Source organism: Poecile atricapillus, chromosome 7, assembly GCF_030490865.1.
Source record: "Poecile atricapillus isolate bPoeAtr1 chromosome 7, bPoeAtr1.hap1, whole genome shotgun sequence".
NCBI lineage: Eukaryota > Metazoa > Chordata > Aves > Passeriformes > Paridae > Poecile > Poecile atricapillus.
Window position 1 is genome coordinate 20863517 of NC_081255.1, and position 576716 is coordinate 21440232.

Sequence of the window (576716 nt, forward strand, 5' to 3'; positions counted from 1 at the left end):
AGCTTTTAAAGTGCATGTATGTTTTTGTGCTCAGCTTTCCTGCCTGGTTTGAACTGATTGGCAGTGGAGAGTCTACATTGTGCCAGAGCTCCTACTTCACCATATAAAAGGAGGAGTGCACCCAAGGAAGAAATGGTTCAGTACACAAATTTTGCTGTAGAAAAATTTTCTTTATGGAGCTACCTATTCTGAGTGTAATTTATGCAACTGTGATTTCCCCCATCTGGGATCCCAGAATGATGTCTGCAGCAGCTGGTGCATTATATTGAATGGTCCTTTAAAATCTCCTTGCTGCTGAGTTGAGGCTTGTGTGATTTTCAGTAGCATTTATAACCACTCAGGCTGCACCATGGTGTGATCTGCTGCACATGCCAGGAACTTTGATGGGGAGCGGCTGAGATTAATGATGACATAATACACTAAGAAGAGATATTAATGCTCTTAGGCATGAATTAATGAAATACCATTGAGAATTTATCCTGCATGAATAAAAGGATTTGGAAGTTGTCGTTCTAAAAAACACATGAAGATTTTACTGAAAAAAACCCAGAACACTGTTGAAATAGACAGGGTCCTAATGAACCTTTTCTCCAGATTTTTGGCCAAGCCAGATGATTGAGCTGGAGCCATTAACTGAATTCCTACTAATTTACAAAGTGTTTGTGTAAATGAAAGACACAGATCTCTTGCTTCCAGGGTTGTGGCAGTGCTAATTTTATCTCCAACTCAGTGCAAAGCTGGATTACAAACTGTGCTGTCACTGTGGAGCAGAGACCCAACATCCCAGTGGCATCCATAAATCTGGGATCCTCATCCTACAGCACAGCCAAACAGCAAGATCCTTGCTTACTGAAATGGCAGCACTGCTTTTCATAAATGTGGAAGGTGATGGCCACCATTTATTTTTTGAAAAAAAATTAAGGAATGCTTTACTGTGATCTCTCTGGGGTGTCTTTGCAGGATTACTGAAGAACTGAAGGATTACTGTTGATTCCTGTAATTTTAAATTCTTCATTGTTCCCTAGAATTAGTGAATTAAAATGTTGTCTGTGTATATGTATATATATTTCTACATCTATATATATGCATATGATTGTCTACCTGTAGCTTCTATTGCTTGTGAAAAGCAATTTTATTCAGGGATAAAACTACTACTACTACTACTACTACTACTGTATGTTGTCATATAATCAAATATGACAAAGAGTTTTGTTATTTTTGAGGCAAAATGGGATAACACCAGCTACAGTACACAGGGACTGTTTATATTTTTTGTTGCTCTGTTGATGTCTGTTCTGAGTAGTTAAAAAAAAAAAAATCCTTACAACTTAAAACATCAAGTATGACACATATTTTATCCATAATTTATGGCAATTTGAAATACCTTTTATTGCCTACATAAGTGAATATATGTAAACTTTATTAGTAACTTCATATCAAATTTAAAATAAGCCAAGGTGTATTGTAGAATTTACAGATAAAGGTTAGTTTTAACTAAGAAGTTATTACCAGTGTTGCATTTCTTCATGTTATGGTTCACTTATGTAGAATTGAGATGTATTTTATATTAAACAATGCATAGCACCATTATACAACAGTTCACTAAATGCACATCCCATTCAATCTTTTGTAGGAATTAATATAACTGGACTGAAGTTACAAGGAAGAATTGAACTGAGCCAGTAGGGTTAACACTGATACTAACAGGAGATTACCAGCCATAAGAAAATTACAGCTCTTCTGAAAGACAGTGCCTAAAATAGCAACATATCGTGGGCACCATCAGAGAAACTGGTTAACTGATGACCCTGAAGAAACACTTGTTTCCTTTCCCCATTCTGCTGCCATTATTTCACTATTTTTGACCTCTTCCTCTGAATTCTTCTGTCCTTCTGATCCCAAGACAAGATGGCAGGAATGTTAGAAGAGAACATAAATTACAATAAGCTGCCAACTATATAATTGTACTGTAGCCTACTACACTGAGAAATTACACCAACAGAAATCTGGCAATGTATTGGCTGCTAGCTAAACACAGGACACTCACTAGCTCAACATTAAAAAAAAAAACAAAACAAAAAACAAAAAACAACAGGCTCACTAAAAAGCAACATCTACATTACAAAGAAGCTAACGAAGGAATTCCCTTATGATACTTAGGTTCAGCAGGTTCATCTCAGGTTCATCAGCTAGATTTTCTTGTTTTATGAACACTTGTTACATTTGCAATTGAGTATGCATTTAAGATCACAGTGCTACAAACCTTTCTCCAGTATGTAGTTTTGACACCTTTAGTCAGACACAAAGGAGTAATTGCTCAAAATAGGGTTGAAGATTCTGCAGAAAGTTGGTGATGTTATTAGGTCATGTGTACTGTAATTACTTGAGTACCATAATTTTGAAATCCTTAAGAACATGATTTCCTAGGTAGATTGTAGCAAGTATTGCTTTTGCCAGACAGACTAAGGGAATAATTTTTGCTCCAAGGAGTCTGCTGTGTACCCTGAATCAGAACTAAGTCCTGTTTCAGAGACTTCAGATTTTTAAAGCATCTCTACTAAACAGAAGGAAACCACTTCTGATTAAATTTTAAATGTTTCAGTGACTCTACTGCAAACACAGTAACTTTTAAGTGTTTAGGAACTTATGGTAAGAGTTCCCAGTGGCTGAAGGTTGAATATGCTTTTTTCACTCATTAACAATTGCTACAGTGTCACAGTCCTGAACAGATATAGAGGTTACCTGAACCCCACAGTTCCATCTCAGCCTGGATTTTAGTTTTTTAGTTTGAACCCTCTCAACAATGGAAAGTCTTGCCTAAAACATTCTTCTGAAATCCAAACTTCTTAAAAATGCATTGACTTATTTTCCAAAAGGACTTCATATATTCCAATGCATTAGAAGGTAACGAGACAGCTTTCAAGTGAATTTTTGCTGTTGTCATACAGAAAGTAACAGTGGCCACACATGAAACTGTGGCCTCTGTGATGATGGGACATTAATTTGAGAGTTATTTGAAAGAACACAGTTTTGGAAGTGGTGACAAATGCAGTCCTTGATGCTATCTTTGAAAGGCCCTGGATGAGAGGAACAAAAGAGGCTTGGGAATCAACACAACAAAGATTTCAGACTTCCAATTTAGCTACTGATTTGTAGATAACATCTTGTGCTTCAGCTGCCTTCTGCAGCTCCTTAGTTTGATAAAAATAGGGACAGTCATGCTTATTTATCTAACACAAACCAGTGCCATGATGGATGAATTATTTAGATAGCACTCAGAGTGCTAGCCAAATGCTGCTTATTCGTGTTTTCCCCACTGCAACAATGCAGCTTCATCACTAATAATTAACCACTAATTACTGTTGCCAAGAATATGACAGTGGTGTTTACCACCTTAATTTTAATATCAGTGAAGATGCCTTCATACTTAAAAGTTATGTAAATATATGAATTTACAGTACATTTTCCTAATGACCCTGCTATATCTGGGTTTGATCCTATTCAATGGTGACAAAAGAATAGTAAAGATGACCTGTCTTCTGTAGGGCTATAGACAGTTTCTGTTGAATTCTCAACACTTAAATCATGAAATGTAAAGATGCCATTCTAGGTAGGACACATCTGGATTGAAGGACTGCTGATGCCAATTATGCTTCGTACATAATAATGCACATTTTACCTATTTGGAAAAAAATTCACATTTATTTACTGTCAAACAGGTGTTAAACTTTACACTGGATATTAGTGATGGGCTCATTATTAACAGGTTTACACAAAGGGATGAAAAAAGCAGAATTTTGTTGAAACAATTTACATTTCATTTGATTTTTTATCATAAAATAAATTAATTACTAAATATAGGCAGAAGGAATATGGAAGAGTTATAGTTATGTTTTATTCATTTTTTTTTATAGGACAGGCACCTTTTATTCACGAGAAAGCTTGTGAGAAGTGTCCAATGTCCCCTTTACCCCTTACCACCCAACCCTGATTAAAGAATGAACAGGGAATTGAGTTACAATCTTTGTTAGCTACACCAAATTTGTGCAAGGCTTGGCATAATTGGCTTCTAAAACAACTTTCTCCCCAAATTATGTTTTTTTTGGCAATAAAAATTCAAAACTTAAGAATAAAAACTAACTTGTCAAAGCAGAACACTGTTTACAGTGAAAAAATAAGTGAAAACAGGTAGAACTTGCATTTTAAACAAACTATCGTACTATGAACAGTGTAAGAAAAACAGCTTATAACATATGTGCAACCAAGAGCTTTTCACAATATTTTCTTCAAACTCTTTAAAATTATTTTTAATGACAATTATATTTCAGTTGGACACAAATGTATTTATTTTACCCTAGCAATAGAACAAAATATAATTTCTTTAGCCATTTTTTTCATGAGAACGGTTCATTGTACAGTTGAGGAAATATATGAAATAAGGCCTGTGGCTTGATTGCTAGTGGTTAGACATGTATTCAATCTTTGCCCTAATGGAAAAGATTTGCAGTGAACTGCAAACCGATGCAGAATATCTCTCCTGCTTTTGCAAGTCTTGTCAGGAATAGTAAGGTACAGTAAATTTGTCCCACAGGATTTTAAAGCCTACGCCTTGTATATAATACAATGTAGGCCTAAGAAAAAAAAAAAACGGTGCAGCCATATTTACAAATTTAGTTCACAACCTGCTGCAGTAAAATGGCTGGAAAGTGTTTATTTCTCTTTTCTTTCACAATTTTGTTAAACTCAGCAGCAGAAGATATCTTAAATACCTTGTTGGTATTTCTTTTCTTTGTAACAAATAATTCATTTTAGTATACTCTGTGTATATACAAAGTTTTTGTTTTATAAAAATTCACAGAACTGCGAGGTCCAGTCATCCCTGTCACTGGAGAACCACGGGGTCAACAGAATTGTCTCTTCGAGCAGATATGAGGAAGCCTGCATGGGGCCAATTAAGTCTTTTTAATACTTGAACGTGGCCTTTAATATTTCTTTGCTACACTATTAAAGGCTTGTCACTAGTTGCATTTGTCCTTCTCTAACATCTCCTTCCGGAATACATCCTTCCTTGTTAATGGGAATGATATAGCCGTCGCTATTACCCCTGCTGATTTGATAGTACATCTGAAGCTGATGGCCAGCTCCTAGGTTTGGCATGCTCTTGTAGTAAATGTCCTCATTTTCGCTCCTCCTGGAAGGAGAGAGGTCTTCTTCAACGTCGGGGCTGCTCTCTGGGTAGGGAGAGTCTCTGAGGTTGGGCATGCTCGTGTAAAGAGAGTCTCTGTTGGGGGACTGGAGGTGGTCGTCAGCCTCGGCTGTCAGCTGTGAGACGTAGCTGTCAGTTCCCTCGGTCTTCACTTTCTTCTGGGGCTGGTACAGAAGGGAGTGAGTCCGCTGAGGGATGAGTGGGGCCTCCAGCTCTTTGTGGTGGAGCTCCAGCCCGGGGGTGTCACTGTGCATCAAAGATGAGGCGTCTGCCACGATGGCGTCATCTTCGCTACTGCTCCCGCCGATCACAGCCTTGGCTGGCAGCGCCCGCTCCAGGTTGTGGTTCTTGCTGCTGCCCCGCAGGTTGTTGTGCACTAACTCTGAAATGATCATTTTCTCAAAAGCTGTATCATTCAGGCTTAGTCCACAGTCTACAACTTGCACGCTGTCGTTATAGTCTCCATTGCGCAGTGAGTAGCTGTTGTTGAAATTACCATTTAGCGGTAGAGTATCCATGGCACTTGTATCCCTGGCATTGTTCAGTGAATGTCCTGGAACGGAAAAGGACAGCTCTGGTTATTGCCTGACATGTTTTTACCACTTTTTCTTTTTTTTTTTTTCTCTTTCTTTCTTTTTAACAAAGTTCTTTAATGTAGTTCAGGACAAAGTTGTACTTGGAAGTAAAACTTGAGAAAAGTTAGTTATTGAACATTCCCAAATGTAAACAGTTGCACACCTTATAGGAAAGATGCAGTCTAAAAATAGTAATGTGTGTTTCCTGTGGGGAATAGTGGCATTTGAATTTCTTAATTTAGTGTCAATTCTGTGACTTTTCCACAAGGAACTGTTCACTCCATGCCCTTGCATATGTAATGCAAAGCAATTCATTTGGAAACATCTATGTTTTGAAGTACATCACCATGATTTAGAAAAAGGAAAATTAACAGAATTTGTCCTAAACGACACTAAATTAAAAAGGAATTAGATCACAGACATAACTGAAGGTAAATGTACAACATAAACCCACATAACTGGCAAGCAACTACTTTGACAACATTTCTAACATTTTTTTCCTGGTTTTGTTTTTTTTTTTTTTTGGAGATGAAGTAAAGAAAAGAATGAAAAAAATGGATAAATACAAAGAATTTATGTTAAACAAGGACAGCCATCTTTCACACTACAGGAACCAGGGCCCACAAGCACCATCCAACAACACGATAGACAGCAGGTGGAATGACTCACTTTGGACAACTCACATCATGTCTGTCTGCTCAGGCTATCTGGCCTAAGAGTAGCTGATATATAAAAGAAAGTAAAATGATTTATTGTAACATGATGAAGAATTACTGAGCTTCTCAGCAACTTAGTCAGAGCAAGGGTTCAGCAAATTAGATTACTAAGCAATAACAGCTTTTCTTTTCCCACTTAATGTAATTTTTTTGTACTAATATTCTGTCTGCCAACAAAGGCCCCAGGCTCCTAAAGGTCAAAGTTTGCCTGCAGTCTGCATCAGTCACAGTGACAGCGCTGAATGAACCAGAATAGTTAATTAAGAATTAGGCCCACAGTTACCATGGGCATGGAAGTCAAATGCAGAAATGTTAGGAATTTCTGTAAGTATGGGTCACAGAAATTAAACCAAAGAATAAATATTAGTTGTGGAATGGGAAGAGGAAATCAGCCATGGCTGATATCTCATAGCTGTTGAGGGAATGACAGATTGGGTAAGTCTGCTGAAAACATGAAAAGGAGTTTAAGAGGGGGGAAAATGAAGTCTCATGATGATTAAAGTCTTTATGCTTTGGGTTTTGGCTTTTTTTTTTTTTTTTTTCTGATAACTTGATAAAGAAAAGGTTTCCTACAGACACAAAGACATGTAAACTATGACAGCACAGTGCTTCCCAAGCAAAGGAAAAAAAAGAAAAAAAAAAAAAAAAACTTTGCAAGAAATTAAACAATCTGAACCATGGAAATCAGATGGTTAGAGTGTTCCTAGAAAAGCACTTTATCTACAGATATGTCTGGAAGTAAAGAAAGAATGAAGTGACTTTACTGAAATGAAACTGACCACTGTGAGGCTGCTGCATAATATGCAAGGCTTGGAGGAGTATAAGGGAAAAGTTTTTTGGAAAAGATTTTACGTTTTCTCATTTTGTGGATTTTTTTTTTTTCATAATTAAAGCTGCAGCTTATCCTAGAAAATTCAAAATTCTCTGGAAATATTGTTTTTAATTAAAAAGAAATTGCATTTTCTTATGAAGAGCTTTTTGTCTTCAACTTTAAAAAAGGAGTAATAATTTCCAAACAAATTCTGAGCAATTTGCAAGTCATTTTGCATTTGTGTTATTGTTAACTCTTCTCCATGTGTACTGATTTGAACAGTGATGAGGGTTGTTTGAAAGGTCTCTTTAAGCTTTGATTAAACAACTATGTAGTTTTGCAATTTCATGTACGTTCCAAGATTTTTCTTGCAATGGATTTAGCTGTGTAGAACATATGGCATTTATAAAAGTAGACAACACATGGACCACATGCTGGATTCATTTCCCTCATGAAAGTGATTTAATTCTGTAATTTTAATTTTCTTTTCCTCTGCTAAAGAGATATCAAAATACATCTGATAATCCAAAATGAGTTTTCTATGATATACTGCAGAGTTAAGCATGTTAGAATATATTCAAATTGGTTTGATGAGGCAAATTTTGTTGCCCATGATCAGGTAATTAATTTGAAATCTTTCATAGCCTGTAGCAAGATTACTGTAGGAATGTTAAAATATAAGTAAATTGTTAAGCACTTCAGCATGACACTGCTTTGGTTTTAAACAGCAAATTATTTCAGCATTGCATAACTTGTGTTATCAATAGGGTTTGCTACAGACCTTATGGCGTTTCCCAAAAAGCAGTATGCAAGTACTTTTTGAATGTGGAAACATTTTATTTGCAAATTGTGAACCACTTGCCCGCTGAGTCTACTTCATGACCGCTAGTTATGTTTTAATTGTGCCCATTAAAAATCATGCTGAAAAAATTTACATTTGATAGGCAAAGTTAAGTTTTACTCCCATACTTGTCTCTCTGTAGGTTGCTAGAGGAAAGCATAAGGAAAGTAAGAAAACAAGAGAATGAAAATAGAAACTACAGTTCAGTTAAAAAGGAGACTTGAAATAAAAACTGGAAACAAAGTTTTATGAGCTCTTTTTCAAAGATTTATCATACTATTTACACTAAAGTGATCTTAGGACTCATCAAACAGTATCTGCAAGATATTTACTGATGAACTGCAACATCGTTAAAAAAAGCAAGTAGATAATGTAACAACAAAATGTTAGGTAAATGATGACACCCTTTATTCCTACAGAACTAAACTGTTCTAACTGTTAATCTCAGGATTTTCCTACAGGAAAATGATCTCCCATAAAGCTGCACTATACTATAGTTTAGATCTCTTTGATGCTGGATACAATTTTCTACTCCGGGGTATCCAAAGGTGCCAAGATGCCTTGCACTGCTTTAGTATCTCATCCATTCCATAAGCAGGGTTTTCTCAGCAAGCTTTAGAGTCAACCTTATATTGCATAGACATGATACCTCTAAGTGATATATATCTTGAAGATGGGCTCTCGGACCATGTGGTGTCAGTCCTTTAATAGTATATTAAGATTTATGCCACCTGTGTTAAAAACATGGATAATTATTGGTAAATACTGTGAGGGCAAAGGCATTACTATAATATAGTGCAGTTTTACAAGCTGACATTGGCAACACTGTATTTCCCAAATTTATTTCAGAAATTCAGACTGTACGGCTGGGGTATTGCAACTTGAGCTTCTATCTAGGGAAAAGAGGGAATTTGGAGCGAGCCAAGAAAAGCAGTTTATTCAGGAAGTGTAAGCACACCTGGTGAGTTAAACACAGGAGCTGAAGGGGCATTACATACAACTGTTTCTGCGAGCAATGTGTTATAGGGGTTGTTAGTGCCGTGTGGTCGAAGAAGAGGGTTTGTTAGTAGGTAATTGCCAGTCATTCCTAAAGCAAAAGAAACAGAAAAAAAATGTCAGTTCCTTAATTTTAGCCTGACAGTTTCAATAAAGAATAATTTTTATTCATCATGAATCACGTAGGATTTCTAAAATGTAATTCAGCTGAAAATTTCTGGTGTATTTGAGCTATGCATTGGAAATGGGAGCAGGAAAATATAGTTAGATTTCAGTGATTCAGGTGCTGTCCAAATCCCCAAAGTAAACATCTAGTGAAAGTGATATTTACTAATGTATACAAAATCACTGTTACACAAGAGTAGCGATTAAATGTTTAGACATCAAGGTACTACATAAAGCTACTAGAACTTTAAAAATGATCATTGGGAACACTTCTGTCCAGAATTGAGAGAACTGAATTTTGCAAACTGAAAGGTATTGAAAAACCTCTTATGACAGGATCAGAGCTGTTACTCACTGTATTAAAAACAGACAGATAGTGGAAGGGAATTGCTGTTTTCAAACAGACGGTGGATGACAAACTGCAAGAAGCATATCTTAGTGTATGCAAAAGTATGCATGCTGAGGGGAAAGCAAAATATTTGCTCTAAGAAATCAGAGCATTCACATTTTCTCTTGGGACATTCATGCTGCAAACCTATCTGCCAGGTTTTAAAAAAGAATTCCTCGAATGACAAATTTCTTTAAACTATCAGTTTACAAACAGTATAAGACAATGTAAGACAAATACTACATGAACAGACTCTTTTAAACTCTTATAAACTCAAATTTACATGTTAATGCAACACTCTTTAAACAACTTAGAATAATCAGAAAAAAAACCCAGCATGTTTTGAAAAATTATTGAAAAGTCAATCTCTGATTTCTAGCTACTACAAGAAAAATGCTGTGATTTAAAAATTAACTTAAGCATTTCAATAAGATAAAATTCAAGTTTCTTTTTTATTACTTTGCAAAGCAGTACATCAGGATCAGATCTGGTACATCAGGTCTGTATTACAGACCCAGGGAGAATTAAAAAGGCAGCTATATTTTTATAGTATAAATATTTTTATTTGGCAAGGAATGATATATATTCCAAATATTAATGCTTTTGTACTCCCAGAGCTACTTAGTAGCAGAAATGAGCAGAAATTTCTAACACTCAGAGAATTATTGTCTGACTATGCTAAACTTATTTGAAAGTTTGTGTTAGTGATCAACTAAAAAAAGCTTTGTTCCACTGTAAAGTTCATAAAGAAATAAAAACTGAAATATATTTTGCTTGGGCTCTTTTATTTTGTGTACTATATTTAATCTTGGTTAGAATAATTAGTATAATTTGTAGTTAAGATTTTTTTTCAATCTAAATTTCTTTGTGACAAGGAAAAAAAAAACTTAATTAAAAGCTTGATTTTTATTTTAAAGGAAAAAATGACACTTGCCATTAATTATTAAACTACCCTTATATGTATTTATCACTGAGATAGTGACAATATTGTAACAGAATACAGTTGATACCAATTTTTCTAATCATGGCAGAACATCTCCAGTGACTTGAGTCTGGAACTAGAAACAGGGAGAAGTTGCTGAGACCTCTCTTGAACACTGAATTAACTAACAGTGCAGCACAGTTAGAGCAAACCTCAGGAGTCAGAGACAGCAAATTAGGGTAAAAAACAAATTTTATGTAGCTTGTATTTTTTGAATTTTAGTAAGACAGTGAAGGGGACACGAAAAATACACCTTTTCTACCTAGAAGTTACTTAATTTTGATTTTTGCCAGAAGAACATGCAGGATTCATAAGGGGGTGTGAGGAGCAGTGAGACACACAGGCCTTACCCACTTTCTAGATACCAAACAGCAAAAACAGAATCACACTTTCTGATACCTTTTGCTTTGCAAACACCACGTTTTTTACTTCCAAAATGAATGTAAATACAAGTCCCTGCTGTCAAATCCTGAATCTGAATTTTCTGTCTGGAAGTTTCTGCGCTGAGCAGGAACCGGTTGCAGTGAGACCAGGGCTACCTGCTCTCCACTTAAGGACTGGGTGGAAGAACAGGCTTCAAACCTGGCTTGCACAGCAGTCCTCTCTCCACTGCTGGCTCCAACTGCCTTCAAAACACACAGGGGAGGGGAGAAAGGGAGCGACAAGCTGGCTGGGTTAATGCCCTGGTCTTCTGTCTGGACATGAGAATGAGGTTACAGATTTCAAAGTCTATCTGAAGTGAGAAGTTTTGAGTTCTGACTTCTCTGTGCCTGAAAATCTGGATTCTATCCCATGTTACAGATATGATGCTCTTTGAAATAGAAAAGATAAATGCTTTACAGACATCTTTTGCATAGAAATGATATCAATTAGATTTCACTGGGAAAATTTCTGCACCTAAAAATCAGTCAAATATGCATTAAAATGTTACTGCACTCATATTTCTATTTCAGATTTAACCTATAAAGGTTAAGAAAGATTTAAAATTATGATCTTGCTTTTAAGCTAAATTATTGATGAAACTAATTTAAATACATTCTCATGAATTGAAGAATTAAACTTCTATAGCAGGGGCCAGTTAAGGAAACATGGTTTTCAAAAGTGCTGGTGGATAACTTTAAAACTCCGGTTTTGTTCCAGATTTATTTTTTAAACATTCTTTTCAATTCTTATGTGTTAAGTGATATAAAATCTGTATTAAATTTATGTATTCTAAAACTGAAATGTTCCCAGTGACTGACCTTGATTAAGTGTTGAAGTGCTGTTGATGTCACCTGAGATAAAAGACGATTCCGATTGTTTTCTCACAGTGTCATTCCACATCCTCCTTATCCGACTCTGTTAACACAAAGCAGCGAGACAAAAGCATAGTAGGTTTTGACAGAAAGATTTTTTCCTATTCATGTGATATTATGTAGGATATTTGTGTTCATTTTAGCCTCAAGTAAAACATTCTTCTAGCACATGGTGAAAATTCCTTCTTATTTTTATTAAAATTTTAATTTATTAAACTTCATTTCAATGAAACATGATGGTATAAACCTTCCTATAAACCAGTCCCTATCTGTAAGAGAAAAATAAGGCATTTAAATACCTTGCCAAACCAAAGTAAATGTTTAAAAAGAAATAATTCTACTATGCAGAAGTATGTATTTACCATCCAAATGACAATAATGAGAAGACAATTAGTCTTCCTGATTGGAAGACATCTCAGTAGGCTTTTCATAAATGAGGTAATTAGAAGATGCTGTCAAAATCTTTGTTACCTGAGTGCCAGAGGAATAGCGAGCGCTAGTTCTCGTTGTTGATGCCTTCACTGAACTGTGGGGACTCTCAGTTGGAAGTCCTCCACAGCAGTAGGAATGCCGGAAGCATTTCCCATATTCCTTACGTACCTATGGGGAAAAAAAACTGCTTAGCACACAAAATAGTTTTAAATATCTGCTGGCAGAAACACATGAACCTTGCCTTGAAACTACTCACTTTTCAAACAAATAGATAATTCTTGTCTGCCAAATTGCTGGCTATTAGCAGAACCACGTATGTCTCCCTACTCAGTCGCAATATTAGCAGCTACCCAGGAGTTTTGAACCAATTATTTCCATGGTATACACACACTTCTTAGACATGTCCCTGAATAATCATTACTGAGTTAGTTATAGAATTGTTTTTATTTCATTTTCATATTGTAGATTAATATAGTTAAGTTTACCTGAATTGAATGCTGGCTGAAAAGAGTGGTTTTTATGAGTTTTTGGTGTAGAAAGCACAGAAACCCTGTCCTCCCATCCTAGCAGCTGAGCACTGCTCAGTACTGCCCCTTATGCGACGATTTCCACTAAGAGTGCAAAACTTGCAATGCCTGTAAAGGCATTTCTTATTCTGTGTAACTCATCCAGCTGCTACTTCAAACAGCCAGACCTGCCCTGGCACTGAGCAGAGCTCACAAACACCACTGCCCCACTCCAGGCACAGCCCCAGCTGTGCTGGTGGAGCCGCTTGTCAGTGTTCCAGAGGCGCTTTTTGAACCATAAAAGCTGGGATGAAGCACCTTCCACTTTTAGGACCAAAATGTAGAGTTCTAATTCCTGTCTTTGTTGAATCTAGAAATTTGAATATACCTATGTTTACGATTTTTTTTTTTCCCTGACAGAGCAGCAAAACTAATTAATGACTTCAGCTTCAGTGGCTGCATTTATTCACCTTCTGTTTCCAGTGACCTACTAGAAGCTTTAGTTTTGTTTTGTGTGATAAGAATTGCCATAAATAATCAAGATCATTCTACAGAGCAGTTAATTCTCTTATATTCCGTGACTACTTCACTGGCCACTGTTTTTGGATAAGGAAGCGCATGAGCATGTCTTGGCAGCAAGACTGCATCTGTGAAAGGACACTGGATAGAATTCTTACAGATGTATAAGCCTAAATTCATAAATCTTCCACCACGTTACATGGGAACTTAAGTGTCTCTTCTACATCAATGAGACTTAGGAGTTTCTGTGAAAAGAGGGATTTCAGCTAATCTGGAAATTCTGCCTGACCTATGAATATATAAGACAGAAAGTTATGTGTATGTAAAAAGGGGAGAGAAGAAAATGCAAAAAATTAATAGTGTGGATTTACATATGTAATGTGCTGTTTTCTACAGGAGTTTTACTCACAGAATACATACTGTATTCTGATTCTATAAATCACAGGGAGGAAAAAAGGTTGAATTATTTGTGCTTCAATTTGAAGATAGGCACAGTAAGTCAGCTGTTTATAAAACTATATGGTACAAATTTTAAGTCAACCCCTATCTATATCAGCACAAAAGACATGCAAAAAATTAAAACAGAAATGAAACAACTTAGAATTATAATTTTTAACCCTGGGAAATGTAGGTCTGCGTACACCATCACTAGATGGTGTATAGAGATAATACCTAAGAAAATATATTCCTGAACACTAATGGATATTAAATGTTCTAAACCACTACACAGTAGAGACAATAGAAAACAAAACTGTATCTTTACCCAAATACCACCCTCCAGGGCTGGTTTTGCCTAATGCCTATATTGCAGTGAATGTACATTATCTGTCAGGACTGCACATTCCACTGTCATTATTTCTAAATTATAGCTTGTTGGATACTGATGGAAGCAACAGCACTATCATCTCGTCAGAACTGGAAACATAATAGTTTTCACTTCCACAATTCTATTTCTCTGTTCAATTTAGTGACCAAGTAGTAATAACAGAATAAAAAGACTACATTAGCTATGCAGACAGAGGATAGAACAATATCCAGTCAAAGGCAGTGACACTTAAAAATCTTAAATGGCAGCTTTAACATTCTTTCAGGTATAAATCTTATTGCTCTAGGTTATGTTTTTTCACACTTGACTGGTATTTTAATATTGCTTTTTGCTGACTCCACTTTATATTAAAACAATGCACAGCTGTGAAAAGAAATAAAAAAGGAATCTGTTTCTGATTTTCAAGTCTAATACAAACAGTAAAAAGGGAAACATATAAAACCCTAACCTAGAAATTATTTCCATTTTGAGAATGTTTGCATTTTCTTCCCTATCTTCTTCTCACAGGCTCAGTCTTCTCCCTAAGTGTGCTTTTGTTCTCTCCAAATGAGTGGAGTGTCATGTTCATCTGGGTAAAATTCTGTCTAGCAGATCTTTCCCTAAAACACCTTTGGATGCCACTGTCTACACCACATTTAGAGATGCTGGTAATGTTAGGACTGGTACAGTTGAGAACATGAGCATGGGATTTTTGTATTTACACAACAACACTTTATGCAATGGTCTCAAACCATCTTATAAATATCAGTTAATTATGCCTCTGGTGAGCTAATTATAATGGGAGTTAATAACTGCTAGGTCTCCAGCCTAAAATTGGTAAAAATATTTAGAATCTAAATATTGCAAATTGGATATTTCCAAATATAGGACATACTGCATTTCATGTTAAATTTGTTTGGGTGGGATTTTTTGATGTTCACCCTTCCTCTCAACTCTCATTACTTTCATGTGTCCTGCTTTTCAACAAAGGCTGTCAGCATTTTTTATGCACTCCTCATTAAAGTACCTCTAAGACATCCTTGGAAGCAATCTCCACCCTCTGTGGAAGAGAAGGGGTGCAGGGAACCCAAAAAAATGTCCCACAGAGCTGCACCCTTCACTTTTCTTCTCTCCTGCTTGCTCCCCTCTCTCCTTCAAGCTTTCTCCCTGTCTCCCTCTGTCTCTCTCTCTTTCCAGAAGACCTGTTCCTTATAGACCCTTCTGCTTTCATCCAGTGAAGGGGAGCAGAATAAATTTAGCTCATCCCACTCCTGAGGGAGACTTCAGTGAAGAGCACAAAGCTATTGGGATTTCTGGGGAAGGCAAACACTTGGGAAAAAAGTATTAATGCTGGCATCTTTTCCATCTTCAGAAAACTACTCCTGTTAGCAGCCATCTAGCATTAATGACTACTTTTTTATAAGGTGTGTCAAAGTTCATAATAAAATTAATTTTCACATCCCACTTAATTTTTGTAATGAATGAGCACACATAGTACAATCCCTGCCTATCACCCATGGCTTTATGTGGCAGCTTAATGGGATCTCAGGAGAGGTGCTCTGCCTTGAGCTGGGAAAAGGGGAGCATTTCCAGGTTGATATGGGCTGATGTTGTAACCAATCCTTTGTTTGCAGCACTGCAGCAAAGGCAGGACTTGTTTCATGTGGACATAGAAGACTTTTGGCTGTAAGTCCAGGCTAACATGTACCACATTACCAGTGTTAAACTTTTACATTTTCTTCACAAAACCTCCAAACTTTGCAAGCCCAAGTTGGAAATCCTGTATCCATGTTAAATCTGTCTGGGTCACAGAGCAGTCACACGACTCCCACTAGCACATACACCAAGAACTGCATTGGAATTCTAGTCCCCTTCTCAAACTACTTCAAAATACTCCAGTTTTTCAAATTGTTAATTTTATCTCTATTTTCTTAAGAATTATGTGTGAGATTTCTAAGAAGTTAGGGAACGTTCATCTGTGGTTTTGGTAACTTACTTTCTTTTGAAGGGCACAATGAAAGATGAAAATAAACATTCCTTGGAAAGCATTAAATACTGTGAAGAGATATGTCATCACAACGGTCCCCTCATTTATAAACAGCAGACCAAATGACCATGTTAGGCCAAGGAGACACAGAAGAGCAAATGCACCCAGGACCCAGGATCTGTAAAAGAAAATTAATTTTAGTAACATTACTTATGAGAATGTACTTCGCCAAATCCAATATTAACATTTCAGTTCCTGCAGTTGACTTTTACTAGTTTCACATTCAAATGTAAAAATTCCTTGGATTTAACCTTTTATCTATTAAAGAAAGAACAATTCAATTCAGTACTCTTAGACTCCAGTGAAAACAGCAAGAGTAGATATAACCTTTGTCTTTCTCAAGAACTGCATAGGATGCCAAAAACTATTTTGAAATGCAGAAGTATAGCACAAGGCCCAGCTACTCCATTGCTTTATCTGCTTTTAGAGAAGAGATTGATAAATCTGGCTTAGCCACTAATCACACCATAGATTTTAAACAGTGGTGCTGCCATATGACACCAAATAATGCAACACAAATGCACAAAGGTTAAACAGCAGATTAAAAGCCTAGAGCCCAAATCGTTAATGCTCCGATAAACTCAGCTAAACTGAAGCTAGAGGATGTAACTTCCGCATGAAGAAACCCTGCTGAAATGTGACAAAAATATGGATATTGCTTTACAGAACAATCTAAAAAAGATTCCATCATGAATAGGTTAAGGAAAAGGAATTGTAGCGAACAGCACAGAATGAAAGGGAAAGGGAATTTAGTCAGTGAATTCCACATCTAACTAATGATCTTACTTGATAAATGGCTTATTATCTTCATAGCTAGAAAGCATTATAAGCAGAAAAGAGAAACAAAATTATTAGACAGAATTGAAACAGAAATTAATAAGAGCATTTTTAATTGTCTATAAAAATTAGTCAAAATTAGGAAATTCAAAATGCAGAGGCAAGCAATTTAAAATTATAAAGGCATATAATAGTTTAAAAGTCTTTAGAAAATCAGGTATCTCAAAAATAGTTAATTAAAATTAAGGGAAATCCACAATATGACCGAGTTTGTAAAGTTAAATATCATGCTAGAAGTTTGTTAATGTAGGGTTCTATCTTACCCAGGTAAGTCCGTATTATAGTAGCCATCACAAACACGGTAATTACTGGTGTGGATGAGAAGACAGAAAGAGGAAAAGGAAGAAAAGAGAGAGATGCTAAAGATTAGCTCTCTCTCTCATCATGCAACATGCAATGAAGCTGATACTGACCTATCTAGAACATCTAGTTCACAATGTTATCCTTACTGAAAGTCTCCCTTTGCCATTTCCAACGTTCAAAGCAGATCTGTAAGACCCTTTCACATCCAACCCTCAGCGTTAGAAAGTTGCACCATCCCTTCAGTGTTGGTAACAAAAACCTTGAATACAACGTAAGGCTATAGAGAATACAGTAAAAAGCTATCTAAAGAAGCGAAAGCTGCCAAAGCCTTGTTAGTTACATAAAATTTATATTACTCTGCAAAAGGGATACTACAGTAGAACACCATGATAAAGTAAACATTTGTTAAATTAGCATGAAAACAGCAGATAATCTTCAAGTTAACAATAATAATAGAGTCAATTCTCTTGGGAGAACAGGATTACGAGTAGAAACTGCTCAGAATCCCTAAATCAAAAAGTCATTTAACAAAACAAACTTAATATAATCATATCAGCCATGCAAACAGGAACATCATTTTTGAACTGCATTTTAAATGCAAATGAAATTACTACAGTGATGTGGCATTTCCGTGAAACAGTTTCTTGGCACTAGTTCCAGGCTGAAATTATCTAATTTTGACCGCCGTTTGTGACATTACAGCAACAAAGTGACGAAAGCAGGATTGGCTCTGTTTGCTTCTAATTGACATCTGCAGTTGCTGGGAGACAATAGCATGTGCTCCTAATGGAGAGTAGCTTTCAATCAGTTCAGCAATCAGAAAATAATCATAGTTCTCATACTTGAACACAAAGCACTTACTTAATGTTTTCCAACCTGCTAGAGTCTGGTTTCAAAGTGTTTGAGTGCTTCACCATTTTGCACAATGTGATCACCAGGAAGATAAGATTCAGCTGTCAAAACAGATAAGAATGAAATTAAACTACTTCAAGTAATAGGTTGAATAATGATGATGGTACAGGCTAAACAAAAACCCTGTAGTTTATTTCCAAGTAAGCAGTGAAAATTGGTAACTACATCAGATGGTCTGCAAACTGCAACTGCAAATAAGGATAAGAGGATAAAAATATTAGAAGTCCTTGTTTCACCTAATTTCCCAAATGCACCACATCATCGTGAGCTACCATACTTAACTCATGTTCAACACTTGCCATTGTCACTCTAGCTCTGTCCTCCAGCATGTTTTGCTCATCACCTGCTCACCTTTACCTGTCACCTCTGGCCCTGTTCCACATCTCTCTCTCAGGACTATGGTCACCCTTTTACTGGGCTATACTAGTTGTCTTTTTATCACCCCATCCTGATTTTGAAATGTTTTTCACCTTTCCTGGTTTCTCCTTTATTTTATTTTTTTTTATTCCTTTTTGTTCTCACAATCCTACTGGGGTCTTGAAAAGACCTTAAATGTAACTGGAAAAAAAGAAATAGAGAGGAAAAAAAAGAAAAAGAAACACAAAGATGTAGCAAATGCATCAAACTTAATAGTGCCATAGACATGCGCTGGTGGTGCACCCTCCTGCTGCCCTCTTTCCCTTTGTAGTCTGGATTCTGTCGAAGTGAGACTGTGTGTGCCACTTGAAGGACTGTGGCATCTTATTCTTGTTGTGTCATTCATAAAGGTAACACCAGGGAAGATACTGAAGGAAATTTTTTATCATCCTCTTATTGTGAAACAGAATCGCAGATATCAAAGTTACTGGGTGTCTTTCTCCTATCGATTTCAAAGCCTGTGAAAAGCACAGGCAAGCCAAATACAAGGATGCCTGCAGAATCCTGGCTAAAAAATGTATCAAATTAATTTCAGTAATTAGTTTGTGCTGTTCTGTATCACAGAGAAAAGCCAGACAAAATTGTATCTTTGAAATCAGTAAGAGCCATGTCCTTTCAGCAAGAAGACACACATCCTTGTCTACTACTACAATGGTCCACACAAAGTAGCTGCACCAAAAGCTGAGAGAAGATGGAAGAATATGCTTGGACATCCTTATAACGCATACAATAGATAGAGAACCCCATTCTTATAATCTTCCACATATATATATATAAATATATAAAACACTGCTGATAGGGCAGTCTCTCAATTTGGGCAGCCTTTGGTTTAAAACAGCTTCAGAATCTTTACTACTTTTGTAACACTGAGGATACCAGTTCATGCCAGATGTGTTCCTGCAGCTGTGCCTCAATGGTCAGAAATGTCACAGAAATCCTAATAAAGAGTTGGTGTTAATCTTGAAAAGATGACTATTTTGAAGGCTGATCAGAGTCTGTTAATAAGAATACGTATTATAGAAACAGTTCCTACTGCTACAGGCAATCATGTTATTACTCCTGCTGCTGTCTCCAAATCAGGATGGACAGCATGAACTATAATGTAGCTCTCAACACCAGAATAGTGCCTGGCAACTTTTGATCTTATCATGCAAAGTGTAACATTCTTACAATTGTATGTTGAGATTAATAGAAAAGGGTGTTTGTGATACAAATAAGGAAAATAATCTTTTATGATTGATTTCTGTTTGTGTTTCAAGAACTGGCTGAAAATACTTGACCTTTAAGCTGATGTATGTTCATTGTGTAAGTTAAGCATATTTCCGTTGCTGCAAAATGTAACAGAAGTGTCAATAATTCATGATCTTCGTGATTATCTTTTATGATTCTTATAGGAAATGACTAACCAGATGAGAAAAACCATTTCTTCTATCATTGTGATCTCTTCCTCTTATCTAGGTTTCCACTGTACTGCGTAACTTCATTGGATGAGAAAACAAGTTACTTCTCTTCCCGGCCTTTGCACCTGACAGGGCATGGGCTCTGCAACTGACCTCATACTCAGTTCCATGTCTTTGCACACAGATTTTACTTTTCTCTACTTGAAAAAGTTTCTTGCATAGTTTGGTAGCTGACATAACATGAACTTCTTCAGCCTGCTTGAAAAATGCAACCTCAATTTGCTTTTTTGTGAAAACAAACAGATTAAGAGCTGAGACACATGCCCTGTGTCAATCCTAACACGTACATCAACTTTGGCTGCAACCTATGCATCTGGGAGTGCACAATCCAGTTCAGAATAGTATTTACAGCACAGCTGGAAGCTAATCCTTGCCTAAGTAGCTACCCTGGAGTATCCTGTATTGTACTTGCATCATCATTCTTGGATCAAAAACTCATAGATATGGCTTAGCCCATAAATGACTGCCTTATGAAACAAGAGGGTTTTATCCTCTGATTCTTTGTACAACTGAAGTGCTGGTTTGCCACATGACAAATAAAAACTTGTATTCACATACTGAGGATCCTTTGGTGACATGTGAGCAGACATGGCCTTAGCCCAGAGCTTGAGCCACGCTCCAATGTATTAAACAGGTTTTATGCAGGTACTCAGCTCTGTCTGGGTATATATGTCCTTGGTGCACCAGGGAACAACTACACAAAGCAGTTTCTTAAGTGACATTTTCATTGTAATTTAGGTAAACACCCACAAAACCAGCCCACAGAAATAATAATGCCGTATCACAGCAGCTGAAAAAGTCCCTCTGAGAAAAAAGGAAAAATACTGTACTTTGAAGACAAAGTAACTATGACAACTGAGCATATGATACTTGTTTCTCCATCACTGTGAAATATTGCATAGTTTTCAGTTTCAGCAGTCAAAAGACCATGGTTTGCCACTTGTTCAAACATGCTGGCATTTCTGTTACACATTCTATCATTATAAAAACCCTATTTTGCTTGCTTACAGATACTGTAACCAAACCTTTCTATAGATTTGCTTTTGGCTCCCTGTTTTTCATCTAGAAATTTATTGTTTTGGAGGAACTCATGAGTTAAAAGACTTTTGGGCACTCTGCCTTTTTTTTTTTCTTTTTTCTCATGAAAGACACTAAGAAGTGAGGGGAGGGAACTTGCTGGAAAATAATTGCTTTTATAAGGAATAGTTGAATTACTTTTCTTGGTGAGAAATGTGTAGGGGAGGAGAAAAAAACACAGCTACGACTTTTGTATTCATTTGCACAAGCAAAGCTTTTTCAGCTCTGAGAAACGTGGTCTGGCTCAGAGCTGAGGCTATTTTGAGAAGAGACCACAGATCTCCTGAAGCTCCTTTCAACCTGAATTGCTTATGTGAGGACTGAACTGTTACTGATCTAAGCAAATGAATTTGTAGATGTTTTCCAAGCTCGACAGATGGCCTGAGCAGCACACCTTTCTTTAAGAAATGCTTACCACAAGCATGCAGTACTCAGAGGTCATGCAAAGGCCCATGTGAATGGTAAGAGAGACTTTTGAGAACAACCCTCTAAGAGAAAAAATGGGCCTCTGACAATGGTGGTGTTCTCATCACTTCATGTAATATAAATGGTCAGTGACTGGCTGGACCTCATCCTGACAACTGGGCTGTATTATCCCAGACGAGCCAAAATCTGCAGCTGAACAGTACTGAACAGTACCCCTCTTCAATGCTAATAAAAAACATAAATACATTGTGCAAACACACACACAGATGCACAATGTATACATCTCAAACAGTCCTGAAATTATACCCTTAATCAAGTCTGTAAAATCTCTTTCATGCTGTGTGTCTGCAAATCAGACGAGCACTCTTTTGAAGGCTAAAAATAAGAAATTAAAAGTCTGGTCAGGCATGAGGTTTGGATTTGAAGATTCTGGTACGATACCAAGGAGTGACAGAACACACAGCTACAGAAGGTGGAGCTATAATATGAGATCTTTTAAAACATTAGCTGGTAATAGTAAGCAAAAATTTGAATTGATACTATTTAATTTATATTTATACTTGATTCTAATCTACTTTCTAAAACTTACTGTCTACCGGGAGAGATGGTATACTGGATAGAGAACTAGCTTAATCTATATCCTCATTTTAGAATTTTGTGTAAAGTCAAAAAGGAAAAAAAAATTAGAGTAGCTTCTAATACACCTGTCATCTCTTAATATGACAAATGTAATTAGATAGAACAAAGTGAAAGACAATTGATATATATTTTAAAAATAACAAGTTATTACTTTAAAATATAAAATATGAAGAATTTTTACGGTAATAATGAAATGCAGCACCCCGGAAGATCATGCTTCTTTCACAGGAAACAAACATATGGCCATGTCTCTTGGAAATCAGAAGAAACTGAACATGAGAAAAGGTATAAGTAGGAAATTTGTCTTTCTAGCCCCTGAAACCTACGTAATTTTGAGAGAGTGTGTCCAACTCAAATTAACTTTTTAAAAAAGTGGGTGTACTAACCTGCTCAGAAGACTGATCAATTGGAATTTGCTGCAGGTACAATGAATTAGTAGCAAAATAAAGCTAGATTTTGCAAAAAAATATTATAAATTTTCCCCTGTGACTAATAGATAAAATACAATTTATCAAATGTCTACTACAGCAATATAAGCATGCATTATTTCTAAAAATAAGTTTACAAATACGATCGATTTTCACATGTGGAGCTAAGTTATGTGTACATCTGTACCTCCACTGACTTAGGTAAGCACTAAAACTTCAACATGGGTGAGAACATTTAACACATTCTGTGTTAATGAAATGCAGCATCTTAGCAATTTTTGCTTAGACAGCCATTGGTAGACTTATGCGTGGGCTCTGTCTGCGAGCTGGGAGAAGCAAACTGCAACAGTCTTGGCTAAATTAAACCGACACCACCCGTTCCTTGGGCATGAATGGATTTGGATCTACATGGCAGTCAAAGTGCTCAGGCTTTTCTGACCACAGATTACAGAAATGCACTGTTTGTTTTATAGCCACGAACCTGCTCAATGGAATCACGTCTGCCTTGAGCTTAGCAGCTTAAAATTCATTCCACACAGCCTGCAGTGCTGACATGGATACGATAAGACAGAAGAACAGAAACACCACTCTGAAGTAACCTAGCTGAACTGCACATGTTCTGACCCTTTTTGAACTCCCCGGAGCTTTTGTTACCTGGCAAATGCAGCTCTAAAACTGCTCTTGTATCTCCAGATCTTTGCTCATAGCCATGCAGAAGCCTATTTCTCCCTGGGACTGGCAGAGAGAGAGGTGCTCTCTGAAGGCTTCTAAATGAGTGTGCACCCTGAACTCTTACTGAACTGAATTAATTATTAAAGATGCAGATGGAGCTGTCCAAATGATAAGAACAGCTCCTGACGTATCATGATCCAAGCTTTCATTAAACCATTTCAGGCATACTAATGGTTTCCCACCGCTCATTACTTACATGCTCTTTTCTCATAGATATAATAACCCTGGTGCCCAAAGGCACGACAGGCTACAGAAATAGTGAAGTTAAAAGTTCCTCAGAAGATGTACTGAGGAACTTCATACTTCCCCCTCATACTTCCCATTCTCATTTCGTGCAAAAATGTGCACAGACACAAGCACAAATGCTTATAAATTCAGAGCTGCAAATTAAGATAGAAGGCAATACTGTCAAAAAAGAGTTCATGTGCAGTACTATTAAACTGAGAAACATAGAAGTGATTTGAGCAACATGTTAAAACGCTTACCAAGGCAAAATTCTCACATGCTACTAACACTAAGTAAGCTACACTACAAATATAGCTCTTTGGTTACAGTGCACATGGCAGATTATTTTTCAGCCACTACACTTCTCACACTTCTTCCTCTGGTTTCTCATGCTTTCTCAGCTGGGACGATTAGAGGGCAAAGCAATTGCCAGAGAAGAATTACTCCCAGGAACTGTGCTGTGATTGCTACCTGCTGTTTCATATTTTTCAAGTTGGGAATACTGCTCCCAAAAGCCTTTTGCGTCTCAGTCTAAATGATTTGCTGGAGGATAATAATGTCATGGCCAGTAAATAATAGTGAACTATGTCTGTACATGGTCAATATGATTAAATGTCCTTCACCTCTATTCTCACTCTGACCTGGTTATGAAGAAGTGAAAAAGCCGTCAGCAAAGCCCAAGGCTTCCCATGTGAAATGTTATTTTAGAGGAAGGGAGAGAAATATAGGTGACTTAGCAAAATACCCCCAGTAACAATAAAGAGAGGAAGGAGCCATAAACAAAAAGCAAAATTATCACCACAGAACCAGACTTGAGGTGACTTAACTATTGCAGCATGAAACTCAGAACAATTTCCAGAATAATTACAACTGCAAGAAATAACTTCATGTTGAAAAGTATTGTCTATCATATTGAGCATACTAAGTCTTTCTTTCAATTGCAATTGTAGGTTTAATTAAAAAAAGAATCCCCATCATTCTGAGATATGATTTAATTTGAATGCATTCAGAATAAACTCTGAACAATTATTATGTTCTACACTTAAAACTCACAAACACTGTAATTTTTCTAATTCAAGTTGTACACACATAAATTTTGGCATCTATGCCCATGTCTTTGAAAATATGCCAATGAACTCTAACAACCTCTACATTGCACAACTATCTTTTCTGAAGTGACTGCTCAAGGATTCAAATAGTTTGTGATATAAATGGAGTAAATGCAAGCCAAAACTTTGGCCAGTTGCATTTTTTAGTGGAAATTTCCATAATCAAAATATCAGTTTGTAATATAAGTACAAAAAGTGCTGAAATATTATGTCTGGCACACAGATATAGATCAAAAGTCAAAGAAATTGCAAAATTATGCCTGATGCATGTGCTTTATACTGAAAAAGCAGTATTTCTGAATATGGAAAAATAGAATTCCTGAATTTGGAAATTCAAGTGAACTGAAATTCTGTTAATATTTCACAACTCTACTACTGTGACAGGGCAGGAAAACATGCAACTATTTATGATTTCAAAAACATGAAAACTAATTAATTCATCCTTCCAAACTATCAGCAATTATGAGAAAAGGCCTCCACATACATAGGCTATGTCCCCAGCCAGCCTTCTACAATATTTCCCAAGTAAATCCAGGTTCTAAAGACACAGAACTAGCAGAGAAAACCCAGGTGAGCCAAAATGCACATCCTGCATTCGCTGTGCTCAAATATTCCTCTACTGTGTATTGCTGGTACTGCTAGGCTGAAAGAAATGGAAGAAGTTCTCTCCCTGGGTTGACACGTGACTTTTTACCAGGTTTTTTACCTGGAAGTGCTCAGAGAATTGGTAATTGATGTATGAATGCAACATTCTGTCTTAAGGGGATACTGGGGCACCCAGCAGTGGGTGCACAGCACACAGTGACTTCAGCAAGGAATGTGCACAGACTTTCTACTGGTTACATATTTATTTATTTGTACTAAAGCAGAGGAGATTCTGTATCTGACAGGCACTACATGTAACACAAATACACACAGAAGTAGGCATGGAAAAACGTGCGCATGCAAATACACATACAAACACTGTGTAAGTGTAATGGAACATAAAATTTATTTAATTATCCAATGCATTAGAATACCCTTTTGAGATAATTATGTGAGATAATTAGCTGTTAAATTCTAAAATGTGTACAGTAGTGACTCAATTGAAAGCAATAATAATGGCTCCTCTCAAAAAAACCCTGTGTTTAGTACTTCATTGATCTTTCATATGACTACACATGTCAATATGACCTTCAGAATTCAAGCCATTAGGAAAAAATGGCCATGCTGAAGTGCCACCACAGCTTTGACAATTAATCATTTGGTCAGCACACTTTAAAGATTTCTATATAAATATATAACCATTAATCACATTACAAATTGTTTATAAGCATTTCCATGGAATGTCTTGTGAATAAGGATGGCATTGAATGAAATTTTAAATCTTTTTTATCTGCTGTGAGGCAACCTAAAAAGAAAAAAAAACAAACCCAAAATTCTTACCAGAATAATAAAGGTAACAGGTCCAATGAAACTCCAGATAAAATAGTTATCTACATGTAGCCAGCAACTATTATGGAAGAAAGAAAATGAAAAGGGAAAGGCTGCATTAGCACCTCAGTCCAATAAATGGAAAGTGCAAAAATACTTCTTAAGGTAACACTTTGCCAGTAAACAATGATGAACATTGCGCAGTACCACTTACTCGTTGCACAACACCTAACCTGAAATTCTTCTAATGAACTCTGTGTAATAACACTACTGAACCTGAAACTCCATCATCAGGAATAATTAACATCAGGAGAAACAAAACCAAAACAAGCTCTCCTTTCAGTCAAAAGGTTTGGTGACAGGTGCTATCATGGACTAATGAAACTAACATCAGAAAATAATTTTTGCAGGCTTCCCATGTGATCTTCAAAGTCTGCTTTTACCTTTATATCATATGTTAAGTGCTCATGCCTGAGGAAATTCAGATGCCATGTTTTGCTGAATAACAATATGGTATAAATAAAATGCCCCATCTGGGAGTTGAACTGTAGAGAAAGAATACATAAGATACCAGACTAAATTACGTATAAACCTATTAGGGCCAACTCCACTTAGCAATTCATTTTTCATACAGCCCAGTTCCCTGCTGAATTCTCTTATTTGTCTTTCATCAGTAGCAAAATCAAGCAGCTTTCTTGTAGTCAACAGTATCTTCCCATTCTGTGACTAATTTCATCAAAGGACAAAATAAACACTACTGAAAGGCAAATTCATGCCTCCAGCAACTCGAATCCTCAGAAATGTTTTCTGTCTACCTTCTGTCACTTCCTATATACATCTGTATTTTTGTAAATAAAAGGCTGTGGCTAATTTTAATCCCACTCTACTTGCCTGATAAAATATTATCAAAATAAGACACATAGGTTGGAATATTGTACTGTCATAATTCAGGATGAGAGTTAGCTAGAGGGACAGCTGAACAAAGAGATCTAATGAAGCATTAGCTTAAAACTGGATGGTTAGGCTTGTCAGATACTTTAAGTTGAGAAATTTTGCTTAATATACATCCGAGGACAAAAAGTTATTTACTTTTTCAATTTGTTTCAGGTCAATCTTTTGTGTTAAAAGAAAGACTATAATTTAGAATTGGTCTCTCTAGAGTACAAATCCCCTGAACCTAGAGAATTACAAAAGACTTGATTGTAATTTGTGCACAGCATTGCCATTCTCTTACCAATAAAGCTTTCAGATGGTATTTTAGTCTGTCAGGGACCCTCTGACAGCTAATAGGCTTTAAAAAATTATTCACTTGAAAAACACTCAGGTCACTTGCAATTACTTACGCTTTCTCTGTTCCGTAGCTCTTATAGTCAATAGCTGCTGAGACACCAACTACTGTAGCAGGGAAGAGGTAGCCAGCAACATAATAGTACTTCTTTCTAGAATATTCACTTTCAAATACTTCTACTAACATTAGATAAAGCTGCACTCCTTCTAGACACATCCAGGCAAAGGCTGCCAGGAAGAAAAAGTGTAAGAGACCTGCAAAAACCGGACATGCAATCTGCAAAGAAAGAGAGAGATGGAAATGTAAACCACAAAACCTTCACATCATTACCTCTCCAACTGACCAGTGTGCAACAGAACAGCAGACAGTTCTATTAGAGACCTTTCACAAATTCAGGAGCATCTTCCCTACCTCAAAACATTCTCTGAACATTTGAAAACACTACTGTGCGCTCAGTAGCTACAGAAAGTCAATTAGCTGAACAGTGTGGAGGCCCAGGGGCCCGTTGCCAGGGTGCCTTGACCCTGGAGGGGACAGATCAGGTGAGGGGAGACGCCCCTCATGATTAGGGTGGGGAAAAACTTGCTCCCACTGGCTTTTGCAGCCACACGTCGGAGCCTTTTGGGTTCTGGTGGTTCTTTCTACTGGTTTGTGGAAATTGTCACCCTTGTTCAGCCCCCATTTGCCATTTATGTATCCTTCCTAGAATGTTCTTCCTCCCCTTAACCCCCACTGGCTCTGTTTTGCCATACTGCTCCACCCCTGTTATCCCATTGGTTCTCCCAGTCTTTAGCCACTCCCCTGCACCGCTTTCCCTTGTCCCTATTGGACATCGATCCTCAGATCCGCCCCTTTTGCCCCTCATTTAACCCTGTGCCCTTAGCCCAATCCTGTTCTCATCCCTGAATTCATTGGAGGCTGCTATCCTTTGAATAAACAGTCTCTGGATACCCAAATGACGACCTGTCTCTTCCCCTTTATCGTCAGCAATCTCTAGCGGTGCTCTCGGGCCCCGAGAACGCAGGTTGCTCTCATGGCTTCGTTGTGGCACGTGCCATAACAGAACAGTGTGAATGAAGGTAAGGAAATTGCACCCTCATCTCCCAGTCATCAATTTCAGAGTGGATATCTTAATTTTAAAAGGAACTTTCTAATTTTGAAACTAATATAGTTTTAGGACTTACAGTTTAGATAATCCTAGACATGAACAGTTGGTTCTCTATGCATAATGTGATACTACATATTTAAAATTATAAAGTGTCTGCCCTGTGATTTTTGTCTGCTGTAATATGGAATGTTCTACTGTTGTAACAGAAATTGGTCTGAATTCTCGCCCCACTGGCCAAATTCTGGATGAAACTATGCTAGATTATTACTTTCAACCCAATGACTCATGTCAGAATTAATTTTACCAATACTACCAAAATACCTGCTTAAATGTGAAGTGTAAAAAATGTTTACACATCTAGAAAAGGCTTATATAGTACTAATATATATAAAAATGTAGTCAATACCTGTCAAGACATTTGAATATATATAGAAAACATATATATGTTCCTAATAGTCAACATTCAATTTCATCTCCTCTTTCAAAAGTCTAACCACCTGCCTCGTTAATAGTCAGTGTTTTTCAGCTGAAAATGAAAAGCATATTTTGGATGGATGTAAATACTATGTATGAATATATCTTATTTTCATGCTGAGCTTTTATTTCAGCCTTGCTGTGTTAGAGAGCTGAAAACTTGTCAGTGTTGTCATGTTTTAATTCAAATCCTTTTCAAACAGTCATTCAGAGAACAAGATCAGTACACAGAGAGAAAACTTACCTTGTACTCTGTCTTATCGATGCCTATTAGGAAAATGAACTCAGCAATGAATAGGTTGATACAAAGGTTCTTGTGAATAGTGTTACGATCACTTTGCAGGCCACGGAAAAAACAGAATGTGAAGATGCAGATGGCCAGGCAAACAAGAGAGATGACAATTCCCACCCAGGTGATGACAGTGAGGAGCAATTCGTGCACTCCATCTTTGTACTAGAAATAACCAAGAATGGAGAAAATTAATATGAGTCTTTATGAGTATAAACAAAAACCTATTTTCACAGGTATCCAGAAAAGTTACTTGTTCATTACATGAGATGGGCAAAATGCACTCAGTAATTTCTCAGTCTCAGGTCAGCTTCCCAGAAGATCAGGGTAAGTAGAAGAGGAGCAGGTCTGAGAGAAAAATATGACTGTTTTGTCCAGATCAGATAGCATTTTTACTTTTCCTATGGCTCACTGCAGACTGGTTGGAAATATGAGCAGAGAAACATAACGTTTTTAAGGTACCACTGGGCTTTGATGAAAGGAGAGAGGAGAGCTTTCCCTGGGACTTTCTATGAGGGCACATCTTCTTTTCTACAGACCTGCAACTCCACAGCAGAGAAGAAAGCAATGTTTTACACACTGATCAGGACAAAATGCAGAATATGCTGCACATGTAATTCTGGCTTCTATCTCATGTTTAGCTAAAGGAGATTCCTTGCTGCAGTTCTTTGCAGTGACCTTTTCAAATACAATGGCTTTGTGAGAAATCCCATATCCCTGCAAATATTGCATGCTCTGGGCCCCCTGACATGCAGGAAGTGCTTTAAATAGACAACAAAGTCTCTGACTATGAAGAGGTGTTTGAACAATCAGTATGGAAATTCCTTGACCTTCCTTGCCAAGAAGAGCTGGCACCTGGGCTTCCAGGGAACAGCCTGCACAGCTGTCTCAACAGACACTCAATTTGTACTGAGGGAGAGTCTATAAAACGGTTGTAAGGTTGGTCAGTAACTTTAAAATATGGCTTGTAGGAAAATCTTGCCCTTCCTTGTTTTCTCTTTCTTGTCACTTTGATTGCAACTTTATGGATGAGGAAGTGCTACAGAAAGCAAATTGTTTTGGAAAGAGTACAAAAAGGGTAGGAGCTACAAATACTAAAAAAATTTCAATAATTTTGAATCTTGTTAAAAGTTTAAAAGTAAGTCTTTTAAGTTTGTTCCCTGCTGACGGCTGGAAACATTGTTACCTACCACAATTTCCCGACGAGCCATAAGAATTGCAAAGTTGGTGAGGTGACTGCAAGCACATGTTGTATGAGTTTTATTTGTGTCAACCAGTTTGCAGCCTTGAGTTGACCAGTATCCCATCATAGTCCTCTCTGAGTAGTTCCAGAAGGAACAATTTGCATTGAAATAATTATCAGGCTGGGAGATAAAAGGATAACATAAAATGAGAATATTGCACACTAAGACGGCAATAACAATTGTTAAATATATGTAAAGGGTAATTTAGATTAAATTTTGCATGTTTTGGACAATAAAGTTTTTCATCAGCAAAACTGTGGACTATGTTGCACAAGGAAGACATCTAGTTTAAAAGGGACTTTATAGTCCAAAGCACTCTGAAGTGTAGTCTCTATTACTGTAGACCCAATTTTAAGCAATTACAATTTTTATGCATGGATGGTACATTATAGCTATATTTGCTTTCTGGAAAGTTAGGACTGTGAATGTATTCTGCAGATATTTTTTTCCTGTAATTATCAATTTGAAAACAGGATCTTTTTTCTTTGATTCTCACCTTTGGTCAGGCCAAAGTCAAGTGAACAGATATCACAAAAAAGTTCATTCCTCAATGCCTATCTACTTTGATGAAAAACAATCCAATCAGATTTATAAAAATAGGCAAAATAAAGGAAAATCTAACAATATTTTCTCTATCACAGTAGTGATTGTTTACTTTCCCCACGTGAGACATGGAAAGAGAAAGGGCCAAACTTAAGAGCAAAGAAACACATCAAATAAGATACCATGAGGGAAATATACATAAATTCAAAGTATAACAAGCCAAGATACCATACTTTATTCTTTGCTGAATAAATGCAATTTGAACAATTTTTATAAGCTTCCATAATTTGGTCCAAAATTAATGTAAAAAGTTAAAGCGTCAATAAAACTTACTAAATCAAACCATGAAGAATCTTAAGTTATTTTCTACCCTTCTACTAAGGTAAGAGTTAATTTTCAGTTAGAAACAAATTAGTCATTTACATTTTCATGTTGATTACTGAATTAGCTTTCATTAAGAATACACTTAAGTTCTAATAATCACTGAACCAGGCTCATTTAATTTTATGTTCATAGACTTAACTTGTGTCTCTGACCTAGTCCAACATTTAAAATTCAAATGGAAAAAAAGGTTGTTTTTCCGCATTGCTTTCTCTCTTGCTGATTTTGTGACCTTCCCATCGATTCATTAGCATAACTCACATCAATGTGTTCCAGTGTGAAATGCACGGGATCAGTCAGGTACACCCGGCTCGACTCCTTGTTGATGGAGGCTGCGATGACGTGGGAGTTGACGGCGATTGTGCTGTTCTGCCCCGCCAAGTCACTGCCTAACTTTATGGTTGCATTTTCAGTACTGAGGAACCGTCCCAAATTTTTGTAAATAATGAAAACCAGTTTGGCTAACCCTACAAAAGAAAAAAAAAGCCCATCATTATGCCACAGAGGTCTACAGAAAGACAGCGACCTGTACTCTAATGACAATTAAGCATCAGTAAACTGAGAGGCATTTTCAGGCCATGGATTTGAAAAGAAATGACTGGGTTCCCATGATCATCAAGAAAAAGCCACGGAGCAGCTTTATGGTGTTTTGTTTTGATGTTTAACTAGGAAAGGTAGGTTTTATAGAAGTTCATGGAGTTCCACTGTTCCTGCCCAAGACTCACCGTTCCTACTGTTCTGTTTCATGGTTCGTGCAGAGAGCTGAATCCAGTTGCCTCCTTTTCCAGCCTGAGGAAATTGCAAGTCTTGCACCTGGCCCTCAGTAGAAAGCACTGCAACATCCAAAACTAAGCAGACCAGAGGGGAAAAAAAAAAAAAAAAAGTGTTAAAAAAGGAGAATGCAGAGAAAGTCTCTTGGCCAGATTACAGTATGCCAGACGACAATTTTTCCCCCCCAAGTCTTTATTTAGTTTTCTCACATGGCTGTCTGTAAGGCAGATTTGTACTGCATGCTTCAATCACCCAGACTCAGCTTCTTTAACTAAATCTAATGCACACTGCTAAAATGACAGCACTTTAGTAGTGATAACATGCCACCAAACCTTGTTCAAATTTGTGCCCACAAAACATCCACTTAACACACATGTTGCAAAAAAATGTTAGTTTTGAAGATCTTAATGTCTATGCAGTATCCTCTGCTGACAAATTTAGAACTTTAAGTATTGATTTAGATGTAAAGATTTTTTTTAACAGCCAGCAAAGAATACCAAAGTATGTTCATGCCATGTATTTAGCTAAACCAGTATACATAACTAAAAATTATTTCCATTTTGTTTTCTGCATCTAATTCTGTATATTTATAGCAAACCATTTTATTAGTTCTGCTAAAAAACATTTAAATTGAAAAATCAGATGGCACTCAGCCATACTTAAGTATAACTTATAACACACTGTATGTCGAGAAACTTTCATGGGATTTCCACTGAATGCTGGATTTCCTTGGACAGATAAAGTGATACAGCAGAGAGTGGACAATTGATTGACAAAATCTGTGCTCTATTAAACCAGTCTAGCTACAGCTCTGAACTACAGACTGACAAAAGGTATGAAATTAGGAAATCACTTCTCTTTCTCCAAGCCATACATACATATGGGCACTAGGAATTCAGTTTTGCATGACATCAGAAAAGTATTATGACATGAAGACAGCTTATCACAAAAAGTAATACTCAGTGTCTACTCATCTCCATGGAACTGCTTGTATACATCCAAAGGCAGATCTGTGATTCTACACACATTCCTTCAAAACTAGTGCAGTTCCTTTGATAACAGACTGTGAGACTTTTCCCTATCCTTTCCCAGTATCTTCCTACTCAATTAAAAACTAGGTCGAATCATCTTCTACAGCTACAAATAGGCAGACACTGAAAAGTCTCATTTCTGCAGTCTATTCCAAGTCTCTGTCTTGGTACTCTGCATATTAGCAGACTTTTAGGTTCCTTGTAGCCTCACTGAGACTACATTAATCTCTGTAATAAGGAATTTTAATTTCATGCATAGCAATGATTTTTGCTTTAACACATCCTGCGCAACAATATTTGCACATCTCTAATACCAAACCCCTTCATTTCTCTGTCACCACTTAAATTTTAAATTATGCTCCAACTATCTCCAGCTATTTTGCAGTCTCTGGAGCATAGCCATTCTGCATTATGGGAGATGTAGTTCACTGAACACATTTTTACCTGAAGGCAGTCATGTTTAATATAAACATTTGGCCTATGCTGAGTGCCTAAAATATTTAACTGGCACAGTATATTGCAAAAAAAGTAATTTAAATTCATTAGGAACAGTTTATTTTTAACAGGAAAGTATTTTCTGCAGCTCTACAGAAAGCAGTTACCTCAAAAAAATCCATACTCTGCCTTTTAAGTACTCTTCATATCCACGTGTTCTGCTAATGATTTTTCAGTGATAAATCAACTACGTAACATCAACTACTTTCCATTTCATAATGTACTAATGACACTAAAGAAGAAGGCTAATTTCAAAGAGCCAAACAAGAAAAGTGTGTTTTCCCTGCTTTGGAGCACTCACCTTTCCATCAAACATTGCACAGCTCAACCTTCAGAAAGTATGTCACTGTCTGGAGCACCTTCTCCTCCTTTTGTGTAAAGCAATACACAGCACTTTAACTTATGCTTGAAAAGAACTTTACTTACCAATATTTTCTGTGGGCATTGAGACTCTGCTTGGTTCTACAAGATTATCAGCCAAGACAAAAGCCCCTTCTTCTAATGTATCAAGTAACATTGTGGCTGCGTGGGCTTGTTCTGAAGAATTCATGTCCTTCCAGGACTCCAGAGCTTCGGGCCTGAGCAAGTTGTCCACTGTATCCACAACTGCCTGCATTCATTAGAAAACTATCATTAGGTCTGAAGCCCGAGGCAGCTGGGGAAAATTCCCAGTCTTATATGGCGACAATTATAATACTTAACTGTCAGAATGATTTATTGTGATTTAATGGCACAAGAACACTATTTTCAACATTAAAATATTTTCCATCCGCTTGTTGGATTAGCATGAATAGAAGCGCAGCTAGCCACTAGCTCTGTGTGGTCTCTAAGCAGTAAACATGCAAATTTGATTTGTTTTGTATCAGCTAAAAGCATGGTATTATTAATGTGCTGAAAAATGTAAAAACAAATGCCAGAAGTCTTGCCCGAAGCTTTCATCTTAATGTCAAAATGTATAACTTCTATTTAAAAATACTAAAGCCAAAATTAGCACTCCACAGTTTAGGCTAAAATGACAGTAATACTCCTCTGGAAACTGAGCCCCACTAGTCCAGGCATAGCACTATAAACTACTTGTCTATGACAAATAGACCTTCTTTATTACAGGAGGCATGAAATGAAGCTGACTCAGTGGATATAAATTAGCTCTGGCCACTCTCACTCCCCCTCCTGTTCCTGTACCTGTTCATAGATACTTAGAAGGATTACAAACTCCCATTCCTGCACAGAGGTCAGTTAGAAAAGGAAATCAATAGAGCAAACAAGATGTCCACTGACCGTTCCTGTTATCAGTGATGGCAAAACTGTAAAGCTGAATAAAAGCTGCTGTTTTTAAAAGTTTTACTTGTAAAAACTCTATCATCATGCTTTAAGGTTCACTGAGCTGCATATAAGGTAATAATAAATAAAGAAGAAGAATAATTCAGTGACATGATTACATTACTTTACAAAATAATCCAATCAGAGTAATCAGGTAATCAATTGAAGGCAGGCTTTTACATTAATGCATAACGCTGCTGTGCACCGAGTACACCAGGCACTGCTCTAACACCCTGTTTACTCTGTCCCATTTACCTATTCCTAATGTGTCATTAAGCATATATATAATTTGTTTGATCAATTTAAAAGCATTGGAAATGGAAACAGAACACATTATACAAACAGAAAGATGTCAGTCTGGAGTACTATATTGTGCAAACAAACGAATGGGAAAACTTGGTCAAGGCTATTGTCAGAGCAGGATTAATTAGCCTAATCCATTTTAATATCCTCTTTCTGTCTGCATTGTGAGCCACCACGACCTTCCTGGCAGGTGGAAGATACTTCGAAGCGGCATTAAAGCCTTTTTTCTTTCTCTAATGGGAGACAGAATAGTCAAAACGCTGCAGCCATGAACTAGAGTGGAACAGAAATTGGTCTGCAGAGGCCAGATTCATTAGTCACTAAGAAATACAGATCGGAGCCTCTAATCTGAGGTACAAATGAATTCTCTGTCACAAAGTGGGAACTTGCTTCATTTGCATAGTGTAAGTCAGCTTTTGATTTGTAATTTCAAGAGGTTTATTAGTCTTATCTAAGCAGAGAAGCCCATTTGAGACATTCAGAAAATGACACCAGTTGGAAATTAAGGTTCTGCTCTGGTTTCTCATGTATCACCATATAGCACTGACGGTAGGCATTCATTGATATGATACACTCTTCGTTTATTATGGGATAACCTAACTGCATTCTCCTTGTGGAAAATCAGCACCTGCCCAATAATATTTCTGAAGGGCTCCTCCCCTCAGACAGAGGCAAATGGGTGGGAAAAACCCCACAGTCCCTGTGGCACAGCTGTTGGAGCAGCCCCATTACTGCTCTTCTCACCATCCTGTTTACTAATGAAAACGAAATAGAAATAGCCACACTAACCAAACCACATCTGCTGGATTACCCTTTCCTATTAAAAAATATTTTATAATAAAAACCTATTACAGCTATTATTACTTGAGAAGTGACTTTCTCTCCAGATCTTTGTCTTTTTTGTCAAATTTCTGTATAACTGGACATCTCCCATCCACTTCCAGGGCTTTAGGATAAAAGACAGAAATGCCCTGTACAGAGAAATCACTTTTCAGTAAGAGTCTGAATTTTTTTATTACGCTGTAAAGTATTTAAAAATTCTTTCCAAAAATAATTCTTACATTTCATCTCAGAGGGTATAAATGAAAAATCAATATTTTAAAAGAAGTTTTGAAAAAATGCACAAGAAAATCTTTCAGAGCCAGACACATCTGTTCTGGGACTTTTTTCTCCCCTTCATAGGAGCAAGGTGGCATTACTGGCATTGTACTGCAGAAGAGGAGCTGGCCACAACAGGCAACCATTGTACAGCTGATGAAAGGAGCTGGAAATCAGGCAGCAATGTGTTACATGCCTCCTATATATCCTGGTTAATGGGACACGTGGCAGACATTTTACTACTGAAGTTAGAGAAATGTTTGTCTTTGCATTGTATCCTCAAGTCACTGAATTGTAACAATTCTTAAAACTGTGAGAAAGAGTGATTTTACCAGGCATAAGACTAGACACAAAGCAAGCTATATAACATACATTTTTCTTGCAAGCAAATTAACTCTAAACAGTCTTTGATATAAAATTCTACCAAGGTGAACTAATTTCTTTGAGTTGCAAGCTTTTTCCCCCTACCCAAAATTTTATTGTAAGAGAGATGCTACTTCCAATTCAGATAATAATCCCTTCTGCTCTTTTAGTTTTGAACAAGTTAAGGTACAAGAAGTATGAACTTTGATCTTTTTTGTTTTTTTCTTAGTGTTATACCTGTGCAAAGCCAACATTTGTAAAGTTGATATGGGGCACAATACACATTTATCAAAGACTGAAATACATAGGATCATGCAGCAAGATGATAAAGCGTGGCAGGTTGCTGAAGCAGGGAGAAAGCAGGGTGACAGCACAGGAGATATACCTTAAGGTAAGCCCTGCACGTCTTCTCTCGTTTTTGGAGCTTTTTAATAAGGAAAAAGAAAATCAGAAGTTAGAAAGATTCTGGAAAACTTCAGAAAGAGAAAAAAAATACTCAGGTGTTTCAAATCCTGATTTTGAATGATAGCCTGGACATTAATCTAGCTTCTGTCCACGATGACTACAAAAGAACATCACACAGGAAATGTTTTTGCCCAACTGTGGTTTAAGCCCAGCTGGCAACCAAGTACCACACAGCCGCTTGCTCATTTGCTCACCAGCAGGATTGGGGAAAGAATCACAAGGGTAAAACTGAGAAAATCCATGAGTTGAGATAAACACAGTTCAGTGGGTAAAACAAAAGCTGTGCATGAAAATAAAACAAACCAGGGGATTAATTCACTGCTTCCCCTGGGTAGGCAGGTGTTCAGCCATTCCCAGAAAAACCAAGCTCCATCACATGTAATGGTTGCCTGGGAGGAGAACACCGTAACTTCAAAATCCCCCACTTCTTCCTAATTCCCACCAGCTTTATATGCTGAATATGATGTCACATGGTCTGGAGCACCCCTTTGGTCAGTTGGGCTCAGAGGTCCCAGCTGTGTCCCCTCCCAAATTCCCACGGACTCCCAAATTCCTTGTCAGTGTGGCAGTACGAAAACAAGAAAATGCTGTGGAAGTGCTGCTCAGCATTAACGAAAACATCTTTATATTATCAAAGATATGAAAGATCGATTTCAGCACAAATCCAAAATGTAGCTCCATACTCGCCACTGTGAAGAAAATTAACTCTACCCCAGCCAAAAGCAGCACAGCAACCTTTACTCAGGTGTCTAGATATCTTTTGCCCAAATTGTGGGATTTGTCTGAAAAGGTCAAAGGAAAAAATGCATGTGTGGGCACTTGATCTGTGTCTGGGAAAAGTACTTTAACAGCATCTAGGGACTGTAAATAAAACTATTGCCAAAATAACAGAAAAGTGCATGGATCTCTCTCTCTAAAGAAGGATGAAAAAATATTTCATTTGTGGCTTGCTGACTAGGCTCACGCAAGGAAGAGGCTGAGAAATACAGCATTTCCTCTGAGAAAAAGAGGAAAGGTAATAACACTGTAATTTGTATTTAAACCACAAAGACACATTTTCTCTGAAATGTTTCTTGGAACATGTTTCCAGAGAAAACATTAATTCATGTCTTAGATATGTGTAGTAAGGCATTTTTATAAAGATCAATTATAAGTCATGTTGGTGTCTTTAGAAGTCTAAGAAAGTGCTATTATTCTGCAGGAAGTTGGATTAAAATAAAACCCTGCACCTATGCAGAATTCCACTGATTTTATTACATGTTCAGGGTTAAAAGGATCACTGGATAAACATGCTGATTTGTTACAGAATTTCTGAGAGCTAATACTCATTTCCCTCACACTAGTTATAATGCATTCCAGATTTTAAAATGGGACACAGCTATGTATTTTAGGACCAGTCAGCTATTGTGAATTATATCTTATTCCCTAAAGAAGGTAATTACAACTTTCCACTGTGTATTTACTGCTGTTTTCTCTCATATGCTTATTCCAGAACGACACACATGCAGGAACAAAGTATAGATTAATATTTCTGAAAGGAAAAAAACACCAAACCCAAGACCAATTGTTATCCCAGCAGGAGGAGGTGGTGGGAGGTGTGTACCTTGTTATAACTCCTTCCAGCGGAGTCTTTTTCACTGGGCCGTAGTTCCTGAAGCTGAGCATCCAAAATGTCCACAAGCTGTTCCATCAGCCTCACTGATGAGCTAACATCGCCAGCAAAGACCGGTCCTTTGGTGTGTTTAGCCAGTTCATTGGCCAGACTAGCAGCATTTTCTCCACTTCTGATCTGAAATGACAGTTTATATTATCTCAGCAGGGTCCCTTGTTCTGCTTGCGGCTCCTAATTCCAATTCCCTGTGTACCTTTGTTGTGGTGAAATAACCATTTGCACACACATTGAAATCTGTAACTAATTGAGACCAATAACCTTCTCTTTATCTCAGAAGATTAAAGGTTCTTAGATCCGTGACACACAAAAGCAGTTCTTAACAGCCATCAAAACCAGAAATCTGAGTGGGACTTTTGGGCTCGATCTTCTATTCATCCTCACTTTTATTTTACTGCCATTATCAGACAGTAAGAAATCTGTTTGTTCATACCAGTGCTTGAGGCATTTGAAAGTCAAGTAGCCTTGTACTGATAACAAATTATCCAGTTTTCATAAACTTTGTAAATCTCAGTAGGGAAGGAAAACACAGAAAGTGGTTCTGTGGTCTAATCATACTGTTATCAATGCACTCAGGCAAAAATCTATTTATAACAGTGTAATTTTTACTGAACAAAAAACCCCTTGCTGTATACCACAGGTTTTGCTGTGTGTTGTATAGTGTTTGATTTTTTAAGCAAATATTACTTTTGGTTTTTGAAAACAAGCAAAGCTACTTTGTTTTAAATAGTGATGAGAACATGTAATCACAAATTCAACATAAGAATTTAGAGAGGGCATACTAAAACACACATAAAAGCCTAACTGTTGGCCAGTGCTTTGCACATGCGGTACACACAACTCCTACTTTTAATGAACACAGAGTAATAAAGACAACTTCAACAAACTGAAATATTAATGCTCAGAGTTAAAATCCTTAATCACCAGTGTACACTAGATTAAAAGGTTTCAACCAACCTTCTGAGCCAGCTGATTTACCCAGTGTGAGGTACAGTTGCTAAGATCAGGGCCTTTGGGGTTCCACATTCCTGTTAAGACCACGCAGAGATACGAGGCAGTTCCTACAACAGATGTAGAAAGCTACAGTGAAATGGAGACCATTTTTCTGCATGCATTCAGGAAATTGGCTTCACTGTGCTCCTAAACAACATTCAATTCTGAATCCTGCTAATGGTAGTACTTGACAATAATTGACAAAAACGTAAGGAAATAATGTAGATTACAAAGAGCAATAAAAAAAGTCAGTGAAAAGTACCAGACGTTTTCTGCAAACAAACAAAAAGCCCTTGATTTTTCCTGGAGCTCATCCAGAGGTGAGTTCATAATGAAAAAGGCAGCTGTAAGCATATTTCACAGCAGTCCTCAAGCAAGGCCCCAAAATTTGACCTGGATTCACAAAAGTGCAAGCGGAAGGTAATTCTGTGGCTATGCTCAAATTATGTTTGCAGATTATAACTTGACCATTGCCTGTAGATACTGCACTCTCTGGGTAACAAAAAATCATGTGATAGACAGCCTGAGATTAAAAAAATATTCATCGTGAGAGAGCTGCACATTGAGTTTGAAATGTCTGCTTGAAATCAGGATATATTTTTAAAGGCAATACCTCGTGTTCCTTTGGGGCAAGGGCGTTCAACCATCATTCCTCTTTGTGTTTGAGGCCAGCTGATCCCCCTGGCCTCAGTCGGTTCACAGAATCTCTCTGGCAAAGGGAAGAAACTTGTCACGGGAGGAATTCTGGTTGTGGAAATGGGTGGTGGTGGTTTGGGTCCTCTGCTTCCTTCCTTTGTTCCTCCAGCCGATGTTGTGCTTATGGGACCTCTCTGTGACGTAGTGCTAGTGGTTGACACTGTGGTTTTGTAAAGCTCTGCTGAAGAAGTTATTGTCACTGCTGTGGTAGGCACTGAACAGGGAAAAATCAGAATAATAATAAAGTAAATTACTTCAGAATTATATATAAAAAAAGTTATTTAAAAGTTATTTATGTAGCTTTCAAGGATTCTCTGGTGTCTCCTTTCCTTTATCTTAATATTACACTTATTGCTATTCTGGGTGCTTAAGATATAACTTTGACTTGTTTGTTTTTGTTTTTTTTCCCCCAGCTCATACTGTTATGACGTTTCAGCACATTCTGAAATAATCTCTTCTGAAATAAAAATTGATAGTTACATTTCTAGCTGAAAAGCATACTAGTGAGTTATCAGTACATAACAAACACGCTCAAAGCAATTAAAGATTACTTAATCACATTTGCAGCAGGAACAACTCAATAGATAGAATCATTTGAATCAGTGTGCCGTGAACAATGTAGTCCAGCTTTAACAACAAAGGCAGCGGGCTGTAACTAACGAGACCGTTTTTGAAAAACAGACCCCAAAACTTCAAGTCACCCAGTACACACCTTCCAGGGCAATAATTATGATAACATCTTCCTACCCAGCAGTCATTCTGCTTGAGAGAGCTGCATGCCCCATTAGCTCCAAACAGAGGCAGAACCCAGCAGGTACAGGCGTTCTCCTCTTTGAACATTTGGGGCCTTAACATTCTTTTTTGATAAAGCAAGTATGAAGACACAATTCATACAAACCAGTGTCAAGGTGCAAGTTTTCATCTTTTATGAAACACCAGGACAGGCTTAGGCCAAATCCCTCCTGCTCAGGATGTGCAGCTGCTCCTGCCACTGACCCCCAGCAGGAACTTGTGGCTGGAACTGCTGAGGTACAGCCCAAACCATGCCAGGGCTTTCAGGCTTTGGAGACATAAGGTAAGTTAATGCTAGTGGAGTCTGGAATGGCTGTGCAACACCTTCACATGTATATTGAGAAACAATGCAAGTGAGCAAAGTAAGTGCAATGGTTATCACTATTTCCAAATATTCATCAGTGTTCAAAATGCTTTACAGGCACAAAAAAGTACAGATGCTTGTGCTGAGTGCAAATAAGCTCATGAAAAATATTTTTGCCTTTCTTCTTTCTCTTTTCTTTTCTTGTTCTGCTAGGCCCTTGAACTCTGACTTACTGGACAATGCAGCTTCTCTAAATTAAGTCATAAATAACATAAAACCAAAAGAACAGCAGTTTCACTTTTTTCAGCAGTTGTTTTGTAAGTTGGTGTTTTGCACAATACTAAACTTCAGCAGTTTGGCAAATAACAATTTTCTCAAAACCCTTTTTCAATTATGTTTCACTTATACTAGAGATTTAAAATACTAATTTATTTCTTATTTTCACATGAATTTAGGATGAAGTTTTGAGCATTATGATCTGCTTTTCAAGACTAAAGGCAAAGACATGCCTATCATCCCTCTCCTGCTCACAAACTTCTGCAGAGCCTGTCTTCTCTTCAATCTCATTCTTGGCTGCTTGAACACAGCCTCTGTAATTGTACTGAACTTGTGGTGCACCCAGCTACTGCTGAAACCTTCAGATCTGTTCTGCAAGTGCTTGCCTGACATCTTGTGAAACTGCTCTAATTTGCTTTTGATTACAATGCATCCAGCCTTCTAGTGCTTCCCCAATTAACATTTGTCAAAAGCATTTGCAATCACTTGCACAAGTGTCAGGCAAGGCCTGCTGAATCAGGTCCTCAGGAACAGGGAGATCGTGGGGATGGAGAATGATGCAGGGGACAACCAATTATTACAATCCATCCTCTAATACACTCTGCTAATTAATACATATTTTAACATCAAAATGTGTATTAGCATTATTGCAATTACTACTCCAACCCTGTAATGTTTAGGACAGTTTTGTCTCTGGAGCAAAATATCAGAGTCAGAATTCATAAAACACTTTGAAGCTCAGTGGTGAGGTAACAATTTTCAGAACATATCTGGTGTTGTACCCTGAGCTAAAATAATTCTGCTATCATTACACAATTAGTTAGTACAATTTTTATGCTATCCATTAAAATAAATTTTGAAGCCTATCACCCATGATTGAAAAATGACCTGCATAGCATGGTAGTACAACATACTTAGAAACATATTAGTAGTCTCACATTGTAAGAAAAAGACTTTAAAGCACCTCTCTTGAAAAAAAACTGAAAAAAACTGCAGATAACTTCTAAGAGGTTTTCTCTTTAATCAAATTTTAAAAAAAGAAGTCAGCATATTTAAGAATGCACCAGGAAACTTCAGACAGTGCTGGAAGTCTGGGAAAGAAGGTGGTTGAAAAACAAGAAACACATCACTTCAAGGAATATATCTAGCTTTTAGAAGGCAGGTCATTTTGTCTTTAATGACCTGTGGGAACTTAATCTGCTCGGCCATTCTCCTGAGGTGCAAGAAGACACATGACAGCTGCCACCACCTGATGTGTCTCTGAGAGCTGAGGGCGGTGGCATCTGCAGGCTCTGCCTTGCAGAGCACTTTGCCAATACCAGATAATGGCAGTGATGATTAATAGGCTGCAACTGAGAAGAAGAACAAACTCCATGTCAAGGTGATTAACCTATTGTTCTAAGCAGAGAGGGTGAAGATATGTTGTTTTTGTCCAACTCCAAAAAAGCCACTTTTATAATGGGAGATTCTATTTTGACTTTTCGACTATGCTTGATATGCTGAGGAGAAAATCAAAACCTCTTCTGCCTCCTTTTTTTTATTAAGAATAGGTTCTTGTTGTTATCAGCTGAAGGCAGTCATTAAAATTAAGAAAATAAGAGAAACGAGCAATAAGAAGTAAATCCGAAGACTCAAATGGAGGCGTAATTAATTTACATTTGTTTCATGCAGTTCCTAACAGCTGATTTAAACAGTTAGGTATCCTATCTGTTACTAAAAATGAAGACACCACTGGAGTAAAACTTAACACCTGCTTAGCAGTGTGATGTCTATAAAAAACTTAACACAATTGCTGTAGGACAGCAGGGGAATAGTAACTTTCCCCAACTAACAGTGAAGAGCAGAGTTAGAGAAGGCACACAAGCTATCTAGTATTCCTTGCCAACAGGTTTCTATTCTAGGCAGGCATAAAATAAGTTGGAAAAAAAATAAATAAATCAAGCTAAATCAAAAATATCCCCACCCAAAATATAATTGTAACCTTAGATTTACAATTGTATTAATTGTAATGCCCAAATCATGTGCTACTTCTGAAAATGGTTTCATTTTCCTCTCTGGCATCCTGGTCATTTGAGAAATCAGCTGCATGGATTTATCAGTTAAATGTATATTCTTATGGGTCAGGTATTTCAATTTATTCGGACACATGAAAATCAATGTGCCCACCTTTATTCTCTAAAAGTGTCATAAACGGAGCTGCTGTGTAAAGCAACAGAGATCAGAAACCTGTGAAAATCACAGTTTTCCTGCCTTCTGCTCATTACTGCTCTGTATCTGTTTTTGTGCTTCGGTGAATAGTAGGGAAGGTACTAAGAGTCACCTAGTTACCTATAGGTGACTGCAGCTATTATGTTATCCAGTATTCTGTTGACCCTGCCAAATCCTATTCAATTGAAAGTGAAATGTTTACAAAGCCATTTGTAAATTTATACCTTGAAAATGGTAACATGTGACAAAAAAGATAGCAAAATACCTGTGGTTAAGAAATATGCTATCTCTACTCCCCATTATATTGTTTTTACTTGTACAACCACTCTTTCATTCATCTGTAGTTTATCAGATTTGATATACTAGTACAGACGTAATTTACTTAATTTGTTGCATCACTTTCTTGTAGATTCTTGGTATTGCACTAGTTTCCTATTATTTCAAGCCCTTGGTGATGCTACTCTCTGAATTTCTGTTGTGTCCACACTCACAACATCCATCTCTTCCTGCAGTGATCCAATAATACTTAATGATGGGTATCATGGCACAAAAGGGGAGACAACTCCAGTTTGAACAGTTAGCACAAATTGGGATGAGTGTAGATGAAACCTCCCTAAATGCACTAACACAGAACAAAAGGATTTATCTTCTTTTTGTTACCAAGGAAACCTTACAATGTAATGCTCATATTCACTTTTTAGAGGGAAAATTGTCTCATTCTTCCTGGTCTTTTAACTTAAAATTCTTTTAAAAATTCCTGTTTCAGCAAGGATTCATTTGGACCCTTGGTACCTCCTGTAGAAAGAATGTAACTGGATATACTCACTAAATTTACCAAGGATATATAAACTCTGTTTTGTCTCAAATTTTTCAGTGGCTGTTTGCAAGGCCTGATGTATTTTATTTCATTTTTAAATTAGAGGTTTAGATTTAAAAATGCTTTTTACACTTAATCTTAGAAAACATGCTGTTCTGCAGCATCTGAGCAGTACTTGACAGCTGTAGCTCTGAAACCCATCTCTACATCTTTGCCAGTGACACACCAGCTGCAGGCTGAATGTTTTACACGTAGCACCGTCTTGGCAGACACCTTGCAAATGCACCGTCTTGGCAGACACAAGCACTGCAGAAACAGGAGGACCCCTTGCAAATGCAGTTGGGGCATTTGCTCAGCATCAGGTGTGCAGACGTGGAGCTCAGGGCCACGGCTCAGTGCTGGACTCGGCAGGGTGAGCTTTATGGTTGGACTGAATGATCTTTCCGTCATTCTATTACATCTGTGTACTACAATTTCCGAGAGAAGCAAGAAGAAAAATAACGTAAAAAGAATGAGGTTAAGGGTGGAGTTCTAAGGGCAGCAGACCCCACTGTCTGAGTACTAAAGCAGTAGTCTGCCTCCGGCATCTACAGTTTTAGAAATCTGAAGAGTTTCTCCTGAAGACTAAGAAAATAAGGATACAGGGCAAGTTGCAAGAAGAGAAAATGGTGTAGGTTTGCAGCAAGATCAAGGTCAACATTAGGTTAATTACAGTGGTATTTCAGAGGATTCAACAGGGAGATTTAAAAATGTAGGAGACAACAGAGAAGACAAAATAAGGAGTTTCCGGACATGGATGAGCCCAGGTTTTGGCCCTGGGAGCAAATTTGAAGGGAAAGTTCAACTCAAGTATGACAAATTCATCTTTCATGTAGGAAAAAAGACTGGTGTTTTTGAAGCACTTGGTAGCTGGACATTGTGGTGTAGACAAAAACTGATTGCCAAGTGTCCTGGGGTGACAGATATAGAGGGGAAAAAGATAAAAATCAGTGTGCGTCTTATCTATCATTATTTCTCACTCGGCAATGGAGGGAACACAGATTACTGAGTTTTCCACAATGGTCCCAAGTTAACCATTGAAAAAGAAAGGGCCATGACTTCCAATTTTGAGACACTGACCTTGTGACACCATTAAATACTTGATATTAAAGTACTGTTGCAAAGGACACTAAAAGAAAGTTCTTGTGTTAGGTGACTTACAGAATGTTATCGTAACTCCTATGTTGTTGAGTAGATGATTATGAAATCTGAGTTGATCACAAAAACCCCAAACCAAATTAGAATAAAAGAAGCATGAAAATGCCCTTCATCAAGCGTACTTAAAAGCTGATCTAATTCCATATGAGATGAAAAATTTCATATGAGATAAAAAAATCCAAATATGTATTACACATACAGATCCGTTATATAACAAAGGACTGAGCTGCAATTTATAGAGAATTTTTGCTGAAACAAAGAAGAACTGGAAACATAATAGAAATAAATATAGAAATAGATTCTGCAAAGAATTTCTCCTTGCTTTTATAGCAGTACATCTCAAGGACAATTATGTTAGATAATTTTTCCTTCCATTTAGTAGTTTCTAACTACAGGCAATTGGCTTAGGCAAAAGAGGAAATGACCTGAAACATATTCTTAGATCTGCAATGTACGTACCCGTACAAAATTAAAATATTGGGTATTGGCTTTATCTAAGGAAAAATACTATGTGTGAATATATGCATCACATGCTTAAATAAAATGAGTGTATTCATTTGGTTTCTATATTTAAAAAAGACCAGAATCAAAAGGTATTTACTGATGTCCTAATGCATTTAAAACCCAAACTTATAGCTTACTCAAATATTCCTTTTCTGTCTTCATGGGTGAATGGGCAAATAGCTCAGAGGCAAGCACCCTGCAGTGTGCCCTGGACCCATTCTTGCCTAGGTCTGGTTGGAATAAACTATTTCTGCTCCTGCCTTGCATGCCAGCAAGGAACCCAGGAAGAGAAAAGGGTGCTGGTGGATGTCCAATCCAGCTTTGATAGCTTTTAGATGGGATGTGGACAGCACATACACTATAACTTAAGATCTTGAAGACTCTCATAATAAAAACATTATGAAATGTCTTACTGGAGACCTTTTGAGGTTTATTAAAGTGAAGGAAGGATTCCACAAAACCTTTTCTGCCCCTGCTTTTCCTTTACACCTTTCCTTCTATGCAATGACTTAGAGATTAGCTTTTTTCACATTCACAGCAGCTGCCTGAACTGCAAAAGCTACTTAGAGCCTGCACCTCCATTTTCTCCTCTTACTCTTAAAGCTTTGGAGTATTTAAAATGCATCTTTGTCTCAGTTGAACTGCATGAGAAGTGGCATGCATGAGAATGTATGAAAATGAAAGCTTTAATTTCTATTTTTTTTTTTTTTAATTACATAGGCTGTTTATGCCTCTGCTAAGAGCAGCCCCAAAGCCTCCCTGAGGAATAGACTTGCTCGATGTACCAAGAGCAAAGCTGGCCAGTTCCCCAAACAACTGGAACCTGCCTGAGCCTGGCCAGGTATTGCCAGGGGGCTCTGCAGGAGACTGGATCACCCATGGCTTTGGAGATCACTAACATATTGGTTCTACACCACCCTGTTCTGCTGCCTCATATGCGGCTTTGTACCTGGAAAAGCTGTATGTGTGTTGCTATAATTGTGTGCATATTACAGTCTGCACTGCTGTGCATGAATCAGCTTCACTGAAGCAGGACAGCTACTTTTCATGTGGAGGAGCCATTATTACTACTTTCTTGAAGTAGAAAAAACGGCTGCTAAACATGCATAGCAGTTAGATGAGAGAAGTGAAGTATTACCCTCATTGCTAAAGCAGCTTTTGCTGCATACATCTTCTGCCACAGAGCATTTCTCCTGGTATTTACTCTCTTCTGGAGATGTTAATATGTGGCTGTGCCTGTTCATGTCATTTTTAGGGATTTCTGACACATAAAGACCTCAATTTTTCTTTTCCCTTTTGACAGTTAGTATCTTTCCTTTTAGGAAGTAGCAGTAACTTCTAGCGAGCTGGAATGAAATTGTAAGGGGCTTACTGAGAAATCCACTAAAAAGATGTCAGACAATCTTGTCTAACCTGACATTAGAAACTGTGAAAATAAGGCTGCGGAAAAATACTTATGCTTGGTATTGCGCATTAACCCCATACGTCTCCTCTGGGACCTCCCAGCACACATTGCTCTGCACTGCTGGCGCCAAGAAGTTAAAAGGTCTGCGTGTATGCTGTAATCAATTCAGAAGGCAGGTAACACTGAGCGGATGGGAACATGCTTCTGGCTCAGCATGAAGCAACTCCAGCTCAGTTTAGCTATCGGAGTCAAACTGACTGATGGTATAAGGTAAATAATTCCCCAACTCATTCTCAAACACAGCAAAGCTATGCATTTGTATTTAAAAAGGAAAAAAATAAAAAAAAATAAAAAAGATAAAAAAGATAAAAAGAAAAGCACAAGCCTGTAAACAAAATAAAGTAATTATATTTCACTTCACAGGTTCTGCAGATTTGTCTTGCGCTGCTGTAATGCTGCTCGGCTCATCACAATGCAGGCAAAAACCCCTTCCTTGCCTTTCTGCCATGAGCTAAATCTAAGACCAAAAATATTGTAACTCATTTCTCCGAATGGAAACACAAAGACATCAAAAATGAGGGAAAAAAAAATAATTCTTACCTTGGGCAGGATCAGGTGGGCCAAACTCCAAGGAGTATCGCAGAATGAAGTTGTTATTCCACACATAGAGCTGGTTGTCTCTGGGGTTGTAATCCACTGCGGCGATGTACTGGTACTGGTTGGGGAAAGGAACGTCCACGTGCTCGCCTCTGCTTAACCTGGTGTTGTAGATGTAATCGATGGCGTTCCTGCCGGTCTCACTCTCGTTGTCCTGATACACCGACCGCACCACGTATAGGACACCACATATCATGAAAGCATTGGATGCTGCGCGCTTGTCGTAGGTCGTTTCCCAGGTGGCTTCGAAGCGCAGAGTGTAGGGGTTCAGCTGGCTAATTACTATCATCCCGTTGTTTTGTTCCGTAGCATAAATTACCCACAAGCCATTTTCATCAACTGCCAAGTCAATATCAGTCTTTCCTCCCCATCGGTATGGAGAGGTGTCGTGGTAATTAGCATAATTGATTATGGCCTCTCCACTCTTAATTCTAGTCCTCAAGTCAAATTTTACTATGTTCCGAGTTCTTTCCTTGTTAAAAAAGACAGCGCCGTCATACACTACAAATCCAGTACCATCCACTCGGTTTGGGAGTTTGTACGTCGTCTGCTGGCGTCCGTTCTGGAAGTCCTCCAAGGAAGCATATTCTATCAAAGTATCCGTGCGGTACGGAGTCCATGGCATGAAGTATATTTTATCTGCAGCCTGGAGAGGATCTTTGCACCAAGCACCTGCTTTTTGTTCAGCTTCATATAAATACGGTGAGTCCACAATTGCTTTCAACGTCCCCGGGCAAACAAAAACTAACAGTCACAGAGAGAAGTAAGACAAGAATTATGTCAAATTAAGACTGTCTCATAGTAAAAAAATTAGAAAAAAAAAAAAAAAAGAAAGAAAAAAACCAAAAAGGTAGGTAAATCATAATGACTGTGTCAGGAAGAAAAAAAAATCAATTTAATTGGCACTAGATTATACCTTATGTTATAATTAATGCAATTATCACCCTTTATCATCCACTTTTCTTAAAGTTACCATGTTCTTGCTGTACCAGTATGGAAAGTGGATGGGAACTGTTTTCACTAGTACAGACCAAGGCTCAATGGCATACACAGACAGCTGAAAATGTAGAGCTACTCTTGCATTTTCGTTTCAGACTTTTAAGTGAGTACACATTAACGCTCCAGAGCTTTTAACTGGTGTGCAGCAGTGTGCTAGGTCATTTCAGTCCAAAAAAAATCGCATCGACTTGTTTAGAACTTTAAGAAGTGGTGAGGCTGAAAAAGGAGGTGCCTCGATTAAAAATAAAGGAACAAAACAAATCATCAGGTATATAGAGAAAGCAATTAGGAGCAGAGAAAACAAAACACAACCAAAGCAATGAATGAAACAGACCAGGAAACCCTGTAACCATGGCATGCTATGGAGAGGGTTCTGGAAGCCAGGCAAGATGACACTTGATTAACAAGAATTTACCCAAGGGTGAGAGAAAGAGAGGGAAAGAAAGACAAAGAGAAAGGGAGAGAAAAAAGCAAGGGAGTCTTCCCTCCAGCCCAAGTACTTCAGACACTATACCCCGCCACCTACTTTAAGCAGCCAAGTCACTTTATTGCAAACAGTCGACTTCTTTATGAGGTGTACTTATGAGATCCTGCTGATTATCATAATATAAGAGTGTTGTGGGGAGGGGAAGGGAAGAGGTTAACATCCATAAGGCACATAACAAGGAGCTGGGGTTTGGACTGTATACGTTATTTACCTTTTTGCTCCACTTCTATTTTAAGCATCGGAAGAAAAATAAAAAAGTGCAAGGAAAAAAGAAAGAAGATTAACATAAATTGACTATTAGTCTAAAAGATTAAATTAGTAACAGACGCTAAATATAGGGAGAATAAGAACTGCACTATACTGGATAAAGAGAAACAGACAACAGGATAACCTAGCAGGAGAGAGATTCTACGGTTACACAAATGAACATGGATCAATCATTTTAGTAGATTAAGGAGGGAATACAGATATGTTGGCATGTAGTTTCACTTAGTGAACCTGAATAAATAATGAATTACTTTACTAATACATGCTATATACACCCTCTCTTCTTCTAAAAGTATAATGCTAATCAAGATGGTCTTTAAACAACATATTTATTTATCATATATGTGCAAGTGCACATATACATATATTAATTGATAATTAGAAATACAAAATTGAGTATATTAATTATATAGGTTTGCATATGTCATTATTAAACCTCCCCCATCTTTGCCCCAGACATTTCCCTGCTTTTCTTTCTTGTAAAGAAAGCAGCTTGAACCCTTTGTCTCTCCTTAGGCTTTATTTTATTTGTTTTCCTGAATGTTAATCTCGAGAATTTTTGCCACTTCTTAGTCTATAACTGCGAAATCAGACTAGAAGGAATAAGCAAAGACATCTAGAAAAAAAGAAGCAAAAGCACAGTAAGCAAGAGGAAAAGGGAAGAAAAAATTAACAATTAGCTCATTCAGATGTTCTCCAGCATCATCGATTAAGCCCGAAACAGCAAGCTAGTATGCAGGGACAGCCATATTGCGTTTCAAACAAACATCCATCCTGCCACCATACATGGAAGACATAAACCGAAACCAATTAACAAAGTTATATTACTATAGCAATTTTTCCCCCAGGAAGTTTTAAGGGAGTTACAGAAAGATATATAGCTGAAGCCCAGCTAGTAAATAGCTTTTCAATAATTATTTGCAATAAAACCTATTTCATATACTCTGTGGCCTTTGAAGTATGCTCCCTTGGCTTCATAAAATGACCTGGAAAATGACAGATGTACCAATCTGTGTAACAGTAGCTGCTGATACCAGGGAAGTGTATCAAAACTATTTGCACAGCTATTACATTTTCTATATTACAGTATTATCCTGAAGAACGCCTTTGTACGTTTCATATAAAGTTTTGGATTTTCAGTTTCATTTAATAAAATTACATATGATTATTTCAAGAACGATATTGGCTGATCTGATCTAGTGTTTCTTCAGGAAACAATTCCATAACTTTACAGAGGAACCAGAGGGGGTCAATATTTTCAAAATGAGCAGTAGTTTTCCTAGCCTTTGTAAAGATGTTATACATCTTTAGGCAAAATACTCGATTTTCTGTAATTTGCAATTCTGGATTTATCTGAGTAAACAAAAGATGTATTCTGAGGTGAATTCTTGGGTTTCACTATTAGTATTAATGACTTTCAGCTGATTCTGTTTGTGAACTTCTATGCATGTGCTTATTTCTTGCCAAAGAGCAATATTGATACTGTACCTGCTTAGAATTAGTAATAGGAGACAGGGGAGAAAAAGATAGGGATAACTAAGATCATTACTGGCATGTCTGCTCTGCATGCACTAGTGTACAGCTGTACATTTTTTCAGGGACAGATGGGCTTATTGAAATAAACAAATGCTGCAAAGTCCAATCAATACACACAGAGAGAGAATAGAACACTTTAAAATGTTTTCTATTGAATTCCTGAGTCCAAAATAGGCTTAAAATAAAAATGCACAGATATACAAAATGGCATTTTTGATGTTCTTCTTTATAAAAGGGCTGACTTCCGTTAGTCAAAGTGCCAACATACATCGTGCAGCGTAAGTGAGAGAAATGTCAAGTATAGTACTCTCAATCTCTTTGTAATTTAATCGATAACACTCTTATTATTTCAGAACAAAGCAATGCCTATCAAATTTATCTGGAATTTTTGCTGGAGATCCAGCTGAGTCTCTGAGAAGTTGTTTTGTCGGGTTTTTTTGCTTGTTTTTTTTTGTTTGCACTTTGAGATGCAAAAAAAAGGAAGCATTTATTAAGTACTTTCAAACTTAATTAAATTTGCAAAATGAAGTACTTCCAAATAAGCAAAGCAGCTATGTATTTCTGGAGGCCAGCAAGACACAGAGGAGCTCATAAACTGCATTTTGTACACGGGTGACAGCAACTCCAGTACATAAGGACTCTCACCTTTCACCACAAAAACCATTATGATTGCTGTTTTTCATTTTTCATGGACTGAAAGCTACCACAGTGAGTATTGCAAATTTTCCAGTCTTGCAGCAACTGAAGATGAAATTCATGAAATAAATGAACTTTGGTTAGAAGTGCTGTCATCACTAAACTCCCCCCTTCCTGGGCCCACAAAAGCTTATCCTACCTTCCTAAGAAGTCTCTTACACAGAGACAGCTTCTATTTGCAAATCTAATTATTTCAGTCATTCTGTAAATTTATATAAGAAGCTCTGGAACAAGTAAGGAAATAAAATTTAGACTTGATATCTGGAGTTTACCAGGCTTCTAAAAAAGAGACTTGGAAAAATATCAGGATAGTCTTTGTGGGACAGGGAAGAGAGCGAGCCAATAATCAAACTGGATACTGAAGACCAATATGATTTGAAATCAATCTTCAAAACTCATTTTAGTAACTGGCAATCTTTCTGATGACTGCTGGTAATGACAGGTGAAGCCTCTTAGAGTTCTGGAATTGGGCAGTGTCATCACTGTACATGCTGCAGTTGACAAACTCCAAAACTGATAGACTTTGAATAACAGGAAAGCATCCAGAATCCTGAATTATGATAGACACAGAATTGCAGAGTTCAAAGGGTAGGCCAATGCAATTGACAGTAAACAAAAATAAACACTTTAAAATTGAAGTAACTACAAGAGTACAGGGTAGGCCGCGCTGTGGCACTGTACTTCTGAAACTGGAAAAGAAAAGATTCCTGGAGATAGCAATACCCAATCAGTAGAACATATCCACACTTCTCTTCCTAAAACAGCATAAGAAATTATGTTTGAACATTATTTGCGTTACATTTTTTCCTCTATGAGCTAGCCTACTGGAACTGGAACATAACTTCTTGTCACTTGACTGAACTCAGGTTTTGGAATCAGTTGCACTGCCCTCTTTCTGAGAATTTGGGAATGAAAATAGTGCTAAAGCAGAAGTGGTCTTTGTGGAACAAAACTTTGGTTAGATTGGGGTAAGACATCACTCCTCAAAAGTGGCACGAGAAGAACAGTTACAACAAGCCACCAATACTACACACAGGAGGAATGGTACTAGGGATCACTGTTTGCAGTAGGCTTCCAAACCTACAAATGGTACAGGGAAAAAAATCAGCAAGCAACCATTTCACAATGACACAGCAGAAATGAAGAAAAAACAGATGATCTGTGCTTGGCCTTTAACAACAGTGAAGGTTCAGTGTGGTGAAGCAGTACAGAGCAGTATTTCAGTTTCAGAATTCTAAATTTTGCAGGAAACAGTATGGACACTTTTGACATAGCCTTGCTTATGCCAGAACTCATTTCCTTCCTTTTTCAATATATACTGTCACCACAGTGTTTTTGCATCTCAGACTTGGCCTGCTTCCTGTACCAACAGAAAATACAACTTTGGTTAAGGATTACTGCAGATCAAGACATTCACGTCTAACTCAAGGGAATGATCAGTGCACTACTCAAATTCCATTGCAAGCACAGCTATTTCTCTGTTGAGTTACGGGACGAGAGAGAATTCACTGCAAAGAATGACCTTACAAGAAAGCAAAACCAGTTAAAAGTGTTGAATCTGCAGAACTTTCATGAACACGCATACATGTCAATAAAAGAAAAGCATTAATTATTGCAAGGAAATAAGAAGTATGTCTAAAGCTAATGAACTTTGAAATTATAAAGAATATTTTACAAAACTGTTGAAGTAGCCATAACTTCACATTTTTCTATCTCATCATGGTTTCACTATTTACTTTGTTTTCAGTGAAAAACTCTATTTTGATAGCTGATTCAAGGCACAACTGATATTTTGTCTTTAAATTAAAAGCAAACATTTCTTTCTCACTCTTTTCCCCTTTGCTTTTAAAGAACACAGTGTGAGTACCTTATTAATGAATTATTCACTCTGAATCTGTGTTCATTTATAACGAAGCACAAAATCCTTTTACAATGTCCCCCAACTGGGTCACTTGCTTCTGAATGTCAGTGCTGGGTTTTGCTGTGCACCCAAAGTCACCACAGCAGCAGGTAGCCTTTCAAGTAGATCATGATTAAAATTGAAGTCAATTCCTCCTTTACAAGTCTGTGAGCCAAGCCAATTTGTCAGCAACTGGTTGCGGGCAAAAGTACAAATTTCTATCTGGCCTATTGAATAGCTAATTTGAGTTTGTTTTCTGGAAAAACAGTAGCCTTAAAAGCCAAACACTTAAGAACACAGACAGACACTTGGCCAGCATCACACCATGGCTTCTTTCCACACTTTGTGAAGCTAATTGGAGGCCCTAGTCTGCAAGTGCTTTGCATGCATAATGGGTCCATGGGCCATAAACATATGCTTCTTTTCTATGTAACAGCACTCCAGCTTCAATTGTGAGGGCCAGAGGAAGTGAGCAAGAATAAAAAGATTATACTTACTGTAAGGAACACATTCATACTGAACTTCTAGATATTTGTATGTTCCAGGACAAGGATCAGGAAACACATCTGACCCAGTAACTACTATACACTGTGTTCGGTTGTTGCACCTGTAATGGGAAAAGAAAACAAGCTAATTAATTTAAAATTACATTTAATTTGCTAGTTCATACTAAAGGACTACATTCAGTGCTAACTCTCTTCACACTTGGGCAGTTCAATACATAAGACAACAAAGTTAATTAATACTAATTAGCCAAAGTCCAAAAGAAAGCTTCAGGACAATATTTTAATTCAGGCTTTATACTTTTACATTTGGAGATTGATGCTATCGCAACTGTCCCCACTGGTAGAGATAGCTGTATCAAGCACCAAATTTATACTGATTTGATACTACTGTTCAATAAAATGAAAACAAAATGCAAAGACGATATGACTGAAAAAATGTGCAATTTTGAATAATGTATAATAACAGCAATGAGTAATTCCTTCTATCTTTAGAGACATAAATCCTGCTGAATGCTTTTACGTCTCAGAGAGATTTTGGTTATGATTTGAGGAAATTATTTTGGTTGGAAGAGTTATTGTAGACAAAGAACATTAGCATTTCCATTTTAATTATTTTAGGAGCAATTGGTGGACTCTAAGCTTCCCCTGTTAGGCTATAGGAAGCAGCAAAGAACGACCATTTGAGGAAATAAAAGCAGTTAAAAAAAAGAACTGCAAGAAAATTAATTCGGATGTGTTTTTGAGGAGACTAAGCATTAAAATTATTTGCTTAACAATGAAAGAAAATGCATTTTGATACAAAGAAGAACTTTATTACAATGCCTCTAATTGTGAGGATCTACTGAACTTAATGTTTTTGAGGAGTTTAATAATAATAATAATAGATTTTAGACTACTATTATTTTTTCTAGGGAAAAAAACCAGAAACCAACAAACAAAAAAAAAAAAAACTTCCAAGAAACCAAATATTAGGAATATTTAGGAAGTTAAAAGTGAACAAACAATCAATCACTTAACCTTGAAGAGATGGTCAAAATGTAATACAGGAAAACAGTCACAAGGAAGAGGAAAAAAAAAAAGAGAAGGTCAGGGAGTTTGGTGACTAAAAGGGAAATCTTCTCAGGGCTGATCTCAGGGGTTAGTTTTGTTTGTCAGCAAACTGAATAACACAAGTCTGAACTTAAGTAATAGATGAGCATTTGACTCCTGCTGTACATCAACTTCTCTATTGCCCTACTTCTTCCCATACTTCCTGACTACCACATAACCCAAGCTAAAACACTCTGCCTTGTATCAGTGGCTTTCCACAGTTGTACAGCACCAACAGGTATTAGAATAATTCATGCTACCTCATAAAAGGTAGAGCAAACACATTCAAAGAACTCTAATATAAATTACTTCCTTTTTTATATAGTAATCAAACTAGCACAGAGCCAGTCAGGACATGCTGTGCCTCTCTGCTGAGCAAACTCAGAGACAAAAGTTCTCTGACTCAATCAGTTAACTCTTGTTTTTCCACTTTTTTTTTTTTTTTAAGTTGGTTCTTTCTACTATTATAAGCCTCATAATTACAGAACTAATTTGAAATAGGCAGGGATTTCTGTATCTACACAACCATGGAAATGGATAGGTGGTGAGGAATTCACCTGCCACCTTTCCCAGAGGCAAAGCCAGGTCCCCTGCACAGCTATTGCACAAATAATGCCGCCCCACTCCCATCCCAAAGGCACAGTCAATCAGTGCAGCAGCTCGTAGAAGCAGAAGAAGTCAATGTGGCCCCAAACCCCACAGGTCTCTCTGCAATATCCCAAACATAAAAAGAGGTTTTTATGTTCCACACCTCAGGTAAACAAACCAGCAGGAGAAAATATGGGACGTAAGATTGTGTATAAAATTTCTTTAAATTTGTGTTTCTTTAGCAAAAACCTTACGCTGAAACCAAAGTAATTCCTGCAAGACTTCTCCTGGTGCATCATTCAGTATGACGGTTTCCACAGCTTTGAGCTGTATGAAAATTTTATTTTATACTCAAATGAGCAGTAATTAAGACAGAATTATTTATTTGTTACAAAATAAAACGAGTACGTGTTGGGAGAAATTGCTTGAGAACGAAGCTAGCCAAGGTCATATTTAGCGGTGGGAAAAAGATAGATTAATTTCCCTGTGAATAGTTGTTTTCTTCAGTTTCATTTTCTCCCAGTAAAAGATTCATAATGCTCCCATCAGCTAGGAAACTAAGAACTTCATGCTAGGTTTTATCAAAAGGATGTGTAATAATAATCCAGAAGTAAATGCAGGGTTTTTTTCTTTGTACAGTAAGTGTCAGAGTCAAACTTCAGGCATTGAGTGCTGTTCACAGGAAATTGATGATACTCTAAAATGTTTTGACTATTTCTTTATGAAAAATTTCACCTGCTGTGCATATGGTCGCCTTTTCCCCCCTCTGGCCAAACCCAAGACCCCAATTACAAAACGAGTTATGCCCGCTGCTGCAGTATACAGCAGTGCTACCAGGCCCACCAGCGCTTCCCCAGTAAGTGGAATTATTTGACTAACTACATGAATAGTGTATTCATGCCTTAACTTGTAGGTTTGCACATTTAAATCACTGATTTTGCTGTACTGTTGGCTATGTTTAATAAAACCTGAGTACTTTTTTACATTTTTTACATATTTAGAGGTCATATTTCCATTAGAGTGAGACTTTTTTTTTAAAAAAAAAAGCAACTCTAGCAGCTGTCAATCCTAATTCATGGGTTAAAGAGAAGAGATGAAGAAAAAGCGATCTTTGTAGAGGTAGTTCTGAGACAAGTAATTCAGGGAATTTACACTATTGTGATTTGTTCTCTGGATAAATTAAAGCCTTCTGTCTGCTGCACTGTGATACTTCTCTGTCAGCTATTGGCCTATACTTCTGCCACTGTCTGCAAAAAAACATTTTGCAAACTGGTAAGGGTTTCAGTTGAGCTTCTTAAAGACAAGAAGCCCCAAATTCTGTGGCATATTGGAAAAAAGAGACTCTGCTCTCCACAAAATAGCACTAAACAGCAGATTATCCTACATGGCTACAGATTATCAAAGCTACCTCATTAATGCCATAGCAGAACTTCATAATTTTAAGAAACGTTTCCACTTAGAAACACTGTGCCTGAAGAAGAGGATATTGCATTGTTGCAGCCTTAAATCTAGTGACTCATTCCTTTTTGTAATGGGCAACCAGCTTTTGTGTCGCAGGATACTCTAAAACAAGGCTATTGTAGAAATAAAGTGCCTTGGAATTTGCAAAACTGGCCTAGACACCATATGGAAAAATAAAATCTTAACCTCAAAAACCTTAAGTGGCAAATAACTTGAAGTCCCTCATTAATTTTAATCAACGTTATTTTTTTATAATTTTCATTTTTTATAATTCTAATATACTCTTAACTTGGTCCATATATTCACTTTTTTTAGAATTGTTCCAATTAAGGTGTGATACAAACCAGGTGTGATTTCTGCAAACATAAGAAGACAGTGTTTAAGTGTTTGGTGTTTCAGTGTTTGTAATCTAGTGTTTAAGTTCTCTATAGGTTTTAAATACTATTTAATATTTAATAGTATTTTAAATACTATTTAAGTGTTCTGCAATCTACGTAACTGCATACTTCCCCAGCATTTGTTAAAATATGGGCATTTTCAGGGGTTTACATACAATCTTAAAATTCATATGATTGCACACTGAGAAATGTCTTCACACTCAGGAAGAATTCACAATAAAGATTTATGATGCAATGACTTTGTCATTTATAAGGAAATACAGCAGATCAGCAAAGAAGTTCATACGAACTCAGTAACAATTTAGGAAAGGTATGAATTAAATTTGAAATGCTACTTAGGAAAGGACTAACTGTGGCAGTGAAAGAATGATAATTCAGGTTCTCGTGCTAGCAGTGACAACAGTTTTGCAAGGGGAAATGCAGGAATTACCACTATTCTCATGAATGCAAGGAGCAATTGTGTACTCTGACACTCGTTTATGCCGTATTTCAGTATGAATGAAGAAAGGTTACATCTTCATAATGCACATGCATCACTTAGAGTAATCTAAAAATCAAATGGAGTGTTTAATTAACAGTTACAGTTTAATGTCTGAACTCCTTTCACCTCAGGAAGAAGACTGTGCAAATGAGGAATGGCCCTTCACATTTCAGATGAATACAGAAAGAAAAAGGAGGGCTGTTATTATCTCCTGCTCATGATGTAGCTCTGTCCCTGCTGCATCCATCCTATCTGCTCAGCTATAAGGACAGCTGTATTTTCCATGATAATTTGTTTGTATTTCAACTCTAATCTTGACTTGTACAATTCCCAACAAATTGCTTTTGCTTTTTTTTTATTATTATTATTACCTTATGCTTATTATTGCACTTTTTCATGTGCAATGTATGGAGATGAGATTCTATGTGCAATCTATTGTGTGAGGTGTTTTAATCAATAATCTTGTTCTGCTGATTAAGCAGGGGCTTCTGTTTTGGCAAGATAACATTAGTTTCTCCTGTCATGCTCCCAAAGCTATCGGGAATCTTCAGCAGATCATTAGATATGCTACAATAAAGCTTTGGTACATTCTCTTTTCTTTCTTAAATTGCTTCTTCACTGTCCTATCATGCCTCGTCACTGCTGGCACTGCATTATTATTACAGCTCCCCTGAAACTTGCACTAGAGCTATGTCTGCAGGCCATAGGATGCCATTTTCAATTGAAGCTTCTGCTTGAAAATATAAATTAGGAAAATTTCATTATCTCCTGCCAAGGGCCATTATTCACCATTGTTCTAAGGAAGATTAAAAACGCACAATCTATGGACTTGAACAAATACTTCAGCATTAAAATGAAAAACACAGTGTATCGTGACTAGACCAGAAATTGAAGCACTGGGATCTGAGAAACAGATTCTGGAAAGATATTAGCACTACATGGATCAAACCAACTGACTGAGGGAAGAGGTCATCTTTATGGGCAAGTCCCATCTGACACAGAAATATACAAACAAATCCTCTACAAGTGGTTCTTGCAGTTTGCAAAAATAAGGTATGTATGAAATAATGTCTACATTGCAATTTATCCTCTGAATGCTTTTGTTTTGCATACACAACTTTTACAAAGACAGCAACATAAAAGAAACATCATGCTATTTTGAACAAGATATGGATTAATGTATAGCCAGAAAAAACCTATTAAAATAATTTTGGGTATTCCTAATGCTGTATTTCTGTGAATGCAGTGTTTCCTTAAGTAGGGTGAAATGCAAACACAGCAAACAGTCACATGTAATTCACTATTAAAAAAAAAAAAAAAGATACAATGTAAGACCACATCTAGTACATAAAATTAATTTTTAATAACATTGTTGATGCATTAAAAAAGCGATCTTGGTATGTTTTGAAACTTTCAAGTCAGTTCTGATGATATTTCTCTTTCAGCATATTGATTAAATACTTAAAAGCCAGCATGATGGCATGTTCCTGCATATCGCCTGCAGCAACCTGCTTAGACACCACTTGAGGCACGTAAACTCGGAGCTGTAGCACCACATACTCCATATGGTCTCCTTGTTCCTTATTCACCCTGGGTGAGCTGCAGTCTGAGTGAAAAGATATAGGAATATGGGATGAAGGCACTTTGTGTGATGACTTACGCTGAAAAATTCCTGAACCTCATTACCCAGAGTAAGTAGCTGTCTTTACAGCTGTATTCCTAATGGTCTACAACTGCCACATGAGATGTGGCTTTGCTTTTGGATGCATATTCCCTAAACCTGCACTCCTGTCATTAAATGCAAAGTTACACATGTATGAAGGCGTCAGATATTACTTAAAGGCTATGTTTTATTACAAAACTTACATATAAAATAGACAACAGAGATTTTATTTTAGGGGTGTTTTGATATGTAAGTATGCACAAAGACATGCCGCAGTAGATAAATTTAAAGGAATATATTTAAATTCCAAATTTCAAATTAACCTCACAAGCTGTACATTATTATGTACTGAGACCTAATGAGTTAGCAATTTAAGCCTAACCAAAGCCTCGAAAAAAGACCTGCTGAGAAAATCCAGCCTTTCTATGATGCCTGGATGTGAAGGAGAATTGGCCAGCCATCACTGCTGTTTCCACAGTGCTCAAGCACTAGCCTTCCCATGCAGGATGAGTGAGCACACGCATCCTACAGAGCCACATGCCCCTGAGGACAGATCCAGAATCCTGGGACTGGCCTGTTAAAACCCAGGAAGACACACTGACAATGCTGCTTATTCATTTGTAAGATTTTCTAAAAATTATTTTTTTAAGTTAGAAGCCCCAAAACTATTACACGGGAATGAGCATTCAAAAAGGAAATAGCAGCTATTTTACTGAGCTCAAAAAGGAAATGGATTTAGTGAGCTGTGCTTGGTAGTTTTCGTTATCTAAAAGAAAAAAGGAGATACATGAGCAGGTGTGATAGCAGAATTTGGCCATAAGAGTTGTGTCTAGATATTGGTGATTCACCCATGACAGTGAGGCATCCTACAGCTTGGTTTGAAAATTCATGAACCAGCCCTGGGATTTTCTGTGCACCTGGCAATGTGACCATTACAGTACCATTACAATCTGGGGGATTTGGACAAAAAATATCTGGGGTGAAGAAAAAAAAGGATGTTTTTTCCTTTTGTTTCCTTTCAAAATATAATATTGATGATTTGTTGAATCTTTCTAATTACTAAGTAAATACATATAAGGAAATTAAATAGTGTATAATTAATATTGTAGGAGAAGGTGCACCATAGCCCTGTTTCCATTTGCCCAATAAAAAAATGTAATAATATTTAATTGTGCTTTCTTTATACAATGTAATCTTGTGGGAGTCTAAGGGTATGCATTAAGCATAAAAACTCCAAATAGACAATAAAACACAGCATAAAATATGCAACTCCCATAGGCCTTTTCTTAGAATTACCCAGTCTGATTCACTATCAACAAATGTGTATCAGACTTGCATGGCAAAGTAATTTAACTATATATCTTGCATTCAACCTCTTCTTACAACTTTAATACAGTTAGTTATGATCCATTTGCCTTTTAGTATTCATGTCTCTAAGTTCAAAGCAGTCACTGTTAAAATGAGGAATCTTCTCACTTACTCACATCTAAGCTATCAGAAATAGTTTTTCTTGTTACAGTTCATCCTTGTTCTAATACTTCTCTTATTGGTGTAAATGCTATTATTATGGGGTTATCATTAACCTGAAACTGGAGCATCAGATAAAACAGAGAAAGGAAAAAAAATGAAAAAGGAAAAAAAAGTGGATTCCAGTGGAATACGTAACTCCTGCTTTCTCTTGGTATTTTTAGGTGCTTTTATAATCCTGCTTTTCTGTCTCTGCTACTTTCTACCACATATACCAAAGGCCTACTAGACCCATCAGAGTTTGTGAGGAGATGCCTGTAAATCAAGGACAGTAAAACTAAGTATTGAAGATGCAATGAGGTGTGCAAAGTAAATGGAACAATCTCCAGGTGAGATCTGCATAGGGGCAAACCCAAACCCCATAACAGTATGAAGCAGAAGAGACCTGTTCTTTAGAGAAAATGTTTCTAATGCAACCCCACCTGGGGAATAAGAAATGGAAATACAGTAATTTTCATAATCATAATAATTGTCATATTATTTACGTGCATGCATATTTGCAAGCAAGCTGCAGCATGGGATTACAGGCAGTGTACATCTTAGAGCACCAACTAAGCCAAGCAGATCCACGCTGCTGAAAAGTAATAAGTTCAAAAGATCCAATTAAATGTTTCACCATGTAGACAAAATAAATAGCCTGCAGCTATGCTTACTTACTAATGAAAACTTTAGTAGTGCAGCATCGTCGTATCTGAGCAATTTGCACAGATTATTCACACCGGTGAGCACGAGTGCAGCATCATGCCTCGTGTGTTGAGCAGGTTTCAGGGGAGAAACGTGGGGCTTTAAATAAACCCAGAGCTTTACAAAGGGGCATTTATTTCTGAGGCACAGTGCTAGAGCAGAGCTACAGAAAATCCAAGAGAAAATCCTGAAGCACAGTGTCTGATCCCTAGGAATAACACTGCAACAGACTTGCAGGAGAAGAGACTACCAGGCAGAGAGTATAGGATAAGAGTAAAAACCCTTTAGAATTCTTTATTTTGCAGCACGGTTGATCTTTTTTATCCATGGCTTGGCATGCAGCATATTCATACTGTAGTTATGTAACTTAAGACCGCTTCTGAGTCATTATTAAATGAGTAACTTGAAGAATTACAATATTAAAAACATGTAGCCTTATACTTCAGGTTAATTTGCACAGATCTGAAATACACTTTTAACAATCACCCACTTTAATTACTCAAATAAGGTATTTAAGATGACAGGCATGATTTGTTACTGCAACTTTTGAAACAGGAGCCTTCATACACTTTCAATGCTCACATTTCCACTAGACCTCCAGATCTGTGCGTTGCAAATTCAGTTTGATTCGCTACGGGTCTCCTGAGTTTAACACAGCTCTTCTGCTTACAGAAATGCATATTCAACAGCAAATTATTTTGCCTCAGACATAAAATTAGGATTTAGTCATTTACAGAATTGGCCACTGAGACAAGCAGACTCCATAGAGTCCTTTGGGTTCCCTGCGCAACAAGCAGGCTGAGGACAACTTCACGTGGGGCATGCATTGGGTGCGACCCTAACTCAACTTTAACATGTGCATTCACCTTGAATAATTAAAAATATTACAGCCTGTATCATTTAGGAGAAATTATTTATAAAACTGTTCATCTATTGCAGTCGGCATATGGAAAAATGATCATATTTTTAACAAGGGAAATGGAAAATCGCTATGGGATGCCCTACTTAGATTAAATTAGCCAGATCTTGTTATCAGCCCATATAAAAGGTACACCATAATAAGATGTGACCTTGCAGAACCTTGGAGCTGATCCGTGATTTTTCCCCTATAACCCTTCCTAATTATCTGCAAAGTTACAGACCCTTTTGTGGCAGGTTATTTTTCTGTGAATAGTGAGGGGTTTTGGGCTTTTAAATATTTAATTAGTCTTCTGAAATGAGAATTGTTGCACATGCCAACTGCTTCAATTTTCAAACTGTGTTCATCCTAATTATGTTCAGATTTAGATTGGTCATCCCAAACCTCTCACTCTTGTAATTATTTACTCCTTAAAGATCATTCAGCAGAGAAATATTTTTCACCCTTATGGCTCTTTCTTTCCACAAATGGCTTTTCTGGTCCGTTAATTACCCACTCAGAGGATTAGAGTTTGTAATAATGCAAGAGATCCTGCATGTAAGATGAGTTTTACAGGGTGAAAAAGAATAAATTGTTTTTTGTAAACTTGCCTTGGGGAATATCCCCTTTTTGGGTTATCATTTTCATCAACAGAGGCCATGTGCCCACTGCTGCATATCCACCAACTCCATAGGCTGCAGAGTGACTCATTTACACAGCTCAACAGAACTCAGAGCAAAATGCTGAGCAAGAGGCAAGACAATTTGGTTATTTTAAGAGATTTATAAAAGTGTAATCTTCTAGCAAGAAGGTACAGTCCTTTTTCTCATAATTTTTACTGCAGATTTCATGGTCTTAAAGTTACGCATATGTAACTGATAACTAATAATAAAATTACAACTTTTCTCATTTCATCTGCTGATTTTTTCCAGAAGTGCTGTCCCTTGGTAGATCTTTAATCAACTTTGTAACAGTGGTGTCATTTCCTATTAAAATGTGTCTGAGAGTCCTCACTACAAGTACTTTCTTTTCTTCTGAGAGGAGTGCCTGTCACAAAAGCACTGTTATTCATTACCCACAGTGATGTCTGGATCTAATTATCATCTGGAAAGCTTGCAAGGCTTCCAGGTATAGAACTTCCCCTGCAAAAGTATGCTGTTCTAACTTGGAAAGCACAATCACACTTTTTCTTTGCAATCTGAAGTTAAGGGATTAAGTTACTGATTTGAACTGTGCACTCTCTGGTTCCTGGAACTTTCCAGTTTTGAGCCCAATGAAGTTTAGGGGACTGCTTCGGTTTGCTGGTTCCCACATCTGCAAAAATCCTGTCTATTCTGCAGCTGTTTTTGGCACAAACCGAGCAGATTCACTCACCACTGTAAAACATACATCAGAAAATTCACTGGCTTCACTTTGTCAATGCACAGATAATCTTTAATTGTGTCAAACATATTCATGATCTAAACCTTTTATGGAACTGTCTACCACTGAAGGAGTCTCATGTGCCTGCACAATTAAAAAACACATGTTAGCCATACGTAATACTGTGTTACATTTGATGCAAATCCTTTACTATTTAAATAAGCACTGGGCTGACAGCAGGAAGTGGCTGATAAGAAAGCAACAAGGCACTGCTGATGGCATTCATGATAAGTGAGCTCTAACTCATATGTGTTCTGTCTACAGTACATTACCCAAAGTGCTCCTGTTTTAAATGTGACTCCAGGAGGTGTTCTTTTGCTGTATCTCTGTCACAAAGGCAGCAAAATTATCCAAGAAAGCTAAATGCACAAAGTAAATTATATTTTTCATACCCACCAGTGATGCTGGCACCAGAATAATATACTGAAAGTAATATCACTGCTGCTACATCCTAGATGAGAAAACACCTACAGTTTCAAGAGTGTAACAGTACAGTTGAACTCAATGTCTGTAATAAATTCAGTAAACAGGGAAAGATTATGGGTTCAGAACTGCCAAGTTATTGCTACACTTCCAATTCAGCCTAAAAGAAAGTATTTAATAGACAGAGCACAAACTCTTGAGTTATGGCAAAACAATTTTACAGTGCTGCAAAAAGGTGTGCATTAAATACATTTCCAAATTGCTCCTTCATTTTATAGATATATATCACAAGAAGCAAGGTATCTGAGAAGCAATGAACAGTAAGGTTTAAGATCACAGATTACTACTAAGAAAGGAATGTAGATGCCTTTGCACCTACAACAGCAAAATACACATCTTTCCAGATAAAACATACAGGTTGGTGTCACAGAGGAGTAAGACTTCTTCCTCCAAGTTGTTCAAAGTTCATGACTTTGGTCAGAGAAGCTTGCCCAATGAAATGATTTTTCTGCCTCATTTCCTCTCTTTTTTTTTTTTTCTGTTTTGCACGTGTATGTGAGTGTGTGTGTGTGTGTGTGTGTGTGTGTGTGTGTGTGTAAAACAATTTGAAATTCAAAGGTTCCTATCAATACTGTATTACCGGGTAAACCTGAAAAAATGGCATTCAATAGTAGATCTGTAGTAAAGCTTCTGTACTGCAAGTGTATTGTAAATCAGGTTTGACATGGAAAAAAATTCCTCGTGGTAAGAACCTTTCCTTCCCACTGATATGTCTACAGCGGGCTAAAAATATCCTGAATATGGAGTATTCAGTCTATGTAACACTCTTAAGACTGCATTAACTTCATTGCAGTAACTTGTTTTATAGGCTCAGTTCATCATGACCTATAAAATGTTAAGCTGAAGTGCTTTAAATATCTGCTAACACCATGTGCAAGCCTGGGAGTACAAGGCACTGTGCTGTGAAGCGGCAAAGACAGTGCTCTTCTGAGAAAGTAGCACACACTCTTATGTCACTGATATAAACAGGGTAAGCCTGATAAATAATGTATGAAACAGGCAGCCAATCTTTATATAAAGCAGGAATTCTAGTTGAATTCTTTGTGTGATATTATTTTACCAGTACATTGGTTATTGAGATTGCTTCTTAAAAACCACAGAAGCTGAGTGTCATACCAGACTAAAGGACACACATGCAAACTCCTTTCATTCACAGTTATTACACGAAGGAAAAAAAAAATAAAAACTTCTTTCATTTGTGGCAGTAGTATTTTTGCTAATTATTGTTCTGCAATATGGAGAAGATAAATAGAAAGAGGGAAATTATCTATGTCTTTCAGTAATCATGGTCCATTTATTAAGCAATTAAATTGCAATTTTATTATTAGAGGAAAAAGAAGAAATGTTGTAAAATACCACCATTGCTTGTATCTTTGATCCTTAAACTCTTCCATTTCAGAAAACTCATTAATGTCAAAATATCATGAATATGACCACCTCTTTTTAGAATGTATACCCTGGGCACAGGCAGAATCTGTGGCATTCAATAAAGAAGATTTTTCTTGTTAAATACAACTAAAAGCTTAATTGATCCGCAAAGGTCAGAAGGTTCTTTTTATTGCAAGTAGGAGATTATTCTGTGGCAGAAGGAAATTAACAGAATATGAGATCTGCTAATTTCTATACTACTCTGCATATAGTTTTTAATTTTTAAACCCATGTTAGTCTTTTATTTCTTTCCTCTGAATTAAACATCTTCACTGTAATAATCCTTAAATTCTATTTCCTTTGTGTTACTAATGAAAACTTTTCACTTTCATGGCTACTGGTGACTTTTAACACTAGAAAGTACTCATAATTTACTTACATATATTTAATTCATATTAATCTGTCGTAATTTATGATCTATACTCTGCTCTGCCCATCTTCATGTACATTTTCCATGTCAGTTCTGTTTACTAAGTGATATTCCACAGATTTCCTATAGTGCAATGAACCTTAACAGGCAGCTTTTAATTGCCTCGCATAGGAAACCACATCACTATTAATTCCACAGTAACAGTATAAAATAAAACTATTGCTTCTCAGACTCTAGAGCAATTAGACCTCTCGGCTATTTGGCTAACTCTGCTTCATGATACCCAGTGCAGTTAATTATATTTTTTGATGTTAATAGTCTCTGTCAGTTTCAAGCATAACTCCTCTTTGATGAATATTTAAATTATATTTGAATAAAAAAATAATCTTGGTTACATTTCATATTCAGCAGTCATCACAGCTTAATAAAGGTCTCCTCAGAAAGGGTTGAGATAAATGGCTATATGAACACATGTATAAAGTACTAAATCAACTTATCAGATAATGTAGCTGTTTTGGCTAAGTATTATAGAGGTTTTACTGGGGTGGGAGGAATTAATAGGCTTCAACTATTACATTATTATGCTATATGAACTAAATTTGGTGCAGCAATATATAAGTAAATCAGAACTTTTTAATAATAAAGTTCTGACTGCAACTGAACCAGGAACTTATATTGGCTAGACTAGAAATATGAAAACCATGTAAAATTCATGCAAACTCATTCAAGAGGACACAAAATTCAACTGAAAGGTGCTGAAGGTTAAGCAATGTTGTCTCAGTCAAGTTCTTAAAAAAACAGCAAATTACTAAGAGAGGTAATTACATACCCAAAACATATAGTATGTGATTAACTGAGCTAAATAATGTGCACACCTAGTAAAGCCCATTTCAGCAAGCAGAAAAAAAAAACCCACAAAATCACAGGCTGAAGCATGTATTTTATATGATGCTCAAATACACAAGCAACACCATATAATACTTAAAATTTTATGTATATATATGTATAGTTACACTTATTTTTACCTCATGAATAGCAAGGAAAGACTGATGAGTGTGTATATATGATCCTGCCAGATAAGAGATACGCTGACTTAAGAAGAATTGGATTGTGGTTTCGACAATAATAAAGGCAGAAAACTACTTGAATATAAGATATGAAAATGCTAAATAGAATATCAAGCTACACCCTAGTAAAATAATGAATCCCATATTTTTTGAAGTAAACTAAATCTAAATTTTAAATGTAATTAGTTGGTATGAACGATCTTTTTGTTGTTTCTTTTGTAGCCTGTCCAATGTCGTGACTACAGCCACGTGCCCATGTGTCACGTGTTTGCATATGTGTAGTAAAATTTCTTCTGCAGGAAATTAAAATAGAACACACTGCAAAATGATGATCAAGTACCATTGACAGCTATTTCCCCTCACCTGACTGCTAAGAACCTCATAATATGAGGATTTATATTTAATTTACTTAGTAATGCCATGACAGAGCAACCCCATTAATAAAACCCCCTATTTTTAATGAGTAAAACTAGACCTACTACTTTCATATTAAGAATTAATGATAGTGAAAATACACAATGCCAGAAAAGGTTCTTCTCAGTTACGAATATTACTGTTTTCTGCTGTAATAACACCAAGGATTGAGGTGTGTTTCAGGAACCTTCTAGGCTCTGTGATTACGCCTTGCTCATGTAAACAGTCTACACGTATTTCTGCTTTTTTCTTTGTATTTGAGTCATAACTAAGTCTTGTGACTAACACATAGAAAGCAAAACAAAAATCAATCTGGCCATGACTTGGTATTGTGAAACGCTTAGTTTCACAATAAAGAGCATTTTAAGCTTCTGCTACATCAAAAGAGTCACAGGGTTGAGTGCTGTACTAAGACCTATTTCAGATTAATAGAAGTCTTCATTTTAAAAGGGTGCTTAAGGAAAAAGACATAATGTTGATAACGTTGTATGGTAAATATTTTGTGAAGCAGTTGTAAGCAAGCTGGAACAGAAAGTGCTGGCATGCCAAAGCAAAAGGCCCTCGTTCGTGAGATCAGCATCAGTACAACAGAACTTCTGATGTGTGCAAATTCCAAGAACGTGCCCGATCCACAACAGCCTGTGCTACCCTGTCATCAGCACTGGGATTTCTCTGACATAAAAAGGACAGCCATGCAGAAAGCAGAAAAAGGCAAGGTGTGCCTGTTATTCAAAAACACTTTTCACCGGATAATATCTTTAGCAAAGAGAGGCAACCTTCGGCTGCAGAAGGAAAAGCAAGGGAAAAGCAGCAAGGATAGCAAGGAAAGCAAGGATAGCAGCAGGGGTCAGCAGAGCCCTTGCCTGAGCCTGGCAGACCCCCGAAGCGCACTGTGCCATTACCTCAATTACAAGCAGCTCCAAATGGCAAAGGATAAAATCCAGCCCGTGAAAAAGGCTGTCAGTCATACCAAGAAATGCCAATCTGAAATGCGCTGCAGTTTAAACACTGAATCAACCCTGGGCCCTGTCTGAGGGAACTCTTTTTGAAAGAGGCTCTGAAATGGTTCTCTTTGGAAATCTTGCACAGGCCGGAATTCAGGTCTGAAGGTTCTGCATTCTAGCAGCAAAGCACCCTGTGCCAAGCTTCCTTTCGACTACACCTTTTTGCTACAATGAATGAGATTCATCACTTATAGATTTTACCCAGTGTCCACCCAAGCCTGAAGTCCAGTAGAAGATTTTCTTTATCCACTCACATTACGGAACAGACCAAACTCGTTTCCATTTGAAAGGACACTAATACGGTGTGACAGTGCTTTCTCTGCAGACCTGACAAGCAGGAACAGGAAAGAGGGCTTGAGAGATGAGTCTTCTTTGGAATGGAACTCACTTCATTTTCTTTCAAAAATGTCTCATTTATATATAGTATCTCTCCTATATATGACCTATTTCTTGGACATGTGAATAGATGGAAAAGAATGAACACCTCCAGCCTTCCGCTCTCCCATGGGATGGATGAAGAAAAATGAGTCATGGGAGAAGGAGTGGATATGCTGCTTCCTTCAGCTTTCCCTCGGTCACCCAGCGGGGCAGGGGCGTGTTGCTCACATTCTGAAAAGCCTCTGCTGAAGTGCAGCTGTCTCACAGAGGGGTGATGGACGTAACAGGTTAGGAACACTGCCATGTGAGAAAAGTTCATGGTAACAAAAACCCAGGCATGAACTCGGCACTGGTGTCATGGTAGACATGGTAATTGAAGGTACATGTGCTGCTTGTGCTATAGATAGGACAGGATAGATGCAACAGAAAAAACAAGCACTGCTGAGGAGGATTTATTCCTTTTTTAATCCTTTTACTTTTCTGCAGCAATGTTTTAAAAGGGAAGAGTATCTAAAAAAAAATTACGGTTGCCTAAGTTCATCTGTTATACCTGACATATTTTTATGTTTAATGTTTAAACTTACCTATGGAAAATGAGGTTTGCTTTGTTAGTGCATATTTAGAAAGCAAAATTATACCATATAAGTACGCTTAGCAAAGAAATAAAGTTCACAAAAGCCACAGTTACAGTATAGATTTTAGGTGAAAATAGAATTTAAAGGCTATTTCAGTGAAGTACTAATGTAACTGCCTTTCCACTGCAGATCAAAAATCAGATCCAAAATGAACTGAATATCCCAACTACTTTCTTTTAATGTGGATGTTTGCATGGTCTGCAAAAGAAGTTTAAACATTTTGAATTTTCTTATTTTCAGTGTTTACAACAATACTCTCAGTATCAGATCAGAGAACATACAGTCTGTATTTAAAAATTCAAGGTATTTTAGCCTGTATTACAAGGGAAACAGTGTTTTCTTTCTGAACTTAACATTAATTTGGCTGTGAAAAGGAAAAATTAGAATTTTACATCTATGTGAATGATTCTATAGATTCCGAGTGAATAGGCTTCATTTTCTTTAAATACAAAATACTAATTTTCTACTAGCCCCAGTAGTTATAACCACAATTGCTTAAAAAATAAGGTGTACAGATTGGAACAGACCCATCTTTTTAAATACGGAGTTTATCAAGATTTTAAATTATATTATTTCAAATTATTATCTGCCACACCATCCAAGTATATATTTAAATACACACTCAATTAAAAAAAAATATCTTATTGCATTGTCCTGGAATCACAAAGATCATTATTCAATCATGACAACAAATAACCCTGAACTTCTCCGAAACAAAAAATTTAGGAAAAATGATTCCTACTAAACAACCCCTAATTGTGATTCAAAAAGAATGGTCCCAGCATGCAAGAATCCATCTTCTCATCTTATTATTCTGCTATAAAATTATGTACATGAGAGAGCTTTGATTTGAAATATATTTAAGTACATCTTCAGAAATATCTATTAAATATCTGTTATTCTTTTAAGCTAGCAAAACAGACCCCCAAGCTCTATGCAGTACCTAGGTAATGCTTAGTGATTGTCCTAACAAAAACCTATGTTCCAGACCACAGGAGACACTGGAGACAGAGAATGCCCATAAACACCCAGGTGGTTTGAACAGAGCTCACAAGATCCTCCTATAATCCACTTGCCATAGAAATAGATAACACGGGGTCATACATAAATTTTGTGCTGTTAATTTTCAAATCTCTGCTGTGCCTATAAAAAACAGTATTAGCCTTATCAACTTCATAGTTTCATGACAGTTTCTGCTACAGCCACACAAAAACACTTTATAAGCAAACAACTAGAGCAATTTCCTCAGGCTGCTTTGCATCTTCTGCTTCCCTGTTTATTTAATTTCTTTTTAAATGAAAAGGAAACAGAGGAGGTTTGTCCCTATTAAAGGACAGCAGAGCACAGAGGACTTTTACTATTTTAAGAACTAAAATGTGCCTGAAACTTGGGTCCTCTGCCACTCATTTATGCTACTTGCTCACCAAATATTCCAGAAATTAGCTTATTTCTCTACTGAACTGCAGCATGTGGTAGAATCTCTCAAACTTGACGGTATGCAAACGCTGGGGTTAATTATCAGAGAAGTGTGAAAGAGGAGAAGGATTTTCTAAAGGTCTAGTCTCTTTCTTCAAAGCTTTAATTTCAACCATGCCAGTCTGAAGTTTACATAGAATCTAAATACATCTGAAAGACTTTATTCTGGAATAATTGGGATATAATTTCAATCATTGACTAAAAATTTAATAACTACTTTACAAAGGTAAAAGCAAAAGCAATGAAGTCATTAGTGTTCTAGTCAGGCTTCCTAGGAACGTATGAAGTTAAAAATCTTTTGAGAACTGTTGCAAAGAAAGAATGGGGTGAGGTAAAAAAGATTAAGTAGCAGCTCTTCTGAGAAAGAGGAGCTGATGCATCAGTGGACACTGGCACGGTCTGTGTGCTACTATCTCAAATTCTCTGGAAGGGGAGCAGGGCACATGATTACACAGCTTTGTGTTAAACTGGAAACCTCATCTTATTTTTCAGTCTTCAGATTTCACAGTATTGATCTCATTAAGCTAGTGTTTTCACCTTGTAATTGCAGTAAATGTAGTTGCTGTGCAAAAGCTGTGGATTAATGTTGCAAATGAATAATGAGTACTTAATAATTGCTGTGGAACTACATTTAACTGTACATCTAAACTGAATTGAGTGGTCAAATGCAGTGCTAGCATGGTTGACTGAAGTGATTAAAAAATGGTCCTTAAAAGTAAACACTGCAAGATTTTAGGTAGAAATATAGAAACTATTGCTGCTTATTTCTAAATGTAGATAAAAGATTTCACTGTCATCAGAAGTTGTAAACAATTAAATAAAAAAGAAAACAAATTAACCTGATAGTCCTTCATGTTAGATTTTTCAATGCAATTGCTGCCATCAAAATACAAGTGATGTATTACTTTTATATATCAGGTCAAGGACACATGCTAATTACCAAACAATTTGCCTGAGACAACAAAAAATTACAATCACCGATGCAGTTATAAATAAATGAGATATAAGAACTTTTTATATTGCATAAAAAAATTGCAACATTCTTCTCTGCTTACAATATAGAACAAATTGAGCAATTTTGGAAAAGATTAAGCAAGACGAGACATCTTTTCTACTTAATGACAGGATCTAAGAAAGAAAACCATGAAAGCAAACTTCCAAATTGCTATAAATGTCAGACAAAAATAGAAAGCAAAGTGTCAAATGATCTTTGCCATTTGTTCAGACAAAAAAAAAGAGAACTAAAATGAAAAAGTCTTTGAACATAGATAATCTATAAACCAATGTCCTACATGTGATCACAACTTTATTTTAATGTTGAACAAAGCATAAGAGTAGAAGATGGGGGAAGTTCAAAAATACACTTTGCTATCTGAAATTTACAGCCGATTAACTGAAAGATTGAAATTTCAGCTTTTCACTAACAGTCTGATGTCACTTCAAGCAAGATTGTGCCTCTATATTTATCTCTGACTACCCTAATCTGTATATTTGCAGTGAACATAAGGAAGACTTTGATCAAAACACAACATGCATTTTACACAACAAGGAAGTCTACAGAGCGGCACTACATTTACAAAAGCAATTGAAGGTGGTTTCAAAGGGAGTTGACAGATTAGAGGATGATGACACTGCTGCTGCAGTCTCAATGGAAATCTGGCTTGATCTAATTAACAACTACGAATAGAACCACAAGAAGATAATTCAAACATGACTTAAAGAAGTTATATTACCTTTTTAATAGTGTAGCGATGGAGCCTTTCCCTTACCGATCGCAACACATAGGTTCAACACAGAACAAGAAATAAAAGACCTGATATCTTCAGATTACCTCCAGCATTTGAAATAAAAGTCTGAGATGCAGACCAAATATTTGACTACAGAACATCTGCGTATTCACACATAAATGATCAAAAATTGTAAGAGTCCCACTCATGACAACTCAAGTGAATCGGTAAATCAAAATGAAAGACTATTTTTAAGAGGTGGCTATGTTACTAAGTGTTACCATGTTCTACCAGAACAAAGGAAATGGAGCACAGAAGGCCGGACAACTTGCATATTTCATTTGACACATCTGTGTATATGCACTAGAAAAATTCCAGATTATTCCCATCCCCTTTTTGTTCAGATTCCTCACCCTAGGAAAAAGACATTGGGAGGAAAACTTCCAACCAATCCGGAACTCATTCAGGCTTTTATTGTAAGGCAGTAGCAGTGCCAGTGACTGATTTGTGCTGACATTTCCACAACTGGCAGCAGTAGGTGCCTGTACACGGCCTTTAGCACAGGACTTTCTGTGTATCTGAATTTTGTAATTTGTGCACCTTTTGTAATAAAAATACTCTTATTGGCAGCTGGGGACATGATTTAGGGGTGGAATTGGCAGCACCAGGCTAATGGTTGGATTCAATTATCTTAAAAGTATTTTTCAACCTAAATGACTTTATGATTCTTGGTTTGTTCTTCTGTCTTCTCTGAATGTCAAGTGCTGTCACTAACTTGGGGTTATATGCACATGTATGCTCATATACACATGTATAATGACATATAATCATCCTGGCATGTAATCATCCTGACATTTTTCATGGGAGGGAATTACTATTAGGAACTACGGCAGGGATTTACTGCATTTACTGAAAAATACAGCAGCCATTTGGAAATATCCTCAGGACTGTTTGAACTCCTGAAAGACAAGGAGATAGGGAATCTCCAAATAACTGAATTGTTTCATTCTCCTTGAAGTTATCTTACTGCTTTTTAACGTTTGTTTACAGAACTAAAAAACCCCAAAACCTCTAATTGCAACTGGTAGTTTTTATTTCCTTTAAACATTATTAGATAGAAACAATGCTCCTGAATAGCAAAGTGGCAATTATAACTCAACATTTCTTACAGCATATACCTCTCTCTGTATTAATGCAAGCATTTTTCCTCTTTAGTCCTCACCACGATATGTGTATTTTTACCTTTGTGTCATAATTTTGTAGGCATCTGGAAGGAAGCATTCTGTGTTCTCCATCTGGAAAGGGTCAGCATCACAGATCTTGTCGTCTGTCCGTCCATAGTTAGCGCTTTCTATCATGATAACATCGCTGCCTGGACACCGCAGGTCGATGGAGTAGCCTTCGCAGGAGAGCTCCCTCCTCACCAAACCAAATGGTAGCGCTGCTCGGCTGAAACCTTGAGAACAAAACAAGGACAAAATGAGCCTAAAGGATATATTGGATTGGACTATTCTTTCTCTGCCACTTAAGCACTAAGTCATGTGCTAAAGGAAGTGCACCTTTACGCAGTTTGACCTGGGACCATGTTAAGTGAGGCATCTTTCACAGAACTGTCACATCCCTACACCATGGCTGCTGTGTCCTTAATCTGGGAAAAGAGGAAATTCCTTTTCACTGCCTCTAATCCTGGGCAGGGCAGCCAGTGGTGCCTGTCTGCATGGCTACACTGCACGTTCCAGTTTCCACCTCTTTTCTCTCTGCTTCTGTCTCCACTCCTTGGGCACAGTCAGACAGGCTGTGTCTGGAATCGGGAAGCAGCAGAGCAGGCAGGATTTGCAGAAGTGATTTTAAAAAAGACAACAATACAACCACAAAAAATCCCAAAGCCATAGATCCAACTTCCAACTTCATTAGTCTTTCTTACTTTGTGTCTCCCTTTCTCCAGGAAGAGCCGGTTACGTTTGCTTAGCTATTTTGTGACCTCAGCATGGACATGAGCCAATATACACACTGACAATTCACCTAGTTGAACTCCAGTGCTCATTACTGTGTCTTTTACATAAGTTAAACCACATATAGATAGGATTTTGAAACAAATACAGAAATTATCAATTCCACAAATCACAGATGTGTACTGCATAAAATCTCCCCATCTCTTGCAAAAATGACACGTTTCACAGAATTTTAATATTAACATGTTTTTTCTGCTTAATAGAATTCCTAAAAATACATAACTTCTCCAATTAAGCAGTATACAGAAACAAAACAAGGTTCAGCTATTCATCCAGATGTGCAGTCTTTTAAAGACATTTCTTAATGGAAAAGAATATATTACATCAGACTAAAACTATCTGCATACTACAATTTCTTGTACACAGTTACTGATGGATTATTATTAAATAGTATTTCTGTTTCTTACAAAATTGTGTGACTTTTGGGAGACAAGCTGGGTAATATGGCAGTGTTAAAAAGCTATTTCTCTAAAATAGTAAATCCTAAATTTTCAGGAGAATTTCCTATTTCTTAAAAATGCCTTCATAATACTGTAACACAATGCCATTAATATTTCTGTGCAGGCTGTTGGAGACCAATTGTGACAGCAAAGATAAATAGCTGCTAAGTATGGAAAGTTGGAGCTCTGTGGTTTTTGAAAGCGAAGAAAATAAACTTCTCTTTAAAAGTATTATGTATTGGAAGAAGCAAGAAAGCAAGTACCTTAAAAAATCAAGAACAGCTTGAGATAATACCTTGATAGTAAATTTTCCCATGAATCAGAGACTATCACTTTTTCTGTTGAATTCTGTGGATTTAAACTCCTACTATTTGCAGATGATTATCTGTTAAGATGGCGAAAGTTTTTAATAATGATCAGGCAAGTACAAGGATGTGGCTCCCTGGCAGCCAGAGCCCATCTTCCCATCCACCCCTGCTCTGCCTTCACATCCCTGCCCTCCCCTTGCACCAACACCAGCTTTTGTACAACTTGTGCAGTGAACTGGGGCCAGGGGCTGCTCTGACCCTCACCTCCCTCTACTGCAGGCAACTGATGAGGTTCCCAGAGGGCCAGGACCAGGTCTTTGACTGGGCATGAACTTGCCCAGCCACAATGAGAACAGTTGGCCAGAGCCCAGTGAGCAGGTCTGCCTTTATATTTTGTGGAACCATGTCCTGCAGGAAACCAGTACTGTTACTCCACCAGTATGTTTCAGCTCTAGTTAATAAGGGAAGGAGCCATAGTGCTCTGGAAAGCATCAAGTTCCATCTCAGATTCACTCCCTCAGTTTAGCTGCACATACCACCAGCAGTAACAAACACTATTATTACAGGCTTGCTGAGGGGTCATAGGCTGAAAGCCGGAAAGAGCTAAAACACGAATCCATCACATTAATACCCTGCATGTTCCTCCCATGCAGCAAATTAATACAACGAAGCCAGAAGTCACTCACAGCTCAGTGAGGGTGTGAAATGGGCACGGGGAGGGGTACATGCAGAGTCCTCACCACACATGAATACAGAAACTCCTTTGATTAATTACCATCACAACAGCCATGGTGGGACCAAATATAATGCTGCTAGTCACTGCCATTCCTACATCCTCCTGCCAAATCTAATGCCACCCCCAGGAAGCTCATCCCTCCAGCTGGCAGCAATGGTGCCTGTATCTCCTCAACACAGCAGGGATTCCGTGGCCTGCATCACCACCATGGCCTGGCTGGGCGAATCCACTCCTCCCAAACTTTTTGAATTTCCATCAGCAAGAAGGGGAACTGCACCTACAGCTGTCCAAAGAGGTATTTGCACCAGAGGCATGGAGTACAGCTGCTGAGGTGTCAGTGGCTTCATGTGCAGCAGCAGCTCAGGATAGTTATGGGGCCGGGGCTGAGAAATCCACACACAGCTCCCTGTGACCAGCACTGACCCTTACTGGGGATCCTGCAGCACAGGCTCCACTTCTGCTAGGAAATACTCTGAATTCAAACACAAGACATCTGCAGTTTTGCTACAGAGAGATCAGCAACCTGCAAATCTTACTTCATCATCTATGGCAACTGCTATAATGACTATGAATGTGTTTTATCCTGCAGTTTTTCCCCCTGCAGGCATCTGCAAGAAGTTGTGTATTAGGAAAAACATTAAAAATATTAGAGCAAGGTTAGATCACTTTGTAGGCAACAGAGGACACACCTGAGATTGCAATGTAGCTGTTACATTGCAAAAGCAGCAAGCAGTAAAGCAAAACAATGCAGCGTACGGTAGGTGGGAATGCTGCTCTAAGGAATCTCTGTGGTGCAGTAAGAATTTTAACTAAATAAAATAAATAAATTCAAAGTCCACTCGCAGAGCTGCTATGATCTTTATGCTGAAACTTTATTTGTAATTTTTTCCTATCACCAAAGAAAAAATAAGTGTATCAACAAGCAAGTGTAATTCAATCCATCTTGCAATCCTGACAATCGAAGAAAGAACTTGTGGGAGGCCCTGTAAGCGAAAAATCAATATTGCAGCTTTGTGCCGTGCAAATGTGAATACTGCCAAATAGCAGTGCTTAGGGTAAAATGAACTGTTTTGCTCCATTTTCTCCTCTCTGAACAAATGATTTTGAAACGACAGCTTTTTTTTGGAGCTATAAAACGTCAAGCAATAACTCCCTGTGCTTTAGGCAAGTGATTGGAATAAATACCTCTTGGCAACAGGTGCAATGACTTAGGACTGAAATTCATTTACATTCAAGAGATAATTCCCGATAAACAGATGCACTGCCACATGATGGAAGTGTGAACAACCGGCATCTGAATGCTTCAGCATCATTCCAGGGTTTTTTAGACTTAAGTATGTGGCTCTGTCAATAATTACTGTTGTCACCAGGAACTTTGTATCTCCAAAGCAATTCCGAATGAGTATTCCCAGTACTGTATTTTCTTAACCAACCTGTATTAAACCTGCTGCTTGCCTTACCTTACCTCAAACAAACCTATTTTGTTTGGCTGTCCTCCGGCAGCTGAAATCAACATTCCTCCTCTATCTGCTAATTGCTTGAAGGCAAACTGTGCCCTGGATGACACCGCTCCTGCTGTCTGCCGCCCAAAATGCTCCCCGATTGCAAAGGCCTTTCTGGTGCCTGGGCTGGGATCTCCAGCACAACCTAAACATTAACTCAAATAAGCATCTATTACCTAACGCAACATATGCTGTCTCTGATTCACTCATGCTTGTGTATATTAATCAGTGCTTCATGCCAATTTTAATTTTTTTTTTTAATGAAAGAAGATTAACACCTAATGAGAAAAAAAACATTGTTCCTGTCCATCTGACCGTTTTGATTATAGAAAAACTTCCTGGCAAACATATGTTTCCTGCACATTTTTTTCTGCTCATAAAATTAGTTTGGTGCAGACTCTTTATTAAAAAAAGCAGATAAACTGCATTTGTGAAATTGCATTTCTAAGAAAAAAAAGGCAGAGGGGATGTTTAGTCACAATATACATTCTTTAACGCTTTATTGATCAATCCATATAGAAAGACAAACTGAAAGGAAAAATCACCATCAAAATCTCTCCTCTGATATTTTAGTCTATGAAAAAAAGTCCAAGTTCTATGAAAGAACTGTAACTCAGAATCACGTTACAGAAATGTGGCAAATTCAAATTTGGCTAAAAAAAAATAAGTTTGCAAAGCCTTATCCACTGTCTTGGTTCCTTCAGAGAAACTATTTGTCTTTACGAAGATAACCTAAATTTGTCAAAGTGCAAAGAAAAGTTAATAATTCACAGCATCCTGCCCACTAGCATACCATCTTTTTGAGCTGTCAACAGTAAGAGAGTATGCTAAGTTTGGTAGGTAAAAGCAAAAAGGCACCACCACATTTGAATGTTCACCGAATACAGAGGAAAAACAGTGGAATGTAAACAGGCTAACATCAGTACTCGACATCAGAAGCAAGGAACCTTTGATTAAAACTTAAAGCACAGGGAAAGTCAACATGGAAGTGTAAAATTATTTCAAAGAATCAAGATACTGGAAGAACTGAGAATCCAAAACAGATCTCTGCAGAAATAAATATATATGTCTCTGTGGGCAAGGAAATATTGCTTCTTGTGTTATTTGGCTGTAACAGAAAGGTCTTTTGAAAAGAGCACATCTTTTCAAACAGAATGTTTACAGTTGTCTCTTTCACAATCTCTTTTATTTTACCATATCATGCAACATGATGATTTAAGTTCTACACAAGATGAAGTGATGTGTCCTGGGCAGCATTTCAATAATATATGTTTAACAAATGTAAAGCCCAATGAAAACTGTGCTGAGAATTCTCTCCTCTCCACTGAAGTGCACACATGCACACATGGGAGGGTGCAGGAAGACAGCTGAACACACTTCGCCATCTGAAAATCATGCAAATGCTCAACATGGGCGCCTCAAAGCTTTTGTAATTCCTCAGACAAGTCTCAGCATCCTGTAGTTTCTAAAGAATCCCGTGAACTCTGTCAGGGGAGACTTTTCTCCCCGTCTCTCAGCACTGTATATATTTCACACAGACAAGCATGTTATTTTGTTAAACAGCTTTTAAATTATCCAATCCTGGTCAACAGAACGCTACCAACTACTACAAAAGACAGAGGCAATTTAAATGACAACTATGCTTTCTCATTCTATCTTTGAAGGAAAAAGTCATTCTGGCAAGCATGCCTATTAAAAGATTACACTGGCACAGTAAGAGCTTCTGACAGTGCACAGAGGTCCGGAGTTCACAGCACTCGGCTCCTCTTTCAGGGAAACCCAGCAGCCGTGCACAGCCAGCCCGTGCTGCAGCCCTGCACACAAAACCCCACTGTTCACTCCGACTCAAATTAGGCGGGAAGTGATCATTCCAAAAATATCCTCCTACAGCTGGATTCTCTGCTATTTTATATATATACTGCTTCTTGTCAATTAAGAACGTGAATGGAGCGGACATCAGGAGAAAAGGGATTTCTTAGCAAAGGAAAACTATTTTCTAGTAAAAGACATCTCCCTCATTTTTTAAGACTCATTCATAAAAATGGGATTATCTCAAAACAAGGCACATGAAAGTATATCATTGTTTGAACTTTAACAAAGAGGCACCAGAGTCCTAAGGAACAGACTTGACCATTTAAATTACACTGAAGCCAGACAGCTTCTTCACTGAATAAGTGAGCTGTGAGGTGGGATTAACACTGGTTTCTAGAATTCTGCTTCTCAGATATTTCATATTTCAATTACATAAATAAAATCTGGAAGCCTGTCTCTTACAAAATGGAAATATTAATTCCTATCAATTAAAATTTTGGAAATATTAAATAACTAGTGAAGGCTTTTTATAATACTTTTTTTACATTTTATTTGAACGTGATTTAACCTTTTAAAAAATTAAAATTTTAAAAATCTTTGACAAGTTTTAATGTTTTTCAAGATTCAGTGTGAGCAGCAAAATTAAAACTCCATGTAATTTTCTGTAATTACATACTTCATATTCAGTATACATAAACATAAAGTACGTATGTCTGCTTAATGAAATTCAGGAGAGAAGCCAGAGTTACACCCTCTGACTCACACCAGGATGGGTCCTGCCTTCCAGGTTCACTGAAACTTATTACAATTTTCCTTCTATGTTTTCAGTCTCCATGCAATTCTCAAATATAACCCTGTGAGGCTCTCTTCAGCAAAAAAAAAAAAAAAAAAAAGTCTGGGCTTACCTATTTTCTGCACCTTGTTAAATGATTCAGCAAAACCTGAAGTGAGCAGCAGCAGCTCCTCCTTTTAATCTAACAGCGTCGATCCTTCCTGTGTACTGCTGGCAAGGATCTCATTTAAATTCTCCTGAACAGCTCTCACCCCTCATTCAGAAGGGCAAAAATGTGTCTCTCTGAGTCAGCAGAATCAAAGGGGGTTTTTTTGATTGTGTTTTTGTTAGGGTGTGTGTGGGAAGTGTGTGTGCACTTTAATAGCAGGAGAGAACAGAGGACAGGGATGAGTGCCACAGTGACAGAGCTGTAGACCACAGCCCTTCAGTCACCTGGAACAAGAACAGCCAGACAGCAGCCAGGCACACATCCCCACATTAGCCCAATATGTCTCAACCCTATTTTGAATTTTGAAGGAATCGCCACTAGGAGGAAAAGAGATAGTTTGGTCTTCATGCCCATTTAATCCTTCACCTGCCTGCTGAGGCTGCCACTAGAGTGCTAATTAATGCTAAATTGTGAAAATGGGCTTCTGCACTTTGAATCCAGCCACACTGAAACTGGAGAGAAACCACTAATTCCTTTAATGAAAGTCACCAAACCAGAGCCTGGTTCCTGGCAGCATTTTAGCAATGCCTACATATGGCAGATGGAAACCATGTGATCTAAACATGAAAGTCTAAATATCTAATATAAAAATACGTGTTCTTCAGTTCTCACTTAGCGCCACATTTTATTCTCATATGCATGCACCTTTCCCACCCCTTTCAGTAGAGCTGTAGGCATGAGAGCAAAACTTTGCCCTCTTGATCTAAAATTATCCCAGTTTAAAACAGTATTCATCTGTCTATGATATTTCTTTTCTTTTGCCAGCCAGATGTCTGTTCTCAGGCTGCAAGAATCTCCTTCCTTTTTTCCTTCACATCATACACACTTGATCCTCTGCCAGCTCACAAAAAAAAGCACTCTACCCTTTTCTTTCTTGCCATTAAATACATTGCATCTTCAAAATTTCTCAAGGCAAGTAAGTCCAATGGTCTTTGTAAACCCGCCCTCCTGAAGGGTATCTCCAGTTTACCTACTGTGAACTCTGAGCACAGCACCTGTCAGGAAGGAGATGCTTCTGAATCAGAAACAACTTCTTAAAAAGGGAGGTAAGACACACAAAGGCTGATGTGTCAGAAATGTTGTGTCAACAGGATTTCCCGTTGAATTATTTCCTCTGCACAGGATACTGGTAGCAGAATAAAAATAAATATTCTTTTATTTTCTATAAAAGTGTATCTTGACAACAATATATATTTCCAGTTACCACAATAATTTTTTGATTGGAAACCATGTGATAAGGGGGGGAAGAGGAAGAGCAAGAAAGGGGAATTTCCATCATCAGTATTCAGAGTGGCCAGCTGACAATAGAACTATTTTCTTCCCATCTTAAAGAAACCCAAAGCCTTGTCACCTCAGAAACTGATAGAAGCCAGGCAGAGCTGTATCATTTCCTTGGGAATATGTGCATTGGTGAAAGCCAAATCATCCCAGCAGGTGACATGCTGGGTGCTAATAATAACCCTTAGGGTCCTGTGTACCTCGCCTTCTTAGCAGGCTATACCCTAACCTGTGTAAGAAAGTAAAACATTTCATCTCACTAAAATACCTGAATAATTCTGATTCATTTTAAATAAGATATTATTCTACATTTGCCAGAGTTTAAAATACCAAATACAGCCCTAGTGCTAAAAGAAAGCATAGATTTCATTACTGTACAATTGTTACCACATGACAATATTTGAGATCACAACTACAAACTTATAAATGGGGGCATTTTCTTGTTTATAAACAGAATTACATATACATTGGAAATGGAATCAAGAAACAACAAAAGAGTGCATATACTCTCTTTTGTTTCAGTAAAATGATGGGGTGGAATCAATTGTCACAGTATAATTTATAGTGGAAAAGTTACGTGGTTAATTTAAATGATGGCAAGCTGCTTAAAGAGTGCTCATGAGCATGCAAATAGCACAGCAACCCCTTTCTCATAAGTATAGCTTCAAAAACATTTCAGAGAACTCAGGGGTAGAAAGTAGAACCCTTGGAAACATAAAGGCAGGGATCCTGCAAATGAAACTAAAATATACAGTCATACCTTTTGAAAACAAGAGGAGCCATGTGATGAATATAATTTAAGGTAAATGTGCCATCACTTTTAATGTTCCCATAAATAGATACGAGACAAGAGTAGCATGCAATCTTGGAAAATACCTGTCAGAATGAAAGGCTTTCTTCCTGACCTTACCTTCTATGAAATATTTGTAGATTTTTGAAAGACTATTTTAGAGAGGAGACGGATGTACACTTAAGGTTCTGGCACATTCTGTGAATCATTAAATAATTCTACATACATACTTAAGAGCATCCTCTGAATAATAAATTCCATAAAGAAAGGAAAACGATTTTATATTTTTGTAAAAAACAAGGCAATTAAAAAACTCCTAAGGAATTTATGCAGTTATTACATGCTCCCTGGGCAGCAGGGAGTAAGAATGGGACAAGTATCATTTCCAGAGTAAATAAAGGGAATAGGCACCTTTTCCACCCTGTCAAAATGCTGTTAATCACCTCTTAGGGAACTGCATCCATTTGCCTCATTGCAAACATGAAAGACAAGGGAGATAAAGGGACAGGATAATTAAATTCCACCTGTACTCAAATTCAGGGCTTCTGAGTTTGAATTCTGGTTTTCAGTCCTGGAATTTGTGTGTCTTCCTCACTAACCATCACAATGTGTATGGGAAAAATACTTTCAGCTTTTAGAGAACCAGGTTCAAATGAAAGAAATGAAAAATCAGGATCCCTGAAATCTCTGAGTACTAAGACAGAAACTATGCGATTTTCCATAACCATGTGTAAGAGTTCCATATTTAATACAATTTATATTAGAAACCAACAAGAGGGATGACCAGACACTTTGGCACAACACAAAAAGGAAAACTTTGCATTTGCTGATTACTTCAATTTAGAAGCACACAACTAATAGCTGAAAGACCGTGTTTCCAAAGCTCTGCATTGATCTTAATACAACCCATAATGAAGTCAAGGGCTAGGAAAGCTCTGCACCACACCCAGGAAAAAGATCACTCTTAGGTGCTCAAGTAGAAACTCAAAAGCAGCAAGATGGAACTGCTGCACCATTACTACAGATGTGGAAGGTAATTTCTTCAGTAATTAATTTGCACAGTGCTTCCACTGTCCCAGGTCAGAGTTTTCTCTTTAAAAAATCTTTCCCCACATATTTAAAGCAAGCACCTCAGGAGACAGCTGTGAAAGTACAGAAGATCTGATTGCTCCACTTTTTTCCACAGCGCCTGAACCAACACTTTCCTACGGAAAGCTCTCCCGATACATAATTTAGGTGTACAAAGAGGCAGGCGGCAGGGGATGGCTGCAGAGCTCACTGGGGGCTCGGGGAGCACCCGGCTGCCCCACCTGCCTGCACTGTGCTGCTTTCTGCAGGGTGAGTGTTCTTCATCAAGAAAATCTCCATTTCGAGCTCAGAGCATGATCAAAGCGGCCATTATGGCAGCATAATTGAGGAGGGAGTTGATAATCTGCTGGGGATGCCAAGGAGGGAAGCAGAAGGTGAGGGGTGTCCAAAGGCGGCAGGAATGAGCAGGTGTTAGGGTAACTATTTAAATTAGGCATCCTGACACTATCATTTATAACAGAGGCTTTACACTCCCTGGAAGTCACTAAAGCTAGATATCCTATCTATTCTACTCAGTAAGAAAATAGCTTTTCTTTTGGTCCAAACAGTGACTTCAGTAAGTCTACAGTATTGCAAAGAGAGTTGCATTTAATTAAATTATTCTCTGCAACTTATACAATGCCATAGTACTGCTGCAGTGCCTTTTCTGTCTCTGCCACTGCTGAATTTGACCTCCAAATCCTTCCTGGGATTCAGCAATGTGGCCCATGTTATCTTTAAATATACAGTAAAGACAATGTTTGGGCTCCAAAACCAAAAAGAACTCTATTTTCCACAACAGTTTTCACACACACAAGCCTTGAGAAGATTATGAGGGCACTTTATGAATCAAATGCAAAATACAGAACTAGTATTATCTCCCACTGAATTGCTGTCATCTCTGAAGGATGTGTTGAGATCCAACATTATACAACTCTTCATAGTAGCAATTTTGTAATATTTTATCTACTTGAAAATAATAGGGAATTTTAGGTAAGCAGAATCTTAATTACCTCAATTAAGTTCTCATCCTGCGTCACTAATATCATTGGGAGCTTTGTCATTAACCTCAATGAGTGCAGGACAGATTCTTTAGAATTTAACCTGGATACTCAATATTCTTGTTCTAATGAAAAATGCATTAATGAGCTTCATTAGACTACTCAATTTTAAAGAAGCATCTTCCCTCAGCAGCCAGCCTCCCTCACCAGCCTAATGGGACACTGGTGCATGAGTGAGCCAGAACTTGACACAAAGAGTGTTTATGCCACTGTAAGTCTTTTCATTGACTCAATGAGCTTCACGTTCAGCCCACCACGGGAAGAGCAACACCTATTGACTCACTTCAGGAACTCCCTGAGGTGGAGATGCTAAAACGTGTATACACTTTTCAAATTAAAACTGGAGTGGTACAGCTGAAAGACTGTATGCAGTGAAATAAACACAATTAAAACAAGAATTCCTCCCTGTAATTAAAAAATGACACAAGTTTTGTACATAGTCTGCACAGAAGATCCTCAATGCATTTCAAACACTACCTTTTTGCCAGTCATCTACTGGGACACATTATGGGAAAACCAGTGATCTTCTGTGACCTTCATTTTATTTTATTAAATGCAGCAGACTCCTCATGCTGAATACGAAATAAAAAATATGCAACCCAGGAAAGTACTTAGAGAAAAAAATGCCCTTTGGAGGACCTGATTTCAATCTTGATGTATAATGATACAAATTTGCCAGTGACATTTGAATAAAAATCTCTATTATTTATATTATTGTGTTCAGACTTCTATTCTGAATTACTAAATTTAGAACAGGCATTGAAGATCATAATTCAGTCAATGCTTTATAAACATGGGAAATACATATTTGAAATACATCTCAAGTTAGAACAGACTAGCTGTACTTCCCAACTTTAGCCACAATTTAGGAGATATTTTCCTTTTCAAATAGCTATCCAACTGGTAGTAGTAAAAAGCTCCCCAAGTATCAAAATACAGTCTTTGTTTACACAACAGTGCCTGATGTGTTGCTAATAAAGCCTTCAAGGAGAAAATAATGTGAATTGCCCAAGCAAGGGAAACTGACACTTGCAGATATTTTATCTTTCCCATAGCTCTAAGGACAATTGAAAAGTATCACTTGTTGCAGTGCCTTGAAAAACTGGGTGGGGGGAGAAGGTTAGGAGGTCTAGTACTCCTGCTAGTAAGCGCAGATTAACAAGTCAGCACCCAACATAACATCCACTGAATTTCAGTTATCTGCTGTCTGAGCAAACTCCCCTAAAATTCCAAATGCTAAACACAGAGCCTAATTTGTAGCTGGTTTAGAGCTATGTGGGATAGGTGGCATAGGTGTAGCTGGTCATAGCAATAATGTGGGGGTATTCAAATTTGGAAGGGAGGGGACTTATGGAAATCCTTCTCCCTAATTAAATCAGAGAATGAGAGTTTGAAGTGGTAAATAATAAATCACAAAGAATCCTCAATCTGGTTGTCAAGGAAACCAGTATGCCTCTGCCATAATTGCTGTGAGCCCAATCTTGCCCTTTTTGACATCCAGCCTTATCATGCATTCTGGTCAGACTGAGAAAGTGGCTTTTCCATTCCTCTCAGGCAGGAGCTCGGGCTCGCCGGAGCGGGGCCGCACACGGCGGCTCTCGGCTGCAGACGGGGACGGAGCAGTGAGCTCCAGCACAGCCCCATCACCTCCTCACTGAGACACGGGACAGCCAGCTTCATCGACACTGCACTGCAAGGCATTCCTGATTTACTGCTGCTGCATCCTCAGCCTGGTTATCACAGCTGGTCACAAGTCCCAGGTATTTCCAGTTCCCCTCTGCTCCTACTCCCTTAGGCACTTCTGGAAGCAGGAATCAGCCATTCGTTTCGCTCACGGACGTGTAAGGTGCTTATGAAAGAGATGAAGAGGGAAAGGGAAGTACAAGACAAATATGCTTTCAAAAGCACAACAAAATAGATTAAAAATTGACTCCGTGCCAAGTCATTCAGATAGCTCAATGCATCATTGTCTTTTTCCTCTGCGATGATAATTACCTTCTATAAACATATCCAAACTTGTTTTTTCCTTCTGTTTCTGGTGTAATCACACATGGCCACTGGACATGCACCAAACTTTGAGCATAAGCAATTCTCAGTGCTTCAACATCAGGAAGGCCAGAAAAGGAGGATAGCTATATTAGTGTCTCTATCTCATCCTTCAAGAAATCCTGAAGCAGATTTTAGAGGAAGTACCTTCAAAGTAAGGAAATAGGAGGAACAACAGGCAAGTACATTATGTTCCCAGCTGACTTTAAGGAAAAGAAAATCTAGAGACATGGGGAAGAATTGTGAGAATGAAAAAAACCCATAAAAACTCTCTTTAAGAACTACAGAAAGAAAAAGACTACCAAAAATTTTTTGTGAAGATTCTTCTTTGAATCTTCTGCAACTAGTTGACTAGTTCCTTGCTATTTTACTAATGGATAAATCTTCTTTTCATTCCTAACCTATTCCAAGCAACAACCACTAAAACCATTTTCTTTAATATATTTTTATAAATTTAAAGCTAGCAAAATATGTTAAAAGTACTAAGACTGATACACCCTTGTGATTTTAATCCTTTGCTGTACACCCTTCTAATGATCTATGTTACTTTCAGCATGTAAAGAATGTACAAGATTCAGCTCAGGATCCAAGTTTCAATGGGATACCGGGGATACTCACTGTATAATTCCAAAACTTTATCTTGACACCACATTTGGGTCAATGAAATTTACTAATTTTTTTATCCATTACCCAAAAGGGTGTGCTAACAGCACTTTCCTCTGTCTGCTCAGCTGCTACTGAGAGATGGCTATTTAGTTTTATTGACTCTAGCAACTGGCCTCTTTTCTGTTAAGTTGGTAGATAAACCAAACATCTCAACAAAACATATGGTGTGACACAATTTTTCTGCTGTAATATTCAACTATTCAAACATTAACTATGGACATTGGTAAAATCCTTTGTTCAACAGATCTGTAGACATGCAATGCATAAAAAGAACAAATGTTTTTTCCACAGGAGGCTCAATCAAAGCAAAATATGCTCTTCTCCAAACCCAGTCCAAATCCCTTCCATATTCTTCTTCCAAGGAAATACAAAGCTGGTATTTGATAGCTAAGAGAGCTTGAATTCAATTTTGACCTTAGTTGAAAAACAATTCATAGTTGTACAGTATCATGAGACAATTCAGGCTGAAGTGGATTCCTGCCTCTTCTTATATGCTCAAAATAGTTTTTAATCCAAATGCTTCTTACAGCTATAAAACCTAAATCACATATAGGAAGAATTATTCCTACATAATTTAAAAACTGAAGCCCCTCTAGTTGTCATCCCAGTTAAAAAGGTACAATTATGGATTAGTTACAACCAATTACAGTAATGCACATTACTCTCTGTATGACTGTATATGCCTCTAAAATTTGATGGCCTTACCAGAAAAAAAAGATAATAAAAGTTTCCATCAGAAAAGATAAACTGAAAGCAAGTGATTGAGCCATTTGAGTACAAATACATTCATTTGCAAAATACACATGTACATCCATCAGAAGAAAAAAGGCCTTTAGCTGATTTACAGATAATTTACTATGTCACACTCTTACCACTATTTTATTCTTATTTGAAAAATTAGTCTGGATTCCTCAGCAGAATGACAGGAACCAGTTTATTTTTATGTCTCTTTCTAAATTTCAGTGATCTTGAACCTTTAGGGCTAAACATCTCTGTGACAATCTGTTTTTATCATCCAAGAGTTTCACATACTTCAAGATTCGAAGAATGGGGTCACTGGCTTTCCCAGTGACACATCACGATGGAGAAGGAGTTCAATATTACCCAGGACCTGCTCCATCATAATCCACTGTGAAAAAAATACCTCTGTCTCTTCTGTTGGTAGGAAGCCATAATAAGCTGATATTTCTCCTCTGAACAATCTTCCAGGTGGTCAATTTGATTTGTCAATTCTTTAGAATTTTTATGTCCTCTGAGCAGTATCTATCCACTATCTTTTGTCTTCACCTTTTTGCTTAGACTCCTGCAATTTTGAACAAAAGCCTTCAAACCTCTTATTCTCTATAACACAAAACTCTGGACTTCAATAAGCTTTGCTATTATGTGGGGGGATTTTTGCAGAGCATTATTGGCTCCTCATCTGAAACCAACCTGCTACTCACACCATATGAAGTGAAACAGAGGAGTTTGTGCTGCAGCTGTGTGAGCCAAGGGCATCCCACCTCTCTCTCTCTGTGCCAGCCTGGCCTGGCAGCAGTGGGATGCTGCTCCTGTGCCTTTGCCAACTTAGCTCAGTCTCTTCAGTCTCTGGGCTCCAAACTACTCAAGAGCTGTGCTGCAGGGAGCGCTGAGCTGGGCACTGCCTGCTGGGCACTGCCTGCTGGGCACTGCCTGCTGGGCACTGCCTGCTGCCAGAGCACTGCCTGCTTCAGGAGGCTGGGCGTGGTACCATGAAGCTGCAGAGAAGCAGTTCCTGAACTCAAATGCAATTTTAATATATCCCTGTGTAGTATCATGCTGAAACATCCACAACTGCTTCCTGCTGTATTTATGAAAAAATGGCTATTAATTGTAATTGGCCTAAGCTACTTTTAGAGAAACTCTGTCTTCAGGCTCTATCTCTTATCTGAACACCCTCTTTTTGCCATTACCGCAGACATTACTCTGTGAAGAAATACAGGCAATGCGTTCTGCATTTCCTCACAGAATACCAACTATATTAAGTGAAAAGGACTGGAACCAAAACAGAAATAAAAAATTAAAGGCACTCTGAAACAAACTAGTTGTGATGCTTATTTATAGTCTACTTACTTATAGGCCACTTTTTGGGAGAATGAGAAACTCCAAAACAGCTAATCATAGTATTACCCTTTGCGAAAATTCCAAAAACTTTAACTTGAGGAAAAAGCTCTGTGTGAAGGATAATGTTCCACTGAGGCTTTTCTTTCTTACCCTGGTCCTGGTCCTTCTCTTTCCAGGTCCCTGATAGGATTAGATGCAATTCACAATCCCCAGTTCAAAACAAAAATTGTCTTGGTATCAGATTTAATACAAAAACATTCTAGCTGCACGGGACTGATAATTTTAAAGGCTACTACAGCTAATGACTTTGAAAGACAAAGCATTTCTCATTGTCATGACAATCCTACAGACTTGTAAATCAGAAACCCTTCAATTTTTAAAGTTCTATTTTAGGCACTTCCTGTTAGCCTTTGGACCTTAACTCTGTAACAGCCACAGGTGATGGCATATCAGAAGACAAAACAAGGGTTATCTCACCTCAGCAGCTAGTGAGAAACTTTATGAGGCCATTCCCATCATCTTTCTCCACCTGCATAGCAATAAACCAGCCAGTGGAGCAGACAAAGGAGCTAAATTTGTGCAAGCCTTGCTCAGTAGGGCTGCTGGAACTAGGACACTGAAGAACATCAGAGTGGAGGCAGTTTTACCACGAAAAAAACCAAATTTGGCACTAATATGAAATACCTGGCAATTTAGAGTCTAAAACTTGATAAATTCTGAAGGTCTGTGCTTTATGAAAAATAACCACTAAGACATCAGCAGAATAATTCAACAAACTGGAATCTGTGGTTTCCTTTTTTTTCCTGAAAATACCACATTTTTTCTTAGGCCAACAGTTTGAACAAGTAGCCTTAGAAAGGAGTGATTTAGTAAGCAAACAAACAAAAAATTAACTTGTGAATTATAGGTACTTGAAATAGAATCTGCTGCGCCTACAACTCATATTAACATAGTAAGCTCTTACAGAATGCCTTTTCAAGGAAAGAAATATATTCCTTGTGTGTTCAAGTATAGAGACATAAAACCATATGAGACCCTATTTATTTCAAATTTCCCATGATGCCATTTACTCCAGCTTTTAACCTTTTATGTGACATTGAGCTATTTTACAATCATAAAATAGTAGGAAAAAACGACCTGTTAATTTGAAAGGGACACATTACAACATCTCTCCCCGGCACTATAATATTTTAATTTCTTTTTTTCAAGGCAAACCAGTTGGAAAGTGACCATCTGCTAGTCTCTTAGCACTATTCAAGCAAAGCAATGCACAAAATGTCCTCCTTTCCCAGCAAGAGTAGGACCATTAACTGAAAGGAATTTAGTATCTTGTCATGTGAGTTTAACAGATTGATTAACAACAAAATTTAATTTCTGCTTTTTAAATTATTGTTAAATATACTGACTATAAGGTGATGATATAAAACTGCTGCACATTGTGTGACATCTAGAGCAGTATAAGAAATCTGAACCTTTCCAAGAAATAAATCAGTATTATCAAATTTCCTATGCAAATTGTGTTCTTCTATTTGGAGTGTTAAGCTGAATGCAAGCACACTTTACAAGTACAGTTCTATTTCTCACTTCAAAATACACAATGTGCTTTGGACACTGGGTAAGTTTTCAGTATCACTTAAGGTTTTGAATATTTCAAAACAGTTGATAACGGCAGTGAAAGAGGAAACTCGACAAGCTCTCCTTGCTGATAAATATAGAACTTTTTGGATGAGTAGAGCTCAATGGAGCCGTAATCTTGGCTGGCACCTGTACATGATACTGTAACACATACAGCTAGAACTGCAAGTTTGTGAGAATAAATTAAATTAAATTCACATTCATGTTAGCACTTTAAAAGATGTTGTCAGTACAACTTTGTATGCATGCAAGCCACTGCACTTTTGAAAGTTTTACCCTTAATGTTTAGAATTCAAACACACTTGTCTCTGAGGGTTAGGAGATACACTGGCCATATCTTAGTTGGCCTTTATTCACATTATTCACATCTGTACCTCCTCAACATGCCTAACTAAACTGCAAATTAGGCTGAAATTAAAGTAACTACACTTCAAATTGTTAAATTCTAAATGAGTTTATCGTATCTGAATTGTGAAATATAGCAGATGTCAAACGCCTTACCAAAATGTACTCCACAGTTGCCTTAAATCTGCAGTATATTTTATTTTAAAAGCATTTTTCTCTCTTGTTCCTCCTCCTAGCCTCTCTCTCCCTATCAAAAAAACAATCAAGCAATTCAGGAATTTATATCAGTAGCAAAATACTTGCTAAATATAAAAGACAGTTTCTCGCTGTTTTATGGAATAAATAGATCTTTTTGATCAGCTATTAATGACATAGTAGACATATCCATTTGCCCAATAAATGTGCAAGTCTTACCGCTTTCCTTATTTTTATTTATAAATTTCATAATGGCAGTAAGGCACTTTAAACTGTATTTCTCAGGGAATACTGCACTTTGGGGACTGTTAAAAGTCACTTTGCCTTCAGCCTTTATCACCCTACGTGAGGTACAATAAACACTAAGAAATGTGCTGCCTATTGTGTGCCTTGTTATAAAGTTCACGTCCAGCAATTCTCCTGTCCTTTCAGGTTGAATTTCCTTTCTTCCCAAGCCTTTCTCAGACATGTTCTTAGCCAGTCTATGATTCATCTTAATTTTGGATGACAGACTGGGCTGAGCAGTACAGGCTCAAGTTATGCAACAGGCTCATTCACATGGCTAAAACCTCGCCTACTGCTTATTCCATTCACTTGTGGCTAGGGAGTACTGCTCACTCATTTGCTAGATTCTGGAGCTTTTTTCCTAAAATATGTCACAATTCCATAAGAAATTTCCTGTGCTCTTTATTGGTGTCCAGTTTCCAGTAGCCACACATTACCAGGCTTCAATTAAGTCAAACAGACCTTGCTCACGACGTTTCTCAGGATCCAGAGTTTAAGAGAAATTCAAGGAAGGTTGTACATCATTTATGTGATTTCTTTACCATGGGGTAAGACAATCTAGTGGTATTTTGCAAGGTACAGAGAAAAGTTCTAGTTAAGCAGGAAACTGCCAAAGCTATTCAGAAGAGAGTGATCCTCTAAACTTGCTAGGATGCCACGCAGATGTTCAAAAGCCGCATTATCTACAACCGCCTTGGTTCTTGGATTGGCTGAATCAGACAAGAGGCCATACAAGACTACAAACTTGCTGTGAAAATACAATTGTTAATTCTCTACATGGCTCTAATACTCATACAAAAATCCAAGCAGGCATATAAATATGTATTTATTTGCTGTTATGTTAATTTTGTTAAAAAACATCAATAGTTGATAAGCTGAATAATGTGTGCAATTTTGAAAGGCTTTGCAAACATAGATGTCTGACTTGACCTTATGACTATTTTCTCCTTCAGGCAAACCAATAATATAACCAGAACAACACGAGAGGATGAACATTGTTGGGGAGTTGCTCACTGTGCCTGTCATACCCCGTTAATGCAACTTTGATTTGCCTTTGTTCTGACAGTAGCAAACAGCTGCTTGTAAATGAGCCACAGTCCCTGGGCTGCCTCCCATTATTCCACACTTTTGTTTGACAAGGTCACTTGCTGTGGGGATTTTGGGGAGAAAGAGTGTGCAGCCTATGGAATTAGAGTTAAACCACAGGCAACCCAGCTTGAATGCTCTTATTATATTTTTTTTTCATAGCACCAGCAAAGCAAAAATAACAAAGAGAAAATCTTTTACTCTGTGAACAAGTCAAACTTTTCTTTTTCCCAGTGTTCATTTCATAATCCTAAAACTATCTTACAAAAAGCAAGTCATGTTTCCATAAATCCCCTTTCATTCAAATCTTAACAGGATTTATATGAAAGATGTATTTAATTACAAAACAGGATTAACAAAAACAGATTAATATTGTTTTGTTCATCCACTGCTACAATTCATCAGGAGACAATACTGAGCTATAGCTAACAGCAACTCTGACAAACACTGCAAAACCATGAAGAAATATCTGATTTTTGCCAGTTTTCACAGGAATTTTATATATTTTTGATAGGAACCAAAGCACATTAGTCTTCCAGAAAGAAAAGCATCTCATAAGCAAATTACTGCTATGACAGCTGCCCATATAAGGGCAAGCAGACATTCCTATGACTGGAGTTTTATGATGCTGAATTAAACAGTAAGATCAGCTTAGGAAGACATTAGGATACTATCTAGTGCTATCATATCATCCCTGAACCTTCATTTTCCAATTTGACCTGTGATATTAAAGGCAGTGAAAGCTGTCATTTAGGATGTTAAATGCCTGTTTCTTTGTGACAACTGTTGCTTTTGAAGACATGCATAAACAAGGAATAGGTAGCAAATATTCAAAGGGATGGTTGATGCTATGGGAGGAGAGAGCCAGTGGCAGTCTGCAACCACAGATGAATCACTGAAGTGTGCTTCCAAAACTTAGGAGTGAAAAGAGCGACTGACTCTAAAAACGCCTTTCAGGCTCTTCAAGAAGGGTCACTGGAAACAATGAATGGAAATCAGTCCAAAAACCTCCCCCAGCAGCCAGCTAAGCTATTCCAAAGGGACAGTCTGATTGTTCAGATTTTTATCTCCTCAACCCAAAAAGTGACTGAGCTCTTCCTGCCCTGAATCGTTTGCTTCCTAGTTCTTTGTTTCGCCACTGGAAGAAATGTCTTCATCACAAAGGCCTCTGCATCCGCATTAACAGAAAAACGCACAGACATTTCTAGAATCTTTGACTTAACTTTTAAATCTCCTGGTGTTCTCAACAGAAAAGCACAGATGACTGTTAGACAAGTTTACACATCTTCCCTGGACTCACTGAAAATGCTGACTGAGCTTGGAAGATTAGATTTATGACAATAGGATTGGGATAAACAGCCTTCTACTCTCTTCTCTCTTCCAGCTAATTCAGCTTAAATCTCACTCTCCACCACAAATCTGTCAATGTGCAGGTAAGAGAAGTCTTCCCAAGTTTCAGATGGAAGTAGTTTCCCTTGTCAAATGCAAGTTACAAAATACATAATTAGTGGCATACCTGAAACATTCTAACTGAATTACACTTGAATTATCCAGTGCTAACAAGCAGCCATCAACAACAACGAAGTCTAATGATAATTCATGATGACAACACTCACTTTCCAATAAAGCAGGCTGAAACCACTCCAGTAGCTGACTGCCAGGGTGCAGGATGGGAGGTTGTTAGCCTCATTTGTATTCAAAGGCAGGCAAATCACTAAAACTCATTTACATCCTTCCATCTTTCTTAGTTCATGTCAGCAGCAGGTGGTCTATCGATACTACCTTTGAAATAAGTAGGTGGTTCAAATTGCCTTCAAATTTCAGTAAAAACCCTGAATTATAGAATAGACCTTGAGTCTTAACTTTCCTGCGTTTTTTTGTGTGGGCTGTAATAGAACATGAATAAGTATGGCATGCACTTTGTTCATATTTAATCTACATTAAAAACTAAGTTTTGCACATAAATCTAGGCACCTTAATCTTGAGCCTTAGCAGACAGTCGCAGACACGACCATTTATGAGCTTAGCAAAGTGAGTTACAGAAGTTTATTTGTAAAGGTTTGAGTAAAATCCACAACAGATTATGCAAGATTTCTATGGATGGATTTTTTTTTTTTTTTTGTTAAAACACACATTTTTTGGGATAAACAGATGAAGACTGACTCTTGAATCCTTCGATGCATGTGTTTAAGTTTCCCTGCTGCTAGCCCACTGGGAACTACTCCTCTGAATAGATTACGTTCACTACACACTCCTAGGGACATATGTCTTCTATTTTTCTTTGTGGCATTGTGACTATTTCTAACAGTCAGTTTAAAAACACAAATGTCTGTTGTCAATCAGGACCAGTTTCTGATGAAGTGAGAAGAAACACTGCCTGAGACAAGAATCAAGGCCATCTTCATGCCCAAAAGAGTACACAGCCAGCAGTAAGCAACATCACAAATGTGTTATACAAATCCAGAATAGATTAAAGTAACTAAAACCAGCATTTGGTTGCTTTTCCTCTGTGATGTTTGCTTTCACATTTTGACAACTCCCTCAGAATCTGTGTGAAATTCAGTGTCCGCCAGAATTACTACTTTGATGTCTGCTTTCCAACTTCCATAAAGAACAGTGACTTTTGGAACACAGAGGTCAGTAAGAACTCTGCAGACTGTGCAGATTATGCTAAATTAACTCCCATATTTTCATCAGCAGGTCGAGAAAGAATAATACACTGTCCCAGTATCCCTGAAAACCAATGGATTCGTGGGTCAGTCACCATAAATCCACTGCAAATTCAGAGGCTTTGTTTATTACCCTATCTGGCTTCAGCTGAGCATTAGTAAAATCTGACATGCAGGATTCACATTTAAAGATCCGAGTAAGAATTTGTTGCTAATAAATACACATATTTGTTTATACCATTGGGATTTTTCTGTGTGAAAATTGGTAAGGATGCTGAAGGTGTCCCCTGAGCTACTAAGCATAAGAGAGCCTGTACTTCACAATGAGTTAAAGATTGTTTAAAGACCAGGACAGTCATTAAGCTGTATTTACTGTCTAGACAGGAATAGCTCCACCTAACCATTCCCAAAGGTTGTTAGCATTTCTAAAAATTAAGCAGCAGCAGGAAAAGGTTAAGATCAACTTACTAATTAAGTTACACTCACAGAAATCTGGAGAGGGGAAGGGAATGTAAATATGAATAGCATCCCCCAGTCTGAGTCCCCATCCTTAAATACAGGTCTTGCTTTAGGAAGGAAAACATTAGGGCTGAGCATCAGTGTGCAGAGTTGATGCCCAGACATGGGGCTGCACAAAAATGCCATTAGCCTGAGCCAGATAAACTCCAAGGGGTTTCTTTTATCTAAGTTACTGGTAGACACAAGCAGTGTTTTTCTTTCCTTTCCCTATTGTAAATCTGCAGTCTACTGGTAGAGTACATTCACTGGTCTTTTGTAGCTTTTGGTGTTAAAAGGTGAATTCAAGATAACTGCCAAACAATAAGGAATGCTCCAAGACTACCTTATGATGTTAATTGTATGATAAAAGCAGATATTTAGGTCACTTCCATGGCACTTAGCAAATTCCCAAGGGCACTTGACAGGAAAACAGAACTCCTTCAAGGAGCTACACAGGCAGCAACCGAGATAAAAGAGATCCCTTCTGGTGACAAGTATTACTCAGAAATTCCTTAGCAAGTGGCGAGACTGTATAGTCTGAGAGATCCCTCAGACTCCCAGGAGGGACAGAAGCTCTGCTGCTCTACAGGTTCTTGTAGGTGGAAACCCTGAGTAAAGCTCAGAGAGGTGTCCCTGAGGTTTCCCTGCCCCACAGCTCTCCCTGCATAGGGCAGGCAGCATTATCGTGCTTGTTTACATACTGGAGATGAGAAGAGTCTGTTGATGCAACAATAATAATTTAAATTCTAATCCAAGGAATAACTGCATAAGCAAGGAGCAGGAGGCAAGCAGAGCCATCCATATCTCTGCGAACAGAAATGATGAATGTAAATCAAACCGTTCAGAATCACTTAAATTGCCATTTAAATCTAAGTCCAATTATTTAAATTGTCAGAAAGAAGCCTATGTTTAGATTAACCAATTTATTCTAATTTACTTTCATCTGTATTTTTATTGTAAAAGAAAGGATAACTCAGTGATTGTTAACAAAACATATTGATAAACATAGATTGATAAACTGAATTTGCACTTCCCTCTCTCAATTTGTCGATCTATCTACCCTAATGATATTTCAATGGAGATTTTTACATTTTCCTATTTTCTTATACTGAAAAGAGTAAATTTTTTTCAATTGAATTTTTTTTCCAATTAAATATTTTTTTTTCAATTAAATGAGTATCAAATCTTACTCTTATTTCTGTTGGACCTTTTATTGGAAAAAAACCAAAACAGACTGGAATTCTACTAAACACACAATTCTTCAAATCTTGGACATCATCACCACATAAATTAAGTGATCCAACTTGTCTGCATTACAAATGGACATATTTAAAAAGCACTTTTTCTGGAATGAAAAACTGAATTGTTTGGGTTTGGTGACCAGGTCACACAAAATTTTAAAACCAGGTTAGTTCCATCCTCTCACCTCAAAAATAATAGTTACAGATCAGAAGAAAAAAAAAAAAAATACATTTTTTTCCACTTTCACTGTTCCTAGATAACTTTAAATTTTAACAAAATTGTCACAGAATTGAAATGAACAGAATAAATGGAAACTAAAAAAGAAATCCCAAACTATTTCTACACCTGCAGAGGACAGCACCATGCCTAAAGCTAATTTAGCACCTCCCAGTCTTTTGTTCCAGACCAAGTCAATGCTTTCACCATTCCTCTTAGAGAAAGCAAACCGGTAGGGCCTGAATATTGCTTATTAAATGCAACCCGAGAAGTGCCCCCGAGGGAAGCCCAGCACCTGCAGGAGCCCTGGGCTGTGCCCGCCCACCCTCCCTGGCCTCCCCCTGCCCTCACTGCCTGCTCCCTGCCCAGGCACAGGGACATGAATCAAAACTGCTCTCCTGACATCACTTCTGCTAAGCAGACATTGATGACTTTTTTTGTTTTTTTTCTTTTCTCCTACTTCCCCATGAGAAGAAGTAGATAATGAACTCTATACATGGCACTGGCATTCTTACTGGGGAGAAATAATAAACTGCAATTCCGTCTCTTTGGGTGCGTGGAATAATGGTGATGCCTACATTTTCTTCTCCACCTCCCTTAGAAAAAAGGTTAATAAACCACTCAGCATTTGCTTTTCATGGGAACAGTATGTCTGCATTAATTAGCATTTTCCAGGTAGCACAGTAATACCATTTTGAGTGCTCAATACCAGGTTGTTCCAGAAACCTATTACAAAATTGTAACCCAAAAGCAGCTGACGATTCATTCATTTTAGGACAAAAGAAACAATTCTGGCTACAACTGCAGCAGTAACTTGGCCTAGAACTGAGCAGAGACAGACTATTGCATAGGATCAGAAGTATGACCAGAGCTGAGTGACCTAGTTATAAGCATTTACCTCCTCTGAGGTCACTGAGCAAGCCTTCACGCTTTAAGACAATTTACACTTGATTGAGGTTGGAGGCTACATATCTAATATCAGCACTGGGCTAATCTAGAACTGCATCTTGCAGGGTTTCTTGTACCTTCCCCAAGCAAACTATTGACAGGATGGACACGTGAACCTCTTCAACCTGGAGCTCTGGGTAGCCTGAGAAGAGATAAATGTTCATCTCCTATCAAGCACAGAAGACACCCTCCAAATTTCCAGTTCCTGTGTGAGTACATCTGCATGAGAGTACTTTTGTGTTAAAGGTGGGAGATGGCACCAGCAGCCAAACAAGACCCACTCCTGGCAGGCTGAGCCCTGAAAGATGCTAAATGCAGGAACAAGTGTTCACTTCCAGATCTCAGGTGGCAGAAGATGCCTGCAAGCAGTCCTCAGTGCTAGCTGAGAACTAGGTCCCAGAAAAACGCATTCTCTATGGGCTAGCAGCACACAGCTCCAGGTCAGACCCCTGGCAACTTCACATCCTACTTGGGGGTTCCACCAAAAGCACAGGGACCACAGTGCTCTGATGAGATTATTAATGTTACTGTTAATGTTAAGCAGGACCAAAGCTGAATGTCATAACTCCAAACCTCCCAAGCCAATATTGCAAATGTTTAAAGATTACTGCTTCCAGAATTACTTACTGATAAAAAGTAACTTCCAGTTACTTACTGATAAAAACTGATACTGAAAAGAAAAAAAAATGCAAAGATCAGCTATATAAGAAAAGAGGCCAAAACTAAAACCAAACTGAACAGAGTATCTCAACAGATCTGTACAGTCCCATTTGTATGATTATATTTCCAGAAAGGCATCACACAGTTTCAGAGCAAGACATCTGCCAAACTAATGAGAGCCCAAGAGTCAAAACAAAAGTACAAATAAGTACTAAGAAATCAAATATCCCAAAACTGTTAGGTAGACTTTGCAGTCTAAAACTACAGGTGCTTAGGAAGAAATTACTTCTTAACTTAATTTCATAAACATTTACAAGAGATGGTATTTCTTCATCTGGTGTTCATCAGAAACTTTTGCTCAAATCTCAAAGCAGCAACCCGCAAGTTTTGCTTCTTCCAGCACAAAAAAACAAAAGGGGCTGTCACCAGGGATGGGAAAACGAAAACCTTGAAGAGCTGGCTCAGAGTAACCAAATACTTCAAATTTTACTCACTTCAACATGTTTGGAAGCGATGCAGGTTGGCTGAGAGCCATCCTCAACCCAACAAGTGTACCTCACCAGCTGGCATGACACAGACAAGAGCCCCTGACACCTCGGGAGGGAGCAGTCGGGAACAGATCGGGTGAATTAATGCAGCACTCCAGGTTGCGTGCCTGGGCAAAACTGTTTGTTCTTCAGCTCCAGTTTCAAAGTCAGCCCGTGTTTAAACTGCTTGTTCTCTAGCTCAGATTTCAAAATCAGTGTTTATGTTTTATTGTTTTACAGTTCAGCAAGACCAAGCACAATTAGCTCATAAAATACTATACTGCCTGTCTTCAAGGTTGAGGGAGGGTGAGGAAGCACAACGTTAACAGTGAGCAGTTACACACTTGGGCAGCTCTGGGCACACCCAGTTCTATGTCACAGTGTACTCAGGCAGCTGCTGAACTTGGTGTAAACCAAGAAGAACAAAACTGTGCAGTCAACAGCAAAGTAACCCTTGTCTGCATTTGCAAGGCCAGGTCCATTGAAATGGCACATTTCTGCTGTCCTGGGAGGAGCAAGACTGGGAGGACCTGTGGGCACAGCAGGGACTGGAGCAATTTACTTACTGGAAATCCTACTGGTTTACTTTTTTGTTCAAGAAAATGTTTCAAGAAGTTGTCTTGGATCCACGGTGAAGTTTCTGATCAGAGGAGGCTGAACACACTGAGCCAGGAGTCAGGATTTGAATGAAGGAGAACAGCATTTCAGGGGTGTCCTCTGCGGGGATCGTGCTGGGTTCTGAGGCCCCACGTTGGGTGTGGGAGGTCACAGGGGGTGCAGGGAGGATCTGGAGGCTCTTGAGAGCTCCACCTGTGAAACCTGCAGCTCCTCTGAGTAGAAACATCTATTACAACATTACAGAAATGGCTCAGAATCTACGAATTTCAGTTATGTGGGGAACATAATCCACCCAGTAGAGAGAGGGTGAAGTGGCTCAGTACCTACAGGAGGGACAAGCTCACTAGCAACTGTGCTCACAAACATGGCAGAACAAAAGACAAAGCTCCAAGAAGCTGGGCATGTTTGAAAGCAGCACGTTCTAAAGCAAAGAGAAACACTCACTGCTGTCTGAACACAAAAAGCACTTCCTTCTGACCGGTTCTGAAATTCGAAGTCCACCCTGGGTACATACTGTGACAAATATGTACATGTAGGATACAAATCCCTGAACTTCTGTATGAAACAAACAATCCAAGTGGTCAGTCCAGGATATGAAAAGGTTACTTCTTGGGGAACAAGTGTTTGGTGGCCTCAGTGCTGTTTTTAATTTAATTTATGTTAATTTATCAGATTTAGGATCTTTCAGTGGAATGTCAGAGCCCACCACTCCCAATGATAAAGTTTAAAAAAAAATAAAACACATAAGAAACCCCATCAGAAATACCTCTCTCTAGCCATTTAACATATTAAGTATTTTGGTGTAGTTTGTAGCTACAGCTACTTTATTCAAATGCTGTAAGTGTTTTGAAAGGTACTAATCAGGGGTTCAGAAATACTTATTGATACACTCTAATAGTATGTATTGTTTTTAAAGTGTGTATGGGCATTCCAGCTATCCCTAAAATAGGGGAAAACATGTATGAGAAAATTGTTATTCTACGTTATTTTCCACAAGATATGTGAATTTAGCCAGAGGCTATCAGTCTTGAAAGAACACTAGTTTCAGAAAGCTTAGTCACACATTTTCTTTCATTTTATTCTGTTTTTCTCAGTAGAAACGTACTTGTACAAATGTGATTGCCTCAATTCCTGGCTCCAGACCTACAGGGAAAATCCACAAGTGCATGCACGCAGTTGTTTTGTAAGATCTCAGTTTATTTTCTAGCAATTACTGCTCACTACTTACAATGATGCATTACCAGATTACCCATTCCAATTGCTTATTAAAGTATGAACAGGGTATCTCAAGTCTGTTGTAGACATAATCCTGGGGGTGCCTCTTCTGGTCTCTGGACAACAAAACACACATCCCAAAACATCAGTGCTCCATTACCCTTTCAGGCACATGAGGTACCTTCTAGCTAATAGCCCAATTAATCATGAGGATGTACTTGAAAAGGAAGTTGAAATCTTGTTTGGATAATGAAGTAGAGATTACAGGATGCTAAGAAGAAATTGTGCCATACAAGCACAAATTGAACATGTTCATCATACTGATACAATACGCTTAGTACAACTTAAAAAAAGTAATTGACAAAACCTTAATTATCATTTTACAAATTAACAGCTACAGGTAAAAATGGATATGGACAGATGAAGGGGTGTGAGGGCTCTAATAGTTTTAAATCATATGCTGTTGAGAATCCACATAAATTAGGTTTTTATTTATAGTTATTAACTCCACAAAAACGTTGAAAAATGGCATCTTTTATATTCAGACTGAAGAGGCTGAAAATGAAGAGGAAAAGATGTTTTTGACTATAGATAGAACACAGTTTAATGCTATTGACCTCAGGTTGTTGAGCATAAAAATACATTTCATAGTCTGTCTTCAGAGTTTCTTTTTACAATTAAGAATATTTACATCCATCTGTGTAAGGCATCAGACTGACAAAAGTGGACAGGGGACATGTCCACAAGCTCACCATGATGTTGTTCTTCTACAGAAGATGTTAGATCCATATCAGTTCTTCTAATAAGGTAAGGACTTTACAAATGCACAGTAAAAAATAGTATTACGGATTTTGCATTCTGCATTTAAATCCAGCTAAGTAGCAATTTCTTGCTTATTCCAACTGCTACCTTTTAAAGTAATTTTTTTAAACTATTCACTGGATTCAAAATAGTCAAACCTCATTATGTAGTTTCTTTGAATTTACCTTCCAGTACAAAAGTATCTGTATTCCAGTTGCTTCCGTTATTGTAGCTATAATTGTCTGTATTTCAGTATTTCATTTATTCCAGGAAACTGTAACAGAATCATTAAAATAGGATAATATGGACTTTTTTTTTTTCCTGCTTAGGCAGTGAGCAGTCCTAATCATATAAAAATCTTGTTTATTATACTTTTAAACACTCACCCCTCATTACAACAAATTGCTGGGTTTATACACCTGAATCAAAGTTTCAAAACCACAATGAGACTGATGAACACTGGATATCTTTTTCATATAACCAGCTGCAAACCTACTGTAGCTCTGGCCAAAGACACTGTGCTACTGAGTAATCAAGAAAACAGCTCGACCTTTTCATGTTGTTATCCAATTCACAAAAAAAGAGCGCCAAAAGAGATTACAGGAAAGCCTTAAAGTACCCAGAATTGTACCTGTTTATGTTTCTGCTAGCTCTGAACATACAAACAGAGGTAGGAATTAGTGGAGGCACTACATGCTTGTCAATTCCAGGGTTTTTATGTCCATTTTCAGACTCTCAGGAAAACAAAAGATATCTTAACAAGAGAAAGGGAGCACTGAATTTGCAATTAAACTTGTTCTCATTTAATGAGGATCTGCCCTGAAATCTCTCACCTGCAGGAATAAAACAACTACCATAATGTTTTAATTTTATTATTTTACCTGAATTTAATTTCAAGGGTTTTTTAAGGAAACAAGACCTTACAAAATCAGATCTTTTAAACTACCTAACAAAAAGGGCATCAGACTACTTAAAAGGGCATGAAATTCCGCACTCACATATAGTCTCAAATAGGCTGGTAGGCTCTACTTTCATGGATAAGTACATCCTAAAGAGATTACAACATCTTAGGCAAAAGGCTATTGAATTACAGTGTGGATTAAATTACAGAATTTGGTAAGTGTGTATGATCATATATCAGCACATCCACCAGTTTAGTTCAGGAGATAAGTTACTAAAACTATGCAAGAAGCTGAATAGTCTCTAATGACAGCTGGATGCATTATTGATTTTTTTTTCCATTTTTATTTCCAAAACAAATTTCATTTAATTTTCATTATTTAATTCCCATCAATTCAGGCAATCCACAGACTTTTTTGGCTGTTGAATGTCTTTGTGTGGAACACATTAAAGTAACTGAGCAGAAATTTCTGTCATAACAATGCTTTTTCCTACTAACTATTGGCAATTATTCTCCTAGCCCACTGTCAGAATTAAAACCAACTTGATTTGTATATATGATGACTGGAGAAAAAAAAATAAAAATGGGAACATAGACAGTTATCAGTACTCATGCATTCCAGGTTACTACTCACCCAAAACAGTAATTATCCCTGGATTCAGTTTACCACAAAGTCACATATTTAGTTTTTGCCTCTCTGTTTTAACAAAGGTTTCATAATACAAATTTTGTCTTTTAATTTCAGTTGCATTGAGAGGCTACTAGAATGCTAAGATAAAATTATCTACATTAGATCACCCAAAAAGTTCATTATTCATACTTGAGGCAAGCAAAGCAAAGAGGGTAACTCTTCTAAGCACTCAGTCCTGCTAATTCTTAATAACAAAAATAATATTTCTAGGATATTTGTACACTACAGGGTAATATGAAGCAAGCCAAAATATAATAATGAAGAACAACCAATTTAAATATATACAAAAGAATGCATTTTTCTGGAACTGTTCAAACATAACCCAATCAAGAAGCAACTATATTCATCAGCCTCTAGGAACTTTAGCTAGACACATTGTTTTACATTTATATTATAACATAAAACATAATTGATAATTTCGAAAAAAAAAAAGTTTCAATTAGATGAGGAAAACCTGCTTCAGCAGTAACTTCAAGCTGAATCCAATACTGTCTCTTAACACATATATTTCATATTTAGGGAAAGCAGAGTATTTCACAGAACCAAAACTGAACTACTAGAAAAAAAGGAAATACAGCACTAGCACAGAGGCATTCGTCGTAAGAATATGAAATTATAACTGTATTTCAAAACATAAAATCTGACAAAACAGCAATAATAAGTTTTGCCTGATAAGAGAATATACTTCAAAATATATTTTACTAGTCCATTTGGCCTGAGGGGCTGCAGGTTGAACAATGATCAGGCCCAAGCGTATAATAACGCAGCAGAATTTGGGGTCCCAAGATTTCTTTTTACCTGTAATAAACTATTGCTCAGTTCATTCAATAATGGAATATTCTACTTGGGTCAATGATAGCAGCTCAGGCAAACAAAAGAAGTCTTTATGCTCCATCTAGACGTTGCAAGGTGCTTATTCAATTTCTTCTGCATCAGGGGCACTGTTCCTTACCTAATATGTATACATTTGCTGAGTGTTATTCAGCCTTTGTTGCTTCTGACCCTCACTTGGCATTTAATTCCCAGTCCACCAGGGTATTCATGCTTGATGGCACTGATGCACATACTGAATGCTTTATTTATTTAATGGCACAGGGAATGAAGCTATAAACTGTATTAGACAATATCCTGTTTAAAGATGCCAGTGGTCGGCGTCGCAGCATCCCTAACCCTCGTCTGCAGCGGTGAACGTGGCACTGGGATTCAGAAGACAGTATAGACTGATTATAGCTCAACACTGCAGTAAGGAAAACAAGGCTCCAATTCAAAATTCCATTTAACATTTTCCAGGAATGTTGTTCTACTATTGAAAATGTTATGCATGTGTTTATGTTCTCTATCTTTTAAAGATGCCCATTAATCTTCACTGCTAGTGGCAAAGAAATTTTCCTCCAGTACTATAGTCCCTACTAAAACTGCTGATACTACAATGAAATTTCAGTTATGTCCCTGTGTAGCTATGCAGAATTGTTTTAAAGCACAGTTGTCTGTGCCTAAAGCTGTAGAGAGATGATTGCAAACAGCTCATGTACAATTTGACAACTAGTGAAAAAAAATACTGACCTTTATTCAGCTGAATAACTTTGTCATTTACAACAATAGAAGTAACTTCACCTACACTGGTGAGGTTCAGTCTTTCTCTTAAAGTAAGATTATCCAAACAGCAAAACTCATTTATGTTATTGAAATATTTTCCAAAAGGTCTATTTCCTAAACCCAAACAAACAATATTTAACAAAAATAACGCAATAGTGACCAACACAGTTGCAACTGACTGAAAACCCCACATTCGGATATACTGAAATGTCACACAAATGCTAACAGGCAACCATAGCAAGAGGTATTTTAGACGAACTTACAGTTATTCTGTAAGCCTGGGACCTAAGATCCATAACAGCCTATATCATCCGTTGTTTTTAATTATGTCTTTTAAAAAAGCTCCCCTGCTGTGTTTCTGAAATACTAAATGGCCTCCACAGCTACTTGGCATAACTCATTCTAATTCATGATTAAAGATGGTATTTTCAGACTATTCCCTCTTTCCCAGCAACTACTTAAGTGAAAAAAAAAAAAAAAAAAAATCATTTTGTCCTAATTCCTATTTAAGCCATCCATTTGAGGCATAAAATTTGAAATGCAATAAACGTCAAGTCACAGAACATAACATTTACATTATGTTTCTGCAGAATCCCTATCTAAAAGAAATTTTTAAGCAAGTAAAGCATGATGATTTTAATATTTACTTTTAGGAAAAAAATCTCACAGTAGTTTTACTTCTAAGCAGGATAGGGACAATTGGCTTAAGTTTGGTTCCAATTTTTATTCTGCTGCACAAGATACAGAATTTTAAGATTAGAATCACAGTGCTCGAAGTAAAATATTCTGCTCAATACAGCAGACATTTCCTGACTGCACTTCCATGTTCAAATGCTAAAGGTTGATAGGTATATTTATCCTATAAGCTGTGAACTTTAACTGTTACTACTAAGAAGGTTATGCCCCTAAGGTTCGAACAAAACACACTGGAAGACACACTTAAAAGGAAAAGATGCAACCACTTTGTGTGACCTGTCCTCTGCACGATTACTCCCATTACACTGAGAGCTTTTTTCTTTCTTTACCTCTTCTTATTCCTAAAATACTACCGATTCTTTTTTAAAGAATACTGCCTTAAAGAATTGCATAATTTGCATAGGAGAATTACCATTGTTATCTCCCTGAGAAAAGAAGCTGCAAGGTAATGGAAAGGGAAGGGAGTAACTGAACACTTGGGGTCAGAAGGACTAAGCCTTAAACAAAGACAGAATACAGAGTATTCATGAATTTGCAACTAGTCAAAATGTGCCAAGGACTACGTTTCCTCTCTGTAAGCTCTTTTGTGCTTCGTGTAAGCAAAAGTCAAGCCAACCTCAAAAGAAGCAGTATCTGATTTTCTGGACAGTTTCTCTGATAGGATGTAGCTGGGGCTCTGTTTATCTGAAATAATGCTTGACAGCTGCATCCCCCAAGCACATGCTCCAATACAACATCCCAAGATGGGTGAAGCATGTATAACAAAATGAAACTTAAAGCAAGACAGCCGAGTCAGAGTAAATCCCTGTTTCATTGAGTTCTTTCTTGACTGAAAGACGTGGAGACTGTCTCTTGGTAACTTACACAGAAACCAGCAGGTCTAGGGGGGAATATAGTGCCATTCTTTGCCTTTTTCTTTTTTTTTAAACATTGATTTTGAACAGCACATTAGAAAAAAGGATGACAGAATCAATAGAATTTAAGATGCTCTTGTAATCTGGGTTTAACTTCATAGTAACACCTCTAATCAAAGGCGGGGAACCCTTTGTGGCATTTTGACATCTACATCTATCATGTGGATATGGCTTTTATTGAGCTGAATTAACAACTTTACTCAAATAATTAAAATCTAGCCGCCCAAAATGTCAGAGTAAAAGTAGTTTAACACTTCATCATTCTTGTAAAAGTGTAATTTTAATCTGTGCATTATGCCAGCTGTTTTGTGGGTTTACAATAAAAGTAATCAAGCAGTAGAACAGAAAAAGAAATTGTAAAACAGCAAAAGAAATAACATCACAGTAGCCTGCCACATGTTCAAATTAGCACCAATTTTACTCCATGGAAATTAAATCCACCTATAAAACTGATAATACCTCAAAACTGTAAGCAAGGGAATACTCAAAACATCAAATCCAACCTGGGCTCTATTTTTCTCCTTAAATAAAAAGAGTCATAAAAATCTCTCATTTCCTCCCAAAAGTGGAAGTAAAACTATCATGGGTTCTATCCTTCAATTTTCCTTCTCACATCCTGTTGCTTTGGAAAAATCTGACTCTCCAACTACAACTGGAGTTTAAAAAGACTAAGGCCATATTTTCAAATGGCAGAAACAAGCATCACCACAAAAAAAAAAAAAAAAAAAAAAAAAAAAGGTGAAAACAAGACTTTGCCTTTCATCTTTGCTGCTCCTCCCTTGCATAGGTTAGGTGTTTTGTGGTGTGTGCTTGCTTTTTTTTTTTTTTTTTGGTGCTAGTGGATCACCCATGCTGCATAACTGATCAGGGTTCAGACCACATTTCTGTAGGGAGGGGCAACCTAAAGTAGAAAACAGGTCCCAGGGATGGAGAGAAGGGTAACATCCTTTTTAAGTGGTCACACTGGCTTATTTCAATCGCAAATGAGTATAATCTCAGATTTTTATTACACACAGTAGTTGAAAGATTTAGTAATTGAATTAATAATTACTGAAGTATAGACAAAGCAACACACTGATAATCCTCCATAATAGAGATTCCTTTGCCTTTCCTTTCTATTACTTGTACTGGGGTACAAGACCATTTACACTAACAGATATGACCTTTCAAAGCGATGGAATAAGTGTGAGACAGGGCAGGCAAAGGAGATGAAAGATGATGCCGGTGCCGCAGTCATTTTATGTTAAAGGCCCTGCTTATATGTGTAATTCATACCACTGAAGTCAGAATAATTTGAGAGCTGAGTTTTCAACAGCCTTTATAAATGATGTGTTTTGTTTCAGGAAATGTCGTCTTCACTGAAATGCTGGTAACATGTATATAATTATGTCAAAATAAAAACCACACTTTTTAAAAAACTTCAAAGCCTTAATTTTAAAAATAAGCTACATCTCAGTGACTATTTTTTTTTTTTACTACCTTGATGCCAATTATTTTGAATTTTAGTGATACATAACTTCATTTCAGCCAGGTTTTTTCCTTACTAACTGCATTAAAAACGTTAACAAGAGAACCACATTTTTTATGCGTATGAAAAAAAACCAACTTCATAGCCATGTCCTTTTTTTCCATTTTTTTAACTTCTCTTATGGTTTAAAATGCAGAAAATGTATTTCAAATCGTAAGACTTGCACCACAGCAGCAGAGACCCTACAGCAAAACATTTCCAAAGGGCCATGCACTGCCCCCAGACGCACAGCATGGCTTCTTACTTATTTCAGCAGGAGTCTTAGATGGGTAAAGAAGGCAAAAATTAATAAGCACCTGGGGAAGAGATTAAATTTAACCAATAAAGAAATATAAACCCAATCTTAAAGACTTCTACTCATTTTGGGAAAGTGCTGACACACTTCTCACCTCTGTAAAGTGAAGAGTAATAAGACAACTTAATTCTTTCATATTTCGATAATTTGAAAATTTCCAGCAAGAAATTTTCACTCCTGTGACTTGGATCCAAGTCTGAACAAGCACCTAAGCTGATAGAACTGAGATAACTAACAGATCAAGTTTCTAGGTTAAATTAATACATCCCTCCAGTACTCACTTTAGGCTGAGGAAGGTGAACTGAATTTCATTAAGAAAATCTGGAAAGTGCTGTTTGAATTGGCAAGGAAATAGGGTAGGCTGGTGGGAGGCAGAGCCTAGCAGCTGAACACATCTGCAACCCAAACTCCCAACCTTTATAGAAATCTACAGTCCTACTGGGTGAAAGGGGAAAAAAAAGACACTAGAATATGCACTAAAGAATGATCTCTTATCTGGACTGGCCACTAAACCAACATTAACTTGAATGTTTTGATGCTTCTGGGAGATTAAGAATTGCCTCAAAGGGAAACACTGCAAAAGAAAATAGACACAAGTTTTAAATTTTTTTTCTTTTTCTTTTTTTTTTTTAATTATAGACAAGCCAGAAATATAGAAAAACAGCTGAAGGGGAAATTAGAGAAAAAATGAAAATCTGCAGACAATGAGGAATTGAGAGGGTACTGATCTTTCATGAGATTATTACAGCTAACAACCCAATTCAGAGAGATGCAAGATGTTACCATTTCTAACTCCTTTAGAGCATCAACAATATAAAAACACTGCAGACATATTTTAATTGTAGTGCTAATTCAGTTGGTTTTACTCTTTGTTTAAAAGTATATTGTGTTCATATGGCTGTTTTTGTTTGTTTTGCATCAACCCTACTCAAGCTGTGGAGAAAGCTGGAGTAGGTGAACAAAGGCTTTTCTCCCTCACACACCTTCCAAATATTCCAAACCTCACAAAAAATGAACTAGAAAAGCTGTGATATTTGTTTTTCATTATTTTGAGGTTCCATGTGAGAAACTGCATGTTACTCATTACAACAGTCTCTCACACACAATTATTTGGCCTGAGAGGGTGTCGCTTTTCCTGTATAAGAAGCATTTTCTTCCTCCCACACTGCAGGAACATCTTGCCTTGTTGCAGTCTGCCTCTTGCCAAACAGGGCACCTTGCTGCCTGTGAGGCATCAGCCAGGGGAACATTTTTCTCTGGTGTGACAGTCATAATCCCAATTGCCGGGCTGCTGCTGGCAGCTGAGCAGGAAATGCATCCCAGTGCTGTCAGCCCCGTGTCCTCAACATGCCCTGTACAGGTTAGGTAGGTAAACATTTTTGAAAATCAAGAGGTGTGAAAGGGTCACTTCCTTGATTAGAAAACTGAAAAGAATTAAGTAAAATACAAAAGCAAAAAAGCAGAGCTTCCTTCCCAAGCAAACCCTTCCTAGCTCTTGCACTTGTCTTGGTTTACTTGCAGGTTTTTGAGCTCCTCCTTTACCCATAGCTAACTTGCTTCAGAGAATTATTCACAGCTACATTTCTCTGTTCCTTTGTTAAAGATGGAGTCCCTCCAGGGCTGCTCACAGCACTTGCTTAGGGCTACCTTCCTCTCCCTTCCATCAAAACTCTCTCTGCCTTTCACAATTTCCAAATCTGGTCTTATCAAATACAGCTATGGAAATTTATATTCCCCCCTTCTGCTTTCTGGAGTAAAAATTTATTTTTTTAAAAAATGCAGTGAAGTAGGATGCCACGCTTCTTGAACCACAGCATCATGTTTCATTCAAATGAGATACAAGATTTAATATAATGTATAACTTCAGATTATAAATCTCATATATTTACAAGTATTCAGCATATACATATCTTACATATTGCCTAATGCTTCTTTTTTAGTGCTTTGGCTAGCATCTACACTGCCTGTCCATTACTGTTTTGTACCAGTTGGGAAGTCTTGTCACTACAAAATGCAGTTTCTTCCAGCTGAAACTTAAGTGAAAGCAGTAAACAAACCAAATCTGCAATTCTACTACAGTTGTAATAACCAATTCCTTTGTTCAGATTCAGATCCACTAATATTCAGTAACAGAAAATATGCCATGTTAAAAGGTGAAAGAATTCAGTCTGTGTTTCTTAAAATAGCTGATCTATTGCCTTCTGCATGAATCCAGCCTCTTCTGCAGGGAACAGCACAACCTGAGCACAGAAAGTGCCATCCCTGTGGTACCAACTGCTCACTATGTGAATAATGAAATCATAAGAAAATATGTGAAAATAGTGATGGCTCCATCTTGAAATAGAACTGACCTGCACAATAATGTGCTTAAATACTTTTCAACTGTTGACAGAACAAAGGAGATTAGATGTTGACCATAGGAAATACCAGTATGATGAAAACAATGGAAGAGTTTATTTCTGTAGCTCAACCTCTATCTCTTCCCACACACACTTCAAAATAGTCTTAATGATATAAAGATGAAGAGCAAAAATAAAGTATAAAGCCAAATAAAACACACAATGCAGCGCAAGAATGTAAAAAACCAAACCCTTCAAATAATTATTATATTGAAGTTATAAGATATAACACAGCATAGTACTAAAGGCAAGCAGTAAATTTAAATTAAAGGATATAGAGATTGAATTTGCTTAATATGCTAAGATTAAAATTTTTATTTAATCTTTTTTTCTTAATTTTAAGAACTACTGCTCTTAAAATATGACATCATAAACATTACTTTTAAAATCACTTAATCTTTTTCCAATATAAAATATTTCACTATGAATATTTTCCATTTATTCAATTTAGAGACATGTTTTTGTATAGTGAGTTTTGGAAAGGAGTGAAAAAATTGTGGTTTTGTGAAAGTGTCCAGTTTTCTCTGAATTCAGTTTGTTTCTACATGATCAATCCCTGCTGAGCTCATAAACCTCAGAGCAAAACTCATGAAACTGCTACAACAAATATCAGAAAGACAAGAAATGAGAAATGGCTGATCTGACTTTCTGCTCAGGCTATTTCAGGATGAACAGATCAGCTTCCCAGATGTCTATTCAAGCCAGGACTGGGAAAGCCATTATAATGAAAATCAAAGTTAAAAGGTCTGGGGCCTTACCTGGCCTGGAGGTATTCTCTGAAAAAACCTGTTTTTCCTGGTCTAGGAGTCATAGAAAGAACTGACCCCTTGAACAAGGTAAATGAGTTCTTCAGAGGCCTGGAATAAATTCCTAGGCTCAAGATGCTTTTTGGTCTTTGTTATTTACCCATTTCCTTCAGGTTAATGAACTTCAGCAGAAACAAGAGCTGGAAAACACCACTCTCACAGTCTCATAACTATGTTTTAAGCACCTAAAATACAGGTACAATGGCTAATGGCATCCATTAACACACTTTCAGCAACACCTTAAGGACCCACAGAGTGCTACAATGAAGCAACTGCCTCCATCTCTAAGCATTATCAACACTTTTAAAAATACCTGCTCTTAGGACAGAAAACTGAAGCTTTGTAAAAACTAGAACACTGACAGGAGATTGAGGCATTTGTTTCAGAGCTAATTTGATCCATCATAAAGCTGCATTGCATGTCCCCATCAATGCCTAGCCACTCCCAGGGCTTGGAAACACCAGGCTGGAGCTGCTGGAGCTGGCCAAGCCCCAGCTCCTGTCAGCACAGGGCCACTGGGGGATCCAGGCTGGGCTGCAGGAGGAACACCCCAATTCCAGAGCAGGGCACAGAACTCCTGGGACTGAACCCACCCAGAAACTGGCACACTGTAACCCCAAGCCCATGAAGCAACCTGGCCTCTGCAGAGAACATGCACTGGCAGTAGTTCAGACATGCAAAGAGAAGAGATCTACTCCATGACACAAAACCCCACACCCCGAGCTTTAAAGGCAGCCTGATTTACATGGAGTAACTGCATGCTCAGGTATTTCTCCAGCCTCATTTCATTTGGGACTACAGGTTGAGGGTTCTTTTTCCCTTTGGGCTGGTTTTGGGGGGCTCTTTTTTCTTGGTTTTGTTTATTAGGTGTGGGGTGTTTTTTCTTTAATTGACAAGTTGCTATGTAACACCTTCTGAGTGCTAGAAAATATTAAAAAATACAGGCAAGAAATAAAACAAGTGTAAAGGTGCAACTACAAATAAAATTGTCTTGGGCAAATATATGACTGAGACGTTCAGTTCACTCAGATTCATGAGTAAACACCATGAATTTTAGCCTGTATATAATGCCTAAGAATGAAAACTGTAACTCCCATAAGAAAGGTGGAAAAATGCAAGGAGAAATCATAAACAAATAGATGTTGCACTTATGCATAGTAAGGAATGTTGTACACAGCAATAAAGAAACCTAAAAGGGCAATTGGATGACAGCAACATTTCTGAAGTGTCTTTGGATTAATTTCAATAAATATCAGGTAAAGAGAGGGATAATTTAGCTGTCTGAATTACTGGATTATGAATTAAATGGTTCCTTTTAACATTCTGGACTCAAACCACAGCCCTATTAAGCGTAAGACTCTAATGTGAATTTTTAAAGAATGAGAAAATATTATCAGTTCTGCAAGTGATTAAGTCTAGCCCAAAAAGAACATGTAAGGCAAATGCTTTGGAAGCCCTGCCTTTTGTATAAATGGCAGATCAAAGTGTTATTAGTAAAATTATATAATCCTGTTAAACTGGATCCTGGAAAAGGAGTACTGAAAGGCAATTTAGGTTCTACCTCTTCCTTAAACCACCACGTTTTATTTATTTTAACTTGCAGGTCCTTGCAAAACTCTCACTGGCATGTACATTCTTTTCTTTCCACTGAAATCACAAGACAGGACAATCAGGTTTGTTATCACAAACCCCTCAAACATAACACACACATGCACACATTTTTCTTGGGCTGTGGAATAGCAGTCTTCTGCTTTTCACACAAACTTTATAAAGACAGAAAAATTCTCACAAATTTATCCTCTGTTCTTCACTGAAGACTTAAAAAAAGAGGGGAAAAAAACCCTCATGCACAGATGGATGGAGATTTCTTACAAGTTCTGCACTCTGTATTGTCACCACAGGACCACCTGCAGTCCTGCACTGCCCAGATAGGTGTTCTCAAAAACACCTGGGTAAGCTGTTTGCCCAAGGACTATGTGCTGGAGATAAGAGGTAATTAGCAAATGAAACTATTCCTAGCACTCCTCCTTCAACATTAAGTGCAGAGCTGCAGCAGCAAGCTGGCACCTGGTACAGGGAAATGCTAGATGTGATCATTTCAATTTACACATTCAGCACTACATCCCATATGCTTGTCAATGTGAAAGTGTCAGTGATAACAGAGATACCCTAAGAAACTGCTCTGTTGAAATGCTGACATGAAGCTTTTATGTATGAAACAGACCCTCTACTCTGGACCATCTGTAGCTTCTTCATTTTCTCATGGGGCATGTGTTGGCCATAAAATCTTTCCATTAAAAAAAACATATAAAAAATTAAGCTCGAGTTTAAAGGGAAAATTATAAACCCTTAAACATCCGTAAACCAAATTTATATGTAAAAGTATTTTTCATATAAACACACTACTTGCTCAGCAAGAATAAAAAAAACAAAAACTGCTGAGCAGAAAAAGTTTGCTTCAATTAGATATAGCAAAATTTATAGCTGTTCTGCAACATCAAAGGAAAGTATCTGGCACTGTAACTTGTACCAATATATAAAATTAAACAAACTGGCAAATTATGACTGGTTTTGTCTTTTGACTCTTAAGTATGTTTTTCCATACCTCTGTTCTGTACACATCTTAAACTCACAGGTGTTTTTTCCAAAATGCTTTCCAATGATTTCACACCCAGAAACTTCTTAAGTACAACAAAAGTAGGAAACGTCTTTTGTGTGAGAAGTGAGGAGTTTGCTGAATTAGGTGACCAACTAAGGCTAAGGAAGACAATGCAGAGAAGCAGAATGATTTCCTCTGCACAGCTGAGGTCTGTGAGGTGGCGTCAATCATCAGAAAAGGATAATGGAGAGGGTGGAGGGAGAGGACAGGATGGCAAAATTTACAAGGCAGCAGTATTGTTTACTATACTCCTTAAATGATCTGAAAATGCATTGAGAAGTGAAAGATGGAGAAATATACTCTGTGATAATGCCCTTAAAAAGTGAAGTTGACAAAAGGCACGGAGATTCATGGCCACAGTAATGCACTCCAAAACACAAAATTAAAACTTAAATACTTTTTTTTAATTCCTAAGCAATGAATCAAGAAACATCTACTGGCACTCAGTGACAGTGGATAATTAAGAAATGCACACTCTAAGCAGGGTACTTTGTGCATTTAAGTATTTTGGCATTTTCCTCTGAGGCTTCCAGTACTGACTACCAGTGAAAGAAAAAAAAAATCTGAAGGACTGAGATATAATGAGGCAATTTCTGTTTCAGTAAAAGTACACACACTTGTAAAATCCCTAAAGCAGTCTTGAAAGAGCTAGTTTATCTGAGAAATGAACCCTTGGAAAAATCTTGTTTTCCTCCTCAAGACAGAAATCAAATGCAACTCTGGATCTACCCAACCACACCCTTATAAAGACACATAGGCTGTCTTCATATTTGTACTTGTAAACCCTTGCAGACAATTTGGGATCCCCTTCACCATCTTCATAACTAAATCTACAAGAACCAGGATCTAGATACTCTGACTTTAAATGACAGGGTCCCACAAAGGAACATTAATCATGTTAAGTGTCTAACTGGTACTGTATTCTAATGAAGAATGGCATGTTTTAGAGCAGTTTTCTGTCTCAAAAAGAAAATACCCATCCAGCTGGCACAACGGCTTCCAAGCTTCAGTGGATGCACAGATCTCACTGGTTTTTCATCTGTTTAAGGGTGAAGCACTCTGACAGCTCCACCACGACCTACACCTCTCCCAGTTGTCAAATGCCTGGGTGACACGGCTCAGGGAAGAGGCTGGGGGAAAGCTCTTCCTAAAGGAGAAAGAAAGGCTGTCTCCTGCATCAGTCCACCACAGGAGTGCCAGAGAGACCACAAGGGAGCTGAGGGCATGACAGAGCAGGAGTCAACACCTCCTCCCAGCATCAGATGGAAATCCTGCAGCTCAGTGTCCCCAGGCTCACCCCAGGCATGTGCGCGTCCCCTCTGTGATGCCAGCTCCCAGGGCAGGGACGGAGGGGCACAGGGGTAGCTGCAGCCTCACCCCTGACGGGCCTTCCAAGGCACACTGCCTATTGCAAACATCTTCTGATAATTAAATCTTAATACTTTCACTTTGGAAAGCAAACACCAGACACAGAGAAGCTGTACACATCTCCCCATGCTCCAGAGACTTTCCTAAATAACTTGTCAGCAGTACTAATTGAAAGCGTGTAACATTAATACGTTAATAGCAGACATATGATCAAAAATACAAATTTTCCATTACAAAACTGATATTTGTCAAGATGGAGGAGAGAGATGCATGGGCATTTATTATTGTTTGATTTTAAGCATTTATTTGGGATCTAATTTAGAAATTGCTGTTACACATTTTAACCATATGCTTTATGAGTGGGTTTTTTTTCACCCCTTTAAACAGCATCAAAGCCTTCCATTAACCTCATCAGAGGCACTCCAAGTTCTGACCTCCTAAACACAACAAACACAGAAAACAACTGCAGTGCTTCTCCTAAAGTATCTGACTGTAAGGTTTAGGTGTATATTCAAGTGACATGGGCAAAGCTGACAGCTCTAAAAACAGACTTAATGGCTTAGGTTGCAGACATGCTATTGTGTTGTCAGCAGAACAAGCACTCTTGTAACCTTCAATATTTTGGTTGAGAAAACTAAAAAAGTTGAGCTTGAAAAATGGAGGGAAAACAAAATTAAGCATTCTAAATCTAGGGAAGTTAGTCTACTATCATCAAAAGGAGACACCTACTTATGCTGCAGATCTAATTTAGGAGGCATGACTTTATAAATGCTCAAAGAATAAAAAAGAAATTTTAACTGAGCATATATGTTCACACTGTCAAAATATGTCTCCCTATATCTATATCTACCTATATATGAATAAAACTACCCAGGTTTGAGCTCTAACTATGCAGGTAATTTGTTGAAAAATTAATTTCCAATGAAGGGTATATGTGTGTGTGGGCATTAAAATGGGAATTGATTCCAGAGGCTTTTATTCCAATACCTCCTTCACTTTTAATTCCCCCAGGTTATCTTAAGAATGTAGCATAATTGAGAACTATTTTCATGGAACAGTAATTCTAAATAAGTGGGATGCTGGAGATGAATTGTATGTCTAGAAATGGTTTTATGTCTAAAACATGAAATATCACGCAATGAAGATAGCATCTTTTTCCCATTTAAATGCTTAACTGGCATAAAAAAAATACATATTAAAAAGTCCTTCTAAGAACAAAATTTTTAGTTAACAAGCTTCTAGAAATATCCACTTCATGCAGGCCAAACCAAGGTGCCACAAAAATATGCACTGTCTGTTTAGTGATAGAGATATTGTTAATACTCCAGAGGATTTCTTGTGAAAAGATAACTAACACCACCCTATCAAGATATAAACATGTTGCAAAAAATTCTCAAAATCTTCAATAATGACATTTTTTTTGTGTTATTTCTTCATAGTGTCATTGGTAACAATTCACTGGCCTTTATCAGACAAGAGTTCCCATTTTCTATCATTCCATTTTTACCTGCCTAATCAGTTGAACAAAAGTACTTTATGTAAAATGATTCCTTTAGTTGCCTTAGCTACAAATCCCTGCAGTATTGTATAATTGAAATCTACTCACGTAAGTTAGGAATAATTAGGCCCCAAAATTAAGCCAAACACAAAGTTAATTCAAATAGTCAGCTGCTGTCATTTAAATGGTTACAGAGTTTTATTGTTGCTTAACATCCTTGAATGCTTCTAAATGCACCTTTTTTTCCCTCTGTTACAACCTTATCCCTTACTCCAGATGGAAAGAGAATCAAGAGAATTAATTTTGATTATGTCATAATCATTCATCCCTTGACCAAAGATTTTCTTTACTAGTTTTTCCCAGGTATTTTCACTACATTTTTCTATTTTATTTTTAATCAGACAAATAAAAAACAGGAATAAAAAGAATCAAAACAGATGAGGCTCTGAGGTAAATAAAGTCAGAATCACTGAGTCTGTTACAAATAACATTAATATGACGAGGAATTTTTAACAGCAAATAATCAGAAAGTCTCTCTTCATGCTTCAAAAAGCCTTTTGTTAAAAGAAGGCAACACAGAAATACAGTTAAAATGGATTCACCACAAATCTAAGAGCTAGAAAATAATGCATCAAAGAGATAAGACTAAATATCATAACAGGTATTGTTCTTGGGTCTGAGTCAGGACTTGATTTATCAGTGTGAAATTTGAAATAATTAACACAGCAAAATAATTGTTATATTGTTACACATAAAGCACAAAATAATTGCTACATTTTTAGATTACTTTGTAAGCAGTAAAGGAAAACTGCTGCTTAGATGCATTTCTGACTGTTTTCCTGTCGGCACTCAGTTTACACTGCAGAACAAAACACTGGATGATAAATCCTTAAGACAGTTTACACATGGATGACTTCCAGCCTTTTGAATAGTGAATTTTTAAAAATGTAAAATGTATAAAAATGTGCCCTTTATATATAGGAAGATCTATATACAAATACAGATCTTCAGACTAGCATGAAGATAGGGAAGATTACTGAGTAGGATTTGAATTGAAGGCCTAAACCAATCAGTTTATGCATGATATAGTATGCTGATAGATTTTTTTTTTTTTCCCCAGCTGGTGCATTAATACATGAAGTGATGTTTTGTGGACCCTATCCATCTTTATGGGTAATAATCCACATCACAAACCACACGTTTGCCCTCTAGTACTTTCCATGCTTCACTCTTCACGCATGCCAGTTTCATCTGTTGCAAATTAAATGATGCAAAAGCGTAAGCAACAAACTGTTCAGTTTTGTTTACTAAAAGCATATTTATCTTAGGCCACTAAAAAGCATGATCAGTCCCCAGACAGAAACCCAGACTTTTCCAGTAGACTTTCCACTGTAAAATGCTACAATGTTGCAGAATAAATAGACACTTAATTCTCAAAGTAACATTTTGCAATTCACAGAAAGGAAACAGGGTAGCTCAATGGGAGAAACACAACGGAAGGCAGATCTAGTCAGAGGCACAGGATCAGCGGCAAACAGGAAAATCTGACTGAAGCTCATTCAAAAAGATGGTTAAAACAGAAGCGATATGAAACAGCACTGAAGCCTATAAAAGGCAAACATTTCCCATTGCTTTTCCAAATGAAAGTGCAGCACACAGGCAAATCTGGTTTCGGTGTCAACTTCCTCTCAGGTTTCCTAAATGAATTACCTAATTCAAATTTAACAAGAAAATTGCTCCAACAGCACCTTGCATTAATTGTACTTTCTGCTGGAAGAGAACAAAACTACCTAACTCCTGAGAGAGACATCAAAATCCCTGACAAGGGAGAACACAAAAGCCAGCTTCCCTTCCATCGTCAAGATCCCTCATAAAACTTGCCGAGCGCTGTATCCAACAACTGAAAGTTATGTGGTCCCCCTGGGTTTCTCACATGTATGGGTTGCTCAGGCAACAGATGAAAAAAAAAATCATTTTGCTTCCCAACTAGTCTCCCCCACACATCTTTTATACACCGAGAAAACATCAGGGATTATTACACCAGGATAGACTGAGAAAACAAAAAGAGTTAAACATTCCCAACCACCTGGACTGGTCCACGCTCAGAAGAATCAGCCAGGGAATCTCCTCTAGCACTGCCAACTCCCTCATGTGCACTGGCACGGGTTACCTTCATGTCACTGGGACATGGGTGAATCGTCTCCCTGACTGAAAGAAGGAGCCATAAGCAGAGCTAACATTCATACAGCTCCATTTCCTTATACTTCAAATGAAAGCAAGGAGGTAGAGGTTATAAAAACACACAGAGCTTCAGCAGAGTTGGGTTTTGAAAGCCAATGGAGTAGTTTGAGACTCTGTCTGTAATGGCAGCAATTTGGACACCTCACACAAAAGGATCTTTTCAGCTCCTGCTATCAAAAAGAACTGCATATTCAATTTACCATAGTATGTCTGTGAATTTCAGGTATGGCTCATCTACAGTGGCACACATACCAAATACATCCTGTGTTAAAAATGTAAAAAATTTAGTTTTCCTGAAAAAAAAAATGAATTATTGGAAAAGTATCCAGTATTCTTGAGTTTCATTTAAAATATCAACCCAAACATAATAAACAAAACAAACAAACAAAAAAAAAAAAACAACAAAAAAACCAACAACAAAAGGAGAAAAGGAGCAACTGTAAATATTCTCCTACAAAAACAACACTGATGAATAAAGATGACACCAGTTAACCACTGCAAAAGGTCAGACAATTTTTAAGTGTGTCTTTGCCATTGTCAGGAGCTCCTATACTATTGAGTGTCTTTATAATGGGAGTATGGATGGACAAGCCATGAATTTCTCTCAGTGAATAGTTTTATCTCCTTTTCCTCATGTAACACAATCTGGAATGCTAGCACAAACATGGAAGTGGGCACATACATGAAACATATTTTAGAGCTGTCGGTGCAAGTCGTTTTTCTGTAGTACCTTCATCCTACATATGCTTCCTGCTATCAAGACATCCATCCATGCAATACACAATTAACACAGACTATTACTTTCTGTGCCATTTACACACAGAGGTAGACCATGAGCATCAGTGGATCTACTTGCAAACATAAAACACATTATGTGCTTGCAGAATTTGGCAACAAATATTATACCTGAAATCATTATACTTTATGGCAATTTTTATAATCTGATCATAAGGACACTAAATCCAGCAAGAAAGCCAGTCCTGAAGCTCTCATTGATATCAGATGCTTCAGTCAGTTATATTTTACATTATAACCTGAAAGTGCAATATAAACAATGTTAAAACTATATAAAAAACCTTGCTTCTAAGACAAGCAACATTCTTCCACTTGACAAGAAACAGAAAAGAAAAATTAAAGATTTTTAAAATACAACCCAATAAAAAAATAACTTATATATTTTCCCATATTTAAGAATAGAATACTAATAAAGCCTATTTGCTTTTTAAAAGACATGTCCAAATTCTGCTACTGTATTCCTGCAGAGGTCCCTTTATCATAATAAACTAATCTAAAATATTCCCAAATTTACATTTAACAAAAGAAAAGCCCCTTAGGCAATGATGTCAGTGCAGGTCAGCTGAAGGTTAAATAAACCCCCTCTCATTGCACTGGTCATCAGCACAGCTCACCTCACCCACTGAGACCCACCAAGGTTACAGCAACTAAAGACAGTAAACTCCAATAGCAGCTTAGAGGGCTCTAAAAATACAGCATCTGCCCTTAGAACAACACACTGCACTTCTATCATTTTACACATTACAGGGGTTTTTTCTTCTTCTGAACACAGAGCCCAAGAATATGCAAAATCTCCCCTCATAAAGGAAAATGTTTTTCAGTAACTGAGAAGACAGCATATCAAAATAGTAATACTATTACTCATCTCGTAGTAATTATGCATTTATACTCTTTTCTTTGCTTAAATTTAAGACTCCTACATTAACGCTTCTTAGCAAATTTTCATTTAAATGTAAGTACAGTACTTAAAATGGTTCTTCATGCATCCTTCTACGTGGTTCTTCCACATTTTGAAATAGCAGTGGTTTTGCTTTGGTTTCAAGAATGTGATGTTACAGCAGAGAATCCTGCAGACCTCACTACTCCAGGAATATATAAAAGGTTATTCACTGCCAGCATGTTAAAGTATCTTTGGATTTTCCAAGCAGTCTGTCAGTCTATATTTTCTGGAAATGAAATTGAAATGCTTAACAGACATTCTTCTTTAAGAAGAGGTTAGGTCTTGCTGTTTAGATCAATTTTCTTTTAAGAAGATATGTTGGGCCTCCCTCAGAAAAGAGAGATGTCCCAGATAAATACACAACAGAAAATCCCACTGAAAAATGACATGATCTTTCAGGACAAAAAACAGGACTCAGAGCAATAGTTGCTTTCTTCTGAAAAATTCTGCAAAATCTGCATTAACCAATTAAGAAAAAAACCCATTTGCTAAAGAATCCTAAACCTAAATGATATAAATAAGGAAAGCATTAAGCTTATTACAGTGATCCTCCAAAGGGTGGGCAATACCAGTCTGGCCTTAGCACGCTGGGTGTGCCTATGGATGCTTTGCAACCTCTGCAAACCAGGTGGTTCCTGCTTAACTGGGTGTCTGACAGAGCCCTCACTGTGATAAATTCCACGGCTAGAAATTAAATTATACTAATAGCAATAAGTCCTACTAATACTGCTAGTAAGCATGTAGGAAAGGTGACATGGTTTTACAGTTTGTTCAGGACCTGTGCCACGTGCCTTAGACACTCCACGTCTGAGTGGCTTGACAGGAAGCTGAAGAGCTGAAGTAATACACTAAAATAGCAAATATCTTTGTAGTGTCCCAAAGTACGTTATCTGTATTTAGTATTTTCTTCAGTAAATGCACTAACATGGAACATGCACTTAGAACTGCTACCAATTCAGCTCTTTGCCTGGCATAACTGGAATTTAGAGGAATATATCCTTTTCAGTGTCATGCTCATTGAAACAAACATTCAGAAGCAAAGACAAGCTGGATTTCTTTAAATAACATTAATTCCATTTAGGAAAACAGAATTAAATAGGTATGAAAGCACTATGCTTCTTCCTTTGGACAAAGCATAGATAATAATTCATAATAAAATGGATTTAAATTGTATTAAACATTGGTTAAAACAGAATGTTAGCAAAGAAAATTATTTCAGCGCTTCGAAGGCACTTGTGCTTTTCAAGCAGCAGAAGAGAATAAAAACAAGCAGCATCAAAAGCTAGTCAAGAAGATGGACTTTGTAAGCAAGATAAAGCTTAAAATACCGAAACCTGCACCGTCCAAAAACCAATCTTCACCAGAATGTTTAGCTTTGACATCTTTTTTTCATATGCATATTAGTGTATCTGTCTTAACTTGCTTGAAGAGAAACCAATAATACATATAATATGCTTTCTACTCTCCTTTGCTATGGAAACAAGACATGTGTGATCTCACTCTCTGGCCTTCTGTATTTTCTCAGATAATTTTTAACTTGTTAGATTATTTCACCTAATTAGGAAGGGGGGAAAATGAAGGGAAAAAAAGAAGTGGTGTCAAAAGTAATTAACTTTCTAGAGTTTGTAGGAAACAGGTGAGTAAAGGTGCGGGACTCAGCAGCATGGGACATGGGAGCAGGAAGCCCTTCCTGATGGTGTGGGACAGACACGGACATGGGACACACAGACACGGGACAGACACGGACATGGGACACACAGACATGGGACAGACACGGACATGGGACACACAGACATGGGACAGACACGGACATGGGACACACAGACATGGGACACACAGACATGGGACAGACACGGACATGGGACACACGGACATGGGACACACGGACATGGGACAGACACGGACATGGGACACACAGACATGGGACACACAGACATGGGACAGACACGGACATGGGACACACGGACATGGGACAGACACGGACATGGGACACACAGACATGGGACACACACAGACATGGGACACACACAGACATGGGACAGACATGGACATGGGACACACGGACATGGGACAGACACGGACATGGGACACACAGACATGGGACACACAGACATGGGACAGACACAGACACGGGACAGACACAGACACGGGACAGACACGGACATGGGACAGACACGGACATGGGACAGACACAGGGTGGGACAGACAGGGAGTGGGACAGACAGGGAGTGGGACAGACACGGACATGGGACAGACACAGGGTGGGACAGACAGGGAGTGGGACAGACAGGGAGTGGGACAGACAGGGAGTGGGACAGACATGGGCTCTGGCACGGTGCAGAGGGAGCTTTGCTCTGCCCTGAGTCCCCAGGCCAGGCCTCACACAGCCATGGCCACCTGCCCAGGACCAAGCCAAACTGCTTCCCAAGGCAGTCCCTTCAATCTGACTTTTGCAGTAGAACAGTAGTTTGAAAGACAAGCCTTTATAGCAAGTTCTAGAAAAAGGGACAGAAAAATAACTTTCAGAAATGAGATTAATAATACTCTAGCTCATGACTTGAGCTTTTCATTCCTTTTTCCAGCCTCTTGTCTCTTCCTCATTTAGTGCTGAAATGCTTGCTGTTGATGGCAGTAACAACAAACACAACAATATTGAATTGTTGTTGATCAGATGTACCAGCAGTGTATAATAACTCAGTGTGGTTTTCCTGTCCAGCTGTCAGCACTTGTCTGCTCCAGGTGCATTTTACCTGAAGGAATGGACTGTTTCAAAAGCAATCCCATCTGGACTGCATAGCCAGGTAAAAAAGAAAGTAAGAAAGTAAAACAAGACCTTCTTATCTGAAGATATGATTCCTATTTGGACAGGCAACAGTAAAAGAAAATTACAGCCTTCGTATAACTGTGCCTGCTTGCTAATTCCCTGGTGAGTTAAAGTTAAGGCTGTGAGAGTAATAAAGCCTTTTCTTGATTGAAAAATGTTTCATTATATGAATAAATGAACCACTTGTCCACATCCAGGATCATTTCCAGCCCCCTCCCCCGCCCCCCCCCCCCCCTTTCTCTCCATTAAACTATACAGAAACATTAAAATGTAACAGCAGGGAATTTAGCCAGGTTTTATCTACCCCAGTAACTGCAACAACCTTCACGTACACATCAGATTTCTATAAAAAAAACCTACGTTCCAAGAAAGAGAATCAAAGATTTTCTTATTTCTAGCAAAAGTTAGATGCTCTTATTTTAACCTTTGTTCATGTTCGTATTTCCAGGCATGAAGTGCTACTAAAGCATGTTATACTTGGCATCTCTTATTACTGAAGCAGAAGGCAATGTAATTTTGTGAGAAAGTGTAATAATGCAGTATTCATTTTTCTTCTGTGGCTGGAAGCCAACTCTATATTAATATTCATTTCCAGTATACAGAGCCACAGTATTTCATTTATTTTAAGAATTTACAATTAATTTGGTATGATTCTGTTATCTGCTCCCAATTTCCTTCCCTGTTTCTTTTAGCTGAAAAAGCAGCTCTTGTATAGACTTTAAAAAAGTAAATTCACAACTGAAGCATCAAAAGATTGCTACTGGCTACTAAAAGCAAGAAAAACAGGGATAGAACAAAATGAACTTGAAATATTACAGATGACAATGAAAATTAACTTTCTGCAAATGGCAAAAATTCAGTCTGCAGAAGTTCTCAGTTGACTTTTTCCTTTCCAAACTCAGCAGATAAAACAGCCTTACAGCCTGCTGTTTGCAGCCATAACCAAACCACAGAAAGCTGCTTGTCTGCTTTTCCTTTCTGCTTTCAAATGTTTTCAACCATCACACAGCATTAAACTGCAAGTACCTGAATGTTTGTAAAATGCATTAGAGAGATTTGAAACAATTGCAATAATAATAAAAAAATCCTTAGTTCTTCAAAACTTCAGAAAAAAGCCCACAAATAGATGTCTCAACTTCCTACACCTTAGATTTCACCTAGTGCAACCACTTTTGCAATGTAAGTGCATTTATAATTAGCCCCAGTTATTACCAAACCAGCCGGTCATAAAGTTTATTACTCCAACCTCCTAATCCACATTTACCTTTCTTGCCTATGAAAGAGGCTGGAAAGCATTTCCCCTTCCAGCTGCTTGTACTTACTTTCCTGTACAAGGAGGATTACAGCCCAGTCCCCAGGCTGGACAGACACCCCGAGGGCAGCGAGTACAGCAGCTCCCAGAGCCGGAATCCCACCAAGGATGGAAGCATCTGAGATCTGGGAAATGCCACTTTTCTATTACATCCTGGCAATACTGAAGAAGGAGGGGAGGGATGGGAAACCGACTGTGGAAGCTATTTAAGTGCAATGAGGCTTCCCCAAGTTCAGAAACCGCCGTGAAGGCTCCGAGGACGCGCTCCCTGAGAGATGTGTGTGTTCACACATGCAGATGAACAACCTATTTCAGCAAAGCTCGTCTGTCAGCACAACCCGAGCCCTGCAAGTCTAGAAAGAAAGCTTAGAAAATTACGCAGGGAGTGTGGAAGGCTGCATAAAATATATGAATTTTTAATCTTGGGTCTTGTCATTTTTAGGGACTTTTTATTTATGTAATAGCTCCTTTTTACTTATAGGAATCCAGAAACAAAGAGAGAGGGAGGCAAGGTAGCTTTCCAGAAGTATTTCTGAAAATCTGGCCTTAAAATTCCAGGAATTTTGACCAAGTAAAGTGCGTATCTGCTTTAAAAACTGGTAATATCATAACAAAGACACAGCAAGGAAGTCTGTGTATTATACATCAATTACTGAATAATGTGAGATGGCATGGAGATGCTATTTTATAACTAAACTGATCTTTTCACCTGGAATCTACGCAATCAAAATGCTTGCACCCCAAAATAGCCTCAAGTTCTAGATGAATATTTGCAATTAAGAATTCATAAGTGGTGTTTTCCTTTTCATTCATTCGTGTTCCTCTCTTTATTAAAAGGGCCACAAAAACAGCTGTGGAGACAGACTAGCTGGATGAAGTGTAGTTTATGAAAAAAAAACAGATAAAGAATAGATAATGCAACCTCTTGAAAAAATCTTTCCTTCCTCATCTCTTTAATTTAACAGCTATTTTAAGCACATTTGATAGCAGTGAAGTATTTTTCCTTTTTCTAAAAAAAGCAAAAATATTTTCAAGTAGATGCTATTTCTGTATGAACTTTGAGTTTTATTTCCTGAAATTTAACTTGCATAGCACTAATCTTAATGAAGTGTTTGCCATTTCGTTTTCAGTGAGCCAAATTAGAAAAGTAAAACGGGTATTTCATTTAGTTGTTTTATACCACATTTAACATATCCATACATTTCTTCTAAATGGTTGTGCAATGAGAATAGAAAAGAAAGGATAAACAGGAAGAATCCAAAAATAAGGCACCTACCAATCAAGGCTATTAATACTTCACTTGCCTGAACACTGCATTTCAATTTCAATATATGACACTATCAAACCTGAAAAAAACCTATTTTCTTCTTTTCTTCATTAAAAAGGGACAATTGCAGTCTTACAAATTAAACCTAGAATATGCTACAGATATATTTAGCTTGTCATCCTCAAACTCCAAGTTATCTAACAGAAATTAATTGTGCAGTCCATTTAACTCATCTGCAAACCCAAGTAAAAAATAAACTAAAGCTTACCTTCAGTACACTGCAGGAAGCTGATAATGAGCAGAAACCAAAAACTTTGCATTCTGCAGCCAGAAGACACCATTATTGATCCCTGTAAGAATTTTCTTTGTATTCCTTAATGAATCCAGTTATAAAAGCCCAGCATCATCGAAACCAGTGGTCTGCATTATTCATCTTCATACCTGGAGTAGCAGAGGATTTGGAAGAAAAGGAGAAAAAAAATCTATCAGTACCTGAACACAAATAATTTGAAATACCAAAGTTTTACTTCACACGAAGACGGAAATTTTTAGTAAAAACTGAGAGTACATCTGCACTGTAACTGGGAATTTGGAATTTGGCAGGGTTTTGGGATGTTATCTCTCAAGGTCAATGATCACTAAGCACAATGCCAAATAATGATACATGTTAAAGTTGAAAGCATGAGTGTTACTGATGTGTTTGCACTAAGACACATGAAAAAATAACAAACCAACAGGAGAACATCTGCAGCGAATATATGGAACTGGACCTGTAGATGTGTCGGCTAAGCTTTTCTGACTCCACAAATCTGCCACAACCTGCATTTTTCTACCTCAAAGAACCACAGTAAAATTAAATCTAGGGCACTACCATATTTCTTGGGTATTTGAAATATGGAGTGGCTGAGAACAACACAGCAACTCCTCGCAGCAGGAAGGCTGAGCAGGTCTGCTCCCTGCCATGGTCCTGGCATTCCCCTCATGCTACACAAAGATTGCCCTCCTTGGATGAGAGAGGCAGTAACAGCTGCTTTGCTGACAAAATACCCCCGTTTGGTGAGGCAGCTTCTTCATATGACTGCACAGTTAGCTGTATTTCTACACAATAAACATCTGCAGAGAAAAGGGAATAAACAATGGATGAGACCTTCTCCTGTCCTTAGCCTCAGACAAGATTTGTCTTGTACTGAGAAATACGGACTGAACTGCTCCTGTAAACGATGTACCAAAGGAAGAATTCTTAAAGCTATAATTTGCATTTGAAAAATATAATTACAGTGATAGAGTGCAGTAGCTGTGGTAGAAGATTTGACAGCAGAGTGCTCCCTTTTGCTAATGACTCTATTCTCTCACCAGCCAGCTGAGTAACTACACACATCCTCTTCCATATCTCACTGTGAGAAGCTAGGTCATGCTTCAGCCCCGACTATTAGAGTTTGGGAAGCTAGAGAAAAATTAACATCCAGAGAAGAACAGATTATTTTTAAGTAGAAAGCTGGCTCTACATATTACAGATATATGAAACAACTCTGGAGAACACTGAACACTGTAGCAATCATAGATGCAAAGGGCTGAGCCCTGTGTCACATTGGCCTGGTCTTTCCAGGATGAAAGAACAGGACTGTATGAATGTATTGCTGAGATATCTGAAATTAATGTTACTTTAAAACCATGTAACAATGACTGAGTAAAAATTTAAGTGGCAGGATCCAAGGGCCACTTATGATTCTTATGAGTACTAGAGCATGTTAAGGGCTTTAAAAATACATTTACCCTTTTGGCAAGGAGAAGTGGAAAGGATGAAGAGCACAAAATGCCAGATAAAGAAATTCTATGAAATGTTGATAATTTTTAGAAGTAGAGAGTGTGTATTAGTCAACGTTAATCATAATCGATGATAGTTTGTTCCCTGAGCACACAAACAGCTACAAGACTGACACTCATTTTTTTCCCACAAGGAGAAAAAGGTGGGAATTAACAGAAAACGTTATAGAACAATTTCTCTGGCTCTCAGTGAAGGCGGTGTATCTGTGGAGATTATTAAATAGCCAAGCAGGTTTCTTTACTCAGCTCCTCTCTAAGAGAACTGGAGGCATCCCTCTCGCAACACAAGTGTGCTTGTGATTCCTCACACAGAAAGAAAACTGACATCTGAGGCCATATGATTTTATGTTTATTGATACATAAAAATGAACCCTTTTTCCAATTTCCAGCTACAGACAGGTGCTCTTTAGTCACAGGCACTTTTTTTCCCACACACATTTCAACAAGAAGCAGGCAACAGCAAACCAAGCACAGGACAGGCAGCGCGTGGCTCTCCCTGGCACACGCTCGTGAGCCCTGAGGTACAAGGTGTGACCTGAATTTAGATGGTGACACAGGACAGCCCTGAAGAGGTTATGAAGAGACAGTCACATTCCAGCTCTAGATCCTTTACAGTGGGCTGAGACTCTTTTGTTACTACAAGAAAATAAATCTAAAAGTCCATAAAGGATGCACTGCATTTAGCAGAAATTAAAATTGCAAAGGAGCTCCTGCTGAGTTAAGAAGAAAATATTGCCACCATGATCTCCAAAAAAAAGCCCTGGAGATAGCTCAGCTAGAATCTTGGGAAGAGTTTGGATTAATTTTTCACCTGCAGCACCCAAAGGAAAAATCATAAAACTATTTCACACACACTATAGACTAATCAGCGTAATTTCAGTAAGCAATCAGAATAATCCAAGAGAATACATGATGAATAATAATGGCTAAAAGTGAAATTAAATCAGCCTTCTCATTACTCCCAGTCTGTCCAGAAGATCTGGACTTCCTGAGACTCAAGTTTTTATTTCTATAACATATCACTGCACCCCCAGGTTTTGAGATATCTTTCTTCAACTTTAGCTGGATAGTGACATCCCTGTGCTTCATCATCCTCAAAGTCATCACTTCCTTGTGGGCCTTTTTAAATTGGAGGGGAGAGGAAAGAGTTATGTCAAAAATGAAACCAATAATCAAAGCATCACTTGCAGTAAGTCCCAGCATTTCCCAAGGAAATAGTTAAAAACATATGCCAAACACTTTGCTTTTTGTTTTTTGTTTTTTTGAGTAAGAGTTCCTGACCTTCTAAACTGACTTAGCCACTTTTATAAGGACCTACAGTTTCTGAAAATATATTGATGCCTTTGTAATACCAAAACCAGCAGAAACTATTCAATTAAGAAGAAATTGCGAGCACTTTAGAGGACAATTTTAAGGGTTTTGTGCAATATATTGTTCTCTTTAGATTGCTGTAGCCTACAGACATAGAATTTAACTCAGTGTGCTGCTGCAAAAAGAATTCAAAATAAACTAACCAGCCCCTACCAGATTATCGGCAACACATGTTTATCTAAAAACTCAAGAAAAAATGAAACACTGTTTGAAAACTGATGCAAAAGGGTTTGGGTTTGTTTCTTTTCTTTTGAATAAGTTAACATGTTCACAGCAAACAAATTTTAATGGAGCCTCGGTATTTGAGAATCTCTGTGTGGCTCCAAGTAAAAGAACAGTGCAGTTCCAACCATTCATCAGCATAACAAAAGCTCAACCTGAGAAAGGCATCCAGACATGAGCTGGAGCCAGAGAGCACTCGGACTAAAGACACTGCTGTCAGCCACATCCTCCTGACCATCCATCTATCAGTGATACAGAGACCGTCGGTGGCATCTCGCAACAACAACAACAAATCCCAAACCAAACGAGTAGAAGCAGGAAAAGATGTATTAAGTTACATCTTTGTAAAGAGAAAAAGGAGACCACAGTGAGGGGCTGTCCTGCACAAATAAGTTATTTCCCCTCAGACCTTAATAAACCTTTTCTCTGCATCGCTGACTGCTTCAGCTTGTGGGTGGGGCAGAGAGAAACTCCCTAGAGCAAAATCTTGCTTGAATTTCAGAGTGCAATAAAAGCTGCCCAGAAAATTTCAGTTGTAACTTAAATTCCTACCTCTGGGCCATACTGCAATCTCCCACAGGGAAAAAAAACAACCCCCTGCTGGAAGTAGAGTGGTTCACCCTGTTAAGATTCTTCTCATATGCACTCTTAAAGAAGGCTAGATCAGGAATAGAAATGTTAATGTTCAAACCTGTAACACTGCAAAGGTACTGGACATCTCTTCATACTGTATTCATAAGCTGTGCTCCAAGTCCCGAATATCTCAGCGCCCCTGCCTCGCTTCCTTGTTCTTCTGTGCTTCTGAAACTTCTTACAGACGGAACACGACCGCTGCAGAATACATGCCACTGCTGGCCATCCCTCTCCCTGCAACATTGCTCAAGAGCACCCCAGAGATAAGAGGAAGCTGCTCCAAGCATGCTCCTTGAAATACTTTTATCTTTGAAGAGAAAGACCTCTAAAGGACTGCCGCGTCCCAACTCTACTCTGTTTAACCTTCCCAAGGTTTTATTTTCAAAAGCCAAAAAAGGGTCTTTTAAGAGCTTCCGGACAACTGACACAGCATGCTCAAAAGCTGCCTTTTCCCTCCTGTCCTATCCAGCTTTTCAGGCAATTAAGACAAAGGAGAACACAGAGATCTTTCCAGCTAAGCAAGGATGTTTTTCTTCAGCTAAAAGTCAATCAGACTAATGCTGATGTATTTTAGAGTATAATGCTTAATTTTCCAAATCATTTTAGAAACACCGCAGAGCACTTGCAACCTCAGTGATGCTTTAACATCCCTATTACAGAAATAAAATTTATACTAGCTTTACAGATGATGAGGCACAGGGAGGTAAGGAACATCAGGCATAGCTGCAGAGCTCATACATGCCAAGGAGCTAGCAGGACCAGGCAGTCCTTCTTATAAATCCTCTGTGACCTACCTTGCCACACATGCAGCACCCCCACTGCCTTTCATAACCCAGTTTATGAAACTGAGTAATTCTGTAATATATATGAGCCATTCTGCAGAGGAAAGGAGGGGGATGAGAAGGCAAGGGTGAGTAGATATATATTCATACAATATAATAGACTACTTAGTCTCCTGAGAAATCATGTGCCCACGTGCTTTCCCATCATGAGGCTTTTCCAATTTAAAAAAAAAGCAAAAAGTTAAACTTACTATAATCTGTAACACAAGAATTTAATTAGTGAAGTGTGATTAGTAAAACTGTCTAAGCCGAATTAGTAAAATACTCAAATGAGACTAATACTGTTTATGATCCAAGAGCTACCATTTTCTACATATCGGCAACAAGATCCAGTTCTAGTTTCCAACAGCGAACGTATCTTCAGATGCATTCAACATGAGTTATTCCTAAGTTTTCAATATGCTTATTCAAAACTTGATTTACATTAATAACTCCACATTGGTGCTACAGTACCAGATTGTAGAAACTCTGGTTATGAGTTTTAGCTATGAGATCCTACAATAAAAACCCCTGACAACAATCAAGACTGTGCTGATCTAGTTAGCTTCCTTCTACTACCTAAGGTAAACAAACAATGTCTGATCTGCTCTGATAGAACCAGCTGCATATTGCAAGGTGAAAGGAAAGGCTAACTCCGATCCATCTAAAATGGCTAACAAATATTTCCTTTCCATTAAATACAATTTAATGCTCAAAAGGTAGCAGGGAGTCTTATCTACACTTCTGTATTCAACAGTTCCTATTAATAGTCACCGTGAACATTGGATTTCTAACCCAAAACATTTCTTACCAACTTACATGGAAAGAATACAGTATGAGGGAAAGGAACAATACAGTAAGAACAAGACTTGACCAAGGTCATCCAATCTTGCTACAAAAAAATTACTTCAATGCATTCAGCTGCAGTGCGCAGTGAGGTTACACGCTCATGCCTGATGAATGCCTAAAACAGTGAGCAATAAATGCATACCCTAAAATTGACAAAGACCCCAAAATCACTGACCCCATCCCAGCCTGAGTTCCCAGCTTTTCAGTGTAACGTATCATTCAAAATATCCCATCTACCTATGCAAGACATGACACTAGACAGGGCACTGACGTGATTTTACCAGTGCAACATCACAATTTAGTTCATCAGTCCCCAGCACTTCAGTGGTCTACCACAACCATTCACAGAGAAAATAAATAGGATTTAAGAGGAAAAGACAAAGATTTTCCTTTCTCCCGCTCTAATTCAGCTTGGCCTCACTCCCATGTTTTACATACACGTTACACAGCAGTCCATTCCCAGCAAGCCAGCTTTGCCCCTTGTTAACACAGGATAAAGCCTGGACACTCAAGGGAGTTTTCATTCAATAAGCCAGCAAAGTAAACCTTTGCTAGCGCTAATCAGAATGGCTTTTTTTGGCTCCAGGCACTCTCCTTTTGCCAAGTCTGAATTTCTCTTTTTGCCTTTGATAAATGCTCAGAATCAGGGGGAGTGGGGGCGGACAGGGGGGTGTCACTCAATCCTCATTGCAAATTCCCCGTATCTCACTTGAATTGACACCATGCTGCTACATGAGACCACCTCGACACAAGCAGCGCGGGCAAAACCTTTCCACCACTTCTGCCCTCTGTGTCACTACAGCTTCCTGGGGACTCAAAGATAAATCCCCACCATCCAAAGAAGGGGGGAGGGAAAGGGATGCTGTAAGTCAATTACAACTGTTATCGGCTGTAATATCTTAGTGTCATGCTGAGCATGTTAAATATGCTGATCACTGTGGACACCAGAGGCACAGTCTGAGGCTGTTTGCCATTCTCTTCATTAAACTGCAAAACAAATAGCTCTCATTTTCAAACCTATGTAGGACAGATTTTATGAACATCAAAAATAAACAAGAAAATAATGAGTATCTTTACAAAAACACTGAGAACCATATGACAGACTTAAAGAAGCAATTGTAACAGCTGAAGAAAATTCAAAGGCTTTTCAAACTTCTCAGAAAAGAGAAATCCACAAAATAATCTATTTATATTAAAGATCTCATTTTCTTCCCTTGGGAAAAAGAAAAAAAAAAAATCACTAGACTAACATCTACCAAAGACACAGCAGTCTTGTAAGACAGGAAACTGTTGGTTGACAGTCTTGACAAGGCTTCGCAAAGGCCCGTATTTCTCAAAGCTGTTGTGCCACTTAGCTGATGTCTTCTTTTTTTTTTTTTTTTTTTTTTTTTTCCCTTCCCCTCCACTGTTTTTCACAGCTGAGAACTTGTTTGAAGTGGAAGTAGACTGAAAAACAAAACAAACAGAACTAAGTCCTGGGACTGTGGTCAGACATGTCGGTACCTGTGAGGTGACATGGTGTTTCTCTAATTGACTGCAAGGATTTCAACACACCTGATGTGCTTTATGGCTGCTAGACCCTGGGCTTAGGCAGGGAGATGAGTTCTGATCCTGAGTCCTGAACCCAGCTCTGGGGCCCCCAAGATAAGAATTATGTGGACCTTTTGGAGGAGTTCCAGAGGAGGCCACAAAGATGATCAAAGGGCTGGAGCACCTTTCCCATGCAGACAGGGTGAGAGCTGGGGCTGAGAGAGCCTGGAGAAGAGAAGGTTCTGGAGAGACCTTATAGTAGCTTTCTAGTAGCTAAAGGGACACATGAGAGCTGGAAAGGGACTTTTTACAAAGTCCCCCTTGTGATAGGACAAGGGGGAATGGCTTTAAACTGAAAGAGGGTAAATCTAGAGTAGATGTTTGGAAGTTTCTCTTCACTGTGAGAGTGGTGAAGCACTGGAACAGGGTTCCCGATGCCACATCCATGGAAATGTTTACGACCAGGCTGGATGGGGCTTTGGGCAACCTGGTCTGGCAGCAGGTGTCCCTGGCCATGGAAGGGGGGTTGGAACTAGATGATAATTTAAGGTCCCTTCCAACCCAAACTATTCTATGATTCTGTCTTTCACAGCTGACACTGAAGTAAGACAACTCCAGAGACCAGCACAGAGCCAGCAAAACACCCACGCGTTACTAACTTCCAAAATAAAATCAAGTTACAGGCAAGAGCAGACAAGAACACATTTTTATCATGCATGTACAGCACTTTTAGCCATGCTATAACCTGGCTAATGGGGGCTGTATAGCCCCAATACATTGGACCTCTTGGGGAATGGCTGTGCTGCAGCCTCGGCATTTGATATTCAAGCACAGACCTCAGTTTGGTAGCACCAATTCCCTGGAAACCACTGCACTGAAAACTTTTTTTCTGGGCACGTGCCAAGGAATATTATCAAAAAGATTCATGAAGCTGCTAGTTTAACATTCATTTTAAAGCATCCATTTTCTATCAATTGTATTTATGATCATATTAAGTCATCTGTATTCAATATAAATTATATTGTTCCAGTTTCAGGAACAAGCTTGAGTGTGCAGCAAAATCACTTGATTATTTAAAGAAATTCTATCAAAACCCTTTGTTATCAGAGAAATACCAACTCTTTATAAGCAACTGAAAAATATTTACCATTTTTAAAAGTGAGAAGCAGTGGGCATATAGATACGGACACCATGCACTGAGTGTAGTTTGGGAAGATCTTTGCTTAGAGAGGAATATTGTTCTAACATTAACATCTGTGAGACCATGGCCTAATCACTGTGCAGTGAAATATGAATCAAAATCAATGGTGGCATCTAAGATGTAATCTCTGCTGTGTTTGGCTCACTGCACTGAATCTGTGACTCATAAATCATTGTTACTAGCCATTCAGTGAAATCAATATTCAGATTCCCTCTTGGTCTATACATATGACCACTAAATGAAATAATGATGACCAAAATCTGTCATATATTAGGTTATCAATACTACCAAAAGGGTTTTCTTGGGAGCAATGAGATAATCTAGGATAAAATACATCAGATAAGCATGCAAAGAAATGTGAAAAAACTGTGACTATATAGAGAGAGCAGGAGAAAGGAAATTTTAAACATTTCTTCCATCGTATGCTCAAGTATTAGAATTTATCATAGCATCACAATGATGCATTTTGTGAAAGACCACTTCAATAATAATGCATGCTTTTAACCATGTTTTAAAACATGCTGTACTTAAGCATTTTTCTTTTTCTTCTTTCAAATAACCCCTTCTTACACTATTCCTAGGTTTGTTTCTTTTCTCTGAAGCACTACTAATATTACCATGATCAGAGAGTAGTGTTTTCTTTCCAGAAGCCTGATGGTCAGGACATTTAGAAGACCACATTCTAGTTCCATTAAAAATCACCACCACCAAACAAACTTCCAGGAGTAATTCCATAAAGCTGAATTTTCCAAACCATTTACAAACCATTTAGTTATTAAAAGGAAGTGGCTCATGTCTTGCATAGAAACCTGAGAAGTGCTGTGTACTACTATCCCATACTTGGCCATGAGCCACAACAAAATATTTTAGTTTTGACAACAGAAGAAGGAAAGAAGTCTTTAACTGCTTTCTAAGCAGACAAGAGATTCTCCAGGCAAGTATGACTAGCAGGCAGAAATCCCACTGAATTTACGTAAGCTTTTGGAGGACTTCTGTGCCCTCCAAAAAAAAAAACCAAAAAAAAACGCAGTGCCAGAAGACATATATTTTATGTTCACCACTTTTACCTACCAGTAGCACTTAGAATGTTGAAAACTCTAAAACCATGAAATAAAAATCAACAGCCTCCTTGGTTTTCTGCCCTTGTAACTGGCTTTTCTCATATACATTCAAGACAAGAACTCAAATGTGAGAAATGTGAGAAGCCCTGTATGACAGCATTGCTCTTCCCTGCACCTACACACAAATATACTACTGAATTACACACCTACTCCTTGCACATCATCAAGGATGTGAGAAACATATGCAATAAATTTGGCAAATAAATCAGGATCTATTCAGAAAGGGCCTAATTCTACAATGAAACAAAGTTCAGAGCTCTTACTGGATGATGGATTCTGCAAGGACATACAAGTTACCGAGGTATATAGTAATGCAATAGTGCTGCAGTTAAGAGTATTTTCTTGTACAATTTAATAAGCAATGAACATTCAGATGACTATTCTTAACTATGCAAGACAGCTGAGTAAGTACCCGTCATTCATCAGAGCTGCAAAATTCTTACAGTTGGGGAAAACTTGGCTTTCTTATTCATTCAAACTATAATAGAAAAATAAAAATTATTTCAGTTACTTTTTATTCCTGTTGTAGAAAGTCTAAGTCAGGCAACTATAATGATTACATTTGGAGAAGTTACAAGCAAGAAGAACTCTAAATTATAATTCAGCAGGAAGGCTGCTTCTACCTGTATGTACCACTGTTTACAACTCTTCTCCCTAGCAGCCTACGTAACATTTTCTCTTCTGCAGAGAAATGCCTGAAGAGAAAAAAAAAGAAAAACTCCCCATGTATTGTGGAATAGTGAAGGTCTCTTCCATGCATGGTGAAAAGGGAAGTGTGAAGTGATATATTTTAAATATTAAACAAAATGGAATATGAGTTATCTCCAGCACTGCCATGCCAGCCAACGCAAGCACTTGAGGACAAAGTACCCTGAAATTGCTTTCATGCAAAGAATTTTTAAAAAGAATGAACACTTTTTAAAGTATTCAAGAGAATTAACTCTTTCCATTGGAGTGACTGAAAATATTATATTTCCTGTACATTTCAATTTTTTTAATCATCCATACAGCACAGATGAAATTTAAGATACATTTTTAACACATTTTTTAGCAGCAATGTGACCTCTGATATTCTGTGGTTTTATCAAGCAGACCAAAAACCACACATTTACAATTTCTTTTAAATAATATAGCTCTTGATGGCTCAATGTGACAATGACACTGTTACTTTGGAAAATATCCTATTTTTCTTTAATTAGGTTACGTTATGATTTTAGATAATTTCTTTAGCCTTTCATGATTATAAATACTTACTGGCTTTTATTTTGTGTTCTTTTACTAGAAATTAAAGAGAATTGCTTTTTACTAAAACCCTGCTCTTCATACATTCTGCTGCAGTTCATGAACTGTATGTGCAACTAATGAAAAAAAATAAGTCGACATTTGTCTATCAACAGTATTTATAAGTGAGAGAGTGGAAAGATTACAAAATTCTAATAAGAACATTATATTATAGTAGCAATAATCTAGGTGTTTTACTGGGAAGTGAAGTGGATTACCGTAAATGAAATTTTTAAATGTCCTTTCCATTTTATAGATAACACAAAATGACTCTTTTCATGTCTCCAGCGATAAGGATACATGTGCCACACATATTTAAATAGTGCCTTCACCCTATCCAACCCTGCTCATGAATTAATAATTCAGTGACATTAATACAAGAAGATAAATGATAAAGAGGTTATAGCAAAAGGGCCAGTGGTACACATATACTTCTTTTAAAACAGCTAATACCTCTCTGCCAATTACAGTTAGAACTTTTTTACAGTTTTCAATGGCATTTTTACAATCTAAATAGCAGCTTATGCACACACAATTTCACACAACTCAAGCTTAATAAATCTCCTGCTGCTACCAAACAATCATTCTGGGGGATTAAAGTGCAACATCTGCTAACATTAATAAGCATTTTACATAGCAATATGTATAAAAGCAGTTGCTATCAGTCTTCTGAAAAAGCTTCCAGACTGGTTTGGCATAAATTATACCTTTATCGTTCAACTGGTAACTTCAGCTTACGGCAACAATAAGGTAGCTATAATGCTATCTAGCTGGAAAACCCAATGAAATTATATATGGACTGCTATTATTCTTTGTAGTGCAACAATTTTCAAAATACTTGAAAAATAAACAAAAAAACTGCATATATGCAAAGAAATTCAGGTATGAACCTGGTAAAGTCACATAATTTCAATACTTAGAAGAAACCAAAACTACTAATCTGTTTGCAAGAGAAAATTTCTCTCCTAATACCAGTTATAATTTTCTAATCCACCCTGGGCTTTTTAAATTTTTATTTGTATTTCTACCAAAGGACCATCTACTGTGAGAGAATGCGTGCCTTTCAAAGGAGTAAAACAAATATCGGGGGGTTTATTTAATTAGGAATTCCAGCATACATTTTTAGGTAGAATTTGGCAAATGAGCATGCTTTGGAGTCGAGAGACGTGTAACATCAGCTTGAGCCAAGAACACAGTTGGCAAAAGCGGCACAAACTTTTACTTGCAGCCCTGCCAAGGCAACTCAAGCCCTGCAGTTCAGCTGTGGACAGCTGAATGCCAGAGCCTGCCAATCACCCTCCTCTGGAGTGAAAATGAAAAAAGTCATATTCTAGCTTTAAAAAAAAACCCAGAGAGGTAAAGTAGTTCAGGCTCTCACTGCAGAAGCCTACTACCCTAGTATTTTTTAGAAACTACAAAGAATCAATAGTCAACATTGCAAAATAGATATGATAACGCTTTGAATACCTTTTTATAGTGCCCATGATAATTTTGTCGTGTGGACACATGGGCCAGTATCTGCAAGCTCATTTATTTCCTTCATGAAAGAATAAATTTGTATAAAAAAATACTCATTTATAGAAAAGAACAGCAAACTGTATCAAATATATATGAAGAAATTATTTAATACACTGGTTTTAATAATCAATTTATGTCCCCTGATTAACATTATGATTTGCTTGAACGGGATTGTTTTAACATTATTTTTTAAGTCAAAACATTGCTTTAAAAATTACTATTATCATATTCTTCTGACATCGCCCACATTCTTATTTGACACATTCTAAGAGATGAAGAAAATCAAAGCAGTGAGACCATAAAAGATTCCAGCAATACCAGTGCCTGACAACTAACACTCGGGGCCTTTTGATGATATCAGGCTTTAAAAGTACCCAGGACAAGGGCTGAAGCCAGGCTTAGCTGAGAGAAAAGCAGTCATTAAAGGACAGTAGGAAAAAAGCTTAAACCAAAAGGGAGGTACATTTAGTATCTACTTTTCCTCAAACTGATGGTTTCTTCTTGCTGAAGTTTGCACCTGAAATTCCCATACATATTTCAAAGTCTGGAATCACTGTTGCCAGAGGAAGCACATGACGATTAAGAGCCAAGTGTCTCAGTGCCACAAATAGTCTTTCTTAAACACAGCTTGAATTTTAGATTACCATTTTAAAATAAGTTTTTATTAAGTTACTGTGTGCTGCCTTTAAAAACACAGTTTTATATTAAAGTGATAATTTCTTCTTTTTTTATTTTAGAATAAAATTATATTGGCACACAATTTTCTTTTCAGGCCCTTCCTCCGCCCGCACTCTAATTCTCACATCAGACATATCCCCACCATGTGCCAGCCTTACATGTTCTGGAAGATTTACTGCTGCTGTGATAGTCTCATGGCTATTTCAAATCCAGGTCACAACTTTCCACAGTTACTTAGATTAACACTTGCAATTTAATCTATTCTAACACAAGAATTCAACAGTGCTGAGACAAAAATGAGGTGACTTTTTTGCTCAAAGATGACTGAATATTAAATATGAAATTTAACAGGTTGTAATCATAACAGTTTGTAAACACTGTAATATATATGTCTGCCCTAATTTAGTAAGATGGAATTCTCACATAACACTCATCAAACTGAGCACAAAAAAATTGTCCTGGCATTTCACTAAATTAAAATCTTCAGTCCCCACAGCCAGAATGCACAAATTTAGATTTTATTAATACCTTAAATCAAACTCACTTTTATGAAAGGCAATTTACAAGTCATCGTCTCTTCCGACAGCCAAGAACAGAACGGGGTCTTAAGCATATTTTTACAGACACTTTGATGATAGTCTAACCTTTTGGTCTGATTGCTACTTTTAACAAAAATAGCATTTTCTTTGAAATCCAGAAAACTCTTTTCTTCATGAATATAGCTTTAAGCCTTCAGTGACAGACTGGCTGACAGCTCAACAGATAGAAAGCAAATTTAAGAGAAGCCGTCCCTGTTAAGAAAATGCATACCATTTTATCAGCTTCTCCTTCAGCAATCTCAAAAACTCCGAATTTCATCTAGATCACCAGATTTCACATCCTGCCCAAAGATAATGTATTGTGCCAAACCTTCACACTCACAAAACCCTGCAATTTATACACATGTTCAGCAAGCCACCTTGATTTAACTTGTGCTCTATGTATTTGATATTTTAAAATCCTAACACTAAATAACAGCAGTCAGCATTACAGGCACTTCTGCAATAGATTGCAAATCAGATGCACAATGAAATCATCATCATCAGGTAGACTCCCTCGTGCTGCCAGTTACTCACCAGAAATCAGTGGGAGTCACACCATGGGGCCGGGGGAAAAAAAGGAATAAAAAAAGGGAAAAAATAAGAAAGCAAGTGAGCAGGCAGAGCGGGAAGACGGCATTCCCCCCAGCCAGCCTGGAGTGCAGAGGAGGAGGGAAAGCCCTAGGGTAGGGCGCAGAAGCAAGGCAGCAGGTGGACAGGGAAGGCCTGGGGACAGGAGCCGCGCACAGCGGGCAGCTCACCCTGCCCGGCCGCGGAACGAGGAGCGCAGAGCAAGGCTGACAGCGAAGGAACGCAAGTGAATCGGGATCAGAAAACACACAGCACCGCACAGAGAAGGGAAAGACCTGCTCACATAAAATATCTGAGCGTAATTTGATTTCCTTCAAGCGGCCTGCCGGCATTTAGGATCAGCTGCTGCACTCCCACACCCCAGCGCACAGAACGTACTCCTCTCCAGGACACAACTGCGAGCTACACCGACTGCAACTATTCGCTTCTGAATCCATATGAAAAGCTTGAAGATTTGTGAATCTACATCAGAGTCCACAAAACTCTCTGGACAACTGAGTCAGAGCAGTAATAAATGTGGAGACAGAGAACCAGAGTGGACACTCAGTGCTACAAGAAGGGCCGGCACACACAATGTGCAATGAGATGTATGGCTGCATCACTTACCCACACACAAATATTTTGAAATATTTGCCATGCTGCAAATAATCATTTTCTATAAATTACTGATGATTTCACAGTGCCACTGCAATATTCTATAAGTGGCTAATGACTGCACAGTGTCATAATAATAATAACATTAATTTTAAAAAACTGACCACAATTTCAACATATTCATTGCCCATTCTGGGAATTTTTTGTTTGTTTGTTTGTTTCTCTAAAAATCAAATCCAGAAGAGGTTGTGACAGTAATAAGTGTACAGCTTACTTACGGGTCATTATTGGGCTGAGCTAAGATTTTATTTCTGGAAGACAAAAAGCAAGACAGGAGGATGAAAAATACAGACGAAAATGGACAGAAAAAAACCAAGTCAACCTAAAAGTCCGTCTTCTCAGATATGTGAAAAGTGACAGAGGCATGACAGAACACTTCACCTGACACTGCTTGGTTATCAACATGCTCTCCAAAAGTTACTCAGTTTTATTTTAATATCTCTTCAGTCAAAAGGTGATTTGACATTTTTTACCTAAAAACAGTAGTTTTATAAGTCTTTAAAAATAAAAATATCTAGTCTAAGACTACCATGGTGTACAATACAAGAAGAACTTGCAGCAAGCACAGTGGAAGTTTTCAACAGCTAGAGATTTCACCCCAATGATTTCTTGTCTCCAAAATGAAAAATAAATTCACTGTGACAGTATTATTTTACAACAGCTAAACAAATACCATTTTTTAGCTTTTCCACAGTGTTATTATTTACTAACCAGAACATGTAGCTGTATGGTCCAGCCAGCTAAGAGCAGAATGAAGGAAAACAGGCTCTTCCAGGCTAGCAGCGACCTTCATCCATGACTCTGAACACATTTCTTCTCCTGATTTCACAATTTTATCACAAGATAAACTGGACACTTTTTATTTTTAAGTAAGTAGTATTTTAATAAAGATTCAGATGTATGTGCACTCAAGTATATACAGATTCATGAGCAGATTAGATTATCTAGGATTCATAAAACCTTGTTATTATTTAATTCACTTTTGAAAATATTTGTAAAACACACAGTGCCTAAGAACAGCTTAAGATAGCTAAAATTGAAAATACATTCATCTAACTATTTTCAAATATTTAAATATGCTAGTAAATCTTGCATTTCTGTCTAGGAAGGTATTTATCTTGCAATGGCCACTAACAGTTTTAACTTCCAAACAGTAAGTACTGATTACTTCAACATCCACAGAGCACCAATTTCCTAAAACCTGAACTTACACACAAGTCCGTTTCCCAATTCCCATTTTTAGCCCCACCCAATAAGCCATAATTCTGATTTTTACTGTGTGTGTGTTATAATTCTATTACAGGTATTGGTGTAACTCATTAAACTGGGGTTGAACAGGCTGTGGTGTGGGAGGAAAAGTACTACTGCTCTTCCACTAAGGACCAAAACATCAATAATTCAAGTTGATTGGGAAACACTATTCAAGCAGACAATTAATTTTTAAGAATGTGGTAGAGATAGTAACAAACATTGCAAAACAATTTTAAATTTTACAAGATTCGTCAACAAAGCTTACCAATATGAAGCTTTTGAAATAACAAAAATCTACATCTCTTCTTTCTCCAGGTTAAAGGAAAATGGAAATATTCTGGAATCCAGCCAGAAAAACTATGTGCATCGCCAGTGACCCCAGCTGCTGCACAGGGATGATCCCTCCAGAAATTCACTAAAACTAAAGAACACCTGAGAATCCAACTTAAGGAAAGAAAAAAAAAGAAAACAACACTCTACCAGGCAAAATTTAAAATGCAAAATACTCCTGTACGCTAAGGTGGCTCCATTTCCAACACAATCATAAAACCACACGGACTCCAGACACGCCGCTGCAAGCTTCCCACTGTTCCCCTGCAGCCCTGCACAGGGAGCATGGCCAAAGCCTCCCCCAGCCCCAGCACACAGGTGTGCCCTTTCCAGGATGGGAGATAAGTAAATCAGTGTTTCCTACCGAGCACGGGATGAACCTTTCTGCTACGAAGAGCTCTTACTGTTTCCATAGTAAATGTCATTTACATGAAGGGATTATAAAGGTTCCCACATGAAAATGCATCTCTGGCATAACTACATTCTTTCAAGTTACTTTTCCTCCCACTTGCTATAGTTCCTAGGTGAATGGAAAATATTGACAAAAACAGGACATGAGGGGGACAAAAGATAACCGTGGACTGAAAAACATGGAACTGGCAAGCCATTTACAATTCTTTTTTTTTTAAACTTTAAGTCTTCATGGCAACTGGGCAGCCTGAGATCAACTACACAGGGTAAAACACTTTAATTTATAGCCTAAGGGTTCTTCCATGTTTAAGGGGAAGGAGCATGTAAAGAAATACAATATCTTTCTCAGCCCGTCTGTTCTTTGAAATGTCTTCATTAAAATGGAGATTTTGACTTTTTGACTGTGAATAACAGAAAAAGGACAAACCTGGTTTCCAAGGATCTTCATCTGCAGACAGCACACACAAAGCTCCCCCTGCACTCTCACAACGATCGCACTCATGTATCACAGGCAGGTTTTCAGGGGGAAGGGCAGATGGGACCACCTCCAGTTCATGATGATTAGCTAAATTACTCCTAATTACGCCTTCATTTTATCATGGAGCAACTGAGAGAATAAAGCCAAGAATGTGGACCTGCAGGACAGAAGGACTCCTACTCTTCCAGACCCAAGTGGCAGCTATGGCAGAGACACTGCACGCAGGATGTCACAGCCCATGCCACCAGAGAGCTGCAAGTCACAAACCTATCCTAATAAAGCTGTTCTTTTTTTCTTTTTTGAGGAGGGTGGGAAGGGGTGGAAATCTCTTCTATACATTGGCATTCAGTGTTTCACCAACACTGCAGTAAAACCACAACTTGTTCAATGGTCATATGAGCTTGACTGAATGTTTAAAGTACGATTCCAGGAGCTACTCCCTTATAGCATCTGTGAGCCCCACCGAAATTCCACTCAGCATACTTACTCATTTAGTACAGCAGCAGCTAATATTTCATATATGCACAAGATCTGAACAGATTTCTTTTAGGTAACTTAAATAATGGCTGTAATTAAGGATATATTAATCCTATCCCTCAGCTTTGCAGAGGCTGTGAACACAGTTGTGCAAACTGCTTAACCACACCACTGAAATAGCAGCAAATTTTCTCACTGTCCCACGTATTTGTCGTAAACCCTTAGCAATTAGTTTTAATAATCTGTTAATGCTACAGCTTTATTTGGTGCATTGGTTACTGTGTATCTACTTAAAATACAAACAGAAATAAATTACTGGACATCTTCCAGCAGACCTACTAAAAAATTTTCATTTATTTGTGTCTCATTCAATTAACAGTAGGACTTTGGCAACTTTTTTTTTATATGAAAAATTGTATTGAATAAAAATAATTGTTTTAAATAATTGTTTCATATATTGAGTGATTTTCTGTAGAAAACATGTAAGAAATAAGAAATTTACTGACTACGGAATTCTAGTGATAAATCACATGCTGGGGGGGATATTAAGCTAAATATAATTAAAATAAATCAAATTTTTCAATTGTCTAGTAATTAGATAGACAGCAGAAAGATGCTGACTTCACTGTTTGTCCCTATATTCTTATATTTGTATTTTTAAATTAAAATCTGTTCAAGCAGCACTTGCTCATCATGCCACTGACCAAAAATCACTGTAATCAGAAATAATACCATTAGAAATTAAGATGCAGGAAGGATATACAAATTCTATACAGGTGATAGAAGCATAAGGAAGAATTTTATTCACAGGTATACCTGAAAGGTTATATTGGTTTTATGTGCGCTGTTCAGCAGATTTTTCAGTCATGAGCCAAGAACTGCTGATTACTTGCCTCCCATTTGCCAAATACAAAAGCTTTATTAGTCATAACAGCACGGCTGCTCCAAACAGACACAGAGATATAAATAATAATAAAAAAGACGGAAGAAGACTTGCCCCTTCTTCAGGGTTAGTTGTCTGTGGGCAGTTAAGTATGACTTAGTGTGACTTCTTTTCTAATGCACGCTACAAGTAAAATGACTACGCTGTGGATTTGTGCTTTGATTTGTTGTCTTGCAAACAGAAGAATACTGATTTTAAGAGGCCATTCATTATGGCATTTGTACAAAAAGAAAAATGGTAAATCTATCTCACAGTTATATACACACTTTGTGAATATGTATCAGGAGAGCACATAAGACTAACAATTTGGTAAGAATATTTCTGCATATATTTTCCTCTTTCAAAAGTAGAAATTGTATTCTAAAACATTAGACAACTTTTTAAATGATAAATACGCGTCAAACAAATCCACTGTATTCTATTTTAATACTTTTAAAATTAATTATAAATACTTGTAATATTAAAGCACAGATAAAATGCTTTACCTCTTACTGAATTTTTATGCATTATTCACCCTTTTATTCTAAATACTGGCTTCTTCTTAGCTTGGGTATAAGAAGCCAAGCGCTGCCCTCAACAATGCAGTCACAGTTCACGCTCTTAAATCGGCTGGAGCTCCACATTCACTGGGGTAACATTCATCCTTTTGTATCTTCTTTTTACTTACAGACAAAAGATACGATCGCTTGCCACAGTTCAAAATGAATGAAATGTGAAGCCAACCTAAGAACCTACAGGAGTCTGTCTAAAATAGAAAATCTTATTCTTCTTCTGAACACAAAACTAAAGACAAAGTTCCAGAATTTTGCACTAGATACAACATGCATGGGCTACTGGTCACAGATGAAGCCATACCCTGCTACCATGATTAGAAAAATAACGAAGTTTTGAGTATTTGCTTTAAAGCAGCTTTGAGGTCCGAGTTATTTTCCAGTAAACCACAAAAAACCCCATATTTAAATCCATGGACAACTTCTCCTAGCACATTTTCAGAAGTGGAATATATCATGTCAAAAGAAACATGTACATCTTTTCTCTGATGATCAATAACAATTTAAAACAGATGGGTACAGAATCTTTCTCTAGAAACTCTCACACACAGAATTAATCCAAAGCATCCAGGAAATGTTGTGTCTTACAAATTTAACCAATACTACCACTGCCTGTCTACAATATACGGAACACGTACTGGAGGTTCCTTATACAATAAAAATTGCCATCTATATATTTTCTTAACTTGGAATTACCTTGTTCTAATTTTGGTACAGGAAATCAGAAAGAAAGGTATTTTTTTTGGTTATACACTCATTATTTCAGTATTTACTGAATTATAGCTCAAGGTATCTTCTTAACATATATAGCTGTTTCATTACACTCTGCCATGCAGACTGCTGTGCTAGTCATTGCAGTTTTATTCATAAATGACTATATAACCTAATGTATTTTGTTCAGTTAGTCCTCATAAGTGTTTTTTTATTGACAAAACATAATTTAGTTTTATTAAATGTGATTGGAACATTGCTTCTGCCAATTAAGTGAGTATTAATACATCTCACTTTTTTGTTTCTTTAAAAACCAGATGGAAAATTTCAAGAATTAAGGAACAGCTTGAATGTCACTTACATGAATATTGTACAAGTATGACATTATTGTCACTTTTGTTGCTTGCAGTAATTTAAAAAATTATCTAAGTTACTTATCACCATAAAAACCTGGCGCTAGTGAAAGAGAAAATGTGTTCCGCTACAGCTGAAACAAAAAAATTACATGATTTTATTCAAGTGGGCTCTTCCAATGTAGCATTTAAATTACCATTGTTCTACCTTCAAAATACAAGGCTGTTAAAAATATGTCTTAATCGCAGTTGCATTATCCTCACAACAGAACTAAAGTTACATACATGTCTTGATTCTCATATTGTATGGCAGCCTCCACGGAGAGGAACTTCTGAAACATCCCTACCTCACCAGGAAAGAAAAAGACAGACTGTGTAAAGAAAGATTATGTCCTTGCCTCTCTACAATTCCTCAACAAGATTAAACTAACAAACCTCTTTCTTCAACATGACTTACACACCAGTATTTTCCCATGCAAAAAGGATGGTACGACTTTTCAACTCCTAGCACCTACCAAAATCTCCATGAAAGATATAATTCATATATTTTCTCTAAATCTTACCATTATAATCCTATTGGTGTGTAATTGCTGTGGCTAATATTCTTACCCTGTTATGAAAATGCTCGACATAAATGTGGCACTGAGTTGTTAAGATAATACATGATCATGCTGTGAGAGGGTAATACCTATACAATAGCCCTTGCCAATACCATAAATCTCTTTATTAGACAACAACCTATTACAGGAGATCTACTTAACTGTTTCCCTACTTAGAGGGCCATTTGGTGTTACAATAACAAGCTGACTTTTCACATTAGAAAGGATTAGCCAGTATAAATAATAAATTGACACAGAGTTACTACTCTTTTAGATATGGTAAATCTTGCCTGGTGTTTAAAAGGAAAATCCAAACTAAACCCCTAAGACCACATTAGGCTGAATGTATACTAAGTTTAAAGTTCAGTTTGTTTAAACTAACAAAAAAAAAAAAAATCAACTCTTTGACCAATTTACACCACAGATTTATTACAGGAGAGCATATTACACAAAGCCGTTTCTCTTTTATGGAACGTGCATACATACTGCTTTATTTCCTAACAATATCATAGCAAATAATCTTTAAATTTACTGAAATATTTTAAAGTGAAATGACTACCACCATTTCTCCAGAGAAAATAGTACAGAATTCATTCAAGTACCATCTATTATGCTTCTTGCTCAGCAAGTGAAACTGTATTATACATGAATTGTTTTCTTCTCTGAAGTCTTAACTTTTTGAAGGATCACACACTTTCATCATCCAGATAACTACAATACAAATTATAAAGCCTGCAATACACCAGATGCTTTCTTTCATTGGGCTAAATTAATGAAATATTACTACCTAAAATACAAATATCTGATTTTTTAAGCTAGTTTCTAAGTTACAGTTTACAAATAAACTTAGGTTAAGATATTCCTTGCTCTTTTTTGTTAGCATTTATTAAAGTTTACGACAGGAATCCTTACAAATGTTTGCCTGCTTTAGCCCCGACTGTACCAATTCATCAATTTGGATGAAACTCATTCACCTCTTTAATTCATTCACCTCTTTATATTTTAAATAGAGAAAAAGCAAAATTAAGAGTTAGCCTTTCATCAGCAGTCACCGTGACTGTGATTCATAACACTGCTTATGTAAACAGAAAATACTTACCTACTGCTTTTTGGCTACCACGCCACTCTGCACAAGATGTGGCAAAGACCTGAAAGTACTCTGCTGTCTCTCTCAGGCTGACATGACATTTTTAGAATCTGAGAAGACAGTTTATGCAACAAAAATCTGCTTCCTGTCATACAGAATACCAGAACTGTCCTCTTGTACCACGACTGGCAAGACTTGCTCTCCTCACCTCCTTTTTAAACTTCTGATAAAAAGGCACTTCTTTGAATTATGAAGTATTTTTTTAAGTTGGCTTGTTGATGTTTTAAAATCTTTGTCCACTGTTATTTGCTGTTACTGATGGACAGCCTTCTTAAGAGCTGTATTGCAGAGCCTTTCTGCTCTGCATAACAGAGAAGGCACTGTGAAATGAAATTGTACTTACTGGAAACAATTCAGCCCTGAATGCCTTGATTACTCTGATTATCTCATATACAAGCTCCCTCTGCAGGTAATAATAAGAATGAGCAAAAATATGTGAAAAATGTGGGCAACAGCCGGCATAGGAAACCAAATAATCAATCATCATTGAAAAGAAACTCCCCCAGAAATCCTTCTCCAATGTTATCCAGCATAAGGAGGTAGCACAGAAAACATTCTCCTCTTTTTTTCCAGCTCTGTGTCTCTTCTTGTCTCCTCAGGAAAGTTAAACATTCAGCTTTAGTGTTTCCTATATCAATTCACACACATTTCTTTTTCCAAAGTCATCTAAGTGCTTTCAGTGCAGAAAAAAAATAAAAGAGAAAAAAGAGAAGAAAAAAAGAATGAACATTTTTAAATTGCTCTGCTTATCCAGAACTAAACAGAAATGAAAGACCAGCCCAAACAGTACAAGTTCATCCTATTTGGTGCATTCGTTTAACAGCAAAGCAACCAAACAGCAGCATCCCCTCATTCTATTTACTGCTAGGAGGAAAAACCTAATGTCACTTTTGGATACAATTACACATGCACTCCACCAAAGTTTAAAATGCAATTGAACTGAATGGTAAGTTATCTTGACAATTAAATTATTAAAAAAAAAAAAAAAACAAAACCCAAAAAAACCCACAACCCTTTCAATTTAAATCAAATCATGAAGTAATAATGTAGTTTTCATCCAACTGGAAGTAAACTACTTTTCTCACAAAAGACAATACCCTTACCTTAAAATGTCTCAAGTTTGCTTGCCGTAGTGGCATGAGCTTTGTAGATAAAAATCCCTTCAATATAAATGGGACAAAGCTTCAGTGAATGAAGCCATAAATATTAAGTACATTGTAATTAAGCCTTCATCCTATCTAACCTTTAGCATGCACTCAAAAAACTGGGAAGCTATCAGGCAACATTAATTTCTCACATAGCAAGAACAAATGCGTGCCTGTGGTTTTGTTTCTCTTACAGAGCAAAATCTCACTTTCTGCAAGTAGTGCCCTTAGACTCACGAAGAACATTCATAAAATAAATGCATATGCATTGGGCATAAAGTCATACATGCCCTGTGTCAACTTTAATTTTCACTGGGAAGATAAACTCCAAAATGCAACCCTTCAAGGTTTCAATATCAGCTTTTTCAAAAAAACAAAAAAAACCCCAAACCACAAAAAAACCCCAAAAAAACCACAAACAAACAAATAAACAAAAACCAAACAACACAGGGGAAAATAATCCTGATACTTCAGTATGGCTACAGCCATTATATAGGAAAAATATAAGATAAATTTTGGATGTTCACTTTAAAATGATGAGACTGCTTCAAATAGAGCTCTTCTTTGCTGATGGAATACCTTTAACAGTTGGATCATCAGCCAGTTACTACGAGATACTATTATACACCTGCTTAAATGAGGAAATTAAAGCAGGGGGAAAAAAAAAAAAAAGCCAACAACTTTTTGGAGAGATGATGCACTATACAAGCACGGGTAAGATTACTGCCTGAAGGGCAAAAGGATTTCTTCTCAATTTCAAATTATGTCAGCCTGTACCTCCCCTCTCTCTTCAAAACAACTCCCAGCCTCAACCCGTTTTCCTGGCACAGAAGCTCAGCCAGGAATACACCACTGCTGAGGCACTTTCCCTCCTTAAAGCACTGATTTACACAAGAATCAGCCTCACCAATTGACAGTCTTCGTTTAAGAAATTCTTATTAGACTGAAGTAAATAAAAGCTGCAGGAGACACTTCCAACAAAATAGTTATGAATCGGTCTTCTGTAGAACACTCATTTTGTTCAAAATGAAGATGGAATCATTATTCATTCTGGGAAAGCAGGTTTTTCCAAATTGGTCACTTCACAATGAAAAAGTCTAAAAAATAGTGTAATAGTCTAATGAAAGGATGTCTGGATCACATGAAAAGAATTCTGCCTACCATCAACACAGACACCGGGAATTTACCAGAGAAATTCAGAGTCAACAGCAGAACTTGTTCACAGAAATATTTCCTTAAAATGTCACTTTATTTAGAAGCAGTGCTGCCTACTGTGAGGAAATTGTTTCTGAACACTGCTCACCCCGGCGCAGACTGCAACGCTGTAAAAAATTACAAATATGATACTGGAAGAGAATATATAGAAAAGTGAATTAAAGTCTCCTTCTGGCATGTGATCGCTCTCCACCACTGCAGCAGTGATTTCGCAGTAAGGCTCTCTCTCTACGCACACCCCAGCCCATCAACAGCAGAGCAAGTCTGATAGTCAGGAACAAGGTCGGTCATCCCCTCCCCAGCTGCCAGAAACAACTTTTAACAGTAATCGGCGTTATTATTCTGTCATCTGGATTCAGAGCAGCAATCGGTGTGAGGTGTCGACTGATGGGAAAATACCAACAGAGGGCACAAAGGAAAGCAGCAGCCAAACCTAAACGAGAGACTGGGGATTTTATCACATCCACAGGCAACTGGATAAACAGAAATACTCTAATTTTCAAAGCATAATTCTGCAGTGATAAATCGTTTTGCTGCTGCTTTGCTGATATTATCTGTTTTTCCAACAGTTGCGGACACAAGTGTAACCGTCCATGAAAGGGCTGCACCTCTCCAGCACTGGTGCACACCCAGTGCCCGGCTGCTCCACACTGTCCCCACCACAGGAAGCACCAAAGAAGCCCAAGAAATGGGAAAATTCCCTTCTTTACCATAAAAGGTATGAACACTCCCACACCTATTTATGAATCAAGACATCCCTTATTTAAGTATTAAACACAATTTGCGTGGTATCAGAACTCGGGATCTTAAATAGCGCTCTTCATTCATGTTATTTCATTCCAGCTTTTGTAGCCCATTGCAATCAAGTAACACATCATTAACATGTAAACATAGTGAAAAAAACACTCATCTGTGTTACATTTTGGAAAAACTGCTCCCCCTTTTCCCTATATTGCCTGTTTTGCAAAAGGAAGTAACTTTCTTGGGTGATAAACACATTGTAAAACAATGGTAAAGAAAAAAGATTTCAGAGTTATATAGTACACCAAAGAACAAGACAGAGATTATAACGTATTTGTATGACAAAATGGCATAAAATGAATCTGTTTTGACAAAAAAAAAACTTTCATTAGATTAAAAGGAAAATATTCCTAATTACTGCATCTACGTAAGAAACACAAGTAGCTTCTTATTAGCTCTAACTAGATTTTCTCTGAAGCTAGCTACTCTCACTACTGAAACACAAACACAATGCTACTTAAGTATTTTTGTGTAAATGTTAGTGTTTATAATGTGCTCCTAAGAGATTAAGATTAGAAAAAAAAATAACCACACAACCAAGACAGGCCCTATTTTTCTCAGCCCATGATCACTTGTCAAGCCATGATTAATGCTGCGCTCTGTAGAGGGAGACATTACATCTAGGCTACAACAGACCTAAATTTTACCCTAAGGCAGAAGTCTGATTTAAACATCTCTATTCAAAGTGACATTTGTCCTCTCTTTTCAACCAGTTTCCTCTGAAATTCCAGTAAACTGACTTTGTGACCTACAAATGGTCCATTGATTCTAACTTGTCGTGTTGCCTGTCCTTGTAGCAAAGTTAGTTTTGGTGACTGAATGAAGCAAGATGCTATGCATTCAAGAAAAACACAGGAGCAGAGTCCATTAGGTGCTCTATTAAATGCTCTGTTGGATAAAAGCAACTAGAATTCATGGCTATAAGGATTCCAGCTTACACAGAAGAGCTAAAGATGAATACTGAGGTCAACATTAAAAATCAGAAAATATTTTTTTTTTTATAATGTAACAATGGCCTTCATATTCTGAGGTGATGAGCAAAGATTTTTTTTGTATTACAGACAAGAACATGGGCATCGTCAAAGCCACCCTGAAAAGTAATTACATTTTATCTCTTGCCTTTCACTCTGAAATGTCTGCTAAGGTATTTACATTTGTCTGTTACAAGAACAACAAGTGAAAAAACTAGTTGTTATCACTTATCTCAAGTAAATACTATTTCTCCAGTGAATGGTATTATTCCATCTATTCTATAAAGTTATTGTTAGACCCTCTGATTTATCCGTAACTGCTATTGTAGGAATAAAAATAAGACATGCTTATACCTTATAAAGAAATAGACAAATAGCAGACCTGGACATGCAGAATAGTCAATATCCTTCTTACTGAACATGAAAAATGGCAACATTTGATAATACTAAGCAATTTAGACAGTGCTGGCAAGTTCCTACTAGCCAAGGTAATCTTATTTCTGGTGCTTTTCAGGGTAAATTGATTTTTTTCCTCCTCTTAGCTGCTCTGATAATTGAACGAACGTATACAAGTGTGTTGGGATTTTACTGAGCAGACAACACACAAAACATTCCCCAAACATGGAGTATCTTACTCATAAAAAAGGAATTTTTTTGTAGTTAAGCAAACTGTATTTAAGCTTGCTTTGTGCCAGAGTAACAGCATTTTGCTAGAGACTGCACTCTACCTGCAGGTGTTGAGCATTGTGGTTGCTTCAGTCAGGCTGCAATGCTTTTTACTATCCCACGTTTCTAAACGATTTGGGTAAATGGCAAGCTAGAGTTGGCTGAATCATTAGAGTACCTCATGAAAATCAGAAAGAAAGAATTCATGACATATGCATATCACATATTCTTTTAAAACCCATAAAATGCTCCATTTAATATAACAATTCATAACCTGGAGATGCTATGATTCTGAATTTGAAGACTTTTTCCCTTCCTCCTTTTGGAATCAATTTCTAGCTAACTATCAGTTTGCATCTAGAGAATGCTGTCAGATTGTAGCACTCGCTAAGCAAGTGTATTTCTAGAACTAAATTGCTGATATTAAGCGGCACAATCTTCCCAGTCCATGCCGTAGAAATGCATCTCGTATATTACAGGCTGAAAGAAACATGAACTCCTAGAAAATTATCTGTTGAAGAGGGCTTTAAACCTGTCATCTTTCGCCTTTTAAATGAAAAAAGTTAAAAGGAATCACATTTGCTAAATAAAGACTAGAAGTATTTTCTACACCAGGTATATATTCAAATTAAATCACAAGTTACCAATATTCCAGAACCACCTGCTACTTTTATTTTAAAAACTGTTGGAAACAAAATGCAGCTATATTTGAAGACTGTTGAAATATTAATCATGATTGTTAAGAGTATTGAGAATGGACTTAAAATAGGTTGTTGTTTTTCCAGTTTTACAACCATGATGGTTTAAATGTTTTACCTGTTTCAAACTAAGCGTGTTTTTAAAAATAATAGACAGCTTTTAAGTTTAAAAGCGGCACGTAAATACTTAAGGAGGTGAATTTCGTGCAATTTCAAAACACTTCTGTACATCACAAGCATCAATCCGAAAAAATGCTTTGAATGAGTCTGTTTACCATGACATCCTCAAGTAACGTGACTGACTACAAATTTCACCAGGCTGTGCTCTGAACTATCTTGGTTCATAACTGACTGCTTGTCCAGCTGTGCATGGATACGAATTCCACTGCACGCCAAACGGAGTTTAACTTCTTCACTTGCAGCTGACCAGGGAAAAATCACTATTTGTTACTTCCAGCTCCTATATAATCAGTCATCCACAGATATTCATTCCTTAATGAAAATAAAGAGGAATCATAGAGTGTTTTTTGATATACAGTGCTACTGGTAGGTTATTTGTCATCAGTACCAGGCATGGCGCAATCCCCAGCAGGAGCCATACTACAAGGTAACATTATTTTCTTACAGGTATGTCAGCATTTGAGGTGGACATACAATGTGCAAGTACATAAACTTTTAGTCCGTATTTCAGTAAAAACTTATGATTGTGTTTCTGTGCTGCCTAGATGTCAAACAATTCTTTCTACTGTATGGTTATCGTGATTTACATGAATTTATGACACACTATCTAGAAATGTATTTCAAATAAAACTTTGATAAATATTTTGCCTAACTGGAAACTTCTCTCTCCAAAACCCGTAAGTGAAAATTATGGACTTTTAAAAAAGCTGTAATTCAAAACTGTAGCTAATTTTCTTCATCATAACTATTCTCATTTGAAAAATATCTATTCATCAAAATGTCACTTCTACCTATCACATTTCCAGAACAAAACCAACCATATTATTACGTACTATTAACCATAAAGACTACAAGTCCTAAGACTATAATACCTTGCTTATTTAAATTTTAATAAGGTGCTTCCTTACTAGAGACTAGGATTCCTGAGCAACCCCCTTTCCTGACTTTACGCATTAAAAGTGGTAAGAGATAAATAAAACATTGAGAAAGCTTCTGAAGTGATCAAATAAGAACTAACTAAGCACACTTTGGTTTTTTTAAAGCTTTCCTCTTGCTCATTTTAAGACGGGAAACACCCAGAAGCCTGGTGTTAATGTCTCTGCTGATTGTGAAAATTGCAGCAATAAAAACTCCAACTGCTTGTTTTAAATTAAGACTTGCAAGACTACATGTGAGATCTGTATCTTTACATTAGTTTTTATAACATTTGGAAGTTTGGTTGCCTGCTTTGATGTTGGTCTATTAATGAGCAGGGGAGCCAAATGCCAGAAAAAAAAATGTTTACTGGAAATGCTCAAGTCAAAACCTGAAGTAATTGGTTTGTTCTACCCCACATGATTCAACATCCTGATTCCCCCAACTACCAGCTCCCTGAGCTATCTGAACGTCTATGCTTTTTTACTGTTGCCAACACATAGTAACCCACAGTGATTGAAAATGGCAGCTGAAGTGCTGCTGCAGCACATTAATTTTTCTCTAAGTGGTCCAATTTTGTCATCTGAATGTTGAAAATCTTCTTTTTACTACTTTTTTTACTTTTAGGGATTTGTCGAATTTGGGGTTGCCTTCACATAAACCAGAATGCAACATTTCCAAGACAATTTTTAGATTATCCCTAATAGCTGAAAGGATAATGCGCTTTCTTTATAGCCCTCTGCATTCAAAGCAGACTAGTTAACAGCAACTTAAGTGTGATAATGGCAATTACATCAATATGTTCCTTTTACACCACCAAAAGGTACTGTTTCAGACAGCTGAAGACATTAGGTAAATAAACTGCTGGAAATTACCCGAAAGTAATTATGTAATTTTAGGACCACTAAATACATCTATTTACAAAATGCCCAAATAGCCGTGTCCATCTAGGAATAACAATTCTATATAAATGACTTGATCAACTGCAGTGTTTTTTACCAAGACATACCATATATACTCAGTTCCTTCGTTACATGAAAGGAAATTGAAGCCTGAAACTGAATAGCCTACTCTAAAGGCACATCACTTTCATGGCAGTAAAAGAAACACCCCCAAATAGTGAGCCAGAAGGAAAAAAAAAAAAAAAATATATATATATATATATATATATATATATCTCAAACAAATAAACCCCCCACACAACAGACCAAATGCTACATATCAATGACTTAAAGCAACTTTTTAAAAACACAGAATACATGTTTGAGTATCTGTATCATTCAAGTAAAAGGTTTGGAAAGAAGCAATAGGCAAGGAAAATTTAGGAAGTTCTTTTTTTGCCAGAGGTATAAACCAGAATACAGTTCCCAAGAAACATCTGGTCCCTGGAAAAGGTCCCAACTTATTGATGGATAACTGGATTTTGCTTGGCTTTTGGGTTGCTGGATTATGAATATTGATTTGCAAAGGTAATAAAAGGGTAGGCCAGGCCACATCCCCATTCAAACTCAAGAAAATAGTAACAAAAGAATAAAAAACTATGAACATGTAGTCTCATAAAACAACTTGCAATGAGATTAATGTTCTACACAGCCACCAAAACAGCACTCCTGCCATAGCAGGTTTCAAATTATTTATTATAGGGTAATACTAACCACAAATTAGGTTATCTTAGTTAACACAGTATCACTGATTAAATGAGATTACAAGAATTACTCATTTTCACTTTTTCTAAAATGAAAAGGAAATGGAAGCATATGGCCGGTGGTGATCAAAACTTCTTTTAAAACTCTCCATAAAAATATCTATTATTCCAGCCTACCCACCCATTAAGGAAGGAAGCATATTTGTTTCAAAGGCCTGGAACCGAGAGGTCTTTTATTACAAGATTTCATTTGTTTTCTGAACTAATTAGAAGGTCTTCCCCATTCATCCCTCCACGCAGTAGCGTGTAGGCCATACCCAGAGCGCGGGAGAAAGGGCTTTCTAAATCCCCCTCCCAGAGAGGAGGAATCAGAAACCACGCCACAGTGCCTGTCATAAAAGGTCACTTTTTTTGCTCGGAACAAACCATTAATCAATAGAGTGTAATTGTCCGAGCGCTCGCAAGGGCTCTGCAGCGGAGGGACCTTGTTTTTCACTCGCATAATTGCAAAATAGCTAAAGTTCAGAAACATAACCCAAATCCACCTCCCCATTTTACCCCTTTACAATTCCCACTGCCCTTTGGGCCTCTTCTTGGAAGCAAATGGAAGACAAGCTGAAGTTTTCTCAATTGAGCCGGAGCTAAGAAACCTTTGATATGCTAATACCCTCCTTCAAACGGTAAGAATTCACACTTGCATTAATTCAAACAATTTCTGCAGAATGATGCGAAATGGCACCTCTTTTCGTGGCAAGCAACAAAAGGAGGGAGCCGGGGCGTCTGAGGAAACCAAACAGCAGAACATTTGTTCCGCAGGATTCCTTCCGTCGCGCACAGGGGCATTTCTGGGCAAAGAAAACACACCTGAGCACCAGCAGAGCTCTTTACTTTCTGACAAACCGCGCTCAAATCCCAGCAGGGCCGGCGCAGACTAACAACAAGATGTTATTTTTAGAGCCAGACACAGCAACGGTGCCTCATGACACACTGTTTTCTGTCTCCAGATGGCCCCAGATTTCTACATGTGAAAATAAATAGAAATAAAATGGAAAAAAAAAAAAAAAAAAAAAAAAGAAGAAAAGAAAGGAAAAGTTGCTCTCACCCCACAGCCGACAAAGGGTAATTTAATTCTTCTTCCCACAGCCACCCCCCACCTCGCACGGGCTGGGAGCCGGGCGCTCGGCAGAGTTCCACAAATAAACCCGCAACAGGTAATTATTTAGCGAACGGATGGAACTTTGCGCGCTGCGCGGAGCACCGGGCCTGCTGGGCGGGCGGACCCCAGCCCGCAGCCCCCGCGGCGGGGCGGCAGCGGCGGCGGCGGGGGCTCGGGACGGCTCCGGCAGGAGCATTTTGCCGCCGCGGCTGCCGCAGGTCCCTCCGCAGGGCGCGGGGGGGCGGCGGCGGAGCGCGGCCGTTCCGCGCGGGGGGAGCGCGGCCGTGCGGAGCGGCGGCGCCGCCGCGCCCAGAGCCGCGGGCTCACCGAGGGGCGCATCGTTCCGCCGGCCGCGGCCCCGCGGCAGCGGCAGGCGAGGCGGACCCTAAAGTAAGTGCATCCCTGCCGGCGGCTCGGCAGGGGAACGTCCAGAAGTCAGGGAACGCGCGGCGAGGCTGCGGCGCGGGGCTCCGCTTACCTACGTCTGGGAGCCGAAGGCGGGCCGGGGGCTGTGTCCCCGGCGGGACCCGCGGTCCGAGTCAGCCCGGCGAGCGCGGGGCTGCGGGAGATCGCGGCGGAGTTAGTCCCGGGGCCCCGGCGGCGGCGCGGGAGCGGGCGGGCGGGCGGTGGGCTGGGGCGGCAGCGGGCGGCAGCCGGCGCTGCGGCTCGGAGGGCTGGGGCAGCGCAGAACAGGGGCGGCTTCTTCTCCACGCAGCCGGCCGGGAGGGTCTTCTGGGTCTAAGTCAACATTTTCCTGCACTTCCCCACACTCCGCTCCGCAGCAAACGCGCGATGCAGCCAGGCTCCCGCACGCACGCACACGAGAAATAAATTCAATTAAAAAAAAAAAAAAAAAAAAAAAAAAAAAGCCGAAATGGAGAGGAGGACGGGCGCAGTGCAGTGTGTGTGCCCAGCCTCGGGAGTCCCTTCTGTGAGGCGATCAGGAGACGATGCCAGCAGCTGGGGCAGCGGGGAACAACTCGAATGTTACAATGGACCCCCTCCTCCGTGTCTCTGTCGCTCGCACCGACCGGATTCACATCTCCCGGGATGACATTCTGGCCTCTGGCGGAGTGCGGGGCCGGCCCTTCCTCGGATTTTCTCCTCTTCCTCCCTGTGCTGCTGCCCCGCCAACGACTGGAGATCGGGTGCCGGGCGCTGAGCGAGTAACGCGCGCGGTAATGGGAAAAACGCAATACATACACACCAAAAAAAAAAAAAAAATCCCAATGAATGTATGGCAGCCTCTCCGTGCTCGAGCACCGCTCCGTCTGCGGCTGGGGAGCGCCAAGTCCTGACACGGACTCTCCGCCGGCTCTGAACTGGAGTCACCTCCAGCCTCCTCCCCCTCCAATCTCCACCCCTTCTCCCTGCGCTCCCACCCCTGGGCTCAGCTAATCATATAAACATATTATCACGTAGAGCGGCATCGGCGAAGGACAAAAATCTCTCCCTTCCTGTCTTTTTTCAGTTCCCCCCCCCGCCCTTCATTCATTTGGTGGGGGGGGCTGAAGGCTAATAGCGGCCGCTCGGCACCAGAGGCCGCGCAGACCGGCTGAGCGCTGGCGCTGCCCGCGCCGCTGCCGCGGATGCCGAGGGGCGCGCACCGCCGCGGGGCCGCTCGCCCGCCTCCGCGGAGCCGCTGGGCGCCTCTGCCCGGCGCCTCGGGCCCCGGCGCTGGCCGGGCCCGGGGCCTGGGCCCTGCCGCCGCCCCCTCCCTCTGCCTCCCCGGCGGCTGCAGGCGCGCAGGCCGGCCGGCCGGAGGCGTCCCCGCCGCACCTTCGTGCCCGTTCCCGACCGCGCGGCGATGCCGCGCACCCCGCCTGGTGCGGGGTTCGGGCGGCGCTGCCCGGCCGGCTGGGCTCGCCGTGCCGTGCCGGCTCTCCGCGCCGCAGCGCCTGTCCCCCGCCTCCCCTTCCCCGGCATCACCCAAAAATCGTTCACCGGCTGGGCGAGCGGCGAGAGAGGGCAGGCGGGCCGGGAGGACGGGGGACCCCGGCACCCCAGCGCCTGCACGGCTCCGCTGGTCCTTTCCTTCGCTCCCTCGCACTGACATGGCCCGGCTTCTGCCCGGCAGGGACGGCGCGCCGAGGCACAGCGATGCGTTAGGGAAAACATGTCAGGGCAGGGTAAACAGCACTTGGAAACGATTTAAAGGATACTCAGTTGACTCACTGCTGTGCTCGGATGCAAAACGCAGTCCAGTAGCGTTGTTGCATTCTCCCAAAAATCTGCTCTCGGAAACCAGATCTGGGATTGTAGGGTTTGGGTTTCTCCTCTGTAGGGACGCAACATACGGAGAATCCGCTCTGACCTTTCAGGATGTGCAAGACGGACAATTCCCAGCTCTCAAGGTCAGGGAGAAGCAGCTGGGCATTAGCGAGGGCCGGTGCCAGCGGGGAGCGAGGGCCGTGCGCGCGTCCCAAGCTCCGCGCCCGCCGGGGGCTGCGGTGACCAGAGGGAGCGACAGCCGCGGTCAAAGCAGCTCAGACTTGACCTGATAACTGCCCTCTCTGCCCCCTCCCTTTGTTTGGGGGTTTTAGCCATCCCCTCCCTCGCAGCAGCGCTGACATGAAATCCTCTCAACTGCCTCGACTCACGAAATCGCATGTACTAGGCAGGACCACTTGGGGCTTGATCAACTGCTTTAGGTCCAACGCACTTTGACAATCCAGAGTACAACAGCCACGCCACACCAGAGAATCAGAATCATTACCTTTGTTAATAGTAATGATTTATTTTTTTACTTAATCATTTTGATGTCTTTGCATACCTGCGCAATTAGTGTTTAGAAATCGTAGCATATATTGAGAAAAACATGACGTTAAAAAGAGACTGGATCTTGAAGACCTTGCAATATGGAGTAGTGAGAACCATAGAACTGATCCAGGACTCTTCAAAACTACATAAAACTTTCAACAATCTTGGGGGTGAATATCTAGAAGTCACTGAAATACGGACATGCCATAGCCATGCTGACCTTCCTCAGTTCAGGGTGTCTGTCCAGCGGACTGGGAGTAGAAGAACAACCTCAAGCTTTTAGGACCAAAGGAGGTGTTCTGCCATAGTGAGCAGCTCACCTTCCTGAGGCTGATTTCAACTGGGTTAAATCTGCCAAATGCCTCAAACAGAATGGAAGGACAGATTATCTATCTATGTAACAGTTTTGTATCTACTATATACAGTTAAAAGTAGGGGTTTCTGTGAGAACAACATACAGCAAAAGAGCAGTCTCTATTAAGTTCTTGGTGTGTTCTTAATATAGCCAATTGCCCTTTCTTGCTATCCTTATAAACACCTGTATAAACCCTAAATAACCCCTTATGCATTTCTAATGGAATTAAATTATACAGTCATTTTAATGTATTTAATTAGAAGCTGATTTTCATTGAAAGGATTGACTTGCTATGACTTTACCAAAGTTTTAGTTCCTTCCTTCCTTCCTTCCTTCCTTCCTTCCTTCCTTCCTTCCTTCCTTCCTTCCTTCCTTCCTTCCTTCCTTCCTTCCTTCCTTCCTTCCTTCCTTCCTTCCTTCCTTCCTTCCTTCCTTCCTTCCTTCCTTCCTTCCTTCCTTCCTTCCTTCCTTCCTTCCTTCCTTCCTTCCTTCCTTCCTTCCTTCCTTCCTTCCTTCCTTCCTTCCTTCCTTCCTTCCTTCCTTCCTTCCTTCCTTCCTTCCTTCCTTCCTTCCTTCCTTCCTTCCTTCCTTCCTTCCTCCCTTCCTTCCCTTCCTTCCCTTCCTCCCTCCCTCCCTCCCTCCCTCCCTCCCTCCCTCCCTCCCTCCCTCCCTCCCTCCCTCCCTCCCTCCCTCCCTCCCTCCCTCCCTCCCTCCCTCCTTCCTTTCCTCCTTCCTTCCCTCCTTCCCGATAGCCCTGAGCTAACAGACATTTCCTTAGTTGATGAGAACAGGATTTAGCCAGAAAACTGTCAATAATACAAGAATTATCTGGGGTTGATGGTTTTCCTTTGAGAGGACATGAGAGAGAGTTCTTCTGTTTGCAACAAAAAAAAAAGTCTGTTGGGTTCTCTAATTTTTTTTCTGCCCACAGAAAGATTGAAAAGACTGCAGAACTAGGCTTTGTGCTAATATTTGCAGAAGTCAAAGTGAATTCACCTATGTGGATTCAAATGTAGGACTGAAGTTCATTTTCCCTCTTTTCATCAAAAACTTCTGGAATCATATTTCTTTCTACATGCAGAGATGGAGTTTTACAACTCTTTTACAATGGCAAGCTGTAAAACTGAGTTTTAAACAATTGCTAAAAATGCAGAGACCATTGAGCATTTGTTTCAAAAACATGTTTCCATTAATCCTCATTAAAACTGCATTAAGATATAAGAATACCTGGCAGAGGTGTATATTATTTTGGCAAGTATAATACTATTATTCAAATGATTAATTTTACTTCATATGAATCAGCATATGTTTCTTTAAAAGAAAAATTGTACACACATGTACCCATGGCATACTTAAATCTGACCCTTTAGTTTTTACTCAGACACAATTATTGCCAGATTTGAATATTAATATGTAAGAATGAATTATAACAAGTTCCTTTCCACCCTTATGACTTCCTACTATTTGCTTTTTGACATATCCCTATAAAATATGAATCTTATTCCCTATAGACTCCACAAATAAGTACAGACAAGTAGATTTTCCTTAAATTCTTGCCTTGTTGCAACAGTGCAAAATATCTAGCTTGAAAACACAAGAAAAAATGTTGTATTTTTATCAAAATAATTTGCAATATTTTATCCCCAGTCTTTAACTAATGTTAAATTTATAACATTTCATGTTAAAGTGTATATTCTGTATGCATTCTCTCCAGTTACTTTCATGAATCTGCTGGATGATTGAAAACTAAAAGCAAATCCATGATTTTTTTTTTAATATTTTTTACATAAATAAAAATTTATTTTAAATATTTTAAATATATTTTAAAATAATCACAACAATTGTGTATCAATTAGCATTTCCAGGGAATATGTATCGACAGTAACAACTGGAAAAGATTGAACTGCCAGCTGTATGCTTGAAAGAGATGCATCTGCAAAAGGTGATTTAACTTGTGGCAAAAATTGGCCAAATTATGATGTCTGTAATATGATCTTACAGGCTGCTCTAGCTTGTTCTTTTTTTCTTTTTTCTTGGTCATAGAATTGCATTTTATATCTGCCTACTCTTAAAAAGGTTAATTTGAAATGTTTCAATACCTTGATAAATAATATTTTGTATTGCCCTAAGTATCAGTTCCCCCATGAGTAATGGTTTACACAGATTTTATGCAGCCTACTTTTTTATTACTGGAGTTTTATGACTGAACTTTAAATACTAGCGACTGACATTTCCTCTTATCTGTCTGTACTCCTGTGAATAACGTATCAATGAACCTGTAATTAGATGTAATGTTGGCAAAGACTGACAGAAGAGGTAGTAAATATATGTATGCATTAACATCAGCTAAAATTGGTGCACTGATATAAAGACACAGTTTAATTGCTATGATGTAAAGACTTCGTTGGTTTGGTTTTTTTCCCATGGAAAAGTAACAAACCATTAATTAATTTTACCATTTCAACATAAAACAGAAAAGAAAAAATTTACTTGTTTTATTTAGGAAAATCTCCAATTAATTTTGCAGGCAAATTTAAATAAATAAACTGTGAATGATACGACCCATAATAGGAAATATCGAATGTATTGCCTTAAAAATTTGGAAATATATCTTGACAATTACCGGTCTTTTAAACTAAGTAATTGATTTTAGTGTCAGTTGGGGAAAAAAAATGAAACCCATCAATAAAATAAGAGAATTCTGCAGCTGTTCCTAACAAATAAATATAATATGAATTTGCATTTTGCATAATTTACTTCAGTAATCAATTTTAATGACTCATAATCTATACCATTATTTAAGAAATGACAAAATCATTGACTTACACATAACACTTGCTAATTGTTTTTAAAAATAAATTCTACACATGACTAAGGAAACACCCATTTCCACTTGTTTTATGTTAAATCAACATCTAACCACTCATGGTGATTTCATTCAAAGAAAACAGAAGGAACACATTAGCTGTGTGGTTAAAGAGATTGATGGGCTTCAAACATTTTAACCATGGATGGTTTTTTTCCAACTGTAGAGACGCATGTTTTTAATTTAAATAGCTTCAAGAAAATGAAGATCATTTTATTCAACAAAGCTGTTTTTTCTTGTTTCATAGAAATTAATTTAATTTTGTTTAATTAAGTAATATTAGAAACAACCATTTTCAGAGAAAATGCAGCTATGAAACAAAAGCATGTGTATGCCATATTAACTCATATTCTGAAACAGAATTTTTGTTTCATATTAATAAATTAGAAGAGATCAATGTGATCTTTGCCAGTGAATTTAGATGCAGTTTTTATGCAGTATTTTTCAGTTACCTCTCCATTCTCTGAGGTAAATTTTGGGGAGCAGTGGAGCAAAATGTTACTGAAGAAATACATTCCTTTTTAATTCAGGTATTTTGGATGTATGTTGGTGAAAAAAAGTTTAGAGATTTATGCTGCAGGCATTTACAAAGGCCAAAGAGTTTTCAAGACTAAGCTGTTAGGAGTAAAATAGCAGGACACATTTAAAAAGAAATGAGTACAATTCCCTGTTTTCATATGAAAAGCTCAGCACTGAAGCTTAAATGATCATACCAGGAAAGGAACTGTAGTGCTGAGCTTTTGGGGAAAGAGATATGTCATGAGATCCCAATTCTCCAAATAGGTTTGCACATTCTAAGTTCCCTTTTCTCCAACTGCTATATCTGTATAGGCACACGTTCTGCATTTGGGCAGCAAAAAATGTTTTGTTTTAGTTTTTTTAAGGAGAGAAGCCCAAGAGAATACTAAGAAATTAAATAGATTTTTCTATTTAAAATAAATGTAATTTTGCCTGACAGGCAGGGAGCTCCTTCTTGTCCTCCCCCTTACACAACTGTATTATACAATTTGCCATGACTTTGCTCAATCTCTGTAATTTGCAGTGAGAGAAGTACCCCATGACTCAGACTGGCATGTGTGGTGGTCTCAGCATGTTCTCACCATCTCTTCTTACCTCTTGCAACCCTCCTGCTCAATATAAAAGAATGGCAATAATTTGCTTTATCAAATTCCAATTGCAACTGGACTCCAATCTAGAACTTATATTTATTACATAGTGCTTTTAAGTATCATGTTACTTAGGTTTCTGGCTGCTCTTCTGTTGCTTCTGTACACAAAATGAAAGGTAATGCAGAACAGATAAACAAAGAATTCAAAGGCAAACCATTTAATTTGCAAATGTGAATCCATGAAGGCTTTTATCTTCTTACCCTCATTAAATCTGCACTGTTAAAATCCATATTCTTGATGGGACAGACCAAGATTTGAAGAGATGTGCACAGCTTTACAAACCCATAAAGATTTAGATGCCTGCATAGGGGGTAAGATTAAATTTACGTTCTTGAGAAGTTATGGGATAACATGCATCAAATTCTTGGACCACCGACCAGAACTGAGGTTTCCCCGTTTCGGCTGATTGCTCAAATCATTAAGCTACAGAGTCATGTTTCCTCTGGTGTTCTCACTTTCTAGCCCAGTGAATCACGAATCATTTTCTGCCTGGTGCAAGACTTCAACAGGAGGAGTGGAGAATATTTCCATCTCCAGTCAGGTTGTGGGTTAGAGAATTGTTTAGCTGGCAAGAAATGTGTATTTGAAACCCTTCAAGAAGAGGAGAGAACTGACCCTGTTTCAAACACTGGACAAGTCTCCAACTGCTAGTTGTAGAATAAAGCTACAATTTTAAAAGAAAAGAGATGACTGCTGCTGGGTTTAGAGGCAGACTAACTGCATTCATGGGTGTCAGATGCTCTTAGCGTTTGACTGTCACCTTTAACTGCTCAGCTTTGTTTTACACAGAATCTTAGCAATAATATAGGTGCAGAGCTCCTCAGTCCAGTTTATCTTGACTGAAGCAGTATTTGGCATGATGAGTATTACAGCTGCAGGAAAATTTGATATAAAAAACATGGAAGTGCCTGTTGAACCGAGACATCTTCCCCAGGTAGGGAGCATTTAAGCAGAGTAGTCTTTAAACTTAATGGCTTAAATTCTTTCCATGTTTCTCTCTAGGAGTCAAGTTGCAGAAATTCTATACATTGCCTACATGAAAATCTGGTCCATAGTCATAATAATCAAGTCAAGAGATACGGTAATAGGTTATGAACAGGAAAGAACAGGGTGCTCACAATCAATCATGAACAGAAAAGAACCTCCCACTGGGACTTCCTCACCTCATGATTGCAACTTTCAAGTTTCCCTTACCAAAAGACACGGCATGAGAGCCATATTTGCTTCCAAACTTGCGTATCTCAGCTCCCTTTTGCTGTTTTCCCCGTGTCTCAATACGTGCTATTCTGTTAGACCAAATGTTTAATTTTTAATTTAGAATTTTCAATTGGTAGCTTTAATCAAGGTAATGTTAGTTGTGCTTTACATACAGTTATCTGGTTCTTCCCCTCAGTTCCTTATGCCAGTCTGCAAGTGCTTTAACCTTACTTGATTGGTTATGCTTGCTTTGATTTTGTTATGTGGTTTAACACAAGGACTTGGTACCTTATATTTTTTTATAAGATTATATTTTTTCCTCTTGCTGCTGATTGCCATTGAAATGGTCGAAGTTATGTGATTGGCTCCCTCTGGAGCAGATACCAGAGATGCATCATGGATCATTGGTCAGAGAGCCTAGACACAGCAGCAAATTCAGTCTCCCTCCCCTCCCCATCAGCTTTGCACAGGATTTGCTTTGCAATCCATCTCAGTGACACGAGCAAAGCATGGAGAGGGAGACCCAGATTTGTTTCCAGGCTTACATCTTCTAGTTCACATTTTGTTGTGCTTGTGTTACATTGCCAGGTGTAACTCTGGCAGCTGTAAAGAACAGTCATTTTCCTTCACTGAAACCGCCTATAAAAGCCTCTGCTTCGGTAATGATTTGTTATATATTACAAACACCTGCAGCATGGCGAATTAATATCACTAAGTATAGGGATCAAAGATATTCCACCTTTTTTTTTCTTTAATTAAATGATCATTTACTTTTGACAGACCTCAATGTTTTTGACAAATAGACTTGAATCTGATTGAAGGTATGGCTACGCCTTCCTAAAAACACTGCAGTCAAAGAATGACATTAGTACCATGCTCCTGTTTTGAGGAACATCGATTGACTGCTTAGTACTACTGCTAATAGTAAATAATAAAATGTATTCAGTAATTAATTAAGATGCTATTCCTCACTGTGAGCACTGGCTTCTGTTTCTTGACTATTCAGCACCAAAATACGATCTTTTTGTATTATATTTGGTAAATCATAGTACTACATTTAATGTATCATTAAAACAAGACACTTTAACTTTTATGACACGCTTGGAAAGGAAAGTGATAACTCCATATGCATTTACGCAGGAATGGCAGAATTTTCTGCATGTGCAAGCACTGAATATTACTGAAGAATAAACCCCAAATTTGCATTGCACCATGTCAGTACCCAGTTTTGCTTTTTGGTTTTCTCTTCCTGTTGCTTCTTTATATGGCTATGTCAGTTTAATTTGCTTTCATCAGAATTTTTGTTGACTGTAAAATTAATGTGCAAATTTCCTATCAGTTGTATATATTAATATAACTCCTTCTCAAATACAGTTCATTGAAATTAGCACTGGTAAAAGGTGGGATACATATTCATACAGTTATTTACATAAATCCCATTCAGCTTTATGCACCCTAAGCTTTAAGTCAAAGCATCTACTACTGCAGGTAATTTTAGCACATAAGTGGCATCTGACTTCCCAAAGATTGGGTGTCTTTTAATAAAGAGATTATTTGAAGGGAAAAAAATCTGTTAGAAATTATATTTGTAACGTAATTTTTATACATAAAAACTGCTGTCTTTACAACAAAAAATTGTTGAAAATACTGATGTGTTTCTCCAACAAATCACACACAATTGGTTCTTTTCAAATTACATAAATTGTGCATGATGCCTCATTTGTGACACAGTGTAAGATATTAATAAATTAAAACTTTTCAGTAAGAACTTTATTATGAAGAAGGTTATATGACAGAGTACACACTAGACCAAAAAGCAAGTTTTGTAAAAATAAGTATGTACAGGGAATTGATTTATGCAGCACAGCATTTTTATCAGTTCTAATGTCAAAAATATCTTTAAAATCAGTTGCAATATGTATATTGATCAGCAGACTATCTACCAGGATTTAGAAAGCTAACTATAAGAAAAGCCATTAGGTCATTATCTATATAAGTTTAGGGAATTCAGGCACTATCTATTCCTTGTTATGAAAGGCATTTGCTAAAAATACAAACTGGAATCTACTACGTGCAGGTGCAGATTCTACTTAGCAATGCAAGCTCTGTTTGTGTAAGTTTTCCCTGGTAAACAGAGGAGCTGCAAGGTCACAGAACAGACAATGGCACATCTCTTAGGACCTTAGGCTTTACTGTACAGACTTGCAGTTTTTATATTTCCCTGAGCATAATGCTGCAGCACGTGACTTACAGCAGTCTCTATTTTTCACAATTTTCCAGTTAATGAAAGTAATGTTTAAATACTCTGAAGTTAGATTATTAACTTCTACAAAATAGAAACAGATGTGTGTCTCAGTATGCCATTAAATTTATGATTTACATAGTATTCTTGAATACAGCTGAGCAGAGGCCAATGATTCTAATTTGCTCTAGATTTACAATAACCTGATCTGGTTTTTGTAAGTACTGAAACACTTTAAACAAAATTAGAAAGCCGTTGTGCTTTGTGTGATTAAAGATGCAATTCCCTTTGGGGTAATGAGAAGAGTTAGAACATGTTTCTTTCTTTATGGATGTTTCTATTATAAACACGAGAACCATATATTATGTATTTTTGTTACTATTTCCTTGCTTTTAATTATAAAATAAACTGATTGAGTTGTACTTGAGTTACAATGAAACAATGCCAAAATCTAGCTAAAAAATGCATACTGAGGTTCATAAAAAAATCCTTAAAATTCTTCTGAGGGCCTTAAGATCTTGTTAGAAAAATACTAGTTCCTTACAGCTTGCAGAATCCAAAACATCTCTGTGATTTAAAACTAAGGAGTTTAAAGGAATTATTTAAAAAGCTAACACATTTCTCAGCTTATTATACTATGTTAAGGCACAGCATTTACGGGACAGAGTTTCTATGTATTCACAGCATTTTACATCTGGAGATACAGATTCACTGTATCTAATGGCAGAAATCACAACTGGAATCAATATTATTGTTTAAAACAGGATGTATCTATGGATGGAAATCAAGTTGTGTTGTTTTGACACTAAACACTGAAGTTTCTAAAAAGAGTCAAAATGAGATTAGATCTGTCAGATATAAGCAATGCAGGGGGAATACCCTGTGTGTGAATATTGAAGGTCTGTTTCAAAGATTCTGAAAATCAGAAGCTGAGCTTATAAAGATGTATGGATTCAATGTTAGCTAGAAATGGGCTATTTCCAAATTGTAATCTGTGACTCTGAGGTCAAAAATGTAGGTAATTTAGCACTGTAATTAACTTTTCACAGGGAAGGGTGACATAGCAAGGAAGTGTATGCATCTATTTAATAGGGACTTCTCATGAGAATTTTTTAAATTACTTCAACTACTCTTTGCATATTGCACCCCAAAAATCAAATGGATTTTATGAACATAGAAGTAATGAACCAGACACTTATTTTACAAAGTACCTGGAATATAATATTATTTCATGTATTATTTTATTAATTTGCTATTTTACATAATGCATTGAAGATAATATAGGCTCAATGTTATATATTAAGTCATACTACAATATATGTATTTATATTTATCTTTACCTCTGATGAAATGTTTAATATTATTAATCCTTTCATTTTAATTATATATAATTAACCATCATTAAAACAGGAGCATTACCTTTTAATAAAAATTTAATCATACATTTACTCAAGCACGGGATCAAAACGCTACACAAGGATGACATGTCTTGAAAGCGATTGAATGAATTCAATTTATTTGGTCACTCGCTCTTCCAACGCACTTAGAGATTGCCATCTGTGCTTCACTCAAGGGATCTCCAAGGGTAAGCTCCCACACTCCTGCACTTTGTTAGACGTGGGACTGCAGCGTTAGACACTCGTGCAGATGGAGCTGCAAGCCCAGTGCTCAGGTTGGGGTTCCAGCAGTGCCCCCTGACAGCTCCTGCGTGTGGCCCTGGCAGGGATCCTTGCACTGCGCCCTGGGTGCTGGGCTGGAGCGCTGGCAGAGCTCCTGACACAGGCAGACTCCTGCACATGTCTCATCTAAGGAAGGATAAGGATCGCTATGCATGGTTTTTCTAGGGGATCTGGCAATGCCAACTGGAATGAAAAAATGGTAGGAGAAAGATTTTTTCATCCTGTATTGAGGCTGAAGTGCATATAACTGGAGAAATTTTGTGGTTTCCTCTGAACTTTCTAGGAAATTTTTCTGTTAAGAACACAATTACCCAGACACGAGGCATCAGGCTGACAACAAGGGATTGGCAAACACTGTAATTAATTCAACTTTACATTGTGTCTAGGGAAGAATCAGTATTTGAGAATTGTTTCGTTCCTTCCTGAAAAAATGAGTAAGGATATGGAATAAATTATTGGTAAAAATGAATGGCATCAGGACATCAGAACTTCATACTTATCACCCATAACTTAACATAAGCTGGATCCCCTCTTCTGCAAACACACAAGTCTAGGTCGGAAAACTTCTGCTGAACCAAGACCATATCCACAGCCCTACAGGTACTTATTCCCAACAACAATATTAATTTAGAAATCACCAATATAGGGAAATGTGTCATTTTATATTAAAATTAGTGGGGAGTTTTGGAGAAGTTTTTAATTGTTTTGATAAATTCATACTAACTCACTGAGGCCCAGATTGTGGAATTGTATTTGCAGCAAATTGTTCTTCAAGAAGCCCTGTGTGATTAACTTGGAAGGCTGGAGGTAAAAACTGCAGATGAGAATGCCATATGTCTGAGACAAAGCACCTGAAAGGAAAACTCACATTTTAATGACAGAGCATGGGATGGCCATTATAGGAATATATTGTATTGATAAAGAGGGAAAACACCTGGTCAACAAAGGTTTTGCAATATTTTTTCCTATTAGTTATTTTAAAGTCATATTAAGCTGTCAGAAGACTTTGGCTCATTATGAACACTCTGTTTCTAAAAGATGCTCAGTGAGTCTGGATGCACTTAGGATAATTTATTTTCCAATCAACTCTGAGTTGCCCAGACTTACTTCTATTGAAGTTCACTTTTATTTTTCCGAAGAGAATTAAATCAAGTTTAATTTTTCTTCAAAAAGAAACTCAGGCTTCTTAATTGTCAATTTTCTTCAAACAATTATTGCATGACAAAATTTTTAATAAATTAACACCCAATAAATTTTGTGATTCCTTATATTAAAGCTCACTCTAAAAACATTTATCTGGTGCAATTACTCAACAACTCAGAATAAGTGGGAAGTTCAAAACTGTGCTTGTATTACTTCTTAACCTTTCTAATAAGGTTTAAAGTGATCTTATCCAAAAATACATTTAAATCAAAAAGGGGACTGTGTTTTAAAGGAAGGCTTCATACATATAAAGTTACTAACTAAAATTACGATGGACCCTTTTTTATTTGTATTTTGCAGGAGTGCTTCATATTAATTTCGACATGGGTAAGACACTTCAACAAACTTGAGAATGATAACAAGGCCATTTTGCAATGGCTCTTTTGTTGAGCAATGAAGGTGTGAATAGAAGAGTAGATTTGCACTATTCAGTTCCTGCTATTCTGATCACTCTCCATTGCATAAGATTCCAGTCAGAAAGTTTTATTGTCTCAAATCTACAGACCTCCCATTTTCAGAAAATGCCAGAATTGATTAGATATTCTATTCTATTCTATTCTATTCTATTCTATTCTATTCTATTCTATTCTATTCTATTCTATTCTATTCTATTCTATTCTATTCTATTCTATTCTATTCTATTCTATTCTATTCTATTCTATTCTATTCTATTCTATTCTATTCTATTCTATTCTATTCTATTCTATTCTATTCTATTCTATTCTATTCTATTCTATTCTATTCTATTCTATTCTATTCTATTCTATTCTATCTATAGATAGTAAAAACATGTAGAACTTTCCACCTTGTGACAAGACTTTTTTACTTATGAGAACCTGTCTTCATCGAAGAGCTGCTGTCTTCATTATTTAATTTCTTTGTGGAGTTCACAGTCAACATGATCCCGTTGAGTTCTTTATTTAATATGTTTCAGAGCACAGGACACCTGCTGACTTCTTTAATAACGAGTTGTCCTCCGTTGCCTTATATGTGGAAACCGTTCAGCTGAGGCAAGTAAAGAATAACCTTAGACATTAAAACTGATTCCATTAAAAAATAAAATAAAACTGTGTCCAGGCCCCACACCCAAAGTCCCTAAAAGATATTTGCAAAGGCTTTTCACAGCATGGAATTCAGGTGGATTTTTTTTTTTTTTAATTGAATTCTGTTCTGTGTAAGTACAGCTCAGTGGAATTCAATTTATGTGTAGGTTCCCAGGAAACAAATACATGCTACGTATTTTCATTGCTAATGTCTTGGATTTCATTTTTAAAGTATCATTTAGATTTGACTGTGGACAGAGTTGCTAATGTTTACCTTAACACATGGCTCTGTGACTCTCGTTGGAGAAGGGACTCTAAAAAAGAACTGGCTAAAGCACAGAAGTTCAACAATGAACAAATTCCAAGGATTTGTATTGTATTAATAAGGGTCAAATTCTACTTCTTTGTACAAATCCTATGAACTCGATGGAAAATCTCCATATTCCCAATCCAACGTATATTTTTTCTGTCCCACTTTAAACTATCTTCCCTACTTTGTTGGAAGCCTCTTTTGCACCTTGTTAGAATTATGGGGTTAGACTGTTACAGATGATTCAGGAAGCCCTACACTCTTAGTCCTGCAGTTTTTAAGGGAAATAACCCCGCTAAGATCAATGAGCCGTGCTCCTGAGTGGATGGTAACTATAACAAAGAAATCAGACTTTGACCAATTACTTTATCTTAATTGGTCTTATTCTACACTCATTCACATTTCTCCCATAATTCTTTCCCCTCTGCTGAAGAACATTATTTCACCACAACCCACAGAACTCAGGTGATGAATAAAAAGCATTGCACAAATGAAAACTATTCTCAGCCACCGTTAACTCACAGAGTTTTTCAACAGAATATTTAGAAAATGCTTTCTTTTTTACAACTATAAAGAAAACTGTTAAAACAATTATCTGGTTTAGGGTTTTTATGTTAACCCTTTATTTTAGTCAAAGAAACACTTTGAACCAGCAGTTCAGCTTTGTTAATTATTTTATATTACAATCAATGAATTAAGCAACCTTTATCCACCCTTGGTGTTATGTGAAGGATGCTTGTCTGATGAAGGCACATGTGCTCCCACCTCAGATTCTGTCTGAGGACTTAATCCAAACCCCTATTAGAAAACTGACTCTGCTTGGTTTTAAATCTGCTTCCCTTTTCTTTAAGAGGAAATGTATGAATTTAGTATATTGACTACTATATATAGTCTATATTATCATTATGCCCATGTGTCTATATTCTGTTTTATTTATTATCTATTACCTGCTTGTATTATATTGTCAAAAAATCTTTAAGTGTTGGATGAATGGAATTATTATTTTGTAATTGAGTATTTTTAATAGATAAGTTTGTTGATATGTGTATAAGGTTTATTAATACTTTTGTTAGGTTTGTCAGGAATTTAGGATACGGTAGAGATATACATCTTTAAAATCCATCTTGTAACTTGTGCACATAACCTCTTTTCAATTTCTGCTTACGAGTAATCATTTTTATATGTGTTTAAATCACATTTCAATTTTCTGTAGACACATTTCTTACTACACAACGTATACAATTGCTAGTTTTGTAAATATGTTTTCATTATTACTTTGTAGAACTGAGACAAAACAACAGCTACTCTGCAGGATGATAGCAATGACTACCAAAGGATTCAAATCAGGACAGACACTGGAGAGCACACAGAGCAAATGGCAAACCTATCCCAAAGAACTTTTGTAGCACTACCTCCTTCTGAAATTACAGAACTTTTACTTTTTCAGTCTTGGTGGGGGTTGAATGTCATGGGAATGGGGGGAGAGCACCAAACCCCACAGAACCCTCCAAGCTGAAGTCCAGCAAACCACCTCCACCACCATTTCAGTGCGTGATGCAAGAACACAGATCCAGGGGGCCACTGTGCCCTGTACCTGCCTGCAAGTAGAATCCACCAGAGAGACGCTGGATGAATTTAGGTCTGGCACATGTCAGGCAAAAATGATTGTGAATACAGCCTGCCTAGGGACTTGTGTGGGATTCAGGCCTGGTTTCAGGCCCAGCAAGGAGGTGCAGGCAATGAGGGTGTGCCCAGACCACGGGCAGGGAAGGCTCCTTGCCCCTCTGTGCCATTCCCTCAGGCAGCTGCATCAGGGCAGCCTCGGAGGAAGGCTGCACGCTCCAAATACGTTTTGTCACAGTTCATCTTCCTTTTACTTTACTGTAATTCTGGTTCTGTTTGGTGTGGCTAAGCTGGTCACACACAGATAAAATGAGACACTTTTTTTTTAACTTCAACTCATGTCTCTTCTTCCCGTGCAAAATACAAGTATTTTGTAACACATGAGGAAAAATGTTTATGTAGTGTCTAAATCAGTCTAAATAAAATGTTAAAGGTGACAGTCGCTTTAACATTACTGATCATTACTTACAAAACTATATTTTAAAATTGTGAAAACAAATGCTTTGACCTTGTGAGTTATGGAAATATTTAAAAAACAAATCTGCTCTGCTTTTTTTGGCTAATAGTTGTGATTTGCATAGTGGAACCTTGAACGTAGTCATAAATAGCTACAGAATCCATCTTGGCATAATGCCCAGCAATGTTAGGGTGCCAGACAAAAAATCGGGTCAACCACTTACCACGAAAGTCATTCTGTCTCAACAAGGTGATGTCTAACAAAGAAGCTACAAGGCTGAAGACAGCTAACATATTCAGCTGCTGTTCAGAAAGACAAGAACTTTTCATTTATCAGGATAATCTACTACTCGTAGTCAGTACACCAAGTGAACTCCCTCTTGTAAGAAGAGAAAAACCCATCAATTGTTTTTGCTAATTAAGATGAATATTGTTCCTGTGAAATGAACCAAAAAGTTCTGTATAACCAGAATCCCAATAGAGATCTATAATCTCAAAGAATAATTGCGGAGTTTTAATTGAGAAGAAAGTGAGAACTATTTCTTTGTCTTCTTCAGCTTTTAGCTGCAGCTGTCTTCCGTGTGTGTTAGTGGGTCTTTTATGTTCTCAGTTAATTTGACATGACTTTCCATATATTAAAATTTGCGGAATTAAAGATTTATAACAAAATGTTTATATATTTGATGAAATGCAACCACAAAATGGCACATATTTAGAAATAATTTGAGATAACAGATAATTTATTAACATATATAGAAAAAAGTCCATTTTTATATTAAAATCTAGATCTTACTGCTCATAGTAATGTGAATTTAATCTTAATACATTAAGCGGAGGTAGAGTTGGAAATGAGAAGGCAACTGTACTTTCTTAAAGTGATATTAATTATATATTCAACAATTTCTTTTATTCTGTGATATTTATATTGGTTTTAAGATTAGAGAAAGCCTTGCTGTGTTAAAAGGAAGTAATGTGACGAAACTCAGCTTCCCATTCCTTAAACAAAAGATACCCAACTTGAAAATATATTTATATTTAAAATAATATTTATATAAAGAAAATCCATAATCAACAGAGTAGCCTTGGACTCCTGATCAGGTCAGAGAAAATTCTTTGAGGCATACATGGTTATATGTATAAAAATTAATTCTACTCAAAATAATCTGTTACTGTCCTTGTGGAAGAAACCCTTAAAATACAAGCTTTTGTCCTATCTGCTTCACTTATAGTGAAAAAACACATTTGGCATAAAAATAAAAATGAATATAATTTCACTTAATAAGCAAATTTACAGTTAAAAAATTACCTCAGATCAGTATACTGGCTGAATACATTTGTTTCCATGAAAAAATGAAATGCTGTGTCTCTCTTCTTCCCTTCCCCCAAGCCTTCTTCACAAAATCAGCCTTAGGCTAAAATGGTTTTAAGTAGACTAAAGCTGCTGGTAAACACTTACCTTTGACAATATTTTTGTCTAATGAACATTGCAGAGAAGGGTGTATGCAGTGCAAGTGTCTGTCTGTGGCTGCAACCTACGTACAATCCTTGTGCCAAGGGCCCACTGCTAACAGGCAAACACACACAATAGAGGCAGGCCCTTTGATGGTTTAATCCCAAACATACTTAACTGTCACATAGTTAATCTTTTAGATTAAAAATGACTCTTGAGTTCTTCTTGAACATTTTTATGTTTGTGGATGAAAGAGGTTAAATGTAGTTCTCATGCCTGTTTGGACTGTTCTTTTATTTTTCTTTTTTTACGTTCCCCCCACCCCTAGTTTAACATGACTTTTCCCTTTCTTTAATCACAGATATGCCCCTGAAGGATCTGCAGGCATGATAGTTCTGAAATATCCCATTCTTTCCCTCCTAGCAGGCAGGTAAAAGTGCATTACAGACCCTGCCAAAGTACACCTCATTGCTGTTATCAGAGGGGTAGAGCTACAGGTCAAACCCAAGTGCATCAAAACAGCTTCACCTGCAGGTTTTACTTTCCTAGCAAAAAAGAAAACTAACCCTCAGTGTTGATCAGAAATAATTCTTAAAGGTATCACAGAACTTGTGTTTTGCTATTAGTTTTCTTGAACACTGGCAATTTTGATCCTGCTTCTATCAGATATAACAAAAAAATCAGTCCCACATATTTTAAATCATCATTTTAAGCTTTGATGCATTAAATTTTGTGATTAATCTCCTTTTTTCAAAGAGTCTTGAGTTCTTTTCGGGATAAGATGGAAGATCTTTCAAGGGTAACACTAAGAATCACATTTTAAGTCAGAACTTGTGCTCCAATGAGATATTTTTCAAGTCATATTTCTTTCTACTTTAGCTTCCACAGTAGTTTCACTTCATGATAGTTTTATGTTGATTTCAGACTACAATTTTTATGTAGTGGGAAAGGATATTTTTTGTAAAGTGAATCCCCAAGACCTGTTGGAAAACATTTCTCCTTAGCAAAGTACTCACAGGATTCAGTAGTTTAGAAGTGTTATTTTAGGATGACCTTTACATACACAGTATGATGAATTTTTCTTTTGATTTGATTGTAAAAATGTTATGATCAAGGGGCAAAATAAATACTGACTTTTTCATAAAAAAAAATAAAAAGAATGAAAGATGAAACCATCTTTCTTTTTAAAACAACATGATAGCATGCAGAAGTGATGTCTATGTTTGCAAACTACATATTTTTAAATTCACACATACAGCAAAGCTCTAGTGAAACATAAATAAAGATCAGTTTTTTACAGTCCAAATAGTAACACATTATGAAAGTCACCCCTTCGCAGCCTAAAGAGAGACAGTTATGTTTAAGGGAATTTATACATTACAAATAGTTGCTATTGAAAATAAATAGTTGACCATTCTGTGACCATCAGCATTCCTAACAAGGATGTTACATACTCCCATATTTCCTTTTGAATAATTAGCATAATGTTCTGCAAATCTTTTCTAGGTAGTTTACAGGATTTGAATATTCAAATATTTTCAGCTGCATAAGCCATATAATTATGAAATTGAAAAGTACAGTTATTTCTCAAGCAATTTGGCAATCTTTTCTTACAAGAGTTTACCTTCTGCTCTGTGTTATCAGAAACAGAAAAAGCTTTTTGCTTACCATTCTGGAAAAGATGGAATCCATCATTCTGCCATAAAGACCCTAGAAAGCAAAGAAAGTGTTATTAGTTATTATATTCTTATCTGCAGGGATTCCAACTGCCAAACAGTGCACCAGCATCAAAAAAAAAAAAAAAAAAAAAAAAAAAAAGAGAAAAAAAAAAAGAGAGAAAAGAAAGAAAATTCATGTTCAAATCATAGATCAATAGTTTAATGCAGTTTCAAATATGTATTACATGTACTTAGCAGGTACTGGATTAGGAAAAAAACACACGTTATTGTGCATATCTGTATTTAGAACTGCATGCCAGCTGGAATTTATCTGCATAGTGTTCACAAAATCCAGACATAGGATCTTGGCATCCGACTTGTGCCCGTATTTTTAAAAATAAAACCACGGGCTTGCTGTCACTCTGCTATGGAGTAGGAAAAAACATGAGCATACAGGGTTATGATCAGAAGAGACAATTATCAATGACATGTTAAAGGCTTTCTTCCTAACTCACTGAGAAATTTGTATTAGTATTGAGGAAATTCCATTACCATTAAAACAATTGATCAGCCTTTACATTTTGCTTCAGTATAACACTGCTCACGAGTTCTAGGTGTGCAGTGGTCAGACCGGGGTCCTGAGGAAGTACGGAGTACAGCCCACACCTCATCAGCATGCTTTAACCGTGGTGGGGAAATGAAAGAATGGATACTAGTTAACTCTCTTCACTTCCTTCTTTTCTATGATCCCTTTCAGTCTGTTTTATACCTGACATCATGGCTATTCTGTCTCCTTTAGAAAGAAATGAATCACTGCTACCATTCCCTGTACTAAAGGCTGAGCAGAGAGAGGGAGTGATCCCTTTCACTGAGTACCTACACAGAGACTTCTCTGTGATTTCATGTGCTATACCTACCAATTGTGCACTTTGAGAATAAAAAGTTTTCAGAATAATAGGCTAAATTCTGTGATCATTTCTCACACAGAATACAACTTTACTCCTGCTGTAATGGCCAGACTTAGGTACAGAATCTGCCTCCATATATAGTTTTCTGAGGTAAAACAGTAGGAAGAACACTTAAAACCCACTTATTATTCTTAACTGTTTTCACTGTTTGAGAAAATTAAACATGTAAGGGAGAGAATTAAGGAATTTAATGAAATATTATGTTGAGAAAATGTTACTAGAACCAAGAGATACAGTCAAAAGCCACTTACAAAAATAAATAAATAAAAAAAAATCAGTTGAGGGCTAAGTAGGACTATTACCTTTAAAGAGGAAAAGTAAAAACTGGAATAAATGACAAATCAATTCCAGGTTCTCATCATGACACATGTACCACTGGATGAACTATAGGTATTTCAAGGCAAGGGAGACTCCAGATAAGGAAGAATTCCACAGTACGGTGAAGAAGCTATTTCTGTTCAATGAGTTTACCTTGGGCAAAAAGGGACTTTCCAGGGTGTGCAGTGCTGCAGAAATTCAGACTTAATCTAGGTTGCACGCAGCACAAAATAGGGAGCCTGGCTAAAGCTCACGTAAATTAGAACAATCCCTGAGGGCTGCTCTATTTCACTGAGGATTCATTGGCCTGTAGCAGCCTTGACTCTCAGCATCTACAGAGGTGGTGTAAAAAGTCACTTTTTCTCAATTCTTCATGGGCTACACCCTCTTCAAAGTGCCTCATGTCTGATTAACACGGGATCTTTCTCTTGCTCCCTTTATAAAATGCAGGAAAACAGGATCCCTCTCAGCCAAACAAGCAATATTTCATGTAAGCTCAAAATGAATCCTTTGGCCATCTGCTTCAGTGGAGCCAAGTTTCCCAGAAAGCACTGACTTCTGTGTGCTTCCCAGAGATCCCTGCTCCTCAGCCCTCTGAGTTTGCAAACACGCTGTTTGAGTGAGGTACACATCTATCAACTGCCTGTTTGGGACTCTTACTAAAAAAATCCCTTCAATTCAGCAAAGTAATAGTTCCCTTTCCTCACACAGCTTTTAAGTCCCCTTGCCACAAAGCTGTGATTTCTTTTTCCAAAGTTTTTTGTAAACCAATAAAATGTCACTACTTCATAGATGAACAAAAGTTCCCATTGACTTCAAAAGGAATTATATTCGCGAAAGATTTTGTCTCTAGTTCTTAACTGCTTAATTATTTAGTTTCTAGAATGTGACTTAGAGTGTTGTAAGCTATGAACTGAAAACTCCGCCTATCAGCCAGGCATGCAATCCACCAGGCTGATACACGAGTTTCACACCAGTGTCCTCCTGAAGGCATCACAGCAGTGTTTGTGCTTAAAGTGTATGTTCTAATGTTCTACTAAATCATGGTTTAAGTACACAGATGGTTTCAGATGATCAGAGCAGCTGAAATTGAGTTTAGTGTGATAGCTAATGTATGAACTCTTTGGACACAAATAATTTTGATTAACAAGTTATTTGCTGCTCTGCACAACAGAATTATTAGTTTAGAAGAAGTGAGTCAAGGCTTCTCCTGCCTTTTGTTCTCACTTTCTGAAATAAATAACTGTCTGGGTGTGTATATGATCACCCAGCTCTCAGATTTAAAGACATGCTAACAAGTCTTTGATTTCCTTTCTCAAAAATAATTTGTCTATTTAAGTTATAACTATTTGAAGTGCCTCTGACACTGGCATTACAAATGTCAAAAAGAAAAAAAAAAAAATCAGCCCTGTAGCTCCTGTTTGCTCACTCCAGTTTCTGGAGCATTAAACAAAACTGCCCATTTCTGATCACGGGCTCCTGAAGAGGGCAGCACGTTCTAGATATTATTGAACTGTAAGCTCTGAGGTGACAGCCTGGGTTTTACTGTACTGCACACAGAGGAAGGGTGAATAAAACTTTCTGGATATTCTGTGTACACGCTTCCCACAGTACAGTAAGTCAGCAAAAGTCCTAGGCTTTTGACCAAGGTCAAAACTGTATTTGATTATTAAAGAGAACATTCAAATTAGGTACCTGAAGCAAAGTATTTTAAAAGAGAGCAACAAAATACCAGCAAGGAGAACTTCCACAAGGAGTATGTTTTATCTTTAACACTGTAGATAACTTTTCCTATTGGCAGTACATTGACTATCAAAACTACTAAAGGGGTTAGATTTAATTATCTCACTTCTTTGCGCATTTCATCTCAATTGCTATGGCAACATTCAGTTGCCTGAGCAGCAATGTACACTTTAATCAGATATTTCTTCACTCATTTCTCTGTGCACCACAGCAATGTAGTCAAATTTATAGCCAAACCCTGATGCATCTGATAACACCTCTTAGGAATTAATGGTTATGTTTCCTCTGCCCCTCACCCATAGCCACAAAGATTTCTAGAGAGTTTTGCACTCCGATGACAAAAGCTTTAGGAGTTGGAAAGTGTGTGTGCTTCCCTACCAGTGTTTCTTCCCTACTTCGCTGATTTTATGCTGTCTTCTGCCACCACTCCCTTTTCACAAGGCTTCTGCTTACTCGGGAACTCTTCCCATCGAGCAATGGGCAGGTCTTCTGGTCCCTGCAGGAACTCTTTCAGGGCTGACAACAGGAAACATAATAATTGGGCAGACAATATGGTTCCTCCCATATTCCACCCTGCCCTGAAAAGCTTTTTGTTGGATTACTCAGCCCTGATTAAATGCTTCGTCAGAGTACATCATAGTTCTTTAAAGTTCTTGGCCCAGAAACCAGGAACATGGGCTAAAATAAAAGTAATTAGAAGTGATGAGCAGATAGTAGGGACTCCTTATTGAAATGCAGACAGTAAAAAGAGTCAGGAAGCTAAAAGTGCATGAGGATTACTAAATTCAGCTTATGGGAAATCTTGATATTTCTGACATAGAATATCGTCTGGTTTGCAAACATGTCACCATCAAGGTAAAGGGCAAACAGAGATAAGTTCCTAATGCTGCATTAGTGTCTGTTGTGAAAAACATGGAAATGCATTAGAAGGATTGAATTTGTTTGGATTATAGTCAAACATTTAGGAAAGAGAGATAGGCATAAAACATTAAAATGTAATTCTGCATATTTTGAAGATTGTCTAGATATCCAATTTTGCTTTTTTGCATTAAAGAAAATATTCTACACTGTTTTTTGATCTACATGTATTTTTCACAGCTGTTCATATGTTTGCATGTAATCAACTATCACACCTCACTTTTTAATAAGCTCTCAGATTGTTGCTGTCCCAAAGATTTTTGGAAATCCTCGTACAGAGTTGTCTTAGACCATTTTGTTCCGGAGAGGTATGGTGGAGTCAGAGTCAGAACACTCCACATCTTGTCAATGATAACAAAGTCTGACCATGCACCATGAAGTCACTTTCTATGGTTTATCTCCATCTGAGTCACAGCAGATTTTCTAGAGGCTTCATAACTCACGATACCAAAAAATATATAGTGTCAATTTATTAGGAAAATACAGGAAAAGCTGTGCCCACTGTGCTTTCCATACCTGACAGGGGATCTGATCATAAATTACAAGGAAGTTCATGATACATTGGATATTTTTATGAATCTGGGGAGACTTTTCCAGCTCAGGTACCAAAGCCCAACATTTGCAGGCCTACATCATATGACAGCACTGTCTCCCAATCAGCCAGTGAAGCTGTTATTTTCTCTAGCTTCTAAAGAAAAAGCTAAAAGTTACAGAATCTAAAATGCTTTTCACATGAGTACTTCTGGAGACATACATGTATAAGTCTTTGAAATTTATAGGTCTAACCTTATAAATAAAAGCTATTTCAGTTTTCAGAATTGCTCTCACTAGTTTAAAATAAGTATCTCCTTGCAACTTTGTATATCTAATATGAAACTTTGTATATAACTACACACAATCTGTAACAAACAACTCTGCCATAGGGGATGAAGAGATCTTTTAAAATTCAGATTATGAAATTGTATTAGAAAATAAAAAAAAAAAAAAAAAATTAAAGAACCCAAAACTTTAAACATAAAAGTTTTGATATCTACAAAAAAGTAAAGATTAAAAAATGTTTTCAGTATAATTTCTCCCACTTGATTTTTGATTCATATAACTTGGGAAGAACTATGTTGATTTTCACCAGCTGAGAAGCTGTTACATAGTCTTTATAAAAATAACTTTTTATTGCTGAAATTATTTATGTTATACAATTGGAAATTTAGGCCAAAAAATATATTCCTTGTTTGAATACTTTATAAACTAGAAAATCTGTAAAAGATTGTTGTGCTTTAGGAAGGGTGTTCTCCAATTTGGTAATCCCACCTACACCTTCCCCTCTGCCCTGCAACTGGAGGCACAAAAGGCAAAGATCACGTGTTGAGATAAGAACAATTTACTGGAAATGGCAGTGATGAAAGAAAATGAACAGTAGCATCAATATCAATAATAAAAATGTACAAAACAGAGAGTGATTCACATGCAAATATGCTCACCTGACTTGCAGCCACACCCCCCTGCAAGCCACCCTGCAAGCCCTTCCTTGCCTTCTGGAAAAGAGATTCCTCTCCCCAAACCCCTGGCCATGTGAGGTGGTATGGAATAACCTCCTTGTCCTGGCCAAGCTCCTCCTGGCTACTGCAAAAAATTAACCCTGTTCTGGCTGGAACTAGGACACAGATATTGCAAAAACCCTCATAGAACAACGTCATGTCACTTAAGAACATTTTTTTGACCTTGTGTGCCCAAAACTTTTTAATGTAAATGTGTAAAAATTCCAGTTTTGGAACATATTTCCCTATCCTCTTGACAGTTGTTTAGGATTGTACAGAAGATGTACCAAACAAATGTTAGGAATAAGTTACCTATACAAAAAGCAGACTTGCTGAAGTACTTTAAACTTTATTAAGCCCTTTACCTGTTTGTTTTTATGTGAAATAATCAAAAGTAAAACATTTTCAAAACAGTTTTGGGTGAGGATGTGATTTCCACAGGGTACGGTAGAGTTCAATACAATGTAATCTCTAAACTAAGGTATGTCACAAAGTTCTGTAGGGGACACACAGTTCTCACTACATTTCTTATCAGCAGTTTACAAATTTTTGCTACGGGTTGCCTCTACTTTTCAGTAATAATTTGTTTCCTTCCCCCCTTTCATTCCTTCTCTAAGTAGATTTTTTTGTTAGTCTGCTTTAACCTAACCCCACCCTTTCCCTCATTCTGAGTATAATAAACTACATTCTTTATAACTTAAAAACTCTCCTGTTTCCCTCCAGGATAAGCAGAGCTCCTGGCATCCTCCCTCTGCCCAGCAGTTGTCCCTCCCACTTCTCCAAGAGCTGCTGTGATCCAGGTATTCATCACAGAGTATCTTCCTGGTTGACCAAATCAAACATTTTCTTAGGAGAAGTGCCTGTTTTCCTTGACCCTGGCTCTTTGCAGCCTGCAAATCTTGTATTCAGGAAGAGGAAGGTTCCACCTGTAGCTGCTGCAGGTCCATTTCTCATATGGTTGCCAAAGCAGGGAGGAATTTGTGTGACAGGGAGACAGGGTAGGATGACAGGAAAATTCAAAAGCTGAGTAAAACTCTGAAGGCTTTTATTTTTTTTTAATTCCCACTTCCAGGTGCTCAAAAATTTCTCCTTCCTCTCCTTGGGGTAAAGACTCCCTGCTTGGTATATTGCTTGCAGCAGTTTCTGCTCAATTCTCTAGACACTTAGTTTCAACTCTACTCGAGTTTAAACACCCTTTCTATAAAGCCTAATCTATGTTTATGCAAGTGACCATATTATTTTTTTAAAAGCTTAACCAAGCTAGAACTACTACAGGGGAGGCACTGCTCAGTTTTTGTGTATGTTATGCACACACATACATATGTACATGTATACACAGAATTTATGTATGCTCTTACTGTAGCACTAAAACTCCCAAAGGTATTATTATGTTGTAAGACAAATTAAAATTAAACAAGAGGTAAAAGTGCACGTGAACTGAAAACTGTTAAAAAATGCCTACAGGCAAGACAGAAGTGAACAGCAGGAATTTATCCAGCTGTGGGTGTCCTAGAGTTCCTCTGGGCCAACAGACTGTGCTCTCATTTCTGCTGCAGGAAATGCAATTAAAAAAAATCATATAAGTGGTGTGAATTTCAAGCAAAATGACATGAATATTTTTTCTGCCTGTAAGATAAAAATGAAGAGAATTTCTGTAAAATGCATTAAGCTACAGGATTGAATGCAGAGGGATGGAGGGAATACATAACAGAAGAGCCCAGAAAGAGAGATATCTACCCCGGTCAGAAATTTGACAGAAATTTGACAGGTAGATTAGCTGACAGGCACATCTCCTAACATCTGGAATTAGTATAGTATGCCAGATCAACTTTGAGAACTTTTGTAAAGAAAGAAAAAATTGTCCTGATAAGAGTATTTCTAAAGCTAAATGCAAGAGGGTTTTTTTTGTACTGGTGGATGCAATGAGACCCTATAAAGATACCTGAGATGTCCAGAATTGACATGGCCGAAGGTCTGTATACTGAGATCAAAAACAGAATCATAAACAACTATGGTAGTAGTAGAATGTGTTAAATGTATACTAAATTTGGATTTGAAAATCACATTTTACACAGGTGCAAAGGGATTCACTCATTAGAGGTGAAGGTGATCAAACTGAATAATTATTCATCTTTGTGAGAAAAATTGTTAGGTTTACTACTTGCCTTCATTCAAGCCTTAAAACAATGTATCTCACAGCAAAAGAATTTGCTGTGTAAATTATTAGGTGTTATGCACCGAGAAAGAGAAATGACATGGCTCAATATCACAGTCACATAATGAAATAAGGAAATGTACTCAAACCAGTTAATTCAGTTATTTTCATGACAGTCCTATCCAACAGCTATCACCATGACAATGCATCTTTGTTGATTTAGAAGTGCTCAAAAATGAAAGAACATTTGGACATGGAGACAAGGATATAAAGCCATGGTAGGTAGAAAGATTAGGAATATAATTCTGTCTCATTTTCACAATACTGTAATGCCAATCCTACCACTGGAAAGGCTCCCAATTTCCACTAGGACAAAAGAAAGCATGTCTTCTTCTGATTCTTTGTACCTGGAAACTATATTTTAATAACTATATTTATAATCCAACTGCTATATAATGAAAGGAAACACGTGAAAATTAGAAAAAAAAAAAAGAATTAATGCAGGAGTCAGAATAACACAACAAATAGGATGTGGCTTTCTCCTGGTGAAAATATAAATTAATCATCTTTTCTGCTTCGACCATTTTGACTCCAAGTGCAGTCATACAATCTAATTGGTATTATAGAATCATATAATGTTTACATTGGAAAAAACCCTCAAGATCATTGAGTCAAGCCATTTTCCTTGTGCTGCCAAGTCCACACTAAACCATGTTCCTAAGTACCACATCTACATGCTTTTTTAACCACCTCCAGGGATGGTGACTCAGCCACTTCCCTGGGAAGCCAGTTCCAATGCCTGACCACCCTTTCAGTGAAGAAATATATCCACTCTAAACCTCCCCTGGTGCAATTTGAGACCATTTCCTCTTGTCCTATCGCTTGGTACTGTCAAAAGACACTGACCCACACACATCCACAACCAAATTTTGGGTAGTTGTAGCATGGTCAGGTCACCTGAGCCTCCTTTTCTCCAGGCTAAACAGCCCCATCTCCCTCAGCCATTTCTCATAAGACTTCTGATACAGCTCCATCGACCTCTGGGCTAGCAGTAGCCCGTCAATGTCTTTTTTTGTCATGAGTGGCCCAGAACTGGACACAGCACTTGAGATGTGGCTTCAGCAGTGCTGAGCACAGAGAGACAATCCCTGCCCTGGTCCTGCTGCTACACTGTTCCTGCTACAGGCCAGGATGCCACTGGCCTTCTTGGCCACCTGGGCACAGCTGGCTCACATTCACGTTCAGCTGCTGTCAGCCAGCGTCCCCAGGACCTTCTGCACTGGGCAGCTTTCCAGCCACTCTGCCCCAAGGCTGTTGTGCTGCATGGGGTTGTTGTGACCAAACACAGGATCCAGCACTGGGCCTTGCTCAACCTCACACTGTTTGTCTCAGCCCATGGATCCAGCCCATCCAGATCCCTCTGCAGAGCCTTCCTGCCCTCCAGCAGATCAACACTCCCATACAATTTGGTGGTGTCTGCAAACTGGCTGAGGGTGCCCTCAGTCCTCAAGTTCAGATCATCTGTAAAGATGTTAAACAGAACTGTTCCCAACACTGACCCTTGGAGAAAGCCACTAGTGACCAGTGACCAAATGGATGTCACCACTCTCTAGGTCCAGCCATCCAACCAGTTTTTAACCAAGTTAAAGAGAGCATCCATCCACACCATGGGAAGGCAGTTTGTTCAGGAGAACATCGTGGGAAACTGTCAAAGGATTTACTAAAGTCTAGGCAGAAAACATTCACAGCCTTTCTCTCATCCACTGAGCAGATCACCCTGTCATAGAAGGAGATCAGGTTGGTCAAGCAGGACCTGCCTCTCATAAACCCACGTTGGCTGGGCCTGAGCCCCTGATTGTCCTGCACCTGCTGTCTGATGTCACTAAACATGATCTGCTCCATGACCTTCCCCAGCACTGAGGTCAGACCGACAGACCTGTAATTCCCTGGATTCTCCTTTCCAGCTGTTTGTGTCATATCTGCTAAGTTCTTGTTAACTGGGACCTCTTGGGTTAGCCGTGACTAGTGGCTGGACAAGAAAGTGGCTTGGTCAGCACTTTCACCACTTCATGAATATTAAATGCAAGTAGCTGAGATTGATATATTTTTTTCTATGTGAAACTAAACAATTTGTATATATGAAACTAATTTTCCTTCAGGATAGGTCTATGTGAAACAAATCTAACCGTAAATTAACCAATAGCCTCAAAGACTTCTGCCTTTATAGGACAATTCCATGCTTAAAAGCACCAATGTAAAATGCACTGGTTTTTCTCAACAAATCTGCTCTTTGGAGTAAATCCAGGTTTCTAGTTATTGGGACTTTTACTTTTGGATCAGGCCCCTTGTGCATATCCACATTCATGTATGATTACTTTAGTGGAAAAAGTGGTTTTATTCCCATTTATGATGGAGTGAACAGAATTATCTTTTGGCATTACTTACTGTATCAACAATGAAATGTATGCAATCACAGTGCATTTAAATTCTGTACTATAATAAAACCGCATCATCCCAATGAAGGGTAGCAGAAAAACTGCTAATGTTTAACTGGGAGCATCTTTAGAAATAACAAAATGCATGAGATAGAAGGAACCCAGCCTGGTCTTTTGCAGACCATTTGAGTTTTCCAAGTTTTGCAGTTAAAAGCTGTAAAATATATTTTTATTAGTGAACTGAGAAAATTAGATAAATCCTATGAGACTTAAAGCATGTGGGAATCTATTCTGCTATTCTAACAAAGTTTTCATGATGCAACTGCACTGAAATAGTTCTTTTTGTGAAACAATTCAATTGTTAATGCATTTTTGAGTATGAATAGAATGCATTTAGTAAAACTCACTTGTACCCTTTCTATATTGTTGCCTTCTTTGGCAAAATTTGGCATATACTGCGTGTTGGTATTTTCTTTATTACATGCAATATTTTAAAGAACACTTTAAAGAAAAGTGTATTAAAACTAAGGTCCATGTTCATGTGTATATTATAGCTGAGACAGTCAAAGGTGCATGGCGAAACTAGACCTCTGGCATTTATTGAAATTCCATGGAAGGTAGGCTTCCCTGACTATGTAGAGAACAGAATTTCTCAGCATTTCTCCAGGTATGCACCTTAAAGCAAAACTTCCTTGTGATCAAGTACCGTGCACATAGGATTGAGTTTGCAATTTCCTGGATAGCTTTTATGAGGGCTCATGCCTCTGTCTTTCTCCTCTCTTTGCTGTTTATGTCCTGCTTTCCATTTTCCACTCCCTGCTTCTTAAAGCCTCCCCAGCAGCCTGCTGGACTGAGCAGGAGCTGGGGTCGGTGTGGTGATCAATGGCTCGGGCTGTTGAGCATTCAGCCATTGATCACACTGAATAGATTCATAGATCTCAGCCATGCCATCACCAGCAGCTGCTTCTACTTAGCCTGCCAACTTTCTGTCACCTCCAGGATTCAATGAAGTTCAGAGGCAGTGTGAGAAGGTTATATAATTCTGTCAAGAGATCATGTCTTTGATTTTTTTCATCTCTTAGACCTACATGTCTACCCTTTGGGGGTCTATCACAGGCTGAGAAGTTCCAATATATTACATACCATAACACAGCAGTATAAAGAGTGCTATATAAAATATATAAATGCCCTTCCTTTGAAGAGAATAGCAGGAGCTTTCACTCCTTTCTTTCATTAAAAGAACATTACCTAATGCTGAAGAGAAACCACAGCTGTATTCATATATGTATGCACATGCTTTGCTTGTAATTCGAAACACATTGTCAGATATTATCATATCTAGTGTTCCCTCTCTCACTTATATTTAAATATTCTATGCCTAATTTGTAAGAGTAGAAAGTTACGTTAATCGCTTGGATAAAATATTCACAGTTTAGCAACTTTACTGGGAAAACAAAATGTATTTCACCAAGCTATTAAAAATTCACTGGGAACTCAAATGCTACTTTCTCATCTAAAAACTCGTCATGCAGTAGTAGCTGACCTTTTTTTTGCTCCATTTTTTCCTGTTTACTTAGCGCAAGTAGTTTATGCTCTTGCTCACATACACTGAAAAGCTGCCACGCTTTTGGATGTTACCACTTCCCAGCCTTACACCCTGCCCCTCCCCTGGAAGATTGCAATCCCTTCGACAGGCCCGTGGATCAGGGCAAAAAGGCTTTTCCCTGGCAGTTTAAATTAGCAGGCGGTGTGAATGTAGGTGCCTCAAGTACAGACACATGCCCCTCTCTCTCGTCCCTGCAGGCTGACAGTAATTTCCAGCAGAACTGTAAGATGGACAGCTGTGAGCATGAATATCTGAAATCATGGCAACGGCATCTGGCAGAGCTTGTCTGTCACAGCCCCGTGGCTGAAAGGCTGCTTGGCAGGGTGGGCTCTGCAGGCAGGGCTCTGCTGGAAAGCTCAGGCCTACAAATCCTCTCCAAACAACTGGCACCAAAGAATAAAAGTAACCACAGTGCACAGAACAATGTTGTGGCAAAGTCAGATTTCAAAGTTTTAAAGCAATGCTGAAATGATTCGCAGGAGTCAGGCTGGCTGAATGCATTGGGCTGAGTTCCTGTAAGGCGAAAGGATGTGAGGGGGAATATGAAAGTATTCATGATTAATGATGTTGGCCATGATGACAATATTCTCTGGTCTTCTGAATGATGCTTCCAAGCATTCACAAAGGAAAAAAAAAGGAATTCTAGATATTTTCTAGGAATTAGAAAAAAAACCCTCCACATTTTTAAAAAAATAATTTAATTGATCATTGTGAAAAACTTCAAATCGATAGTGTCCCTTTTAATGATACACTTTCAAAGGTTTATGAAATATCCCTGTTAAATGAGGCTACTACTTTAACACATTCAAAGAGGTCTATGCAGCTTGGAAATGGACTCAAAAGCCAGGAAAAGAGGCCATATTCTGTTATACAAATGCAGTTTCAGGGTTTAATGAATCCAGAAAATTTACCAATAAACATAGTACATAAATTAAGTTGATTTACTATGCAATCTGCAATTTAAAAGCCAACGAATAAAGACTTAAAGCTTCCTATTCTACCATCTTGCCATTTTTATAGTTTATCATAATAAAAAATGAAAGGAAAGTGATATCAGTCAATATTACAGGATTTCATATTAGCTTTTCACATAAACCAGGTGCAAGCAATTAAGAATATGCTTCCTGTATTTTTAAAAGGCTTTTTGTCTATTTTCTTTTATCCATTCAGTTAAAAAGAAAAGAAATGTCCAGAGATACTCCGTACAGTTTGTGATTTTTGCTGTCTGTCTTGGCTATCTGGATGCATCAGCTCTCTTCCTGAGTACTTGGTGTCTTGTAAGGCCCATTTGAGTTCACATTAGAGGAGATAAAATTTTCATAAAAAGTTACTGGAGTGATACTTTTAACAAAACTAATTTTAATTGAAATGAACTCAAATGCAAGCACATCTTTCCATGTTAGGCTTGGTATACCCATTTCAAACCATTTCAAACCCATTTCATAGCAAAATCCATCACTTGGACTAAAACTAAGGTGACATTGTCACTTTAAATCACAACTCTGTATTTCAGCAATTGGCATCTCATGAAGTAGTTGTGCCACTTGCAAAATATTCAAGGACAATATTAAACAACATCTATAACCTTCCCAATGTTATTTAAAGAAAAATCAGGTTTTCTATCTCTCTAATTTCTCTGCCTCTTCAAATACTGTTATTAACATTCTTTTTCACACAACCTTAGTTTCTCCTCTTTCAATTTTAATTATCTTTTTTCTTTCTAAATTAATCCTTTGTTTGAATTGCTACTTTTGAGAGAGAAAAAAAAAAAAAGAAAAAAAAAAAAAAAGAATTGTACAACAAACAGCTGAGTATTTGCCAGTTTGCTTTGGGTCTTTTTATGCTCCTTCTCAGAGGCCAGATCTGACAAGGTGCTGAGCATCAGGCAACTCACTAAAAGTTGAGGGTGCTGAGACTATCTCAGAAAAGCCTAGCATATTGCAGGATCATGCCTTGCACAGCAAGTTCTCCAAGTGATGACTATTTATGTTTCACTGAATAGACTTAGCATAAATTTTAACAACTCTAATATGATTGGGATTTTTTAAATGGGCAAAGAGGAGGCTTTTTTCATGACCATATCACTCAGCGCTTTGAGAATGAAGTGTACAGCAATGCCACACAAAATGTCTGGCAAAGAACCAGATGTCATAACCAGTGTAACAAGCACACAAATACTGGAATACATTAGAGGCAGTTGCAAGGTGTATCTCAGCTCTCTTCAGTGCTGAGAAGGCAGCCAGATCACTGTAAGTCCAACCTTAATCAAATAATAGTACATAACAAACTTACACAAAATCACCAAAAAACCACAAGGATGACCCCCAAAGTACTGGACACAGTATTATTCAGCTGGGTTGTATTTTTTATGTTACAGATTCAGCATTAAGTAATAATCTAAATATGCATGTTAACAAAAAAAAAAAATAAATCTTTTTTAAAAATCTAATTTTAGTCTAAAATTCTTAATTTTTTTTCAATCTATTATAGAGATAGAATATATTTGCTGTTTCTCCACTTCTTGCAGATAAGCATTTACAATTTCTTTCACAGATGCAGCGAAGAGCCACGGAGTCTGCAGCTGGACCCGAGTAGCACCTGTGTCATTCTGAGCTGAATTGTGCAGGACATTGTGCTGGGAGGCCATTGCTGCCCTTCTGCCAGCTGCCTTACCCAGGCAAGGCTGCAGCAGCCCTGGGAGATTGCTCTCACTTACACAGGGTTCTGTGACACGGTCTGTCACTGCAGGACAGAAACCCACACAGCTCACAGTTACCTTGAGTTAAGTTTAGCAAAGGCTTACTGAAATCTTTGTTCTTAAAAGCTGTATAAATTTCCCCAGGATTTTCCTTGATATAAGAAAATTATGTTTATGGCTAAGTGTTGGAAGTTACAACTATCCCTATCGTAAGCTGTTATTTAACTCATGGATATAGTGCTACTTTTCTATTCAAATGTGTGCAGTCAGGTCTTATCCACTGTACCAATACATGCCACACAATCATGGGATCACACACTCCTAGGATGGTTAGGCTTGGAAGAGACCTTAAAGACCATTTAGTTCCAAAGCCCTTGCATGGGTGTGGACACCTTCCACTAGACCAGGTTGCTCAGAGCTCCATCCAGCCTGGCCTTCCAGGGATGGGAGATCCACAAATTTTCCGTCTGGGCATCCTGTTCCCCTGCCTCATCAGCCTCACAGTAAACATTGATATAACACAGTGACTTATGTCGACATATAATGCTTTAGCTATACAATAACTTATTAAATGGAACCTTTCATTATGAAGAATCTATCCCAATTAAAATCTTACCTTCTTTGTGAAACCTGAATCAAACAGTCCCCCCTGGTAATAAAACTATCAATACAGACAAAGATATATTGCAGAAGTAGTGGGCCTATGGGTATTATGAAAAGCTGAAAAAATTTGTATATGAAATGGAGTTTCAGATGTGGTCTGTCTAATGTATAAATAGCACTGCTTTTTTTTTTTTTTGTTAACTTCATGTGAACATCCTTTCATTAAAAAAATTGAACTTAAGCAGTGTCCATTTGTTTCATCCATCAGGTCCACAGCAAAGCCCACAGACCAGAAAGGGTGCTGTAAACCTCAGCCTGAATACCAGTAATCAGAGGTGTTTCCAGGGAGCTCTTGGTAAACATTGTTCTGATGATAGAATCTCAGCAGTTTTCCATGCAATAATTTGTTTAGAAAATGCTAGAACTAGGATTCCATTCAAAAATAAGTATAGTTCATTTAATTACAGAATGACTTTCCATCTCTTCGATCGTCTCAAAATTCTATACCTATACATACAACATTCATTAACCCCATATATCATAAAAATCTTTTACAATGTAGCTATGTAGATGTTCAAGGCAGAAAAATGGCAAGCATTTGTTCTGAATCTACACAAGCAAAAGGACTAAGAAACACTAGATCAGAAACCAAAAAACCCAACAAAAACTAACAAGCTAAAAAAAAAGATTTGAAAAGTTCTTGCTCCTAAAAAATTCGTCCTCCTTTTGAACTACTCAGCTTATATCAGAAAACATCAAGAAAAATACTTAACCCTTCATCATTTACTCAGTTTTAGAAATTAAGAATAGTTTTTCCTAATCACAGTCTTTTTGTTTCTGTTTTGTTCTTTTCCAAACATAAATGCATATAATTTTTTTTTTTGAGTTTAGTATTTTCCTTTGTCATATCTCTTTCATTTTTTTTGTTGAACACAATTTCTACTGCTGGTATTTTGCATACTTTGAGCTTTCAACAGGTTAGACCTGAGGTTTGTATTTCTTTCTTGTCATTCACACATATATAAAAAAAAAAAAAAAGTAAAGAAATAGTATTTCTAACTTACCTTAGTAAGTCTCTTAAACTTTCCTAATCATTAACCTCTTTACTGTTCTGTATTCTGCCTTCTCTCTTTTTGCTTTATGTTCACCAACTGCCTCAAAAGATAAAGAAAAATGTGCATATTTTTCTTTAAATCATGTTTTTGACTAAAAAGGTACAATGAAGGCTAAAGAATGTTCTATTTTGGTTTAGCTTCTTAACTTGTTTTTCATCATATTAAACAAAATTAAAAACAGCCACTTGGAGATTAATGAAAGAACACACACACAAAAAAAAAAAAAAAAAAAAAAAAAGAAAAAAAAGAGAGATTGAAAAATTTTAAAATTATTTTTAACTAAATTTTAATGAAAATATTTACTGTCTGAAGAGATAGCCTTCATAATAAATAATATCTGTCTTTCATAGTGTACTCCACGTGTAGATCACAAGGCATGGTACTGATGAAGTCAGGTAACTGAAATGTCATAGAAATGGCAGCACAAAAAGGTGAAATGGTGCTCAGCCAACAAGTCAGGTACACCTGGAGCTGCAGCACCTTGATGCTGTATCTGCTTGCCAGCACTGTCTCCTCCCTGGTTTTGCTTTCTTAGGTAAATTGCTGAGGATGGTGAGTGAGATAGGAGATAAGAGGAAATCTAGACCCTATTCTAAAATTGATATCAAAGTGACATATTGAGGTCTTCTCAAGTACACAGTCAAACTGGCTGAATATGGGAGCCCAGAAAGAAACCACTGGATGAATAAGGGAGCTGAATGGAAGAAATCCCTCAATTATATATGATTTCTATGACTTTATTGTTATCTAAACTTAATTTGGACTTTTCCAAATAATAAGCCAATCTAGAAAATTTACAGTAAAGCTAAATTAAGATGCTTGGGAGGACTCTTGCAACTGAAGTTTACTCAAAACTTTGTTACAAAACATCTGCCTAAAGTTGTGTAATCACTGTTAAGTCTGAGATTATACTGTATAAACATCATATTAAGGTAAATTCACTGATAGTGCCAATGCTTTACTGAAGTTTGGTGGAATTTTTAACAAGTTTTCTTCTGGGCTGTTTAACAAGTTTTCTTCTGGGTTGTTTCTTGTAATATTGTGTATTTTGGTTGATACCCATAAAAATCACAGTGTGGTTTCCCCTAAATCCCCTTTTCTTCTCCAAAACTGACATAATATATTCTATCAGCAAGAGAAGCTTGGGTGAATCTTGTGATCCTTTTTAACAGTCATTCAGCATCAGTATGTATCTATACATCAGAAAAAATTTCCTTCTGTCTTGTGAATTTCAGACATTAGATGGTCATCTCTCCTGGAAACCAGATTAGTTTGTTCTATAGATGGTTCACAGTGGAGTTCTCTTGTTTAATAACTTCCTAATAAGTAAATCAATGTACTGGTTTCCGCCGATTGAAAGTGTCGCCTTCAAGGTACAAAGGCAGGCTAAGAAGCCTTTTCATATTTCATCTGATCTCAGGTCATTGAATTGACTCCTTACAGAATAGTGAAAAGCCTTCAAGATTCTGTAATTAACATCTGGGATACTGCTAACACATGATACTAGCACTGTTTATATCAAGGAAGTGATAACTTCTTTTTTCTTTTTCTTGTGGAACTGCTTTTCGTAACTGTTCCAAAGGTTTACCAAAAATTGTGTGGTTCTGCCCTCTGTGCTCTAAAACTGCTGTATCAATTAAATTATTTTCCTCTTAACATCACACAATGAAAACACTTGCCTTTGAACAGCAAACTAAAAGGCTAGTTTTTACATTGACTCACAATTAGCCTAGATGTTATTTTAATTTATAGTCTTATAGTTTTTCTGAAGAACTCCAGGATTCTTAAGACATCACTAGGTTTTCACAAGGATGTATTTTTTAATAATTGAAGTTATCATCATGTGTCATTAAAACGAAAATATCTGAAGTGCTTCAAAATAACATTCACAAGAATTTGAGAGTAAATAACATTAATCATAAGAGTACCTCAAAGTGTATAATTTAACAATACACAAAATAAGGAAAGCACAACACAAAATTCCCATATCAACTCAAGTTCTAAAAATCTGTATTGGAGCCAAGATACCTGGTGTCTTACCTAAAGCTCCAGGAAATCAGTTTCTAAACATTATAACACTAAAGATGGAGGATGTAGATACTGAAAACCTTCTTTAGGGGCTCAAAACAGCTTCAGAGCACTGAGTTAGAATTTTTGATGGGGATCTCCCATTAAGTTGACCTTTCCTGGTGAAAAGATGCATTACCTGTAACCAGCTGCTAACCCTGCCCTGCCCCCCCAGGGTCCCAAGGCTTTGGAGGTGTGACTGTTTGCTTTCTTGTCTGCTGCGGTTTTCCCAGCCAGTGTAACTCAGATTCATGTTGCCAGCAGTGAGGGAGGCCGTGTGGTTAAATGGGGAGAAGAAAGGTGTAAGAGCACCCTGACTGTGATCCCGATTGAGCCACTGAAGGAATGTGTGGCTGTGAGGAACTACTTGGCTTCTTTAAAGCATCATCCAGGTTACTGGTCGAGATAAGAAACCCTGCTCTAAAAACCACAGCCACACTGGCCAAGGTAAGCATTACATGTAAATAAATGAAGAGGAAACAAATCTCTTTTTTTTTTTTTTGTGAAATAGTTGTAAAGAACACCTTTAGTGAGGCAGGCAGGGCTAAGGGAATGCAGGTAATTGTGCTCTGCAGATACAAAAGCAGTGACAGCTCCCTTCTGTCCTGAGCACTGGTCTGCCATGCAGCTAATGCTCTCAGACTCCTGCAGGAGAAGGTAAAAGCTGAGGATTGTTTACCATTGCCAGACAGGAAAGGTTGCCTATCCACCAGTGATTGAGCCCCAGCAGCACTGGCCTTTCGAACAGAAAGAGGCAGAGGAGATATTTATAAGTTAAGCGTGCTGCCTTCTTGTTCCTTGAGGGGAGCACACCCCTCAGCTGAAACATGAGCAGGTTGCTGCTTAACACCTTCCCTCCTAAAAGCCTCTTCTCCTGCGGTAAAGTGGTGGAGAGTAAACAAAAAGGTATATACATGTAACACATTTCTATAAAATGCAATAAAACATATTTCGGTACTCATAAAAGTATGACCAAAGGTTCAGATAAACATACTGCATCAATTATAAGAGTACCTGTGTACTGAAGAATACACTTAAATAATAGCTTGCTTCAGGACATACTTTAAAGAAAGAAGAGAACTCTGTTCATTTTTGATACTCACAAAGTGTAGTTATTTTTGGAAAGAGAATTGTTAAAAATATTAATGTTGTTGGATGGAGCAGCACAGCTTACAATAATTGCTACTGGAGTCTGTCTGATGATTGGTGGTCAATATTTTCACATGAGACTCCCCACAAAAAAATGTGCTCTTTAGCCTACACTAAACCAAAAAAATACAGAGAATTTGGGTGAGGAACTGGAGAGTATCATTGTTTCATTTACAGTGAAAACCACCACAGTTCCAGAGCTAGCACCCTGACTCTGTGTCTGTATATTCTCCGAAAATAGAGCTGCCTTTGGATTGAACCATCTCTCACCAGCTATACAGAGGGGAAGTGATGTCACTCTGAAAATAAATATAGAAATGGGTTTTCTGGAAATATTTATACTTTGTTCATGGATAAAGTGCTGAATGTACAGCCAAGGAGAACCCATTGCTCAGCTTGCACCACTTGAAAAGAGGAAAGTTTTTAAATTTGCAAAGATTCTCACTCCAGGGACTTTTTTTTTTTTAAATAACTGACTCTTGACATAACCTTGTCTATTTTAAAGGCCAAACATTTTCCTTACTCCCAAGTGCATTGTGAGCCTTAGGGATATATTGTCCCTGGCAAAACTGGGATAGCAATATCCTGGGAACGGGTGATTTCCATCAGGGACAAGGAAATCGCTCCAAACCACATTTCATTCTGGTTACAGCATTTTAATGAGATTTGCAAGCCCTTCTGAGACAGTCATAAGAAACATTCGGCCCCAAACCCTCAATCAGAATCCTGAAAGTTATTCTAATGTCTCAGCAGAGGATGGATCTTAGGACTCCAGTTTGGCTGTGATATATCTTACATTATATTTAGCATTGATTAATTAAGGGGTGACTAAGTATTGACCTCTCAATTAATTCTGAAAGAATTAAGAAGTTGGATGACTGGAAATACCTAACAACGTTTGAGAAGTGACTCCTTAACTGTTTCCTGGAAAACAGCTTCCAAAAATCTTCTTCAATCACTTCCAAGCCCCTTCATGATATGGATTTCAGCTTAATCAAGACACTCTTATTCTAATGAACACATAATTTCCTGTGAGAATATGAGCAAGTATTTATATGGAAAATAATAAAATCATAGCTAGCAATACAACTCTTAATGTGCAATAAGAGTGTATACGTGAATGCAAATGAAGGCACCATCATCTCTCTGATCATGCCTCAGTCACTAATAGCTTGTTTGCAAACATTGTTGCATGGATCCAGATATTCCACTTAGAAGGAAAAAAAGCAGCTCGTTGAGGACAGGATCTATAACACCAAAAGGATAAAATAATAAGGGGCATAAAATAACTGTTAAAGAAACAAAGGGTTAAGAACCAAACCTTTAGGGTGAAAGGTGACTTAAATTTCATCAGAAATTAACTGTGATTCAGATCATCCTGTTTTTTTCAGTTTACATATTTTGCATTAATGTAGCATGGATTATGTTGCATAAAACAATATATGAATTCCACTCATGGAAATCACTCATCCATCAGCCAGTGTCAGGTACATGCATTAAGTTCTGCACTGAAAGTTCAAGTAATTTGTATGTGAATAATGCTAGTTGTGAAAATAAAAAGAAGAGATAAGGAAACTTTGGGATCCTTCTGCACTGACTTCTCTTTGACCCAGGAAAGAACAATGAATGTTTGCTTTCCCTTGGAAGGGGTGCCGACAAGGCTACACAAACAAAGAAGCAGAAGCTCAGCTGGTGCAAATTAGTACAGTTGCATCGACTTAATGGAACTGCATCCTTTTCCCCAGCTAAAGATGTGGACACAAATGTTAAAGGTTCCTCTGTTATGATTTTTTCAGGACAAGGATCAGTCATGAATCCTTTCATAAATCTTCTGACAGATCTTTTCCCAAGCAGATTTTGCAGACCTGAGTCTGATTTTCTATTTCTTGAATGGCCCAAAATATTTGTTTCCTCTCATAACAGTGCTTTTTCCTAGTCCAGTTTCCACATTATTTTGTTGATTCTGTAGTAAGTACTGCAGTGAAAAAAAACCCCTGTCAGTCCTTCCAGGTCCTCCTCAGTTCACTAGCAGTGTGCACTCAAGTGCAATATTCAAGGGGGCCTGGCCATGCATGCTCATCTTCTTCCATCTCCCAAAAACTAACTACAGTCTGAAAATGAGCAGGCAAAGGCCAAACCTGCATTCTACCTCAGAAAAAGACTGCACTCTATTTTTAAGAATTCCTTTCAGATGGAGATACCACTTCCTCTCACCTAAAAACACACAACAATTAAGTTAGATCATAATAAGGAATATATTTGCTAAATTTTACTGCTGTCTGAAGATCTGTCTCCCATATGAGGGGGCCTGAGGTGCTATCATGTTTGCCTGGAAACTGAACTGTTTTTAAAACAGTAAAAGAATGTTTGTAATAGCTTGTCATTCTCGTCAGTGCTATTAGTGTCCAGTAAACTCTCTCCTTGTAAATCCATCGATGTCAAAGGTTTCTGTGGATGTTTTCTAAGCAAGTGAATAGTTTGGCATAGCATCTGACTGGGCAGAGGGGAAGGATCCTGGTGTACAGATCTCAGATACCGCTATTGTCTCCTCTATTAGAAAGTCCAGGACTTTTCTAATGCTACTATTTGGCAAATGCATTTTGGAAGAGAGCCAAAAGACTGCTCTCCTCTGGCTCTTGGGAACCAAGACTGGCACTCCAGAAGAAATCAATAGAACTCAGTAAAAACAGAAGAAACCAAATGAAAATATCTGTTAGTGACTGTATGACTTCTGGGCTTTGATGTGCTCTGCCATAGTAACTTGTTTTTACTGTTCAATAATACTCAGAGTAACACGGCTGTTAGAGAGATTATAACAAAGAAAAACTTATGAAAAGAAATGCAAAATGGAATAGAAAAGAAATAAATAAAGAAGACTGAAACAAGAAGGAGGAAACAAGTAGAATGGGAAGAGCAACCTGATTGGAAAAACAGAGTTTCATGACCAGACAAGAACACTGGGCCAGAATCCTTCAGAATAAAATCAAAACTGACCCATTAGAAAACTTTATTTTCAGGAGAACAAAAGAGCAATGTTAATTCAAAGAAAGCATTTTTCTTGAGGCAGGGACAGCTGGGTGTTTTTTGTTAATAAAGCAAGATCTGTTCCAGGAAGAATTCCCTAGCAATATGTGTATCTGTCTGTATCCCCTTTGCAAAGGTCCCATGAAAACACTATTAAATTATTGCTTGCCATTCTAATTTTGGTGCTTTGCTGAAGTTCAGAAAATGGCTGCCAGCCTAAACTGGGAACTGCTTTAAATCACTCCTATCCAGGTGATGATGAATGCTCTCTAGATTTTATCTGTAGAGTGGAAAAAACAAACAAGAACACATTACTCAACCCCTAAGATTTTTTAGAAGCTGAAATTCATCTAAAGGAACACTTCAGTCCTGTCTACCCCCCACCGAAGTGATTAGGAATTTCAGCTAAATAAAGAATGAAGGTGAGACTGAAATGCCCATGTAATCAACCTTCACATAAAATCTAATACAAAGTTAAAACTCTTTTGAGATAAGTGCAAACATGGGAGCACTGAAATAATACTAAAAGAAATGAAGGAGGCTTTTTAAAATTCCCAACTTGTGCTTTTCTCAAAGTGTAATTCAAAACTGATTAAAAATATTAAATCCTTTTTATGCAAAGGGTTAATAACAAAATTCAAATAGTGGTGTGGTGTCCCATGGATACTCAATAATGAAAATTCAAATGCTCATTTCTTTAAGCCTTTTGTGTCCCTTTTCTAGATAATTGGTTTTTTGCCTAATTTTTGAGGCTATTTAATAACACCTCCTGCTAGACATTTCATGTAAACTCAGCAAGAGGAGGAATCGTGAGTAATAGAAAAGACTTCTGCTCATTTTAAAGCTCAAATTCATACTTTTCTTAACAAAGGAGATCCCCACTGTTAGAGTTTGGCAACCAGCGGGCCAACTGCATTGGGGAAGATTGGATTAGGGGGCAGCTGACTGTGCAGTAAAGTCTCCTCTCCAAAGCAGGATTTTTATGTAAATTCCATTACAATTCATGCTTTTTGGAGATAATGAAATGGATACAAAACACTTCAAGGGTTCCAAGTCAGCAAAATAATGAACAGGGGCATTCAGAAAGTTGATTTAATACATTTTTTTAACATTTGGACCCTTGCATGAACAGGATTGGCATCAGTTCAATGTATCACATGGAATTTGCTTTTAATACCACTGTCTAAACCTGATAACTTTTCAGGCTATTAGTGATGTGTGAACATCAGCTATCGAGAGTTTTCCTCAGTTTAAGCTCTAATAGGCTGTATCATTTTCCAAGTGTTTGCCTGAAGGCAACTTTTACCAAAGAATCAGACAAATACTTTTTGAAAATAGAGTATTTTCAACTCAACAGCTTTACACAACTGTCTATGAATATGCCACAGCATTTTTCATCAATGAACTTCAAATAAGAAGAGTCTGGGGTCAAGGGGGCCATTACAATGATCTACTTTGTTCTCTCACATAAGGTACAAAATTTAATTTGTCAGTATTTGCTCTGATCATAGTGGAACAGCAAGCTGGATGTTTTGATTTTTCTTCAAATTCGTATGTTTGCTGATTACAAAATTAAAATGTGTATATATTTGTATATTTTGTATGGATTTGTAAAAGTGTGTGTAGATAAGCACATGTAGGCACACACTTAGCATTTTTAGACCAGAAATACTCTCAAATGTTGAGTTCTGCCTTTCCAGCTGATATGAATACCTTTGGTGTAAAATATGCAGTGAGAATACTTCCACCACATGGAAGTGCCCATGCCAACAGGTCTATCAATCATCTTAAATACTAGGAAGACTAGAGACATCATGGGAGGGCCAACACAGAATATAACACACATGTACTACTTAAAAGCTCTGCAAGGTCTTTGGGTACTTCTGTGGTTTGTGTGTTAATTTTAGTATTAAACTACTATTAGGGATATTCAGGTTCACAGCACTCAACAGGGATATCTATCTATTCACTAACCATATGCAAGGCAAAACTGTAATGCTGATACTGTTAGTGTACACAACATCCCCATTGATAAAAATTCTTCTCTTAAGGGAATAGTGAAGACATTAACATTTAGTAACTGAAAAAAGGAAATTATTAGCAAATACATAAACTACAGATATAGAAATATTAGAAAAATTCAGAAATTGTAAAATACTGAGGCCACTGATGTCTTAAATAGTACTCTTCCCTCTTGGTGTAAGTTTTCCTTCAAACAAGCATCTATTTATTTAAAAAAAAGTAGTATTCACAATACAGTTTTTCTTCAACATATATAATCAAAACAGAGACAAACTAGTGATCAAAAAATGTTTCAAAAAAGGAATCGACCAAGATTTGAACCACAATAGAGTTTGCATAATGTGAACATTTAGCTATTAAGGCTCTTTTTAATGATTGATGAGACTAAAAGGTGAGTTTATGAATTAAAGTTTGCAAGCTCTGTTGTTTAATGAAAAACATTGAGAAGCCACAGAAAGCAAAATCTGAGAAACAGCTATTCTTGTTTAGACCACAAGATCACACTGGTCATACCGTATCATTTAAGAGTAAATGTAATAGGCTTTTCTGAAACAAACAAAAGCAGTAACAAGCTATAAACAAATTTGATTTGTGGGGGTTTTGTGGTTCAAAGTTGCTCATTTGGTTGTAATCACATACCTTGCTATTCCTAGGGAAATATTCAGCCAAACACACTCACTTCAGGAATAAACTAAGGAAAGTGAGAAGCAACACAGAGAAAGAAAACACGTTAGGATCCTGCCCTGCTTCCATTGTAGTAAGCAGTAATTACTCTGGAAAGTGCTATGAAGCTGAGTACTCAGTGGGCCAGGCTCACTACCCATCTTCATGCAGACTGAACACTCTGGCCATCACTGAGTCCTCCTGGGCTGTGCTCTGAACATCATCACACAGTGAGCACTTACTAATATGAATAGTCCCGCTGACTTCAATATAATTATGGAGAAGAAAGAAACGACTCAGGGTGGGTACAGTCGGTATCAAAATCAATCTCAACAGGAATAAGGATGGCAGAATCAAGTCTTCTGGGCACAGCCAGTTCACTTAATGCTATAGCAAAACACAGCAAAAAGCATTTATGCCTAAAAACTGGGATGGAAAAAAACCTTTTAATTAAGAATGATAGGAGTGGAAAATCTTCTTCCTAGAAGAAATAAGAAATACCAAAGATACAAGCAGAATCAAAAGAATGGTAAAAAAGCCACTCTTTTTTTCCGTGTTTAGGAAATGAATAGAGTTGAATTGCTCTTTGTCACAGAGATATAATACTGTCTTCAGGTGGTCATTGTTTCCATGTCACCTTTGAACCATGCTAAAGGCTCGTCAACATGCTCCTCAAATATTCTGTTGTTTTCTTTCAAGGAGTGATTTATAACACTTCACAGCAAGGAATGTGCCACATCCATTAAACATTAATACTGAGTTACAGTTTTCTAAATCATAGATATCCGCTTTGTAGTCTTGTGCTTGACTTGTATTCCAGGAAAAGAAAGATATATTTTTCTGTTCTGTCATTTATTTATTCAGCATTGGGCTCTACTGAAATCTCCTGAAAACAACGAGAAAATGTCTTTTTGTTTGTTTTTAAAAATACCTGACTTTGCTTGAAATACACAGTGAGAGACAGTAGAAATATGAGTAACAATTTGATAAGACTTGAACTGGGGCCTCAGCACAATATGTCATATCTAGGACAGCTCATGAGGGCTGCCAGAATTCCCTGCAAAGGAAAAAGCCTGCAATGACCTTACATGGGAAGATGGGAGAAATCCAGAGGAAGTGATATTTTTATTTAAACTGGAGGAGAACAATGGTTCTGACAGAGAAGAGAGATGTTTCCATTGGACAGCTGGTCCCCAGCTATCCCACCACATTCATAGGTACTCCTGCCTCTGATGCCTGTTCTGAGCACAATTCACTAAATCACTTGAGCACATATTTAAAATTATGTACAACAGTAATCCCAGCCAAATGAATGGAAGTAACTATGTGTTTAAAATTAGACACATGCTCAAATGTAAGGCAGAATGAAGCACATAATCCTCTCAACACGGTATTTCCGAGTTGTACTTGAAGCTTGCTCAGGGAGAACACATACAGTCACAGAGCAATTCACAACACCTTCCCAGTCTTGTCTGTGACACTCATTCCAAGCCATTAGACCCTGGATCCATGGGGAAGATGACTGCAGCGTGCTGGAGGCATAGGCTTCCTTGAGCATGTTTTGCTGGCTATGCAGCAGAATCTGCTGTGCTCAGAAAAATGCATGTCTTAGGGGAAGGATTTGGATCTAATGCACTCTAGAGCATTCTTAAACTCGACAAATCAAGTGATCAAAGTATTAATTATTATTTTTTTAGGACATCATTATTTTCCCTCACTGTAATCTAGGCACAGTCTTCAGCTACCATCTAGTTATATTGGACTCCACCCTTAACCACCCAGCACCCAAAGCGTGGTAAAAACCTTGGTGCCTAACAGAGCACTCTGGAATTCATCTGGACACCCTGGGAAGCCCCAAACCATACCAGTGTCTGGCACATACTGTTTATTGTCAATTTTGTAATCTATGGCAGTCATTACATTTCAAATACAAAGAAGAAGTCTGCACTATATAATGTGAAAGAGTTGACGAAGCAACCCCATCTCAACATGTGCAGTAGACAGTAAAAGCATTTCTCTACATGCACATGGGGAAATTAACAACATTCCCCACATATTCATTCAAAGCAGTGAACATGCTGTGCTGGATGCACATATACATTAGAGAAGCAAAATTGCTTTAAATAATCAAAATACACAAAGGAACATTTTCTGTGTGGCTGGAAATAACCCTGACAATGTTAATGTTTTGCAAATGAAAAACATTCTTTAAGAAGCAACATAAAAAACAGAGCAAATTTTCAGATGCATACAAAGTAAGCTCCTGTATTAACCTGTATTTTACTACCTAGATGTATACAAAGATCACTGTGTGATGAACAAGTACATGCAAACTCCTTTGTTTTTTTCTGAATTATGAATGTATTTTGGCAAGATCCAGAGAAGGTCAACAGCATGATTAAAGATATGAAGAAGTTCCATATGGTGAGATACTGAAGAGGAGTGGACTACCTGAGTTTAGCAGCAGATTTTGCTGATGTATAAAGTAATAAATGACAAGGACAGACCTATGTATTTTTCTCTGTGTATATCAACAGACAAAAGAGTTTCATCCAAATTAAGGAACAGTGTTTTTAGTGTCCCTGCTATTACGTTACTCAGCATATAATTAATCAGTGAAATTCGTTGCTGCAGTAAAATACTGAGATAAATTGATTGCAAACAGGATTAGTCACACACGGATAAGACCAACATACTGATTAAGACTGGATAGGATGATATACAACTTCCATTTCTCAGGCTACCAGTTTTGATTCCTCAGAACACAACAACTAGAAAGTCCAGAAAAAAGCTTTGCACTGGTATTTTCTGGGTAGGGGAGAAAAAGCTACATTCAGTCTTTTGTCATGGTCTTTGAAAGGTGTGAAACATCAAACAAGAGGGCTTACTTTACTATGACAATTTCTATATTACAGTTGCCTAGAAGACATTTTTTTCTAATTGAGAATACTGACAATATATAATAAGTAAATGAAAACTGAAATTGAAAAGCAAGATTGAGTTGTAGCTAGTGTTTACAATAAATGAAGCTCAAATCCTGCTGTTATGTTTCTGACAACTTTAATAACAATAGATCATCTTGTTTTAGTTGCACTCTGAGAGGGGGCTGCAAGGTATGTCACCCACAAGAATGACTAATGTGTTATGCTTATCACTTTAGAAGCAGAACTATCTGAATTCTGCTTGCTAACTACAGGGCAGTGCAAATTATCCCGACAGCACCGTGTGTTCTTTCTATACCTTGCTTACAGGCCAGGATTGCTTAGTCCCAATGTATTAATAAGTAAGTGCAAGTATTTCAACAATCAGCATTTTAGCATTTGCATGCAAACTCTCATGCTGTGTAATTATACACAGTGCTGGCACTCAAATTAATTAAAGCTGATTTCTCTGTGACTGCAAACTGGTCATATCCCCAGACTTGCTCTAGTATGAAGTCATCACCCTATATTCAATGTGACACTTTATGTCCCTAGCATTCTTAGCAATGCTAATATGCAACAACTGTAAATTAGGCAATATTTTACAGAGCAGCTGACAACCGCTGGTTAGTTGTTGAGTTCCTCCTCCCCCTCCCCCTGACACTTTCCACATAAAAGTAAGAAACCAGTTATTTCCATTGTGCTTGCTTTGTAATTATCTGAACTAACAATGTAAACAAATTACATACATTGTTTCAACAGATACTCGCCCATGTTTGATTAGGGGTTACAGAAAACTTATAAAACACAAAACCCAACAACAACATCAACAGTGTTTGTTTGATGCTAACATGCAATTAGTCTCTGACAATTTCAATGTTAATTTAAAAACTCCTTCTCTTTCTCTTTTTCCCAGAAATGGCTTTTTAGTTTTAAAAGGCGTGCTCTTGCCAGGCGAGAGTGGGGAATTGGGGAGGCAGAGCAGAAGAGCTGACTGTTAGATTTCAGGACTCCTCATCAAATAAAGTGGAGCTGTAGAAGAGACAGTTCTTTGCGGCAGAGATCCATAAATGCTGACTTCTGGGGCAGTGCTGCGTTCCAGTCTCTTTCACAATAAAGTTGCCTGCTCTAACTTTATAATTTGGTTGAAAGAGGTCCTTTCTTAATACATTTTTTACAGCAGAGATCTCCTCTGAGAAATTAAAATATTATAGTGATCTTTTATCTTACAAATATGACCATTCTCCTATAACCTTCAGAAACAGAAAATAATATAATCAAGCCCATTGGTATTTTGCATTTACAAAATTTCATACAGACTGTTTCTTCAGCTACAGAACTAAATTACTCCAAGAGAGTTTATGACTTTATTTCCTTGGAGCCATAGACTGCTCTTGGTGCAGAGATGCTCTCCTAGAGTTTCAGTACCAGTAGATTTACCATAGCAAGTGACAACAGATTAAAAAATGCTCTGACTCTCCCACTAAAGCAAACTCCCAAGTAGGATCAGATTTTTTTTTTTCTCTCTCCACATAATTTGATCCTCAGAAAAGGCAAAGTCAAAATATGACAAAAGAGAATTGTACAAGTTGATATCCTAATAAAGTAGTTTCTTTATGTTAACATAAATCATAAAGAGAAGTTCTGTATTCTAACAGTAATAATCAGCATAGGAAATTCTCTTCCCTCAGTTGACACAGAAACTGCTGAAATACAATGAACAGATCAAACCCTACCTTCTTTAGCCTGAATTGAAACACTGTTGTGGATGTTATGCTCCTTCCTTCAGCGTTGAGCATGTTCAGCTTTGATGGATTTTAGGTCCTTTTTCATCACTTATAAAAAAATGTAAACTAGAAAAAAGACATGTCAGCTCACATTGTTTTGAAATGGCGAGAACATGGAAATGCTGGAAAGACTTTGGGTTAACAAACTGGAGATATCTGAAACATAGAGTGATAAATATAGACTTGGCAAATATTTGCAGAATCAACTGAGCTTAAGCGACTAGAATATTTAGAATGCCTTTGTTAATGGTTTAAAACTTAGCAATAGCCACATATTCTGTGAGTCCCCATTAAAATCAAGAAGCACTGAAACTAGGCAAAGGCAAAAAACATTCCCATGTCTTTCTAAATGCTGGTTTCTTTTCAAATTTAAGTATATTCACATACTTCTGTTCTCTACTTGGACAGGCCAGGCCCAAAAGCTTGTTTCTATTCATAGAATCACAGAAAAACTGAGTTGGAGGAACCCTCACGGACCATTGAGTCCAGCTCCCAGCCCTGCACAGCACCATCCCCAAGAGCCACACCACGTGCCCAAGAGTATCCTGACCAGCACTGCTGCAGTTCAGATAACACTAGAAGCAAACTGCATTTTGTAGCATTTCCTGTGCATTAGGCTAGGACCATAACATTCTCTGAGCCCTGTCTACAATGCTAATTTCTACAGGCTGTAGTACCAGCACTGCCAATGCTCCAATGGAGAGAATAAATCCTCTTACATGTGTAGCTGGAGTTTACTCCTCGGGAAGGCATAAATCCACACCCAAAAATTATACACTTAAGGGAATTATTGTGCAATTGCCCTTCTTCAGCACTGGAGGTATCATTCTTGGTGGTTTTGAAAGCTCAGGTTTATGGTACTGGCTATAAATGCTATGATCTCCATTAAATATTTCAGAAGACATTCAACATCAGTGATAAATTCATCTTGCAACTGGGGCAGCACAGTAGAAGCAGAAGAACAGGATTTTGGCCACAGAATCCTTCCTGGATTAATGCTTTCTCAAAAATGCCAGTAAACCTCTAATTCTCACCAGGTCTTTCTTCACAAGCCTCTGTAAACAGGATCAATTCAGAGCGGATCCTCAGATTAGCACACACCTCATTCTTAGCCAGATGCAGTTGCATGAGTTGGAATAGACAGGAATGAGACTAGAGGTCAGTCTCTGACGCCCAGACCTCACACAGCCCCCTGTACATCCAAGAGAAGGAGATACAGATGCAACTCCACAAAACATGACTTCAATATACAGCACTCTGCTACTGTGACATGGGGAAGACCTCATGTAAGTGCTAAGGTGAGCTATAGATGAGTCTGTTCACCATCTCTGAGCCTCACAGGCATGTCACTACCAATCAAATGTATACTGGAATTACTTGGAAAGAAGTCAACAGTCTGTGCCATCATTCTCCAGAGTGTGCTGCTTTTCTGAGGCAGCTGAGCTATATGAAAAAAAGGATAGGCACTATGGGGCCATTGAATAAGAAGTATTATGTTGTTATTACTGTTATAAAGAAATATACAGATGATCACTGAAGTGATCAAGTAAACTACTGCCCTTCTCAGGAATTGTTTGGATATGCCATGTCTGTCTGGAGAAAAAGAAAAGCATACAGTACAGAGACTTTTGATGAGCCCATTTAATTGTATGTGCAGGAACAACTTATGCTTCTTAAGAAATTACCAAAAACTTTGCAAACAAATTTCCATCTCTTCTTGTTCATTAAAAGATATTTGGAAGATGAAGGCTTTATAGTCAAGGATATAAAGTGTATGAACTCTCCAAAAGGATGCTGGAAGTTACAACACATGAAAAAATAGTTCTTTGTGGTTCCAGCTGCTGTCATTCAGTTAATTTTAAAAGAACTATTAGAAATCCAGAGTCAGAAAGACACATATTTTCTAATCCAGTAACCATCATTTCCTCACAGGTGATATGTGACCTAGAGCACAATTGTGTTTTTGTGGTACACCTGAGAAACTTTCTATTAGACTAACTTTATGGTGAATAAGTTTAAATAAGTGAGTTGCAAAAAGTTAACCTGAGGTGTAAATATCACAATAAACGCCATCTGAAATAACCAACCAAGAGCAGCCACATACATCATGGATGCGGCCAACAACTCTACTGTCTACCACATAAAAAACATGTGGAACACAGCCCTGGAAAGGACCTCTGTTTTTTTAAGCTAAAAACCTGAAAACTTCAATTCATCTTGTACATTAATCCAAAATAGGGAAGCTTAGAAAAGAAGCATGTATAGTAAAGTAGCCTTTCTAGCCCAGTAATAGAGTTAGTAATAGACTCTTTACCCCAAGGACACTCTGGGATTACTCTGTTTTGCCATGTACAAACTGAGAAGTTGCATAACAACTGATGAGAAAGACATCGGTTATTGATCATTCAGACAATAAGGATTTTTGGTGAGCTTAAAGCATAAACAGGTCAAGAGTAAAGGAGTAAGATTTATTATACTGAGTTTATATTACCAATGGGACTAAAAGCAGCAAGCTGCTGCTCAGCTTTTATACTCTGGTTCATTTTCATGTTTCGCAGCTCAAGAATCTCAAAGTTCTACATAAAGTTAACTTCAAAGCTCTAACAAGAGACTGCTGAAGCTGACAGAGAAATTGTTGAAACTGATTCTGCAGCTCACTCTTTGTAACTGAGCAGATGCATTTCTAAATTTTCCTTCCCATCATTTACTATCTCCTTCTCCACTAAATTTAGGATTTGATGCTCATTTTCTGAACATTTCCCATTCTGTTGGGTTTGTTCCACATTTGAGAATCAGTAGGTCAAATGTGCTGCCGATGATTTTGTTAGACTTGTTAAAATCAAATTGAAACTGTATGATTAATGATATGACTCATCTGTGTTGGTTTGTTGGGTTTTTTTAAACAGGAAAGTAAACAAGTACTTGTCTAAAGCTCCACCTGCTTTGCTGCTGTTATGGTGCTGTGCATATCAGAGAAAACAATTCCCCCTTCTCAAGGCTGAACTAAAATTAGACTCCACCTGCAAGATGTTAGTGAAATCTTACACAGCTGCATTCCAGAGACAAGTTCCACAGATTGCTTTTGGAAAGCACTGTGCATTTTTGGCAAAATCAAAATCAAACTTGTTAGCTTTTTTTGCCTAACTTTTCAAAAATGTATTATTAATGATAAATGTAATTATTATCACACTAATCATGCTGATAAGTAATCTCAAAAATAGATCCATTTAAAATGTAATTTTACACCCACATCCCACTGTATTTAACCACTTCTTTGCAAATGCAGGCAGTAATCATAATAATACTTAGCACTTAGACAGCACTTTATTCATTTATAGACACTTCTGTGGCACTCATCACCAGAGTAACTTTATTTTCTTTATTATGTCTTCAAAGTGCTGCACTGACATTAACAAATTAATCCTCACAGCACTTCAGTGGGAAAAGAATAAGTCTGATCATGCACTATTTACTAAGCAAAACTGTGCCCTTATCCACCCCCAATAACCTTCTGCTCACTAATAGAGTATGGACATTGGTAAATAGATCACATGGATTGCAGAGCCCTTAAAACATTCAAATTCCAACTTTGAAGTGATAGGCAATTGTTACTGAATTCAGCAGTAGAAGGGTGATTTCTTACAATACTCTTTCTTACCATAATTCTTTATGATGAGAAATATTCCAATGTATGGAATTGTTGGAAATGTCAACACAACTGTAAACACAACAAATCTAACACAAATCACTATTTCATGTAGCAAATGGGAGCAAGAGTTTATCTTTTCAGAGATGATGGACTTTTAAGACCTTAATTTATGAAGAGAGCTTTTGCATATTGGAGACTTAAGTGAAATTTGTGTTGGTCTTCATTCTCTGTGTTTGCAGAAAGACAGTTGCTTTTATGACACTTTTAGTAATAATTTAAATGGGAAGTGGATTAACTAGATGTAAGTCAGTTAATATGGTAAACAAAAGATGAAAACAGATAATTGTCTTGTGATATATTTGATAGCCCCTCTGCAGGTAATTTTAATAAATGAGAAAATATATACTCAAAATCGGGGATGTGCAGTGTCATTAACCATTTGTAACACAATATAATTGATACCTGTGCCTCACGACAGACCCTCAATGGATAATTATTGTCACAATTTATTTTGCAGGCTAAGGTGCTAACATAAAAATAGCTGAATCAAAACAGGCGACCAACTGCAGTGCGTGAGCAAACATTTTGTTTACCGTGCTTCCCAGTTGTTACTGTCAGAAGAGAACTATAAAAGGAGGTTTAACTTTCAGCTCGAGGTAGTGAACTCCTCTCTCTTAGCACACTATAGGCCATTAAAGACTTGATGGCCCCCTGAGACCGAGTAATTCTAGTGCACAATATAACAAGTCACACACCGGAGGGGTGGGAGTGGGCTGGGGCACTTAGATAAGTTTCATTCATTGCAGTAGCCCAAGGGAACAGTGCATCAAGCCAGCTGCACTGGCTCAGTTCATCCTGTAACTTTACACTATTTTTCCTCTAAGTCACTACTAATCCCTCGGGTTTACATGTTTTTTTGGGCGGCATCAGAGAAAAGCAGTGTGAAATTGCCTGAAAGCCTCTTTATAAGTAAGACTTATGATATAGACCAGTTCTGTTGTTGAAAGACTGAAAGAAACGCCCTTGAGGATTGCAAGAACCATTTTACAGGTCTCCTACTGTGATGTTTTTTGTCTCTGTCTAATGACTGATAACTTCAAAAAAAAAACCCAACAAACAAACAACTGTTCCCAGCTTCCCCTTCTAATTTAAGTCAACTCTGTCTGGTTTACTTTTAGTCAGCTACAACAATACATTCAATAGAAAATATCTTTTACTTAGATATTTTGGCTACCTTGTTACTAACAAATTGACTCTTTTTAAAGAATTGTCTTACTCCCTGGAAATTTTTAACACTTTTGAACAAATTCCAGTCTAGCTGTGTGTGTGTGTGGCAGTAGTGAATGCAAGGGAAGGCGAATCCACAGAAATAACAGGATTTGGCCCAGCCACATTATGAGAGGTGTATGCTGCTAGTCTTGTGTCTCTGCCTAATATTCTGTGCTACAAACAGAGACACAGTGAAGGTCACTAATCCAAGGAGAAATTTGCACCTGACCCTGCATATTTAAACCCAAACTCAGTTGTTCCTGTGGGTTTGAAAATCCATTTCATATTGGCAGAATTGCATTCAGAGATAAAAGTTCATTTAATCATGAGAACAGCTATTACAAGGTGACGGAAAAGATGGATGCTGCCCAATTCAGAACTTAGGTGACCAACAAACCAGGTCTCATGTATAAGAAACAAACATAAATGGTGGTAAGGTTGGTTTTTTTTCTTTTTAATGTTGAAACCCAGAAAATTCCGAATTCTCACAGAGTCAGTGTTTCAAATCACACTAAATGCATTATCTCCTGAGCTCATGCCTGAATCTTTATCTAAAAACAGCCTTTAAAATGAACAGTCTCAGGGATGCCATCTAACACAGTACCATCTCTAGCAGCCATGGCACCTGTTATTGCTGCTGACAGTTCTCAAATGAGTACCATACAAAAAACATCTCTAATGCCCACCAAATATGCAAAGTTGTCTTACCCTTGTGAGATCATGTTTGGAAACTTTGCTTTCTCAAGGTTCACTTTTTGGGAAAGTTGGTATGCAACCGTCTTCAGGGCTCTAATAGTAACATTTGGAATCAGTCATTAGATTATATAATATTCTCTGCTTGCAAAATAATTAATAATACAATCCCCATTTCTGAACTTACAGTTTCTTTTTCTTTGGTATTTATTTTATTTTGGATAGGGAAAAAAGGTGTTGCAGAGATAATGATATCTTCTTGAAGTCAATCAGCTTCAAGAATGCAGTTTTTTTTCTTTTTGTTAACATTGGTTATGGCATTTGAACCACACTGAAGCAATTGTAAATTGGCTTACTGCCTTTCCACTAAGTAAAGTTTAAAACATTCATCTTTGAAAGATAACTTTTTTTAGTTCTAGTTGAAGATCTTGACAAATATATTTATCTTTTAACTATAGTGAAAGAATTACTAACTTCAAGACACTGTCATTTGTTTAGTATAAAAAGCAATATATCTTCATAACTACACCTACATGTATACCTATTTGGTACCATAAACCTTAATTGGAAATTAAGTGGTGCTTAGGATAAATTTATCCTTTAGACAGAAATATGGATGAAACAACTGCAAAACTATGTCTGCAATGATGGTTCATTGGCCACTTTGATACTGATTCTGTGATAAACAGCATCAACTCCCTTATGCTGAAACCTACAAAGTTCTTTAGCAGACAAGCTGAAAAGCCATTGCTTTTTGATGATAATTTTTTGTTAAAGTGAGTGACAAAAATTGTGTTCAGTGGGGCTCATTCATAGCTTTCAAAAGCAGAATGAGATGCAGAACTGATAAGTGAAAAATTAAGAGTTTTATCCCAATAAATTACCTGAGTACTTGCTTTGGAACTACTCTGTATTTTCTCACAAATTACCATCTATATAAAACAGTATGAAATATAAAAGAACTAATTAGTGTGAATGAATATAACTGGAAGACAGAATGACAAAAATCAGTATATTTCTATTTTTTTCTGTGGAACGGATCCTCACAACATAACAAATGGGATGTATATTTACTTAATGGATGAGCATATCTCCATACCTCTACACTGTTGTTAGAAAGTGCTCAAAAAGCAGCCATCATATGTGTCAAATGTTTGTATAATTCAGGCAACAGAACATTTTCCCATGTTTTTTTTTCCCAGCATCTTTCACCCATGCTACACATGAAACACTTGTTAACTTAAGTAAGTTGTTCTTTAGTGAAGATGTTCTCCTGCTTAGACTCAAATAGTTTTGAGTTTGCCCAGAGAATTCTCTGAAACTGTAAGTTAATCTGAAAAATCATATCTAGGTTAATGGGATTTAATAGCTAAAAATGTGATGCTACATTAGTGAGCCTTACTCCTACTTATGGTAAAATCAATCATTACAAGGCGACCTTTACTGTTTACTTCCATTATCCCTTTTGTACATGGATTTTCTGAAAGACATGCTATTTCATGCTGTATACCTGCCCTAAAAACATTGAAGGAAGAGATCAATGGCATGGCCTTGAATGCTTTGTTTATCACAGCATTTTTTGGAAGAGAAGTATGTTTCTATGTGGCAGAAGTTGCTTTTGACATGCAGATCAAGCAAGATGGTCAATACAGAGTGCTCCATTTTGGAGCATTCCGGTCATTCCACAGTGGGACGCCTCTTCTTTCAGCTTCTCTAGCCCCTGCTTTCCTTTTGTACCTTGGTGTCTTACCATTGCCCCTTTGGCACAAATTCCTTAGCTGAGACATTATCTGAATCTGATCTCTCAAGCAGAGCTTCTCCCTTTCCTTTCCCTTCCAAAAGATTCTGTTGCCAAGTCTTTACTGACTTTCTCTTCCTGGTAAGTAGTTGTTCTCAGATGCTCTAGTAGTCTGCAAATTGGTGCAAGCTTTTTTATTTTAGCTGAGAACAAATGAGGAGAATAGTAAATCTGGATTGTTCTGCTTCAACAATATACCATGGCCTTTTCTCAGGGGAGAAGAATAGTGAGGGAAACTTTGGGCCTATTCATTAGTTTGACTGATATTTTTTCCTTAGCTGACAGCTAGCACTGAGAGTACTTCAAAGGTATTAAAGAAGGAACAGAGGGCCAGCACATCCATTAAGTCTATTTATTTAATAAACCATAAAAAGCTTCAGTGCATGAGTGAGATGTCTGCAAGTGCATGGAGCCAGCTTTCTCTCCAACCACTGTTAGGGATCAGGAGGAACTGGAAATCATAAGCTCTTTGAGAATGGTAACACTTTGACTTGAATAAACTACACTGCTTATTAACAGCAGTCCGTATAGCAAGGCAAAACCACCCAGGTTTAACACAAACCAGCCAGACTCTCTTGAGCCAGCAATGAGCAGACTTTGAGAGCGTCCAACACAAGATGGACATCAGGATGTAACATGCATGTAACATCCTCCTTAGCAACAGTATAAGCAGGTTTGGCAGAGAGCTCTTGCAAAGCTGTGCTAGATCAGAACTAGATTAACTTGGCTTTACTCTACTATTTCTTGAGATAGTCACCTCCGCCACTCATATCAGCGTTCACATTCCCCTCAGTCCCTTGGTAATTAGAAATTCCTTGAGGCAAAATGGATATTGGAAGCATATGTAAACTCACTTGAAGATCTTGGCCAGTAAGACTTTGATGAATTGATGGGAACCGAGCTGGTGCCAAATCCAAGGTTCTTTCTAGAGAACCTTCAGGTGCTGAATTTGTGGCCTGAAAATATTTACTTTAGATGAGTTATCACAATCTATATATTGAGTTTTGCTGGTATCTTGTCTAGTGTGCTACTGTGGCAAATGATATTACAGGTCACTTCAGGGTGACAAAGAATAGATTTTGCTTCCTTTTGAAGCTCACCTTGAACACTTACTGCTGAGGACAAAGTGATCCAAGACACAGTCATACATGCATCATGTAACCAGAAAGTCTGACTGTCACTTACAAGCTGTTATCAGCTGTTGGGCCACAGGTGCAGGTCAGTGGGGTCATTCACTCCACTCAGGTACAGCTGTGGCTTCAGCACTGATGCTGACCAAAACCCAGCAAGGAAGCACTTGGTGTTGCTGTCCTAGTCCTCATGTATTTCATTATCTTTTATATATTTTCCTTGGAGAGTAACTGGGTGCTTTCATCTTGGTTGAGGTGTGCCAGTTATGTTTCATACTGCAACTTCTTTTGTTTATTTTAATTTGACTGCTTTAAAATTCTTTGCTTGTGTTGGCAGTATTCACCAGGTGTGTGCTGGCAGTTTTCTGAGAGGTCTTTTGTTGTAATCTATCAGCTGACTTTGAACTTGTCACTCTTAGACAGGAGGTAAAGAGCATACCTGAAATTTTGATGCACAATCTGCACCTCACACATGACTCAGGAGTTCTGTTCAGCTTTTTAGAGGAGAACAAATCTGTGGCTTTAATTTTCCAAGGTTCTGTGCACTCTCCAGAGTGCTGGTATCAGCTGTTAACTGCCAAATGCTATTTCCAGGGTTGTACCTCCATTAATCATTGTGCAGGTGCATGAACAAAAAGTGGTTTTCTGGCATGATAAGGTGTTCACTTCAAGAAGTTGAAGTTAGACAAAACAGCTATATTGATGTTAAGTCTATTCAAGATGAAGGGACAAAAAAATCAGCACTTTTCTTATGAAAAGAACAAAATAATTTGTGACAGAATTATTACAAGTTAGTATTTTCATAAACAGTTCTAGTTTTTTACAAGGGAGACCAAAGAAATGCTCTGTACCTTTTAATATAAAATATTAAAAGGTGTTCCTAGTACTCACTATGGTTGTAGTCCCAGATTTATATTTTGCAGATGTTATTTTCCAAGCCAGGTCTAAAGACTGGATATTATTTTTCTAGGAGCTACTATGAAAAAACTGAATAGCTGTTTTCTATATTGGAAAAAACAGCCAAAAATCCATTTATGTGGATCGTGTCACATAGTTTATATAAGGTAACAGCAATCTTTCATAAAGGTTTGTAGAGACAGCTCATTCAGATTATTCTGAAGTAAACAGCCCATTAATTGTCCACGCACTTTTGTGTTGACAAAAAAGTACATGGTTTAATACACAACTTTGGGGCTCCAGCCACTGCACACATGTAGGTAGGACCCAAATAATCAGAGTGCAAGTCTCGCCGTTCATGCATAGGTCATGTGAATTCGTAACAGGCTAACAGTGCAAAGATTCTAGTGAAGTCTGTACTGGTATTTAACATTTTCTATGATAGAAGAAATGTCAACGTCCTGTAAATCGAGTGCAAAAGATTGAATATTGTCCAGGACGGGATTTACAAAATTAAAGCTGGAAAAAGCTGAGATGTGATTTCAGAGAAAACTTTCTCCAAGCACAGAACAAGCACAAAGAGATCTCTTGTAGTTGCTCCTTATTTTTGCATTAGGCAGTGGAGCTGACCTGCCTGGTCATGTAATGTTTTGTAAAGAGGCTTCCCTGGTCAAAAATTTCTCTGGAGGAACTGTGCTTGCCTTTGACATATGCTACCAGCAAATTTCCTGTCACTGCTGGGCACCCTGAGTCTGACACTTTAGAGTGTTATCTGAAGGGCAAGGCTCTAGTCCTAAATTAATATTGTCTAATTTATAGCTAATGTTTTCATGCAATACTGTTTTCTTAAATTTCATTTGGATTCCCTTCAATTTTCAAAACCTAATTTGCCTGCAGCAAAAAAAAAAATTGCTCATCAAATAGCTTTAAGTGCCAGTTCCCTGCAGCAGTCCATGTCTACTATTAATAGATGTGTGGAACCATCATTGTTCAGCCTGTACAAAGCATATTCAGAGCTGAAAATGATTTGGAGAGGAAAGTTTCAAAGGTGACAGTTGCTCATATCTCATAAAAACCCCACTGTTCTCCCATTCCATGAAATTTTTACTCCTATCTTGACTCTAATATATACTCTAGAAATCTGCTGTGTCTCACAATACCACTGAAGCACCTCATGAGAGTCCTCGCAAAAATACTCTGCTACATCACATGGATGCTAAATTAACATGTAGAAGAGAAAGATATGGAAGACAGTTGTCAAATACTACAAAATATTAGTGAGCTGAATGATTTCTTTTAAGGTGGGTTATGATACGCATGAAATCTAGATTTTTCCCCCTTCATTATTTTTTAAATTATTAATTTATATAATAATATATTTTCAGTCTTAAGAAACTTCACAAACAAAGAAACAATCTGGAACTCACTAATTGTCCATGAGCATAAAAACAGCTTTAAAATCTGCTTGCAAGTGACACATGTGATTGCTGTGAAATGGAATGTCTCATTCTTAATCCAGCCTACTACACTATTTGCATTAGTTCACAGAGTAACAGAATTACAGAATGAGTCAGACTAATGGAAAACAATTTCTCTAATTTTTATTCCTTAAAGCTGCTGACAGCATACAAAATGGTGTCTACTTTCTGCAGGGCTGCATTCCAACTCTGCTGGCTTACAAAAGTAGCTTTAATTGATGCTTGATCTAGGGTCTCCTATCACTGAGCCTGAGCTCTATCAGAATGAAAATGAAAGTAATATATTTCTGTATAGCTGTATGTGTCACTTACCCTGATGTTAGAAAATTGTGACTTAAAAATAGGATTGAGAAGGAGATTTACAATCCATGTAGTCCAACTCTGTGCCCAAGGTGGGATCTAATATGCTTTCTGTAATTGTCAATGGATGTCTGTCCAATCTGTTTTGGAGGTTCCACAGCCAATATAATGCAGCACTTCCACAGCTCTCACTAAGACAATTTTTCCTAATTCCTGATCTGGCCTTTCCCCCTGGAATGCATGACACACATGGAAAGAGGTAAAGATTTTCTTCTTCTTCCTATTTCATGCTCTTTGTCTTCCCTTTTGGCATCAAAGAATGTTTATCTTAAAATAAATGTTTGGAACTAATTTTCAAAAGCTGTAAAGCTACTTCTCAAGCAAAACAGAACAGAGCAAAACTAATATAGCTTTGGTGCACTTATCTTATTACAACAATTCTTCTCACAGGTAAAGTGCTTAGCAGAGATAGCACTTAACTATAATAATGTATAATTTTTTTGACACCTGTAATTGACGTCCTGGGACAATGTTTGGGCAACAAATTTACAAGCACATAATGAAGAGACTAAACTGGGACTACATAACTACTGTTCTGTAACCTTTAGCACTTCTAGTCTGCATTTATAATGAAACAACTGAAAAATTCTAGCTGGGAATGTCATAAAGGAAACAAAGAAATATGAAGAATGTTTTTCAAGAAAAACTGTGATCAGAGAACACATAACTGAGGAAGTTATCGTCCTCCTCTTGATGCATAAGTTAAAGTGAAGATTTTGGCTGAAATTGAGAAGCAGGGAGACTCAGGCTACAATGGTGACAGTGCTTTACCCAAGCTGAAGGAGGCAAGATAGATGTCCATGAAAAAAAAAAAAAAAAGTATTTACTTATTCATAATTGAAGCATATTTCCTGTTGATTTCAAAATTCCTGATGAAGATAATTAGCCTTATGTTCAGGTAAAATATTAATATTGACCACTAAAATGGACTCTGCAAGATCCTAGAAAATACACAATATGGAATGAAAATTCTAAACATCCATGACCCAAATGAAGGGGGAATGAAAAAGCCCAAAAGCCATAAAGGTGAATCAACCCCTTGCATGTCATTTTTGTTTATATTTTTATTAAAAATAATTACCTCTGCAAGCTTTGAGGTTAATAGTTTTTCAATATTAACGTGTTCTTAAAATCAAAATCTAGAAGTTTTTACATCAAAAATACTAATTAGACAATTTTAACTGTTCAATTTTAATATTAACAGAAATATCTTATAAAATAAATTAGACTCATCAAAAAGGTGATCAATCCCAAATTTAGTGAGGCATTTTATTTATTTTAAACTAGATATTTCCTTGACATTCAATTACTGTGTTGCACTGATTGTTCAAATAACTTTTCACTTGCACAGCTTGAATTTACTAAAAAAAAACTCCTCCAACCTCATCTATTTAACCCATTTATACTTGCTTGAATTTTGTGCAGATATTACTATTATGAAAGAATAAATGGCATCTGATAACAACTAACATGAAACATGGAATCCACAGGGTAAAAAGTGCTCTGCTGAGTGTTTGCTGCTGAACAGAGACCTGTTGATGGACAAGAGACAGTCCCTGGAAAGTTGTTTGGCCAATAGCAGCTGTTAGGCAGTAGTATAAACCAACCTTTATATAAAATGTGCATTTTATGATTCCTAGTGCAGAAGATCAAAAATTAAATATAAGCAGGAACATAATTAAAGGATTAATAGGCAAAGCTTCTACATAAAGGGAGAGATTTCCAGGGGGGAAAAAAGTGAGCTATAAGCATTTTTTAATGACTAGGCTTTAAAAAAACCCTCGAAAATAGAAAAACAACAGCGTTCTTGTGCTGGAAAGGTCACATTAAACAATTCCATACTAACTTTATCTGCCTTAAGAACTAGGAACCGGTTTTACCTCTTTAACTTGCCAAGAAGTGATTCTCAGCCTTGTGGGAAGAACCATGAATCAGAGTTCCTTGTTTTCAACAGGTAGTCAGGGGGAAAGGTTCACTTATTTAAAGTAGCTCACAAATACAATGCATTTGAGGAACACACTTTATGAGTTGAACTGCCACACTTTCATGTAAGTCTTGTGTTAGTTCAAGTGGCTATTTTAACACTCTACTATAAGGAATTAAAGATCTTCCTTAAAGAAATCCATTTCTCTCTCTCTCTCTCCCCTCCCCCCATGAAACACTTTCTTGGCTTGATGAAAAGTCATCATTTCTCTCTCACCACAGATACACAAGTGAAATCCCCAGTCTCTTGCATTAGTTCTTTTTTTAATAAGCCATTCAAAAATTGGATGCTGGTGGGGAAAAACAGTTAACTACACCTTCTGTGAGTAGTCTGAACGAGTTAGCTGCAGTATAAAGCAGACAACCTTTGGGATTCAGAATGGCTGAGCCATCAGGGAGCTCCAAACACTCTCTTTGGTAACAGATAGTAAGCTCTTCAGCTCAAACTGTGTTGTCATATGTTTTATTCATGGGACATCATAAGGGCCGCCAAACAGATTATCATGTTGACATCAGGCCTCCTCAGAGAGATAAATTCTTTAATAGTTGAACTGGCAGGGTCAGTCAGTACAGAGATGCTTGCCGGGCAACCAAACAAAAAAAAAAGGGGACAGAAAGAGGGAAGGAAAGAATAAAAGAGAGAAAGAGAGAAGGAAAAAGAGAAAGAGTGAGAGAAAGAAAGAGAGAGAAAGAAGAGAGAAAGAGAAAGAGTGAGAGAAAGAAAGAGAAAGAAGAGAGAGAGAAAGAGAGAAAGAGAGAAAGAGAGAAAGAGAGAAAGAGAGAAAGAGAGAAAGAGAGAAAGAGAGAAAGAAAGAGAGAAAGAGAGAAAGAGAGAAAGAGAGAAAGAAAGAGAGAAAGAAAGAAAGAAAGAAAGAAAGAAAGAAAGAAAGAAAGAAAGAAAGAAAGAAAGAAAGAAAGAAAGAAAGAAAGAAAGAAAGAAAGAAAGAGAAAGAAATCAAACATTGAACTATTTAATGATGTCCTTCAGCAGTCAGAAATCAATATATTTTATCTCTTGCTGAAAAGGTTATATTAAGGTTTCATCATTTTAGCAGCATCATCCTTTTTCTGTGAAGTGAGTAATTGCAGAGGTGCATGTAAAAAAGCAGTCTGGAAAAGTAAAACTTCACTGGAGCTGACAAACCTTTACAAATACTTATTTGTGTTTTTGTGTTTCTTTAGTGATTTGGGTTCTATGTGTAATCAAAGTGCCATATGGAGTTTTTCTGTTGTTTCTTGCTGGAAGTAAATATATTTTAGCAGGCACAAGGACACAGCACTGTTTTTTGTGGTTGAGACTCTAATTTTAAAGCTGGATATAAGATAAAACAGGCCCAGTAAACACTTGTTATCTATGGCTGCATACATATACAGTCACTTCATTGTATTTTTGTATTAAGGAAGCAATATATGTAAACTTGGCAAAATGGGATAATTCTCATCAGTATTAACATATGAGACATTTCAAGGTTGTAAAGACTGACTTGGTATTTGCTGAGAATCTCCCACTTTCCATTTTTATAGGAAGTGTTAGCACCATTTAGATTTGAAGTTGGTACTCAACTGTTCCTCTTTTTAAAACCCTCCACATTCTTAAGAAAATTTGTTTCTAAAAGAGAGTAGCTCCAAAATCCCAACCCAGTCTTGCTCATTGAAGTTAAAAATATGTCTACAACTTTTTCTCATTCTGTCTAGGGAAATGCACTTCCCTCTATCCACTGTCTTCATACCAGTTTCTTTAACCCCTCTCCCCACAAATTTAAGAGCAGCTCTTGAAAACAACCTGCTGCCTTGAACTCATCATCTCTGATATTTTCTAATTCCCTTTCTTATTATATCCAATTTAAGTTTCTACAAAATTTCAAGTCTGCTGACTTTTCTTTTATTCTTCTCTCATGTTATTTCATTTATTTTTCTGATAGCTGCTCATCCCTTTCCTTTTTCTCGTATTTTAATTTGTTTTTAATTTTTGTCCTTCTAAGCCTGATACTGTCAATGTACCTCAACAAGACAATTGCTCTGTACATATCTTCAGATGCTGCAAACATTTTAAGAGAAGAAACTGATCATGTATTAGTGTAGAAGAAACTTAGAGTGAAGATGGGATGGATAGGTGCTCTGGGAGTTGTGCAACATTCAGAGCATTAAGGTATTTTCTGTTCTGTGACACACAGTTTATGTATAATCTTTACTCCAATGCTTAGCCTTTCTGTACTTTTATCTCCCCTCCTAAAATGTGAAGAGCATTTATTCCATCATACACTCTTTTAAGAAAAATGAATTACAAAATGAAATCGACACCTAGAACAATAATTTAAGTACCTCTTTTTTGCACCAAAGCTTGGGTTGTTTAGTTTAAAAATTAAGTACAGCTGATCTTTACAGTGCACTAAATTTATTCCTTTGGAACGGGAATTTCCTCTAAATTTTAGTCAAGCAATATCAGAAACAAGAAAAAAATTGAAGTTCATAGAAATAAAGGCAAATTGAGACTACCCTTCAGGAAAGAGATGTCTGAGTTGTGCCTTTGGCCATGGGCAAGGATGGAGGGGGACACTGGCTTAAAGATGTGTGAATAACAGGAGTATGAAGCTATGGCATGCCAATAGCTACAGCAAATGTTTGTAAATTGAAATACTGTTTTACTTTGGAGAGATCTGCTTATTAATTTGCAAACAGCAGACGTACTTCGCTGGGCATACAGCTTCTATTTCCCCATTATGCACAGATTCATGGCTCAGTACCTAACATGCTGGCAGATGAAAACATTTTGAAAAAATATTTTTTATACATTCTGTTGTGTTAAATTCAGTTACATGGCATCCGATTAGGCTGCTGGAAGCTAGAGTGATGAATTGCAAGAAAACATGATGAGACATAACAAGCTGCAACAAAGTTGGCCAGAGTGTAAGAAATGTGAATGAGGCAGCCAGCTAAAAAGATACAAAGGTATGAATCTAAATAATCAACTATATCTAAGTGGCACACCACATATCGTGAGGGGCAGTACAAGAAATGTTTATTTGTTTGGTCTTGAAATGTTCCATTTTGGTCTAATAACTGAGTAAGGAATAGCTCATGAAGGCGACAAGGAATTGAAACAGCAGCTGGCAATTGGTGAGACATAGAGAAGCTTTGATTCCTTCACTGTGTGCCAGGAGGAAGGATGCTTTATGGGGACCATGAGGCTACCACTGGGACACCAAACTGAACAGGGCATGCTGCCCTGAATCCTTCTCATGTTATATTGAAAAGATTGGTGAAATTGTGCTGCTGTGCATGTCACAGAATATATATGTATCCAAAAAAGTCAGCAAAATTTGGACTGTGCTTTCCCCTCTCAATACGTGTATATTTGGAGTACGAACAGTACCTTGGACTTTTTAAGAGTGCAGTATGTTTAGCCTGACAGAGTATATGGAGCAAACACCTGCCTATTTGAAGAGAAAGTGGATTTAGGAATGATGGAATAGGCTCTTGTGGTGTGCTTTGTTTAGTTTATTTATTTCTATTTACCAATGAGGCAAAAGGCTTACAAAGTCTAGGTTTTTCTTGTCTCCAAAGACAGGCATAGTATATTTTATAGGCAAAAGAAGCCATAACTGCTATATTTTTCTGTAATTCGAAGAACCTTTGTCTTCTGCACTTTGTATATCATTTCAGACACTGAAAAATTTCATATAGCTTTTGGACCTGTTTTCAAGCCAGTAAGTAAATTCCCTTTATTACTTTAGGAAGCATTGTAAAAGGAAGAGGAAGAATAGAGGAACCCTATTATATTGTATCATCATAACTACTTGAAGAAATACAGATGGAGTATTACAAAAACATAAAGCAAAATGTGGGAGTGGGAAAAGACCTGTCTGTGCATATACATAATGCACATTAATGGTGAAACCAATGTGAGGGGAGAGTGCTGCAGCAGTAACACAACACCAGCCTTTGGGATAACACTGCATTTTAGTGAGGCACCGGCTGCAGAAAGCCACTGACCAAACTTACAAATACTAAAGGTAAGTTCAACAACTTCAACAACCACTTCACCTCTGCCTTTTAGTTTTAAGATGTTGGATGCCTGGATCAGCTGACCAGAAAAGCACTGGTAAGAATGATGAAAGGGAATCTATACAATTTGAAAAAAACAAACCAAAACCACACTTGGATATCTCTGATACTATTCTGACACAAGTCACGTTTGGGGGCAGCTGCAGTGCAACACCACTGGATGTCAAAGCCCTGCACAGATGGTAACTAACAGAGGAAAGAAAATGTCTGTTTTCCTTGGATTCTTTTTTTCCTCTTTATTCCTTAACTTGGTTAATCCATATCTCATTTGCTATTGTAATAAAAAGACCAACACAGCATAACTGAGGTAGCCAAGAATTTTATTCTATCAAGAATAAAAGACCAAGTCACCTACTGCTGGTGCAGCTGTGTATGGAATCCCTTTAAAAGACACCTTGGGAACTGATTTTAGGTGTGTTGAGCATCATCACAGTGGCTTCCAGTGGACGTCTGTGTATTCTACATCTCCAACATAAAGAGAAAAGAAAAGGAAAATCCTAGCAAGAGGTGTCCAGCGTGGCTGTATTTTCTGGAAGCACCATCTAACATGTAAAAATAATATTATTTATTCAGATTAAAAGTCATTAAGTCAAATCCAGTGCTCAGTAGAAGATGCTTAGAAAAGAGTATAAAAATAAAACAGGCATGTAGTGCTGCCTCCCTACTATAATATTCCATCTCTCAGTCATCTGCAGTCACATATTCTGAGTCAGTTCTTGAATTTGTCTAATTGCTTTTTGAATCCATGGAAATTCTATTATCTACAGCCCCCCAGAATTTTTTAGCTGCTATTATCTATTATTATGTATTGTTTGACTTTAACCTGCTATCTGACAATATAATCTGAAGCCTATTTTTCTTGTATTATGAGAGACAGTGAATAATTGTTCCCTAATCACCTTCTCCATGCTATTCTGATTTTATGGAGTTTTATTATATCCCTCATCAGTCATCTACCCCAGACTGAAAAGCATCTAGTTATTCTTTGTACTGAAAACAGTTCCACACCTCTGATCATCCTATCTCCCTTTCTCTGTAACTTCTTGGGTTCTAACTACAATTAAAAAAAAGGGGAGGGAGGAGGGTGGGAAGGAAGGTTTCTAAAATATCTAGTTTGTGAGAGCACCACAAAGTAATGATTGTTCTTCTTCCTCTCTTGATAGTTTTTGCTCACTACTGAGCAATGAGCTATGGTTTTAGTTTTATTTTGCCTAATTTATTGGGTTGGATTTTTATTCTCTCCAGCTAACTTCTGTAATTCCAAGACCTTTTTCCTCAGCAGCAATTGCTCAGCCATTTTACAAGTAAAGTTAGGAATGTTTTATCCATGTGCTCTTGAGTTGGGACACAGGAGCAGGACCTTCAATATTTAAGATCTGTAAGGATCTTTCATGATTTGTGGTTTCCCATTTACTGCTTACAAAGAATGGAAGAAAGTAAAACAAATAGAATAAGAAATCTCTGTGAAACGTAAGGAGCTTTTGTGGGTTTCCTATTACTTTACTACTACATTTAATATCAAAGAAATTAAGTAGCTGTCGGTCCAAGATGGGAAAATCAATTCTTATTTGACGTTTAATTTGTACTTTTGAGATGCAATGTAACAGTAGTAAAGTATAAAGGTTCTGACTTTCCTATTGGTTCATTTCAAAGCTTTGACTAAACTTTTCATTTTAAATAGTTTCAATTTTTTATTTGACATTTTTACCAAGGTTGCCAAATCTCTGACTGTTTTAAATGAGAAAAGAGAATACAATGTCATTTCCTATCCATGGATCCCAGGTTTTTGAACAACATTTCCTTGGACTCTGCATCAACATTTCACTAGAAATTCACAATATAAAGGATTTGAAGAGACAGCAAAGTCATAATACAAGTATTAGACCAGCTGTATTCAGCATCTCATCCTGTATCAAATTCAGACTGTTTGTGAGACAAGGAGTTTTTTTACTCTTCTATGAGAAAGGCTGAACACTCATGCTGTGGAACAAAGAAACACAGGAAGGCCATGCAATGTAATTGAAAGCAAAATTAAGCCCTTTCCAGTGAAAACACAACAGATAACAAAGCTTCACATCTTTGTTAAACCGTGCACTCTACATTTTTTTTTTTCTATGCCTGTTACTATTTCTTTCTATACTTGCCTTTAGAAACACCACTACATGCTGTAAATATCCCCACAACCACATGTTAGTGGCTGCAACTCAGCAATGAAGTCATGTTCTCTGGTCTGGAGCTGAAACAAGATCTCAACTTATTCCCACTGATAGCAGTAAAAATACTTACAATGGAAAATATACTGTTAAAATTAGTGTTCCTTTAAGTATCAATTGCATTATTTCATAACTGAACTTATTTAGTCATGAATAAAGCCGGATACTGCAAATATTTATAACTAAATGGTGTGCTGGCAGCGATCTGTCAAACTGGAATGAGCAGGACCACTGCCATGAGTAAGTGTTGCATGAGGAATGAGTGTTGGACCGAGCAAGGCTTCATTCCTGTCACAGGGATCTAGACAAGAGGGAACTGGTCTGGAAGGAAGGCTGCACGTTCTCTCCTTGCCTTTCTGCTCTGGGATGCCCAGTCACCCACCTGGCTGCTCGTGGCTCCTGCCATGCCAGAGCCAGCCCCGTGCGAGGCCAGGACACGGCTGCCTCCATCCTGCTCAGGGCTGTGGGGAGCAATAGAAAGCAAATGTTGCTTTGAGAGGGGAGCTACGTATTCATCTTGATAGGTAATTATAGATGACTGCTGTGACTAACATTTTAAATATGTGACAGAGTTAGGATTGTGAATAAATGCTTTAATGTAAATGGGTTTGGTAAATTCTCTCAGACAAATATGCTTTTGTTCTGTCAATACAGCACCGAGCACAACACGGCCCTACTCCTTCTTTAACTTCTCCTGTGTAATGCAAGTAATAAATAACAGTATACACTCATGGGAGGATTTAGTAGTTAGGACATCTTGTTTATTACCTTACAGTATACATAATTCAAGTTTTATTTTTGTTACTTATTTTTTCTTTTTTTTTTCTTTTTTTAGTAGACTACTTTTCCATCTTCTTCAATCAGAAGTCAATAAACTACACTTTTGTCCTATGTCTAAGTTGTCAGGGTCTCTAAGAGAAAATATGTTTTAAAGGAGTAGGAGTTAATGGTCACTCCTGCACCATAAATTGCATTGGCAGACACACTAGTAAGCTTGTAGAAGTAAAGATGGCTTTCTCCTTGAAAGCTCTAATGAGACTGGGGAATAATATACAATCTGTGATTCAGGTACACTGCACTGCAAATTCAGAAGCTTTTAAACAAGTTGTAATGCTTAATAATATTGGAAATACATTCCATCCCTGGAAATACATTCCATCTGCTTCTTTTCTGAACTCAGTGAGATAAATACTTGTTATATTTGTGGAATTTAACTGCCTTTGATTTCTATTGCTTTCAAAACACTTAATGATTACTTTATACCTGTGAAAGCAAATGCCCTCAAGGATTGTCTTGAGCTCAGCCACAATGGATAAAAAGGGAAGACACCAAAATCTCCTGGAAACTTCTTGTCCATTTTCAAATAACAGACTTTTAATTCAGTTACTACAAATCTTTGTAATTCATATCATTATCATTAAGCATCGTGAGTCTCCCAAGACACTTAGAGCCAATAGTGGTATAAGGTTGATTTTATCTGATGTGCTTTCAGACTATGTAGATAACTGCTGATAGAAGAAGAAAACTTGCAAGGAAGAAAGGAATGAATTTTAATACTTAATTGAAGTACTCTGGGCATGTTTTTTGAAAGGAATAAAACAACTTAGGACTGGACTTTTTCGAAACAATTAAATGAGTCTCACTTCTAAAGACTAAAATTTGACAGATTTGCAGTTTTATTCTTACTACCATATTCTTTAAAGCCTGAGTGAAACTAATGGATGGGCAGAAATCATAGCCCTGGAAATAACTCAAGATGTATATTAACACCAGATGGAACAAGGTTGATTTAGTCCATAACCTGCCTTCATGTGTAACCTGCTCACAGCCAGTGCAACCAAATTATTTCTTTTACTCCTCCTAATCTTTAGAGAGGATCAGACACCACTGGACATTACAGCAGTTGTAGTAATTAAGGACTGGAAGTAGTTAAAGACTACATATCTCCTTAGTGTCAGCTTTGTAACCTTAATCTGTTTTCAAGATGTAAGTGTACATCCAACTACTCAGAATCTGTTATCTATTCCAGACTATGGGGTCTTACCTCATAAAAGTATTGCAAAGTACTTTCGGGTAATTAAAGTGTAAGAATTTCAAACAAGACAAAATTAATTCTTAAAGAAAACAATGAAAATTGAAATCTTAGTAGTTGAAACATATAAAACAAATATATAACATAAATAAATACAGATGACCTTTTTTTTAAAAAAAGAAAAAAAATTTGAAAACCTTAAAACAGAAACTTCTGCTATTTTCATTGGAAAATGAAGTTTATCTCAAAAAGAACAACTTTTAGTTGGAAATATGAAATTAAAACACTGTGAATTTGTAGTTGCTACTCTAAAATAAATTACATGAAAATTATATTGCCAGTCTCAAATTTGAACAAAAATGCTTTATCGCAATCAGTGTCTCCTTTTATCTTGACAAGTTCTGAGCTTCAAAAGTTTGGCAAATCTCTTATCCATACAAATCCTCAGGGAGCTCTAGTATTGTAGTTTGATCCTTAAAATTGCGCAACCTTATTAAAACAGGAGTTTATAAATGGTTGACTATTTTTATGAGGGGTGTAAATACAACTTTATACTGTGTAGCAGTGTTCTTTAGTCCAAGCTAACAGAAAACTAAAGCATTATTGCGAAATTACAGCCTCAGTTCTATACTTTTGGGTTTGACTGAGGTACAGAATTATTGCAGAATGGAAATCTTTCTGCCATTTATGGCTTTACCTTGCAGTAAGAGACTCTGTCTATTTGGCCTAGTCAGTGATACTGGGAGCTACAGCCAAAAAATGTCATCACTGGGAACTGTTTTACCAACTTCTTGGAAAAGTGTAGTATTCCATCTTGCCTTGTAATTCCTACTTTCAAATATTGCTGTTTATTATCCTCTCATTTTGAAATACCATTATATAAAACCTGTTATCTGCTACTTGCCACTGCAGAAGACAATATTTCAGAGTCATAACTCAAGAAGTACCAGATTAAACTGATTTTCAACTGCTGAGAGCCATACATCCTGTGTAACAAATCCTGACCCTCCAGTGCCTTTAAGCCAGAGGTATCACTAATGAACTTAAAAGAGCTGGAAACAAACTTTGGAAATTGGAAACAATTTTTTTTTATTACTCTCTGACCATATTCTGAAGAATCAGGCTTATTAGCAGTTTTGAAACTAGAGCAGAGCTTTTAGTCCAGTTATCTCAACTGTGTCAGCTTTTGAAGGAAACTTGCATGTGAAAAAGAAGCGGTTGGTAATTGGGAGGAAAATTGTTACTGATTGTCAGAAAGATTCAGAAGAGAAGGAAAACCAACACTGATCAAGGATGCCTGCTCTTTAAAGTCCAACATACAGTAATCAGAATTAAAAACTCCTTGGATTCATATATATTTGTTTCAGGAGACTGAGTGCAAACATGCCTTTTATCAGCTTTACCAAAGTAGCACATGCATTACCTTTCACTCAGTTCAAGCTGTCCTCCTGCCACCCCTTGGGTTCACGGGTCTCCGACAAAAACTATAGCAGGTGGAACAGGGAGCAGAGCTGGAGCACCTGCACTCCCCCTGCCATCCTCTCACCCTTCAGCTCTGATTGACTTTGGGAAGTTAATTCCAGTTGCTGAGTTACTGAATAGAGGCCTTTGTGAGCCCTCACATCGCCAGTGATCTGGTACAGCATTCTATTTTATGGTGGTGGTGGGCATGGACAGAGTTTTGTGTAGTCATAGTGAGAAGCTCTTACACAACAATTAAAAGTCCTTTCTCAGGGCACTAGTGGAGGATAATTTGCAGTGATTTGAATTTTATACAAGTTTTCTAAAAAGTCTCCAGTTGACATAATAAATTAATTCTCTTCACTCTAGCAGGATAATCTATCAGCAGAGCTCATTAGCATCTTCCAAAACAAAGCCTCTTCTGAAATCCTGTTGACATCCCTGAAATTTATTGCAAGTCATATCATCCTATTTTAGACAACAGTACTGGAAAGGACCTCTGGAGGTTAATCTGATCCACGGAACTCGACAGCCTGCAGACCAGTGGTGAGCTGCAGGACTGCTGCCGGTGCCAGCTAGCAGGAGCTGCCTCCCAGTTGCTATCAAATGCCTCCCGGCAGGCAGAGCCAAAACCTGGCTCCTGACTGCTGTCAATACCTGCAGGCAGGCATAATCGGGAGCTGGCTTCCCACTGCTGGCAGACACAGCTGGGAATCTGTATTTGTAATTATTCTGGTGAAATTGAGATACAGGTTTTAAATAATAAAGTATATTTTACTGTAAATTTTAAGTACTTTATTTATTGCCCTTCTTCCCCAGATGGGGAATAAGAGCTGGAGACAAGATAGTCCATGGACATTTTTGAAGAGGGTTGGATGACCTATGGATGACTGCAAAATATTGTGAAAAACAGAACTAGACCTCAGTGCCAAAGGCAGGATAAATACAGCATGCATCAATCTTGTTTCTAAATTTGAAGGTGATTTATTCTTAATGTTAAAAAAAAAAGAAAAAAAAATCATAGTCATAGTTTTATTTCCAGTAAAATAGCTAATCATTCTTACTACACTTGGTGCAAGTTTTCATGGCATTTTAAAAAAGAAAACCTTTCCAAAAATATCACCAAAAAAGACCCTTCAAAAAGCAGAACAGGACAAATTTTGGAAATCACTTCAAGCTCTATGGCAAAACCTAGCTATGAGAGAAAATAATTTATTTTTTGCTAAGGAAAAATTATATACTCTAAAATTTGTTTAGTCTTTCACAGAGGTCTGAGATGATGACTTCCAGTTTACAGAATCAAAGGGTTCCTATGCAAAAACTGATGAAATACCATATTGTTCCAAAATCAAACTGAGAACTTTGGAAACTACATTGCTGCCTGATTTCGTTTATTTTATGAGATGCAAATGTCACTTGGCCTTTCACATCCAGTGTGGAAAGCAGCAGACATCACCACTCCCATGCAGTGCTACAAATCATCACACACCATGTTCTGGCTCTATTTTGGTCAGTTGCCTTTCCTTTTTCAGCACAGAAAGCAAAGTTTCCTTTAGACTCTATGTAATATAATGGAGGTAATTACTGTCTTTTCTTTGTATTTGGGCTTTGGTTGAGAAAGATATTGGGGAAAATTGTGAAATAAAATGTTCTTCTGGTAGGTCCTGCTGCCTTTCCTGGAAATAAAATGCAGGTGGTCCTGGATTCATATTTTGTGTTTAGGTTGGGTCATTCTCTTCCATTCCTTTGGATATATTTTGTGTCACAGTGTGCTTTCCTAATGTATACCAGGTCTGTGACAGTGGCCATAGTATCAGAATAGCAGCTTTAATCTGGTTTTAGGATTATTATTAATGCTACTACTATTATCATTACTATTTCTAGTAGTAGTCATATTATTAAAAATTAAGTATATTAGGGAAAATTTATATTTGATGCTTTGCTCCTATTCAGGTGCTTGGGTTTGGTTAGAGAGCAGTGCTTAGGTTTTCAAACCCATGCCATGTGTTGATAAAAGAATAAATGTCTACACTCAAGTGTCAATTTTTTAAAAAAGAAGTTGAATTGAAATGCATTATTCCACATTTGGAATTCTGCCTTTATCCTTGAAAAGTCAGTTAACATTAAAACAACAACTGAAATATTGCTCATGCTACTAAATGCTGTTCCTGACTATTGCCACTGTACATCAGTGAAATTAAAATTAATACCTAGCAATTTTGAAGCAAGATGGGACAATTGTGAGCTTTTAGCTCAGAGGTTACCTTTGCAGACTTAGTAAAGAAGGAATTGTTTCCATCATAAACTATAACTACATCAAACAGTCACATAATGTTTTGTTTGTGACATATTTATGTCTGGATGTGATCAAGTTAATTGCTAGGTGACCAGAGACACAGGACTTGGAGGGGATTAAGGATACAAAAAGAAGCATTTTGTCTTTGTGTTTGAACCCCAAACCAGTGTAAAAAAATTCCAGTGACAAACAAAACACATTTCTGGCACAAAAACAAAGTTATGTTCTTGCCTGAAATTCAGTGAAAAAGATTAAAATTCAAATAATAAAATAATGGAGAGCAGAGGGGGAGGTGTTGAAGACACATGATTTTTCTTGGGGAAAAAGGCTTTGGCAATCCTGTTACAATAATTCTTGTTTAGCCAAAGACTTGTCCAAGCCTGAACCAAGCTGAGATAGTTTGGAAGAGCAGTGATAAAGAATAGGTAAGAATTTCAACAGAACTACTGACTATACTACTAAGGTGACCACTTTCAGTTGCTAAAAATTTGCCAGTGACACTTGTATTTTTCCATTTAGCCATTTAAATCCTAAAATACTAATAAAAATCTGCGAATAATTAAACACACCCTCTCCACAGATATTTCCAGTAATCCAGAGAAATAAATCTAGATATATGATACAACACACTTTGAGTTCCCCAACTTACATAATATTTTAAAAGAAAAGCAGAGTGAAAGTGACATGACAGCTCTTTGAGGTCATGGCCCAGTATGTTGATCCTACTATATTTAAAGGGTATGGTTGGGTCACTAACTGAATAAGAGTAGCTCTGAAGATTTTTTTTGTTGTTGTTCATTTTGGTCTTGATGACCCTGCCAGAGGTCTCACTTATTAAAGTGTGTTTGTGTATGGAGCCAGGTCTCCAGGGAATCTCTTAGATTATGCTCTTAAGAAAAAAACACTGCCAAAGGAAACATCATGATGCCATTGAAGCTTCATTCTAACCTGGTGCACAATTAATACAGTCACTAATTAAATACATGGCTCTGTCCTGAAAAGAAGCAAGAAGCTGGCATTGTTCCATGGAATGGGAGCAATATTATCATAATGTTCTATGTGCTCCTGAACATTACAAAAAAGCCAAATGTGCAGGTTCAAAAGACATAAAATATTCCTATTATTGTGTTATATTCCAGCCAACAGGGAACAGATATTTATTTCAATATGTATGATATGTCAGAGGATATATGAAGGTATAATGCTAACTTCTGATATTCATATTCACATTCATATGAATTAGAGGTACCCAGTGAAATATTGTCACCATTGGTGTTAGCTCCATTTGTAATATTTCCCCATTTTTTTCCCACTGGAACCTGCTTGCATCTTCCTCTTTCTTACTTATAAATAAATTAAAGAGGGGGGGAATGAAACTTAATTGCAAATTATTTACTTACAAAATTTTATTTAAATGACAGAGACTTAGAGAGTTTACGAGAGCTGGGGAACAGATCTGAAAAACAAGACAAAAACAATCCTCAGTAATGAAAACTCAAAATTCAAATACTTAAGGGAAATAATCTCAAACACAAATATACTATGGAAGGAAGACAGTGTTTGGAAAGAATTAAAAAAAAGAAAGACTGAGGACTAGCAGTGAACAGCAAATTAAATAAGGGCTTGCAATGTGATACAGCACTAGGAAAACAAACAAATGTGATTTTGGCCAGCCTATACAAAGGGATCACATTCAAAGTGAGGTAGTGGAACTGCATCAGAGAAGAAAAGCATTTGTGACTATGCTGTAGAAAATAATGGATTCATGTAGGAGTCTAAAAGGTGATTTACTGTGTTAAAATTCAAAGCTATGTGAATAGGTGCAGCTTCATAAAATTTAATAAAAACTTACCTCCTTTTCCTAGGACTGAATTTGACGCACTTTGTCATTAATTCTGTGCCTTCTTCATTCCTATAAATTTAGTGGAGTCCCTCCTCAGGAATTTATCCTGAAGGTTTAAGAAGACTCCACTGGAGACCAGCAGGACAATGAATCACTTTCCAGTTCTACTCTTAGTTCTATTCCCACTTTATGAGCACACAGATCCTGCCTGCACTCCTGGCTGCTCTAAGGTAGACATGTGCAATCAGAATTCTAGCTAAAACAATTTGCTTGATCTTTAGCTCTTTTGTTCTGAAAAGTTCCAGTCATATGACATTATTTATATGGAATTTCTGAAAGCTTCTTATACCATTTTCACATGACAAGCCCCTGCTTAGGCTTGTAGCTGCAAGGATTCGGGGAAGAAGCACTGGAATGGTTTCAGCATTCTTCCAGTGCAGAAATCAGACTTGGTGACACAGCAGCTACAGAAAGGCTGAGATGTAAGCTGTGAACTTCTCTGGCTTTTCTCTGTCCCCAGCACACCTCAGACACCTCCTTTGCTAACCTGTTCCGCCTCTGATAAGCTACAGCTGCACGTGAACAGCGCAAAATATCACTGCTGGTGTGCTTGGAAATTCTGCATGTGCATCACTCATTTTGTGCTTTGCACTCACTTTATGTCAGTGAAAATACTTCTTCACAGCATGCTTGGCAGTAGAGGAACAGGCCAAGTGTTTGCAGTTTGGGAGTACTAAATGTGCACGCTGCTGCAGGACCCTCATGCCCAGCTAGGCTTTCACAGCGCTGGCCAAGAGACCAGTGGTCTCACCGGTTTGGAGGGAAATGAGCAAGTTAATTGCTAACAGTACAAGGAAAACAAGAATAAAAGAGTCTGCAATCTACTATAATTAAAAGTAAACCCCAACAACCTATCTGCTCTATTAGACAGGGTAAGCATGTGCAAGGCCAATGCTTGCTGCTCTTAAGCAAACAAACAAACAAATTCACAAACACAGAACAGATGTTTGATTCATAGGAACTTTAAACTGGTGGGGTCACTGCTTGGATGCCTGCCACTTTCCATGTGGCAGTATATAAATAACACACAGAGCCTGTAATCTATATAAAAGTCTATATAGCCTAGACAGAGGAATGGGCTACAGATTTGTAGCCCAGGGAAATTTGCTGATGGCATAGAGCATGGTAGCACACCACAGAAAGAACTCAACTTTAAATAAAGAATTTCAACTTTAAATAAAAGGTTTTAATTTGCAATACAAGTTGGCTACAGTCTGTCCTGTATGTGTCTTTCAAGGTAATAAACATAGTGTATACACAGGTGACTGCAGTGGAATTAGAGTGGGATTATTTGGAGAGAAATTGTAAAAGAGGGGGATCTTTTCATCAAATATCAGTTAAATGTGGAGAAGCATTTAAAGAGAAGAAGAAAATCCACCAGGAGAATACACTACACAGGTGAAAGAGTTGAATAAGTGTCTTTCAGCGCTCTGAGCCAAGGTAGAAATGTCTGCTTTTACTTCTAAATCCCTTCCCAACAAGCTGGTTTAGCACTTGGGAAGGCACAAAGAAGTAACAGAAAGATAGAGAAGATGATGACAAGCTATAAATCTTAAATCTTAATTTAAGTAGTAGGGCTAGAAATACAGTACAGTGCGTCAGTTGTTATGGTGTGACAAATGGTGCTCCATTTGCTAAAGTCATTTACTACTGGCCATTAATAAAGGGGCTGGGACACGGGATGCCACTTGCAAAAGTTCTTAAAAGGAAAGTGATGAAAAGTAGTGGAAGTCTGAGTGTACACTTTGCTGTATTGGCCAAGAAAGGACTCAATTCTTACCCTTAAAAATAAACATTTTATTGATAATGTGAACCGCTCCCCTAGGATTTTAAAATCTAACCATAACAGACAACTCCAGATGTGTTGTAAGGAGAAATTACTGGGAAAACCTTAACACAAAGTAGTTATGAAGAAGCTTTACACTTTTATTATAAGACAGAGGTTTGTGGAACATCCTACTAAGAGTTTATCAAGACAATTGCAGTGAACCTGTTCATAAAACAAATCTTAGTTAAGATCTCAGGGGAAATCTACCTTTCCCAGTGCAAGAGCTAGATGTGCACACCCTTTACCTGATTTCCTCTTGTTTCTCTTTCCCTCCATTACATGGAAATAGGAATTAAAGGAGACTTCTCACTCTGATGCTTAAATAAGCCACCAATTTATTTCTTCTTTCTCCTTCTCAGCTCCCTTCAGTATCATATATCCAGATTTTTGGTGTACACTGGTAATACCTATAATTGCAAATTATTTTGCTAGGTTCTTAATAAAAAAAAATGTTCTTTGATAGAAAAAAAAGTGTATCACCACAAGATCTTTTATCCAATTGCCTCTCAGAGCTGCAGTACCGTCTGAAAAGTATCTAAGCAGAGAAAAAAGCATGAGCCAGTTTCCCCACATACCAGAAACCCATGGAATCCTTTGACTCACACTGGAGATTTTGTGGTCTGTGGTCATAGATAATTTCACCTGTTACTTCTCTGGAACACCAGTTCTGCATCTGTTTATGCCATAATTTTAATTCAATAGTTTACTATTACTGAGTATACACGTGGCTGTAAATGCTATGGGTGCCCATCCTCTGCCACACTATTAAAGCTGGATTTGAGTGTAAATCTCTAACTTTTGGAGTTCAAACAGACATACAAGATAGAAAATACAGGAAAACCCTGCACTAGCTTCACTGGAAGCTTCTGTTTGGGAAACAGAGGGAAGTAATACTTATTTGTATAGACAACCCATATAATTTATGAGCTACATAATAAATCACCTTAAATTATAACACCAGGGTTATCGATATATTATTAGAAACAACAAGTGCAATTTTAACTATAAAAGAGGTGTTTTACAGGGGACAAAAATATCATAAGCTGTTCTGTTTGAATAATGTATCTCTTTTAAATTAATGCACATAGTTTACAAATCGCTGCACTGCACTTTGCTCTACTCCAGGGAAACTGAACTTCTTTCCTGATCACCTAGAGAGGGGGTGCATTTAGCATTCACACTGCTCTGACATGGATCACTTTTACAGTTGCCCCTGTCTTCCACATTACTTCTGGCAACCTTCCAATTATTATGATAATTGTAAGCAAACAACTTGAAACAAATGGTAAGGATCAGCACAGCCAGACTGTGCCTTACTTAGTTTCTTTTACTTTTATGTTCATTTCAATGCTGTTTGGTCAGGATGGCATTTGATTTGAATTTATCACTCTTGGAGGAAAACCAGCAGAAGCTAATGTTTTATCCAAATGCAGACAAAATAGGCATGTAATTACAAGTTGTTTCAATGCATTTATTTTCAACAGGTAATTTGATACTCCTACTTTCCAAGAATTAAGATGTCACAGATAAATAATCATAGCTCTTCAAGTTTGCCTCTCCAAAGTACTTCAAATCTTCTTATGCTTTTTATGTAGATCTCAAGTACATATATAATTATAAACTTGAACTTTAAAAATGTTATATAGATAAACTTTTGTAATGAAAATGAAGTTGGAGATAATAGAGCAGTTAAAATAAATGGATGTTAAGAGTAATATTTATCAAAGTCTACATAACTGGAAAGGAGCTTTGTGAATATTCTGGTCTGCCACATTTGTACTTTTTTTCCAAGTCCCAGGCGACACATTGTCTGCATAGTGGAGTTTGCTTCTTAGCACAATTCAAGTTTTAAGGTATTATAGTATAGTACATACTATAAATGTATGGGGCTACTTTGCCACTATTCAGTAAAAAAACCTGTTATGTCATAACTCTGATTTAAGATCTGTGTGCATCATGGATAAATAAGTGAAGGAGGTTTAAAGTATGATATGGTCTCTACAGTCTGAATTTAGTAATGTCACAGTAAAAAATGGAGAAAAGGAAAAGGAGACTAACAAAATTTCCGTTCAGTTGATAAAGAGCAGGGAAGAGAGACTCATCCTAAGTAAAAAAAGGAACTTGTAAATGTCAGGTTTAAAGGTGGATCTTATTATAATAAAGAAAAATGTGTTGTTAAAGGGACTTCACTATTAGTTTTTCTCAGAAATATTACTACTATAACTTGTTCATTTAAATATCAAGAGTGATATGCAGACTGTCAGTACTGCATAATACAAGCAGACACTACTAAAGACATTATGGTATCTATATGAATTAAATTATGAGAGACCTTACATGATGGAGGGAAGAAGATCTGAAGAAATTTCAAACAATTTCCAAGTAGTTTTTTTTTACTGGAATAAAGTAATTTCATAAAAATATTAATATTTTTTTGCCCTTAAAATGGCAGCATCCTCTAGGCTACCTTGTTTTAGATAACAATGAGCTGCTGAGATGACCTACCACAAAAAGTATAGTAAATAAATCCCTGTCATATTTTTCTATCAATACACAAAGAGAAGTTGTAACAATATTACTGAGAGATGGCCATGTTTCACAGATGAGCAAACAGATGCCAATTCAATTAAAACTTCAGCTGTGGGATGAAATCATATTAGAATTTGACATGCTGTACACAGAAAAAGAATTTTTTTTTGGTAAATATCACACATGTACTTTTTGATAAGCCCAGTTGATAGCAGATTGAAGTGTGAGTAAAAGCAACATAAATTGTACAAAGTTTCTCAATTAGATTTGATGACCTTAATTCACTGAAACCTGATAGTGAACATAAAGATATTTTTTTATTGAAACACCATGAGAGTAAAATCCTATTCAGAACTCCTTCCCCAATGCATTCTTTGTCTAAGAGTGCCTGACAATTTACAATCTACCTTCATATCAGGGGCTATTGTTGAGGAAGAGGCTCGCTATTGTAGGCTGATAAAAGATCGTGATACTTTTGAAGCATGAGACTAAGAACCTAAAAAGACAATGACTGAAAGAGTATGTACAGAGGGATTAGACACAGGTACAGTCATCACTTAAACCACATAGCTGGAAAGGTGTTGTGAAACAATACTGGCTTGGATTGGCAGTGTTTATGCATCCATTAATGCATAAGAGGCAAGGAAAGAGAAGTACAAAGGTTTAGGTGTATAAATAGTAATCTGCTAGATAATATAGGCAAATCAAAAGAAGGCCGTTTCTTCAGGAAAGCTATTCCTCAGGTAAAATGAAGTACTGGTGGTGATTTTAGATCTAATAAGTTAGATATAATGGGAAAACATTTAGAAACACAATAAAATAAATGGGTTCAAGACTTAAAAGAAAATAACAGATATGTAAATAACTGAACACTGAACATCTCGACAACTATTTTTTATATAACCTTTTTCTGCTCCCTACTTGCAGATGCTCAAATCTCTCTTTGTTTTCTGTACTATGGCAGTTTTCAATTTAATGATACAGATCTTGAGTTATGACTCTAAAGTGTAGCTCTTAATATTTTTTGGTAAACTGAACATCCATCTAAAAAAGGGCTATATTTGAATAGTCTATATTCTGTTCTTTGGTTTTCAATTAGAACCACAACAGGCATATTAATTTTTTGAAAGATAATATTACTTTTATCTCCTGGTATCTTCCTATCTATCAGTATCTTGGCTTATCTTTCCTTTTTTTAATCTTTCCAGATTAATCCAGGCTGTTGCATGCCCATACATGATGTGAAATACACAAAAATGTTTTGTAGAGAAAACAACAACAAACATTAGTCCTTAAAACTTAAAGTCAGACTTAGAAAAAGTATTAATTGGTTCAGCTCCTTTGGCATTAGCAATGTTTTCTGATTTTTGGTAACTAAGAAGCTGCTACAATATTGCCATTACATTCTCAATATTTCACTTGTTTCTTTATATGGAATGTTGCAGCAGAGGATTGCTTTGGCTGTGAACAAACAGCAACGCCTGTGAAATAGCATTCATATACTCTGGCAGTGTATAGATTAGATAGGCTTAGTAGATGCAAATCCACGTCTGTATTTTTTGAAGGAGGGTGAGAAGAAGAAAGAAAGAAAGAAAACGTGAAATACTGAACAGCAGGACTGCAGTGATTCATAACTTGCTCTCCACATGCTGTGACTTGTCACTGGTTGTTCATGACTTCAGCACAGTCTCTGGGGATTCACAAGAGTTTATGCATTAGCACAGCATTATTTCTGATCCCACTGAAAAGTGCACAGAAACGTACATGATTCAAGTCTTTGATTCCTTTCACAGAGTAAAAAAATCTATCCAGCACCGACAGAACTGCATACAAACTCCTGCAATCAGATGAGTATAGGCTGCATCCCTACTCCAGACAGGTGTAGCCAGGCTGTGGGAGTGAGGTGCAGCACAGACCCTGCAGAAATGTAGCAACAGTTCTGTATCTGGATTACCAAAAGGAAAAGATGAGGACTTGTCCTGTAAATACACAGGCACGCTGCACGCTCAAATGCGCTGTTGGTAAAAACCGACAAAATCTTGTAAGTCTTAAGGATAAGTTACAAGAATCCTTCTTCTGGAAGGATGGCACAGAATTATGCTTTTCGTGGCCAAGCATTTTGGGTGTTTCAATGGAACAGTACACAGAAGTGAACAGCTGGTAAGGTGAAGAAAAATGTGTGGGCGCAGGTTGGGAATGAAAAAGCAGGTCAAATATTACAAGTACTTGAAAAAAGAGCTTTGTATCAATTTATCCTACCAGTTGAGACAACTAGTGGCTAATGTTTAGGATTCCCTCGTTAGCTGGCAGGGTAGGGTAGACCCACTTTGGAGGTCCTGCTGATTAGGGGGAGTTTAAAGACTTGCATTTACTGAGGAAGGGATGCATTAAAAGAAGGAAGGGAAGAAAAAGGCTTTCCTCTTATCATCCTTCTGTCATCACCCACAGAAAGGAATTTGACCTTTTGATTGAGCTGTTTTCTTGCTTTGTTTAGTAGTGAATTGTCATTTGCAACGGGTCCCTGCCATCCATGAAGTCCCTAAGCTCTCTCCTATAGAAATTTATGCTATGGAAGGAATGCACATCAGTAATAAAGATCAACAGGATTATGGTTACTTAATTGGACTCTGGCTAATAAAATTAACCAATAGATTTAAGAGAGTTTTTTTTGTTTTCCTTTGTTTAGCATTACCAACAATATTTTCCCTCTGACTACATGCCAGAGAAAAGATTTCCTATTTTCTTAAGCGCTTAGTGAAATTTGCTTCTTTTTACATTGTGAGTCTAAATTTTGGAACTGTAAATTCTTAATAAATGTTCAAATATAAATTAAGCTAAGTTGTAGCTCCATTTTAAAATACAAACCAGTTTAGGGTTGCCTTATACTACCACAGTTTGATTAGAGTAACAATAACAAAACTCATAAAGTTTCCTTTTTGTTTTTAAAGTTTTGCCTCTTCAGGTTTCATCAGGAATTCCATATAAGACAGCAAGCCTTAATAATTCCTTGTCTCTTATGATATTTGTGTTTGCCCAACCCATTTCACATTTGTATACCACATTAATATACTTGCAGTTATTTGAACAGAAACTGTATTATGTATTTTGATTTCATAGCAATAATTGGAAGTAACAACAGAATCCTAAGCAGTAACCCAGCTGTCTCCCAAGCATTATTAAACCTAAAGAGTTATTGTGAATGCACAAAACTACAAAGGAATTGTAAAGAAATTATTTCATCTGTATATGATTTTAATCAAGCTTGGCTTGCTTTTAAAAGGCTTCTTTAATGAAGACTGCATTTCCCTTATGAGAGTCCCGACCGTGTAGTTCAGTATCAGCCAACCAAGGACTATTGCCGTAACAATAGCTGGAGGGTTCACCACAAAAACAAAAACACAAAAAAATGAAAAAAAAAAGGAAAAAAAGAAAAAAAAAAAGGAAAAAAGCCACTACCAAAAAAACCCCTCACATAAAACAAAACAAAAAAGCCCCCACAACCTTGCATTTCTGTCTGTTTCTGATAACTTATTTAGGGAATGGCAGACAATTAACAGACAAATATAAGCTAATTGATAATTAGCAAAAAAGTCTTCTTGGACAAATAGAAACTTATAGAAGTTAAATAATATTTTATTAATATAATTTTTAGTTCAGTTATTTAATTAAAAGTATCAGCTCACCTGGGATTTTCTTCTTTTGTTACATCATTATTTCCACTACTATAAATTACTGATTTTAATAGGTTGAGTCAAACCTTTTGCTGCTAAACTCTTAAAAATGTAATATGTGAGTACTGGTTCTCTTATTTCTAATGCAAATGCAGAGAACTCCTTTACAGAGCTATGAAAACACAAAAAGATGATTTTGACTAAAGCTTGCTGAAAACTGAAACAAATGTCTCTATCTTCTAATTTTAGGACATGCTCCTGCAAGCATTAAAAACTCATAAAAGAATACTAACAATACCAATTCCTGATTTTAATGGCATTAATAAAATGAAAACTTCTACATCTGTCTCCGTGTTTGCAGTCAGGGCTGGTGCGTTAGCGCCAGACTTTGAAAACTCCAATCCACACAAATTGTTGCTTTGAAGTTAATGAGATATTTGTATGAGTAGGGGCTACTCACTTGAGCCAGTGTTTTCTGGTTTGAGCCTTAGTCCTTTCTGTTGCCAAGTGTACTTAAGTTTATAAGACCATCCATTTCAACACATTTTGTTTAGTTAAACTGAAGTACTTCATTTTTAAGGAAAAAGTTATGTTGCCAAAAAGTATAAACAGGGCTAACTTTGACTAATATAAATATTTGAAAACCAGAACTTTTTTTAACATCTTATAGAAACAATCCTAATGCAGATGACAGAGGGAAAAAGGCTTTTATGGAATAGATAGTTCAGCTGAAGGATAGCACAGAGGAAACTTTAAAAATAAATACGAATAAAATAGTCTTCTAACATCCAGCAAATTTGAATCCGGTTCAGAATATTTTTGCCTAACAATTAAATTTAAATGTTTTACATTTCCAGTTCTGCAGCATAATTTTTAAACCTTAAGCTGCTCTAATTAAGAGAAATCAATAAATTTATTCCTATTGCCAGCTTTAAAGTTTATTTGCTAATAAACAACTGGACAAGGGATGTGTGAAATGAATAGCTGAAGAAAAACTCTGACAGCAAAAGAGAGGTCCGGAGGGTGAAGTTGGTTTATTAGGCACCGTTTGTCATGAATGGGTCTACTGCACGTACAAAAGCAAATCCCACTACCTTAGAAGATTAATTCTGAAGGAGGCACTCGTGGGTCAAAGTATACATAAGCGTGTGCCTAATCTCAGAGAAATCAGGCTATTTTCTCACAGCAATTAAGCAGAGGTCTAGGGTTTCACCCACAGTGTATTTAAACACAGGATACAATTAAACCCCAAAGTATTAATATCTGTGCTGTGCAAAATTGCCCAGGAAATAGATTTTGCACTCTTTCAAATGGAAAGCAAGGCAAATTAAGGAGGGTGACTTTATTTGAGTAAAAATTATCCTGAAACAAATGTAAGTCATTCATTTTTAACTGTTAATTTCTTACGTACACCTTTTTCCCTTCTTTTTCCTACTCACATAATTTACTCTGGAATGTGCAATGTTCAGTGGATATAAGCAATCAAAACCATCTCATGAAAATAGTTTTGCTTTCAGGGCTAGCATAATATCTACATGATAATGGTTTAACAAAAGCATTAAAAAAAAAAAAAATAACAAAATGCTGTTCTGTACTGGAAATCTTTAAGATCAAGGGGAAGAATGACCACAGCATCTTATTCAGCAAAAAGCCATTACAAAAGACCTCTTTCCTCCTTCATGTCTACAGATTATTGAGCAGTGTGAGTTAAAGGAACACAGTAACTTAAGGAAATTTAATGCAAATTTAAAATGTTTATAGAGAAAAGGGAAAAAAATAATCCTCTAAAAAATGCAACATAATTTTTTTGCACTTGAACTTCTCTATATAAATATAGTAAGAATTAAGTAATCATTTAAATAATTGTTTTAAACAAACTCTTTTTCATCCACCTAAGAATATTCTCTGATTTTATGGTCTTCCACATTGTTATTTAAAATATGATTCACTTTGGTCTATCTATCACACCTACATAATCTATTTCACTCCCAAATCACTTCAAAAAATAAAAAGATCAGTCTTCCCCCTCACTGCAGACAACTGGCATATCCTATCAGTAAAACTGTTTATATACAAAGTAACACACTCTACTGTGATAAATCTCATCTGCTGTATTTTTACACTTAAAATTGTTACACCTTTACTACCATAGCAATGTACATAATAATATGAACAATATAAGTCTAGATCCCAAATCTCCTATGTATCAAATTTTAGAAATTCTGTGAAAAATTGTGGTTCTTCAAGCTTTCAAATCAGTTTTGTGTCACACAGGATGCTAATAAATATTCTACACAGTCAAGTAACATGAAAACATTTTTTAAAATAAACAAAAAAATTGCTTCTTGCTGATCACATTGGTCAGCAAGAAACTATTTTAACCTTTAAAAACGCAGCATATCCCAAAACAAGTTGCTACTTAAATAAATGCTCTTCTTGAGCACAAGTGACCTTTTAAATGATTATATCTCAGCACTTGCAACAAGAAGAATTTCACCTATCACCTTTACACTGTTGATGCACTGCACTGGGTGAATCCATAACCTTTTCACAATATGTAACATGCTGCAGAACACAAAATTACTTGCTAACTTTAATTAAATCCCTTCAGAAAGTCCTGCTGACCTCTTTGGAAAGAAATTTTACTAAATGAAAACAAAAAGGAAACAAAATACAAATCCCTCAATATTTGATAGCTCTAAATGAACCTCCAACCATTTCAGAAAATTATCTTTCTGAGCACTGAATATGTTTCCTGCTCTGAATTTTTCATAGTAAGGGTTTTAGATAAAATTCAGTAAAGATTAAAAAAAAAAAAAATCTTGTTTAAAACACATAACTCTTTGCTTTTCCAGCAATCTTTAAGGGCCTGGTGGAAGCTTGGTGAAGTCTTTGGAACAGGCCTTAGAATAGTTATCTAGTTTAGTCCTCCAGATTCTGAACTTTCAGAAAAGGACAAAAGAAAGAGATTCCTCTTACTTTCTAAGGCACCAGGTTTGGTTGTTTTTGTTTTTTTTCCTGAGAAAATGCAATCTAGATCAAAACAATAGATATAAAAGAACTCCGACTAACAAAACAAACAGCAAAACTGCTCCTGAACTAAATTCACTATTGTCATATAAATGATTGTAGCTGGCATAGAGCTGTGACCTCTTTGCTCAGTACAAAATGACAACAATGATTTCAAACTTTAAATTAAGTTAGGAGCAAAATCAAACATAATATATGCTACCTTCAAAACCCGTGATTAATTTAAAGGGACACGAGAGTTTGCAAACTTTTTTTCACTCAGTTCAAGTTAAGGATCAGCCCTCTAAACACAGTTAATGTTTTCTGATTACAGAAAGAAGTGCAGTAAGCTCTGCCTGCACACGTGCGCAGTAATGGTGGTTAAGCATGTGTTTAACATGAGCACACACTTCAAACCAGCAAGAGATACATTCCTTCAGCTCACATGCAGCCTGAGTTTATAAACACTTTGTAGTCATCTGCTGTAAGACACAGGTGCTACAGTTCACTTTTGATGCTGAGATGATGGTAATTATTTACTATGTTCTCTACAACACGAACTAAAGAAGAAACAGAAATCGATGTGTTTTTATACTTAAAAAAATCATTATGAAGACAGTGGATTCTAAATTAACAGTGTGACACATTTTAAATAACATTATTTGTTGTTGTCTTTACTCTTTTGGTTTTTTTTAATTCTGTTTGAGACACGGCTAGAGAGAAATCTATTTATTTGAAATGAAATCTATTGCCAGGGAAGCAGGTATTGAAATTAAAAATAGCCCTCCATAATGAAATCACATTTAGGAGGAATTTTCCTTTTTCTTTAATGTTCTGGGTTAATAAGCCAGTGAGATCAAAAAGGACTACAATTTCCTGATATAAAATAAAAATTAGTGTCCAATAATACACTGAACTACTGGAACAAACAAAGAATTGGAGAGACATAAGAAATATGGAACTTGCTGTGTCTTTCTCCAGACAAAGGAGATGAGTTATCTGATTGGTGCGTAATCACAAAGTTAAACAAACAGCAATAAGGCTAAACTAATTCACTGTCAAGTCTACATGTCATCCTAGCTGGTTCATTATGTGCATTTGTGACAAACAATACAGAAGAGACAACTGTACTGAATCAAATAACTTGCAACAGTTTACACTCCTATAAAACTATTTACATTTTGTCAAATGAATATTTATAACAAGTGGCTTTCCCTTCACAAACACTATAGCTCAAGCAGCTCCCATTCATTATTGTATTTAGGAAGTACAAACACTAATTCTGTGAATCAGCGGCACAGACTGTTGTAACTTGCCAGAAAACAAGGCCTGCAATACTAATATAAAATCTAGGAGAAACGTGCTGTTGCCTCCAGTTTTTCAAATGTCCCAGCATTTTTATGTCTCCCAGTCACAGGAATTCAGTTTCAATATTCTATCTGCCCTTCAGCATAGCATGCCCCAATGAAACAGCCGGTGGAGTTTATTTTGCACTTTATCAATACAGTGTAAACCAGCATGTGCTTACCTCCATGGGGTTACTGAACCCAACTTGTCTGTGTGCACAGACAGCACTTTGGCCACAGATGTGACTGGTTAACTGTACAAGCAAGGAGGATAAATCCACACAACAATACTTCATTCACCAAGGAAATCTGCTGTGGATTACAGCTTCTCTATGGTTACGTCTGTTCTTAATTTACTGCTTTTATTCAGTTTTCAACCATAAATGAGCCCCTTATGAGGTATTCACTATGAAGAATTGACAACTCTTTTTATCTACTCGAAAAATATTTTTGGATAATAATTTATGGTTACGAAATATTTTAAGCAGTTTGAATAGTTACATTATATTCTTTCAGTACTTAATGATGCAGTATCCCCTATAAAAATGGAGACCTGGCCAATCTATCGATTTCACATATTTATAACAAAACCCAGCAGCCTCGGACATACAGAAATACAAATTTTAAAACTGCATATATCATGGGAATGGCATTGTGGTTTTTTTAAAGAGCTCTTAAACAGCATCTCATGAGGAAATCCTGGGCCAGAATTTTGACTAAGGGCCCTGTGGATGGGAACATAAAGGAAACCTTTTTGCAGGCACAATAATTTGTTTATGGCCTCATTTTTTTATTTATTTTTTTTTAAAGTTTGCGATAGATGTAGATTTTAAACAGTATTCAACAGAGAAATTGTGAAGCTGTCGGTTATGCTGGGGAGGGTTACTGCATTATTTATGTTTTATTTATGAAACTGAAATGTGAGCATGGGTATTTTAATCTTGTTTCACCATCAAAGATAGTCTCTCAATTTGTATGCTGAATTAATGCGCTATCTACTTCGTAAAAGCAATCTAAAGGGACTGATTAGCATTGGGCACTTGGTGATGCTTGGAAAAGAAGGTTGTGAGTAAGCAGAGCTGCCTAGGAAACGTGCTGCAAAGCTGCTGGTGTGAAGGTCTATTTTGTCACACGCCGATATCGTCCCTTCTATCAGCTCCGACACATGTCCGCAGAGGGACATCATCCACTGAAACTGGAACTGGCAATGGAGGAAGGCAGCCACGAGAATGAAACGGAATGTTTTTATTAATTGAGACAATAGCGATGAGGCTTTACAAAGCCTTCCAAGATGACAAAGTCCCCTTTGCATTATTTCAGATTAATTTAAAGTGTTGGCACACATAGCTTTACAACTTTATTCTTGGCAGAATATAAGTACTTTCAGACTCAGGGATTCTTCACTATTACAGAGTAAACTCCCTGTAGATAAACAAAAGAAAACATTTGAATGAGGTACTTGCAGTGTTTTCCTCATTAACAGCTACAGTGTCTTGAGCAGGGAATGAGTGTTTTGGGAACAGAATTCTTGGCATTAACAAGAAAGGACATTGCTTTTACAGGCAAGAACACTTTATGGCTTTCTGATACATCCTATCACAATACCATATGTAATCCAAATAAAAAAATACAGCTGAGAGCAAAATTAAGTGTTAGGGTACTTTAAAAATAAGTGCACTTGTATATAAATACAGCAGAGAAATGCTGAACTGATTTTAGTTTGGTTGCTTTAAATATTGCCCCTGATGTTTTATGGATTCCAGTTCTTCCTTTGTTTGCTATTTAATTGCAACTGGTTTTGATTTCTCTATAAAAAAAAGAAAATGCTTTGTTTAAGACTGAATATCCTCATTTTCATTTAGTGAATGCAGTAAGAATCTTAGGTGAAGGCAGACATTTTCCGCATGCATTTGAGATTCCCCTGGAGTGGCTGGATAAAACACTATGGCAGATACTCAGCTCTACAATCACAGGGATTGTGCCAGCGAGTCTTTAGAGCCTTTTGAGCACAAAACTTCCCTGAGTCAGAGGTTACCTTGTAATGGTGTGTGCATGCGTGCAGACACATTTGTGTGCTGGGACTGCCGCTGTGCTGTAACAATCTGGGTGCTCTCCTACTCTGCATTTATGAATGGAAGTTTTAAATTTAGCAAAAGTCAGCAGATTGCCCCAGGGCTACTATCAGTTATGTTTGGTGCCATGATCCAAACTTAGCACTTACATCTCACTTATTATGTAGGGATGTAATGGATGGCAAAATCTCTACAAGCCTGATGAGCCTGAGAACTCAGCAACTTCTTTTGCATGACAGATGCACATGTCAGAAGAAAAAAAAAAAAAAAAAAAGAAAAAAAACCACCAAAGCAGTAAAAGTTGCTGCTGTTCTGAAGTGCCAAATTGGCTTGAAAGGAACCACCTGGATTTGTATTTTTGAACAACATGTGCTGCCTCAAGAACCTGCATTATTACTTCTACCACATACAAAGATAGGAAAGGACTTCCCCCTAAAATGAATACTTGCATGTGTGCACCAAGTCTGTGAGGTGGCTTCCTCAGCCACCACATTGAAAAGTCGAAGCTGAAACTGCTGGTAGGACATAAAAGCTTCTATAGCCTTTGGACATTTTATAGATTTTTGTCCATGTAACTGAAATCTTGGAGAGGAGAAACACTAACACCCCAAAGCAGCTAATTGGCCATTTCATTCAGGAATCTGGATGAGGTGAAAACTTAATCAGTATTTTTTCCTCCTTCTTTTTACTCTAAGAGCTACTGAACATCACACTACTCCAAGCCACACAGCCATTTTTTCCCAAGAGCTCAGTTTCAGAAACAGGAAGCTAAATCACCTGTGTTTTCCAGCATAAATACTACAAATCACAATGATTTAATGCTACAGGTCTGAATTAAACTGACAATGGCAAGGACACTGCAACATAAGATCCCTGCTCCACTGTGAATTCAACTTCTACTCACATGTCCTGCAGCTAAGAATGGATCTGTACCAGGACACCTGACCCAGGCAGCTGATCAAGTGTAATCCATCTGACCCATCTGGCACCAGAGCCAGCCTCTGCTCTTGTATCATTTATACTTTAGGGCAATGTTCTAATTTGAATCCTACCCCTCACTGTAGGACCTATATTAACAAGTGCTAGTCCGAGGACCACTTAGCACTAAATTCTCCCACCAAATCACAAGTACAGAACTGTGCTAATGTGCTAAACAGCTTCTTCTCAAGCCATTGCAAAAATCTTCAGCACCACAGAAGTCTACAAAATGTACCAATTCTTCTTTGATGTGAGGAATGCATTGTTAGTATATTGCAGCTGAATGATAAAGCACAGAGAAGCAGAGGCTGAAATATCACCAAATTACTAATATGGATTTTTTTCTTTACCTCTTCTCTCATATGTATATTTGCACTTAGGCAAAGTGATTTTTGTCCAGGTGATCTGTTCTACAAGTCAACAACATGCAAAGATTAACAGTTTGCTTAATTAGAGTTTGCAAATTTAATCTTTGAAAATCAAAATTCATAGAAACATTCAGGTTGGAAAGGACCTGGCAAGGCTGCTAAGTCTAAATTACTGCTTAAAGCTGTCTCAAAACTGAATTTAGACCAAAAACTAAGAACTCAGCCTTTGGCAGGAATTTTGATTTGAATATCTATTCTCTTGGAGAACCCCACAACCTCTTTGGCCAAGCTGCTCTAAAGACTACTTATTTTCATAGCATAAGAGAAAAAAGTTCTTGCATCTAGTGAAACCTTTTCTATAACAATTTATGACTGTAAACGCTCATGATGCTGCTGTACATCCCTTCCCCAGGGTAAATAAATCCCAGCTCTTTAGCCTCTCCTCACAGGCTAAGTGCTCCAACTTCTGATCATCTTGCAGGCCTTCCACTGAATTTGATCCAGTGTTTCAATGTTTTTCCTGTGGGGGGGTCCAAACCTGGTCTAACAAATGCTATTTAAAGAGGAATAATCACTTCCCTTGATCTCCTGACTGCTCATGGTTACACAACCCCTTCATGCTGTTACTTCTTACTACTGCCAGGATGACTGACAACTCTGGTATACACTGTTGTCCAATAAATTCCCACCTCCTTCCAGAGCTGCAGTCCATAGCCTAAGCTGATGCAGAAGCATTCTTCCCAGGGCTAGGGCCTTGTATTTCTTCTTGATGAAATTAACTGTGTCCCATTGTCCCAGTTCCCAGTCTCTCAAAACCCATAAAATTGATGGGTGTCTCCTCCTCCAGGTCACTGCTGAAGATATAAACATATCTTCATATCTTCAACATATCTTCATCTTGGCATAGGTCACAGAGGAGCTACATTTCCCAAGCAGAGCGGTAACCATGGGCTATTACCTTTTGAGCTGGATGATCCAACCAGTTTTCCACCTTAGTAGTTCCCTCATTTAAACTGTGATGTTCCTACTTGGATGCAAGGGAAGTTGTTTTGAAACCCTTGCGAAGGTCATTGTACACGACGCTCATTATACCCCCTCCACCTACACATCTACCTGTTTCATCACAGAGGGCAATCAGGTTGATAGGCATGATTTACCTCTGTACATTTCTGATGGCTCCTCCAAATCACCCTCTTCACGTGCCCATAACATCACTTGATTATTTTCCCAGGGACTGAAGCAAGGATGACCAGCCTAGAGCTCCTTGGGTTCTCTTGCTTGAAGGTTGATAGGAATTTTGTCTTCCTGCAGTAGTGACTTTCCTTAATCTCCATGACCTCGCAAAGATGATAGATAAAGGCCAGTTCATCCACATGTTCTCTTAGCACTGCTGGATGCCCCCCAGCTGGTCCTGCAGCAATGGTATGGGTCAAGGTTTCTCAAGAGAACTCTGCCCTGATCCTCTCCCACTGCTGGTAGTTTCTGTTCTCCTTCAATCCTGTGTGTCTAGTCAGAAGCATGGGAGACTTTGTCACTGAACAGTGGGGCAATGAGCTACAGCCTTATCTGCACCTGCTATTGCTACTTAGCAGCACTCACTTAGCACATCATCCCTTTTTACTTCTAATACAGCTCTAGAGGCTCTTGTTGAATTTGATATCCCTTGCCAGGTTAAACTGTAGCTTTACTTTTGCCAGTTTCAGTTCTAGCTGAGGTTTGGTTTTCCTAACACCTTCTCTGCTTGTCTAGTCAAGGCTTAGTATCTTCTTTTTCCCTTTGTGTTTGCCTCCTGTCTATGTCCATTTTGTACAGGCATTCAGTCACAAGAACATCCAAGATGTTCTCCTGATAATTAACATTTTTCTGGGTATTGGGATAAACACAACAGTGTTGTGGAGGAGGAGGCAGTTCTTAGAAATCTGCCAGCTTTCCTAAGCTCCTTTGTCTTTCAACACTGCCTTCCATGGGACCCCACCTACCAGTTCCCCAAAACAGTCTTCCCTCACTGAGCCTGAAACCTCTTCTTTAGAAGAGCCCCTAGAAGCTGCTTCATGTAAATGTCACTCCCCCGGGAACTTCTTCCATGATCAGCCATCCTAAAGAGCCTGCACCATTCACCCTAACTGCACTTCAGTCCTGTAAGCCATTCCACTGCATCAGTCATCACAAAGGAGTCATGGGAGCTCCGTATTGAGCACATGTTGAGCTCCAGCTCCTCCTGTTCATTTCCCAGGCTGTGCTCTTTGTACACAGGCACTTGAGGTTGGCCTCAGGGTGGGATTTAGCTTTTCTTAGTATTGGTTCATCCTGTTAACCTACCCTACATAGTAACTACAACATCTGTTCTCTTACTTAACTATAAGGTTGCTTTCTCATGTCCTAGTCCACATAGTTTAAAGCCTTCCTCATCAGGTTGGCAAACTTGTAGTAATTGTTTTTGGTTACAATGACTGCATACAACAAGAGGTAGTTGCCTTCTACTGCTTTCTTGAATTGTATTGAACATCTTAAGAAAGATCAGAATGAATCATGAATCTGAACATTCTGATAACCAAGGAAGAATCTTTTTCTACATTGATACAAATGTCAATAAAATCCCTTTGTGTTGCTATGAAACTACAAGCAGAGATGACGTGTCTAGAGGGAAGGATGACTTTGCACCTTTATAGGTTTCAGGCTGATGCAATGACTTCTTGATGCCACTGAGCAGCCCAAGAACAGGTCTAACATGTTTCACAATTAGAATACTTCTCAATCAAAAAGTATAAAGATGACTTAAAATCCCCAAGCTATGCCAACTCCTTCTACTCTTCTAATTGAAGATCTGGTCCTATAAGCAAAGCATCCAGTTGTCAGTGTCAGGAGTCAACAAACCAGACTTAATGTGTAAGCAGCTAAAACTGCACTGAAACAAAACATTCACATACTGAAATTAGATATTGTTTATCAGCAATAGATTCAGCACAAATGAGGGGGACAAACTAAAACAAAGCAAGAGGGACAAACTAAATGAATACAAGATTGCCCCTATCAGGACATCAGAAAAGTGAACTCATTGAGCTGGTGAGAAGCTGAAGCTTCAGTTTCAGAAAATGGCTCTGGTTGTAGAAGTCCTGTTGTTTTGGCTGGCTCCTTTATATTCCAGAAACAACAGCTTAATCCTAATTGGCACACATATCTTCACTGATAAATAAATGGAGCACTGGAATGTTGTATGCAATTCATTTTAGCTTGTGTCTGGGATATATTGCTGGCATGCAGTGTGTGGGGCTGTGCCAGATGGCAGGGTTGGCATCTGCAAAGTTGCTCAGTGGGCATCTCACCACTACTTTTCAGGAAGCAATGCACCATTTCTTTCTAAGACTGAACTTTAGGAGAGAAATGGCAGCTAAAACTTACTCAGCTGTGTTTTTATTGGTATGATCAGTAACATGCCATTTCTTGGCAACAACCTACTATAACTTCAGCACCTAAACGTATTTTAAAAAGCCAACTTTTAGGAAAGTCTAGGATATTTTTGAAAATATGAATTCATATGACTAAGGGCATTTACCAATAGGCTGCAGCAAATGTAATTGCAGAAAATTGCTAGATACCTTCTCCCACTATCTACTTTGCCCCTCTGCTGAGTACAAGGAACGGAATGCATACGTGTTCTCAGCTGCTTAAATGTGAAGTCCCAGGGCTTAGATTAAAGGCACCTCGGTCAGCAGTTTAAAGCAAAGCCCTCAGACTCCTCGCTGACATGACTGGGATGTGGGTGTGTGTCACAACTTGCCCGCTCTCCAGTGGGAGCAGCAATCTCCAGCAGTGGGGAAACAGTGGGAAATGATAACATCTCACACAGCAGTTGTACTGCAGAGAATGTGTGCCAAAGACTTCAGGGCCGAAGGCTGAGTTGCTTAGACACCCATAGTATGGGAATTTACGATTCAGCCACTTGAATATAAGGCCTTTGTCTTTCACTGAATCAACAAATATTTACGAAAAATATCAGCAATCACTTCTCTAAGTCTCTGGTTACTCCAGCACTTTTAAAGAACTAGTTACACATCAAGTGTGGAAAATTACTAATGAGCAGATAAACTGACTTAGACCTTGAAAATGTTTCCCCAGTGGCAGTGGGAAAAAATATTCCCATTTATGGATGGAACTCCCACTAGGGTATGGGAAGTAGAAAATAAAGAGAAAATTACATTCAAATAATTATGTTTGTCATTCCAAAGGAAATGTGTAAAGCTGGGATCTTAGTCAAAACTGAGATTGAAGGCATGGATTAGGGACAAGCGTGAAAGTCTATTTAGAATAAAATTGCTAGTTGATTCTTGCCTTAAAAGTCCAAAAACGCTATGAGGTGCAGTGACTATAATTAATGGGAAGTAATTTGTAGAGATCCAATCACACTTTTTTTTTCTTTTTTAAAACATGCAAAACTAATCTCACGAACCTAAATGCAAAATAACAATTGAAAAATGTGTCCTTTAGACTTGAGACGAATTTAAATAAAAATGTGTATTGGATCTGCACATTAATAAAGCCTGTTAAGCTCAGTAGAATACTTTTTATTCATCTGTGCTTCATCAAGCAGGTTCATGACCTCTACAGAACTGCAGCAGCTCCCTCTGTTCTGAAAACCGCAAGGGGGAAGATGGTAAATATTATTTTGTGATTAGAAAATGTTACTGGAATTGTCATAGAGAAATATTTAATGTGGAGAGTGTGGTTCAGGAATTAAAACATACACAGCAGGAGAAAAAGCAGCATGGAGCAAATTTTACTCCTGGTGACAGGCAAGTAAAATTTAAGGATTGTCTATGACATTGAAAACAATGTGCCACAGTTATGCAGTTATCACTAAGCTCATGAAGATACTTAAGCACCTGCCTAACTTAAACCATGTGAGGATTCTCATTGTTTTAGATGAAACAAAATGGATATTTTAAATACAAGCAGATGATTAAATATCTTGCTGAATTGGTATTGGAGAACAATATAGTTGAGTGATTTTTGTTGCTGTCAAATAAGCATACATCTAAATAACCAAATGGATTGAATATCCACGTCAACGACATTTGATGAGAAGCACAGGAAACACTTTGTGCAGAACATTATTCTAACATAATGCATTAAATATGTGATGCAATACTTATTAAAAGCTCAATGCACCAACTATGTTAGCAGCTCCTTTCCTGATTTCATGGCAGTGTATCCATGTGTGCTTTACTAGTAACCAATCTGTCTTGCTCTTTTCACAGATTACACACCAACCTATCTTTGTAGATGTGAGAGCCAAGTGGGTTGGTTAAAACATAAAATAAGAAGCATGGTGCTGTGTCTCTCAGTAAAATCCCAAACATGACAAGGATAGATAAGAATGTCAAAACAGCTCCTTAACAAAATCATCTCCCATAGGGCTAATTCAAAATCTCTTCTCCTCTTCAAATTACCCTCACCTAAAGGACTCAGAAGATTCTGAGCTCTACTGCAGTCATGGCAAACACTGCTTCTGACTTGTACCAACTGCAGCAAGGTCAAGCCTTAACCATTATTTTTCAGTTTTCAGTTTGAGTGTTTCTGTCCAGCTTGGTTATCTCAGTGATCTGGTGATAAAATAATTGATTTTGTAGTATAATTTTTTTCTCACTGGTGAAATATTCTTGATTAGCATATTGTTGCCATATACTTGTATTACATGTTCTGTCATTATCAAATGGAGACAAAGGTAGTAATGATGCCTGTGTCAGCACACACCCACAATTGCTTATGCTCAAATCCTCCTCATCTAGAAAATTCAAATCACCATAAAGATTCCCTGCAGCTAAATATTGCTTTCGTATAATTGCCAGGAAAGGGCTTCCTAAATTACAGGACAGAATAAATTATAGGAGAATCATGTTCCTTACAATTCAAGGGGGGAATTAGCACAGTCTGTAAAGACTCCCAAAAATTACTAATCTGAATTTAAATTTTACATTTAATTGGAGCAAGTAATACACAATGAAAAAGTTCTCTGCTCTTAAGAATGGGCTTTCTAGACTTTTAATAGATGCTTTAAGTTAGTGTTCTATTTATTAATTACTAAAAAATGCAATGACCCCTGTAGTCTTCATTTAGAGCAAAACTTAACAGGAAAATAATATGACCCTCAACAGACTGTTTGAGTTATCTGTCCCTTCTTTAATCTGAGAGATTACTCAACAAAACCAATGTTCATTCAACAACATTCATGAAATCTGTTGTGGATTACCAATATCATCAGTTAAACCTGTTTCAAATTTATTGCTTTCATTCAGGTTAAATAATAAAAGAGTCCATTTGTACCACCACATGTATATACATGAATTCAGCTTTCATCATTCTCTACAGGTTTAATCCTGTGATTTATGTTTTTTAGCACAGTTTTGGGCAAATCTGTTGAAAAAATTCAGCCAGACTGATAGAAGAGTTAGACTGGATTACTGTGATGTGTGCCATGTTTAAAACCAGCCTGTTCTGTTTGGAGAAAATGAAAAGTCAAGCATTTTAACACTGTAACCCAGCTTGAATTTCTAATAATTTTAATGGCTTTACCAAAGGAGAGCTGGGTAAGGTTGGGTAAGTTCAAAGACAATAATTTTTATTATTAGAAATAAGTTAGAACAACAAAGAAGCAAAGTTTCTTTTTTCTGCTTTTTCTTTAGTCACAGCAGGAACCCCTGCTTAGATTAGAGTATTCTGACATTTAAGCAGTTATGGCAGTGGCTACATGTTAATTTTTTTAATTCACCTCTGTTTTGACTCTCTCTCCATCTACCAATGTGTTTTTTAAAAAGCAACAAAAACAAACACACACACAGAAAATTAAATGTAAAATGCATCTCTTATGTTTCATATCACAGTTAATTTTTTTCATTTAAATTAAACTAAATTGAATTGAAAGGCTGCACAACATAGCTGAGGGTTTTGCTAATGAGATACAAACCTTTTTGTCTTTAGGTTGCTGGTTCAAATCCAGGCAAGTCTAGAAACAGCTGAAAGCTTTTAACCACCTGATGGCTATGTGATACTTTAACATGAAATGAGTTTGTCAATCAAAATAAAACTTCAGGAAGTAAGTGTTCCCATCATAAAAATAACCATCACACAACTAGAATTATTTGCAGTCTTCTGAAAGTTCAAAAATTAATGACTCTGCACCTTTTGAACTGGTATTTTGGATTAAATGACCTACGCTGAAGTATGTAAAGAGTGAAATATGGAGAAGCTTACATCACTGATACATTTGTGAACATAGCTTTCCTAGGTAAAAGAGGCTTAAATGACTTTCCTTCCTTAAACCTCCTGCCTCCTCACTCATTAGCATCAGCTAGTGCAGCAAGTACTCCTGGAGTAATTCACACAATCCTGCTGGGGGGAGAGGGGACACATACACACAAAAATAAAGTCTTTAACTGTCAGATGAAGATAGAAAATATTTGAATTTCCATGTTAACCAGCTCTTGAAGAAAAATAAAGCTTCTGAAAGTTTTGGAGGAATGTCAGTAACCTGTGACATCCTCTTACAATTCATGTAGTATATTTTTTTGCATGTCAATAATTCCTCACTTCCAAGAATAATTGATGATACTTGGACAAAAATGTTTTTACTGAGTGATAGACACTGATCTTCACCTCCTCTGCCAATCAAAAGGCAGAACTTCAATCTAAAGTAAATAAAAATGGTAATTTAAAAATTTTGCTTAACTGGAATTTTTATTATCTCATCAACTTTTTATATTTTAATATCACAAAGATGTGAGAAGTTCAAATAATAAGAGAAGAATGTGCTATATGAGCCAAGCTCAAGCTCAAGGACTAAATTGAAAGGAACTTCCCATCCTAGCACTGAAACAAAACCAGATTACTCTTCATGGTGCTGATTTGAAGTAAAAGGAGGCTAAAAATTTCTGGCACTGGAACCACTTTTTTTCAGGTTGGGGTTAGAGTGAGTTAGAGTGAATGGGGTGACATCAGACTGTCACTAGTTGGGGTTCCACAGGGCTCCATCCTCAGCCCTGTGCTCTTCAACATCCTCATAAACGACTTGGATGACTTGGACTCGAAGGAATACTGAGTAAGATTGCCGATGACACTGAAGTGGGAGGAGCTGTCAGCTCCTTCAAGGGCAGAGCAGCCTTGCAGAGAGACCTTGACAAATTAGAAATGGGCAATCACCAACTGTGTGAAGTTTAACGAGGGCAAGTGCTGGATTCTGCACCTGGGTCAGGGCAGCCCTGGCTGTGTGGACAGACTGAGGGACGAGAGGCTGGAGAGCAGCTGTGGGAAGGAACCTGGGGGTCCTGGTTGATGGCAAGTTGAGCCAGCAGTGTCCTGGCAGCCAGCAGGGGCAGCTGTGTCCTGGGGACATCAGGAACAGCATGGCCAGCCGGGCAAGGGAGAGGATTGAGCAAAATTGAAATAATGTCACTGGCTGGAGTTGGGTCATTTTGGAATTCCAAGAAGGATTTGAAAATCAATCATTTAACCCTTCTCTTCCCTTCTTTCACCATATGAACTCAGACAAGACACCCTATTTTCAATGGCACAATTTATTTTGTAAAAACCAGTGCTTTTACAAATCCTAACACTACAATATTTATGTTTAAAAGATCAGAGAAACAGTGATGCCATTTCTGGGAAAGAGAGAGAAGTAAAATCTAACTTGAGTTCTTATCAGACTGGAGCAAATTAGAGTAATTAACATTTCGAATAATCCTATTATCTTCAGAACTGCACTGGTACTTATTAAGAATCAAAAACCTATTTCTGCTTCAATACTCTCTACTTGTACACTAAGTGAAATTAATTTCATGGGGACAATCACAGTTCACATTATTGCACATGGTGCAAGTGGCCTTTAAAATGGTGCAAAAACACTTACAAGGTTTCAAAACCATCCTGAATTTCATGATGTGGTGATTTACTTCTGAGGTAACAAATCCTGCAAAATTATAGAAGATTACTTACAGTGAATTTTCAGAAGATGTCTGAGTACAAACCATCCTCTACCCCTCTGAACTAATACAAGATTGGACTCTCCAACTTCAAAAATACCTTTTGTTAAGTTTTCCAACAAGGATGTTCAAAGAGCCAATGATAACATTAATTTTAATTTTCATCTTGAGTTCAGCTTTTAGTTGCTTTTATGTCTTTTATGATACGTTGCTATCAGTCTGACTTTTTTTTTTTTTTAATAAAACAGATTCATTTGTTTAGCTTTCAATAAGCATGTGGCTATAACAAAATCTTACAGTCTTACTGGAAGTTAGTGGAAAATGTAGCCTTCAGAAAGAGACTGAGACGTGCTTTATTACTTGTGCTATATTTCCCAGTGTGTTTATATTGCACAGCCAGCTCAAGTGATTGGCATCTACATCTGAACTCACAGCTCAGCCCAAGTTTAAAGACTCCCACAGCAAGGTCTTTCTGTTATACATCCCTGATATTTCCACATATCCAAAGGGTGTATCTAAGTGGTTATGTTCTCAAATTCTTTCCCAACAAGAAAGTTCATTTCTACAGTGGGTGTCTTGCCCAAAAGTTTTGCTGAACAGAGGCAGACAATCAGCACTCAGAAAATTGTCATTTGTTAGGTAACCACCCTCAATAAAATACAGCTTGGTCTTTAACTTAAAGCCTCCAGTTTCACAACCAGTGATGTAAATTGCTGTGAATGGGGGCCAGACCACTTAGCACAATAGAAAAGGGGACAAACACAGTCGTGCTGGGGCTAAAACTATTAAGATGACTGTAGAGATGAGATGACATAATTAGGGAGAAACTGTGGAGAGTCTAAACAACAAGGATGGGTTCTGAAAAATCACTCAGTTGTACCAATAAACTGGCAGAACAAATCAGTTTAAATAAGCTGGAGAGGCAAAGCACAGCTGGAACAACCAATTGATTCATTGGGTCATGATGCACTCATTAGATCAACCTTGTCCCAGCTTTCCTCAGCTCTGCTTACTGAAGCTTGGAGACCTCCCTAGAACCATGCCCCAATTCACTAAGGCCTTTTTCAGTCATTCCTTTTTCCTTCTGCTCAGTGGAGGAAAAGCATTTGCTTTATTAAAGGCTCTCTGTAGCACTAAGGGGGATAAATGTGTCTCCTAGATCCTAAAAGCAAGATTGAACTTTTCAGTGCAGTCATGAATAAGTCATAACATGTAATAGCAGTGTATTTTCCAAGACTGAAACTCTGGAAATAAAAGATCACAGGTTTCTAAAAGATTTGTTGCAGTTAAGGAGGGATCAGTTCAGGGACTTTCTACAGTTTGTGTTACACAGAGTGGTCACTTCTAGCTGTATAATTAACATAGCAAGGCAACTTTTACATGGCTAAAACAAAAATAATCCTTCTTCATCCCTTCCTTTGCTCCACAACAGCTACATTATTGCAGCTATGAAAGTCTGCTTTTTCCCCTTATCTGGCTTGCTAGCTGTCCTAATCAGCTATAGAACAGGGCTTATGTGGGGAAGGGAAGAACGCTGGTACAAAGGCCAGTTTTTTTCCCTTCCTCCCTTCCTCCCTTCCTCCCTCCCTTCCTTCCTTCCTTCCTTCCGTCCATCCATCCATCCATCCATCCATCCATCCATCCATCCATCCATCCATCCATTCATCTATAAAGAAAAAATAGATATGAGGAAACAGCCTGGCTCAATGGACAGCCTTTAGTTTGGACAGCTAGAACAAGTGAGTGAGCAGCATTAGATTTCGTTCCCTTACTTGGCTGATTAATCAGGACTAGAAGACATACAGAATAGGTGCAAAGGGATATGACAAGAATTTGGACATACTTTCCATTTTCCTAAGAACTGCAAAGATGGGAGTGAATGAAATTTAGAAATATGTTGATGCATTGTGCTCTCTTGCCTCCAACGCTTTGGAAGCTTTACTGACAAGTTGCAAAGTCTTCATTGGAATTCAGCAAGCTGTGATGAGAAGACCTTGCTTTCCAAATGTTAATGCTGAAATTCCATGCTTGAAAGAAAGACTGACAACAGACAGACAGAAAAAAAATTAATACACTGCTTCTTGTCAGTTCTTTGGGGTTTTTTTGAATTGCAATTTGGCATCCTCTGCCATTCTAGTAAACTGAGAAGAAATGTAGGTTTGAAAATTGAGAGAGGACTTGAAGCAAACTTGCCTTTGACAAATCTTTCATTATAGAAAATTCAAAATGTGGCTACACGTTAGCTGAAGATGCCTTGCTGACAAGCAAAACCATTTATTATCCATATTCTGTGTGCAGCACTTACTGAATAAGGTGTGTGCTAGTGGCAAGAATGTTTGATAACATTAGGAACAGCTGTGAACATCAATCTGCCACTGCTCCAGGACAGAGGAATTTCTATTTCTAATAGTTGGCTCCACAATTAGTAGCACCTGTCTTGGGCTTCTCACTTATACTGACCCTTGAGTGGCCCACTTAATGAAAAGGGAAGGAATTCAAGAGGACTCTTTCGGGAGTTAATGAAACTACCTACATTGATGCAACCACAATTTGGGTGGCATGAAGTAGCATAAAAAAGATAATTATATATTATCTGCAGCCTGGATGAAAGGATGTTTGCTGGTCTTTCTGAATTTCAGTCAATGAGTGTACATGCTTTTAATGCATATGCGTTCGCTCATGCACTGTGCCTTATTGTGGTGAGTGGATGGACCACAAAACTGATGCACAAGGGCTGATGCAGCTCTATTAAAACAGTGAGAGTGCTGGGCCTCTTTGGGCAGAGTCTCCATCTCCATGGAGAGCAAAAGTTCTCTGCACTGCAGCTCCCCAGGGCCCAGCGTCTCAGCCAGAGGAGGGCAGGTAAGGTTATGGTGTTTAAAGGACACAGCAGCTATATGGGAAAGGAGTTACATTCACTAACTACCCAGCTCTGGGACATCACTGGGTTTGGCTGGGGTTTGCCAGCAGATGTTAGGTTTTAAATATTTGACAGCACAGCCAGGGACACCTGTCTTGACGTCTCACCCTTCATTCACCCATTAAACGCAAAATTTGACCTTGTGTCCTGAATATGCCAGGAGAGACAGGCATAACCCTTCGCTTAATACAAGCCTTCTCTGTAACCAGATGTTTTAATACAACCAACGCTGTTTAAAACAACAAAAACATATCTCATTATTGTCTGAGGAGAAAAATGGGCCTCTGTACAGAACACATTTATATTCTGCAATAAAATTGGCACCTGGTATAGCAAAAAGGAGATCAATGTGCATGTTACATGACTTTACAGACTTCATGTGAATAATGCAAAAAGTATTAAGTGAAAGAAGCACTGAAATTACCACTGTCGATAATTTTTCAAGAGTACAGAATAATTTCTTGAGAAAACAAGAGGCACTATTCATTCCATTCTATCACTTGAGCTCTGCTCTCTTTTTTTTTTTTTTTCCCCTGGAATTAGTTTGGAAAAATTCAAGGATCCCAGCTGTTTAATAATGACATTGTTGTATTCATGCAAATCCCCCAGACCTTATGTCAACATTTAATTTTACAATAAATATAAAAATAAGGCTAGTAGCATCTGTAGTCCCCTGGGTTGTAGCTGGCAAATCATCCAAAACATCCCTCTCCCTCTTCCCTCCTGAACATCCTTGATGCTTAGGAGGTAATAATAGTCAAAAGGAAAATGTTAACATTCGTGTGGTGCATTGAGAGAAGTTTATAGATATTGACAGTAGTGCTCACGAAATAGATTATATCAAAACACCAAATATATTACCTTTACCCCAGTGGTAAGCTTTTGTAAATTGAAGTCAAATATGTAATCGCTGAACTCTGCAAGGACGATAAAGGCATCATAGAAAGAACTTCAAGCACTATGAATTTAGAGAAGAAACTGTTCCCACCAGCCATTTACTCTTAATGAATTTTAAAGAAAAAACCTACTTATTTACTGAATGACACCTCAGAAAGAACTTATAAATTCTGAGCTGTTTGCATAAAGAATGCAGCATCTATACCTTCCTCTAAAAGTTTTGGCAGTACATTGAACCCCCAAAAGAGCAAAGAGAATTTGAATTGTCATGAAAACGGGTGCTTAAATCCTAAGAACCAAGTATCTCACAGAAGAAAACCAATGGATTCTAAATATAATTGGCCAAAAATTACTTCAAAACTGAATAAAATAAAATAAAATAAAATAAAATAAAATAAAATAAAATAAAATAAAATAAAATAAAATAAAATAAAATAAAGTTATACCAAGAATATGGAATTTTAAAAACACAGTAGAGCTTTTAATAAAGAAAATTCTATTTAAAAATGTTCTTCATGAAGTCTAATAGGAATTTCTCATAAGAATATATTTGTTCAAAATACAATACATGTTCCTCAAATGTCAACACAACAGATTCTTAGGCAGAGTACTTAAAAAAATCACTCCTAATTCTGAACCCTGAAAGACCAAAGCCTACATGCAGAAAGCTAAAACTAGATATGCTGGAGTCAGTGAGAAGTACACCAGCATCACCCTCTGTAGTAGAATTAAAGAGAAAACACTTCAAAACACTGGGATTGCTGGTAGCCACTGGCAGCCTTGATGAATCTCTTGTTTCACCACATCTGTGGGAACTTCCCTGTTAATGTTCAAATGGGTCAGGATTGTACCTCATGCATGAAAAGATGACCTCCACAGGAGGTTTGAAAGGTCGCATCTCTCAGGCAGCTAAAGCCCGACTGGTGAGTAGGCTCTGGGAGGGACAGCGGGGATGTTTCTTTTGGCTTGGCCCCATGTAGATTCAGAATGTGTCACAAAGTCTTAGACTCAAAAGGCAGATACAAAGACACATCTGCTGTCTCAACCTAAAGCCTGTGGCAATAGTTGTGCACCATTTATACAGGTGCTTTGGAGGAAGAATCTGTTCTGCAAACTTCTGTATGTCTCAAGCTAAAAAAGCCTCTTCTTGCACTCAGCTCAAAACATCAGCACTTAACCTTACAAAAGACCTTTCTGTTTCTTTAAAAGAACTGGTAATTTTTGTTGTTCACATTCAGGGATCCCTGTAAGTATTCTAATCCATGTGCATCTCCTTTCTGGCTTCCTATTGCTTCCCCAGACTCTCCACATTCACTCTGCACACTCTGCCCTGTGCTGTGCTCCTTTTGTCTCTGCAACTTCATACTTTCTCGTCCTCTGCCTCTGCCCCAAGCAGTCAACCCTCCTCCCAATTTCCCTGGTGCACACTATGACCTCATATCCTTTCCATCAACTTCTCATTTTCTTCCTTGAGTTTTCTTATGCTCCCTTCCCACCTTTTATCATTGCTTAAGAACAGCCAGTAGTACTAAAGAAATTGGGCTAACAAAAATCAAACCAAAAAACATTAAAACATTTCCTGGAAAAATTTTTGTTTTCACACTTATTTTTTTCTCCCCATAGAGATAAACATGTTTATAGTAGCATTGCTTCAGATGTGATTTGTGCTGATTAGATTAGATTGCAAGATGCCAAGGATAGAGGCCCTGGATTGACTTTTATATTTGAAATGCCAGTCATGTAGGTATGTGTTATAAATGAAAGAATACTAAGACAATAATGAATACAGCAGTTGCATCTCTGTCATATTCTTTGCCTTGGAAATGCTGTGAAAGATTTTATATGGGACTGTGCGTATAAGGGTAAATTTATCTTTCTAGTTCTGTGTAGCTGGAGTCCCTGAGGAAGTGCTCAATACTAGTGAAAAGCTGAACAGTTTCTCTAAAACCTTAGGGATCTTCTATCAGCCATGCCACATGTACCCCTGCTTTGTAAGTCATCCTCTTTTTGTATTATTCTCTATTCTGTTTTACTTGCAACTCCCATTGTATTAATTCCATTTAGTTCAAACATTCTCTGTGATGAGAAAACTATGTATCGGATATTATGTGTAGAGATATATCAAAAGAAAGTGCATGGATGAGAGACTGAAGATGCGTCTGCTTTTCAGCTGCTTCAAATGAAGAGCAAACACTGTAGATTTCAGCGGGGCATTAATGATTTCCAAACAGCATCTTTAGCACTGGAACACTGATCCCAGCACAGTTACTTTGGCACCTAACTAAGCTCTCACATAAACTTGGGTCTAGAATGATAAACCTGATCTTGTGGATACCTTTAAGACATCATCAAAATATGAGCAAACAACCAAGTAACCCAATTGAGTCTGGACAAATGTGCAAGAACCCCAATATCTGTTAAAAAAGTAACTGACATTAACATGTTTGAGGGAAGACTGGTAAACTTGAGTGCAGTATTCTAGCCTAGTTATGCATTTTTGTTCTTTTCAGTATTTATGACTTAGAGGAAAAATGCACAAGGTAATCAAAGCACGAGTGCACCTTTTAAAATGCAGACTTTAAGCTGATGTGAGACATGCAGAATTTGTTTTAGCTTTAAACAAGAGCTTATTTTGCAAATCATTTACAGCTGTGCAAGAGATCATAATGCCATAATTTGCCCTGGGCTGTAAATGCACTGGATCACACCGCAAAGGAGCAGTGAGACCAGAATTTTCTCTTGCACACATACAGAATTCAGTATCCATAGCCAGCAGTCCCTGCAAGCCTGGCAAAGCTTGGAGGTTAGTACACCTGCCCCAGCTCCCAGCAATGCTCCCCAGAGCAGGTGCACAAAGTCTATGGTTTAGAAAGTCTCTTCACACCTGCGCCTCTTAACTAATGACCCTTTTTGTTTTCTCCTTTTTTGATCTCCTGAGTATGAGAGGTGATGCTGACACAGCAGACAAGCAGGTGTGGCAACCCCAAGGAGAGGATAGAGAGGGCATGTGCCTGTGTGTGTGCCTGCCAACAAACCATTGATTTTGTCCTTTATCTTTTTGCAGGTGACTTCTCAAGGGACTAACAAAAATACCTGCATTTTTAGAATCTTGTGATTTCACTGGAGCTTTACATACATCCATGTTTCTCTGAGGCAGGAGGAACCAAGAGGCCCTTGAACCAATTCAGCTAACCCTGATCCTTGTACTTGAGAAAATACTTGATTAAGCCTGATCCTAAGTATTTTCTCAAGTACTTGCACACCGTGATGTCCATGGGTGTCTGCACAAACACTCTCAGCTGAGCTGAATGTCATTTGGCCCATGGTCTGGAGCGCTGTGGAAGAGCTAAGAAAGGCTATCCTGAGAGATCTAATAGCTCTCAAATCTTGGGCAATCAATCAAGCATGTGAGGCAGACAGTATATATAGTCTGTTTCGTCTATTGCATACAAATAATCTTCTTTTGAATCTAGCTTTTTTTCTGCTTATAACCCTTCTGTAAGTTATTCCTGATTTGTGGATATGTTCTCTGTTTTCAAGATTAATCTCGAGAAGTAGAAATAAACAGTTCTCCCAAGTGTCATCCATAAACTCCTGAATTTCATTGTTTATTCATTATTCTGTCTGGGAGCCATGTAAAAATCCTTGTTGTTTGGTAAGGGAGCTAAAATATTTCACACAAAATAATGATGCATACCACATGATCAATAGTGTGTAACAAATATTTTTGTTTACACAAATACCTGCATTTTTACCAAGAAAACCCATGTTACAAATAGGCAGAGTGACAAAAAACCCTGTTTGTATTTAATAGCAATAAACACTTCTGCTAATGTGGTTTGACCGGATACAGATTCTGAATTCAATTGGATGTTTATACTCACAAATTCAATGTTGTGTGATTAATGGGTAAAGATCCTATGGGCAGAATATGTCATATTTGAAATAATCTGAATGGATTCAGTTTAAAGTCATATGCCAATAACTTGTAATCAGTATATAATCTTTAATGATGATATTGCTGAACTTTGCCCATAAACCAATAAGCAGTTTAAGAGCTACTTCTATTTCATAAATTAAACATTATCTGGATAAATACATGTCAGTACAGAAGCATTTGTGTCTCATATCTTTTCCTTGATTTAAATGGGTTCATCCAATATCAGCTAGGTAGTGAACTTTGAAGCAGAGTCCACTGTAATAATAGTAAAGTTTAATGATGCATAGCTTTGTGAGACTGACAAATTCCCAGCCAAAGTATTGATTCCTGGAGAATTTATGAAGCACAGGCTCTATTCTATGTCATTACGGTCCATTTTTGGCTGAAAGAATCATGTAAAATAGATTTTTAAATGAGTGGTAATAGCCAGACATAAAGAAGGTATTGATGTGTGTCATGAAGGGTGAAATAGCATGCCAGGTAAAGGCATATAACAAATTGCAAACAACAGTGCTGAAACTCCTGCAAATGTAAATTTGTTTTTAGTTTTAATCAAACCTTTGTTTCAGTAAGTACAAATTTTGCCATGGAACTGAAAAAAGCCCACCCTTTTAAAAAACGTAATTATTTACCATTCGATTTCATGCTTCACATTGGAATGTGTCTATAAAATGCATATCTTGCTTACAGACCTGTTAATCAATATGAATTGTGTACTACATTACAACAAAACTACATCTGAGATTATTAGGGAAAAAAAATCAAATGCACATAGTTCTGCTTACTTGAGCAATATGTGAAAATTAGTAGCTTGAACCTGCACAGAACTGGCTATTAAAAGACAGAACACTTTTTTTTTTTTCTTTATTTCTTTTTTTTTAAAGAGTTTTAATAATACTATCTAAGGTATTTTCCAATAAGGTAAAACCAAATTATGGCGTAAACTTGAAATGGGAATAAAATCTGAAACTGCAAAGGGATTGACAAAAAGATGGGGAAAGAGAACTGTTGATTGAGTTATCAGGGCTTTAAAAGAAAGTAACACTGCATTTTAATTGCATTCCAGCAACCTCTTTTTGATCTAGCAAGAGGTCACCTAGGTCTAACAATGCAAGGGACCTTCATAGTCCAGATGTAAATATATCTCCCACACACCCAGAAGCGCCCTGAGAATTAGCTAAATCCTCCTCAGAGCAGCTGCTTTTCAACAATTCAAGAGTTTATCAGCCTAATAAAAAAAAGTAGCTAGCAGGAAAAAAGGCTGCCAGTCTCAATAGGCTCTTCTGTGCCCTACTGAGGCTGAAGAACTCTTCAAGGTCTTAGTCAACACTGAACGGAGGGCTCTGAACTGGCACACATCTCTCCCACAAACAAGCCGCGAAACCCAGCGAGGTCATTCTTTCCAGAACTGCTTTTCCCAGGCAGAATGCAAGTTGATTCAAAGAAAGTAGGTTGCATCCAGGTGCAAGGCTAGAACAAATATACTTTCAGGCTCAGAGAAGCAAGGGGAAAAAATGTTCCCACCTGTCACACAGTCTAATAGTAGTGCTATTTACTTCACCTCCAGTTTGAATCTTACGACTCTTGTATTCCGTATGTTCGCTATGATTTCTAAAAGCAGACCTCATCTCTCAAATGTAGCATTTTTGTCTGAGGACTAAATTCCAGCTTATTTTTTTTTACAACAATTTCAAGAGTCTGTCAGGGCATACTGAAAACATGTATGACCGCAATTTCACTGCCTTTTTTTTGTTTTTTTTGTAAACTAAATTTCCATGGGACATTTCACTTTTATTTCCATCTCTATGCCTCTTGCCTGTGAAGACTTTTAAAATTACTGCAATAGAACAACTTTTATGTGTTAATGAGCAAACATACAGTGTGTATAAGAGAACATAATTATTGTACCTGACTGCAACAAATCAACTTTAGTAAAACAGGACTGCCCTTTTATCAACAACATTAACTGTTGAAAGGGGAAAATAAGTCTATTTAATGGCATATTAGATTCAGAAAATAAGCTATTCTACAATTACTAACTCACTTGATGACAGGTATCCAAAGAACCACCTTTGATCATTGACAAGGCCCCACAAAATCATATGAACTATGATAAATACCTATAATTAATAGTATGAAGTTATTTCTGACCTACAGCAAATGGATGACATCATATTCAACAGAATTTTCAGTCTGTTTACTTACTGATCCATGTGTTTCATTTGGGCTTTAAGTTTTCTTGACTGGTTTTCTAAACCTCATGCATTCATTCTTCATATATAAAAATAAATTTATAGCATAGTTTAATTTTAATGTATAATTACTGCAATTTGAAAATGCATTTTTATTTTAACATTGCCTTTGTAATGTTACTGCCTAGTTTTTACATTTGACTGGTCTCACAAAAAAACCTGTCCCAACCCTACTGAACACTCAAATGGAATGCATATTACTGAACCACTATTCCCACATCTTTGCTGTCAGGATAGATCCATAACAAATATTATGTTATAACTGAACTACATTCTAGCTAGCAAAATAAAATCCTAGTCAATGTTCCTCACTTGCCCCAAATTTTACTAAAAAAATTGCTCTGGGAATTCATCCTTTCCCAGCTAAGCTAAACTGGATTTAACAATTTAAGTGTACACAAGTAGACAGTTAATACACATCAATAGTCTGCGGATGTAAAACTCTTTATGTCACTTATCAGCATGTGTAAACTCTCAGTTATGTTCATGCAAACCCAACTTCGCTGGAGTTATCATAGATTCATATTTCTGTAAATAATGCAATTTTACATCAGATTTTAACACACCAAATTTTTTTTGGGGGGTAGGAATTTGAGTGATAGTGATAGACTGGAAAGTACCTATGGCATTGGAAAATACCCCTGATTGCATTTGTAGGAAGTAAAGCAGAACCTTCATCCACATGAACAGTTAAAAAACCCCTATCTTGCTTTAGGGTATTGGTCAAATGAAACAGCTATTTAAAGATACCAGTGTTGAAACCAAAAATGTTTAAATATTCTTTTTCTTTATAAAACTGTCACTTAAAAGATAGACTTCATTATTAATACTACAAATGAAATCTATTTTACATATGGACTTAAATGTTCAGAACTCAGAGCACTGAGTCACTGCACCACAATGTCAATCTTTCACTTTTACTTTGTGCTTAGCCAGACTTTTTTTGTCTGGACTGATGTAATGCAACCTCGAAACCCTCTATGGTTCACCATGCTCTTGTCACTCAGTAGCACCAAGCAAGCAGAGAGTGGTGTCTGAACACACTTGCTCATTGTTGTTACAGCTGGTGTTGCAAATGCATGCCCTGGAAAAATGTTGCTTGTCTGGGAACTCCTCACTATAAAAAAAAATTGTTGTGTATGTTGGGCCATAGATTTCATACATGTTGTATTAGGTTTAGGGGAGAATAAAAATTACCTTCACTGAACAGAGCTGCTTTTAGCTGTGGCTACAAATCAAGGCCACCGAGCAAAAGTGTAATTCCTATGAGCACCAAGGAGAGGAATATCATGCATATCACATGCAAACACAGGCCTTTGTGAAGGTTTCTTTCCATCTGCATTCCAAAGTACACAATGTGAGTTTTGGTAGAACCCACCACATAGAATTCTGTTTGATATATGTTTATTTCACATTACTTGAACCTCCTTTAGTGGAAATAATGCAAAATGATATTTCCCACAGGATATACTTTGACTCTCATGAATGAATATAAGCAAGCAGCTTTCCAAAAGAAGAGCAGGTCACAGCTTACCTAACACAACTCACCACAGAGATTAAGGGGAATGACTGCTTTTTGTATGACCAGCTTTTCCCTGTTATTTGTCATATATGCTGCTCTCATCAAACTGGAATGTGAGATCTAGATGCTGCTGTAATGGGATCTTCTTTGGTTATGTAACTCAATAAAAACTATAGCTTAAGCAACAGACAGGAAGTGCCGTACCATACAGCTGGCTGTCTAGCCTAGTTGAACAATGTTAAAATTATATACAACCATTGAATAATGTTAAAATTCTTCATAACCATATCAAAGGACCAGCAAATTCTGTTAAAAGCTTTGAAAATGAAGATCTACACAGAATTTTCAGAATAAAGGATGGAAAAGACCAATATAAGACATCTAGCCCTTTCTGAGAGTTTTTTTTTTTTTGGTTTGGTTTGGTATTCGGGATTTTTTTGGCTTTTTTTGTTGGTTTGTTGTTGTTGTTTTGGTGGCTTTGTTTTGGTTTTTGTTTGTTTGAGTTTTTTGTTTTGTTTTGTCTCAGTTTGGTTTTGGGTTTTTTTGCAGGGCACTTTTTTTACTAGTCAATAATAAAGGTATGGCCTATAATCTCTGCCGAAAATAAGTAGTCATAAAAAGTGTAAAAGCAAAAGAGTAAAAAAAATAATATTTTATATAATGCTAGTGTACACTTAGTCTCCTGTGGTAGTTTGGTGCATTGTCTGGGAAATGGAAATTGGCGAATCTAAACTTCAACATCTCCCCAGTAATGTATGCGAAACAAATTAACAAAACTCTTTTGCTTATTTTCTAAAATGTTTCAGAGTCAAGCTTGGTAATGATGATGAATATACTTGCACAACTTACAAATATTCAAAGACAGAATATCTTTCATAAATTCTCAATGTATCTAATGTATAGAATTAAAATAATAGCAAACAATAAACTCTTCAGATAACATATTCCAGTACATACGTTCCATATAGTTACACACTCAAAGCATGTATATGTATGTATACATGCTTAGGCAATGTACACAATAAAAACCATCTGGAAAATCTGCAACAAAAAAAGTTAGAAGATTCACAAGCTTGTAAGAAATTCCACAGTAAAAAAATAAACCGATCACTACCATCCATTTAAAAGTTATTTACATGAAATAGAGCATTCTGTTTTCCTGACAAGTTTCCTGGCTTACACATGCAAGGTTCTCAACTTTGTTTCTTCATTTTCAGTTTTTTACAATTGCTAACTTCTCTTTTCCTTATGAAGATATACTCCAGACATATCATACTATATAAAGAATATCAAGTACATTCCTCCACTGATATCTGTATCTATATGTCAATACAATGGCTTTATAATGAATGTGTTTTAGGATGTGTGTGTGTTATGGGGGGCAATTATCTTGTCAAGCGTAAGACATACTGAAGAGAAAAAGAGTGCAAATTGCACTCGATAGCCTTAAAAGCAGTATTCTGCTCATAACACGTTACACATACCCCTGGAAATGGGCCAAAATGAACTCTTCCCTGAGGTCTGCATTTTGTGCATGATAAGGAATAATCAGTCTCATGTTATATAAATGCAGGTGACAGCCTATGTGCTACAATAATGCAGATATAAACCAAAGTGATGATACAAACCCCTCTATTAGATGTAGATTAATGTCACTAAACATTATTTCCCAAAGGTCATGGTCTGAAACATACTTCAGATTTTGGCAAGGCTACATTATTGATAAAGAAGCTCCCACTCAAATCTTAAAGAAAACCTACTAGTCGGCTTGACTCGCTATTTTTGCTTTCTGAAAGGTGTTATGTCACACTAACTGCAAATCTAAAGCATTCATTTCTCTTAAAAAACACTCAAACATCTTTAGACTTTTACCAAAAAAAAAAAAAAAAGTAAATTTCAACAGTATTCACACTGATAAAGTTTACTAAAGACTAGAACAAGCTTTTCAAGTATAACAGTAAATACATCCTTTCCACTCTGGAAAGGATGAGTTACATAAATCACCTACCACTGCAAACACAAGATTTTGTGTGCAGTCCTCCACCCAACATCATCACTCTATCAGATCCTTTGGCTCTGGACAAGGCTGTGACCATTATTCCCCATATCAGTGATGATCAGAGAACAGGCAAGAAATGCATGTGTGCAATCATAGTGGTTAGCACAACTGGAATGCAAATCCCAGTGACCTCACCATTGCCATGTAATTTTGTAACATCATTAGCAAAAGATGTGGAAAGACAGTAAAAAGAAGGCTAGTGAAATATGTTTGGATATTAAATGGATGTCTTCTGAAGCATAAGAAATAGTGTGGTGAAGCATGAAAATTCCCATTTGCAGAAATATCTGGAAGGAAATAAAGAAACTGGCATCATGAGTAGTTGGAGGCAGGAGTTTGCACCTCCACACAGCAGTCATAAAAGTCTAAATCAAACCATTTAAACTGTTAGGACCGTGTTCTGCCACTGTGCAATGCATAGAATTGTTGAAGGTTCAGGGAATATTTCACAAAGAACATCAGTGTCAGAACAACAATTCTCACCTGGCAAAAGAGTTTAACAATCTCATTAGAGAACTACTGAATATTTATTTTTAAGTGTCCTACTGGTTTAGGAGGTAAAGTATTAAGCAGTTTCTCTCACATTACAACAGAATAGTTGCTTATTCTTCAAGATGAACTAAAGATTTCAGTAATGATATTTCATATTCTTAACAAGTCATAAACATGGATGTTGGTTACTTCTTGAAAAAGCAAACATATTTAATAGATGGAAAAGCCAATTAAACAATTTCTGTGTCTTTTTCACCAAAATAGATCTTCAGCACTCCAAGGGCCTGATTCTGCCCAGAAGATATGTCTTGTACAATTTCCCACTCCCTTTATATACATTAATAAATGAGCAGCATGACTCTAGGTTGTGATGAATAGTTCTGCTCACCATCAAGTATCATATTACATCATCTTTTGGACTATTTCTCATCTTGGCTATTTTGAATGGCAGGATTTTGGCAACTTGTCTTCTACTGAAATACAGAGCAAACACAACCGTGTCTTTCCAAAGGAATTTTTTTTCTTCAGTCTTGTCAGATGCCATAACACCTCACGGTGCAAGACAGACTAAAGTCATGTCAATCTCTCAGTTATTCACTTCTAATCACACAACTTTATCTTGGTTCCCAGACTACAGCTGCCTGAGAAGCCAACACAGTGCTCCTGCTCTTCCTGTTCCCACATGAGCAAAGCAAAACCGGTCCCTTATCTCCACTTAGGACACTGAATATAAGCAGGGTCGGCACATGGTGGAGAGGAGGAATTTAAGGTTAGGGTTAGGACCAATTTTTATGTGCTTGCAAATTACTGCAGTAGTTTACCAGTCTCAGTGTTGTATTTTTGATACCTCTTTGTTCCTCATCCCTTGGAATTGTAAAGTTTTCTGAGGTGGTTAAAAGGCTTTTTTTTAAGTCTGTACTTTGTACTTGACTACAGTTGAGAATTGTGATCTTACATTGACTAGATAAGAGTACTGCTGCCTCAGTTCAAGTCCAGATAGGTAGTCTGATAATCCACGAATGCTGAGTAGCAGGGAGCTCTCAGAACTTAATTCCAGAGATCAGTGCATCCAGGCAAAATGGGCTTATGAATCTCATCAAGGAAATAGTCACAGTTGGTTATCAGTGCTACTGCAAGTTTAATTGTTCTCAAGGCATTCAGGGTTTCTGTGTGGACGACTTCTAATTGCTGTTGCATCAGAATGAATAAACAGTTCTTGGGCAAAGAACTATGATCCCAGACAGACAGATATTGCTGAATACTGCTCAAAGAAATCTGCATTACACACCTGCATCTATGGAGGGGTTCTAATTGTTTTATATTAAACACTATCAATAACCCCTTCTTTGAATCCACAGGCAATAAACAGAGTATTTGAAATAACTGAAGTTTCTTTACTTGTTCCTTCTCCAGTCTGTCTACAGGTCTGATGTATTGTCTTTAGCAAATAACCCTGATGGGAGTGGTTAATCAAGATCACTGTTTTTATAAATGAATTTGAGCTTAACTCTGATGTTCTGCATGTGAGACATGTTCTTACATTGATATTTAAGAAAAGAATGAGGTTTTGGGTGCCTGGCTATTTTCTGGCTCTGATTTATTTTTTAAAATCTATTGTAAAATTGTATAAAGCTTTCTCTTAACCATGTGAACTAGAACAATATAAACTAGAAATCAAATAATGTCAAATGCATTATACTTATAGTTAACTTTTTTTTTGTCAATATCATGGCAGAATGTGAAGTTGATTCAACGTTTGTAAAAAGCAGAAATGAAAGCAAAGAATTAGGATTTGCTGCTGTGAAACAGAAAAATTAATTTCCATGAAGCTCTCTCACACATTTCTTTTTTGTCTAGTTACCTTGTAGAGCTTTTTGATGAAAGAGCCACTTTGAAAGAAATACAAAATTCAATCTTCCTAAAGAGTATTTTCACAAGCAAGCTCCCTTTCCATTTGTGACAGTCTTTCAAAATCTCTTTGCATCTGGATATAAACCTGGGATAAAATCCCATTTAGTCTCAAATTTAAATAAATCCACTAAAGGAATTTTAAAAGTAAAACCTGAACTTGACTATTTATAATTTTAGAACCTAGTTTTAGCCTTCTGGAAAGGTTTTAAAACAAGGATGGATGTGAAGGTCCAGAAAAGAAGTTTTAAATAATTGATGGGTGTGGGACAGGGTGATACCCAAGATGAAGGCTTCACAGTCTGCTTTGGGAATGAGTCAGTCCAACCAAAGCTAAACAGATGATACAAACTCCACCTCAGTGACTAAGACTTGGTAAATTCTGCTAGTGTTAAGGTTTCCATTGTAATTACATCTCCTCTTCAAATAAACAATATGATGCTCATTTAAAATAAATTAACCTGTAATTTTATCTAATGCATTTGAAACTGGAGTACACACTCTCCCCAAGTAAGCAATTGTTGTTGCTCTCCTTGAGCACTCTATTTCTTCAGTGATGGCAGAGAGGAAATGTTCTGCCTGAAACATTCTGGCATAGTCTGTGCTGCCAAAGTAAAAGAAATGATAACCTAAAGCACAACTCCCTTTTTTTGCACCTATGAACAATTAAATGTACTGCTGGCTGCAGTGCTATTTCTCCATTTCTCCCAGAGCAGCACTACTTCATGCCTCCTAACAATTACAAAAACAAGTAAGTCAGGATCATCCTGAACTGGATTGTGCTAACCCACAGCTGAGGATAAATTTGGCCTTGATGAGTCTCTCTTTACTCAACACTTCATGTTGTTTTACTCAGCCTGTCCCATTTCTTGCTTAATCTCACCTGGGATTATTCTGACTCCTGTAGGCTGACTTGGAGAGAGACACCAAAAAACAGTTTATTGGTGTACTGAATGCCTTTTGTGTGTTGTATATTGGTCCTCATTCTCATACTCTCTTTCACTAAGACTATTGCTCCCAACAGTTCTCCAAGGGTTTCTGTATTTCCAGCATCCCTACTGTCTAAATCCAATGGCCACTAAATCACTCACTAAAATTTGCTTTTAGCTACATTTTATTACACAAACACATACTGCAAACTACCTTTGCTTAAAAGTGCACAGGACCCTTTATGTTTATCAGAGAACTACAATTCTGCACATGATTTCGTTAATACTGTACCTTTGGCCAGAAACTGAAAGTCATTTGCCCATAGTTTGAAGCTATTGGTCAGACAACACTGCCAAAATCCTGTTCAAATTGGGTTCTACTCCCATTTCCTATTACTGTGATTGAAACATCCTGCATAAGGAAAACAAAGCTAAAGTGTTAACTATTTCATGGAAAATGGTAGCTCGTCTTCACATAACTTTCCTGCTTACTATTATTCTGGTTTTGTTGGTGGCTGTGGCTGTGTGTGTGTGTGCATGCACACACCTAATCTCTGCAATATTTCAGAAATTCTCTCCAATACTGGTCTGCTCTAGTGAGCATCTTGTTAGGCCTCTGAAGGGCTCACGTGTGCTGTACTAACCTTGACATGTTACACAGTCTTAGGAAGTGGAAGGCAAAACACAAATTGTCAAAACCATCAAAGGAATAGCTTTTTTTAAAATTTTATATAATTTGGAAAATATCAGTGGTAATTAAAAAGAAACTCTACCCCACCTCCTTCCCTCCAGCCCAAAAAACCCACAAAAAACAACAAAAAAACCCCAAACCCCAAACCAAACTAAACAAAAAAACAAATCCCAAACAAAAACAGCCCTACAAATTGTCTTGAAACAGACAGGCATTTTTCCTTTTTTCACAAACCCAGAAAAGAAAATTCACTTTTGAAAGTCCTCTTTGTCAGCTTTTCATGGTTACCAGAATTTATAAACCATGGACTGTCTTGCAAACATATATATACACACTTCTTTTCATCATGTCTGATTCAACTTTCTGTCATCTGGAAAATCTCCCACTGACTTCAATGCACTTTTACCTAAGCAAGGTCTGAGTAAAGACTGCAGAATATAGTCCATAAGCTTTAAAAACACAGTGTGTACCTTTGAGGAGGATAATCTTTCTCTCTTTATACACCCTGTGCCAAGTTGGACCTGGCACTGACAGGATTTTTGCTATTAGCAGACAATAGGGACTAGGTTAAAAATAGTGTAGCCATGAGAAAGCAATGATTCTGATTAAGTAAATTCCATTGAACTCTTTCTAGTAAGCATTATTCAGGTCATGAATGCTAATTTGTCCTGCAGGGGGCTGTGGGTAATTACCCAGAAAAACTATCAGCTTTATTGAGTTGCTACAAAATAGTATTACTGAATGGAATGCTCTGTAAAGGGACACAACCTTGATATGTGTCTGTAGAACTGAACAGTCTTTTTCTGAAGAGATCATAAGCTGGACCAAAATCATAGTAACTTTTCTTTGGATTACGATACATTCTAGGCTACTTTTATGTTTCTCTTAAGTAAAATTAACATGCAAAATTATGCAGCACAGAAGTGCCACTATGACACCTAGAGCAAATTTAGCGTTCTGCATATTTAAAGTTGTGTAGAATCAGAACCATCTTAAAAAAATGAAGCAAATGTGGCACATTGGCTGCATTCCAGCAGTCACATAGAACTGCTGACATTAGTAAAATCTAGATAATTTAGTCCCATATGGGAATCCATACCACAATTATATTGTCCCTGTTCTGACACAGTCCTGATTTTGCACTTCTTTAAACCTAGCTTTTTATAATTTTAATTCCCTCTACCAATAAAGCAATTTGCATTCACACAGCCTTCTCTGCTAAGTGAGAGTGAGGAAGAAATCTGTTACATGACCTTGGTCTGTTTTGCAGTTGATTACAAGGAAACATAGTCTTCAGCTAAACTGTTCTCTCATCTGTTTTTAATTGATGTAGAACATTGCACTCCAAACCGTAGCAGAGAACTAAACAAGTAGCACGCCATGGTAGGTGACAATTCACTTTCAGTTAAAGAATGTTTATGTGAAGCAAATTCTCTTGCATGGGCAGAGATGCAGCACACACACTGGAAGTTTCCCCAGGTATCTACCTGGGAAATACATATACTTGCTGCTCACCTGGCTTCCTAAGGAACTACCAATTGAATCTCCCAGCTCTTTAAGTATCAGCCTGACTTACTGGGCTCAGTGGGTAGCATGCTCAGGGTAGAATCAATCCCTGTGTGTCCTCCAGCCACCCTCTGGGATTCTGGGGCCTCAGGTCAGTGCTGCTATGATCCTTCCTGCAGATGTCCAAAGATCCACTGAGTGTTGGTGAAGTGGCATGGTACTGCCAGAAGCATTAGAATGGGTAGGTATACACAAAGGAATGGCAAGAATGAAGAGAGCCGTATAACAAGATATTTTATACAGCTGTACCAAGTAAATGAAATAATTTCCTTTTTGTTTTGGACTCAGTATAAATTTCCAGCCAATAAGGACTACACCTGAGCACTGTCATGCTCATCACTGCACAGACAGCTGGAGTCCTCAGCGAAAGGATGCGCCAGCCGAGACTGGCACTTCCACTCAGGTTCTCTTCTATGACAACTGGGATCTGCTCCATTTCAATTTGATAAATCTACAGTAATTAACACCCACGGATGATATGGCCCTTATCCTAAACATTTAATGGCAAAAATTAGTTCCAAATAAATAGTGCTTTAAAAGCATTACAGGTAGAAATGACATAAGGCAGATTTTATTTGTTATTACTTCTGACATTTTTTAGGTACTGTGACAGAACAAACAAACAAAAAAAAAAAGCATGTGAAGAGTATGATGAAATTAAAATTTAGTATAGGGAACATAAAAATTATCCTCATGATTCTTCTTAATTTCTGGCAGTGCTGGACACTAAACTTCTTAAAATGTAAGGCTGTGGCAGATATAAGGAATATTTTTTCAAAATTTCAGTAACTATGAAGAAACCAGCAGCAAAGTTTGCTTATTCTTTTAATAAATGATCTGACATTCCATTCTTTTCTTTCAATTCCTCTTGTTTTCTCTCATTTTGCACTCTCCAACTACTTCTTTTTTTTTCACAGTCTCCAAATAAATTCATTTCCTTTACTCAACAAAAGAGTAACATTCTCACAGAACCAGCACTGCTGAGATTGGCTACTGTAATTTGTTTGAAGGATTGATTTCATGTTCAAAATATTGGAACAGCAATGTTTGTCATTAAAAAAAAATATTGAACATAACTTTGAGTTGGACATGATATTAATTAATAATGTTTTCCAGTGCCTCACTTTCCATAAAAGGTATGAGGTTTGAATCAAATATCAAAATGTAACCCCACACATTTTGCTGGAAAAGACTGTTTTGCTCTAAGTGTTTGAAGGTAGCTGTAGAAGTTTGCCATCCTATATTTTTACATTTGATTTTAAAAAAAAAAATTATTATTACTTATTTTGAAAGTTTTCCTGCTCTATTTTGGCAAAGAAAAAAAAAATGGTTTAATCCTCACAACTAATTGTTTTATAAGTGTCCTGAATAAACTTACCAGCTATGAACAAAGACCAAAAAAACAAAAAAAAAAAGCTAAATTCTTCTAATATATTAAAAAGGAAATACTTTTTTCATTCTTTTAGCACCTTGACAATAACAGAATTGAAAAACAAAACTCCACCCCAATCTATTGTGATTACCGGCAAATCTCATTTTCAGTGTCACTAAAACCTGTAATCAATCATGATAATTCTGCCGCTACTGTATTTTTTTAAATGCGTAAGATCAAAAATGTACAAACACCCCAGATTTATATTCTTCAAAATATCTTATTGTTTCTTCTTGTGGTTCTTTCAAGAGAAAATTAACACAATATATATTGATGAAAAATACCAGCTATGAGGAGCGTGGACAAATATGTTTATAACATTAGTTAGTCCCCCCGTTTCCAAAAAGTTCTCCAATAAACTTTTTGATTACACAACTCACATGTGAAATATAATTTCTCCTGTTTCCAGCTGACAGATAGGTGCTCCTAAATACAATTATCATTGTGTATTTTGTCTTCACAGTAATATTAATTTCCCAAAGATAATACTGCCAGAGTACATAAGATTAATTTTACTGTTAAGTCATTAGTCACTACTTTGTGCTCATTCTAAAAAAAGGCAGGAAGCATTAATCTGAGCGTATCACATGGGATTGTTGTTCATCTTAAGGAAAGGTTAAAAGAAGCTTTTTATTTCCTTAGGGACATTAACATAAAGAAAATATAAACACAGCAATCCTAACAAACTATAAAATTCTTTTTTTTAATTCAGGCTGTGAACAACTGAGAGCCATTTCTCATCTGAATGTGCTGTGTTGTAGAAAGAGCCTAACAAGGATTATAAAGGCCATCCTATGCATGCATTTTGCTAAATCCCTGCATGCCATTCTAGGGTGACTGTACTGTCTGAACAAGTTCTTTCTGTTTGCCTGTAAGAAATAGCTGGCTCAAACAATTCATCTGATCAGTGAGGCTCAGCCAGAGAGTGTGCCAGCCCAACTATACGCAGTCTAATACTCTTTCCATGAATGACAGTTAAAAAGGGACTTTTTTGCTTGACTGGTCCTCCACAGGATGTGGAAATAGGCTCAGCTAGGGAAGGAAGGTAGAGAGGGTACAAAACCAGCACCAAACATCACTGTTTAAGTCCTACTGGCTACCTGTCTTTTACTACAGTGCAAGCAGACAGATTTACAGTAAATTAATATGAACTCACCTGTCAAAAAGCTCTTTATTCTGCATCTATGACAAAGCAGTTATCTGAAAAGGGCAGGAGGTCAGTGAAATTGCACAATGGTAATAGGACAGTGAAAAAAATGTACTGGGGCATCCTTGCTTCCTCTTATGAACAACCATTTCTCATGTGTTCAGCTGTTTTGAAAGATTAAGATGTGGAAATGTCAGAACTGGTCTGCTAAATAAAGCTACCAAAACATAGCTTGGATAATAATTATTCTACTAAGGCAGAGAAGAGAAAAAGAGGCATTTAACTATTACTATTGCAGAAACTGTAGATGGACAGTAACTACACACTACAGATACAATAATCATACTGTACACATATATATTGGTCCGACTGCATCGAATACGTAACAAACCCATGTTAAGTTTACTGAGCACAATCATTATTATTTTAGTACGTTCAAGACACTCAAGTTATTCACATCAAGAACTGAAACTAATTGCAAACTGATTCAGTTTTGTATTTATTTCACCTTGCAGAGAGTATGTTAGTAACAGACATACAAAATAAATGAGGCAATCCTATTTTCTATATGCCAGTTGAAATGAAGACTATCCCACTGTTTCCCTGTACTCCTCTGGCAGTGAACTCACTGCTTGGCTGGAGAGATACTTATCTACAAAAGTAAAAGTTTTACAAGTCTTCCAACCAACTGGCCTCTAACTTACCTTTCTTTGAAAAGACAGAGTAAGCCTCAGGATTGTGAAGCTTATACACAGAAAGCAGCTTTCAAAGTATTTACAGGCCATGAACAAAGCAGGCAGCTTTGTTCACAGTAATGTGAATTCCCCATTACTATTCCACTGAATACATTTATGTTTTCCCACTGGAATCTCCTCTTGGTGACAAATGACTCATTCTTCATGCTTACTCAGTTCTGACCTCACCTGAACACATCATTTGCACCAAATACTGCAAAGCTTTCCTAGTTTTGTGATGTGGTCAAAATTCAGACAGCTCAACTCTCTTCACTTAAAAGAAGAAGTGATGATGTTCCAAACACCTCAAAGGCAAGATGCTTCATCCAGCAAGACATCCTGCCCTTGATGTAAGCATATTGTGATTTTTCCATTCTGTGAATTATGCTACATCATGTGTGCCTGTTTTTATAATCTGACAATAGTGCAAGGTGATCCAGATATTATTTCATGACGTTTTTGTGATTTTTTTTCTTCAGTTTATAGAGAATGCTTTTTTTTTTTTTTTTCAGTCTGTCTAGTGCTGAAATTTCTATTCCAGGTTTCCCGTAGATATAAAAGATACACATGTGCATAATATTACTTATTCTTACCCTGTCAGCATCAATGAGGCATACTGTACCTGTCCTTTCCAGACATACAGAGAATAGTAATTACCTAGAAAACATTTGCTAAGTAAATTTCCATAGCTTTTTATTGCCCTTCCCTTCTACAGTCAGATTGCCATCTCCGGACATGTATGAGACTTACATTTGGAGAAGAGATATTATAACAGCTCAGGGCTTAAAATAATTATGGAAAAAATCAAAGCAATCTCTGGATGTGATAGCTGGCAAGAAGGTTTGTGTTGTCATTACACAATATCTTAGGACTCCCAAAGTCCCCAGGTTGTGGGACATGGGCTTCCTGTGGGCTATTGGAAGATCTCATTACCACTCTTATTAGATGCTTAAAATTCAAGCATTCCACTTTTTTAAAAAAATATATATATAGTGATTGATAGTGCTTAAAGAGCAGAAATCTCAGTTTCTCCATGTGTGTGATCTGCCAACAATCACACAAGCACACACTAGCTGCTCTGGTCACTGTAGGAACCTCAGGAGGTTGCTGGGTCCAGATGGCTCAGTTTATCACAGCACACTACTGAGTCTCTTAAAGGAGCTGCAAACCATCTGGGCAGATTTAAAGCCAAAAGGAAATATGTGGATCCTATGGAAACAGGTCTCTTGCATACTGCCCTTGTAGCCTTTGGCATCTACCTGTTCCTCTAACTGAGGCACAGGAAAGAAACTTCATGGGAGGTGCAAATACTGGACCTCAGTGAAATAAATGCCTAATATTATTCCTCTTCTTATTTAAATGTTTCTCTTTCTATTAATCACTTTTGATGAGTGATTAAGGGAGAGCACAGCAAACAAACATATGTGGGACTAATCTCTTTCCCTCTCATGGAGTCCAGAATATTTCCAACTTTATGGAAGCACAGTACATGTAAGTATTTGATGTTTTCTTGGGTGTATGTATACATAGATATCTACCTACAAATCAAAGACAATGAGAAAATGAAATTAACATCATCATTTACTGTTTAATTTTTGCAGTATGTTGGCTACTTCTAGAGCCTGGACAGCTGCATTTTTCTCAAGGATCGACAGAAAGCCTATCAAGGCAATCTCACCTGTGCTAGAATCGCAAGCAGCACAGTTTAAATACACGTGCAAGTGGCTTCAAAATTTGGAAAGTCACTTCATATGTATCTTTAAACTCTACTTTCACATCATTTAAGTAGCTAGGAAGTATGTGATCAAACATTCTAATGTATAATTTTACTCACCATTGTATAAAATGCGCAGCACAGGCCCATGTGATTGTGCATGTGAATCACAGCATTTACACTGCCTAGGGCACATGAGCACCAAGGAGCAGTCTAGGTCCAGCTGATTAAGCTGTAGTGCAAAATAACACATCAGTACTCAGTAGTCAGAGGTATGATGGCCAACAGTGGTTTATTGGACCAAAGAGTATAACACTGTAATTTACTTCTTTAACACACGTCATGTTCTCTCCTATGTTTCCCCTTATAGAGTGAAATATATAGGAAAGAGATTGCTACAGTTTTATGTGTTATGTCCCTCCAAAATTAAAGAGTACCAAACTGTCTTTATTAGCCTGTATGTTTGGTATAGTGCAATAAATCACTGAAAGTGCAGGTGAGCATCTAGTGTTTTAAAGAGTCAAGAAAAACTAAAAGACTTCATGTACCTGCTGAAAGCCATTTTAGAGCTGAAGAACAGCAAGACAAAACACTACACTTCCTAACCCTGCCTATTCTACTGCTTGTTTCTAGTCATTATTTTTTTGCCTATTGACAGGAAAGCCACAGTTTATAAAGCTTACCTCAGAGCAGGTATTTAAGATTTTTTTTTTTTTAATTCCCCAAGCATAGTGATATGGACTCAATCTATTTTTTGTACCTTTTCTTTCAAAACTGGAGTTTGTGGGCTTATTCCAGATGACCTAAGTATTGGTCACAGAGAATTTGTAAAAAAAAGCTCGCTTGTTTATGAAGCAAACACGTGCAAGACTGATGAAATTATTAATGTCACAGTGTTAACTTTCTTCTCATAAATATAGTTTAACAGTGCTGACATTGCAATTACAGTCAAATGTTCCAGTTCTTTTCTTATTTGCTCAATCTGTCAGTCCACCATGGAGGGAGACAAATTGTGGTGAGCATTTGACAAAGCACAAAAGAGATATAAGACTGTTCTGATTAAATCTTGGTGAAAGATTAAATGGCTCTGAATACTATCCAGATTTTTTTAGATATAACATTTTTAACCAATACTACTAAAATATTCTGCTTACCACAGGTTTAAAAACGTTTAGGGTAAAAATAGTGTGTGTAGCTCAGAGGCCAGTTGGTTGTTGTGTTTCAGAACCAACAGATTAATAGTTGCATTCATATTGTGTCTTGGTGATGTGAATCATGTATTTTCATGAATCAAAACTTTTATGTAGTTCATCCATGCTCAGACATCTGACCCCAAATTAATGACTCCTCTGACAAAACCTTCTCATTGACATCAGAGCAAGAACATCACAGATTGGACTCTACGTTGTGAAGAAAAAAAGAGTATTAAACAAATTTCAAATTCAGTCATGCATGTAAGAGGCAAATATCTCAGGCAAATTTTGCATGTATTAAGCCCATACATTTCAGAGTCAGACAATTATTAGAACACAACATTGTAATGTTCATGACTTTAAATGTGTGGTAAGATGTCTACAGACTTCAGCTGTGCAGGAGTAGGTCCTTACAGATTTTGGGACAAAATCATAGAAACAGATTATGTGAAACATGTGAGCTAAACCTACTTGTTTACATTCCTATGGATGATTAAAGGTCTTAACTTCTCAATACAAAAACATAGAAGAAATGGAAGACAAATTTCTCATGGCTTTTACTGGGAATCCATTTAACTTTGGCATTAAAGTTGCTAAAGATATTAAAATGGGTTTTTTCCTAGCACATATTTTATCCACATACTAGACTATAAAAAAATATTGGTTTACTTGTAGTCACAATATCAGAAAAAAGCGATGTAAAATTTAATGTTTCTTAATCAAGGAATTGTAAGTGATGACATCAGATGTAGGAGCATTAAGAAAATGAAGTCCCCATATCTAGATTTATATTCTGCCTTTATGATGCAAAACACGTACTTAAATCTGTTCATCTAGACTGGTTTTATATCAGGTAAAAATTTGCTCCTAAATTTCCATTTTACTAAGACTTTTCTTCTTTTGTTTTTCAGACTGATATTTTTGTTAAAGGCCCAAATAGACAGGTTGGGCCTTTCATTTACAATTGATGAGACACATATTGAAACTGAAAAACATAAATGACATATTTCAAAAATCTCTAATAGACGTATATTTACCTTCTGAGTGAATGAGAGTATTGTATTTGCTTTCTCTTTCATTAGATCTGAAGGCTGAAAAAAGTCTCATATGTTCACAGTGAAAACATTTTGATTTATGATTTGCTGTATTTCAGTGATGACTTCTTTCAAAAGAGAGAGGAATCCTGTGTATGGGTTTCACAAAATATTTAGATAGCACAGAACAAAAACAAAACCTACAAAAATACAATTCTCAGAGTTTACAGAAATAAATTAAATTGAAAAAAAAAATTAAATCTATTTTGTCAGTATTCTGCTTTTACATGCACCACAGGCATCCACTAAATGATAGGAAATGGTGAGCTGGGAAAAACCTAGAAACTGGAGACATTTTTGTTGATATTATCCTGTCTAGATAAATTGACATAACAACTCTCTGACCCCAAAATTGTTATTGCTTGTAATTCCCTATGCATTCCTTTCAAATTTGCAATACATCAATTTTTTTTTTAAAAAAAATTATATATTAAAAAATTATATACTTTTCAAATGTGATAAATGAACAAGAAAGTAGTGATTTTTAAGCCCACCTTCCAGCAAATACTTAAAATACATATGAGTTCAGCAGAGCAAGCAACCTCAATCAAAGTCAATGTGTCTGGCAGAGCTGTGTGTAAAATGACAACCTTACAAAAGATGCTGTAAATTTACTGCCCAATCCTGACCTTAATACCTTCAGTGGTAAAACTCCAGCTGATAGCTGTAAAAGCAGAATCAGGCCCCTACAGCTTAGGCTTCTAAGGTTTTCTCCCCCTTCCTTCCCCCTCCTTCTACAACAGCTTGAATTCCTGTATTCTGATTAAGATAGATGGAGTATTTGCATCCTATCCATATTCATAATCCTCCTTTTCAGTGTCAACCCAAAATACCGCATTTGTTGCCCAGGCAGACACATGCAATGTCTTCAGAAGGTTTTGCATAGATGGATAAGGACACATCCCTTTTCAAATTTTGCAGAATAGGTGGCCACTAGGTGAATTCATGCTGTTAAAGTGCTAAAAGACCAGAACAAAAAAACATGTCTTTTGTGTGTGACAGAAACTGTAATTAATGATTTCTCCCTTTTTTGCTAAAGAGAAAAGGGAGATGTGCTGTTGACAGGCATTTTATTAATGGTTTCTACCATCTTAGTATACATAAAAGGCATTATTGGCTGCAGAGCTAGTTTAAAGGATTTTTGTTTTTTTTTGGAAATGCTGAAGATGTTTCATGGATGAAAAATGAAGGCAATCTGTCCACTGCCACTGAAAGTTTGGGCTTCAATAACAAAATTGAAACTATTGTGACAGTTTCCATTGAATCCTTTAACCATTTGCCTCCTGCTGGCACAATCAATGATGGCATCTGCAGGAACATGGTCACCCTTACCTAGTTTCTCTCTTATTTCAGCAACAAAACCTGTCAATAATATGTCTCATGGCTGCTTTTCTAAGGAGATTTATCAACCATCTAGGTGATGGCACTTATTTTAGTGACTGTTGGTCTGTTGTTGTATTTGGAACCAATAGGAGATACACATTCAGCCTGGCACACAAGAAATTAGACATGCATTTCCCAGTTTCAACAATGGCAGCTGACTGCCTAATCCAGAGGCCAAAGCAGTGATGATTTAGACTTTGCCTCATGACAAAATTAAAGTGAAAGAGAGTAACACAATGTTACATTACTTTCTTAACTATATTAAGCAGAAGAACGTGACAATCCTGCGTGCAATTCTTGAATTTGGTCTCATTTTGAAATATGCCAAGCGAAAATCCTAATTCCGTATAAATGAAAGGCGGCAGCTTGACTGTTCCGATAGCGCTATGCTCATTTACATTGGCTAATGGGCTTCCCATTGCTTATGGACAGACAAGAAAACACCCATTTATCTAGGTTAGTGCTCCTTCCGCAACACTCTGAGAAAATGTTTTGCTTTGCCACTGATTTGTGAACAACTTAATAACTTCTGTGAAGCAACAAGAAAGCAGACATTTACCACATGCGTTCACAATAATGCAATCAGAAAACATGTCAGGGAAGGGATTTACAGCAGTTTGCACACTCTCTCCAGACAGGAACAACCAAATAGGAAAAGGTTCTTGTATTTTATCTATGGGTTTCTGATACCTTCATTTTAAGCACGGGACACTTTTGAGAGTACTCAGCTCAGCAGCACAAGTGACATGGGTGTTAAATGTAGCTGCACTGCTCGGTTAATAAAATACCCATCTCTTCCCTAAGCAAATGCACGATTCCTTTAATCAGTTTTTCAAACTTCATTTCTAAACGTCTTGGAAAAATCTATGTTATGGGAGGCAGCTGGAAATGCACTATTTGCACACTGATCTATACTAGCAGCCATTCATTTTCTCTGGGAATTTTCATGTAAGCTCCCTTATTGGGAATATGCTAATGGCAACCGCCATGATTACTGATTTTCTTTGAATCATTATTCCTCTGTGGGCAAAGCAATCAGAAAGGGAGAACAGGAGATTTACTTCTTGCTTGTGTGCCTTCTTCAACCATCTGCTCTATCCTGATTCATTTGAATAAGATCTGCAGTTTTAGATTCTTTACTCTGGCATTCTGAAGCATTTTAAAGCTTAAAAGGAGTTAATAGTTATCTATCAGTGTCACAAACGTGGTACTGTGATGCATTCTAAGAGCAAGTTTGCCTTCCAATGGTTTACAGGGCCAGATTAATTTTATTAAAGTAAAAAATTACAATGTTCTTTAACAGCTTCATTATTTCAGACAAGTCTTTTGTGAGCACATTTATTATCTGGAGCGTGTAGTATAAAAGCTGAAAGAAAGGGAACTAATTTATAAAGCAAGAACATTTTAAAAATGGAAATTGTTAATCTACTCCACCCCATACATGGAAAAAATGGAGGCAAAATTGTGATCAATTTAATGAAAATACAACCTTGTAAAACACACTGCAGTTACTGAATTTTTGTACCTGCTCTTTTACCTGGGTGAATTTCTGAAGTACATTTACACAAGGTCATTTTGATTTTAACAAAGATGCTTTTTCGCTGCATCAAAATTCAATTAAATTGTTCTCTCAGACCAAGTACTGGTTTCATACAAGTTTCCTATGCACAGTGATAATGATGTGCATGCTTTAATTTTTTTTTTAGTTTAATGACAGTTTTCTGAGATTATCTATCTATCTATCTATCTATCTATCTATCTATCTATCTATCTATCTATCCACACACACATATATACATATATATACCAGGCTAAAAACCCTAGCACTGCTAATTGCCAAAAGACCATTTTGTACAATGGAAATTGAAAATAAGCAGCAAGACAGAACTAGGCACACATGAATGATAGCGGAGGCAGCATTCAGAGAAGGGAAGCGAATACTCAAGTGCTGTCTTTTCACAAGCAAGTAACCTTTGAAATGTTAAGAAAAAATTAGTGTTTGGGAATCAAAAACATTTTTACTACACTCATTTCCAAAATACTGTTATGATGAAGACAGGAAGAGTCTCTCTGATCAGTCCTGTAAATTATTTCATAAAGCCTATTAAAAAAGAGGCCCTTCTACAAAATTAGAGAGTCTTTAGACTAGCATGCAGTATACAATGATCTTCAAACCACAAGATGACCCATTTGGTTACTTTTGGAACCAGAAACCTAAACTAATGCAGAATTATTAAAACAGAACATTTTGTCAGCTCCTTTGGTGAGGCCACTGACATTAAAATCTTTGCCTAGCTTTTCTATGTCATTTTTTTATGTATCTTTTTCTGGCAGCCCCTGTTGGTCAGCATCCTGATTTCTCCTTATCTTTTTTAAAATAGAAAGACAATACAAAAGACTGAAATGGCAGTGCCCTCCCAGCTAGAATTAGTTATGGGGAGCCGCTTTCTATCAGCTAATTTCAGGTCCTTTCAGAGCTCTCAGAGCAGCAACTTGTGTGAAGAAAGAGAAGTTTTTTAAGAATGGGTTTGTCTGTTCTCATTCAAAGAAAGTAAACTTAAAAATACACTTTGTGCTTCCTTTTAATTAGATGTGCAACTAAACTAAACCATAAATTACAGAACTCTCTGTATTTGTGACTTGGTTATCCTAGAGATCAGAAACAAGGACTACACTTTCTTTTGGTTTAAAGATGCATCAATCTTTGAAATTCATCACATAGCTCACTAAAGGACTGGAAATCCAGATTTATTTTTATGGTGTTTTTCCAATGTCAATGTGTTTCCATGAATTTCAAGGATTGGTCTCAACCTTATTTTTACTTTGAGATGTATTGTACTAAGCGAGCAGTTCTGAGAAACATGAATAAAAATATTCTATCTTAATAATTCATAAGGCAAAATTTTTAACACCAAATTAGAGATAGGAAAGTAGCCAATGAAATAGAGAGAAGAAATCACAGAAACATGAAAATCATATATCTTTATAACAACACAAGCTCTTAGATATTTTGCTGTCCAAGGGTAGTACACATTAAAACACATAGTGCAATATTCAGTCCTTTTAATTGAGAAATATTTAGTCTTGTTTTACATTTGTATTTCTCTTTCTTCCTAATGAAACCATTCTTATTGCTACACCTTTATGCAGTGCAGCTTGCTTATTTCATGGTTAAAGCCACTTACCACATGAAGCTCTGGCTCTAAGTACACAGCCTCACAATGCAGTAGGAATATTTTAATCTCCTCCTCAGTGTATCTTTGTGGTCTTAAATATTTTTAGGTTCTTTTTCTGCTACAAAAAAAAACTCCAGCAACCTGATTACCTATCCAAGCAATGAGTTCCTGAAAAACAGAGCATCAAAAGCTAACCCCACTCAAAAAGCTGAGGGGAAAGCAGGGGAGGTAGTATGCCTATTCTTGACAGAGAATTGAAGAATATCTCTGACAGAGAGGTAGAGTAGTAACACCAGTTAATAGGTCCAACCGCTCCCATATTAACAGCCAGCAAATCCAGACCAGGAAAGTCTACCAATTACACTTAACCCTGTTAAAAATGCCACATCTTCCCTTCTGCAATGACAACCGTACCGAGTTCAGCCTGGGGTACCTGGGGGGAAATGCAAAACACTCTGTGTTGGTTCTCCATAGGCTGCCTTATAACAAAGTCTGTTTACGGCAAACTTGCAGCCCTTGTTAAAATACTCAGCTCATGAATACACCATTTGTTGTAGGCACTTTACATAATCCTAATCACAATAATGCTTGAGAGCATCACGATCTTTACAATTATTAACTCAAGCATATGAAATGGCAATGGAAAAGATGAATCCTAGATTTTGTATCCAATTTTGGTGATTCTGTAATATATAATTTACTTTAACCAAACCAACCAAACCAACAAAACAAACAAACAAACAAACAAACAAACAAATAAGGAGAGAGAGAGAGAGAGAGAGAGACAGAGAGAGAGAGAGAGAGGGAGAGAGAAATTGCGAGACTAGACCTGAACTGTTGGTGAACCCTCCTCAACATCAGAATTTCTTGTAAGCAGTAGACAGGTACTAGCAAAATATTCCTACTACAAATTTTTTCTCTTGAATTTAAGGTAGATGTATGAAGAAGATTTTCTATTGATTAATAATGCAAAAATTACACAAAAGCCCCAACAATAAAATGAAAGAAACTCCCCAAACTAACAAACAAACATACCAAAACAAAAAACGCGCCACAAGAAACTACAAACTACCTTGAAATCCACAAATGAGGTCCAAATATACTTGCTTTATGAGTATTTCTATAAATATATTTGGATAATGTTGAATAATATCCTTATATATAAATTAAAATGGTATGTATTAGTTTATTTTTTCCAGTGTATTTTTTTAACGCTCAGATTTTAAGATAACACCACCATGCATAAACATTGTAATAATTCAATTTCATGAAAGTTTTCTTTTATTGTTGAGAGTTGATGTATACAGACTATCAAGTCACTAGCATAGCTGCATTTCTGTTGCTTTTCAGAATGCACTGTATTTCTCAACTGTGCCATAAAATAATAAAAAAATACTTTCCTTTCATTTGCATATGATGTTATTTGGAACTGTTAATCTATCATGTAGACACAGTCAAATGCACCTTGTAATTAACACGAACCAAATTCATTGTGCTTAGGTAGGATGCTGGTTGATGTACACACAAGACAATAGTTCATACAGCCTACTCTGGAAGTTGAAAGCCTTTAATTTAATGCATACAACAAACCTAATGTGATTTGTAAAGAGGCAGGTTTTTTAAATAAACTGAAGAATGGGAAGGGGTGGGGGGAGGAAAGAAAAATAAAATTCTTGGCTTACAATGCATCAAAACAAGTGTTTCCCAGACAACAAAATGTACACTTTTTTTTTTTTTTTTGTATTAAAAATGGGATCAACTGGTGACAAAAATAAGACTTAATTCAGAATAATTTGGTCATTTGTCTGATGATGGATAAAATTTCTGGATTATCCTCTCAAATATCCTCTCAGCGCTGAGATTTTTGGGTTTATGCAGCTGTAAGGGTGTTTGCACAGAATTCATTTGTAATATCATCACATTCCAAGAAACACTGGCAGTAATTCAGTTAAGTTGAATCGATGGAAGTTATATCTTTGCCTCCATTATGGGCAGTCAGTGACAGAGGAAGGAAACTGACTTTGGGAGTGGCAGAGAGATGTTGGGGTAACCAACAGCTTGGAGGTACAGAGAATACCAGATTCAATGTGTGCATTTGTGACAAATACTTCAGTCCAGAAGGAAAAGGCTGAATAGCACAAACTTGGCTTGACTTCTCCCAAAAAGCACAACCCAGGACAGTGAAGGTAATTACAACTGTCTTTCTTTGCTATCAAAATTTAGCAAGCACCTACCTATCTCCACCATATATTCTTGCAAATCTCTGGGATGATTAGGCAAAGAAAATCTCACATCATAAACACTGTGCTTAGCTACAGCACAACTTAAATAACTTTAAGCAGTAAGGAGCAGAAACCAAAATGCTGCAGGAAAACATGATTGAATTAACCATCAGCTATCACTCCTACAGATTAATACAGTGATCAATGAACTTTCATTATCTACTAAAGAAATTATTTGTATTTCCTTGATCCATACACTAGTGTAAAAACAAGGACAAGGCAGAGCTTCAACCAAGCTTTATACGTGAGTTAATTAAGCTTTTGGAGTAATTGTCCTCTCATAAACCTCAATAGATTTCTCTCAGTTCCTTTCTCAGATACTAGATTCCCTAAGGATTTTAATTTCCTTCTCCAGTTCCTAATTACTGCATCCACTCAGGTTCCAGTCCTCTTGTTTTCCCTCTGAGTGCTGTTCTACTACTTTCAGCTCCCTACGCCTTCTCCATAGGATCTAGTTTCCCCATTCAAGCTGATTTACCATGTTATTCTGGGTAGTCATTTAGTGACTACTAAATGTCTGCTAGTGACTACAAGTGACTACTAAATTTAGGGGTTTCTTGGGTTGTTTTTTTTTGGGGGGGGGGTGAGTTGTGGTTTTTTTGTTTTGTTTTGTTTTCTTGGCTTGGTTGGATTTTAGTTTTGTTTGGGGTTTGTAGTTTTGTTTTGTTTTGTTTTGTAGGTACTGATGAAAACCCATCACTATTACTAGCAGACAAGATTTTGAGGTAAAAATAGAACACTATTCTCAGCACTCTGCATTAGCTAGTCTTTTTTTTTTTTATTTTTTCTCCCAACATCGTTTCAGCAGGATTTCTGTGCTAGCTAGTTTATGCTTTGGGGTTACTTTACTGAGAAATAAGCCCATCTGCTTACAAAATTTTAACAACAACATTACTTTAGGTGGAAATGCAGAGATGTAAGATCTGCAGACTGCATTCACATATACAACTACAGTCTAATTTATCTTTCTCCAGAAGGACTTGAATGCTTCTTCCAAAACAAAGACCAGAAGCAACAACAAACAAAAAACACAAAAAAAAAAAAGAAAGAAAAAACACACTCTCCACCTACCCTGCAATTTCTTTTCAAGAATGGTACAATTTCTATCATCTTGTCTTAAAACTCATTGGCTAAGAAAGTTTAACTTTGTTAAACTTTGCTCAAAATCATCCCAGCATCTCACTGCTTATGGAATGAAAGAACAGCATACATTTTATGGTACAAAAATCAAAGGTTGCTCTTCCTGCTACTGGTTTTACTCAGCAGTAAAGAGAAAACCTTGCAAGTGTTGTTTACACAGTACTAAATCCTTGTAAAGTCATACTGAAACAAGTCTGCTATCTGACCTAGCCCTTAGGGCTACTTAAACACCTGTGGATTTATAGAGTTCAGATGTCTACAAGGTCTGTGCTGAAGTTCATTTCCAAACCTGTGCTCCATGTGAAGTCCTTTGTTGGCACAGTTAAGCCATTACTACTTGTTTCTGGTTTGTAAGGCAATCACATTATGAAATAGAAAGAGCTCAGAATTAAGATAACTTACCTTTATACACACACTGTAAATGTACATAACAGCTAAAAGCTCAACATGCAAGTTTTTATTTGCAGAAGCTTAGCTCCACTAAGATCAAAACAGCACTGGGAAAGAAAGGAGTTATCCTCATCTGTATACGTATAATGAATTTCCCATCAGGACCTATACATGTAAAATACATATCAGACTATCAAGTTCAAGTAGAGTATGCTTTGTTCTAAGAGAATAAGCATTATGGTAGAAAACAAAGAACTTCTCATCCCTCTCTCAGAAAATACACTCTCCTGCACTCTCCTGGAAAAATAGCATAATATCATTCATAAGAGGAACAGGACAGTGTATGTTCTAAACTTTTCAATAATTTACCTAGTTGGATGGCTTCCAGGTTAAATCCTGGTCCCACAGAAATCTATATGACTGCCTTAATGAGGACCAAGAATACATTGTCCAGTGGGTTTATATGAAGTATACCCAAAGTACTATGTATTGCCAAAAGCCAAAGGCGTTTGCTTTCAATTTAATTATTTCACAATCATCTTACATTAAAGTTTACAGTTAAGGCTGTGTTATTGTTATTCTGTGGCTCAGTGATACCCATTTTCTTTAGATCCTTTATTACTGGATAATTCTTATTGTAAGATTTAAAAAATTACAACTGTATGTTTTGGGTGTGTTTCTTATAACTTTGTCCACCACAAGTGGCAAATGTCAGGTTTTCTATGAGGTCCCCCAGAGGTTTCAGAAACACAAAGCCTCACTTGGATGGTGCAGAATGGCAGCGACTCTGGAAGCCTGCACTGCCTCAGGACTCAGAGGAGCATTTGGTCCACTTCAGCTGCAATGTGCACTGAAGACTCATGGGTTTATTAGGATTTCACAATCCTTACCATTTTTCAGAACCTTAGTTCTTGAAATATGAGGTCACAAAAAGTTTTACAGTACTATTCTAGTACATTCTAAAAGTTAATAAAAGTGAAAGCAAATAATTATTAAGGAAAATAAAAGCAGCTTTCTTTTTTTCCCCCCTCTGCTTCTTTAATTTTATGATTTTTAAGCCAATCTCATAATGCATAAATGTGTCACCTTAATTTGCTAATGCTGGGACAGGTAAGATTGCTTCCTTGAGCTCTGAGCAAGTGCATGCTGAGAAAAAGCTTCAGGAAAGCGTGCAGTTGGGATTTTTTTTTTTTTATTTTTCATTTTTAACTACTAATCTAGCATCACTACACAATAGAGAGCAAAAGGAGCAATTGTATTACTGTCATCCCATCTCTCTGTGATGGCTTTAGGCAGGTTTTTGCTGCCAATAAAGAACACTGAACAGGGGCTGCACATCACTATAACAAAGCTGGCTCTTGCACAGGGGGACAAAGGACACATTTCTGTTTCTATTCCCTGTTTAGTGGTGCACTAACCTAGGGCACACCAGCACACACACCTTCTCATCTGAGCTGCTACTGCAGCTGTTTAGAGTTCATGTTTGTACCATGATAAATTAAGAAGCTACAAAAATGCTAAATGCTCTTAAAATGAGACTCACAAAAAACTCAGAGCACTTGTGAAATGCAAATTCCAAATTACATGTCTCTTAAAGAGCAGAATAATAAAAACAGCCATCACAATTTACCACTCTTTTCTCTTTTACATTCTTCTCAGTACGACTTTCAGTTAGGTAGGTATGTATAATAAACTACTGCCATGCTTGGCCTCTTGTGGATCTATCCTGTTTACACATTGCTAAATCTTTTTTATTGCTTCTGACAAGACATTGTTTCATACCTTTATATCTGTACTTATTTTGGTTATATTGCTGGGTTATCATTGTGGTGGTGAATTACACTGGAAAAACCATATCTGTTTATCTTACGGGGTTTGGCTCACACAAACATTTTCATAATATTTTTTGCACCATTTATTTAATATACATTTATACACACACAAATGGTTATCCTTTACCAAATATACTAGAACATAATAATTGCCATCAGTGCTATAGGAAAGGAAAAACTGACACTTTCTGGCAAAAGCAAGAGATGACACAGCCAATGCAAATTATTTATCTCGGTTGTTCCCCATGCTGAGTCCTTGAGGTCTGAGGATGAATTAAGTGCCTAGCAACTAACAGATAGACCCTGCCACCCTTCTTTTCTTGTCTCTTTTTATGTGGAGAATTCAGCCCTCACCAGGAAATATCTCTTATCCCCAGTTAATAACAAGATCCTCATTTATCACCAATTGTCAATCCATGCAGATATCTCCATCCAGTCCTACATTAGCCATCAGCCACAGCTGACTGCTGTGCACTACATAGGGAAAGTCAAAATATGTGAAAACTGCAAGTAACTCTTAGTCACATAACTATTTATACAGCCAAAGGTTATAAAATACCTTTGATCTGACAGCTGCTGGGTAAAACCAAAATGAATATAACTAATCTTCTGTTTGAAATTTTTGGGGAAATTCAGAATTGCCATCCACAGGGTTTTACCAGTGGCAGAAAACCAACACAATACGGATGCAAAGAGATGCAGATCAGCCGAGTCCCACATATTGAATGTGAGATTCAAGCCCTTGCCAGCCTGAAACTCCCTGTAGGTAAACCTTCATCAAATGCATTTTCTAATCAGCGCAGAGGCTTCCCCGTGCTCCTGCATGTACAAAATCTGTCATCTGGGGTCACGAAGCAGAAGGCAGAAGCCAGGGGCTCAAAGTAAAAAACCCCTCATCCTATGGCACAGGTGTCTCTCTAGGATATCCCTTGGCCCATAGCCAACCTCTCAAATGCCAGAGGAGGAAGGTTAATTTGAGAGCCTGGAGTGCCCAAGTCTGGGCTAGTCAGGTTAGTCAGTAACATGACAAAGGCAATTGCCAAACTGGGATTTGAGGCATTAAGGTGGGAATGTAACAGTCCAAACTCCAGAAAGTCTGTGGAATAGAGAGAGCCCATTGACTTCAGTCTCCTTGGCATATAGCATGAGGAGGCTCCTCGTGGCACTACAGCAAAATGGTTTTACACTGCTGGGTGTGATAGCAGTGAGAGGCCATAGCAGTAGCTGCTGAAGGGTAGAGAGGAAAAATGAAGGGTAATGGGTCTGAATTAAGATGAATGGAGCAGCAGACAATTAGCTAGTTCATCAAAAGAGCAAACAATCATTAAGAGAAGCCTTTCACAGTGTAAAACCATTTGTAACAGGGTTGCAGTAAAGAGGACGCCAATTCTTCAAGACTGCAATTGAGCTTAATCGTATTCCTAACAGGGCTGATTCTCAAAAACTCAGAGAAATAATCAGTTATTTCCTTCCTTCAGTGGAAATGGAGCACTAGATCTTTGATTAAACTTCATTCCTAATACTTGGTTTGCTGGGAAAAAAATGGTCTTCTAAATTATTAGAGTACTTTGATGAAACAATTTGTTTCTTCTGTTTGAAATATTTCCTACTGCAATAAACTGATGAATGTAAATGCTAAACTACAGATTTTCAAAGAGCTATAGAGATATTTTTAGGTTTTCAAATATTAAGACAAAATGGCATAATTTTGTATCTAAATCTGAATTTTAATGAGAAACTCTATTGATAATCACAGAGCATCTATATTTATAGAAAAATGAAATATCATAAATACAGGATTGTGCCACTATCTACATATGTTGCCTCTCTCCATACATACAGAAATCAGAGTTTAATTTCTATAGCAATGGAAATATGGCAATTTACACCAGAACTATTAGTCAGAATGCAAAAAATAGATCTAAGCCAATGTGTTGGCTCAGTTTTTAAAAGTTGGATCAAGCTAAATTTTTCTCATGTATGCTTTCATTTCTGCTTCACCGAAGAGAGGCTCAATGCTGTGCTCACTCCATAAGGCCTTTATAGAAGGTTCTCAGACTTAATGCCGTTCATTGTGGTGTTGCAGTACTTGCAACCTAGGTCTCAAATTAAAATATACAGAAGCAAAGCAGAAAAGGCAAACACAAAGAAACCAAGAGAAATTTTGTTAATATAAGTTTTATTTCTAGAGGTTAGTAAAAATATTGACAGAAAAGAAAAGGACTAGCAAACATGATTTTTGTTTCCTACTCTATAGCAAAACAATATTATTTTTAACTGTGAGCTTGAGAAGTTCCCCTAAGTAAACATATAATAGCTGCTCTCTTGAGATGGAATTTCTCTAATTTGGTTAAGTGTTTAACTAAGTTGTGCACGTGGGGTACATATTCAGAAAAAAAAAAAAGCTTTATATAGTAATTAGAAAATGTTGAAAATAGAAAAGTTGATGTGTAAATTCTTAGTGCCTTCTCTTAATGCTGTACTTATTTTATGAGACACTTTAAAGAGCAGAAAATGTATCCATTAAGCAGTATACCTTCAGATCTTAGCAGTGTCAGTGTACACAAATAAACATAGAAGAGAGTATAATGGACACAGCTAAAACGTGGAAAGCTAGCTTTCTCAGCATATTTCTATAAGCATAAGTATTCTGAGATAACTACATACCATTGTTCATTAGCTTTATTTCATAAGTAATATAACAATTGGATAGGCAGTAAAAAACACCATGTAATAAATTACTGGTATATGTTATTGCATGAGCAATAGAGCAGAATGTGAAATCAATAAAAATGAAATTTCTTTTTTTCCAAAACATGTGTTACAGAAAATGTAAAAAAAACCCAAGAACTTGCTCCTTCTCCAAACATATATATATATAAAGTCCATATTTTTGCCATTTTTCTAAATTGAAGCTTAAAAGGGTTTTGTTTTCTTTCAAACTTTAGTGACTGTGGGAAAAAATGTATACACTGCACAGGATATTCTTTCAGGTGCATATTTTCTAGCATTGTTATTAATAATAATAATAATACAAAAAAGTGTAGCAGATCAAACCAGAAGGAGCCTTGAATATATTTGCTGGGAATTGCCTCAGGCTAAACACCAGGGACATGAAACAAACTGTTCTTATCACCTTTTTCCAAACACAGCGATTTAAATTTACAATGAAAGTGCCAGCACCAGCTGCACTTTAAGAAAGCACCACATGTCTTGATGAGCTCCAAGAAAATGGAAAAAAGCCCAGTTCAAGTTGGAGGTGTCATCTTCCTCTAGTCAGCTGGGTGACACAAAGCTGAAAGCGATGAAGTGCTAATTAGAGGTTGATGAACAGAATCTCAGAGTGGAAACTTGTCGAAATAGCCTCTACTGAATCATAGCCTTATGAGTCTGCCCTTATCTCCCCATACAAAGCACTGACAGAGCCAGAAAAAGGCAGTGTGAATCTAAATATCTATATGGTTAGGTTACACGTTTTATCTCTTACCATATGTCCACTTTATCTTGGGAGTTATTTAAAAATTACCTTATTTTTTAGAATGTAGAAATGACTTTCCCTAGTTAGTTCCCTTAGTATGTCTAGACTGTATTGCAGAAGGAGCAATCAGACCTTTTTTTTTTTTTTTTTTTTTTTAAAAAAAAAAAGCAAAGCGCCTTTTATAACTAATTAGATAAGGGAAAAACGTCTTCAAATGCTAAGTGATAATGAGCAAATAGCTATTTCTTAATCAGAGATATGAATAAAACCACATGAAAGAAAAAAGGAAGAAATGAACTTAAATTTAAATAAAGATCATACTCAGAAGAGGTGTGAGTTTAAAATTGTTTTTCACTAAAAGCAAAGGTGGTGGGAGAGGCTTTAGCTGGCAGGAGAGTTTGGTGCTTTTTTGTTCTTTTTATATAGTATTAATGTTGAATTGACAGCATTTTTGGTGAGTATTTAGTTCTAATGGAACCAAAAGCAGAAATGTTTAGCAGTGCTGATGGGCAAATGCAGGCAGGGTGGTTTCACTTCTGGCAGCAGCAGGAGCTGCTGCTCACTCAGCAACAGCAGATGCTCCAAGCTGGGCTGGCTGGACACTGGAAGGCAACACTGGTTTGCACAACTTCACTCTCCCTTCCAGCCCAGAGAGCCCCTTATTCCCTCATTTCCTCCACCTTATGCATCCATCCCAAATGTGCTGTGCTCCCCTCAAGGGCCCGCAGCAGCAAAGCCAGCCTCGGTGGGAGACAAACACACTCTGAATGTTAAACGCAGATTCAAAGGTTCTGTTTGATTCCGGGTGCCAAATCCAATTAATAAGAATGAAAATCTGGAGGTAGAGAGGAGGGTTGAAATCTTTCCCACACTGACAACAGTGGGACACTGCAGCAATAACTACCCCATGCATGTGTGCACTATGCTGGAGACACACCTATTTGGCTCATCAGTTTGGCACTAGAACATCTTACCTGGAATTTTTTAGAAGTTTTTTTTGAATTAGACTGCACTGATACCCAGGAACTATCTGATTTTATAGAAAATTCCTATTTTGTGTTAATATAAGTATTTTTCTTAATGACGCATAGTACAAACGGTCACTTTGTGAACATTAAGTAGTTTGTGAGATAAAATACCATCAGGAGTAAACTTCATCAGTTTTGAAACATCTTTCAGCCCATATGTTAGTAAATCCAGCAAAACTACATAGAGCAGAAGCATTCACAAAAGACCAACCCCTTGTGCTCTAAATTATATTCTTGGGAGGCAGTATGCATTTGTGTGCAACGTGTGCTAGCTAACATGATGGAGTTTTTAACATAATCTGATGTTAAAGTTATGTTATTGTTATGTTATCTTGATGTTACACTGAAATACAAAATACCAAAGTTACAGACCTTTGCTGATATCAACAGAGAGGGAAAAGATGACAAAATCCTCAGAAGTTTAGTCACAACACAAAAAATACAGCCTTTGCCCTGAAGAGCACACTATTTAAGAATAAAAATCCAGGGCTACGATCATTCCATGTAAGCAGGGTGTGCTACACAAAATCATATTTTAAATATTTAATACCCTGTGAACACTCACATCTGTAATTTCAGTCAGTGTTTTTTCTGTTAGCTTACTGCTTCAGAAACCTAGTTCAGATTAATTGTTGTCTCAAAAAAAAAAAGGAAGAATCCATGCTCTTTTGAAAATGTCAACTCCCATTAAACCAGCTCTCCAAAATAATGATGTTCATCTGATTTTTCTCTCTTTGATTAGGCTTGTATAATTCTGTATTATCTTGGTAGCTTTGATGCCAAACAAGATTAAATTGTCATGTACAGTATATTAAATTTATAATCTGAATAAAAAAAATCACTTGTAAAGCACTCAATCAGTATCTAGAGACATAGCTACTAAATTTACATAATTTACACCACTGACGTGCCATTATTTCCTAATTATTTATGGCCAATTATCAATTGCTGGTCAATGCTTGGAATCAGTCATTATAATTATTTCTCCACGGCCTCTTGTTTAGATGCAACAGAGACGGTTTTGTCAAGCCTCAGTATGACACCAACGTACACATTTCCCCTGCAAAGTGATATTTTTGGCTGGGATTTTAATTCAGCAGTATTAAAAAATATTTCTACCACAAACTGTACTCTACCATTTCTATTACAAATTTAGAGCAGCATTTCGTACAAAACACTTAAGAGAGGATTCTCTAGGAAAAAAAAAACAAAACCAAAAAACTAAAAAATGCCAAACCAAACAAAAAACAAACCAAACCCCCCCCCTCCACCAAAACTGATATAGTGGGAGAATCTTATTAACAGCAACATGATCTTATTGTCTATCTTGTTCTCTTTTAATTTATTCTTTTTTTTTTATTTAGTACATTTTTATCTTTTCCTTTTGTATTTTGTTAAAATGGATGAAATAATAGCTTATTTCTGCCCTCATATCTAGATTTCACTTCTACACAAACCAGTCCTAAAGCATGCAAACAAAAATCTGCATTTGAATTCCTAATGATTCCTCCTATTGTCTCCTTGCTGCTACAACCTGTCAATCACTGCTGAAAAGTGCTAATCACTCCCAGAAATCCCAGTCTCAGAGACAAAAGTACCAGTCACCACAAAAATAATACCAATTGGTCATGGGTGGAAGGCAAATCTCACTAGGGATCTAAGTGCACAATGGAGTTTATTAAGTCCATTTTGCTATAGTCTAGCTCCGCTAGTAGCATCCGACGGTTTCAGACTTTAATTTCAAAGTCAACTAAAATCCACTAAAGTAACTTATATTCATTAGCTAGGCTTTAACTGAACTGCTGTGAAATCTCTTGGCTGCAAGGGCTTTTAGTAGAAGTGGCAGCTTTCATTTTCAGTTTAAGGAAAATAAATCTAGTCGGATGTTAGGTACTTCTTTCTTAATCAGTTTGATTTTTACAGGCACTTAGTTCTTTCCAAAGCTGTTTTTTTAACTAATTGTATACATCTTTGGCTAATGCTGCACATGAAAGAATACCTTGCAGTTAATACTCTGTACCTGATCAATTCCCCCCCCCCCCTCCCCCCGTTACAACTTTCAGCTTTAGTAGAAAGGAGTAAGAATGAATACATACAATGCATTATAAAGAACTATTGCCTCAGGTTACAGAAACTGAATTTTCTTTAGAAAGGGGAAGGTGGCTAATGCAGTAGTCTTGACATCTAAACTGCTGTGTCCTAAAAACCACATTTTTTTAAGCCTCAATGCAGATTGCACTGTTTGCATTTAAAACGATAAACACAGACTGTTTTCCTGTTACATCAACTAAATACTGAAGTATGTTTGATCTTAATAAACTATAATTAAGCAATATACAGTAATTACCTTTTAGAAATCCCTATAGTGATTATTACCTCTGGAGTTGACTAGAGGAGACTAAGAATATGCAGTGATTGAGTTCTGTTGGTTATATGCATTCTACCTCCTTTTTCTTAGAGAAGCAAAACTTCTTCAATGAGTAAGATTCATCTGACTTCAGGCAGGCACTACTGCAATCATTAACTTTTACCAAAGTTGCTCTTGAGTTACATTTATCAATTTTATTGCAGTGGAAGGACTACCCCTGAATATATGATAATATTTACATTGAAATAGGTTTGCAGAGGCATAATTTGTATATGGCTTTGGGCAATGTGTGTCTGCCTGCTTGGGATAGTTGGATTTCAGTAGTTACAGCATGCAATTCTGAGCACTTTTAGCTTCAAAAGGAACCCACAGCTCCCAGCCTTAGAGCTCTCCCACAGCACATTCACTGCCCCTAGTGCTGGCAAAGTAACTTTTTAAGCTCAAAATACAACACAGGAAAAGCCTTTTTTTGTTTTGTTTTGTTTTTTTCTTCTTTTTAAACAGTGTTTGCAGTTTAGGTGACTTTCTCTTTCTTCCAGTTAGAATAGCAAGTCTCAGCACAAAAGCAGGGCCTGCAAAACAGTATATAACTCCAAAATACAGGTTCATTAATATAATTCTCTCATGATTACAGTGTCTATTATTTTGGATTTCTGATTTTGATATAAATAATAATGCAATTCAAGTGACTGCACACATGGTGATCCAGGAAGGAAAGCAAGCTTGCACTTCAGATAGACTCACTTCGTGATACAAGCCACTCTAGGCACATTAATTCAGAAGTACATTAATCCACAGTGCCACCTAGCCACCTGTGTATATTTCGTTTAAATGTGACAAAAAGAAAATCCTTCTAAACTGTAAAAACTGTTAACCCTCTCCCCTTCCCCTCCCCTCCAGTTACAGGATGTAGATGGAGTAGAATAATAATAAAAAAAATAGTCCAACATGTTTATAGCAACTGTTACTGACCTAAAGGAAACCTGCAAATCTTTGCTACAGCTCTGTGTTACACTGTTATTACTCCAAACAACATAAACTGGGATATTAGCTTCACTGAATTAAAATGAAGCATTCTATAAACACCTGCTTTGTTGCACGAAACTTATTTTACTGAAACATGGAACCTCTTCCCTCCTCTTTTTCCTTCTTCTCAGCCCTAACCTTAGAATTAAATTAGGTTTTACATTATGTTTGTGTTGCAAGAATGTTTTAAAGCTTCAGCAAGTATCTAATTTATTTTAGGTCTTATTATTGTAAAAATAATAAAGTCAGGCTAGCAGATATTGAAATACATCCTCTAAATATACCTCTAATAGATATTCTCAACCAGTAATATTCCCACAGCAATTTTAACACACACCATGAGTACACCAAATGTCTTTGACAGAATGCTCAAAGCACCATGTAGTTCCCAGCTCAAGGTGTGACAGAAATGAGTTGCTTTTAAAACTTTTTCCTCCTTTGACAGAAACTACACAATATTCCCTGACTACCTTTTACAATTTGCATAGGAAAGGAAAGATAGTTCAGGAATTGAAATGTCCAGAACAGCTACGCAAAGGAAAGCCTGAGGCTGGTGTCTGCCTCACCTAGCAAGAAGCTGGAAGCAAGGAAATTTCCTCCATGGAATCTGAACATCTTTCAGGCAGGAGAGTTTTCTTGGCCCCTACCCTACACAGCACAATTGAGTGTAACACAGTGCATCGAAGGTACGCTCGGAGGCCCTCCCAAACATACCGGGTTTTAGCAGACAAGCCAAAAACTTTCCCTGTGCAGCAAGTCGACCCAAGAACTGTCCTCCTCTTAATTCTTTCCAGCTCCCAGGCCTACACATTTTGCCTGGTCCACCAGGGTAAAGAAGGGCCAGTAGACCAGTCTATTCAGAGAGTAATTCTAAATATTGCCCTTTATGCATTTATTTAGACCTCTCCACAATGATGGCACAGAGTGAAAGCCTAGAGTGGAAGAAAAGAGAAAAAAAAAATGTAAAAGAAGTCTTTAATGTACGTTTTTCCACACCTATACTGCGAATTTTTCACACTTGTCCAATTTCCTACAAGCAGAACCAGTGATCCAGCCATGCTTTTTGCCCCTTTTAAAGAAAGCAAGCTGATTAAAAAAAAAAAAAAAAAAAAAAAAGAACATAAAGGTCACTCTTAGTTTATCATAAAAATTAAAAAAAGCCCTAAAGAGCAAGCTATAATAAAAAAAAGAGATGGATTGTTCCTGATACAGAATAAAATAAACAATTCTTACTTCACAGTTTTCTTGCATGTAAAATGCCCAGTTTTGAGTCTCCACCCTTGATAACAGACCTAGGCTGGTTCCAGGGGACTGCAGACACTGTTTCTTTCAGGTTTGAGTTTTCAAATTTTTAAATTTATTTATATATTTATAAATACTCTTTATATCCTATTTTGAGGATTCTTTTGTTAACCTCTTCCTTTCTTAGTGCACTATATAGGGAAACAAATGCTTATGCTCCTCTCCTTGGTTACCTTCTGAACCTGCACTAACAACCTTTTCCTGACAGTATAAATCAGAACTAATGAATCTAAATATACTGAATATATTGACCAGAAAAAAAAGAAAGAAAAAAATAGAGAGACTTAACTGTTGAGAATTAAAGGGCAGATGCAAGAGGCCCTAAAAAAACCCCCAAACAAATCACAATTTGAAGGCAACTCCTCAGCCCTACCTACCTCACTCTATCTGGCTGCCTACCACAGGCTTAATCAATTTAGGGCATGGGCTATTTCAAAAGATCCTGCTTGGTCTGGGTGAAAGTAAAAAAATTAAAATTCAGTGTTTCTTTTAAAACCTAACCCCAGCCTTCCCAGTGGAGTGCCTGTCCTTTCTATATAACTTCAACACTGGTTATTTGGTATCAGAGTAAATGTAGTGGGCCGGACGATGACTGACACCTGATCCAAGACAATGGGGCAAGGACCCAGTGCCCGGCAGCCTTGTGCTTTGACAGGCTTTTTCTCCTGGTGACTGTTAGCCATTGTTTGATAACTACAGACTTCCCTTCCCACAGACCTTTCTGAACTCTGCTGTCTTTGAACGGCGCACGAAATGAGAAGGAAAGTATTTACCAGCCAGTAATTACAAGCCACCCCTCATGTAAAGGTAAACGGTAATGAGGAATGTGCAAAGAATAGCTAGCACTGTCAAAAGAGAAAGAAAAAAAAAAAGAAAAAGCTTGTAAAACGTAAAGCCATACAAATGCCTTATAGACTTATCCGCAGTAACTGTATCCATTAACCATGCTAAAAGCCCTAACTCAGATGGGCACTGCACACAGCATGTCTGCCAGTGTTTTATTATCAAGTCCATTATGATGAGTTCTTGTCCTAGACAAAAGGAGAACAGAAAAAGAATTCAGGCTGACAAATTAGACTTGAAATCAGTTTCATTTACATAACGACTGGAAGTTCATTAATAACAGAGTTTTAATTATTCATGCTCTTGTTTCACTAGATACAGCAGTTTTCCCCCTGCTGTGCTGGATGTCTGGATTAGGTAAAATGAACCATAGCAAACTGATAGACTGCCCAGATTTCTTAAGTTCTTTGCTGCTTTCAAGGAGAGCACTTGGGGGTGGAAGAGTAGGAAAGGACAGGGGGATGGGAAGAAAGCCTTTCCTTCAGCTAATGTTATAACATGCTAGTGAAGGAGATATTTAAAATCTGCTTTGGGTGTAAACTTTGATTTGATGGAAACTCAGTTTCAAATTTCAAGCCATAAAAAACAGATGTCAAATTCTGTGTTGATTTGCCAAACTCTAGCTCCTTATTTAGATCAGTAGAATCAATGCTAGAAGTTTGTGTTAGGGTATTTGCTGTGAGCAGAGAGTGTTTCTAAAGAATAGCATTTTAGTCTCACAGAAAGAGTTGTTTAACTTCTACACTAATTCATGGCAAATTTGTAAATTCAGTTTTCTCACATTTCTTCTGTGGGCTTTTGTTTTGTATACGTTTTTCTTTTGGTTAGCTTCATTTTTAATTATAAAGTGGACTAAAGAAGGTCAGAAGATAATATATTTTCTATAGAAAAAATCTAATTACTAGGATCTTTGAAAAAAATTAATCAAAATGCAACAATGAACGGATCGCTTTATCTTATAAGGGTAAGTTTTTCCCATCACAGCGTCTAACAAGTAGCTCCCATTGACTTCAACGTACCCTGCAGGGAGAGAATAGGATCCGTGGATTTTACATGACTATTTGCTATTCAGTGAAACCTGAGGGCCTTACTCTCCCGCTGCAGGATGCATGTAATACCCATTGAGATCAATGGGAATTACCCTTATGTCCTGCAGCACAACCAGGCCTCACAGCTACATGTCCTGAGCTATGAACACTGGCAGGTGGACAAAGTGAGGAACAGATTTGAAGAATGGTGCTTACTGAAAGATGTAAGTTAGACTTTGAGATTCTTCCTTTTTCTCGTAGCCTGTAACTAAGGCATGAGACCACAGGTCTTTTCTTTCAAAACATTAAGTTTTCTGAAAACAAAACAATGAATGCAATTAAAAAAAAAAAAAAAAAAAAAAAAAAGTGTAGAAATTAAAGCTAATGGGTGATGTCTTAAACTTTTACTGTTCAGTGCTTCCTTCTTGCTGGAAGAACCAGTAGATTTTTTGCTCACTGTCTCTCCATCCTTGAATGCTTAATAATATAGCTGAAAAAAAAAAATAAGGAAAAAATCTTAAGGGGACAGAACAGTAGAGATTCAATAGACATCTGAACCATGTTTGCTCTGGTACTCCATTACAAGACTTCTGTTGCTGCTGGGGGGTCAGGAGGAGAGGTGTTTACATTTGAATTCAGGTACAAGTATACAGCTGCCCATTTTTGTCAATATGTTGCATCTTCCAATTCTGTTTATTGGTAGGTAGTGTATATATCCATAAGAAATATCATGTCCATAATAAATGTCATTGGATGCTCACAAAGGTATTTTATTTTTTTTTTAATGGAAGCCCAAAGTAAACTAAGAGGAACAGTACAAAGCTGGAAGTCAGTAAGTTTAGACTGTATTCCAGCTGTATCACTGTCTTTCATCACATAGCCTACCCTGGGCCAAACCATAAATCCCTCAGTCATTCTGATGGCTAAGGAGTGTATTCACATATAATCATTCTCAGGAATTGTTCTGCAGGGCTCGACAAAAATCTACGAGTCACTGTTCACCCCTGTAAATAAGCAGCACTTAGACTGGCTTCATATTTTCTATTCCTCTCCCTGGAAATAAGGAGACAGCACTTCCTTGACTGATTGGTTTACTCCATGAATACATTCCTCAGTCAGGTAAGTGATGAACACAGTAAAAATCTGAAATGAAAAGAGCTGCTAGATTCCTGTTTGAGAAGATTTGGTTGATGTGAACAATTTCCTCTCAGTCTGAGAGTGACAACAGGAACATAATAAAGGCATGAGAGGTGTATGGATGCATTAACCGTGTAATGTGTTTTTGATTGGACTTTATGAGAATAATGTGAGTTTCTTACAGCCAGCTCCAAATTTAGGTTGTTCATAAAAAAACTAGTGCTAACCTGACAGACTTGATAGGGTCTAGTGGAAAAAGAGGTCTGCTTACCACAGAGGTCAAAAGGGACCAAGGTTATTCCAGCCTGCTCTATGAACACATTTCATTTTTATTCTCACCAAGTTCCCAGATATATGATGTCTCTCACATTCCTGTGGGAGTTCCTATGTTTCTAACCGTTCCTCTAATCTTTTAGGAAACATACCAGGCAGCTCCCACTGCACAGATGGCATGCAGTGTCTGACTGAACCAGCAGACTTGGTGCTGTCTCAATGCCTTTTATTGGCAAGAACTGATTGAGTAGCCCTGATTGATACTCCTAGTAGTAGCTGGACAATCTGCCTTGCTATGTTTAATCCACAGACCATGTGGCTGTTGGAAGACACTTTTTTTAACAGCTTTTTAACAATTTACAAGGGCAGCTTTTTTGAGAAATTATCTTTACTGGTTTTAACATGTTGCTGTCTCTACATATTCTTTGTCTATCACTGGATTTTCTAAAAAAAACTCTTCCCCGTAACTCAGTGTGGTTTATTTTCAGTTGCTTTCAAGTTTTAGAATATAAAAAGTGCAAAATCCTGGAAAAAAATCTTAGTGAAAAAGTGTCACTTAGTGAAAAAATACAGTCACGAAAAAATATGGACACACATATCACCTCCTTGTCATTGGCAAACTACATTGCCGAAAAATGTAACGAGATAGAAGCTTTAAACCACACATTAAGGCAAATTAAACAGACTGAAGGACTCTCAGATTGTTGTTCTGGCCCACATTTTCAGATATTCTAGATTCAAACCTAGCCAAGACTAGACTAAGACTGGAAGCTTACAAATAGAGCCCTTAATTTTCACATAAAAATTGAAATATTTAAATTACCTTTCTTTAATCACTTCTTTTTGAAAAAAGTGACCTCCAGCACATATTTTGTAACTTTTCAGACCTAATAACTGTCGTTGATTCATCAGAAACTTTTGGTCCACTGCACAGTATGCGATGCTGTGAACATAGATTTTTTTTTCCCACAGCTAGAAGAATTATGTACTGCTTCTTATTTAAGGAGAATGCTTAGGTGAAGGGGAAGAGACAAAAGAGAGCTGTTTTTCAGATCTAAACCTTGTTATCTCCATTTACCACATTTTACCTGTTCTCACCAGGTAATTTCCAGTTATTCACAAGTTTCCCCTTAGCCTTAATAAGGAAATCTTCAAGTCAGGTTAGTACAGAAGATTAAGACTGTATTAAGATTAAGTCTGAAATGTTCTGCTACCAATTAGCCCTCTAGTATTTCTGTAAGCCTTGAATTTTTGATGCGATCAATGACACCAAGTGGAGCCATCTTCTGTGGAGTGGTTATTAAAGATATAAAAATCAATACAAAGATGATACTTGGAAATCTATATCACAAGATAATGAATCACCATGAGAGCCAGCTAAGAAGGAATGTCAGCAAACCAAACAGAAGGTTTATGCATAACAAATTATTTGATGCCAGTAGAGTTTAAGCTAAATTTTGCATGAGACAGAAGTCTTCAGGCAACACTTATGATACATTTGCATGGCAAGGTTTTAATGAGATGAAGACACAAGACCGACCATGCACAGGGCTTTTTGTGCATTAAAGAGAGACCAAGGGAGAGAGAGAGACGATTGAGACATATGGGATTAAGACAATAATGCTATAATTTGACTTTAATGACAAAACAGCATCAAAAACTTTCTCTGTCAGTAATCCTTATTCAATTTCTTTTAAATGGAGCATTATTTTCCTGCACCTTAAGTGCTGATTGTTATTGGAGTTGTGTATTGGAGCTTCACAGGATACTCCAAATTTAATTTGAACTAGGGATTGATTTGGTTGGCTTCAAAGCCAGGTTTTCCTTTCCAAAATTGAACTAGTGCATGACTTTGCAAGTTCATTTGGGTTTACTGCCTGACACAATTGTATAAGACTTTACAGCATTTAGGGCACGTTTTGCCCTGCTGATCTCTTGTTCACTCACATGTCCAGACCCACACACTGAACTATTAAAACAGTCTTGCTGCCCCTCCTGCATTTCCCTGGGAAATGCATTCCTCACTAAAAGCTAAAGATTCAAGAGACTTGCACAGTTCAAATTCATATTACATGAAAAAATCGTCACTTTAAACTTATAATTTATCAAATAAAAGGTTTTGAGAGCATTTTACTACCATCAGTTTTCCTAGAACTTTTCCAAAATATGAGAACAGCATGTTCTTATTTTATAGATTACTCATTTTACTGAGGCATGCAAAAAACAAAATGAGCTAACATTAAGATATGACAAGGTCTTAGGTAATTTGATCTTCTTTAGTAGTGGGACATTTACCTGCTAATTGCCTATCCTGTCTATTTAAACTGTGAGTTCTTTGTGATGCAGCTACATTACTATGACTGAGTCTAAATCAGGGTCTCTGAACACTAATGGAATTCAAATGACTGATATTAATAAAAATCAGATAATAGTATCCCATAGGAAGTCTAGAAGATCCAGAATGACAACAGGTCCTCTAATGCATCTTAATCTGCTGTAGCTACAAAGCCAATCATACACTAAATTTATACAGCTTTACTCCATTTTTGGTTTTTTGTACAAACTACAGAAATTCCTTTTTTCAACTCTATATTCCCTTTCAAGCAATATGTGCTCTTATTCAGTAGGATTAGGGCACTTTGAACACACCTACTGCGGTAAAACAAATCCTCTGTTTCCTTGTTTTTCCTAGGCACACATAGCTTTCACATTTGCAGTCAGTAAGTAGCAAGTGCTTGCAGATAATCATAATCTCAGCACACAATCACAGCTTATTGTGCTTGTAACAGGACACTATATGTAAGCTCGTCATTCTTTGTTAATCAGTAACTGTCTGTTGTTTGACAGCCACTAGATTTTTATTTTATTTTTTAGTCCGCAATTTCTCACCTTCTCTATTTCAAAACCTCTTCTCTATTTCAAATAAAAAGACTGAAAGGCAACAGCAGTTCAGATCCTCACCAGGGTAATATGCATACCTCCTGCATCAATTGAGGATCAGCCCTTTGTCCTGCAAGCAAGAATAACACTGAAACATTACAGGAACTCTACTGCTGCCTGCTAGAGGCAGCTGGCAAGTTAGTGAATCAACCATCCAGTTGTATAGCAAAGCTACTTCAAAACTAAACAGACAAATAAAGAGCAGCCATGACATTCTTCGTGCAGTTTTCACCAGCCATTGCAGTTTTGACTTAATTTGTTTCCCTGCCTCTTTGCATCTTGAGTCTTTGAAGGCAAATGAACCAGTCGGTGTCATAAAACAAGAACTAGAACAGCCTTCAGTAATAACAAAAACTAACGGAAAAAGCAGATCTTTTGCAGGCAACATTTCACATGGCTCAAAACGTCGTTGCCGCAGTTTAAATTCTGCAGCCTTGCGATTGTTCTGACACGTCTTTATTGTTCCTTTTAAGTGCAAATGCCTAGGTAGCATCACTATAAATGAAACAGTAGTGTTCACAGATTGCGTTCAACGGCTGTTAGAGCTTCCTCTCCTTCATCTGCACAATTTGCATCTATTACAGGCTCTGGAATATAGCTTTTGCTGCTTCTCAGTGGCCTCAGAAGGGCACAAGAGCCCCCCCACTGCAGAACAGCAGTGAGGCTGATCTTTAAAGCCCATCCTACAGGCAGCCCCTCCATGGTGCTTACTGAAGGAGGGGAGGAGGGGAAGAGGCTGGTCCTGTGAAGACTTTGAAGGACACCACTATGAAGTGCTATCAAGTTCTCTGAATGATCCTGTCTTGCGATACCCACCACAAAATCTATGGTGTTTAACAATAAATGCTCATAAAGATGCAGAGCCCTAGTGCAAGTGCAGGCATTCAGGGCCTCCTGAACGTGGCTCAGAAAGGTTTTGTACAGTGATTTGTGCAGTAGTCTGTCTCTGGGATGCAAAAAAGAGGTGGGCGAATACATTTTGTACCTGTGAAATTCACTTTTCTTTCACAGCACAACAGGGAAAAAGAGCATGTAGAGAACAACCTCTCTTAATTCTCTAATATCAGTTATATGCTGAGACTTTTAACAAAATTAACCGGAATGGCCTCAGCTAAAACCCTGTCTGGAAGCTGGTCAGTGTTTTCATGCAAAGCAAGATACAATGCAGGAGATGCTGTGTATTTCCTTTCAGGTTGCTCAAACCCAGAGGACAACCACTCTTAATAAATCAAACAAACAAAGTCCAGAAGCTGCCTATTTTTTATTTTGGAGAAAATAATATTTTGATGATTTGACTGCTCCTCTTGGATACATAAAGAAAGCTTTGCAAATGAAATTTAGAGCCTTTGTCTCTTTCAGGGAAATGTTTGCAATAATTGACAGGAGTGGCACATTCCAGAAATAAAAATACTAAATCTGAGTTGCTTAGGGAAGAAACTTATGCTATTTATTTTTAGTACTTGAGTAGACCGGATTTAGGACCTTTAGGTGTGGTACCAATTGTAACCAGGCTAGAGGTGATTGCATACTCAGTGTGGTTTTTTTACTGTTATTATTACTGTGCAGTTATTATCACACAAGTCCAACATTCCAACAGAGTCACACTACAGCATGCAATGCCATTGATGTTCAGGCAGTACACACAATTATTTGTCCTTTCTGTCATGAGACTCCACTATTGCAATATTCACATCAAACGAAAGCAAAAACACTACTTCTATTATTATTGTTATTTTTCTTTGTTGTGTCTCTCAGGAATCAGAAGATAAGCCAAAGCCAGGAGATGGGAATTCATTTTACTAGGCCACCCTGCTGATCAACTAAAACAATAAGTTACCCTATGCTTTATCTCTGTGACAATGCAATGGGATTATATTATTTTATCTTGTTTTACTAGCAAGGCATAATTGTATACAGCCTCTCCATGGAGCACACAAAGAACTGAGACTGGAAATTTGAAAAAAGGAGATAGGTGTATGGAAATATACTTTCCTCAACTCATTAATAGAATGAAAATCTGAAGAATCACTGACACAACATCTTCCATATTCTCATTCTTTTTTGAGATAAAGAACATATTTCACTTAAAGAACTGAAGTATTAGAAACGCAGTTGGAGTCTGTATTATCTGTCCTTTGGATCCCAATCATCGGCTTAAAATCTTTGTCTTTGTCATAGTTTTTTCATTTAAAAGAAAAGAATTAGGCAAAATCTCTTCAATGACCATAAGAATTTATAAGCAAATACTCCATTTGCATGTCCAGCTTCTGTAGAATACAAAGTAAACCTCTCTTCAAACACATAATAGAAACATTTTCCTGAAGGCAGATACTTGTTTCACATAATGCTTTGTTCAGTAGTTAAAAAGATGAGATTTTGTCAAATAGCCTACAACAAAATCAGTGCCAGGGAAAGCCCTAAGCACTTACTAGCCATCTTTCTATTTTAAAATGATATTTTTCTATTACTGCCTTAAACACCTTGCAGCATGACTTCAGTGTCCCACTACAGTATGCCATCAAGTGTGTGCTATTATTCTCCTATAAATTCAAACCACAGACACAAGAGAGCAAATCACAATGTCTCAACCTTCTACACTAGTCAGTGGCTATACAGAATACAGATTTTCATGCACTCTAAACATTCTAGAAATTCATTTCAGCTACACCTATCTAGCACAAAATTAATTTATATAACAGACTTTGATCCTCCAAATAAATTTATACAAAGGCTGGTTTCCTTCTAGTAAGAGAAAAGTCTTTAAGATGAAGTTAGAGCATAATGGTGTTTGCACTCAAAGGAAAGCAAGCAGTATTGTAATTTACAGGAAGCTACAAAGCTCAGAAATTCTGCAATACCTACATTTGCCATTAAACTAATTGCCCTTGCCCAATGAGAGACTGTCCATCATTACTAGAAAAGAGAAGCTGAGTACAGATATCACAAATGATGTAAAACACAGTATACGTTTATGCAAATAGATGAATTTTGTGGTTTTGTATTACTCTGCATTTTCCACTAAAACTGGATTTGAAACAAGGTAATTAAATTAGACCACTGGTAGAACTCCAGGAGAAATTAGCTCAACCAGACAGAAAAATCTCAGTAGCATCATTGATAATTGGTTGCCCCTTCCAGACAGGCAGATAGAGAATAAACAGATACAAGCAGGAAGATAACCACTTGGCAAAACCTGGATGCAAGAGCCCAGTAGCCAAGTAAGTACAGTCATCCAAATAGGAGGGGGAGCACTGAAAATGGTTCATCAGGAATGACCACAAGGCTTTTCAGCCCCACATAGCACCCTTTTCAGCCCCTCAACACCAAACTCTACCAGACTCTCTCTCAAAAGCAACTGTTTTATAAAACTTGTCACCGTGGCTGCACAGGCAGTGCCACAGTCACCCTACTCACTTCCTCATGCTTCCCACCACCTGGTGCTGGCAAAGATCCCTTTGGCTAGCAAGGCACTGGGACTTTTCTTTTTCTTGTGGCTCTATTGTAAAGGGTACAATGTGGATCCTTGTCTCCTTAGGTATAATTAAGTGCTTAAGTGGCAGCATGTCATGCTGCAATTTTGTGATCTGAGCCTGGGTCCTGAGCTAGCCTGAAAGCTCACCGGGCAGACAGGCAGCACTGCACTGAATAACTGGTGAAAATTACCAAAGATAACATTAATTCAGGGGATAAATGCACATGAAAAATTTAGAGGGGCCTACCTTCAACTCAGCTTCATCAGCAGTGCTTTAAGGAAAGGATGAAAGGAAACAGCAAGGAAGAAGCCATCAAATTATGTTTGTCACAGTAGCACCTCAAATCACTTATAGGTCTCTTACCCAAGATTAAGTTTCATTCTGCCCAGCTTCAGGTAAGGTGGTGTCACTGGAGTACTGTCACCTGCAAAAAAAAGCACAAAATATTTGTGGATTTAAGATAGAAATATTACAAGCGTTAAAAAAGTAAAACATGATGCATTTAATCACACCCCTCATCTGAAACGAATCCATATTTATCTAACAAAAAAGCATAGGACAGAATGAATCCAGAAGCTCAGTTTGATGTCTGAGAGCAGGTGAAAAACTGATGAATCTTATGTAGCAGTGGAAGGGAAATAACAAAAAAAAAACCAAACAAGAAAGATCCCAAACAAAACACCAAACTCAAATCAATTAATTCCTAATCTTCAACAATTAGTTATTTGAAGAGAGCATTTTTGACAACTGTCTGTATTGATCATGAAAATAAAGGAAGGCTTTCACCACCATTAAAACTAAATTTCTTTCTCATTCAGAGAGAAAGTAGTTGCCTTTGGAGACTGAACAAAGACAGGTCTGAATTCTTCCCCTACACTCTATTCTTCCCCAAGCATGGATCCAGAAAGACAAAGGGGTTATTTTGATTTGCACACCACTGCTTCCTTTCATGCTTTTTTTTCCTTGAAGTGGCATGTGCTCTTTTAAAAGGAGCAGACTCCCAGCTTGCCATGGGACTCCATTGTTTTCTAGCTGAGATTGAAATAAATCTCCTGAAATATGTTTGGTTTCTCTTAAATTTCAAAGTGATGGCCAATACTCAGCTGCAAATGGTTTCAAACTGATCTTAGCCACTGCAGATTAAAACTCCCCCATCACTTGCTGTGAAACAAAACACAGTTAAAACCCTCACATCATCATCTGGGAAATTCTGGTCAAGCTTTACTTTCAGATATCTTCATTCAAAACTGGAGCCATTCTTTGGAAATCAACACAGAGAATGTTGGACTTCCAGGTAATGCAAGCAAGTTCCCACTGGATTTAGCAAAGTTACTTCAGGATTTGGCATTATGGTTAAGCATATATTTCCACAAACTGAACTGAGAGCAAAGTGTCCCCATCCCTACATAATCTTTGCATCCACCTCCCGCTCTTGCTTTCTCCTCTGCTCACTCCTGATATTCAATAACTACAGACTTATTCTTTGCCAAATTAAGCAGACAAGTGTTTCACTACTTTTTTAAAAAAAGCTTGTTTGTCTGGCTCTGGCTCTCTCTTAAATAAGTATTTGCATGTGTCTTGAAGCCAAGAAATATCTTCTAGTCTTTCATACATTTCTGATCTGATCAAAAATATTTTATTGGGAGAAATGATTATGTAATGGTTATGGGGGAGGAGAGTGTGAAACTGGAGTTACAAATAACTGGGTATTCAAAGAATTCTCCAGCCTAAATTGGCTATAGAAATTTGATTTTAAGCTGAGATAGAAGACATTTAATATTATCAAAGAAAACAAAATGAACAACAGCTTTGCAACAAAAAAACAAACCTATAAATAAAAGCTTATTTTGAAATTGATACCCAGAGTAGTAAAGGAAGAACTAAATCAAGATCACAGCTAAGACAGAGGAGCTCTATTCTTATATCAGTTTTGATCACTGAGCAGCCTCAAATAAGAAACTTCCTTAGTATCTAATGAATCAAATTCAGATAGTAATACCATTTTTAAAGAGCTTTGACATCCTCAATCCTAAGTTTTATGACTATGGCATGCTTGGGTCTGTGGCAGAGTTTTTGCAAGAAAAAGCTGGTGGTTTCATGCAGAGAAGTAGCATATGCTCAGTTTAAAATTCAAATGTATTTATAACGGAACACTAATGGCAATGTCATTTATTCATTTAACAATTTTGCAATAGTCCATATGAGGCAAGCCATTTTTAAATGCATTGATTTGTACCGTACAGAGAAAGAGGAGCTAAAAAGTAGCCGAGATTCATCCGAAGTTGCAGTGTACCATAAGGTGGTGAATGGTGCCCTCAGGCTCAGGTTGGCAATGGTCACTTATTTAGAAATGTTCTGTTTTCAAAGTGTGAGGGAGAAAGGAGAGGTTGAGGTCCAACAGCTTTCCTTAATACTTTGATCTGCAATACTTGTATTAAAAGTCTACATGCTTGAAACAACATAGTGTTAGAAAGAAATTTCCTCAAGGATTAAAGCTTGTAGTTATTTTAAAATTATGTTTTTCAAGTATCTCCAACACAGAAAAAGAGCTACCTTCTTTTATCACCTATCTTGAATGGGCCATATAAAAGAGTCATGTCAGCACTAAACTTACAGGCCCATGGAGGACAGTTTCTTTTACACAGATTTTTTAATAATTCAAGAATAGATATGACTTATTTCAATGTGTTATTTTACAGTTTTAGGCATGATTCAATAACAAAGGAAAAGCACAGTATTCTTTATCTGTTCATACAGTGAAGGAAAGCTTAGCCCATTTCACTAAAAGATAGTGTGATTGAGATGTGTATGTCTGCAGCTTAACCATAACAGCTTTAGAATTTGCTAAAGATTATGCTTGCATTTTTCTGCTGTAGATACACCACTGCTTTTTTAAAAATGATTTGTGGACAGATATTTAAGAAACAGAATACAATGATTTTGTTGTACTCCTTCCAGAAAATGCTTCCTTCATTTTTCCCCTTAAAAGTTATACCTTCCCTTCTACCCCTCAGCTTTAGCTAGTTGGAAATAAGGGGCAATATCCTTCACTTATCAAAGTGGGAAAATTTTTTTGTTGCAAAAGGTAGATGTAAGATACTGCTCCATTGCCATACTAAGCGTGCTCACCCCACACGAGGCCCAGAGCCAACCTGTCTTGCTGGTTGGTCTCTTGCCTGGCAGGCTTGCCTCAGCAAAGGAACACTAGACCTGATGTCCTTCTGAATGCAAGGCTCAGTTCTATTTTCCTACCTTCTCCTGCCTAAAATTCAGTGCTTGAGGAAGTGTTTGAGGAAGCATGGAATAGAATAAAGGGTTGCAGGCCACATGCAGGTCCCCATGATTAAGTCCTACAGCTTATCTTTTTACAATATGAGCTAGAAGAGAGAATGGATGCCTTTCTCCTAAGATGATAAAATGCAGTATTCTGAATACGAGACAGTATTTCTCCTGGGAATATTTAATTTTGGATAAGAAACAGTACTCTTCTGTATCTAATGAGAAAATTTTGTTTTGTCTTGAGGGAGAAATTTCAGGATAGCTTTGGGAGCAACCATCTCAGAAGAAAATTGCAAACAGAAAGAAGTTGATAGAGCTTTTTGTACACTCATAGTACACATTGGCATAAAGGTAATTAAAAAACCCCAAACCAAATAGCTTTAGTATATTAAAAGAAAAAGGAAACCCTAAGCAAACTTTCAAAGGAAGGATTTTTTGAAGTTATGAATGCAATACATGGATTCAAAAAACCCAGGGGAATCAAGTAAAGAGAGCAAAATGCACTGGGAAACCTCATAATGTGCTCTCATCTGCACTTAACAATGAAATTTACACTCGCAGAATGAGTTGTAAGAATTTTTTTCCGATAAAAATGAGTAAAAACAAGACAACTTGCAAATCTTCTGGCTCAGGTTTTTATTTGTGAGAAAGGCAAATGTTACACTCAATTTATCCCCGTAAATAAGGAGATATAGAAAAGCTTTTAACATGGAAGATACCTCTTTTGCTTATTTATTCAGCAGGGGATATGGAGAATCAAGTGGAAATTACTGAAAGTGAATCTGAGTCTTTCAGCAATAGAATTAGCTATGTGGGAAAATTAGTTTCCATGTCTTTAGCCACAACCATGGCTTCTGAGAAGGAAAGAACCTGTTTTGAGAAAGGTCACGTAATTAGAACTAATGGGAAGATAGAAAATAATTTTTTTCAGGTTTTAAAACTCGCCCTGCTTTGAGCACATAAAAAGCCTTTCAAAGATCTGCAGAAACAAAACAGTATTAAAGCAGTTGTTTTGATACTCAGTATAGACTGCTGGGTATGCTCTATTCTGAGGAGTTTTCACACTGAATTTGGCAGAACATGAAGCTGAGCCTAGGTCATAAATTTCCCAGGCCATAGCCCACAGAACATAACAGCCTCTAGAGTTCAATAATGATGTTTTGGATGTTATGAGAGCATGTTTGGCCTACACTGCATGTGACAGAGAAGTCATCAGTTCAAGTTTTTCCTCAGTGATGTAGAATTCAAGTGGCTGGTATTGGCATGGCAGGAGTGCTGGTATTTTGGAGATGCTGTGACCTTGAAGAGATTTCTGTGCATGTGATGTGAGTCAGCCAAAATGCTTAAAGGTGTCCTAGGGAAATGCAAGGGGCTTTGGGAACTATCTTCTTGTTTTTCCTCTGCAGCAGCATCTATTCCCCCATTTATATCTCCCCAAATTCTGAGAAAAAGTATCTGTGGGACAGAGGGGATAGAAAAAAGCTGGGAACTTCACAAGGGAGCATGTGACAACACAAGGTCAACAGAGTTGAATGCTCTAATATCTGGAGCTCCAAGTGAAAGTGCTGCTGAGCCTCTAGAGTTCACATCTTGTCTTAGGTCTGGCTGAGATGGATAGCACAGCCCTCACAGTGCTGTGCATTGCACTGGTAGCTAGAAAATTGTTGAAAACACACCAGTGTTCTGGCCACTACTGAGCAGTGCTGGCACAGCATCAGAGCTGTGTCTCCAACATTCCCACCTCGTCAGCAGGCTGGGAAAAATCCTGGGAGGGGATGCAGCTAGGATAACTCACCTAAACTGATCGAAGGGGTTTTCCATACCGTATGATATTGGCCGTATATATTAGCGCAGATATGAAAGTTAAGAAAAGGAGGAGGAAGGAGCGTCATTTGTTATTTCCATTTGCCTTCCAGAGCAACCACTACCTGTACTGAAGACCTGCTTTCTGAGAATGTCTGGACATCACTTGCTCATGGGAAGTAAGGAATAAAACCTTTGGGTTTTTTTGTTGCTTATGCATGCTTTTGCTTTAGAAACTGCCTTATCTCAACCTATGAGCTGTTTTCTATCTTGTTTTCTCTCCCCTTAGGAGAGAAAGTTAAGTCCAGTTAAGAAGGAGGAGGGATAGAGTGGCTTAGTGGGCATCTAACCAAGATCAACCCACTACACATCTGAAGCCAGCACTGTACAATTTTCCTCTCTGATGGTACAGACAAAATGCAGTCTTTGGGGAGCTTCCACATCTGTATGAAGATATCCTTGTTCTTCCTGTAAGGACAGAGTCACTGGGCTTGACAATGGAAGCAAAAGAAGGTATGGAAGACCTTCTGCAAAGCATGGGCTTCTCATCCTGCTCCCACCAGCTTTGGTGTTTCCCTGGCGTTTTCTGTCTACGGAGGTCCCAGATGGATGAGTAAACAATGGGATTACTGTATTTATGCAGACATTTCCAGAGCTGAAATATAAAGAAAATGAAGGAAAAATTTGTACATTTCCCACACATTTATACTCCAACTAGAGATTCTCTGATTTTCTAAGTCCACCCATATATTTTTTTTAAACAGTACATTGCTAGAAAATCCTTATTTGTATTAATTTACTTCATGAAGTAAGACAAAGGAATAACTAATTCTCAAGGAAGAATGATGGTAAGTCACATTGTCTTAAGGGTTGGTGCCTTTTCTCACTGATGTTACATTCCAGAGATACGAGTGCACAAATACCACACAGCTGAGAGTTTCAAAAGGATCTGTGTGGCAAGGACCTCAGCTTCTTCCAACCAGTTAATCAGAAGACATTCCAATATATTTTTCCATTTACCTGAATAAGAAGCTATGTTACACAGCATAAAAACCAAACCTCTAGCTTCCCTGATGAAAGTGGGAGGACTTGTGCTGGTCACAGTTGACACAGAAAGTACAAAGTGACAAAGATATGCTAAGTAAAAAATCTGCTTCTTTCTTGGTGAGTTTGGAAACTGCACATCTCTCTCATCACCTGTGAATCTTTTCTAAAAGGCTCTTTTGCTCAGAGTGATAACACCTAAGTGACTTAGCTTCTAACATCATACATTTAATTTACATCACAGCAGAACAAGCCACCACTAGAAAACTACTGGCAAATATAAGATATTTCATTGCAAGGAAGCATTCAGGATGAGCTTTATGGGGGTAATTGTTTCACTTCTTTCAAAATGAAACTCTTCTTTCATTCCTTTTAAGTAGCTGCTTCTTTTCTGAGTGATTTTCGCCATAGGAATTTGAACACATTCTCAAATTAAGAAAATTGGAACAGCAAATCAGACTGTAAGACAAAGAATAATACCTCTGCTATTAAGTATCACTAAAAGTTACAATTAATATGAATTTTAATATGCAAGTCAGCTTCCACTCAAAAATTCCAAAACCTGACATAAAAGGAGAGCTCTGAAACAGCTGGGTAGCTTGAATCTGATATAAACTATCTTTCAGAAAGATGTGCTGCACATCTTATAGCTAAAGACATAGCTTTAATTTTCAAGCCATGGAGAAGAGAGAACACACCGGGAGAATTCCTCATTACTGTGTCAAGGGAAACTGAGAACATTTGCTTAGACTCCCAATAGGGGTACAATCACATGTTGAAATTTAGAAGTTAATAATAGTTATTGCAGTCCTTTTATGAGTTTTTATTTTCAAAGCATGCATACCTGAAGTAAAAGAGTTCAAGACTTTAAGTGCATGCTTTGAAATGAGAATAATATGGGAGTAGATGACATTTACACCACCTAAATTAAAATAAAGGAATTAAAATGAGTTTATATTTAAAACTAAGAAAAAAACTTAAGCTAATCATGTAAATCTGAAGTCATTTATGCATCAACGACTGGACAAAGGCATGCAGTAAAAACCTGTATGTTAACAAAAATTTATGGACTTGAAAGGAAGCACCAAGGTATGTAGGAGAAAGAGGAAAGAATGGAGAAACATTCCCTGTGCACTGTGACATTAGATCTGCAGTGGCCAAGGAACACCTGGTTGAAAATGAACAACTAGCTCTTTCCAACAAGATGTTAAATGTTGACTGACAGCTAACTGGGTTGAGTGAAAAATAAGAAGAGAATCACATTAAGTATAATAACATAAATTAAGGGTAGTTTTCACACTTGTAATATCCATTTTAACCACTATCTTTGGATCAGTATCTAATTAATACTTCTGGACTAGACCTTGTGTGCTGGTAATAATACCTTTCGTATCATTTTCATTTGAATTCTTCTTAATGTTTGCTTTGTCTGGGTTCTCTGCCTTAATGCAAATTAACTTTGCTTTTATGTAATGCCCCTGGCAGAGTTTTTGAGACTCATGCCACAGAGTCACATTACACTAATCCATGGCAAATGTGGAAAACTGCTGAAAGGACAGTGGCATTTTGGGTTTGGCGGTTTGGTTTATTTTTAGTTAGTTTTTTGGTTTTTGTTTGTTTGTTTTTTTTTGTGGTGGTGGAGGGACACAACACAGAGGGGATGTGTATTGGACTGGGTTAATTGTGTCAAGTCATCCTGCCAGGATTATATGAACTTTAAACCTGGTATCAGTAAAACAGGGATGGGACTTTTGGGATCAGCCAGCAGTTACACTGAATTAGGTATAATGTGAAACTGCACCGTGAGAAGGGGAAAGTCACTTCTGGGCATTTTAGAGAGCTGTGAAATGCCCTCCCAGCTTAAGAGAGAGGAATGAGGCTACAGGCCTGTCAGAAGAAAAGAATTTAAAGTGAGGTTGTGTCTGAGGGGAAGGCAAACCCAGTCAGTGTAGACACAGAGTTTGATCCACAGCTCTCTGAAGTCAAATGTTTTAGTTTACGTCAATGGCCTTTGATTAGGCCCAGAGAGAGCTGTAAGATCCAAGGGCTGCCAGGCTTGGTTACAGTCATCAATACTATAAATCCCTGAGAGAGTTTCCTTACTAAACTCTAGGCCTTTTTGCTGCAGGACGCTAACTAAGGGCATGATCCTGAGCAAACTTAGTCCCATCGGCTCCAAAGGCCATAAATTCTCTGACCATCTTGCAGCACAGATTCTCTGGCCTGCTGTAACTATGTAATACCAGCACCAGAAAGGACAAGAGAATAAGAGTTTCTGGCAAAGAGAAGCTGTTTCTATCGCCAGAGCTGGAGCTTTCTCCCGGAGCAGGGTGAGTTAGGAAGGCCCAGCCTGCTGTGAGCTGGTCCCAGGGGCTCATCCATAGGCACAGCCAGAGTCTGGCCAGGAGCTTTCCCTGTGCAAAGGGGAAGCTGGACCCTGAGGCTGCCTGAGGGAAGCCTTCAGGGCCATTTTGTACTGCTGAGCCCAGCAAGTGGCCCACTAACCTTAACAATCTATACTAGTTTTCTTTCATTTTTATAGCATCTTGTGAAAAATATATGTTTTTTCTAGTTATTAAACCCTTCTGAACTGAGACAAGCTCATGTGGAAATCAGTTCTCTTAGAAAACAAAAGCTATAAACAGCTTTATAGTTTGTATATTATTACACTATTATATTATATAGTTTGTGGCTATAAAAGCTACAACCCTCCTTGCTGAAAGAGTTGATCATAATGTTGTATACTTGGGAAGTCCTTATCTGCAGATCAACCTTGAAGATCATCATCTTACTTCCTCAAAGCCCAATTTACATTACTTGGTTGCTTGGGGTTTTAATTTTGTTTGCTTGGGGTTTTAATTTTGTTTGTTTTGTTTTCTTTAAATAAATTTCAGAAAGAAATATTTGCAGGATAAGCAGAAAATAAATCAACAATAAGAGAAAACCAGCAACTTGATTCTTTCTTCCTGCTTCTGCAAAAAAACCTATAAAAGCTCAATTGTCCTCTCAGGACTCCTTGTAAGTCTTAACAAAAGTCTCTAAAAAGCAACTAAATGAAAGACCAGGGAGTTAGCAGCAGGGCAGATCTATCATAGACAAATCAGACAAAACCCTCTTTCCTTCTCACCATATCTAGGCTTAGTTTTGATCTCCTTACTCACACTGAGTAATAATTCACACCATAACTAGCCCCACCGGAGCTGCTAAAATCACTTGGAGTAAGCCATAAGCCTGTTTGACAAATATCAGTCTGTACACTAAGGCTAAAAATCCTAAAAGCTAACTCAAACATTATTTTTGTAATTACATGGTCTCAAAAATTATTCAGTTCTTTGTTTTTGTTGCTGTGGTGTGTCATCTTCTAAACAAAGACCGAAAGTTTGTAATTTTCTTTTTTTTGTTTGTTTTACTTTTGTCCTAATATAGAATCCAGCTAGAAAAACAGTATTTTGTCTAACCTAGAAAATGCAGCGAATATACAAAGACATATGAAGAACATGCACCTTTCTGACAGAGATATTAAACCAGGAAAACCTGAGGCCCAGCCTACAGTAGGAAGTTCAGTCTGAGAAGTCCATTAGTCAGCAGTGTAACAGGACACGATCTCAGCCATTAACACGGGCTGAGCCTACCCAGTGATTAGCCTGACTCAAAGCCTGACTTATTTATTTACTTATTTATTCACTGCGGCTTCGGGCCGCTCTGCCCGCCCTGTGTGCGTGACAGTGACACTGCTGAGGGGGAGCCTCGGCTGCGCCGCTGCACAAGCGTGTGGAGGTTTTCCCTACCTCTGTAAATTGATCTCTGTGTCTTTCTCGGTAAACCCTTGGAGACTTTATCCACATTGCTAATCACATGAAAGGGAGCCGCTGGGAAGTGTCAAAGGACTACCGACAATCATAGTTCCCCGAGTTTCCGCCTAGCAGGCCCGGACACCAGCAGCAGTGGAAGTGCTCCAAAGCTAACCAGGAGCGTTGGGAAAGCTGTTCTGCTCTTGCTTAAAACACTGAATTCCTGAGCTCAGCGTGGAGACTGAAGCCTCGGGAAGTGCCGGAGGTGCCAGCAGCACTGCTCAATGGATGCCATTGCTCAACACAGCCCAGAGGCCCGGCCAAACTCCTCCTCCGGCTGGAAGCCCGGCAACGAGGCGCTCAACCAGTTGAACAAAAACTACAAGCTTTGCACCACGCGAGCGATTTGCCAACAGGCAGCAGCCCGCAGGCTGGGTACTGTTACCTAGTTATTAATGAATGCTGCTGATTAACCTTTTCAAAGTGCTCTGTCCACCACACCTACCGGTGGGAACCTGCAGTGATAGTGCTCAGGGGAAGTTGCTGACATCGGGCTGACACTGGGGGTAGTGGAAAGGCACCCCAAGAAGTGACAGCGACTTTAAGAGTTGGATATAAACCAGGATAGTTCTTCCAGAGACATTTGGGAAGAACAGGGTGGGGAGGGTAAGCTTTTTAAAAGCTTTCGAAAAGTAATTAGAGTACAGACTTCACCATAATTTACACTACATCTCAGGCTGCTGTGCTTGATTGAGAACAAATTAAAATTTTGCTCAGAAAGTTTCTTATTATGCCCCAGAACTAAATTTGGCTGAGATCGTGACACCCTCCCCCAGGTATTCTCGCCCACGTTTCAAGCCCAAAATTCTTGAAAGCAGTGTACTGCTGAAACATAAATGATGGCATCTAAAGCACTCAAATTGATGTGACAAACTGCAAAGAATCTGGGGGACTGTAAAGCTCTGGGAAAAAAAAAAAAAAAAAAAAAAAAGTACTTTTGTATCTATATTTCTTTTAATTTTTAATTTATTTTGTTGTTAGTCATATCTCCTAAACATTTTGAAGCTTAGTTTTCTTTAGAATATACCAAATAAATAAAAAATCAGGGAAAGACTCATGAAATAATATAATCTAGGGCAAGAACATCAAGAAATACAAGGTTTTGAAATATAACAAAGTTTGCACTAAGATATTGAAAGCTGACAAAAGCATGGGGAATAAGCAAATACAAAGTCTAAATCTTAATCATGAATAGCAACGGAGGCAAAACAAATTCTGAAAGTATAGAAAATATAGAAAGGACAAATATGAAAAAGAAAAGATTGCACTAAATGCATATTAGAAGGAGGGAAAAAAGCCCAAATATATGTAAGAAAAAAACCCAGCCTGACTTTGCCACAATAAGACCGCTTATGCGTATCTTTGCCAGGGGTTCTGCAGAGCAATTTTTAAAATTGTTTTTTTTTCTCAGTTTAAAAGAACTGTTACTCTTTGAGCTAAATGCATAGTTAAAAAATAAACAAAAACAAACAAACAAAACAACAACAACAAAAAAATAGAGATGTCTTGCCCAGATGCTTGCTATGGCTGAGATTTCACATGACAATTGAGCCAGTTTGACAGCTTGCCGCTGTTGATTGGGGAAGCTGCCTCACCCCCCTGCTTTGTTCCCAGCCATGTGGTCTTACTCCTTCCCTTGCGTTGAAATCAGCACTTGCTGACACCCCAGTAAAAAAATACTCCACTGTCTTAATTAAAAACAAAATGTTTTTTCTTCTGCAGATATTTTTGTTTGTTTTTAAGAAACATTGAAGAGAGATACATGAAACTGCTTTATAGTTCCATGAAATCTTCACCATTAAAATATTCCTGGAGCCATGGAGATGACAGACATTTGTGTTTTGTGCCTGTTCTGTTCGTTCTAATATTACTTACTTCATTTCTCAGAATAAAAATATTAAATGCAGTTCCAATCACCTCATGAATTAAAAAAAACAAAAAACAAAGCTGTTGCAAAGGTGCAGGTTATAGCCCCCTGTGCAAGCTGTAACAAAAGCGGAATATGAGAACTAAAGCACGTTTCCCTCTGACTTCCACACTCTGAACTGACATTGTATGAGCACAGATCAAGGCAGGCTATCTGGCATCAGCTACACTGAAGACTGAGAACAGAAAAAATTACAAATCAGTTGCCATATTCTGCCATCATTTGCACTCTTACAACCTGGTTGACATTCACTGTTTCAGCAGTAGAATTTGGGTTTGTGTATGCAGATTAGGAAACAAGGAAAGTCTAATATGGGGTTACTGCTATTATTTAAATAATCTGGATCTGGAGGTTTTTTCTCTTCTGTTTTGGGGAGGATAGATTTCTTTTTGAGTGATTTTGTAACAGGATGGAAAAATCTGTGCTTGTGCTATAATCCACAGACCGCAGAAGGTTGTCCGTTACTTTGCATTAGCCAAAAATTTTTCTTTGGGCAACATTATTGCCAGACACACAAATAAAACTGAAAACTCCAAACACAAAAACAAAACACAAAATTTCTTGCTGAAAACAAAGCTTAGTTTCTAACATTCAGTCCTGATTCTTACCCATAAAAGCAGTTTCATTACTATCTGTGGTACAAACAGGACATGGCAGCATTCAGGCTATTAAAACCAGAGATTATTCAAAAGTTAACATGTGGTTTTTATTTACAGAAACAGAACAAAAGAGACTCTAATTGAAACAGATCATTTAAATAAACCCAGCACACTGCTTATGCAGATAGTGTACTTATGTAGATACACACGTGCACGCACATGCACACCCAGCCAGAGCTTCCAGTGATTTCTGGCTTCCGTACTACACACAGGGACCTAGCGGGCCCAAAACTCTCGCTGCACATTCCAGGACTTTCTGGGTGTCCAGGCCCCCCAGTACAGATCTGGCAGTCACTGGGCATGAATCTCTGCTCAGCTGCCTCTCAGGGAATTTGTCTGTGTTTCGTCAAAAACAGCATATTCCTGAGAAATATCTGAGGATATTTGATGTACTGATATTTTCCTGATCATTTCCATTATTGTTCCCTTTTAAGAGACAGCGGAAATTATTTAGATTGCTTGTTAAAAGAAACAAACACAGGAAATGAAACCGGGTGAAAATAATTTCTTAATTTTGAGGGTGCATTGAGGTGGAACAATCCTTATCAAAGATAACTGAAAATGTAAACACACTGATTTCAATCAAGAGCACTTTTCATAAGAATATTTCAGTCACTAGTTGCTGCTGATCCTTTTCGAGGTGTGCTACCCATTCTGGAATACGCACAAGAGTTCAAGTGTTGCATAATTACACAAAACAGGGCCTATACAAGAATATCCTGTTTTGCTTCCTGTACACTCACTAGGGTGGCTCAGCTGAATCCTTGACAACATCTAGCTCCATGAAGAAAACATCAAGACTCCTTGCTGATAGGAGGCTTTTTACCTAGAGCTTCTCAGCAGTTGGGCTGTTTAGCCCCAATGTGTAAGCAGACAATCACCCTATTGTTTACTTTCTACTCAGAAGGAGCATTACTGCTTTTCCTCACTGTCCATGGTCTCTGTAATCTTAGCAGTCATGTTCACTCAGCAGTAAGTCTAAATATGAGCTTCCCAAAGGAGTTTCAAATCCATGACATAGATTAGTATCACTGTGGTTTGATGCTATCTGTGACAAATTCCACAGTAATTAACATTTTAAACCGCGGTCAATGCCGAAATTATTTGACGAGGACTCACTCTAGCCCCCAAATCGTGAGAAATTAACAAATTTAAGGAGTATTATTATGAAGTGAATAGGCTGTGGAGGACAATATATCTTTCAAAAACCCTGTCAGCATTGCTTCATCTCATTACATATTGCTATATCTTTAAAAAAAGAAGCGATTCAATTGTGTAGTGGTGAATCATGAAACTTCACAAACATTCAAGGAACACACATGCCACTACAAATTAACCATTAGCACTGCATGGTATTCATCCTTTCTGTCACACACTGTGGGAAGCACGCCTTATTAGCATGGAAGCATGGAGCAATAGCATCTCAGTGTACTTAACATTCGCTTACCTTGGAAAAAAGAGCACACAATTGCAGTCTTAAACAAAAACCCCAATCCTCAAAATGCTGCAGATCTATTCCTTTCCACATTTAATCCTTGGATTTAAAAATTGCAAAATTGAATCCTAAATCCTTTTCTTTCCTCTCTTCCAGTTCACTGTTTTTTACAATGAAATGTACTTTTTGCATTTTTAATCAGCTTTAATCATAAACAAGGCAGGCATCACAATTGCAGCTATTGCAGGGTTCCCCCTCACACACTTTCTTGGTTTTGAATTTCAATAGTACCCTCAACTGGGGGTCTTCCTAGATCCCAGATGTCGAATTATATGGTCTGTCCTATTCTTCTCAGAGGGGCAATCCTGTTCCCTGTTAAGTTTCACAGGAATCTGAATAGCTATTCTGCAATCACCCATTTCTTCCTTAATTGTATTACAACTGAACATAAGTTAGATTATTAAGAAATAGTTCTCCTTGACTTAACAGTTTCTCAGAAATTTTTAGAAGTATCTGCTGTCTTCTCTTAATAATATGAAGCACTCTGTGCAACCCCCTAAAAAAAATAAATCTACATTTAGCATCATTGTTCCTGTTTGAGGTCCTGTGCGGTCTATAAAATCTCAAGAAAGGGGCCCACTTCCCATACCCATCCTACTTACATGCTGTTTTATTTAAGAATCAAGAGTACATTTTACAACCACTTTGCCATGTTAAAAAAGAAAGAAACATAAAAGTGACTTTCAGGGGGAGGGTAGACCTATGTTTTGTTTTACTAGCTTCTTTCAGAGTAAACTTGTAAAATAAAAAGATGTAAATGCCAAAGTATTTTGTAAACGCTAATGTAGCAGTAAGCCAGAGCCTCCCACTGACCTAGAAGCAGTACTGGTGTTTCAAAGGTGCACTGCTTTAATGTATGTTTTTTACATATATGTATTTGAAATGTCATTTTCTCTCAGCTGTAACCCAACACTATGGAATCACACACATCTCAGAAATAACTCCTACCCACTCCTACTTCAAATAGTAACAGAGGCTAGCTGGCAGATAAGGGTAACATTGTGTAAGGTATTTAAACTAGCAGAGCAGTTCAGATGTGCAGCAATGCATCACGAAGGCAAGTCATGGCCTTTTGCACCCCTCCTCATATGATTATTAATTACATATTTCCTCATTTTATTAGTGTCTGAATGGATGTAAGAAATAAACAAAGCTGCTCAAAGGTATATTTTAGCCATACTACCTACTACAGCCTGACATCTTTCTGGGATTAATAAAAGAAGAACCAGTATTAAACCAGTATTACAAGTGAACTTTGGCTTGTATGTCCTCAAGGCAATTTTGTTTTTGGATAGATTACATGGTCAACTGCTATCTGGATCTGGGAGGGATCATTTCTTTAGAGATATTGAGGACCCTGTTGAGCTACATGGCAGCAATCATAACCTCCCTTGTTCTTACAAAAGAAAAAAATAATCTTTTGAAGCTCGACCATATCAGCAACCCATTGAGTTATTGAGTAATCTCAGACTACTGCAGACTCAGGCACAGCTCTTAGCATTCATTATGCTATGATTTTCATTTCATAATTTACTTTTAAATCATAAAGATCTAAACCTCCTGTATGTATAACAGTTGTATTAGCATCGTATCGAGTAAGTTAGGCGCTGAAGGTCACCTAACACTATCTGAACTTGCCCATAAAGTTGTAGACATGTAAAGTTATCTGAAATTGTGCAAAAGTCTCAGCTCTGAACTTAGAATATGTTCACAAGGAACATATCTTTAAGCAACTCTACTTCCCGAGCAGTATGCTTTAATAGCATTATCAAAGGGGTGAACCAAACTCCCATTGTTCCTGCTGTACCACTTTAGAGCAACATCTGCTGGGTAACCCAGAGCTGTAATAACAGCAACCCTGACATACTGAAGTGACAGAACAATATGAGACACGGCTATGGGAAGGCAAGGGTTAGATAAGAGGATAAGAGAAGGCTTTCACATCAAAGACTTTGCTGTGCAATGACACCTACCCTTTGCTACTGCCTGTGCCATTGATTTCATGTCCGGGTTGCCAGTTCATCTAGAACTCTCCCCAGCTTATGAGAGTTTGTATCAGAAACAATAAAGTCAGATGGCAGTTTTGTTTGCCTTGAGGGAGAAAGTAGATCCATACGCTGTGGAAAGTGATAGAAAAAACAGAATGATTTTACTCTATTCCACAGTCATTTATTATTTCAGCTAGCATTTAGTTTAACTGCACCTTATAGTGTTAGGACCTGAAATTTCATGGCCAAAAGTTCCCTCCTCTCCAAGAGGAAAAAGATTTAAAAACCCTACATTCCCATTAGTAAGTCAATAGCAAGAATATTTGGGTTTATGATCCTGTTGATGCAATAGTTGAGGCAGGATTTTTTTTGTTGTTGTTTGGTTGGTTTTTTGTGGGTTTTTTTTCTTCTTTTGTTGTAGCAGGAGTATCTTTAGGGCAAAAGTCTATGGGAGAAACACTATTAAATACTTAGCCTGGACAAAACCTTGTTGCAGAGGAAATTTCGATTGCTTTTCAGCTGCACTGGGGTTTATTGTTTGCTTTAACTCAGGCCAGAGCCTAAGCTACATACCATGGTGTCTGTTAAAAAATCATTATGGTGCAATTAAAAACAATGTTTAAAGTGGAATTCCCCCCTCTCCTTTCCCTGTATAACTGTTGTATGCTTCCTCTGTGCCTTTCATGATTATCTGCACCAGCTCTGGTCAGGAGATACAGCTGTCATGAAACACTCAACAGATGGCAGAGGCTGGGTGATGCTTCATCCATTTTTGGATGCTCTACTGACATTTGAGCTCATGCCTTCTATAAATGCTGTCATGCCCCTGACTCTTTTTAGCCAACACAAGCCTACAATGTGCAGTGACAATATTCATCTTTCCAAAGGAATAGAGATAAATTGAAATGCCCTTATGAAAAGCAATATAAAATACTTAAATTTAGTGTCCTTTAAAACTTTTAACTATTATAGATAGATATGGCTAGAAAATAGATAGACTGATAAATTGGTAGATGGATCTCCTTTCTTACTGCTGTTTCATCCTTAAGCTATTTTATTTTTATAAGGCTCTTCAGAGATTGATTCAGCTTACAAAGAGCAGAAAATTTTCTCCAGTTTTAGGAAACTGCTAGGAGCTCAAGTGCTTTGAAAAGAAATTGATTAGCACAAGTTCTTTAAAAAGAAACATCTAAAAGATAGAGTATTTTTAAGCTTTTCAGGCAGTAAAGGATGCTTAGCCTTTAATCTTGCTATAAGTGTTATAGCTTATTTCTAGTGCATTATTATTATATAGTTAGAGTCAAACTGGAAGATGCATCAGCTTGAGTACTGAAAGATAGCTGACTGTCTTTATGGGGTTTTTTGGGGGGTGTGTTTGTTTTGAAACAGCTTTATAATAGTGGGAAATCACCTAGTACGATTGTTTGGTATGAAGAGTCTGTGACGATCCCTGTATGTGTCCCACATAGGGCACTACCTTTCATGCTTACCAAGGTTCAATCCCAGTCACTGTGGCTCCTGATACAAAAACAAACAGAAGATAAGAGATGGAGGGAGAAGAGGTGGATAAATTCATGTACTTAATCATAGGGATTAAGAAAGACATCTTGGGAACGGCGAGTACGGGTATTTTGTCCTGACCTAGGAGTGGTGGCTACATTTTTCTCATGCTGTTTCCAGTGCAACTCGTAAATACAGGATGTTCAGAGACTATCACTGCAAATGCAGATGATGTGTTTAATTGCATACATTTGATAATGCCCTTCACTAAGAGGCCTATTTTTTCATGTTGTTAAGAATGATGCGCTTTACAAGTTAATTTATACCCTAACAGTGATGAAAGAAAATGTATGGACTACTTTGCTTTGACAACAGTCCTTGCTGAGCAGCCAGGAGATATTTAACCAGGTACTTAAGCAAGACACACCTTCTAGTGTGATGAAAAGGAAACTAAAGTTAGGGAGTATGATCTAATTCTTCAAGCGTGAACTTATATTTAGCACTGGAAGTATCAGGAGAATGATGCCATGGCAGTGTGAGGGTACAGTGAGGCAGGACTCACTTTTTAGAGCTCAGCAATAGATCATCTCCTGTGTGAAGTGATTGAGATCTCACAGAAACTAACTCCACAACAAACACAACTCATTATTTGCTCACACTGGCTGTGTTTGGGTACCACACAACACAGCTGACTTACGTAACTGCTTAAGGTTTTCAAATTAGTCAAAGGACTTTCAGACTTTTCTTTTCTGTCAGATTTAAGGGCAACCACGGGTGATAGGCAAATTTCAGACATTTTTCAAACAGTATTTCTGTTACACTTCAGCTGTTAGGATGGCAAGAGAAAGGGACTCTAAGTCTGTACCTGAGCCTGTAATTGATCAATAGGATCACAGCCACTTATTTTCATCATGAACTACATGGTCTGCCTCCACAAAAGTTTCATTTATTGAATATTTGATTCCCAAATTTCACCCTAGAGATGGCGAACTACCAAGAGAATCTAAAGCTGACATTTTGACATAGTAGTGCCTATTGTTTCATTATTCTTGGGCTTCACAGACAATATCCTTACTAGATCAGAACAGTCAGATATGGCCAGCCAATCTGCACTAAACAATTAATATACTTTTAGACCTCAGAGAGCAACAGGAATATTCAGGGTTCAGGCTTGGCACCATCACATATGTAACTGTATGTCTGAGAATTAGAGCTGAAAGAGATGCTAATGCTGTAAATCAGAGGGTTCATCTTCTCTTTCAGTACTTAGAAGTCCTCTGGATCCTATTTTCACTATGTACCCACACTGAGAGTGCAGACAGCAATTCTCATGAAATTCTGCCTTTAAGACAGCACAGTTCTCTGATGCCTCAGCAAGTATCAAAGAATATGTAATATATGCATTTATCATAGTTTCACATCCCACTAAATACTCTCTTATTTAAATGCTATTTATCTCATGTTGCAGAAAATCATGTTTTCTAGCTGTAGCTGTATAATTTACTATTTTCCTGAATTTTACCATTGCATTCATTAACTTCTATATGAAGAGAGTAAAGTAAGAAAGTGTGGTTCTTTGCAGGACTGGCTATTGCATTTAGGGGATCTGTTGTACCAGTTTCAGACACTTTGCCTTACAGCAAGAAAAAGGATAGAGAAGTAACTAGAGCAGGATTTGAAACTTTTGTAACTTCTAAACTTAAGCCATGGAGAAGCCTGCATTGCATCTGTGTAAGTCTGGATAGTATCACTATTTCCTGAAACATTTCCCATCCCATAGGTTTATCTCACACAATTTCATGGAGTTGTATTAATGAGTGGAACATTACTAGGGGTTATAGTTTCATCCTAACTTAAAACCTCAAGAACCACCTGTTGCAACCTTCATACAAATAGCAGCACAACACCGAAATTTCTCATATAAATTCTAGCTATAAGACAGCTCACAAGATATTAATTTTCCTTGTAAAAAAGGGTAAGAGCAATCTCTTTCTTTCATATGTGCATGAGTTTGCCTTATTTCAGCATCATTAACTTGGGCAGTGGGCATTTCATGTCTCGCTTAGCTCTTGGAATAGATGAGGTTATAGGAGTTTGAGCTGAGAGCTATATGGTAATGGTTACTTCTTTTGTTATATTATTTTTGACTATATAACAATATAAAATAATAAAAGACTGAGAGCAGAAACACTGGAAAAAGCAGTAACAAACACCCTGCAAACACACAAAACAGCAAAGCTGAGCAAAAAAAAATCTTGCTGCAAAGATTCAGAAGCCACAGCTGATCTGTTTGAGCACTCTGAGACTACACACAATAGGGAGCTTTCCAGTACTAATCTGTTGTGACATTTTATAGAAACTAATTCTTTCAGACAAATAAAGGTCTAGTTTGGAACAATTTTTATTCAGGCCATCAACATCATTCCTGATTTGATGTGATTTTCAAATAGCATATGTTTTTCTGTTTGTGGCCTTCACATCCTGCATAAAAGCAAGATAAAACTAGCAAATTCAGCGTTCACAAAAAAGCCAGGATAGCAGGCAGGTACAATTTAACAGATGTTAAGGCAGGACAAGCACATAACAGGGAGAATTTTGAACAAGAACAGAGTTACCAATTTCTTTCTATTTGGTATATGTATGTCTATTCACACATGTGCACACACATTCGGAATTTTAGCATAAAAATGTTTTATCACTTCCTCAGCTGCCTGTATGTTGATCACCAGTAACTGGCTGAAAACCTAAAAAAAAATTTTAAAAATGTTGTTTGAGAGGGGTTTTTTGTGTGGCTTGATGCTTAAGTAGTAGCCTTTTTGTCAGTGTTTCACTGTGTTATTCTGAAGAGCAACTCTTTGCACATGAGGAGGCAGACACTGGTGATTTAGGCAGGCCAACACAGCACAGAACTATTACTCAGCTGATAGTTAATGATTTCCCATTTAATGCAGTTCATTTTTCATAGCCCAGGGTTCAAACAGAAGCAGCTGCTATTAGGGATGTAACAATATTGAACTTCAGACCAAAGGCATAGGAGAGCTTCTTTTATAACTCTAGCTACTGGACCCATCTGGCTCTTCACGTAAGTACTGCAAATGAAGGAGAGAAACACTTTGCTTCCCATCAGTGAGGTCCTGAACAGAATACACAATTATTCAGAACAAAGGCTTTCCAGTAAAAACTAGCTGCATTAACAACACTATCCCCAACTTTGGTGGATGAAAACAATTTAATCCACTTTATTACCTAAAGAACACTGAAAAAATTGAAGCATATAAAAAAGTGAAATCATACTTTGAATAATTTTTAATACCAACATCCCCCGAGTCTCATCATGAGGAAACTGGGTCAGTGTTTCTAAACCATTTTCTTCTGGAAATGAAAGATTAAATTTTGATTTACCACAAATTTGAAACAAGAAGGGGGAGAGAGAGAAAAAAAAAAATAGAGTTTCTAGGCTTGTAGGACACAGCAAAAGCTCATATATGTTCTTTTTCTGGTGGGAAACTTTCAATATTGAGGCATGAGGCTTGTTGTTCCCCAATACCCCATCTCTGAGTGCTTTAAGTAAAGTGGTATTCCCCTTCTCCAGCAAACTCTAATGAAATGCGAGTCTTTAGATTTGCTTTACATTTTTGCTTCCATCACTTTGAAGGAGGCAGCCTTCAAGTGCTAGAAATGTTATCAAACTGCTTACTTTTAAGAAAATATCTTTTAAATAAAAAATCCTGTCCTTGTGCAATAATCTTCTATTTTCATTTTTATTGTGGAGATCTGACAGAAAGTAGATTATGACAGAACTACATTTACCTCCAATTTCTACCAACATCTGTAAATTAGGATTTGCAAGAAAAGAAGTGGATTATGTACTTTCATTACAATTACAGGACTACAGAACAACTGTTGCCTAGTTATGATTATAGCTAATCCTTTCATTGCCCACAGTGGACCAAAAGAGTATTTCATAGCTTTAATGTAAAAGGAGATGTCTTTTGTAATCAGCAGCTTTTAAAACAGGGGTATCCAAGCTCAATGCAATTTTAAATTACAGGAATCTATGTCAGGATTTACATGCAACTTCCCATCTCTTTGGGTGCCTTCCACATCTAAGAACACAAAATCACTTCACAATTATTATAGAATTCATTCTCAATATTGACTATAATTTTGGTGTTATCATTTTTGCTTTTGAAATCTCTTAACACCATATGACAGCAAGCATTGCTAGAATCTATGTCCACATACCAAAATCAGTTCTGGATGGGTTCTCCATTGCTTGCAATACCCAATATTATTACCATTCTAGAACACTGGGGAAAACTGAGTCAATTCACCTCCCTTTTCCATAAACTCCCAGTTTTCAGTCCTTCCTTTATCCCCAAGAATACTTACTCCAAATTGCATAATTTCACTCAGATATAAAAATTTATAAAAGAAACTTATAAGAAACTTGAAAAGACTTTTGCTAGATCTGAAGTTGATTCTCAACTGTTAGAATATTTTTTGTAGTCTAGGTTAATTCTCAAAGACACAACTTTATTTCCAAGTGTTGATTTCCCTTAAAAGTTAAACGGGGTAACCATGTGCAACTCCTTCCCTAGCTTTATCAATTTCATATTTCCAAAATTGGGTTATGTTAAACTTGGCCTTTTTCCTTGTACTTTGTAAGCATTTCCCTGTCCTGTCTTTCCCTTAGACTTCATCCTTCAGAAACACATACAAATGAACTGTTGAGGAACCACTGGGATATTATTTCTTCAATAAATATTAAACTTATTGTCACGCAAGTTTATGAAGTTTCATTCAGCATCCTCCTTGGTATTTCCTCTGGAAGCTTCCAAAACTCAGATACTTCTTTAAATGCTTTTTCTGTGTGTGAATAGCAGTTTCCACTGGATAGCTGTGGTAAAAGAAGTTACTTACATTTGCCAATGTTTATAAACAAGGATGGCAGAAGAAAGCAGAGCCTCTACTGCTCCCTGCAGTTTCTTGGCATCCCAAGGGTCTTAGGGAGACAGTTCTTCCATGCAAGATGGACTAATGAACAGCTTAATTTCTGTTTTATAGCTAGCCTTGTCCAAAATTTCAAAACCTGCTCAGGGGATCCCTAGCCCTAGGAGCACCTCAAGTCTGGAGGCATTTTCAAGTTAGGCAGCAGAACTCCACACATGCCAGAAGGATTATGCTTTTTTCTTACACAGGTCTGACAGTGCTGGGAGTCCACACAGGGAATTCTGATCTTTTAGATTTCTAGTCAAGGCAATTCATGAAGTTTCTTACAAAGGAACTGAAGTATCCTGATACCCTAAAGATTTCTAAATTTTCCTTATGGAGAGGGACTCCAAGTTCTGAATCCACAAATCCTTCTGATTAAGCAAAATACCTTCTCAGTACACACACATTACTTTTGTTCAGGGTTCACAGAGCCCTGGTTGCTTTCATAACTGCTTAATTTATGGAAATTTTGGTATTTTCCAGATTTTGTTTGCCATGATTAAGTACATTTAAGTTGGATTTTTGAAGTAGGTTCTTCCCAGCTTCCTATCTAGATGGGCCTAGTAGATTTACATATAAGAAGTTACTTTAAAGGGGAATAACAAGTCATGCTCTAATTATAACAGTCACCAAAACCAAGTCTACTTATGTTGTCCTCAGCACAGAAAGACAAGTTTTTACCTCTGCAGCAACTTAAAAGAGAGCTTAATGTCTCATACATAGGGAGTAAAAAGGCTGGAACTACTGGATAAAAGCAGGGAAAAAAGTGCCATAGGGATAGAAGTAATTTTGCTTTTAAGGGCCTAGACATTTAATTCCAGAAGAGGAATCAAGGCTGCAAATGCCTGGTAAGTAGTAGCCAGGACCGGGATTACCTGTTGCAAACTGAGACATAAATACATCCCTGTGATACAGTGAGTAGGTGTGAGCTGGGAGAGAGCAGCTCAGCATTAAGTCACCTGCTCTGACACACATACCAATGGCCACCCTGTGACCAGGATTCCATATGCCATTTATCAGGATCTCCTCCTATGCACATTTCAGTGGCATAAGTATTGTTTTTGTGATAGTGGCAGTTGCTACAGAAGGTGGGGGAAAGGGCACATAGGCTATGAGCCTGGCAGAATAATCGATCCAGTCCCCAGTTTTCCCCTTTTAAATTCTGTGGCCTTTCAAGGAAGCAGGCCAGGAGAATCTGGCAGGCCAGGCAGGCTATGTGCATAGGCCTGACCTATCTATGACAGAGCAATTTATCTCATAGTGTACCCAAATCCTTCTTCAGACACCTTTTCATTTGCTAATGCATTTGTTGTGTTGATTAAATAGTTCTGTAGTAGTAACAGAGACACTGTCACTCTTCACAACCCTGCTACACTGACACCAGTGTGTGGGCAGACAAATATGAGTCATTCCTTCCTGCACACTCAAGTCTAGCTCACTTTTCACTAATGTCTGAGCATTTCTTGAACTTTTCAGTACTCTTGTGCTGTGTTTTATTTTTGCCAGATGCATCAGCTTGGGTAATCATCAATTTCCCAAGTCTGATTTTTCTGCCTCTGTTTGAAGTTCTTAGATAATATTCCTAAGAACTATTCACCTGTTCTTAGCAACATTCGTGACATTTACCCACCAAATTTATATTAATATAAACTTACAGCCTAAGCTAGCGTTCTTTCCTCATGGAAACAAAATAAACAAAATAAAATGATTAGCCCACCATATATCATATAAAGCCTTTCTAGAGACTTTGTCAAGACAAACTCAACTTTTCACACAGATTTCATTAAAAATATTTTTCATTAATGTGTATGTGATTTAGTAAGACTATTGATATGGTTTTGATTTCTGAAAAATACAGTCTCTGAAAATTGACCAACACACTAGTGCAATCACAGTAGTAAAATTATATAGCATTGTTTTATAAAGAGCTACGTCTTGTTAGCATTCTTTTCTCAAACTTCTAATCACATTACAATCAAGAGTTTTCCCACTGATTCACTATTTGTTCCTTTATTTTTCTACAATTAGATATTAGACACAAGAACTAGAGCTACTAGAATTAAAAGACAAGGAGCATGCATTTCCATTTTCTAGGAGAAAAAAATGAGTCCAGAAATAAGCTCAAAGTCTTCATACAAGCACTACCCAAAGAACATAGTTTCTTAAAATTTATATGTGCTAATGTTTCATCCAAACTAATTATCCTATGTGCTAATTTTATACTAAGATTCTAATCAAAATAGAACTTTTTTTTGTATTATACTCAAAACATGTAAAGACAGATAAAAATGAAATTGTGTCTAACATCCTAAGATTTAGATATACCCTCCTCCCTTCTACTAAATTGATTTTCCCAAATATTAACTACTGTAAGTTTCTGGTACTTCTCAAGGAAAAAAAAAAAGCTCTATAGTAACATTTATTGGAAGCAAAAGGGGAAGTAGGGGTATTAAATTTTTTTGGCAATGCCATCACTTAAGACTGACTATTTGGATCTTCAACCTAAAAACAAAATGTGGCTTTTGATAGAAATAATCTGACATCTCAGTTTCCATAAAACACCTTTGTTCTCTTACCTCCTCCAAATATTAAAATTGACCCATGACCTCAATAAGAAAAATATGGACATTGGAAGACAAGAGGATCATAATTAAAATTGACTGTGGGGAAAAAATGTGTGTCCTTAATTACACTTATGCAAAGTATTTACAGGCTGAACAGAAGACATACTTTTCTGCTTCATATCAGATTGTTTCTAAGGAAGAAGTTAGCAATATTTGTTTGGCAACCACTTATTTTGTAATGAGGTCAGCATGTTCATTTCATTTGTTTTTCTCATTGTAATAGTTAGTCCCACACCTCCAACTAAAGGCCAAAGACTATTATTCCACACTAATAGCAAGAAGATTATGGAAATACAGAGCAGAGGTTGCTTAAGACCATAATACAATGGACAAAGGCATTTGACAACACTGAAAACTAAAAGATTTATAGCTAATGGTAAGTATTTGATTACACACAAGAAACATTCTGTAAATATATGTAAATTACTTAGCATAGCTGTATTTGTAATAATTTACATTTAATCTGGCGTTTCTCATGTGCTACTGACAGTAGATAATTACTAGTATTATTTCATTATACTTAAGAGCATAGTGCTTTGGGAAAACTTTGGTTTGATTTGGTTTGTTTCATATGTACAAATTCACATTACTCATAACTCAGGAGGAGTCCTTCCTCAGTGCCGGATGGACAATAACTTGCTTACCATGTGCATTTTGACTGAGAAATCTCATTTGTGCAGAGGAAATTGAATGCAACAATTTTCGTCTCTAGCTGACAAAGTGTTACCTTGGAAATACTGCAATGTAACGAATGCATTATTGGTCAGTAGTGACTGGATAAAAGCAATATGGTCTGGCAGGCTTTTTGATGCAGCATGAATGGAATGGGAGAATGGGGAAACCAAAACCAACCCAAAAGACTTTTTCCTTTCTTTGAGTACCAGGTGTCAACCTCCATATGATGAGCACAGGAAATTCTTTCTATTTGTGATTGAATAACAGTGATACTTCTTCCTTTATTTAGGGTCCTTTGATCTTTTTAGATCAAGTGCTTTAAAGGCTTTAGATGAAGATTACTCTCTCACATCCACCTACTACTGACATGCAGTCAGCCTCCGGGATGCCAATGAAGAATGCCAACAGTGCCAAATAGCTGCTTCCAGAAGGGGAAGTAAAAAAGAATTAATCTAGCTGAAACTACAGGGGAACAGCAGAAAGGGCAACATAATGACCCAAAATGGAACTTGGCCAAGATACCAGGCTTAACAGTCATGCAAGGAGCTGAGCAACTGTTAGAGTTTAGTTTTGTGTCTCATCAGCCACAATAAACCGAGCCAAAACACCACTGCTGAGCCCTGTGCTGATGAACTCATTTAGTCCTCCTCTTGCTTCTCTAAGTGGCAAGGGGTGTCATCTATTAATTTGCCAACAGCCCCGACTGCAACACCCGAGTCTCTATTGTTCTCCTTTCCAAGCCATGCACAACCCACTTTACTTAATAGAGGATGACAAAGTCGCAAGGCAGTATGGCTAAAGAGACAGGCATTCGAGAGGATAATGATCTGTCAGCAGGGTTGTGGCAAAAGGAATTTACATGAAGATTAATCAATGTTTACAGCTCTTCTCATTTATGAGAACAAGCTGCTGTTCCTACCTGCCACCAATTCTATGATTACAACAAAAAAAAAAAAAAAAAAAAAAAAAAAAGAATAAGAAAGAAGAAATGAGCTTTGCTTTTTATCTGAAGGGTGGGAATATCATTCTATGTACCCTGCAAATGCCAATTTTAGTAGGTATAAATCCATAGTTACTCTTTAGTGGGGGACCAATGTTTCACAGACACTGGATGCATCATTTACACACTGCTTGAAAGTAATTGCAAGCTATTGTAAGGTTATCTGAGAAAAAAAACCCAAGCGCCTCCAAAAACTCCAAAGCCCCAGAAAAACATGCTCACAATTTGCCTCTGTGAGTTACAACAGCTGTCATGATTAATGGTGGTTTGAGAACTGAAAAATCATTTCTTTCAGGGTTTCTGTAATTCAAAAAAACAAGTGAGTGTGTATTTTTTAAGAGGCAACACAAAATTAGAGGTGATATGACAGAACACGCAGTAAGAGCTGTACAAAGTAGGCTATGAGGAACTTCTTAATAACCTGAAAACTGGAACATGAATTTAAAAATGAACTTATTGATTTCTACATCATATTTACAAGAGCTAGTGTTGTGAAATATGAATTATAGCTTTCTATGCCAGGGGAAGCCCTGAGCCCCAATGGAATCCACCCTAATGAGAACAAGTGGGTGAATGCTGCTTGCTTCACTCAGTCATTACCCAATAAGGATGACAGGTTTATACTCCACATCTGCCTCATGGGAGTAACTCTCACTTCTACCTGTCTCAGTCATTCTTGGCCACAGCACCTGGGTAGGTGGCAGTGCAGACATTAAAGCTTGCTGCCTTCACCCTTCCCTCCTCCTACCATGAAGGAGGACCTGCACCACATGCCAACCTTAGGGTGGAACAAATCCAGCATAACCCAATTACAGATGATAAAGTTCCTCTACAACTGTACAGCCTTCATTAAGACAGGAATCCCTCTTAGGACAAGGCAGCATGAAATGGGGCTGATTTGGCATGGGCTTCATAGGCAGATCCACCAGTTGGCAATTTCTGTTCCCTTCTTTTCCTCATGTGTTTATAGTGCCTGGGTAGGACGGTGGCTTCCCAGTGCCTCTGGGAAATGCCTGCAAGCCTCACCCGGCTGCTTCTCAAAGGAGCAGCCTCTTTGCCCGCCCTTCCCTGTGATAAACTCCTCCACAAACACGGAGTCAGGGCAAAACAATGGCAAGTGACAGTGACTGAACTGTATAAACATGTTGACAACTGATTAAGCAAAAATAAAACAAGACTCAAATAGCTCTTCTGCATAATTCCCGATTTGCATAACCAAAAGGGTGGCAAGCCTCCAGCCACCGTTCATTTCCTGCAGCAGCCAGAATAATGCAGTTTGGAGTGCTCCTTTGCCAACAGGAATTTCAGAACTCCGCAGGGCATAAGAGCCTTGCAGCCCGCCACCGAGACAGCAAAGCCTCCCTTCATGGTCACAAAGGGGCAGCGGGGATTTGTTGAAGCTGCTCCTCAGGAGACTCACAGGAGCACAAGCAGGCTAAAGGCCACAACAACAGGCAGCAGACACACCACATTTCAGGGACCCGAACAGCAGACAAACTGCAGTGCCCCAGCCGCGGTCAGCACTTCATCTAGGAAATTACCTCAGCCAAAGGAAGAACGCGTCCCAAGGTGTAATAAAGCAAAAACGCGTGTCTCTGGCTAGACAAAAATCAGTGAACCACTAACCTTGAGCTGAGAGGCTATTGAGATTATCTAATACTATTTTGTGGTTTCTAAAGCATCTCTGCTTTTGGGAAGCAATTGACAGCTCTGTTCCAACAAAACCGAAGCTGGAGAGAAGTTGATCATTTTGCCTTGATTATGAATTGGTTTGGGCTGTGCTTTTCCAGCTTGGGTTTTTTGTTTTTCTTTTGTTTTGTTTTACATTATAATTTTCACATGATCCAATATAGAAATTGATGTTCCTTTAACAATAAAAAAACAATGCCAACAAGGTCAATATTGTGGCATTACTGCAGTTGGAATAAATTCTTGCTGTCAAGACAGGAGTGTTGCAGGTTGCTTACAAAGCCACTAGGTTGTATAAATGCAGAGATTAGATTGATGCTTATTTGAATACAGAATTTTAACTCTGTTTACATATGGGCCCAAATAAGCTCAGCAGAAATATGACCATTTTTCAAGGTGTGAAGATGCGTGCACTGTTTGGCCAAAGCTGCCTTCCTCCTCTAAAACTGCTTGAAGCCATTTGGGAAACTCAGCTTAATGGAATATTGGAAACTATTACATTGGTGATCTCTTTCCTATAAGGTGGCTGGAAAACATTCCTGCTAATACCATAGCCACAAAATAAGTTAGAACAGGCCACTTCCTGATGCTCCTAAACATGGGCACTACAGTAGAAGAATTTGCAGGGTCACAATGATGTAGCAGTCTTGATTAATTCAGTTCTTCTGGAAAATAAATGAAGGATTTTTTAATTTTTTGTTTGTTTTTAGAGAGGATCTTGCTTTCATCCATAATTTCAAAACCTCCTTTATGTGAGAAAAAGTTAGGTTGAGTTTTCTTCCTCAGCCAGAGGCATTGTGTCGTAGAAATCCTCTGCTTTTAACTTTCTGAAAGCTGAGATGTCACAGCCTGTCTCCTCTCCATACCTACTGCAGAGGGACCAGATATTGAAACAAAGTTAAAAATAGTATTGAACTCTTCTCCGAATCTGTACGGGCTGCTTTGTTCCCAGGCTTTTGCTTTTTCAAGAATTCTGCTAAAATTTAGGGTCAGGTCCGTTGTATTCAACAGATATAGGTTTGGTTGACCCTTCTCAGTAGCAGCTTATGTGTACACATCTTTCCCTGTTCACATCCTCCCCTAACAGTTGCACCTCAGTCTCCAGTGCTCAACTGCTGTCACAATGAGCTGTATAGCCCCACTCCTTGTGCAATGAGTTCCGTAAAACCAACCCTGGATTTGTTTAGCTGAATGTTTCCCCCTCCTCCTCTCCCCCAGAGCTCTTAGCACAAGTTTACCAGCCTTCCCTTGCTGGTTGCCTATACCATTAGCATTATCCCCTGAAAGCACCCATGCTCCTAGTGCACTTCACACTTCCCTTGGCTACAAATTCCTGAGGATGGACACCCTGGAGGGATAGCACTCCTGTAGTTACCACACCTCAGCTGTCCTGAAAAGCCCGGACTTCCTTGGAAGCAGGAAACACAGACTGCCTAAAGGTTTTGTACATCTGCATAAACACCACAACTTCCTCAAGGTCAGCACAGATCCCACCATATATGCAAAGAGGGGTTCTAGAAGGGCTGCTCAGGAAACAGCATTTGGCTGCCTGTGAGTCCACTGTGTTTTCTCCTAAACCACCCCATTTTTTGGTTGGTCTCCCATCCCTCGCTGCTGCTCCCACAATTGGTCAAAAATATGTGTCCCTTGGGATCACAGACTCTGACCCAACCAAATCCAAGCCAACAGCTCTCAAAAAAGAAAGGGAAAGAAAGAAGGTATGGAGGGAGAGAGGCAATGGTTAATGGAAATCCTTGCAACTTCCTGTACCCCTGTCTTGAGAGGTTTCAGGACCTCAGAGGATGCTTTTGCCCTACTTCTATGTTGTCAATTCTTAGAAGATGAGTGTTAGAGACACTTCAGTATTTCAAATAAAGCTATGAGATTATGGTAGTGATGACTCATGACATTACATGGGGTAATGAAGATGTTTCCATGAAAGCCATGAAATATATCCAAGATTTCCTGTTTAAAGCTAGCATGAATGACCAGTATTTCTGATGGGAAAGACAAGCTGATAATTCAAAATAATTGAGGGAAATTACTTAAACTCAAGTATCAAGAGATAGTTTCACAAGTGTTTTTATCAGTGGTCTGTCAGTTCCTGAAGAACAGCCACTAACAGTGAGATAAGAGCCAAAGATAAGAGATAAGGCAGGTCCCAATTACTGATGGTGTGTGCATTTACACACCAATGTGTGCAAAGATCTGTATGTGTACCCACACACAAACCCCAGTGCCAGAAGGCCCTGCATTAGCACAGCTATCCAGTGAGGAGGGTTTTCTTCCTCCAGATTTCTGAGGTAAATGCACATTATCAGTACCTCTGCTGCCACTTAGGAGCTTTTTACATTTAATTGGCATGAAATCTTTGGAGCCCAGCTTTCTTATCTCTATTATCCAATCATGGTAAAGAAACTGACAGCAGATCTCTAACAGCCAAATAAGTATGACCAGTAGAAATTATTAGATTTCCATGCTCTTTAAAAAGCAGAGTTATTAGAGAAAGTCCATTTAGGTTTCTCTTAAGGAAAGAAAAACCTCTTAAGCTATGAAAATATCTGTTATTGCTGAGCAAAGTGAACATCTAATTTGGACTGTAAAAAACATATTGACATTTTTTACCACTTCTTTTTTGTTTTTACTACCTTTACTCTTATTCTGCATTTCTGGAAAAAAAATTCAGAGGTGATAAAGTGAAATAATTGGAAATTCTTGATTTGCTAGGATACACCCCTTCTATGCTACACTCCAACTGACTTTCTCTGTTTCCACATTCACAAGCACTTATTCCACTTTTGGATCCAACTTTGGCTGAAGAAAATATACAATCCATAATACAGTTTGTTGTGGCTTGACATATCACATAGATGAATACTTTGACCTGCATTAGCTAACCTTGAAACAAATTATTGAAAGCTAATGCTGACTTTGATATTCTGCCTTTATTTCTTCACCAAAGCTAGCACTGACTTGAAGTCATTAATAGAATGCCCTTGGATAATATGATAGATTGTATGTGAATTCAGACCAGAGTCATTCTGAAGGCAGTGATGACAAAAGTTATCTGTCCTAATCCTGGACATTTTTTTATTTTTTTTTTTTTTAATTAAAGAAAACTGGTATCCAGTTTTTTCTTGCTGTTAAAATAGCTATGAAATAAATCACACAAAGCTCACAAAACTGAAGTCTGGCTGTATATGTAGCAGTGTACATTTACTGACCACAGAGAAAAATCTGAGTCTAAACACACTTCTATACTATTAAACTCTCAATAAATTACCTTGTTGGTAACTTAAGCATTAGTATATAATTATTAGGAAAATGGCTTAGTACCAGAAATTGAAGTCACAGATTCCAGTATGTTATCCTTTACTCTTATTAACTACAGGCAAAAAGGCTTTGGGCAATCTTTGAGTTGCATCTTTTAGGAGAAGCAGTCCAGGGAGAAAGAAGGGAAGGAGATTTGAGACATCTTACAACATGTTGTTTGTATTTTCCTACTGCAGAAGTAAGGCTGCCCTCTTAAGTTTACAGCAGCTCTTGAGGATCTTGCAAGAAAGTTTACCACACCTCTGTGGCCCATGATACCATTGCAAACACCCATCATACCATTAGTCCTAGCCTGAGAAAAGGGAAAATGCATCTTTTGTCCCACTCCAAGCCTTTACTCTGAGAATACCATTCAGGGCTTTGTGAACAAGAGAGAATTTTTATAAAAACAGGAAAAAATGAAATAGCCAGATCATCTAAGAGACTATCTTCTTGCAAGGAAGAATCCACATATAAGGTATGATTTGAATTGTTTAAGTTCAGAAATCAGAATATTAATGATATGAAAAATTAAATTTAGCCAAAACACATCTTAAAAATATCCAAAAATGTGTATTCTTTCATCTACAGAGAAAAACAATAAATTTGAGAAATGCCTTTTGCTGAGAACATGCCCTCCCAATTCATCCAGAATAAATACATTCAGAGAAAACACTGCAAGGGATAGAAAATACATTGCCTTTTTCTCCCAGATTTCTCAAAGAAGAAAATAATGAGGCACAGGAAGACAGATTTATGTTGTTTCATGAGACATTATTCTCTTTCTGCCTCTCTTAAATTTGCTTTACTTCTAAGAACAATAAAAAGTCACTGAAGAGTTGACAAAAGGTTGCTCAAAGATACACAGAATTAATCAATGAACAGGACATGGGACTGGATTTCAAGGAAAATAGTCTTACTCTGGCCTTTTTTGTCAGTTATTTCACCTCTCTGTGCCTCAGTTTCCTTGACTATAAACAGGATTAAGTCTTAGAAAGCCATTTAAGATCCAGAGAATGTAAAGTGCTATTATGTTCATGTTATAAATGGAAGAAAGTTTTGACCTTTAAATACAAGTCTTCAGAAAAAAGAAACAAAGACAATTGTCTGTTTATTTGAAAATAGCCACTTTATACCTTTAACATCCCAATAAAAATACAGAATCAAAGCCTGGTTTTGATACATGTGTGGTATTACAATCCCTTGTTGCTGATGGTACTTTTTAATGTTAAGAGCCTGGTGGCTAACTTATGTTTCCTCTGGGTGCATTCCCATATTCCTCTCCACTTTGGGAGGCAGGCTCTTGTTGCTGCTCAGATATGTATCCCACATCTTGGAATCATTAATGTACTCAGGGGAAAAGGAGGGGGCAAGAGGACGTTGTTTCAAAGTATGTTTCTGCCCAATTCATTTTGGCTTAATTTGAAGACCAAAGCAGAGCTCTATTGAAGCACGTCCTTCCTCAGTCATTTATCATGCTTCCCCTTCCCCACTGCTGAGCTCAGACACTAAGCAACTATAATACAGTTTTGGGTAGATTAGAGAGTAATTTCTTTGCTCATTCTTATTCTAATTTTTGTTTAGATTTTGAAATTTCTTCATTGTTACAAATGTCAGTGGATTGGCAACATAAAGGTAACAGTAGAATTATTATACTGATGCTTTACCTAGCAGCTAAGTCTACAGAAAGAATATTCCCCTAATAGCTTTAAAGAGCAGGCAAGAATCTAACTCAGAGCTTCCCAATATGGGAAGGAGTAATAAAAGAAAAAAACCAAGAATTTCCATCCCTAGGATGATGGGATAGAATCAGTGCCAGCCAGTCCAGACCTGATAAGGGTAATGGACAATGTAGCAATTTTCCCACCCCACCCCAACCCCCCCTACTCCCCATGGCCACTTTTTTTTCTGTGGCAAGGCTGGTTTTCAAGGGCTCAGGGACAGACAAATAAAAGAAAGACCTTGGCTAATTCTTCTTCCTCTAGGAAGCCTTCTGCCCTAAGCAACCATCTAGTTTGACTTTATGGGACTGGCCCTGGGAGTACCTACAGTGGGAAGGGCTGAGAATGTGGCTGGTTAAGATTTTTATAGCTGGTGCCCAAATACATGACAGGAAAGCTCCAGAGAAGTGCAGGAATACCAGAACTAGTGCACTGAACCAGACAGATCTTTTGGTGTCTCATTCTGCAGTTCTGAGGGCAGCTCCTGTGGCGATGGTGTGAATCTGTTTCCCCAGCCTTGCTCTGTTTATTGCTGGCAATACACACACGTCCCTGTAAATACACTCTCATCATTAGGCAAAAATACTGGTTACCAGTGAGATTGGAAATACCAAGGAAATCATTCTTTTAAGAAGCCCAACTCATCCCTCTCTCCAAAACCAGTGCACTGGAAAGGCTTACTGTAAAATTCTTGTTGAAGGGGGCCTCTGTGCTCATTTGCCAATAAATAGACTTGTTTTTTCTTCCCTGGTATGATGTGTTTATGCCAGTAACATGAAATATCATCAATAAATAAACCAGAGGGAAAAAATTAGAGACCTTTAAATTAAACCAGAAAGATTTTCCTGATTGCTTATACACTGTGCAGAGCGTACAGAAACAGGCAACTACCTGCAGAATATGTCTACTCTGAATATGTAGTTATTAAAACCAATTTTATTTGTGCATTTTACTACCTGAGTGACTAACAATTGATTCTATCTTACTCCAGCAGGTTTTTAGAAACTGTAACTGCATTCTTCCCATAAACTGTCTTGAATATTTCCCCACAAGGAGAATTTAATATGTGAGATAAAAAATCATAGGAATGAAGACAACAGGCTAACATTTGTCCAAATATGATCTTAACTCCTGATAATTTGAGGAATCTCTCTATTTTTGTGTTCACAGTTTGTGCCAGATCCTCACTGTGTAGTGAAACCTTTTAGTGTTGGAGTGTGTTCATTCCAAACTCAGAATGAAACAAAGCAACAGTTTTGTGGAATTGCACTAATTTACCCATTTAAGCTACTCCCAGCTCTCTGGCACTGTCTGGTACTACTAACACAGCAGACATCTGCCCAACCCCCTTTTCCTTTTTCTTCTTGCTGTTAAGCTACACCTATCTGTAGAGCACTGAGTCTTTCTGGACTTGTAAAAAGATTTGTGCCAGACTATGTTTCTTGGCTTTAACGCTTAGCTTCCTTTCCAGAATATACATGCTGCTTTATACATACTTTTATTACTGACATCATGAGAATACATGTCTACTATGTTTAAATTTGGGTGTTAACCTGATTTTGCTTCTTCCATATGTGGGTGATGTGAGACTAAGAAAGCAAATTAAGAAGTTGTTACCTGCTTGAACCATTTCCCCCTGTCCTTTCACAGGGGAAGTGATAGTCATCTGAAACAGCAGGCAGCCTCCAGTCAGGACAGGTTTCCAGAAATCTGAGTTTCCATGTATTTAAATCATATCACTAATGCAGTCATATTGACTTTGCATTTTATTAAGTGATTGAAATATTCCAAGGCACAAAAATAGCACCCTTCCAACTTTGCTTGATTCTCAGCTGGACATATTAAGAAGCAAGTTTTTAGAAGTAACTATTAACAGTTGTAGGTTCTTGCTGAGCGCTGTCGCATCAGGACTAAGTAACAGATATTTCCAAATGTCAAACACACAAGACATAGGGTGGTCCCTATTAATCAGGGCACATTTAAAACTATTACTGTTGCTCCTTATGAACTTCTTGCACTATGAGAGTTTCTAAAAAATGGTCGGAAATAAGCAGTACCTTGTATAAATCCACATTCTACTGAGCGAAACCAGATGAGGACTCAGACATTCAAACAGAAGATCCCGGTGTTCTCAATGAGCCATACAGGAAGGTTTATTTAGTTTATTTCTATTCAACACTCTCTCCATGCAGACTGTTTCTAAGGATCTCACTACATTTGCCTAGACTGGGAAACTGGAATTGGATTTAGCTCCCAGAATGGGCCTTTTATTTATCACATTCTGCAACCACACAAGTCCAACCCATTTATTTCACAGACCACATGATTTATGAGATCAAGCCTAGATCAGCCAGTGGAAGACCAAACTCCCACTTTCTTGCAAGAGAAGACTATCATTCTGTACAATCAGAATTTATTAAAAGGAGGAGATATTTTTCTTACTGTCCTTTGGAAACTTACTCCCAGGAACATTAAGAACATAGGCAACTGGCTGTTTACAGGAAAACAAAGCTATTTCTAGGGCCATAATTAGACAATATGAAATGTTCAGCATCAAAATGGTTTAAATTTTCTGTTATCCTTTTAGTTATCTTCCCTTTTCCCAGCTCTTTCTTGTAAAAATATTGCGTCAGAAAATCTAGATCAGTTCCCAGGTTCAGTTCTCTCATGCTGATACTGGTACAGCTGAGAAAAAAACTGCAAGGGCATAAACAGAGAGCAAAGAATAGTTAAAAACTGTTTACACTGCTATTGACTCCAAAGATTTCATATCAAAGTACAGCCTAAATTTAACTTCTTATCCTGGCTTTAATCTGAACCAGCCACCCTTCTTGTGTCTGCAAAATTACTCAGGAAATGTCTGAGATTAAATTTACTCCCACATAATTCTCTGACTCTGCAGCTCACTCTGGGATGAGGCATGTAAGAGTAGCCCTTTTGACAATGCTTTAACATTTCTTTCTCCGATAAGTTGTTGTACTGGAGGTAGCAGGAGCATATGAAAACAAGAAAGACTGTTTAAAAGGAAACCAAATTCTTCCCATATATCTGAAATTAATGGGTGAGTACTGGGTTAAGTCTTGTATTAATTCTGCTCTGCCCTGCGTTAATACCCAGGATTTTCCTTTTACATTTACCACCTTGCCTGGTGAATACCTGATTCCTCAAACTAAACAAAAAATTCAGTAATTCATTAACTTGTTTCCATGAATTTGTGGGGAGGAAAAGAATTTCACAGCAAAGTATAATATTAGCACAAAATATAGGTATTATGATGAAAATAGATTGCTGTTTGAAGATTGATGCTCTGGTTCCATTACACATAATATAGGCTTTTTATGGTAGGTTACCTAAGGACTGTGGAATAACACAGATGAATAGGGTATTAGAAGCTAGCAGGATCTCAAATATAAAATGGATTATGGTAGGGCTGAATGTTTGTGGTTCCCAAGCTATTGGCTGTAGTACAAGCCAGAAATAAATTGAGCCAGTACTAGCTGCTCTATGGCATAGCTTTCTTATTACCAAGAAAATGCCACTTGAAACTCAGTTTGAATTCAAAGAAATTAAAGTTTGTACCCATTTGAGATATTCTCACAAAGACAGAAAACATGTTAGAGAGCAATATGTAATCTTGAAAGTGTTACAGTTCAGGTAATACTGACCATGAGGTGAGATAGCTCTTCACACAATTTATGGAAAGCATGGGAGTCACAGTTCAAAGAACCACTTTTGAAAGGATAAAAGTAAGTAATTCTTCCTAGCTATAATTAGTGTACTGAATCTCAGTTAAATCAGTGTCTTCACCAGGTGTGCAACTCTCCCCTTTCTCTGTGTCAACCCCTCTCTGCTTCCCTCAATTAAAAAAAGAAAAAAAAAAAAAAAAAGCCAACGCAGAAATATTCCTCTATATCTAAATTCCCAAATCCTGCAGCTTTAGAAGACCTTCGTTTCATCCTTCTTTGTATTACAAACTCAAAGGCAGAACTAATAAAAAGAAATCAAACAAGATGATGCTATCTGTTTCCCACTGGACTTAGAAGTACTTCAACTCAACCACAGACCCACATCACATTACTGGGCAAGGCATCTCAAATAACAGACTCCTCTAGGGAGGACAGAATAAGTCTTCTGCTGCAAATTTACCTCCTGCTTATTTAATGCAGACTGCTAAACCCAAATATGCCCCTTTTTTGGAATGTGGGATTAGTTCTGAAATGCCAGTCTAATACAGATAATTCTTTCTTGCCTCCTTGAGGGTTTATCTGCCGGGCTAGATGCTTGGTTAGCATTCAGCTGGTCTTCTGGCACTTGTGAGTGGAAGTTGGTGAAAATAGATGAGACTGGGCTGCAGAAGAACCCTAGGGGGAAAAGGTATTATTGAATGGCATGTGAAAACTCAATTAAATTTATGCCAAATCATTGTCAGCATATGAAAAGAAAACCTGAAGCCAAATGCATGAGCTCCAGTTCTCTAGAACTGTAAAACTTCTGTGTTAGCTATGTCTCCTTTCCATATACTATGAATCCTCAATTTCCCTATCATAAGAGAAACCAGACAGTACCAATCTAGAGATAATGACTGAAGTCAGCATGCAAATAATGTGCTGATAAACTGATCAGGGCTACATGGCTTAGATTTTATCATCAGCAATCAAGCAACTAGGTAGAAACATAAAGATCTACAATCTAATACCAATAATATTGATATCTGCCAAATAAGGACTGTTTACTTTATCTGGATATTGAGAGATACTGCTTTTATTTGGGTGTTGAAATATTCATAATGTGTTGGTGTACCTTTGGGTTGACTTTCTGGTAAGACCTGAGATTTTTTTTCCATTAAAACAAAATCATTTTGCTATAATAATTTGACTACATAATGCTGTCCTGACACTCCTATGCTAACTATTTAGAAATGAAACAGTATTAAAATATTGCATGTATTTTTCCAGTATCCATGCACAGATCCTTAGAGCCAGCAGTTATTTACAAAAGCAAAAGAACATCACACTAATTACTACTGCAAGCTATCTGTTTTCATACTAATAGCTGCAGCAAATATTATGTTGTATTGGGAAATATTTGACAGAAATATACTATCTCCAGAGTTAGAAAGAGGCTATTAAGTCATTTTATTTGTAAAAAAACCTGATAGTTAGAAGGAAAGTAAAATATTCTGATACTTATGTGTCATGAATGGCTTTTAAAAAGCCTGGAAAATTAATCCTTGACTGAATTTTTGAAAAAAGTATCTTTTGATTTGTACTTTCAGTTCAACTGAACAAATATTATTTTCAAATAACTAAGGCACTATGGAAAGTTATTTCCAAAAGTTGTAGCTGTTTATATTACATGCACAGATCCAAGTTTCTAATTCACATCTGAAATGAATTCTTTCCTTAACTGCTCTTGTATAAAGGAAAGTTAACTACTCTGATTGCAGCTTTTATGCATCTAAACTAACCAAGAGAATAATTATGTGACATGACTTTGTCTGTAGGACAGAGCACATCTAAATCCCTTCTACAAGAATATCAAGGGCTAAAGCTCTGTCTCTCTAAGCCCAGATTTTTGAACAGGTTGCACATATGAAAATCCAAAGAAGTCAGACCATGTACCATCTATTGCTCCTCTGAAAATCAGCAAAGCCTTTGAGAAAGTTGACCTTAATCTTTTATGGTCCCTCTTTATGAAGTCAATGAATGGTAACACTTGCACTTCTGCAAACACTGAAGCACCTATAAATCATGATAAGAAGCATCATTTTACTATAATCATAAAGCAACTGACAAGAAAATCTCATCAATATTTTGATGTTGTTATTGCCATTTCTGGTCCTTGGTGAAACAGGCAGCAAAGCTGTGCCATAAATAAGCAGATTTCTTCCAAAGCTTTAGGTGCTGGATGCTGGACCCCACCCTTGTTACCAGGGGAGAGCTGTTGCTGCAGGTGATGCTCCCCACGCCTCGCAGCCAGCCCGGGCTGCTGCTGCTCCCAGGAGCTGGGGAGCTCCTCCCAAGGGCACTGCCAAAGTGCAAGGGCAGCAGGACGTGGCTTGGGACCTGTGGAAAGCCTGAGGAGCTGAGAACTGGCACATGGTTTCTGTCATTGGAATGTATGATGAAAAAACAATAAAAACACAGAAAGTGAAGCACTTCACTGAAACCCAGGACTCTGTCTGCCCTCAAGAATGGTTTTAAGGAAAATTTCTGTTTTGGTTCAGTTAAAATCTGGTTTTAGCTGTTTAAATGGAACAGTCTTTGAAGGTCTTAATCTCATTTATAATAATTTAAGACTATTTAGACACTGAAAAACCTTTGCATATTATAAGAAGCCATGCTGATTCATTCTGTAAGTGTCATAGGCAATACCAGATAAACTATTTATAAAATAAACTGTAGAAGATGTTTTCATGTAATAGTGTCTTTAGTAGAGGGAGTCATATGAGAAATTGTATGATAATTTCCAGTTCCAGTCCTTCTTAGCACCTCCATTTCAGCTTTAAGTGTGGGTTGTGTTTGGGTTTTCCCCCAGCCCTTGCACTTCTATTTTATGATTACCTCCTTAGTGCCAGAATTAGTTCTGTAGCATGAGAACATGGCAATTGTTGATTTAATACTAAAGGAGTGACTTCACTTTTAAAAACATAAAAAGAAAACAGTTTTAAGATAGACCAAGAAAATCATAGTTAATAAAACCACAATATGATTTTAATACCTTCAAAGGTATCTGTAAAATAGCTAGTGTCATTTAAAATAGATTTTTGAAAGACTTGTGTCACAACATTGCTGAAGCAATCAATTTTAAACAGATTTCTATGTAAAGTATAGATCAACCTTCTCAAAGAAAGTGTTTTTCTTTTTTAAAGGAAAATAAAATCCCACATTATCTAACAAGACTTGAACAAATAGGTCACTAACAAAAGTTACAGAAACATTCCATTTTTGTAGGAAATTGATAGCAGTGACTTCAGTCTACTTAGTGTGCAACAGCACGTTAATGAACAGTTGCACTATGAAGGTCTGTGCCACAGATAATACAGATAAAAATACTACTCAGACAAGATTGAGATATTTTTCCTAAAAGACAACTTTTTTCTTTTTCAAACAGCATGGCAATGGAAAATACTAATCTAGTGGCTTAAGCTTTAACAAACAACACTTCCTCCTGTCCCATAACTTCTGCTAATGTGCCAAGGAACAGCTTCTATCACACCAGTTGCCTAAAAAAATCCCCCAAAATTTCACTTATAGTCATATATTCTAGACACCAGCTAAATATATGGAAATGCTATTAACTTAGAGTCTTTGTTGTTTCTGGCAGGAATTGTACAAGTGGTGTCTGAACCACTTCATTTCACACAGAATAAAGGAAGTTAGGCATTTCTTCTTTAAGCAGGTCAAAGTACAGATAATATTGGGAATAACTTCTTGGTAACGTTTGGTGAGCAGAACATGTTGCATAACTAATGACCCCCACTTTGAGGAAACCATCCAGGAGGTCTGAGCAACCTTCCAGTCGCTGGTAACAGCAATGGTTATAATGGGATATTACAGTAATAATGGGATTGGAAAAATTTAAAATACGTAACTCCAGTATGAGGCCTGGTCCAATCCTTCCTACAAGATATACCCTGTGCTCTTGAATTACACACATTTAAGTGATGCTTTATTTAATGTATTTTTCTTCCATGCACTTTTTCTGACAGTTCCCTTCTCACTCCAGTTTTATTGGAAATAAAAATCAATTTAGCCTGCCTATGCCCTTCTCTTGGAGAAAAACAAACATTCACACACACATCCCTCCCTTCTTTCCTGACCTTCTTCTTCCCTACTTCATACCCAAACAAAAAAAGACAACCCAGACACATGGCTTTTCACATGAACTGGCACTTTAGAATAAGCTCCTCCACAGAGAAAAACTGCTTTCAGGGTTAGAACAATAGTTTCAGTACAATGACAGATATACTCTCCCAGACAGAAGACACATTTGAATGCTTTGCAGAAAAAAATTGTTCAGTCCCAAATGGATACAAGATTCAAGTAACAGAACAATTTGCTACTCTCAGGAACTGCTGCATTTGACATGGGAGGTGGCACATTTTGCTTTCCCTCCATCTGTGACCTTTATATAACGTGTATAAGCACTGTAAAAAGATTTAGTTGAATGCATTAGTGCCTCCTTTCTAAGATTGCCATAATCTCTTTTATTTACTTTTTAAAATAATAAAAAAAAAAAAAAATCCAGTGGCAAGCAATCTATCAGGTAGTAAATTACTGTCTGAAAGTAGATAGTGAAATAAATACTATTGTTGCTTTGGAACGCCTAGCATCTTAACTGAGATGCCTTTTGCTTTTTTAAATCCTCAGTTAAGCATCTCATTCTGCAAAGAATGAATGTTAGCTGCAAACTTTAAAATAATTATTCCACATTGTGGCTTCTTACATTCCCAGAAGTAGGTAGTGCAATTATTCTCAGTCTCAAAATACACAGCTACGGTAAAGAGCTAAATTAAATTTACTCTTGGTTTCTCCTTTTGATCCTTCTGTATGTACAACATTTATTTTTTAAAACAAATCTGTATTAATTCTCCTGGAGCCAGGAAAAAAAAAAATAAATGTGTGAGAGGCTCATAAGCTACTTCCTATTGTAGGTGAGAACCAAATCTCTACCACTACAGCCCTTCCCATATAGCAGTGTTGACAGTACCAGCTGTTATTGCAATAACTGCTGCTGCAATAAAGCCATTTCTTCAAATTAGAGGATGCTTACGCTGCAGAATGATCCTTTTCTCGTGTACACGAGCAACAGGAAACCTCCAGTGAAACAGATCCAGCCTGGCAAAAGTTTTGCTGAGTGTTGAAATGACTCCCTTAAAGCTCTAGGTTTACAGCCCACTGTCCAAGTCCTACAGACCACTGATTGTGAAAGAAGTTTTTTTAAAAAAAAAAAAAATTAAAGAAACATTTATTATTAAATATAATTAAATACTGGTCTTATTGCATTTTAATTCCTATTCAAAATAATACTGTGACACTTATGAGAGAATCATATTGCAAGTTTTCTAAAAAGTCTTTTAGCCCTGTCATCTTGGAGCACTTCACATAAAAACTAAAAACATCTTAAGCAGTAAAAAAAACGTAAAACATGAATAACTTAAGGTATAGGATTTCTACATAGCTGCAAACACTGAACTCCACAAGACTTTTGAACATATGTGTTTCCATAATTTCAGGGCTCCAGCATTGACACTTAATGCTCTAAGTACATTGACATGACCCTTGAAGCGATTTTGTTCTCACTGTCTGTGTGCCTTTGGCTCCTGGAGCAGGAGTCAGCCTCACAGCATTGCCAAGCCTCTCGTCAGTACTCAGAGGTGAGACACACTTTGGGCAGCCAGAGGGTCCCCAGAAAATTGCTGGGAGAGAGCTCAAAGATGGGTAGGAACCTGTGTTCTGCTGACTTTTTACCTGCTGAAAGCCAGGAGTGAGACTTGCTACGGATTCTCTCAGAGGTTTTCTCCAGTACTGAAGTCCTTCATCACATCCCAAACTAAATGGTGCTGACTGGAAGGGACTGTGAGGCTGAGTAGCTGAGACAGTTTCAACACAAGGGTATTTGTGTAGGAGCAAATAACAGCACAGACTACTCCTGTTTTCAGATGGTCACTGCAGTACTTCTGCAGTAAATCTGGGCCCGAATTTGTCATGGTAATTATTAGCTGATTGTTGTAAGCTTCTGCTGTAATCATCATGCTTGCAATGTTTTGGGAAATTCTGGCTACATATATAAACGTGCAGTTTATAAATGTAGAGGTTTTTTACAAGATGTATTGCTGGGCTAACAGACTGAGTGGCTTTTCATTGACATTTTGGTGTTATTTACTCATTTTTCCTTGATGATGCAAGGCATAGTTCTATCATTTGGTATTTTATGAAAATTATATGCAGTGCATTTTTTCTTTACACACAACTATTAACCCAACAATGCTAGTGGCAGGAAAATCTTTGTGCCAAACACTATTGACTATAGCGTTCTTGACTCACTGCCAAACAAAAAAAAAAAAAAGAAAAAGAAAAAAAAAAGTGCATTTCAAGCTTAAATACCAAAAAAGGACAGCTTTGAGGGCAAAGATGATGACAATCAAACCATGACACCACATCAGCTCAAGCATCACTGAATGTTAACGAGAAATTTATGAGTACATGTGTATCTATTCAGATTTTACAGTATCTGAAGAGAATTAAAAAATAAAAAAAGCTATTAAAAATACAGTTTGAAACAACAGCAAAATATTTTGCCACAAACTTGGAAAAAAAATGTAACATTTTGTTACACTAAAAAGGAATGAACACAGCTATACAGACAAGGAGAGAATACAGACCAGATCTCCAGGAATGGATTTTCCTGTGGTGTGGGGACAAGGAGAAGAAGTAGCTGTCTTTAATCCTAGGCCAGAACTGCAACTGTTCATTTCCTTAGCATCCCAGTGTGAGGAGAGACACAGAGCTTTCAGTAGGTCAAGTCATCTACCTCTTATCCCACCAAATATATATACATACATATACATACATACATACAAATATAAATAAATAAATAAATAAATAAATAAATAAAATGCAGTATTTTGTCTGATAAGACAATTATATTGGTATCCAGTGATATTACATAATAACAGGGCAAATTTATTACCATTTACTGCACCCAAGCAAAGATTCTCTGTGGCCTTTAAATGTATGTTCATCTAACAAGTTTTAAGCTATGGGAAATCAGAAAGTGTAGTCTGGCCTTCCACTTCACTGTGAGCTTTACAGCTGAGGTTTCCTAAGAGGATTTTGTGTCAAAATCATGTTCTGTCCATGTACCATACCTGCAGATAAGCCAGGAGCTGGTGAAATGGAGAGAGAACAAAAGTCATCACAAAAACATTTTATCATTGGTCCTTATATATAAGGCATTACTTGCCTTTACTCCCCCACAGCTCACACACTCCACATCCTCAGCACAGGGATTAACTACTTTGGCATTCCAGCTGTCAGTGTCTCCAGAGAAAACCAGCTTTAATTTTTTTTTCAGCAGTCCCAAGGCAATATAGATTTGAACACCCTTTCTTGAGTCACTCTTGAAGTACCTGTACATTGTTTTGTAAAACTGAGGCCTTTCCTGAATAAAAAATATCCTACGGGTGTTGAACATAAGCTGTCCTACAGGCTTTATAAATATTAATTTACTCAGCCATATAAACTGCCTGAAAGAAATTTTAATCACCCTGAAACAGCACAAACCAGGCAGAATCCAGGTGCTCTGTGAACTTCTGGCTCAGTGTTCTTGCCAGAGCCACATATCATGGCTAAATGTGAGTCACAAAGAGAGCTGCATCTCCCTTTTGGGTTAAAACAGGAAGAAACAAGGAAAGGAGCAAACAAACGAGGAAACAAACAAGAAATTGTTGAAATAGATTTCATGGTCACTATCAGTCTACTCAAGAATATCATCCCATCTTGGCTTATTTCCCTGGGAACACTGCTTATTTTCAGGTTTTTGTTTGGGTTTGTTTTTTAAAAAAAATTTTTATGATGGTAGAGTTCAGACTTGCTGACCTCAGTTCTTTATGTGCCTAGTGCTTGAAATTGTTTAGATGCTCTGAAAAGAACACAGTCCACCAGCCAGAGACACTGGATACAGACACCTAGCAGATACCTGTGTCACACACTGCGCCATAACACACCCCAAACATTTGGATTGTGTCTGCATAGTTTAGTCTCCTTTCTTTCTTCAGTGCAGAATTCACTCTGGGTTATTTGTTCCATCTTAATTCTGTTTCTCTAGAGAAACACAAGCTGCAGTGACTCATCTTCAGACTATGTATGACCACAGGAAAGCCAGTTAAATTGGGGATTATTTACACCCCCTATAGTGGTATAGGGCTCCACATTGCAGTGCATTTCAACACCTGAACATTCTGCCATTGCTTTTCATATTGGTTGCCTTCATATGCAACTTCTCCATTTAAACTTTATGAAGCTGGTGATATTCTGCTGATTCTTTTTTTAATAGGCCACTTAGTAGTAAAATTATTTCCCCAAAAGGTTTCAAAGCTACTCAAAATCCATCACAAACATACAAATGCTCTGGTAAAATCTTTACTCTTTATTATTTGTTTAGAGTGTTTATATATACCATAAAGAGAATACTGTGTTCAGGTGAAATTAGTGATGCAATAATTCCACTTATTCCTGAGAGCTTTGCACAATAGATGATATTGCAGTACCACACGAAGAGAAACAGCATAACAGAAATGTGTTAATGCTGCTGTTGGGCTCTCTTCCCCCAAGCCTCAATAACAAAACTCTTGAGCTGCTGGAAGTGCAATTGTAACTGATAGGAAAGATGTGTCCTAATTATCCATCCATCTTCTCTTTTTTAAGTTACCAGTACTACATTTCCATCTCAGACAATGAAGGCCTAAGTTTACAAATACTTTTTATGCCTCTCTGCCTGCTCTTTTTTTTTCCCCCCCCTCAGCTTTCCAAAAATTGCTATTTTCTTTAGGTTTTTTTTCCCAAAAGGAAGAGTGAGCCCCAGCACTGAAGAGCATCTTCAGCTGTGCGCCTCAGCCTGCCAGGGGTAATGCCAGCCTCGGGCAGACCCTCTGGAAAGAGAGAAAACTGAGAGATGAGGAAAGGGAGGAACACAACTGATTTTAGCGACGTGAATGACAGAGGAAGGGAAACAAAATCTAATGCAACTAAGTCCCTACATTTAAATTTCAGTCAGGAAAAGAATCCGTGGGGGAAAAAGCGCTGTCCTTTACGCAAATGAGTTCTGTCACAGGACAAGAATTAAGCAAAGCCTGTTGCAGAGCCACCTTCAGTACTTCTTCCAGTACCTTTCAGGAGACGGTGTTGCACACGAAAAACATCGAGTTTGTTCTTGAAGCCCGCATAGAGTGACGCCCACCCTGCCCGGTCCCGGGGGCGCTGCAGCCGCCCCGCAGCTCACGCTCCTTCCAGGGCGCCCCAGCCCGGGGCTCGGACGTCGCACCCAGGGTAACAGGAGCGGCACAAACCCCCTCATCGCCATGGGAACGGCCAAACAGCGCCAGGCCCAGCCTCAGGGGACACGGCTCCTTTTGCCGTGCCCTGGTGGCACAGCCCGAGCGCTGCCTGAGCACAGCTGGAGCACAGCTGGAGCACAGCTGGAGCACAGCTGCCCCTCGCCGCTCCTGATCGCTGCCCGCTCCCAGCTCCGCCCGTGGCACCGCCGCTCAGGGAGGAAGAGGCATTTTCTGAGGAATCTCTCACAAAATGCCGCCTCTCACAGTTGCTGTTTAAAATATGCCTCTTCCCTAAAGTCATAATCTTACCTTAAAGCCTCTTGCTCTCCCTGAAAAATTTACACTAGACTGGATTGTGGTTAATACAGCTCATGTTCTCGGTGGTGTTTTGCTTTATTGTCTCCAGGGATGGTTTATCCTTCATATTTGCCTCTTCTAATGCAGCCACATAGAGGAAGACATCAACAGTAATCTCCCAAATCTCTTTCCTTCGTCTCTTTCCTTCAGTACGCTGCACGTTTTTGTCATTTAATAGGTTAGATTTTTATTTTTCTTTTCTGTTTTGGTTCACTGCTCCTAGACTTCATATTTTACATCATATACACTAAACTTTGTTTTCATTTACTGGCCCAGACATTTAGGAGATGCCTCTATCTCCGAAGCAGGTTATGTTGCTCCTCATTACATAAGACTGCCAGCTAGTAAAATGCCAAACATTAAAATTAAGTTGTTTTTACTGCTTTGGTAGGTCTACCTAGATGCATTTTTCTGCATTTAAGTAGCTTACTGATAGGGAAGATGAGTGCTGGTGTCTTTACAAACAATTCGATGGGTGAAGGGCTGGGTGTTAACATTTTGCAATGGCTGTAATGTCTCTGCTGACTTTGGGCATCAGGTTTGCTGCAGAGCCCGGGCAGCTTGGCTCCTGGAACTTGTAAACAAGTGTGTCTGCATTAGCCTGAGTTTCTGAACTCTGGGGTAAAATGACAGCTTCAGGGGGGGATATGTGGCAGCAGCATAAGCTGGTTTGAGTAACTGGGTGATACAGAAACATTTGCTACCTGAAGAGGTGAGGGGAGGCATGTGCAGAGCCAGCTCCACCAGCCTGTGCTTAAAGCTTTGCTTGATGAAAATTAACTGCAACTTACCACTCGATTATATCTGATTCATGGAAGTCAGTCAGCAGAAGTCTGTGTGTGCTAGGAAAATGTAGACCTACATTTTGGTTAACATGCAAACAAACAATAACACCAGAGCTGGGCATGCTAACAGACACAAGACATCGAGATTGACAGCTTGAATAAGTTTCAGACTCACACTGATACTTTGCTTTCACTCAAAACTCTGCTTGAAAACTGCTCTTTAAAGTGGAATCTCAATCAAATTTTTCACTGCTAGATTTAAGACAGGCCCTCTGACTGTGGTCTCCACCAGCACTGCTGAGGGTTTGCCAGTTACTGCCAGTAATGGTGATAAAAGCTGGTGCCGCTTGCTCAGTGATCCATCAACGAATTACGAAAGTACTTAATCTGATACACAGTAAATCCATAATAAAAAACCCCTCCTAACATCAGTGAGCCTCCCTGCAGTGAATAAAGATAAGCATATGTAGGAGTCAGGTAAAATCCACATTACCTTAGTATGTTCCAAAGGCAGACAATGAGCTATGTGATAATTCAAAGGGGCTACAGCAATAGTTTACATCCAAATATTTTGAATCCTGAAATAATATCCAGGTTGGCTTTAAATGTGTGCACTAGAAAGAGAGACAAATTTAACATAGTGCTTCTGGACTTAAGTAGCCTTTAAGGAGTGCAGTGAGCATTAGGTCCTGCACTGTTTCTGAGGCGAGGAAAAAAAGGCTCTTCTGCTTTAACTCTTGGTTTTCACTCTGAGTTGGTAACCAAAGGCTGGGGAGGCTCAAAAGAGGCAAAAGCTGACTCTCTTGTCTTTGCAGGTAATTTTGTGGAGCTGGGGGGGCGGGGGGGAGTCCTGGCTTTCCCCAGCCACTGTGGTTCTGCACAGAAGGCTGGATGCTCATGGAGTAAAAGGAGCTCTTCTCACTTTTTTCTTCTCCCAGTTCCTCCCCCTCCATGAGTACTTTTTTCTTGCTCTATTACATATCTTTGAAATACTTCAGCAGTTTATGGCATCACAGGACTTTTTGTTATCAGTATTGTAAAGAGTTGAAATGGTCATCCTGCATCCAGGCCTGAAAGATTGTAGATCAAAATATCCCTTTTCTTACCTTCTTATCCTCTTTCAAGAATTGTGAAGCTATGGCCCTCTGTTAGAGTGAAAATAATAACTTATTACAACACAAAATGAAAAGATTCCAAACAATTATAGTAGGACCATCCCATGCTTTTATCTGTAAACCCTTATCTTTCTCACCCACTGAATATGAGTGGCTGTCTCAGTGGATGACAAAAAGTATCACTAGGACAAAGTCCAAGTTTAGGGCTGAGGGTTTGTCCCTCTGCAAATTGAGAGTTTCTCATCCACCTCTCTATTCCTACAAAAAAGTCAAACTGCCTGAATGAGCTGAGCTGCTGAAATGATAACAAGGGATAAAGAGTTAGTCTCTAGATCATCATGTTGCCATTCTGAAGGTCATTTATGGATTTTGGCAGACAAAATACACAGGGAAGCAGCATAATTGAGGATTGAAGTCTGATGGAGTGTTTTCATTTGGCTCTTTGTGATTCAAAGAGCTTTCCATACTTTTTCCCTTTTTTCTTTGAAGTGTCAACCCAGTTCAAAACAGGGTCTGGGACTTAAAGAGACTTACAAACCGATGTGACAAGTTCCACACACAATTAAAAAGATATATATTGACTGGTGCAATCTCTCTTGTGTGTGAAAATAAAGATTTAACAGTAAATAACAAAATGTGTTTAGTGTTGTGGGGGATTCTCCCTCCTTCTATCAACTGCTTGGGAGATTGAAAAGGACTGTGAGAAGCAAGGAAAGAAAGCAAGACAAACGTTTCACAGTGCTGAAAGTCACAAGCAATACGCTGATGCCATGTTGAAAGTATTTCAGCCAGAAAACCTCCCCCTGCCTCACTCTCCCAGCTGCATTTTCTCTTGTGAAGGAGAAGTTTACTCTACAAGTTATCAGAAAAGCAAACAAACAAGGAAGTTTACACAAAAATCAAGGGGAATGGAATGATAGGACAATGACAGAAAACAACAAAAGCAAGGAAATACACAGATAAATGTCAAATGCACCCTCTGGACCCTTCCATTTGTTTTACAGCAGCTAATTAAAAAACTCCTCCTTCTTTACTTTCAGGATGCCTCCTGCTGTGTCAAGGTTTGAAGGCATTCAATACAATTTACTTTTAGTACCTGGTGTGGATTTCACCAGCACTAATGGATGCACTTTAGGGGTGGGAGAAGATCCTCTTCATAAAACTTCAGGGGATAGGACAGAAGCTGACCCGTTGAAGAAATCTATGATCCTGTTTTTAAGAGTCAATTTTGCCACAAAACTCCTGCACAAACCTGGATGATAATACTTCATCTTTTTCTGTTTAAACTCCCTATCTCCATAACAGCAAGATAATACATTTGCTTGGTCTTTGTGGGTGAGATTTTCAGCATCACTGAGAATTAACTTGAAACAAAGAGTAAAATCTCCCTGGATTTCAGCAGGAGGCTATTATTTGTATGCTTTCATTTGTATGCTCAGGTTTTCCCCACCTGTCTGTCTGGATCATAAGTGCTTTGGGTCAGGGATATTCAGTGTATGTATTTCAGTGTCTGTGGTAACCCCAATTCACACAGAGGAGCTCTGAATTTGGATGGGTGCACCAAGCACTGATGAATGACAGTAACTGAGTGGAGTGTGGTCCATTCTCTTTCTGCCAGGAACCTGGGGTAGCTTGGGTTGAATCTGAATCTAAGGCAAATAAATTTAGTCTTGGATTCTTTTATTTTGTTTCAGACATGATCCAACATGCAAGCATGGACTAGGCAAATTCCTATACTCTTTTCTGAATGGTAGAGTGAAAAATGGGAACAGCTTTATTCATGAGCAAAATTAATGGGCTTGGGATGTTATTTTCAAATTGTAAAAAGTTTTTCATAACAACACTTCTTTTACAATTTTTTTGATTGCTCAGGAATATTACTTTCCGTCTTTAGCGAAAGGTCACACAACTATATACCGTCTCTTAAAATCAGTGAATGCATAATGGTTTCTTCTGCTCTAACAGGAATCATTAAACAAATTCATAAATCAATGAAGCACACCAATGCACTACTTTAATTATCATTTTTGCTCAGACGGTTGGTTTATGTAATGTAATTGTTTACTATGTCTGAGTATTACTCCAGAGAAGCTTGGCTGGATCTTCATTTCAAAATCTATTCTAATTTCTTAAGCATTTTTATGAAAGTAACAAACACTAGGCTATGGAGCAGACCAAAGAAATTCAGTTAAAGGAAAAATAGACCCCTCCTCCCCTCCTCTTTTGGTAATTGTTATGAGATCATTTTAAGCATTCTTGTCATTCTCTGTGTTTTCTTAGAGATGAATGCTATCCTTAGATTAGTTAAACCTCCATAACAGTTTTTAGGTGCTACAAAGTATTACACGCCATTTCATAGGCAGAGTTTATGAGCTGCGCTTCAATTTATGAGTTGGCCTCGACAGTACCACACTTAGGGTATTAGACACAACCAAACAGAAAATGGTAGACATTAATAGCATGAGGAGCACTGACATTTTTCTTTGAAATGAAAGGAAAAATGGGTTAAGATGAAATGATTTAAAATTAATTTTCTTGAAATAATATTTTTCCTAGCTGAGTGGTACAGAAGAGCTAAGTGTTCAACAATCATGATTTATACTTCTACCAAAATCAAGGGCTTGTCCCAGAAATAAAGAGATTAAAACCCCTTCAACAGCCATAATTTGGATTATTATTTATTTTCAGCTTTTGGGGCTTGTGTTTTCAGATAAAAATGAAACTCCCATAATATGATAACTATGAACATATCATAATATGATAACCTTGGGCAGTGGGGTTTTCAGAATAAAATAGAGCTAAGAATATCATGAAGTCCCTGTGATGGGATTTACAAGCGCCCAATGGCCTGGATGAAGTTAACTCAGGCAGCAAATTAGGGCCCTGCTCAGGGTATTGAACAGCAGGAAGTGAGGATATTCCTCAGCCAAACAGACTTTGAGAGATCTGAGTCAAAGACCAGGATTTCAGGGGAGCATAAAGGGGAAATCTGGGCTAGAGGAGGGAGGCTGAGAAAGGCTGTACATTTACAGTGTAGAACAAAGGACTGTATTAGATGAACAGATCACCTGGCTGAGAATGAGCTTTGCATTTATCCCTGAAGACAGTATCAGCACAATTCTTTTGTATCCCTGTAGTCTCTCAAATTGGCTACAGTAGGACATTTGTGATTTTAAGACCTTCAAAACTGAGTGGATTGAAAAGAATCTGTGACTTCTCTCACCATGTATCTCATAACCTACATATTCCTTCAATGATCAGGCATGAGAATGCATATTTCTGTCCCATGTCCTTTTTTTGAGTATAGAGTAAAAATGTCTTTAGTGTATTTTTATTACATACAAGATTTTTAAATGAGAAGTGCTATCTAAGTTTCTCATTAATGTTAACATGAGCCACGTGTTTATATCAGATACAGGTCCCCTGAAATCTGTATCTCTCCATATGCTGTACAATCCATCTTGGGATCTAAAGCTAATAAGTAGCAAAGAGGACAATCATATGAGCTTTGATTATTTACAACTGCTATTAAAGTAATTCAAAAGCAGTAGCAAGGGCAAGAAAAATATATTAAACCATATTGTTTTATAAGTGAAAGAAGGCTGCTACATAAGATGACTAGAACAATAAAATGTCACGTTTAATCACATGAGGGCTAGAGCTACCAAAATCAGTGGAGTTTCATCACAAATTACTATTGTTGTCTTACTGTGTCCAGATTCTGTGGATCTTGCAGCTTTAGAAATAATAGTGTAATAATTAGAGTCATATTTAAAAATAATTTCCCATAATTTAGAAATAAGACACAGAAATTCATTAGCGAAATTTTAAGAAAAAGTAAATTGCTGTTTCAACTGCTGTACCCAGATATCCTTGGTGTAATCTGGAAATTAAAATATTTAGGGATTCCCTTTCTTTTTTATAGTGTGACATTTCAAAGAAATCTTTAATTATGTCTACGTCTCCCTCAACCCTCCCTCTTCCCCCCCCCCTCAAAAACACAAATAAACAAACAAATGAAGAAACCCAAAATCTCCAATAATAATTCAGCAGTGTTAGTTATGAATTTTTCCCAGGGTCTTATAGGCTTCCACTGTTCCACATATATAATGTTTTCTCCTACTGGTGGCATGTTGCTTCATAAATTTAATTGTACTCTTGCATGGGTTGGAAATCTCAGGGTGTCTGTAGAGGCTAGAATTTGTCTTGAAGAACAACCACTAACACAAACTGACCCATAAGCTGTAGCTCAGCAGGACTTATGATTTAACAGCCTGTTGAGCTTCTCTAGTTTTTTGTCTTTGCCCTTTCTCGAGTGTGACTTTGGTGCCAGTCAGAAACTAGCTGTGTAGCCCAAATATGTGATAATAGGAAGGGCAGAAACCTGAGATCTGCTGCAGGCTGTGAATGACCAGTGGTGTACAATTTCTTTGTCTATGTGAAACTTGTGAAGTACTGTAAAGGAGTTCTTACTATTTTTAATCATTTGTGGGAATCTGTAATCAAAATCACAATCAGTTGCTGATGTGCTCCATGTAATCTTAATTCAGAAATATGCTATCATTAATTGTGTTTTGCTAGCATTAGGAAAGGAATCTTTTCAGCAGATACCAAACCATGTATCTCAGAATACTTGGGTCTAAAATAAAATAATGTACCATTTGAGCTTCAGCAAGCTAAAGGGTGTTGTCTGCAGATTTACTTATGCCTGCTTTTGCTGTATGTTACTATAAATTAGTCTTCCATACAACTTCTCTGAGTGGTATCCAGACACACCTGGGCCTTCAAAAAAATAACCAGCATCAATCCAGCTCTCTTTTGTCTAGATTTAAGGTTGTATGGCTTGTCTCTCAGCAACAGCACAGATCTTTTCTCCCTTTCTTGTAGGGAAAATCTTCAGTGAGTGGTTTTGTTCGTAAGACAGAGGAATTTTAAAATTTGTAGGAAACACACAGTAAAAGCCATGTTACAAAGGGTAATGTAATGAAACAAATGAGAACAAAAGTTGCACAAAACAGAGAGCTCATGGTGAGCACTGCAATATCAAGTGATTTTTTTGGTCAAATCATTTACTGCCATCATATGTGAACCTGATCCATTCACAGACCCAACTTAAAAAGACACAAAATGCTTAGAACTTGAAAGGAGTTGAAATTTCATTGCAACTAGCATGAACACATTTGTTCATATAATTTGACTGCCTGCAAATTGAACAGTTCACTGCTTATCCTTAATCTCTATACCAGTTTTATCAGCAGAGATGGGTTTGGCTGCAGAAAAATGTGACCTCGTACCATAAGTTAACTACCTGCCTTTATAAGCAGCAGTTGCAACGACCTTTTTGGGGGTGAGGGATATCTGTTGTTGTTATTGGGTTCTCGGGGTTTTTTCAAATATAGTTATCTCTTGAGCACTGCAATGTGATCAGCCCTGTACTCTGCACTGCTGAGGGCTGTCCTAAGGGACTTCTGTTGGGGCCCACAGATTTAGCCTGCTGATTTTCCATGTAAGAACAGGTTTACCCCCATCCTTTGCCCTGTTCGACTGCAGTTCTTTGTTATCTGGTGGAGACAGTTTCTCTCCTCAGTGAACCACTCAGCAACATCTCTGTTCTCTGCAGTGTTTCCACAGCTCCCTGGTGAGTCTAACTCTGCACCAAAGCTGGGAGAGAAATACACATTATCCATATTATTACTACTGTTCCATCTAAGTAAATAGCCACGATCCCAGAGAAGAAAGAGCATGGCCAGTCATCAGTGTCGTGGTGCAGGAAGATTGCACCCCCAGGAAGATGAGGTCTGTGTGGCACTGATACACACAAACAGCTGAGAACCTACATGGGAGGGAGTTTGCACTGTTTTCAAAACAGGTCCATGCCCTAAGGGCAAAGCCTGCTCTCCAGATGGAATATAGTGAGGTAACAAGGCTTCAAGTACAGGCCAAGCAGCCAAATGTCCTCTCCAAAGCTATCCTGATTTATTTATTTTTACAAGGTTTTGATTCATTTTGTTTGAGCGAAATGGCTGCTATTTCTGCCTTTGCTCAGTTTGAACATGTTTTAATAGAGGATTAGTCTCCTCAGGCAGGTGCAAGGAAAGTGCTTACAGGGTACGACAGTGAAAAGAACCGGCCGGTAGGGAACAAAATCTCAACACATTGTGGTATAATAACCCCATTTAAACAGAAGTGAATGTTTGACATTTACATTTCCCTGTCTCCTGTACAAGGCCAGAACAATGTTCTGAAAATATAAAAGGGGTGGAAAATATTTTGCTTAAAACAACAAAAAAAATCCTTTTAATTTCTTAAGCCTCCAGCCCTGACAACTTGTCATGGGAAAAACTGGGTGTGCTCCATCCCTAGGGACAACTCTGTTCTCAGTTGTTCCACGGATCAGCTCTGGTGTCACTTTGGAGAAATGACACCTGCTCCTGTCTCAGCCAGTGGTGAAACTATTAAAAAATTAACAAAAACTTAAAAGGAATGGGAAAAAAGAGAAAGTAAAATTGATGAAAATTAGAGACTGGGGATAGGAAAATTATGAGAGGGAAAAAATTCATGAAGCCTATGTTATTTACTCTAACTTTCTAAAGCCATGACTAATGCATAATTTAAATATGTTTAATTAATTAATCCAGTAAATGGATACCTAGCAATTTCAAGGAGTTAACAAATAAGCTAAAATAGATTACATTATCAGAATAGGCAGAGAGCATGCCCAATAGTATCTGAGCTAATTTGTCTGTTAAAAAACACATCATTGTTCCACTTCAAATTCCTCCTTAAAACCTCTTTGCTCTGTTGCACCTGTGAATAGTAAGGCTTATGCTTTGCAAGCAATACTACTGATTACATTGGTGAATTTTGTCTCATTTTCTTTTAGTTTATACTGTTTGTACTATCTTGCACTTAAACACAGCACAGGAATTTTTCTGGCCTCTTTAGAAGGATTTCAGCAGAGTGGACTTCAAGTAAGAGCAATTACTGTGTTTGCAGACACAGCATACTAATACTGCTAATACTGCTAAAAAACAGCATGCTAATACTGCTAAAAAACTTAATAAAAAGAATGGCATTGAGTAGCTCATACTTTGGTTTAGTTTTTAAAAGTCACAATCATAATCAAAGATATATTTTTTAGTTAATTTTCTAAGAAAAGTAAAGCATAAAAGAAAGGCTTTTCATCTCTAGGATAAATATTATCTACAATATTTTGATTGTCTTAACATTTTTTAGGAAACTGATGAATATGTAAAAAAGAAGAGCAACAATAAAAATTAAATACTTGATATCTATACGAACAAAACCATTTAGATGAAAAAAAGCTGGTCTGGGTGTCTGCCAAAACTTATATCTAACACAGATCCCTTTAGGCTCAGCTAACCTTGGTTTGGACGATGGAGAGAGAGAAATAGGGCAAGAAAAGGGACAGCAGTTTTGTGTCAGCAGAAGTGATGTAGGCACTTGTACAGGAACAGTGTCAGGGTGAGAACTGTATAGAATGAGAGTCAAAGTGAGAATGTCTGAATAAGGATGCTTTTTGACCTGCATATGCACAAAAATACTGCTAATTAATAATAAGATGACAAAGAAAAGTTTTATATCTAAAACTAGTGAAGATTTCATAATGAACTTTAATCCCATCTGCCTCTCTCCCAGAAAGATTAAGATAAATTCAGAAATTATTTTGATCCTTCTATAAAGTCTTAAACCTTCCTAATATAACTCAAAGCCTATCTTGGCTTAAATTCAAAAGGCCAATGTGTATTTTTCAATTGCTGACACCTGAATATCTCATTAGTATGTTGGAATTATCACTCAAATGACTGTTTTAATTGCCTAAGTGCTGATTTAATAGACCAAATCCAAGATTTGGCAGTATTGTCAAGGTATCCATGTTTAAAAAGTGAGTACTGACTTTAAATTATATGTGACAATCTTTGTGCTGCTGTTTAGTGCAAGCAAACCTTCAATCTATGCACCACAGCAATTCTTATATCAAAACCTGAGTACAGTACACAATCAGCCTATTAGATGCTACAGTGCATCTAGATTTTGCCTTGGATTTTGTTTGGTTTTATTTGATTGTTGGTGGATTTTTTTCAGCTTATTTACAGAAAAGCACTACAGTTTAGGATTTTTTTTTTTCAATTTTAACTGCTTCTTTATAATCAAAACTTAATTTCCTGGGTATAACAGCTGATGTGAGTTTGAAGGAAAAAGACCAGAGAACAGCTCTGTGAGTAGCAGAAGTGAGAGAGACTAGAAGCTTAAGGGGTCCAGAAAAGATGAAAAAAGGCAGAGTTAAAGGTATCCTGAAGGACACATTTGCTGATGACAAGTGGATAACAACTAATGAAAAGCTGTTAGATAACCACCTTCCATTGAATCCTCATTCTACATATAGGAAACGATTGAAAAGGCAGATTTTTAGGTTAAAATCTCTCTCTTAATCACTGAACATGGAACTGGCCAATCTGGGAATTTTGGCTCTGTTGCTAAATATAAAAAAAATCTATTGCAAATTTAAAAGAAACATTACAGCAACAACAAACAACAAAAACCTTAAGACCTCCTGTTCTAAGAAACTCATTTGATTGTACCAGAAAAGTTGTTTGAAAATACAGATGAATTGAAATGTATAATATCCTTTTAAAGTGAAACTGAGCTCGTTTCATTAATAAACAGTTTATCCTTGTAAGAGTGTTATAGTAACGTGACACAGCTTTGTGGAATAGAGGTCTCCTTCTCTATGCCTTTTCTATTATTAACTGTTGGAACACATAAAATGTGCTACATTTGTAAAGTATTATTATTCAAACCTATCAATGTTAAAAACCCTTTTTAGCTGATTTGCCTTCACAGCTTGAAACACCCTGGCAGTTCTTGAAGCTCTGGTGTTTTCTCTAGACAGCCTTTGGCATAATTCCAGCAGTGATTCTGACCCTTGAAAGACCTGGGACTTCAGTTAAGGCCCGTCAGTCACACCAAACTGTGACAGATCTGTGGTGTGGGCAAATACCACGGAGAGGCTCTGATGCTGTCCTCACACTGACTTTAACTAACTCCCCTGAAAAGTCTTGGGTCACGTTTACAGAGCAGTGCCACTATTGTTTCAAGAAAAGGAAAAGGTATGGTTTATTATCGTATGAGGATGCACAATGCAAAAGTGTCTTCAAAAAGTGAACATATATTTGTCCCTATGAACTACAGTCACAATGGGATACACAGATATTTGAGTGTTCAAATGTGTGCATGCAAAATCAGAAGGAAAATAGACATGTTCCTGAATGAGACATTTTTATTTTTGAAATTGATAGTGCCTATTACGTGCAAACTACTTTGCATTTTTACAGTTAGGAAGTGTCAATAAATCCATGGCATGTAAAAGGGCACTGCTACTATGGCAGTTATTGGAATTCTATACTTTGTCAAATACATGTACCTCTTAATTCAATAATCTTTAAAAGCAATACTCATTGTGGTTTACAGTATGACACCTGACCTTTTGTTAATGTCAAATACCATTTTGCTTTAGCATGGAAAATTATTCTATTTCTATAAATATAATCATTATTCTTGGGGAAAATGTATTAAAGAAATAGAATAGGAAGCTGATCAGCTAATCAATCATTTCACATGACAGTGATTTTATGTATTATTGTTGACATTTCTGTAAGTAACCTAAAAAGGCCCTAAAAGAGAACTGCAACTCTGAGTTAAAATTCTGCCTGTAACACTGGCCTATTAGCTGCGAGTAGAGAAAAAAAAAACAAAAATTCTGTTTGCTGATTGGCAAGAAAAATGTAGCATTAGGTTGTTTTTCTAGCCAAGCTCGATAAAATTTCTGGCAATGCTTATACAATATGTGGTTTGGAGCTCTCCTTAAAGGTAGCTAAGTACAGTTCACGAAATACCTATTTAGTTGTTATAGATATGTCCAGTTCTGCCTTAAAAGGAAGCTAGCAGCAGGGGAGATAAAGAATTTGGTTCCACATCATTAGGAGATAGAGAATTTTTTTGCTGTCTAAGCAAATAGACTTTCCATTGAATGAAACATTGGTTAAGCTCGAATCCACTGCTTGACCAATGTATTTATATAGATTATCTATCAATATATATGCTTTTCTTTTCATGTTGACAGGATAAATGTCACTGGTTCATGTCATGTGAGCATTTGTGTTAGAGGGAGAGTGCAGGTTAAAAAAGAACTCTGAATTATGTGTATTTTTTTACATATCGCTACATATGTAAATATGGCAAGAGATTCATTTCTACTGAGCAGCTGGACTTCACTGAACAATCTTGCACAGAAGTGTATTGTTCTTTCTGTTGGGACAGACCAAGGCAGAATTTTGGCCTGTGGAAGAAAAGCGATGCGCTTTCTTTTTGTTTATGATGCGCCTCCAATGGCGCTTCATGTGCCAGAAAATTATCCTTTAAATAGCAATCTTCCTCACCTTCCATACTTGGCATTGACATTGTTTTCTTTATGAGGCAAAGTGTAGAAAGATACAACACAGTCTTAGCATGGCTTAGCAAGAGAGTGGTGCCAGATTTAGACTTTGTTTATGACATAGTTCTTCTATGAATATGCAAGCAAAAATCAAAAGACTCTCCAGCTTGTGAAAAGGAATTCATTATGAAACCCCACAACAAACCTAATGAGAACTTTAACGATTCCTTATTCAAACATTATATTAGAGGGCAAAAGAGTAGCAGAGATGAATCAGTTGCTTTACTTATGTATGAAATAATGGAGACATCAGCTACATTCATGTGTAAGGAGAGTATTTTGGAATATTTATGTGGACATTTTAGGTTATTAATCTTTCTGCATGTTATTTAAAAGGAGGAAGATGGGTTAAAAACTGTGAGTCAGAACAGGGCTTTGAAAGAGCCCTATTTGAAAGAGCCTTTCACCTCCAGAAGTTTCTTTGCTAAAGATAATAGAAGACTCAGTCACCTAGACAGTAATTTTTAAAAATGAACCACCATCTAGAGAAGAGAGAATTTTCCAGAGACAGCATTTTACTACTGCTGTTACAGACTTTGCTAAATTTGGCCTGGACATTTTGCCCCTAGACATTCAGTAATTGAAATGACCAATAGAGGCTATGGCCACAGCTTTGAAAAAACCTGTGTTGCCTGCTTGTAATTCATTGCTAGTTGCTTAGCTTCCCCTAAAAGTCAGCTCCTCATTTACAGTTGATATAAGTCTTTCTCTAAAGGCTGGAGAAAAGGTAATGTGAGTTATGAACCTGCTTTTCAGGACACAGACAAAAGTCTTCCTCAAGACCTCCTGAATTTGTTGGTGCTGTTTTCCATCATGGGAAGCAGCTACCCCAGGGCTCCAAGAGAGGAAGGAGGTCATGTGAGTGCTTCTCAATCCATTTCAGACAAAATGAGCTGGGTTAGCTCATACTCACCTTCAACAGTCCATTAAGCTTTCCCAGCTCATTTTGTCTGTAAGGCAAAGGAATGTGTACACAAACTCCTCCACAAACAGAGCTTGGAGGATGGCAGCTTCTGGTGGAGTAAGGTGACAGACCACTGGGAAAAAAGCCATTTTCCATTGCTTGCTCAGGAATGCTTTCCCATGAAGTCTAAGTCAAAGCAGACAGACCATCACCTTTTATGCAAGGCAAGCTAAAGTCTGGCCCAGTGAGGCTCCCTGAGGTAGTTTTGTGAAGACTGGCACTCACTGGAGAAACTTTTAGAAAAGTCAATAGTTAACCCACAACCATTTTAAAGAAGAATTGATAATGAAAACATGAAAAAAAAAGTGAATACTTCATTAAAATCTCACTTGCACCTTAATATGTGTATAGGAAAGCAGGTGGATCTCTACCTGATTTACTAAAAGATATATTTGAAAGTAAATGCCTTTGAAAAAAACTAGATATTTAAATACAGTAAATTAATGCAAATAAATTACAAATGTCAGGATTCACTGGAAAAATCAATAAAATCTCTAGCAATCTTTAAAAAAATGCATGTAATATCTGAGAACTATGGATGTATTTACCGAGCACTTTCAAAGACTGAAAGACAACAGGGAATAAAACCACAGAAAGTGCTCTGGACAGATAAAGGCAGAGAGCGCTTCACATCCTTGACCACAACCTTACAAACCAATAATGTTTGATGATACAAGAATGGCTTCAGAGTCTTTAGGCAGAGCCATATATAAGCATTTAATTTCAAAATCAGGTTGAAAAACATCTGTTATTTCACAAGAATTGTAAACCTACGGTTTTGTCTAATAGGACACTAAGGCCTGTATTAAACTTTTATCAGATGAACCATTCTGTACCCTCTCACCTTAAGCAAATTAAATGCTTCTGTTGTGGCATTTCAGGGCCTATAAGCCAAATTATGTTGAGTCCTCAGGCCCAAGTATATTACTGTGAGGGGAGCACTAATTTTAAGATATTGTAACATACACCTATCATCTTCTCTTTTCAGTTACAAACTTATCTCTTCTAATGTGAGACAATGAAGTGTGGAAAAAGATAAGGAAAGGAGTATGACACTGGGACCTTAACTGGTTTAACTTAAAATTCAGCAGCATCTACTGCTTTGCTGAAGGAATGTAACCTGCTGGTGACAGCAATCATGACTTGACAGAGGATCAATCACAAGAGTTACAAGTGCTTTGCCCTTTTTCTGATATGTGACAGTTTTGGAAAACAGCACCTAGATAATCCCTTGTGGAACAACTTTTTGGATTATCTCTAGTGACCCTAGTTTTCCTACACAAACATAAACGTGTTTCATATTATTAGCCCCAGTTAGGATAATAGCCTTGGTAACAAAGAGGTGCAGAATAAGTGGGGAGCTTTTGTGTGTTTGGCAGATACAAAAGGCACCTTGAACAAACAGAATAAAACAACAACAACAGAAGTGTAAAGCTACCTGCAGCTGCACTGTGCAGCTCTGGTGGGAACAGTTTTACTGACTGTGGGGAGTTTATTTCACTCCTTGCATTTCTGCTTTTAGCCGGTAGAATTTTAATGAAATAGTCAGTTTAGTTTCCTTCCAAAATTCACACATTAATTTAAAATTGGAATACCACAGCTATGAGCCAGACCTCTTTTACTTGGCCGGTGTTCATCCTGTAACTATGTAAGTAGCTCCTGCATTAGCAAAGTCTTCCATGCCCAAAGACTGGGAGAAGATTTGGAAGATTAGGACTCACAAAGTTTTGAAAGGATTTTCCAAGTTTGATATTTGCACCTGTGTAACTAGCAAAGGACAAACTTTAGCCCTTAATATTATTTTATCCTGGCAGCATTTTAATATATCCTGGCTTGATTTTGCATCAATTCCTAACTCCTTAACAGTTTTAAATATGGTTGTGACTTACAGCTGGGGTCACTGAACACCGTTAGCTAAACATCCAGAGTGTGATATTTTATTACAGTTAAGCTTTTTCAAAAGCCAAGAGGAATCTGTGAGGAAAATACTAGAGATGGAATTTTTAAAGTCTATATGGCTGCAAAGTCATATAACTTATTTACGTATATTTTAAGGGTATTGATTCCAAAGAAGAAATGCACCCACAAAAAGAAACCCAAGTTAAAGGCTAATGTGTAAATTGCTTTAAAAACTGTAGTTGCTGTAATTACATGGAGCATTTTACAAGCAACTAGGGACTGCTTTGGATAGATGACTGAAATTTAATCAGTATCTGGCACAGATGGCCTTTCTTTCACACCTCACATTTCTGAAGTACTGTTCTAGGGGAACCTGCTAGAATTGTGAGCCTTTGTTACCACATTTATCTCTCTATGCAGCTTCCAAAAGAGAGACTTTCCCAGATATCCCAGAAGATATGGGTCTGGGTTCTTTTTCAGGAGCATATGTGTTTCTTTTCATTTTTGGGCAAAGTTCATTCTACTACCCAGGCTCAGGTTTGTAATAACATGGAGCTTTATGTATGAAATACAGAAAATATTGGTAATGCTGCTACCTGATACTACAAGATAAAGGCAACATGCACAGGTCTTTGTACTCACAGGACATAAACACTTGTGCTAAACCTTTTATTAAATACAACATTTCTTCTTCAGGTTTTATTTTATTATTTGTATTAGCTGTCATGAAACTGTCAGTTAAAGAAAGGGGGCCCCCAGTGATCTATGCCTTTTAAAGTCAGAAGGAAACAGAAAATAATTAGATATGGTAAATGTGAAAATTGATCTATCTGAAGAGTGTGCAGTTTACAAGAGAAAAATCAATAAGTTTACACCATACAGATTAAAATCGTGTATCAATGTTTTAAATGGTTCAAGATGTAAAGGTTTGAAAGTCTAACTGGAATTCATGATGATTACTTTCATTAAAATCCTAAGTATTGAAAGATGTACAATGACTGTCTAGATTCATTACATTATTATCTGCTTTGTAGAAAAAAAATATCCTTTACTTGCTGCTTGTTTGTAAAATCCTCATTACTATGCCTAATATACTCTGTCCCTGGAGTAAATTAAAGCATTTCCTTCTTCAGTACTATGCTTTCCCTTAAGTTGGATTGTTTAAGGGGATTCCTTGAATACAAGGACTATTCTGTGACATCCGAGTTCTGGAGATCAATTTATAGCTGTTAAAGATCATGAAGAATTGCCCATTAAAACAGTTACTATTTGACAAATAACAGCATTTGTGTTTAGCTGGGATATTTATCAAGCAGACAGAGCACGTACTCCTGATGCCTGAATGAAAGTCTGCATGAACAAACTTATTAATCAGTTAGAGGCTGGCTTTAAACCACCTGTCTTATTTAAATAGAAATCACCAATGTGCACTTTTGCATATGTTAATAGTGCACTTCTGATCTGGCAGCACTGGAATGAGGCTGTGTTGAGGTGTCATAGCCATGGGCCAAACCACCAACAGTAAAAGCTCCGCTATCAAAATCCTGTTTTCCTTTTCTTGAGATATGCTTACACTCTGTTTTGATCTAAAACTAGGGATCTGGTGGATTACATATTGCATATATTGCATTTAGCCTTATAAAACCTCAGCTGGTGGTTTTATTTGCTCACACACAGCAGCTGTGCTGTGTCACTGAAGTCAGTGGGGACACTGCTACCAAAGTCATTAGCTTTCCAGAGGATAGAAACTGATTCAAAGAACACCTCATATTTTAAAGATCTAAACTAAAAATGGGCTTTGGAAAAAATCTTAACTATTTGTGAGCAAAAACTTTCCTTTAAGCAAAACATTTTGCCAAAATCAAAGGTGTTCCAAGCAGCTTAGTTATTGAATCCACAGGGGAAAAAAAGAAAGCTTTGCATAGGTCCCAGTTACAAAGAGTCTACTATTTTCTAGTAAGGATCAGCTTAACTAAAATAAAGAGGTATGGATAAGACAAAAGTTTCTAAGGAAAGCTTTGTGGTTCATCATCCTACTTAATTTCTTTGAGGATTATGTAGGAGTTGTTAAATGGTGTGGATTTCTGTTCAAATTGAACACAGTGTGAGACTACTTAATTTCTGTTTACTGTTCAAACTACTACAGGTATAGTATATATTTTAACAGCAAATGATGAATTTGGCCTTATTTTATTTTATTTTATTTTATTTTATTTTATTTTATTTTATTTTATTTTATTTTATTTTATTTTATTTTATTTTATTTTATTTTATTTTATTTTATTTTATTTTATTTTATTTTATGTATTCTGCATGCAGTATCAGGTCTTTTTCTTAAGGACAGGTTCAAAATCCATGGAACTTGTTCCAAAAATGAATGAATAATTAAAATATGTGGTTTTTATCCATAAAAAATTATAATCTGTGTTTACAGAGCATTTATTTTTCAAAGCTGTATACAAATATTAACAAAACAGTCATCACAACATCTTTGTGTGTCAGGTTTTACATACAGCAAAATAATAAAAAATAAAGTGATATAAAATACAGTGCCTAGCACTTTAGTCCTATAACTGGGGTGTCAAGCTACTAAACTAATGCAAATAACAATAATGGTATGGGAGAAACCTTTCAAGTTTGAGTCTAACTGGCTTGATTTTCATAGGTTTAGACTTCTGAGAACTCACAACTCCCTTTGAAGTCAATTGAAAATGTGAGTGTCAGCACACATTAAAATCAGACCACTAATTTGGATGCTTAAACATGAAATTTAAATTCGCAACTTTAAGTTTGGAAAAATTTGCCTAGGTAACTTTTCAAAGATACCTTATAAACCAGTGTTAGACCTGGGAGATTCATGATTTTCAACACCTTGTTTTCACAGAGATTCCAGCACAGAAATAATGGACTAAGAAAATCACAAGATGGTAGATCTGTGCAGCTAAAGGAAGTTGGAGAAGGCAGGGAATAATGCACCATAGTCCTGATATTGCAAGGACAAGAGAACCTTCCCTTCTTCCCAGAGCAGCCTAGTTACAAAAATAGCTGAAGCCACACTACCTCATGGAGAGGACACTGAAGAAGTCTGATCACTTTATATAAACTCCTCCTCTCACCTGCTTGTTTGTTACCTCCTACCACGTTACACAAAGCTGTCTGGAATAGCTGTGGCTACAAAACTTCTGTGGCTTAGATTTTTTTATACTTTTTAGAAGTTATGCACCAGATCATCCTATCCAGTGTCCCAAGGTCACTTCCTCAGCTTCAGAGGAGCATGAAGAATTTATCTCAATTCTAGTTGTTACTGTGCAGATATTACTGAGTGGGGACACTATGAGAAACATCTTCTTCATCAGCTGACAGCCACGGGACATGGTCACATTACAGAATGAGTGTTCTTTTATCTGTATGATTTCCTAGGTTTGATGAGGCAGCCAAAGTTCTCTTCTGCGTTAGGTCTGCAGCAAGACTCAAGAACTAATGACTTGAACAAATAGTGAGTTCCTAATATTGAAATAAGGGATGGAGCTGGTGAATTCTCCCTAGTGCCAGCTCCCTATGTAAATATTTCTCAGGATATGTCTACCTCAGTAAGCACTGCCACTCAACAGAAGTCAGTTTGTGGTGTGAATCACCAGAGGTACAACACACATGTCATGTGTTCGAATATGGGCTCCTTGTGGCTTGTTGCTGTGGTTTGAATGCCCATGACTGCTCAGGTCCCACCAGAGGCATTCCTGAAACACATCCTCTAGCTTAGTGATATTCCGAACAAGGCTATTTTGTCTCTGGGCTGCAGCTCAGTGTTTTGGGAGGATGGGGGGATTTCCTTCAAGAGTGCACTTGTAATTGATGTACCCCCTCATGGAGGTGACTACAGGAACCTCTACACTGGTTCTGTGCCTTGGTACTTCCAAGGCCAGCATACATCAGGAGTTTGCCCACAGTAGAACTCTGTAAGGTGGGAAGTAGTCAAATACCTGTGGCTTAAAAACCCATGAAGAAGAAGTAATGGAAGTTGGGACTTACTGTAACCTAAGCCAGTTTATTGCAAAGAATTGTTTCATCATTTTAAGGATCAGGAACAGATGCTACAATCTCTCATACCAAGCCCCAGCTGAAAGTCCTGCTCAAACACAGATGATTTTCAAAGTTTGAAATAACAGAGTAAAGCCATGGCTGTATTAAAATTGCATAGTAGTATATATAGTATATATATATATATATATAGTATATATTGTTTAAATTGCATCTAATGCATAGAAGTGTAAATTGCATTTTGCAACAGTATTGTAAATAAAGAAAGTTCCATATGGTTCAGTGTATTTCCATTGCATTTTGTGAGAGAATGTCAGAAAAGAGTCAGCTTGTATTGTGATGCTTGCAACTTTAATTATGAGCAACTCCAACTCTCTATGTTTACAGAAGGGAGATTACCTACATGTTATTTAAATACCATTGGGTGTAAGTTTATAGTAGTAACAGGCAAGTCTAATTTTCTTTCATACTTAGGATTTAATAGGTAGAGAATTCTGCCCAAGGGAAAAAAAAAAGAGCAAGTAGTAACTTGATATTTATTCTACACAGACGTGAAGAAAGCTCACAGAAATACACAATGTCTGAAACATTGACATGTATAACTATTTTAATTGTAATGTTGATTTTCTAATAGACCATTCTGCTATGGTAGAGCTTGAAATAGTTGCAATTATTACCAGACAAAAAGAAAAAACACTTCAAAATCAACCTCCAAATCCAAAAGACCATGGCAAAAAAAAAAAAAACTGTTTGGAAAAGCTTATGGTGGAGTCATAAAAATTGCACCAAGTTTATACAGTCAAAGTTGAGAATACAGAATTATCATTTTGCATAATTGATGCTGTCTTTCCTAAGCCAGATTTTTTTGTAAGTAGTGTCTTGTACTTCTGATATTTCTTGTCTATGCTGGAGAATATTTGTGAAGAATCCTCAGATGTTTTCTAGTGCAGATTCCCAGCTCTGCCAGTTTGACTGCAGAAAATGAGCAGGAATATGGTGTAACAAATAGAGCAGAGGTGGAAGTCCTAAAACCTTAGCCTTCCTGGTCACCCCATGTCTGCAGACACAAGAATACAAGCCCTGTTACTATTTTTCATTTTTTGAAGATGTAAGTTGCCGTATAGTTAATGCTGGTGATTTACCCAAGAACATGTGGAAAGTTTGTGGCAGAATCAACACACGGAACAGAAGCTTATCCACATCCTTAGTTCAGGCTCACTTGCACCTGGACCTCCTCCTGACACTAGATTTTGAATCACAGATTCTTTTATGTGTTCAAGCTAAAGCCTACATGAAACATACAAACCATTATTTTAAATTAACTTCTCTATTTTAACAGTGGATAATTTTTATTCCATCGATACTTATATGCATAATAAATGTATTTGGTGCCTCAGTTCCTTTTTTCACATTAGAATTGTCATTTGTGTCACATTTTAAGCTGAATTAAATTATAAAAACACTCAGTTATGTAACTACTAACATCATAGTATTTCTTCTTATTATGGTGACAAACAAGGAGTATATTGGAAAAAAAATTGTGAATCTCATTTCTGATCCTAATGAAGCAAGTAACCCATTATACCAAGGTTAATTTGTTGACTCATGATTTCCACTTATCCAATGATATACTGAATCATATGAACAAACCTCTACATCTAATCAGTTTTTTTTATTGAATCCTGACCTTTTATGCACCTTCTTCTTGATTATGAATGACAGTGACCTTTATCTAATTTAAAACACACATACTGATGCAAAAATATGCAAAGTACACATGTAAATTCTGAATTAAGATGAAGATGTGCATAATCTTCCAGGGAGAAATTGCTTTAGAGAGAGATGTTTATATTAGCGCCAATTGAGGGTATATGGGGAGAAAAAGTGAATTAGTCAGAACTCAGATGGTTTTGGAAGAACAGCTGCAGAGATACTGAGGACTGTTTAGATTTTCTCTGCTTCTATTTAGAATCCTGAAATGTCAATATAAATATCAATTTTTATTATGCTATTCAGCTTTTTATGGCATTCATGAAATGATCAAAATGCAATAAAGCCAGATAAAACACCTTTTCACCTAAGGTTTGACAAACTGTACCTCAGTATTCTATTTATATTTCTCTCAAAATACATAACAGTAATTTTCTACAACACAAAATCTGGGTCAAATTCACAGTATTATAAAAGCTGTCTGGTTCACTATGCCATTTACCTCATTAAGAAGGAATGGTATGAGCATCATATGGAGATGGTCTTTTTAGTTCAGGATATAATTAGGAATTGCTGTAAATGCTGAAAAATAAATAAACAAATTTAAGAGGAGTGACTCTTGGGGAGAAAAGAACTCCCTAACTTTTCATTTTGCTTTTTTTCTGCTCATCACTAATGGGTCTGCACTGAAATTACTGCAGATGAACGCACAATGGGCACAGTCTGAACCACTGTGTAATCCTATAATCTACTCTCCCTTTTCACAGGTCATTCCTTCCTCTGAATTGCTGTGAACCTGAGCTGTAGATCAGCAGTTTTGTTCTAGCCTCTGTATTAAAAAATATGTGAAAAAAAATATACAGAAAATTTGCAAAACTCAGTGTAAAGACTGTCAAAGTACAAATCTAACAAACACATTCCTCTGAGCTGCTCCAACCAAACAGTACCTGGCATTAGCATGTACTTTCATGATTAACAACAGGGGGTTGTCAGACTGCTATTTCTGAAATAAACAGATTTATCCTGACAGATAATCAGCAGTTTGTGCTACCTAATACATGTTATCATCCACCACTGACATCATTACATTAAAAGCACACTTAGTATAATCTTTTGTATGAAATTAAACAGGTTTTATGATACATTTTTGGTGGGTTTTTGTGGCAGATAGAGGGAAGCCCAGTGAAGAGACTGCAAGGTTATAGAAAACATCCATAGCCAACAACACAAAGAGGATCCCCAGAAATGGCATGTTGTATTTATTTTTTCACAATTTATTAATGTAATTTCCAAATAAATGAAACCCAAATGTTCTGACTGTAAACCATCTCTTGTACTTTAAACAGTCTTCCATGATGTCCTTGGCTGTCCCTCATGTTACCTCAGTACTCTTCAGGGTCTCTCTGTCTGTCCTGCTAGGTTCACATAAAAACTTGCCATATAGCACAAAGTTGTGAAAGATTTTTGATCTTGCCACTTACAGAAATATTTTTGGGGCTGGCAGGTGGACTTTGGGAAACCATCAAGCAATGCCTGCACAGTTTTCTGGCAGACTCAACATTTATCTTTAGCTTTTGGACATCTCTTTGTTGACCATCTATTCCTCCCTTGAGCAAGGAGGCACCAGGTTACACATTACTCACTGGAGAGGTAAAACAGAAACTTTTGAATCTATGGAGGAAATATGGAATGAAGTCACTTGAACATGGGATGCCTGTAGCTCCTCCCTTCCAACCTGCCTTCTCACTCACCTAGCTGCTTCTGCAGTGATCAGGTTGGTACTCAACATGAGCAATGAAATTTTGGTAAGAAAAGCTAAATATACATCTCCTATATGAGTGTGTGTATATATGTATGTATATGTATGTATATGTAGTATGTGTATCCTCCTCCAGGTAAACAATTCTTGCCTCAGCTGTAAGGGTGATGGCAATTATATGCTCTCAGGTTCACTGGAGAAAATACTGCAATTTCTTCTCTTTTTTAAGTGTTGGGTTGCCAACTGACATTATACTATTACTGTTCTGTGAACTCATGTAACATAGCCATGGCAAAGAAGAGGAACAAAAATTGCATGGGGACTGTTACTTGACTTGAACAAGTATTTCATCTTCTTCCTTAGAGCACAATTTCTAAGTCATAGACTTTTCTGCAGGGACAAGTCAGATATCAAAGTCCTGGCTCCAGAGGCCTGTTGTGACTAGTCTTATTTCTCCAGAGACAGAACCTGTATCCCTCTCTCAGTCCTTTGTCTCACATGGAATAAATTTTGTCTTTTCTGCCTTCTTCCTTCATAACTTGGCAGGAAGAGAAGTAAGAAATAGTGTCTAGGGAGTGAGAGAGTTTTATCCATTCACACTCATGCATTTTCACATGACGTTCCCCGTAATGATAAAAAAACCAACAGCCCCCCAACTAAAGCAGCAGAAGTAAAACAATGGGAAGGATGAAGGTCCTTAAATGAGTGCAACCCTTAAACAAAAAAGTGACAGCATCCCACACTTAAATGCATTTTAATTCTTATGTACTTTTTGTGTCCTATAAAACCTAGCTTTTAATAAATATGTATGGATTGATTGAGGATCTTTTACCCTTCTTTTTCCCTGTATTCTTCTCCAAAATGTTGCAGTTATTAAAACTAATGTAGAATGTTGCCACAGATCTTTTGCCTCAGGTAAGCTGGACAAAAATGCAGCATCTGATACTCTGATGTGGAATGGAGAAATAAATATTAACCTAACCAAGTGATTTCAGTGGTTTATTTTGTTTTCATTTTTAAAAGTGTTGAATTTCTACTGACCCACATTCTCTGTGTTTCTTATACTCAGGGATTTTTGAGGTTGCTTAGATTTTCATTTGCATTAGATGTTTTGTGTCCAAAGGTCAAATGAGTATTGCTTTTGAGTCAGATGCCTACTGGCTGCATTTCTAATACTTAATCTTTTCACACTGAGAAAAATAAAAAAGTGCGAGGCAGTTCAAGCTATCCCAAATAAACAGACAGAAGTAAAGCAACAATTACTTTTCCTGTGTGGACTGCTCTTTCACATTTCTCCTCAAGAGATAACACTCACTGACATAATGTCAGATAACCATGTTCAGTGTTTCACAGACTTGCCATTTAAAGATTCATTTCCACTCCACTTATTTTCTTTTTATCAGCTCCTCTTTTGGTGCATTTCATCTGTGAAAATTTTCATGTAGACTCCCAGGACAGGTATTTGGGAGAGAGGGAAGCAAAAGGGTTCAGCTTGACTTAAAACACTTCTAGAAATTATAGAGAGAGTAGGATTGGACAGAAAAATGAGAAGTTCTCATGAGAATAGTTGTTTGCATAAAATTCTGAACTCTTGCTAAAGATTCAGTGCAGTTCCTGGGGAAGATGGATATATAAAGCCTCAGGTTAACTTCAGTCATTACCAAGCATTTTCATCTGCTGAAGAATTCCAAACATATTAAAGGTTGTCAATCTAAATCTTTAGACTAAAATAAATAAATAAAAGCCAACCAACCAACCACCCAAACAAATAAATAAATAAGGAGCAAGTTCAAAGGCTGTCAGTAGGCAAGTTATAGATCTGATTCAGTTTTAACCCCTGGAAGTATAAGCACATTTTATCTGCAAAAGATATGCAATGTCTGTACTCTGCAATATTACATTTTAAAAATCTACAGCACAAGGCAATAAAAAAAAAGGAGAATATGATATAATTGTGTACTAATTTGATGAGAAGCTGTGGGGAACATAGTCTTTCTATGCAATTATAGAAAATATTAATAACAAATCCTTGAGGACTTTGTTGACAATTAAGTTTCCTATTTTTAGCCATGTTTTTTCTAAAAAGCTCTACTTTTAGCTTTTACTTTTTAGGATTCCCTTTTTTCCCCCCCCCCCCTTCTCTGGAATATATTTGAACTGTTGTTTAGCTTAGAATTGTAAACAAGGCATTTGAGAAGTTGGACAGAACTTAGAAACAATCTCTAAAGCATCCTTTTAGGATGGTAAAACCAGCAGAAGAGAGCCTGATGGGAGTAAGAGCCCTGCATTATGTACAGCTGCAAGGTTTGCTGTGTCCCATGGACCCTGCTGCAAGGCACACGGCAGTGGAGCATCAGGTAACTTTTCTAGGAGAGAGGTTTGAGTGAGTTACTATAGCAATGGCAGGTTTACAGAGGCAGAGGAAGAAACCAAACCAATGGAAAAAAGGAACTGGCTGCAGGAAGTCTCTGACAATCTTCTCTAGAAAACTCCATAGCATAAATTAGCCTGAAATGAAACACAGGGTCTCTCTCCTTTGAGAGTTTACTGAAAGTACCTTCTGAGGCCTCAATAACATTTCATCTCAACCTGGTTTCATCTCATTTATTTTGGTGTATCAAAGAAATAAACTGAGTTGTGTCAAATAAACCTGGTGAACTTAAAGGAAACTTGAGTACATAATTTGGAAGTAACTGTATGAAATGTTGCTGATGACTCACTAAGGACCACTTTTATCCCTGTGAGACATTGGTCATTGGGTAAGAAATGGAAAAGGATCAGGAAATAGCTGTCTGCTCCAACAATATTTTAATCCACTTACAAAAAATCTTCCTTGGAAAGGCCTTTTTCATTTCTCCAGTGGTGACTCATCTAATCTCATCTCTGTATATTGCTAAACTCCACAGGGATCACCTTTACTTCCCAACTTTACCCTGGCCAGAGATTCAGTCAGACAAAAGATCCTTAGTGTCTTAAGTTCAGCTCACTTCTCTAAAATGCATTTCCCCTCTCTTTCACAAAATGAAATAAGCCCTTTTTTTTTTAGAAATGCTTTATTTTTTCCCCTTCTTGTTTTCTATTTTTTTTTTTTTTTTTCCTGGGGAGGCAGGATGCTGGTATCAAATGCCTCTTTTATTGTAAATCAAAATTTCTTTGTGTGGAGAAAGTTGAGTTTCTGGGAAGAATATATTTATTTTTTCCTGTCTAGAAAGGATTCTGAAATTTTACTTTTAAAACTCATATATCAAAAATCTATGTTTATTCCTCCACATTATATACATGCTTGTTCTCTCTAACATTAATTTATTCAAAAAACTCTGCACTTGAAAGAGTTAACAAAAATTCTAATTACAGGATAAGAAAGAAAGGTCAGACTCCACTTACATCATTCTGAAGGGTTTTTATTACACACTGCTATAAAGCATATTTCTTTTTTTCAGTTGCCATCTTCACAGGGCAACCTGCATACCAATAGGATCTCCAAAATGCCATGAAGCAAAAGATATTTATCTGCTAAATTCTATGTACAGTAACCTTACAAATGCCAGAGAAAGAAAGATTGCCCTCTGCACAGTAACTGTTGTGTAGATGTCTTCTTTATGCTAACAATGACAAGGCTCTCTAGGTTTGTACTGTACTCCAAAATCAGAATGCATTTTTGGTTCAAAAGCAGACTGTATATCAAAGAGAAAAAGATGCACATTTTAGGCACTGAAATGCCTAATGTAGTGAGCAAATACTCTCCTGAAGCATTTTTAGTAAAAATATCTAATCCAGAAAAGTAAAATGAAAATGTATGACTCAAATGTTCTTGAAGAAATTAGACAGGATATGTTTGGGAATATCTCTCTGTCCTGGCTGGTTAACTAAATTTTCATTTTGAACTCTGAAGCCTCACAGAACTGTTATTTGATTAACTTGACTATGTTAGATAGCAAGTTATCTAAAGCAGGGTGGCTCCAAATCTAATTGCTGTCATTTTTTAAATCCAGCTGTGCAAAACAACAAGCAAGAACTTTACTGTGGGACAAGCACAAGTCACAATAATTCTAATTTTTGTAATATAACAGTCTTCAAATCCATTACTTGTGATTTAACATATCTGAAGTTGTTTACATAGTTATTTATATAGCTATTTTCAGCCCTAAATTCTGACAATGTATTCAAAAAAATATACATTAATAAATGCAAGATTTACTGCCTGCTTTCATAAAACCAGTGTGTGCTGTCAGATGTATTAGTTCAATATTTCAAGTGATGTGTCCTCAAAATTAGAATGTAACTAATGACATAATGACTGACTTTCCTTTCCTTAAGGAGTTTTTTAGGAATCTTATTCAAATAGTTGTTTCAGACTTGCACTTTGTTTGCAGAGCAAGCACTGCCTACCCAACCTTTCTAAACAATAAATATTAACACAGAATAGTGAGGGTTCCATTTCATCACTTCTGCTGGTAATTCTACTAACTATATGTTTATCTTGTGGTCTAAATTTATGACAGGCCCATTTGCAGTGAGGCCTGGAGTTTCCTTGTTTACAACACTGCAAAGTAAAAGGTGACCTTTTTATTTTTGTTTAAAACCTTTCAACAGTTTGTTCTGCTCCGGAGATAGCACCTTAATGAGGTTTCAGGCCAGAAAGCTCTCTTGTTTTATTTTGTGGCGGTACAGCACACTGCATTTACTTTCATAGACACTAGAAAACATTTTTAAAACCGAATACAAACTTCGCTGCAGATTACATTTGTAGATTAGAAAGCTACTGCACTGAGATCCTACCTGCCATTATGTAAAGGAAAAGAGAACCAGGGGGTAGAGGATACATAGCTGGCTAAATAAACAGTAAATGAGCTGTTTAAACAGTTGTATCTATACACACAAGTAATAAAAGCATCAGGCACCTGGTGCAAATCTATTAGGACCTAATTCTGACAACAATATACATCATTATAGTGGGATCTGATAAAGAGCAAACACTGGAGGCATTACATGTCTTTAGAAGAATCAGACTTCCTACCTTAGCAAGAGTGATAGAAGGTAAGTCCCCCTTTAAAGAAAGTTGTAAGTAAAGCCAGGCAGCAGTTGCAGTGAATTGAGTCCTTTCAGTCACTGTATACATGCAGTAGTTCTGCAATAAGGGAAAAATATAATGGGAGGAGCAGCTGTGAACGAGTGACCTCCTGAAGCTGAGTTCTCTTTGTGAATCGAGCACTGGGAGCCAGTGCCTCTGATTTGCATGGATTATCTCCACTTGAACAGATACATTTAAATCAACTGGCACAGGGGCACAGGGATAAAAAGGGGAAAAAAAAAGAAAGAAAGGGAGGAAAAGAGAAAGGGAAGAGAAGTGTGTGAGTGAGGGAGCGCGGGGAGCGGAGGGCGAGCGGAGCGCTCGGCTGGGCGCGCTGACTCGGCAGCGCTGCGGCTCGGAAGAGCTACAGCTCCCTCTTCATGTGGCAGCCGAAAGACGAGCAAAGCTCCCTTCATGCTCCAGTTTAACACACAGCCCCCCACCCCCGCCCCTGCTCCCCCCAGCTTGTGATGGCCCATTTGATCAGATTCCTATAAACACTCAATAACTCAGCCTGACGTGCACCCAGGGTTTTGGGCTGCGAGCCTCAAATGATTATAAATCTGGTAAATCCTGCTAAACGATTTTAAACACAGGAATATTTTGAACATAGTAACTTGTACAAGTGGAGATGGGTTGCTTCTAAGTGGGCCATGACAGATTTATTATTTGTGAGTGTACAGGTGCCTTTAGAACAGTTAAAGGATGGCAGCATTCAAAGCATGCCGTGCGGGAAGATCCCCGAAAGGATGATGGTGCGTGTTCCAGCCGGTGGTTTCAATGTTATCTAAAAATCTATCAAGACAAAAGAGAGACAAAAAATTTGCATTCAACCACTTCAGAATTTCTCCCTTATTACCATAAATACCACAAACATTACCTGTTGCACACTCCTGATTTGATTTAAATGCAGTACTTAAGCTGATTAGAGAAATATGAGAGTATGTTCAACCCTCTTGAACCTGCATCCAATCCAAGAAGATCCTGAAATAAACTTTGTTTCTTTTGTTCAGAATATGTAAAGTAAGTTCTTTGTACACAATGGTGTAGAATTTCGTGAACATCTTCATGGATTCATTCTGCTCAGAAATTAGACCAAAGGTCATAAAAATATAGCAGGATGGCCAGTCATGTGTTCTTTCATGAACATTTGAAAATGGGAATGGATGAAATTGCATTTTTAGTGAATTATTCATTGATGAGATTTGGTGGGACAAAATGGCCTGTATTAGCAGTCAAAAGACTCAAATGCTGCCTTTTAAGGTGTGTGTCTCACTGAAAAATACTGGTTGTTCAAAGATAAATAGAATGAAACTGTGTATAAAGACAGCCACGACCAAAGTCAGTTTCTAGCTGATTTGCAAATCAAGCTGAGTCCAACATGAGAACGTTGGGTTTCACATTTCTGGGGCTGCCAACATTTATTTGTAACACAGAATCTAGAATGGTGCCTTTATCTGAACAGAATATAGGGTAAGTACTATATTTGAATAAGAAACTGTTTCTTTTGTGTAAAATTTGCTACAGGTAAATGATCCCATAGACATTGGAAAAAGTGATGGAGGATATATTTGGGTTTTCTAAGACATGCTACATGACACAGTTATTGGTGTACCATTTAAAGTGCTTCCTTTGAGCAATGCTCTTGGTTCACTGTAGGTCTGGGAGTTTGATTATTTTTATTATGAGAGGGGAAGGATCCTTCAGCTAGACTCTGTCTCTTTGAATACTTACCCAGATAGTATTTAACCTGACTGAAATATCATCCTTGCCTGTGCACTGTCCAGAACTTCTCAACTATGTTCTCTGGTAATATCTAACTTTTAAGTTTTATTTCTTATTTTCTCAATTGTGACCACTCCAACCTCTAGTGATCACGCACCAGGAAATAACAGATGAATTTGACTCCAGCAGGGCACTCAGAAGTCTAGTCTCAATATCAGACCTGTATATGATAGCTGTGTAAAGCAGCCTCCTGGTTGATAGATGGCTTTGAAAAAGATGGACTGTGAACCAAATTTGCTCTTATTACTCTGTACCCTGCAATACACTCCTCAGTGCTGCAGTATCCAAGCTGATAATGGCACAGCTATTCAGTCCCACCAACCTGTATGTCACCAGCAACAGGGAATCCTGGAAAAAGAAAGAAATAATCCAGCAGCGGGAGGGATCTCTGCCTTAAGGGCACAGGTAAGAGGAAATGCCTTTGTAAGAAGTCGAGACAGCCGTGGAAGGTACAAGAAAAAATCCAGGGACAATGTGCACTGGATTCAGAAACTTCAGTGTGTGTCTTATTCTCTGGAAAGATATATATGCCTGCAATGTCATCTGCTAAAGTTCATCAAAAGAAGACTTAGAGATGTGCTTGGAGGTAATGTTTAATGAAGATGTGGATTTGAGGAAATTGTGTAAGAAAGAGCAAACTGAATGGGGAACTGGAGAATTATGGGCACTTGTTGAGTGAGAGGTCATATAAGAGATATCTCAGGGGAGACTGGTGAGTCAGGAAAGTCTGTAAAAATATAACAAGTGGAGCAATCTGGGAAACAGAGGAAAGAAAAATAATATGCTTGTCGTCTGGGAGACTCAAAAACTACAACAGAAAAAACCAAAACAGAAGGTAGAAAGGAAGTGGAAAAGCTAACTCCAGAAAAAAACTGTAGAATCCAAAAAGGAGTGATAATGGTAGAGAAGTTTGTGAGAAAATAAGAATGAAAGTAAAGATCATCTGTTAATAGAAGGCAAAATGGACTAAGAAAAAATAGTGGCTGCTTGAACAAGGAGTCTGTGTTAATCAGAAACAAATAAACTGTCACTAAATCAATTCCACAGAGCAGGATGTGAGGTAATTTCTCAATACGGAAGATGTGGGTGGAAAAGGAAAAATGTATTCTGCTGGGAATAGGGAAGGATCTTTTTTTCTAATTTAATTTTCTTCAATGGGAAATGATGCTAAGAAATTCCCACTGGAATAAATCAAAGATGATTAGACTAAATGATTTCATTTTAGGTAGGGGAAAAATGCCTAAAAAGGGAAGACTCGTGGGAATGGTAGCTGGCTGAATATCCATAGAAAAAATTTGAACTAAGATCCACATTATTTAAAAAAAAAAGAACCTTTAAAAATACATGGAAACCTTGGTAGAGCTTCGTGTCTTCTTGTTTTACACAACAAGATGGAAATCTGCTCAATGAAAATTGAGCTATGGTTGAGGAAATACTGGTGGATAATCAGGAAAGAGAAGGTAAAGTTACATAGTGGGACCAAGGCACAGAAATGCTCAAGCTGCTCAGGAAAGATCTGAAGAAAAATAAGTAAACTTGTGTAACTGCATTCTAATAATCTGATAGATTAGGAAGGAAAAAGAAAGTATGGAATGCATCAGACAAGAACACATTTGGGCCAAACTAAAGCAAATATTTTCCAAGCAGTCATCAGCCAGTAAGAGATGAGACTACCACTCTCTTTCTTCTGATAAGCAATTCAGATGCTATCAGAGAACTGGTCCAAAACCAGATCATGAGTGAAGCTCGTATAAATGAAGTGGAACAATCAATAAAAATAAGGCTTTATGGCTCAAAAGGCAAATTTCGTTAGCCTAAAAGATCTTATTGGTAAAATTAGACCAGATTATTCAAGAGCTTGAATATGGAAGACTCTTGGAATTCCTTTAGATTAAAGAAGCTAAAGATATATGGAATGTGTAGCAGATGGATATGAGACAATGCATGGAATAGTGGCCAAGCTGTTCCATGAAATGGAAGAACTCCTTTCTTTTATAACAGACATGCAATTACAGGATGAAAGAATGATGATGATGGATCAACAGACAGATGTGTATTAGAGGTCAAAATGCGAAGTAAAGTGAAAATTGTCAGCAGCCAAACTGATTTGCAGTTTGGAAGGGCTATTAAAACATAGAGGAAAACAATCTCCATGCAGATGAGACAAAAAAAGAACCAACGTAGGGCTTCAATACAAGCTAATAAAGAAAATGTATCTACAATTAAATACCACTTCATGGGTGTTTTCAGAGGAAACAGGATAAATCATGGGAAAGAAGCTGTGATGACAGAAAATTACCAAACTGGAAGCAGAACTAAAAGCACAGTGTACTCAGGACAGGGAGAGGTATCAAATAAAGTCCATTCCACAACCTGACAAGAAAGGGAACATGAAATCCCAAAGCTGGTAGGAAGCAGCTCAGACATGATACTGGCTGACTGGGGAAGAGCAAATGTATTATCCATTTATAAAAAGGAGACCTATGCAGCTGCAAACCCATTAGTTTGACCTCAGTTGCTTCAGAAGAAATTTTGAAGGAAAAAAATAATTGAAGACAGGGAGACAAATGGAAAATGGGATAACACACAAAAAGGATTTACTAAAGATAGAATGTACAGAGTGAATTTGTTATCGCTCTTTAATAAGATAACTGATTTTCTAAACAAAAGATTTGTGATACATCTTATCTATATCTGTGCTGCATATGATACAGCATTACATAGGAAATGGGGATTAGGAGAAGAGTTGTAAAGTGGATAAGAGATTGTCTAATGGATAGATGGCAACAGGTGGCACAGAAAGAAGCAGCATCAAAATGCTGGAAATTTACTAGCAGGAATTCTCAAAAGTCAGTCTTTCAATCAATCTTTTTTTAACATTCGGGCATGAAGAGGACAGGTATGAAATCCACTGTTTCCATGAAGCTAGGAAACAAAGTCCTTAAAAAAGAGAATGAGTGGGGTTTTTTAATTACATAAAATACAAGCACCTGAATATTTTATACACACACACACATGAAATATGGTACTATATTTTTCTGTAATTATAAGAAAAGAATATTTGTGCCATGTAAAGACTTGAGAGTGTGACCTTATCTGAAATTCCATACATGGTCTTTGTCACTTGGAGTCAAGACAACATGGTAAAACTGGGATAATTGCAAGAAGGTGCAACTGCAATGGCAGGCAGACTGGAGTTCCACCATTCATGGGGGGGAATAAAACACTTTGCTGCTTTTGTCTGACTGAGCAAAAAACTGAAACAGGATATGACTGGTGTCTGTAAATGTATTTACTAGACAGCAGACTGGAAAACAGTTGAATAAAGCTATAGAACAAGGCTGACAAATGGAAAAGCAGCTCATGCTTAGATAAGAAATGCAGTGAGGACTTTAACTGTAAGAAAAGTGAATTTTCCAGACTCCCAATAGCTGTAGTAGAGGTAAAAAAAAAAGTTAAATGTGTTTTAATGGAGAATGATTCTTCTATTAAAGATGTCCTTTCACCTGGTTGCCTATGCAATTAGAAGACTAGACTTGAGAGATTCCTCGTCTTTTGTTCCCAATCTCTGTAATATATTCTGCTGAACTCGGTGACCTGTCATGTGTCTTCTCCCTCCCCCTTTTTTAGTGCCAATCAGTGTCTCTGGTGTTGCTGAAGACTCGAGCAGACTCAATGGTGTATCTGTCATGCTTCAGAATATGCTGTCTGTAGATGCACTGTGCATTCTTCCCTCTTCTACCCTTCATTTTGAAACCTGTCTGATAAGGAAAGATTATGTCATAGATATAACAATTATTTTAGCATCCAGAACAGAATCTGTTAGGTACTCCATGCAAGATAACTAAGAAAAAGAAAAGAAACAGAAAGGAGGAAGACAATGTAGCAGGAAAAGACAAGAGTGCAGTTTACCAGGAAAATACTGCTGGAGTGAAAGGAATGAGAAAAGCATATTAACTTTTAGCCATGACTGAAATCACAAAGCAAGCCAAGCAGAAAGAGTAAAGGATATAGAAAAGATTGGAGAAAATGGACAAAGAAATTCAAGAAAACATTTTTTAAATTTACAAGAGCCTTGATTTTTATTCACTTATAAAAGAGGTCCCTTTGATTTATTTAAATCCCCCCTGAACATTCTTGCTCTGCAATTGTACACCCTGTTAACAATTCTCTGTTGATTAGACAATGGAAAAGAAGAAAAGAACCAATCATGGTTATAACAGCAGAAAAGCCAAATACATTCTAACAACTGGCTATCACATTATCTGCTGCATCCCAGAAAGGAAAGTCCGGGACATATACGTCAGTACCTACAAAGTCAGATTAATATGCAAAAACACCAGTGTGATTGCTGTTGGTGCTATTTTTGTTTATTCCTGTTCCCAAAATAGGCAGATGTGAACATCAGTAGCAAGCAAATACATTCAGATATAATAGGACATCCTGGATTTCTCATAACTTATTATAAATGCATATGCAAGCTGTAACTAAATCCCAAATATTCAAAGTAATCAATATCAAAAGGTTCTACCTGAAGTACTTCCAGCAGAGCTGATTAATTCCAGAAAGAAGAGCCTATGATCTGGTTTCCTAAGGAGAAAAGTAGAGGAAATCAGATCCTTGGTGACCCTCTAAATGAAGCCTTTGAAGGAGGCCAAGCCAGTCAGAGATTTTCTGGCTGAAGAAATTTCATTGAGAAAAGCTGCTTTGTTAAACTGGAGAACTTTTGATAAAGTGTTGTAGATGCCAAGGAGGGCTCTAAGGAAACCTTTGATCCCTTGCAGGTCTCTTTGTAGAGGTGCAGAAATGCGGTGCAGCAGCTGGCTGCGAGTTTTGGACCCTGTTTTCCCTGTCTCAGGTGTGTAACTATGGGCAATATATTCACTGTTCTGCTTAGATAAACTCACTGATAACAGCAAAGGTGGGAACAGGAATGTAATTTTAATTCAGAAGTTGTAGAGTCTAGAAACAATAAAGAAAAATAAGGTCCTTCTATTAATTTAAGCAAATTAAGAAACAAAGCTCTCTTAACCCCATGAGGCAGATACTAAGCTTTCCAACTGCCTGCTGTTAAGTCCAAAGGGACTATTCTATAGAGAATGTCAGATTCTGTAGGTCTGAGAGAGAATATAATTCAATTAGAAGTGAATTCTCCCTGAAGAAACATGAAATTTCCAAAATATTTTCTTTTTTTACTCCACCTTGTACCAAAATTTTTACAAAAGACAACGAATCACCTCAGAAACAACCTGTCTGAACAGCAGCCATCTTCAGATTTTGCCTTGGAGGAGGCTCAAATTTAACCCTCCAGGGAGATATGAGGTTATGCATGTGGAATTCACCCCCAGAATAATTACTTGGAAACTGAGAATCCACATCCCAACAAAAATTGAATTGAATAAATGGATTCCATGGATTTTTCATAAATGGTGCAATCTATACAGAAAAGCAAGTTGGTGCCTAGTGAGAAACTATTTCACTGGCAAATTCCTGCATGACTTTAATTTTCCCTGTATGCTTGCAGACATGTATGTTTTTTCTTAATTTAAAGATAATCTCTGAAGTTATTGCATACTATAGTTTTTAAAAATGAAAAAATGATGTTCTGGATAGTTTGAAGTTTACCTGTGATGTTTGTGGTGATTAAATTGTTAGTTCAGCCTTCCAAACTCTATATGAAGAAATGGTGGAAAATGCATTTGAAACATATTTAGTAACAGAAGAAAAAGGAATAAAATAAAACATTTCAGAGAACATTGTAACAATTACTGGTGTTTTACTTGTAATGACAGCTTTCCCACACTTTATACAAAGAACAGAGCGCCTGTTAGACCAAAATGTGGTGGATAATCTTTATGGAAGAATGGTGAAATTTAAATCCAGACTCTAAGACTGGATAGTGTAATGAGCAATAGACAGACTATGCATTTAATTCCATTAAGTGAAATGTATTTCATTAACAAAAGTGTTAGCAGAATTAAAACCTCACACTAAAGGAATGTGAAAACCATCAGTGGCAGCCAAAAAGCTGCTACAATATGGCACATATTGCAGAAGAACTGAGGCTGATGTGGGATTAAATACATATGAAATGAATAAAAAAACCTGACGAAATTGTAGCAAAATTTGAATGCTAATTTATGGCACCTAGTGAAAGAAGCAGGACAGCAGATCATCTGCATATAAATGGCCTCAACACATTTCTTGGTGCCAGTCTGTTACCCTGCTCAGAAGGAAATAAAACACATTTCTTAACCAGACTAAGACAAGAAATTGCCAAACAGGAGATTAATTAAATTTCATTAGTTAAACAGGAATAATAGAAGCAACAGTTTATTAAATAAAATATAGTAAAACTAATAAATGGTTGAAAATAAGGTATGGAATAGAGAAAACGAGAAAAGATAGGAAAGAAGAAATAAAAATAATACAGGTCAGCTCTGTATTAAAGGTAGAACGCTTTCACATAGACACCATGTTATGCATAATTATGCTAACTGACCCTGAGAAAGAGTTTTATATCTTGTGAGGCTGTGAGTATCGGAAAACAGTCTGAGGAACATCACACAGGGAAAGAAAAACTACCATAAATATCAGGTGACAGAGTAAGATACAGCACCAAAGACTTCCAAATAAGAGTACACAACAAATGTTATGGGTGTTTATGTCCACCCATAAACATCATAATTACAGAAGCAAAAAAGGCAATATAAGAAAGTTTATTCTATTCATAATTATATTCTTATCCATTTTCCAGTATTTTTAAAAGCAAATTTAAAACAAATATTACAAAAAAATCTATAGAAACTTTTTAATTGTTTAGAAGAGAAATTATTTTAGATTTTTATTTTCTTTTTATAAATGTGTTCTATCTTTATTATCTACCTCAAAGGACCAGCTAGTCCTTGCCAGAACTATTATGTTAAATTTCTAAAGTGCCTGAAATTTTTTATTTTTTAGATATATGAGTGAAAACTTGTATATATTTAGATGAATTCAGCAAGAAAATAAATAAGAAACAGCATGATGAATGATAAATTAAAAAATCCAAGACATTTGATTTGGTTTTTTGGGATTCTGTTTTACCAAGGTTAGCAAAAATTTCAGAAGCCCTCTATTTCAGAAGTGTTATCTACTAGTATTCAAGATTTTTTTATCAGAATTCACTGTGAGTTCTATAATATTATAGTCATCACATCTGATTACATTGATTGATATCACAGCATAACATTTGATATAGCTCTGTCACATCTCTTTTTTGAATGGCCAACTGCAACAAAACATGTCTGCTAAACTGTGTGAAAGAAAGGGATCAGTGAGTTTTTGTCTAAGTAGACCTTTGTTTTCAGAGTTACTTGAGGCTTTTTCCACTTGTTTCTTATGAATACAGTGCCATCAAACAAGACAAAAGAGTGAGTCTATTGTCCTTATAAAAGATCCAATGTCTTTTCTCTCTGTAAATACATTAGTGGTGTTCCCTGTAATTGCTGAAATGTTTCAAGGGGTGATATTTGATAATTTCCTCACAATTTTTCAGTGGCAGTGAAATCTAAATCATCCTTCCTGGGTCTTTGCTTCCTTACCTGCAGCAGGGCTTCCCCCACATGTTCCCCTGAAAGCCTTTTTAGCTCTTCACCCTGCTCCAAGGTTTGCATCCCCAGTTTCTCTCTGGAGCAACAAGTCCCCTCCTCCAGGCGTCTCAGGGCCTTTTCTGCAGCTCAGGACTGCCTAATAACTTCACCACTTTCTCACCTTTGTCTTTGCAAATGAAAAAACAAATCTGCTAACATTACAGATAGATGTTTTCAGTGACTGACTCACTTGGAGACTTTTGGTATTTTCCTGGCATTAGTTCATGTTGTTTCTTTTCCTGCTTCATCCCCCTTCAACAGAGTCTGTTAGTTTTGGTCTCTGCAGAAGAACAGATTAATCAAGTGAGCACAGTAATATTTGTACCAACAACACAGAGAAATCTCCTCTCTTCTCCTGAATTACCAATGTAGTATTTTAGATTATGAAATGTTCATTTTTTCAAGCACCACTTTGAGATTTGCTATTTAATTTCAGGAACAGTATGATGATTATGTATGTTAAATAACACTCAGCTGAGAATGGTCCCATTTCATACCTTGATTCCTGAGAGGTTTAGGGCCATTCTTTAGTTTCCTATTTTCTGTTTCAAGTAGTTTCAGTGTAACTGTACACAGTACATAAAATAAATGGTTAAACAGCAGCTCCACAGGCAGCAAAAAAATGAAACAGCTCTGGGGTCCCCTGATAAGGACATGGACCTGTTAGAATGAGTTCAGAGGAAGCCACAAAGGTGATCAGGGGCTGGAGAAGCTCTCTTATGCAGACAGAGAGAGCTGGGGCTCTTCAGCCAAACTGGGGAAGAGAAGGCTCCCCAGAGGAGCTGCCCAGAGAAGCTCTGGATGCCCCATCCCTGGAAGTGTTCAGGGCCAGTTTTGATGGGGCTTTGGGCAATCTGGTCTAATGGAAGGTGTTCCTATACAAGGCAGGAGGTTGGAACTAGATGACTAGATGGCTAGGGTCCCTTCCAACCTAAACCCTTCTATCATTCTGTGATTCTAACATTTATTTAATGGGGCTAAGGCCAAAGATGTAAATAAAAATTTATTTTGAAATACTAAGAATTTTAATTTCTTGCTAATTCTGTAGCATATTAATAAAATCTGGCATGAAAAATTTAATTTAAATACAGCACTAGAAGCCTCATCTTTCTAACTATCTATGTAATCAAAAAGGAGAGAGAGAAAGAGCCATTCCTTCAAAGAGCAATCCAGGTCACCCCCAAACCTTCCATTTTACCTTTGAACTTCACCTGTGAAGAAGCAACAGCAAGTTTCCAGAGAAGATGGATTAATTAAATGGATCTGTGGTCCTTTATTCCAGCTGAGTATCAGGAGTGCTGTGTTTGCAGCATCAAAGATGAACACATTTATTTTGGAGTCTCTTTAACAAGCAGTTAATGGATGTTGATACCCATTTACCATTACAGTTAGTGTCAATTTGATGTCTATGCTGACATTGTTTTGAGAATCTCATCCCAGGAGATTGGAACTGAAAATCTAGCAACTTTTTTTTTTTTTTTAACCAAGGACTCTTGTTTCCTGGAGTATTTTTTTACTTCCTCTCAGTCATTGTTTTAGCAACACAACTCCTCCCTTTCAGAAGGGAATGAAAACAGTTAGGGCAGCACCTAAATGAATTAAATTTTTCACTTCTCTGGTAGCCTTTAGGAATCTCCTTTCATTAAAAGTGATTTGCATACTACCAAACTGTATTCCTTATAAGTGTCGAAGCTGATTTGAAGCAGAGGGCTGATGGGCAAAAATCAACAAGATTGCTAAGGAAGAGTTAATAAGGTCAAACAAATTAGTTGATCGGTCTTTAAAGAAATCTTTCTGGACTAGTTTTCTGTTTGCTCAGGAATTCAGGCAAACCTATTCTTCATGCAAGTCTTACTTTTTAATTCATCACATTCATTTTTGCAGAGAAGCAATATTGAAGATTGAATTTAAGCAATCACTTTAGCCTTTTCCACTGGGTTAGGTAATGCAAAGAAATTACTCCATGAAGAGTGTAAAGCTTATCCACCTTTTCCTTACTGTGTCACTCTCTCATGACACCTTGTCGTATGCTTTGTTCTGTTATTAATATTCATGGTTTTATTATGGTACCAGCACTTTATTCAGAATATCTGATTTATGCAGACAAGTCATTTCTTTGGAAAATCCTGGGAAGAGGTGAGGAGCATGTCCTGGGGTGACTTTATGATACTGGTATCCCCAATTGCCTGGTTTATGTTATATATTAAGTTCTGAACCTTTAAGACTGGCTTTGAGAGTGAAGGAAGTTAAAACTGCTGGAGGCTGATGGGAGTTTTTCTCCTGGCCAATAACAGTGCATTTGTTCACATCCAGACCCCTTAAAAATATTTGTCACAGGAAATATAATTTGGATTATTTTGGGTCAGATTGTCAGAGGTGCTGTAGCTTGGGACAGTGCTGAGCAGCTGAATGAAGCTGAGGGGAGGTTCAGTCGTGTCACGTGCAGGTGCTGTTTCAAGCCATGAAACTGCACAGCAGAGCTCTCTCCTCTGCCAGTCCTGGCTCAGGTTGAAATAACCCAGGTCTGCTTCTCTCCCTTATCTATAGCTGAAGGCAGGTCTCTGCTGCTGTAGTGGGTTTAGCTCCAAAACTTACTGTGCAGGAACAAGAGCAATTTCTAAAGTTCCTCTGGATGTACCGAGGAAGTTCTAAAAAATTTGGTTTCAGAGGAATTGCAGCCATTGACTGTGTGGGACAGCTGGGAAAGGAGAGGAACATTTCAATTCCTGGAGCAGGTGACATAAGTTTATTGCTGGCATTTTCCTTTTTGATGACAGGGACTTCTGCAAGCTGATGACAGTTAGAGGCAGCCAGGTTCCACTTGTGCAAAAAGAAAGCATTCTAGGGATTGTAGGTATCACCTTCCCCAAAACCCCCTGAGAGACAGAGGCACATATGTAGACTCAAACTTTGTGCACAGCCAAGGTCTACATCTTACCCTCCAAAAGATTTCTAAAATCCATTTTGGGCTTACAGGGAAAAATTGCATAAAAAATAGTTGATATGTGTGCATGGCAGAGAAGGAAGAGAAGGTGTCAAAAAACCCCAAAACATAAACCTAGTGCAACTTGTCACAGATCTATCCAAGACCACAAAGGCTGGCTCTGGCAGTTGGCTAAACTCAATATTTTCAGTATTCGAAGTATTTCCTAGGGTAATTATGGAGAAATACAAGGAAATACTGTATTTTGAGCCAGATATGCTGGGAGGTAATGAGTGCTTCCTTTGACGCTGGTTTGAGTTTCAGGCACTCAGTACCTGGCAGAATCTGGCCTGTGTGGAGAGCTCATTTGTCTTGAATCACACTGACATGACAATATATGACACACATAGCGATGGAAAGAAAAAATCCATGAAATACAGAGGCAAGTTTGTTGACTTCAATGGTATGTCACACATCTGAATCAGGCTGTGTTTGTTCTTGAGGTAATAAAGATAGACTGCATTTAAAGGAAACAGATTGCAGAAAATCAAGTAGGAAATGGAACAAAAGTCCTTGTTAGAATTAAGAAGTAAATTTTTTTTTTTCCAAAAATAGAAATTACTTTTCAGATATTTTTCTGCAATCTTTTCTACCTAAGCAAAATAAAATAAAAGGAGTTTTTATTTTAGTTGTTGATGACTTTTTTCATTCATCATTTAGTGAGAGTGAAATGCCTGGGGAATTTTATTCATAGTGACTTCTATGTTCGTTGACACAAACATTTAGACTGATACAAATGTATCCATCTGCGTTCAGTATCCCTGAAAAAGGCATTAAACCGAGGCAGACTCCCTTTCCTATTTCAGTAGAAGTATAGTATATGGAGAAGAATTATGTAATTTACAATATAATCAAGCGCTATCAGCTTTCTTCCATGCACACTGCAAATTGTTCTCTCAGAAATGTGCTACGTCTTAACATTTTTGCAAACTCAGTTACACTTTTCTGGCCAGAACCTCGTACATCTTATTTTATGAGAAAGACATTCATTCTCATGAATATCATGTAAAATTCATTAGCATCTCTATGAAATTGCTGTCAGTGGTGTTAGAAACTGACAATAAGTGAATAACATTAATTGGAAACCTTTTGAGCATTTTTCATCAGGATTTTGGTGTTGATATTAAAATGTACATTGATAATATATTTAATAAATATAATTGGAAATATTGTCAGAAAGTTTTTAATTATATAATTTATGTATAAATAAATAAATAAATAGTTTTAAACTGTATTGAAATACAAATATTATGTATATATACCTTTGATATAACACTTCAGAATTTCCAAAACTTTAGATTTTCTCCAAAAAATAGATTTGGCATCATGATTTCCACTCTTAAGGTAGGGAAATTTGATATTTAGAAAAAGCCTCAATGAATATTCTCTGCAAATCTCAAATTACTTAACTGCATGAAGAATTCTGGAAATGATTTAACATCATGACTAAATTAAACAAATTTAAAAAAACAACAACAAAATGGTATCTGTTCCTATAATCTTATTAAGTAAGTAAATTGCAGAGAAAATTCAAGAACAGGGTTGGGGACCTTTTATCTACATAATCCTCTTTCCATCACCAAGCTCCTCACATTCTTGCAACTCTCAAAAGAAACATTTCATTGCTATTGCTGGTAAGATACTTTATTTTACAGAGATTTTGTTTGTCAGTTCTCTGGTGAAATAACTGATCTGAGAGTGGTGCAAAACTTTTCAATTAAATTATTTGAAACACTGAAATAACTTGAGAGTTCCTGATTTTAATTCACACTCTTTGAGACGAGGAAATGTGTCACTGGGTGTACGTTCTGCTATGTCTAAGTTGGAATGTCAAAAGATATACATACTTAATGTGGGTTTCTCCGGGAACAGAAGTTGACTTAAGACTTTACAAGCCAACATTAGCTGTGAGAGGGCTCTGGGAAGAGTTGACTACCCACTTGTGGGGCCCAAAGCATCTGTTCTCATGACCTGCTCCTTATCTCTCAGCAGTGCTGGCGTTCAGCAGCCTCGCACTGCGGGGAGAGGTGCAGATGGAGGCTCAGTGGTGGGCCAGATCCCGGCTCTTACACTTGAATGTCCCCACTTCCCGGGACAAATTCCTGCTGCACTGAAGGAAGGGTTAAATATGAAGAGTGCAGCAGTGCTGGAGTGCTTGCTGTCACTTTTTCTGCTTGCATTCTGGGTGTGCAGCCAGGGCCCTGCAGGGTTCTCTCACAGCCCGGTCCCATGGCAGCAGAGGTGAGCAGTGCACACTGGACTACACCTCAGTGCTGAACAACATCTGTTCTGATACACCAGACTGGGAATTTCATTTCGAAATACTTCCCTTCTATATGGAAAAAGACATTGGGAACCTTCAAGATCAAGAGAATATCAACTTGATATATCAACTTAATCAGCCAAATCCCATCCCTCATCCCTTTCTCAATTCAGTAATTCTATAATTTCCTGTGCCACCTTTTCATTGGTGTTTGTTTGGTTCTCTTTCCCACACCCTTTCATCACTGAACACTACTGATTAGCAAATTTTTGTGATTTTCTCTCAATCTTTATTACTGTCAATAACAACTGCTTCTGCAAGGTTCTGCAGACAATTGTGTAAACTTTTCAGAGTTTATTCCTCCCCGCCTGTGCAATGAGTTACTCCACAACCCTAGACTGCTGCTGGGTATCCAAAGTGCTAGGGGCTGTACAATGACACAGAAGTGCTTGGGAACCAAAGATCCAGAGATCTGACAGCATCTGAGTGAAATACTCCCTGCCCCTTACAAGCATTTTTTTTCAGGGCACACAAACCTATTTGGACTGATCTGAAGAGTCCTGGCGCCGGGTTTCACATTAGATACACTTCCTGTATCCCTGTGTTGCACTCTGGTTCCTAGGGTGGAATGCCATCATCATTATCAGTTTATTTAATTTAATTTATTATTTGGTTAAATTTTCCCCCTTTTCCAGCTCCTTTTCCCAAAGAACATGCATTGGAATTAAAGGTAATCTACTAACACAGATATTGTTCTTTCCACCAGTAAATATGAGATTTAAATATATTTTGTGAGCCCACCCTGACAGATGAAGCAACAGCAATCACTTGGTACGACCTTGGTTCCTTTAAAGACAGAATAAAAAGTAGTAAGCTTTTGTATTTATAAAAACATACGGATAATGCATTAATATGGCCAAAAGCTCTGACACAGATCCCAACTCTGCTGTGAAATGGATGACCATACTGCACTACGCTCCTTAGGACAGGCTCATCCTAAAGTGTGTTTGATATCACAAGCCAGTCAAGTCTCCATCCCTACATGGTAAGAACTACAAACCTGTGCTATTTAGGTCTCAACCCACAGCAAGCCCTCTCCTCCAGCTGCACAACGACAGCTTCACCTCTCTTAAGGACAAAGTTACAGTACTAGATTTGGTTGTAAAAGATTTTGGTGTTAGCTATGCCCATATAAGTACCAAGGGGAGCTCTCACCTTATCCAGTGGAAACCATTATTTTGCAACAAGGGTGGAATCAGACCCAGCTGATATAAGCAAGAAGGGTAGTGTTGTTGCAGAAAAAATAAATAATTTTTGGGGAATAATGTCTGTTAAACACTAGTTTCAACCCATGCCTTCAGTTTGCCAACTGATGAAACCTTGTTTAAAAATATGCAGGATTACAGGACTGTGACTAAAACTATGGGGAAAGCACTACCTTCCTACAGCATGTATGGGCAAGTCAAGTGTTGTTCAAAATACAGTTTATACAGTGGAAGATGCGAAAACTACTTGGGAAATAAACACATTAATGAGAAACTCTTTTAGACTTGAATACGAATTGATGTTAAGAAACAGCAGTAGAGGATCGTGGTCTACGTTCAGTGCAGGTTATAAAAGATTTTCATTGATGGATGTCGTGTAGTCCATCCTAATAAACTGATTTCCTGTTTACTTCTGATGTATTCAACCAAGATTGGAAGTGAGTTGAAATATTTCCACTCTTTTATGTCCTCTCCTAAAAGACAGTTTAAGAAGAATTTATTAAAGTAAGAAAGCAGAAAAAAAAAAAGATAAATGAATAGATGCAATGGCTTTCTAACAGCAATGGAGTAGAAAGCCTAACTCATTGTTACTATATCCAAAGCATTTTAAAAGTACAAGCAAGGAATGCATCTCTATCATCTGAGTTTAGTACAAAATCATGTTCCTCTCCTGTCACACACAGGATTTGTTATAGATTTTATCTGCAATAAAAGCTATGTCAGTAGTGCCACATAATACATTTGTAAAGGTTAGAGATATTTTAACCCACATGTGTGACCAGAATTTTAATGACAAGCATATCCTCTGAAGCAGGACTAGAAGAGGAAAACTCTTCTGTAGATATTAATGCAAATCAGTGTAGAACAATGCCTATGCAACATTACAATAGGGTCATTGTGAATCACGTCCTTGAAATTACAAATATGTGACATAAGTAAAAATATATTATTACGAATTCTGCCAATCTCTTGTCCTTGTCAGGGGTTTCAGTTTTTGCAATCCATAGAGATTAAACCAATTTATTGCTTAAACTGTCGTGAAGATCTGCAAAACAGAAGAGCAGAATTACTTTAATGACTTTCTTTTTGAAATATGCATTCTTACAAACCATGCATAATGAACAGCAAATTCACAGATGTATTGTTTCTGTCCATTTCTATTTTACTTTCAAGAAGTTCATTTTTTTCCACCTTCAACTTTGCTAATTAGGTCAAAAATGAAGGAAGCAAACACCTCATCAACAGTGGTTTTGTTCACATCCAAGGGCTTCAAGTATTATCTTTGAAACAGGAAAGAGGTTAACATGGGAAATTAAAGTTTTGATATTGAAAGGTGATGCTTCCTTTTTAATCATCCCCTCTACTAGTAAAACTTTTCCATGGGATTACATCTGATTTAATTGTTCTTGATTCTTTTAATTGCTTTGAGATGGTGCAGTTTCTGCAAGATGCAGCTCATCAATGCCTTCTCAGGAAAAAACATCTATGGCTGAAGTGAACAGGAAGTTTTATCATATGTGTTCCACTAAGAAAATGGAATTAATCATTATAACTTGTTTCACTTAGGTAGAGAAAGAAATGCAAGTAAGCTATGCTTGAACAAAAAGTTACATATCCAAAATAAACTCTTGGGTTATAGGTCTATGACCATTACCACTTGTGCTACTTAAGGCTTATTTTGGCATCTGATCATCTTTACTGAAACTGCAAGACTCGTTTGGGGTAAATGATAATTTAATTAGTGGGCTCCATACAAAGTTTCAACTTTTACCTTTTCCACTTAAAACAACAAGTTTAGAAAGCAGGGGCAAAGTCTTGTTTTCATTAACCTTTTATCTTCAAGCGTTAGATCGGTATCAAGACAATTTTTTCTCTTTTCATTCGTAATCAATTTTAGAAAATAATGTTGCTATTTGCAGCATTACTGAGCCTCCACATTACATTGTGCAATTATCCGTAAGATTTGTGGAGCATAAAGCAAAACTGTTTGCTTTTAGAGGACATCTGCTATAAATAAAATGATACCATAAATTTTCCAAGACAGCCATCACCTACCCAGTTGTTACAGAGGCAAAAAGTCTTGGCTTCCCAGAGCAGGTTCCTTTTCAGCCTGTTGTCAGGGAGGTCAACAGCATTTACTTTTGTGCTTTTTCTAGGAACCTTCCCCCACTGTAATGAAATTAGAATGTAATGCTTTCGACGCCTGCACGTATCAGCTTTCATTCTTTGGGGAAGCATGTGAACATCATTAAACACAGTTTCTCTCTCTGTTTTCAAAAATGTTTCCTTAACAAACTTTATGAAACTGAAACTCAGGGAGTTCATTCCGATGCTGTCTTTAATAAAGGGGCATCTGCTAATGCTGGTAAATGTAAGCATCTGTTACAGTTTCTGGTAGGAGCCCCTATCTTCCAGAGCAGGGAGATCTCCACATTAATGACACAGCATTTGTAGGAAGGTGCCATCTCTGGAGCCTGACTGGGTATTTGCTTTCTCCTTAGTAACATTGTTCAGATCTGCTCATCCTTTGCTTTGCAGAGGAATTTTTAATTATATTGCTTCTGCCACTTACTGTTAATAATAAATGCTACATGGCGCCATGAATAGCTCTTGTCTCCTGAGAAGATTCACAGCACAGCTGGGGAGTGGGGTTGCTGCTGGTCTCTCTTTAAAGCACACATTTCTCTGTAGTGCTTTGCTCTATAAGCTTGTTAAGAGTGGAATGAATTAGGAGTGAGCTGATGACTTGCTCACCTCAGAGACGCAAGAATTATGTTCTTGCATTCTTGGAAAAGTTCATGGGCAGCATCTACTCAGGTTCTCTGTGTGCCTTTTCTTCATGAGGCTCTCAAATATCTGAACTGTGGTAGGCCTTGGCATTTTTATAGTGTATTTACCTTCCGGTATGTAAAGAGCAAAGGTGCTTTTTAAGTCAAGCAGGATATGAAGGCTCCCTCTCTGGCAAGATAACCTCAAATGGTTTTGCAGCTGCCTGAGACTGAAGTAAGTGCTTTTGATGAATGAGTCAAAATGACATGTTTGGGGATGAAATAAGGTGCTAGTCACAGGTTTTTGAAACAGCAACCATGGTAAGTGCTTGAAATATAGCTTTTTTCCCAGTAAATTTCTGTTGTGTGAGCTAGTTAGACTTCTGAGCTGTTGTTTGTGCCATCAAAATCCCTTATTGCTATTAGATAATGATATTAAAGTAGGTTAGAAACCATACCAGCAACACAAGCTGTGAAGAGTCATGAATCAATTCACACCCCAAAATGAGGTGCAAGAGCATTTCTGTTTTAGAGTGAAATTTGGAGCTCTGATATAGGCACGTGACTGCTCAAGTGGGAAGATAAGGAAAACCCTAATGTGCTGGGACTTGTGGTGTCTCACTGAGAGATGATAAGACAGAAATAATAACATTCCTTGTGGGACTCCTTTGCTTTTGTCATTGGAGAAATATCTCATGCTAGCAATGAACAGGCAACATATTTTTATTCTGCTTTACCATTTTATTCTTTAGTACCTTATTTGTATTTTGCTACAAAAGGAGCTGTAAAATTGCATTTTAAAGGTTTTTTGTATGACATACAAGAAGAGGCATGCTTAATAGAACTTCCCTCATGAGAATTTACTCCTTAGGCATCTCTGATATCTGTTTTGTAAGGTACAGCTGTCTAGGAAAACACTTGGGAAGAAATAGATAAGATAACACAAATATGGTTTAATTAAGCTGCAACTTTGTTTACTATCTCATTTTGGAACTATTGATAAAGAAGTGCAAATTTTAATACTTTATTTAATTATTTTCATTAGTTAAAGTCTGTTATGTGTCTGCTGTTCTTTCAAAACAGTTTCCTGAATTGAAGGAATTGGGAGGCATGAAGATAGGGAATTCTAGAGAACTTTGGAATTCCCAAATGCTAGAACACTAAAAAGTGCTGGATGATGCAAGGAGTGAAGAGACTGAAGGAGAAGGACAGCTGTGTCATTTCCATATGAAACAAAACTAATTTTCAGTCTGTGAAAATCATGTACTTCCTATTGCAAACCAGGTCCAAAATTCTCTGAAAATATTTGAATGGTTCAGCTTTTATTTTAGTTTTTCTTCAAATTAAACTTGTTTTAGATTTATTACCTTCTTTTCTATTAACAATCATTTTCAATGAAAGATTCTAATTTAATGTCTTTTTGTTCAAATATATGATTTTTAAGCATATTCTTTTCAGTCTGGATTAGACAAAATTGAAAAACAACATTTGTATTAGTCTATAGGACTAAACCAGGTTATAGACCCTGGCAAATTCTTAATTGTACAAATTCATGGCTTGATCTTGGAAGGACTGATTGCTTATATACTCAGTGTTCAAATTATTCCCATGCTTGTATGTATTTTCCTAGAACATAGGCTTTATAACTTTCACAGACCTTCATGCTGCAGTCTCTAAACATTCTACAATAAAAGATAAGGGCTACAAAAAGGGTTTTTAATGGATTTCTTTTAAAAAATTGTTTAGGTCTAATCACTGTTGTCTAATAAACACACTGTTTGTGAGCCATTTATTAGGGAAAATAAAAAGAAAGAAAGGAGAGTATAAAGGCAGTGGAGAAGCAATTCCTAGCTAGATGCTGCAAGTAATTTGTTTCTCAAGCAACCCAAATCTTGCAAATTTTGAATCCTTACTACCATCCAGATCAGCAGAGCTTTTAACAGTAAAAGGGTTACTAAAACAATGATGTAAATATTTAAAGGAACAACTGGGAATTAAACATAACAACATTGCTAGTTGATGAAAATGACTCTCCAGCAAGGAGTAGCCCACCTAAACTTTATCAAATATTATTACCTTTAATTTTTAAAATATGTATTTCTCTGTTCTTCTCTTGTGTTGTTTGTTTGGGTTGGTTTTTTGGTGTGTGATTCTTTGGTTTTATTTTTAAGTTTTTGATATCTATGTCTTTTTCTATACATACAATGGTATATTTTATAAAAAAAGTATTGTGCTCTCAGGACTTTTTTCTTCAGATTTTGTTTCCTAATGGTGTAGGATTAGTAAAACCAAATCTTGTTCTCAGGAGGCTTGCTTTGCTTTGATGTATTAAGCTGATAACCCATTCAATGAAAGCATCCAAATAAAGTATTTCTTTCAGCTACTTTATGTATTTCACAGACCCTTATGTTTAAAAATGTTATTCTTTTATGAGTTATATTGTGATTTTATGACAATAAAACATGTTGTTTTCTTTAACTAATTTTCCATTATAATATCTCTCAGCTTTTTGCACACTGGAGCTAGATGACTATCTATAGGAGAAAATGAGCAAATCCATAGCCAGCTACTTAAATTTCAAGGAGAACTGAACACTGATTATGATCATCAGCCTTACAACGTGTTATTCTAGTTTTATGCATCTCTCTCTCTCTCTTTGTGTTTTCTGACAGCAGCTGGGGACATGGTTAAAAGGAGAGGCCCCAGACTGCCCTGGAGAGTTCCCCTTTGCAGGGGGTTACACTTGGTCACTGCACTGCCAGGGCAGGTGGCAGCTGTGGTGCAGATGCTGAGGGCACCTCCCAGACTTAGCACACAAGCAGAGATACAAGGAGGCAGAGATGATGAAACACCTTACATAATTACTTGCTGAATGCTGATTGACTGGTTATTTTATGTTATATGTGCGTTGACCCTTGCTCGCCCACTGTCAGACTCAGAGTGCAAGATTTGAATGGTTCAGCTTAAGGTGAATTATATAGTCTGGCCAATGTTAACATAATTAAAACTTTTATACCAATTACTTTCATGTAACCTGTGCTCTAAATATTTGAGAAGTGTTTTGAGCAGGTTTTTTTTAAAATTATTTTTAATGTATTGGTACTTAACCTTTTTATCTCCCTCATCTGTAATACAACTCTAATTATGTAGTTAAAGGTGAAGAAACAATTAGAAATGTAGAAAAATGTATCCAACTTAATTTTACATAAATCTGACTCAGAAACTTAGGCCAATAATGGAATTAGTTTTTTTTCCACTAGGGGACAAAAGAGGTGTGTTTTGTTCCAGAGTGATATTTATTCTAGTCTGGCTCAATGGTGTACGCATATTCAACCTTAAAACTGTAGCTGCTCAACAATTCTAAAATAAGTTGGAATACAAAATTTTGCTTGCTATTTGAATTTCTTTCTTATAAAGATTCCAAGAGAGGTGTCTGGCTGATACAGAAACAGAAAATGGAGTGTATGAAATATAACAAACACCATAACTAAAACCAACATCTTAGTAGGCAACTCTATACATCAATAATAATTTTGAAAATCTTGTTTTTAGTAAGACAGGGTGTTTTTTTGTTCCCTGCATTAGGAACAGTGTAATAATTCATGCACTAGCTGCTTAGGTAAAGACTGCCAGGCTCCTGGACAAATAGTCACGAGGAAAGTCCCCCAGCAAGGAAGACAGAGGGTTAGTTCATTAATCAAAAACTTTGGGAGATCTGGGAGATCAAAAGCACATTTTGTAGAAATAGGTCCAAGAAGTTGGAGGCACGCACAGAAATCCCTCCTGCATCCAGCTACTACAGCCTTGCAGCTCAGGTAATGGGACAGATCTTGTTACTGCTCCTTTACTTTCATGCAAAATTTGGTCAGCTTTTAGCTAAGGTTTCAGCAGCTGAAGCTTTGGTGATTTTGGAAAAAAATAGAGTGCTTATGTAATCCTTGGTTTAGAGAAAGCAGAGTGAGCTTCCAGCTGGCTGAGGACAGAGTTTGGGAGCTGAAGCACTTTGATGTTCCAATCAGTTACAAAGTGAATGTTTGTATATGCCTTACTCACTGAAAACGAGACTTAGTTAAGGTTTAGGGTCCAATAATCCTTATATTCCATTATGATTTCTGGTCTTATATTCAAAAAAAGCACTTCCCCCCCCCCCCCCCCCCCCACACACACACACACTTGGCACATCTTTAAGTGTATATAGAGATGCATTGTTCACATTCTTCAGAGAGCTCTGGCAAGTGGGAAACTCTCTAAGCAGCATCAGAAACCAAAACCTAGACAAGGAAGCACTTAAGTTCCTGGGAACTGTTCATTTCCACACATCAGGAGGTTTACAAACCATAATCACCACAATGAGTGAGTCACCAGACCTTCTGGAATTAATATACACCTTCTTTCTTGATAGCATTGTATGGTAACAAATAATAAAAACAACAAATAAAGCAAGAGTAGCTTCATCAGCAGGAGGATTGGAAGACAGTAGAGAGCTCTCAATTTTAACAGGGCATTCAGCTGTGAAAAGGGGTAAGTGTTCTAGTACTCCCAGTATTTATTTCAGACTTTTTTTTTGTCAATAATTGTTTAATATGCATTCCACAAATCCTCCAACATCTCTTTAAAGACAAAAAGTCATGCACGGTTCATTCAAGGGATACAAACAAATGCTTATGCCTAGGAGCTGTTTCCCTCTTACCTGGAGTTTGAAGGGTTGGTTTACAGATTACTTTACTTTGTATTTCCTAAAGTATTCCTCATCCACTGGGAACCTGATGAATGTGTCCTCTGGCATTTCTTCTGGTCAGCTGTGAGAACCTTCTGATCTGAAATAATGCTGTGTGAATGTCCTTGTGTTGTGCCATGCCTGAGCTCATTAGGCATTTATTTCTCAGTTGTTCACAGAGTTTTTGCTAAAAAAAACCCCTGAAATCATTAAATGGGATTTTTGACTAGGGATATCTGGAGAAGCCCAAGTTTTTTTTTAATGTGTAGTGTAAAATTACTCCCATTGGCTTAGCTCAAAATAGTGCTCTTGATTTGTTACCTAACTAATTCCATCTGAATATCATAGTGAAACACTTAAATCTTGTCTTGAGATCTTATTCTACATGCTAGATACAGGGCTGTTAAAATTCAAAGTCTCTAGACCTCACAGAGGCAACAAAGCTTAAAAGAATATGACCTTTTGTCTACTGGAGTCCAAGTTTGCCCTCTACAAAATGAAATATTGCTTTTTCCTACCTTATTGAGGTGGTATTAAAGTCCTCCCTTAATGAAGGAAATCTTGGCTCTGTTAGAATCAATGTCAAAATGCACATTGAGTCCAACATGGCCAGATTTTATCTAATATTCAGGATGCCCTCATTACTGCCCTGTGTGAACTGTGACAAACCCCAAGTGTTCTGAATGTGCTGTAAAATATAACCATCCAATGACTCTCTCTCTGTGTCACTAACTTTTGCCCCTTTCCTCCCCACATACAGACATTTAATATGTCTATAATTTGCTTGATGATTTTCATGCCTTCTTTTAATATTGCAACCATATTTGCTGGCTTTCTGCCTGGTCTCTTGCACTCGTGTGACAGTGTGTGCTTTCATTTGTTATTCAGCTAGTTTACTATCCTCTATGATTTGTTTCATATCCCTTCCTACATTCTTTAGAAAGTCACCCTCGACGTCTCTCTTCCTTTGCAGAACTAAACCCCCAAAACTTCTTGGATTAATGTGGTTTGCATTTCCAGCTGTAATGTGTCTCATTTGAAAGTTTCTTAGCATTTGCAATATCTTTATTTGCTCTGAAGCATAATAGAGTTTCAATTTATATACTGCTTTTAACATCAAGCAGGCAGTTCAAAGTCCTTTATAAAATGGGGAAAGAGGAAGCTAAACCTGACTAGTTGATGCAGATAGAAAAGTTTTCAGGCTAGACTTAAACTGAGATAGCATAAGGGCATTCTATTATCATCTTTCTTGCTTTGTGCTCCCTGCTTATTTTCTATTAAACATTATAGTAGTTGATACTTCAATTCTTTTGCATATTTTATGTTACTAACTGCTGTACATAGTTGAGGGAAGTTATTTGGCTTTTTTACCTGTAGGCCTGCACACATAAATTTTTTGAGACTTTTGTTAATGGCTTCACTGTTACTTTTACACATGGGCCAAAATGAATCCTCATCAGATGGTCGCCTGGATGCTCCAGTTTAGCATCACATGTCTCTAGAGCAGCTTCATTCTCTGGCAGAAATTCAGCTCCTATCCACTCTCAGGAACGTTAATTTACCACAAATTGTAGCTCATTTCTTGAAAGTGATTTGCCTATAATAGACAGTCCCTGGAGAATTAAAAACCCTTTTTTCCTTTTTCTTTTTCTTTTCTTTTTCATTTTTTTTTATTTTTTTTTTTTTTTTAACTGGGGTTATCTGACACAACCAGGATTTGCAGTTCTGGCTTGAAACTACTACAATAATGCAAACTCAGTCTGATTTTTCTAATGTCATGATGAGATGCCTTATTAAAGCTTGACATGGACAGGGCGTTGTAGAAAACACTTTGATTCTATAACCCAGAGACTTTCATAGGCATGCTGTGACACTGTAAGACTTTTTCCTCTTGTGATTATCTCTCTTTAATGTAACATTATTGTACTGGAACTCTTAGTGTCTAATTTCCCAGAGTATTACATCACTCTATTATAAGGAATCCTCCTCACTGTCGTTCCAAATCAGGATTATACAGCAGGGCTAATGAATACTCAAGGATTAATCATTACCACAACCGGGGATTGAGCTCTGGGAGAGGAAGAAGTAGGAAAACATCCACCATTTATCATTCCAGGGGGATTTGCGAGGCAATCCTACACCCAGAATAAAGTGCAGGCAAAAAAAAAAAAAAAAAAAGTAATATATGGTAATAACATAAGGTTTTTATTATGTTTTTATTTTAAAAAAATTAACCCATAAGTTCCCAACTTTTAGTTTGCATTGATAAGATACTCCAGTGGACTTTTGGTCACAATGACCAACACATACCTTGAGGATGTCACTGACAGCTCTGGGCTGTGCTTTGTGCTGGCTTTATGAACTGCTTGTTATCTTCTAGCCTGAAGATCATCATAGGAAGAGTGAAAGCCAAATAAAAGATATTTAAACTAGAGCACAAAGACCAGAGAGTTATTCTCTTACAGGAAGCATGATGCATCTCCCAAGCACCTAGCCAGAGAAATCTACTGCTATTCACTGTTTAAAGGAAAGAGTTAACTGTTGCTTCAGAGCAAACTTCTGAGGTATAAAATGGAAAATATTTGCTTTAACGTAAGTAAAAAAAATACTTTAAACTTTTACTGCTTAGTTCCATTTGTCTGTGACTGAACAGTTACAGCAATCCCCCCACTTCGCTTTTGCATCATACTTTGCAATGAATGGAAAGAATTACGAGATTACATTTCTCTCAAAATCATTCCTCAAAAATTCTGTGATTACCTATCTCTTCTTCATGTGTCATTGGAAGGCAGAGGAGAGGGACGAAATCTGGATGGAAGGAAAATACCGTGAGAGACACTTGTTGAATCACTGATCTTGCTGCCAGTAGCATCAATCAACACACATTACCACAAATTCTCTAAGCTGTGCTTCACCCACTTTCTCTTTAGCAGTCTGCCTGCATGTCAAGCTGTTTTACATGGAGTACTTCATGGGTTTTGACTCTGTTTCCAACCTAAAGCCGCTTCTTCTGGCATAATACTTACAGTTCTTTCCAATCAAGTAATATTGATTTCAGGCTTTTCAAGTGCTGTTGCTATACAATTCTCTCCTCTGCTGAGTATGGTCTGATTCTCTCTTTAAAAAAGGCTGGCTCATTCCACTCCTCATCAAAGGAACAGTTCTTCTCAGCTCTTCTTTTGCTCCTGATAGACTTGGCTCATGCTCCTTTTCCCACTGCCAAAACTATTGGCCTACTTTGTTATGCTCCAGTAGAGCCATCCTACCCTACTTGGCTGCAGTTGGCCTGTTCCACTCTGCTCAGATTAAACTCTCTAACTCTGCTCTTTTTTTATGGTCATTCTCCTGTAATCCTCTGTGCTTTTCTATAATCAGTCTGCTCATCGTTCATAGAGAGCTGTCTCCATAATCAGATTTCATCCATATGGAATTTAATCCAGGTATTTGCTAATGACCATTAAGACTAGTAGCTGCCTTTTTGTGGCATATTTTTGACAGGAAACTGCACTACCTGTCATGTGTTCTGTAAAAAATGCACATTTCCACATTAATGTAAAATGATCTGTGTAAAGCATATTAGCACAAAGCTGTGAACAGTCCTTGCACATGTCTTGGGAGCAGACAGAAATGGACCCATGTAAATTCCAGTTAAAGGCTTATTATTACAGAGGCACATATTACAGAGGCATAAAGGAATCCCATTTGTGTTATTAAAACCCACCTGACTAAATCCTTCACAGTGTACAAACATCAGTGAACACGCCTTGGGAGCTGTGCAGAAAACTTCCCAAAATGTACATAAAATTAGGTTAAGAACATTTCTAATCCTACAGTGTTTACAAGTTGCTAATTATATGGTCCCTGATTTGTATTAAATATGAAAGAATTTTAAGTCTCCTTTTGTGGGTTACTATTGACATGTTCTAGCCGTTTCTGACAAACAATTTATTACCTTTCTGCTTGTTTGATGTAGTCATGGCTCAAAATGTGGCAGGAGTTGGGTTTTTTTCCCAATAGTCCAGAAAAAATACCCAGGTATTATACAAATGAGAAGGTATAATTAATTAATGAAAGTCCTTTTTGAAAATGTTGGCCTGCATTAATCTGCCTTTTTCTATGTATTCATGTCATCCTATTTCTTAATTCACCTCTTCTGCATAATTAAAAAGTATAAATTCATTACTGCGAACATTTATTTTGTCTGAAGCATCACCAGTTTTAACCAGTGTGCTTGTATGAATCAGAGCATGATAAAAAACATTTGACTTCATAAATCTTTTACTTCTGAATGACTGATGAAAAAAGAGTCTATAAAGCCATGAATACCTTCTTAGTAAATGATGCAAAAAGTTATATGAAAAGTAATTGATAATTTTGAGATCAGTGAAAAAAAATTATAAATCTTTCTCCTATATGAAGTATTTTGTGTGAAATATGGAATGTTTTAGGCTATAAAATTTATACTTACCAGCAGGATACTCAATCAACAGTTAAAAAAAAGATATTTAGAGATGACAACAGAAGCCAATGTAATAGACAAGCAATTCAGAAATTGTATTTATTTATACTTTTATTCTCTTGCTCAGTTTCACTTAAACTATTGCAACATTATACACAGTTAATTACTTCTGCTGGAAACTAAAATATTTAGTACCTGCACCTTTTCTCAATGGACTTGCAAGACACTATTTAGAATTTGTGTATATGGTGTGCTGCACATATTAAAACCATAAAGACCATGTCAGGGGCTCTAAGGAATAATAAAATATTAATTTGACGGCAAAAATTAAGTGGCTTAAAACAAGAAGCTGTTGTTTATCCCATGAGTGGCTTTTAAGACATTGATGTCTGGTTTGATTGTGTCTATTCTTAGCCAAATTAACCGCATGTAATGAGACCTAAGTAACTATCTGACTTCAATCAAGCACCTCACTTATGGAAAACCACCAATTTTCCCTCTGTCAAGTCCTGAGTACGAGAAGGGACATTTCCTCTTTCTGAGCTCATCTGATTTTGATAACACTATAAAAAGGCCTGTTTCATCCCTGTCACTTGCAGAAAATGCATGTCCTTACAGAAAAAAAACCACTCTCTTTACACATAAAGAGGAAATACATGGAAAGAAGGCCACAGAAAGTGGCATCTTATATGGGATATCCTAATTTACTGAGAAAAGAGAAATATCTAACTGACCATAAATAAAGAAATGAATAAATTTATTATATGCTTGTTAAAATAAATGAATATTTCTTATGCTCTGCTGCTTCAAGAGAGTTAATTCAATTTACAGTACTTAAGAATGAAGCCTATAGGTTAGTAGTGGTACATATATTGTCATCAGATGTAAATAAGACATCTGCAGATGTAGTTTTCTTTCAGTGACTGCCAGAATCAGGGATAACAATACAGTGAAAACACAAATTTATGCAAGAAATACTGCACCATAAACTGGTTTTCAGTTAACAAAACACTATTGACTATGAATCACATTAACATTTAAAAGCAATATAAAACATGATAATAATTAATTCCTTTAATGAAAAATAAAAAAAATAAAGGAAAAAAAAACACTTCCAGATCTGTTTTTGCAGTGCTTACAGGACATAATGGCAACCTATCAATTTTCTTTTTTTATTAATATAATTCAGAGTACAGTGTAGATAATATGGACTCTGGAAAGGAAATTTTTCAAAAGTATCTTTTGAATATCTCAGGTTCCTGGCCATCCCCTATCTTCTTCCTCCTTCTGTTGCATTTTCTTCAAAGCAGAGCAAAATGCTGAATACTTCCTAAGGAAGCACCAGAAAGTCTAAAGGTTTTAGGCAACATAATGTGAAAGCATTGGTAAAAGGGCAGAAGTTGGGAGAAGTAGAGCAGGGAGACACTGGCAGCACAGAGGTGAGCAGAAAAAGATCAGTTTCATAGCTGAGAGAGGTACAAAGACTAGGAGTCACTGAACTTAACTCAAAACTGTAATTCTTTTGAGATGTTCTGCTGAAATCATTCTTATCCTTGAAGTTAATGATCAGAAGGACAAAATGAAATTGTGACCCATGGTTCTTGAGGAAAAGGAAAAAAAGGAAAATAAGATGGAGCTTTGCATTGTGTAAACCCCAGGACTCTGTCGAGGGCAGAACAGCTGGATGTATTTTTTGCTGACTCATGTCATTGGTATGTCTGTCCTAGACTTGATCATTCTCCCAATTAGTATCAGAATTATTTTGAGAGAGACAATTGGACTGTGAATGCAGATGTACCAAGTATGGCTGGTTATGCATACGTGTCAACTGTTTCAACAGAGATGAGGAGAAAAGTAGACAGACTTGGATGTTTTGTTTGGCTTTTATGTTTTAGATGCTTTGCTTTGGTGCTGTGCGTCTGGTATTCGCTTTGTCACATAATTATACTGGGTCTCGTTCGGCCTGGAAAATCAGGTTTATTTTCTTTTTCTGAAGAGAGATGACAAGTGCTATTTTAATCTTTCCAAGCAATTTCAGTATTAAGCATTCCTATCACGTACAGTTCAGGGAGGGAGGTTACAGCTTTAAGTTACTGCATCTGGAGTTTTGTCCACTCTCAGGTGGACGTGACTGCCAACAGCAAAAGAGAGAGAAGGGTTTGGAATCAGATTGCAATTAAGGTTATACAGCATCAATGGTGTCAGGCTCCAGGGAGGCATTCAGCAGTCTCTATCTGCTATGCAAACCACCAAACGCCTCCATCTGACAGCTTTTCAAAATAGCTACGCTTGGCACCACTTCTTTGGGCACAATATGTCCTGGATAATTTATTTAGTTTATACATTCAGCTGTGTACTAATTAACTCTTTGTCTTTTGGAGTTCTGATTTCCTGTTTAGTACATTTAAAAAGGTGTCTTTGTAGTCCGAGGGGACAAATTCTTCTGGCACTTACCTGGGATGAATTTGGAGTAATTCAGATGGTTTCAGTGGACTTATGCTGCCTTTAGAGAGTTGAATTTGATCCTCTCAGTGGAATTAGCAAACAGCTATAATTATCTCCATTAAAAAAAAAAAAAAAGTACAAACAGATTTTACCTTATTTTCTCACCATTTGCTTTTTGTGTGCCAAAGAACGCTTAGCAGAGGACAGCACAAAGCTTTTCAAGGAGGCTCACTCAAGTCAGTGGTCAGCCATGAAACAGAACCTCAATTTTGAATTGGACCTCCATTAAAACTGCACAAACAGCTGTGGTTTTCAAGATTTTAATTTTGCAATTTTAATCTGGAGCACTAAAATTCACTACAGTTATTTCTAAGGGTTGATGTGCAGGAAATAAGAGCTGGGGCTTGTGCTGTTTTGCAGGCCTCACATTTATTGAATTAACAACCAATGTTTGCATGAATTTTCAGTTTAGGGATATAGAGAACTCTGTCACCATTAGAAGCCTGTGTTTAAAAGCAATTTGCAGCAAGCCTGATAGAATGCAGCACACAGGATATTCAAGAACCAGCTGAGAAAGACATAGAAGTTACCTATGCATTCCAAAGAAAGAAACTGATTTCCTGAAACTTCTGCCATGTGTTTTTTGAGTTCTATATTTCTCCCATATTTTGTTTTCTTATGTATTTTTAATGATGGATATGAAATTTTTTTCACCACGTGTTTTTTGAAAAGATAGATGACATTTAAACCTCAGTGCATATAATGTAAGATTTAGTGTTCCTGGAGTGTGAATGTGTGCTTGTGTTTATATTTACATTTTGCACTGGAATATTTCATTTAAAAAATCACACTGCAAAATAGGTTGAGAAATGCTGAGAGTTTTGGGATATTTTCAGATCTTTAAATGCATTTGGTTGCTATCTGGGTTTTGCAGCAAAAGACATTTGACTTTGTTGTTCACTGAGACTAAACTAATTAGTTTAATTTACATTCTTTTAATGATCCACAATATACTGTATAGCACATATTAAAAAAAACTTGACTGCAAATGCATTCTATCAAGTGCATTATTTCCAGAATATTTCTACATTTATATTTGATCAAATAGGAAATATTAGATACATGATAAACATCTGTGGCAGCTTGTACAACAAGACATTTCACTGAGATGTGTATTAGAGACCTCTATGCTTAGTGTTACACTGGAGTTTCGTGGCTCACATGGGAATATTTTGTCTTATAAAACATTTTCAGTTTAGAAAGAGACAAGAGATTACACCTGAGTGTTCTGAAAATAATTTACAAGTAAAAGTTACTTTTATTTTTAAAATTTATTATAATAAACATTATCATTAACCATATAAATCATAAATTTATAATCAAAAACATAAAAAAAGTTTGAAATAAAACTGTTAATATTTGAGTTCTGTAATTGACAGAAATGTATTTCAGGCTTTTTTGGAAAGTTAATTTTGACAAAATTAGAACTGACCTTGTACTGTGATAACAGACCTGAATGTTCCAGGGGAATATGATTCCAGCTAAATTTCTCTGACCAGGGCTACTAATAATTAATGAAATTTTTTGAAGTTCCCATCACAGAAGCATATGAACTGCTGGGAAATTAGAAGCCAGAAAAAGAAATGCAGACATTTCATCATTCAACATGCGGAACAAGGAATTTGATGCTGTTTGTTGGCTGACAAACTCAGGTCTCAGATTTTTAGAAAATCTGAACTTTGTAGCAGGATTAAGCTGATATGCCTGACTGCAGAGTGATGGGCTTTGACTGACGTAGCCCAAATTTGAATGGTGCTCCCATGCACAGCAGAGGAAAAATTGTTAAAAATTCCCTTGTCTTAGGGAATGGAGGGGAAAGAGAGGGCAGTGAAGGAGAAGAAAATACATAGACATAGCATATGTTACACATTTAAAAGAAAAATTGCTTACTGAAGTGCATGAAAGAACTATTAGGGCTGTTTTTTCAATGTAGAATTCACTCATGTGGGGTGGGGTGACACTGTGGCAGCCGAAGCGCTAGAGTGGAGGTCAGGCCTTCGCTGTCACTGCTGCTAAATGCTGGGAAGCTCCAACTGCATCAGAGACTGTTAAGGAAACCAAAGGCAGAAGTTTCACACCAAACCCATCAGTCTGGCTCACAAGCAAAAACATTCCCCAGAAATTTGCAGTCTGGCACTTCCTACTTGTGTGTACCAGCCTGCTCAATACCCAGCTCCCTGCAAGCTACTTTTCACTTTGGGATTCACAGTAAGCATATTGAAAGCAATGGAAAAATTCTCATTGATCTTAGGGGCCTTCCAGACAGACCTTCTGTGAGTGTGAATGCTCCAGACACCAAGCTAGAGATGCTAATGTGAGTTTGTCATACACTGAGGTTGTTACCGAATTGTGTACAAACAGTATTTTAAAGTGTGGAGCCATAACCATTCAGTGAGTGAGATGAAATGGGGACCTGTAAGTCACAGCAACATATTTTAATAATTTGTTTATGTAAAGCAAACAAATTGCTATGAGTTTTTAGCAATTACCATCAATTTACAAGCAATTAATAGCAATTTTTTTTTTTCCATATTAGTTTGAGGGATTCACTCTATTCTGTTTATTTACTTCTTCTCCGGTCTTTGTTTCTATTTTATACCTCTGGAATAATGAGTAGAGACAGAGATGGAAGAGGATCAAAATGGCCATTGTGGAACAACTAGGAGTCATGTAGTGACCCACAAGGAGAGACAGGGCATGACCTGCATGACCTGAGGCCTCTTGGTATCCTATAAAGAGAAATCCAACTGACATGAAGTCCATATGTTACTAATATTTTACCTTTTTTATTATTTTTTTTTAATAATACTTTACCATATTTAGCTATCAAGGGAAAAAAACCCAAATAGTGAACCTGCAGTTATCAAGGTTTTCCAGTATCCCTGGGGGTGTGTGCATAGCAGGCATCCTGCCCCATGTAACAGACACCTCAATCACTCTTGTACTTTACCACCCTAAAACAAACACAAGCCTAAACCAGAGCCATGTGCATACAGAAAAGTCTAAACAGATTAACTTACTCAGAGACAGTGAACCCAACAACAAACAAACAGAAATTAGGATAAAAGAGATCAATACACAGCAGCACAAGGGGAAAAGCTAGCATCTAAATCTCTGATTGCTGACAACTGGCAGATCCATGGCTCTTTCAAAGGAGAAATAGCTGGTTCAGCACCTGCAATGAGAGTGTAGGCAAGAATGGCATTTACACTTTTGTGGCTCACACAGCCATCCTATGAGAATGGATTATTGCATTCTGATGAAAACAAACATGTTCCAAGCTCCGGGATTGTGTTGAGCTGGTAACTGCTTTTCAAAGAAAATGTAGACTATGAAGATTGCAAAAATAATGGGTCCCACATCGCAGTGACAGGCACAGTACACAAACAGTAAGCCTGGTGCTGTGTTCAGATAGTCCTGATCAACAGCACCAGACTCTTGCTATCATGTTTTCAAAGGGAATTTTCTGATGGATAATAGAAATGTGTGTACATGAGAGACAATCAAATCTACCAACATCTTTTAAGTAACAAACATTGCCTTATGCATTCCTCTTGAGCCTTAAAATCAAATAAAAAAACCCCAAAAACAACAGGTTCCATATTGCAGCTGTTTTCCTCAATGGTTCTAGTGGCATTAACTTTTAAAGCTTTAATCTTCCAGCCAAATACCAAACATACCTGAGATCCCTTATTACAGACTTGAATACCCATGTCTGATTGACATGGTAACCATGGCATCTTTGCTGTGAAGAGGAATTCAACTTAGAAAAAAATAAAATAAAAGTCATTCTGTTTTATAACTATACAGATTCACACAATGTGATAATTAAGAGGGCAAATGGTGAAAGCTGACAGCACACTGGGCTTACTGCACAAGCTGGACAGCAGAAAAGGCAAGAAATAATACAGTTGTCACTGGACTGTTTCACCTTACACCATATAAAAAAAGCATTGTTGTTAGTTGGTCCAACTCCTCAACTGCATAATCCCAGAGTACTACTGCTAAATGTGAAAACTGTAAACCTCCAGCTTTGCTGGGCACAAAAAATATATGACTGTACAGCAGCCTGCCTTGGTCAAGAAATGATGGTTGAAACCAGGACATACACATGTATAATAAGTACTTACATAATGCTTTACTTCTTTGGTGCTCTAATGTTGATCTTTATTGTATGCAATACTCAGTTTCTACTAAAAATGGCAATTAATTTTACTGGTACACAGAAGGTACAGAACAGACAGTGAAACTACATGAGAAATGGCTTAACAGTAAGTGCTCTTCTTGGCTTTCCACAGACATTCTATTATGGAAGAAATATTAAATCTGAAACAGCTCTTAAAAAAGAAACCTAAACACTTCTTAGGTATGTGGCCTTAAAGAGTAACTTATCTTTGAAGAATTGCATTTTTATTCTGGAAATGCTTACTTCAATCTCACCGTTTATGGGTATAATTTATTTTTCAGTAATACCTAGCCATGAGCTTCTCTGATATAAAGTGTACAGTCTGGACCAAGTGTGATACTGAGATGGTTTTCATATAATGTCAGTGTGCTCAGCTATTTATCCTGAGTGTTAATCAGCTTATATTATTTTTATACATAAAAATTATTTTTTTTTACACTTTTTCAAAATAATAACAAAATCCATATTTGACTTTAGGTTCTGAACTAAAATATAAATGTAACAAGGTGCTTAAAAAGCACTTTGGTATCAGTCATTCAGGGATTTTTCTCCAACAGTTATCAAGTAAAGAACAATATAAAATGGGTAACAGTATCTTCTGTACAGTTTAGCCCAAAGAAAAGGATTTCTTTTCCTAGTCTTAGTTAGGTCCCTTATATTTATTATTTTTCTACATACTTCTTGACTAATTGGGGTAACATAAGCTTGCACTCTTTTGGATATTATTCACTGTCAGCTTTCTCTGTTGAATAAACTGATCTCTTGAAAACTTACTTACATAGCACACAGCAGGGGAAATGGAGGAGAAGCAATCACTGTCCAAAGAGAGGTGGAAAGAGGAGGCTGAATGAAAAATAGATAGATATGGATCACACATGCCAGATGCTCAAGCAAAGCCTGTTTATCCCTAATAAGTTGGTGAAGTTGCGGAGAGGAGTTTATCCGTGTGAATATAGGATTCTTGTAGTATTGCCAAGGTCAGTGATAACGGATGGTGATCAGCTCAGTAAATGCTGGTTGTGCACATTAAAGTTGCCTAGGGACTGCTTTAACCTATGCACCCAATTTTTTTTTCCAAGCTTACAAAACATTTCAGAAATGAAAACACACGTAAAATGCCTATATGGGACTATATGCGTTCTTTGTTTCCTACCTTCTGAAGCAAGCTCTTGTTTCCCTCTATTTTATATTTTCTTTCTGCCCTGGGTTCTTAAAGATGGATGTGTAATTGTAGTTTGAATGACAGATTGGGGTAGTGCCTTTCATTCACTTCACACAAACCTCCAGGATCCTCAGGGTGTTCGAGTGAGGGCAGAATAGAGTGCTTAGCATTTAATGGATGGTTAAGAAGTAATGAAAGGGGAATCAGCTTATCTCGGGGTGCCCTGTGGGCTACATTGTTTTCAAATAGCTTTTAGCTGGGACTTCTCTCTCTGAGGTTATATATTGTTCAAGTGATTACCTCAGGAAACAGGACTGTTTCAGATACACCCCTTAGATACCACAGCTGTGGCCACAAGTCTAAATTGTGTTAAAACCAGTTTGCATTGCACTGATAATGTCAAAGCATGACACTGAGCTCTGTTATGGCAAAAAAAAAAGCATCATTTTACATCTTTCAGCAAAGAAGCTGGTTTAGGTTAGTCCATCAATGCATTTCATGGGTCTGGTTTATGGACAAACTGGCCAAGATGACAGCAGAGGTGGGCATTTATGGTGTGTGTCGAGACTTGCTGTCCACCCTGAGGAGGTTATTCACTGCCCTGTTAAGGACATCGACTGTCCAAGATTTTTTTGATTTCTAGACTTGGTAGGAGCTGCATAAGATTGTTTATTTTTTGCTCTCAAAGAACCACTTCAGTTATATTTATGTACTATCTACACATAAAATTATTTTACTGGACAAAGTGAACTGTGGTGCTCTGAAATTGTCCTGCTATTAAACTGAATACTGACTTGAACTTCAAAGCTTTTCTGCTCTAAAATTATGGTGGGCTGAGTTAAAAGGGTGATATTAGGAAAGACCATTCCTGTAAAAGGGTAACTTTCATGGAAGAATCAACATTTTGCATTAGACCCAGAGCACTGCTATAGTTCAATAGAAAGTCTGCCAAAAAACTAGGGAGCTTTTCCCTGTGCTTTCTGGGAAGGAGATGACACTTGCCTTCACCTCTGTTGAGTGGACAGGATGGTCACCTCTGGACATAACAAACCTTTGGGATTTTTAGGAAGTTTCTGAGCTATTTCTCTAGAATTTTCAAAGAGCAAAGGGAGTTAGGATGTCCTATTCCATTTACCCCTCACCTCTTTCAGGAAATCAGAGCCTTAGGGTGCAGAAATATTTGATTTTTAAAGGTGGATGTGTGTGAATGTGTGTCCTTGTGTCCTTACTAATGTGTCTGCAGGAGGAGTCCTTAACTACCATATGGGACAGCGTGTACAGTAAATGTTTACCAAGAGCTTGTTTTCTCCTGAGCAAATGGATTCCCCAGAAAAGTAATGAAAAAACTTGTCTAAATAAATAAGAAAGATCAAAATGCTTATTCAAGGCAAAATTGGACAACTTTGAAAGTGTTATTTTTATTTCTCATATTCCATTCTTTTAGTATCATATCAATTCTCATCTTGTTTATTTTCTTGCCCAGTGTAAATTTTTGCTTCAAAAGTCATTTACTGCCCAGGGAATTCAAAGAAAGTATGTGGTCTACAATTCATATCAAGAGACAAGCTGTTATTCTAGTCCTGTGTCTTACAATCACCACCCTCCTTAAAACTGAAAAGCTAAAAATAGGGAACTTGAATCTCATCTTCTGAACCAGGAATCTATTTATTTAGGCTATAATGGTCCAGCTTCTGCTGAAGTCAACAAAAGGAGTCCTATTGATTTTGAGTCATATTCCAAACACATTGGATTGAATTATTTGGATATGTATCTGAGCTCAATACAATAGCTATACTTTTTGTGGTTTGCCCAAATCAGTGGACATTTAATGGAAAATATTTTGGATAGCCAAGGACTTAACCTGCTTCTGTCAGATAGCATTTTCTTGCCACAAATTTAATGACACCTTTTGCAACTGATTTTAATTGGTACTAACACAATCATTACTTTAACTCACTGTAAGTTGTATCCTGCAGTTGATTTTTGCTGAGTCGCATTAATCAAATTCATCAATACAAGGAGATCTCAAAGTTTCAACATGTCTTTCCAATTTTATTTTTATCCCTGATGTCGGAGTTTAATTCCAGGAAATTAATCTTTGGGTATCAAAAATATTTACAGTTCATATGCCAGTGATTGTTTTGAAGTAGAGGCTGTGGAAATCTGGAGGAAAAAGCAAGCTGAGCACTAAACTTAAGCTAGAGATGTTAGCAGTTTTTTATATATACATTCCTCTCCATCTGGCCATTCAAACAGCTGATATACCTGGAAACTAAGCCATTATGCTATTTTATATATGTATACCCACACTCAGGTATATGTGATATGCGTATGATGTTCTAGTTTTCTGTGTCTGGGGAAGTCCTGCTGGTAGTTTACATGAGTAAGTGGAAAAGTGTTAATACACACATATGAACGTATGTGCACACACCCTCTACACAGCTTTTCAAATGCCTCCTTCTTTCCTTCAAGATTTACAAGAAGGTACATATTTTTTTAATGTCATATTATTAAAAAAGTGCTTCCTTGGAAAGTGGTCAGGAATAAATCCATGTTTATGTTTGGCAGCAAAAGCCGTACAGCAGGTACTGCACTGCAGGTGAAGTCCATCAAAATCTGCTTTACTACAACTCTGAGTAGTAGTCACACACACTTCCCAGGATTAATCATTCAGATTTCTTCCTTGACTTTTGATTTCCCATTTTTCTCTCTATCATTTGAAAATTTTCAGGCTATGTTCCTTTTCCGAGAGGGTAAAACGTGAGCAATGGGAAATATGATTAGATTATTAGTAAGACAATCTTTGTCTGAACTTGTATTCTTATTTTTTGCTTAGAAACTTGTATTCCTGGAGTCTGGTACTACAGTTAAAGAGAAGGGGATCTCATTAAAAATAAAGTTTGAGTGACTGTCATTTGTTGGAAATAAGACAGCAAAACAAGTGACCTTCAGTGTCTATTTAGGTCAGTAGAGAAACGTCACATCCTTACTTTTGAAAAGTGATCCATTTTGCTGTTCAAATTAGCTTTACTGGGGCTCCAGTTTTTAGAATACATTTCCCATGATTAAGAATAACTAAAAACAGTCAGCAGAGGGTTTTTAAAGATGTATTTTAGGCTGTGTAGCAACAGTACATTCAGATGTCCCTTATGTTAGCATTTCTGAACAGGTATGAGAATTCTACTTTAATTATTTATTCTTCTCAAAATCTAGCCTCTCTTTTTATTAAATATTAAAATGCATGAAATTTTTGAAAGGCACTGTTTTCATTGATAATGGTGGTTCTCTGAATTACTTTTAACTAACTTTGTAATTGAAAGCTGAGTTTGAGAAAGGTGAGTTAAGCATCTTCTGGGAATGGGATTGTAACAGTGTTTTTCAAGGTTACTTTCTCTTCATTAAAAACTTTGTAAAATAATAATGAAGAGGAAACCATCTCATTAAGCAAAGAATAAGATCACTCGTCAATTTTACTGCTCTTCTCATCTAACTTTATATCAGTAGGAGTATAGCAGTGCCTTGCATTTCTTAAGAATTCTTTGCCCCATATTCACTGTAAACAGAGAGGAGCCATAATTATACTTCATTTGATCCATATCAAAGGTACTGATCCATGTATCAATTTACATAAAGCACATAAAACATTTTTGCTTTTCACCCTTACTTCACCACTTTCTAACGAAAGTTTTCCTTTGCAGACTTCATTTGAATATAAAAATCTCCCGGTGAAATTTGCGATGTTAAACAAACCATACCAGTCATTCAACTTTTTAATTAAGGATTCAGTGTTCCATCCCTTTTCAGACATTAAAATTCAGGTGCAGTCATTAATCTTTCTAAATGAATTCACCTGTGGCTAATACTGATGTATTTTCTATGAGGCTTGTCATGGACTGCATACTGCATGCATAACCACTCTACAGTTAATTACACAAGGGATTATCGTTAGTGTCATAAAGATAAAGCCTTGCTAGAAGCATTACAGACATTTTTTGAGCAATGACTTATTTAATTTTTGTTAACAGCTACCTAAGTATTTAAGAACAATAAAAGTTTGTTTATATCATGGAAGAGTGAATGGCAAAGTTCAGAGAACTCTCAAAATGAGAAGTCGTGTCCTAAGCAGCTGACCACCTCTTTCTTGTCTTCCTTGTGTCAGTCTCCCACCTACCCCTCTAAGCAACAAGAAACAAAATAATGCAAATACTGCACTCCTTTTAAGGTCTGTATGTCAGAGTTCTGTGTCAAGTATTCCTCTCTTAAGAAGATGAATAACACATCTTATGAGAACTGTAATTTATAGCAGTACACACCAGTCTGCCTAACAAGGCAAAAGTTCAAAGGTTGTTAGGGAACAAAGCACTCTCTGAAGAGCAAGCAGTGTATTTTACAGGACAGTTCATCAAAACATTAATAGTGTGGTGTTCCAGCACCTCCCTCCATACCCCACTCCCTCCCAAAAAAAAACCTCAAAAAACAAGAGAATAGCATACAATTCTTAGAGTTAATCATATTCTAAGATTTGGATTTATTAATTAGATATTATAAATCAGAGCTGCAATTCTGCCTAAAACTGCTGTGTCTTGTAGCAGACAACAGTGTGTTGGTAAAGGATTTGCAGTATTCAGCAAGTCTGGAAAGCACTTGCTATCAGTTGAGCTCATAGGCACCACTCCTGGTAGAACGTGAGCAGGCTTGCCTCAGCCATCCAGAGAGATCTAATCAACACAGAGAAAACATGAAATAAACAGATGTACTTAAAAACAAGAGCAACAACTTTGTTTAGAACATAATACAGTAGAGAAGAAGATTTGATTTTCAAGCCCATTGCATCTGGTTTAAATTAACTTTGGTTGATTTACTTCTGATTTACACTATTAGAAGACAATCCCCAAGATGTTCTCCAATTATTAAAGAATTCGAAATTATATACATCAGTGAAAAACAGAATGAAAAAAAGAATAACCCTGTGGAAGTCTCAAACAGACAAAATTGTGACAAAACCATCTTGAAAATAAGTAACAAATGAAATAAAACTTATACTTTCATTTTTATTTCCTCGTAAATATATGGTGGAAAAGAAAAAAGATGAAAGGAGAAACTGTTATTTTTCTGATTCAAATATTAAATGTTCCACTCAAGAATCTGCAGTTTTTAATCTGAGTTGCATTGCAGCACAAAGTAAATAAAAAGAACCAATGAGAAGCTTGATGTCAGACTTACTGTGTGAGATTCAGAACTTGTTTGGGCTTACTTTTTTTAAATTTCCTGTATTTTTGAAAAGCTGAGGTGCAATGGAACAGAACCACCCACTTCAAACCTTTTTATTTTTTCACACTTTGCTTTCCTGTCTGTTAAATCCCTCTGGGCTTGCTTCTATAAACAATAGCAGATAATTAGATTTATGCATGTAATTTGATTTAAATTGATTCTAGTGGTTATCCAGTGATGTTGCAGAAGCCACCAAGCCAGTCAGTGGGCACACACACACACAAAACTTCAGAAATGTCATGAAACAAACAACCATCTTTTTCTACATATAGTTTTGTAAATGCAAAAAGAACCCGAAAAACCTGTGTAAATTAAGGCACTTTTTTTATATATGAAACTTAAATTTCATTACATCTGGAATTTTCCTCATGCATCCCTCCCTGATCTATATAGTTCTATTTTTACATTGTTGCATTATCAAAATTATACAGATGATGGTCAAATAACGGCAGCAAGTCAGTTATGAATTCACCAAATCTTTGGATTTGGGGGTAGGAACCTAAGCTGGAAGAGTTTTGTGGAAAGGGGCTATGTGATGTGCTAGGGCAAAGAGGGGGTACAGTTCTTGCTAGGGTGGAAAAGCTGATAGTGGATATTAATTTGGAAAGTAATCTACATTCTCACCCAAGGTCAATGGTAACCACTAAAAAATACCAAAGTAATTTGTATTTCTGTGATTTCAGAAGAATAGATGCCCTGTTATACAAAAAAAAAAACAAACAACAAAACTGTCTTCAGGTAACCTTTTACCAAAAATACTGTGCATATGAAATTTTAATTCAAAATTAATGCAATTTATCATTACAGGAAAGTAGAGACTTTTAAAAATTACATGTTTTTCAGTTTTTCATGTTTCCTTTTTCCTCCATTTCTTTTCTGCTCACAGTTTCATTTATTATGGCAAGTTTCCTTCTCAGTCTTGAAAGTTTTTATCAAAAGCCAATTACCTCATCAATGTTCTCTGCCTCTGGAAATTTGAATTCACCCCAAGTGCAAAGAAATAATTTTTTATTGAAAGATAAGTCCAAAGGGTAGGGAACAATTTCAATGACACTGGATGCATTGTTTTCCCATTTTGATTTAATATGATAATAGTTTCCACCAAAACATAGTGAAGATGAAAGACTTTTAGAACAAGAAAACCCTCAATCCATGAATTTTACTTTATTTTCTGTCTGCTATCTCGGTTTGGGGAAGAACCACAAACAATGTTTTAGTGAAAACTAAAGAAACTTCAGGCATTTTCAATGTTTTACCCTTTCTCTTTTGTTCTGGGGCAAAGCATCCAGAGCTACTCTATTCCTTAAGTTGCCCTTGGGAGAAAGAACATCAAGATGTTATATTTTACTATTTGGGAATATCTTAGGTGTGCTGCAGTAAATAAATAGTGCTGTCAAAGTCTCTTATTTATTTAATTTTTAGAATGAATTTGGTGCTAATGAGGTTGAGGGGCTGATAACAAAGTCTAGAGTCAGGCACAGCATGGGCAGGTGCTCTGAAAGCTTCTTCAAACAGCTCTGTCAGCAAGTGCACTTTAATCCTGCTTTGCAATATCCCTGCTTGCCATCAAAGTGCCAGTTCCTGCCAGGTGCGAGTGCCCTCGGCTCTCACCGATGACAACAGCAGAGCAGTGAGCTCAGTGCTTGGCAGAATCAGGATCAAGGATTCAAGCTCTAGTGCAGGGCTGGAAATTAAACCAAAAATGAACTTTGTCAAATACAGACATTTGTCCTAAGGACAAAGACACTGGCTCTGAAAAATCCTTCATCAGTTGTACAGCCAGTATTGAGATTCAGATTCTCCAGAGGTCAGCTCACTCCATTTAACAGTTATGGTATGTGCTATTCTATAGATATCTAAATGATGTAAAAAATTAAATATTAGAACAATAGTTAACCATACATACAAGTAACCATACTGTGCTGGTTGATAAAGCAGAGAAGCCACAAGGTTTGTCTGAATATACAAAATAATGAGCACTGTTAGAGTGTTAAAATTGAACACTTATGTATGTGCATTCTTTATACAGACCAAAACTGACAGGACTCCTGAACTCTGCGTTATTCTTGCATAGATTTGCACTTTTGTCTCAGTATCTTTTTGCAAGAAATCATTCAAATCTCATGCTTTAAGGGCCAAAAATTTCCTCCACGCTTTCAGGTTTGGCCTGGGGTATTCATCTTCTTTTAAATATTTTTATCTTAGGTTGCAGTCTTTTACCCCAAATCTTAAATAGCACACAGATTTACAAGCTCCTACACATTCGGCTTTTGCTCTGTCATTTTATACTTCTGGTACTAAAGGCCCCCAAATCCTCAAAGAATCTGCCCAGGCAATGAAGAAGGCTGTGCTCTGGGATCTGCAGATAAGGCAGCCTGAATTCTTACAGATTAGTTAATTTGGGAGGTCCAAGACAACACAAATTCAGACTAAAGCATCTGCCAGATCTAAATATCACTAAATCTTTTCTTTTTATGGATTTTCTGATGCCCAATACAGGCTTCATGAGATCTTTCCCTCTTCTACCTGGCCTCTTACCATCCCAACAGCTGAATTAACTTTCTCCAACCATTGTGAAAACATGTGTCAGCTTCAATCAAATCTGCCAGGAAGGTTCCAAAAAGATATATATTAAAACTGCACTACACTCAGTTCACTCAGAAACAAGGCCAAAGAGTGAGCTGTTTATTATGCAGGATTCTGCATTACAAGATGTACCAAGGCCTCATGGAACAGCAATAACTTCAGCAAAAAGGAGCAAAACTGGAGGGGAATGTAGAAAACCATATACTGCCTTAATGTTTTTGGATCAAATAATGGACAGTGACAGTGTTTGGAGAAAAAAGTAAAATATTTAATACAGTCAGGCTTGACTTACCAGGTAGAAGGTAAACGATGAACCTCTAAAGACTGTACTTAGAATCATATAAAAGATGTTATGATACATGCAGAAAAAAAGATTCTTTAAAAAAAGTAAAGAGCACAGAGTAATATTTCCAGAAAGGCATAGTTCCATCCTCACTCTAGTGATGAATAAAAACAATGCAGCCTATCTGTGCTTCTGTAATGCATGAGAGAGGATTCATTGTACTAACTAGACTTAATTTCTGGTTTTGTGTGAGCATACAGCTATAGAGTCTGGTCATGCTACTCAATACATGTACTTGTATGCATTAACACAACCCCCATGAAGCTTTCATGTGGACTACACAAAGAAGACATATGTTATTGTGATTTGGCAGAATCTGAGTTTTATTATAGTCAGGTCACAAATGTACTGACAAGAGAAAGCCTAACTCCATTATGACACACTAAATTACTAGCAAGGTTAATATAACTCCTGTGATGCAGATCTTTGACCACTTTTAATAGCTAGATTATTATTCCATTACTCTTCCTAAACTCTAGTTAAATTTGGTTCCTCTAATTCTTTCATATTAAATATAATTTACATAATTAATCTCAGTATAAATATGCAGATTTCTGAAATACGCTTTTTGTGATTCAATAGTACAACTCTTGCTAAATTGAGAGTGTTATGCTTAAACTAAACTGGCAGCACTTTGTGAAGCATTCCCTTGCATTTCTGGATATCTGCTCCATTTCAGCTCATGAGCAAGCTGGTTACTGGCCTGATACAACAGCCATGAAAGGCTTCATTTCTCTCATTTTTTGGTTCAGCAACATGCCTTGTAGAGGATATTTGCAAGATGTCATATTCTAACAAGCATATAAACAGGGCATGGAGTTAGACGGAAATTTCACAAAAGGGCTCCAAAGCTAAAAGCCCAGCAGGATCCACTTTACAAAAGCTCTTCCTCCTTGCATGCAGGGTGTGCTTGGACGTACCCCCATCATCCTTACCAAATGTCTTTTTCTGGCTGCTCAGGTCATATTTGTCACTAGCATACAGAAATGTGAAGTCTAAAGGAAGCGTGAGCTGCTTTGCATCACTAATCTTGTTACTGTAATGGCTATGAGAGTATTCAACATAAAAGGAGCATATAAGCCAGTCCACATGTACATACCATGCACAGCATGTGCCCCAGTGAGCCATGGGTGTTCTCTGGCTCCCTGAAACAACGACAAAACCCAGTCATTTTAATGCAACTCCTCACATCCAGCCACAAGTGACAAATACCTCTCCATGACTAGACAAAAGGGCTGCTGACAGTTCTTTCTACCTTAAAGACAGATGAAGCGCTCTGATGGGAATAAAAAGTTCACCAACCTCTCAAATCCAATTAAATATTTTTATCTTTAGAGTCTTTGGAAAGAAGAGAAGAAGCACTCCTTTCCCTCTCTCCCCCTTTCAAGCTTCCCTCTTGTCATTTACCCCCTCGTTAATTTGGCATATAAACCCCCCAAGACTTCAACCCTAAGTCTCTTGAGACCAAGATTACATCATTACTGTTATGGCATGTTATACACTAATCATAACCATTACCATTTACAAGTTCACAGCTTCATTCAATTAAGTGCCTGACATGGATTTTTCAGTTAATTCATAGTGAAGGTCACCAGTGGTCAGAATGGCAGGTGCATTCTGCTACCTCTTTGAATGCTAATTACCAGTCTTAAGCAAGTACTGGAGAATACAGAGTCAACAAGTTAATCAAAACGCTTAGAACTTAAGACACATTTTTATAGGCGTGTCTAATGGTCTGTAAAATAATATAGCATAATTAGCATATTCAAATGACAGCCACATCATTTAAAACTCTAATTTACAATGAAAGCCAGTAAAATATTCTTTCACATCACTTTTTCAATAGAAAAATTAAAAATGAATTCATACAACTGTGTTAGAAGCCATGTAGCACCGTGCCTAGACCTATCACAGGTCCTTATGTATTGTAATTAAATATTCAAAGATACAAGTACCTCTTGATCTACTGTTAAAACTAGGCTTGCTGGCTTTATTGCTGAGAGATAGACATTATCCAAAAAAAATCATGTATATGTGCTGGTATAAAACCGCAATCTGGTTTCAACTCGCACAAGAAATTCCTCAATGTTTATAGTAGAATGCATGCAAGGAAGCAATCATATAAATAAAGAATTTGTTCTTATATAAAGAGAACATAGAAATATTAAAAACATTCTCAGGTGGAGGGAGCTATTTCTAGCTGTAGATGGCTGAACAGTTTATGCAAGAACCTGGATCAGCCACACCTGATGTGTCAGGATGAACCCAGACATCCAGTGGGTAGAAATCAGTCACAGACTTACAAACTTCTTCCCTGAGTATCCATGAGAAGAGTGGAACCATCTTTTTCTGAAGAACACCCCAAAGTCTACTGTGCTGGCAGTTAATTTCCTTTAGAATTTGTGCCTGTACATGGGACTAGTGGACAAACATCTCCATGTTTATTAAATCCTGTTTTCACAGTCTAAGCAGAACTGTAAAACAAGCTTTCTCTAACTCAATGAGTCTAATCTTCCCTGTATGGCCCCAGTCTAACTATATTGATGCATGATAATATTATGTATACAAAAATACATTCTATATCACAGCTATGCACACACAAGGCGGCAGAGTAGAATTAGATTAGGAAGTCCCAGTATAGAAATTTAGATACCCTATTTAAAGAAGTTATTAGAGGTTTGAATTGCTGAAGAAATTCACCTAGCTGAAGGGGGAAAATCCCCACAGCCTTATATTACAGTTCTAGTAAAATTTCCTACCAATGTTAGCAAGCTGTAAGCTTTCCTAGTGCTAATATATAAAATTAATTTCATGCTTGTCTACTCTTGTAAAATCACTGACAGAATACTTCACTTTTTAAGGCAAAATTGGGGACTCATATAAACTCAACATTATTTTAAGCAAACTAATATTTGGATTATATGGCTGCCCAATTAATTGAAATAATAAAGCATAAAGTAAGTGAAGGTTCCTGCTAAGAAGGCAAAAATTTGTCAGCAGACACCAGTGCTTTTTTTGTCTTTATTCCCTTGCTTATTGACCAACACTTGATGTGATGTTTCATGCAGATGGAAAATGGCAGTGAGAAATACGTATATATATGTATAGAATACATATATATTCTCTCTATATGTTATACAGAATGATAAATACAAAAGAGCTGAGAAAGATGCCTTAGGTATAAAATTAGGAGGATGGAAATCCCACCAATAATTAAAGTAGAACATTTACATGAGTAACTATTCAGATATATCATTTGAAAATCATAAGCCCCAGGACAGTTTCCTCAGCAGTGTAAGGATGCTGGATCCACTGGTACCCTATGCAAACAATACAGAGGAAAGGTGTTTGTATTTTATGATCCTCACAAAGTTTGAGTAACTGAGCAAGCCACATCCAGGGAAGAAAAGGAGACTGAACTATTTTTTGTGCTCAAGAATCAGCAATATTTCTTAATATTCCAACTATGACTAAAACCAGAAAAACCTTCCATAGATCAGAGGACTATTCAGCAGAACTAATCAACAGGAAGGTGTACGAAGGCAAGGAAGATACAAGAAAACAATACCTTGGGAAACTTGAATAAGATTAAGTACTCTACCTCCCCTAGACTATCCCAGCAGGACAGTGAGGCTGCTATGGCAGATGCCATGGTTTTCCTTCTCTGATTAAATTTGCATGTAGCATATTTGGTCTAAGATTCATATGTCTGTCAAGGACATGTAAGTGTTGATCAGGGTCTACCTGGAGCTGCTGCAGTGACCAGAGCTCAGTAGGGCTGCTGGGGCCCCTCCAGCACTCCTGTCCACTGCTGAAGTCAGCCCGAGGGATCTTGCTTTCATTCTCACTTTTTCTTTCTTCACTCCTGTGAGTTTCACTAAAACTATTCCTCCTCCTTTTCCTTTAGCAATCCATACATCAAGTCGACAACTATCAGTTCTCTCAATAACACGGAACACCTGAAAGAAAATTCTTCCACCTCCCTCACCATTTATTTTTTGCAAACTTCAGTACTTTGATAGAGCTCTCGATGACCCCTCTCTCCCAGAAACCTACGAACACTTCCAAACATGAATACAAACATCATGCTCACTCCAGGGTTACATAGAGTGATGTTTTAACAAAAAATGTCACAAATACTCCATATCCATCACACAAATGAGGTCTGACATATCCAGGCAGCTCTCTGTGCTCTCCAGCACATTTCTTTAGAGGACTTCCCCCCCCTTAGGGCTTCCTGCTCATCTGACCTGCTCTTCTCTCCACATACCATCAAGTCCAACAGCAATCTCGCTATTCCTTTGTTGACATCTCTCTGGGAGACTTAACTTTGATATTCTCAGTATATCACCTAGATACATGAGGTGGTACCAATGCAGGAATCAGCCAAAACAGGCTGGGTTTGTACCCAGTGCTGCCTCAAGGCAGCCCGGCTGGCTGATGCGAGGAGGAGCATGGGCTGTGCACTGCTCAGGAGCCGTGCTCCTCAGGGACTGATCACTTCAAGGAAGAATCATTACTCCTATCTGAAGCTTCTTTCATGCACCTCAGCTCCTGACAGAGCCTGAGCACTTCTGAAAGAATGAGTCTCTAAGCTGGGGCTCTCCAGCTCATATTAACTGCAATAAGTGAGAGCATCCAGGGACTGGTTGGTGTGCAAGGGTCACCTTCAGAGGAATCTCTCTGTAGAATAAAGCAAATGTGTCTCTGTGCAGCTTCAGTCAGAAGGTGGACTACAGTTTACTGTAATTGAAGAAACAGTTTTCCTTTTATAATCCAGCTAAACAGCCCCTGTAGTAAAGGCTGATTTACCTTAGCCTCATTTCTCTTTAAATAGTAATTGTCCTGTTGCATTATGTCACATAGACCGTGCTGAAGTGCAACAGCAGCCAGTGCTGTACCCCACACCACACTGAGACAGGGACATTGTATGTGAAGTGATAGAAATAATATGAAAGAGAAACTTCTTTTTCCCTAGATCATACTAGATCATTTACATACTGTTCAGAAAACAAACACCTATTACACAATCTATGGAAATTGTTGTGATATAAATACGTTATAATTTTCCCGTTTTATTTGCACTTTAATTTCTATTTCTGGTAAGGAATAACTTGACACATTTCTATATTTAAAACCAAGTTTGGCAGGAAGCAAATGAAAGATTTTGCTGAGTGGTTCTCAGTCCAGAGCATCTTCTTCCATAAAAAAAAAAAAAAATAGAAACAGAAGTATTTTTGTCACAGAATTGAATCTACTTTTCTTAGCAGGTAAATTAAATATCTCACCACGTCACCTACACATACTCAGCTACCTTGCCTACTGTCAGAAACACTTGCTCCAATCCTTGCAGTATCATTTCTCAGAAGAGACAGAGTTACAGCCTCATCCCAGGGAAAAACAAAAAACCTTTCATCTTTGTAGTTCTTCAGAGAGTAACTTCTCATGGTACACTATCTCACTGTTCAGCTACTGGAGATGAACCAATGCACAGAAACACTGGCTGGACCACATGCCTGACAGAGATCTGTGCAGAACTGCCTGCTGTTCTTCCTTAAAATATGCACATAAAACACCTAGATGTCTTCCAGGCTGTAAAACAAAAGGCCAATAAGAAGCAGCAGCAAAACTATAAGACAGTAAACACTTCAGATAAAGAAATCTTAGGCATGCCACAAGGGAAAGACTAAATAAGAAAGATGGGAAACCAATCTTTTCCCTGTCAGTCTGTCCTCATGGGACCAATCCTTCACTCTTTCAGTGGCTGTAAAGGTTTCCCAAACTCTCCACAGTATTCACTGAGTCCCTAGAAAAATCTCCCTTGCTGTTACCTTGTAGACCTGGGTACGTACCCTCTCCCTGATTCTCACACAGCAGCTTCTCTGCCTGCTCAAGGTGTGCTCCCTCTGCACAGGCACTGCTGCGTGTCAGGAAGGAAGGAAAGGAGCCCTTCCCTGCTCTTGCAGAGCCTTTCTTCCCTAGCTCCAAGCACACTTCACACAGAACATAATGTGCAATACATATGCACTGACCTGGCCTATACTCAGTTGGCTTAATGTAATCACTGACCCCAGTCACTCTAATTTCCTTTGTCAGTCATTTTAATTTCCGTAGCAAATATGTGACATATGGTCCCAACTAGTGGTTAATTGCTAATTGTCAGCTAGAACAAAAGATATTAATGTTTGGTTAATTGTTAATTGCTTTTGACCAATTCCTTCAAACTAGTTTTATTCCCATTGTAATTCAAAATTCTGTTCTGTAACTATACATATCAAAACAGCAACACTTAATGCAATTGTTTCTGGTAACAAGAGGTGAGGTTTCTTCCTACTGTAGGGTTAATTTCCTTAATTGGGGAAAAAAAAAAATCCCCCCCAAAAAATAATAATGTCTTAAAAAAAAGGAATAATTTGTGAAAATTAAATTCCACAAGTATTCATAAGTACACATGACTGCAAAAGAATTAGTTAGGCTTTACTTTACCTGGATGTGTGGTTTGGTTTAGTTTGGTTTAGTTCCTTTTTCAACCACTGTTTAGAGGTTGCAACTAAAAGATATTTATAAGAATGCTCACATTCTTCATAAGGACTTGCAAATCAGTTATGGGTATGATATGATCCGAAACCTATAAAAAAGCTCAAAAACAGAAGTTTGGTTTTGATGAGCTTTGCTCATCTCTTTTGATCTGGTCAGTTTATGGGATTGTGTGTATGGCTGGAAAATAACACATTATGTTACAACATCTTTTGCCCCCTTGCCTCGGCTTTCCCTCGTTTGCCTGCCACAGCCATGCCAGGGGCAGGTCTTTCCTCTGCCTCAGGATTCTTGTTAAAACTGCAGGAAAGTCATTTACTCTCTCTGCTTCACTTCCCCATCTATAAATTGAAAAGAATACTATTTCCAGGAGTATGATAAAGGAAATACTTTCTGTTGCAGACTGGGAAGTGCTTAGGTGTAAAGGTGCTGATATAAGTACGTTAGATAGGTAAGTATCTGGGGTACAATACAGGCAGATAACAAACAGCTTAATCCAGCTCCTTATCAAGCTAGTCAGCAACTTCTGCAGAAGCAGGTTGTTGGACACAGGAGAAACCACTTGAGACTCAGGGTGGAATCTATTAGAGAGGTCTGAACTCTACACTAAGAACTGCTCAAAATAGTGAAGTGCTATTAGTCCCAAATTATAGATGAGACATCTGTGGTAAGAATTTTCAGGAATGTTTCTTCTGCTGCCTCTGCCTTTCCAAAAAGACAGGGTGCATGGCTTTGCAGTCCCTGCTGACAGGGGAATGAAAGCAGCACGGTCATCAGCCGTGTGTGGCTCCTGTGATTTCTGTGCTGCCCTGCAGTGCATTCAGAGTTGGCATAAATTAAATGCTGATAAATTCAAACAAGTGACAGAGTGCAGTTTTGCACAAATCCAGCATTATGTTTGAATGGAAACTCCAAGCGAGCAAAAAATGAGGATCAGGCATCTAGAATAAACCCTACAACAGTTATGAAATTTCAGCATCATGTTTTTTTCATGCATTCAAATGGGATCTGTCTCCCTACGCCTACTCTACATCATCTGACTGGACTGCCTGCTGGGAAGCAACAGTACCATGGCAGCTCTCACTGAGAGATCACTCAGTCATACCGCTTACAGCTCTGGAGACTGTAAATCTTTTAGGGGACCATAAAAGGGTGGCTGTAAAAAAGATATCTGATTGTTAGATTTGTTTTTAAAGTACAGTGTTCATTGCTATTTAGCAAACATCTCACTACATCATCCAGGGGATTATAACCAACCTCCCTTCAGAAAACAAAGTTGCTTCTCTTGGAAAGATCCTTTTTTCAGGGGTTTGGCTCTGCCATTCTCTTTTCTCCAAACTCATTAATTGAACCATAGCTGTCTTTAGTTTTTAAACCACTGTTATTACTGTTATTTTAAACCACACTGTTATTACTAACCTGATTGTGTCTGTCTGTAGTAAAGCAAATTTACAAGTATGTTTTGCAGCTTTTTTTGTTTGAAGTCTGTAGTATTTTGCTGACCCTCCTGCATTTTGCAGACTGTATTGCATTTTAATGCCTTCACTGTATATGCAATTAGGTCAGTTGTTTACTCCAAAAAGTTATTTCAAGGTCCAAACCAGACTAAACTGAGAAGCTGTATTAGTCTTTTTCAGTTTTGTGTCTGAACTACACCAGAACTCATAGAAGAAGAAGTAAATGAAAAATGTGTTAACTAACAAAGAGATCAGACAGCTGCAAAAACAATGTTTTATAAACCCCCATTTAACATGCACAAATCTTTTCCATTTCACAGAGAAAATTTCCTAGATTCACTTAAATAGGAGCTAAGAATTGTGCAGAAATTACTTAAAATGAGTGAAAATCATATGCCACTGTTTAAGCTGCCACTAGCCAAATAGCATTTTGCTAATGACTTCTACTTTCAGACTACAAACCAGACTTGTTTGAACAGCTAAATTGCTCCTGCTGTTATCCATCATGAGCAGATAACAAAGTAACCTGGAAGATAGTGCTTTGGGTGGGAAGGAGGAGGAGAGCTAAGTAATTTCTTCAGTGCATGAAGAAACTCTTGAAATTCTTTTTTTCCATTTATTGCAGATGAAATTATTTTGAGGTTTAGGGAGCTTTGACCAGTCCAAGAAGCTTTTATGTAACAGCACAAGTGGAACACATTTCACGGATTCACATTTCACTCTAGTGCGACTTTCAGATCTCCAGCTTTAAGACTTGGTGTGCTAAAACAGATAATAAAAGTCATTGTATAAACACAAATAATATTAATTATTAATGTTATTAAACATTTATACAACCACTGCAAACTCCAACAGTTTAGAGAAAATACAAGACAGGCAAAAAGTTCTTAGGTTATTGAGCAAATGAAACTGAATCTTAAAACCACACTGAATTACTGTAATTTCTGATCAATTCATTGATTGCTTTGACTGATGTCAGTAAACCAGAAGTTATCTGCGTCATAGCCAAGCCAACCTGCCTTTGGTTAAACTCTTAATATGTGGTTATGAACTTACTGACTTTTGTATTTCAAAAATTTGCTCTGAAGGTTCTCCTGCGTGTTTAAGATGCAGAAGAACTTTTATCATCCATTACATGCTGAATTAAACTTTGTCAATTCTCTTTTGGGAAGCAACAAGAATATTTTTTTTTCTTTTTCCTATAAGTAAAAGTGCTATGATAATAACTCTTATTTCTCTGTTTCTATAAGAAAGCACAACAAAATAATATTAACTTTTTTGACTGAAACAATCTTTCCATTATTTTTAACATATTATTAATTGCATTTTTCCTTAGATAGCAAACTGTTACTAATATATACATTTCAGTAAGGTTTTAGCTCACGTTTCTATCAAATAATTAATACTTCTTACTTATTTTCATAAGGAGCTATTTAATTTACAAGAGGCCTATTAAGAGTTATGTTTTTCCTCATTAGATATAATTGAGGGATATGACATTTTGTTCAAGAGAAACTTTTTAGCTTTAATTAGTCAAACAATGCAATGTTTCAGGCTTCCGCTGAAGTTAGTGTGGCATTACTTCATACAAACTAAAAATAGATAAAGAAAAAAATAATGTGAAAATTTTGAAAATTATGATATGATATAACAATTACATGTTCTGAAATCAGGAGTTTCACAGCCCAAAACTGAGACTTTGGTCTTGCAAACATTTCTGCATATGCTTAATTTTAAAGCCAAATTGTTAAACTGTTTATAAAATTGAGACTCAGTGTAAAACATATTTAATCAAACTAACGACAAGAGAATTGGGTCAAATATAATTGAGATCAGAACTGATGTTCCAGATTTGTGATTTATATAGCTAGAGAATGTAAAACATGAGACCTGAAGTCTCCTGAAAGAATGATTAATGTTTTTGAAATGTTCCCATGAAGCTGTATTCCAAGAGCAAGTGAAATGTGCAGTTTCTCTCACTTTTGACACCAAGCCAGAGAAAACTCATTGGTTTTGATGGTGTTTCACTTTGCAATTTTAAGTTTGCTTGAATTCAAAACCTCATAGTCAAATTTGAGGGTGGAAGTGGGTGTGAGCCCACACAGGTTGAGACCTTGCTTTCTGCTTGCACAGAGCCAGGAAGTTGTGCAAAGTCCAAATGCAGACTAAAAGTGGGTCTTCATGAATATGTATGTGCAGCTAGGGCAGAGCTGAAAATCATAAAGGCCTTTGTCAGTTCATGTTGGATTTCGGTGCAGTCCCTGATTTCAAGTCATGCAACAAACCTGTGTAGGTTACAGCTCCTAGAACTTTTCCCTTTCCCATGTTGTGTTAGTGAGGCAGTGGGAGTTATTGAGCAGGCTGAACAGCTAGTCAGGAAGGTCTCAAAGGTTGTATCATTGTAAAAGTCAAGTAATTAAACACCCATTACTTACTGTAAAAAAAAGAAAAAAAAAAGGAAAAGAAAAAAGAGAAAAAAGGAAAAAAAAAGAGTGTCCTCTAGGGAAAGGATGGATTCAGAAGGTCTAATTTAACACAGCAGATTTTAGTGGAAATAGAGCCTTTAACTACATTCTGCTTGACTTCATCCAAAAGAAAGGGATGAGAGAAAAGATTAGAAAAGCTATTCAGTACTTGCTTTCAGCAGAGCTTTGGGAGGTGACAACAACTAGTGGTAATTCTTTCCATAATCTTTTCCCCAAAACAGTATTTAGAATCCTCTTCAAAATTTGGCTCTGGATGTATGGCTTCATTATTTTTACAAAATACAAAGCCACCTCCCTTCTGTGCTCTTGGCTACAGATTAAATGTTTCAGCTCCCCAGAAATGTCTCATTTAAAAAAAAAAAAAAAAGCTGTTGCAAACCCAGGGAACTCTGTTCCACCTGATTCTACTGCCTCCTTGAACACCAGAAAAATCCTGCCTTTGCCCTGAACCCCTCTCAGGCTTCTCTCCTCACTGCCATCAAAAGCTCAACCGCATTTTTGTGGCTGGCTTGCCTCTGCAGTGTCTCAAGAAAAAGAGAAGGTCACTATTTTCTTTTCTATCAGCCACCACTTCCCTGCCTCTGTTCCTCCTGCCACCTATGGCACAATGGCTCTTTTCATAGTACAGGCATGATTAAGAATTAACCATTAAAATCTGCTACATGCCATCACAACATCAGGGACTTGGTCTTGTAAAACATTTTGTTGGGTTTCTTTTATTACAAAGCCACTGAGAAATGAAATATTTTCTCTGTAGAAATTTATCTGCTTCGAGCTTCTCAAACACACATTAATATTGTTTATTGGAAACAGCAGAATGAAGGCCTCATTTTCAACACACATCAAGTTGATTACTTACATCAATTGTTGTGATGGGAAAAAAAAGTGCTTCATTTTCTTGGCACTGAATATTGGCTGAGTTTATTCACACCTACTGAAATATAAACAGGCTTATGTTTACATTAGGTACTTTGGGGAAAACATCCTGCAGCCAGAACTCTGGAGTGCTTCAGGAATTTTAAATACAGTTATGATATTACAACCAAGCTAAACAGGCCTTTCTATTCACTCTTCTCTTTACAATTGCGTTTCACATGTGCATTGTACTCTCCAAAGGTTAAAATCCAGGCAGAAATGCAGTATTTAACAACTTGATGCTCATTTACCCCACACCCTTCATACCATTACATTTCATCCCTGCCCAGGGGTCACTGCTGATGTAATTACAAGGCACTCAGGAGGTGAGTGTTAGGTGGGGAACACAGGAATTCATCTTCTGAATTGTCTTACATTTCAGCAACTTAAATTAAACTGTTTTCATTTACATTAAAGGAAATTCTGACTCCTTATGTAAAAGAACTACCAGAAGAGCAGCTCTGTCAAAAAGGAGCAGTAAAGGGGTGGAAGTAACCAGCAATAAGTGAGAGATGGAGAAGAAGAATCATATTGCCAAGACTAGGCTGGGATTTGGGGGATGCACTGCTTTTGTCACAGTTTCCCTACATCAGGCAGCTGCACCTACTCACCAATGTCTCATGTCCCTATCATCCCCATCTGTTCTGCTTTGTCCCATCCTGCTTTTCTGCACCAGTGGCAGGATCTGCAGCTTAGAGAGTCTTTGTACTGTACCTAATATAAAGAGGCTGATCAGTTATTTTTTTTTAGATTTTAGATGTTATTTTCCTTTCAGACAGTTAATAGATTATATAATCATATACTCCTGAGTAGAGTCCTACGTGACATTTTTACCTACCATACGTGGAGATCTTTTCGTAAAGCCTAGCAGAACTATCAACATATGAAGGCCTGACTGGTGTGTACTGAACTCAAGTGGTCAATATGCTACTGAGGAAAGAAATTCTTTTTAATACAGGTAAAAATCAGTAAGGAAAATAACCATATTTGATCAAGCAAGTTGAAAGAAGGAGTGATGCAGAGTGACATGCTTAACTGCACTTAAGGAACCATTACCTGGGGCAGCAGAGAAATTGCTGAATGAAATGTGCTTGGTAAATGAGAATGACCAAGACTGATATTTTAAGGTCTACTCTGAGTATTTTAAAATACAAAGATATAGCTTTAATCAGTGTGGTATTTTTATATTTTTAATCTGTTTTAAATTACTTCCCAAAATAATCAGTCTTTTGAGGGGATACAGGGGATATAGACCAGGGAAGATGATCGATATCTCTACTCAGTCTTTACTCCAATTTAGTCCATTCCTACAGATAAAACACACTAAAGAACTTCCTTAATTCCTCTGGTCTAAAGGTCCTCATTAGCTCCTCAGACTTAATCCAGGCTTTGACTCTGACTTAAAATTTCAGCCTCAGTTTCCAAAGTGTTTTGGAGATTAATTAATATAATTAATTAATTAATATTAAATTGAAATCAATTTACTTCAATCATACGATATAAGGAACTATACTATACGTCTATTTTCCTAACACGTTACTGAAGTATGATGAAAACATTAGAATGATACCAATGTGAGATAAGATTATAGATATACATGTATATATATTAAAAGATCCACAGACATGTGACTTGAGAAACATCCAAGCAAGATTTGCCCTTCTTTTATAAAAGATTTTTCTTTTACATTCACAAGAAAAGCTTTTTGTTTCCCTGTCTCATAATAGAACTTTTTCTGTTTTCCCTTGGAATGCCCATTTCAAAGGCAAAATCTTTGTTGAGGGATATAGCTGTAATATGTAGACAGGTGTAACACACTTAGCAAGAAACTGGCAGGAAAGCGAAGCCTGTGTGAGACACTTGCTTTTTTCAAAGTTTTTTACTAATCAACAGAATAATGTACACCTTATCAGCAAGTTCTCTAAGGAAAGGCAAATCCTCCCAGCCTCTTAACAGCCAGGTGGATGGTCCCAGGAAAACAACTCTGCTGCATGTGAAAGTCTCTGTGTCTGTGCTTGTGCATGTATATTTTTTCTCCCAGAAAAACATTTATTGATTCCATTTAATCCCCGAGTTGCAAAGCTGCTACCTTTAAAAAAGGCCAGTGGACAGCTTCACTTGCAAACTAGGGGTTCTGGGAACTGGGTGCATTATAGCAACTGCATAAATTTATATCTGTTTAGATTTAAAAACAAAAAAAGAAGGAGAATTTTCACAGAATAGTCAAAGAGGCTATTTTGTCTTCACTGGTAGCAGTAAACTTTCCTGCAATGAGGAAGAAAATGAACATTCTTTTAAAATTTGAATCTTCCCCTCTCATGTTACTTAAAATTATTGATAATATGAAAAAAAAAACCACTTGCTCAATCACCATGGGCCATGGTATAGGCCAATTTCTATGTCAAAACATTCTCAAACTAGCAATTCCACTGAAATAAAAATGATTACTTGAATGAATAACTCCTCTCTAAGGACTTTAGGTCTCTTCCCAGGAAACAACAAATATACTTAGAACTGATCAAATTTTTTAATGTCAGCATGACCTATATGGAAACAGAGGCTGTTATTTAAACTGTGCCCAGTCACGATGGTGAGGAGTTCAGGCATTACTTAAATGAGCAAGAGGGAATGCTAGAAAAGAGGAGTATATATGACCAAACAGTCCCAGGATTTTTATAGCTGCCATTGCTGATGCAATGGTTGGTTTCACTAAAGCAAATGATGACATGGTGACAAGAATGCAGAAGAATTTTTGGAGCTTCTCATTTTCAAGAGAACTTTGATCTTTCTTGAAGATGGTAGGAAAACTATAGCCCTGTTTCTTGAAAAACTCCATTTGTTATAACAGACCTTGAAAATTTCCAGGTTTGGCAAGGGTGTGAGAATTATTGTTAATGCTGGGAGGTTTGAACTGAGCAGTTAGGCTGCAAATTATTAAAATCATTAAAAGGAAAAACAGTGGCCAGTATACACCAGTTTTTCAAATATGGTGGAGCTGAAGTAATAACAAAAATAGTGACAACTCTAAACAGGTGTTCCACATTGATTAGGCTTCTCTGATTCTATAATTTTCATAGATTGATTAATTTTTAAATTAATAGGATAGGAAAAGAGCATGGAATAGCATACAGCTAACTAGCTGTTGCAGATAACAAGCAGGACTTAATTTAGAACTATCCTGCAGAACATAAGGGAAAACAAACTGCAAATCCCATTTCTGTCTGAAAAATGTTTTATTATACTGGGGCATGACAAAAAGCAGCACTGAGCATGCAAATGTGTGTGTGCATGTGTTGTGTATGAACATGCTCAAGAGCATATGGGCATCTTTCCTCTTCTTCCTGTCCATTATCTTAGCAGAAATGAATACCTTAATTTTTGCTTCTATTTACAAGGAATTTCATTCTCGTTTCTTCCACCTGCAATATATGTCAGAGTGTATCTCGACATATATCCATTCCTCACCATCCTGCACTGATATCAGAGCCAGGAAACATCCAGGTAAGTCTTTGACTGTTTTTCAAATCCAGTCAACCTTGTTCAGCAGTGCTCAGAGGAAAACATGCAGATTTGTGTTGTCTGTCTAGAAGGCGCAAATGTCCTTATATGTCTGCAGCTTGTGCCAGTGGGCTTGGAAATCCTGGGATATTTCTTGGGCACACCCCACCATCCCTGCAGTCTCCCCCGCTGCTGGAGTTAGTCCTCTTCCATCAGCCAGCTCTTTTCTCAAGATCAAAGCACTGTGTAATGAACTGCACTTTACTCTTTGTTTTTCAAGTTTTTCCTGTATTTCCATTTTGTACCTTTGGCGTGTAAATGTCAGGCAGGTGCAGCAATGTTTGAGGGGGCAAGTGAAGCCAATATTTCAGCATTACCATCAGCCAGGACCTCCTGCAGCAGAGAAGGAGCGTGTGCTGCCCTGGGGGCTCCAGTGCCTGGCGTGGTGGCTCAGTGGCACATGGCACGGTGGCCAGGGCTTCCCCAGAGAGGGAGCAGGCAGCCAGCCATGGCAGCAGATGGGGAGAAGGGGAGGCAGCCAAAAGACGAGACATGTATGAATGCAACCACTGAAATGTACCTCTCAGCTGAATTTTAAAGCGTTGACCTGTCTCTTTTAATCTTATAGTCCAGTATTGCTAAGCAGCGTAGACAGTTTGTGTCTGTAGAAATTAATACTTCATTTTTCTGTCAATAAAGGATAAACTTTTGATTTATCAAAAGTTCTAGAAAGAACTGCAGACAGTTGAATTTGTCTTAAAAACACATGTAAACATGACAGATATAAGAAAATGTTCAGGTTTAAAACGGAGACTTAAAAAAGACTTAGCCCCCTCCCCCTTTTATTTGTATTTCAGGGATTTATGCCCTTTAATTAATTAATTGAACCCCATGTAACTTAAGGAATGCCATTTATAAATGATAGAAAACATACTGGCAAATATTTGAAGTCATTATATGATTCACTGATAAGCTTTATGGTGAGAAAGTTTTGCCAGCGTTGTTGAAAAAACCTGAGGTAAAGAAGAAATAGGAAACAGTTGGCAATGATTTCTGTAGACAACTAAAGGCATGAAAAAATATCTGTGAATGGAGTAAAAAAGAATAGGACTGTTTATTTTAGAGAAAAGATAAATACAAGGAGGCCAGATAAAGGTTTATAAAATAATATATGACATAGAGAGCAGAGAATGGAATAATCTGCTCTGGGTTTCTCATATTACACAGACAAAGGGATATTCAGTTAAAAAAAAAAATAAAGAAATTTAAAACCAAGGAAAAAAATATTTGTCTTCAGAACAAAGAAAAATTATACCATGGAACTCTTTGCCAAAAGGCAGCACTGGTTTTAGCAGAATTAAAAACAAATTAAAAACCCCATTATTTGGATGATGAGCGTATCCAAAGTGATAGTGTTGAGGTGTAAATCATATATAGCTAATTTCTAATACATTGCATTGGAGGAGAAAAAGCAAAAGAAAAATATCTATTTTGTGAAAGGCATCCTGAAAATGCCTTCTTCACAGACTCTCCCTCTGAAATGGCAGACTTGTGGGAGTGAATGACATACCAGTGGTATTCAGCTTATTAATTCTATAATAATAAAGGAAGAATAATAAAGATTAAAATACCATTCTCCATTATGTTTCAGTTTTTTTACTTTGAAGTAATAAAGAACTATTTAAAAAAAAATCAGGTGTTGTTTCACATAGTTGAAGTCATAGACTGTTGTTGGGAGGTGACACAATCTGAGTGGAAGAAAATTCCAGATGAACACCACAGTTTCACACTTGGACATAGGCACTGTTTCATGAAATGGGCTAGTTGCCAAAAAATGTGTTAGTGATGGTGGTGAGGAGCTACAAGAGGGCTGGTGGTGGCTGGGAGGCAATGTCTGAGCTGTAAGCAACCACCACATTTACTGTAATTAATGGCATGACTCAAAGACCCACTCCATCATCAAACTCCTATGGAGAAGTATCATTGCTACAGCTGCTTGGGTATTAAGGATAAAAGTTCCCTAACTAGAAAGCTGAGGTGGACATTTACCAGTTTTATTTACTGAAATTTAAATAACCAATTATATTAAAAAAAAAAAAAAAGGTAGAATATATATTGAGATTCCATATTCCTTTTTGGAAATGTTTCTTAAAAATTCAAGATATTGCAATAAAAACAAACACAGGCTACTACTGGCTGTGTGCAGCTCCCTCTCCACCCCAGTGAGAGCTGTTGCACATCTACCATAGGCTGCACATCTGCCTTTCATCTCAGCAGACTTTGACTTTTCATGACATTATGACACAGAGGTGACCACAGATGCTTATCCCTGCGCCTCACTTCAGGTTGTCTTCCTGCCATCCTGGTCCCCATGGCACAGCTTCCCAAGGGATTTGTGTTCCAGAGGTCCTGGAGGCTCCTGAGCCTGTGTTTGCTGAGGGGTGAGAGCAGCTCACCCTGCCAGCCCTGGCACAGTGCAGTGAGAGCACAGCACGTGGGGAGACCTGCTGGGGATGGGGATGGGGATGGGGATGGGGATGGGGATGGGGCTGGGGATGGGGATGGGGATGGGGATGGGGCTGGGGATGGGGATGGGGATGGGGATGGGGATGGGGCTGGGGATGGGGATGGGGATGGGCAGGGGATGGGGATGGGGATGGGGATGGGGATGGGGATGGGGCAGGGGATGGGGATGGGGATGGGGATGGGGATGGGGATGGGGATGGGGCTGGGGATGGGGATGGGGATGGGGATGGGCAGGGGATGGGGATGGGGATGGGGATGGGGATGGGGATGGGGCAGGGGATGGGGATGGGGATGGGGATGGGGATGGGGCAGGGGATGGGGATGGGGATGGGGATGGGGATGGGGCAGGGGATGGGGCTGGGGATGGGGATGGGGATGGGGATGGGGATGGGGATGGGGATGGGGATGGGGATGGGGATGGGGATGGGGCAGGGGATGGGGATGGGGATGGGGACAGAGCCGGAGCTGGGCCTGGAGCTGGGGCTGGAGCTGGAGCCAGAGCCTCGGTGGCTGCTGTGGCCCTGCCAGTGTGGGGCTGCTGCTGCTGCCTGCAGCTCATGTGAAGGGCTCCTTTTATCTCTGGTTCATCAAGCCCTCGCAGCTGCCTTCACAGTATGTTCAAATTTGGTGTGAAGGCTGTATGTAACTCTAGAGCCGTGATCACACACTAATATGCTAATAGGATTAGCATTACAGTTCTTGGGGAAGAAATTTATATCTTTAGATAAGAGGTTTCTTCCACTTTGAAGGTTTGAGCTCAGTACCCCAACACTGCTGTAGTTGGGGGTGGGGGAAATCCATTTTCTTTCTCACCGTCTTCGACTCTGCATGCCATCCTATCCTGTCAGGAGGTTTTCCTTCCACTTTTTTCACAGCTTTGCCACGGGGTGTTATGGTATTATCCTTCCACTGCAGAAGGGGAAGCTAAGGAAGCAGGCTGGTAGTTTACAATGATTAATGCTAGGATTTCTACCCCAAGTATTGCTCCTGAGTACAGAGCCACCATGCTTGTGGTCACAGGCCACATGGCTGACAAGGTAATGTGTGTTGAGGAAACCGTGAGTAGCTGGGAGGGTGCACTGCCCATGCAGGGCTGACATTTGTCACTCAGAATTGTTCTGTGTTTTGCTACACAGAACTGTTTTCATTTGACAAAGTGAAAAATTGACAAACCTGGTGACACAGGTGTACTACCAAGGTGTAAATAATTTCCAAGGCTATCTTGCATTTCATATAGTGGCATTTCACCTTAGTTTCTTTAAGCAGAAACCAACATTGTCTTCAAATTTCCCAGTGTCCTTGAATTCAAGAAAGTATGACAGTGGAATACAAAGGATCCCCCCATCCTTTCATCCCTTTAACAGTGCCTAATGGAGAAAATTGCCAACTTAATTCTGCTGGATGCTTCTTTACTCCCACGTGGGAAAAAAGTCCAAAAAATGTGTTGATTTCCAGCTCAGGTCAAAAAACTTGTTGGTCACTGAGGCTTTAAGCAAGACATGCACTCAATTCTGGCTACAGTGCAGCGTTAATTGTTTTTTTCAGAGTCAACCATTTAAAATATATCATCCGGATATCAAAAAAATATCAAATTCACCTATAAATGTTTGTTGCATAAAAAGTTAGAAAGAGAGATGGAGAGCTTTCTAAAATTGCTCGTTATCCTTAGGTAATGTAGCAGAAGGAAATGAGGAAGTTTGGACAAAATGCCTTTTCTTAAGTGATGTTTCTTTCAGGAGAAAGAAACATAGGAAAGGAAAATCAAAATATTTTAGCTGTAAATGAATCCAGCTGAAAACAGTGATATCGTGCCCATCACTGTCTTTTAGGCAAAAAATTGCTTTCAGGATTATAGAGCCACCATTTGTATCTAGGAAACTGTCACCTGGCTTGGTCTTATGCTGCTTTCCCATCAGCCTGTCACGGCCTTGCCACAGCCTCACTTACTGCACCCACATTGTTTTGAAACATTTACTGGTTCAGAGGGTAGTTCATAGGTACAAGAAAAAATGTTCCAACAGCAGAAATACTCTTAGAGAGATGACAGTGTGCTATTTATTGTCTGGCAAGCCGTAGTGGAAGGAGCAAACAAATTCCAGAACAGACAATTGTAAACAGAACACTTTAAAGCAGTCTATCAATGCTTTATATTAAGTCATCCGTTAAAATTTCCACCCAGCCAAGATGACTCTGCTTTGGAGGACTGCATGAAATGATATGTTAGAAGACACGAGTGAGTTTGTGATTTCTCTGAGTTTCATGATTGAGAAAATAATTTTGAAATAGTCCTGTGCAGAAAACAAAATACCGCTAGTCATCTGCACATACACACAAGAATTTAGAGAAAAAGAAAACTTAGTAAATGGTCTGACCTATCTCCTATTAACCTGCTATTTTTCAACAACTTTCCAAGATAGCCAGCATAATGTTCCTAATATTTAATATGATTCTACCCTCGTTTATGGCTCCCCCGTAGAATTGTACTCTACTTTAAATGAGCTCTTCCTAAGAGACAGACTCAAAAGGATTATATTTATGCACACAAGGCTTGAAATAAGACATATCCTAACCTTTAATTATGAATTACTCTCATGGTTTCAGAAAAGCAGCTGAAATCCTAGTGGTGTTTTAAGAAGGTAAAATCCTGAGGTTTATTTAAGAGGGTTCTGTTTCTTTAAATGTCATATTCTGAAAGCCCTTGTTAATAAAGACTGGCACAGGTCACACTGTCAAGGATAAACAATCATTCCTAAATCCTTTGTTTCAGGCTACAGTGAAACCTAATCCCCATGGTGTTCTTGACTGGCCATGCATGCATGTAGATATGCAACACTTTTATAGTACCAGTGCTTTCTTTCAAGCACGTTGCTCCTGACTGCAAGGCATTTGATTTCTGGTAATTAATCAGCTCATCATACATGCTGTGTTTCTCCCTCAGGCCCAACTCAAGTTAGTGATCCAAAACTGGCCCCAGGAAAAAAAGAAACCATTTATGTTCTTAGTGCACAGAATAAACCCCTGATAAATAGTGCTTGGCTAAACATTGAATTCAGATGGCATTATTTATTTTTTTTGCAAGATACAGGCCTTGATTTGGAGGTTGGGATTTTAATTTTTTTTTTTTTTAATTTATTTTTTTTTGCAAGCTATAAGCCTGTTTTTTCTTTGTAACTTGTAAGTCTGTTTACCTTGTCTGCCCCTGTAGAATGTTAAAAAAGCCTGGAACTGCCAAGTGTACCCCTAAATGAGACATCAAGATCCCTATATTATTTTTGAGGTTTTGTGCTTCAGCATTTGAACTCACCGTCTGAACTATTAGTGCTCATTTTTAAAAAAGCAATCTGTCACATGTTTATCTGTCATCCTTTATCTTTGTGTTCTTTCATATTTGGCTTGTCTGTATAATAGCCTGGATACTGTTAATTTTATCAGATCCAGTAAACAACTTCAGCTTGTGTTGGAAATTCTTCATGCCTGGAGATGTGGCAATTCTCATCCTGTTCAATTATGTTAGTTGGCCCTAACTGCTGTTTGAAGAGTCACACATATTGTTAGCAAAGCTCCCCAAGAATATTAGAAAACTTAACATGCAAGCTCTCACTTTTAATTTCTTATGATTAAAATAATAACCTGCATGCTTACCAAGGCACCATGCTCAGCTAGCGAAGACTGAGCTCCCACCTCTCCATCGGCTCACGGATTGTGGTACCACTCCTCGTTCTGCTAATGCACAAGGATTTTGAGTACTTGCTTTCTGCAGTGATGAGATACAACCCTGACAGCATTCATTCTGGGCTGTATTTTTTGGCATAAGCTAAGCTCTTTATGCTGGTTCTTTTCCCAGTGGCAAAGGAAAGAAACCGAAAGGAATTATTTCACCTAATAGCTCCTTGCCTCACAGGGCTGTTCTGAGACTTAATTAATTAATGTTTGTAAAGTGTTTTGAGAGTCTGGGATAAAGAGGTGCTATATAAGCACTGATACAAGGATAAAATATTATTATTAACTCCCAGTCTGATCCAAAACCACAGAGTGAATCAAAATGGAACTGTAGCCCCCAGTGCAAAAGTGGGGATAGTTTGTCCAGCATTAAGTAAAGGCAACACAGTGTATATTGCAAAGAATTACGTGTAGATATGTGTTTAAGCAATGGGTCAGTTTGACCAAGAATTCTTGCAGGACAGGAAAGAAAGAAAAGGATTTTGAACACTACTACTGTGCTGTTTTTAATTTCCCTGTCTTTTCTTGTTCTTAGCATACCATCCAGATAAGAAAAATAAACCACACTGGGCTATAGATTAAGTCAAATATCAAAATCATTGCATGCTGACTGTGAAAACTCACTCATGCTGAACATTTGTGGGTTATCAGGATCAAAGAGCACTTCAATATTTATCAAAAAGCATAGCCCACCATGGTTTAGTCTTCATTAACCTGGTGTGTATTTGAAGAACTCAATAGAGCTAATGCAGTCCAAACTAAAGCTGACATTTTTTGACTTAGGAAAACATTTATCCTCTTGAAGAGATATGTATCAGTTTGTAAATGTTGTGAAAGGGCAGAATAACCTAAGGCTCACATATGCTATTGGGTTGTCTGAAAGCAATAAGCTTTAGGGAGCTGAATTACGCTTTGTACATAGAGTCAAGAATGAACTTGTCATTTCTGTAATACCAGTAAAGCTTATTTCACGTATAATGGGACATCCCGCTGTGCATAGATGATACAATTTTTCTAGTTGGATTTAAAAATATTAAAATGAAAAAGAGGTTAAATTAGGCTGTGAAAGCTTGGGTATGTGTGATACGAAGTGTGTGCAACCAGCTGTAGGGAGTTTTGGAACTACATGGCTTTACTCCCCCTGCTACTTTTGGCTGATTTGGTTTCATGTCTGAACAAGACCTCGAGGAGTTTAGCTCATATAAAAGACTCTCCCCATCTATAGAAAGGAATATGGATCGTAATGGGTGTTAGTTCTGATTCCCTGGCACTGCCTCTAGCTTTTTCAATCTGTTCTTACTGTGCAACTAATGCTCATATCCATGATGTTCATCTAGAAAAAGATCATTTGAAAATGTGCTGTGCTAAAACAGTAAGTTAGTATTGAAAAATTAAAAGAAAGTATTTATGCATACTGATGACATAGGATACTTAAGTATGTCAGGGAGAGAAATCAAAATGGAGATTATGGCACAGGACCTAGACTCCTGGCTCAGCTTTTCTGTCAGTTTCTTTTCATGAGAAGTTGTTTCACTTCTCCAGGTCACAACAAGGTGTTGTAAATATTTTTTTCTTTTATTTTCTGTTTGAAACAACAGGAAGAAAAGCAAATAGGAGAAGGTGACCGAGAGGATCATGAGTGCCAAATGGATAAACTGGGATTTTGATGTTTAAAGAAAAATAAAAGCCACGTTCCAGTCAACAACTTCTTGTTGGTTGGAGCTCAAGCCTGAGAAATGTTTCAGCAAAGGGAGTTAGGCACTGTTTGCTGCTGATGTGCTCCATATTCTTTCTGAAAATCTGAGAATTTTCTTCTAACATGTATCTCCATTACTTTAATGGAATGAGAAATCTGGCGAGCCTTGGATACCCATTTCAATGAAAGATTGTCTTTTGAGTTAAACTGAATCATAGCTGGACACAGAACTGTAAGAGATTCCTTCATTATCTCCTCTTGATTCTCATAGTTATTGGATTCTTGTGCTTATTCTAACAGGGATAATGTGGAAATAAAGTAGTTCAGGAGCATGGTGATCACCGATGGACAGTGAAGCATTGTTGTTTACCATTTAAGCATACTTTATATTTAATATGGTTTAATAATGGTTTTTGCATTTCATTTCCTAGCAGCTGAGTTTCTACTCTCAAATCCTAAAAGGAGATGGTTTAAGCAGACACTGTCAGTAATCTGCAGCCTGTGCAGGGTACCACATTTGCAGCACAGCCAGGTTCTCTGGAGCTGTGTGACCCTCTCATCCCACAAAGCTTGTGCAGCCTCTGCCTGCACTAACAAGCTGGCAGCATGTGCAAGTTGCACACCACAGCCATCAGGTGCTGGGGTAATAACACAAAGCAACAGCTCCTCATCCACAGGCTTCCTGCTGTAAAGCAGGGAGTGGCCTGGGCCACATGGAAGATGGGAAAACTCCGTAATTCCACGTAGCATTGAGGAACATGTCAGAATGCTGGTTGAGTCTGATCCAAAAAAAAAAAAAAACAACCCAAAAATCCTCTGGGCATTTTGTAACATCTGCAATAGGATCCTGTCAAGGGAGGAAGAGTGAATAGCTGGATCTGCCTGTGCTTCAACGCAAATTAGAAGGAAAATACCAGCTGCAATGGGAAAGGAACAGTGGCCTCTAAAGGTTCAGTGATACAGTTTGAATACCTCTCTTGGGTAACATCAGTGACTTACTTTTCAAAGGACCTGTGCACCTGTTGATCTTATTGTTCTCTACTGTTTGAATTGTTTATTCTTCTAAAAATTATTTTACAGTTGATATAAATTGGTTCTTTACACTGAGCTAAATAGGAAAAGGAAAAATATAAAAAAAATTAGGTTGGGAAGAAAGGAAGAGAGTGTTACTGGAAATTATTTTTTTCTGGTTTTGATATAGGGTTGAGCTGGGTTTTCCTTACCAAAATAGTTCCTGCATTGCCCCAGAAAAGACAGGATATCTAAGCAGCATCCCAAATTAATCAAGTAGAGGAGAAAGCACAGCCAGAATCTTATCTGAGTTTTCCCTCTGGCTTTTCCACCATACTAGCCCTTTACTCCATAAACTTTGAGCAAGTTTAAAGGCGCTCCTGCAGCATAAATATAAGTGGGTTGGCTAAGATAAGGGACACTGCATGAAATGGAAAACGTGAAAGGAAGCATACATTGAAACAGCCATCTGCTCATCCTTGGAACAGGGACATTGCAGAGCTCATCTGTGCATTAGTGGTGTCATTTAATGCAGTTCCTAACAAAAAGAGTTAATAAAATTCATGGCTGTAGCTGATTCACATTATAATGTCCTTCTAGAAAAAGCCTGTACCATTGCTCTGTGAATCTGTGCATAGAATAGTAATATGTACCAGAAGGCAAACTAAAGAGCCTCAGATTTCTCTTGCTCCAGAGAGGCAGACTCAGAGTTTACAAGTGAGTTGGAAAACCCTCCTGGACTGGTAGCAAGAGGCAACCTGTGCTCCTGAGGCAATCCCAGCCAAAGCTGTCCCCAGGCCCAGGAACCGTGTGTTCTTAATACCCAACAACTGCTCCAACAGAGTAAATACTGAAGAGGAGGTATGGAAAAACTGTAATTTACATCACTGGAAAATTGTTAAGAAATGAGATATAAGGTCAATGGAGTCTTAAAACACCTCATCAGCATTATCTGCTTCTATGCTCAGCTATTTTGCACATGGTGGTCCACAATGGAACCTTTCAACATTTACCTTTTGCTCAAGAGTTCACTTGCTGCGCTACTTACCAGAAGTAAGTTGATGGCACATGGCAATACTGCAGGAAGGGTAATTACATGCAAATAGATGCTGTGAGGCTGTTGAGAGCAGCCATTGTATACAAATAGTACAATTTAATAGCTTACCCTACAAATCATTGCAGTTATTTTAAATCTGTCATTCTACAGAGAAATATTATTTCTATAGGCTGGTTCCCATTCTAAAGCCTTTAAGGGGTATATTTGCTAAGAGCTACTTCTGCTTCATTTACGTTATTAAATTAGGTTTCTCAAACAAATATTGTCAGTAATATTAGTAAGCAGTTCCTGTTTCGTTTACTGAAGATGGAGCTGTGAATTCTCTGAATGAAAAATTAGAATGTTTTAACATATGAAAAAATTTGGAGGGCAAAATCCATAGCATCAACTATTTTCTCTGCTGCTGTAAAGTGGTGTTTTCCCATAGTTTTATGCTTTATCCAAACATAAAGATAAGAATCCAGAAGTTTTTAAGAACAGAAAGACTGCAAACCACCATATTTCACAGCTTACAAAACACATTTAAGATGCACTTTGTTTAAGATATTTAGAAAACAAGGTATTTAACTGAAAGATATATTAAGTAAGTGTTCAAAACCTATGAAAGCAAATGGCAAAATGCTGGAATCTTTCAGATTCGGGGGCTGATAGGCTTTGTGCATGTCTGTGTGTGCACGCATGCCTGTGCTTGTGACGTCTTTTATTCGGTTGCCAATGTAATTAACACACTACCGTGGGAGAGGAGGGTGGGGTTTATTTTCCAAATCACAAACTCCTTGTTGTTGAGCCCAGGACCATCTCAACTGGGTGTTTCTAAACATCTCATGCTGAATTATTTAATTTGGCACAGATAAGTAAATAATGTGTAAAGAAGGGGGTCTGGCCCCACACCTCCCTCTTAGCTGAGCTCCAGATGTCAAGGCTATGGGGCTTGGACAGCAAGGATACATTGCATTGCCATTCTCAAATCTTTTCTCATTTATTTCCTCCAAAGTGGCTCAGGGACCATTAATTGTGAATCAAAGTCTCCTCAGTGCTTAAACTGTGATTGAAAATGAAACTTAGGCTCCTAAGCTACTTGGAACCTTTGGAAAATTTGATTCTTGCAAGGATTTATGTCTGTTCACTATATCCCACACATGGAGTCCCACACTGGAACTTTGAGGCAGAGAAATGGGGGTTTACTGAGACATTTAATTGCTAGATCTCAGGTTACACGAAATAGGGTTGAAATCACAGTCCAAATGACACCTGTGACAAAACTCTCAACAATTTTTGGATTTCATTGAAGGATGTGGGATGGAATTACAGGGGAAAATACCAAGCTTTACAGAGAAATGCATAGACTGGAGCTAAATGCTTTCTTAGTGTAATACAAATAAATGAATTTGGCTCAAATAAAATGAATGTTGACAAGTGCTTGTAACACTGGCAGTGGAGGGTTTTTTTTCCTTGACTAATAGTATATTAGTATTTTCTACAAAAACAGAGGAAGTAGGAGATCCAGGTTCCCTTTCTTCCTGTCTCAGGCAAATTGAATCTATATCTGTCATCGATCACTAGATGCTGGACTGGATAACAATTCTTGTTGGCTTCTATTTAAAAGTGGAGGACAAAACACTGTGAAAATTCAATAAATGGGATCCACTTCTGAAATTAACGTTAATTGAGACATAGAGGATAACAAAGCCCAGTAGAGACTTTTACTTAAACAAATCCTCTGCTTCAGAAACTGCTAATTTTCTTGATTTTTACCCTTCTAAAATGGAAATATCAATGGAAAGCTGAAATACATTCATGGAACAAAACATGCATAAGTTTGTATTTTGTGAGTACAGTTTAGATGTGACAGGGTTGAAGAAATTGCTGCAAATCAATATAATACAGAATATAAACAAGCAAATATTTTAAAAAGCCATGACTACTAATTACTGACTTAAACTGAAAAAAGAGACCTGAAGGTTATTCCCACTTGAAAACAGTCTCCAACATAACTAGCAAATGAAGAACGTTTAATCTTTTCTCTCTTCACTGTGTGGCAGTGCCGACTAATCTGCCTTTGGTGTGTCATACTTGGCTCTCTGTCTGCTACAAAGTTTTTGCCACTGTCTTCTTGCTTAAAAGCCATACAGAAGTTTAAATATCAGTGCAAACAATGTTTAAACGTGCCCAGCTAATCACTGAAGGCATTGTCAGAGAACAGAGGAGCAATGCAGACATATCAGATGCTCTGGCAACAGTAGCATAATCCAATCATTCATTAACATAAATTAAAGCTACAATGCTGCAGGCCTAAGAAATGAAGAACAAATTGGAAATGTGGAAGTTAAAAGAACCTGGTTCGGAGGAAATTTTCAGAGCATTGTCCTACACAAATCCTGTCTGCCTTAGCCAATGGATGGGGAATTTCATTTACTGAAAAATGGAGGCTTTGAAGATGCTGCTTAACACAGAGTTCAGCTTGGTGTTACAGGCTAGCAAAATGACTGGACCAAGCCTGTTTGGAGACTTAAATAATAATGTAATTGCACCTTTTTACATCACCTATTTTTTTTCTCAAAACCAGAAGTTACCTTAGAAGTAAAGAGGGCACTATAGGCTTTTGAAGCATATACATTCTACCCAGGCTACCGTTTTCTCTTCCATTTCCTTTTAGATTTTGTGAGCTTTCTGAAAGGCTGAGAAGCAGTTCAGAGTGACTGAAAGGCAAGTTTGTGCTTAAAGACCAGAAATGCCTTTCCTCACAGTGTCACATATATCGAGGCTGGAGGTTTTCTCTCTGTCCAGATTGCACTATGTTTTCAGTCCTGCAAGAGGTATCTGTGGCAGCACATTTTTGTAGCATTTAGCGGGATTCCACTGTCCCATGCAGAGAGTGAAATTCTCTCTACACCTTTGTGTCATAGGAAGTTTCCATTGGATCTGAAACTGAGAAATTATCTTGCAAACATCAACCTATCTGAAGCAAAAAATTCTAATTTAGATGAAGTGACAGATAAAATGTTTGTATTTTGAAGAATAATCTGACTGTATGGATTTCATAATCTTATTAGATATTTTATTTAGAAGATCCTTAATCAATTCATTGTGCTACATTCTACTTTTAGTTTTCCAGAAGAATCCAGGATTCCATTGTGTTATTATACATAGCATCTAAATACATTGAAATGCCTACATTTAGTCTTTTTGATACGAAGATGTATTCGGTTGTCTAGAATTGCTGGCACTTCTCTGTTTGCTGATGCAGCAATATCTGTATTTTCATCTATTTCTGATTTCAGTCTCCTTTTATTTGCAGCTCTTGCCACTCCAGTGAACCTATTGCCTTCAAAAATGCTGTATTTGAAATTACACAGAAAAAATCATGTATGTATGTAGTTTATATAAACTTGATTAATATTAACCAGATGAGTAAAATTATTCATGGACTTTTTAGAGAAGTTGCAACGCTTCTCTATGGAAGTGTATAAATGCATTAACCCCAGTGTTTGCATCTTAATATAATTTAAGTGTTTACTGAGTTTTATAAAGTTTCATTTTTCATTAATGTACTTGCTTTCATGTTGTAATTGCTTTTGAATTTAGCTGAATATTTAGCTGAAGTCTCTATCTAACTGTATACCATCTCTTTGCCTTCCCATTGCTCATCATGTTGGACCTTATGAATATTTGTACAGTGTCCCTCAGGTTGCACTCAATCAAATGTTTATCATGCTATTAATTTAATACTTCTCAATCTAGCACATATGCTTCAAGAGATTTCTCCAGCTGTTTTCACAATCTAAAAAAAGTTATTAAAATTGAAAGAATCTACCTGGAAAAGCAGCTTGGGTTTCTGTGCTTTCCAGTTGTGAAACACAGCTCCCCTCTGTGCTTGGCCTAGAGGGAGTACTCCATGCACAGAAAGCTGTATTTGCCCTCCCTGGTGGTGCACAAGAGCTTTCTCCCCTCTCGTTAGAGGATGTGCTAGATAACATTTGGCTGCAGTAACTGCTTTGAAAGACTTGGCATTTTTCTACTCTTAAAGAGGAGGCTTATCTTGACTCCAAAGCAAAACACCTGGAGTCCGATGGGTCTGAGTTCAGAAGTGCCTTATAGAGAAGACAGGGGTTTCAAGAAGAAAGCACGGAATCCTCTGACAGTGTCTTTGGGCAGAATTTCAGGCCTGGTGGCAGGAAAAAGAACTGCTGATAAAAATTATTTCTAAAGAACTCTCTGCATAATGATTCCTTATATGTTTGTCATCTAAATACTGATCTAACCTGACTTCTTGGCACAGGATATCATTTCAAAATTGCACCAGATGCAAAATCATGTATATATATTTAGGAATAAATACAGTTATATAAATAGTGATAAAATGCACTGTGTTTAAGGGTCTACTGTCAGATAAAATCTGCATAGAAACACTTAGCTATGGGATTTATTAATGATTATTCCAAGCATGTGTTAATTACAGAAACAACACCATGAGCTACTCACTACAAAGTGAAGAAGCAATCTAAAAAAAATGTAATTATATGAATTATTAATAATGATAATAGCTTTCACACAGATATCTCCTTTTCTTTCTCTTTGCCTTACAAAGAAATAGTTTCATAGTTTGCAACCGCTTGAGACTGACCAGCTGCAAGTGCATAACTTTTTTGCAGTTAAACATTTCAATTGCCCTGTCATTTCTTCTAGACTCTCAGCTGCCTAGGATTCCTATTTTCAGACATTAGCCCGTAATTTTGATCTTGAATATCTAACAGTGATGCATTCCACAGACTTTTTCCCTGAAGATGTGGGATACATTTTTTTCCCCCTAGGTTTATAATTTTCCTGGAGCAAGACATCACTATTTCAACAGGAAGGCAATAAAACATTTCTGAACACTAGAAACAGCAGTCTCCCCTGTAATAGATTCTTATTTATTTTTAACAGAATCAATAGTTGTTTGCAGGAACTTGCACGCTGCAGTCTGTAAGTCAGGTAAGATGGAGAGCATGCAGCTGTCTCTTGATTCTGGTAGTGTAATCTGATTGAAGTCTGTGGCTACTTTCTATGAAATCCACAGTGCCAGCTCTTTCAGCAGGCTCATAAGACTGACCACTTTCCAGATGGCTCCATATATCCCTCATGAAATCCATCAATACAGTAAACTTCCTTTGCCTAACCTCTGCATTGATTGAAGTTAAGTACTACATTTGCTAGTAGAGCTCAATGAAGCTAATCATCACAAAAGTGCACCTCAATGTTTCCTATTCAAGAGACTTCAAAATACCTGACTATCATAATAATTGGTCTGCAGATGAGTATTTTTCTATATTTATTTAGATGAGGATGAAGCATCCCATTTTATACTCATATAACTCTGTCATCATAAACTAGTAAATAACAAAAGATTTATACTAACCTTCTGTTTTCTGTCATGAAGTGGATGTTTGAACTAAATGTCTCCAAATCTCAGTCTAATTTTTCCCCTCTAGCTACTCCACAACACACAGTTGCTTTGGCATGAGTATCAGTCAATTGTATGAAAATTACCAATTTTTAGTCCCCCACCCTCTCTTCCCCACCCCGCACCCCATACCACCCCATTACTATCAAACCTGGAGTTTTATCTCTGACTAGAACTTGAGTTTAATTAGAATTTTGATTGGCACTAGAATTTAAAAGTCAGAAAGGCACAGTGCTGGCAACTTACAAGGTTTTTGCTTTCAGGAGAGCAGTCACATTATTCATTCCTATTCTATGAAGATATTCCCTTGGGAAGGGTTGGCGTATATCTAAACTTAAATAAAATTCTGTTACTGAAAAGAAATTCCTAAATATGTACATCTCTCAGTGGCATAATTTTTATTTATTTTGATTTATATTAAGAGGAAAGACCCACATATTGCATGCTTTTAGAGTTTTATTACTTCTGATGCAATAGTTATATACAAGCTATGCAATGGATTGCTAGAAGGATGTTCATAATGTAGAAGACAAGAGAAAATAAATAACTTACAGCACTGATTTGTACCTTACGTGTAGATAACCAAAGGAGTTTTATGGGCACCCCTCAGGTGCATATTCAGTGTTTTATGAAATGATGTAATGTCTTGGAGAGTCTGTCAAGGGGGAAAATGTTAAAATCAAAGCTGTGCTCAGGAAAGCAGCACAGAACAAATTTACAGGAGTCAAAACTTTGATGAGCTATGGAGGAAGATATCAACACAGGCCTTCTAGTCTCTATCTTCCTTCTGTGAAAAATGAGTGAACACTGCAAATATCCTAATCTCAATTTTATTATATTTATCTATTCAAACACCTCCAGCAGTGGGTCAAATCCTGATGAAAATGAATCTTCTTTGAAGGGACCTGTCCTTTATTCAGTGCCTTTGGTCTTTTAAAATACTTTCCAAATCAAAGGTAAAAACTTTGATATTTTCCAACAGACAAATCCATGTTTGAGAAGTGATATTTCATACATTTATCAAGCTAATCTATAGCATCAGCATGTGTGCACAGAAATGGGGAATTTGCTCAACACTAACTCAGAGTGGCACAGCCAAGAAGGGTCTTTTCTAACGGGACACAGCACATGCTTCAGGTTACTCATGTGGCACGAGAAAAATGAGCAAAAACTACAAGTACCAAACTGAAGATATTTCAGGATGTCTGAAATGTAGACAAATGGTTTATCAGAAGAGGAAAAACATTTAGAATGTTTTTGTGGAGGCAAAAGGCAAATAGATTATAATTAACGTAAATTTAAAAATAATGTTATGCCATAATAACTTCTAATGAAAGAGTGATGACAAGGTATTGCAGGGAGATCCTTTTCTGAGAAATCCCTTGTATTTTGTTATCTTTGGAATCTGCTTCCTTCCTTGCTCTGGCAGAAGCTGGGTGTTGACTTCTAGTAAGTGTTAAGTAGTCTTTTTTCTTTATTTTTTCAAGAATAAATAAGACCGTAGCTCAAATTGCAGGAAATATGTGATTTCCTTCCCTTTTTGGATATTTTTTTAGTTTGTTTGGTTTGGTTTTGTTAGGTGTTTTTAATTATGTCTTATTGTATATTAAGTCTTTTTCTATTTATGTATGAATTCAAATATTGCAACTTATGAATGAAAAAAATGAACTAATTTATCAATAAAAGGAAGGATAAACCAGGGTGATAATTCCTTTTACATAAGGCTAATGATGCTTCAAATAATAATAATAAAAAAATAAAAAAAGGCTCTTTATTAGCAAAGAAATAAATTTGTGTGGTACTGTGTTAGCAGCATATCAGCAGCATCATTCTTGGCGAAGAACTTTTCAAGTCTGGATATAACAAAGCACTCTGTCTCTTCTGGGTAATGATTTCCTCACATAAAAATCCTGTTTCATATTTCAACCACCTGCAATCCAGTACCAGTTTAGTGCCTTGGTGTCATTGCAGTTCCTTGCTCCAGGGTCAGCTGTTCCCCCAGCAGTTGGGAGCCAGAGCCTGCCACTTGCTGCCTCTGCTGACACTCGGAGCAAGGCTGCTCCCACTGCACCTCAAAGGCAATGAAAGGACATAGGAGTCCCAGAAATTAAAACAAATTAAAAATATAAATAGCCCCACCATGAATAAAGCTACTAACAAAAGCACTGCCAAACTTCTCTGAAAACAAAAGTTTACTTAGTTTCACTTGGAATGAACTTGAGAATGTAATGAGTGGGAAGAAAGGAGAATTGTAGTGGTGGTCATGCTGCACTATTCCACTTCCTAAACTGGCAACAGAACTTAATTAGAATTCTGTTTAAGAGCACATGGGTTTGACACTCACATTACAGCAAAAATGGTACTGCACTAAGCTTTTCTGACATCCACAAAATACTATATTGTATTAAAAAAATGAACGTGAATATTTCAGATAATGAGCAGTAATAAAAACTGAGGAGTAATATAAACATAAACAAAAGTTAGCCAAAGAAAAGGGGAGAAAGGAAAATGCTTTAATACAGCACTTTCAGAAATTCAGAATTTTTTAAAGTGAAAATGTTTTTAGCCAGTTACTCCTAATAATATAACCAGTTTCCATATTCTCACAAAATTTTGAAATTTAACTGAGACTCCATTATGACGCAACAAAATCTAAATTAAACAAAAGTAAAGCTTACAATTGATTTCACTGTAAGTCACTTAGTATTTGATACACTTTGAAGTACCTAGGTGCCCTGAATATCCTCAGCTTGCTGAACTTAATCTATTCAGTGAACAGACCATATTCCTCTGTAAGCCTCAGACTTGGTTGAGTATAGTGTATTTATACACCTGCAAGTATTTTGTGCAAGCATTATGATGATTTCAGTTCCAACTGTCAAGTTTAAACTATAACTATTTGTGTACATATTTGTACCGTGTTTTAAGAAAACAGTTGCTTTTTCAAAGTTTAAATGCTGGGAAATGTATTTCAGACTAGCCATGTTTCTAAGTCAGCTCTCTAGTATTTACAATATAATGGCTTCTCTCCATTCCACATTAATATATGTTAGTGAAATAACATGGATAAGAATAAAAATCTTTGGGGTATCAGTATTTGTTGATTTAAAGTTATTCTCTTCAGTAAAAAACCTGAAATCTCAAAAAACTAGTGTGTCAAAAGCAAAGCTATATGTCACATTAAAAACTGTATTTTTTGTTTATAAAATCGATTTTTAGGTATGTTAAACAGCAATGATGTCGACATGTAACTGGGGCCTGAGCATCATATTTCTTTCTTATTTAAATTTGCAAAGTCAAACATATGACTTGTCTGTGTACATCAAAAGTATACAAATGTCTGTGTGCATCAAAAATGTCTGTGTGCATTTTTTCTCAAGCAAAAAATAAAATTCTGTGATCTGAATGTTGCAATGAGTTAATTAGATTTACCTTGTGTAATAGCTTAAACATCAGTGCACTCTGTCAGCATTGCTCCTTCACTCACTGAATTCCAAAGCAGCACACAGAGATGAATCTAGATCTGTTGATTCCCTTTGGCCCAGAGGAGAATCTCCACCAAGCACAGTCAGATGTCAGAGCCTTAAACCTGTCCCACAGGGTGAAATTGCCCAGGGAAAGGCTGGTCAGATTTTTAACAATATTTGAGACCAAAGACATCCCCTAGGGAAAGAATAAGTACCAGAGGTGCACCTGTTACATCACTTAGGTTACAACTTTCATTCCATTTCTGACATAACCTCTTTCACCAGCCTCCATCTCTAGTTCTCACCGTACTAAAATTACATTTCTGAATATCAGGATCCAAAAGCTACTATATAGATGTATGTGAAATGTATGGATTAATGTGCCATATAATGGACAGAGAAAAGAACTCCCTAATCACCTGGGCTGAGTGAATGAAGGAAGACATATTTGCCTGCCATCTATTAATGTAAATGGTGCAGCTAATTTAACAGTATTAGACCTGAATCATCATGCTATTATTCCAGTTTTACATCACTGTGAAACTGGAAGTGAATCATTAATATAAATGAAATTATACCAGTGTCAGCCATGGAGTGATCTGCAGAGGGGATCAGGTTCATTAATTTTAATAATTTATGATGCAGTGTAGGCTACACAATTTTGCTAAATCTGCTTTTATTTAATGTGACTTACTGATCCTTGCATGTATTACAAATCATCCAATGTATTTGATGTGACTGTTATAAGCAGTTTCTGAGGAAGCATGACTTTTTAGCAGAGTGTACTAACTTCTGAATTTATCTGGGATGGTTGTTGACCTGGTCACTAAAATGTTCTCCAAAGTGCTAGATTCTGAGCACTGAAGGTATGTTTTGAGAAACCACCTCACTCAGAGTAGTCTCTGCTTCACTTTCCATCTTGCTTGGTACAGTTAACATCAGCACATGGGTGGGCAGAAGCTGAGGAACCAGAGCTCTATGAACACATTCATCAGGAGAGCATCTACAGAGTATCTAAAAGACTGTGACTTTAGTTTGTTGTATATTTGTTGTAAAAAATCAGAAAATTTAGCTTCTGCTTCCTTACAGACGTAGGAAGCATAGAACGTATATACACTGCTTAAGTTAAAACTGTTTCTCTAATTCAGTGTTAACAGGTTGAGTGGCCAAAAAAATGGGTATGAGAATCAAATCATTACTTCAACTTACTTCCCTTCACAGCATATTGAGGACAGTCATCCCCTGCTCATCCTGGTATACTGAGAATTGATTTGAAGGCATAATGTTCTGCATCTGATCTTACAAATATGGTTAGCTGCCACGCAGTAAGTAGGTAGCAAATACAGAAAGTGCATGTGAGAGATTAGTCTGGATAGAATACCTGCTGTGAACTGGGATTTTACTGCTGTCTCCCTTCTTCCAGCCCTGGGGAAGGTTCCTGTCCTTGCAGCTGAACCATCAGAAGAGATGGATGTGTGTTGGTGCTGCTGCTTCTGCAGTGCACAGCTGGGTGCCCAAATGCACATCCATCCTCATCAGTTGTTGAAGCTAATACAAAATAAGCTCAAGAATGCTTAATTATCAGCAGATGGCAGCTAACCTTTTATGTCCTGAAGCTACTGGTGCAGGAGAATATTTCCCCTGGATGCAAGCAGTCTGTATTTCTGGATCTTTCCAGAGCTCTCTTTCTGACATCACATACCAAGCATTTAGCTGAAATTGGGCTGATATTCATGTGGTTACCCCTTCATGGTTTCAGTACACTCACACTTCAGTACTCTTTCAGCATAATAGGTTTACCTCTGAGATTTTTCCTTGTTCTTTCAATGCCACTTCAGTAGACTTCTCAGATTAACAGTATAGTTACTGTCACTGTCGTGTTTATTCTGTGGAATTTTTATAGACCCTGTTTTACACTCTTTCAGTGCTTTGGCTGATGCTTGCATTTATAGGGACAGAATAACACTTAGCAATATATCTTGCATCCTGGCATATTTAATTAGTATGTCAAACTTGTGCTTGTACTTCTATTTCTATTTCTAAAGCAGAAGCACTTTGCTCATAGTTTGGTGTCAGAATGCATGAAACCTCCTTGGCATAATGTGAATTAGAACCAGCAGCAAAATGAATGAATGATTAGCATTGGGCATGGATCCAGTGTTTGACATTCCACTCATTAGAAAGTCTACTCTAATTAACTTAATTGGAATCTACTGGGTGTGCCATTGATGGATTTGCTTGTCACCACAATTTTGTTTTATGTTCCATCAAACTCATTGGTGAAAACATGATGTATGCTGAGATTACCTTGTAAAGACCTAGTTCTTCAGAGGGATCTGCAAATTGCAGCCTCTTGCTCCCACATGGGGACTTAATGAAGTCAATGGGAGGCAGGGTGCATGCTAGTGAACTCCTTTGCATTAAAATTATTTTCTCATCGTCCATATGAGTTACACATGACATATAACTTTGCATTTATCTAGCACCTGGGGATTTCAAATGATCTTCTAAACACTGAGGAATCAATTGAGCCACTTTTCCAAATGCTAATAGCACCTTTTCCTACAAGGGGTCACTGGAAGTACTCAATAAACTCATTGGGGCTACTCAATACATCATCAGAATCTGTCTGTAATTAAGTGAGCCTTGTAAAAACACTTATAAATAAAATTATATGCATGTTCTGACTGGTATACTGGGAATCCAATATTTCTATAACCATACAGTAAATGATTAGCAAAACCAGAATGAGACCAAGGATTCTGTTGAATGAAAACAGTCTCTGCAAGTTGCCACTTGAATGATTAGAACTACTGACTTACTTGAAGGATTTTATTCTTTTATCTATAATCCAGATGCAGCCATCTCAGCTGAAGCTAAAGATTTCACAAAGAGCTTTTGCTTTTCAACTTGAAGGTGTACACCTGTGCTGACTTCCTACTTTATATGCATATGCATATTTCATTAGATCAGGGCTCTCATAATGGTGGGCAAATAATCTATTTCAGCTCTAGAAAATAGCGTTGATATTAAATGTAAATGAGAAGCTGGACTTCCATTGCACTTCTCTGGTCTAAGGCATAGAATCCTGTAAACAAAATGGAAGGAGACATACATTAAGATTTGAAAGCATGAAGTGGTTAAATGAATACCAGTGGAAGGAAAATGTTCATGATGGGGTAGATATATAGACAAAGCTAAATCTCTTTTATTAAAATAAAATCTGTGGTCTTACTTGGAATCAAACACATATCCCCAGAGAAGTTTAAAGAATACATGCAGCAAGGAAAATACCATTGTTGCCTCATGAATAATGGGGCTTCAATGGATATCATGACAATAAGTATATTTTAAGAAATAGTATTGTTTATAATAGTCTGTTGAAAGATTAAAAGGATTTAACATTTCATTTACACTGTCTATTTTTCTTCTTATAGCTTTTAAAAAAACAGGCCTGTAGAATGTACTACTTTTTTTTTTTTTTAATAGAAATTTCATGAGAACAGAAATACTACTCTTGTCATCAGTTGTGATTATTAATATAGGACTGTGGAAAAATTCTCTTTACCTAAAATGAGTTCTGTGAAACTAATTTACATACATTTAAAAGTATTGTGAAGATTTACAGATATTGTGCTGAGTGGGAGAAGTTACTGCTTGATGATGCAAATAGAAAGTGAGGTAGAAGTTTCTGCTGACCTTGGTGATTTATAAGCCACTCTTTGAGACTCTCTGAATTAACAGAAGAATTGCAACAATCACTGCAAAATAAAAATGGCCTCTCATTTAATCTGTTTCCAGATATATTTAAAAGAAAATAATGCAAGTGTTTATATAATTCCTGCCTCTAGAATCCCTAAAGGATTTCAGTTTCAATGAAAAATGTAAAAATGTCCTCTCAAAGAACTTACTAGCTCTTTTCTCATACTGAACACATCTAAGGCAGTTTGTGGTAGCAAGTGTACCACATAGCCTGCAATGTTGCAGTACACCCAATTTGATTAGAATGATAAACTAGTTTTGCTGGAAAGTCAAGTTTTGGTGGAATACAGTGAAAACTAAAGACTAAATAGAAGAAGCCAAAGCATATTCCAAAAGTCTTCATGTTCTGTTAAAAATACAGTGAATAGCCAGAATGCTCAAATTGATGAAGAAGTGAGTCTTATTTCTGTGACAAGTATAGTTTTAATAACTGAAGTTGCTGGTTTGGTGTTTCATTAAAAAAGCAGCTTCTTCTTAATAGCTTTCATTCATCAAACAAAATTTTACCTTTTAAGGTTCAGAGAAAGCAAAGGTGGCTGAACTTAAGCCTTCATGTGAATATTGCATCTTCCAGTGGTGACTCCCAACCTTTTACTTCTCTGGCCATTTATGACATAACAAATTTTTGCAGGCAATTGAGAAATCGGACAAAAGCAAATATAATCCATGCACCGGCCTAGAAATGCAAATTTACAAAACTGTACTAAATACAAAAGCATTGTGCTTTAAAAACTCATTTTCCAAGTCTATGTTACAAGACTAAACAGAAAAAAGATCACAAAAAAGGAGCATGAGTTTATCATTAAAAAAAAAAAAAAAAAAAAGGAAAAAGAAGGAGGGAGCCAATTAAGATAATTACCCCAGAAAAGTACTTTTATTTTGCAAGTCTCTATCTGCAAGTCTCTCTGGAAGTCTGCATCTTCTGAACTTAAATGTGTTTTGCAATCTGTTTGTGTGTTGGGGTTTTTTTGTTTTTTTGGTTTTTTTTTCACTTGGAGCATATTTGTAAGGAGCACAGAGTTGCTTTTACTCTTTAATTTCTTGTTATACACAGCTTGTTTCTGAATGAAGTGTGAATTAAAAAGCAGGCCTGGGTCTTAGGACAAGTTTTTTAGCAGGATCTGGCTCATGTTCTCTCTGCCATCAAGAAGCAGATTTTAATTTTTCCTGGGTTACTGAACCAACAGAGTCACTCACTGTAGGGAAACACAGCTCTTCCCCAGGGGTGACACCTCAATTTTCCAACAGCAGAAGGGATTTGCTCTGAAATTTTACTTTGGCTCCCATCGATACTGGATATTTTGATCTCACAGATTTACCAATGTACAAGTATTAAACAGAGTGCAACGCAGAAAAGCAGGGTTTACTTTGTTTGGTTTTGCTTGTTTTTTTGTTGGTTTGTTTGGTTTTGTTTGTTTTAATTTTTCTGTGAATGTTTTAAGCTCAGAAATTGTCCTGAATCTTACTAGAAGGACATTAGAAGTGTTGACACTGTATACTTACACTATGGTTAATTAAGGTTTTTCACAGCTAATGCCACTGTTTAGAGAGACCTTAGAAATGGGCTACAACTTTGGGATAGCACAAATGTAGACAATGACCTTCAGTACCCCAGTGCTTGGGCTGAAAGGGTTTATCTTTTCTTTGGTCAAAAAGAAATTTAGACCATTTGTTAAGTGTTAGGTTTTACACATAGTATGAGCAGAGCTGGCAGTCTCAGTGGCTTAAAATGTACACAGGCAACCAATCATGCTGATCAGGGAATGACTAGAAATAGCAGGAGAGGTTTGGAGTACAATAGGGGTCTGTGCTCCTTATTGATAGCTCTTCCTAGATTACTTTTTCCTTTTTTGTACTAAGAAGCAGAAAGAAAAATGACAGAACCTCATCTGGCAATTTATATGAGGTACAAACATATACAACATATATAAATCTTAGTCTGGCAGTTAGTGCAATATATATATATATATATATATATATGAGATTTCTTTTAGGCTAGTCTTCTAAAAGACCTTATGGTCCCTTAAAGTTCCACATGAATATTTGTATTCCTACATCATGTTTTGCACATAGTCATTCAAGATTACCTGTAAATAAAATTTCTTTGAAAATAAACTTTCTGTTAATTTGTTAAGATTGAATGATTAAACTGCAATTAATAATTTGTGGTCATATTCATTGAGTTTGTACTTGCAATCCAATTGTTGTCTCATTTTACTTGTCAGCAAGACACAATGGGAAAAATTTTCTTGACATTTTATATATGCATAAATAACCATAAACATATGTAGTCTACTTTTTTACAGACTTTCACAACTCTTCTTCTCATCTTCCTAATCTCCACCCAAAAAAAGAAAGATTTATTCACAGATTCATAGAAAACATTTACCAAGGTCACCTGACTCAGAGTTCAAGTTTGGCCTTGAGCAGGGATAGGGGTTTAAATAAGTTACTGAATTGCATCATTAAAAAATACAGGTTTGCAGCACCAGCACCTCATTCCAATCTCAAAGATTTTGGCTTCAGAACACTGTAATTTTTGATGTATACCAGACTCATAGGATCTCCTACATTCTGAACTTATGTCCATTTTAAAGCTATCTTGTAATTAAATTCTCACACAAATGGGACCATTTCTTTCCTTAAATGTCATAAATTCAATTTCTGCTGCTTTAGACAGCCTTTTTTTGAGAATACAACTAGCAACCATTTTTATATCTTTCCAGTCTTTGCATAATATGTTTTAAGTTGATGCATTCCAATTTAATTCACTTTTAGTAAATAGTAAAATCTGCAATAATACATTTATAATGTGTTAGATTTTACACAGACTTAATAAGCACGGACTTTTTTTGCAGCTCAGTAAACTTTTAACCTCTTGGCTAAAATAGGTATTGTACAGTAGCAATTGTCCTTGTGCCATTGTGTGGGAGCCTACCTGCATGGCACAGAGTGGGGAATGAGAGGCAAACACTGAACTGCCCTTGGTCTAATCCATGGGAAATAGATGTGCCAGAGTGGCTTTACTTGGACCCATTGCTCATTTCCTCCAGTCTGAGGAGAAGGCAAAGCAAAGTTTCCTCATCTGAGACAGGTGTGTTAAAGAGTAATCTGTGAATAAATTGATTTGTGGCTCCTAACACGTGCGGTCCGTCCGTGTTTCCTCAGCTTCACCAGTCACTGTGTGCTATGTGCACCACAATCTACAAAAGGGTAGGCTGTAAGTGAAGTTATCCTTGCAGGATTGCACCCAAAAATCATATTATCAGGTTTTCTTCCCAGCTGTGAGGCAATATCTTCTAGGTTCAAACAGCTGAATAAATAGCTCCTGGCTTGTTAGAACAGGGGGAAAAAACCTCTCTAATTTATCAGAGTTTATCACATGCATTTATCCTTACTTTTTCTTTCTTTTTCTTTTTTTTTCCCCTCAGCAGAAGTATATAAGATTGTGCATGGTGAATTAATGCCTGTGTTTGTATGAAAATTGAATAAAAAAATGGGTCAAAGTACTATTTTTAGACACAGATGAAATGCTACTGACTTGTTGAAAATCCATTCTCATCTCTATGTACTCATCCATCAGATTTTGAACTTTGATGCTAAGAAGTTTAATGCAAATTACTCTAATTTAAACACTATTTTCTTAAAGTTCTCTAAAACACATACCACTTGTACAGCAGAAGTTGCATTATGTGCAGCATATAGAGAATTCTTGTGGAAAGGTCTGTTTATCTCATCAAAGTGAAATTATATCTGTGTAGACATAGTGTATAGTAGAAATATATATATCTACATATATATATATGTATACACAGTATCATATTACATGTTAGAATGCACTTTACAAATTGCCCAGAATTTAAAAAATAATTTTCAGTACGACATACTGCCAACAAAAACATAACACTGTAGCTTAAGACTTGGTGTTATTTTGTTATTTCAGTTTTCTCTTCTCTTAATAATGAGAAAAACAATATTGATTTTGGATATAACCATGAAAGAATGATGATTAAGAATTACAGAAATCTTTTGTCCCGGCAAGGTCCTTACAGCTCTCATGAAATTTTGAACTAGTGTACTTTGTTACCTCATTAATATAGGCCAGCAGTAAATTGTGGGTTGGCACACTGCCCAGCATAGCACCACGATCAAGCCTCTGCTTTCTAGTAAATTAGAATCCAGATTTTTATATCAGAGGTACACACATTTATGGAGGCATTAGATATGAAGTAATCTTTCATTTACCATTTGCTTTTCCACATGGCTGGCTTTAAACCAGGTCATGTAAAGGAAGTTATTTGTGGAATCAGGAAAACCTACACGAAATAGACCTGTAAGGTCCTTTCAACAGCCAGGAGGATTTGCTGGGATACATCTGAATGAACACCTGAAGAGGACCTCAGCTCTTGTATGGGCAATTGTAAGATATGTGAATCAGTAGATGTGGGCTCACAGGACCATGCATTTTTGGTCATGCCCACAGAGCACATGGCAGGACTGAATCCTGTTGAAGAAGCAGGACTAACTTTCCCAGCAGCAAAGCATATTGACAAAATTAAACCCCTGGAATGAAACAAGGAAATATCACAACTTAAAAATTGTTGGAAATACTTCAATCCATTACTTGTTGTATTCTGGTCATTAACAGCAATTTCTTAATCACAGTTTGTGTAATTACTTGCCATTTGCTTGTATTTAAAAAGAATTAGCTCAGATTGTTTCTAGCAAGTCATCAACATTGCTTAAAAAAAGTAGTTAAGCAGACAGACTTACAGAATTTGTGATAGATTGCCTTTTGTGATCAGTAAACAGAGATATTTCATAGCAACCTGTTCACTTCAGGTAGTTATGCAAAAAACAAATAATTTTCAAAAAATTGTTCTTTTCCTTAGACCTCTACTGTATTTAGTGGCCTTTTGGCTGTAGCTTTCTCCTCAGTATAATTATTTTAATGAATATCTCTTAGGGGATGAGGGGAAAGTGATAACATGGGTCCTGTAAATGCGCAGTTGTGACTAGTAACAATCTGGGAAAGGCAGTCCTGGAAAACTGGACTGCAAGGAAGCTTCACGGATTTCTAGTCATCTGTGTACTCCTCTTCTTAAATAGAGTAGGTATGTTCTGCAAGCCTGTGCATTTCACTGGGCCTTGGCAATTACCAACAACAGTCTGAAGCCACAGAGATGGTTCCCTAAGAACCTCTTGGCTTCTCAAAGGAAAGTAACCTCTGATACCCTTGATGTTGAACCCATCAGTTGGTTCCACCTCACTCACTCTGTAAAAGCAGTATGCTCCTAATGGCTGATTCCTACCCACAGAACAAATGTTTTAATTGGCAGTGAATATTTCCTTCCCCATAGAGCCCATATTATGCAATATCTCAGGTAGCTCTAAATTCCTGGAGGCTGAGATGGGGATGGGGCCAGGGGATGGCTTCCACAGACTCTATGCTTCAACTCATCCACGCTACACCAATTGTCACTGTCCCCAGCAGGACAAACTTCCACGGGTGAGCAGGCAGGAGGTCAGGGTTTGTGTGCTGTACAATTGCAGACTGAGGCAGACAGCAAACAAAGCAGGCTTCCATTTTGGTGCCAGAGCTATAAATCTGGAAACTGACTACAGTAAACCCACAAGCGGTGAATACAAATAAAGCCAATGAAACGACACCTGCTTATACCACCTTTGAGTTTGGCAGAGTGTAATTATTCCAAATATTATTGAAAAATCACCCTTTCATGTGTACACCCAAAGATGGATGTATACAGATATAGACTATTTGGGTGGCTGATAGAAAGGGCCTTCTTTAAGTGCTACAGGCTTTTCATATACAAATATTTTCTATGGTTTCCCTCTTCAGAGGGAATAATATTGCCTCAGCCAACAAAAACATGTGAACTCACCAATAGGTGGAAAATGGGAACTAAGATGTGAAAAAAAAAACCAAACCAAACCCTCTAAGAATTTTGACTTAAAGAATGAAAAGCTGAGATTTTTGCTTTAGATAAGACAAATAAAAAATTCCGAAAACAGCCCATTACACATTAAATTTAGGATGAAGAACTTTTTACAGAGTTCTTGAATGTTTTTTGTGCCACCTCATAGCTGTTAAGAGGTAAAAATCATCCAGGGAGGCTGCAGCTACGAGGGTGCAGCAGAGTTTGGAGTTGAGGTTGCCTCTCTGGGCTTTCCTTCCCCCAGAACTCTGAAACCTGGGCTTCTCTCTCTGCAGGTTACATGCTGGAAAGAGGCAGCAGGTCTGAGGGAGCTGAGATTCATACTTTGGGTGTGAATTGCTATTTCTCCACAAATATTACAAGATAAAACCAGAAGCAACAGGAATACTTCCTAAGTAGAAATGTTGGTAGTTTAATTATAATGCAGATGACCAGGTCCAGATCACTAATGTTTTATTGCTCTGAATTCATAACTACTTATCAGAAATGGCCTTTAATTGATTTAAAAAAAAGAAGTGTAGAGAGATGAGATATAGGGGTTATAAAAGGAGCACACTGTATATAGAATACCAAATTACCCAGGAATAACCCACCTCTGCATCTCGCACATGAAAATCTCAGATTCTGGAAAAACATCTTTATAACACACCTCATGAAAAAAATGATGCTGGGACAAGGACAGCACATTGGTGGCATCATCTCAAGTGGGTTTTACATTTCTTCCTATTAATTTGGGATCTGATGGCACTTAAGCTAATTAAATTAGCAATAAAAATAGCAAATAAATGAGAGCTCCAAAGAAATGGGTTAACAAAAGGAAGGTTCCAACAAAGATTATGAATTATATTGCTGAAAGTGGAAACACAAAACCTCTTAAAGAAAGAGGGAAATGTGCACTAAGAAAGGAACATTTAGAAAATTTTTGGAAACATTTAGAAAGCTGATCAAGTACTTATTTACACAAGGCTGGAATACATGACCCTGTTTGATTTCATTTTCTTGGGGGCAATTACTAAAGATATACCTCTGGTTCTACCAAATGCCTGTCTATGACTACTCAAAGTAGACACTTAATGAAAAAAACAGAACTAGGCAATGATTTTTGAGGGATTGCTTATCATTGTCATGGAGTGTGGAATGACAGTTCATAATAATAAACCCTGTTTTATGCTGTGCTCTCTGCTAGTATTCAAAATGCTAAAACACAACAATAACACAACATAAGAATATATACAGAGAATAATCTACCCTAAAGGATTGATTGAAATAAACTTTGAAGGAACAAAGAAAATAATCATTTCTAGACAATGTCAGTTGATTTGAGAGAGCAGAGAGGTGGCAAGAGTGTTCAAAGTGCTTAGAGAAGGAGTTTGGCAGTTAAGAGTGCAATTGTTCAAGCTAATAAAAATATTAAGAACTAAGACTGCAAAGGAGTTTAGCAAAGTAGAACATGTATCTACTCCAGAGCTTGTCATAATTATTAGTATTCAGCTGTGCTAAGCTGTATGAGACAGTGATAAATCAAGCAAGATTTGTAAAAGTCTCTGAAATCTTTATGTGAATCTCTGAGAATATAAGGCAGTGCTGGTCTTGTAAGGAGGGACAAATGCTCAGCTGGGGAGTATTCTACAGTACATAAGGGAAAGACATATGTTGAACACAAATTCTTAGAATCTTTGCTTTACATTTTTTTATTCCAAGCAAATTAAATAGTTTTCAGAAAGCCAATCTTATAGGAAGGCAGGAATGAGAAAATTTCTTCTTAATCATTTATATATGAATAAGAGGCAGGGACAATAAAAGCTGGCTTCACAGGAGTAACCACAATCTGCAGTTAGCCTTTGTCCTGTAGCAATGTTGCCTTATCTGACAAAGCCTGCACCAACTCATGATGCTCAGCAAACTTTCCTGGCTTTACCTGACTAGACTTTAATACACAGCAGAGATTCTAAAAGCTGTAATTCTGTGTTTGACAATTAATGGCACTGACATTTGGCTTGAGTTTTCCCCTCCAGAGCCATATCCCCAGGCAGTGGTGTTTGTTCTCTTCCCAGCCCTGCCATGAGCTGATGAGGAGCTGGGGCTCCCTGAAGCCTGGATCTGCCCAAGCCCTGCAGGGCCAGAAGAGAAGGGCTCTGCCTGCTCCTGTGTGCTCTCTGCAGCAGGGTAACTTCCCAGTGAGACTTCCAGCTTAAACTGTTTGAGAAGTGTTAGCCTCAAGCTGAAAGTCTCAATACCTAGAACATTTAATGTGGATTTTATTCATGGTGTGTTAGATACCAAATAAAATATCTGATCAAGGATTAAGTTTCAAGGAGGTGGAATCCACCATATTACTTATAATATGTAAGATGGAGGAGATCATAGGAAGAGGATAGCCTACTTCTTTTGTGAGAGTAACTGTGGGCACTAAAATAAAAATCTTAGTTTTATTATTCACTGCACTGAATATCAGAATGGTGTTTAGTATGCTATAATATCAGCATTTCTGCATAATTTTATGTTATAGAAGAGACATACATAGATTTTTCCCCTCACCTTTATCATCCAGGCTGCCAAAAAACAGGGGAACATTTGGCATATTCCAGGTGCAGTGTCAATGCATACTGATGCCACTTTGAAATACATTTTCAAGATGGAGCAGATTTTAAAGAAAAAAAAAAAAAGAGAGAGAGAAAAATACTGGAAACAATTAAAGGACCTGGATATTTTTCTTTGTAATTTTTAGCTGTTCCAAATGGAAAGATTTCCTCTGAGTAAGTCTGGGAATGAAACCATCCCAATTACAGGATGTCAGTTAGATATTAGGGATAAAACTGCATAGTAATGAGCATGATGAATAGAAATACAATTTATTATCTGTCTTTTTGTTTTTTAGTTCTGGAGAGACAAATACAATTTTAGATCAAATGAACAGTTTCACCGATCAGCAGTGTAATTTAATAAGTTTTATCTAACAGTCTATGTCTTATTTAAAAGGTATTTTGTTTCACATCCCCTATTCAAACAAACACAAAAACCTGAATGCTCTGACAAGCACGCTGTATTTCCCTGAATAGAGAGCAAAATATGTACATTTATTTCAGTATTGTGGTAGCTCTGAGAAGCTTGACTCATGGAAGCCACTGTGCCAGGGATATAAAGTGAGGCTCACTGGAGATTAAAGAAGAGAAGACTCAGAAAAAACAAAAGTGAAGTCTTCAGCAAAAAGCAGACTGTGTATGTGCTTCTCTAAGGTTTTCTAAGAAAGCAAGCTGTCACTAAAAGTGAAGACCAGTAGATGATATGTAGTTTCATAGTTGAGGTCTAATGGGGACCAAATAGAAAAAGAAAATAATATAGGATTAGTTAAAAAAATATCCCCACCTTTCTTTCTAGTACAGAGAGTGTTTTCCTGCACCTAGGGTAGGTACTATTTCTCTTTGGACCACCCAAATGAAACATGCTGCATTACCAACAAAGTGACAACGTATATTACAAATAGTTTGGTTAAAATAAGAAGTGATCTGAGCCTTTGGCCATCCTTCAAACCAAATTGAACTCAAACCTTTGACATTTCAGTTACATTGTCTTCTGCCTCATCCTACATTTCTCATGGTATAGTGTCATGCTGAAATGCCCAGAGGTCTGATATTCAAAAAGGGCAGCGATAGGCACCTCGCCACTTCCTGCTGGACTGCAGATTTGTCAGAGAAAGAGAGCTAGAGCTGTGGGGAGGGGGAATTTTCTCCTCCCAGGTAAATATTGTTGGTAGGGAGAGGGCAGGCCCTTTTCCATGATGCATGAGAACTTCCAAGGAGAGCATTGATGATGGATGACTGCCAAACTTCCACGAAAGAATGTTGTTATGCCCTAAAGAAAGAACAATAACACGCTCAGCCCGAATTCAGAGACAGTTCACTTAGTTTGGATATGACAGACCTAATAAAGATTCTAGTAATAAAACTACCAATACATTTTCTATATTCAATTAGATCTAGCTGGAAGAAAATCAACAAAATATCGCTCAATCAATTCCCCCTGGATTTGAAAAATTCAGTCATTAAATTTCCTTTCCCAAATAAACCCAAGACATTTCTACTTGGATCTAACGAAACAGAAACTGATCTGTAGCATGCAGTAATGTATCTTTTTAAGCTTATGAGAACTATAGACTGGAAAGATACCAGATATTCTGTGATTAAAATTGTATTAATCATTTACTGAAGATTATTGAATGATTCAAGATGAATTGTCTGTTTATATCATTGATGCCAGGATAATTAATTCAAATCTCCTGCTAGGTTTAAGAGGACAGAATTAGAGATATAACTACAAGAACCCTCTTGATCCGCAGTTAGTATGTCAATAGCTGTTGCATCCTTTAGCTAAATGAGTGGTGGAAAGTATTTCAGTAATTTCTGGGTTCTTTTCCCAACCATGGAGTTTATATAAATTGTTAAGATGTGATAGATAGGAAATCTTTAATGTTTGTGATACAGACACACACACATGCACACATACACACGTTTTTCTGAGTAGAAGGGTTCTCCAGAGTGACAGTAAAGTACTGTGGGTCTTATGCAGATGCCATTACAAAATAATTAGGATGCACAGGTATGGAAAGGAAATGCTTTATCTGAATGGGTATTTAGACACTAGCAGCCAGGCGTTCATCTTAAATCTAAGAGAAAACTCAGAGAGGGTCAGTTAGAAACTACAGGTGGATCTTTAAAAAATTTACATACCCACCTTAAGTTCAGATCCAAAGGCTTTTTTGTTTCAGTAGTTTCTGAATCAAAAATTTAGAACAGACTGGCAGATAAAGTATGTCACAAAATTTGAATTCTGCTTATTTCTGTCATCAATCTTCCTCTGCAACTCACAGCAAAAAGTTTAACAATTAGTGTCTCTTTTCTGTAGCCTCTAACACAAGGATTGTAAAGCACTAGGTGCAAAAAGTAGGGTAAAATAAATTGCTGATACTTGTAAAAGATAGGGAAACTTCAGCAATAAGCCCTTAGAGAAGTACAAAGTATTGGTGGCTGTGTGATAAATTAAGGAGAAGGTCACATTCGCAATGAAGTAGCAAAATTGTTGATGATAAAATACTCACTGATTTATTTATTTCTCTGTGGGATTTAGACTCATTAGAAAAATAAATTGCATTTATTATAAAAAATATATATTTACAAACTTTGCATTTTATGCAAATTGGAATGTTTTAATGAAGAAAGTTCAACATTCTTACAGAAGTGTAGAATTAAAGTCAAATACACGATTTACTTTTGAAAGTGTTGTTTTATATGTGATGTTACTATCACTGCTTCTCCACGTTCTTTAGCGCTGCATTTGTACATAAATTTAAAATGCATTTAATAATAATTTTCATTTATTGTCAAAATGAGTATTGATTTACTTCTGAAATTTAGTTTATTTCACATTACTGCTAACATCAAACAAGATAACAGGATGCTATTGGCATTGCTGAAAGCCAAATGTAGGATTATGCCTGTTTATTATCTTGAGCAGCCATGCAAGCTAAGCTACAATGAGTCCTACACAAGCAGCAATATTCATATATTAAATCTGACGTGCAATCCAGATACCACAGGGGAAAAAAATCACTTGATCTTTTTTTACACTGGTTTATGTGTTCTTTGTGCCTATATTTTTCTGCCTTGCACCCAGAAGTTTTTGACCCCCTTGGAAGGTGTTCATTATCAGGTGACCATGAAATGTAAGGGACAGCTTCTGAATGTGCTTTTACTACTGGCCCAGCTGGAGGAACTTTTTGGGATCCTGTCTGACATAAAGTCACATGTTGAAGAGACAGATGATGGCTTCTAAGGCTCATGTTTCACCACCACATTCAATAGTCACCATTATCACTGGCAGAAACTGCTGCAGTCACTGGCATGAAGGAAATTTCTTTCCTCTGGCTGTCTCAAAGGGCAAGGCAACACTTGTGTGTTATGTGTTTCAAAATGCAATATAAGCAAATTAATTTTCTCTGTGGAACTATAACCCAAAAAACCTACTTAGTACAAACTTAGGATCGATATTTTGAAACAATAGCAGATTGATTTCCAGCTCTAGTTCAGTATTTTAATGGTTGTAATGTAAGAGATAAATAACAGGGTTGTTTCATGTTGTTTATTTCTATGTACTCCAATTTCAGTGGAAATACATTCTACTAGCACTCATTGTTGATACAAAACCTGCAGTGCAATGTACAATGAACAGGGTCAACTCAAACAAGCTAAAAAATAGGACATGTGACAAGTGTTCTGTATTTTAGCCAGTGTCTTGAAAGGGATGAAGCTCTCTTGAGCTAAGCCCTTAATTGAAACTGAAGGCAACTCCTGTTACTATGCACCACTCTGGTATTATTTTTGCTCTGCTAATATTCTTCTGCAGCATTTTATAGTGGCAGGAATGTATTGCAGGGGTCAGCACTGTGGTTATCTCGAGCTCATTCAAATGACTCCTGGGTATATGTATATTAGAACAGAGCTTTCCAAAAGGTTCTTTTGAAATTCTTTTCTAAAATATTGTAATTTCACTATTTCATTACATTACAGGGAAATGTCACATAGAATTTAATGTTATCAATATGTGCAATAAATCTTCTCATATCCTCACTTAATCATTTGTATATTTTAGAAAATTAATTTAATCAAATGTTCATTAGCAGTGATAATTAATTATAGCAAAGTTCATCAGACAACATATACATGTTGCCAAATGATCACCATGATGTTCTTTTGACAGAGTTGTTACAGCACAAATGTTCACACATTTTTATGCAGACATTTCACTAGCACATGACAAACTGGCTATAAATCTGCATTTAAAGCTCTATAAATTACAGATGCACTAGATATCATTGAAATATATATTAATTTCATTAATTACATCACTCTGAATTATAAATGTATATTCAAATACTGTATACATTATGTCCATAGCGAAAAATTGATTAATGTTACTTATTTCTAAGAATATCATACAAATTGCCCAGAGGCATCATGTTTACTAATCTATCAGTAAATTGAAAATTCACTCTTTTTCAGAAAGTCTGCATATTTTATGAGGAGTGGCATGACTTGAAATTCTTGCTGCCTGAAAGAGGGATAGCTTTTTATTTAGGGCACATGGCTTGGGGGAAGCATATTCAGTCACTTTGCTACAGATTTCCTGTGACTTTGGGTAACTCATCCTGTCTGTCAATGGTTCATTCTTTTATTTATAATATGGTGATGAGAGTCTCACCTCTGAATTACTTTTTGCTTTACCCCTTTGCTTTTTAGGGCAGGAACAGGGGAACATCATTGTGTTTTTCTCCAAGGCTTAACAAAATGAGGCCATATCCTTGGCTAAGGCTTTTAGATACTGCCATGCTGTATTGTAATAATATAATTATTACTGCACTGACAAAACCATTAATTTAATTGCTCTTTCTGATTCTTGATAGCACTGCTGGCTCCTGAGTATTCCATGCTCTAATCAGGTAGATGAAAACAGAATAGAATGCTCAAAATAAATCCCTGCTAAAACTGTGAGGAGTTTTTCTGCTTCCCTTTCATCGTATTCGATGTTTTTATATGTCTCTGTGTGAAAAGTCTCACTTGTGCAGTCAAAGCCTTGGTTTTCTTTGGGCTATACAAGAATATTTCTTGATGGTGTATTAAAATTTGTTGGAGGACAGTGGCAGCAAGCAGCTAATGCAGCTGTCAAGAGTGTTTATGAATAATTAGTGACAACTAATAGTCTGGGAGACAACGTTTTTTTTTGGAGCTTTTTCAAAAGCTAATAAAAGATGCCTATACCTGAGACATCATAAAAAAAGTTCCAGAAAGACAAGCAGGCCCATTTCAGGTTGTCTGTACCAAAAGGTACCAGAGGAGTTGGAAGACAGAGGCATGGGCTCACAACCAAAGTAATTACCCTGAGTTTGGCGGATCTGATTTTTTAGAGTTATATCTCTGTGGACTTGGAGCTAGGAAACCCCATGTAGCAAATTTGCCTAAGTATTTGTTGAAACCCAGCCAAAGAAACTAAGTCTATTTGGCTTAAACCTGTACTGCTCCTTCACAGCATAGTGACACGTTCATCTGTACTTAAATTCTGGCACTGTTAGAACTGGAAATTTAATATATGAGTTTCCTTTAGCTCACCTCCCAGGAGGCAAAGATACATCACAGCTCTTCAGTGAACATTTTGTTGTATCAAGAAACCCTGCAATGCCCAGACACAACATGGCAGAAATAGACTGAGGAGAGTCCTTTGGCTCTCTATGCTTTCCTGCTTTTGTTGGTATGACTCAGAACCACTGAGCATAGTTTTCTTTTTGAGATGTTTTACAGTCCTGCAATGTTGTTTTTTGTCGTGGACTCAGTGTATAGGAGAACAAGCCAAGAATAGCAATTAGCTACTTAGCTTGTCCAGTTCTTACTGCAACTGGAGTGTTAGATCAGCCCTTCAAACAATGGTGACAACATCTCTATTAAATTTGGGGCCTGGTTCAGTAAAAACAGGTTGCAGGCATCTGTGTTCAGTCATCTCACTAAGTCTTTCCCTTTTTATTACTCTCCTCGTATCATCCCACTGTCAGCACAGAGCAGAGCAGCAGATTCCAGGTGCGGTCCTGGGAAACCTGCCCACTTTTGCTCACCACAGTGACAGCTTATAAGGACAAGTATGGTTTTTATTTATTTATTTATTTGGGAAAAAAAAAAGAAAAAAAAAGCCCAAATGAAAATTTATGATGAGGGTTTTATTAAAATGTCAGGCATTCCTTTTAAATTAACTCAGGGAAAAATCCTACAGTTTCAGGGCTCTCAAAAGAGTGGATAATGCTCATAAATTGGATATTGTTCTTTTCAGGTTATCAGACAGAAATCTATTCTTTCACTCTGGCAAAGGAATTCAACATTGACAGTTCTTGTTAATTGCTATCATCTTTCATTAGGATTTTTCTGTCAGCATGTGTTGTTCAGCAACTGTATAGACCAACTGTGTTTCTACTCTGAAACACTAAATTGATACAAATGCTAATTTTTTTTCAAAGGATTTCGGTTTTGGCTTGGAACTTTGGGAGGACAGAGAGGAAAAACAAGTAACTGAGTGGGAAAATGAAGAGATTAGATCTTCATTCCCGTAAATGACAATACCAGGCACATATATTTGCATAAAATAGAGTCTAAGACCTTTCCTTTGTGTTGTACAGAATCAGATAAGGAAAAATACTGTGCAATAATTGAGATCCAACTATTCAGGTGCAGACTGAGCCTAGTTAACTCAGCTTTAAAAAGCCATATCTATGCAAGACTAAAAGTAAAATGTTCACTTGGTTTATTGAGTCTTGTCCTGACAGACAAGTAAGAGGCTGAAAATTTGGCAGAGAAAAACAGAGTTAAATGTGGTTGTATATCACTTTCTTCTGGCTGAAGACAACCTACACTGCTCCCCCTGAGCAGGAAGCCCTGTGTTACTGAAAACTCTTTTGATGTATTTCAGGAGCATCTGGTTGCCTGTTACTGGCTGAGGATAATGATGGGTTGCATTCTCACCTGCTCCTCTTCCACATCCCTGAAGTTTCTAGTTTGTCCAATTATGAGGCTTTGCCCTGTCCCTCATGGGCAGAGGATAAAGAAGCAGCCCTTCTACTGGGGAATTAACTTAGGTCACCAGTTTGTCAGGCTGCATCTTGGCTGGATGTAGGTTGTTAAAAAAGAGCAATTTCTTCCACCTCTGTTTTGATTATAGAAATTTCATGTCTGAACACCAAGAGTCCTAGAGGAAAAATGTTGTCTTATGTTAGAGGGCAGGGAAAGTAAATTTTGGAGAGATAAAGAAATGAAAAATGCTAACCAACCACTGAACATAACTTTGCTTCAAATTTGCAATACGGTCTACATTTTCCCAAATTTTCCTCTTTTTTTTTTTTTTTTTTTTTTAAATTAAGATTCCTTCATGTATTTTTTAAGGTAAATGCAATTTCTTTTAGTAGGAAACAGTGATTTGTGGAAGGAAGCAAGAAGAAGTATGGGTTAGAAATAATACAAAGTTCACTAATAAAAAGTTCATGCTAGTAACTGCCAGCCCCTCTACAGACTGAGCTGAGACCTTCTGGTACAGGTTGCTTTCACCTAAATTGAGCATATCATGATAAAATTTAATATCCTAACCCATGTTTCCACAGGATCCTTGATGTCAGCATGTACTAAGGAAAATTAGTGCTAGGGGTACACAAAAACTGCCTGGTACCTTTTGGAAACCCCTCCTACTCCCATCACTGGTCTCTTCTAGGAATATGCCTCACTAGAAACTGTGGGTTATATGTCACCCATGTTTCTCCAGTTGTCTCCTATCTACCTGTGAGATGAAGTTTTTTGAACATAATTCCATACTATTTGTTTTTTACAATGACAGAACCTGCAAACAACTTTTGTGTCTAATAAATGAGTTAAATCTTAATGACTATTGCAACAGGGAATCCATAGAGAAGGAAATGCATTATTTATATTATTACCAAATTAAGAACATCAAAAAGAAATCAGTTAAGTAAGGTATGTAAAAAACTACAATTATTATCATCAATCACTTCCAAATGATGGCAAATACATAGAGCATAGAGTAACCCTCATATGCCCTAGAGACAAACCTCACAGAGACAGGTGCTAATAATGAAATGTATGGCAAGATTATTTTTCAGGGAAAACAAGGTAGGAACTTCTGTGAGAAAGTAAGTTTTATGGAGGGATTAGAAGGTGATAAAAGGTGGGTGTGGGGAGAACACGACGTTGTTCACTGTAGTCTCAAGAAGGGGCATTAGAGAATGTAATAAAGAATGCTGTAACAAACAGGAATGAAGGAAGAGTGAAAAAAAAGTCTAGAAATGAAACTGAAGAGACAGTTTTATTGTGTGATTTATAATGAAGTTTTGTGGAACTTCAAACAGGATATGATCTTGAATTTGATACTGTTAAAAAAAAATAAAAAAGGAAATTGAGAAAAAGATTCAAGGAGTTATTTGATATGATTGAAGTAGAATAGCTGGAGATAATTTAATCAGTGATGTTCTATATAGACACTTCCAGGAATGGGGAGACAGCGGAACAGAGAGGGCTGAAGAAGGTTTTATCAAGTTGAGAGAAGACAGCATGAGACCACCAAACTCTTATCTGTTGACATTCTGAAGTGAAATTGAGAGTCATTCATGGTGGACAAGACAAAATGCCCAAGTTATTCCAGCCAAATTTATTGAAGATTCCATAAGAGCTTTGTCTTTATTCCGTGTCTCATCTGAGGAAACAGTTCACTAAATACATTCACCAATATCTGCATAGCTAATGAAAATGGTGTTCTTTCTAGAAAGGCTTTGTAGGAATGTACATCAGATCATTCCTTCCCTTGAGAAGGGAGGATTTAGTAAATAACACTGAGGCACATCTTGTATAGCAGGCTTATCTTCTAGGCCTTCTTATTTTCTGTCTCTGGCCACAGAGAGTTTTTCTTTGTTTTGTTTTGCTTTGGTTTTTTTTAGTTTGTTTTGTTTTGTTGTTGTTGTTTCCTTCTCTTCTTCTCCCACAAAGAGTAAGAAAGAAAATAAATGTATACTCTCTTGAGTCCAGTTTTAAGCCAAATCCTTTCTGACCTTTGTATTCATGGGAGCTATTTATGCTTACAAGGAGGCTGGATATAATGGTCATGGGTTCAGTGAAGAGAGAACTTCATACCACATTATTTTATAAAGCATATTTTCTTTCATAATCACAGTGAAATATTTGAAATAAAAAGGTTGAGCTAGGCCTTATGAGTCATAACCACAGTGCAGAGCAGCCTACACATGTGCAGGGCTTGTAGTTTTAAGAGTTATTACTTCACCTCTAATTTTGAGGTCATAGATATGGCTTTCTCTTTCCTTTGTCAAAAATGTGCATTTGTGTAAAAAAAAAGAGGCCTGTGTCTGGTGCTTGTGAAAAGTGCCAGAATGGGAGTTCTACAGGGCAAAAGCAGGTCAGTTCTGTGCAGCAAGAACGACTTGGGAAGCAACATAAAATCTTCCCATTGCCATTCCCATGCCAGGATGCTCCAGTAGAAGGCATATCTAATCTAATGGCTCCAAGGATAACCTGTAGAGGTCAAAGGGAAATTTTGAGGGGCACCCCTGACCTCCCTGCTGGGGCTGAAAGAGTGGCAGCACCAGGCATTGCTGCACTGGACTTTATTCTGCCTTTGCTGCAGCTCACAGATTTTACCAGCTTGCTGCACTCCTGGCAGAAGCCACAAAGCATCCTTACTTTCCTGAGGTACTTAGCATTTATTCTACAAAATTCTGAAAAGGAAACGAGAGCAGGAACAATACTGAAAGGACATCCAAGAAACCAAAACATTTTTGTGACCTTTTTCTCCACTGTAACATTTTTTTTTGTAATGCCAAACATGGTGACATTATGTTCACATCAAGCATGTGCTGTAAAATTGCACTTGTCAAGCATTTAGTTTGGCAGAAATGCAGAGGAGGAGATACTGAGCCAAGAAATGTTTCTCCCTTTCTTCCTCATAAAATGGAGAGTTCAAGAACAAATGAGAGTCTGTTCACTGTGTTATATTAGTGTGTGTGGAACTGTTAGTTTTGCAGTACATACTTTCATTTTCGGATGTCTTTAAGTTAGCAGTGGACATTTGATAGGGACTGAAATCCCTTAAGAAAATCCCTGAAGATATGATACAACTTCTAATAGCACATTATATTATGGAGCAAGCTTACATCGTTCTGATTTCTTGACCAGTGTCAGACTGCAAGTTTTTAGGAGTGAGAGCAGTCTCTTCATTCTGTTGGAGCATGTTGCCCATTCTCATCCGTGGCCAGAACCAAAAATACAGTGGAGCAATATAAGAGTGAGGTTAGAAGCTGTGTAACAAATCGCTCCTCATACCATGTAATATTTACATATATCAGAGACAGCCCCTTTCCTCTACTGCTGTTTGCAGACACTTAACCAAATCTTCCATCTCTGTGTCATTTGGATGGCTGCTACATCCAAAAAAGGGCACATAACATGAGCATGTGTTAGCCAATGTCTGGAGAGAACAAAAGGAGAAGTGGTAAATCATCTCACACCTGCCGAGGGAAGAGTTGTTCCTGCCTCTCAGGGACCCTCAGCAGGGCTTGCTGTTGCCAGCCAGATGTGGGCAGGCTGTTTCAGCCATACAGGAGTTAACACAATCCTAAAATACATCTTGACTGGACAAACCAGTGAATCCTGACAAGAGAAACTCCCTGAGAAGCTCAAATAAATACAACTTTAATGGTGCCTGACTAATACCAGCAAACTACAGCCCTGAGATAGCTGTGTACTCTGTGGACATGTGTGGCATGAGATTTTCATTTCAAGTAGTTACAACAAGATTTTTCATGGAGTTGCATTTCAACTGATGAGTATCTGTGACATGTATTACAATATTATTTTCCATTAGGGACAAATTGTCCTCTCTTCAGGCTCATCTTATAGGTTTAACAATGAGTAAGTTTAGTCGACTGAGTACTCCATTTAAACACATTCATAATTTTCCAAATATTTTGCAAACCAGATTATACCAACAGAGTAAAAAAAAAAAAAATCACAATAACAATTTCTAGCTGGGTGAGAAGAATTTAAGGCATATTTGTCTGGAAAGAGCATGAGGAAAACACACATTATTGTTAAGAAGTAATAATTAAACATCCTCTGTCCTATCTGGAAGTACAGACCCATTATAAATAAAGATAAACAAGTACAATACAGAACCCTGAAACATTTATTCTTTTTAATGGGCTTTTAAGTCAGTTTCTCTCATTGTTGATTAATGCAATTAAATTAAATTAAATTAAATTTAAAGAAATGTCAAGAAGAAAACAAATTTATAATTAACAAAGCCCACCATAAATTTGCAATTGCTTGTCCATATGAAGGTCTTGGAGAAAGTTCATTTCAGCAAGGGTAGAATTGACACTATTGGAGCTTTAGCAGGAGCAATTATTATCATTGCAAATTACTTAAACTATTAAACTGAGAATAATTCAGAAATATCATTAGCAGTCAAATTACTTAAAAAAAGCTTGTTTTCTTTCTCCTTTGTTTAATCTAAACTTAATGTCTGCTTATTCTCACACAAGCAGAAAATGCTGATAAATAATTCCAGAGCATGCCTAAACATCTCCCTTCACAGCTAGCTTCTAATTTGATCTCAGGAGACCCTTCTTGGTAGCTGAATAAAATATTTTCATTTATTCTAGAAGAGCCTACATCACCATACGTTTCTAATCTCATGTTGCTTGGTAATGCTGCTAGATGAGGTCCTCAGCAAATCATTAAACTTGTTCAATAACAACATTACAAAACACAAGAGATTTACCCTTAGTGAAACAAAGAAGTTTTTCAAAGACAGGGGAAAAAACCCTAACAAAAACCTTTAATAAGCAACTTTAGTTTCTAGGGTAGTTTCAGATATTACTTACCATTTTAAACTTCCTGGTGTGCACAGCACAAGACTAAGGAGACTTCAATGCAGCATCAAAGTGGTTTGAAAGAGCTGTACCTTCATATTGCAGAAAATACAAGAGATATTGTTTTTCTGATACGATCAAATGTTTTGTCTTGGTCAGCTTGCAGTGCCCATTAGATGTTCCCTGCATTTGAACAAAATAAGGTCTTTTGAAATTTAAGTACTCAACCTCCCAATCTGATCTTCCTAACAACTAACTATGTTTCCTGATGATATGATAATATAAATGACTTTGCTATGGAATTCATGAATCATCAAGATATGATTTGAAGAGAGGAAATTAAACACTTGATTCAATTAATCATTCTTATTAAGCTAGAAATTCATGATTTGCACTCTTAATAAATATGATGTGAGATTTCATATGCATTAATCACATGAGATTAATACCCATTATTATTCTTTATATTAAATAATACTGGATTCAAGTTACCCAGACACCAGCATCCTGATCAGGGAGGGATGGAGAGTACTGTGGGAGTGGTACACTGTCCCAGAGGAGAGAAGGCTCTCATTGCTTGACAGATCATCCATCTTCTTTCTTTGCTTTATTGTATTTTTTCCATATTGATGGAATGGCTTTCTCTCTGGAAAGTTGGGTCAAGTGTTGAAAATCAAACCTAAGTTCCCTCATGCAACAGCAGAGAATGAAAGTGCAGTGGAGCAATGTCCAGCTATGATTCTGGATTAATTGAGGTCTACAAAGCTTCTAATCACTTGAGATCAGAGATTTTTGCATTAAATATGACATTATTATTATTATCATTATTATTAGTAGCAGTAGCAGCACTGCATTTGTAGAGATTACTTCATTTAATGTTTTTATTATTGCTTGAAGATAGGCAACATTCAATTAATTTCTTCTATTTTTTCCTTAAGAATGTTATTCTGTATTGTTTTATTCACACATAGAAATGTACACTTTCTTCATTTATTCATTATGTAATTCATAGATATCAATATGTATATAAATTATTTGGACAATTTTTTTTCCATCTCTAAATAATCTGTGGTACAGAGTCATTATTATGTACGTACCCTTGCAATATATATATATATATATATATATATATGCACATATGTGTATGCAAATATACACATTTTAAAACACATTTAGAGAATTGCAAGGGAGTAGGGTAGATGACTATATCTAGACATTTGTCAGCTTTCAGAGGTATGAAACAGCTTGGTGTGTGTCACAGACACATGTGAGTCACAGCTAATAGCACATTCATCGTCTGGCTGTCAGGGCAAGACCACAGAAATCCCCTGGGAAAATATCCTCTTTCCCTGGTAACCACCAGCCCAAGTCCTCATTTACTTGCCTTGTTAGAGCTGCATGCCCCTAACTTTGTGTAAGGTTACAAAGAACATTCTTTTCAGTTGAAACTTTGAATATAGATAATTTTACTTTCATTAGGATAAAGCATGTCTGCAAGGGAACTATCTAAAACTTATGAGCCTTCAGAATTGCCCTTGAAGTAAATGCCTGTTGAAAAAGACAAACTATTTTCTCTGTGATTTTTTCTGAGACATTTTAAGGAACCATTTTTGGTAAAATAGTTTTAGTCTAAGCTTACCTGGTAGTTTCTTATAAAAAGAAACTGCCAATATAATCCTGTATTATTCTTTGTTTTTGATTGAGATCAAAATTTTAGTACAAATAATATTTTTGGAATGGGAAGTATTTTAAACTGTTTTAAATATTAAGAGTTTTAAATATTTTTTTTGTGGAGCGACTGATATTTTAAAAAATTATCATGTCAGTAATCTTATTAGCCTATAAACTTATTAAAGTGATTCTTGAAAATGATGTTTTAATACACTTAGAATCTTGAGAAATCAAAAAAAAAAAATATTCATGTAATGAATTAGAAAAGTGAAAATTATTTCTAATTCTTGCAAAAGACTTACATGCAATATATTGATGAATTCCATAAGGATTATCATGTCCAGGAAGAGACATGTCAGTGAAGAGCAGAACATCTTCTGCGATGGTGGACTCTTTTCTTATATTTTGCATAAACCCATTTACCTAGATAATTATTTCTAGTTTCTTGGAAAAATATCTGGGGTGAGAGAAATCAACATTTTTGCATACCCATATTAAGCTCTTTTCCACCATGACTATTTCTTTGGTTTCACTTTTCCTCCTTTTCCAAAGAATAGTGAAATTTCTATATATGATGAAACACAGTTATGTTTTGATAGCATGTTAGGAAGACATACATAATTTCTCCAGCTTTGTCAGAATAGTTAATCTATCTAAAAAGACGCCTTAAAAAGATGTCTACACAAGGTATTGAATCATGAAACAGAATTTTCCTTTGAAGTATCTGCATCTGTTTTAACTTTTTATGCCTTTACTTCTGCCTGCAGTCTCTGCTGGGTGAGTATATTCCTTAGAAGCCTTTTGCTTTGTTTTATTGGGAAAGGAATGCAGTTGATGTTGGTGTACAAGAGCAGTGACTGTGAGGAAATGCAGCTTTCTGTTTGTTTCTGCCATGCCTGGGTTTGTCTTAGCATCTCTGTGTGACTTAATGGTGATGGCCATCACATATAAAAAATGCCAGTCACAGACCAGCATTGTGCAGCTGCTGCAGAGTTGTCATAAAAAGTAGCATCTCTCTGCTCCCACAAGTAGATGACAATTCATATGGAGAAAAAACAATGAACTTTATATTACTCCCATTTTTGTCTTTTCTATTCAATATTTTGTATATGCCTTTTTCCCAGAGAGGTTTTCAGGACTCAACATAATTTGACCATTAAAGGAAAGAAAAAATCCATTGAGTGAAGTGATATGAAATGATGGGTTAATAGCACACATGATATCACTATATTTAGAATCCCATGCTAATTATTGCAGTTCTTGCAGTTTGTTTGATATGGTATGTCAAAAGGTCTGAGTGAATTTTATTTCATGGAATGTTTATTGAGCAACTAACATGCCTTTGTCTTTGAAAACTAATTAACTTTGTTCTTTCTGGTTTGTTTTCTCTTATGTAAAGTGTAATAATCTGAAACTGTTTTACAACAGTTCTGTCCTTTACAGTGCCATTACATGGCACTTAAAATAAAACTGGCTAGTTAAGCTTTAGTTCATATGCATGCCTTTTTCACTTTCTATTTTTATTTAAAGTATATTCTCCAAGGTAAAAGTGACGAGGGTGTCATAGATGGAGATTCCCTGTAGTCTAAACTGGCACTTTTGCTGAGCTCTAGGTACAAGTCACCTCGGAGCAATTTGGAGGGGAGTTTTGTTTTTATGCTGCCTGAAACACAGCCTGACTAAGAGCAGTTTGAGGCAGGAGGGTGGGCACCTGGAAACTTTTATCTTGGAGATGACAATGCAGAAGCTGCTAATTAGTGAATGTTGTTTTTATCAACCCGATGTAGAATTCCAGCCTTGCATGTGAAAAGTGCACAAGTTTTATTTGTGCCAAATTGGCCTCCATGTGAGGATTGGGTAGATCCAATTAATGTCAAACAGCCCTGTGTGCTGTGTTTCTATAAACTAGATTGTGATACACTTACATGTGGCATCCTTTCCAGATGATGTGCTCAGCTATGACTAGAGATGAGATAAGGAACACAGAGTACATTTCTTTCATTTGAACAAGGCAGAAGACAGCTTCTGAAGTAGATCACAAACTACTGCAGCCACCTTTTTACATTCCTCTTTATGTGCTGTGAGGTCTCAGCCAGACATTCTACCCCATTCAGTTTGTGCTGGCCAGTTACCCAGAGGATTTTTTTATACAATTCACTTAAAAATAAGTAGTGTTTGCTGCATTTCTGGAAATCAGGATTATTTTTCAAAGTGTAACAGCCTGCTACTCAAAAGCTTTGACATGCACCCACTTTCTTCATGTTTTCCACAAAATGTAAATTATATCACCAACAGTTGTATTGCTTATTTTTTCACAATCCTAAGAGAAGAAAAGAGATTTTTGTCTTGTTTTGCTTTGCATTTGAGAAAAAGAGCTGGGCAAGAAGAATGTGATGCTGAGATCATCATTCAGTGTGAACCAAGATGAATAGTACCAGTGTGATGTATGGGCTCAAATTGTAAACAGAAGTTGACAGAACAAGCACAGGGAATTTGAGACGGAATCTGGACTGAAGTACAGATTAATGTGAGCAAATCCAATCACCCACAGAGGCTGAGGTGAAGCTTCAGATAGTTATTAATTGTTTAAGGGATGTTGTGCATGCTGAGAGATTTACAAAAATAAAGAGAAAGTGGTAGATCAGGCCAAGATGATCTTTGATTTGGAATTAGGCTGTGGGCTGCATGGTTAAGAGGTACAGAGAAACAGTTGAGGGATTTCTGCAGCACAGAATCATTCTGTAAACAACTCTAGATCCAGGATTTCCTCTCCCATCACAATGCCGTTTTGCTATCTTTGTGTGTGATTGGATTTGGGTATTTCCATGTGAAATCTTTTTAACTGCAGCATATTTCACATGATGTTGATTATGAGTAGCATTTTATTGGAGATTTGTGCCATATGCATTGTATTCAGCCTTTCAGTGAACCACTACTAACATTTAGGGGATAAAAAACTTGCCTTTGGTTTCAGCAAGACATGGGTCCAGCTTCATAGCAGCACTTGTAGAACCAGATACAGAATAAGGACTAAATGAAAGTGGTGCCCCTAAGACTTGCTTCATTCCCTCTTGAGAAAGCAGGTTCTGCTAATGCATCGTGGAAGTGCAGTGCAGGACAGCTGGGCTTCCAGGGCTTGTCAGCTCAAACACAACCTCTCAGGAGATAATCAGAGCATGCTGTAGTATGAACGTTTGGAGAGGAGCTAAGAGGAGGGCAGAAAAAGTTGGTAGTCCAATTATTTTCAACACTGAGGTGTTACAGTAGAGTGAAACATGTTCAGTATGTGGCCCTGAGTCAGAACTCCTTGTAATGGTGTATATTTAAGTGGGAAGGGTGTGGTGGACATCTGAGTGCCAGAATTAGAAAATTTGACTTTGTCAGCACGTCCTGCATGTGCTAAGACCTAGCCAGAAAATAAAGCTATTGCTGAACTGTGGTTGCTTTCTCAAAGCTGTAGTAAGCTGCCCAACAGTGAGTTATTAATATAGGTTGGAACAGGCTGGTGTTGGCTCACATGCCTTTGTACTATGCTCCACTGTGCAGATGAGGTGAGACCTGCATCAGCAAAAGAAACTCACAGGGTTAATAAAAGTAAAGTTTCCCTTTCAGATTAATATACTTAAAATAAACTAGTATTTATAGGAGCTGTCTGATATTTGTTACCTCACATGACTTGTGTTTTGTTTTTTTAACATTTAGACATATATTATAAGATGCTAAATGCTTTATTCAAATTCATCAGGCAAAACAAAAAGAAAGCCAGATAGACCAAGTCTGTTTCTGTTGATCATGATTTATCTATCTTTCAGTAAGCCCTTTGGTAGAGCTGGGGATAATCCATTACCTCCCTACTTTTCTGAAAATCTGAAGTCCCAAAGTGACTGAATTTTGAAAAATGAACGAGGGGAAAAGTGTGACTTTCATCCTGTAGGAACCATAAAACCATTACACATGCCAGTATATAAAATGAAGGTACTTACCTCCGCTGTTATATTTGCCTTTGGTTACCCTATCTTTAAAATGGATATAGAAAGAAAAATATCAGAGAAGGAGAACAAAAAGAAAAGGTTTCTTATAAGGAGAGATTAGAACAATTTCACCTATTTAGTTGAGAGAGAAGGTAGATGAGAGGAGACATCATGAAGAGATATGAAATGATGAAGTATAATAAATTCATGCTAATACTACAAATTGACTTCTTGGACCCTTTTTCTTCAATTTTGCTTCTGGAAATCAGCTCTCTTGATACTATTAATGCAAAATGATAGCCAATTGCTGTCTCCAGAAGCATGCAGAGGTTAGCAGTGCATGTCATCTATATACGTATGTAGTACAACATACATGAAAAGTTTCTAATGTAATATGAGAATTTACCATCCTATTTATACTTATAAAATAGAGGTCTGTCTGCAGTTTAAGGGAATTTATGTCTCAGCTGGAAACTACAACACAAACCCCCTCTTGTACATGCATATTTTGCTGAATGGAGAGCTTGCAAAATACTCTCTAATAATTCCATGTTCACTGAATGTTTTCAAGATTTTGCACTTACTATTCACTACTTTCAGATCAAGATTAGGTTAAAATCTTACCTGGGTAAGACTACAGGCTAAAACTTTCAGAAATCTCAGAAGGGTTATGCTTCACCAATTTAATATTTAGTGCAGTCACACTCAAGAGTCATTTGAGTCAATATACTTCACATCTCCATGGGAATAACAACAGCGACAACATGAGGGAGTTTCTCATACAGTGCTAATATTTAGCAGTGGACCCTGTGGATGAAATGGCCTCCAAATCAAGCTTCCTTCTGGAAAGGGCATCAGGAAGAGAACTATGCACAGGAGAGATCTGATAGGATCTGCAAAGATGATGACTTGCTGAAAAACTCCTCACCGTAATCAGAGAATGACAGGGTTATCCTGTACTGTGATTCACAAAAGGTTCTTCCTTTTCACCTGCCTGACCAACAGGTGCTGCATTTCTTGTTTAGACAGTCAATATTCCATATTGCTCTTTGGGTATTTTAACAATTGCTTCAGTCTTCATTTCACAGCTGATTTAAGTCTATTCTGATGAGATTGAAGAGTTAAACACAATACTGGGTCCTCTGGGCCCAGGCTAGGACAGCTATTCTGCCAAAACCAGGAGGAAATCTAGTCAATTACGACTACTTAGAAAATTGTGAAGAAGCTGGAGGTGAGAGCAAAACACTTTTCTGACATATCTCAGACAGCAGTAAAAAGTTCTTTAACCCATAAATAGGAATGTATTTGTGTATGGAAATAGCTAGATTATAAATGAATGTGAGAGATGACTTGCATGGAAAGCAATTAAAGAGAGCGTTAATTTGCTTGCTCACTTGGTTCCACAAGTTTTGCGCATCTGTCCTTGAGGTTCTGATAAGAAGCTATTGTGCCAGAATGGCTCTCAGCACTTGTTTAGATTTGAGAAGTCTGAAGAACTTAGTATCTTTTTCATGTATGCAAAAGTAATAATTTGAAATATATGCATTGAGTTCCTTTTAGAACAAAAGGCAGCAACAGTGTCAACAAGAACGAAAAAAATCCCTCAAAGCTGTGTGAGAAATCATCTTCATATGCCTTTCTTAAAAATGGGTCAGAACATTCTCCAGAAAACAATTACATTTTTTTTTCATTAATATTCCTAAATCTTCAAATCTTTATGTTTTTTTCTTTGCTCCTGGAAAACCACCAATAATATTTAACAACTGTTTCTTGGGAAAAATTTTGTAATTTTGGAAAAGACTTTTCTTCTCTCTTTTTGTTAGGATTAACCTGGGTATAACAGCTGATACATAGTGAACGGGTTTGAAAGAAATATATTTAGTTGAATTCAGTACCTTAATCTAATTCAAGTGACTTAGAGCAAAATATTACATATGGTATCTTGCTTCACAGATCTTTGTTTGGAGAGCATCCAGACATGTTGCTACTATTATCTTAAGTATGTTCTTGATAAGTGCTAATATTGATATCTATGCCTCTCCAAAGAGAGATATATAGATGCAAACAGGTTTTCCCAGTATGTGCCTCACTGAAGGAGACTTAACAACCCTTTTTTACCTGACCTTTTAAAGTGGCATAGTGGGCAATAACCATTAGCTGATCAAGTATGAGAAATGTCAGGTGTGGAATAAGCACTGACAAGGAAATATTTCATCTCTTTAAGCTCATGAACAATCATTGTAAAATCTTGGCTCCTATTAAGAGTACTTTTTCTCTTCCAAATATTCAGTAATGGTATGATGGGTTACCTCATGAAGCATTACTTTACAAAGCTGAATTTAAAGCTAAAAAGAGATCAAACAGTCTAAAGTATGGTGTAAGTCTGAGAAATTCATCATTGTTGCTTACCCAGATAGTCTCATTTTCATCACAGAGTGCCAGGTCTCATTTAGTAATACATTTAATAATTCTAACAACCCACTTATCTACTTTTCTTTTACATGTACTGCATAATCACTCTCAGATCATCATGTGTCACTGTAGATTGGTTTCCCTTCTGTTAATCCAAATAATTCAAGTTAATAGTGATTTTTTTTTTTTTTTATTTTTTTTTAAATTAGGCTCTTTGTACTTAAAGCCTCATTCATGCTACGAGTCTTTGATTAGACAGACACGGTATTTTGTAAGAATTTTCTGACAAGGAAAAACATGATATGGAGTCAAGATCAGAAACCACTGTGTAGGTTGGGGGTACTCATTTCTCTTTTATAGCATTACTTTGTAGTGTTTTACACTAACAAAATCCACCAATGTCACTGCACTTACTCTTTATGACCAACTCCAAAAGTTCTGGTGATGAGAAGTTTCAGACTGCCCCTTTCTCAGGGCATTCCTGGGCAAAGCAGACTGCACCAAAATCAGTGCCTGTATCCAAAATATTTACCATGTCCTGGATGAGTTTTCCTGCTCCTAAACACCATCAGTTATGCTGCAAAATTAGAAGAAATCTCTGTGCTAGTTTGGAATTTATGAACGTGTGTAGCTCTTAGGATCTGACTATATTCTTTTATGTCTGTCTATAATGGAAGTCTATGCTATGTAAGAAAAGCTTATTAAAAATTAGGCCTTCTTCACAGATTCTGACTCCAGCTGTTCTCTTTAGAGCAGCTGGTGAACTTCTGTAAACAGTCCACCAAAGACTAAACCTGATAAACACAAACTCTTGAGGTGGGAGTCACCATTTCAGAGTACAAAGTTCAATCAACGATTAACCTTGCTAACAAAAAGAGGGATTAAGTCAGGATCTGTGACTCTGGTATTGAGATGTGAGAGACAGACAGAAGTCCTTGTGGGGTTTTGCTGCCATACACACTCTTAGAGCAGCCTTTAGGCTGCTGTAGGTTCACTGGTTTCACCACTTAACATCAGGAGTGCAAAACCAGGCCGTATAGACCTTGGATTTTCTTCCATGGTGCATTTAAAAGGTAGAAGAATGTGACACAAAATGAACCTACAGGCAAGAAAACTTTTCAGCTGCTTTGCAGAAAATAAAACTGACTGCAGGGAAGGAAACTCAAAAGAACAAACTCCCACCTGTGTCATACTTGGTGGATGTTGTCTGTCAACATTCTGGCACATCTTTCATTATCTGCAAGTGTAAACTTGGTACAGTTGCAGGTCAGGGTCACTGTGCATATTAAAATGACGCGGAGCCGGATTTTTCCCCAGCCAGCTCCCGGCACCGAGCCAAGAGTGGGCTGCTCCTGGAAAGCAGGGCAGCTTAGGGCTTATGCTCTATGGCACTGGCTGTCCAGCGTCGAGGGCAGGAGCAAGGACGAGGGAGAGGTCTTCCATGTGGTTTCCAAGAGGGATTTATTCTCTTGAAGGTTCCGGGGAAGAAAGACAAAAGTTACAGGGGTACAGCAACTTATGTGTGGGGGAGGAGCAAGGGGAGTGTACAAATAATAAACCAATAGAAAACAGTTAGGGGAGGAGCACAAGGCGGGGTTACATCATACATAAACCAATGGAGAACACAAGGGGAGGAGTGTGGGGCACATGGGCTAATGGGGCTCCGAGGAATAGGGGAATTCCAAAGGGGGCGGTCCAGGCAGGGGTTGACACAGGGGAGGATTGACAACTTCATGGGAGGGGGAACAGGGAACATTCAGGAACAAGGGGCAGGTATCAGGGTGGATTGGCAGCTGGGGTAGGAGGGCACGATTGGGACCAAAGTATTAACATGTTGGGGGGGGTACAACTTAACAATAAAGAATGTAATTGAATCAAATATAATAAACAACAATGCACTGCAACATCTCCCCCTTTCTTGATTTGAAAAGGGAGGGAGAGATGCTTGGGAATATTACTTAATAGTTTACAAAACTAAAATTAACATTATTAAACTAAATTAATAAACAATATAAAAGCATTTGAGACCTTATCAGGGATAAAACAACAGAAATGATGATACTTAAATGAATGAACACATATTAAGGAATAAATAGAAAATATAGAATCACTACTATTAAAATTAACATTAGTGTTATAATCTACTATTAAACAGTAACAGAAATTTACTTAACAAAATTACAACAAATTCTTAAACTTCATATTTTGAAATCTTGTCCCTTTAAAACAGAAAACGTAACACCCCACAATGCATTTGCTTTGCTTTATGGGGTACTAATAACATAAGCATCTGATAACAAAATATATCAAACAAATAGACATAAAGCAAATAAAACCAGGAAAAAAAACACTTAAGAAATTTTAACAAAACTGAAAAGGTTTTATAGTCTTATCTCCTCTGGTTCTTGATCTTCTGACCAGGAGGGGTGCAGTTCCTTCATCTCCTCTTCTTGAGGGGCACAGCTCTTAACCTCTTCATAGTGAAGGGCACAGTCCTTGACGTCCAGCTCTGGCTCTGGCACTGGTGTTATGGGTGCTGCCATTCCAGATATTTCAGCTTTCCCGGAGGGGGTGTGACCCATGATGGAAAGGGTGCAGCTTGGGAAACCATTTTGTGAACTTCAAGGGCTATTAACTGGGAGTGGGGGAACTGGTTGGGGGTTAGGGAAGGGTCCCTGGCAGCTGGCGCCTTGCTACCAGGGCAAGGGTACCGAGGAGGTTGTGGGGAGCCAGGGAATCGGTAGCAACCCTGCACCTCTTGGTGGGTTGCTCCCCCCAGCCTACCCAGTTTAGGGGAAAAAGGGTTAGGATAAGGGGATGAGGAAAAGAGGGCTTTGGGAAGAACTGGGGAAAACTGACATGGTTGTTTTTCTACCTTCCTATGATCTTCCTTAAAGGGTAACATTTGTCCCCAGAAGTATCTCATCTTTACTTCTCCGGGGGACACATGTGGAAAGTGGAAAAACAACCATCTGACAAAACATTTTAACAAACCCCAAGAAAACTTCAGGCCCCCTCCCACCAAGGTTCCCACAACTTGGATAAGAATCTCCATCTGTTGCCCTGACAGACAAGCACCCATCCTGTCAGGGACAACAAAATCCTCCCTCCCCTGTGGCAAAATGTGAAACTTAAAAGAAAAGAGCACAGTGACCACCCTCAACTCCCTTTCCACTTGGGGCACCAACCAACCCCCCTTCTACACACAAATCTACTTGTGAGGTCCCAGTCCATTGGGACAACTCACCAAAAACAGTAACAAAAATCGTCCATAAATCCGCTTGTGAGCTCCCAATCTGTTAGGACAACTCACTAATCGTCCATAAATGTCCACTGGTGAGTTCCCAGTCCATCAGACAACTCACCAATCATCCATAAGTGAAAATAAAACCAACAACAACTTCCACTTGTGAGCTCCCAGTCCCTCGGGACAACTCACCACTCCACTGGCCACTGAAACAGAAAGCCACAGACGAGGTCCCCTGCCCTGAAGTAATCCTCCCGGGTGCTGGAGGGTTGCTACTTCACCCCTGGGAGTGCCACCAACCAAAAAGTGGTGTACTCACCCAGGGGCACTGACGCACCAAAAGGCTTCACTCCTGGAGAATCCTTGATTCCCAGGACAGCTGCTCGAGGGGTCCCAAAGGGCCCCATGTTTGGGCGCCAGCTGACGCGGAGCCGGATTTTTCCCCAGCCAGCTCCCGGCACCGAGCCAAGAGTGGGCTGCTCCTGGAAAGCAGGGCAGCTTAGGGCTTATGCTCTATGGCACTGGCTGTCCAGCGTCGAGGGCAGGAGCAAGGACGAGGGAGAGGTCTTCCATGTGGTTTCCAAGAGGGATTTATTCTCTTGAAGGTTCCGGGGAAGAAAGACAAAAGTTACAGGGGTACAGCAACTTATGTGTGGGGGAGGAGCAAGGGGAGTGTACAAATAATAAACCAATAGAAAACAGTTAGGGGAGGAGCACAAGGCGGGGTTACATAATACATAAACCAATGGAGAACACAAGGGGAGGAGTGTGGGGCACATGGGCTAATGGGGCTCCGAGGAATAGGGGAATTCCAAAGGGGGCGGTCCAGGCAGGGGTTGACACAGGGGAGGATTGACAACTTCATGGGAGGGGGAACAGGGAACATTCAGGAACAAGGGGCAGGTATCAGGGTGGATTGGCAGCTGGGGTAGGAGGGCACGATTGGGACCAAAGTATTAACATGTTGGGGGGGGTACAACTTAACAATAAAGAATGTAATTGAATCAAATATAATAAACAACAATGCACTGCAACATTAAAATATGATAGTGTAAATTCAAATTGATTCTGCATTCTGCACAGAGGAGCCAGGCCTTGCCAGAAGTCATATAAAAGTAAAGGTCTTTGGGGTACCAGTTTAGGTTTGGGTTTGGCACCAGAAAGACCAGAGAAGTGGGTAGTAAAAATGAGCAGTAATTCGAGGATATTTTAATAACAACTGCTCTGCTTTCTTTCTTAGTGCACTTTTATTTTATTTGCACTTTTGTGGTTTCATCTTGATGTCATGGCTATTATTTTATAGCAGTTTCAAACAGTTAATTAATAAATTGCACACATGTGACATGACACCACCTTGCCCAGTAATCTCTGGCATCTATTTTTATGGTACAAAGCACTGTTGCTTTGTGAATTGATTTAAATTGTAAACTGGTACTGGAAACTGTTATTTTAATATGCAAAACAATACAATAGTAATGCTGGATGTATGACATGCATCAATAACAAATTGCCATGCATGATCTCATGAAATCCACAGATGGACTTGGAGATATTGGTTAATGCTTCTCTGTTCTTCAGATGTAAACTCATCTGTTGTTAAGTCCACAACACCTTATGAAGTCCTTTAAACCAGATTGCCATATTGCTGACAACCCATAAATGACTGAATTAGAAGAGAATGTATAACACAATTTTGGACTGATTTTGCACTGTAGTAGACCAAAAATGTTGTGTATGTATTGGAAATTAAATGCAAAGTAAGACAATTATTTTAAGGCCATTCATGACCTGTATTTTCAGGTTTATAAAGGGAAATGCACTATAAATGGGGGGAACTTAGATCATGTCCTGATGTCTCCCATCCCACTCCTCAAGGGTGAACTAGAGGGACAAACGAAGTGTAGGTAAATCACTCTGCCTTCCCTTCTCAATTGCATCAGAAATAAACTATGACTGGAAGATGTGGTGCCCTCTCTCTAAAACTGAGATATCTATGTAGTCTTTTGTATGTGTTGTGGTCATCCTAGATGACTATACTACTAAACTATAAACTAAGCTGTAAACTGAGTTTACAACCCAAAACTCAAGTCCTTTCATGGGACTTGAATTTGTTTTGAAATTCATCATGTGTTTCACAGAAACATTTTTTCTCCAGATTTCTTCCTTCAGAATTGCACAATTTACAACCAAAAGCCTTCCTCTAAAATAAAGAAGTAGCAGAAAATTTGCTCTCCTTTGGTAAGCCTGCTTGAAAACATTTCCAAGGATTTTGAACGTCTGCCCAAAGGAAAACACTTGTAAGCCATCTCACACTTGTTTGACCATAAGGAACCTTCACTATCAAATTGTGCATATTATCAATGAAACACATCACCTAAACCTCTTTTTTTTTTTGTGTGTGTGCTGCATTATGAATATATTAGACAGTTACTGTGAATAGACATATAAACGTTCATTCATCTAAATTTGATGAAAATATTTTCCTTATATTAAACACATTTGAAGTTTGATACAGAAGTGCAGACTCTTTTCCTGCAACATTACTCTACAAGCTGACATATGCTGAAAAATTAATTTCAAATATGTGCACAAAATGCTGATAATGTGTAGGAATGGAAATATATTACAGCTGAAGGATGAATTCCTCTCTTTGCACATAATGCACAGGAAAAGTTCTCTGTCTCTCACAAATGTCTCTTTCATGCACAAATATACACATTTATTAGGATACTTCCACATGCAAAAGATTCTGAGATAGAAAAAAATGAAAATAATAATGTTTTCAGTTTAGAATGGGATCCTTTAATAGGAATTTATCGTTGTAATATGATTCTACCCTTGAAAATGCTGATGTAGCATAAAAAGCAGTGTTACAGATGCAAGCCTCTATTCAGTAAAAGTAGTAATAAGCAGAGAGAACCTTCTGTATTATGGTAGCAGTTTGGGGCTCATTTTGGATAAGCAACCAAAAGTTCAGATGCATTCCCAAGTTGTCTGATTTCTCAGTATCACAGGAGCTTCTATAATTTATACCCATTAGCCAATCCAGACCTTCCTCCTAGATCCCTGACAGTCCCTCACTGCCATTTTCCATTTTATCAGACTCTGTTGATCTACTCTTGTAGTTTTCTTCCTATTTTTGGTTTTTTGGTTTTTTTATGGCTCCCACTACTATATTATATAAACAGTTCATATTCTCCTCTCTACTCATCCTTACAATACCCAAATGAACTGCATGAGAGGCAAGGGAAGTACAATTATGGCCATTTTATAAATGAATAATTGAAAAAAAGAAAGGCTCACACCCATATCTGCCATGGTATTTAGGCAGCCAATTCCCTTTGAAGTTGGTGAGTCAGACACTTAACAGGGACTGTGATGGAGGGAGAGCTGGAACAAGACATTCAGCTAATGATCTGCTCATTAGGACATCCTTTCTTATATCATTAATTCTTTAAACCAGATACTTTCTGCCCCATTTTATATTTGCCCATCTCTCATAAAAAAATATGTATTTCTCACCTTCTTCTTTTAAATAGATGTGAGCATCTTTTGAACTATAGGCAGTCCTTTTCAATATTTTCTGTGCCTTGGACAGCAATAGAATTTTGGATCCATGAGGTAATAAACTAAACTAAAACAGTGGGGAAGGCAGCTATGGAAATTCTAAAGGCCTTCAAAAAGCAACTGCTATTCTTAATTACTCTGCAGACAAGAGATTTTTTTATGTCAAAAGCAAGGGAGCAGTGGCCCCTGATGCTGGGAGTTGAAATCATATGGATGTTTACAAAACTGAATGGAAGAGAAATCACTTCAAAGAACTCTGGAGTATAATTCACAGTACTCCATATAGTTCCTCTCTCTATCAATAACTTAATTTCAGTAAGTTGTTAAATTAACACTTTGTGAAGTTTAAGTCAGATTAAATGAGAGGTGAAACAAACTCTAGAGATATGCATACTGACCAGAAGGAAAATAAATTGAAACTTTTGAATAGAAGAATCTTCAAATTGTTCTATGCTCCTAAATAATGGGTTACACAGAGAAGTTATTTCAGTGCAGAGCTAATTACAGTATTCTTTGGAGAGTCCCTTAAGAAGAAATAAGCACGTGTGACTGGAAGCATTTAGGGAAAAAAAAATCAGACTATTTTAATAGTTGTGTTTGTAATGCATCTGTTTTAAAATAGAGGAAAATAATACACTGTTCACATGTAGCACATCTGCTTGGACAATTCTACTTTTCAGCTTGTTAAAGCAATTCAGATGATCTGAATTATGACCAAGTATTGTTGGAATCATTTGAACAGGCCCCCTGGTATCTAAGAGCAGGAAGTCTGTTTCAGCCTTAGAGATTTTGGTTTTAGGTCAATATTATACTCAGTCTCTTCACAGAGAGGTTTGGGCTATTTTGTCTGGTTTAATATTGTTTCATATTGTTTTGTTTTAATTTTATTTTTCTCATTTGAAGAGACTTAGAGTACTTTTATTTTCATTACAAAATTACATCCAATAGCTAGCATCACTGCATGCTAATGACAGAGATACTGAGTGGAATTGAACAGTAAAGTGAGAAATATCTAATACTAAAACCCCACCCAAACCCAAAAACCCACAACAAACTAAAACCAAACCAAAAGTGTTTAGGGCAGTGGTGTCTTTTTTCTCTCCCACACACTTCCAGTATCAAAGAATAATGTACAGAGTTTAGATAAGAATTCAATTATCTTCCTACTTGAATCATGTTTATCCAAGTGAACATCAAATGCAACATTAATGAAAATTAATGTTCCTATATTTGCTTAAACAAATTTGCAACTATTCAGACCAGGGAAGACAACTTCAGAGTTAAGGAAAAAGTTTCATATAGCCATGAATTAAAATGGGTAGAATTATGAGAGACTCTAAATGTAGACTTGGTGTGATTTTATTGTAGAATGGATTATCTCATAGTTAGTTGCAAGTGGAAAAAGAAGAGTTAGTTATGGAGGGCTGGGAAAAATGTAGATACCAAGTAATACAGAATTAGACAAAGTCATCAGTTAGTGCACAGTGTCAAAAAAGTCTCACTTTGAACAAAGAACTAGGAAGTAAGCACAGAGGAGAAAAAAAAACAAAAAAACAACTCCCTCTAAGTCTTTGGAAAACGATAGAAGTCATTGATTCAAGATTATTCATGCTCATAAACAGAAGAGCTTAGATAAGATCAACCAGATAAAAACTGTGATATTTGTAATTTCTAATTCCAGTAATTAAGTGCTGTTCTAATTCTACTTGGGAAGGCCTCAGTGGGATTATAATAATGGCATAATGATGGAAACAAAGACAAAGAAAGGATCAGAACTACTACAAAGAGAAAGGATATTGAAAAATTCATGATGTACAGGCAGTGATTGTCCTTAAAAGGTTAACCTTTGCTGACAGTTGCTGTAACAAAGGTGTGCATGAAATGTTGTTCCCTGTGTATTTTACAAAAAAAACAAAAAAAAAGAGGAAAGACAAATAATTGTTTTATATGATGATGATATTTTCTATAGTTGCTACATTTTCAAAAATTATCATAATTTTTTAATATGGTTGATTTCTAAGAAAAATAATATTTTTGGTTGAAATACAGCAGTTTAGTGATATTAAACCTACCAGTTTTGAAAAGTATCATAAGAGGGTGAGAAAAAGAGAGAGACGAAAAAAAAGTAAGTGACCTACCTCACAATTAACTCATTATTAGGACAAGCATCAGAGTCAGTATACTCAGTGTGATATTCATGTCCTTACTACAGGGAGAGTGCTTTAACTCCTCCACATTGCTTCAGCCCAACAGGTCCAGGTTCATCTCTGTGAGGAATGGGGAATTTGAGAAATCTCAGAGCCTCTGGCAAGCACAAAAAGAATTTTCCTTGCCAAGTCTGGTGCAGAAAGGAATCAGACTTGTCTGTCTCCAAGGACCTCTGAAATGGAATTCCCCTCCCTTCACACCTTGAAAGTCACATTGCTTCCCACCACCATATTGCTGGGAAATCTTATTATATGTAAATTTCCGTCATTCGTATTCCGCTTTTCTTCCTTTCATTCCATCCAAGGTATTTTGTCATCTCTACATTGAACCATTATTCTATGTCCCATAGAGGGTATAACACACAGTCCTTATTAAGATACACATGTTCATGGAATAACCCAAAGCTCATTAAAAAGATAAAGTTATATTAGAGTATTTGGTGTTATTCTCAGAGCATGCACAAAATATGGAGCAAATATTGTTCTTATAATTGCATTTTAATTGAGCTGTATCTGGTATAAAAAGATAGTTGCATATGGACTGTCAACTTGAATAATATTTTGAGGTACATCTTTTAATTTTACTGCTTTTATTGTTCCTATTACAGTTTGAGAGAATTTCCCCACAGCTGTTTTTATTTTGTGAAAATCATTCATCCCATGAGCATGACTGTAGCTGTGTGCAGCTTATGATCATTAAACACGTGTAGTTAAGGACTGTTGTGTATCCATGCATGTTTCATTTCCTTTCTTTGTGTTTAATTTTTCAGTTACTATCTGTATTGTTTCTATATCTCAGCTGTAGCACAAAGGGAGCTCTACAACTAACAGATAGCTAAGTGTCATCCTATTTGCTGCCCCTGTTATTGTTTAAAGCTTTTAGGATTTTTTTTTATGGACTTACCAGTGAGTTTGGCTCAAAACCAAGGACTGTTGCTTACTCCTCATCCCTTTCCCCAGGCAGCTGAACCCTGGTGTCGACAGTCCTATTCCACTACTCCAGTTGGTGCCTCACTCTCTCACAGACTCTCTGACAGGTCTCTGATTCCTAAATTGCCTTTGCTTCTTGCACACAGGCTCTGGTACTGTCACCTTTTTCTCCCATTCACAGAATCACTAATACTTTTCTCTTTCCTCTTGCTGCTCCCCTGACCAACTTTTCCCAGCTCTACTGGCTTTTGTTCCAGTTCCTCTGCTCACATAAACACCCTGGGCTTCCTTCCTGCACTGCTTCTTTTCCCCCTAAACAATCCTAGTTATTCATCACTTCTTCCCAGGCTCTCACTTACTTGTCTCCCCTTCCTAGAATTCCTAACATTATTTGACGATCCTTAGGCTGAAAATTATTTTGACATACAAAGAATCACATTTTCTAAGCAACAACCAAGTGAGAGAAGCTAAAGTTTATTGGGTTGCACATGAAACCCAGGTGAAACAGCAAATTTTGCCTGATTTCACTGCAGAACTAGAAAGCACTCCTAGAATTTTCCCTTAAGTGAGAGTAATGAAAAGAAGCAAACCTTTCTGGAGGTGCTGTCTGAATTGATACTGAATGCAGGTAATTTTTTGTTTTCTTTCAGATTTTGCAGAAAGATATTTTACACAGCTCTCCTTGGTTATTTTCATGAACATAGTCATTACAGCCTGAAGAAGCCGCCTCCATTAGGCTTAAGCTTCACTAATTTAGCAATTAACATTTAACAGCCAGATTGTTTTCCCGAGCCCAAGGGCACTAGTGCAAGAAAATATCTTCTGATCTATAACCTTGTTGCAATCTCAAAGCTCCTAAAACCCAACTTTTTTTATTCTAATCATTTTTGCTGATGCAGGAGCTAGTCATAACTATACTGCAAGGAGCAAAATGCTACACAATTCTCTGTAGTCAGACAGCATTTATTGTGCTGTAATTTGTTCTAAGACAATAGGGAAGATGCAAATTCTAGAGAGGCGTATTAATCTGTAGGTCAAACAATAACAAAATATTGAAAAACTGTCTTAATGATTTTTTACATTGTGGCAGAAAAGCAGGTAATTCCATAGAGGCATGCTGGTGATCTCATAAACCAGGAAAATAAAGCTGAGAGGTTTATTAATGCCACCAAGACACTGAAATAGAATTAGTTTTATATCATGTACAACTGTATATGTGTTTATTATTTATAACACATTCTTCTCTTTTAAAGGGCTCCATTCTAAGCCCCCTCTTGATACTTCATATCTTGCTTTTCCCCACCGGTTTTAAACAGCAACTGTATTCCAGATGCAGCTTTAAATGATGCTGTGTTAGCTCCCACCTTTCAGTTTTTATTACAAAATTTAGTCTATTATACCAGCAGTATTTTTCTTTGAGAAGTAAAAGTTCAAAACTGCTGACTTCCTGGGAGGTGTGTGGGAAGAGGCTGCTCTGTGGTGCCATATGGCTCTCAGCACCTGTAGGATCCGGCCCTGAGCCCCAGTAAATCCTGATTCCCGGACAGTGAGCACTGTGCAGGCAGAGGCAGCGCATGGCTCCTGTCCAGCCCAGACAGGGACATCCTCTCTAGCTTGAAGAAATCACTGTGAGCACCCAAACAGCTCACACCCAAACACTGTCACTGCTGCTCTCTGCACTCAGAATTCCAGGAGGCCATGCTGCCAGGTGCTTGACAGGGTGGGTGGGATCCCAGGACTGTGTGGAGAGAGCCCAGTACTCCTTAGAGCACTGAGTTTGGGTGCTATTTCTGTTCTAGGAATCCACCACTGGAAAGAACGTGGTATGAACAGTGTTGAAGTGGAAGGGACAGTCTTCCCCCAGAGAAAAGCACAATTCTCCAGCACAATGGCTCAGTACTCTTGTTAGTCCCTCCCACACACAGGGGAGAGGAGCAGCTCCAGCAAGACCCCCAACACATCCATCTCATCCTGTCCACAGCAGAACTGCTCACGGCAGAGTGAGAGCCAGCCACCACCAGAGCAGTCCCTGTCTGCAGCTGTCAGCCTGACCCCACACCTCCTACACTCAGCTGCCTGGTTCTTATGGTGTCAGTCCTGAGGGACCATTTCCTCTGTCATTCCTGCTAAATTTAGTATCTGTTGCCCAGTAAGCTGTTGTTATAGCAAAGCTGATAACCTTCAACCATGGTACTCCTGACCCTACTGCTGTACTGCTCATGCCACAGCTCCCTCCCTTCCCATTCCCAAACTTTTGGAGGACTAACACCTCAGCTGGCCACCAGGAGCTGAACAGCAGTGAGCTTTGGAGCCTGATTTCATGGTGTGGACAGACTGATGCAGAAAACAAGGGTGCTAATGACTCGTGGTAGTGCTGGTTTTTATGGGAACCCCTCTCCATAGGTCTGCCAGGGCCAGGGGGCTGCAGTCTGGAGGTGAAAGCGAGAGAATGAGGGGCTCTGTATGGAGCTGTCTAGTGAGCTCTCAAGCCATTTAGTCCTCCTGAGATGAGGAGTTTAATGTTAAGCTTTTAAAGATGAACTAATAAAGGCTTGCTAAGAAATTGTTGATATTTTCAAAAGTTATTTACAGCAGTACCATATTTTCTCACAATTGTTTTAGTGCCAGTACTCAGTCACCATTGTTTTTAGAAGTACAATTGTTTGCAAAATATTTTTTGTACCAGTTGTACCATAAGTACAGAACACTATGATAACAGGATCCTGTTTGCTTTAATATATAACTAATTGTTCTAGTCCTGGTTTTATTTTCCCCCTGCTTTTTAGCATAATCTGTTAGGAGGGTATTGATCTCTGGTGAAAAACAACTATAACAAAAGTCTACGTACATATAGTAGTAATAATAAAAAGCAGTGTGTCTTAATAGAAGCAAAAAGAACTTAAGATGCTTAATGTGATCTGAAACATCTATACTCAGGGTTTCTGTGGTAATTACCAAGGGAGGACTGTGCTGATCATCAGTTATTCTGTTAGTATTCCCTCATCTGTGGAATATATGAGCCCTTAAACAAAAAATTAGTTGGTTTTTTTTTTTTTTTCCCTAGGAAAATTGATGTCTTTTTTTGTTTCTCAATCTACATCTTAAATTGCAAATTCAGTTGACAGCTGGTACACACAAAGCACCAATTCACATCCTCAAATCCATTGCTTAGCAAAGACATATCAACCATGGAAAAAGTAAGGAAGGATTTGCTAAGACAGCCAGCAGACCACAGTAGAACTTCCCAAAAGAGACTGCCCTGGCTGACTAACAGCAAATTTTCTGTATTTCTATTGCTCCTAAATCTGCTGGGGGAAAGCAGTAATAGCTGTGCATACGTACAGGGCTTTCAAACACCTCTGTACAATGAGTCTTTGAACTGTATTTCATACTGTTTCCCGTCTCTGTAATGCCTCTTCCTCTCCTGCCATCCTTTTCCTACCTTTTCCAGACAGCTCATTTGTTATGCATCATGCTGCTGTGAGCTGGCCCTTTGCACTCCTTGAGTTAGGGCAGGATTTGTCCCAGATTCTGCTAGCATACCAGCAATATTAATGTTTAGTCTCAAAGTTTTAAATGGCAATGGTTTCCTTTCTTTTCTTTTTTTTTTTTGTTTTTTTTTCTTCTGAACACCGTTGTCTGCTTAGAAGAAATGCTAGCAAGGGAAAAAAAAGTATGTGACCTATTAAAATGAAAGATTGCCCATTCTTGTAATTACAAGTAACAGGAAGCCTGGTAGTACCTTGTTTGTTAAATTCCTCTGACCTCTTTCAAAAAAAATTGTACAAAAAGTCACAGTTATTAGTACATCTAGAGCTAAGGTCCTGCTCTATGCACATGTGTTAGTCATTTACCAGGGTTTTTTTCCCCCTTCTTGCTAGAAGTGCGGTGAATTGATAGCTGGATATTCAAACACTGGTGGACAATCCCCTTTAGGCTCCCTTGGAAGAACTTGCTAATAACTAACTGCCTTTCCTCTCTGGCTCAGGTTCCCAGTTGCTGTAAGCTTGTAAGGGGGCCCATTTCAACCCTATTTGATAAAAAGGAGACGTGAAGGAGTCCCAAAGATGCTGATTCCTGGGGCAACAGCAGTTTTAGGTCTAACTGTGGAAAGGGAGGAGGAGACTTAAAACTCCTCATGGTTTTCAGGGTGGGTTCCCTTGTGCAGGCTTAATGTGAAAACACTGGTTTTCCAGGGCTTTTTGAGACCACGGTGGAAGAGGCTAAAACTGCACACTGCTCTGTCCCCAGGCCTTTGTCAGGGTCTGTCAGGTGTGAAGATTTAGCTCCTATTACAGGGAGTAAAGGGATCAGCTGCAAATAAAATATATGCTGTGGATTAGACAAAAGCCCTGTTCCTTTGCTATGCACACATCTATGCCAAAAGTTAAGTACCTCAGAGGACACCCCTCAGTGCTACTCCGTGACTATAGTGTTTTTCTTAAGCCCAAATTTGGAATCTCCTCCACTAATTTACTTTGCTCCCTGTGAAGCACTGAAGCAGTTTTCTAACGTGAACTATAGTATTTGAAAAACTGATCACATGAAAATGGAAATTACCATCATTTGACTCAAATTTATAAAAGAAAATGTTGTCATTACCGCAGTTATTAATCCAAATATTAGGTAGTTGCAATCTGGGATATTTTTCCTCTGCAAAAGAAACTGTCAAACTTCTATCCATATTTATAGTGCACCTTTTCACAAAGTTTTATGTTCTGGTTCTGAACTTCTGTTAATAGAGTCTTACATGCTGGGAATGCTTATCTGCAAAATCACAAACTAACTTTTGGAAACCTGAGGGGAAAGAATAGCAGGGCCAAAAGAAAGGAAACTGACTTTGAAATGAAAATGTAATTTGTTATGGCTATAAAACTAACTGAAATGAGGAAATAGAAATGAGAAATGGAAATCAATGAAGTAGCATAACTTGTATTCATAGAACATAAATGAACAAATAAGTTAGTGTTGTATATATCCTTTAGTAACAGCATGACTGCCTTCTGATACATGTAGATAAGCACATTTAAAGCTGACTCTAAAAAATACATCAAAACTGCTTGGTCCTAAACAAAGCAGAGGTTGTTGTCCCTCAAGATAGTTAAAAGGACTGTTTATTTATTCAAGAGACCTGTATCTGTGTTAGTGAACTTCAGTATCTTGGAAAGCAACTCATATTTATAGGCATAGGGAACAATGATCTTTATGTGTGGTGAAGCTTGTGGCTTTTTGTGCTTCCCTTTAAGTTATTGCATTCCCATATCTGGAAATGTCACCTGTATGTTTGGGTTTTGTTTTTATTCTTTCCCCAAGAGAACTGTACTGTCATTTCTCAGATAACCTCCACTCATTCAATGACTATTCATTGAAAAGAAATCCTTGGGTAACCTGAATTGTCAGACAACTGTGTAAAATTTCATTAATGAGGCAAATATACTGAGAAGGATCATAGATGGGACAGCTATTAGAGAGGAGAAAAAATGTAGAGCAAGTGCTGATAAAGTGAGGTCTCAGGAGTAAACTTCCCCTTACACACTGATAACCTGCAGTGCTACTGAATCACTGCTAATAGCTGACAGAAAGGTTCCATATGTGAAAATAGAGCAATAAATAATCTGAAAATGATTGGCTGGCAGTGCTTCCCTCATTGGTTTGAAACAACACTTGAACTGGGACTCGGGGAGGAGACTCAGCCTCATTGTTTGTGCCTCCACTTTGGTTTCTCTCTTGGCAATTGTCATTCATATCACAAACAATCTTTTCTTTAAGTCAGTTGCTGCATCCTCTTGGGTTCTTGTTGCTAATGGAGACAGAAATACTACTCTACTCTGGATTTAATACATTTCACGCATAGATTCATCGTGTAGTACTTTTTTCATCTGAATCAGAATTTCAACATTTCTGTGACTTTTGACATGTCATCACTCATAATGGGGTCTTACTGGCAAGGAATAATGAATGTATTCTTGTGCCAAAGTTGAGGATGTCTTGTTCACAAACACTATTTGTGGTTTTCATACCATAAAATCAAATGACTTCATGTAAGGGGATGATTATAAATAGTCCTGTCACTCTAGCTTCTAACAGTGCTTCTAATAACCTTCAAACCACTCATTATTTCTTTTCTCTCTGTGCTACTGAAGTCACATTCAAATATGCATCTAAATATTTTAGAATAAAGATTAAAGTGTTAAAGAAAAAAATATTGGTGACTAATTTTCAGACTCAGGCGTTCATGAGGACCTAAATACATGGCCTGACTGCAAGAAATATTAAGCATTACCTTAAGTTAAATTTCCCTTTGTGGTTTCAACAGTAGGTGCTCTGGGTTCCTTATTCTGACCTCAAGTCAATGTTTATATGTGTCTATGAATATCTCTGTATGAGGGCACATACATATATTTTAAAAGAAATATCTCTGCCCCATGAATATGCCCACTGAGAAATCTAAATTAAACTGGTAGTGTTTTTAAATCAATTCAGGACCAAAGTGCCATCCCAAGACTCAAATTTCTTGTGGAAAGCTCATTTTGCATGACAAAAATTAAGCATCAAAGTGTAGTTTTCATGGAATAAAGCACAACATGGGGAAAATTCTCTATAGATGGAAAATAGAACACACATGGAAAGCGGAATATAAAACTTACAGTACAAATGAGCCCCAGGAATTTATTCTCATTGTTGAACAGGGACAGATCCACAGTGGGTGCAAATGGCAGCAGCTGAATTTGGGAAAACTGGAGATTAATTAGGGCCAAGCAGATTTAAAGCAGTGTGGGAACTGCAGCTCACAGACACAGGCTGCATGTCTGGTCTGAAGATTTACAAAACTTGAAGAGCCTTACAGGACATGCAGCGTCCTCCACATTGGTGAGTGCTTATGAGCAGCCCTGTGGTAGCAGCAAGGCACTGTTTATGTAAGATCTCATGAGTGTGAATGAGATTTGCACTTCTAGCCCCAGGAATTTTTGGAAATATGTTTTCTTTTCCAGCAGGCTTCTGAACATCTGGAATTGTTGGCATTGTAGTGTCTCAGCATAAGTCATAAATGACTGGAGGTGACATTTTTATTCCTAAAACTGGTCCTTTTAAGCATTATTGCACAACAAAATGAAATGAACTCCTTTTTCCTTTGCTGTAGGAGGAGAAGGAGCACTTGGTCTCTGGGGAAATCCCTTCCATTTCTATTTCCTAACTTCTGCCCATCAAATGAGGAGATAAAGAGAAATTCTTGGGCTGGTACAAATAAAGGCCAATTTTTGAATCTGTTCTGGTCAGGTAAAATTGCTTCTGCTGCTGCTGTTACCACTTCCATTCTTAATAACCATTCTGTGACCTTCACTCCCCATCAATCTATCCCTGAATAGTTATTCTATTTGCAGCTTTTCCTCTACCTCCCTTGTCCCTTGAAAGATAGCTGTGAGGTTTTTCCAGCACTGACACAGTTTCCACTGCTTGGCTGATCTTCCCAGAGGTTTCAGGGCCTGCCTAACCCTCCCGAGGCAGCTCCCTGGGCTGCTGCACTCGAGCTGTGTTCTCACACCTGAAGTGCTCTGACGTGCCTGCATGTTACTGGCAGTGCCACCAAAGACTGCTACTGCACTGGGGCAAATTCTCTTCTGGTAAATCTATTTACTCTGCTTATCTTAGCAGGCTGTGATAATCTTGTATTACCCTGAGAAAAGAAAGATGTGACAGGGTACATGAGGAAACAGTCACAGGTTGGAAATGAATAGTATTTCCAGTCGTGTTTTACACTAGTATAAGACGATGACTCCATCTCTCTCACACACTTTCAAGCACTTGATGTGATGTTCTACAAAGAAAATCCAACTGAATAATAAAATCACCTTCAACCACTAAAAACCAGAGAAGGATATAAACAAGATCTTTGGATCAGAAGCTTCCTGAGATTTGGAGCAGTTCCAACTGTGGGTCCTGCACCAAATGCTGCAGTCAGTCTTATCTCTCACTCACTGCTGTCAAGCATTTGCAGAACTGCTTTTATAAAGTCTTAATCCTTCCACGTTTGCTGATTTGTAAATGATGCCAAACCTGGTGTTTGATAACAGGCACCTAGTATTTCCCATATTTGCACATCTTAGCATATATGGAAAGTTCCTTTCCTGCTTCTCACAGGGAACCTCAGCTTGCTTCCACAGAAAACTTAACTCAAAAGAAAACTAAGAAAAATCCCATCAATATACTAAGATGGCTAATTAGTATTTGGTTTATAGTTACATGCTGACAATGATTAAACTAATTACAAGGCATACTGTGCTAAATTGCTAGCTCTTTGTGTACTTGTAGTGTAGCTGGGAACTGGAGAGGTTCTGGTTCAAACTCTGAGCGTGTTAAAAAGGTTCTTGTTAAGATCACTGGCAGAGCTGTTGGTGTGTATGCACACACACATAATGCACACGGCTGCCTGTGTGTGTGAGAGATCTGTATTCAGAGACAAACCAACACAAAATTCATTCTCTCAGTCAGAGAGAATGGATAGCGTTGTGCCCTGTTAAACAGTTGCTGTGTTCCTGTTGAGACAGCCTCAGTGAGAAAACAAGTGATTCCTTTGCCCAGAGCATGTTCTCTGCTGCCTCAAACTATGAATATACAGATCCAAACAAGCTCATTCAGAAATGCAGGAAGTTTTCTGCCCATCAAGAGATAACATCACCCCTGCTGTCCAGGTATGAAAAAAGCCTTAATTTTTATTACAAGCTTGTTTAGCACGCATTTTATTTCTAGGTCACTTTCAAAGGCTAGACAGGAGAAAAGATGTTGCTCTGGCAATATCCTTTCAGGTGCAGTTTGATGCTAAAGGCCACTACCCAGGAGCAGGTTTGTATACAAGAACCTTTTTTCGTCTCCCACCTCTTATGAGACTGGCAGAAGTAATGGATAAAAGTACACAGGGTGAAGCTACAAAGAAAAATATCTATCATCTAGTGGAAACAAGGACTAGAGGCAAAATCTGAACCAAAATGGGTCTCTCTTAATTTTACTTTTTAGCTTAGTTTTTGCAACAGAGGTTATTACCCTTGTGGTTTTGTCTTCAGCTGTGTTCTGCATTAGTTGTTACATGTTAAGTGTGATACTCTGATATTTAGTCTTTTCTGGTGGTAAGATAGTTGCATGTATTATATTTAATAATTATTGGGGTATATTTAATAGATTCCTGCTATCTCAAGTACATTAACATGCAATCATTAAATCTAGCTATAAATGAGAAGCCATTGTTACTCATATAATGCTAATAAAAACCATAGAGAACCTTTTTAAAAACTGTCAAACAGTATAAGTCACATTCATCCACAGCTGTTTATAGAAGTCAAGAGGATGTCTTCAGCTTCCAGGTTTATTCCACGTTAAAGACAGGAATTATGTCCCAGAGAAGGGGATTACTGTCAAACTAAAGACAATCAAGTGGTATGGGGGGATGGCTTAAAAGCACATATGTGCAGAGACCTGGAGGCATTCTGTGTGCCTTGCAAAGAGGGAAAAGACCTAACACCTACATGAGGCTCTGTGTGCAGGACAGAGGGACTTGTAAAACCACAGGTACAGGAGGATGAACTCGTGTCCCTGAGAATGAATGCCATGCGCTGCTAGGAGATCAGGACTCTGCTCTCTTCATTTAATACAAAATTTCAGAAATCTACCAGAGTTTTGAATAAATAAAAGAAATTTCTTACAATATTGTAATTACTTTTCTAGTCCCACCAGGACTCAGGAAATCAGGAATTGGCTGTGACAAGTGACAACACTCAAAAATTTACATTTGGCTTGTTTCAAGAAATATGGTAAGTTAGTTTAATTTAAACTTTTCTGCCTTTCCCTTGTTCTGTCCACTTCAGCTCAACCAGAATGAAATTTTGATAAAGCTTAAATTAGTTGTCTCTTGCCCTCTGTATTCAACATAAGGTCTGGAAGTGCTCTAGTAAGGCAGGCCAAGTTCTCCTCTACATCAGGCTGATTCTAATAACCAAGCCTATTGGGATGTGCCAGCCTTTTTACCACAGTGAGTCACTGTTCTTCATCTCACAGAGTGCAGCACATTCAGTCTAATTTCTGTTTGTTAGACAAGTGCAATGGATGGGTATGAAAATTAGTTGCTCTCAGCTGAATTCCAGATTGTATATTCCCACAGAGCACTTCACAGCGTGGGAGGCCAGACTCAACAAATGGTCAGACGTTTACAAGCTGGTTCAAACCTTCAAACTTAGAGCCCCCCAAATGAGGACTTTAAAAACGTAATAAACATATAATTTAATTTGAATATCCATTATTTTTCTATTAGTGAAACTATAACATATCATGTCTTATGGCAAATTTAGAAAATTGAACCAAACCAATGTCTGTATGGGGAAATATAATACAGAACAAGCTGACTGAGTAATTAAATGAGAAACTGAGCTCATCTTGAGAAACTACAAAGCACAAAGCTTGTAAGAATGATTACGATATCACAATTTTTAGACCATGAAGGGATCTAATTGCTCCAATAAATTGTGCTTGTTCTGTTTGTTTGCATATTTTTTATCTTGCAGGAGTCCACCGTAAATCCCATGCCAGCACCATCCAGAGTGCTGAGAAGCAACAGCTCCGTGCTTGCTGATGCTGCAAGGGCAGTGGGGCTGTGGGTTGTTCCTTCTGGTTCAGCTGCTCAGTTCAGCTGAGGCTCTGCAGCTGAACACAGGGAAGGAAAGGGGTCCAAGTAAGTAGGTAGGATGTATTTTATTAGTGGTCATGATCTCCTGAATTGGTCCCATTAGTGAACAGGTCATGATTACCAGGCAATGTGCCAGCTTCCCCCAGTGCTGAGTGGCAATTGGCAGCTCTGCAAGCTCTCAAATCTGGCTCAGAGAGGACTGCGTGCAACTACTCTAATTTGCAAGGTGATATGAACAAAAAAAAACCAATTTCTCTCACTGACAAGGAAAGGCTAAAAATAATTGTTAGGTGTGAAACATGTCATTTTCTTTCTGAACTAGTGGCATGACCCACAACTCAGAGGTACACCCAGTTTTCCTTCTAGGGGCTTCCCTTCTCCTAAGCACTTTCCCAAATGCACTGTCCTGATGGACACAGAACAGATAGCAGCTTATGGGAGAGACACATGAAAGCAATTTACTGATAAATGCACCAGAAAAGTCAGACCAGAAAACTCTGACAGTTTAGATATATCCAACCAAACTACATTATCTGTCAGTACCACATCTGCAAGACAGGCAAATGGAAATTGTGAGGACCTGTGTGTTATTGTTTTTCATCACTGACTTGCTAATTGTGTTTTAATGGTATTTTCTCAGCAAAATCACCAAAAGTAGATCAATTTTAGAATGGTAGATTCTGAACATCTGTGTTTTGCCAACAAAATATGACCATTAGGGAACTACAGTTTCTTTGTATTTGCCGAGAAAATAGTGACAACCCAAGCCAAGAATCAATTAAACTGAAGAGATTGTTCCATATTCTTCTTTTATGGGACAAGAACAGGTGTTTAATAATTTACATAAATTATACAAATTCTAAAGCATTTACAATATCAAAACACTTAGCAAGGGAGATAAATTAAGAAGTCAGTTGATGCTTTGTGTTCCAACCAGTGTCTCTTTGGCACTTCTGTAGTTATAGGTCTGTGAGGGTTTTTTGTTATTTATCTTATTTTCATGGATTCATAAAGCAACCCAGAAAAAAATTCTGATTTGCATCTGGCAGGCAAGTATTTTAAACTGAGACTGGATTTTTTTTATGAGGTTATGGGAAAAATGTCAGTTAAATTGTCTCTAAGTTATGTAAGTATAAAAAAGGAATGTATTACTTTGCAACACTATTTTATGCTCAAAACCACTATGCTTTTTTAAGGGGAAACTTTACAAGCCATTAGTCTGAATTGTGAACTAGTCCACATTTGGAAAACCTGAAAAAAGAAATGTAGACATGTTCAACTTCTTACCTCTTTATAATGATGTTAGATATGTAGGTACACTCCATCCCTTCAGCCAAATTTTTTTCAGGATGCAGTGCCTTGCTGTGCCATCAGTTCTGTGAGGCAGCTCTCAGCTTCATTCCTTTTACATGTTTCATTGTGTGGTTTGAATCTGTTATACAATTTACATGAAATTCATCACCTACCTTTCCACAAACCTTCCACATTCCTAGAAAGGTTGGCAGCTATGCCAAGGGAATGTTTAAATTTATCAAGAAAAGAACACTGCAGATTGTGCAATGTGCATTCTATACTAAAGGTTATATTCACTCTAAAAGGAAAGCGGTTGGTAGGCGACCAGAAGATGCACATCCTTTTATTCTATATCTTTCCTAAGAGCTGTTGAAGTGACAGGTTTTCGAGGCAAAGTTCCTTACCCCAGGATAGACTTGTAGTATTCCTGGAAGACTTGAACTGTGCCATGGAATCCTGCTAGATTTTTCCATTTTCTTTCCATGGGTATTGGTTTAGGAAGCAGAATGTTTCCTAAAGTGGCCAGAACAGCCAGATCCAAGTTAAACTGCTGCTCAAAAATTCCTTGCAGAGCTGGAGGTTCCTGTATATTGCAGTGTGTTACATACAATAATACTTAATCAGATAGAAATGCGATATGTGACAATTTCAGGCAGATGCATTGAAACATTGCCATTGTAAAGAAACATTCACAGATTGAATAACAAGTTTGATATGTCAGGATACTTCCCTCTCACAGGAGATTCCTCCAGCAGGAGGGAAACCTAGCCCCTGTAGTTCATCCTACAAAAGCCTGGCAGTTTATTCTTCTAAACTCTTTTGGATCAAGGAGAAAAAAACCACTGAGGTTCCAGTTCGATCAGCACTCACCCATTTCAGTGAGATCGATCACATGTGAGCTTTCATTTCTCTGGGTGTAACGTACATGGAATTGATGTGTATGTGAAGTTTTGCATGTATATCACAATGCAAGGGCTTTACACTCCTATTTACACTGCCAAAGTTTCCTAGTAAAAAATCCATAACATATTTCATAAATTTACAAGTTAATGAAATGTCAGCCATTTCAATCTTCCCTATTGGTTCCTAGACCTTGATGAAAATTAAAAGTGCAGATTACAATTACCAAGAATATCACCATAAAAATTCTCAAGAAATTATCAAGCTCTGTTCTTTTTCTCCTGATCTATTGTTCCCTTTTTGCCTTTTTTTATAAATATTCACACAACAATGATGTAGAGATTAAAAGAACCAGCTGCCTATGAACAAACATTTGTATTTGGAGGTCAGAGAGCAAACCAGGCAAATGAGTGTTAAAACTGATCTGACTGTTCACTGGCAAATCTTAAAAAATCGCTGTTATCAAATGTTTTTTCAGCAGTTCTGCATGAACTGTGCCCAACCCACTCTTGCCAAAGACTCAACATGCCAATAAGGAAGGCTGCCAGGTGACTGCCCAGCTCAATCCACCCTACACAGGGTGATTGAAGGGCATTTATGCTGATCTAAACAAATCTATTAGAACTTCCAATAATATTAATTAAGGAGACATGTTTCTGCAAAAATATGGAAATTTTCTGGAGTATAATAAAGTGTATGTGGAGCAATGGGGCTAAGAAATGCAGAGCTTTTCTGCAGGTCCTAATGGCATTCTAATGGAGATTTCCTTGATTCCCTGACAGCACATAGCTGACTTAGCAAATCCCTAATTGCAGGCCCTGAAGGCAAACTGTACTTTTCAGCTTTCTGTACTGGATATATATGTGCATATATAATTTAGTGATTCCCTCAGGATTTTGAAAAGGGGTGAGAGTAAATGTCATCTGAATACCAAAGGCAATAAAGGAACAGCTAGTTGGGTCCAGTGGCATTCAGTTCTCCCCATGATCCCCACACTCAATTTAATATTTTTAAGCTGAGATGAACGTTAATTCCTATTGCATTCTGGAATGTGTTGTGAAAATGTTGTGTTGTTGCATAGGACTCTGAAGTCTACTGGAAAATTTTATTGTTAATCTCTAAAATTCCAAGGAACACCATCGTTGTCTTTCCATTATCCACTTTTCTGTAGTTTTCCACTTAACATTAATTTTCTAGGTTCAGCTCTAAGTTCTCTTTTAGCTCTCTTTGAGTTTTTTTCCTGTTTGCTTCTCTGCCCATCACATCCACCCAGCACTATGTGCAATCCCTGACTGTCTTTGGTGTCAGCAGTAAAAATCTTCATGTATTCTGCATCTTTAGGAAAATAGGGGTGTCTTTTCAAGGGTCTTTTGTGCCTGAAGTGACTTCAGTGGGAACTAAATTTTAAGAATAAGTTAATGTCCCAAAGTTTATCTAGATAGTAAAAGTTTCAAGAAAATACTTACCAAACATTGCAGATGAGGAATATGGAAGAATTCAAGGAGTTTTGCCTCTGTGGTGGGGAAGTCATGCACATTACTCTAACTTGTCCCAAACTTAGATTTGTAAAAGCCTCCTACAGCATTTTATGTGTCATTGTATATTTCAGATGCAGCACATAAAATCCAGAAAAAAATAGGTTTTAAAATTAATTAGCTAGGTTTTTATTTTTTGCAGAGGCTTTGTTTCATTTCCCCTTGCTTGTCAGGTGAGGTGCCTTGGTTATGATGAGCCCACCAGGGTATGGCTCAGAGGGACATGTAAAAATGACATGCTAATCCTTACCTCTTTGGACATAAACTTGTAGTTTTAAAGCCTGTTATTTTGGGACTTTCCAGTGCTGAAAGTGAGTACTGGGAACTTTTTCTCAGTGGTATAGGGGTCACTTGAAAATGTGTGGCTCATGAAACTCTGGGCTTAGAGGCCGTGTGGAAAAATATCTTTGCCTGATTAGAATACTCATGGTTAAAAACCACAGGTGCATCCAGGGTGAAGAGGAAAATACCAATATTATTCTTGGATAGCAGAGAAAGTCATAGCTTCCCTAAATAATTTTAGGATTTTTAGGTTTATTGATTTTTAGATTTTTAGAAAAGTAGCAGCTGTCCAAAACATTCTTGAGACTGGGAAATTAGAATAGGTCTTATAGGTTTTAGGAAGATGAGCAGATTATCATCTGATAACCGTGGGACACAATCTTACTATTAATGGTTTGAAATGGAAAAGAAAGAATGAGGGGTAGTTCAGTAGTTGGAACTCATCAGTCCTACCTTGGACAAACTTTTCCTACAATATTATGTAGGAAAAATCACCTTTTAGCTTCTCTGAGTCCTCATTTCTCATGTCTTCACTGCTGATATAATTTCCTAGAAACCTTTTTTTGTTTGTTTGGGGTTTTTTGGGTTTTTTTATGTGCTTCTTCATATTTTTATACATGTATTTTAATGTAGAAAAATAAAGCGGTACTGCAGAACATGTCAGGGACTTGCATTTGTTAGAGCTCATCTCTCACTACTTTTCATTAAGTCTGTAAATATATAGGAATGACTTTTCTGGGCAGTAGGATATCATACTTGTCTATTCAGTGGAAAATCTGGTGAAAAAGCACTGTCAGGAGCCTTTTTAACATATCAAATAGTCTGAAGAATAAAAATGAGAAGAGTACTTTAAAATTACTTTTGTATTCTTTGCATGGAAATACAATTAAGACAATTATTAAGAGTGAAAATTCTCTTTGCTATAGCTCAAACAATGATAATGCTGACATGCAGTCTTTAGCCTACAAACATTCATGTGATTGCCCATATTTCATATCATGGGGGTTTAGAAGGGTAATAGATTTTTTTGGGCTCACAGGTTATCTCTGTCTTACTTGTCAGTGGATTTGCAGTGTCTTCCTTGTGAAGGTGCCTGCATTAAATACTCAGTGATACCTCTTGGACTGTTCCACGTGCTCCTATATGTGCATCAGTGGATCAGAGAAACGACACAAAAGCTTATATTAAAAAAATGAGCAAGAAATATCCTGCTGCTCTAAAGTCCTACAAAACCACTTCAGAAAGTCTCTATGGTTAATTTTGATTGGGGTGTGTTGGATATTCACACAATTTCCCTGGGTTTAGATAATTTTAAAGCCTTTTCATGACAGAGTAAAAAAAGTAAGGGATAAAAAGTAAATGTATTCTCAAAGGGACTATATTTTGGTAAACAACTAAAGTTATGACCTTTTGAGATCTTGGCTAGGTCTTACAGCTATCTAGGCTTTACGATACCGTACTGAGTAGTCAATTCACTTTTATTGTTTCTCCTTATGAAACATGGTTTGTATGATGTGTGTAAAATAAGAATATAGGATCAAATCCAAGAACTATGTCACCCAGGATAGAGCAGTGGCCAAGAGCAGAAGCAGAGGAAAGAACAGGTTAGAAAATATGTCATAGACTAATTTGGCACCCATATAGATATTTTCTTAATTTCTAATAATTGTTTTTTATTTTACAGAATTCATTCAGTAATTATAGTCATCATATTTGTGTTGCTAGTTAGCTTTTTGGATGTTTCTCTGTACAGGCATTATATTACATCCCAGATATTCACCTTAACTTTGTGTACATGTTCCTGGGCTACAGCTGGATTTCTTTGATTTTACTATTTTTTCTTTTCTTGACATACACTGTTCTTGTCTGTGTAAAGTCATTTAGAAACTGAAAAACCAGGAACCTCCATCCCTTCCAAAATCATAACATTTCATATGCCTTCACAGTATTTCATTACCAGAAATCTTTGTGGAGAAAATTTGCTTTTTGCATAACTTAAAAAACTTACACAAGTCAATCTCAGTGTTTTTCTTCTGAAATGGTGATGTTTCTTTCCAAATTCTTATCTTCATGAACATGGAAACCCTCCTTTCTAATAGTATTTTCAACATGTGAGAAGAGCACATGTTCATTTTAGTACAGGGACACTCTGCAAAGTCCACACTGCCACTGCAAGACCATCAGGGCAAAACCCACGAGACTTTGGAAGCTGAAGGATGCTATATCTCAGGAGATCTATGAGCAAGTGGAGGCAGAATGTGGGAACAAACAAGATTAGTCATCCAATCTACTCCTCCACATAGAGTATTAGTAAATAGAGTTGTGTGAATAATTGATTTTTTTCACTTCGCTGGCTGAGCGGAACATTTAGAACAAAACATTTTTCTAGATTTCTCTTTGAAATGAAAAGCAGGGAAAATGGTTTGAGTGTAATATCTTTTTTAATTTAAGGCTTTTAGTAAAATTTTTATCTTCTCATAAAATACTCTTCTGAAACAAAACGTAAATTTTTTGACTAATTACTATTTTTAGTTAAAACTACTAACTGACTTTGACATAAATTTCTTAAATAGTGTGGGCTAGGATAAATCTGCATTATTCAGTGAGTAAAACCACTGATCAAATACTCCCTGCTCTAACATAAAATCTGAAATTTTCTAATTGCTTTCTTCCTTCAGCTTCATGCAGTGTAAAAGAGTGTTAATGAAGCTGTTCGATATGGCAGAAACATAAACTTCATCACATTAATGTGCTGTATTTTACTTTTACAATACACAGTTGTTGCTAGGCAAGTGCAATTTGCCAATATGAATCAGCTATTACTAATTATTACTTAAGAACCCATCCTCTCTTTGACCTTGTGCACATCGAGTCAGTTCTTCACACCTGCAGGAGAACATCTTTCATTATGAAATTTCCTGGCTGAACTCTGTAAAAGGTTAGATTTACATAAAACATCCATCCATTCTTTAAGCAACTCTTAGCAGATAAAATTCCCCATGAACTTTATGCAGTTGTGCATACAATGTTGCATCTCTCTTTTATTCCCGAAGAAATGTTTTCTATCAAATTTTATTTCACTTGAGGAGATGATAAGAGTAAATGGTTGCCCACTGTAGTAGAGATATAAGATGTAGGTATAAAAATACATTCACCAGTTGATGAACAATAATACTTTCAAAAACAACATTATTTAGAGCTGGGTGTCAAAACCACTTTATAATATTTTTTTATATCCTACCGTAGATTTCAGATTGATTGCCAATGTCACTATTATTCTTGTTGGTTTTGCTGTTATTATTATTTTATCAGGCCTTAAAGGCAACAAATGAACATTTTGAGTTAGATTCGTTACAAATGGAAGTATCTGTCTCAAGACCTCACAATCTGAAGAATCTCTGAGTGATTTTGAATAGCATCAAGTTTAAAACTAGATAGGACGCAGAATTAAAAATGCCACAGTAGAGGCATAGTTCTTTTTCTAAGAAGCATTATGTTTCTTTGCTGAAGGATTTACATTTAGTTTTGGCTATTTATTTTTTCCCTTGATTTTTAGGAACAGTAAAAAGAAGTAAGTTCTTACATAATACTGACTCTTTCTACTCTGCTAATGATTTTCACTAAAATGTTTCAGGACTTTGGTTAAAAAACATTGTTTAAAACTAAAGCGAAACCTAGCTGATATTTTAATGTAGATACACTTTCATGAATTTCAGTTCTTTCTTAAGACATATTGCATTATTATAGCTAGTCAGGGTTTAGTCTTGAAATTTTTGATTTTTGCAATTTTGATGACAGTTTTGATTGAATATCATAGGTTCTTAAGATCTCCAGAATATATTCTTTTAATTTTCTATAAATTTGCATGTCTAGTGAAACTATTTAAATCTTAATTACTGAGGGGGTCCAGGTTTTTTTCAAAGGCTTTCCATCCTGGTTAAGTTATATTTTTAATATGTCAAAGCTATCCATGCCTTTGTCCAAACCAGGGGATAGGTTCCTGATCAAGAATTTCTCCTGGAATGTAATTTGCTTTGCCAGTTTCAACACTGGTGTCACTGAAGAGTGAGGTTGCTCATGAAGGCCCGTCACCACCACCCAGTTCAGAGGATGGTGGTGCCATAATCCCACATGATTGTGGGACATCATGTCCTGGACATGATGGACAGCTGATGTCCCAAGGTGTTTTGGTGCTCAGGGACAAGCCATCCCTCAGATGCATCACAGCTCCATAGCCCATCTCTGACACTCAAACCCATGTGCAGCTGGCTCACAGCTGGGCCAAGAATATAGCACTTAATCCTTCAAAATGTGCAAGACTTCAAAATCCAATCTTATTTCAAGCACAAGGAAACCAAAGCCTACCCAGTATGGAATTTCCATATCTGTACATATTAATGTAAGCTGATGGAAAAAGTGAAGGAGAAAATTTAATAGAGCAGAAAGATGTCATTTTTAGCCCTTGCAGAATGGACCAACCACAGATTAATAATAAACAATAAATATGCATTTTATGCAAAAGCATAGCAGTTTAGGCACCTCAACACTGGAGAATAAGCCTTGGCAACTTCAAAAAAAGAGATTCCACCATGTTATTCTGCTTACAAGTGATCTTGTGCTAACAGCACAGCACGGCTTCCTTCCTTGCAAACTGTTTCTCTTTTGTATGAAAATTCTTGAAACCGTTTAGAATGTGGAAAAAGTCACTCAATTGTTTTAAAGAGGGTTTACAGAGACCAGATCTGGGAAGTAATGAGAAGCTTGTTTGTTGGGATTCTGGTTGATATGGTTTCAACCCTTTGGCTTTCCTCATCAGCAAATGTTTATCTGATTAAATCATTAAATATAAAGCAAGTTTAAAATTGAGTTAGTTTCAGCAAATTTATTTGAAAATTTGGACTATGTAAAATAAGACAGTAAATATTTATTGGGAGTAATAAAGAGTGTCACGTATATTTTGCAATACGATGTTCAAACAGCCTTATTAAATGGATCTATATTGGTTTATGCAATGCAATATGCTGGATTGCTCTCTTTCATCCATCCTTTTAGAGACCTCTTAAGAAACAAGTAAACAAAGAAACAATTAGATGTTTTCTCATTATCACATTGTGCTACTATTATAATAGTTATGCTTGACAAGGCACTTCCATTATTGCTTCCTATTGTCAGCTGCCACTAACTTTCTGAAACAATTATTCTTTCAGCTGAAATTTCTCCTACTTGTTCTTAATCTCAGAGGTGGATTGTTTTGTAAAGTTTATAGAATTACTTTTGGCTGTTTTTCTGAAATACCTAGGCATGAAAAATTGATGTGTTTTACCAGTTATTGTATTTTTTCTTTATATCCTAAGATCTTCTGGACAGGGATTTTATGTTCAGTATATTTTATTGCAATAGAAGATAGACTGCAACACTGATACCATATAAATAAAAGCTAACTAATTTTTCACAAGCTTTCTTTAATGATTTGGTAAGTCAAGCACATTTCTATTTAACACTTCAGGGTCTATGGATTTTAAAAAGTGTTAGTTTGTTTACAAAATTCTATTTTAGATGCTTATAAGAATAATGACCCAGATTCTCAGCTGAAAAGTACTTCATGGATCTCAGTGTGGAATAAGACTCTCTACACTTAGGAACTTGTTGTATTTCTCCCTGGGTCAAGGCTGTTCTCATGCATTCAATTACCTGTCATTTCTGGTGATACCTGTAGATTCATAGTGTGAATAAACTACTTTGTAAGCAGCGTTGTTGGAACTTCAGCTGTGATCTGGCTTAAACTACGTGTTTGAACTTTCCTGTATTTATAGCAGAGGAAAACCATGTCTTGTGCCCGTGTTTTCTTGAGCAAGCCTAACTCAGAAATCTCATACCTTCCCTCCATTCATGTCTTTCAGCAGTGGGACAGTTTTTGTAGTCAGAAACTTTCCATGCCCCTAAACTCCTCCTCCTTAAGCACTTTTTGCAGCCATAGTTTAACCTGTCATATATTACTCCAATTCTTTTTGTGGTCTATCTCACCATGACTTTTCCATAACTCTCAACTTTTTCTTCTCTGTCATTGCTTGGTTGTGTGAAATACTACTCGAGGTTTTTCACTTCTCTCCCTAGTCTCATTTTGTTTCTCTTCCCTTCTGAACTTGTTTCACTAATGATGTCTCTTTACTAATAGCAGTTTCTTGTTCTTGCAGTTTAATCCATTTGCTAGTCCTAGGAGACTGTTATATAATTTTTGTGATGCCTAGAAACTTTTTAATGCAAGTATGGAAGGTAGAAACACATTTATTCCTCTGCCAAGGTTATCTACCTCATATGCAAGATGAGACCCATTTATTTTCTGGAGAGCAATCAGCAGTCTCCTAGTAACTGCTTGTGCTTTCCTCCAAAAGGGAAAGTTAAAATCTGTATGTAGAAAAGCTGATGGTTTCTCCACTGGTACATTGTATGCCATCCTAAAGTTTTTCTTTAAATCCATTCTTTTATTTTTTCCTATATATCTACAATCACTTGATGCGTCCCTTTTTAAATCAGCTTTTTTTAATCACTGGCAAATTTCAAGCATATTAAGAAAAGAAATGAGAATCCAAAACTAAATACTTAAAACTTCTGTAAAAGTAAATAAACAAAGAGGCGTAAGTAAGAACTTTGTATTGCTTTGCCTGAGTGGAAAGGTTGCAGTCGAAGATACATATAGGAAAAAATCTCTTGCAAAGTCTGCTTTGCACAAGAAGCTTAAATGTGAGCTCTCTCTTTGACATCATTATAAACCTTGAAAAGATTCAAATGCTAGTAAACATGGAGTCCCATACCCACAGATCTTTCCAGATTTTTTTTCAAATATATTTGAAACATTTCAAGATATGCTCCTGCAACTTCAGCAATGGGAATTTTAGGGGTACAGTTGGGATGGGACACCACTCTGTTTGTAGACAAACATGTGAACTGGAGCTCAGACTGAGGTTGAAAATTTGTCTCTCCAGATGATATTGAGGAGAATTTCAAGCGTGGAAGTCAAGAAGTTCATCACATGGAGCCATTATACTTTATTTGAGTTGAATGCTGTGGATGCAACAGAACATTAAAAAGGAACTCATCATCAGGTGTGGATGTGCATGTAAGTTTTCCTGGAAGAGAATTCTTCATAATATGAGATTGCTTGGGATCCAATTACTTTAATGTCTCTTATCCTCACTTTTCATGCAAAACACTTGCTAATAACACAGCAGTAATATCACTCTCAAGGACACCATTGCATTAAGGGTGAAGAACATGTATATATTTATGAGATGTAGACACCTTTTCATGTGATAGTGTTCCACCAGGGCTGTATTCATCTCTATTAGCTTTGAAGGCTAATTCAGTAGCAATTTTTTCACCAATATGACTACTTCAAAGGAACCAGAAGTAGATGTTTTTAAGACACAGATTTTTAAAGTAATATAAGCACCTGTGTAGCATCATTAAAAACATTGTAAAAACCATTTTTTTCATAATTGATTGATTTATGAATGCATTTAATGCAATATTTTGATGTCAGGCTGCACTGCTGTTGAATACCACTTTTCACATCCTTTATTACAGAAATATGGATCAGACTTTGAGGGTTTACAAATGTGAGGAGAAGTGCAGCATGGTTAGGGTGGAATAGCTGTTCAGCAAAAACTGTTCTTCGTTACCTTTTTGTGTGGATTTTAGAAGTGCATTACCCTAATCTGAAAAAAGACACCTCTGTCTTGTAATAATAAGGCCCGAATAAGGCATTATTGTTACCACACTCTAAATTTATTCTGTGGTGGTTTTATATCAACTTCCTTGGTATCCTTATGTATGCAAGCCCAGTATGGGAACATGATTGTGAAAGCATAACTCTCTCTTTTTGTAGATAACAGCAAAACTGTGATTTGGGGAAACTGATTTAAATTAAAAATATTTGGAAGTATGTTTAAAAATTATATATAAATAAATGTTGAATAATATGCTTTACAATTAGCACTTTTAAAATACAAGCAATGATTCACCACTGATATTATAATAATTAAAGCTAATATTACTGAAGATAAACAAAGAGAAAAATAAATCCTTTTTTTCTTTTTTTAAGTGCTCTGTGACTCTCAAGAAACACCAGCATTTGTGTAGGATTTCTGAAACAGATTTCCAGCTGGAATTTGCAATTTAGGCTCTTGTTTCTGCTTTAAGACATTTTCTTTCAGTGCCCCTCACCTAAATTCCTGCCCTTCCTTCCACCACTTATTTACTATGACCTGGATTTTAATAGCAAGAGAACTATGACTACACTGTTTTCAGATTACCTGAAACTGAGATCATGTCTAGTACCTAATAAATCCTCCCTCTTATTGCTAATATTGTGTGGCCACATGGTGCCTTAGAACATCTTAGTCAAAATACATAAAGGGTAAAAATGTACAGATCTTTCCATCGAGGTTCACTACAAGAAAGGTCTCTGTGAGCTGTTTGGCTTTCTTGAACATGCCCAGGGCAGGGAGGGTGCTGGCAGGGAGCAGCAGGAGCTGAAACAGTGGGCTGAAGCAGAGCTGGGAGGTTTGGTGCTGAAGGGCAAATGAATACAGTAAAAACTAAAGGGCATTGTGATAGGATGGGACATCAGCACCCCAATAAACTAAACCATCACATATACAGGATTTCTTATTATTTGGCCTTTCTGAGTGGAGGGACTTTTTCCAAAGACATGTATCAGTGTTTCAGAGATGGATACTATCGACAAAACCTAATTAAATATAAATGTATAGCATAACTTCAGGTAGGCATGCTGGATGAATTTCAGACATTTGTAAGACAGGAGTAAAGACACACCTATGCAAAACTTTTCCTGAAATCTTTCAGCAGTAGATTCTGCACAGAATGTTTCATATACACATCTGTGGATATTCAAATACTAACTAAAAATTCCCCACCATACATACTGGGGGAAGAATGACACACATTGTCTTAATTTCTATTGTTATAATTCCATTCAGATGTTTTCACATAATTACATTATGCTACCATTGTTTTCATATTTTGAGTGTGAATTTCTATGCTTCATTTTTTTATAGTGAATATGATATACACTGAATTTATATAAGTTTTCATGAGGTAGGGACCCTTAAGATGTAGTTTTATAACTCAATCCTAAAAGGCATATTAAATATATCAGGGCAAAAAGCCCCTTTTTGGGGGCAGTGTCTCAAGTTATTTTACATCTGTGCGTGTTTGAATGTTGATGGGAGTAAGTTGGGACTCCTTGTTTCTGTTTAGTCTGGAGTAAGCAAATTTCCTGCTTCATGTTTTACAAATACCACCAATCTATTTACATCAATCATGGTTAAGAAATTGGATACATGTGTATCTACATTACATTCTGCATGCACTACAATCATTAGAGAAATATTTTAGCACAAAATAGAACAGATTATGAATGCTTTTTCATTAGAATCTCAAAGTGGGAATTTAGACATAATTATACTTTGTACGATCAGTAACACACAATCGTGTCATTTAACTACAGACTAAATTTTAAAGTGAAGGCAAATCAGAGCAATCATAATTTATGATGTGAATATGAAGTAGTCAGCAAGTCCATACAAGTACACATAGCTAAGGAAAACAGCTATTTTTCATACATGAGTCAAGAGTGGCAAGTATTGCTATACTCCGATAACAATTAGTTTACTCCTAAATTATTTTAGAAACATAGAATCATTAAGGTTGGAAGATACCTTAAAGGTCTTGCAGTCCGTCTCTCAACCAGTACCCCTATTAGTTTTGATAAAAACTCAACACATTTGAACAGATAACTGAATTATTTTTCAAGCCCACATTAGAAGTGGCAAATAGTACATACATTCTACATTTTAAAGTCAATCTTCTTGCTAACAATGAAACAAGTTAGTCTTGAAACATGCCATGCAGCCTTTTATCAAGAGTGGGAGGTAGGTAAAAGAGTTACAACTGCACAGAGGATCATCTGTCATATTCAGTAATCTGAGACTATGTTTTCTAGCTACAAGTGTAGTAGAGAGATTAATTACTCTTCTGCTTCCTGAACTAATCAACCTAGAAGCAATTTCTTAAAACAGACAGCAGAAGAGAGTGATCCATTCAGTTTTCTTCCAGCAATCCTGTCCAAAATTTTTGACTGTACAGTCAAAACTTGGCAAGAGGTGTGCAGGACCACGTACAGTGAAAAACCACACAAGAGCATCGTGACATTTATTGCACTTGAGAGAATACAAAACCTCTATCTGAACCTCATTGAAGGGGAACAAATAGTGTTTGCAATAATATGAACCAAGTTTCCCAAACATCAGGGTGTATAGAGATATAATCAAAGTCAACAAAACATCCCATGAAAAACTGCATTTGTTATTTCAGTTCAAGGCCTCATTGTCATTTCTATTCTATTTTTACAACAGAAAGAGTAAATGCCAATAACTGTAAGAGTGAATAAAGTAATTTATTAAATGTACATGCATGTTCAAATGCGAATGGAGTACCTTTTCCAGTAAAGGAAATCAAATACCACTAGAAAGCTATTACAAAAAGGAGCTATTGTCTACTGAACTGTCTGAAGGTTTGAAAAATTTCATTTTGTTTATAATTTTTCAAAGGTGTCTGATCCTTTTCATGACATGTGAGCATTATGTATGCAAGTAGGCCAAAATTTCCTTTATCATCACCAAAACAGTGTTGAGTGTGAGCTGGCTGTTTGTCTGTGGACTACATTATCTACATTTCAAGAGAATATGGTTGAATTCTGCAGTCAGAGAGGGGAAGACCAACTGTGACCTTTGGGCCCCAAGTCCTGTTCTGCTGAAACATCCTTCTCTTGGCAGTTCTCATGTTCTCCTCCATCCAGCAAGCCTGTGGGCATGGCTTGCAGGATGGGCATTGGCATCATGGCTTAGGCAAGAGGAGGGATTTTTTCATGGATATCTGCCTTTGACATAGAAGAAAGACTGTGAGAGTCTGTGGTAAGTATTTCCAGCGGTCCTCTCCTAACTCAAATGATTATGGACCATTACAATTCAGTGAATGCAATCATGAGGCTGTATGTGCACTGTTACCATTTATCTGTTAGGTTAACATGTACCAAAAAGCATCTACATGACACAGGCAGGTCTTTCATTTAGAGAGACAGAATGTTGCTCCCTTTTTTTTTTTTTTTTTTTTTAATTAATTGAAGAAAGAACAAGCACTTCCCATGATTAAAAATGACATAAATTTCATGTAACTTATTACAAGAAGGCCTTCAAAACAGTGTCTTCAGATGATCAGACTCATATCCTGATTGTTCCATGTCTTGAGGAAAGCAGCCTGAAGAATTACAGAGACTACAACTTCTTGGGTAAACTGACTACAAAATTTAGTTCAAGACAAATTAAAGCATTGTTATTATAAATTTCTAAATTATGAGTTTTGCAGTTAAAAGAGAGACTCACCTTCGATTTTGATATAAAAAATCTGGAGTGCTAAGAAACATTTGATGTTCGTTCTTTATCTGTATTGTCTCATGAGATAATACACAAATCTGTGATTTGCTAACATTAATTTGTTATAGACTTCAGCTGTCCTACAGCTTTAGGAGACCTCTCCTCAGTAACTAATGATCCTTGTCAGTCCCTTCCAACTCAACATATTCTGTGATTCTTCTGTGGATTAAGAAAATAAATAAATTATTAATCAGTCATTGTCTACTAGATGCAGGCACAATATATCAAAATACCTCTTTTACTTCAGGAAAATAAAAGAAGTGTAAAGATTAAATAGGTCTTTATCTGAAGGATCATGTCTTAGCATCGAAGATGACTTTTCAGTAACCAGCCAGGGCTGTAGGAGCATAGCAGTTCCAGGCTATAAATACAGTATTAACTTTTCCAAATGATACATTTTTCCATTACCCCATACTGCAGTGGCTTTTTGGTCTGTATTTTGTAAAAGCTCTTGTGATGTTAATACTTGTCTTGGAACTAGCTTTGATAGCTTGTGGATAGAACCTGCATTGAAGTTTTACTATACAGGGTTGATTTTTGCCATACTAGACAATTCTATATCTTGCTCCTGTTTTTCTGATTATGTTTTATTTTTATTTAAACATCAACAAATTCCTTGTGTTCTGAATTCTCTTTAAGACTTTTAACAGGTAAGTTTACAAAAATAGAAGTATCAGAAATATTATGAAGGACTATTAAAAATCTCTGTGAATTACAAGCCTGTATATAAAAGGATGTAGGGTATTTTGGTGCTATGTCAAAAAGATATATTATCCTTAGAAGCAATAATTCTTTTAGCCACTTATACAAAATTTATCTTTTTTTTTTTTTTTTTTTTTTTTTTTTTAATATGCAAGCACCTTGAGAAAATCAGAAGCAAAACAACTGAGCAGAAATCCTGGACACACTATAGCTCTCATTATACTTGGTTCCAGCCTAGGATAGGAAATGTGCAACTGGCTTAAAGTGTTTGTCACCCCATTGAATAAATTGCACTACTCTGAATGAAAGAAAAATAAAAACACAAATGAAAATGATAAGGATAATTTGATTACTAATGAGACTCAATGGTCTTGCCATCTGAAGGTTCTGGTACCATTTGGGTGGTCTTCAGCTTAACCTTGGGTTTAGAACTCTGAATTATTTAAAAAGTCATTCTCACGAATGAGTGGGGTCCTTGGATGACAAAGAATGTAGACTGAATGACTAGAGATTTATATTACTTTAACTATTGATTAATGAAAAGTCAGTGTCTGAGCTTATAACTAAGTCCTTAATTAAACAACAGGTTAGCAAACACGCATCAGAAGAAAGAGGCTCAGTGAGAGAATGAAGCCATGATTTCACTATGGCTGATTAACATGTACCCGGCTGATTTCCAAAATATTTATTGGAAAGCTTCAGGAGTATCTCAATACAGCAAAAGCCTTAGAGGGAAAGATTTCCTTACAAGGATGATTGGAAGAATATTGATATTTGACCATATGTATCTTTCTATACTATTCAGATATTTGCTGAATATGCCTAACATAAATTGAAATATTATATCTGTATGGCTGTAAAATCCTAGCATTTTAGAAACTAATTTATATATTTGTTGATTTTTCATTTTTCTTTTGTTCTGTCCAGATTTGCCTGTGCAATTTATAGAAATCAGGTTTCTCTTATTCTTCAGCAACAAAATCATTATGAGGACTTATAAAGTTATTTTCAGTTGCTGTCATTATTGGTGATGAGGTATGAAACATTTCCAATGAACCTAAAATGCCAAGAGCAGCAAACAGCTTAGTTAGATTTTTTTCCAAGCTAGGCTACCGTAATTCTCTCTCAACCACTGGTCTCCCCATGGGCAAATACACCACCTACTAGTGCGAAATTCTGCCTTTTTTTTTTTTCTTCTCATAGAGGATCTCACTAGAAATTATCATTTGCACATTTAATCTGCTCTGTTTTATTCAAAGTCCATAATTTACAAACAGATTTTTACTAGCATTTGCCTGAGGTCTGTTCCCAAAAATAGATAGCTGACCCTGCATTGTGAATATTGCATTTTATCCTCAGGTTACTTGTTCTCACATAATCATTTTATTTTCTTCTTCCATTTGACTCCTCTGGGTTATCTCTGTTCAACTGATGAAAGATGTAAAATAGACTGAAAACTGGTGCCCAGCCTTTCAATAAGAAATTTGTTCTCCAGTCTCAGAAATATGCAAGAGTAGGTTGTAGTCATTGTAACTGCAGTTGGGAATGCTTTTCAGTTGTCTCTAATTGCTGTCCTAGGACCTTCCTCCAACATTGTATTGGGCTAGGGATACATATTAGGAATTAATTGCAAGTATTACCTGCCTGTATAATTTTAAGCATAAGCTAGATGAATTTGTATTGAATATTTGCATCATGTAGCCATGGCAGAGGCTGCTGGTTGCATATAGTATTTGAAGAAGATTAAAGTACTTGGGAGCTGCCAGCAAGGTACGTCTGCTGAGCTTCACCTGGCCAATGATGTGAAGGTGTTTGCAGTTCTTGGAGGCCTGGGCAGACAGCTGTGGCACAGTCTGAATTCTGGATGGATCATAGTTGACCACTGGGTAGTCAGCTGGCTTGAAACCATCTCTGGCACTGTCTACATGGGTTCTGCCTAGAAAATGTATGGTGGAGACCTACCCTTGCTTTAGCACTAGCTAGGCTGAGTAAATTATTTGAGCATGGGGTGGTATATGGACTCAGGAAAGAAAACAGGTTTGGTTGTCTTGCTTGGTGACACGGAAGGAAATATTATTAAGGGCATCATCCAGGTAGAAAACTGGACTAGTGAATGATTTAAAAAAACATATTTTCTGTATAGATAGATTAAAAATGTCAAGTCTTGATCAGTTGCTTGGATATCTATGACTGTATCCATGGGTCCAAGACATCATCTGTCAGGCTCAGATAAGAAGACAAATTCTTTTTATCAGCTGGCATAGTTTAAATTTGCAACCTCTTTCTCCCTTTAATTCAAAGGGTAAAATACTTGCATTACTCCCAGAGGGTAAAAATCTCTCTAAAATTTGCAAACCTAAAGTAAATTTCAAACATATGTTTTCTGAACTCATTACACTGCTCTCTGGTAACCAGGCTCATAGCACATTTCTTTTTTTAAACCAGACAAGTGGGACTCCATTTATAAATATTTTGTTTGAGAGTGTAAATCTTAAAGATTAAAAAAAAGAAAAAAACCTACCAAAGGAAGTGTACAGACCAGTATTGTCCCAGCTGAGCTATAAAAAAACACCCTTCAAATGTTTGACTCTGGAAATATGCATGCTTCTGCAAACCTCCCTTTCCTCACCCCTATTCTTTCCTTACCCCCTCCTCTTTGCTAGGTTTTATAAATCTAAAAGCCAAATATTCCATTTATGTAATGAGCTTCATATGCAAAAGGTAAGAAATTGCCCTTTCAGATATATAAATGCAAAAAAAGTACTTGAAAAAATTTATTGGGGAAAAAAATTAATATGCTACCTTCTTTCTGTTTATTATTGACACTTTGTGCCCTTTTCATTCTCACTGTATGTCCATTTCATCATTTATGACACAAAGAGATTGTTCTTTTACTGTGAAAAAAAACCCAACCAATGGGAGGCAGCTCATTTTGAAGTAATTCGTTAAAATCTAGTAATGAAAACAGGGAAATGGTTTTGATTTTCATTTTACGTAAGGTCATTCCCAGGTCACATTTGACACAGATTCAATGTTCATATAAATTTAATAAATTCTGTAAAGGAAATTCAAGTAACAGCTGTGAAAAAAATGTGATTAATAGGAGCCAAAATAAGTGTCACTTTGAAATTTGCCAACTGCTGATGGATAGTTAAATGAATAAAACTATAATGTCTTTACCAACTTTCAAGAGCTGAAAGCCCTGGGAAATCAGTCACTTAAGTGACAGAAACTTTGCATGCTAGCAAGGCTGTAACAGTTACACTGTTCATTTTATATCAGATTTCCTACTCAGGGTTTAAATCATACTGTGAGTTATTTCATTACACTCCTGGACTTTTGATAACAGTATAGTGATAAAGTTATGTTAAATAGCTCTTTCGCCACAGTAACTGATTCTCCAAAAATACTTCAAATACACTCCTTAACCTATGGATTCAAAGGAGGTATTAATCTTCTTGTTACACTATTGAGCCTTCATCCTAAAAAAATATCCCTTAAGGATGCTTCCTACATTTCCAGGTGCCCCTGTGCTGTGATGTGTTGGTATCCAGGAACCAGAGGCAGGGACTCTGCTAGAGCTGAATCACCAGCCAGGATGACAGTAAGGAGCTGAGAGGCACAAGCTCCACCACTGTTAGAGGCACAATCAGCATAAAGGTACTTAATATCAACCTCACTTGTATAAGAGAGAAAGAACTGCACTTATATAATCTTTCAAGTGTAATTGTATTTACATCCTTTTATTTGTATGTCTACCCTTTAAAAACTGTTATTTCAGTATTTTTAAAATAGCAAGATGCCTTCTCATCAGTTTTAGGTCTTTTCAGCTGTAGTTTAGGTGCAGAAAAATATTCTGAGCCATTCAGAGTCAAGAGAAATTTCAAATAGAAATTAGGATAAATTTCAATACTTCAGAGGATTTGGACTGATGAATTAAAACTTTAGCCTCTACATAAATCCTCTCCAGATACATTTCTTAAATTGGTTGAAAAAGGCGAATAGAAAAGCATAAGCAGAAAGCAATGGTGAGTGGCTGGGCATGTTGTTGTTGTTGTGATAAAAATAGCATTTATAGTAGTAAAATCTGTTTGAATTTAATTTCCTTGTGTTTTATTACTTTTGTAGCTATCAACTGTTATAAGCAGCTAGATACTACTTAGAAGTGGATCATGTGATTGACACTTGTCAAGATATGAAAAGCCATTCAGCTGCAGTTGAACTATCCTTAGTTCCACTAATGTAAATATATGTGTGTGCAAACTGTAGTGACCCCAGTATGCTTCTCTCAAGGAATCAATAATGTTACCAGAAGTGCCCTCAGGGCCCCAGCATGTGTTTATAATACGCATACTTCCAGCTAAAATCAGCATCTGAATTACTGATATATGCTGCATTATAGCCTCAGATAATGTAAATCAGCATAACTCCACTAAAGTCAACCTAGGAAAGCTGATTTGCAGCAGCAGAAGACCCAACTTGCTGTAGTAATCCTGTTGCATTCTGCTTATTAACCCATTGGTACATATTTTGTCTTTAGCTTTAGAAAGATTTTTCAGGGGCTGCATGGATTTGTACCCATGAAAAAGAAAATCAGAAAGCTTAAAGAGTAATTGACTGACTTCACAAGACGAGTAAGAGAGGTCAGTAAGGCTCCATGACTAGTAGCAGGCAGTACAGCCCAGCAGGAGAGGATTGGAGAACAAAACTCCTGAATTTGTTTCAGTGAGCTGTTTTGGAGCAGGTCTAATCTGATATTGTGAACTGAGTGAGCATGTGAATCACATTCGTGCTATCTTGGATTATCTCTTCCAGCTGATTTGCCCTTGAAAGAAGCTCAGTTTGTGCATCCTGAGACGGCTCAGAGAAGTGAACCAAGGCACAGGGGCTGGGGCTGAGGGAGATGTGTGCTTCCTTAGCTCTTGAACAAGTCAAACTAAAATGTCAGTGTAGACTCGCTCTAAACCCCCAGTCATTGCTTCTGTTTTTTTCATTTTTCTTTATTCTCCACTTCTCTCTGTTTTATTATCATGATTTCATAAAACACAATTGTACTACATTTAGAATGACAGCTGACTTCATTGGGAACTTGACCCTGTCCTCTTAGAATTGCAATATTCACCATGAAACAAGGGGAAGCTGAAATGACTCTGAAAGGAACCCAGGGCTACACAGAGGGACTGTTTGCTGCAGGAGCTCATATCACTATGTTTGTGGCTTGACAGAATCTGTTCTTTTTACCTTATAGAAATACTATCTGTATTTGCTACACCATTAAAAATGCGTTACCTGTGATCTGTCTCAGATATGATGAATTTAAGGATGAAGAGACTGGAATGTATGAAATGTTTCACTGAAAATGCACTTATCATAGAAAAAGCATATGATAATTGGGCATAATATATAGTCATCTCCTTATAGTTCTCTCTAATTTGCGTTTCAGATCCTTGTGAAAAAAATATCAAATTCTTAGCTGAAAAAGCTTAGTTTTTCTGCAAAGTAGGTATTGCACACAGTGTGTTTTTCAAGAGCTACTTGCACCTCTTAGGAGAGGATCTTAGCAGTGGAATATATTGGCATGATTAAACTGTAGCAACAGTGATGGCTGGGGATTATGTACATGCATTTGGAGTACCATTGGAGATGCTAGTCTGGAGAAGAACTATGACTCATGTATTCCTCTGGGCAAACCATCTGGGCATTTACCCAGCTGCTTCAGTGAGTTTGAGAGCACAGGAGGCCTGACACTGCTGTGGCCAGTTCAATATCTTAATTTGTGTGATTACTCTAATTCAGGCTTTCCAAGGTGACCTGTCCCGCCTGGCCTGTGTCTGTATGGCTCAGAGTGGCCTCAATGTGACACGATTTGTGCCCTGTCCAAGTCTCACTTCAGCATCTGATCTCAATATTGCACTGCTGACAGCCTTGTCTGCGGGCTCACAAGAGCCATCTCCATGTCTGAGCCTGCAGCTGAAGCTATCATACTCCTGAATACCAATCATAACCTCTGCCTTTTTGACTGTGGAAAAGAGAAAAAGCACCACACTTTTTGTGTCGTTTCACAAGTCCAACTCATTATTATGAAAGGATGTCTCATAACTAGTTTTGCTTTTTAAAACTCAACCTGCTTGACAACTACTCATTTAATTTTCTCTGGAAATCAAGGTAATAACGCTTTTGGTTCCTGTTATGCTGCACTCTTCTGAAGATATGCTATTGTAGAACTTCTTAAAAGTCACAAAATATGCAATACATGAACTAAGTGACTGCACAATAGTTGATTCTAAGATAAAATACACTCTGTTTTTATCTTCCTATGGAAAGTGCACTCAAATTTATTAGGAGAAACATCAAAGCAGAGATGGACTGAATTAGATTTTACATATCAATAGATATCAGCTAATGGCATTTTTCTTCAATCTATTTTCCTATTGAATTCAATGTCAATGGGATCAGGATTTGGTTGAATTTCTCTCTTTAATCTATTCATTGCAAATCATACAGATGACAAAGGAATTTGCATGTCCATGCACAGTGGCCCATGTTATAGTAGAAGACTGAATGATTGCTGCGTACTGGCTAAATGCATTATCTGTGCAAGATCATACCAAATGCAAAGTGAAAGTATAACTGAGAACACTGTGAATAGGATTTTCAATGGCCAGTCACAATGTGGCTTCATCTTCCAAGTTCAACTATATGGTGGTTTGAAATGTCATAGACATATATTAAATGCAGATAAATTTAAAAGATGTAGCTCTTTACACAGACATAAATATGCACTTTATAAAGGCAATCATCTTTTGTCCTCTTTGGTCTCCTGACAATTATCTTGAAGATTCTGAGAGTTTCCCATGAAACAATGCTTCTCATAGGCTCTGAATTTGCAAAGCATTCAAGTGTCCAGCTGAACTGAAGCTTTCAGAGGAAATTTCAGGCTAATGGAATTGTGGTGGTCAGAGAGTGGTGAAAATAAGAAAGATTTTTTATTTTGTAACCTTGATACAAAGCTGCACTGCAAGAACCTATACCTGTATCTAGGCCTTTGATGTTCATAAAAGGTATGAAAGAGCGATCCATGAAATAAGTGAACCTGTGTCCACTTGTCTTGCCCAAGAGATGGCAAACTGTGTGGGGTTTGTAAATCTAATTATAGTGTAAATAACTACTTGGGGCTGATATTGCCATCAGCACATTTTACAATATATATTATAATGTAATATATAAATATATATAAGTAATATAATATATATAATATAATATATAATAGAATATTATAGATATTATATAATATATAAAAATTATAATATAAAATAGAATATAAATTTGTAAATAACAAATGTTTCATGTCCTATCAGGTTTAGATTTATCACTAGTGCCAAAGTCTGCAATGTAGGCTGCTGAGGAAATTGGTAAAGCTGTATTAATAGTGGTGCTTCATTTGAGTGCTCTTCCAAAGTTTCCTTTTATCATACTTTAAAAATCATTCCCTTGTTTAACAAAGATACTACCAGTGCTCTTTTATTCTGTTCAATTATGTGGAGCACACTTTTTTTTCCCCTCCTTTTTTTTTTTTCAAGGGGGTTAATCTTCAGGGATGAAACAGATTACCAGCTTTTGAAGCACTTTAAGTAGAATCTCCAGAAACAAAGCCAGGACAAATAATTATTGGCAGTTTGCAGAAGGCATTCTGTGCCCACAGCTCTGCAGGATGCCATTAAAGTCAGTTCACTTGTCTTAATGGGAAACACCTGTAATCTGGAACACAAGAGGAAAAATCAAACTAAGCGTGCTGGAGACATTGAAAATAAATTGAAAATAAAATCTTCCCTCGTGTCCCTCCCTTCCTTCTTCTTTCATCTGCACTCCTGAGTCCCCAGACTATCACTGGTATCCCTCCCTTCTTTTAAAACAGATATGAAAGCCTGTCTTGAAAATTATATTCCTTCACAGACACTGAAGGATACCAACTTCACTTGCAATATTAAATGAGAAGAAAATTTACTACAAACAAAAACGTTTCATAAAGGCTCAGTTGGAACTAGCTATTAAAGTGAATGTAAACCATCTGAAAATGTTTATCATAAATAATGGCTTAAAACATTAAAATATATATTGGGGTCTAAAATTTCCAAGATTTTTTGTTTTTCTGTTGCTTTCTGAAGATATGCTTTTGACAATGTATTTCTCTGGCTATTTTAACAGGTTACTAATAAATAATAAGCAAGAAATATGCCCTTGATATTCACCCACAACACAAATTGACGTAATTTTCATCATTTCATAACAATCATATTTAAGTGTAAATGCAGAGTTATGTCACTGAATCAAATGTAATTCACATAATGCCCCAGCTTGAATTAGAAAGGCTAGCAGAAATTCAGGAAGAAATTTTAATTGAGGCAGTCCCTGGTGAAAAATTAACATGAAGGTTTTTATTAATTCATCCATGGAAATTTTAAATCTTTTCTGTCCCTCTATTACTTTTAATTTTATCTTTTCAAAAGAAATATCAGGAAGAAGAAATCAGAGAGGGTAAAATTTGGTTTTCAACATTTGCAGTTACAGAGGCCATGACATGGGAAGATGTTGAAAGAAGGCAATTCCTCAGCCCCAAAATTTTAGAGGTCTAAAAATACACCAGACTGTGAGAACTACCAGCTACATTTGCAATGTGGTACAAGTTTAAAAATGTCAAAGCACATAAAAATACATCTTTTCTACCTTAAAGGCTGGTGGAAGTTGTGTTAGCTTCAGAGTAAAGCTACTGTGGTAACCTGAATACTTTGGATATGCATTCACAGCATAGAAATAATATGAAAACTGGCTTTCATCTAACTTTTCATGTGTCCAGGGAACAGATTTATTCCCCCTTTTTAAATAGTAAAAGGAACTATTTTTGACATCAGAAATTATTTTAATCAATCCTCCTGTACCCAAGGTGACCATTTTACTGTATTGGTAAGTTAAAAACCACCAAACAATAAATCTGAAAGATAATCAGCACAAGAGTGGCATGAGCAGGGAAACTAATTCTTAAATACATAAAGATACCCAAATTCCAAAGAATATAGGGATCCCTGAAGTTATCCTGTGCAGCTGGAATGCCTTGTAGTCAAAGGGATTTCCTTTTCTGTATAATTCACTGTACCTCATTGTTGAAAGAATGTTCCTTTTATTATAGGGCCACAAACAAAGGGATCAGTGTTCCACATGACTCTTTTATAGAGCTTTGAGCTTTTTTAGGCCAGAAGGCAGGCTGCAGTGTAGCTTGTTCATTGTCTGATGCACCCCATCCTGTCCAGGGAGCTGATGCCAGGATGTTCTACATTACCCAATGCTGCTGCTACATCCCCAGCCTCATAGTGTCATGTACACAGTGCCCTGAGGCTGTTTTGTTTTGCCTTTTCCTCCCTGTGTCCCCCCATCAGCACGGGAGCTGAACTGGCTAGTGGGATAACACTGCTGCCCATCATTAATACCAAAAACCCCGCTCAGATATAGAAGTGGGGCTTAATGATGATGCAGCCATTCTCTGTGTGTGCAGCTCCCCCTCAGCCCTTTCCACCTTCATCCCATCTCTTCTGTGTCCCTCCCAATGCACAGTGCTCCAACCCAAAGCTGCAGTGCCTGCAGGGAGGATAGATCTCTCCCACATGGGATACCATCAGCCTGACCTATGGAAATGTCACAAAGTACACTTCAAAGATGTAAGGACTGTTCTGGGACTGCCCTCTGCACTTAGGCCAGCCTGAATGTAGTATCCAATAACTAATTTCATAAGAATTTATATGGAGCTTGACAGAGTAGAAAGACAGCTCTGGGAAGTGAGGGATGTGTCCTATAGAAATCTGTTCAACTCAGTAGTAACATTTCAAGTCTTCTTCTGGTGCAGCTGGTTCTATTGCAGGCAAAACCTGATGTTGGTTTGCAAACCTTTGTGGAGGGCTGTGGCAAGGTGAGTTAGGCCTCCTTAGTGTCAACATTCCCATTCCATTAGGTGTTTGCAATGCCCACATGGTCCAAAAGAAAACCCAAGTGTCTTGCACTGCTCCAAGGCCACAAGAACCACAACACCTGGTCTCTGAGGGCTGCCTTGGGAATCAGATATTTGCCTTCACCTGTCTTCTGTAGGGATGTTTTCTCTTGGACATTAAACAAAGTCTTTGCTAAGCAAAAAGTTTATGCTACTTGCCTCCTGAAGTGCTTCCTTAATGTTTAAAAATCACTTTGCCTCTCACATCAGCACATACACAAATCAGTTCTGCTTGTCGGTGCCCTACAGGGATATTGCCTTTGAAGCAACAGACTCGGGATGGAGCCAACAAATTCCTCGAGTGCACACTAATGTTAGGCACCATTGTACTCTGTGCATGTCTTCAGGTGACTGGATCTAAAGGGCAGGCATGTCCTTTGTACCCTCTGGAGCTTCCATTTATGGCCCAAAGGCCCTGGAGAAGATGATGGAAAAAGGCTGTAGCTTAGAAGCCAGATCCCTTGGTGAAGTCAGTCTCTGTTTGCTACTAACACAGAGGACAAAAAATGAGACTCTTTTTATCATGATGTAGTGAGATCTTTGTGTTTTGATGGATGTCCTGGTTACAGCTAGGACAGGGTTAATTTTTTTTCCAATAGTCAGGACCCAAATGCTATTTGATAGCACTTCATGTCATTTCCAGGAGCAGGGATAAGAGACTCTTTCTCTCTGTGGAAAAGGGTGTTCCTTCTGGTGGAGAAAATCTGGCAGGCAGAACAGTCCAATATTTGCCCATTGTGGAGGTCTGTGTAAACCACTGCTTTTTCTCATACCTTTTGTTATTAAGATTGTTGCTGCTACTTTTCATTTTCTTATCTCCTTTTCACCAGTAAATTGTTCTTATCTCAACCCGTGATCTTTTTGTGCCTCCAGCTGGAGGGGGAGGGAGAGGGAGCAGCATGGTGGTTTTAGTGGGAGCACTAAATTGGTGTCCATTCCTAAACCACGACAATGGGGCAGCCGAGTGAGGACAACACTGGGAGTATTTAATGAGGCAGCTGCAAAAATAGAGTAGGATAACAATCCTGGTGAAGTACGCAGGATGGCTGTACCTGGATCAGATGGGGACAAATTTATGGCCCTTATTTTCAATGTTTCCTGGGACTGAGGCATGAAATTTCATTTCCAGCTTTATCTCTAACATGATCTCCCAGGCAGGGAGATGCTTCCTGCTCCCTCCTGCAGATGGGGAGCAAGAACAAAACTTGTTCATTTGAGAACCAGAGTGAGCTGTATATTCAGTTTTCTTCAGGTCATTTCAGTACTACATGCCCTTTATTTTCTATAACCTCTCTCTTTTCTCCTAGGGAGTACAAAGGTGTAGTGCCAAAGCCTGCACAGTGCTGAGAATGCAGGAATGCTGCAGTGGGCGTTTCAGAAACCACATGATATCGCTCGTGTAGGACAAGCTGTTGCTATAATGTAAGACCCTTCAATTCTTATTGATGCTTATGGTTTACTTTTGTAAATGGTCAGCACCTTGTAAAACTACTCTCAGATCTCTAACACCTATTATGCCAGGGTCACCTTACCCTGCAGCTCTCTTTTTTTTTTTTTTTTTTTTTTGAGGAGGAGGAGGAGGAGGGGAATGGTGAAGAGAAGGAAAGGAACTGTATTATAAGCAAGAGGAGGCTGGACAAAATCTGTCAGATCTTGCTACTTCTGAGCAATTAGAACTGAAAGTGTGAGGACAGACTTAGCTGTGACACAAATTAGATTTATCACACTAAGTTCAGCAGAGTTGTGCAGACAAAAATGCAGTGTGGAGGAGAGGACCATTGCATATTACCTGTATATGTAATGATATATGTTATACATACATATATGTACATACATATATGTATGAATTCTAATTCATGTAACAGACTAACATAACGTTTTTGATTTAATTATCATTATATTATATAGGAAAGGTGGCATTACTACAATTAATTATAAGATAGCTGAAATTTGTCCTGCTCCAGAAAGTCTCACTGAACCATGGTCCACCTTTAAATCAATAATAAAGAGACATCGCCTTAACCCTGGTTCCTCTCCCCATATGGTGCATGTTCACAACTTCTACAGAGGGCAATACAGAGCAGTAATTTGTGTAAATGAGCAGCCACACTTAGCACCTCTGTGCATTTTAATCAGCTGAAGCTGCCACCTAGCTTGTACATTTGGGCAGAAAAGAGTTCTTAGCCAGAAAAAGGTAGCAGATCATGCCAGAAGGAGCTATTGTGTGTAAAAACACTTTAACTTCTATAGGAACAAAGCATAAATTAGTGAATTTTCTAATTTGCAGCAAGGCTTATTCAAAATATAATAAAAAGGAAAACCAGAAGATTCATTTTATGAAACATATTTTTATTTGATTCAAAACCTTCCATTCAAACTTCAACATTTTGTATTTCCTAGTATGATATAGTGAAAATGAAAACAGAAATATTTCTCTCAAGAAAATCCTGATTGGAAAATTTCAGGAATATTAAAGCATACGTCACCACTTTTTTGCTCAAAAATTATCCCCTGTCAAATTTAATATATTTATGATAGGTGTTTTATTTGAGGAAGTCTAACCTACTGGCAGAGGAAGATAATTGAGACACGAAGCAAATTAATATTCAAAGCTAAAGAAAACAAAAGAAAGCAAATATTTTAAACGTAAAATCACAGCACTTGAGTTTAACTTACAAATTAATAAAATAAAATGCTTTCTGCTTTGATTTCTCCCTTGATATTCTGACCAGGATAGTATATTGTGGTATTAGACATCTGGGTTAAACTCTAGAGCTTACTGAATTTGATCAAGGCTTTTTCTGTCATTTTAATCTTTTAAAAACACCACCAAACAGATATGGTAAAAGATTATGGAACTTAGTTTATCTGTTAGAGTCTATCCTCTTTTGTTAAGATATCCTCGTGCTTCAAAAGTTGAGCAGATATGTCTCAGAACTTAAAAAAAGATTAATCTTATGGTATTTCTAATTGTGATTTGTGATGTCCAACTAAAGAAATTATAAACCATAGAATTCTACTTAGCCAATCTAATCCAATCACAGGGCATACTTTAATTTTCAATAGAGATGTTAAACTCCTGCTCTTAGAAGCAGCATGTGCCAGCTTCAGGCAGAGATTTGAACACTGGCACTGATCCAGGAACAAAGAGGAACTTGAAATGAAGCTGCCACTGAAATACAGGCACAGCTTCTTCACACGAGATGTCAGCAGCACTTGTTCTCATGTCTGATAATGAAGTTTTATTTTTCTCAAATGATGAATTACAGGACACATACACATAAGACATTTAACTCTTCCACGAGAGGCAGGCACCTGAAACTGCCAGTGGAAAGAAAGCATTTAACTCAAGGTGTAGCTGTACTATTGGTAAACCACAACTTCTTGCATTGCCACTGTAATATAAATTAAGTAGAAGCCTAGCTTATAAACTCACACTATGACCCATATTTTATGTTCCTTTTATGTCTCTTGGGTCTTGATCACAATGAAACTTTCTCAGTCTAAAGCAATTTAATGCAAACATTCCTGGGGAAGGCTATAAAATGTGAGTTTTGCAGTCAGTCTTTTATGGGTATTTTGGATGAATATTGTATACCCAGTAGAAAAAAAAAAAAAAAAGGATGACGAATGTAGACATTACGACATATGTGTGGGGTTTAGCTGAGTCTGTATTTGCACATGAATATTAACCCTGGTAATTGAGAAAACCTGTCTCTCCACACATCTTGTTCATTTCCACAAAAAGCATGTGCACGGATTTAAGAGAGAATTAATGTCTTGCCTTATTTAATTACAAATTTTCTGGCTATGAGGCTCCCCATGCTAGCTTCTCCGTGAGGGCAATGGACCCAACAGATGCCATGTTACACCTACTAGATGGGGATAAATCTACTTGCTACTAAGCACTAACAATAACACATGGAGATGTAAGTTGTGAATTGAGTTCAGCAGACAGCATGGTTTCTGATTCTTAAGCATTTTACAGCAAAACTAAAAAGCACCACCAAAGATGTTCACAAGTGGTATCATTGCAAATGTTTACAAAACATGTAAAGAATGGTAAAATATGTGCTTAAAAAATGTACTTGTTGAGATCTTGAGAGAAAGGCATGAAAACACATGGTGTTGAGACATAGACTTGGTTTCCTGCACACTGCACCAAGATACTGCCTTTTTAACCAGTAATGGTGAATTCAACATCGTTAATAATATTTTTGCAGGTCACAGATCATATGATGCCCTTCCTCTTCTCTGATCAATTGGTCTTTGTGAACCTGTCTGTATGATTTGAGAGTATAAACAAAAGTAAAAATCAGAAATGAAAGTATAATGTCTTTAATATTTTTCTTGTCTTACTTCTTGGACAGATCACAGTCTTTGATTTCCTTGCTTTCAGACATTAAATTAGAAAATTATCAATTGAAATGTGATAGACAAAGACCTGAAAGTTTTTTGAGTTTTAAAACAACAGTATATGAAATGACAGCAGTAATAATAACAGAACAAAAATGTTATCATCTGCAGTCTCTGGCAAAGTGAAGGGCATCTGCCCTCTGTGACACCTTTCAGTGCTGCAGCAACACAATACAAAAGTTTCTGTTTCAAAATCTTGGTAACAACCGATTCAATGAACAGCAGAAATAAATGTAGCTTATGAGAAAACATAATATTAGTCAATGGCCAGACACAAGGGTCTCTCCAGCTTCTGGTCACAGACAAATTCTTATTTCAATTTTCTGTTCTGCTTCCTCAATACAGTAATAATCTTATCACTCCATTTACTCTTCACAGCTGGCCTGAAGTTCTTGGTTGGTTTTCTGCTGCAATTTAACCTGTTTGTATGTGGCTGAGATATTTACTAGAAATCAGAATGTGCCATTTACAGAATGCAGTGCTGTAACTTCAGGGCTGGTGTACTGTGTCTACTCAGGGGTACTTACCTTTGAGAACTACTTTTTTCATTTGTGAGGCACACTAAGGGAGGCAATATTTAGGAAAAAGGGCTCTGGTAGGATCAGTGCTTGATTATATTGATCAATAAGATCAGTGCTTCTCTTACTCTTCTTCAGATGAGATGTCAGCAGCACTTGTTCTCATGTCTGATAATGAAGCAGAACCTTCTCTTACCCTAACAATGCATTAGATGTGCTCTGCTGTTGGTATTTTTCTGACCATCATCTAGTGGGATTGAAAATCCTCTCTTCCCACATAACTTCAGGCCAGTTAGAGATGATTATTTTGTCTTTCCCATACAAGTGCCAAAAAAAGTATAAATTAGGTTCAGATTGTTAGTTGATACCTGTCTGATGCATCAGATGAAGATGTGAGTGCTCATTGACATCTTTTTTTCCCAAATAGTCTGGAGAAAGCATTTAGAATTACTTAAATTTAAAAAAGGGAAGAGTCAGGAGTAATTTTTTTTCTCCTTTTTCCCTCCTTTGAAAGAGAAGTTCTAAAGGATCCAGAAGTAGGTTTGGAAGAGGGATTGCTGGCAGTCCCAGGCAATGGACAGAGGGATCAGGGAGGGCACATGCCCACTATGATGCTCACTTCCAGGGCCCCACGTCTGACATGTAAATGTCAGAGCTGATTATACCACACTTACCCAGTCTTGTCCTTGGCTATGTAACACAGCTCCTATGTTAAGAAAGCAAAGTCCATTAGGGCCAGATTATTCAAACACTCTGAAGAGTGATATTACACAACAAAGAGTTCAGATCTCATGAGCTGGAGCAGTCATGTTGCAGCAGGCAATACTTCCAGCCTAATCTTCCTCTGAACATGACATATCTCTTGATACTGTGCTTGAGCATAGACATTTTATGCTGAATCGTTCATTTTGGCATAAAAGCTTAATTGATTGCAAATATGCACATAGTTTAACTGAGTGACAACTGTAAGGTATAGGCCTGGTCAAGTTTGGCCTAATAATGGTTGTAATGCACTTGTTAATGGATACAGTTAATGAAAAAGTCCACTATAGGAGGGAGGATAATTCCATATTTTTCCACAACAGCTTTATAAAGTCAGAGGGCACTGGTCATCAAGAAATTATGTAATGTTGCAAATTGCTAGATGAAACAGCTATGGTAGTCGTTCTATTCCTACATGTTCCTACACTTCAAAGTGCTACCTGTGTGAACCACGTTTTAAAATACACACAATCTGAGCAGTAGGTTTGAAAATCTGTTGATAAAATTCCTGATCCACCTACTGTAAATAAGAAAAGACCAGTTGACTTCCATGGGAAAAAAGAGTAATTCCTGTCCTCTAATAGAGGTTCAGACTTTTCACAGGGCTGCATATCTTTTTTTCAGGGCATGGTGCCAGTTGAGGCTGTAAGAGCTCGGCAGAGCAGGACCCTGAGAGTGACTGCAACTTGGCTTCTTCCAGTGCTGTCACAGAATTACTTACTTTAATCTGTAAAATCTTTTAAAATTGTTGATGTCATGTATTATGAATAAAATAAAATCTATGTCTATGCAGTCTTACAACTTAATAGCTCAGTGGGATGTAAAAATCTATGCATCACAGTTTGCTTGAGTGAATCAACCTGCTTCCTAAACAAAGTTGCTAACATTGAATAATGGGTTCTTTTGTAATATCTGAAGAGACCTAGTTCCAAACTGTTTAGATTTAATATATAATATTTTAAGTCTAAGAGAAATGGGTCTCTGTAAACATGTCTCTTCTCTTAAAGACACAAAATAGGAATAAACTTATTTAATACCATAGGGGGAAAGACTTCAACAACTTTCAAAAAGTTTTAAGAATTTAAATACTCTGTAAAATTTTAATAGAGACTAATTTTAGGTATAAACATTATGATTTGATTTGTTAATTTTACGGTTTACAGATCAGGTAAAATGCAGGGTTGAGCAAAATTGTAAAGACTTTTGAAAAACATTTGCAATTTCATTTGACAAATTCATTCCTGCAAAGCCAGCTTTCAACAAAATTCATGCAGTGAGGCATCTGCACCAGAATTAGGTGGACATTTTTCTCCATTTGTTTGCAAATCAGTTGCCATTCAAGGAGAGACCTAATTTCAATTGCAACATTTTTTTCTTTTATATGTTAACATGGCTTACATTAATTTCAGGTATTTCAATGCCGTGTCCATTCAGCACTTGCTATTCAGCCAGAGGCTTAAAAGGACACCCAAGGTCTCAAGAACATCTCTGAGGTGCAGACTCCACTCTCACAGTAGCTAGTTTTAGGCTGAGACAAGGTTTTGCTATACCCAGGGGCCTGTGGTTCAAACACTCTCCTGTTTGCTCAACTAATGAGGTCAAAACACTTTTATCAGTAATGAAATGTTTCTCTCTTGTGTAACTTGCCTCTGAAACAATGCACCACAAATGATGCAATCAAAACTAATATAACTAAGCATTTTATTAGCACCGAAGTCTTCAGCACAGGATTCACGAAATAAAGTGAAATATACAGAAACATTATTAGCACAAGATGTAGGTCACGCTACAGGGTTGTTCTAGAGAAAGATTAATGAGCAGTTCGATTCTGGTACCTAGGTATATAAAGATCACTAGAGAGCTTTTGTCTGCCTCAATCCCAGAGTCTGCCTAGTCTTTAAATGATTAGTTGGCAACCATTCTTTGTTCTGATACAAATTCAATGGACTAAACCCGCAGTTGCACCATAGCTGAGCTGGGTACATTCAAGAAGAATGTGAGGAGACAAAAGCTTCTTTAATCCACTATTGCTTCCTGGTTGTGTAGTCTGAGCTAGACCAGCAACTTGTCTGTGTTGTGGGGGCTTGCAATGACACCCCAGCCTAAATGGGAATGGCTCAGTGGAAAAGTGGTGCAGTTTCCCTTTGCCCTCACCCAGCCAGCCTGCTCCACCAGGCAGCTATGAGGAGCAGTCCTGCTCTGTCTGAACAAGCTGGAGATCCATGGCAATCCCCTGCTAAGCACTGATGCACCGATTGGGTCTGGGCTGTCATGGAAATCCCTGGTCCTGACCACTCATATTTTGCAATGCAGTACAAATATCCAACTGCAGCAGAAATTGTGGCTTTTTTTAAGTTCTCGCCTTTCAGGACAAAAATGGGGAACAGGAAAGACAACAATGCTAGGGATGAAGTCTGGAAGCCTGGAAAGGCAGAGGTGAGTGCTTGTTGAATGTTTTGTGTATTTTTCTGGTTCTTTTCCTGAAGGTTGGGATTAATGAGCAAGAGGTATGGTTTTCGTGTTCAGACTCAGTTGTTTATTTTTTCTTATCTATATTATATTACACAGACTGTGAGGTCGTCTGCTCACTAAGCTGAGTCTAGAAAATGAAGCCCCAGGTATCTCTCTCCAAGGCCTTTTAAGTGTCAACTACCCAATTATAAAATGCCAACTAATTTATATTTTACTTATAACCCAATAACCCGTGTTCCACACTGTGGATTTTTCTATCCAATCACACAATATTACTGAAATCCATGAAGAAGAAGGAGAAAGAACAAGGCAAGTTAATGCCCTAAAACCTCCATCTTGTTGCATACATATTACTATATTCTAAAACCTTAAAGTCTAAATTTTCTACCAAGTGATATAACACACTTCTATTCAAACTACACACTCACAGTTTCAGTTCCATCTATCAATTTTGGAAGCCTTTTCCATGGCCTCAGGTCAAAAGCAGTGTTCTCTTGTGTGTCTCTGCCTGTCAGCACATGAAATTCTCTGTGTCCCGGGTTCCAACAAACACTGGCAGTGATCTTGGGCAAGAACTACAAAGGACAATAATAGTAAACATTGCTATATTGAATTTTGTTAAAAATGCTAAGAGTTTACAGTTTATAAACTACTATTTATGATAGTAATCTTAATAGAGTCATATCCACTCTGTGTGTCACTTATGTGTAAACTAGCAGATAATTTCTGATGAATGCAGTTTGCACAGACCCAGATAAAGAGGTCAGAATGAAGATACTGTCAGATACTCTACAATAAAGTTACATACTGTGGGTAAGTTTATAAGATTGACATCATGCACAACAGTTTAATACACAGCTTTGTGACATGGAGGCAGGCAGGCAGCAGTGGCAGTGAAGAATGATGCACCACCACCACAACTCACAAAGCTGGGACCCCTCTGGAAGTGATTTGCTTTCCACATCCTGGTCAGAAGCTGGCATTAGTGTCTGCTGAGCTTTCTAAGCACAGCTATCAAGCGTACCTTTCGTCATTTTTATCCAAGCTGCAACGTGACTGCGGGGCACGTCCCTTTCGTTATGCCTGGATCCTTGGCTGGGTTCCATGGCCACAGCCTTCCCTTAAGTGGGAGTGATTTTCCTCCTGCTCTACAGTGAGTAAACCAGAGTAGACTTTGAGGCTTGCTCACTTTACCAGTCATTATGCAATTTCCACTCTACTGTAAAGTGGGATTTTGTGAAAAGATATGGAGTAAGCACAGTTCTGAACACACTTCTTTCAGTAGTTCATATGATAAAATCATTGTCATTGAACAGCCCCAGAAAATAACAGAGTTTATTAATCATTATAATATATTAATCATATATTTAAATTTCATGGGACATTAAACAAAAAGTCACTCTGCATGAAACAGGCTTTTCAAAAATACTTCAGGGCATATGCAAACCTCAGTGGAAAAAAAATCTTTTTAGATTCTACAGTTCAATGTACTATTTAATTTAATCAGTCAGTCAGAAATACCTTTCTTTAGACTCTTTGATCTACTAGGACAATACTTTGCCATATTAATTTATCTGTTAACCAAAATCCAACATATCATAAACTCCAAAATAAGTACTTCAACAAAATCATCACAATAAAAATCACAATGATCCTTATGCCCTACATGTGAGGGGTTTTTTTGTTTGTTTTGTTTTTCTTTTTTCTGTTGTTGCTGTTTTTTGTTTGGGTTTTTTGTTTGGGTTTTGTTTTTTTTTTTTTGTTTTTTTGTTTTTGTTGTTAGAGCTGGAGAGGAGAAAAGGGATAGAGGAGTGCATGGGATCATGGAATAAACTAGGTTGGAGGAGACCTCCAGAGGTCTTGTCCAAAATTCTGCTTAAATTGGAGTATGTTGCTCAGACACTGTTCAGACCAGTTTTGAATATCTGTCATGATGGAGATTCCACAGCCCCTCTGGATTCCTGTTCTGATTGCCTTTATCATAAAATAACTTCATCTTTATATGAGGTTGGAATTTCCTGTGTTCCTGTCTATTGATCTTGATCTTTTATGCATTTCCAGCAAGTCTCCATCCTGTCTCCTGTATCCCCTGCCATTAGGTAGTCAAATACAGGTGTCAGACCCCTCTTTAATGCTCCTTTCCTAACACTGAACCAGCACTGCAGCCCTTGCTTGGAATCATTCAGGTCCATCAATACCTAAAGTGGACAGGAAAGACCAAAGCCAGGCGGAATAACCTTAGGAATCTCACAAATGCTGAAAGGATATCTAAGGCTAGTGCAGATCTATTGCTATCTTATTTGGGAGCAGCTCACACATTCTCCCTGTCTCTGCATCATGCCACAGAGCTATGCACTGAATGCTACTCCAGGGATAAGACTGCATTTTTCTCCTGAAGGAAATTTCATGTTTCACTGATGTTTCCTCATAAAGCAAGGTAAAGAAAGCACAGAAAAATATTTATAGATAGAAGGTAGTCCTTTGTCTCTTGTTTTTAATCCGTCCACTGGGCATTTTACAAGCTTTTCATGCTTTGAAATTAGCTTAATATTTTACGAAAAATCTTCAGCCTCTGAAAGGCTCTAGGGGTTGAAATGTCTTACTTAAACCACAGTGACACTCTGAGGACATGGAAGACCTGTATAAGTTAAAGCCCATCCAATATAGGCTAGCAGAACAAACACTGTGCATTAGAGAAAAAAATGCTCCAAGTCATGCTGAGCCTTCTAGACTTGTAAGATGTAGACTTGCAGTCCTGAAGGTTTTTTGGCTATGCCATGGGCATGATGCTCAGGTAGCTAAAGCTTCTTGGCAGTGGAGCCAAACTACAAATCCATGCAGTCTGGAGGTGAAAGCTGCAATCACAAACCTGGTCATATGCTTAGGAAGTCAATGGGTTTATATAATTTCAAGTAGATATCATTATTCTTTCTCACATGTGTCTGGCACAGAAATTGGTATCACCTATACTAGCTTAGTAGGCCAGACAAAATCAATGTGACTTTTTTCATTTGTTCAGTTCTGACTCCCAAACCTTTTCAACAGGCTCATCTGAATACTTTCTCTCTTTGTATGTGGCCATTTACTTGTCTTCTGCCATTTTAGAGAATAGATACCAAAAGGCTTCTAGCACAATGACAATGCAACAAGCTGCTTTAATGGGCAGATTTCTGGTTCCATTTTTGTAGTGGTCTAACCATCTATCAGCCTCATAGTTCATCCACAAGGGAGGCAAAATTTGTCTCATAAAAAAGCTTACTGCTCTGCTGCAGCTTAAGTGCAATTGTATTTAAAGATGTTGGAGGTTTCAGTTAGCAAAATTAATTTTATATAATTTCATGATGCATTTTAAAAACTTAAGTGACTTTCTGTGGGCAAATGTGATAATCAGAACTCCCTTCAAAAGGATTCTAAATTATAGCAAAAAATAGTAAAGTGGGATTCCTTTTCATTAAAAGCTAAATTTTTACCTTCCTATCTGATTTCCCTAATGTGAAAATACAATCAAAGTGAACCATTTGCCTATACAAATTAGTTTTAGCTGACTTTAAGTAAATTAGATAAGACATAATGTCTGTAACTGGCTATGTGGAGGCAATTTTACTCAATTCCATCAAATTCTAAAGATTTATCAATATATCTGGATAAACATCATTACAATTTAATTAAAAATCAATTTTCAGATGAATTCTGACTTTTCAATGAAGTATTTTATTCAAAATTCTTGCTGGAAATAAATAAATGGAAAACAATTCTAAGTACAACTGTGCAGCTAGGTGCATGTTCAAAAACAGTGGTTCTTGCCTGTCCTCTGAAATTATGCTTATTTATCAGACTTGGAGTTTTGCAAATTCATAATTCACAGATTTACAAATATTTATGCTTTTAAAGATGTATATATGTTTATTAGGTTTTACAAATCCATCTAAGGAAGTCCAAACTAATCCTGTGGACTTCAATAGGAAATCCTGTTTATGGATAATGCATGTTTGTCTTTATGTTCTTTTACATTTAAACTCAAGCTGTGTATAATTTAATTTTCCATTGCAAATGATGAATGCCAAAACTTTGATACGTATTAAAAGTACTCTTGGAAAACAAATCTGATTTAGAACTTTGTTGTTGCATTCCATCCAAAAATTTTCTTTTTTTGAACGCATGAATGTAAAAAAATGGCATAGATGCCAATTTGGATAAAACCAAGCAAGTGAATATCTGATTATTCAATTTTGGAAACGTAACCGAACCAGATTGAATTTGTTCCCATAGAATAGTACCTACATTTGTGTAGCAAAAATTTCTGACCTGGAATTGTTCAAATCAAAGTCACCATAACTATCAAAATCATTGGAAGTCTTTTAATATTAAAAATCAGCAAAACTAATGAGATTTTACATACTATTGCAAAAACTAAAGGAAATGAAGTATTTGATTAGTATATATCATTAAGGCCTTATCAGTTCTCAACCCTGATCTCATAAGGTGTGGCTTCCGAGAAGCTTTCAACTTAAGTGCATCTTGAATGAGTTAATAAAAAAAGAAATTAAATAAAGGAGCACATATATTTCCCATTTCCCCAATCATATGCAGATTGATATAAGAACATAAGAATGTCCATATGGAGTCAGACCACACCTCTGTCAAGGCTGGGATTCTCTCTTCAGCACTTGCCAGTACCAGATGCCTAATGAAAGTGCATGAGAGCAGGACAAGTAGATAGGGATATTATATGCTGGGATACTCTGCAGAATCCTTTCCAGCCATCTGTGACTCAGGTAGTTCCTGAACTGCAGAAATGGTGTCTGCATTTAATTGTCCTAAGCAGATTTTCCTGTCATGAATTCATCTGCAACCATGCAAACTTTTCCATCTGCAATATCTTATAGCAGCAGTGTCACAGCTTAATTGCATATTCTTTGCAGAAGCACCTTTTGTTTGTTCTGGACCTGCCACCAGCTGATTTCATCTATTGTAACTCTTTCTTTTTTTTTTTTTTTTTCTTCTCTAAGGTCTAAGTTTGATTCTCTAAATCATTTACTAATTCACATTCTTCATGCTACTCATGATTTCACTGATCTTTCTACAACCTTTCAGGCTGAGTGCTTCTAGTCTATTTAATCATGACTCTTGCCTGTACAGAAGCTGTTCCATACCTTTGTTCATCCTCCTCACCTTCCTCCACATTGAGTTCCACTGTATAGTTTCTGAAAGTAGAAAAGGAGGAAATAAAGCCTTACATGCTTAAGAGGTAGATGCTTTTTTATATTTTATCTCTATTCCTTTCTAATAATCTCTTATATTTGACTTGACTTTTTACTACCTTTTAAAAGGATTAGCCTGATTTTAAAAAATATTCACATGCATTGTTGTGCATATACTCATTCCTGAATGTAACTTTTATTTTAGAAACAGTTATTTCATAAGCACAACTAGGGGTTTCCCCCCTGTGCATCAATTTATGTGTGTTTACTTTAGCTTTATTTAACTATTTTTAATCTTCTGATCCTTCATGATATTAGAAGCTTCTGAAGCCTTCCATGGCTGAATCTAACCTTTTCTGTCTTGAATATCTTTAGTGTCATCAGCAAAGTTGCTACCCCACTATTACCTTCTTTTACAGACCATTTATGAACATACTGAACAGCATAAACTTCCACTTGGGAATACCCTTCTCACTCTGTATAAAAACTTAAATTTTAACCAGTTATTTATCTCTCTGAGAGTGTGCCCTTGGTAGTTTAATTTCCTTAATAGACTTTATGAGATGCTGTTTCAAATACCCTCGGGATTTGTTCTGCCTTGTTCAGTTTCTTGTTAGCGTCTTATAAAGTATGATAATGTGAGTGTAACATAGAACTGCTGTATTCAGACTTTGCTCAGTGAATGAAGACATTGCCAACTTTGATCCAACTTACAAATTACATGAATGAGAAAAATTGCAGAATAGTGGCTTGCTCTTTTCCTTTGTGTAAAAACAAAATGAATATGTTTATGTTAGTCAAACACAAAACCTTGCATTGCAAGTTAGTTTTAGCTTAACACCTGTCAAAAGGGTATGTGAGATTGCCAAGCCCATAGGTTTGTATTTTGTACATTACAATTGAAAGGAAAATAGGATTCTTCTATTTTTTCTTAGCTTGATTGTATATCCTAATTAACCTTTCAATACATGAAATAAAATAGATGAAGCATTTTCTCCATAGATGCACAGATTAAATTTGCTCTGTGTAGGCAGCATTCTGCTCCAACGAGCTAAAACACAAGTATTGAAATCATAACTCTATGAGTGGATTTATACTTATGCAAAAATATTAGAAATCTGATTATTAATGAAGTGTATGGTTAAATAGATAAATTGCAAAGAGATTACAATAGACATATATTTTAAGAGTGTCAGTACTGTAGGTAAACTCTGCAGCTATGCATTTGCATCAGTGAATGTAAAAACCTTTTATTTACACAATTTGAGAAAGCCAGCCCCTTAAACACAAATGGGTCAAGTTACTTTAAATTTACCTGGAGCAACAGATTTTATATGGGAAGTTGCTTTGGAAACAATTACTTTAGGATTTATTATGATAAGGTTATAAACTCCAGAATAGGTCAGCCATGCCAAGCCAAAACAATGCTGTCTTCAAGAACTGAGAAAACTCTCACAGCTCCTTTGATTTAGCCCAATAATAGTCACTCTCACCTTGGATGAATCCAGACTCCATTTATCATGTTTTCAAATGCCTGTCTGTCAGTGCCTCTCACACTTTCAAATGTACAGTCTGCTTGTTTGTATGAAGCTTTCAGCGTGTGATTTGCACCAGATTTATGTTTAAAGCTTCACCTCTCCATTCATGTGTCAAATCCTAAATTAAGTCTCTCAGTTACTTCGTGGTAACTCATTGGTGCAGTCATACTGTACATCAGCTAAGAGAGTTTCTCCCTTGTCAGATGTGTCAGCCAGACTTTTTATCCCTTCCACAAACTGCTGCTCTGAAGTCTGTGTGTGAGTCCCCAGACATGTGCAATACCAGTTTGCCCAGTCTCCCCTCAGAGCAGGGAGATGCCCAAGCTCCACTGGCATTTTGTCTTTTCTTGAGGAAGTGCTGGGTAGGTGCCCAGATGGTCCTTTTTATGTATGAATATAAACAGAGTTTATGGGCAGTGATGGGAAAGACAAAGCTGATTGTGACGGCAGAAAATCCACCAGAGAAAGTAAACCATGTAACTTGTGACTGATGAGGTGTGAATATTTTCACCAGTTGTAAATTCAAGTTTGAAAGTTCCAGCACTGAGAGCTTTATCTTAATATAAATTGAATATAATGTATTTACTCTGGATTTACACCAAGGCATGTGAGATCAGAGTTTGACTCAGAATTTTTACTCACACATCTGAGACAGGTTGTTTCTAATAATTAATTTAGATGCTGTGCTTATTATTTTTCCATTTCAATCTCAGTCTCCTGCTCTGGCATGTCACAAGGAAGTCACAATTCTCTAACTCAGAAGTAAATGTTCTGCAGCTGCCCAGCACAGAGCTACCACAGAGCAGGTATGGGCAGAACTGCTGCCACTTCCCACCTGCAGAGCCCTTAAAGATGGCACTCTCATAAGTTATCCCTTGACAGAAATTGTAAAGGGGAAATTTTAAAATTTAATTAACTGTAGGAACTGTTGTGGACAACATTCTGAAAGCCTTCTTTTCACAAACCAGAAGACCAGGGTGCTCCAAAGACAATCACTAGGGCCTCCCACAAAAACTGTTTCTTTTATTTTCTTTGACTATTTAATTACTAAAAGCCTGTGAATCTGTTAAATAGACAAGTAATTTAAAATAAAAACTAATATATTTGTGCAATTCAAAAGCCAAAAAAGGGTGATTAGGTGGCCCAGTAACACCAGTAAATGTGGTGTATGAAGCTGTGGATGTGTTGTGCACTTGATGTCTCTGCTTGAGAGACATACCCATTTTGTTCCCTGACCTAGTGAAGTTGTTAAAGATACACATATTTTGATGGCTTAGTAAGATATTCTTGTTTTCTTGCTTTATTTAGTCTGGTATAAAAATAATGCTATATTGAGTGTGTAGATATGGTTGATATTTTTAATTTGGAAAACTTTTGATAAGAAATATAAATTTATGTTAAAAGAGTAAGGAATAGACTGATTGATGCTGCTAGTGTTACAGTCATACATAATTTTTCCTGTCAGACAGCTGGCTTTTGCAGTCCAGATAACTTAATGCAGCTTAAGCCTTTCAGAACATTTCTGAATTTAAGAGCTCCACATCCTGCAGTCATGTGAGAAACATCTTTCATTTACCCACAGAAAGTACAGTTCAACCTTTGCAGAATTACCAAAAAGCCTGCAAATATAAAGTTAAGGTTTCAAAAACCAGAAGCCTCAGTTCTTAATGTAAACTTAATTATTCACTATAATAAGTATCTCAAGATCTTAGAGGACCTGGGTTTCAATTTGATTTAATTTGTTGCTGCTGAAATCTTGTGACATTCAGTGATAAATCAGTGCCTACTTTGGATTCAGATAAGAATTTTCAATTTATTTTTTAAAAAAAAAATTTAAAAAACCCCATAGTTTTAGAAATGACAGGCATGGAACACATGATACCTAATGGCATCAATTTTTGCATACACAGGAAGATTTAGTCCTCCCCAACCAAACGTGATTTGGGCTTAAGACTCAGAGGGGCAAGTGAAAAATGAAAGGAAGAATAAATGAACTAGAAACAATGAATAAGTTTAGGCAAATAAAATCTATCGGATATATGTTACAACCACTCAGTTAAATAAAGAAATGGAACTGGTTTCACATGCTTCATCCCTCATGCTGCTTTGATAGCCCTTATTATTTTTCCCAAATATTCGGTTTAGTTTTATTTTTCATCTCTGCTGATAAACACAGCATTCTTGTACTCCTTATACAATCTTTGGTTTTACACATATGGTGAAAAGTTGTCACATTTGATTGTTGGCAACTGAAAGGCATGCTACATGGTTTTAATGCTACTTTCCCCTTATCGATTCTAGCACACCGTCCATGGCATTTAGAGGGAAAATAATTCTGAAAAATGTTGGCAAGCTTGTACTGTCCTATAGCTAAATTGCTTGGCAGAAAGAATCTCATATACCAGCTTTCCTCCTATAATCTCCATTTATTTGTTTCTTATATGTCTGCCTTTAGTACAAATAACTGCACAATCTTATAAAATGGAAGTAAATGTCATACCTAAGTGCATTGTTAGTACATTAAATCCTCATTTTAGAAGGGTCCTTAAGCACACCTTTAAGTCTGAAGTAACTTTTTCCATAGATGTGAGTTTTAACTTGAAAAGACCATGAACATCTTGAATAAACAAGGTTTCCCAATGTAGTAGAAACACTTGCTCCACATACAATTAATGTCCCGAAATGTGTGCAGTTGGTTCCCCTAAGAGCAAATCCTGTGACAATAGGAACAGGAGAGGCCGTGCTCCCTTTGCCTTCCCATGCATCAGCCAGCTGGGATGAGCTGCTCTGTGGAAGGAAGGGGGTAAAGCCCAGGAGGTGCTGTCTCCTGGAGACACAGAACTGGCCTCCTGCAGCAGGGAGAGCAGAGCTGGCAGCAGCTCCCAGAGGGACAGGACAGGGCACAGGGCACCAGCCAAGGCTGTGCCACCACCTGCGGCACCCTCCTGTCCCCAGCCCTGCGCCCAGCCAGCACAGCCGCCTGCCATGGTGGGGACTGGGAAGAGTTGGACTGTTCACAGCATCCAGCAGTTTCCTTTCCATCTAGCACTCTAGATGTTTGTCCTTTGGTAACCCTAGTTACACATTTTGCTTGGAGCTAAAAGGTGCAAAATCCATCTTAACAGGAAAGTTTCAGAAAACAGCATTTGACTGAACCTGTAGTTCCAAACAAAGAGCAGTACAAGTTTTTTTGCTACATTTTTATATCAGATTTTTCCTATTTTACATACATAGCCCTCTGAAAAATCCTTAAAATGCATTTTTTAGCCAAAAAGGAAAATAATTTCAGAAATTATGCTTGAAGAACAAAATTTAGGACTCAGTCTAAATACTTTTTTCTAGGGTCTATGTTATACCATCTCCAAAGCCATCATAAGGCAGAAGTTCTATGTCACATGCTGTGCTAAAAAGGGTGCAACTCAAATATATGAATGGTTTGTTGTGCTGATCTCTTGGAAGATTTGAATTTCAGTCTCAAATAATCAATGCATATGAATCAGAGTTTGTAAGCTTTGAGCTCTGAAAAAAGCTGATTAACCACTGATGTTGCTCACCCTTCACAACTGTGTAATTTAATGTAACTTGAAACTTTAACTTGAACAGAAAAACTGTGTTTTTCTGAACTGGAAACTTTAAAATAATTCAGTCACATGAAAGGAACTTAAGATAGTTTCTATAATTCACAAGCCTTATTGTTTGATGGTATTTTTTAATCAGGTCTTTAGTATTTTTGTAATCTAGCTCTGTTAATAAAAGTGTATATTATGTTTTGAAAGTCAAGAGAAATTAAGAGTAACAATAAGAAATAATTGAAACTACCCTCTTGCAAACACCCAGAGCATTCATTTTACTACCAAATTCTACCTATTTATCTTAAGAGTATTATATTTGTCAATCCACCTTTAACCCTAAGACTGTGGAGTGAGTGAATAACTAAGCAAGCTCTGAGACTATATACTGTCTATTTTGCGTCTATAATTAGCGAGTTCATCTGGAATCTATGGAAGAATTGTCTAACATCTAAGCTAACTGCAGCCAAATCAACGAGAATTTTTTCTACATATTCCCATGAGCTTTGGACTCAGACCCTAAATTCTTACAACTCAGGAGGAAAACAAAATAGTGTGGAGTGGTTTCCACAAATATTGTTTTAACAGAACTTCAAGATTTCTTTTTTAAACTCTGCTTTGGTGAGGAAAGTGAGAAGAAGAAATAGCATCTGCATGGAGTGCAAGTTGGCAAGGATTCCAGTCTGCCACTTTCCAAATTGTTTTAGAAATGTTTGGCACGTCTCTGTCACAAATTACAGCTGATTATAATTTCACAGTATGTGCAAGCAGATGGAGGAGATGAATTGGGGAAGAGTTTCACCCCAGACAAATTAATTATTAGTAAGTATTTTCAGAGCAGAAGTTAAATATTAAAACTGTGGTTTGAAATGAAGAATTATGGTATGTCCAAGTAATCTATAACTTCAAATCAGACATTTCATGGACAGTTTGACACCTGGTCAGAATAATTTAGCATTTTCACAGATGAAAGTATATCCCATACTAAAGGAGAATATATTTCAGAAACTTTTTAACACTGGTCATTTTTTTTCAAGTTATCTGTTAAATCAACACATTCATGGGCAGTTACAACTAGAAAACATTCTTTCCAGGGATGACATGGAAATCTTTCAAGCATTCTTTTCCACTTGTGGGAAAATACCATTTAACAGAAAGCTTCAGAAACCTGCTTTCACCTTCACTCTTTTGTTTTTTATGCAATTCAAAGCTCAGTGTATAAATCACTACCTGTTATCTATCTACACTTTTAAAAGCCAGGCTGAAGACACTAGAAGGAAAAGGATGTTGTGAATGAGATGAGGAGAGAATGGAGAAGCAAGCCAAACACTTCTGTTTGTCAAGCTGCATGGCTGAATGGGTGGGTGACACCTTGCTCTTTCTTTCCTGTCCAGGAACTTATGATCCTCCTGTTGACTCAGGTCCTTGTAAAAATGGTGTTGTTGAGGACTTTTGTGACCCTCTTTCTGTGGCCCTAATTTTCTGCGTGGGTAGGAAAAGTGTAATCTTCTGTAGCCATACATGGAATTCTGCAGTTGGTAATTTCTGCATATATCTTATAAAAAAAAAATTTCTTGGCAAGAAAAAATTGGCTTGACTAAAATATATAAATATATTATTCAACAGACAATCCCAAAATACTTGAAATAAAAAATGGTTTTATTGTTTCTTAAGAATCCCTTGCACCAGGAAAGTATTTGATTTGAACTGAAAATTAGAGGTGAAATTATCATTTCTTTGAAGAAAAAGTATTTCTTTGAATGAGCAATACTGAACTTAGTTTACTTATTTAACTTTCTTTTTTTAAACAGTATTTTTTAAAAAAGAGAAAATTGCAGTTTTAAGAGTTTTGGGGTTTTTTTAAGATTATTTGATGTTACTATGTGGAGGTCACAGTTCAAGTAATATCTGTGGAAGGAACCTGAAGTGGAGAATAATTTTTTTTACTTGAATACAAAATCTCATGTGTCACGGCATAAAAGAGGGCAATGTGCTTATCATTATGTTTGTATATTTATCACTATTCTAATTCAAGATTTTGCTTATGATGAAGTACAGCTTTAAGTATTTTCACTAATTCAATTGAATTTTTTTTCATGTGTTTGACACAATCAGAACCATTTTATAAAGGAAAGTGCTGCTTTGCTCTGCTTCCAATTTTCCCTGGCAAACCTTTGAATCAGCTGATGGTGCTTATGTGGTGTAGTATTTGTGAGGAATCAAATGCATTGCATATTCAATGACTCTTTCTGTCCTCTGAACAGAAGCTTTAGTGGATCTTTGAGATTATGTCAAAAACTCACTGTGATAAATATTTTAAAAACTTTATAATGTGCTACAGGCTGATATGAATATAGAAATGTGTTGAATTAACCACAGCAATGTATCCTGCCAATTTCTTTTTTCAAATTAAAATCTTTGGTGCTCTAGATGTTTAAATATTGTGAAAATGCTAAGAGATATTAGCATCTTTAGAAAGGAAAATTTCCTAAATCAATTTGTTCTTTGATGTTGAACAGTGTCTTGTACACATTTGCTGTGTTATTGGTAGGATCCTGCCCTTCTCTAAAACTCAGTTTCATGGAAATCTGTAACTGTGAAGTGTAACTTTAGTAAGGATAACAAGTATGCTTCAGAGCTGCAGCTAGGTTTCTTCAGTCCTGCAGAACTTAAAACATTTTGGGGGTTAAGGCTTCTCTAGACAACTGCAGAGAAAATGACAGGCTAAAATCCTTGTGAATGGGAAGTCTCCAATGAACTTCAGCTCAGCCATTTCACCCAACACTCATTCAATCAGCTTCAGGTTTCTGAGCTTAAGAAAGTACAGTTGAGCTATCTGTACAATTTGACTTTAGTAAATGGCAGCAAGGAAGTAACAATTTACTCAAATACTTTTTTAAAATTTTTATACATTTTCAAGCTATTGAATTATATTCAGTGACTATGATTAATGTGTTGCCACGTATAAACTCTGGGATATGAGTAAAGACTCTTGAAGTTGCTTACACTGGAGCGTGTCATATCCCTCTTGATGTTTTATTATGCTATATCCTTTTAAACCTGCAAGCACATTAGTAAGTGTGCACATAAAATAAACAACACCATGACTCACCACAATGGATATCTAATCGTACAATAAAGCAATCTTTCACACTAACACTCACTTTACCACACTTACATACATTACTTGTTGCAGAAAATATTGATTTACCAAAAATTACTCTCACTATTATATTAGCATAATAAAATAATAAAAAAGGCATGCAAGAAATCTGTGAGAACAAAGAACTGACATTTATTTCATCCTGCTTCTTATCATTTTATTGTACACATATAAAATGTGTACTTGAATGTTCAAATGTATATCTCACAAACAAGAGTGTAATTTTATATATTTATGTATTTATTCTATTTTTATGATTACTCAATAATTGTCCAGAAAATATAAAAATAATAAAGGTGAAATATAGAAGTAAATCTAAATGAAGTTTTTCAATTAATAAGACTACTGCATACTAGCTTTTTTTCCCTAAATTGTCTTATATCAAAACCAACTTTAATTAACACCTCATAAAACAAACTCTTCTCTTACAAAGAATGAATTTATTGCACACAAAGGCTACATGTTTAAGAGGTCTCCTCTGTACGTAAATTAGATTCAAAGTATGAGCTAGATCTCTTAAATACTAGAGATTTCATATATAGAGGAAATAAATATGCAAAACACATAAAAATAAATTCAAATCTTTGTTACAAACACCCTGGAGAAAAGTTTAACAAATCATAACTGTCAAAGGGATGGATGATGAAAGTTTTTGTCATGCAAAAGGATACAAATCACTCTTCTGTTGCAAGCATCTCTCTTTTATTTTTGTGGTTGTAGGCACATCATCAACTTTAATGATAAAAGCCTTCCACAAAAATAATTCTTAAGCCTCAGGAACAAACACCTCTTTGGCACCCTGAGAGCATGTTCCACAAACATCATCAATCTCCTTCTGAGTATGATTTACAGCCTTTCCCTTTGGCCGGCTCAAGCTGTCCATGTGCGCGGCCCGGCAGCGGCACATTGGGATTCTCCTCTGCTTTGTCCTCCAAGCTTACACTGCCCGATTGACATGCTCATGGTCAGCTTTCCAAACACATTTGGAAAATAGGAGAAGGAAGTTTGAACATAAACCCTTCCATGTGGACACATCAGAAATGTACATGTCAGAGAAGATGACAAAGGGAAGGAATGTATATCTAAATTCAAATTAACAGTCTGAGTCTCTAGTTCTATCCAGATTTATCACACGTAGCTAGGGGGGATGTTTTAAAAGAAGATGCAATTCTCTCCCTGACTATGTGGTTCCTCCATTTTATTTAATTGCCTGTATCTACTAAGGACCAGTTCATGCACTAAGGGAGTCAAAATGCAGATCATCATTTAGTGAGATTCATTTTCATCTGTGACATGACTTTTGTGCCAGGTGCTGCATATGCATTGTGAGAAGGGTTGAGGAAGGCAGCTGTACTCCAGCTGAGACTCCTCTGAGGAAGATTTAAGTGTTCTTTATATTTCTTTGTTTTGCTAAACTGAAGGAGAGGGATATACTACGATTGCTGACTTCTGCAGAAACAGCCCTGATTTTCCCTTCTTTGTACCAGCCCTGTGGGTAAGTATATGTTCATTTAAGGGAGTACAGATAGGAAAATCGGAATCATTGTATGTGTTGATGAGAGACATCAGGATAAAATAACAAGACAGTGAAATTTGGCATCTGGGAGTACAGCTCGGTCTTCATGACTGAACTGCCTGAAGTTCACTTGTGGACTGCAGGTGTCTGATAAATGAACTCTTTCTGGCAGCTTTCCTTGAGTTTCAGGAATAGAGTCCATGAACTCGAGTTGAAGACATTTAGTGTTCTTAAGAAACTCTTACACCATGCACTCACTAAAGCAGATGTACATTCATTAATAATTGTTGCCTCACTTAAGCCATTCTCAGGGAGAGAAAGTCCATATCCTTATCAGGAAAACATGTAAACATTATGATTAGTTGTAAATACAGACAGATTTTTAATATGTCTACATTGAGTGAAACAGTAGATACTTATGAGCCCAGCAATATTTATAGAGGAAACAAAGTGAAAGAGAAGGACCTAGCAAAATAAATCTAAAAGTGAATTCATAAGATCTTTGGGACATTTTTACAAAGGCTGGAAAACTAAGTGGATTAAATTTCCTGAGAGAGTGTTCCAGAGTGCTTCTATGATGAAGGGCTAGCTTATACAAGGAAATATTTAAACCATCTCTCTTTAGATGCTTAGACTTAAAGGTACTGTTACAGAAATTTTAAAACAGGTTTGAAAGTCCTTGGAAGCCTTAACTCCAAATGTTGCTGCCTAAGCTAGAGACTTAAATACAAACAGTGGTCACACACATCTTTAACAACTATTAGCTAGCACTGACCTGTAACTAAATTTGGGAGGCTGTACTGTTCCAAGAAAAGCAGTGGGAACTGGAAAGTTGGAAAATAAGAGAAGGAAGTTTTTGTATAAACCCTTCCATGTGGGCACATCAGAAATGTACGTCTCAGATAAGAGAAAAAGGGAAGGAACGTGTATCTGAATTCTCCAAGGAGTCTCCAAAGAGAGCAATCTCTCCCAAAGTTGTTGGGTACTAAGTGAGGTTGATGCCATTAGGCCAGCTTCTGCCAGGGTGTCATGCCCTGGTCGCTGGGTGAACAGAAATGTGCCGTGGCTCAGTGGTTGGCTCTCTCCACATCCTCAGGTGTTATGCACCTTATTCTCCTCCTCTGTGAATTGCAATCCTTGCCTTTACCACTTTTATCTCTATAAGGGGGATAATATTTCCTTAACTCCCAGCAGTTCTGTAGAAGGAAATATATATTAACTTTTTCTATCCTTAGAAGTTCTACAAAGATGGAATGCTCTCAAAATACTAATATGAAACTGCTAAGCAAGTGAACACTCCAGTCCATGGCTGATGATTTATTTCAAGCGATTCAATCATGAAGCTAGGTACTGATTGCATTTTTAATAAGGCTGGCAGAAAGTTTCCGTGTTTCACTGAACTGAATAATTTTTGAGTGCTTTACAGAGCATGTTTTAACTTTGCCTGCAATTTTTAAATATTAAAACTTAAATGTTAGAACTTTTTACACCATTATGACAGATGTATTATTTTGTCACATGGAAACTAATTTTCATCTTATATCCTAGTTATACTATATATTCCAAAAACAAAGTAATGCTACTTAATATGATACTATCACCTTGTATTTCTGAAAACTTCAGATGACTTTTTGAACTCTAAAAGTCATTCTTTATGCATTAAAATTGCTATTGCTACTATTAGAGGAAATTTGTTTTTATTCTGTGTTCTGCAGTTAAATCCATATTTATTTCGGAGCAGTTAGTTATGGATCAAGTTACCAATTAGCTTTTTTAAAAATAAAAATAGTTGAAATTTTGCCATCATTGCTTCATTCCAATGAATGGAATTTTGTGCAGCATTGAGGCAGTACATAATTAAAAAAGATAAAATAAATTTCATAGGAAACACTTAAAATAGCTAACTTCATCTTGAAGGAGTAAAAGCACTATAAAATGCCATTCCAATTTACCTACAGTCCATGACATCAGTGGTGGGAAGCAGGGTAGTAAGTGCATGACCAGTAATTTAAGTTAAAGAATTGGATATCTACTGAAAATCGTGAGAGCTGTGATGACCTCATGGCTTTTGGGAAGCTCTTGCTTCGATGCAGTCTGTGTTATCAAGCCAATACATCTCATGGGATTTTAGTGTAAGGCTGCATCAAATGCATTCTTTCTGTTCAGCTGCTTAATTTCATTATCATGTATAGTTTAAAAGCACAGAATAAAATTCTGAAGGCTTTGATGTGTAGAGTATGCCAAACATTTGCAACATTTATTAATTTTATGAGGCATAATAAAATATAATGATAGGAAATCTAAAATTTTCAGCACAACTGTGGAGAAAAATAAATTTCTACATGTGACAGCATCTTTTAAGAGAGTTTTTGCAGTAATTGAGGTGCTGTGCTTTTCTTTGAATCTCACTATCTGATGATACCTTGGAGTTGTACACATTATTTCAGAATCCAATTAGGTTCTATTATAAGATCTGATTTCCTTGGTTGTTCATTTGTTTGGGTTTTTTGGTTTGGTTTTGTTGTTGTTGTTGGGTTTTTTCTTTGTTTGATGTTTTTTTAACCAAATTGTCAGTCAATGTGTTACTGTAAGACAAGCTTTCCTTTGGCTCTCATGGCTATGCACTGTGGGGAAAAAATAAAAGAACTATGCTTCATCATCCTGTCAGGGAGGTTTCTTAACAAATTACCTTTACCCTCAAAAGGAAACACAAAGAGACTTTTTGTAGCTTTAGCAATTCTCATAGTTCTTATCTTATTTCCTTGGCTATTCAGGTGGAAAAAAAATACAATCTTCTAGATCTCAGAGATAATGAAATAAAGGTCTTTAAGATTCTATGAAATATAGATACTTAATGAAAGCATGAACTTTTAATTATTATTTAAACTCTGTTTTTTTTCCTAATAATATTGTGTTTTATAAACACATTGTTTCTCTGTTTACCATTTATTTTCAAAGGGTAAATAATAGTAAATTACAATATGAAGTAGTATGGAGTAATACACCCTTTCTTTGTATGCATGCTCATGAAGTACCTGGCAAGCACCTAAGGTTTATGCCTTAGTCTGGATGAAGTCCACTGCAGGAAAACACCATAAGGCATTGTTTAACTTTTACTTAATCTTTTTCTTTTGGAGTGTCATGTAAAGGAAACGTCCAGCTTTCACCAAAGAAATTATATCATATAATATCCAATACCAGAGGGCTGGGCTTGTTCCTGGAGGTCTGAAGCTGCTGGTGCTGAGGAGCAGCAGTGCTTTTGTCACCAGGCCCTGTCAAGCATTGAATAATCTGTTCAACCAAAGCACACCTGCATTCCTGAATGACAAAGTGCCTGAGAGCTCCCTCCAGGCTGTGTCCTGTCTTCTTCATCCCCATACAGTGGGACCAGTTTGCTGTGCCTGCCTGGGATATGGGGGCTTCGTTTTTTGGCTTACATCTTTTTGTAAACTCAGTATTTTCTGCAGACATCTTACATTTCAAATTTATATTGGGGTCTTATAAATCAGCTGAAGAATGAATGTGTGGTCCTTCCATACCATAAATTAAATTAAGCTGCAATTTGTGTGGGATGTTTTGCTAGGAACAGGTGGATATACTTATAATACAATGGAAAAATTACAAAATACGCAAGAAAAACAAACTCCAGCAACTTCAGCTGTGTTACTAAAAGCACACTGTTCAATGTTGTTTATTTCCTCATGTAAGAATAATGTAATTTACCACAGGAATCCAAACAAACTCATTCAAGTAAAGTTGAGAGTTCTACCTTTTCTAGCTCATCACCAAGTAAATTGCATGAAGTACACAAAGACAAATGCATAACTTCTGAAATCATCCTCTGAGTTACTATCCTGAGCAAACCTGCATCACATAGACAGAAAAAACAGATTATCCTCTGCCTGGGTATGAGTCAGTCATAGTGTAGCAATGGCCTTCTTGCCATTGCTATTCTGTGCTGCTTAAGTGTCTCTGAGCCTGTTTTGAACAATGAAGTTTGCAGG

General features: G+C 37.4%; 1 protein-coding gene across 6 annotated transcripts; it reads right to left on the reverse strand.

Annotated features, from left to right (window-relative positions):
• Positions 1 to 3682: 3682 nt before the first annotated feature.
• Positions 3683 to 392727, reverse strand: ADGRL2 (adhesion G protein-coupled receptor L2). Of its 6 annotated transcripts, XM_058842492.1 has the most exons (23): positions 392634 to 392727; positions 318098 to 318275; positions 180546 to 180587; positions 129278 to 129450; positions 75780 to 75993; positions 55336 to 55445; positions 48897 to 49697; positions 40711 to 41007; positions 40062 to 40165; positions 39039 to 39224; positions 37356 to 37394; positions 34313 to 34496; positions 32315 to 32437; positions 31851 to 32056; positions 30612 to 30785; positions 29377 to 29586; positions 27606 to 27826; positions 26275 to 26341; positions 18286 to 18377; positions 16234 to 16402; positions 12447 to 12575; positions 11922 to 12018; positions 3683 to 5759 (listed from the first exon to the last, which is right to left on the reverse strand). In XM_058842492.1, exons 4-23 carry the CDS (start codon positions 129348 to 129350, stop codon positions 5005 to 5007), a joined length of 4251 nt encoding a protein of 1416 aa, XP_058698475.1. In that variant the 5' UTR covers positions 129351 to 129450; positions 180546 to 180587; positions 318098 to 318275; positions 392634 to 392727; the 3' UTR covers positions 3683 to 5004. The 6 variants fall into 6 exon arrangements, with proteins under 6 accessions (XP_058698475.1, XP_058698479.1, XP_058698476.1 ...); XM_058842496.1 differs by lacking the exons at positions 180546 to 180587; positions 318098 to 318275; positions 392634 to 392727 and adding exons at positions 9108 to 9236; positions 161003 to 161138; XM_058842495.1 differs by lacking the exons at positions 180546 to 180587; positions 318098 to 318275; positions 392634 to 392727 and adding exons at positions 8799 to 8880; positions 161003 to 161138 and having other exon boundaries at positions 5623 to 5759; positions 11955 to 12018.
• Between the last annotated feature and the right edge of the window lie 183989 nt (positions 392728 to 576716).

Bases quoted from the DNA above. Each gene is read 5' to 3' on its own strand.
- ADGRL2 (XM_058842496.1), bottom strand. From the start codon at position 129,350: ATGGTGTCTTCTGGCTGCAGAATGCAAAGTTTTTGGTTTCTGCTCATT. The intron at 30,786-31,850 runs GTGAGTTATGCT...TTTATCTCCCAG, and splicing joins TCACACTGGAACACATTGAT to CCTGATAATTATTTCAATGC. The intron at 9,237-11,921 runs GTCAGTCACTGG...CTTTTGCTTTAG, and splicing joins CACTTCAACACTTAATCAAG to GAATGACTGGCAATTACCTA.